General features: G+C 39.7%; 13 protein-coding genes across 25 annotated transcripts; 7 read left to right on the top strand and 6 right to left on the bottom strand.

Annotated features, from left to right (window-relative positions):
* Nucleotides 1-38,904: 38,904 nt before the first annotated feature.
* nphp4 (nephronophthisis 4) lies at nt 38,905-207,508 on the bottom strand. 3 transcript variants are annotated; one of them, XM_042408717.1, is made up of 29 exons: nt 207,181-207,508; nt 206,257-206,394; nt 181,716-181,885; nt 181,236-181,300; nt 166,966-167,115; nt 163,397-163,533; nt 144,540-144,724; nt 140,895-141,030; nt 120,767-120,985; nt 120,050-120,191; nt 115,915-115,967; nt 103,762-103,899; nt 96,148-96,305; nt 93,640-93,831; nt 91,111-91,298; nt 78,484-78,644; nt 76,876-77,059; nt 67,509-67,643; nt 65,078-65,277; nt 63,360-63,583; nt 56,891-57,080; nt 56,269-56,352; nt 52,262-52,418; nt 51,543-51,619; nt 51,180-51,265; nt 47,630-47,801; nt 45,393-45,572; nt 43,549-43,692; nt 38,905-39,158 (listed from the first exon to the last, which is right to left on the bottom strand). In XM_042408717.1, exons 1-29 carry the CDS (start codon nt 207,355-207,357, stop codon nt 39,018-39,020), a joined length of 4,383 nt encoding a protein of 1,460 aa, XP_042264651.1. In that variant the 5' UTR covers nt 207,358-207,508; the 3' UTR covers nt 38,905-39,017. The 3 variants fall into 3 exon arrangements, with proteins under 3 accessions (XP_042264651.1, XP_042264650.1, XP_042264649.1); XM_042408716.1 differs by having other exon boundaries at nt 120,050-120,188; nt 206,257-206,400; XM_042408715.1 differs by having other exon boundaries at nt 206,257-206,400.
* A 2,508-nt stretch (nt 207,509-210,016) lies between these two features.
* Nucleotides 210,017-214,058, top strand: dffb (DNA fragmentation factor, beta polypeptide (caspase-activated DNase)). The gene is made up of 7 exons (XM_042410004.1): nt 210,017-210,199; nt 211,946-212,072; nt 212,176-212,361; nt 212,582-212,661; nt 212,765-212,938; nt 213,293-213,393; nt 213,654-214,058. The coding sequence occupies exons 1-7, from the start codon at nt 210,077-210,079 to the stop codon at nt 213,901-213,903; spliced, it is 1,041 nt and encodes a 346-aa protein (XP_042265938.1). The 5' UTR covers nt 210,017-210,076; the 3' UTR covers nt 213,904-214,058.
* A 39-nt stretch (nt 214,059-214,097) lies between these two features.
* c4h1orf174 (chromosome 4 C1orf174 homolog) lies at nt 214,098-219,205 on the bottom strand. Its single transcript, XM_042410005.1, has 4 exons — nt 219,032-219,205; nt 217,435-217,506; nt 216,562-216,927; nt 214,098-215,675 (listed from the first exon to the last, which is right to left on the bottom strand). Exons 1-4 carry the CDS (start codon nt 219,041-219,043, stop codon nt 215,535-215,537), a joined length of 591 nt encoding a protein of 196 aa, XP_042265939.1. The 5' UTR covers nt 219,044-219,205; the 3' UTR covers nt 214,098-215,534.
* Nucleotides 219,206-220,736: 1,531 nt separating this feature from the next.
* b3gnt7l (UDP-GlcNAc:betaGal beta-1,3-N-acetylglucosaminyltransferase 7, like) lies at nt 220,737-223,249 on the top strand. Its single transcript, XM_042409596.1, has one exon. It carries the CDS (start codon nt 221,181-221,183, stop codon nt 222,414-222,416), a length of 1,236 nt encoding a protein of 411 aa, XP_042265530.1. The 5' UTR covers nt 220,737-221,180; the 3' UTR covers nt 222,417-223,249.
* Nucleotides 223,250-223,434: 185 nt separating this feature from the next.
* Nucleotides 223,435-258,443, bottom strand: cep104 (centrosomal protein 104). 3 transcript variants are annotated; one of them, XM_042409593.1, is made up of 22 exons: nt 258,338-258,443; nt 257,005-257,131; nt 256,467-256,640; nt 256,219-256,357; nt 255,244-255,306; nt 253,224-253,300; nt 252,524-252,692; nt 249,091-249,246; nt 248,699-248,926; nt 246,269-246,484; nt 245,167-245,334; nt 244,152-244,325; nt 239,034-239,210; nt 234,845-235,045; nt 233,669-233,764; nt 233,288-233,375; nt 232,340-232,412; nt 232,117-232,225; nt 231,841-231,979; nt 230,533-230,600; nt 227,239-227,326; nt 223,435-226,010 (listed from the first exon to the last, which is right to left on the bottom strand). In XM_042409593.1, the coding sequence occupies exons 2-22, from the start codon at nt 257,115-257,117 to the stop codon at nt 225,880-225,882; spliced, it is 2,847 nt and encodes a 948-aa protein (XP_042265527.1). In that variant the 5' UTR covers nt 257,118-257,131; nt 258,338-258,443; the 3' UTR covers nt 223,435-225,879. The 3 variants fall into 3 exon arrangements, with proteins under 3 accessions (XP_042265527.1, XP_042265528.1, XP_042265529.1); XM_042409594.1 differs by having other exon boundaries at nt 257,005-257,121; nt 258,338-258,434; XM_042409595.1 differs by having other exon boundaries at nt 258,350-258,384.
* A 972-nt stretch (nt 258,444-259,415) lies between these two features.
* On the top strand, nt 259,416-265,398 carry lrrc47 (leucine rich repeat containing 47). The gene is made up of 7 exons (XM_042410457.1): nt 259,416-260,036; nt 262,043-262,489; nt 262,595-262,711; nt 262,888-263,003; nt 263,642-263,744; nt 263,928-264,017; nt 264,953-265,398. The coding sequence occupies exons 1-7, from the start codon at nt 259,467-259,469 to the stop codon at nt 265,172-265,174; spliced, it is 1,665 nt and encodes a 554-aa protein (XP_042266391.1). The 5' UTR covers nt 259,416-259,466; the 3' UTR covers nt 265,175-265,398.
* A 4,451-nt stretch (nt 265,399-269,849) lies between these two features.
* LOC121895232 (plasma membrane calcium-transporting ATPase 1-like) lies at nt 269,850-295,727 on the top strand. 3 transcript variants are annotated; one of them, XM_042408212.1, is made up of 20 exons: nt 269,850-269,935; nt 272,637-272,920; nt 275,108-275,305; nt 275,608-275,865; nt 276,319-276,444; nt 277,199-277,369; nt 278,907-279,053; nt 281,533-281,747; nt 282,647-282,889; nt 283,941-284,182; nt 284,260-284,497; nt 286,021-286,200; nt 286,766-286,853; nt 287,120-287,226; nt 287,824-288,015; nt 289,504-289,717; nt 291,063-291,274; nt 292,304-292,411; nt 293,787-293,966; nt 294,824-295,727. In XM_042408212.1, exons 1-20 carry the CDS (start codon nt 269,862-269,864, stop codon nt 295,070-295,072), a joined length of 3,726 nt encoding a protein of 1,241 aa, XP_042264146.1. In that variant the 5' UTR covers nt 269,850-269,861; the 3' UTR covers nt 295,073-295,727. The 3 variants fall into 3 exon arrangements, with proteins under 3 accessions (XP_042264146.1, XP_042264148.1, XP_042264147.1); XM_042408214.1 differs by lacking the exon at nt 269,850-269,935 and adding an exon at nt 270,204-270,310; XM_042408213.1 differs by lacking the exon at nt 269,850-269,935 and adding an exon at nt 270,224-270,310 and having other exon boundaries at nt 272,698-272,920.
* Nucleotides 295,728-298,197: 2,470 nt separating this feature from the next.
* LOC121895316 (rhamnose-binding lectin-like) lies at nt 298,198-308,504 on the bottom strand. Its single transcript, XM_042408344.1, has 18 exons — nt 308,457-308,504; nt 308,217-308,249; nt 307,302-307,361; nt 306,698-306,836; nt 305,831-305,940; nt 305,300-305,344; nt 305,064-305,196; nt 304,831-304,934; nt 302,859-302,936; nt 302,619-302,651; nt 302,459-302,518; nt 302,119-302,254; nt 301,253-301,362; nt 299,929-299,973; nt 299,691-299,823; nt 299,458-299,561; nt 298,639-298,725; nt 298,198-298,293 (listed from the first exon to the last, which is right to left on the bottom strand). Exons 1-17 carry the CDS (start codon nt 308,479-308,481, stop codon nt 298,691-298,693), a joined length of 1,383 nt encoding a protein of 460 aa, XP_042264278.1. The 5' UTR covers nt 308,482-308,504; the 3' UTR covers nt 298,198-298,293; nt 298,639-298,690.
* A 2,537-nt stretch (nt 308,505-311,041) lies between these two features.
* casp9 (caspase 9, apoptosis-related cysteine peptidase) lies at nt 311,042-314,650 on the bottom strand. Its single transcript, XM_042409553.1, has 10 exons — nt 314,298-314,650; nt 313,987-314,200; nt 313,719-313,802; nt 313,573-313,634; nt 313,249-313,425; nt 313,067-313,156; nt 312,265-312,412; nt 311,946-312,134; nt 311,728-311,837; nt 311,042-311,608 (listed from the first exon to the last, which is right to left on the bottom strand). The coding sequence occupies exons 1-10, from the start codon at nt 314,427-314,429 to the stop codon at nt 311,504-311,506; spliced, it is 1,311 nt and encodes a 436-aa protein (XP_042265487.1). The 5' UTR covers nt 314,430-314,650; the 3' UTR covers nt 311,042-311,503.
* Nucleotides 314,651-314,697: 47 nt separating this feature from the next.
* On the top strand, nt 314,698-320,292 carry dnajc16 (DnaJ (Hsp40) homolog, subfamily C, member 16). 3 transcript variants are annotated; one of them, XM_042409551.1, is made up of 15 exons: nt 314,698-315,138; nt 315,357-315,538; nt 315,656-315,722; nt 315,869-316,193; nt 316,307-316,491; nt 316,643-316,747; nt 316,859-317,017; nt 317,186-317,316; nt 317,469-317,652; nt 317,996-318,175; nt 318,330-318,406; nt 318,628-318,708; nt 318,922-319,011; nt 319,130-319,300; nt 319,401-320,292. In XM_042409551.1, exons 2-15 carry the CDS (start codon nt 315,363-315,365, stop codon nt 319,846-319,848), a joined length of 2,379 nt encoding a protein of 792 aa, XP_042265485.1. In that variant the 5' UTR covers nt 314,698-315,138; nt 315,357-315,362; the 3' UTR covers nt 319,849-320,292. The 3 variants fall into 3 exon arrangements, with proteins under 3 accessions (XP_042265485.1, XP_042265484.1, XP_042265486.1); XM_042409550.1 differs by having other exon boundaries at nt 314,698-315,115; XM_042409552.1 differs by having other exon boundaries at nt 314,698-315,066.
* An 8,375-nt stretch (nt 320,293-328,667) lies between these two features.
* Nucleotides 328,668-334,675, top strand: LOC121896043 (galactose-specific lectin nattectin-like). 2 transcript variants are annotated; one of them, XM_042409675.1, is made up of 8 exons: nt 328,668-328,747; nt 330,591-330,643; nt 331,063-331,128; nt 331,755-331,773; nt 332,613-332,707; nt 332,857-332,991; nt 334,084-334,195; nt 334,446-334,675. In XM_042409675.1, exons 3-8 carry the CDS (start codon nt 331,063-331,065, stop codon nt 334,517-334,519), a joined length of 501 nt encoding a protein of 166 aa, XP_042265609.1. In that variant the 5' UTR covers nt 328,668-328,747; nt 330,591-330,643; the 3' UTR covers nt 334,520-334,675. The 2 variants fall into 2 exon arrangements, with proteins under 2 accessions (XP_042265609.1, XP_042265608.1); XM_042409674.1 differs by having other exon boundaries at nt 328,699-328,747; nt 330,588-330,643.
* A 15,613-nt stretch (nt 334,676-350,288) lies between these two features.
* Nucleotides 350,289-451,840, bottom strand: soga1 (suppressor of glucose, autophagy associated 1). Of its 4 annotated transcripts, none has more exons than XM_042408095.1 (25): nt 451,757-451,840; nt 447,811-449,230; nt 442,824-442,925; nt 441,920-442,042; nt 424,945-425,094; nt 381,861-381,923; nt 377,141-377,308; nt 376,182-376,335; nt 374,705-375,269; nt 374,199-374,499; nt 373,259-373,492; nt 370,607-370,741; nt 367,233-367,355; nt 366,755-366,985; nt 366,440-366,556; nt 366,185-366,352; nt 359,770-359,928; nt 359,356-359,472; nt 356,902-356,966; nt 356,642-356,783; nt 355,776-356,378; nt 355,192-355,459; nt 354,842-355,060; nt 353,824-354,218; nt 350,289-352,813 (listed from the first exon to the last, which is right to left on the bottom strand). In XM_042408095.1, exons 2-25 carry the CDS (start codon nt 448,801-448,803, stop codon nt 352,667-352,669), a joined length of 5,742 nt encoding a protein of 1,913 aa, XP_042264029.1. In that variant the 5' UTR covers nt 448,804-449,230; nt 451,757-451,840; the 3' UTR covers nt 350,289-352,666. The 4 variants fall into 4 exon arrangements, with proteins under 4 accessions (XP_042264029.1, XP_042264025.1, XP_042264030.1 ...); XM_042408091.1 differs by having other exon boundaries at nt 370,607-370,744; XM_042408096.1 differs by lacking the exon at nt 447,811-449,230 and having other exon boundaries at nt 370,607-370,744; nt 451,757-451,838.
* Nucleotides 451,841-463,321: 11,481 nt separating this feature from the next.
* On the top strand, nt 463,322-489,847 carry LOC121896054 (oxysterol-binding protein-related protein 2-like). Its single transcript, XM_042409688.1, has 15 exons — nt 463,322-463,435; nt 478,191-478,300; nt 478,379-478,515; nt 481,795-481,921; nt 483,500-483,575; nt 483,969-484,103; nt 484,826-484,923; nt 485,023-485,205; nt 485,440-485,547; nt 486,333-486,422; nt 486,635-486,755; nt 486,997-487,122; nt 487,277-487,400; nt 487,791-487,881; nt 488,582-489,847. The coding sequence occupies exons 3-15, from the start codon at nt 478,479-478,481 to the stop codon at nt 488,682-488,684; spliced, it is 1,419 nt and encodes a 472-aa protein (XP_042265622.1). The 5' UTR covers nt 463,322-463,435; nt 478,191-478,300; nt 478,379-478,478; the 3' UTR covers nt 488,685-489,847.
* The last annotated feature ends 6,365 nt before the right edge of the window (nt 489,848-496,212 follow it).

The following is a 496,212-nucleotide window of genomic DNA, read 5'->3' on the forward strand; positions in this document are numbered from 1 at the left end:
TCGGAAACTGAGACGGACATGGATGTTGTCTAGTTTATTATCCAACACCTGTATATTGGCTAGCAGGAAGCTTGGCACCGAAGATCCATGTGACCGAGATCTCAGCCGTTGTTTGATCCCTCCACGTTTACCTCGGTGTTTCCTCTGATGTTGAGATGGATGCAGAGATTGACGCAGAGATGGTCTTGCTTGACTATGTAGTAGGGATCTATAGCTGGAGTTTATCCCCTCCACCTTTTTCTTGATGTTTACTCTGATGTTTACATTTGAAAGCCTCGACCGGCCAGGTAGCAGGGTCAGCAAAAGAAGAATTAAAAAAGTGATGAGTTGACCATTTTCCTATCCCAATGAGTGACTCACAGTCATATGTTATTATCCATCCAATATTATTCACAAAAAGTACAACTAATATTGTAAAAATAAATGTAAAGACCATAAATGTGGGTTTCTAAGTTATAAAGAAACTAAATTCATAAGCCCATTTTAAAGATTCACTATTTTTTTTTTTTTTTTTTTAAAAAGGGTTTGCAAGCTTATAAAAACCCTATAAAGCTATTAATTTTCACAGGCCTGTGTGCGAAATATGAAGTTCCATAAAATTATGGAAAATCTGTAAGATTTATGGAGGCAAAGGAATTTTACCTCATGGACATATTTCTTTTTTCCCCACTTGATGTAGCCTAGTAACTTTCAGAAAATACAAAAGAAAAAGTAAAAAAAAAGTAATTACATATACGAGCATTATGACTTTCTAATGTGGGTAGTATATATCAGGTCAATGGTCACTGGGATACATATCATGAAAATATTAGAAAGCCAAATGTATAACTCATAAACACAACACACTCACTTTAGTTTCTCACACTTTGCTGAGGTTTGGGTCTGAGCCAGTGTGTGCTGGTCATAATAGGAGCACTTTGAATTATACAAATGTCATTAGCATATATTCTCCAAATTTCTGCAAATAGTCTCCCACACACTTTGCATTGCTTTGTAAAATTAGCTTCTATCTAGAGACTGTTCCAGTCTCTGATATTTCACAATGAATGTGACCTTTGGTGATGTTTGCTGCTGTAATCCAGCAGCAGACAAATAGTCCTCGTGCCTTTGAAACCGACCATGATCTGCACTCACACACATATGCATTCTCAATAATTCAATGTGCTCCCAGGAGACGTTGGCAGTGGAATGATCTACAGCGTGGCCTGTATTGGGAATAGCACTTAGACCTCATCCTAGATATTGTTTGTTTGGTGCATAGTCAATATGGTGGCAGCTCTATCTCTATGATTGATAAGGTCCTCGGTATGGGCCCCAGCTTTCCATTAGAGGAGAATGCCTCCCACTGATTTATGCTGTCATGCGAGCAGCTCATTTTCTCATAATCCTTTGTTTTTTAACCATGTTTACAGTGGGGCTCCATTCTCCTCGACTAGAAGCTCCTTTCAATAACACTCCTCCTTTCTTTTCTCTTCTAACATTCCTTCATTAAATGTTTTAAGAGTCAGTAGCTTCCATGCTCTTGGGAGGCAGATTAAGTGTTGAATACACTTCTTCATTTCATTTATTTACTCATTTGTGCTCACCATGCTAGGTGAGTTTGTGTGGTCGTGGGCTGACACACACATTTCACTTGGCAGAGGGCCACAAGGGACACCAGCGAACAGCTGCTCCTGGAGCGGTGGGTTCTCCCAGCAAGGCAGACAGAGCTACCGGTGCTGCAGTGTATGTGTATGTGTGTGTGTGTGTGTGTGTGTGTGTGTGTGTGTGTGTGTGTGTGTGTGTGTGTGTGTGTGTATGTATGTGTGTGTCTTAACAGCCAAGAGGCCACTTAAAAGCCAAGAGGCCATGTGGACACCCTTACATTTATTTATTTTTCTCAGGAATAGAGGGAATTTAGCTGTCATTACCAAATTCTGCAGCAAATTCAGTGAACTGCACTGTCCATCTGTGCCTTTTTATGATGGCAGTGGTATAACCTCTCCTTTAAAAACCCACACTATACCCAGATACTCTTAATCATTTCCAGCCAATCTCAAAACTGCCATTTCTTGCAAAGTTCTCGTAGCAGAGGAGATCATTTCCTTCATGCATGGTGATGGTCTCTTTGAGAAATTTCAGTCAGGTTTTAATGCAGGTCATAGTACAGAAACTGTACTCCTTAAAGTTTTAAATGATCTTCTCTTAGCACCTGACTGTGGTCAACACACTGTATTACTCCTGTTGGATCTGTCCGCAGATTTTCACACTGTTGACTATAGTATTTAAATTGAATTTCTCAAATTTGGCGGGGGGCATTTCAGATTTGGTTTTAGATCGGTTCTGTTCTTATCTCTCAGGAAGGTCATTCTGTGTGGGAATTGGGAATTATAAATCAGCTTCGGTACCGCTAAAATATGGAGATCCAAAGTGTTTCATTCTTGGGCCCTTACAATTTCTATTTACATGCTACCACTTGGTCATATGATTAAGAAACAGTCATTTACCATTTCTATGCTGATGATTCACAGTTATATCTCTCCTTTGACACTAACAACACCAATCAATTAAACAACGTCCGTGCCTGCACTGCAGGTATCATTTACTGGATGGTGTCAAACTTTTTACACTTTTTAATTTTATGTCAAGCAATTTGTAACTTGTTTTGAAAAGTGTTATATAAATAAAGGTATTATTATTATCCAGTTCCTGTAACAATCAGAACTTTTTAAGTGTGCTTTTTCTTTGAGAACTTGCGACATGAGTGAATGGAATTGCTCAATGACAAACATTTCAAACTCTGCCCCTTGAGCTTTTGCTGTTGCAGTGCCACTTTCTGCTTTCGGTCAAACCCCCATAGACACAAGGAGAAATTATAGCACCAAGGGTAAATTGCTTGAATATTTAATTGTGTATGGATGGGAAAGTGCAGTGAACTGCAGGGAGCCAGGAATTGTAAATGCATTTTAGTATACTGATGCATGTCCCTCCTTGACTTTCTGAATTCATTGTGCACATTTGTGATTGTAAATAATGTGCAGTGTTGCAAATAGTAAACTCAGAGGGATAAGGAACTCTTCTCTAATGCAGCCAGTGTTAGTGGGCAAGAGGGAGCTCGGCTAATTGAATTCTCCAGTCCAGTGGTGAAGATGGCTGCACACAGCAGCCAAAGTGCTGCAGATACTTGACTCATGACAGAGGTCAATTAAAGACTGGAGGCCCACCAGTGGCCAAGCAGCTGACTGGAATTCATTAACATCACACATTCACACTGTCCTACCGAATCTCAGAGAAGAAGACCAGAATAAATTCACATTCAAAGTTAGAGCTACAATAAGCAACTTATTTATTCATGTGGTTTACTGTTCACCATCGCTCACCCTTGTTGAAGAATGAGATTGTGGATACAAGTAGCCAAAATGAGTTTCTTCCGGAGTATGTCTGGACTCAGCCTTAGAGATAGGGTGTGGAGTTCGGACATCCAGGGGGAGCTCGGAGTAGAGCCGCTGCCTAAGGGGCCAGCTTAGGTGGTTTTGGCACCTGGTTAGGATGCCTAATAGACATTTCCCTCTGGAGGTGTTCCAGGCAGACCCAGAACACACTGGAGGGACTACATATCTCTACTGGCCTGGGAACACCTTTGGATCCCCCAGGAGGAGCTGGGGGGTGTTGCCGTGGAGAAGGTTGTCTGGGTTTCCTTATTCAGTCTGATGCCACCACGACCCAGTCCCGGATAAACGGCCAAAAATGGATGGATGAATATACTGGAAAATAAATTATTGCATTAATTGAAAATAATTATGCAATTCAATTTTAAAGCTTTTTTTTTCCAACAGTCATCTTTTCAGTAGAATATAGTAAAACACAAACCAGCATATTGAGCAATGCTGGAACCTCTCCTAGTTGATAATATAAATTAAGTTTGTTCAAAACAGAACTGAAGTCTGCATGCTAACATGCTCTCAATGATGATGTTAACATGCAGATTTTTCATAAGTAATGTTTGCAATGGTCAGTATTTTAGTGTAGTATGTGAGCATGCTAACAATTGTTAATTAGCACAAAGCCCAAAGTATGGCTGACACTGATGGGAACGTCATTAGTTTTGCAGGTATTTGTTCATAAAGTACTGAACCAGTTTCAGTTTTGACCTCATGGTGACACAAGATGAACAGTCAGGAGATTATAGATAATGCTGGTGAGAGCAGGTAAGTTTAGCATTTTCACCATCTTAGTTTATCATATTGGCACACTCAGATTAAACATAGTACAGCTAAGGCGGATGGCAAAATCATTTCTTCTGGAAGTACAGTAATTTTGAAGGTATTTGGTTGTAAAATGTATCCGACAAATTGACATTATGACCTGATGATGACACTATACCAAATTTCACATCAATCTATCCAATAGCTGTCAATACCTTGAACCAAAATGTCAATCTGCCGGCAGCACCAGATGAAAAGTCATGATCAAAAAAGTTATTAGGGGGACCATGAATATCTGCACCAAATTTCATGGTAATCCACCAATAGTTGTCAAGATATTTCACTCTGGATCAAAGTGGTCAACCACTGGTTATCTGCCTTTTCTTTTTGTTTTATTGGTCACTTTTTCGCATAAGCTTGCATCAGTGGCAATCTTTTCTTTCAGACTCTTCATAAATGTTTTGCCACTAGCTTAGTTTGTACAAAAGCTGCTGCTGGTTATTGTCTTTTACACTGTAGATCAGATACACTGTAAACTTTGTAATGATTTTGAGACAGAACGGGTGACTTTCAATTCTCTTCAATGTCTCAGTGTGTTGTAATTGTGGAAAGCACCATTTTAATTGCCTACATAGTGTGTATGATGTGCACTGTGAATTATATTTTCTCTTATTGGAGTTTCATATATCGTACTTAAGCTCCTGTAATATTCTTTCTCCCTTTATAAAGTTTCGACTCTTATGTCTCAAGTTTGAAACTGTGTGTTAAGAATAATATCAATCTTAATGCAAAATAAAAATGCAAGTGGTTGTTTATGAGATTTCCCCTGTCGCTGGAAGAACTGTTGCCCTCAGGTAGTGTGTAATCATTACATAACACACAATATAGGGCAGTGTGGGATGGAGCTGGAAAAGACTCGAGACAAGAAAGCAAGCGGTGGCTTTCTCCGGAGACCCGCATGAGAAAACAGAGAAATGCTCTTCACGATGCATTGAGAGAGGTTGTTTGAATATCACATAATTGAAAGCAAAATACAGAGCGAGGAATGAAATAAAATATTATTTTTTAATACAGAACAGTATTGCAAGGTTGTGGGTCTTAAGTCAAACTCCTTCAAGTAGCTGCTGTGACAAGCATGTAAAAAAACTTCACAGTTGTTATGAGTTCCTAACTGTGCTCTCAAAACTTTTTAGTGCTTGAGAAACGCACAAGATATTGTCATATTTCATTTTGCAAGGCCTTTTGAACCCAAGTGAGTCATTCCTTTCCCTGTCTCAGCAAGACAATCAATGGAGAACAGACCAAGAGGAGGAAAGTGTCCATGTTTTATTCACTCCCACAGAGTGATATCAAGCCTCGTTGGAAACCCCCGTCCTGGTCCCAGGGGCAGAGTGTTGTGGTGTGCTAATGGATTTTGCAACAAGGGCGCATCTCTGGGTGGTTTGAAGATGCAATTGTGCCAGTAATGGTAGTGCCACTGCAAAATGAAAGCATCAGCAGGAGCAAAAATGATCATATACAAGACTCCAGCAGTATGCAGCATGACAAGTTTAATCGCGTGTCTCTAATCCTAACCTCAAATAACATCCTCTGTACAGTGCTGAAAATGCACTGTATTGTTTTTGATGTCAAAGATAGATGATTATTTTAAGATTATCATAATTTCAAACATGACGTTTTGTAGTTGATTATGATAGGGTGGGTGCTGAAGGAAGTCATGTTTTAGTGCACTGAAAGGCTATAATTCATGTCCCATAACAATCCGTTTTCTTTGTGATTTGGGATAAATGTTTTGAGTAGGAGGCTTTTACTGTGAACAGCACTTGCAGATGATGATTCTTACTATGCTCGCTACTTGTACAGAGCGTACCCTGAGCTGGAAAAACACTTAAGACGCAAGAGGGAGAAAAAAAGGGTGGTGAATATTTCACTCTGAATTTCACCTTCCTTAACAGCATATGAGGAACAGAACATATTGTGTAAAGGACTGAATAATGCACACAACCTTCAAAGAGGCGATGGGTAATAATAATTCAAAGGACAATAACAGTGACATGGTTGACATGAAGTTATCATATCTGACCGGCTTTGATGCTGAGGTGATGATCTGCTCTCCAAACATGTGTTCACATGATAAGCTCTGTGCCAGGCAGGGAGCTCTACATACAGACATAATCTGCCTATGATGTTTGTCTCCATTGGAGGCATTACTGTATAATGAGGGAAGAATCAATGCAAAATGAGGTCAGTTTAAGAAGAGTCATTTTTGGGAAACTTTTCAAAATTGTTAAGTGATGATCTGTGTTTTGGGAAAAATGTCTGTAAAAAAAAGCCCAGATTTTATAAGTAATTAGGGATGTTTACCTCTACTGTACAGTATCATGGTCCACAGTCCAATACAAGAATGCAACTGAGGGTCGATTTGTGATTATTATTATATTAAGATGCATTTTAATGTGGATTCACCTTAAATCCAATAGGACTTTGTTTCTACTTGGAATGAAAATTAAGAAAATAATGTCTACTCATACACCACCAATAGTAATCATGGGCAACTTTGGAGAAGGAGGAGTTCAGGCCCGTTGGAAATAGCTGCTAATGCTAGCATCACTCGCTTCAGGTTACTTCAGTCAGTCACATTACAGTGCACACATTGCCTTCTTAGTGTGTTTTGTGCTGCCACCAACATATTTAAGTGACAGAGAGACAGAGTTACACAGAAAGATCAGTTTTTGACCAATTTCTTATCTGTGGTTGTGCGTCACTGTGCTTGCATTTCTGACTGACTTTGTTTTCAAATATGTATCAGTTAATCTTTACAGCACTAAAAGTTTCAGAATTAATAAAAAAAATCATGAATTATTGATGTACAGTTTATAACAATGCCAGTTATCAGCTAACAACAGTGTATTGTGTGTTAAAGCAACACAGACTCCTAAAACTGCACAAAATGCATTATTCTGTATTCTTGAAAACAGATTCAGAATACAGAATAATTAAAATTATGTTCTTTGGCCCGGGGTTTTGGTCACGGCTCAACTGCATAGAAATTAGCTACAAATTAAACAGTATAAAAGATAGACAGCAGAACATTTCTTTGCATTCATTGGGAATTGCAACCTGAGTTGACAGAATAAGGGCTGAAAAGTGACACAAAGTCCTGAGTGTAAGGTAAGGTCAAAGTTATAAGAAGAAGCACAAATATCATTTAAAACAAGGAGTTTTTTATGCATTTTATGCAGCTGTGGTGAGATAGACTTTAACCAAAACAGAACACCTCATCTTTGACTGATGGCAGCCTAAATCAGCTTAAAACAAAGGTGACTTACCTCTCTCTTCTCTTAAAAAAAATATTTCATACACACTCGCATTACTGTATGAACCTTCAAATCTATGTCAGGTGAACTTTGAAACTGAGTGTTACAGCACTTACTCTCGATGGCCGCAGGCTCCTCAATCCACTTACCTACTCTACCTCATTTGAATGTTGCATTGGACAAAAGCGTCTTCCAAATGAATAAATGGAAAATGGAAAAAGTGAATATTTCTTTCAACCCTCCCTACCACTCATTAACATCCCCTATTCTGTCATGCTTACTAAACTAAGCTAACAGTTCACACCAGTCAGGCTTTGCACTACCATCTGAACTGTCAGTGAAGGTGGAGATGCTCAGGGACTGAAGTCACCGTCACTGCCTTAAGCATTAGCTGGTGAAAAAAAATGACGTATTGGGTCGTGCAAGAGAAATGGGAGCTGTTACTGGCCAGTATAGATGTTAAAAAAGTCATGTAATGCACCTATGGTTCTATGGGGTAGGAATAAAATGAATACGCTGACTCAGGAATCAGTATTGAATCAGTATTGATAAAGTCTAACAATGTCCAAACCTACTGTACCTACATCTCATTGTTACCTAAAATTGTGCCATTCAAAAACAGTGTCCCAGCTGTCTAACTGCATAAGAAAAAAGGTCAAGCCACAGAAAAAAGGACTCAAAAGGAGTAGCATGGTTGGTGTTACTGTAAGAGTTGTAGTATAAACTCTCTAATTCATGCTTGTGATTTCTACCTTAGGTCAGCTGGAAAGCACAATAAGGTAGTGTATCACTTTGTGCAATAGCTCACAAGTGAATTCACTGAAGGAAGTTTGATTACTGTGAGGGGAAAGAAGCCAGGGGAGTCTTTGATTGCCATCGCTGAAAAGGCAACTTAACTGCTGGAACACACAAGATGACTGCTCCGTTCTGAAAAATGCCGTGTACCTTTGCTGTAATTTTTTTCAACAACACTTGTAGGTGGTTGAGTTTATTCTAATGATACTGCAATAATACTTCCAATGTCCTCTCACACTCCTGTCAAAAGAAAATCATAAAATTCAATGTGGGGATGAAAAGTTGCTCTTTTGTTGTATGTGTGTAGTTGAGGATTATTCACAGGCATTGAAGCATAGAGTCACCTGTCAGAATCAAATGGCGAATACAGAATGGGGTTTGAAGGGCGACACTGATGCCAACGTTTTTGACAATAGTAAGCTGCACATATGCTATTATTCAATCTCTTTGAAATTGACCAGTTTCATGACAAAGAAAATGGCATTGATACTGAATTCTTGTCATTTTTCCTTTGCAGGGATGACTATCTCAAGGTAGGAGCCCAGTCTTATACCTTACCACAGACTATACAATTACTGTCAAGTCTGCAGTCAGAGGAGTGAAAAGTGCTGGAATACAAGCTGTTCTCAGCTTCACCTACTGGATGTAAAGTAACAACCAGGAAGGAACTGTCAGCGAAACACTTGCCCCCACAAAGCAAACACGTGCTGTGGATGTAGTTTTCAAGTTTTTGTTGACTCAGATGTAGCCGTGCATACAAGAAGTGGATGTAAGTGCAGGTAATATGCTATGTGTAACCTGGAGTATATGTGGAGAAGACAGCTGTACACTGCAGTAACATGTTCTGCCACTAATATGAGAGATTTTAAAACTGAAACTTATATTTTCTGATATATTTTACCATTAGTCTGTCAGTTTCTTTACATTTGAATATTGCTGTAGCAAGAAGGATTGTTTTCAGAAACAGCAGGGAGTCTTCCATCGTTATTTTAAGGCAGGACATAGTGTATTAGATATGTGTAATTTCTACATTCAGGCAGGCATTGTTTTCTATTCATTTCAGTATATAATAACAATAAGTTAACAGAGACTTCAAAGTTACATAACTGTATGTCGATGCAGTGCAGTGTAACTGACAAACATAAAACCAGACGTGATGTTCACTGTGATGGATTGCCTTGAAAACAGTTTTAAAGTCTTTGCAAATTGATTTTCATATTGTAGTGAAATGAATGGAAAACAGCCACACTCGCAGCTCTGTGAGCCTGTAATGTTTATTGTAAAGAAAACCTAATCATAAGATGGACAAAAGTTTAGGTCCTTAGCAGTGGTGCTGAAGTATAAAAGAATAGTGGTTGTCATGTTCACATGCTCACAAAGCAAACTTTAATGCTGATGATAGCTGTTTACCATCTTCACCAACTTAGTTTAGTGCGTTAGCATGCTAAGATTTGCTGACATGCACTGAACACAAAGTGCAGCTAAGGTTCATGGCAATGTCATTTGTTTTGCAGGTAGTTTTGAAGGTATTTGGTCATAAAACAAAGTATTGAACTAATGGGATCAAAGTTATTACAATTCATCCCGCAGAGAAAAGCGTCTGCACTAGATTTCATATCCATCCAATCATTGACATTTTTGACTCTGAACCAAAATGCATGCAAGTTTCCCTTTATAAATCACAATCAACTTGAAAATGTGGGCACATGGACCTCATATCCCACCCCCTACTCTCACACAATTAACCATAAATGGTCAATGTAAAATCCTTTACAAATATTGATATATTAATACATGTTATTCCTGTGGAGAACAGCAGCAGCAACAGAAGAAAGTTTAAGAGGCCGACGGCTGCAGCAGCTGTTAAAGCAGTTGGTGCAACAAACAAAACCCTTACCAAAATTAAACAAAGTGGTCAGAGATGGAGGTAGATGCCAAGAAACACACTGCTGCACACTTTCAGAGTGTGGACAAGTGGAGGCACAGGGACACCAAATCTCTCTGCTTGATATTTGTTAAGCATCCACAAACACATCCATATATATAGACACATTCATAACTGATGAGACCACACACGCAATATCTAAAATACAATAAACACTGTATTCATTTATATTTACTCCAGCATACAGGTGTTTCTCTCTAATTTATACAATCCATATATGAATGCAGGTGGTGAAGATGTGCTGGTGAGGTGACTGGAGAAGGCAGAGCGTGTGTGGCAGCCACCACAGTGTCTCCAGTGCGCTCTGTGCATCTGACAGCACAGTCGCGTTCACTGCAGCTATTTTACACACAAAATCTATATGGAAACTAAAATCGTACTTGGTGATATATGCACAGTATTAGAGGATGTTATTAAAAATCTATTAGCGCTCTGTTCTGCAATTCTTTAAAGTTATTGGATGTCATCTTGGATTTCTACAACTGATGATGATAATTTAATCAGTTAGTTAACATGTTGAGGTGAAAAGGAATCAGTATATGCACGCTTAATATCAGGAAAGACAAGCCAGACTTCCCTGAATCCTGCCACCTGCCTCATCCTGGCATTTCAGCAGCTGTGCTGTTCCACAACTGACCACGAGTGTGAGCACCATACAGCCCGGCGCTCTTCTCTGCACTCTGGGGGTTGGGAATGTGATGGTGAGACAGCACATTATGCTCAATATTTAATTTATAATTCAATTATAAATCCCAGATGTAACTGGGTAAGATCTGAGGTGGCTTACTGTATATCTTTTAAAATTGAAAGGTGCTTAGGGAATAGTTATGGCTCACTAGGAGCACAAGAAACATTGCTGGCTTGAATGTTTATAATAAAGTGGCTCTATAATTAGCGTTTGATATTAAATGAAATTAAATGTGTGAGAGGGATCATTATACAATCTGGCTTCAATTCACCACCTCACCATATATGTTGCCAATTTCCTTTGTACAAAATGTTCATACACATGGGTCAGAGTTTCCATACAGGTGCGCACATTCTCCCATCAAGTTTGTACACCTCTTTCAAGCCCCATTTTGTGTGTATGCAACAAACCCCAGGGCTTCTTCTCACCACCTGCTCTCCCAGCTGGATGTGATGGAGCAGTTCCAAAAGCCCTCTTTAGTATTCTGCCATCCACAAGGAAGGGAAAGGAACTTTAGTCGAGCTCAATATCTTTCTGCAACTCAACAAATGACATGATTGAAAGGTACAACAAATAAAAGAGGATTGTCTAGGGAGCCTGAGAATGTGGCTTATCGGCAGATTATAGACGGTTCTGTATTTTGACAGGCAGACAGCGGAGAGCAGATACCATATCTCCACAACATCTGGAAATGGAGAGAATTTTATGATGCTGTTGATACGAACCTTTATTGAGGTCTCATCCGATTCCCTGCTGCCTCTGGTTATTGTGTCTCTCCATCCACAGACTCTTCTCCCAAGGGTGCCGGTATAAGCCGTCCGTGGAACTCATACATAACAAACATGCCTTTTCATGTTTGTTTGTGTTCTCCCATTTGGATGCTTTTCGCAGGTGGGATCTCTGCTGTGAAACACTGACATTTGACTCGACTTGCTCATTACAAGAAGGTACATGAATATTAAAACACCGTCACAGCTCAGTGCCGCTGACTGGCAGTTACATTTGGAATTTCCAGTTCTGTCATAAATAGAACGGAGAAAGAGAGCATGACAAAGATCAATAATTTCTGTCTGTGCTTGTTTAGTCTCACCAAGAGCTTACTTTTATGGCACTGTCAAAAATAAGCCCCTTTGATACATGTTATTCACAGTAAGAACCCAATCACTTCTATGTGGAAACACTGGATGGCCTATGAACTGTCAGTTTGTTCGAAAGCATCTTAAGGCTAAGATGATTGTAAAATCCATTTCACGATCCTTCTTGAGTTTACAAGGTGTTTCCCAAAAGCATCGCAACTGAGGTTAGAAATGATCGGAGATTAACGAGTGACTCCTACTGACTCATAGGAGGAACAAAAACTTGTTTTTTGTTCATTTTTAAGTCTATACTTTTGTCATGACCATGGATGTTCTTTGTTAATTGACAATTGATTTGCACAATTGATCTCCCAATTTCTGTCGACATTGTCCTCCTGACCTTCCAGATCTCTTCTGGCTAAAATAACATTTTCATAATGGGATTTTCTGGTAGGTTCTGTATCCCCTCTTTTCTTTTTATCCATGGTGCGTATGTTGTTTGCTACATGCTTGTAAACAGTAGGTCTACTACTAAAATGATGACAGAATGACATTCGCAATAGATGACATACATATTCATGAAACCCACAGGAATAGCAACTGCTTCATTTTAGGTTTGATATGAGTTTAGGAGTAACGTCAGCCTCAAGCAGCAGGTCAATCAATCAGAGTTTACATTAAATTTGGTTTTCATATTGAACAATTCCAAGTATAAATCATTTCTTTTTGTTGTTTACAACACTTGCGCTATGTACAGCATATGTATGTATTTTCAATACATAGAACAACTTACAGACAGTTAAATATACAAAGTTACTTTAAGGTGCATTCAGCATCATCTTCAGCACATTAAGGAGCTTTAACAGCATTCACATGCAGTTGTGCTTGAGTATTGCTTGGGGAAATACATGAAGTAAATTTAACAGCATTCATAGAAAGGCTGCCTTGATCTATCAACCTGCAATAATGGACCCAGTGTACACACTGACTTGAACATGCTAACCAAATTAAATACATACTCTTCTTTACACCAGAGTAAACAATCAAGGGGTTGGTCTTGGCTAGATGAAAGGGTAGAAGACTGATTTCCCAGTCGAGATTATAGGAACACAGAAAATGGCAGAGGAAGTGAAACATTTTCTAATGATGCCATCATAAGCAGTTCTTGTCATTTTAAGCATTGTGAGCACATGGTTGATCTTTTTTTTCCCTTGTTGACATCTGAGCAGTACGTACAGAGCCTGGCAGATGTCTTATTCCTGTTTTTGAATGTAAAAACAAAACTAATAATATTGTTGACATCTTCACATATGTTTAAGGGATGTCAATATAATACAATGTTGTTTAGGAACTATTTTGTCATCTACAGTAATTATCAAACCCTTAGTTTGGAGTTACAGACTAGAACAAAAGTTTGATAAGAGTATTTGTGATTTTGCTTGTGGCATCACAATATAAAGCTGACATTTGCAACAGCAAAAAAGTTATAACCAACTTCCCAGCTGCCTGTAATCACTGCAATATGATCAATTTTGCAGACCTCATAATGCAAAAGGCACAGACACAGTTTCCAATTGGTCATTTTCCATCAAGAGTGCTTATTAAAATGCTGGATTTACGGGAAACATTCATAGGCAGCCAACTCCCAGAGTGTGGGGAATTGTCCGCCCATGCAAAAGGCAGCAATGAAGTCAATGAAGTCTGCATGTCCAGCTTGTCTCTCTCCTCCCTTCACACTTGCTGGTACGAGGTTGGATGAGGCCCTAATGGCAGCTGAGGGACTGAGCTCAAATAAGCAGGGGCGCCAACCTTGTGCTGTTGCAGAGAGCTGGCTTGTTATTGAGGGCATTAGTCTTTCACAGCAGAATGTCTGGGTTGAATGGGGGTGAGATGTTGTATGTCTGCCTCAGATGCGGACTTACCTGGGGAGCAATTCTGCTTTTTTAGCCCCTGGGTGAGTCAGCAGGTGTGTGACACATCTACGGACACACCTGCTTGGAAAGAGTAGGAGGCTTAATCACAGGCTGAAAAAAATGATACGTTGAATCAGTGCAGTTGTTACAACTGAATCAGAAGAGACTCTGGTGCACAATGTTCCTCCCGCCTCAAGACGCTGAAGAGTCACTGTGATCTTATTCAGTAGTCACAGTTCAGCTACAAGTTAGACCCCATTAGCATGCAGACTTGTACTCACATACCCCAAAGCCTGGGGTGAGCCTGTTGTGACTTTCACTCATGAAATTGGATAGCTATTCATTACTACTGTACATACTGACATCATAATTCTATACAGTCTGCAGGACAACTCACCCAACCCCAAAGACTTTCCAAGAGGAAATGTGAGCACAGCAGGCGTCAACATCACGTCCCCATCGACCTGCATGCTACAGAAGATAAATGAAAAATTGAGAATCATACTGAAAGTCATTTTCATTTGCAGTGGTGGATTTAAAGTCGCAACCCCTACCTAGCTTCTGAATTTAATTCAGGAAATATAAACTACTTCTCTATACTGCTACTGCAAAACATGTTTTAAGACAGTTATATGTGGTGCAGCAAGTCAGCCTTGCAGAATATTTGTCCCAGTGGCCAACTGCAGCACTAATGGTTAGAACTATGCTATAAAAAATATGACTCAAACTATTGACAGGACACCTCAGACTGCAAACGAGGTAAATTTTCACTTTTTGTCTGTGAAATTTGAAACCATTAAGGTATAATATTTGTAAAAACTCTTTCCCTCAGCATCAGCATTGAATCTGTAACTTACTTTGTCCTCTGTTTTTTCTTGAAATTGTCAAAAATAATGGACATGAGCATTTTTCATTTTTTTAAACCCTGGGTTTGGCAAATCATTGTTCAGCTGCTGCAGTGAAATTGGCCTTATTGACACCTGCAGAGCCTGGCATCCTACTGATAGGAAATATATATTTTTTCTCAAAGATCCACAAGACTTCCTCTAGAATACAGTATTATTTCACACCAACTTGATCATTGCAGAAAGTAATTTCCTGCTCTATAGGTAACATAATACTCTCTAATCATGCTCCTGTACTACATAGAACTGATTTGTGAGATTGACTGACACTGATGATCAAGTATGATCTTGATCCTATATTTAGGAATTATGTCATTTTACAGTTTAAGCACTTATCTGCACTTATCCTCTTTAAGATAGAGCTAAGGCCTTTACTCCTGCTGTTGTCATTTCATATGTCGCTAATGAAACTAGAAAGGAGACAGCGGCCCAGAGAGAAAGGGTACTTAATGAACAGAGAGAACACAGTGTTCACCTCCCAGATGTTCCGCAAAAGTACCACTGCTTTCGAAGCAGTTTCCATAGCTCCATGTTTTTGCCCTAGCAGGTTAATCAGGACCTGGCCTTAAGTGACCCTGACATGGAAATAATTTCATATAATCCTAATTTTCCCAAAATTTCTCACTTGTTTTGAAATAGCAATACTGAAAAAGAATAGGCTGACTGATTGCTCACCTTAGAGACCAGTTGCATTACTGAGTGTGGTGTCGGTTCAAGAAATCCCAAAATGTTGTTATATGCAGATGACACATCGCTATGTGTTTAACTGGTAACACAGTTATCAACACCATTGAAATCAAACTTTAGTCACATTAATTTAGTAAATAAACAAATTTAGGGAATTTTGTGTATAGAAAATAAATTACAGTAAAAGAAATTTTATTCCATAAAGTTTAACAAGTGGGTCAGTTTTCTCCTGACTTTACCTCATCAAATTTATTAAGATTCTTAAACTAAGAAAAAAAACCTATCTGTGTCTCAAATAAATTATACTTGAATCTCTTTGATTTAGTCACAATTAAGTCACAATGAATTCACCTTGATACAGAGCAAGGTGGATTACACATTTCAAAATACAGTCAAAGGTCTTGATAATGGCTTTTTTTTAACAGAATACTGTAAAGTCATGGAGGCTGACAAAGAAGTTTGAGGGTTATTGTAGCAGGGCCTCTTAAACCTTTGTCCCTGAATTATGATTTTCCCTCCTGGCCTTGAACTTAAATCCTTTTTCCCTATGGGCAGATAAACAGATTATAGTAAATGGGGACTCAATAAAAGATAACACTCTGTTGACTTTTGAGGAACTTAAGGAAAAGATTAACCTACCTGACCCCCCCAACACACTTTTTTTGTAGATATCTCCAGGCTAAGAGTATCATTTCATCTATGCTTCAAACCTGCAGAGATTGTTTATGTCCCCCTTGGTGAATCACATACAAAATAAACAAAGTGCCACAAAACGATGAGTACAAAGCAGCATTGACACAAATGGTTCCAAAGAACTGTGAGAAGAGGTTTTGGGTTCTCTTGAAGATGAATGTGACAGAGACATTACGTATTACTGATGCGGTCAGAGGTATGTTTATATCTGTTGACTATTAAAAGCAACCAAAGTACAAATTAAATGAATACATAGACTTCATATTACCCCACCCCCATTTGTCTAAAGCTTGTTCCAAGTGGATGATTAAAGGTTTGGCATATTTCCATTGTAAATTTGGCAGTCACTCTATGTAGCATCCTTTACCCTGGAGAATCTCACACCACTTTTTCACAATGTCTATAAGGTTTACTGCCTGATTTAAATAATTTTATTCTGTGCAAGATGTCATGTATATATTTAGTGAAAAATGAATGTCCTCCTAAAGAAGTGCAATGGATCAAATCTTCTTTGAAATTCATACCTTTGGAGGCCGTCTAAATGAGATATTTATATATATTGTTTATAGTTGTCAGTCTGTATCTATTTGTGTGTGACCAACAGCTTGTTTTATATGTCACCCCCCTCTCTTAGTATGTTACCTTTTTAATAAAAAATATATATAACCACATTTTTTATAATGGTACATGGAATGCAGTCAAAGTAGCACTTTCCTTCCTTAGCAAGACAGATTTCTTCACAATGCTTCTCATTTACATACAAACTCACACAACGATGGCTGCAGAGATATCATGCAAGGCACTGGCCTGGCCATCTGGAGCAATTTGGGGTTCCTCGTCTTTCTCAGTGACATTTCCAACACATGGCCAGGATGAGCTGGGGACCAGAAAAGTTTTCGGTGTGTGGATTTTGTAAGAACAACTTCCTTTTCTTTCTTCCTGTTTCAACTGTCCAGTAATTTATTTCAGGTAAAACTCAGTCTGAGAGGCAGTGTAGAGGGTGGTAGACAGTGCTCTCCTTAGTGACAGTCTCATTTGTTTTAAGCTATTACACTAATGTCTCCAAATGAATGTGGTTATGATTTATTAATGTTAAAATGCTATATGTAAAGCTTTAAAAACCTCTTAGCACAAGTACATTTTGCACTATGGATCACAAGAGCTACATCTTCCATCTAATATATGGACTAAGTCTGTAGTAAAGTGGCTCAACTGAGCTGCCAAGTAGACCATCCAACTATAATTTGTATAATATACAACCCAGCATGACAGAAACTCTTTACTATCCAAAGAGTAAGTAACTGTAAATGCTGTCAGGGATATTTAGTCAGCCACAGTCACTTTGAGTTGTGATGCTTTTTGATATTATTTTTAAAATCAACTTGAAAAGGATTTTTCAACCACAAACTTAAAGCTGGTGTTCTCATCCATTATTCAGGAGTGAATTTGATTAATGCCACACAGAAACAGGAAACAGTTCTATTTCACTACCACTATCACTTTGTCAGATGTGGGAAACTAGCTGGCTGGCATTACAGCCTTCTATTATAGATAAATGAAATCATTATTCATGTTATTCATGATCACAAAGTGACTTTGAGCTGCCTAAAAATGCATTCAATAGATTGAATTTGTTGCTTTTCTTGGAATGTGTCAGTAATTAATATAGCACCATTTATAGCGAATAACATTTGATTCAAAGATCCATTCTTTAATTCATTCTTACAGTGTCGGACAGAACAATCAATATCTCTGAAGATGAGCTCTATCTCCCAGAGACAAAAAACACAAAACTAAAAACAACAATGAAATGTCATCCAGTTATAAAATGTTTATTTGCAGTTTTTATGCCCAGACTTTACTTTGTAGTTTTTTTATTAGTTTAGACCAGAAGAATGCATTATGTACAATTCCCCTGTCACATCCTCCACTCCAGTGTCCAGCTTGTTCTCTGTGTTGCAATTTGCTGTTTTATGGTATGAAATAGTAGTTTTATGGTAAAAAGTAGATTTGATCCATTTTCAACTCTCTAACTTTTGTATCTACGTCAACTTGTTGGATCTGATGAAGGCTTCCAGACTGAAGCACTTTCAGCACATTTTGAATACATTTTACACTTTGGCCTTGACTGTCACACCTTTTCTATCATGTTGCTTTATTTCAGACATATAGTCCATAGCACCAAAGTACAGTACAGTGCATTTATCAAAGAAATACATTTCCATATAGTTATGACCTCCTTATGTCATAATTAGGACTTAGTATCTCATTATTATGAGATAATAATAAATAATATATAATAATATAATAAATAAAATTATTCATCTCAAAACTCAAAACTATTACGATGTACAGATCAGGTAATTATGAAATAAAGGATTTGTTATACAATACAGATTTCCTAAAACTCCCTGTTTTCCCCCTTTTGTGAATGCAGTGCACTTCTGTGCGATAGAAAAAAAGTTAAGAAAATAATTTAAGAAAGAGTATGAAATAGGTACCAGCGCAGATATATTTCAAACCAAACTGGTCACAACTTTACAGCTTTTGATACATTTTTACTCTTCCACAAATTATGTTATTCTCTACCTTTTTCTCTTCACTACTTTCATAAGGTTCCTTATCAGAGTCTGTCACATAGTTATACATTTAAACCAATTAATAATTTGTCATCAATAGCACTGTAAAATCTTAGCCCTATAACATCTTCATGGTATCAATGCACTGTAAGTGACTTTGTATACAGCTCTTCTCATACCAACATCATAGGTGAGCAGTATACAGTAACATACATTTTAAGCCCAGCAGACAGACATGTTGCAATTTACATACAAGCGTGATGAACTGAGTATATTATTTAAATTTTTTTGTCAATATAAAGTAGATCCCCACAGTCATTGATTTGTGATGATTTTAACAGCATAGACAAAGGATATCATCTTGCTGATAGTGCTGTTATCAGAAAATGCTTACATGTGTTGTTCTAAAGGGACAAACTAGGTATATTTGCTTAATTTGAGGGACTTTTTGATCTGTCAGACGCAGCACCATATTGGGATAATATACTCAACAGCTGTTGAGGAGCAATGAAAGCATATACAGCCAAATAAAATCTGCATAAATGACGTAATTCATTATGAGATTATCAAAAACATTTTATAAGCATTGAATTTCCCAGAAAAGTTATTAATATACAAGATAAAATACAAACCAAACTCTATTACTAAAATGAAGTGTCAGATGTATCTCTACTCCATTGATCCTGTATGATAGGTAAAGCAATACACAATAATTCTGAGGAGATGTTTAGATAGTTTTCTAATATATTTTTTAATGGAAAAGTCATCCATGATTGATTCAATCAAAGGCCTTATAGGAAAGAAACACATGACCATAGTGGAAATGTGGCCATACATGCTCCTATGGATCAGCTGTGTATTTTAGACTTCACCTCTGCTAAAGGTTTTGAGCAGTTTGGTTTGGTTGTAGGTCTTTCCGTTGCTTGAAAAATGCCCCATCTACAAGCCAGCACAAGGAATATGTTGAACCTTTGGAGTATTGTTAAAGTGACAGCTTTTCAAAGCTCTGTCCTGCCTTGAGTCTTTATTTGATAATGAAGCAGAACTCATTTTATATTTCACAAAGACATGAAGCAAGCTAAATGATGGAATTATTAGAACACATTTTCAGGCCATCACCCTGTCTGAATATATCAGGAGGAAAATGATCCTCAGAAGCAAGAGAATCCAACTATCAGTGCTGACAATGAGGAGCCAGCACAGGTCTGGGTGGATAGCTCGAACAAAAGGCTTCTTTGCCCTTACGACAGAGAAAGATCTTCATAATGATAGTATAGTCAGACAGACATTGAAACACGGAGCTTTACAGCAAGACGAGTGTGTTTATGGTGAAGTTAAAATTTTATTCCGGTTGCTAGCCAATAAGTGTGTGTGTGTGCAGTCCACACACCAATAATAGCATGCCAAACACAAAAAATTAAAAGATTAAATTAAAAAATTAAAATTAAATTGTTTCTTTAAGGATTCTGTAAACTTTATTTCCACAGCAGTGCCAGCAACCAATTTTGTGATTAACTTTTATAATAATACACACACACACACACACACACACACACACACACACACACACACACACACACACACACACACACACACACATATATATACCACACACATTATATATATTATTGGGTGTGTTTGTTTTTTCTTCATGACAGCATATCTCAAGCTTAATTACAATAATTGACAATTCCCCTGCCAGTGATGCTTTATAGGTACATGTGTGATGAATAAATGACAGCAGTGCTGCTATAAGTTGCCTCAGCTTTGTTTAACAGTCATGTGTGAGGATGATTGTTCTTACAATGTTGGAAATTGTGCTTGTTTTTATTGATATGTCTACAGACTGGTGGGACAGTCAAAGGACATGTCTTATCTTTGACATTCCCTCCTTCACTCTGCTTCAGTACTTCCTAGTGCAGCACTAAAGGTTTAAAATTGTCAAACACTTAGTCTGTCTTAATGGTAAATAAGTACTTTCTACTGTAAATGAAGTCAGGTACAACAAAATCATCCGCAATAGTTAAGTATGTTCCATAGTGGAAAAGATGAGATGTTAGATGAAAATAATCTAACAAGGGCTTTGTAGATAAATGCATTCCAGTGCTTATTAAATTCCCAGCAGGAGAGGTCTTATATAAATTGCAGTGATGACTAATTGAAGTGTCTCCATTAATGAACAAAAAGAGAAGAATCTAAACAGGATCCAAAAACTTCAGAGTGGAGGCAGCAATTTGGTCAAGAATGACATCCACATAATCTAGATCTGAAGGATAACTGCTTCAACAGTCCTCTTTCTCCAAATCACAGGGCAGCTGATTTAGTTTCTGTTCAAAAAGGTGAAAATTTCTATATGATTTTTAAATTGTCCACTTATGGTAGAGACATTTGGTTGATATATAGTAGAGGGGATTGGAGCAGACATGACATTCTGCTGGTCTGTGTCAATGAGGGTTTGGTGATGGGCACCTGTGAGCCCTGAACATGTGGGGTTACCAATAACGACCCAATGATGTCCATGACAAGCTTTCTTATGAAAATAACCTTACAAGCCAGAGAACTGATGACAATTGTCAAGGCAGACCCCACTGGTTATGAGACAATAAAAAACCAACAGTGAGACAAATCTCAGCAACAGAACAAACAGCAAAGAAAAAATAAATCAGTTGTTACTGACAAAGTCACAACCTTGAATCTAGGTTGGAATAAGCTTCAGGACTTCCTTAAATTTTTATCCTGAGAACATTTTAAGATTCTGCTGGACGATGTTTTATATAATCAATTCTCCTGTTTTTCTCAATGTGTCTGTTTTATCCCTGTGTAATGTACTCATATTACTGTCATTGTGTTTGTGTTGTATTTATGTTTGGTATAAGATTGTTTGTTTGAATTTGTATTCGTAGGGCACCATTGTAAATGAGAGTGTTGCTCTCAATTGGTTCCTCCTGAGTAAGTAAAGTATCTATCTAGTACATGATGTGTCTCATCTCAGCAAAGGAACACACAGCAACAAGTCAACACAGCAATGTAGCAATAAGACAAACAGACAGTTCAATTGGCCAAATCAAGAATATAGTGTGTGTGTGTGTGTGTGTGTGTGTGTGTGTGTGTGTGTGTGTGTGTGTGTGTGTGTGTGTCGTGAGTGTGTGAATGACAGTTGAACACACTTCAGTCAAAAAGTCTTTCCACAATTCCCTGTGTGTTCATATACACAGTTCACAACAATCCAGCTGTGCACAAACAATGCAATAATAAACTCAAAAGTCCACTCCAGGATTTACTGCAGATCCCACCAAAAACCAACCAACCAGGAATTCAAAGAGGGAACTTTTATGATGACAGTTCAAAAATACAGCAGCGACTATTTACAATCTTCACAGGGTTTCTCGCTCACTTTACTGTAGACCGTCAGTCAAACAGTCTCCTGGAAAAAGAAGCAAACCTTCCAGAGACTTCTCCTCTGAGGCAGACTCCTAATGGATGACGGCTTGTTGCAGTTTTCCCACCAGTTTCTTGTTCTCAGGACTGAGAACTGAGATTTTGAGATATCTACATCAAAAACAGCTGCCTCCACCCCAGTATGATAAAGGTTTGTTTGTGCTCCACAAAGCATTAAAGTTACATTTGAAAAAAACCAAACATGGCGAGTGACACAGTTTTAAAAGTATTTGTCAGACATCCCCATACTGGATGTTCTTTCTTGGACAGGCCACTTATGGAAGCAGTAAATTAAACATTTTGATCTAAATTTCAACTTCACTGTTTTTCTTTTTCATTAGGTAAACTTTACTCTACAGCTGCAATGATTAGTAGACTAATCGATCACCAAAAACATAATCTGCAACTTCTCTGACAATCAATCAATCATTTAAGTAATTTTTTAGCAAAAATGCCAGAAAATTCTCTGGTTCACGCTTGTCCAATGTGCGAATTCGCTGCTTTTCTTCATTTTATATCATTGTTAATTTAATATCTTTGGGTTTGGGGTAAAACAAGACATTTGATGTCATTGCCTGGGATACAGTGGAAATGTGATGGACAGTTTTCAATATTTTCTAACATTTTATAGACAAAACAATCGATTAATTGAGAAAATAATTGGCAGATGATAATATTATAATAGATGATAATGAAAATAATAATATAATAATTGTACCATATTTTACAACAATTTGCAGGCTACTAAACTTGTTAAAGAGATTTTTGAACCATATTTGGGTGCATTTCTCTCTGCATGTATTGCTACACTGCAGCCTAGGCCTAAAAGGCTTTTTAGCTATTCTGTGAACTTTAACTTCAGTTGATGCTAATTCTGTACATCCCACATCATTTTATTATTAGTTTTGAATAATGATTTCCATTTTGGCCTTGATAAAGACTAAAGCCTTTTTTTTTTTTTAGCAAGATCAGCTGTGTATTTTGGACTGCAAAATGTCTTAAAATCATAGTACCACTCCTGAGATTGGACTTGTTGGAAGTTTTTCTTTATTTCATCGACATAACAGTATCTGTGATGTCTGAGTCTCATCAAACAAGTTTTATAATATGTGATAAAACTACAACAAAAACTAATACAAATGAAAAAGAAGAGGTATTTGTAATTGAATTATCAGAAATCAATGGACACACTGAACCTGGGGCAGTTTCCCACTTCATCCAAAGAAAACTAAATCAAGATATTGATAATCTTACAGCATAAATATGAATAAAGTAATTTGTACAGTTAGCAGAACCTCAACCTTCTTGCTGTTACTAAGACATAGACCACTGTGGTTATTATGCAGGACACAAGTCATGCAAGTCATATATCGATATTATACTTGTCATCATCCATCTGTCACATACAATTAGATCATTAACTACTCCTGCTGTGCTGTTACCCTCCCCTACCCCAGCCTCCTCCTTTATTAGTACTTTTACATTAGTATCAATTAATGCTGCGTTGGATAAGTGGACTTATGTAGCGCAAGTTGTCTTTGTAATTGCCACTTTGAGCATTCTGGGATCAGAGCCACATACTTTATCATGATGAAAGTGCCCTGACTGGAAGCACCAGAATTGGCATTGCACCCATTGAGTACTTTGTTTTTATCATGACCTCCAGTAAATCTGCTCTGCATTCCTGATCAATAACGACTTATTCCAGACATATCATTCATAGCCTTGCCTGTATGATGTTTGGATATTTAGCATTTAGATAAGTTACTTCTCTCCTAGTATAATAGAACAGTCCTTTACCACCAGAATACAAATGTACATTTTTTAATGTTATTCAGAAAAGCAGTTGGTATCCAAGAATGTGTGAGTTTGGTATTGCGAACATTAATTAAAGCTTTGTGTAATTACACACACAATGACACACACTTGCACTTATTAATGATAGAGCATCCATTTCACACTGATAAACAATGCAAATGCAATCATGCATGTTAATGCACAAAAGTAAATGTTGTCATTTACTGTGTTGCTTTGAGAACTTTGAAGGCGAGTGTAAATTAGATTACTAATTAAACTGCGGTTGCAATAGCTAACATAAGATAAACTATAAAATTCTAATTTAGCTGAAATTCACGAAGCAAGTTAACACAGATTCCCCCTATGTCTTAATCAAAGGGTTAGTGTATAAAACCTTATAGGAGGCGTGTAACACAATCATGGCTCTAAAGCAGGTGTCTTACCATATGCTGCATTAATTACACAAAAATCTTTAATGACTTATAACACTGCTCGTTACTGAGCTGTATGGCAGTATGCCCTTCATCCCTTTTCTCTGGCCCTGATGTTATTTTTAGCACACATTACAGCCTAAATAGCCAGGGAGAGACATGAGTGCCTGGTATAGAGCAGAGAAGTGAAATTTCATGTTCGGGGAGGCCCAGGGAGGGTATGAGATAGAGCAAATCCAATTGTTTTCAAATTATTCCTATGTAGAACAGCATCCCAGGCAGGCCAAGAAAATCCAAATAGTCAGATGTAATTATTTTCTCCATCACTGTAGCAGGGAGGACATTAAAATTACCTCTATCCAAGGGTAGGAGAGTAGTCATGAGGCCTGATTACTGACCATGCAGTTATTGTCAAAGCCCCCCTCAGAGAGCAAACATGTAGTTGTGTATGTATTTTTTAGGTCTGTTCGCTCTGCAGGCAGTCACAGAGCATGTAAGAGCGGGTACATGCTGTGTACATAAAGAGGGTTCACTGCTGTCTGTGAAGAGGACTTTCAGCACCACGGACAGCACCGCTGCAGGAGGCAGCTGGACCAGAGAGGAAACATGAGCACACCTGCTCCCAACCAGCCATCTTGACTTATTTATTTTAAAAGCCTGGACAGTCACTTCTAGTGTAGGACAAGAGGATGACAGGCAGGAAGTGCGCTCAAGTGCCCACTAAGATAATTGGACGACACACCAGAAAAATATGAATGTAATGTCTGTTTACTGGAGCCAGAAAATACAAATTTGATCAAAGTGGAGGGAGCTTAGATGGAGCTGTGGTGTGATTGGAAGATGAGGGTCATGTTACAGATGCAGGCAGCTGGAGACATGGGTAGACTGCATAGACTGCCTTTGGGAGGCTACTTTTCAGTACCCTTGCTAGCTACCTCTACTGTAAAAAACTGTAAACTTTATGAAGGTATTCATAGAAGAAGAGTAAAATACAGCTTTTATTCAAAGCTGGGAATGAGTAAAACTATCCTGCAAAGGTAAAATGTGTTTCTTTATTCTTCGTTTTGACAAATGATTCCCTTTTTCTGATGTAATCATCAGTTTAAACTTTCAAATGTAGGAACTGTGATTATGAAAGAAAGAGGCTACACAAATATTGGTAGCTAAGCAACCCCCTTAATGAATACTCATGAAAACATAACTTCTATTTAATCAGATCTTGAAAACCACAGGTAAGGATCCTTTCAATACAAAAGTTACTTCATGTATTATTGCAGCATTACAGTCCTATCATCACACAATTTTCACTCAAATTCTTTCATTTGTAAGATGTCAAAGGGAAAAAAATCAGCCCTGCTCAGAATGCCTGGCCAGAGAAATATCTGATAATGAAGGCACAGCTCAAACACAATGCTTCTATATCAAACATCATTTTCAATAATCATGTGAGAGTGAAATGTATCTGCGATCTGTGGGATAACATTGTGCTCAGCCAAAGGTGTTTGAAAGACATGAGAGATGTTCTATGGGAAATGGAGGATCTAGCATTTATGGAGCTTGACCCATACTGGGGACTAAAAGTCAGGATGTCTACTGCTGCAATAATTTTGACCATCTGTCTCTTGTGAGTCCCCTGACATGACAGATGCTAAATCACTGGAGTACTCCTTTAAAACTGGGATTTTATGTGTTTGTCTGAGATTTTTTCAACTAATTTGAAAAAGCCCCGAATTAGCATTAGCAGCAGTAAAACTCTCCATTAAAACCCAGTAACCCAATAATGAACATGTTAATGGATTCTAGTGGAGCTGTATCAAAACATTTCAGTTAAGAGCTCAGCATGCAATCTACTATTGACCAATTTGAAAATGAATATGTAATCAACCAAGACTCATCATATCACTATAATGTGTAGAAGAAGCACTGCATGTGAGTGTATCTTGTTTCTTGTAGCCACAGAGCAGCAAAGTGCAGATTAGCCCATAAAACTACATCAGTCCATTTTAATAGTCAGCAAGACTTGAATTTCATTGTGGACACGCCTGTTGTTTTATGAACTGTGAGCTTGTCCACAAACATCAGATCATTTTCTGTCTGAAGGGTAGATGAACCTTCACTGACCCCGACCTCTGGAGGCCAACTGGGGGGGCTGTGGATGGTGATGCCCTCTGCCCAGACCCAGGACAAAGAGTCTCTGTGGGCTCAGGGCACAGAGACTGAGCTGACCTCAAGGAACACAGAGCACTATCAATGTCTACAGTGCCAAACGATCTAACACTGATTTTCATCTTAATTTAAGATAACACAGTGCAAGATCAATGTGCAGTGAGTGTAAGAGGTGCTGGATAGTGAGACATGTAGGAGTAAGACTGTGAGGGGTCAGGAGCTTGAAGGAAATAGCAGCTTGTCCTCAGGCGGCAAGAAAAGCTGAACACATGTGAAGGGCAGCTGATGACAACACAGTCAGCAATGCTATAATAATTCACATTAGACTATTGCCTTCAAAATCCACAAAGCATGCTTTACTTTGTCCTGTAGCATGCAGATTTCACCACTGGTTCAGTGATATGAACGTCCACAGTTCTGACTAGTCTTGAAAACTGTCACACAACCACAACAAATGCAACAGTAACAACTACATCCATATTGAACAGGACAACCAATACTTTTCTAATGGCGTATATCTGAAAGGGCCCAGTTTGTAAATTAACATAGACAGGAAAGGAGAAACTTGTAGCCTCACAAGGTTCTTAAGAGCTTGAGTTATGTACAAAATGCCATTTAACTAAACCATTAAATCTTTAGTGTGATATTTTGTCACTTCATTTAAAGATGTTTCCAGTTTGAACAAGAACATGTAGATTAAAGCAGAACTAAATCGTTTTTGGGGAAAACTTGGGGGCAAAACATCACAATAAGGCGAACATCACGCACAAGTTTGACATCAATATGGCTAACATATAGCAGACACAGAGCAACATTAACATTTATTTGAAGTTGGCGACCTGACAAATGTGCACAGGTCCAATATTCACTTTCTTTCTAGCTGTTTCGGTCTTCACCAACTCCTGAGAAATATAATTGGGCCTTTAGAGGCTTAACAATGCTCCACTCTGTTCACCAGCTAGTTGCTAACTGTGACTGTCTGCTCTTTGATGTTGGGCAGGTAGCACACAGTCGATTTATGAGAGCGCTTTTGCTGTACATAACTGCCTGCTGCCACTGGAAATTATGTTGGCGAGAAAGACCGAACCAAAACAGTAAAGTTGTGGGCCATGAAATCAAACGAGGAGGAGTGATACCTCTCACATTACACAGTCATTTGAGCCATTGGTGATATAAACTTATTGATTAGTGCAACTTTAAATTACTTGCTAAAATGTTTTGTTTTTATTTTGCGGTAAAAACAATGTTGCACTCTCAGCCATCTACTGTACTAGCTCTATAATGATTATTATTACAACACAGTATGTAGATTAAAACATGCACTCTGACAAAAGGAGAAATAATTGTCCAGTTCAGCCAACAGGCATATTGACCGCTGAGTGTTATTGACAGGTGAACCTCCTGCAGGACTGGGGCAGCACTAAAGCTGGAGAGTCACCAGGGGCCTAATGTTTTTGCTTTAACGAGTCCTTGCTGACAGCAGGAAATGGGGAATGATGTAAGGTGAGAGCTTTCTATTCTGGGTTGGATTTTATGGAAAGGTTCTGAACTGCCTCCACTCTGCTGTAAGAAATTACCTGCGCTCTGACCCCTCGCTTGATAAGGTGAACACACAGGCGAGGACCCAATTTATCTCCCAGGGACCTGCTGCTCACTCATGAATATTTACAATATTTCCAAAGCAGTGCATGCAGGTCAATAGGACTGCACTTTGTAATCAACATTCAAGCTATAGGTTAATAACTGCAATTTAGTTTTTGTCTCACAGCCTAATTTGATTAGGTTAAGCAGAATTTTCCAGTTGTAGTCGATCACAGGGAATCTGAATAGAAGTGTGCAGATAGATAGTCCCACGATAATCTGTGTGTGTCTCTGACACATACTGCTTTGACTTTAAATGCAACGTGTAAATCTAAAAGGACAAGGCAGAGGCGGGAGGCAGCTTTGTAGTGTCTCTGATGTGACTGATAACGTTTCTGTACATCGTAGCCTTGCTAAGTGGTTGTTCACTCTGATGTGCAGTGGTTAGAAAGCGAAGCAGATAGGTCTCCAATAGGTCTGAATGTGTGAAGTGAAAGAAAAAAAGAAAAGAGTAGCGCTCTTGGCTTTGAACACAGTGCTCCCTGCTTCCATTGTGCTGCTTTTCCTAATTACGCCAGGCCATTCTGCTGACAGACGGAAAGTGCACTGTGACGCCCAATCAGGACTCCATATTTCATTTCCCCTCTCTCTCCTTTCCAACCGTTAGTATATTAAACCAGAAATCCGGTGGCTGATTTTCAAAGAGACTTGATTAAACCCAGGAAATGGGACATGATTTCCCATTTAAAATTCATAACAGGCTAACACTTAAGTAATTTAAATCCCTTCTACTGTTTGAGCAGTTGGTATCTGTATCAGATTGAATAATTTCACCTTAACTGCATCAATCCATTTCATTTCAATTTGATAGCAAGCAAACTCTGTTGGAGCACTGCTGTGGGTGTGTTGTCTCTAACAGGTTTACCAATCAAGATACAGGCCTCCACAATGTACCGCTGCTTGTAATTGAATTGGCTTGACCTTCCAGTTTGCTCTAATTGAAAAAGGGCTGCATATGAGAAATTAAGATGTTTTCGTGCATATTAATTTTCCATTAGTGTTTAACACTTGGTTTCAACTAACCTTTCAAATATTTTCCATATTCTATTATTTATCCTGTGCTGAACACAATAGATAGAGGCCTGTATCTTGACTAATGGTTTTAGTTGACTACTCAAATAGTTGTGAAACTATTGACCCTGACCCCGGCAACCTCACCAGGGTTGATCAGGCCCCAGAATCCATCACAGCACTTCTTGCTGTATTTGATTCAAATACAGACTCTGAGAAGGCAGCTTTCGGTGAAGTTTGTAAAAATAAAAATTAAAAAAAACTTGTGCTCTCACTCTTCTGAGGATGACAAAAACATTAATTTCTTCAGTGCTGCAAAATGTTAGTGCCTCGCAGTGAGGAATCCACTCATCTTTTCCAGCCCTCTCACTTAATATTGGTGGCTGTACAGTTATCAAAAGGGAATATGTCAAAATCTCTGTGTTACCTTTGATCCAAACCTCCCATTTAACAAGCACCAGAAAGCAATATCCCTAAGAGCGTATTTTCATCTCAGAAATATCTCCTGAATCTATGATTCCCTTTCTGCCTTCTCTGATGTAGTAAGACTGACCCATGCTACTGCAGTGAACTACACTGTGGTGGTCCCACCTCTAGACACATAAAAATATACATATTGAAATCTCTGCAGCCAGAATATGCATGCAAATTAGAATGTAGTCCTCGATTTCACATCGCCATTCACTTCATGTAAAGGCTACTGTAATAAAATCTTTAAGAGGGCACTGACCCGCAATATATCTTTGGTTTATTATCTGATAAACCCACATGAACTCTCCATTTAATGGCTACAGAAATTATTGGTACAGCTGGGAACTGAAGTTTTCTCTTTCTTTCTTACAAAAAGCCCCCCAAAAAAACAAAACAAACCATTTAATTATCGTAGCTTTCGATCGTTACCTCTCACCCTACCAGCAGTTACTCCCCCTTTCCTTCCTTGACTTGAGCTAATTTACAGTTTCAATTTAGGTATTCAGCTGTCAATCCAAGTCAAAATAATTAATGAAGAAGCAAACAGAGGTTCAAAATGGCTCAAGGACACTTACAACAGGTCACCAGCAACGTCATCATTTGTTGCTCTAACGGTTATTGAACCACTGACCCAGTTATAGGATGATCTCTCTCCTGAACACCTCCAAAGCATTATTTTAGGCAATTAGCCTAAGCTACACAGTAAATTAACAGTAATTAGCACTGATGGGTTTAGTGGCTTACATAAGGGACACTTACTGTTTGTTTATGGTCCATAAATACTCTATGTGCATGTTATGTATTCTCCTCTGCAGTGGTTATTATGTTTTTCTTCTAGTGTAAACTCCTGGTGTTTGCAGAGACAGACCAATGAACCCACGCAGCAGTTAGGACCACCAACAAAAGTACACTTTAAAAAAAAAAAAAAAAAAAAAAAATCAAACTTCTCATTACTTTCCAGTGGCACAATGGGAGGTGCTGTAGCAGTGGCCTCTGGTGAAAAAGAGAAAGCAGCCAAAAATGTCGGTCTGTGGCAAAATGTTACATCATCTAGCAACTCAAGGTTCTGGCTAATCAACTGTGCATACATAGTAGACCATCTTGTAGTATTTTGCTAATTTGTGGCTTACCTTGCAGGCAGCTAGATGAATGAGATCAAACATCGCATGAACCACCATGCTGTTACTTGGCTTTTGATAAATTTAGATTTCTGGGGTGTTTTCTTGTTTTCCACTGTACCCTGTAGCAACATGCCCACACCAACCCATCCCCTCACATTTTGAAGGGGCTGAAAGTACCCTTACCCACACTGGCCAGACACTATGCAGATGTTCCCTCGACCTCATATTCTCCCATCTCCAGTCTTCTCAGTGAGCAGTCAGCTTCAGTTGACACATCAACTCAGGCAGCTGTGAAAAAGGAAATGTCTTTTTAAATCATCAGATGAAATTGATTAAAGACTGAAACTGAAAGGGGCTGCTAGCGTAGCCGTTCATCATGCCCCACAATACTAAAGTGGATGGAAAAAACAACGTACTGACAAATTTGTCCTGAAGGTGGCACTAGAGGAAACATCACGCAGTCATTCAATCAAATGGGCTTGTCCCCTTGAGAGCATGAATGTGCTCAGTGAATTTCTTTACAATCTGCCCACCAGACTAGATGCTACTGTAAGCTATACTCACACCCTGAAATGGTTATTTTGTAATGTTTCTTGTTTTGTCTTACAAGAAAAATATGTTGCTAATGTTTGCCTGATACTGCATGATAAACTCTTGAAAATAATCAGTTCATTTGGATTTATTCAGTCTTACATACAATGATTTAAATTTTGACTGTAACAGTGTTTAAAGGATGATTCTGGTGTTTTACAAACTTGCCAGTAATTGCTGAGGCCTAAGTCAGTCTGTAAACTGTCTTAGACCCTTCACAATGGATAGTTTGGATATTCATCTCACAGCTTGCTATTGTTTCTGTTACAGATAGGTTTGGGTTTAAAACCTCTGATTGTCTGGCTGCTGTTGTTGTTGCCGTCTTCTCAGTGCTAAGCAGTTACCATCAGGAACGATGGCCAAAACTACAAAGACAAGACTCAAGTTGCCATACACCTGAAATAGCCTTTAAGATGTCGTGATCTGTCCGACTGTGACACAGTTGGGTAATATCAATAGTTTTTGGTCTCATCCACAACAGCCATTTACAGGAACAACACCAGATCTATATGAGCTGCTCAACGTGGAACCACGGTAAAACAAAATTTAAGATGTACCTCATCCACTTAAAGACAACATCGAACACACACAGAGAGCCAAGAGGGAGCAGAATGCAGAAGGAGAGAAATGTATCCATCTAAACCCTGTTGATCCACCATTTAATTTAGCGTTTATCCTGCTTTTTTAGGCTGGCCTGTTTTGAAATACAGTGCGGCAGTGAAACGCTGTTGGGGCAACACAACACAGACACAATAGTAAGGTGCAAACATGTCCCCCAGAGGGTTGTTTTACTGGAGATAAAGGTTAGGAGAAAGAGTGGTGAACTAGGGGGGAAGGGGGTACTGTAGTTGCCTTGGCCGTGGTGAATCCCAAGGGAGCCCATGTGGGGGAGAGGGGCAGCCGGTCCAGGCAGCAGGGAAGAGATGGTGTCGTCCAGCGGTCTTCAGACTAAGTGAGGCAGCCGGGCAGTCTTCTCCATCTAGTAGCAAAGAGTACAGCTGGGAGTTGTGGTCTAAGGTGAGTTCTAAACTGGGTGGTATTCCAGAAAGCGGGTTTAGTGAAAACTTTGAGTTTGTTAACCCTGAGATGAGGGAAACTCTGAGATTCAGTTCCAGAAAGAGGTAACTTGATGAAACTAACCTGCGCATTGGCAGATTTTCTTCAACAACCCCTGAATTTCCCTCTGTCTCGTCCCTTTTAAGCCACAGATATACTCTCAAGCTGAAGTGTACACGAACGGCTGCAGACACCACAGATGGGTAGCAGTTCTGTTTATACTACTTTTGGAGTCTGCTTGGAGTCCGCGTTCCATACATGTGCAGTAGATTGGTGTCCATAGGAGGACAGTGTTGTGGCTGTGAGGACCAAGCCCCCAGGAACAGCGCCGGGCTTTGAAGCCAATTTGACATAGTGGCCAAATTGTGTAATTACAACTTCTGAGTCCATCACATGATGCACACTGGCCCAAAAAGATTGTTTCCTAGAGACTTACATTGTGAAAGAGACGTCTATAAATCAGCAGATACATTTTTTTGAGCATCTCAACCCCCGCAAAATGACTCATTTCATCAGAATTGATCTATTGAGTCTGATAACATTTGGAAAGTCTAGAAGAGCCGCACAATTGAATTATTTTAACCCCATTCAAATTATCGGAGGGCTAAACTGTAAGTTAGCCAGCTTGGCAGCAGAAGTCTCTGGTGCGCCTGCTCTATGGGCCACACAATCCGGGTAATTTTACACCTGGAAGTTGAACTTTTTTTGCTTCATGCACCACTGACCAACTGTCATCTGAATGAATGGGGCCCCGCCTCCAACAATGTAACCGTTTCTTTTTATACATCCATGTGCACTCGGTCACAACAAATTGGAGGTACGTGGATGTCCACACAGAGCCTATGTGTACACCTTCTGATGACAAAACTTACATTATGCAGACCCAAGTGGACCTTTGTGTACTCGTGGACACAGAAAGCATAATCTCGGCTTTAGCTTCATTTCCTCATTCATTCAGACTGTATCAAAGTGCATATTGAGGCGCATTAATTAGCAGAGGTTTACTGTATGTCAGAATGAAAATCCTGGTTGGGTATTAGTTTGTTACTCAAGGACTTTCTAAAGTTATTGCTTTTGCCCTCACATTCAAATATTACACAGCGTTAATTCAATCTCAGCTCAGAATAAAACCTCTGCATGTCCTTCTGTTATAACACTGAGACTCTGTGCACACAAGACAGCTGTTAGTTTGTTAGAGCAGCTCCTGCACTGATTTGTTTATTGCATATAATGTTTAAATTTAGGAAATGAGTATGAAGCTTTAGACACGTAAGATCTATGAATAATTATCTTTATCTCTATGATGTGATTGGTCTCACTGATGGGACACCAACATCCTATAATATTGGAGATTATATGTTAATTTATCTGAGTGAGCAGGATTGTGGTTTAACAGTCCGTAGTCTGTTTTAACAGCATTTCAGTGGCAATGTTTAAATTGACTACAGTCATTGAAGTAGCTGAAATAAAGTCACTGAAGGCTGTTGAACTAAGATACAAATAGAAGTCTGAACATTTAAAATCTACTGTATTTTATCACCAAATCACCAAACACATTATTAGAATTTTTTTTCTATATTGTTAGCTTAACAGTCATGTCTCTGTCTTTGATCTGTATATTTTTAAATCTTTAACTACATTTTTCATCTTCAGTTGCTGCCTCCTGTGTTTTGTCCCCCGTCAAATTAAAGCTGAACAAATATATTTAAAATGTAATGTAGCTGCAGCCTGATACACAGTCAGAATCCACTTTATCATCCATTAAGGAAATGTATGTCTGGTAAATGATGAATTAATGGACTAAGCTGAATCAAACTTTATTATGTTAACTTGACACTTCTGACTCTGGCTCTTCTTGTTAAAGATAAATGTTCACTGTCCACATACACACGTATTAATATCTCTACATTCACTGGACTAAAATGGAGACTCTGCCTTTTATTTACTTGTTGCCATGGTGAATTGGCAACAGGTACCATGGTGAATAGGACCTCATTGATGATGGCTTTTTTCATTCACCACACACATGCTTAACTCAGGGTGAACTTACTCTGTTGATTGAACTGACAATCCAGAGTTTCCCATCTCAGGGTTCATCAACTCAGAGTTCAGGGTCAGAGTTTGTTAAACCTACTTTCTGGAAAACCACCCTGACCTCTCTCAGGCTGTGAGAAGCGTCTCTTAATGTGGGTGCTGATGAGTCTTGATGAGCTCCTGGTGTGGGGAATTGGCTACCAGCTGTAGGTGATAATTGCCATGCTGCCTGTTCCTCCCCGCCCTCTGCTGTGTGGCTCACCTGCAGCCATGATGCTGACCAGTGAATCTCTGTCCTTGGTGCTGGAGGGCTGACAGTGCTTGTATCCCCTCATCACAACACTCTAAATACATACAGGCAAGTCAATAGAATAAAACAGATCTTTTTTTAATGGAAAAACATTAAATAAAGGCCCAAAAGCTTTCCTCAGTATTAATAAGATTATTAGTTATACAGGCTGGGTTATGGCCAGACTCTAGTAACAGTTTTATTTACTGCTGCCTTACAGGAAAGGCTGATTGGTGACAACAACAGTGGGTATTTGCTGTACGTGTAAGGCTGCCATCTACTGAAAACTGTGAACTGTCTTCAAACTGCATGTGTGTGTATGTATGAGAGGAACAGTGACGCTCCCTCAGCCGAACACATTTTCTTTTTTGCTTGGCAGTCATGGCTGCAGAAAGGTCCTGCTGAGACAGGTAACAAGGTAATTGAATTTCAGTTTATTAAAAAGCTCCTTCTCGCACTTTATGTCTAATCTGACCCAGGTCTGCTTCCTGGAGATAAAACAAGACAGCTGCTTTAACTGTGCCTCTCCTTTAATTTCTTTTGCTTTCTTCCTCCAGTTTCACTTTTGAACATTTCACATTTTTATGCTTGTTAAGCATGTTTACTGTTTACATCAATTGCTACATGACTATTTTAAAGAGTAATTCAAACCTGTGGGTTGGTGATGTCACAGGTCTTTTGCCCTTGACAGATGAGGAAAACATCAGTTGTGACATCACTGAGGGTAGCAAGTGCTTTCTTATTTATTTTTGATTTTTGTAAAAAAAAAAAAAAAAAAAAAGGCAACTTTTGAAATGTGTGTGTCTTCTCTGCTCGATGATCTACTGCTTGAATTGAATTGTGATGATACACACCAACTCTTTTCCCTCAACTGTATGAGTGCAGCTCCAGGCCAGCAGTGTACATGAGGAGGAGGGCTGGTTGCTAGGTTGCATATTCCTCCAGTTACTAAGCTCTTTGATACCTGCGTCGCTGTATGCTCTCATAGACATGCACCCACTCACATGGCTCAGGCCAGTCACCTACACATACACACACACACACACACAAAAACACCATACTAACACACAGACATGCACCAGCAGGTAGGCCTGGTTTTCTCCAAATCAGGGCAATAACAGGCACCCCTCCACCCAGCAGAATATCAAGGCGGCCTCTCCTCTGGGCAGCTAGACAGGAGCCGTCTAACCACACTAACAAGGTGAGCAGACAGTGTGAGCTGTTGTGGAGGGGTGCCTGTGCTCCTTCAGGAGGAACCGACAACAACTGGACTGGCACCACTAATAAGGTGTCAGCGCTGCTCTGCCCCTGGCTGAGAGAACAACCATGATGCTCACACTGTGGGCTGCTGTTCCAACCAGGGTCCAGGTATTAAAACTGCAACAGGCATGACACAAAGCACACCTGTCTCACCAGCCTGCAGTGAATCACAAAGCAGGACTGCAACAGAGTCGCATTTCTACCAGGGATGCTGTGAAAACGCCCAAATGAGACGGACAGCAGCAGGAAATCTTTTCCACGTGCAGGTAGTCATGCATGGATGCAGGACGGCTGTTCATCATCTCCACCCCAACAGACGCAGGAAATAAACCGAGGGCTGTGAAAGAAAACTTCAGTCACTTTTGCTGCCATAGAAAGGATAACTTTAGTCTATGATGCAGTTCTTGTTTGTACCTGAATTTGCTAAAACTCAGATGCCAATGAAACTTCTCTTTTTATTAGCAAAGTGCAGTGTACAAAACATTCAGTCAGCTGTTGAAGTCAGAAACACCGTCGGTGGAAGGTTATATCAGCTGACTCACTCCAGTGATGGAAAGTAACTAAGTACATTTACTCAAGTAATGTAATTAAGTACAATTTTGAGGTGCTTGTACTTTACTTGAGTATTTCTATTTGATGTGACTTTATGCTTCTACTCCATAACATTTATTTGACATAATCATAACAAGCTTTTAAAATATTACACGTTGTTAAAGATTAAACCAGTTTTTGGCTTTTGACGTCTTACAAAAAGCAGTGTGTAGTCGGGGTCACATTTCAGATGTCTATGAGTTGTTAACAGCTCCACTAAATAGTGATTTTTCCCTCTAAACTTCTCACATGGTTTCATTTCAATAAATGTTCAAATGATCCAATATTTTACCAAAAATCAAAGATTGGAGAAAAAAAGTCTAAAACCCGAAAACAGATTTGTGTATCAGAACTTTGTTTTTTCTTCTTTCTTCTCCCATTAATCATCTCACGACCCCTCAGATTTATCTGGTGACCCTTTAGAGGAGCCAAACCCCTAGGTTGGGAACCACTGGACAAAACTAGCTAATTGTATATAAAGTAGTTGAAACTAGCTCCACCTCCAGCAGCTACAACAGTAACATGCTGCTCTAACACTGATGCTTCAGTATTAATAATCTAATGATGCCATATATAATAATATATCAGTCAGAGGAACCAAACCACTACTTTTACTGCAATACTTTAACTACATCAAGCTCATAATACTTATCTACTTTTACTAAAGTAGATTTTTTCATACAGGACTTTTACTTGCTGTATTGGTACTTTTACTTAAGTAAAGGATCTGGATACTTCTTCCACCACTATTCTCTGTAATTACTTAAACACATATTAAATCACAAGACTGTTTTTAAATAACAAATGTTTAATGTTGTGATCACAACAGCAGAAGAGAAGCAAAAAGTGCAGCACTAAGAAGAGTGTTCATGTGCCCTGAACATAATCTAACGTTAGATGGATCCTTTTTTTGTATTATACTTATTCACTAGTATTGATACTTGAAAAAAGACTCAATATCAGTGGTATTGATACTTCACATATCTATTCTCACCAACCCAACAAGGAAGGTTCAATACAGGATGAATGCTCACAGCAACCAATAACTCTTTCTACGTACATACGGTGTTTGAGTATCGCATTAAGAGCATCTTTTAGCATTAGAACAAGAATGTCGAAGACTACAGGGAACAAATTTGTTAAATGAATACAGTGTTAATGTGTATTTCTGTAAGCTGTTAACATATCAACATAATGGAGAGAAAACAATGAGGCTTCTGCTTCAGACAAAATGTTAGAGAAGGTAAAGATTAAGCGCACCCGGCTGCGTTGCTATCTTCTTTTTATTAGCTGTTGCTGCTGCGCTGAAGCTTATTTTACTGCCTGCATTCTAATGAGAGAGAAATCGAGGTGGGAGGAGGTGGTGGAGGGGTGGGGGGGGGGGGAGGAGGGTGGGATTGTGTAACTCTATGTTACATAACACAATGTGCATGGCCTTCTCTTTCTCTCAGACATAGCAGAGCGAGGAAGAGCGAGCAGGAAGGAGAGGATGGAGGGGTTTAAAAGGGTGCTGGTGTTAATGAGGGCGATCTGAAGAGATGTGCGCCTCGCTGCAAAATCATACCTCATTACGGCACGGTTTCTAATAATGCCGGTGATGAGGATAAGTTGTTTGGGAGGTGAGGGGATGCGGAGAGCGGACCCCTGGCTTGTCCTAGATTAAAACCCAACCATCAAGTGGCATTCAAGTGGGTTTACTGGGTAATTAAAGTCGATAAAATGTTATTGCTTTCACCCTCGGCCCACTTTCGGAGGGTGGGGGATGAACTGTCAGACATTTCTGCCGGACATTTCGGAAGATGACAGATCACTGTTGGGATTTGGCCTCGACATTGATAATGTTGCTTTTGTGCTGCTTAGCTGATTGCAAGTCAGAAAATCATGTTTATTCTCAGTTACTTCCGCGGATTTGTTCGTTTTGTTTCTTTCTCGCATCCACATCTTAGCTTTTATGCTTGAAAGTACTTTTAAGGTTAGTTTCTGCTTTGCTTTGTTGCATAATTTAGTAAATTAAAAGTTGTGTTCAGGTGTGCGTTCAAAGCTTTTTAGAGAAAGTTGCTTTGCCTCTTTGTTTTGCTTTCAATAGGTTTGATCCTTGAGATGTGACCCTCTGTCAGTGAGGCTCATTGAAAAAGAACAAACACTCTCATTCATTTCTTACTCTTATTCATACATGACAGAATATCCCACCTTATACAAAAGACTGAAAAACACAAAACACAGTATGTGATAAAAAAAGTTTATTTCTGTCTTAAATTACGTACACTGAGTAGAAACATTATAGGTATTTTTTTCCTCATTTGAGTTCATTTCACACTCACTGTGCCAGAAACATCATTCATGAGTAGCTAACTTTCACACAGAACGTCTCCTCTGTCTTCTCCTCCAGGTTGTTCACGTAAACCAGGATCTCCACTGAGCCGGGACTCTGGCTGGGGGCGAATCGTAATCCGATGGTGTAACTTTCTCCCCCTCCAATCTGAACACAGTGAACACAACAAACATACCTCATATGAATCTTTAAAATAAAACATTACTATTTGCTCAGAGATGCATTGCTCACAGTATTACAGAAAACTGCCAGTCGTATTGTATCTGTAGCCAATGACGCTTCAAGTCTTGATTTGATGTCACAAACTTGCATGTTTGTATACAGTATGGTCTAACTTTATAAAGAAAATAAGTCAGCAGTGGAGCCCTGGCAAGTTGACCTTTTGACAACAAGAGAAAATGGCTCATAACACCATCTTAGTTTTCTGAAATTTAATTAGTTATGCTAGAACCTGGAATAGTGTCCAACAAGTTTTAAACCTCTCCTGCTGTGATACTGAATGTGTTTATGTAAACTGAAAATGAATCAACTGTGGTGTAAACTTAATATTATCGATTAAAGTTTTTCAGTTTTGTTCTCAAACTTGCTCTGTGTACTTTATTTTCCTTGATTAAATAGCTGAGCCCATCCGTAACGTGTTTTAATGAATTCTTTTTGGCATTAACAGAGGTAGGAAAGAAAAATAAATGAATAAAAGGAAAATAATGATATATTAACAGTCACTGTCAAAAATGACAATTTCAGTGGGTTCTAGAGATCTGAATCCTTTTTCCAGGCAAGATCCCTCAAGAAATCAGTTCTGGGGCTTTGAGGTGCCCATGTAGTCTATGTAATGATCCAAGATTTTAAAAAATGAAAAAGGTTTGTGCTTTGGACCTGAAGAGAAAGCCTTGGATGGAATAATACTTGCCATAACATACATTTCAAGAACTGAAAGCATTAGCCAAAGAAACTTTTTTAATCCTGGAAGAAATGCTACAACTACAAACTAAAGGTCACACATAAAATAAAGATTCTGATGTTAGAAGGCTTGTTGTTTTTCTTCAAAAGAAAACTATTATGTGATATGTTATATCATTTGCTCACTCTTTCTCTTCCTTCCTCCTGCCGACATCCACCCTGCATCATCTTTTGTTTGTGCACCTCATTCCACACACCATACTGGTAATTTGTGTTAACCTCAGTTTTAATACATAACAATCATTTTAAGTAGAACTCCCACACAGACTCCCTTCCTGGTCACATTCCTGAGCCAGTTTTTGTCAAATGGGGGCTCGTCCATTCAATTTTCTTATTTCAGTGTCTGGTCATTTATGTCCTCCTTTAACTGATAACTTACACAGTCTTGTTTTCCTCTCAAACAGCATTTCTTTCAGTGACTTTGGTGCAACATGGTTACACTCTCTAAAACAACAGACCAACAGATTTACTGTTACATTAATAAGAAAGACATTTTAAAACTTTTTCAAAAACGTTTCAGCTTTAGGTGGGGCAGCCAGCCACCACTGCTGCTGCTGGTTATAACACTGTATGGCTTTACAAAACACTGAAATCCTAAACTGATTTTTCTGTTGTTGTTTTTTTTTTACTGCACTGTAATAAATATCCTGTATAAAAAAAGTTAATGTGTTTCCTCACTGTGGGTTTCCACTAATCCTGAGGGTTGTCTGAGTGAAAAATTATACTCAAAGAAACACTAGATTCTTAATTGGTCCAACCTCCTGACATCACTCTCTTTATTTTTGTGCCTAAATTAACATCTCTCCATCCACAGTGCAATTTGATTATTGTTTTCTCTAATTAAAGGAAAACAATGCTTAATGTTTAATGATTTTCTTTCCAGGGCTCTCAGTGTGCAAAAGGTCTTTATTTGGTCTTTTTCTTTTTGGTTTTGTTTTGTTGTCCCAGTATTTCAATCAGACCAAAACTGTTGTGTTGTATTTTCTGTAATAGCCAGCAACAGATATATGGGTCAATTTTGGGGATTTATGCTGTAATCTTCCCCAAAAGCATAGCAGTATTGATCTCTGCTTTGCCTTCCCTACTGACAGCTGGTTTTGTCATGGCCAGGTAGTTATGTCAGAAAGGAGGAAAGTGTCTCCATATTTGCTTAATGCTGTGGCCACGGTAAATTCTTTATAAGACACCTGGAGCCTCACTGACAGGATGGGGAAAAAAACAACGGGCTGTTTTTCAATCTGCCCACCTCCTTCTGTCTAATTGATGCAGTGTCATCTGGACAGGAGCAGCAAGACTCTTAAATAGTTTATGTGGAAACAGACTCCCATTGCATCTCATTCATTTATTTGTTCATTTGGAATGCAGGTTTTTCCATTAGTTTTGACATTTTATCACACCCCAGCAAATGAAAGGCAATGATGGCAGTGACTCCGGTACTGTTACAGACACTGCAGCTGATGACAACAATAAAACAACAGCAGTGATTACTTTGTAATTTTTATCCTGTTTTTTTCCAGGAAGTCAAAAAGGTGATCATTTACTAGTCTAACAGCTGAGGAATAAAAAGTCAACACGAGAGGCCAGATATCATTGATGTCGTACCTGTGAAGATGACAGGTAAGTTATTCCTTCATAACTGTTTACACTTAACACTAAAGGTTTCTTGGTGAAGTCTGTGATGGCTTCTGACAAATTCTTATTTTCCACCATCAGTTAAATCTTTTTCCTCAAAGTTTAAAGTGTCAGTCTGGTCGTAATGCTTAATCAGTGATGTTGCAGCACAGTCTGTTCATGATTTTAGCTGCAGCTGCACCAAAACTGACGAGGCTGATACCAGGCAAAAACATAAATATAAATATCCAACTGAAATAATACTAAAATATCTAACCCATCATGTCCACTGAATGCAGTTGTGATGATCTGTCATATCTCTCCAATGCGGTCATGATGTCCACTTGAATTGAAGCAGTTGGTTCTTCAGCAGCCACATTTCCAACATTGTTTAGAGTATTTTGTCAACGTTGTTATCCATGCTGGCGGCATGGCTCTATGATGACAGTGTCTGTCCACCACTTATGTCTAGACTGAAATATGTCAACAACTACTGAATGGATAGCCGCTACATTTTGTTCATGGTCCCCCAGAGGATGTTTCTTACTGCTGTTTTTAGTGCTAGTTTTAGTAATATTTCAATAACTATTAAATGGATTGCCATCGAATTTGGTACAGATATCCATGGCGCCATGACAATAAATTCTATTGACTTTGGTGATCCGTTGACTTCCCATCTAGTACCACCAGCAGCTCAATGTTTTCACTAATTCAGTGTATTACTCAACAACTATTAAGCTCTCAGCATGGTCTGCGTAGTGACTTGCATGCCATCTCTTCTGCGGATGTGTGCTCACTGTCCACAACAATTAATGTTGAGATTAATCTGGTCCATGCGGGAGTTGCCATTGCTCTCTGACAATGTAGTGGACACTCTAGACTGATCTACAGCAAGCAAACAGGAAAGTTGCTGTAGAAGAAGAAAGCAGGACAAGCTGTCTGTGATCTTTTTTTGTTAAAACTTTTACAGCATGTTAGTAGATTTTCTCATCTTCATAAGTACATTGGTTACCTGATGTTTAAAATGTTTTTTTTTAAGTGTTTGACTACTAAGAGGTTTTGAAAGCTGACACCAGAAGTAATACTTTTGATCTGGAGCTATCAATATGTGGAATTTTGTGAAAATTATGTGTATTTAAAGTTGGAGTGCAGGACTTTTGTTTGTGTCTTCTGGCAGTGAGAGTAATTACAGAAACACTGTCAACATATGCTTACATCATAGGCTCCGCAGTAGACTACTCCACTGCTATTGTTGAGGCTGTACAATGGTGGATAAATTATTTTGAGCATCACACAACCCCCACGAAATGACTCTTTCATTATCAGAATTTGATCCATTCGATCTGATAACATTTTGAAAGTCTAGAAGAGTTGCACAATTAAATTATTTCATCCCCATTCAAGTTAGCGGAGAGCTAACTAGAAGTTAGCCGGCTCGGCCAGCGGCAGCCTGCATTCATGCATTCATCCGGCCAGCACAGGAGTGTCAAAGCAAACATCAGATTAAAAACTCTGTATACTGTGAAATACAGAGAGATTAACCTGGCGGTGATGGGCTTAATCAGCATTGTGTGAACTCGTTTGGTAAGGACTTGAATGTCATGGATGTTCATTTATATGTAAAAGTTCCGCACTGCAGGTTTAAATTTGACCAAAAATATTGCAAGAATGACTTGTTATTTCTACTATTTTGTTATTAACGGGATTAAAAAAAAAAGATTTTAACCAGTCAGTGACACTTTCCATTACAGCAAATAATAAATGCATTAATTACAGGATGCTAACAACACAGGGATCCTTTATCCAATTAAAATACCTGCACTGATCCGGGTCTTGATTTCCTTCAAAAACTAATGCAAGCTTTTGTCAAGGAGAAGGAGCCTTTTTTTGTCTAGGTGTTAATCAAAGTATTGATTTTACTCTTGATGAGAGTAAGACAACTACATGACTTCCTGTCTTATCTCACCTGGAATTTGTCCTCTTTGAACTGGAGCAGGTCTGGATGGTCGGAGCGAAGCAGGAATTTGCGGCTGCTGGTGTAAGGGTTGGTGTAAGTGATTTTCCTGGAGCTGCCACGACCACCACCGACTGGGACACACACTTCAAATGCCTGTGCGCACACACACACACACACACACACACACGTGCGTAGACAGTTAGTACCATAACTGGTTGGTCACTAATTATTTAGGCCCTGCTCCAAAGTGCTGATATTTTATTGAGTGCACAATTTGCACATAGGGGGCAGGCCTCAAGATCCACCTTTGTAACACAAGTTTAAAAAACCCAGATAACAAAAGAAATGGGACTGGGCGCATATATCTGTGGATTAGAGTGATTTCAACATCAATATGCATTATATGTGAGGGAGGGAAATTGAATTTAGACATTTAGATGTAATGAGAACATTGCTTTCGATAGTCGGCCAGTCAAGCACACATTCAGTTAATTAGACAGTTGGTAAGAAAAGGCAGACAGCAGTTATATAGTGGATCGGTTTTGAGCGCTGGCTTGGGATCAGCTGTACTTAGCTCTTTCTTGACAGTGGCCATAAAGGGGTTGGGAATGTCCAGCTGCCCCAGAAAACCACCAGGACGGTCCAATAAGCACTGAATGTGACTGTGAGTGGCTTAGAGGTTTTTCAGACCTCTAAGGGAGCTGTTCATCACATCGCTGTTCTTGAGAAAAGCAAAATGGGAGCAAGAGCTGTTGTAAGAACTGAATCTGAAATCTTACTGGCAATCACCACATACTGTGAAACTTTAAGTGCACTGGGGGTCCGAAACTGATGATCAAGTGAGATAAAATCAAACTCTGCACACCAGTATTTACAAGAACAAAAATGTAGTTTTGACAACTTTATCTATATCAATCTATATAATCATGTTCACTTTATATATTGCTGTGTTTATGTGAAAATAAAAGTAAATACATTTTAACAAAATTGGTAAACTCAATCCCAATTTGAGTTGCTGACCAATTGCATACGGTTTTGACAGTGTTGACCTTTGAGGGAGAAAAGAGCCAGAGAATCCAAAATGGAGGAAGCGTATTTTAAATAACCTTCCTCTGTCAGAGTTGTGACACTGAGACTGTGTGAAACCTGCATAGTGGTGACATGTTACCATCTAACAAGCATGCTACTGGTTAGCTTGCCAACCACATTATCTTACCAGCTAGCTGCACAAGTATTTACAACTTCACCAAGCTTCTAGCACATTCTGCAGTATTTTGCAAGGACATTTACTTCGATATGAAATGACAAAATGAGGGATTCTTTGTGACTTGCAGCTGCGCAAAATCTATAAAGAGATCGTCTACTAACGATAGGGAGGCGGGCTTAAATGTAAAGGAAACCATTTGTGGAGCAGATGAGTGAGGCTGTGATGAGCAGGTCTGTGACTTTGACACTGCAGTGCTCCACCATTTGCTCTTCAAGCAGACGCCTGGCACCGCCTTTACACAGTCATCCTGCTGCTGGAACTGTGATGTTGCTCAAGAATTCAAAAGGATGATGAGAAAAAAAATGAGTGCCACCTATAGTTACCCAAGGCCTTGAATAATACTGGTTACACTGTTTGTTTGTTCTGTGAGAGAAATACAAGTGTTTACACTGAAGATGCAGACATAATAAAAACACACAGATAGCAATTTTTAGTTGTCCTCCACCCAAAAATGTATTTTTCTTCTTGTTATTATACTTTGTGGAAAAAACATATCTGACACATGACAAGCAAGCATTTTTATATTTCTTAATACATATCTGGAGGAGATCTTTAAGTAGTAAAGCCAGAAGAAAACAACTCCAACCTTGGAAAGCACAGGCCGGTGGACACTGAGACAAAGCAGCCAAGCAGTGACCAGCCGTCGGTGCTCCACGTCCACCGCGTTCACGTACAGGAAGCGGCTGCCCGCCCGCCATGGCTGCACCTTCAGCTGGAGCTCCTGCACTGCTGCAGGAGGCAAAACAAACACACCCTTGGGGTCCACCTACAGAGAAGATATGGGAGAATGGTTTGATTGGGTTTGGCAGCAGGGTGTGAGGTTGTGGTTGATTGGGTGGCTTGTGAGAATGTAGAGAATTAATAAAAGGGAAAGAGACACATTCACCGAGTAACAAAAGAGAGTGATATGGCAAAGAAGAGAAGAGAGACATTTCGAAGAAGAGGGGAGGAAGGTATAGAAAAGGACAGAATTAATGGGAAAAGGTGGTTAACAGAGGAAAACAGAGGAAGTATACAGATTACAGGAGAGAGTGGGTGAGAGAAGGGCGAATGAGGTTCAGTGATAAAGGCAAAGAGAGGGGGCCGACAATGAAATGAGAGAAAGTAGAGGGAGAAAAGTGACAGAGAGACAGAAGGATGTGAGAATGAGATTTACTGTGCAGCTCCTTTTCAATCTGTTGAGAAAAGCAAAGCTATTCTCTGGCGGTGAGCTTTATCCTGTTTTATAAGACTCCTCCGATGCATTCCACAGTGAGCTAACCTGCCGAGAGTCAGATCAAAGCGGCCGCTGATGCATACGGTGAAATCTTTTAAAAATACATCTGTCGCTTTTTCAGCCAGTACCCTATTTCTTCAGGGAAAACACATTCGGGTCGTACTGTATGCAACCATGGTGGCTGTGACAGTCCATCACTTTATTATTATTTTTTTTATATGAGTAATATACAATGCCCTTTTACTGCAGCTCTGAGTGAGAAGCATTGTCAAAATCTCCTCTCTCTTGTACCCAGTTATGAATAAGAAACAATCTATTAAAAATTGAGGGCAATCTGACACTCCTGGAATATTTTTTTATATGTTCAAGGAGCATACAGCCATTACTAATTTTTTTCGGGTTGTGTCAAATTGTGTCCCGACATGATCTGACATGATTGCGGGAAGTAATGGGGGAACCTAATAAAATGAAATGAAATGACATGAAAAGACTTATTATGCTGTCAATCCACATTTGCACATTCATGATAATGACTTGAATCTCAACCTGAGGTTATTACAAAAGAGACGGTTGCTGTTCTATTGTTTCCTGCTGTTAAGAGAATAATTTGCATGGAATCAATTGCGTGTATGCAGTTTGATGACGGCTAATACTGGAAAAAAAATCTCAATTTCCCATTATGTAAGCTGTTTTGATTTCATTCTTCCCTGTTCTGTATGTTGCTTCTGATTTGTGTCATCTGTGTTTTGTCCAATTAAAAAAAAAACAATCATTTAAAAAAAGGGATGGTGAAAAAAGTGAATTGCTCCAAAAGAAGAAAAATCATTAGGATTAAAAAGCAACCCAGTGCTGAGCCCCTACTGTAAGTGAACCTGACATGCATACATTAATTTTCAAAAAGAAAAAAGAAAAAGATCCGAAAGGAAGGTCCGAGGTCCGTGAGACATGCTCTGAATTAGACCCAAGGATAATTAGACCTGATCCAGAAGGCAGCTGATCTGAACAGACCCAAATAGAGAGAGAACACCAACACTGGCAGCATCATGATGCTCCATCAATTAACGAGCAGCTGCCGTCCAAAAGAGCAGCAATACATGACGGTTATTCCTTCACTTCACAGTTCACACTCTCCATCTGCCTCAAAAAACAAAATTCTCTGCTGCGATTATTACGAGGCACCACTTGATCAGAGCTGACAGCGGGTCTACTCAGATCCCTGCGGGTATTAGAAATAGTGGCACACAGACCTAAGACCCTCAGCAATGCAATGAGACCCTCCACAACTCAATTACACGTAAGTATAGTTTGGATGTGGCCTAACTCGTGTTCCGGGTCTGGTCTCGGTTACGAGAAACCAAATGGAATTGTGAAGACCTCTGCTCTCCACAGAGAGGTGACTCCTGCTTTTACATATGCCTCAATAGAAGGTTGTTTGCCAGACCGGAATGAATGTGAGGTTGCTTTGAACTTGGACTACAAGGAAAAGAGTGCAGCATGACTCGATTTTCTGCAGAAAAACCATTATAAACCAGGACCAGACTCAATTGACGGTATAATAAAGTTACAACACATTTAATTTACTACTTTTTCTAACTAAAGGTGCATACCTCAATCTCCTGGGGGTGTGATGAGAAACACTGGACCTTGCGAACAGCCTGCTTCCCCCTCAGCACCAGTGACTGACAGTTCCGCTGGCCAGTTACACAACTGACGTCCACCCGCTCCATGAAATGCACGTAAATCTGCCAGATCTGGGAGGGTGCTGCCATCCACTTATCACTACAGAGAAAAACATTATCAGGAACAATTAAGCTGAGGCCCCCTGGAGACTCAGCAGGAGCAGCATGAGGTCGGAGATGAGGAGGGCTGATCTACGGGTGTGCTGGCACTTTAATAAGCAGCAACATGATCATCATCATCCCCTCACTGCTGAGACGAAGGGAATTCTGTCTCAGTGGCCCGAGCTGGCTCTGAGAGCTGTGAGTGGGAGGCGATGTAGCCACCTTCTAAGCTCTGCTCTGTGACAACAGCACTCAAGGAGCATTTAGGGACATTTGGATTCAAGTGTTTTTGAAGGCAGACACAATATCACTAATGTTGGACTGGAGCTGCTGATAAGTTATGTTTTCAGATGATATTCAGCATTTTACATGTTGCTACTTCAGTGTTAAAAATGTTCACACTGGATTGCAATAGGTGTTCTAGTTTATTTGACAGGTGCTGTAATTTCTTAATAATTTCCTAGGAGGTTTCTTTTAAACAAGACAGGACTACCAGCTATGTAAAACAGACAATTTCACCACGTGTCAATTGATTTTGGTAATTTCATTAACTGCCAATTTGTTAGGAAAATTGCACCATGAAAGTAAAATATCTATTAAGAAGGGTCCTGCATTATTAGCTAATCTTGTTTACAATAGCCAAGTTTAAAAAATCTAGATTTAACAACTCCATTATTTTCATTTATACTGTGCTCACATGGTACATATTCCTAAATAACTTTGTCTGTAAACAAATGAACACAATTAACACAAGGTAATTAACACAAAAAGCTTAAGCTACATGGTATTATTCCAACATAGAAGTACTGGTTGATTTTGGAATGTGTGCAAACATACGAACAGACGTGGCCGAAAATATTGGTACCCTTCCACTTTTTAAAAAAAAAACAACTTAATTTTCAATTTATTGAATATAACTGAAACTTTGCTTTTGATTCATAACTTAACATATTATTTAATACAATAAAACAAATGAAAATATTGGTACCCTCAACTTAATATTTGTAGCCTTTGGAGGCAATAACTGCAGTCAAGTGCTTTCTGTAACTCTGAATAAGGTTTCTACACGTCTCCACTGGTAGTTCGGCCTCTTCTTGAGCAAACTGCTCCAGTTCTCTCAGGTTTGATGGATGCCGTCTCCCAACTGCAAGTTTCAGCTCTTTCCAGAGATGTTCAATGGGATTCAGATCAGGACTCATAGCAGGCCACTTCAGAATGGTCCAACGTTTTCTTCTCATCCACTCTTGGGTGCTTTTTGATGTATTTCTGGGGTCATTATCCTGCTGGAAGACCCATGACCTGCAACTAAGACACAGCTTTCTGACACTGGCCTGTATGTTCAGCTCCAAAATGCCTTGATAGACTTCTGATTTCATTGTGCCCTGCACAGATTCAAGGCACCCAGTGCCTGAGGCAGCAAAGCAACCCCAAAACATCAATGAGCCTCCTGCATGTTTCACAGTGTTCTTTTCTTTGAAGGCTTCATTTTTTCTTCTGTAAACAAAGGGTTGCTGAGATTTACCAAAAAGCTCTAATTTTGTTTCATTTGTCCAAAGCACATTCTCCCAGAAGGACTGCAGCTTGTCAACATACGTTTTGGAAAAGTCCAGTCAGGCTTTTTTGTGTCTCCCTCTTAAAAGTGGTGTCTTCCATCCTTGCGACCACGTCCAGAGATGTTGGCTACAGTTCCATGGGCCTTAATAATATTGGCAACAGTGGTCACAGGAACATCAAGCTCTTTGGAGATGGTCTTGTAACCTTTACGTTGACCATGCTTGGCTATTACCTTTTTTCTAATGTTTTCAGACCACTCTCTAGTTTTCCCTTTGTTTTCCATGTTCAGTGTGATGCACACAGTGGCACAAAACAGCAGAGTGAGTAATTTTCTCCTTTTAAAGTGTCTGCATGAGTGATTATAACATCAAAAACACCTGTGATACTAATTAAAACACAATACTCTGCTTAAAGTATCACTACAAATCAATTATTTCTTACAATTTCCAAAGGGTACCAATAACTGAGGCTATTTTAGAATGTCTTTGTAGAACAAACATGAATTCAGTTATTTTCACAACTTTTTACTTTTGTTCCACTGCAAACCAAACGTAGACATGCATTGATAGTAAAATATCTTTAAATTTCAACACTGTTCAGGGCAAATGGTGCATTATCTTATTAAAATGCAAGGGTAACGATAATTTCAGCCACGTCTGTAAGGATATTGAGAGGGTGGCAGGTGTAGCAAAAATGAAAGAATTGTTATAAATCATATATATTGGGAAGAAAGAGAAGAAGAAAGAGATTAATTTCAGCAAATGATCTTTTCTTTGAAACCTTAATCTCCTAAACTGTTGAATTGTATGTTTGCCTGTAATTTACACCTGTGGAGAACTTTCACATCTTTGCATGTTCAGCTAACCTGCTGCGAAGAGTCTCCATTTTCCCAACAATAAGCACTAAATTACATTGTCTTTTCCCAGAGCCTTCCTAATAAATTACATATAGGTTCCTTTCTTGAAACATATGAGGAACTATGGGTCCCGTAAACTAAATGTTACCTGTGTGCTTGTTATTGTGTCGATTTCCTGTACAAATTTATTAGTTTTTTTCTATTGGGCAGAATCCTATCAAAATCTTTCATCAGAAAATAATCAGAGGTACCACTTCTGATCACTAGTTGTGCTATGAAGAAATGTTTATGAGCGGGTCCCTGTCTTGTTTGTTTGTTGTGCACCTGCATAAGGACACACTGCATGTACACGAATGCAGTAACACACTAAGCAAGTACCAATACAAGACAAAGAAGAGACTGATATCCAGCAAATATGGATGTGAACAGTTTTCAAAATACTCAAAAAATTGGCTTTGTTTCTGGAGGATGGAAATTCCTCCAACTCACTGACTCAGCTCCAAACATACAGTGTTTCTGTTAAAAGACACTGAATCTAAACATAACTGTTGATTTACAAAAATCTCCACCTGGTAACTTTCCAATAGACAAGCAAAGCAGATCAGTTCTGCAGTAAATATGTAACCAGTCAAAACTTCAACATGCCAATAATATGAGAGTTGACTAACAAACTCCTGACTTTAATGAGAGGGAAACAGTGGCCCTACATATTATCAGACCCGCACATAATATTGGTCTAATCCTGATGGAGATTTGGAAGAGTAGAGGACGAGTGCTGTAACTTCAGGCAGTCAGACCACCAAACCTCCATCTGATTAGTTCATTAATTCAAGCCTGCGTGAACAATTTAATTAGTCCAAAATAGAATGCTTCTTCAGGCTAAGCTGTATGTGTGTGTGTATGTGTGTGTGTATGTGTGTGGGCCTTCACTGTGTACAGTATTCCTGTTCAGTAAATAATACATACGTGAAAACCATCACAAAGAACATTTTTATGTGTGGACTGGGACTCCCTGGCACTTTCAAGTACACATCCTGAGGCTCCCCCGGCACCTACACAGAAACAGAGTAAAACGCACACAGATGTTCAAATGGAAGGGTAAAAGAAAAGAAAGAGGCAGAAATAAAAGAAACCCCATATTAGCACTTTAAAAGTGTATGGCATGGTGTAAGGGCAAGCCTTTTGTGTATCAAAAAAGCATGCAATTTATAACGAGCGCCAGAATAAAGCGCTTTCCCCCCCTGAATAAGAAATGGTCTTAAAGCTATCAACTGCTAATAATAATGTGGGCTGAAACATACACTCTAAAAAATAATGTCATTATCTTACCAACATCCTTGTCTGGCAGATGATGTTAGGGTCACTGCAGCGTACGGAAATGTGAGACCTGGCATCTGGGTCTCCAACTGGATAACCCATTAACAAGAAAGATAAAGAATGGTAGATTTATGCACAAGATGATCAAAGAACTTGAGCTACATGGTGTATTTAAGCAGTTTTTTATGACTGGAATCATTTTAAACACCACCAAGTCTACATATATGCATATATACACATAAATATACATGATGTGCTGTACATGCTGTTCTATTTTCTTCATTTTATCCATTCCATTTTTTTTTTTACTTGCTTTTCATTTCCTGCCTCTCTGTTGTTATTGTCCTTTTTTGGTGATTGAAAATGTATTATATAAGCTTGTTTTTGTTGATATTTTAGTAAAAACACAATAAAAAGGAGACCGAATACATAATTTATTCTCATCCGTCGACCTGCATTATATAAATGTTATTGTATTTGTGTAACTGAATGTGCACATTGAGTAACTGAATGTGCACATTGATGTACATGTTTATGGTGAGTAAGTCAGTGTACTTGCTGAAGATTTATTCACTAGGCATGAAACCAATACTACAAATGCAATAATATGCAATTTTATAAAAGTGCAGTGTATCCCATATGAAATATCTAATCTCGACACAATCACAGGAGCAGGGATGGGAGCTGTGGGATGAAGAGTAATGGCTGATAACAGGAGTAACCTGTGTTACCTGAGGGGTCGTGCCATGGCGGCAGGCGGATGGCTTTCTTGAGGAAACAGAGCTCAGGGTGGTAAAGTCTGAAAGTCTGGTCGACAACGTGGGGTGTCGGCTCTACATTGACCTGGCAGATAGCCACCGGCTTGCCGTCATCTGTTTTGAACATAACCTGTGGAGAGAAGGTGAAAGGTCTGCAGTATCAGCAGCATGACACTCCCCTGCATGATGTTAGACATCCAGCGCCATGAAACAGCATTTATATCATCATAGGGTAGTAAAACTCCTCAGTGAGAGCCAAACTAATAAAACAGAATGACAGTTTATTACAATTTGGGTCTTATCTTTGTAATCTGTCCACCATTTCTATCCGTTATGATAACATTGTACTCGACAGAGTATTTGCTGAAAAGTGGGAGCAGTGAGATCACTACAACAAGGTTGGACGGGCAAAAATAAGAGCTGTCAGATGATGAGACATGTTACAAACAAGCAAACACTTAGGTCAGATCATCTAAACCAGTGGTTCTTAACCTTCAGCTTGCGACCCCTTATCAAAATCAATATTTACTTCTGACCCCTTCAGACTTCTCATTATTGATGTTGCCATGTTCCCAGATGCTCAAGTCATGGTCTGAGCTTGGTAATATATATACTATGGCTATAGCCTTTGAATGTCATCTACTTAATGTTCTTATTTCGCTGTATTTACTATTTTAAACATCTCTATATCTGTTCCCTACCTCTTCAGACTTCTTTCTTGTACCGTTCTAACATGCAATAACATGCAAATTCTCCTCTGGGGAGTCTTATCTTATTTTATCTTATCTTACCCCGCTGAGTTACTCTCTGGAAACAGCACCAACTAACTAAATTAGTTCATCTGCACTTTCTTCCCTGCTTTCTTGTGTGTGCGTGTGTGTGTGTGTGTGTGTGTGTGTGTGTGTGTGTGTGTGAGACCCTCAAAGATTACTGGTCCTGTGTCATTAGACATTTAGAGAATACCTTCATTCTAGTTCCTTGACTCTCTTTAGTGAAATACAGAACTGGAATTGACATGTTTTCTTCCTCCGGCAGTTCACTTTTAAACAACATGCACAGCTTTTAAAAAGAAGCCTTTGAGAAGTTTTATTCAAAAATTCACCAGAGAGCATGATGATGATGGAGCACACCGTACACCAGAATATAAAAGTTGGCTTTAATCCGACTACTAAAACCCCCACAGACCTGCTGAATGTGCTTTGAAGTTTGCTGCATTAAAACAGCCCTCAGGATCTGTGCAAATCAACACAAATGTGTTCATACATACTCTATGCACTAATTACATATAGTTACGATAGCTTGTATACACACATACATCAACTTATGCAAACACACTGGCATTGCTAACCCTCTCACGTACCATCGTACTCTACAACATCTTAAACTAGTATTTGCTGGCTTGATAATACTGCTGTATACATAACTAAAGTGGAGTTGAGGAATTATAGATTACACAGAATAAAGAATATCACTTCAGAGTTCACAAAAATGCTGCTGGATTGCACACTGTAATACTGTGAGTAAGTGTATTTTTTGACTATTACAAAACCATATTAGTACAAAACTATTCAGTGGCAGAGACAAGTAAGTTATGTGGCCTAAAGATTTCAGTGTAAGTCGTTCAACATTTTGGCTCATTTTTGGTACAGCTATCCCAACAACTACTGGACAGACAAATTTGCCATCTGGGATGAACATGGTCTTTATTCCTAGAGCACCTCAAACTTGATAGTTTTAATATCACTACATTCAAGTGTTTGGAGGAGATGAAAATCACACTTAACCACCACCACCGCTTGTTGTCTTGTTTATTTAATTACATATTATAGCAGCAAAGTAATCAGACAGTTACTGAAAGTAATCAGAGTACATTGTACTGTAGATCATCGCTGTTCTGATCATTGCTGTTGAGATGACAGATTAATGTTAAGATGCAGTGCAACCAACTGTTGATTTCATCAACATAAATGACATATAAGGACAGTAATCATTCTGGTCCTAAAATACTGTGAACCACAGTTCCAGTGTTACAGACTCACAGACAGTCTGTCCTCCAAGTCCGCCAGAACTTAAGGCTGTCCAACAGTGAAATTAGAGCATTGAAGGCTCTCTCATGAACTTTTTGAGTCCTTTATGCACACACCTGCAACTCTGCAGGATTTCTTGGGGTAACAGCTTACAATCAATTATAGCGGTCTGATGTTAAAAATAAAGGTAGGGGAACTCGATATCCATAATATGCTTTATATATAAAAATGTTTTTTCTGAGTTCAGTGTGGAAAAACTTGACCTGGCCTGCCCAGAGCCTGACTCACACTACACTTTTATTGTGGAATACCTATGGATTTTCAATGAAGTGATTGCAAATCAAATCAGGGTGTAATGTTCTGATGTCCACATACTACAAACTGCAGTGCATTATTAATGATAAAAATGGAAAATCTCAATAAAATAGATTCCAACCCATCAGTTATTTCTTACAGAAATAGACAAAGTGCAAGTCAATCTATGCAGTGCTTCAATACAAAAATAGTTCCTAGTAATGAAGAGGACCTTTATTACTACTGCACAGATGAACATACTATGAGCAAGAACTCAGCCATGGGTAATGAACTGTACTCTGAAGTTAACTTTCCACATTTTGGTCATTGATTCACAAACTCACAGAAGTTGATCCCTGCCAAACAGCAGCTGTCCAAATCGTTGATGCGTCAGATTTGCGGGCTCATGCTGACCTGCAGGAGTGGCCCATATCTGGCTCTGGTGATGTGTACTGACTGACAGTGGTGCCAAAGCTGGCATCCTGACAGCTCTGCTGTTGGGGCTTGTCAGTTTTAGCGGGACACAGATTTGATCCAGACCTGACCTCTTTGACCTTTTGACAGGATTTTTGCTCAGAGCAGCAGTGCTGACACTGACACACAAATACACACATACCGTAAGGCAGAGACACACACACACACACACATGCTTGGCAGACTGGCAAATATTTCATCACCCTGTGCAATGGGAGAGCTTCAGGGTACTGTACTCATTAAAGCCATGTGCCAATAATGTAAGCTTAGATTCAAGCTCATGTTTGTAGAGAGGCACAAAATTTCATTTTGAATGGATTCATGAGTAACAGAAGTTAATTTTGGTGACAGCTGTAGCGTACAGGTGCTGCAGAGCACATTACATCATAAGAAGATATAGAGCACATCATCTTATCTGAAGTACATCCAAATAAGCACATCCACATTGTTCCTCCGTCCTCTAAACTTCTTACATATTCTAAACGACTGAATAAGTGCTTAAAATGGGAAAACAACTTCAGAGTAATACTGTATATGCATGGTTCATTTAAAATAAATTAGCCAGACGTGTCAAGCTGTCCTCCAATTGGAGATAGTTAACTCTCAAGCCTGACATTTGCCAGTTGGAGAAGATAAACAATGTTCAGTAAGATAAAAGTGATTTCCAGCATATAATTTTGCTTGACAATCTTGTCTGGCTAGTGTAACTTTTTAAAGAGTTGACACTTCAAAGTGTTCTTTGTGTCTGAGCTGTGACTGTGTGGAAGAGGAGGGGAGGGAGGAGGAGGCGCACTGCCATTCCGCAGAGGGCTGTTTGGGAGCGTGTGTGTACACTAGATGTTGTTAGACTTAGGCATGCAGGAGAAGGTTAACTCGACTTAACTCCAAATCAAAGGCTTCCTGCTATACACTGACTTTAGGTGGTTTTATCTTACTCTACTCTCCTGAATCCAATTTATACACCCTAAGATGCAAAAACATTTTTAAAATGGACTACATTTAAGCTCTTATCATAGCAGAAAAACATACTGTACATCCACATTGCACCTCAAATCCATAGCTTACTATAATTCCAGCCTGGAGACAAACAAATCAGGGATTGAGAAGCACAAGACTTCAGCTGGAGATAAAGACGGTCGACTACACAGAAAATATTGCATGAAGCACAAGTAGCACACTCTGTACCTTGATCGTTTTGGCAGCAACAATATTGGATAGATTCTTCTTGGCCATCTCAGAACTTTTGCCTGTAGGTAGGAAGCTCGGACCCTGTGAGGATTTGATAAGAAGCCGAATTATTATCAAAATTGATCATCTATCAAAAAACACAAAATGATTGCAAAGAAAATATTACATCTGCACATTAGTGAAAGACTGTGAATGATCAAAACGAGCAGAAGAGAAGCAAAGGGTGTAAAATCATGCAGGAGATTAGAGCACAGCCTATGTAAATGACACTTATTTTAAACTGTCCTTTTGGAATCAAACCAGCAGTCGAGCATGAATGGCCTTTACATGTGTGTAACCTGCCCTCGGAATAGATCAGCTATGGTTAATAATCCTTCAGGTGTACTGACATTTATATCTATGAAATTTCAGCTTCTCTCGGCATCATGGTGTTCTCACATCAAAAATAAGTCTTCTTTTCAAGGGTTCAAGCATAACATTTGAATGCTAAAGTACAATCCAGCTTGTCAAACATACTGCTTCCTGCAATAATTATTATTCCTAAAACATCGTGTTCATAGAAAATAAGTTGACCATTGCGAACAGTTGCATCAGTATCAACGTCTGGTCTTAACTGTACCTGAAGGGCCATGGTGTGGTCGCAGAGGAAGCTCTGGTATTTCAGGGGAATGTGGATGCTCTCCTTGGGCCGGAGATAAACCCTGGGACCTGGGGCACCCTCGTCCAAGTGGAACATGTTCTCCTCCAGCGAGGTAGGAGTTTTGGTCAGTGCTTTGAAGTAACGCCACTCCTCTATGTTAGTGATGACACTGGATGGAAAGATTAAAGGACATGAGTGAGATGAGGGCCAGCTCTTACACATCTTTAAGGGATCCATCGAGGATCAGAGTTGGACTTGTTACTCGATCAGGAATAAAAGTCTAAACCCACACTGCAACGATCATTACACCCAATGATAAGATGGTATTGAACAGATCAAACAACATACTGATGTTTTGGGGGTTTTTTTCCCACTCTTCAAGCCTTAACAGTAGTTTGGCTAAAATTAAACAGATGAATGCAGATATTATAAGAATTGTGGTACATCAAAGGCCAAGACGTCATTCAAATCAAAAGGATTACCATCTCGAGAGCATGAATGTACTCAGCAAATTTCTTGACAATCTGGATATTAGATTTAGATATATCTTGTGTGCAAAGTAGTCATTTTGTCTTGAGGGTAGCTAAAAAGCTCATAGAGTGTCCAATCTGAGAATGGTTCATCCTCTGGGGAGAAAGACTGTGCTCAGTATATTTCATAGCAATCTACTCATTAGATTTTTTTTTTGGTACAAGAAAACATTTTGGCCTGATCGTGGTGTTAGATTAAAGTTATTGGTTAACCAAAAACATGAGGATTCATCCCTCTGTGACCATGAACATCCACACCAAACTTTGTGGAAATCTGCCCTGTAGCTGTTGAGATTTTGCTGTTGGGCAGAACATACTAACATCATGATCCTTAAAGGAAGTAACAGTGTAATAAGGAATTTAAGGGATATTTCAAAGATTTTGTATGGTGCTTTCTTAAAATTGGGGGACTCTCAAGACAGATAAAAAAAAGAATAGTCAAAATTGATTCAACAGACTTTTAGTCAAACTCCAAGATCACAGGATATTAAACTTCCCATGCTCCCCCAGAGCCACAGAAGACAAGACATCATACAATAGTCTGAGTAGTAAGACTACTAAACTGACCTTCATGTCAGTGAGTCTTCCAATAACATTCTGTTGACAATGTATTTCTCAGTACTTGTATTTATTCCTCCAGGTCCATCTCCACTTCTATATTGTGTGCAGTAATGAAAGCTTTTAAAATAACATAACATGTACTCTACATTAACGTCATTTCTCTAGGAGCAAAGGGAGGCATTGTTAAATGTCAGAGATATAGACAAGTGCAACAGTAATGTACAGTAGTGCCATTTATCTTGTGCATTTACAAGGATGTACTAAACCGGTGTCAGTATTGGCTATCATTTGGAAACAGGATGTAGTAAATTTATAAATTTAGTATAGAAGTAACACCAAATGATTTCTTGTTTGCCAATAATTTACTTTGCTAACATTCTACTTCTGTTCACATGAAGCCACTGAAAGAATTAAAACATGGGCGACTTACAAAATAATTGTAAGTGTTTGTTTGTAAGTAACCATATCCTGACTTCAGGTCCGTACTTAACAACATGAGATAAAGACATGAGATTGGTGGTTATCTTCTCATCTCATTACTGGAAAGGAAGCAAAGGCGCTTATTTCCCAAAATGTTGAACTATTCCTTTTAGCATAAATTGTAATATGTTGTCGTGCTCTAGCAACGTAAAGTTCACTGTATAGCCAACAATCCAAGTGAGGTAAATTCCATGGTCAAGCAGTCACTACACAAAACACTGTCCTTTCCTTTTAATTACAGACAGTAGCTTTCATGAAGGTGTATAGAGGTCAAAGAAAGCCCCCCGCCCACCAACAAATGGATTTCAAGGGAGAAAGGAACAGGAGGAGATAACATATTTCAACAGAAAGAGGTCTCGTCTCCGCTCTCTCCTCTTCCTTTGAATGCAAAAAATTTCACGCATAAATGCATAAAGGGAAGTGCTGCTTTAAACTTCAAAGGTTCCAACCCATAGGCATGAAGAGAGAAATATCTCTCAAAAGGAGAGTAGGGCCCCACCTCGCTTGCTCTACGAGATGCAACAGTCAATTCCATGGAACTTATTTGGAGATCCCCACCTGTGCATTTGGTATAAAACACTTTGCCTGTGGCTTTGTGTTCCAACTGAGCCTCCATGAAAAACCCCAGGTTGGTTCATTTTTAAAGAAAGAAAATAGGACAAGGCATGAGGTGAAGAGGACAGACTGAGACAAACAGAGGAAACAGAGAGAAGGAACAAAATAAAGATGATGATTAAAGGATATCAAGAACTGAATGAATGCAGGGTTGAAAAAGTGTAGTAAGACAGATAATGAGAGGGAGAAATAATGACAGAGAAAGTTGCAGGACAGCAGCAGAGGAGCAGTACAGTTTCTTGTCTTTCTTCTTGCCAGCAGACATGGCTCACACCGGGCTCTGTGAGGCCAAATGTAAAAGGTAACCATGCAAAATGGATGGCAACAGGTAGCAAACATGTGCTCCACATCAAGAGGAGCCTCTGGTTAAACCACTGCTAACATCAAAGCTACAGCTACCCTAGCCTCTCTCGAAGTACTCTCCCTTCAAAGCCTGATGCTGGATTTTAGGTTGAGGGTCACACTTTTTCTGTTTGTTTCTGTTGAAAAAAGAGCTGAATCCACAGCCTTGTTTGTGTTCTCAAGAAAGCTCCTTGTCAAATATTGAATTTGAAATATTGACAAGGAAGTAAAAGCAGAGTAGCCTCAGTGCACTGACCAAGCTGTGGTTCATGCAGTCCTGAATAACAGGAGTACAAAGGCAAGTTTAGTTGTTTGTGTACAAGTTGTCTGGCCCCACAAAGACTTGGCAGATGGTTGGTGTAAAAAAAAAAGTTGTGAATTCTATATGTCCCAACAACAGACACACATGTGGCAATGATATACTGTATACAGACAATGGTTGAATACTGGGATTTCTCCACAATTCTCAAATTCAATTCCAAAATCTACAGTACCGCTTTTCCCTGGAAGGATTTCTGCAGTAACCCAGGAGTTTAGCAAATGCACACTGTCATTGTGCGCCAGTGCGTTGATGCACTGCAGAATACCATTGGTACTGAAACAAAGATCTCAATGTTGCTACCACGGAACTGTCGTAGTTAAGTACTATTGTCCATGAAGTGCATTATTATGGTAATATACTGTAAATGGATCAACTTTTCAGCCTCAGACGTTTCTACAGACTACTTGTCATCTTAAAATACCAGCTTACAGTTCAGTTTTATGGTAAAATATTCTTTAATGTGAACACAGCAGAGTACAAAATGTATAAAAGAAAACTATGCCGGCCTTTCAACAAGTGGATGACTCAGATACACAGGCCTTAATCCCCAAATCGAAGTGGAGAGCAGCATTCAACAAATTACGCAGATCAGAAGATCGTCCTAATATTACAACTAAACACAGAGATCCCAGTTTTCCCAGGAAAAGTTATAAAAACCCAGAAATAAATCATTTTAAAGTTGCAGGAAAATATCCAACCCTGATATAGACATAGTCAATAATAACTTGATTACATTTTCGTTCTCCTCGTCCCTCTGTGGAGACCACAGTCACATGCATGACAACAACATACATAACAGAGCCACTGATCTGAAATAAAATACCACAGTCAACATGCAACAGTATTAGTATCATTAAACATTTTACTGTTTGCTGCATGGATAATCCAGAGCAGTTTGATATTGTTCTGGGCAGACTGACTGACCTGATTTTGACTCTCACACAACAAATACAGTATACAGTAGACTTATACAGTATCAGTCAGAAGTTTGGAAACATCTTCTCATTCAAATGAATGGGAAAGTGTGTCCAAACTTTTGACTGATACTGTATCTTTCTGGCTCTTAGAAGAGACGGCAGACGGTTTGGCATAGAGTGTCACGCAGCCTGATCCGAAAATAAATAAATAAATGAGCAAGGCGCTAAGCCGGGCAGAGGACAGATGCAGGGATTGATGACTCTCAATTAGACCTGGTACGCCCGGTGGCCGGGCTAATGCCATAATGATTCATCCATGGTGCACTGCAGCCTTTGTTGATCAATGTGATATATGTTAATCCGAAGCTCAGGCATGAGCAGAATTCATAACCAAAGACTCAGTGTGAGGGGATTAACAACGACACTAACTGAAGGAAACAAACACCAGCCATGGATACCAAGAACGGGTGATCCAGAAAACATCAGCCATAATGGCTGCTACGTGTGGATTAACAGGGGGTATTTAGCATCTCACCAGCATAATGTCAGCATCTGTGTCAAGGACAACTAATTGTGCAGCTGAAGGAGCTAGAACGTTCTTTGTTTGTAAGTCTGCATTATGTGTGTGAAAAATAGAGTGAAATGTAGCAACATAGTGCTAGGTGGAGGCTAACAGTCAACAAAAGTCAGAATTTATCTTATTCATTCATGCAGACCCACATGCAAAATGAGTTTGGATGTGGTTGCTATTTGTACAGGAAAAATAATAATTAATTGTGTTTATTCATAAATAAAAATACACACGTCTCACAACTGTGAAGAAAATTTAAATGTGCAAGCCATGCACACACACATACAAAAAAGCTGTCTCAGTATTAATTAGAAAATTCAAAGAATAAATAATGCACCCACAACATACAAATAGGACGTGTCAAAACAGAAATAAATAAATCCTAAAACAGCCACAAACACAAACACACACACCTTGAGTACACACACATGCATCATATCAAAACGGTGAGCAAGCAGTGAATCAGACTCCCACAACCTGTATAAAACGCACAGTCACACAAGCAAACATCTTCATGACCTCACTGCATCTCGACTTTCTAGTGTTGGTGTTTCACACTTTTCAAGAACCACTATTTCAAGAACCATAAGGATCATAAACCGATTCATAAGCAACACAAGCTTTCCTAAAACAAAATATAAATGTGTTACCTACGTGATTACATATTTGGAACATAACAATGCAAAATAAAATTTACAAGACCTGAAATTTGATTGGTAAAATTTACAAATGTCAGTTTTTCAAAGAAGATGAACAGGATGTTCTTGTTATAGACACAATCCATAATCCAAATCTAGACAAAAAAGTCCAAAATCCAACCTGTTATCAAGCTCAGTCTAATCAACAAATCAACAGGTCTTAATGTACGAACTAACACAAGAGAGCAACTAAACTAAAGTCTGCAATGTTTTATAAGGCCATCAGAGGTTAATTTAAAACAGCAGTGTTTGTAACTGCAGAAGACTGGCTTAGATTTTGTTTTATGATATTATAGAGTAACTGAGCTTCATTTTGCATAGCATTACTGGTATATGTGTCGCTGGCTAATATCAGCCAAAGATGGACAGTAATGCTGAAAAGACATCCAATGTTTAACTGTTTAAAAATTGTTTAGGGGATCAGAACAGATATAATAAATGTGATAACCTAACGACCATAACAATATTAATATGAAGGATTAAATTCAGTATTTGTACACGCTTCAATACCTAAAAAAAATCAAAACACTTGCCAGTCTCATTAGACTGTTGATTTACTCTAAATGTTCTAAAATGATGAATGTAGCGCAACAGCCTCCTAAAGAGGACAGACTGATTGTGATAAGATACATTAGTTTGGGCATCATGATTGGCTGCGCTGTGAGCTCGACTTGAAGTTTCATGGATCTCAATTTACCGTTTGTTTCAGATGTGGCCTTGGTTCGGAGTGGCCTTGCAAAAGGAGAGCTGAGTTAAAGTGAATTGAAACTCCAATACAGAATGAGACACCACTCATGACTTGTTATATACAGTAACATGAGAAGCCAACAATGGACTACAAACCATGCATAAATATTGATGTCAAGGGTGTTTTGATGTTGCGTTTGATGTCAAGGTATCTTTTTTTCGGCTTCCTCTTGTGTTAATAATGGACCATATTCAGTATAATGTTACTTCACTGCCCTCTATTGTTTGGTCTTTTTCTGGAGCTCCTGTATTACAAGCTTGCATTAAGTCCTTGATACAGATGCTGGTGGTGAACATTTGTGAGGAATAAGGGGAGGGCTTAATCGTCACTACAAAGAGCAAAGTTGTGGATTGGATACATCTCACATTCAGAACGTGTCAACACCGTTTCATGGAGGGGCACGGCTTGTTACATTCTCATTATGGAAAATGCCAAAACACATACGGCACTGAAACATCTGCTCACAGTTGGTGTGTTAGACTGGGGACACACCTACAAACTTGTAGAATACACTCAATTTTAAAGATGACCAACAAACACAATAAGTGTCTTAGATTTCCTCTCTGTCAGTGGAAAAACAAACTGTTAAGGATGGGGTACCACCCTGACACCAAGTCACTGTCGACTCTGTTTGGCAAACTGTTTGCAGAGTACACAGTCTTACCTGAGCTCAGAATCATCGCTGTGGATAGTGATGGTCTGGGGTACATTAAAGGGGTTTTTAAGGACAAACTCCATGTACTCAGCAGAGCCCAGGCTGGCGTAGAGCAGGTGCTGGGTGGTGATGGCCTGGCTCAGCATGTTGGCAATGGCCTCTGTCTTGTTGCGCTCTTCAAACGGTTTGATGTGCTGAAGTTCTCTGGCCAACCGGGCTTCCTTAGTCTGATCCTAACACCCAAGAAAAAGACATTCACAGCCGGCAATGCAATATCATAATGTTCTGTACATCCCAGATCCTTCACTCTCTGTTTAACCTCTGAATAAAGTGGTTTAGATAATCTGGCTAAACTGTTGGCTAGTTAAAAACCTTAATACTTAGAATGATAAAAACAATGGCCAAAAATGTTTTTTCAAAAAAAAAATAATTAAAGTTAGTTTAAAAAAAATAATGGCGTTTTCTCCATGACATTTCAGTGACTTTCAAGGCATCTAATAACACATTCTTCATGGCTACTTTCTAATGACATATATTGGTGTGGTAGAGTGGGAATGAACGCTCGGCAAGCTTAATGTTACACACTTTCCTTCATGGTCAAGTGTTGTGAACATGACAACATGACCTTTTCAAAACCTTTGAGACTTTCATTTTTCAGTGGCTTGTGAACAACGTTCCATACACCCGCATACGATCACCCATGGTACACTGAAAACAGGTATTTGGAAAAGAATCAATATTATATATATATATATATATATACACACACATATATATAATAGGTTTTTCTCAAATTCTGGTTTCGTTTTCACAACCTTGTTCCAACACATGGTAGAATAGAAAAGGCGGGTATGTTTTTATTCTAAGACAATCTTACAATCATCCATCAATCACTACATCTGTATTGCATCATAAACGTAACTATAGTTCAACTAAATTAGAATCCATGAGCATACTGTGATATGGTGTGCTGGACTCAAACCCTTTTAACACTATAACTAGTACTATAAACTGCATGATGCCAGGGATTCTGGCCAGTAGGCACACTTGTCTTAAAAATAAATTAAACTCCTCAAATTGAGCTTCAAAATCAGGGCGGTGAAGCTAAGTGTCTCAGAAAAAAATAATATGAAGATTTTCCACAGGTCTAGTGCGCTGAAATTATGCTGGGGAGAAACCTGGTCCAAATTAAGTCGTGGCTATCAGCCCAGAAAAGTCAAATCCAAATTGAATTGCAAAGCAACTCTAAAAATCTTCTTCCTATGTGAGCAAGACTCAGATATATTCTGCATAGTCTCGACTGTTAGGGGGGTTGTGAAACCACAAAAACACAGGTCGTACCAGAAGAAATGTAATGTGTAAAATGTCTGAGACAGATATGCACCACAGCCAAAATTACATTTAGCATGTGCACCCATGGGTGAAAGAACAAGATGAGCCTTAAGGTAGAAGAACAATTAACACCTTCTTGTACAGTCACTAAAACACAGAGGGTTGAAGGGCACATCGCCACGAGAATTGTAACACTCGCAGGCTGTCTCCACGCCTTTATGAAGGCTCCCTGGTGACATGTTTCACTGGCAGAAAGAAAGCTGTTTCTCTGCCTCTGTTGTCCATTTGAGATGTAAGTGAAGAAGACACACAGGGAAAGACTATTGTTTCTCTGCTTTAGAGACAGGCAGCTATTCTTGGCTCCCCATTGGCTGAAGTGCAAAGTTTGACCTCACCGTGACTTTAGTCGCTTTAGCATCTTCCTTGCCCTCTCTCTGATGCACAGCGGCCATGCAGTTGAGCTTGTGGCGCCCACCGTCAGGCTCGTTTAGGTTGTGCTCTGCGGGCATAATGGTGTCAGCTCTGATCCCGCGTCTGAACGGTGGCATGTGCGCCTGGTCTATCTGCAGTCTCTGTGCTTGTGCAGCATTCCTCGCTGTGAAAGAAAAACAGACCGCAATCATGAATATATTTACTGAACAGAGTGGAATCTAATCTCATTGCCATTTTGACCATATGTTCTAAAAACCCTCCAAATGTCCAAGGGAGAGAGGCGCCGACAGATTAAAGTATTGTTGGAGCACAAGAAACAACAGCTTGTACACAGACAATGGTCCAGTCAACAACTGGCACAACTACAACTGGGCCAAAGCCCTTCTGCTGGGAAAACAGACTAGCTCTGTCTTCCTATATTATCTTTCACCTCCATGACTATGTATCCTCTGCAAGAGGTAAAATATCTGATTCATCTACTAGTCTCCAAATAATCCATCCTCATTTGGACTGGATCATACAACTTACCCGTGTTCTTTAAAAGCTTTGACAAGAGAATTTGCCTAATCCTGCACTTTGAAAAACACTCAGACACCAACATAGTTTAAACTCGGGGATGGTCAAATCATATTTTTGTTATTTAAACCTCTGTTTGTGGCCATGTGATGCAGAGCAAGCGGGAAGATAAAGTGGCCATAAAACGGACAAAAATAAGCAGTGCAGCATAGAGAGATAAAATGAGTAGTATGTCAGTGAATTGAGGAAGAGAGAGATGGTGAGAAAAAATAGATGATGACAGAACAAAAGAGGTATGAGGCTTATGTAAAATAGCTTTATATTTAAGCTCTTCAGGAATATTAGCTAGCTTGGGGCTGGACAACAGGGTGCAAACAAATAGGAATACATAAATCAGATATGAATAGCTCTGAACAGATATGAAAAACATTAGATTTTTTGCAGTAATAGATTTGTTTAAATGGTAAAGATGTTTTGTCCATTTGCATAAGTTTGTTTTTTGCTGCAATGCGTTGAGCTCTCTCAGCCACCGTAGTAAACTGACAAAAGCTACAACAATCAATGACGTCTAAATAGATGTTTAACCAACTGATCAGCCCAGTATCCTCAACTGGCTGTACCGTAATTAAACAGGACAAACATCATAAACATTACTGAGGTCATTTATCGGGATAGACTCTTCTATATTCCTCTCTCTCTCTGTTTTCCTCTCCTAGTTTCACTTTTCATCCCTGGACCTTTTTCCTTAGTCTCCTTATCAAAGGGGCATTGGGTCGACTGCCAGTCACCTTACCAGATAGTGTCTACACTGTTTCTTTCAGAGCTTCAGGCTGACAGAAGTGTGACTGAGCACACACACAAAACACAGCTGCTCTGTTCAGTGTGGCTTACTGTCACGGCTGGACTCAAGTGAGAGCAATTAGGCGCATTGTATGTTTAAAAGGCACCGGGAAAGTGGAGTGGAGAGAAGAAAGAGTACAGGGTGTAAGAGAGACATGAGTAGTAGAGATGTGGTGGTGAGGGGAGGAGAGGTGAGATAGGTAACAAACAAAACAGTCAACAGAATGTGTTTGCACAGTAACGAGCTGTGAATATTTGATTGCAACAGTTTAGGGGATATATTTGCAGTGAACCTTTGCATGCATTGATTAGTAAACATGTTTTATACAGATGTGTTTGCTTCCATATGCATATTTTCTATCATCGTATTAGTATGACGTGTGCTATGAACAAATGTTTTTGAGGTATAATTACACGGCGAGGTTTGTTCTCAGAGTGTGGTGCAATTCTAGACCTGCCAGACCTGCTTTATATCATCATAAGTAGTTATCTGCTTGTTTTTCACCACTCTGTCTTACATGATACCTCTTGTTTGTGTGTGTGTGTGTGTGTGTGTGTGTGTGTTTGTGTTTTAGTCATCGTTTGTATTTGAGGACAAATTTAGGAATATAGTACACCAGTTGACTGGCGATGGCTTGTCTAATTGAGGGAAAAATTGGTTTCCCCAGTGTGTGTGCCTTTGCTTGGACTGTGAATGCGCACACACCCACACACACACACAAAATACAAACAGGACTGTGGCTAGCCACCAGAGATGCTTCTGCAAGCTCAATTAGGCTGAAAATTGAGTGGTTCAGTGGTGCAGCCAACAGACAGAACGTGAAATGGATCTGGTTGAGTTGATCAAGGCAGGGACATGGTCACCGCCCAAATGAAAGGCACTAATTGCTCTGAACAGTACGTATATGTACACATGTGCTTAGACATACATCGGAAGGTAGGTAAAGAAAAACATGAGCAGTTAATAAAAGTGAAGTTGATTGATATGTTAGGACATAAACAGACATGTTTCAGTGGGCTGCAGATTAAAGTGCTTGCCATTGAGTTGCAGGATGTTCCTGGAGGACAGGCTTCCTCCTCTGAAGCCACCAGTGACTTTGCGAGGTGTGATGATGTGAGAAGGGGACGACATCACATCTGCTGCCCTCCTCCTGCCAGGATCTACTGGGCACCCTGTAGGAGAAACATGCAGTTTTTAGTTTAATATTTAAGATATTATCATTTTTAAACTTCACACTAGTCACACTCAAACTCAAACATGAACTTTTAGCAGGTGCAGATTCTCCACAAGAAGGAGCTGTTTGGTCATTGTCAGACCAGCTTTGTACATGCTGGTATTTTTTTTTCCTGCATCTCACTGACCTAGTTTTTTTTATTCTTGTTTTGAACAAATAAATTGCCTAGAACCCCCTACCTCCCTATCCAAATTATCCAGTAGAACAGAGGACACACAATGACACCTTTGTAGGTTTACACTGCTCCTGCTTTTACTTGTCCCTTTCTTCCCAACGAAGAACTTGTTAAAATTGCACCTGACTGAAACTTGTTTGTTTCAAACTCATGGATAGCACTTGTTTCTAACGAGCAAACAAGCTCAGCCAGTGAGCAAGCTCCCATCTTTTGTGATCATACATTACATCTGAGGCGTGCTCATCCCACTATCAGGATCATAACTCATAGAAGCAGTTATCTCTGTATCTCTTGACTTTTTTCATTCTATTTAAAGACCAGATCTGTGCAACTGTGGTAGTGGCTTGAGATTTGGGTGTTTGCCAATTCTTCCAAGTAGCAAGCCAAACCCAGATCTGAGGCCAGATACGGCCAGTTTGAGGAAAAAAAAAACAGTTTTAGGCCAAAGTTCTCTTTGAAGTCACATGTGCAACAATACATTTTCATTGTAGACAGTGCCAAAGTGAACACAGTCCAGGATAAACCCTGGCTTAGAACACCCCAGGCAGGATCAATACATGGAGACAAGCCTACAGCAGTTAATTAGTGGCCTGAAATTGCCAGAGAGGTCTGGATGCAGAACGCTGGCAACATGTTGAGTGTCATGCTAAGTGATGGTTACTGTTGGTCACTGTTCGCTTTGGCTGAATACTGAGTTGCAGTCAGACAAATCAGCATAAAGATGTTAAATATCACCTGCAATCCCCTACAACTATTTTTGGAGATGGCTGGAAGGGCTGATCAGAACATTCAAGATCCTTCTTTTGAAGAATTATTTGATTTTTGAATTGTCCTAGACACTATAAGTCCTGTCATTACAGAGGCTTTATGTCATCATTTGTATGGTGAAGCTGACAGTTTAGGGTTACGCAACAAAACTTGCCTCTTGACAACCAGACTGCCTTCAGCTTTCAACCATTTGTTTTGGTGTCTGTCCCTTGATAGCAAAAACATAATTTCTTCCCTTTTTTTTAATAAAAGGCAAGTTAATAAATAAGCACTCCAGGGTGCGCTTGTTCTAAGACAGTGAATAATAATCGATATTAGTTTTTCTCCTAATGTTAATTCATCCTATGCAGAGCCTCTACAGTAGCTGTGGAAAAGGCATGCTTATGCCTCTGAACAGTGCTTTATACACAAAACGCCCGGTAATGGAAGAGTGATACATAATTGCTCACAGAGTCACAACCACAACACCAACCTGTAGCCATGTACCTTCTTCATAAGAGCATTTCCAAATACCACAGGTCAAAAGACTTGTTTTATGCAATTTACAGGTACACTGAGGCCAACACTTAAAACCTGTTAGATACAATTTACAGCTGACTGGAGAAGTAATTAGGGCCCGAGCACAAACGTGCCAGAAGCCCAACGGTCCCTGGCACTGAAAGTGCAAGGAACCTATTGTTTTTGAGGGGCTTGGGATGCTCGAAAAAATTGGCACAAATGTTAGAGCTAACGAAAATTGCAAAGTCCTGTAGTGACTGGGCTCGGGCCTGGCCGGCGGGCTCCATAGCGCCCCAAGAGCGGGGTCATATTGGGATAAAGTTGCTTTCACGTTCATGAAATTCGGTGAGTTCATTGCTTCCATCATTCTGGACATAATAAATATTTTTTCATTCTTTTTCTTCCAACAGGAAGTCAGCCATTTTGGATTTCGTGTGTCAATTTTCATTTTACAAACACATGTTTAAGGCCTTTAGGATGTGCTAAACTCACAAAACTTTGCACCCACGTTCAAACTAGTAAGCCTTTCAATTAGTATCACAATTGGGTTTGGATGTGGCTTTTCAGCTCTGTAGCGCCCCCTTATCACTTTTAGCATATTTGCTCGAAAACTCACAAATTTTACACATGCATCAGAAGTGGTGTAACTTGATGTCTGAAATGATCTTGGGTTTGGGTGTGGCAAGATGGCTCGAGGGCGCCCCCTGGAAAATTTCTAAGTCAAAGCCCCAACTTTTACATTTGATGTGTATATTCGAAATTTGGTAGGCAACTGTAACATCTTCTGACTTTAAAGAAGCCTCTTGGAGCCATACCCTGAGTCCAACAGGAAGTCAGCCATTTTGAATCTACTTTGCATTTTTTTCGTAAAGAGAAGCCATTGGCAGGCGGCGTATTTTAACGAACTCCTCCTAGAGATTTAACCCGGGCGACTTCAAATTTGGTAGGTGACATCTACCTTTGCAATGCTAAATTGTGAAGCTTTTTAATTTTCAAGGAACACCCTTGGCATGGTGTGCTGGTCTATTTTGCCCAAAACATGTCTGGGGCATTAAACAGGAAGTTATTGTAACTCGACTTTACATCATCCAATCTGCCCCAAATTTCTCATGTTGATAAGAGTCCAGGCCTGAACACATCTACATGTAAATATTGAGTCATAGTCATAGCGCCACCTACTGACAACAGGAAGTCTGCCTCACATGACAAACATCCAATTTACATGAAATTTACATGGTGCGGTCTACATTGATATACAGCAACAAGATGTATAATTAGTGGGTGTTCTCTAGTGCCACATAGTGGACACAGGAAGTAATAGTTATCTCCTATGTGCAATGTCCAATATTCATGAAAATGTATATCCATGTCAGTTGCCTTTTGGTAAATGTATTGCTGCATTACTACAGGCAACAGGAAGTGAAATCTAAATGACACATAGTTCATCAAATGTATGTTTCCAATATGTCATCTCCAGCACCACGTACTGCAAACAGGAAATAATATTTTACCCATTCACAGTGTCCGATAATCCTGAAAATTCAGAGCCATGTCAACTGTCATGCAGTAGTGGTACCACAGCTGCTGCTCCCTCCAACAAGCGCAAGGTGCAAGGGCCCGTTCAACGCTGCTTGCAGCTTTAATCAAAACTTAAGTTTACGGCTCTTTCAAATACAGAACACTTTGACACAATGCTCCCATTAGTTCCTAAGCTTTGGAACATCACAACATACCTAATTGAGGTGCCTAATTGAAGTGTAAGAAGTTTTAGCATTTTCAGAGAGGCTCTGAGATACCTCATCCAGGAAGCTTTCGAATGAAATATGGTGAGTTCAGCAATTAAGTGGCTTTACCGCCCAGAACTGATGGCTCAGTGAGCTTGTAGGAGTTTTAGAAGGGGAGCCAAAAGTACCCTCCAAATCTTTTAGAGGCAAACTCCTTCATCAACAAACTGATAATGGGCGGCAGCTAAATGAGTAATGGGGAGCTGGTGTTGCCATGCAAACAGACACAGACAGCGCAGTTCTGCAGATTAATGGGTGAGGTGTCTGCCGTCCCAATGCATTCCCCTCATCATCCATCACCCTTCCCTGGCCACACGACTCAGCCGAATGTATTTGTTTGAGTTATATTTCCCAAATATTACTGTGAAGACATTATTTCTGCCATCACATAAACATCTCCAATCAATAACAAAGCAATAGAGATCTCATTCTCGACGACTCATTATGGGCCTTTCAGCTGCTTTCTTTTGTGTGGAGAAAGGCTTTGATGATGGATAGAATAACACAATAAGCCTGCAAGAATGTGATAAGATGAACACCCGGTGCTACTTGCCCACAATAAAACAAATGGACAGTTGATGAACCCAATTATGACCCTCTGATTTAATCATTCAATCATTTTAATTAATCGTCTATCACTACAACCATCATTAAACTCATCAGATAATACCTACTTTAGTACTAATCCAGGTTGACATGGATGTCTTGCTCTCAGTCACATTATTCGTCCCTAACTACTGAATCAACCTGGCAGATTGTTGAAACAGAGCTGATGAGCTTCATGACTGAAATGTGGGCTTATACTCACATATTGGTTTGTGTTGCTGAGAAAAAGCACAACTTTTGCTGCTATGTGTTGCCAGTGTGGAGGAGAGTAATTGTGAACAAAGTGCCAGGGGGCTGAACTCTATCAAATTTATTGACTACCTCTCGCTGGTTGCATGACAACAACCCTACTCGACACCACACCACCTGCCCGCCCTCTTTGCTCTGCTGGCAGTTCTTGAGGTTAAGGCCACAACAAACCCCTGATTTACTGGCCTCTAGAACAAATAGGAGCAAGCACCAAAGGGGTTTCAAAGTAGTCTGCAATATTCGATTTCTTCTGCCTCACCGTTCCAGGCCACTGACCTTTCAGAATTAGCTGATTCTCCCTCTCACCTCAGGGCTAAAAGCAAGGTTGATGAAGTCGGGCCTTAATGTGCCAACAGCAAGAGCTTTTAATGAGTGAGACATACTGTATGTGCACTGCTTGGGGGAAGTCACCTAGCTAAACTAATTGTTAGGTAAATTTCACTGATATTTTGTTCCACTTGAGGCAGCTTTAGGCAGGATTCTCTCCACTCTCTCCTGCTGCAACAGTCAGTCTCTCCAGGGCTTATCAGGCTGCTGCAGATGAGGAGCACTGTGAGGTCTGGAGAAGGTTCTAATCTGTCTTCTCGACTGTGCAGAGGCAGATACATGCTTTCTGTTGTGTGTGTGTGTGTGTGCGTGTGTGCGTGTGTGTGTATGTGTGTACAGAGCAAAAGAGAGAGCAAGAGAAAGTGCCAGCAAAAGAGAAAGGATATAGACACAACTCAGTCAGCAAAACAATTCTATATCAATGGACTTTCCCTTCTATCACATATGGGCCTTTTTACTGTCGGCAAGTTGCACTATTCAATATTTTTTATGTTAACAATGAATCAAATGACTTTGTGTAACGTGAAAGAGGTCACTTGTGCAGACGAACCCATAGATATCTATCACCCAACCCTGCAGATTTCCATGGATCATTTCAGCATTTTAGTATTTCCCCTCTTATGAACCATGTTTCCAGCAACAGCAGGCAGCTGTTTTCAGTGACAAAGGCCTAATAAAATGACTGCATGCTAACTGCCCAGCACAAAACAGCAGACAGACAAAAATATTGACTAGCTGGTGAACATAGTGGACCATCTAGCAGCTAAAGAGGTAGATATTTTTCTGAGAATTTGGTTGAGAACAAAACAGAGCTTAAAGGAGAGTGAATACTATCAGGCAGGAAGAAACAAAAATCTAAATAAACGCTAATGTTGCTCAGTGTCTGCTGGATGTGTAACTGGGTTTGCTAACCTGTTCACTAAAATAACTTTTTAAGATGATGTAAGATGTTGCATTTAATCCATTTATGAATCTGTGTCACATGAAAATTGGTACATTTCTAACAAAAAATCTTAAATTAACAATGTTTGTTTGAGAGTTGTTTTCATGGGAGCATTAGATTATGTGATATCTTGTATGCAAAGCTGACATATTGTCCCGAGAGCGGTGTTAGTGGAAGGCTCATAGAGTGTTTAAAATGGTAAAAGGGCACATTTTTAGTTAACAAACGTTCTCAACTAATAGACACGTCTTTACCTCTGTTTGCGGCACCCAGAGTGAATATGGGTTTGTTCACATTTACTTGTGTCTTAGCTTCATGTGCAATCACGCCACATTGAACATTTGTTTCATGGCCAGTCAGAAAGGTCAGGGGGTCAATAAAATAAAAAAGGGTTTAGCCCCCTGGAAAGATGAATATGCTCTTCACTTTTCAAAACTGATCTGACCTACTGGTGGTACTAGGTGAATAGTTAAGTTCATTACAGTAAGAATGATCTTCCTGGGACCATGAATATCCCTTTCAGATGACTGACTGACTGACGCTATCATCACTATCCTCAGGTTTCCACGGCTGGTGGTACAAAACACTGGGAGACACATATTTTAATATATATTCAATATATATTAATCACTGTTAATAAGCCACCTGTCAGTCCATAGTATCAGTCTTTGGAAAAGCTCTGGGCTTTACATTATAATGACATCTTGGATTACAAAGATTATTCACTGTTTTTTATTCTCTAACTTTGGGACAAATTTATTCATGTTCACACACACACTAATTGTTCTGCTATGGCTCGGTGGATCTCTCAACAAAGTAATAATATCGGCAAGGGTTACTAAATATTATAAGTTCTAGCAAAGTTTTCATTTGTGTTAAAGTTAAACATCTCTCTTTAATGTTTCTCTTCAACTGCCTCCATCTTTATTTCCTCCTCAGAGTTCATGTGGATTTAGCAGATGAAATCAATAAAGCGATGTTGCTTTCCTCTGGATTCACCAGTCGATCAGTTTCATGGAATGAGCAGGCGGTCGTCATGGTTTATACACTCCTCATCTGCTCCTACAGTTCACTGTGTGGAAGCGCTGTTTTCCTTCCTCAAGACTTCAAACCGCAGCAAAACCAACCCCCCCCCCCCATGTTTCAGCCATGATTTCACAACTCTCTATTATTATGATTAAGCTACTTCCTTTTGTCCTTTAAGACGCTATTAATAAAAGCTGCTTTATAGAATGATTGAATAGGCCTGACAGCGTATATCATTACCATTTAATTAATTACTTGTCAATCCCACCTTGTGATAATTAAAAAGGATACCATTTGGTGTTTCACTCTTTTTCATTTGGAAATGACAGTCTGCCACTCATTTTTTCCAATAAAGCCTAATTCAGATGAATTCCCAGCGGGGAGAAGTAAAGACATGATTAATAGCATGCATGACTGAAACACATAAAATTAGAAAAAGGAGAGAGCGTCTGGACTGCATTGCTTGTGAATTATAATGGTATGGAGCAGCGACAGAGATCCACATGATTATAAAAACTAATACATATGATTATATAACAAATGCATTTTTAGGGTGAATATGTAACATCATGGCTCACATGGCTGATACAGAATAAGGTACATTTTCACAGCACTAATTCCTACAGCAAGATTCATATCTCACCACTGCTCTGAGCTTCTCCTTTTAGCAAAAACACTGTTTTCATTACCTAATTAATTTTAATCACTTCTTCAGTTTTTCTGAGTGCTGTTAAGTTGCTGCCAATGAAACTCAACACTTCCTGCAGATGTTTCAAATTAAGAACCTATCAGGAATGGGAGGGATGCCCTGTGAGTCAAAGGTCCGGTCTTCTCTGCAGGTAAATAAAGGCCCTGGACACTACTAGATAATTCATTAGACTTACACTACAACGTTATCATATAATAATGCATGGCTGATAATAAATCATTGCATCAATCTAAATCAATAGGATCCTCTCAGCAGTGAAAAAAGCTTTAGCTCCTCTTCCTGTCACACACTTCTTTTCTATTGCACTGTGCGTCATCAACTATTTTAGAACAACCGTCCTTCACCTCTCGATCTGAAATGCAGGAGCATTGTCTGCACGGTGTCAACACAGAAATACAGCCGTGCTTTCGGCTTGGCCAGTGTGAATTTTTGAGTCCATCCAGTGGGGATTTAGAGGTAGTAGAATCTTCTCAATCCATAGAGAAGCCATGTAATCCTTCCATTGAACGTGAAAATCACAAAAAAATTGGAGGAACAGGCTTTTCACATGATATCAGTGATATCTTCTACCAGTCTGCCTGCCATTTCTGCCATCCTGACTCATCACACAACCTGTCCACGCTCTGCTACACCTGCCTGTCTATACGTCTGTGTGTATGCATGAGTGCGTACCTTCTTGGCATGTGTGAGTGATTTGATATGCACACATGCTTGTGTGTGTGTGTGTGTGTGTGTGTATGTGTGTGTCCTTCCCATCAAATCTCTGTCAAAGTCTTCATACAGCACATCCATCTGTCGCACCGGGGGTAACTTCTGATACTCAAACAACCCCTCCGCCCCCCTCAGCGAGCAATAATGATTGTGCTTCATATCCTTTACCACCCACCAAATAAGAGTGCTGATTCATTACAGCTTGATGACAGACAGTGAAAAAGAAAGAGAAACACAGACGATATAAGGGAATAAGAAGAAAGAAGAATACAGCAACAAGAAGAAAACAAACAGCCACATAGAAGGTGGAAGAGAGAGCGTGTGATTGAAGGGTAAGAGGTAAATAGATGAATAGCAGAAAACAGGAAGACAGTGATAAAAAGCAAAGAGAGGAATGTGAATGTGAGAAAGGCAGCGACAGATGGAAGCAGAAACAAAGAAAAGTGCTTGTGAGTCCTCCCTCCCCAAATTGATTCTGACTGTCGGCCAGGGCGCTTGATGGATATCTGAGCCTTGATTGGAATTTACATGCCAGACACAACCTCCCCCTTCCATCCCCAGCACACCCAATAACCCACTGTGCTCTCAACCTGCTTTGAGTGATAAGTGCAATGAGAAAGTGCTGGCATATTTAGCCCCAACAATAGCACTCTGCAGAGTTTCTGAGGCTGGGAAAATGATGCATTGTTTATGAGAGGGAGTATCGTTTCAACAGTTGATTAATGGCGAGGAAGCTATCGTCAGCTGCCATCACGCCGCAGGGGCACGCCAGGCCCAAATTGGTTGAGTGTGAGGGAAGGGGGGAAAGGTGCTCAGTTGCTAGATGGAGTGGAACTATCACATCAAGATATTTCGCTTTGGCACAGTGTTTGCTTTGCAAGCCTGCACACCTCCAGAAAATGGGAACTTTCAACAGCAGTGGCAGACCTGGGGATTCACTGTCATTTCCCAACTCTACACATCAATAAAAGTAAACAGACAACATTACTTCATAATCTGAGGCTCCAAATGGAATATGACCTGAATAAAAAACTCTCTATAGAAGGAGATTTAGGTGATATTGAAACTGGGTTTTCTTTTGAATATTCTTTTGAATGTTAAAACAAATACAATATTTCTTGTTTTCCTTGGTTTCCTTACATATTGTGGGAACACAACTACCCAGCTATTCACAGCACCTCTCATCCCCTGCATCCACTCCCAACCCTCTTCTGTGTCCCAATGGGGGCAGCAAGACAACAGCAACCCAAAGTGAGGAAACTATCTGGATTGATTCTTAACAAATACTTTCCATGCAGGTGTATTGATCATATAGCAACTTATGCTCATCTTATGTTCAACTATTCAGGGGCAAAAAAGTCTTGCAGTACTTGCCTATGTTTCCTGTGCGTATGTGCAGCCGGGCTCTGAGAATAGTATGGACCGTCATGGGGCTGGAGGCTGTGCGTCGACCCAAATCTGCACTCGCCAGCAGGGTGTCCTCTCCCACGTAATCGGTGGTCAGCACCTCAACCTCATGAAGGGCCTGTACTGCTGTTTTACCCTGACGCAACATGTACTGGGGATGCAAAAATAGGATGGGAGAAAAGCAAATGAAATGTACTTGCAAGTATGTACATGAGCACAAATTTACTTATCAAGACATGGGGGAAAATTATGAAACAAAGAATAGAATAGAGAATAGAGAGAAAATTAAAACGGCTCAGGAATCGGATGGGCGATTTAGTTATTGCTGAATGGATAAAGGTCAAGTTCAAAACAGCTCTGTCATGATCCTGCCTCTTCCTAACCTGCTGCCACCCTCCCAGTGGCTCTGTGTGTGTATGTGTGTGTCATGATCGTAGCTTCAGCACCAGTCAGTCAACGCTTTGAGCCATTTTTCATGCATTACCAGTTTTCCTGTTCTGGCTGTTTCGTCCCTGGACTAACCTTGTCTCCTGTTTCCCCACTGGTTCCAACCCCTGTCGCCAGCCGCTCGTCTTGTCTGCCCCGGTTCCTTGCCCTGGATTCCCGCTCTTCCCAGCTTCTAGCCGAAGCTCCAGCCCCATTTTCCCAGCTACCAGTTCAAGCTTCCCCAGGCCTGCATTCCCTTTCCCCAGCCTTCTAAATAAATACACTGTTGCTATTATATCTCTGTTTCCTCGCCTTGGTTCACCTGCTCCTACCCACACAACAAGAATTGCCCTGTTGAAAACTTCTCCCTTATTTTTTTTTCTCATTAAATGGTTTACAAACTTCACAAAGTTGCGAAACAAATCAATTGTACATCAAGGTTGGCAAGAGTTTCTGTCCAATAATAGTAGGATTGAAAAGAGTTGTATTAAAAACCCTTTAACCAGTGATTTATTTTTCTTCAGAGGTTAAAATGAGGAAAACTTGCTTCAGTCACATCCTTGAACAGAATACACAGGGCACAACGCTGAATAATACTGGGTTTGTTCAAGACAGATTGAGCTTAACAAACAAAGTTAACTTATGTTCTTTCACTATTCAACTTTTCCAATCACTTTTCTTTACTATGGTACTGGAAACAGCATTTACACATTGTTCAAAAAATAAGAGTGTGGCTTTTAATTTGTGTAAATCTGTGCTTGTTCTCCCATTGTAGATGAAGTGAAACCATAACTACTCTCATGAAATGTGTGTTTTGTGTTTTTAATTAAAGCTGGTTCATGTATTGAACTGCTTTTTGTATTTCATATTCTATTATCAGTGGCAGGTTTCTCTGCAATGCCTGGTTCATTCTATTAAATGTGTTAAAACACTCTGCAAACGCTGCATGAATCCATGACAGATGCACTGCGTTGCCATGAATGTATGTCATGAGTTGACAATGTATGTGCAAACAGATTGTGTTTTTTCCATGTTTGATGCTTTATCCCTGGAAAGTTCTTGTGATGAAGACGTCAGGTGAGAATAATAACATCTTCCATCTCAATACACTGGAATAATAAGCCAACTGCTCTGACTTCAGTCTTTTACCTTGAGCTCGATGGCAGTAGAACCTATGAGGAGCAATGAGTCGCTGTCCCAGATGTCAATGTGCATGGTGTGGAGGGCCAGGTAGCGCAGGAACCAGCGCTTCTCTCTTGGCCTCAGGAAACTCTCATCTACTCTGAACTGCACCTGCAGCCCTGGAGAGCCTGGACAAGGAGAGAGGAGAAGACAAATACACTGTTCAGAAACTGGGACTATGGGCGTGCACCGGGAGCCTACTGGTTAAGATGCATGCCACATAACCACATTGTCCGCGATTCGATTCCAGCAGCAGACCCTTGTTGCACGTCACATTCCAATAACTCTGTCCCCTTTGTTTTCTGTCTACTCTCTACTGTCGCTATAATAAACGCTTAAAAATGTCCCCAAAAATATATATTTAAAAAAAGAAAGAGCCTTACACTGTTAACCTAATCTAAATATGAACACACAGATGTCCCTGTCCAAATGTTAATGGAGAGAAATGCATATAACACCATAAAAAAACCTGACTATGAAGTTACAAAATTAATTAAAGGTACCCTGTGAATTTTTTCGTGCAAACAAATAAAATGATTTTCACATTCAGTGTTTCTCACTAAAACATATTGTGTATCCTTGAGGGTGAATAAATGTGCTGAGTGCATTTCTTTCCCCATTAACATTTGCAAAAATAAAATATTTGAATATCTTAACCCTCATCCTACCAACATATTTAACACACAAGGACTACTGACTGGGGTCCCTGGGGACCCCAAGAATAAACTGCTGTAAGAAACAACCATCATAGAAAAACGTTAACTAATTTCTTCTCAAAACATTATTAGTTATGTAATTAACGTCATCTGAAACAAAACATATTATTATTATTTTAGGAGAGTTACAGTTAATTTGCATATTGTGTAAAATGAAAATATGTACTTTAATATAAATTGCAGCTTTTATCCCAAGGACAATCTTTTCACAAAGCCTTCAAAATGACTGATAGACTATTTTTAATTGATAGATGTTTTCAGCAGCTGGAAAAACAATTGATCAGGGAGAGCTTTGTAGGTGGTGTAGGTGCTAAATGGATAAAGGTCAAGTTCAAAATAGCTCAAGTTCAAAACAATTGATCAGGGAGAGCTTTGTAGGTGGGATTAAGAATATGGATATCATCTTTGTACACTTCAAGGCTAGCTAGCTACCTAGCTACATCCACTACATCCATTTGAAAAATGGCCACAAAGATAGTGACAAGGATGGAAGAGATAAATGCAACTGTACAGGTTGTTGAAAGTCAATTTGTAGTAATAACTCTTTCACATTCACATAGTCACTACTGATTGGTTAGATACAAAAAGTCTTTGTAAGGTGATGTTCCACTATGGTCCTCCAAAACAGCTTCAATGCTTCTTGGCATAGATTATCTTGTTTGTAGTCTCTACTGGAGGGATGACCATCAGTCTTCTAAAAGATATTACAACATTTGGTGCTTTGATGATGTTGGCGGGAAGCTCTGTGTAACACACTGATTCAAAATCTCTTATAGGAATTCAACTGGGTAGAGATCAGGTATCTGTGACGGGCATAGCGTAAGATTTACATCATTTCTTACACTCATCAAATCATTCAGTAACACCTCGTTCCCTGTGGATGTGGGTACTGTCATCCTGACTAAAGCTCTCCCATCAGAACAGAAATGATTCATCATAGGATAAAGGACATCATTCAGAATAACTGTATTGATCTGGACTGACCCTTCCCTCTAAGGGGACAAGTGGACCCAAATAATACCAGAAAAACACCACTCATTGGGTAACAGCCCTGGGACCATCTCATTGTAGTGGGTCAAGCATTCAGGCCTGAACACTTTGAGCAGTCTTTGTCACTGAAGCTTCTGCCAATTCATGGGATAATAATAATGAAGCCTCTTTCAAAGTCACTTAAAGGTGCCCTGTGGAGTTTCCTTGTAATAAAGTTTCTGTTTTACATTCAGTGTTATAGAGCATTACCACCACAGGAACTTTGCCTTTCCATAGTTCCTGCAAGGAAAGGGGGCTTAACTCCAAACACATTGTGTGCATGCTTGAGGTCTAACAAACTTGTTGACTGCTCATAAAACATTTGTACAACCATTTTTTTGATGATATTGAAACCTGCATTGTTTACATCCATGTTTACTTGCTGGAAGTCTTTTTCTTCTACCCAGCTGCATTATGGAAAGTTAAGGATCCAGGGTTTTTTGGAGCTTGATCCATACTATGGAATAAAAGGCAGGATATCTCTTCTTTTACAGAAGCACAATTGTAAATCAGCCTGTAATTTGTCACCCTTCTGTATGTCACACTCTCCGCCCCTGCTGGTGTATCAGTTGTATCTGGTCCGGCCTGATTGAGGGAAAACCAATAAAGAGGGGGCAGGAACCTTGGCTAGCTGTCTTTTTCCACCTTCCAGTCAGTTAGTTTTTGTTAGTTTGTTTTTTGATGGGTCCGGTAGTCCTGTTTTTGTGGTTTTATTTCTGTTAGGTTTAGTTCTAATGTTGGTTTAGGTTAGAGGGGAGAGCCCAGATCCTATGACCAATTGTGGGTTGGTCGGGTGTCTTCCCCAAGTTATTTTTGTTAATTTTGGCCGGTCCATCATTCTTCAGAACATATTAAAATGCACAACCTGGAGAAAAAAGTCATCGGGTCTGATCATTATTTTAGCCTTTCCTTCCATCCAGATTGGTTTAAATTTGGGAAGAAGAGCCATAATATCTCTAACCAGCTGTCAACCTTGTGGACAGATCTAAACTGGTACAACAGCCATCTACTGGGAGTCATTAGGCCTGATGATTGCGCTGCATGGGAGTACAATAAGCAGGGAATATGAAGCCATTTTACAGAATCAGGAGCACCCTAGGGTTCCTATAATTCAAGATGATAAGGGCGCCTATCACACTGCCAAAAATCCTCAGGAGTGATTTCACGAACAGCAGGATAAAGTCATGACTTTAATCAGCACTTCTTGCAATTGACACATTTGGACCTTTAAGAGTTGTAGATTTCCCTCTCATTCACTCGAAAGAAAGACATTTTCCTCTCTGAAGAAAATACCTAACACACAGTTTAAAGTCTGTGTAAAGGAAATGAGTGATTTCTTTTTCAACACATTATACATGTTAGAAAATAGTTGCTGAAAACGTGAAAAGACTGAACTAGTAGTACTGAATTGTGGAGTTAGAGCTTTAAACTGTTTTTCACCATTTCTGTGTTAAGGATTTTTTGGGCAGGCCTGAAATGGTGGCTCTATGACATAGAGGGGTTACTAGCATCTCCCCCGCTATATAAACATTAGATTGCACATACTCATAGTTATTACTTTTTCACCGGGTAGTTTTATAAACTTTCATTGGAGACAACTGGGATTCACTTAGATAATCCACTGTTACTGGTGAATGGAGCCATTTTCAGTCAACGTTAGCGCTCAAGGAGTTATTTTAAACCCAGCTGAAGCGTCTGTTGATGGGTGGAGCCGCCAGCGTCTTCGGCTTCAGCACCGGCTATGCAGCTGGGAGATCTCCGGCCAGGGAGGGAGAGCATTAGCCGTCAGCACTTCACCAAAAATCATGGCATGAGAGGCTTTTGCTCCAAGGGTGACGGCCACAATGAAGCTGCCACAGACTTTTCAGCAGAGAAGTCAGTAACATTAAGTGCACTGAACTCATTTAAGCTACATTTTTAATGAAGTAAGTCCACCTTTACCTACAAAACAGGTGCAAAATTTAACAGTGGCTCCTAATGTTACTTTATTTTAAAACATCATCCATTTTGCTTGCCTTACACCTACAAACAAGGCATATTTTAAATTGTGTATTTTTATACCGGGGTTAGGTATGAGCGTTGTTAACTTAGAGGCTGTTCAGTTGGGCTGTGCTTTCAGCGCCTTCGGCGGACACGCCCCCAGCATTTAATCGCAGAGAATACTGCTTATTTTTCCGCAATTTTGAAACCTAATGTTATATATTTGGTAATTTTTTTAATCATTCAAATTTGGCTGGGTGGTTAATTACACATTTTTCTGTGGTGAGACAGAACACATATGACTGAGGACTTTAAGGACTGAAGATGTTCTGATGACAATGGGTAAATCTCATTAGAAATTTGTACTCATATAGTTAGCAATTTGTTATTTTGTCCCCAACAAGGTCACATGCCCTGCATGTGACACACACACCATCCATTTCATTTTGGTTAAATCAGTTCAGAGTACAAGCCCAGATTCAAATTGAGAGTGTAAAATGAGTGCCTTGTGATTCTCTGATGACTGCTATGTTATTTACCAACTTGAAATCTGACTCATCCCCCTAGCTCTGAACAGTTCAAATGAAACTGACCCAATCAGTGATCCAACTCAGCTGGTGAGTGGGTACAGTGTACACTCAGCTGCAGCCCAAACCCCAACCTGCAGCAGCGTGTTAATGTTATGCTGTATGTGTATTAAAGGTGTGAGTGTGGGTCTGTGTGCCAACTCAAGTGCCAGAATTTCCCCCCAGCATCCCTCCAACTCTGTATCAAAGCCCTCACACTGTCTTTATTCCCATAAGTTGAACGTGCAGAGAAGCAGCCAGCTGGATAGAAGTGGAGTAATGAGGACCTTTGGTGACAGTCCTGCTGTGTTAAAGAGACCAGCAAGTCCCTCTGACTCTCTCCACGCATGAACTGAAGAAAAACTCTTTTCTTTCTTCAAATACACACAAAATTGCACACTCCTTACAGTATTCTCATGAAAAGCTGCCTATTCTAAGGGCAACATTTCTACCAGTGGGGTGGGTGTTTTTTTTGGGTTTCTTTTAACGTAAATGCCAATATCTATAGTTAGGGTCGGGGCTCCATAGGACTTTATTGAACCTCAAATAGATTTTTAGAAAATGAAACTTTTCTGAATCCCTCATCAGGTCTATTTACATTTAGGTTTCGAGAGTTTCGGTTTCGTTTAAATTTACAGTATCATATTCTCTAGTAACATGCTCCGAAGCCTCTGAAACAGCATTTGGATCACCATGAGACACTAAAACTCTGCAGCAGAAGGTTTTGGAAAGCGAGTTGAGGTAGATTACTGTGCAGGTTTCACAAACTGCTGAGTAAAAATCCACTCACTCTGATCAGATATCTGAAGAAAAAAGAACAAAAACATTCTAACTGGGGGAACTTCTGTTCTATCTAGTAGAGAACAGTGATAATGACTGAAGATTTTTACCAAAAGGCCATTAAAGACATGTTTGACAGTACTCAAGAGGAAGATGAAGAGACAGAGAGGGACAGATGAAGACCAAAGCAGTCTTAATATGTCTGTGCTGCATCAGAACTTCTTTTCCCTTAACCTAACCTATGCAGACTCATTCACCTCCCCCTCTCACAACCACCCGCCAAGTCTCTCCACTTGGACCATTAATTCTCCCAGCATGCTCTGGGCTTGTGTGCAGTGGACGGATGGCGATGAGAGCACGGAGGGGGAGTGGAAAGGAGAGGGGGGGGGCAATGTGCTGTGTGTGTTTGTGCTCACAAGCGGGGAAGAGCTGACAGATCTGGCCCAAGGGTTGCACAGGGTTGTGTGTGTGTGTGTGTGAGTGTGCAGCTAGGTCTGCGGACGAGGAGCGGCACCCAGCAGATTCCCCCTCCCTAACCTGGATGGCCTGCCTGGTGTGTACACAGCAGGCCAGGCAGGCTGAAAATCCTGCAGGGGATCAACAACTTTCAACAACGCTGTGAAGGCTGCAGGCAGAGAAAACAGTGAGGATGCACAGAGTGTACAGATAGATGTAGAGACTGACACAAGCCGGAGCATCATAGTAGACTAAGGCTATATTTGTCAGTATATCTGCAGGAAACTGCCTTTTTCTTTAAAAAAACAACAAAACAAACAACCTATTAGCTACTTGGCTACCTTGCGAGGCAGCTGGATTAGTGAGATCACGACATCACAAGATCACATGAGATTCCATCTTGTCAGGATTCAAGTTCTGCACTTGTGTCCTATGAGGATTCTCGTGTGATCTCGCGAATCCAGCTGCCTGGCAAGGTCAGATATGATAGACGTTGATAGACAGATGGTTCATCCAATCACCTGCCAAGTATTTTTTGAAAGTGCCTGCTCTTTTCCAAACAGTTTCCAAGGACGACTTCTCAGATGGTTCTGTGTAACAAACCATCTGGTGCGTTGGGTTAGCCACTTGGGGTTTCTTGTTGCAATATCATGGATATCATGCACTGTCGGATTTGATATTTATTTTGAAATTAATCTGAAATGAGATTTCTACAGGAAGACCTAAAAGTAATAATCCTTGACAAAATTAGATGAATACATTTCCATTTTGCATTGCGTAAAGCAATCTGCCCACACATTTAGATTGACATCTATCTGATTCATTTGATAAGATATCAGATGAATACAATATATACCGTAATGTGTATTTGTAAGGAGGTCCATTACATTTACGAATGAATGACTGAAGCAAATACTCTGTGAAATATTAAGGCATGCAACAAGTAGGCTGCATCTGTTACTTTAGAGTGTCAGAAACTGTAGTGAGACAGCTTGAGGAAGATTAAAAAAATAAAAAGTAGTATACATCTTTACATCGAAAATTACATTTTTCTTCAAAGGCCCTGACTAACCACATGAGTGTTTTCAGTGATTCTGGTTGATAAGACATCAGGTCAGATGCAAATATGTCGAATAATTAAATTTGACTCAATTTGAGAGAAAACTTACAATCATCCGAGGGTTTCACTCCAATTATTAAAAATACCGAGCCAAGAGAAGGAAGAAAATAAGAAAAAGAATTGGAAGTTCCTGGTAAACGTTGAGACTGAGCAGCCACACAAACTATCTTAAACTACACATATGTGCATGTTTGGTGGTAGCATTTGTGGAGAATAAACAGGAGGTGAAAATTTGCCTTGCGCTCATTTTGAATGCACCTTACAGTTTTTCTCGATCGCTTACACAGTATAACTGGGCCTATTAACTAAACACTCCAAACCATGATGCCGTCTACCAAAAAACAGACCCATTTCCCTAAACTATAAACATTATTCCCCTGTTTTCACTCAGGTGCTCATTTAGAAAGCACTGGCATTCAATATCATTAACTGAAGTCATCACAGCTGGAACCCCATTAACACGCAATTCCCCAGGTAAAAACACTAAGAGTCAAATTGTTCACACACCAATCAGAACCTCAGAATAGATAAAAGGGCCGCGGGTCAGTTCACTCGTCTTGGATCAATGGATCCACAAAGAGCTGAGGCAGAATAAACGTCATTTCTTTCTTTATGTACAAACTGTTTTTGTTTTTCATTGGTTTATATTGTATGTATCAAATACATGGAAATTATTTTACTGTATTACAGTATGTTTTTTATCAGTTGCATATTTTACAGTACATTTACTTTTTCACTCAATTTCAGTGTATTTTAATACAGTACATGTAAAATTTTTGAAAATGCATGCATGTTGTGTCTTTATATTGTGCTCATCATGTAAAGAGATTGTTCTGGGGGAAACTCATAAGTACCATCATTCATTGCAATATCAGGTTTTTACAGTAGTGTTTTGAAGTTTGGTTTAGATGTAAGATTACATGGTTTTGAGTGGAGAGTTTGGTTTTGACACGGAGGTTTGAAGTTTGTGAAGATGAGTGAGCAGTTATGTATTTGTGTTTAGAGTTTTGGGGAAATGGAGCATAATTTATAATGTTACTTAGCAATCAAGAAAAACTGTAACAGATGCAACAGCTGGAAAGTCACAGAAATGTCAGTCAAGCACAGTTTGTACCCGCCCACGCAGAAGAGTTCTAATCAGGATGCAAGAGAAAGCTGCTGTGTGGGTGGACCATAGCTGTAGAGGGCATATTCAGGATTATTCCCATCCCTGGCAAACCACTGCTGAAAATGACACAGTTCATATATTGATCTGTTGTAAGTGTTTACTACACAGAAACCTCCAGTTTGTCCCACTGCTGCCTTCAAAATAAGCCTTAAAAAACTTTTATTTGCTATTACCTAATGACCATATTAATAGCTTTCACATAACTGTGAAAATTTAACACCTGTTGACTAAGTGAAATCAGTTACATGAGCTATTTTACATGAGGTTAACAGCAGGACACCAAACTGTGTCTCACATATCTCTCAGTCTTTGAGTACTTAGTGCCACAGTGAGAAATAGAGGGTTAGAGAGTGAAGGAGCTTATTTGTCTTATGGACCACCTATCATAAAATGGGGGAAAGATTTTGTCTTTGATGGGAGAAAAATTATGGAAATTGTAAAAGCACATCATTCTCTGTGATTCTTTTTTTTTTTTTTCAAAAAGCTGCAGTTGGCAAATTTGCATGTTTGGGAACTCAACTTCAAAATGTCTGAATTGCTGCTTAATCCATTTACCAGGTCAGTGCGCAAAGAAATCTGGACACGCTGCTGTTTAGAAGACACATTAAACTTCTGTTGCTCTCAGGTTTTCATATGTATTTTCCAGTTTAAACGTTATTTCCTGCTAGTGAAATATACACAGTGCCAGAAAATAATCTGAAAGAAGATCTCTCTGAGTTGAGTTGATAGATGACTGTTCTTCTGTTGTTGTTGTTTTTTAAACATCAAATCTGATCAAGTGTAGCTGTAAAACTGGCTAGATAGATGGATAGAAACACATTTTCTGAGACCTAATAAGTGCATGAGGAGACATGAAAGGAATGTCCACTCACCGCTTAAAACAGGGTTAAGGACTTCAATGGGTTTCTGGGGAACTTCTACACAGCAGAACACAGAATCACAACGCTGAATAACTGCAGCGGCTTTGAAGCTCAAAGTCAAATCCCATATTCTCTCTCAACCCCTTTGTCTGTCTCTCACCCTCACACACACACTCACAGACTATTTCCAAAGACTCATACTGAACAACCACAGAGCAGTCAGTGGATCATTGATCTTGTACAATACTTGGATCATTCATATCTTTATAGATCACATAAACTGAAGCCAATAAAGAGCCTGTTCAACATTTTACAATAACATTAATTTTATAAAATTACAATTAGAGAGTGAAGGAAGGCACTTCCTCAGTCAGGATCAGTAAGATATAGAAGATTAGTCACTGTATGATAACTGCAATGATAGTTTCTTGACAACAGTGCTGTAAATTATATGCAAGAAGGTATGATTTGTATTCAAAACTGTGGATAACTCACAATGTAGTCCTGAAAAACACAACAAGTCAATTTATCTTTCAAAAGCTAGTTGCTTCACATATTTGATTCAGAGCTTAAATCATAGATACGATATGAATGAAAGTTTAACTGGGAGATTCTGACTACTAAAACTGATGTGACGTGATCAGCTACATTGTTTCACTAGAAAAGACTTTGTTTTACTGAACTGCAAAAACACACAGTTCACTCATGATGGTATAGAGTGGTGTCTCAGAGTGGTCCTTCTTTCCTTAACAAAAAAATCTCTGTCACCTTATGTGTAGAACATAGTAACTAGACAATAGCTAAGAGTTTGGCCTGTTACTTGTAGCACTAACATTAAGTACAGTACCACTCAAAAGTTTGGACACACTTTCTCATTCAAGTGAATGGGAAGGTGTACAAACTTTTGACTGGTACTGTAGCTCCAGCTGATATTAAATAGGAGTGAGGAAAGATAAAAGATTCAATAAGACATTTGTTAGCTTTGTACAGTAGTCTTGTGTATTTCGTCAACTTGGAACAGGATATAAAACTGAGCCTGCTATCAGAACCCAACCCTAAATGAAAACACTGTTTACGCATTCTGGAGAAAAAACTCCGTAATTACTTCTGTGAAAGGAATTGATGACATCCAGATATGGTTTTGATGTCTCATGTCCTTTAAAGAAATCCACCAAGAGAGAATGTCAGAGATCCTACAATACAGTATGTGGTTGAAGCTCATCAGGTCGGACAGGGCTCTGCAATCATTTTCAAAGACTGACACATGAAAACAACGCTGGACAGGAGAGGAATTTGTGGAAGGACACACCGAAAGAAAACACTATTAGGAAAAAAACCCATAACTGCGTTTTTTATATTTTCTTAAGGCCACACTGAATACAAACAGTTCTTCTCAACAATGAAGCATGGAGGCAGTAGCAGATAGTTTATTGCCTCGGGGCAGGAAGATTCACAACCACTGAAAAAAGAAAAAAAAAAAAAATCAATCATGATACTACACATTTTCCAGAAAAATATGCCTGTATGTGATGTGAAATGATGTAGGTTGGTCAGACACCTTCACAGTGACCCCGAGCAAAGCAACACAAGGCCTTCAAATTGGTAACAGAAAAGCTTATTATATATAATAATAATAATTATAACAATAACATAATAATATATAATAATATGTATAATTTCAAGTCAAAATCATGACATTAGATCTACTGAAGTACTGTGGCATAACTTCAATTGAGCCATTCACACACACAATTGCAAAATGTGAATGAACTACCACTGCCTCTTTAAGAGAGAACGGTCATTTTCCTCTTGTGAAGGTCTGGATTATAGCTACAACTATTGATTATTGCTATCAAAAGAGAGTCCATCAGTTACACAGTCTTAGAGTGTGGAAGCTAAAAGCAGCAGTCATTTATTTGTTGGCCATCTGGGGGAAGCAAAACAAACTGAGACATTGCTGATAACATTCACATATTGTCCCTCTTACAAAATGATGTTGATTTGATTAGCAACCAATTGCTTATTTACACATCCAGCAGACATGGAGCAACGCCGTCATTCATTTAGAGTTGTGTCTGTCGTGCTAGATGTACAACTTTCTTCAGCTAATGTCGAACTTTATCTTGCACATATTGTATAATCTTTTATTCCATTGTTAATATAAAATATATCAATAGTGCAGCTTTAAAGAAATATAACTTTATTGAACAACAATCACTGTGGCCACACATGGTAATTATGGGATAATGGCAGATTGAATTACTCTTATTTTCCCATGTTTTTCTTGAGCCATCATTGGGTGACATTAATGAGATTGAGTGGTACGACACCACAAACAGAACACAACAAACATTTCCTTTCTGTTTACTTATTGTTTTACTTTTGTGATAAAACCATTTAAATGTCAATTACACAATAAAGTACTGGTTATACCAGAGGCTGAAGCTGCAAAACCCTTGGGTGTACTTAAGTGTGTTTTATTGCTTAAGAAATCAGTTGAATGAAAAAAGACCAATATATCTGCACACTTATCTCCATTTCACCAATGTGCATATGTTTTGATCTTTTTCCAGTGCTGTTTTTTGCTTCCAGCGCCCTATTGTTTTGTGCTAGTATGGTTAAATTTGTTGCTTAAACATCAATAGCATTACACAAAATGAACAACTCTCCAATAAAAAACAAAGTATCTCAGACTGTTTATGTGTAATTGTTTTCTCAGCCTGTGTTTATAACTTGACATATGAAACTTGTAATTCGGAAGCAATTAGAGCAGAAATGCAGAACATCTCCAAGTGCTCACAAACCTTTCTCATATCTGCCTGTAATAATTACACTACAATAAAGCTAATTCAGTGTCATGGCAGAATTTCCAATGGATCCATTCAGTTTATCTAATCTTCTCGAGTTGCAATTTTATGAGAAACTATAATATCATCTTCACAGATTGTAGCATGTAATGTTTTTGAGGTTCAGCAAGTAAAGACAGATGTGTCAGATGTTGATGCTTGAGGAAACAATTACCTAGTTAAACCTTGAGAGAAACAGTGAACTTTAAACTCTTAATCCTTTGAAATTAAAAAGGGCAGCTTTAGAAGTTCAGCAGTTGTCAGTAAAAAGGTGAAGAGGCTCCCAGCCATAGAATATATGGAAGGAAGGATCTGTCTGAACGTAGGAAGGATTTGTGGAAGAGCACACTGGATAATACAGACTGAGATAGACGCAGAGACAGACAGAGAAATATTGACAGAGTTAGACTGGAGTGTGTGTCTGGGGAATGGAGAATAAGGGTAGGCGTAGGAACGAAGGGAGGGGGGCATTGTTTGTGTGTTCAATATCACGCTCTGTCAGAAGCTGTAATATCTCTTCCATTTCATTAGTTGCTACATGAATAGACTTGACATCAATCAGCGCCCGCTCGGCTGATTGAAAGAGAAGTGCCTAAGCATCAGAGAACATCATGGAGAATCATGGAACAAGCTTGCAGTTTGTAGGCACCGATGGTACGATGTTAACCTGGAGAGCAACATTATAAATGCATTTTCCCACCTTCTGACAAGGACATGAACACACCAAGAAATATGAAGTTGTCAGTCATTGTTTACTGTGATACATTAGCTATCTCAAGTGAGTTTCAAGCCTCTGCAGCTTCATTCAATGCTAATACGAAATGGATATAAATGGTTGTTGGTATTGTAGGAACAAATCACAGTCCATTTAAAATATTGATCCCACAAGTTGTCTGTAAGATGCTCACAGTGCATCCAAACTGTTGGGACTCGAGTACGGAAAAAGCCAACAGGAAGGACAGCTTCATTCACCAACAATATTTAAGAGTCCACAGTGGCGAAACACAGGCATGACTGTGTTACAGAGAGAAAGTGAACAAAATCTTTTTTTTATTGCAGTGGCGGATCCTTACCAGAGTTGACAGTGCCGTCTTTGTTGATGGAGGCCAGTACACAGGGAAGTGGATCGCCAGCTTTCTGCTGAACCGTGTCACCGGTCAGTAGTTTGAGCTGCTGCGATGTGACTGGTGGGAAGCGGTAGAACTGGAAGGTGAAGTAGATGTTGTCAGGCCAATTAGGACCGACCCCCGCTGTTGGTATTCTGTCAAAAGACAAAGGTTGATGATTATTCAGAAAATAAAGATCATCCATGGTGCTTTATATGAAAATAATATGGCAATGTTGCATGTAAAAAAAATTTAAAAAATACAAGTGCTTGATTTACTACCCTGAGTAATATCAAATGAATGCTAACTGTGATATTTTTATTACAAAATTTATGTGGGGAGTGGCAATCATATTTGAAAATTTATGGATGAAAATATCATTAAAAAACTGGAAGAGTAAATCACATTTCAACTATGATTTACCACGGACAATTCCATGAATGAAAAAAATCAAATATGCATTTCTTGCACGTCCTACCAGCCGGTAATTCAGCTTCACTGCTACTTACAGCTTGAGGGGGTAAATCACACCTCAAAAGTGGCTATAAATTAGATAGCTGATTGAGTAAGTACAAACTCACCATTATACCTTTGATTTATAAGAAGTGGGTAGCTTAGCTTCTTAATGAAAACTAAAGGCAGCATGAGAGCTAGTCATTAGATCTGTGGCAGACAGGAAATATTCTCTTTATATGTACAAAAAAGTGCATATTGTATTCTAGTTCATCTGTTAACACAAAGGGAATTGTATGTATGCTTTGTTTACTCCTTTTCACACAAACACCACCCTCAGAGTGTGATTTCACACACACACTCACACACACACACACATATACACAGACACAGACATAAACACACACTTCAAACTGCGGATGGCCCACAAAAAGTCCCGGTGAGCCTGCAAGCACTTGATTTAGCACCACACACATTAAATAATGAGCGAGTTTCAGGATGAGCCTCTTTCTGTTTCCGCCTGATGAATAGATTAGCAATCAGTCATCGGGCATTCAATAATGAGGAAAAAAGAAAAGAGGCGTTTGAAAACAAGCAGGGAGTGCTGGGAGGCCCCCCCCCCCCCACGACCACGGACAGGCTGTCAGAGCCGGAGGTTTCAAAGTAGAATCTAATAAGAGCAGAGTGTGACCTCCCAGTCAATCACACACACACTGATATTCCACTGTTAAAGATGCTGCCGTGTTCCATCTTAACAGAGAAGCCGGCATTAATATTCATTCTGTAAACAGACAAGATTGATAATTATGGCGCCAAGGTGAGAGGTAGAAATTACACTGCCTATCCACGGGCTCCCCGCTTGCCTGAGTGCTACTGCTGCTGCTACCTAAACCTCCTGCCTACTATACCTGTTTGTCATAATTATGAGGTAACCCCCCCCACCCGAGCCACAGAGCCATGCAATTTATGTTGAAGTGTGTGGGTTCAGGTTGCACTTCAGATCTCCTTAAGGAGGCCTTGAAAAGAAACCAGAAGAATCAAATAAGCTCTCACACTGTCACAGCACACAAATTAAAGTAAAAATCCATATTTTCTGATGTTAAAAATATCTTTGTTTCACTGTCTCCAGCTGATAATATGATAGTGTCACCCAGAGGCTTTAAATATTTATTGTTGTAATCTCAAGCTATAACTAGGTCTTCCTACCAAACTTCCTTCCAACTCGCCTGCAGAAAGGAAGTTCATTGTCAGCCTGTTCGGAATAAACAGAATAGTAATGCTGTAGTGCTGGGGAAAAAAAATGGGAAGATGAGAAGAGCTTAACATTTTGATATTCATTCATACTGAAAACAAAGCAGATCTTTCCATTCACACATAAGGACGTGGAGCGTTGAGGTTAGCGCGCAGGAAGTCACAGCGGCATGGTGCTGAGTGTATGATGAACGAGACAGATGTGAGTTGGGTTTATCAAAATGCTGACAATGTAGTTGACAAGACAGACGGACGCAAACAGTGGTGTGTTTTATACCATCCTTCAGCAGCCCCCCTCCACTGTCAGCCCCTGACAGAAGGGACGCTGGCTTCAGGGTTTTTCGTGATGGGTCGTTGACAGAGGCGCTATCCAGCCTGTGCTGATGGGAAATGTGTTTATGTGTTATTCTGCAACTGTGAGCATATGTGTTTGGGTATGTACTTGACATGTGAGTAGAAGATGACTGGCAGGACTTTATGCCCGTTTTGAGTGTATTTGTATCTTGGCTTCAGTTCAATACAAAAAAAAAAAAAAAAAAAAAAAAAAAGAAATCTCATGGCAAGCAGGGCGGTGTCCTTGGCTGTCAACCAAAATGCATGAAGGATGTATCTATTCCTGTATACACTTAAACGGCCACTGGCTCAGTGTTCAGTAATGTGGGTAAACTGCTGTCAAATCAATGACTGCTCTCTTTTACTTACAATACAACAATGTTGACATTCCTGGAACCACAAATAATTAAATTTACTTCAGCACTGCAGCTTCATGTGACCCAGCACTGCAAGCCTCACCTGGTAAACGCTAGAAACTGGAACACCAGCAGGTTGCCCTGTAGAGGGTCAGTCTCTTCACGCTGGGGGTCAAAGGGCACAGGCTCTGTGGGGTCCAGGACTTCTGCCACCTGCCCTCTACAGTCCACAATGTCAGGGAAGCCAGCAGAGTGGAGGTGGGCCAGTGAGCTCCTGGAGCTGACTGAGCAGGAACTAAAGGAGAAGGTTTAAATTAGAAGCAAGGTCCCAGAATAATGAGCACACATCAATCACTCACCAAGCTGAAAAGGCCTCAGCAAACGCTGCTTCTGATGCTTCATGAGCAGCAAGCGGTAATGTGTTTAGTCCCCGCTGCACCGGCCTCACTTAGATGATTTGTGGTTGTAAACGAGGCAGAGAAAATGTTGAGATCTGAGTGGAATTCTATGCTGTTTTATCACTTCAGACCCGGCTCTGTTTATCTTGGATCGGTTCCATTCTGGCTCAAGATGTTTGCCTTTTAGGAGATGCAGTGTAACGTCAATTTCCGCACCTCATCCAAGTTAAACACGCCTGGACTTTCCAAAAAACGCGATGAAACAATGATGAGCCAACATGAGGACGTCAGTAATATCCGTCAAGTGGCGGCACCGTGAGAACACTTACAGGGGAGAGACAACGGGTGCCAAATCGCTCCCCTAGGATTTTCAAGCATAATTGGCAGTTATCTCTAATCATAGTGGCCACCTGTTTTTCCGCAACTGTGGTAACATTCATAACTTATACTTTCAACGCTGACACCAAACACTCTGGGTATGATAAACACAGTGTACAGATGGCTGGCTAGAGTGCAAGCACGGGAAAATTAACGATAATGTTTGAGCTCATCATAACAGTAACGCTGCCTGTGTCCAGTTGGTAAACAGTCGGGTCCACAGCGACCCATTTGTGAAAGAATGAAGCCCTGATCAAACTAATTAAGGCAACAACAGTGAAGAAGACAGTCGATTGGGTTTTCCGCAGCGGATGTGTCAATTTCATGCCTTTCCTCATTTCCCCATCGCTCAAAGTTATATCTTAATTTAGCCCCAGTGGATTAATATTCAAGCCATCATTTTTTATTTCAAAGGAGGTTCAATCAGATATGCACAGCAACTTCAATTAAACTTCTTTAGACTTCATTGTTCTTCTTAAAAAAGTGGGTCATTCCACACCGAAAACAGTCAAAAAGATGTTTTGGCTCCGAGTGAAGAGGCAGAGATGTTTCAGCCCACTGAACTGAACAGCATCGTGTCTGGATCCAAACTCTGGGATTGGGAAACTGTTTCGATGCCAGCTGCTTATTTACAGACTCTCTGTGCTAATGCGATGCCTTGTTTCCCAGTTACTGTGCCCATTATTTGCAGGAGTGTTCGCTCTCATTTGGTATCCCACCTCAACAGACCAGGCTGCATTGCTGCTATTATTATGACATCCTCTCCAAACTCTATTATTAGCTGCAGTGTAAACTGTGAGCCCATTTCATTTCACTCTGCACCACTAAATCAAAGTCAAAACCTCTTTCTTACAGCTGGATTTATTAATGAATTTTCACAGTAACAAACAATGCTGAGACCATTACCCAAAGTGGGACGTAAAGGCTGACAAAACCACTTCTTTAAATTGGCTGAGCTGAATTCTCCTCCTTACTGACAACACTGCCATATTACCAAGTGCACAGGCTGCCAATTAGTGAGCCGATCAATATCCCTCTGTAGATAGCAAGACAGTGAACTATTGTGGTAATGAAGTACCGTACAAGGTTCACACTGAGATACGGGGCCAGATAAAACAGTAACATGTTGAAAGGGTGTTTAAAGTGGCTTGATTCAATAACGTCTCCTATCAAACAAGAGTTACACTCATGCCACCCTAATGGGCTATGCTGGAAAGGTTAACCACTCCAGAAACTATAGTGAAAATACAAAAAGGAAAAATATGTTGCAAACTATGTGTTCATCTAATATATGACTATCTTCAGGAAGGCCAGATGGCCAAATCATAACAATTGTACGTTTCATATATCTGGTGCACGTCCTTTTTATAATGAGACGGCTGTCCAATAATTCAGTTCCACTCAAGTATTCAGTTAATGGATTTTCAAGCCTCCACATCATGAACATCTATAATTATGTTGGCCACTGTTTACCAATTCATATATAGCTGACCTTTTAATTGTAATTCCTGTTGTCCGGCTGATGCCAACACAAACATGCGGTGTTATTTCCTTTACTTCTCACAAAAGACAAAAAGCAGCTTTGGGTGTCGGAGAGCAAAATATAAGACCTCAATGGTCTCAGATACTGAATTTAAGATGTATTTTTGCAAAAAACTAACCTAAATAAAGGAGTCAAAAACAGACCATTTCCATCTGATGAGTAATGATTAAAAAACAAAGAGGAAAGCATGAAAAAAGGATGCAGTGAAATTAAATGTTTAAGGAAATGATGTCCAGCATGCATGCCTCTCGTGTGTTACTCTTGTCTCAAGTAGACAATAGGAGGGACTCACCTCGGTGCATTCATCCCAAGAGTGATGACAGGAGCGTGGACGGGGGTGAAGGGCAGCTCCTGAAGTTGGTCTCCTTCATCCTGAGCTGAGGGTGACACATCCCTGTCCAGCTGAAGATCCATCTCTAGGTGGGCAATGTTGCTGACAGCTGAGCAGGCCTAGAACACAATGGGATGATGTGTATGCAGGAAAGTCAGTAGTGCATAAATGAAGAGGCTCTTTGAAAAATAAAAAGAAGGTAATAATATATATAAATATAATAATATGAAAAAAAAAAATTCAAATATTTCCAAACTTTAATTATGGCCAAGATGAATTAGAATCACAAAATGCCAAATATTTTCTGCTTCCAGCTTCACAAAAATGAGAATTTGCTGCTTTTATCTGAAATACTTTTAAGGTGCTGGGAGCATTTTTCACATTTTTCTGAGAGCTTACAGCTTTAACATGTCACTCAAAAAATTATTGACCGATTACTCAACAATATAAATAATTATTAGTTGCTGCCCTGGTACATAAGAGCATCACAGAGCCTGATTCAGGACCATGATACCGAATCAGTCTGATGGAACCAGGACATTTTAGTCACTCATGGGTTTACAACATTTAAGAGAGTTGAAAATCCAATTTCATCTAATGGTAAGCAATCATCTCAGCTGATTTCAGGATGGCAAAACAATCTTTGTGTGTAGGGGATGTAAAGTAATGAAAAAACATAATTTACTCTGACAGAGAGAGGTCTCTTCCATTTGAGTCAATGCAGACCATTTAAAATCACAGCTAGTGCAGGATTTCTTCCTTGCCTGCCAACTGGAGTGCTGTTCAAATCTACGATTTTTTTTGCCTGCCAAATGCAGAAAGATTAAAGACGACTGAAACGTCATATTTTCTTAGGGACTTTTTGCATAAGACAGTTGAGCAAGAATAAGAAAAGACCTGCACCACTTGCAAGACTGTCACATATGGCTATGGACTGTCAGTACCAGATGCTTCAATTAGGTAAAGCACTGACATGCAGTTTATAACCAGTTTCAGAACAGAGACCATATAAAACTCAAACAAGGGGACAAACTGAATAAAGTAGTCTGCAGACTGTTCAGTCAACCCCCACCGCTTCACCTCTCGTAACCAGATAATACTTTGTCAATAAACACAATTCGAGAGCTCAGATCAGTAGCAGAGTCTTTTTTTCAGTCCCTCTCATACATGTGACTGTTAAATTCACTATGAGATAGCCAGAGCAGCTAGCCACTTAGAGTCATGACAGTCTCATAAACTGCTGGTGAACATGTAGTGTAACTATTCACATCACAGCTATGCAGCCGGCTATCAACAACGTTACTTTTTGACTTTGAAGTGATATTTTTAAACAGGTCGCAATGACTCCATTTTCATAATGTAGACATTTTACACATCATGCAAAACAAAAATTCTAATTAATTGAACTAATTTGATATATCACTCTACTTTGTACCCTCCTGTTTTTTGATTGCCTACCATCCAGTGTGTGTATTCATAAGCATATAGCTTGTGCTTCTATGAAATTACAAGTTGATTACCCATAAATGTGCAACACTGATCGTACTGTAGTACAGTCACTCAGCAGAATGTGAGATGATTGGCAGCTGGATGCAAAGAGATTACATGGAAAGTAAATTTGTGTTTTTGAGGCCTGGAACAAAGCAGCACAGCAGTATGAGAGGAAGCTAGTAATGAATTTGTCAGAACTGATTGTAGCAGCTCTAACTCCACACTTACAGTAAACAAAACACAGAAGCCATATGTCAAAGAGATGAAAAAGAGATTTCCCTGTTCTGGGTTTACTTGGTCCTTGTGAATGCCTGCACTGATTGTAATGACTTATCTGGAAGTTACAAGCTATTAAATAGCATTGCCCTTCAAAATGCAAACTGAAGTTTAGGAAACAATACTGTGCTCTCAGTACTGGAGCATCTTCATAGCATTTATCAGTATAGGAGTCCATGTTTAAGGCTGCAGCTTTTCTGCATTACAGTTTATTCATAAGCAACAAACTGATATGTTTTGTAGATGAATGAACAGGTGACTTGTGAATCTCAGAGACTGTCTTTTGTCCTTTTTTTTTTAAAGTGACGTGTGCAAAACTAGGGGACATTTGGAGCAGAAGGTGTGACTCCATCCTAACAATCACAACCAGCCTAATTATAGTCATTATTTACAGTGTGTTGGTTTGAATTTGGAGATTTGACTTGGGTACTCCTGGATGTAATATTAACTCTGTGCACATGTTTCTTTTGTGTTCTACTTTTTATCGCTAGTGTTTCACCACACTGGATTTTATCTGCATTTGTGCCTCTTGTTTCCTGCAAAGACCTCCATGACAGACCTGTTTGTTAAAAACACTCTATAAATAAACTTGACATGAAGACAATAAATCACCAAGAGAAAGTGGTAAGGTGTGCCAATGCAATTTCTCAAGCTATCTGAAGGCAAGGACATGAAAAGACTCAGATAGTATAACCTTTAGGGAAAAAACAAAGTGAAGCATGAAAGTCTCTAATACTGGATTCACTGCAAGCAGACATCTTTCAAGACTCCAGTGACCTGCTGTCACCCAGTTTCTACCCACATCTAAATCAGTTTAGATAAGCTTTTACTTAGCTTAGCTTTTACATACAGCAAGTGCTCATCACAAAACCAAATCACAGTTAAATGGGATCGAGTATTTTGACGGACTGCACAGTGTTAAACTGCCTGTTTCATTTCATGTTATTTGTTAACGAATCCCATGAAAACACTAAAACCAACAACGTGTTAGTCCATCTCTCAGTACTTTTTCCAACTCTGCCTGCAGCTCCAAGTCTTTTGGGACTTTTTGGAGTTTTTAGCAAATATTACTCAAAGAAGAGTAAATAGTGCATTTGATGGGGACTATTTTTAGCAGCAGATTGTAACCTTAAGTCTTGCAGTTCAACATCTAAAATAAATCAATACTGAATGAATATTTACTTGGGTTTGAATGGAGCTTTTCTTTCAAGGAAATTTCTATTTCTCTTTAATTAGAAATGTATTTTTATTTATTTATTAGGGAATTACAGACCTGTAAAGTAAAAGCTAAAGTTATCTTCCTTTTTTGTTTTTTTTCAACACTATCCCTTAGTGACAAGTTAAAAGCCTTTAAAAACATTTTTTGTTAATGCTTTGACTTTGAGGCACACTTACATTTAATCTGCTTTTCAGTTTCTCTATTTAACAGCATCATTACTTGTTTTTTATTTTTGCTTCTTTCTACTTAACAATATCCGCTATTTAGGAAAAGAAAAAAAAAACTGTTAATGCCTGTGGACCAGTTCAACATTTCAAAGTTTTTTGTGCTAAACATTAATCCCCTTTTCATTGTCGTTGACTGACACCCAGCTGGAGGGGCACAGATAATTAGCGAAGGAGCGATAATGGTGTCATTTTCCAGTCAAGTGTTTTTTTTTTCTTGGTCTTTGACACATGTGTACGGTTCAGTTGGCCTATCAGCGGACATGCATGGCTGTGCATTATGGGGTTTTCCATCAAACATGCCGGTAATAACCTCAACCAAAGTCACGCCGCAACATGGGTACAACATGCGCATCCATGTTCCTCTTCTGATCAAACAGCCTGCGATTTAATAACCTAAGAGGATGCCGAGGGTTGGTGTAGAAGCCTTAGCAGGTTTAAAAGGCTCCAAGTAATGGCTTTATACTGAACCTGCTGCCACCAAGCCTACGCAGTGTGATGACATATGAGTGACTGCTTTTTATAGGCAGGTGTTTTCAGGTTACGGACAAAGGACAAATGGAGGTTTAAACAATAAATTCTGCAAGTTGATTTAATGAGTCAATATATGCAAAGAGAATGTCACATAACAGTACTATAACTCAAATCTAATAGCAACCAGTTTACTAAGGATATCATTTTATTTACATACTTATGCACAACTTTAATACACAACTTCGATGGCACTATATAAAATCCAAATGAGCTTTCTACAGTATCAGCTGCAGAGAATGAAACAAGCAACAAAGTTCAAGCAAATGTCACCTGACTTTATAAGATAATATTAAAAACAGCTTCAGGATATGTCCCTTAAAGCAAGTCCATGTAACTTCTGAAAGACAAAACAACACTTTCATTTTCCTACAGATGATAAGTTGAATTCAGGAGCGATAAAACACGACCTTGCTCATTTCAATACATTCAAGTGTTTTGTGACTATGGTCTTACTTGGTCTGGTATGACCACTAGCTTCTGGTGGCTGACGTTTTAGCATAATCATTATGTTATAAGTCAGCCCGTGGCCACAATGGCCGCTGTTTCACTTTAACTCTCTGCTAGTCTGTAGATTAACAACCCCGAGCTGTTGTTTTATGATATCTACATATCCCTCAAGGCTAAAGAGCACAAATATATTTCAGTATTTCACTTCAAAGTGGGTGAATTATCCAAAAGTACTTCATCTTCAAATGAATAAGCTGTTCCTGACTAACAGATTAACAGAGGCAAATTGTTGCTGTAATAAAACAGTCCAGTATTCCCCCTTCTTGCCCAACATAAGTTATAAAAAGATTTAAAAAAGGGGGCACGCAGATGACTACAAAAACATATGCTATCTTTTATAGAATAACACGTTAACACGTTGGCAGCAGCACTATAAACAATTGGTGAATCAGAATAAAATCCCCAGTGTAGGAGTTCAAAGGTTAATTCTAAAAATACAAGAAAATGCAAGAATTTTACTTTTAATTTCAGGCTAAATTATGAAAAAATTAACAAATTTAAAGGTTGCAGTATTATTTTGGTAGAGATGTAAAGAAGTAAGGACACAAGTTAATGTTGATTCAGAGTTTCAGTTTTAAAACTATTGAAACATTTTTAGTAAGTATGTGTAAACAAATCAAGACATAAACAATTTGTAGGCATAAGCAGATACAAATATGTATGTTTTAAGCTTTGGGTCACGAGTCACAACGAAGTGACAAACGTTTCTTATTTCATCTTTACCTGCATCATATTTCAGGATACAGATAAGCAGATTGAAATTTAACCAGAGGAGCTGGGTGTTCTTAACTTTGGACCACCAGTGTAACTATACTGTAGATGTAAATAAAACATATAAGTTCTTCTCACAGTTTTTCCATAGCACAACCTAGTCATGGGGTTTCAAAACCAAATTGAATTGTGCCTTTTTTAGCCATATTGTGCTTCTGATTATTTTGTTATCTCCAGTAAGCCTGATCCACAGTTCCTGGATTATTCCTGCAATATGATTCATAGCTTAAGCTATATGGATTTTGAGCATGAAATATGGAGAAACCCATTAAAGCTACTGCTGTCTAGTTAGAATTTCAGCAAAGTCCTTCTTAGCTGTGCCGAGGCTTACAAGCAGGTGGACTGGCCAGGACAGCTCCCACAACCTACTGTGTTAACAAAGAGAATGAAGAATATACAACAGCCCATAATAAATAGATACTTTCCAAAGCCATGACAGCATTAACAAATAAGACAGTGATTCACTGTGTGCACATGCAATGTTAAACTGCTGTTAAACTGCTGGACTAAGATTTAATTACAGTTACTGCTACTTCTGTCCAAATCCAGAATTCATCATGTCTGCAAAGGGCCTCAAACAATCTTTCTGCTGACATCAAGAGAGCGGACTCCAGGTGCTGGCCAAGCTGTCCTGGTGAAGATGGAGATAAGAACAAAGGGAAAACTCTCCATTTATTAGTTGATCTACATTCCAACCCTCGTTCCTGGTCACGAGCTTTGGGTCAAAAGCAAAAGAAATATGTTGTGGTTACAAACCAAAATGAGTTTCCTTTGCTGTCTTGGCTCACCCTTAAGGAGTCTGGAGTAGAGCCACTGCTTTTTCACCTTGAGAGGAGCCAGTTAAGGTGGTTTGAGTATCTGATAAAAATGCCTCCTAATGTCTCCCTATTAAAGTTTTTCAAGCACACTGGGAGCAGAACCTGGAGCAGACCCAGAAAACAGTGGAGGGATTATATTGTATATCCCATTTGGCATGAGAACACCTTGGGGTAGTACAGGAGCAGTTAGAGGAAGTACTGTAGCTAGGCAGAAAAGTACTCAGAGATGCATTACAGGATCAAGATCTCTGCAGTAGTCATATCCATGGCAACAATTAACTTCTTAAGTCCAGTCTCTTACTGCATTTTATCCCCTTGCAGACTAGTGTCCTTGCAGGCTTTATGTGAAGACAGCTGGCACTTTAGACATTTATACTACTGTAGGTATGACAGAGGTCTACGAGGGTCCAGTCAGAAAGTAAAGAAGGTGGATTTATATTCAGCCACACTTTACAGCACCATCAAACCAGCATGAACTGAACTGAACTCTGAATCTCTACACTATTAAAACATCAGCAATTTATGCTGTCGAAGTGATGTTTTTTCCACATCAATGAGAAAAAAGTACACATCATAAGGGAACATGCAAACTGATTTTAATAAGCAGAACAAGAGTCAGGGTTAATCCCAGGATTATAGCATTTTGATTTATTCTCCATTCTGTGAGATTTTACCAGTTTCTTTTGTGCAGCATGCTGATTCCCAAATATATGCATCTTTGTGGGTGAACATAGTTTAAATTAGCAAAGACAAGGTGGCTTTCAAATGCAAAATGAACTAGGGGGGGAAAGGTTAACCTTGCATCATTTTAGGAAATTATTCAACAGAATTATTAAAATTAGCATGGTATAGCTGACATCCTCATTTCTTATATTCCCAATGATGGGACTTTTTTCAGACGCTTAAAACTAGTTAGCAGTAGACACAGTCAGATATATTCTCAGATGTTATTTCCATTATCATTTCTGTGCTTGATCACTGGGATATACGTGTTTTCAATTTTACAGAGCTGGGTAAAACAGCAATTGCTAAAAAACTTAAGTTGGGTTTAATCTCCTTGGAATGTTTTTGTATGGTTTTGTTGGTTCACAAAAACGTCCACTAAAATGATTTTAAGGTGACCCACTAAAGCCATGGATTATATTTAAAAATGGTGGTTAATACAGAAATGATGCAGCTAAATTATGAAAAAAAGAGTAAACCATTAACAGGACAAGGTGAATTAAACATATTTTCCCAGAGGGCAAAATATGAGGTCATGCAGGACCCTGGACACCTTTAGAAAATTGAAATAGTCTTTGTAGAAAGATTTGAAAAGCCAAGTCAAAGAATAATGTTTCTTTTGATTATAAAGATGAAAAGGAGCTGCTCCAACACCTCCAGCAGCTCCAGTAGCTCAAAAAACAAAGAGTGTGCAGGGTTGGAGTTCATTTTAGAGGTTTTGTGTGTGTATGTGTCTCCATGGGTATGAGACTGGGAGCAGAGTGCTGTAAAGGTGAGTGTGTCTTTGAACTCAGGGAATGACTGTCTGTATATCCTTGGGGATGCATAAAGGCTTACGAACCATGTTGTGTGTTTATGTGTTGTTGTGTTGTTGCGTTTGAATGCGTACCTTGTGTGTAAACGCATCTATGAGTCCCCTTTTCCTTAATGCTTGTGTATTTTCCTCAGCATGTGCGTGTGTGTGTGTGTGTGTGTGTGTGTGTGTGTGTGAGTATGGGGGTGGAAATCTTACGACATGTGACAGCTGGTGGGCCGATGCCAACGGGGAAGGATGGAGCAGAGAAGGAAATGACTGTTGCCACGGCAACGCTGAGCTGGAGTGGCTGATAGTCGGGTAGCGTGAAGTAGCTGCCAGCTGAGACAGTGAGAGCTGCAGAGAAACAATGCAAATGATTTGCTGTTATTATGATTATGAACAACAGGGCTCAGGAATATACTTTACGCCAGAGAGACACATGTGCCATCTCATATGACAACAACAGACCATTACATTGCTTTGGCACTTAGAACCCTCTCTCACTCTTCAGCGCTGTCAACTCTCAGCCTGTCAAATTAAAAACTGTTTGTCTGCTCTTCTGATGACTTTTGACTGGAAACAAAAGAGAATGTAGCCCATGATTTGAGAGTTGTTGTTCCAGTTGTGTTGAAGATTCCCTCTAGGCAAGTTGTAAGACATTAATAAATACTTTGCTTCGAATAACCTTCGTGATCTGATATAAATTTTCGGCAAAAAAGTTCCATTACTTAGTTTAAAAAATACTTTTAACTAATTTAAAGTAAAAAAGTTTTCAGGTCTCCACATTATCCTTGTATATGTTGCATATTAGACCATGATTGGCATCCAAATTACCCGTGATGTCACAAAATCCTGTTCATACATGCCTCCCTTAAACTCAGATTTAAGCACAGAGAAACTTTCCCCCTTCAGTAGATGAATGTGAAAACAGCCTTGCAGTTTGCACATAAATCATTCTGCACAGTGAATCTCAAACATCCAAGTAAAGTAATAATGAGCAAAACACGTTTTTGAGTGAAGGGTTATACATGGGTGGCAAACAGATGTATCAGTCACTCCCTATTATGGATTTTTATTAATAATAAACTATGACAGAAAAACCACTGAGCAGTATGTCCCCTCTGCTTAAAGTGCCATACTGTTCAGGTATGGCTGAGCAGTACAGCTAAAGTCAAGATTGTTCAAGCTTGAAGTGCAGTACTACTACCACTGCATGTACAGTTCAGGACTTATATAAAACTGATCAGGGACGGATGTACGTCAATACTCACATAGTAGCTGGGGAATTAATTTAGCTCAACAGCATCAAGAAACAGGCCTTTGTTTACCAGGGATTATAATCAGAGACAGTCCTTTATTCGTAATCTTCCATGTTTTATATACAGTAAATATTTTTATCATATTTTAGTCAGAAGTCTCCCTGTTTTTGGACTTTGGACCAACACGTAACTGTTGGTAAAACCACAACTTGTTGTTATTACACTTTTTTGTGCAAGTTTAACCAGCAAGAATTAAATAGAGAGCTTTGGTGGTCCTGGTAGGCGGATTTTGTTACTATCGGACAAAGCCAGACAAGCTGTTTCCCCCTGTTTTTAGTCTTTATGCTAAGCTAACCCAACTGGCTGCTGACTGGCTTTATATTTATTGTGCAGACATGAGAGTGGGTATTGATCCTGTCATCTAACTCTTGGCAAGACAGTGAGCAAGCGAACACTTCAGTTCCATCAGTGCAACAAGTCATGTCATTCTCACCACTCTGCTGCTCTGACTTTCTTTTTTTAACAGAAATACTGTTGTCACTCAGTAATTCGACTTTTCTGTTCTGATTTCTGTTAAGCTACCGTCAATGAAACACAGCATTTAAGGTTAGGAGTTGATGCGGATGTTTCACATCGAAAGCCGCATTATAGCCTCTGAGCTGCTGGACAGCTTTTTAGGTGAAACAGGAGGTGCTGAGTATCACTGATAGTAGCTTAACATCTATCGAAAGTGTAGTGAAGTAGAAGCAATTTGAATAAATTAGTTAAAGAAATCTCTATCTCCGTTAAAAAGAGAAATTCTGTTATTGTGCTAATTAGTGTTGTGGACAAGTATTTAATATTTGAGCCATACTAATACATGTAATTCAACTTTGCCTCAATGTTTTTTACCGAGTCTTTATTAGCAAAAGGTCTTTTTTTCAATTTGTGCCCACTATATTCACCAAGCAATGTCCTTTATGTGAGGTAATTTATACTGTTCAAAAGAAAAGTTCATTTTTTGAAGTCTATTCTCAAACAACATGCACATGCCCATATGTACATGGACTCAGTTTTCCAGCACAGTAATTGTTTCTCCTGGTCATACTGCCCATGAAGAGACCCCTTCTCAGTGCAATCTGTTGTTTGCGATGCAAATACAGCAGATGGGGGACAAAATCCACAGTCTTTGTTCTGTGCAAAAATGAATTCTACAGTTTAGCTGAAGCTAATATGAGGCTTCAGTAGTCTGCGTTAGACAAATCAGGTGATTATCTTCCAAAGTTAGTCTTTTTGGTACAAAATTCCTTCCTCATTGTGTTTTATCACCTACATGAAGAAAGTAAGATATGTGCGTGTGACTCGACAATTCTCTCATTATTTATTAAAGACATAATATAAGAAAGCCTCAATGTTCTCTGCAAATTTGTAATGTGCCTGCCTAGTGATAGTAGGTAATATTCTTGTGGAAAAGTACATTTTCACAAGAAATTTCACATGTGAATTCCTCTAATCTTCAACACTTTCTGTTATCTGGATTAGATTAGCAGTGGCAGCAAACTAAGAGGATCTTAGACGTCCTTTTCCCAAACCACCTCCAGCTCCTCCTGGGGGATCCCGAGGCATTCCCATGCTAGACAGGATATATTATACCTCTGGCGTGGGTCTGCCTCAAGATGTCCTCCCAGTTGGATATCCACGGGGAGACCAGATGCTGGAAGCACATCGGCTCTCTACGCAAAAGAGCAGCAGTTCTGCTTTGAAGTCCTTCAGGATATCTGAGCTCTTCACCTTGTCCCTAAGGTTTAGCCAAGACATCCTTTGAAAGAAACCTATTTTGGCCTTTTGATCATGGGAATATCTGATGAACATGACTATCCAAATGTTCCAAATGGGAGTGATTGGAGTGTTAATGATTTGAATTATAAGGGCTGCAATACTTTGGTCTAGTACTATTTAAGTGACACTTTTAGATAAAACTCGTAAGATTTGTCACTTCCCACTGGGGAAGAAAGGGCACCTCACTTGGGGGAATAGGGCAGTATTCTCAGTTCTAGCCCACTTCATAATTTAGGATATGCTAACCATCAGGTTCTTCTTTGAATTGTCATAAGGAAACTGGAGATATAAAACACAACGCCCCCTATGCAGTAGATATTTTTCTGTCAGCATCAAACATTAGTTTGATTATTTGTAATTTCAGACAAAGCTGAGTTTATCTTGTTAGGTAACAGAGAAACAAAGCTTCAATGTTGAAAACTATTATTAGACTGCAAGAGGCCAATATTCCCCAATAACCCCAATGTGCCTTTCAGTTGGCCTCATCTAACAGGCTGTTTGTGAGTGTTATTGAATCTGCTGGGGTCAAAACAAATGGCTCCCTGAGAGACAATAAAGATACCGCATTGAACTGTATTGAGTAGTAAAAGAGGAGATGTTCAACTTCACTCCCCCATTGATCTTGAAGACACACACGCTCACTGATTCTGCAGTGCTTATGAGGACATCGAATTGATCTACATTCATTCTCTTGGGCCTTAAAATAGATTAAACATTTCCATAAAGTCTTATTCCATTAATTACACATTTTAAAAAGGAAATAATAACTCCATGCAGACTCCATGTGCGTCTGTGACACACATAATGTGTAATATTTCATGACGAAGCACTAAATGTATGGCGCATAAGGAAACACTGAGTGTGTGACTACACTGTGGCTGTGAGCTGAAGAAACACCTCAGAGAAATAAGAGCTGCTTTGAGCTGAGATTACTTAAATATGTCATTTAATGGCAAAAGATGCATCAGTGACTGTGGTATCCACAGCAACAAGTGTCTGCCTGTTTCAATTAGCAGCCAGGAACCATGTATCTATACTTTGTTTTAGTTCTAACAGCATCACACATGTATCAGCTTGTTGCAAATCTGAATGAAAGATGTATGCTGTTGAAACTGAATGAAATATTCAAAACCAAGACTGCACGTTTTTGATGACTACACCATTCCATCTAATGGAAATATTCTACATGGCGCTGCATGTCTAGTCTCCTCGGAAACGTTGGGATCTCCGCTCAATTGAAAATAATGCTCTGTGGGTTTGAATAATGTTTTTCTGTGCAGCTTGAGTTTGTAACGACTGACCTGAATGCAGGTCAATGAGACTGAAGAGGCGAAGCTAACCCCAGCCTTTTAACTACTTAACTAATAACTAGCTACATACACCTCCTCCTCAAAAGACAGAACAGGTCATCATGCAGGGAAAAGCTGAGGCAAGAACACACATCTTTCAGTGTTGACACACACCATAAAATGGCCTCACAGCAGTAAGGTCCTACTAAGGTCCTACTTTCAGACCTCACTAAGATTGACTGGGGCCTTCCTGTATGGAGTTTGCAATATCTCTGTATTTTTGCTTGGTTTCCTCTGGGTGCTCCAGTTTCCTCCAACCCCAGAGGAAATTCTTGTTAGAGTTGCAATCGTTCACAATTCTTTAATAACCAAATTTAAGGAATCTTAATCAATAATCTTAATCATATCTACCGTAGCACTCAAAAAATTAGAAAGTGTGTCTAAGCTTTTGAGCAGTATTATCCATCAAATATCTACATCTGCCTTGAAAACCTAGTATTGTTGGGGTGGACTAGAATCCACTGTAACCGACATCAAGCTGAACACGGCTTCTGTTCATCCTGAACACCGTTTTACAATACTACCTTTCAAGTCTATCTTTTGTTCATATACTGACATGATATATTTTAGCTGGAGTATCATTTTAAAAGGAATAGTACACTTGCTAAATGTCACTGAAATAGAGGTGAAGTGGTTTGACTCATAAACAGTCTCAGAGTGGATATCATTCTTCATTTGCTCACTAGCAAATACTATGTTAGTAGTCGGTGTAACCCTAAAATGAGCTGTTAGTGTTGGTCAAAATGTCCTCACAATTCAATATCTCCTAAAATGTCAATACCAGTAGGCTGTCACAAGTCAGTACTCACAAATATCGCTAAGGCATATCATGTTTTACACACACACACGCACACGCACACACACGCATGTGATCTCACATTGAGTCACCACGTCCTGCACACAGAGGGTGTGAAAGACACCAGACACACTCTGCATGTGGGGATCTCACACACGCACACACACTGAGAGAATACGCACAGCAAGGCAATTAGTAGTGGCATTGCTGTGGCTGCCAATGTTCTGAACTCAGCCTGTTTGCCCTGACAGCCAAGCAGATCATCTGTTCACATTCTGGCTCCATGGGACCTGTGTGTGTGTTTGCACGTGTGTGGGTGAATGTGTCCGAGGCATCATATACTGTATGTGTACATGTAAGTTCGCTTCTGTCTTTTCTGAGTGTGAGACGAAGATCTCCATGAATATGCATTTGGCTGCTTCCTAATTGTCACTGTGTGTGTGTGTGTGTGTGTGTGTGTTTGTGTGCGTAAAACATGATATGCCTTAGCGATATTTGATATTTGTGTGTGTGTGAGGGAGCGAGACCGTGACATGGAGTCGAGCTCATCATGTGGCTCAAAGGAAGACAGTGAGAGACAGGTGTGGTTTGAAAGGGAGGAGGATTAAGGAGGAAATCCAGTGGAAAAAAGATGAAGAGATTACTGGAATGAAATATTGAGAACAAAGGTGGAGGAGTCAAGCACACAAAAGAGGAAAATATTAGAGATGCATGAAAAAGGGGGGGAATACTAAGTCAATGTGTGAACAAAGGGGTCTGACTGCGAGTAAAGACGAGTGATAATTGTTTTTGAGAGTGCCGAGAGAAAATAAAAAGTGAGGACGTGCAGGACTGAATGAAATGCTACAAAGAAGAAATGAAGAACAGTGAGACAAATTTCTCATGAATAATAACAGCTAATAACAGAATAACAGCTGGATTTTGTTAAGAGCTGGACGGTGTGGGAACTCATGAGAACTTCATGGGACCTTCATGAGTGCTGCTGTATGTAGTCACTGATGGCCAGTATAATACATCCAAAATGTCTGGCTGCTTAACATAATTCTATATTTTATATTTCTTCATGTGTTACTGCAAATACAGAATATTTGATGTGTAGGTGTGGAGGGATTGTAGATTTTTAGAGGCATCCTTGACAGATGGTAAAGTGACAAGTAATTAAAATAATTAGTAAAGTAATGCAATCACTTTTTCAATGAGTAATCTGTAATGACTAGTCAATTCCATTTTTCAAGTAACTTGCCCAACGCTGGTTAATTATAAGTTATAATTACAATTTCAACTCTTGCATTTTGAGAATAGCACTCTTTCAAATTGCAATATCGATATAAAAATGATAAATAATTCATGACAAGTCTGGGCTTAAAAAGGAAAATGCATACATTTTCTACAGTTTCAATATTCTAATTGAATTATAGCATCAAAGCCGCTGTGTGTAGTGTTTTTATGAGATCTTATAAGTATGCTGATGGCGTATGTTTTTATTCATACAAATATTCAGGTGAAAATTGGTGCAATATACGTGTTTCTTACAGTCCATTAATCTCAGTGCCTCTGGCTCAGATCTGTAAATTGCTGTGTGCCAAGCTGTCGTTTCTGATACTACCACTGGGTGGCGCCAAAATAAGAAATTTTCAAAACCAACACATAATGGCTTCAACATTATATTGTCTCAAGTCATCCTGGTACTCTAGCGGTTTGGTTGGATAGAACAAATGGTTCAAATGTTCCCTGCAGCATTACACCACCAACAGCTGTATTACTAACATTAATGGATTCCTGCTGTTTATTCTGATTCTGTGAATAGTTCATCACAACATAAAGCAGGAAATGTTGGATTATTATGTGTTTCCAGTACTCAGGTATCTAATATTTGCTCTTGCTAGTTATCAGTATATAAACTGGATATTTTTCATATTTCACAAACAGAGGTGCAGTGACACCTATATCTTGTGAAACCATTAGCTATCTATGCAATACTATAGCTTCCATTCAGATTTTCCAAAAAAACTGGACTACACCCCCCACACTGGGATAACTATGCATGAAATGTAGTTTAATATAATTTAAAGCTAACATGCCTGAACATCACAGATATCTGAAAAATAAAAGTTCAAGATGATCAAGCAAAAAAAAAAAAAAAAAAAAAAAAATCAACATTTACTTGAATATTGAGTGGCAAATTGATGTAAAATACTTTTTCCCCGATAATGATTAAGGAAGTATTAAGTAGTTGAGCTGCAATCTCCGAAGTATAATTATCATAAGAAAAATACCAGCATTAACAGAAATCCATTGCAATTTCAGAGAAAACAATTTATGCTCTGTTAAACCCAAAAATCAATCTTAACATAGCTCACATCGATACTAACACCATTTACTTCGTCAAAACAGAGTCAGACAGAGCAACGAAGGCTGGAGCGCTAAAATAGAGTCATACAATAAACATCACACAAACCAGAATCCTATTATTTTGTAAAAACATTTGATACAAGGACGAGGGTCTAACTAGGGCTGCAAAAATGAGGCTGAGTGAGCCAGTACCAGCTGCCAAACCGCCCTCTGCCAGCAACAAACATGGCCTCACCTCCGGCCCAATGACTACATGGCCACCTGGGTCAACAGAACATGAGCATAACCCTGAAACATGACTGCAACCCAACGCGAGAAATCATCATCAACACAGACAAACAAACTCAGCTGCTCTCCCAAATGTTGGCTATAAATACCACAGGATCCTTAGCATTCTGCACCCCGGCAAACAGAGAGTGTCAAGGATCAATAATTTATGCAAGCAAGAGAAAGTTGTCAGATCCAACAATGCCTACAGACAGAGCCGGAGCGTACGGCTTGTTTTCAGAGAGGGATGCCATTGATTAATCAGCACTTGACAGCCATGTTGAAGAGGAAAGAAAAAAAAAATGTTGAACAGGGAAAATCAGTTTGGCATTGAAACAAGTGTATTTTTAAAACAATAACTTTGAAGGGTGGGAGACAGTGAGACAGGGAGAAACAGAGACTGTATTTGTGAATTTTTGCAGCAACACCAGAGTCGTGATGAATTGTAGGGTGACTGCCAACAGCAGTGGCATCACTTCACATAGACATTTCTCTTTCTCTTTCATTTCTGTATGAAAAGTCCTGGATGGCCATCAATCAGGAAGGAAGGAAGGATGGATGGATAGATAGATAGATAGATAGATAGAACCTTACTTACTAAGTCTCTCATGAGTGTATAGAAGAATGTATACAACATTCATGCATACAACAAACTTATAGCTGTATTAATTGAATGAAAACACATCTGATGTATCGATGCGGTTAACTGGTTAGCAAACATTTGCCTATTTACACAAACAGTTGGGCATTATATTGAGTTGACTTGATTAATTGGGGAATCCCAACATTCACAGAGAGATTACTTTAGTAAAACCATAAGGCAGGTAATAGCTGGCTACATCAGCATGAGCAGATGAATGTGTGAGCAGATGTTTCTGCTCTTTCTGTGCTGAAACTGATTATTAAACTGGATACAGACAGTACTGACAGTAACTAGCTTAATAAGTCTTATAATAGTATAGTCTAATAAATTGAAGGATAACCTGTATTATATGCATAATAATGACAGACTTGCAGGTCTTTTATTATTCTTGATCAATTGTTTTGCACATGATGCCCCATAATAGATGATGTTTCAATGCTGTATTTTGCATGAAAACAAAAAAAATCCATTAAAATCATGATACAACCCCAAGCTTGAAAGAAATTTTCATTATATTTTAGGCCATACTGGCCAGCCCGACATCCAGCATTCACAAAGCAGCATCATTTGGAGTCGTATCTCTAGCCACCGCGTGAATGTAAGTCCAATATTCACTCTCTGTTTTTCTCTCCACCAACTCCTGAGGGAAATATCTGGCTCTTAGGCTGCTAAATGCTCCACTGTACACACCAGCTAGTCAGTAACTTTGTGTCTCTGCTCTTTGGTGGTGCGGTGTACTCTGGGTTTATCACAGATTTTTTGTTTAAAACAGCTGCCTCCTGATGCTGAAAATAAGATTGATGAGAGCAGTGTTTGCGAGATGGGAAAACCACATAAACCGAATAATAATAGAAAAGTATTGATTAGTGTAATTTAAAAGCCAGACTAAGTAACTTTTGAAAGAAGAAATAACACAACCTTTCTTTAACCAATCAAAAATTGAATTTGTAAGCAATAAGACACCATTGTTCAATTCAATACATTCAGAGGTTTTAAGGCTTTAGCCTTACTAGGTCGGTGGTTAATGCTAACAAACTTTAGAAACAACTGTTAAACTAACATTACTGAGTCAGTTTCAATAATTAATTTCCTCCTTGTGGTCTTTGAATTCAACTTGAGCCTACATTGGCCACTGTTTGTGCAAAAGTTACATACATAATACAAACAGATAACAGCTTATTAAATTGTGTATGTTTTTCCAATCTTGTAGGTCACGTTTCACCTTTGGTGCAAAGTTAATTGCTCCTTTTGGGAAAATATGGTTGAACTTTAACTCATAAACTTTGAAAATATGACAGAAGAATCTAATAATTTGCCATGAAAATACTTGATGGAACATCCGGGAAATTCAACCACAAAAAAAAAATCATATATTTTCTTTTGAGATTAATTCAGCCTGTTTGGTATAAAAGATGTTTTGGGAATTAAGAGTTGATAAAAGACTGTATGTGCAGGGTGGTACATCCAGTTAAGCACCACTGTCTTCTAATGTCCTCCCCTAAGAGCTGCCCAGTATGACCACAGTCTTCTCTTGTTAGCCTCTGGGAGCTGCCCACTTGCAGGCTTCCACCGCCCTTGCTTTTTAATCAAAATGAGGGTCGATTTGTAGAGTTCAGAGGTGTAGCACTCCCACAGCTCCAAGCCCCTGTAGGTTCAATTTAAAATGAGTCGACAATATAGACTGTGGCTCATTTTGGCCCACGGAGCTAACACTGAAACTGAGCTGATCTCTCTCCTCCTCCGCTCAATGCTTCCATACTACTGTGTGTGTCTGTGTATGTGTGTGTGTGTGCGTGTCCCTGGCCTCATCCTGAGAGAGAGAGAGAGAGAGAGAGAGCAGCATCCATCACAACTCTCAGTCTCGGCTGGCACTTCCTCTCAGGCTGAGGGATGATGGTAACGCCCCGCAGCTTAGCTCAGCCAGGATGAACAGACACACAAAACACACACGCAGCAACACACACTGTTAGTATATGTTAAGTATGGTCGATGTTGATGTTTTACTAAGAACAGGACGTGAGTCAGTCATTGTCGCCCACATCTGATGTGATGGGCGGATGATTATGGTGCAGTTAAATTTATTACAGTTATTGTAGAATTGATCAGTACTATATTAGTTGCCTGTGGGCAGCCGCTAACATAAACTGATGCAAATGTGACATTTAATCTGATTTGATACAGCTAGGCATGATTATCGTTATCAGTATTTCTTCTATTTCCCCAGTTTCATGGTGATTTTTAGTGTTCCATGATGGACACACACACATATTCGAGTGTCACTCAACAGGAGTAACATTTTCAACAGACACACACCCACACATGTCCATTTTTCACTTGCCAAGCCAGCTGCAAACATATTCAGTAAAACAATGGCTGGAGGGTATTTTGATAGACCCCATCATTCAGTAATCTTTTAGAGGTGAGTTAAAGGATTAAAAAAAACACCTCTCATTCTGGGTAGATAATACATTCTTTCCTGAAATTAAAAAAAAAGACTTGACCTGCAATTTCTGTTAGACCACACACAGCACGACTGTGGTATAGTCAAGATTTATGATCTTTGTCTAAGAGCACTGAAGGGGAGCTGTATCCATGTAGGAGGAAGTGCTAGAGGGGTGTCCTGATCCTGTCATCCAGCCAGGAATCACTTCAGGTGAGCTGTTAACTAGGATCCAATTTATAGTGTTTTCTTTTGAAAGGCACAGACAAGAACCAGACAGCATTTGCACACTCGAAAAGTTTTTTTTTTTTACTGAAGACAGCAGAGAAAAAAGACTAATGTTCAACAGTTCAGTTCAGAACAGTTCAGTAACACACACAAGCTCTGTAGAATGAAGCCTGTATTACTTTTTTCTGAAACTTAATTTACACTGTATAATAATTACATTTTTAATTTACACCTGAACAAGAGGTGAGGCTTTGCATTATCGTGTATACAGAGCCTAAGGCCCCATCTGAATCGACACTGAATACATTATTTCTACAGAACTGTACTGACAAGGATCAATTTATACATTTATTGCTCAATTAAATTTGAACCTTGCTTTTACATGCATATGTAAGTGAAAGTTGTAAATTTGGCTGCATGTAAGGAAGCAACTAATGATTTTTATAACCAATTAATCAAGCTTTTTTTTTGGTGAATCTATTGTTTAGTCAGTGTAATGGAAAAGATGTCAAATGCCAAGAAAAAGTTATCAGTGCCAAGATGTCATACAATGGCTCATTTTGTCTGATAACAGTCAAGAATCCCCAAGTCTAAGATAAATGACTTAAAGCTTTACTAATCAATGTTTTGACACTAGAGCAAATGACAATGTCTGATGCAAAACAGTTCGCTCCAACACACAGAGCATTATCACCAGCTCTGTAGTTCCCCTCAGCTCTACGGAGCCTTTATGCCTCTTTTAGCTCATTGTTTTGGTTTTCTGGACCACAAATTCGACTCTCATTAACCTTGTTCTGAGCTGCAGCTGACAGATGCTTTCACAGAAAAACCTCATAACTGATAAACCCTCTGTACACACACACACACACACACACACACACACACACACACACACACACACACACACACACACACACACAAAATCAAAAAAACTATTAATGCAGCTTTAAATGATGGATGATTATAGCAAAAGACTGTAGTCACACACAGGTAAAACAGAGCTGAGTGTCCAGCCTGTGCGGACCCAATGACACAAGGGCTGTGTTTGTTTTCCAAGAGAGTACAAAAGGCAGCTACAGTACAATGCTTGCGGTGTTGACTCACTTCTAGTGAAAAAGTTGAAACTTCAGACAAAACCATTTGTCATAGCACACTAGCTTTATCGGGTCTTAGGGTTTAGCCACCTGTACAGTTGAGTAGATGACAAGGTGTCTTACCCCGGGGCCTTGAGGTGACTCTGGAGGAGAAGCTGGTGGAATGTATTTCTGACCTGGAAAAACAAAAGCAAGACAAAAATAAGGTGAAGAATCTGACTTTCCTTCCCCATAGTTAACTATAAACTTTAAGTGTAAGTGTTAAATCCCATTTTATGTATTGTTCTGGTTGACCATGAACAAACAAACTCCAGTTCAGTGTTTAACAAGCTCAATTAACAACACTGAAATATCTTCCCTATGCTCTGTATACCTGGCAGCACTGTACATTTCATAGCGTGGTTAGACATTTAATGTGATATTAGCTTATGGGAAGGAAATGGAAGTTGACATTAAAATGTCATCTCTGCGGTTGCTTTCTTGTCGCCTGGATTTGCAGTCAGGTGACATCCTAAGGTATTAAGAATATACAGTAACAATGTGTACTGAATAACTTAAGAAAAGTAAATAAGTGAGCTGAGCACTGGGACACCAAAACTATTTACAATCAGTAGCAAATCTATCCAATTTCACACAGATCAGGAGGCAGAGTTGGATTTAGATGTCACACTGAGTTTAAAGTCTAACAATGCTTCCTGAGGTTTCTGGTTGGTAGCCATGGTAATACTAAAATGAAAGGCATCTCTTTGTCCTCCTCTCCCACTCTTTCTCACTCTCTGTGCTGGGCTTGACTGGCCTTTTGGAAATTGCTTCATTTGCCTGGGGTGTCTTACTGTAGCTCCCATCTGCTCAGACTACATGCACACAGAGTGGACACGGTGCAAGGACTGGCTGGCTCTCTGTCACAAATGTGCTCTGGCATTCCCCCCCTGGCAGCGATTTTGTTTTTAGGACTTTCCGTTTTCTCAACGTTTTACGTCTCTAGCCGGTGGAAAATGTGTTTCACCTCATTAGCTGAACTGATGTGCAATTGGCTGTTTATTCACGATCAATGAGGCCTTCTTGACAGCTGAGCAAACTAGCAGATGTACGAGAAGCAGATACGAGTAGCTATACGTGCACAAGACGCCTGGGATTGAGGAAGAATACATATGAATATGTAAAGATGATGTATCATTAAAACTCATCAATGAGCATCTGCATCAAAAAAGCAAGATCTTCTCCATATTTCCCTCCTCTCAGCTTATCACTAGATGCAGATAGTGATGGATTCTGTAGCTAAATTATAGATTTATGAAAATGAATGGACTTCCACCCCTTTAACTGGAAGTCATGTCGATGTCCATCATGAATAACTTAAGAGCTTCATTCCGAGAACACGGGATTGGCGAAATGTCTCGTCTCTTTCTAACAAATGACTGACTCAAAGGTTTTGAATCACAGCAGGCTCTTTCCGTAATAATAAATATGAATGCATCAAAGACACAAATTACATATTTCATAGTAGTCATGAATTTTAAATGTGTCTAAATAAGCTATCTGCAATGGAAAGCAGCACCCCTCCCCCCCAACACACACTCACTCTTGGAAAAACAAAGTCAAGGATGATTAAGGTGCTGAAATCAAAGAATGACAGAGATCCATGATATCATTCTCTGAACACTAGCCCAAATCATTCAGGCTTCTTGGGCGATCCTCTGAGAACACTTGAGCACTGATTAAAATGTCATTAATAGACTTTGCCAAAAGCCCTCACTACATACCCATGAAGTAGGCCCTGATCAACGCTATTCTTCTCTCCCAAGATAAGTTAACAGCATCATTAGGGGGGAAATCATCGAGTATACAGCCGGGGTCCACTCAAGTTCTTTTTGCTGTCACTGGGATTGAATAGCTTCGTGTAGTGTTTACTACACTTTTAATCAATTCACTGACAGACACTGAGCAAATAAGCTGTTTGGGTTTCAATAAGAGATACAGACAGTGGCACATCATTTATCTTTGGCAGAGTGTGGGATGTTGAATATTTAATCAGAATTTTGTTTCAGTAGGAGGCCTCTTCGGGACTCGGGGTTCAGGAGTTATTTTCGGAAGTATATGGACGGCTGATTTTATCTTATTAGGAGGAGGTAGATGGCAAGAGGTGGACTTTGCTGCTGGAGACCACTATTCGCTTCCCATTTCCAACCGCGAGTGTCATGTTTCCAACAGCGAGTCAGGACATGTTTTAAAAAACACTAACATCATGGTGTTTACTGTTGCCATGACGACGAAGGCTGCCTAACTTTAAGGAAGTACTAACCATGTTTCAAGTGATCATTTTAACCCAAATCATCTTTCCCTAAACCTAACCAGACCTTAACCACAGCGTTGTAACAATTATTTTTTAACAGTGATTTGTTATAGTTTTGGAGAGTGGCATCTTACAGTCCTATGGATCTCTCTGGAGTGCATTACTACGGCCACTAGATGGTGTAAACATAACTATAGCTTGTTTTTTGCTGGCTGAATTTTAGATTTTTACTGTTGTTTAATTATTGGGATGTGCTGATTATTGAACAGTCATGCTTGATTGGGAACGCCGGAGTAATGAAGCTTCTGTTAAGAGAAATTCTGCAGCGTACACTAATAACCCTCCTGAAAATTTGAAAAAGAAAACTGCACTCACACCAAGCAAGGAGCAGCCAGTTGCATGCATGGTTAGGTTGACACAAGTTGCTGACGTGTGAGGCTAATAAAATGTTTTTTAAATGCACGCTGAAGCTGTTCTGATACAATAATCTCACTGATATGGGATAACATTATGTCATTGTCACTGGGAGTCATGTAATTCATTCAGAGAAGTTATTTTAAGACGTGCTGATTTTCCAGCACACAACAACACTAATCCTGTGTAGCCAGACCTCCATCGCATCACATTTATGGAGCACTGGAGACATTTTTGAGCAAAAGTTGGTTAAAAAGTTGAGGCCTGCCATATTTCAACACACAGCTTAAGGAGAATGGGACCTGTCTCACAAAGCAGGAATGTGAAGTTACAGTAGCTGCATGAGTAAAATAGAGAACCTGAATCTTGATTCCTGAGGTTTATTTATCCCAAACAACTGAACAAGATTTTGTGAAGTTGACGGGACATTAGCCTGTTTATGTGAGATTACAACAACAGTAACCAAGAGTTTCTATGTAGACAGATGTTAAATAAACACAGTGTCCAAAACCCCACTGTAGTTCAATTTTGGATTGAAAAAGACTGATTTGAATGTGAACTTGCGTGATGACTGACTGGTAAGCAACAGCGTGATCACTATAAGCCAGCCCACTTCTATTGATGTTGCTCAGTTCCCAGATCTCTAAGGCTGCAATCAGCCCTACGTTAAATCAATGCAAGATAATGAAATATGATCCAAGGAGTCCAGTTGCAACTATGGATTGATGCATTTAAAAGCTTATCAGACGCCAAAACACAGTATTGCAGTTTGTAAAACTTACAATGTGGAATGTGCACTTGTGGATGAACCAGGTTCAATTTTTTTGCAGGAGCCCCTGCATCAGCACCCCCACTTCATCAATGCACTGCCCCCATTCAAATAAATGAGAGGGCTGTGTTTTTTCATGCAAAGCTAATGTCAGTCTGAACACTGCCTACTGTTTTTTTTTCACCTAAAATACTAAAAATATGAAAAACATTTGTAATAGTACTTACCTTTAAATGCACATTTTAGTAAGAACCAGAGCAGACGTTTGCATGAGGACACAATGTAAGGCTTGTTCAAGATCAAGAGGCTCTAATGGACAGCCAAAATCTTCTCCTAGCACTTTGAGTTTATCCTTTTATTCCCCTCAGACCCCATTCATGGAGCGTGTTAATCATGCAGAGAGCAGGTGGTGCCACTGAGATAACACTGCAGAGTTGGGGGCTGCATTATAGGCAGAGGACAGGCTAATTTGATGCTTGTTGCTTAGAACTTTGGCTGATTACACCTGGGTGTTACTGCACACTTGAGGTGCACCCGCCACAAAACAATTTGTAGAAACGTACCACACACTTTCTGGTCCAATAAATACACTTTTGTCGTATTGGAAACAAACATTTGGGTCCTTTTAAAGCCGCTTCAATGTGACATTGACGTGAGCTGTTAAGAGCCTCTCATTTCCTTCTTGAGAGAAAAACTCTTCATATTAGTTTGCAAGGCTATTCCTTTCTAAGTAATTAATTCACATGTGCTTAAAAAGCCATTACGGATTACATGATATTTACCCTTTGAGGGTGATGAAGGTGATCTTCTCTGACATGAGACATCCTCCTGCTTTGTCCTCAGAGAAGCCTTCGGGCTTGATGCCTTCCTTTCCAGACTGGATGACAGCCGAAACATTATCATATCTTTCGCCTCCGAGACCTCCTTGAGAGGAGGAGAAAGTTTCAGATATTTCAGTGACACAAGAAACTGTTGGAGAATGAATAGTTTAGATTCTGTAGGGGAAGGGCACAACTGGAATGAATGGGACAGTAGACAGGAGAAGGAGATATGTGTGGTGACTTCCAAATACCGGAGCAGTGTGAAGAACTTTTGCACCCTTTAAGACATTTTGATACTCTCACTAAAAAAAAGATGTAACTTGCAGACAATTATTTATCTATAAGTGTGCTCTAAACTGTGATGTTCCACTGCGCAGAGCTTTAAAGGATGATGTCATCTGACCTTGTACAGATGATTTTCTCTGATTAACCTGAATTTCACTCGAGGGCCTGGTAACAAAGACAACTTATCAATCAAATATCTTAATGCACCACATAATGCCAAAAAACAATTTAGATAATGTGAAAGTTTTTGCCTTCAGGGAAACAATCTGAGTTGAGCCAGCTAAACACATTGAGGCACAAGATGCTGAAAACAGCACTTTGTTTTAACACCTTTCAACAGACTCTTTACATTTTGTTCTTTTGCAAAGACTTTCCTCTGTGCTATTGTGTTACCTGAGCTGCTCCTGGAGCTGAGAGTGGCACAGGGCTCAGAGTTTTGGCAGACGTTTCTGTGCTGTAGACCATGACTCCGTGAGGGTTTGGCTTTGCACCTCCTTGCAGAACAAGCTGTATCTCTTCCCCCTTCCAGTCAGCCGAATCCTGGAAGGGGCACCAAATCCCCCAACGAAGGCACTGCAAGAAGGCCGCTCGGGGTGTGGAGGTAGCAGACAGCTGTGTGATGAAAAAGGACACAAGAATAGAGGATGTTCAGACACTGACGTGGTTATTATTGTTTATATATAAATGGAAACAACCTTGATTAACCTTTTCATAACGGCACAGAGAATAGTTTTACTTTAAAGTGTACTTATTTTCAGCTTTCAGATCCTGGCCTGCAATTCCTGCGATACAATCCCTTATATGTTAGTCAAATATTTACAGATTTACAAATATTTACATTAATAATGAAAACAAACAGTTTTGTCTGAATTTGATGTTACCATGCGACCATGGCGACTGTAGCATGCTGCTGCTGGAATAATTAGGTATACTTTTACAGTTTATTTGTAATAATGTAACAAGATAATAAAACTGAAAACTTATTAAATTTTCTAAATCACAAAATGAATTCTAATGAGGCTATAAAAGTAAACTTTTTGTTATTCCATCTACATCTGCCTGTCATACACCATCCTACAATGAAAGGGCCGCTAAACCCCACCCCCTAACAGCAACTGTCCAATCATACTCTAGCAACTGTAACTAGGCACAGCAGGCCTGTCAAGCTTTGGATTTATACACATGCAGCATTGGAGGGTTGTTTTTTTTTTTAAATCACTTTTCCAAAACCAGAAATATAAGAGCAAAACTGTATGGAATTAGTGTCTTTGTCTGCTCTAACATAAGCTGCTTACTTTATTATGTGGGGTTACAGGTTAATTTAGAAAAACACTCCATTCAGGATGGACTGGACACGTGCAGGTATAACTGGCCCTGGATGCTACAGTATCAGAGTTTAGGGTAATGTTAGCAGCTCTGTCCTGCTCAGTATTGGGTTTGGGGAGTTTAGCCAAGATGCCTTTGTCAGTGTCATTAGTTTGTTCTCATCTTCAAATCCTTTTCTCATATAAAAGTTAAGAAAAGGAAAACATATTGTTTGAAAAAGCTAACAATAACACATAAATGGTGAATATGTTGACTTTTTAGCTCCAGCCTTATTTGCATCATTACAAAGCACTAAGTTAGTATTACAGTCAGCTGGAGGTTTGAACCAACTCCTGGACTTCCTCTATCTACAGCTGAAAAAATCTGTCAACGACAGTTGTCATTTTTAACTGTAAAGTGTATTGGGACCATGCTGCATAGTGATTCTGCACTTTAAATAAATAAATTGAATGATTCCAGCCAATAAAACTAAAAATGAGAGGCTTGTTTTTGTCTACTTCTGTCTGAAGCCAAGAATCCATTATTTCAAATATTACCACAAAATTCAAGTATACTCAAAATATAAAATTCACAGTATTTATGACTATACATGCACACATACAGTAGTATATACACACACTGATGCACATACCTGTACTTACTGGTATGTTTATATTATATGAGTGCTTTGATTTAAAGAACCCCGTATTAATCCAGTGACATGAATGCAGTGTGCAAGAATTAAATGATGTCCAGCCGAGAAAATTGCAGCAGGAGCTCTAATTGGACGGCTGGCATGTGTGCGGTCAGTGGCACACTCCAGGCTCCATACCATAAGAGAGTCTAAAGATGCTAATGTATAGAACATAATGAACATATGGCTCACCAGTAGAAAGGTGAATTTTGCTGCAGGGTGGGTTTGATATGGATATTTGACTTTTTCTTCTTCTTTTTTGTGCCATGACTTTGGGCCTCCATTGGAATTCACTGTAACAGTTTCACGAAGGAGCAAACTACTTGTCAGAGCCACCTTTCAAGTCTACAGGGAGTGAGTGTTTAATATTCAAAGGATACAGTACATTTTTTCCTCATACCATCCCTGTCATATTGAAGCACAGTTGGTGCCATGCAGCTACAATTTGACAGTAAAATAGTAGTTATTGTGTTTCTAGGTTCATACATTGTTACAGGTAATGTTAAAGTACAAATAAATGATATATTACTACTGCGCAAACTTATAAATAATTATTTACAGCAATTCCCACATTAACTAATATAGAAAAAAAGCAGTGAATTTTATAATGAAGCTTTTAAATGCTGTACTGCAGTGGGTGACTACAGCTGACATTTCTATACAGTCAATACAGTAGGAGCCAAACAACTAGGTCACACATGCAGTTTAGGAGCTTTGTTGTGTTTGAACATGATTTACAGTATGTCCCATTGCACCTCTACATCAGGCAAACCAGGAAAAGTAAAAAAAAAAAAAAAGCCTTTTGCTTTAAATCATCTACAGGGAACTCCGGGGTTTTGCTGAATCGATTAATAAACTGGTCAGCCACAGACGAGCGTAATCAATCATAGGTAGGACAGTACAGAATACACAAGGAGCCTGCTACTCCACATCATTTCAAGACAAAGTGGAGCATATAATGGTTCACTCAATGCATACAATTCCCCCGAGTGCATTTCTTACATGTAAAATCATAATCCAATACTATAGGTCATCATTCATATAAGTATCATCTTTATTCTAAATGTCATACGGCGCCCGTCGGGTGGTATTATGGAAAACAGGAACTGCCTACAGTGCTCTTTAAGTGCTGTTAAAGCATGACTTCCTTACTTAATGGCAGTGTTTGATCAAAGCAATCTAATTTGCTCATTGATTTGACATCACAAGTGGAAACAAATAATGATATTCAGCATATAATTCTTTAAATTCTGGTCCTGATTCAGGTTTGTATACTACTAGATATGGTCTTGAGATGTAGTCCTCTATGGTCTGTCCAGGTATGACACAGCAGCAGCAATACTGCCATCCAAGAGGTGAAAGCAGAGTGCCTGTTTCTCCCAAATTCACACCAGAAACTCCAAATTCTGTTACAGCTGTCATTGTCCTCAGATCCAGCTGTTCTTTTGGCAGCACAGCTGAGCAGCTGAAGAGACAGTGGCCAGACAAACTGTCTTCACCAGGCCGACTAATATCAGTAATTCAATGGACGAAAACAGATTTCCAGTTAGCTCCACAAGGAGTATACAAGATTGAAACAACACACTTCTTTTGTTATTGACACATTTATTTTATCTCCCGTGGCCACCAAAGCTCCATATGCTCATATAAACTGGACAGCTCTTAGTGATATATAGTTTACCAGCAGTGCTGTAGTAGTAGTTCCCCAGAGAGGAAAACTGTAGTGGTATATGACATTATATGCAACAACTGTGGGGAAGACTATATTGGTGAAACAACAAGGACTCTGAACAAGAGACCTGTGGCCAAAGATCCACACTTGGGTCATGTGATGACAACTCGATCATCTCCAAAAGAGCTAAGCTAGTAAGTGAACCTTAAGTTAATATTTTGTTTGTCAGAGTAGTTCACAACATAAAGTTGTAGATTTGTGTGATATGAATGGCAGTATAGCTTGGCCTCTAGTGATGGCTGTCGGGATCCAGACACCAAATGACTGGTAAGACCCCAAAAAATCCAAACAAGTCCTCCAAACTAAACAACAAAACAGCTTCCTTCTCACTGAATTCCAAAATAGCCACATCCAGAAGCGTTCATATTGTTAATGACTCAAATGATTATTTTCTGATCTGCTGCTGCTAAAGGTGCATCGTCGCCATTTCCACAGACATTATTTTTACATAACTAGCAATTTCTCAATTCTCCAAGTTGGTGTTGATTAGTCATATACAGAGTATCATTGTTGTCAGTGTCTGATACATTAGCAGAGGGAACCAAGCAGGACAGTATCTGGTCATTAAATGTCTATTATGTATATCTAAGAAGACCTCTCCAAGACTTTCACATTTCAAATGAACCCACATGCAGATCAATATTCCATTCCTCTTGAGAGGGACTTTGTTTCAGACAATAATTTTACCCCCAAGTAGCACAGACATTAACAGCCATTTCTTTGAATTATAACTCCAGAAATATATGGCAGCCATAAAACAGATAGCAGTATATTCTCCCTTGAGGCATTGCCTGTTTTTCCATCTCATGGGGTTGAATTAATAAGATGCTTTATATAAAACATTCAATCAAACAAGTCTATTTTCAAAGTGATGATTTTGTAAAAATGATCCAACTAGAGAAGGATAATTTTATGGCAAAGGGAGTAGCCAGTAAAAATGGAAAATGGTAGAGCAATTTATCTAATGTGTCTCTTTCTTTTTCCCCAAGCACTCTGTGTCTCTAACATGTCGTTGCTCCCACAGAACACGAGGGAAAGAGCAAAATGAGTGTCTAGCACATGACCGAACACTCTTCTTGTATTATTCAATGAATATATTTGGGCGCGGGAATGATTCAGGAGCAGAAATGCCGGCTGAGCTCTGACAGAATGAGAGAGACAAAGGACCAATCAGGGGCCTTCTCTATAGGGACGCCTACAGTCTTGCAAAAAGCTTTTATCTGTCCCACACTTATCACACACTTTCAGTCTTCCAATCATAGGAAACTGAGAATGACTTCATGTTCAAAATTGCAATGAATAACTGCGAGCAAGGATGAAAAGGAAAAGAAAAAGCTGCGAGCCAAACACCATCGAAAATTAACATGTTTCACTAAAACCACATATCTTCCAAGCACATGTTACATGAACATCCATGACTGGGATCAAACAAGTGACAAGTTCTTAATGGTCAAAATGGAGGATCTCTCAAAACCCATACAACTGGAATTCTACAGTACGATCCGACAATGGCACCAAAACAGGAACACCAACAAATAAGAATTCCCTTTGAGACGCAAAGCTAGTAGCTTAACCGTGAATCACTATCAAGATTTCATTGCAGTGGCTTTTAAAGTGCTTCGGAACGGTGTGATCTACATATGAACTGCATAAAGCGATGAAAGCTTGGGGTGGTAAACAATAGGATTGAAGGAATCTCAAAGAGACTCCTTAGTTGCGGTTTGAGTAAACAAACGGGGATAATAGTTTCATTCAAAGCCAGGAAGAAAATTCACATTATGCATGTAATCCTTGTACACAAACAGTCCTCAATGTTCTGAGGCATACAAGGGCTTAAGAACTACAATAAGCAGTTCCTTCATTATATGACAAGCGGAGATCAATGTTACATCAACACACGGGTGTAGGCGGTGTAATGGCATTGTGGGAAGGAAACAGTACTGTAGGAGGTAGTTAGCTGATGTACGTATGTGTTGAAGGCCTCCAGTGAGTAGGAAGTTGCCTGGAGGGTCAGACACATCGACTCACTGAGCACCACAGTAACTCAGTGAGTCTTAATCAATGGCAAAGCCTGGTGGTGACAGCAGAGAGACATCAAATCAATGACATTATATTTCAGTGGAAATAAAGTATGACTTTTTGCTCTCGCGCTGTTTTGGGCAAGAAACATTTGAATTAATCAGGTAATTTGCCATCTGAATTAGAAGTTGCTTTTAGAACCAACTATGGTGCTGATCATTATGTTGGACAAGGCAGAATGATCAATAGCCAATTTCCCCAAAGTGTGATTACACTGTTGATTTGATTGTTAAAGGCTGTATTTAAAATAAGAGTCATTAACTTTCACTCGGAGAGCAACCACGCACTCGTTTCAATAGTGCACTTGGGAGGAAAAATAGAAACATCAGCCTAAGGCAAAAACAAGGAAGCAGCAAACTTTTTCATAAAGTTGCACTGAAAACAATAACAGGCGATGTCACTGCAAACATAATTGCTCCAACAGGCAAAGCATTTTCTAAGGGAAGAATCCATCAACCTTGTTTAGAAGTGTAAAATATAATGTTCCAGCATCTCTAGACAAATAAAAAAAAAAAGAGTCTGTTGCAAACATACTACGGGCTGGAAATAAAGATCTCATGTCTGTAACCTGGAGCAAGAAAAGTAATCATCAAATTTTTGGGGGACACAGAGGAAAGGAGAAAAAAAAATCCAGAGGTGACAGACGGCGAGTTTTGAACATCAAAGACAGCTGAAACCCCATTTTCCAGCGGGCTGGAGGAACTGGACACAGAGACAGAACCAGTCCAATTCACCACTACTTGCAGTAATTGCTGAAAAAATAAGTATGAAAGGCTTCTTTTTATGTTAAAGTAAAAAAAAAAAACCCACTAACTTTAGAAACATTGACCAATTCAGAGCTGCTATTGCTTTACTTGTTTAGTCCTCATATAAAAACAGACAAGTTTGTGATAAGCAAAGATAACGCAGTTTGTAGGAACATAGTTTTGGAGAAGCTGAGAGAAAATAGCAAAGCATTCAGCGACTCAGGGCTTTCTAGACTACAGCAGGAATTAATCCTAAATTAGGGGGATGTGAGCATTGATGGGAGACGGAGTCTGACAGTTATTACTATTACCGCAGTCTGTTGGGCTGTTCAAGTCATTATTTCAGCCAAGACCCTGTGACAGGCACCGGCCCACAGCTCCTGCTACTTATTCTCCACAATGAGAAGCCCTGGAGGAAGTGAGGGAACATGCACCGAGATCATTAACTTAAGAGCACTAAACCACTCACATTTTCATCCATCTGCACAAGTAGTCCAAATGAACCCAGCAGGCTACTGTGCTCTATTCAGCTCACCAAGGCCAAATACGTCTCAGATCTTGCCTTCGATGACTGCAAAAGTTCAAGGAGATGTTCATGAAAGGCATGTTCACTGCTTGGGCCAATTTACTGTGAATGTGCGCATTTTTGATCAGCAGTTGGATGCTGTGATTCGGAAAAAAACTGAGAATACAGACAGGAGACGTACACAGCTGTGATGGTTAAACTGCAAAATAAATAATTTAGTCTCTGTCCCTGTCGTTAATTTATTTAATTGTAGAAAATTATTGAAACAATGTTTTACTTCTTTTTAAGAAAGACCAAATAACTGCTCAGGATGAAAGTTTTTATCCAGGTTAGCAGTGTGGTTTTAAGGATCTCAGTTGAATGTGGTAAAGCAATATCTGCTAAACATGAGCAGCCACTAGGTTCAAAAGCAAACTTAAGACTTCAACATTTATTAACCTTATGATTTGGTTTCTTTTTAAGGAGCATTACAGCTTCACAGAGTGACTAGCATGGTTACACTGTCGAAGCCTTGTTAGCCTTGTTCTGTGTATAGAAAGCTGATTGGAAGAATGTGGAGCTGTGCTACCACAAACTAGATGACAGATTCACCTTTAGACATGCACCTTATTAAAGTCTGGTGCAGGGAAACAGCATCAGCAGCGTCCTCATTTAAAATAATTTTCATTTCAATGGATATATTTAACTGAGAACAGTAATATGAACTAGCTGAGACGATTATCAGTCCTCTGAGAGGCAGATCATATATATACCTCCTCAGATGAAAATTTAAATAAGCTGAAGATAATGATAATGCAAAAGATGACAAGTGACTGCCCAATAACTTCACTGAAAGTAACTGACATTATGTCCACATGAGAGTTGCGCAGCAACAACATGACAACATGACAGCAACTGTCAACATGACATCTTATCCATGTAGTCTAAAATTAATCTTGTGATGATATTTTCATCTTTGATGCACGAGTACATTTTACAGAACATCAAAGCTCTGTCAAACGTGGAGCCTGCAGGTACTTATCTGGTCTACACAAGAAATCTGACTTGACACTTTGCAAATACAGTAAGCAGCAGCTATACACCATAGCACGTTTGGTCCAACCAGTTTAACATACTATAAATACCTTGTCGGGGAACACTATAACCTAAACTTGATGTTCAGGTATATTGCCTTGAGGGTCTAAATGAAACTGTTAAAATCACATCATTTTCCTGGGATAAAGTGGATGCTGGAGGGCAGAAATGACTTCTGTGTTACAAACAAGTAAATGACAAAACTCTAATGAGTTTGGGCACAGGCAGGAAAACAAATGCACAAATGTTTTTTTGTCAAATGCCTTTGTTTAGTTTCTAACAGTAAAGCATGAGAAAAAGCATGAAGAAAGCATTACCAAAAGGCGTACCACCTGCACTTCTTCTGTATGTGGGACAGTGGACTGACAAACAGAACAGAATTTTCTACAGCAGCTTGAGCCTCAAATGGCATCAAAATGCCACTCACCACTTTATACACTTTATGCTGCTTTTAATGAAAATCATTCAAGTCTGGGCTGAAGCTCCTCTATGGCAGGAACAGGGCCTTGGTCTGAGTTGGCCATCCACATGGCAACCATTAGATGTGCAAACATCATCGCCACTGCCTGTCTGGCTGCCAGGCCGATGCATTCGTCTGGAGAAGGATGGCACTGCTGGCAGGCACTGACAGGGTAAGACTCACTCTGGGCCTATCGCAGGGGGAGATTGATGCACTTCTCAGTGGGGGGAGAGCTGACATTCATTTTAATTAGGCGGACGAAATATTGTCTCTGCGGCATGTAGCCTCCCTTGACTTATCCTCAACTTCTCTCATGGTAAGAAAGGAAAAAAGGGCCTCAGGGGGGGAATGACTTCCAGAATATAAGACGCAAATCATCTAAATATATGACTTCCAAATCCTGATGACATTACTGAGCATAAGATGTTTGATTAACATTTAATTAACATTTGTTTGGCATTTCAGATCGGAACCAAACAAAAATATAACTGGTTTCTTTGAGGATGAGGTCCACAGCAGTGGGAGGACTCTGTTTGCACATCAGGTGATGTAAAGTCGTCAAGGAAACTAAGACGAAGGGAAGTGTTCATGAGTTCAGGGGAGGGTGTCATTGTAAAGAAGGCATTTTAATGAGCATGTGATTGGGGAGAGCAAGACTCACAAGATGCTTTTCTTTCAGCAAACATCATTAAAGCCTACAGGGGCCCCACAATAATCATGCAAATGCGCACGCACACACACAAACTACACGCATCAACAAACGCAAACAGCCACTTAAGGGAAGCCACAAGAAAAACACACAACAATCTATACAACATGTACCTGTCGTCGGTGAGCCAATTAAAATCTAAACAAGAGTCTCTGTGGCACAGAGGAGAAGCTGTACACCAACACCTTTAATCAACCCAGCCGCTAGCCATGTCACTGCTTCCTGCTCCACACACTGTTTATCTTCCGTCCCCTGGCAGTGACATCTGAGACAGAGCAAGGAATAAATAGATAATCAAGAGAGTGACAACTGTTGTATATCTCAGCTAATGGAAAGCTCGTCTGACACCAAACAATGAATCTGAACCCCAATTACAAAGCCTCCGGTCAACAATATGTACTGTATGTAGTAAATGTAATATTTACAGTAGCATCTTTAATATACAACTAAAGGAGTCACTTATTACTATTTACTGAGAGAGGAACTTAGTATTTATTATTTTCTCCTAATGTAGTTGTATCTTTTATATTTTGGGGTACTGCAGAAAATCAAACCAAGTGTTCTAATTAACGTATTAAACAGAGTGACTTCACCTGTTCTGAGGTCACAAAGTCAAGATGGAACTTCATTTGTCTCAAGTTGTGGGCCGAACATGAGTGAATAATGAACTGCAGTAACAGAGTCATGTATAACTCACCAGTCCTTATTTGAGTTTCATCTTTTAACAACAATAAGATTTTCACTAATTCTAACCACAGGTACTTTATTATTTTTATCTTTATCACAGTTAAGCCGTCAGTGAAACTTGCCACTTCCTGTGGATCTTTCATATTAAAAACCTTCAAGGGAAGAAAGGGATTATTATTCCCCTTTGAGCTGCTGGAAGAGTTTTACTGTGAAACATCTGTGTAGAAAGTGCTGAGCTTCACTTACAGTAGATTAACGTCTAATTAAAAAAAACAAAGTAGAAGTGATTGGAATTAACTTGTAAATGAGAAAAGTATGGCGATTATGACATGATGCTGTTGCACTGACGGGATTGGTGCTATGGAAGTGTTCGTTATCTTCCGGCAAATTAAAATGGGAGCAGATATATAGGAACACCTTTGACTTAAATGTGATGAAATATACTTTTAAAACAAGTAAGATTAGGAATAAAGACTGTAGTTGTAGGAAACATTGGAAAGGCCCCAGCTACTGTTTGGAAATTTACAGAACAGGAAACGAAGAAGCTCATCCACTACTCATTAACTTATGTGCATGCACAAATTAGAAACACTGGTAGGATCCAGCAATATTTCATTTCCAAAATACAGTTTATGTGGGTAATGATGGTTTTTGGAGCGTTCTAGGCTATGAAATAACAAATAAAACACAACTGCCAGTAGGAAAATATTCCATTAGAGTTAATTTTCATCATTTTCATTATGTTATCAAAATGGCATGGTCTATTTTGATGCCTGATATCTGTAGCAGAACATTCTCAACTCTCCGTCCAGTCACACTTCAGCATATGTGAAAGGGCAATGTTTCTGGATCCACAGCTTTCATCAGTCTCAGTTATTTGGAAATCATTTCCTGTCGCTGCACTGACAGCTGACAGATGCTTTGAGTTTGTAGTTTTAAATCAAACCACAGACTGAAAATATTGCAAGACAATATTTCTGAATGCTGCCCAGTGTGTTCTGTAGATGACAACCACCATCTCCGACATTGCTGCTCACAGATGACCATGTTTCCTTTGAGCTGGAATGTTGCCTTGAGAAGTGGGAGTGCTGCCAAATCCAGTCCTGCTTCTGCATATATCCAGATAAGAGCTCAGTAAAGGGCGAAACAGTGAGTATGTTTAAAGGTCAGGCATTAATGGTTACGCTTCCTCAGACGGTCACTAATCGACTGTGCCAGCCACCGAGCCCAGTCAGGGTCAGAGGTGACACAACATGAAAATATGATGCGGGTGACACATTCATTACTGGTTGTGCGCTGGCCCAGTTACTCAAACGGAGAACCCATTTCAGTACATGACATGTATCAACATCCTTTTTCAGCGACACAAGTTTGCTGTCGTGTAACGGCTCGGGAGAGTTGCCAATTAATTACTGAGTATGTGATTCACGTCTGACAGACTCTCAGAAGTGTAATGGTGGTTAGTGAGAGGATGAAACACAGTATCTCTTCTCTACATGTCCCTCCTCCACCTCAGTCTATCCATCTACTGTATCTGCTTTGCTTCCGCCCTCCTGAGGCTGTGACCTACGAGCAGTCACTCATTCCCTGTGTCAGTGTTTTGGATGACTGCAGCTGTCACGCCTCCCGACAAATTGTTTCCTGGCAAAAGGACAAAGGCGCGCAGGGCAGCAGCGTCTCCTGCCTCGTTTTCCCCTGGACTGGCCCCTCCATTAGCAATGAACTAGTGCTTGTCAGCGGAAGAAGGCAGACAACAATAAGCCCCATTGTCTTGCATTAGGCCGCATGCGACTGTATTACATGGCTCAATTGACAAGCAGTGCCAAAGTGGTTGAGGAGAGGAGGCGATCGGTGAGCAGGAAGCTGGGCAGAGATGTCTCAGATGAAGTTACGGCAGGACTAAATTGGTGATGACAGACCACAATTAGGAGAGCCGTCGCCTCTTCGCGTCAGTTGTCAGTGACCCCAGTATTCTAACAGCAAGTAAATTATGTGCTGTGGAAGACGTCAACTTACGCTTTTAAGTGGATACGTAACTGAATGCATGATGAGCTTTGATGGATACCATTTTTTCCACGCTTTTCAAGCTGAAAGAGGAGCGAAGGAAGTATAAGCTCTTATGAAATGCTCTTGTGAATTGTATGAAAGAGAGTATTGTTGGTCTGTGGTCAGGGACACATTAGAATTCAGAACTGAAAGTCAAGTATTTATAGAGTTTGGTCACTTAGTTTTCTCATTTACCTTCTACAGGGTTCCTACACCTTTTCTTAAATCATTTTAAGGCACTTTTCAAGCATTTTCAAGCTTTTCTAGCACCTAACCATTAAATCAGATGTTATTGTGCTATAAACAACTAAAATTATGTTTAGTAAGAGCATTCTACAGAAGAGAAACAAATTACAAGGAAAACAAAACAAAGTTTCAAGTTTCAAAATGTGTCTCCGACCCAGCGATTTACTATGACAGTAATGCAATTACAATTTCAAGCTGTCTCATATATACCACATTAAAATTCAATTCATTTTCAAGGATTTCCAGCACCTGTAGGAACCCTGCTGCTATGGTATCAAGCCATGCAGATTACCCTGCATCTGCAATAAAAGGTGGTCTGAGCAGGTTTTAACACACACGCAATTTCATGCCAAAATGAGCACCAAAACTGCGGTGCGTCGCTTCATCTGCATAACCACAACCTCAGCTGCTCCTCTCCTCCCACCTTGGTGCAAACATGTTTGTTTGGTTACTGGAAAACAGGCGCAGATGCAAAAAAATAGACTTGCGCCTGAGGAAAATTACATCTTAAGACAGCATTTGACCTTTAGTGCCGGCTTTGCGCCAGCAGGAGAACAGGGCTCTATGTGGGTTTACGTTTAAACACACAAAGACAGAAATATTCAGACACATTCTTTCATCAGATTTATTCCTAGAACTTCTGATTTCAAGTCTCATATGTACCTGAAGCAAAACGCCACACCAACCCAGCCCCTTACACTGTTTTAACACAGGGCTGATTTCAGTCTGAACTCTGTCTACATTATCTATTTGTTTATAGATCAAACCGTAATATTATATTATCATATCCATTTAATACCATGTTTCATACCACATTAATACAGAACATAAATGGGCAATTATAGTAATAATATAGTATGAGATGCAGGGAATTAATGCTACCATCATCTTAATATTTTGGGGTGTCATAATTACTGAGCGTAGCAGCGCGCGGAGCAATTAATTGTAACTCTCGAACATACTTTCACCCTGCCTTTCTTGTTCTTCCACAGATTCTCCGGGTTTCTTCTTCCATAGGCAGCAGAGTGAAGAGGAAACATGTGGCTGGAGCGAGCACAGAAGAACTAATCGAGGCATAAGCACCGAGAGGGATGGTGGGTTATACTACGGAGCCCTTGATGAGGAAGGGGACAGAAAATGAAAAAGTGAAATAGCAAAAGAAAGCAAGAAGGAGAAAGGAACAGACAGGAAGTGGACATGATGTACTTGACTGCCAGAAAAGTTGATTATTTGAAGTTCGTCAACCCCAGACACCCTTTGAGAACGGTCTATCAGGCAAGTTCCTCTCCTCTCCCCAGCCTCCTTCATTTAAATTGTTATCTCCATCCCTCTGACTGCAGCTAAGGAGCATGAAAGAAGTCTGCTCAAAGGCTGTAAGAGACAGACAGTATGTGACACAGAGAGACAAGTCAGAGAGAGCAAGCCATCATAGCTGAAATCAAAAAATACCAAACAGGACAAATGACGACACTGCACGATTTTCTTTCTTCATAACCAAAGGCAATGAGGGCAATGCAATTTTGTAAAAGGAGGCCATCCTCGTTCTTTGTCTCACAGAGAGAAGCAGACTGGCTTTTCAACACAGGAAGGATGAGAGATGTAGGCAGACTCAGAGCACCGAGTGATTGCCTCTGGATTGCAGCGGTAATGTTTTGAGAGTGAAGGGATTTCAACAAAATAGTTTTACTCTTTTAACCCACCTTAGCCCCCTCAGAATACATCAAAAGACATAATTCTATTTAATCAGAGGAAAAAACAACAGTAGGGCAGACTGCATGCTTCTGCTTCTCCACCCATCGAGCACAGCCCCTGTAGCAGAGGACGTTCTCACAAGTTGCACTACACAGCACCATCTAGTGGCGAAGTGTACAGTCAGAGGCAGAGCAAGTTGAGGAAAGATAGAAAACATTATCCAGGACTTAAAATGAGAGCAGAAAGGTGTGTTTGTGCCCAGTGCCATGAGACTGCACATAAAAGTCATATTTTATTATTATTATTATCATTGTTATTATTATAATTAACATTTTTATTATTGAATCCAAGAATTCTTCTGCAAAATAACACAATACATTCTGCTCCATTACATATTTAAATGTCATTTTATACATTATTATTAATTCCTATATGACTGTATACTATTATCCAATAATTCTGTACTATATCATACATTTAAATTAACTGTACATTTTATTTAATCTATTACACATTTATTACATATCATATGTGTAAAAACTATATTTATATTCCTTTTTACTACCTTTCATTGCTTGCATTTCAGTTTCTTTCAGTGCTTGAACTTCACTCAGTGCAAAAACTTTGTAATTCTGTTTCAACTCCCACTTCAACTTCTTTCAGTGGTTCAAGTTCAGGTAAAACTTAATATTCTTTAATATCTTCAACTTCTGCTTTTACAGGTATGCACAGTCATTTTAAACACTAAACAATGAAGAAATTGAAAATAAAAAAGTAAATTTCTTCAGAAAATGTTGCCTTTTCTGGTTTCATATTTAATAATAATCATAATGAATAATTTTATTTCATTGTGAAGAGAAATATACTTCATTATGTTATTATATTTTATAAAAATGACACATTACTTGTCTGTATACATCATGTCACTTTATTTTTTTTCCTCTGTTTGTTGTATCTGTATATATCTTTGTTATTTTGATTCATGATGTAGTTCTACTTATTTTTTCGTTTATTCTGCTGTATCCTATCTGGAGCTTTATCTGCTCTTTTTGTGCTGCTGTAAAACAATTTCCCCACCTGGAATCAATAAAGTCTTATCTAATCTTAAATGCAATAATTCCTCATAATAATCCAGCCGTATAAAACAAGGCAAGAATATACAGACACTGCTGTCAATAGCTATATTCCAAGTATAGACATGTTTGGCTGAATGGCCTCAGAATATACACCAAGGTCAAAGGCCAAAGCCTCTGGTGTCTTTCCAAGAATATAACTGCAATTAAACTGCACTAAGTCAAGCGTGGTGGTAAAAATTCAGTTTAAAGCAACGTGTCTGAGTTTTGCAGGTTTAAGTATCAGTTCTACAAGAGCCTGAAAAGTCTTAGAAAACGCTGCGGCGGCAATCAGACATGAACCTTTGTGAATCACAAGTGGTGTCGAGCAGTGTGAAGTGCTGTTGACAATGTACAGCTGCCTGCCCTGAAGGCACACCTCAGCTCAACACAGCTATAACACCTCAAAAGCATCACATGTCTGACAGCTATGACACAGTACAGGGACATGCGTGCTGTCCCATCACACACTCCCTGGTAGCCAAAGACGCAGAGACTAAAGGTTTAGCTGTCGGATGACAATACGGGGGCCTTTTGCAAGATGCAGTGGGTGGCTGGGTGAGATTTAGGGTGTCGTGGCTGCTGCTGTCTTCCAGGAGGTAGCTCTTATCAAACCCTTATTAGTCAACACCCAAGACACACATCAGGCTCTGGATTAACACTCACAAACAACATATGCACACATCAGCACACACGCACACTCCACTCCCACACAAAGACAGAAATGACGCTCCACCTGCTAAATATCTCTCACCTCATCAAACATTCATGCCAGAGAAAGCGAAGGTGGTTAAGTAGAGTGTGGTAGGAGATCTCTTTTTTTTTTCACCCACACAACAGTTTTTACTAAGCTATTCTGGGGTGATGTAGACAGACATTCATTTGATGGTTCTATCAGGCTTATTAGAATTTCTCAACTTGCAAACTTTTTTCAATAAAGGCAAGAAACTTTATCACATCGGGAGCATGTTCACAATACATTTTATGGCAATTTGCCTGTTAGATTAAGAGATATGATGGATTGGGCTGGTTGGTACAACAGGACACTTCATGAAGTGTCCAAAATGAAAGACTTCTTCCCTGGTTTAGCATGAATGCACTCACCATTTCATGACAATCTGACAGTTAGTGGTAGATATTTTCTGTGTGTGTTGCCCAGTCTAAAAAATATTTCATTTTAGACAAATAAATATGTAAACAAATAGAGATGAAGTATTACATTAAAACCAGTTGATTAGAGTATTTAATAAAATTCATAGTGAATGAAATATTTGCTGTAGGCAGATAAACAAATCTTTGTCATTGTGTTAATAAAGTTCAATGAAATTCAAATAGTTTGTTTCTGTACAGGAAGGGTCCAATTGCAGTCTTGCAGACTTACATGACCCCCCCAACCCCACACCCGACATTCTTGCCCTAACCCTAACCAAGTGAATGTGTCGTGTTGAGTACTGTGAGTCCGCAGTTAGACCTACTTGTGCATAAGAGTAGCGTGATTAGCTCACAACCTAATCCCAGAGAACATAAGGTTGTCCATCTAGACATTTTGTTGAGTGTATTGGTTGTTACCAACTTATCAGCCCAGTCAGGTAGAGGGGCAGGATGTAAAGGCGACCCGTAGGGTGAAGCCACAGGCTAGTGAGATGATTTACCAACAGGTAATGGATATATTGCAACCTGCAGAGGGTAAATACCTCTGTGAGTGTGTTTTTTGTACTGCTTCATTAAGATGTAGTGTGTTAAAGTGAGATGCTAATCATGATTAGCATGTTAGCGCGCTAGCAATATTAGCACATATTTAAATCTAGTAGCAGTTAATGTTACTGTGTGTTTGCTAGTTTGCGTTCATGTTGTCAGCTAATTTAAAGCTCAAACAAACTCGGCATGAGAAGTACAGGAGCTTTGGGATGAGTATAGTGACTGAGAAAACTGCCAGATATACAGAGAAGACAGGAAACACTCCTTTGTCTCTATACAAGAACAGAGGTCTCCCGCTCAGTTATCACTTCGTCTGCACTGTCGCCGCCAGCCAGCCTGTAATTCCGCTCATCGTTCCCCTCGTCATGCATCTCCCAGTTCCTCATTCTTCACCCATGTTTCAGATGGCAACTCAGGTATTTGTGAGTAATAACTAACCGATGCCTGTGTTATTTCATTTGGTAGCTTGCACTAGCAAGTGAAGCAGCCATTTGTTTTAGGTCACTACACTGCCAAGCATCGACTCAGGCCTGCGTTGTTTAGTTTTTGGTTTGAGGGACACTAATTTGTTTTGGTTGCAGAGTGAGTGTGTGTGTGTGTGTGTGTGTGTGTAAGAGAGTGAGAGTCAGAGCTGAATTTAAAAGAACAGATCAACAAAAATTGACTGTAAATTAAAACTTTTGAGAAAGGTTTGAATTCAAAAGGGAAACATATTTAAGTGTTCTGGTGCACTATTTTTGCACCTGTTTTTTATTTTTATAAGTAGTTTAAATATTTGTTTTTCATTTAACTTAATGCATTGTTTGCATTTAAAGTACTGTGTGTGTGTGTGTGTGTGTCATATTTACATTTCATTAAGGTGTAATTAAGAGCTTTAAAAGGGAATAATAATTAAAACATAATTCTTACTGGCATTTAAAATGAGTGACTCATATATTCCTGCTAAGTGGATGCACTGTCATATATTTGTAATTCATAAATCAATAAAAAAGTTTAAAAGCTACTCATTTAATTTCTGTTACACAGGTTAGCACAGCCAGCTACAGTAAAAGTACCCAGGGCCCCACCCATAGTACTACAATACCTTTTAAACAGTAAATAATTATACAGCTACATGGATCGGGTGTTACATTTACAAGAGGAAACTTTGGCCCAGTGGCGGCACAATAGGAAAGATCAGTGGGACATCAAAAACATTAGGCTTCATCCTCTGTGGAACATGAACATCCACAGTGAATTTCATTGACACCTGGCCATAAGTACTTGAGATATGGTCTGATGCAAGGTCACAGACCAACTGTCGATCAAGTTCCTTTCATTGGGTTGAATAAGGGTGGTCTGTGTTGTCCAAAAAGCCCACAGCCACAGCTGCTTTCCACAAAGACTGAGGGGAAGAGCTCCATGCATGCTGACATTTCTCTCCACATTCATCATACATTTATTTCTTCTGTCTTTTATTAGGTCAAAATTTCAATTTGTCCAATACTTTGGTTTATGAACAAGTACCTGAAAAAAATATTGTCAGCAGCTGAGGTTCATGGGAATCATCAAGTGTTTTCTTTTTTCTGTCTTTTTTCTATTTTCTAGTCTCAAAGTCGCAAACTGTCATAAAAACATAGAAATTTCAAGCATTTGAGCAAAATGAACACATCCCCAGTGAGGACTCAAGAAACGACAGTGGGTGTGTAGGGGACAGCTGGCAAAAACATTGGAGGCAATTTGAATAATTGAATATAGTTACAAGTAACTGTCTAGTTATAGGTTGTAAAAATTACAGTATTTGAGGATTATTCAGGTTATGAAATCCCAGGAAAGAGCTTGCAGTATGGTAACATCAGAATTTGTTTCCCTTCATAAAAGACTGAACAGTAAAGCAGGAGTTTCATAGAAAAACTGCCAAAAAGATGGTGCACTACCCCTCACTTAAGATGTGATATGTTTCATGCTCGGGAACAAGCTCTTCTGTGGAAACAATATCCACTATGTGTCAACAAGTCCACAGAATAATCACTCATCCATGGTTGAAAATACTGTCCATTTACAACAGACTGTTTGGCTGTCAAGTGGTTACAGAGGCAAGACTGGTGAAATTAATAAATAAATGCAAATGTACCGTGGCGCTTCGAAGACCGAGTGGCTAGTTGTTTTTCTGTTGCTTTTAATTGGTGATCTTGTGACCCTTGCTTGTATAAGGGACAACACGCGGTAACACAATGCGAGCTCAGCCTTGGCATGCATTAAATGTTGAAGGCTCACCCACACATATAATTACCACAGTCTTTCTGTGGTTTTCCATGCCATGAGCGGTTGTTAAGTGATGCGGCTTGAATTTGGAAATTACTTCCATTCCCTGGGGATGTGTTGCCTGTGTCGGTCTGAAACAGGTGCCAGCTACTGCTCTATGTGTTTCATGTAAGATATGACGGGACTTCAAATTAGGATTTCACTAATTTCCAATATTATATGGACTAAAGCTGTGGACTGTTTAATGTTGAAATTTAATACACTTAGCATTTCAATTTTCAATCACAGCAGCATGATTGCAAAAGCTTTTGAGAAGCCACTGAAAGACCATTAAATCATAAATACAGAATGCCTCAGTGTAAAGAAATTAGGTTACTGGCTACCTCTGGAATGTAAATTTGATAAATTCAACAGAGAAAATGTAACTTAAAGTCAATCCTCAAGCTACATTTCAGCAATGGCTGTACAGCAGAGTAATGCCAATAGGCTGCTGTCACCCATCAGCCGGGCAACTTTCAGAAGCCTGGAGTTTGAGTTTAATAGTCATGGCAACTTTGTTACTCACTGTAACAAAGACAGGAGGCAGTGTGGAGGTGGAACGGCACAAACAGCGTCCACTGCCACAGCTGAGAGCAATGGGCTGAGACTCCAGTCAGTTAAGAAAACAAGACAAACCTCTCTGTGACTTCACATCTTTTCACTGGAAGTTTATTTTTTCAAAAGAAGTAAAATCAGTCACTGAAACCACAGATTTCTGTGCAAACAGTGAGGTTGGGAATTGTCTCAGTCAATCTGAAATTTAGGAATACATTAACCTCCACATGACCAAATATTTGGACACACTTCACAGAGGGCTCAAGGCCAAGGATGTCTTCAGTAATTTCCTCTGGGAGACAATGCCAAGAATTGGATGGAGCGATACTTCAAGGACAAGAGAGAGGTGGTGAGAGAACAAACTTAGGATGAAGAGAGGACAGTGGGGTGTTTTTCTTCATCCATCATTGTGAGGATCTGTTTGATTTTTAGAGCTTCAGAGTGATAGATTTTCCAAAAAAAGGGTAATTCTGGTTAGTCTTCACTTAATCAAAAGGTTGATTTTGTGCTAGGACTTGGTTTTAGGATTAATGGTGCAGTCAGACCATATTTCATTTCCCATTCATTATTATGTGGAACAGTGGCAGACACATTTGCTTCCAGTTGCGAACTGACCCCCCTCTTTCGCTTTGCACAATCTGATTGAACTTTGAGTCGCAAAATCATGTTTTATTACTGCACATCAAAAATAATATAAGCAGCAGAGAAGCTAGCTCCTGCAGTTTATATTTACAAACCTACCCACGCTATTTCCTCTCCCCCCTGCTTTTGGCCGCACCACAAGAGTAAATTTCGCCAGGATGATTTCAGTCTGACTGCAGCTTTAATGTTAGGTTGCAGTTCAGGATTTAGTGTATTCCATATGCGTTTTTCTTACCATAGTTTCTCGGCCAATTGGAGCAGAGAAGACATACTCCAGCTGGAAGATAACTGCTAAAGCCTGATGATTGGTCAACCGGATCTCCAGGTTGCTGCGAAGAGCCAGCATCTGAGGGAGGGATGATGTTGCCGAGCTGAGGAGAGAGAAAAGAGACACACACACACACATAGTGAAGGAATGCAGGATGTGTTAAGAGAAACAGATGCAAGAAAAAAGCTATGAGGGGGGACATAAACATTATTTGTGTGACTTAAAGCGATCGTTTAAGGACAATACGTCACTAAAATGTAAAGAGTCCATTTATTTCTTTTAATACAGTTTGATTTTTTATTGAAGGAAAATAAACCAATGTGTTGGAGGATTAACACTTGTTTGCTAAATGTTCCCTGGCAAGCACCAGCCTCCTGTGTGAGCAGTGGAACAGCACTCTTGGTATTCGTCATTCACAGTTTGCATACACCATAGACTGTGGAGCGCTGGCATGTCACGAGGTGGGGCGAGCGCCTCTTCTTTTTCCGCTTCATGGACTCTCTGGAGAATGGAGCAGGCGAGCACTTCAGTTTTTTTTGTTTTTTTTTTTCATTTCTTCTCTCTTTCTGTGCTGTCTGGAAGCACCAGGCAAAGAAGCACAAGCAAGACAGACTGTCAGCTTTCACTGGCAGCGCCCAAAAAAAGACAAACGTCATAATTACTGCCTGCACTGGTGTTATTGTACTAAACAGCTTTTACATTTTCTTCTTCAAAGAATACATAAAAGTGCAGAACATGTAATGTTAGGAATTATTTGGATGATGATGACGATTTTTTTTTATTCATATAATACAGTAACTGAGTACAGATTGTTGGTTAGTGTGTGATTGTGTTGATTATACATTTGCATGTTTGTGCACACATGCTCATGCTTGTGAGACACCCAATATAATCATCCACATAAGTACCACATCAGCTAGTGTCTGACGTACAGTGTCAACAGTTGACACTAAGTGTATGTACAGAGATTGTCTTTAAAGGCTGATTGTTTCTTTTACTCATAACCAGAAGCATCATTTATAAAACTGTACAAAATAGCCCACCTAATCATACTGACCTTTCTTACCGTGCACACCTTTCTTACACTGACAGAAAGGCGTGGAAGAATATCATAAAACACATCCAGTGTACGCAGTGGCTTCTGCCATAAATGGCCACTGACAGCGTGTGTGCACACCATTATGCTTTCAACCAATTAAGTATTTTGCAGACAGTTCTGTCAGCAAAAACACATTTCTTCAAACCCCTCACAGTGGACATCATTAAGGCAAGACACATTTGAGCACTGGACTGGTTTTACAATAAGAAAATGGGAACTACCAGCATGTTTACATGCTCATTACATTACAGCTGCAAAGAGCACACCAACATCTCAAACTTTTCTCCACTATATCACTCTGAAACTCTACTAAGTGAGAAAGTATAGCCTGCCTCACAGCTGTTCTTGAAATCTTTCTTGTAATATTTAGTTCAGTAGTTTTGTGGTACTTTGCATAATGTCTGTGGAGGGAAACATGTTAGTGTGGATCTGTTGTGGCAGGATTCACACATTCTCTCTTCATCACTTGCAAGAACAAAATGTTCAACTTAGAGGCATGATACACCTTCACAATGTCACTAAAATAGGCACAAAACATTTTTTCAACTCGAAGCAGTGTTGCTCACACGGCTTGCTGATAAACTCTGGCAGTTCATTAATTGAAAATGCTGGCTGTTGTTTACTTGTGTTGGTAGGAAATGTTTCCAGTGATTTAAAGGGGCATAATAGGGCATTTCTGACAGCTGGCGCGCCCAGAGCACAATGCGTTACAAAACTCAAAGGAGCTGAGGATGTTTTCACAGCTGCTACTGGTCCATGAACAAAATGCAGTGACCAGCCCTGATCTCGAGGACCTGAATCTGTGGATACCTGTAGTCTAAATCTACCTGTATTTCAGAACTTTAATTCCACATGGACCCCTCTGAGGATAAACTCGTTTTATTTATTGTTTCTCATACATGAAATTTGACAATTATCCTGATGGTTGACCTAAAATCTGATTTGGGATCACTTTGTGACGGGTGATGAACCAGCAAAATTCTCTCCCACCATCACCTAGGGATCATTTTCTGGTTGCTGTGCCTCGCTGGCTTTGATGTGCGTCTGACTTGCTAAAACCGTCCAATTCAAGTGTTTTACTGCTGATGCAAGGCAGACACTGCTGACCTTACACCAGCAGATCCACTTTGACAAGGTTAGCATTGAGTGTCATGATGTCTCAATAAAACCCAGGGGCAAGTGCAGCAGGAGCCGTATCTCCTTGATTGGTTATGAAGTACTTGCATGCTTTGGGATGTATTACAAGGCTGTTTTATAAGGGTGGCGCCTGTATGGCATGGGATAGTGTGTAAATTATGAGGCTGGGGTTGGGTTAGGACATGTGATGCCTTATCTAACATACAGTAATTGTTCCTTGAGCGAGGTCAGTGGACGACTTACAAAGTTAAATACAACATATAAACATAGTGTTATCGTTCCTTAAGAGATTACATTTAAAATGTGAATGTGTGTTTGTCTGCATGAATACAGGTGAAGGTGTTCTGTCTATTGCAACTCAGCAAGTTTCATTTGAATTGGATGCAATTTGGTGGACTGATAACCTTTGATTCACAGTTAACTGTTCACCGAATGTTGGTGATAAACCTGATGTAGGATTTGTGCCATTTGTACAATATTATGTTTTAGCAGCGACTATAGTGCTGTGCTGGTGGAAATCTCTTTCCACTGATTTCTCACAAAATCAAACCTGGTAGATGATAAATCTAACACGGTACAGAGATGCAGGTCAGGGCAGTAAAGGTTTGTGCTGTACTTAAAGTAATCCCCTCAATTTTCACATGGTGTACATATTAGAATAGAAGAATAACTTATTGAACTGAAAGCGTCATATTTTGGACTTTAATTGCTCTTTACTTTAATCCAAACCTGTATCCTTAAAAAGTTCCTGCACCCTTTAAAACTGCCATCTGTTCAGATTATCATTATAAATTGCTGTTAGGTGATATGCCTTGTTTGGTGGTGGTTTTTTTCAGATTTTTTCCGGAGTTTCTAGAATTAAAGAATTTTCCTTTAATTTGTCACCCATTTCTAGGTTTGCGTGTATAATTATGAGTCAGGCTATGCCAGAAAAGAACTACTTTGTACAACGTGTAGTCCAACCACGTCAGAAGGCAAAAGTGTTTAGCTGTTCCCAACGGCCACACTTGAAGGCAGTGTGAAAAGCCAGTCATCACAGTGATTAATAATAGAAGAAGAATATACAAGTTGGTTTGTTTCACTTTTTCCAGACATTACCCAACCAACATTATACGCCAGTGAAATCCATACCAACCTCGCTTCTTTCAAAAACACACTTTTTGTTGGCTTAACAGGATAAACTTTCAATCACTCACCTATCAGCAAAAGGACCAGCACCTGGAGAGGCTGATGAAATACCATAAAAATAAGCACTCCTGAAAATATTTCTGCACATCAGTGGATTTTGTCTGACAGCAGAATTATGCTCCACCAGGTGTGTAGCCTACAGTAACAGCTCCACTGCAGACACATACATGTGTTTTTACTCTGCTCACCTGTCCTTGGCCAGGGTGCTCTGTTTGGAGGTGCTGTCTGCTCGCCCTCTGACTCCTGAGGCTAAGGGCTCCAGAACCACCACTTGGGGCTTCTCAAGGAAACACCAGCCATTGTGGACCCCAACGTGGAGCCTCCTTTCCTGAATGACAACTGTCCTCGATGTACCCTCTGGTCCTGGCTGCTTCTGAGAATCAGTGAGAAGGAGAAGACTGTGTTACTACACAAATAGAAAATTCACCACCTGTCCACATACTTTTAGGCACTTTTTAATCACAGGATTTTTCATGGTTTAGGCTATTCCACTCATTCCAAATAAGAAAAACACACAAATTTCACTCATCAGGTCTTGAGAAGTACTACTGCATTTGTTTAAAAAAGCTGTGTAAAGCCTTTTATGGGCGTGAAGTCTGATAAATTTGCAGTCCAACATTGCTTCAAGTGACATTACTTTAGGCAATGTTGGTTGGAGCTGAAGACTAAAGAAGTCAGAAAATGAAAAAACTCTGGTGTGAAGTTAGAAAGAAATAAACTCACCAGACCTCTGTAGCCCGCTCCTCATCTCTACTTGAGGCTACTTTAACCGCCACTAGTAAAACACAGTTAGAATCTCTGAACCGAACTGTTGCCGGTCAAGTTGCATTGCGGGTAATGTAGGTGTCAAGATTTGATACAGAAAAAGAAAGTGTGTAATAAAAAAGACAATATCTCTGCCTCTGCTGCATCATCTTTTTTCTTAAGAGCTATCCACCGTGAGTCCGACGGTGTTATACGAGTGCAATGCTAAATCGGTACTTGAGTAGTCTTTTAATGCTACAGCACGCATTCATATTTTAAACAATGGTGTGCTTCCAATGGTTTCGAGGAGGCCCCTTCCTGTTTCAACCTGACAGTTCCCCCTTGCATGAACAAGGCGAGGTACATAAAGAAATTGTCTTCCAAGTTCGACCTCACTGATGCTCTCATGGTTGAATGGGAGAAAATCCCTGCAGCCAGGTTTTAAAATGTTGTGGAAGTCTTACCAGAAGAAAGGAGGCTGTTGTAGCCACAGATTAATACACAGTTTAACAGTTTTGAGATGAGAAGCTCAGTCAAATGATGGAGTAATTCGGATGTCCATATACTATTGTCATGAAATTATGTGAGAATGATGAGGGATTGTAGATCTGACTTGAGATCATGTAGACTAAATATAAAAAACAACTGTTATAATTAATGACACCGCAGAGGTTAGGTTTTCGATCTCATATATGCGTTTGTTTGCTAGTGAGGAGGATGTTTCAAAAATACTCCATTAAGAAAACATATTCTAATACTAAAAATAACATAAAAACTATGTTACTAATAATAAGGCTGACGACATCTCCTCTACAGATCTCTACTGTGGCAATTACAGGAACTCAGTGACAGCTAGTCCCAATTATCTCTTAACACCAACCTCAGGTCATTGTGCACCCTGATAGACTGTCTGTCAGTGATCAAACACTCCCTCTTGCACCACTCTTGCACCTCTTGCCACACTATTAATGAGTTATATTTTAGAGAGATTGAGCATCTTATCAAACTGAATCCTCTTTCAGGCACATTTCTATCTGAAGAAAAATAAAAGAAAAATTTTAATATTTAGGCATCAAGATTGTTATAAATATGAATATGGTCTCAGCTATCAAAACCTGTATTGTTTGAGCCCCACTAACAGTCTCTCTAAACACTTCCCGTTTACTGTACGTGTGAACTTGTTGTGTGTATCATCATGATGGTGTTAATTTTGCTAAGTTTAAGGACGATACAAAAGAGATGGACACACAAAGGCAAAAGCTGAATCATCATGTTATGTCTGCTGGGTGTGCAGATAGGCAACAGCTTGCTAACGCATTCGGCATGGAAACTTACTACGGTGATAATATGTCAGTGTCGTGTTTAGAGCTTGTTCCACTACACCCCAAGTATGTTTAAAAAAAACTAAATTCCACTAATTCTGCAAGACAAAAAAACATTTTGCAGAAAAAAATGTTTGTATTTCTCAAAATAAGGTATCATGAAAAAGTGCAGTAGTAGTGAAAATTTTCAAACACCCAGCCCTACCTTTTACTCACCAAGTTAAATGCTGAGATCTGGAAACACAGAGACATCACTAAAAAGAAGTCAGATGGGGCCAGAAACATGATCATTTAGACAAATACACCCCAGTTAAGTCAAACTTAAAACACTAACCAACTGTAAAACAGTTCATTGTAAACATTCATCAGTTTATAGATCAACCAGCTTAACTTTGACCTACTGTACTTACTAGGGGTGTGCCCGAATGCAAATATGTTATTCGGGAAAGCAAAATAGTGGGTTTATTATGAATATTTGTTTCATACAAATATTTTAAAATTACTTGTTTTCAAGAAGTAAAAAAAAAACATGTCAAACATCAGTACGTAGGTCAGTTACATCGCTATCTCAGTCTCTCTCCTCTGCTCCGCTGTTTCGTCTATCAGCAGGTCTCGACGAGGGGAGTCACATCCACCTGCTACATGACGCACATTGCCTAATTTGGACATCACTCCCAGAGTTGGGGGTGTTCCCCAGAGATAAAGCTACAATTACAAATACAAATAATTTTGCTGCCTCAACAAATACAGATACAAATACAAATACTGGGCCCTCTGCAGATCCCTGGCACTTACTGTAGTTGTGCCTTGCTGTTTGGATGCTGGACTATTACTGACATTGTGGGTGTTCTCACTTTCAATTCCAAAGAAAGTGCTTATTTACAATCTGATCAATCAGGGCAATGTTATTATAACTGATAGAAATGATGGACAGCAATATGAAAATAAAACCCAAGTTGCAATGAACTGGAGTTATCCTTTAATAACATAATTGTATGTTATACTGTAAGATCATGGTTATTTTCTCTTTCAAAATATACTGCATGTGCTAATTAACAAAAGTTTAAAAAACAAGTCAATGTGTCAACAGGCTCTGGTGAAGACAGAACTGCCACCCTGTAGCTGCTGTTGCTAACGCAAAGATGACAGACAAGTGCTCAGTGATTGACTGTAACTTTCTAACCTCAAATTGCAGAGCTATGCCAAGCTCACCTCACATCCCACTCCTTCCCATTTGTTTCATTTCAATCTTTTCCTTCTTCGTTCATTCTCTCGTCACATCTCTCACTCCCACTCTCCCTTTATTCCTTCTCCTCTCTCACCATTCTCTCTTTCTGTCCCTCTCGCTGCTTTAAAACCTTCTCCATATCCACCCACACCTTCTCAATCAAATTAGCATATCAATTCAGCTTTAGGTTTTTTTCTTTTAAAGCAGCAACAGCAGGAGCAGCAGCCTTGCCTGCGTGGCTACTGTACAGCCCACATACACCAGTGCTCGCTGCTGCTTTCCTCATTTTACATTTCTGCACTGACAGACTCTATCCCTCTCCATCCGTTCCTCTGTCTGGCTGTTTACTATCTACCCTCCTCTTGTTATTGTCGCTCACACTCTCACTTACAAGCAACGGCCGATATGTGCTCAGTGGTGTACTTTATTTTGCTTTTTTTGATGAGGATGGATGATGGATGATAAGGTTTTCCAGTCATAACTTCAAGTGATTCCTTCCTTTGCTTTCTAAAAATATCTCCAGTAAAACCTCTCCTCTCATCTCAAGTGCTAGATTTTGTGGCAAGAAAGAGCTAGCTGCTGGTTACATATTTGTACAATTGTGGCAACTCAAGAACAGAAGCAACATAGGTAGGAAATCACAATTGATATGCCAAGTTTTAATAATGAATACCCAGCAGGCCTTGTCTACAGGGCCACTGTGGTGTGTTATGTGAAAGTTTATTTTTTATTTACCGATAAGAGGACGTGTTGACTCACTGATTCAATGCTCTATGTATAGTCTGTTTAAATCGTGTCAGCTCTCATTTGGCTTTGGGAGTGTTACATAACCATCTTCCAGCTGGATCACATAGGTTAAGGCTCCATTCAATTAACGTTTGCTGTCTGAGTGCCAAGACTAAGATGTACCGTCACAGAGGAGCGTACATCACACGTTTCAATCCGAGACTCAACCGCATGCACGGTGCATGCACCGTGACAAGCAGGATAATTACTAATTACGTGAGAAAATGATGAAAAACAAACAACATACATCAAATCCCTGCGTGTGTGCTACATGGTTAAGGTGAGGTGTTGCAAATGAAAAAGGGGAACAAGAGAACTCTCTTGTTGACAGCTGATTGTGTTGAAGAGACACAAACAAGGTTTTAATATCAGGACTTGTCACTTATTTACATATTCACAATTACATATTTACATACCAGATTAACTCACCACTTTATGTGACTGAATTCCCAGGTCTCTCCTGTAAAAGATATCTTGATCCCAGTGAGACTTCCTGCATAAATAAGGTTTAACTAACTAATACTTCATCAAGATATTTAAATCATGTAGTGTTTTTTTATTTTTGTTTGTTTGTTTTTTTCATTTCATGTAATACAGTTGATGTGACAATTTGCATCTGCCTGGCCTAGGGCTGCAACAAACAATATTTTTATGATTATTGTTTAATCTACAGATTATTTTCTCGATCTGGTGTACATGTCAAACTATGTACTTTTGGACTGACAACAATTCACCAGGTTCCTCTTATGACTGTTTCAGACATCCCAAAATCGCAGACTATCAGGACCTTCAGCTGTTTCCTGTTTGGTAGGAGGGTTTTTTTCACCCTAACAATCAGTCGTGACTGTTGCATTCGTCTGTCAATGTCTTGTGCGGTCAACACAGAGGCTACGGGAGCAGTTCATTTTTTGCTGATCAAGAAATAGATATATAGCTGCGTCACTCTTGCCCATACTTGTTTTTGTTTGGAACGGATTCTGGCTCTCATTGGCTCAGTTGTTTCTTCAATTTTCTTTGAAAATCAGAGTTGTGGGTCTGGAAACAGTACAAATCTACAACTGAATAATTATCACTCACTATTACCATCAAAAACAATCCACTGGTTCAATTCTTATTCCTACTGTTTTCATGTTATTTCCTCTTCCAGTGTTAATACAGCTCTGTGTTATCTCACTTTATCGTGTCTTACAGTTTGTCATATAATGGTGGGCTTGCTGCATTTCATACAGCTTGTGTAAATTAGCTGTGTATAGTTTTCTACGTAAACATTATATTGTCTTTAAATTGACATCCGACAAAAATCACAGTAGCGGCAAGTGGCTGAAGTATGACAACATATCTGTAAATAACTGCTTTCAGTGTCATCCAGATTATAATTATGATTGTGTCTTTTCCTTCAGAGTCTGTCTCCTCTCACCTTCTTCCTCCACTGTAGCCAGTGCTGAGGAAGATGACAGGGAAAAATGGCTTTGTCTCTTGTTGGACAGGTATATGCCATGAATTGTTTCAGAGAGAAAATAAAAGAAAGACAGTTAGAAAGTTGTTTATAAGAGAACATCAGTTAAAAGTGCAGCTTTCTGTTCTCTGCATCCCTCTCCCCGCCCCCCCCTCCAAGTTTCTCTTTCATTTATTTCATTTCTCTTTTTTCTCACTCCGTCAGTTTCACTCACTCCCTACCTCTCTTGCTCACTATCCTCTTTCTTCTCCCTCTTGCCTCTGTCTGCTGCCGTCACAGATTTCTTCCTCCCTCGCCTGAAAATATGAATATTTTAGAGCTAAGAAGCTTAAAGGGAACAATGAAATGGCCCCCAAGTTAAATTATACTCCATTTCCAGAGTCACAGAAGAGGGACTTTTCTGAGTGATGAGCGCACCGGTGCCACGTGGGTGTGTCTTTCTCACTTTCACACACACATAAGCTTGTTGTCTCCTGCTTTTATGTCATATTTGTGATATTCCTCACGGATCTTGCTTCTAGAATTGCTAAACCAGGCAGTGGCAGCGTAACCAATCAACACGGTCCCTTCAGCGATCATAATGGACACTTGACACCTGGGTTAGAAAAAGCGCAAGTTCTTTGGGGCTAACATGCCTAAATTGCTGTTTGTATCATTAAAAGAAAAGGAAGGGGGAGGCAGAATGATACTCATTTGCATGCTTTTGGAGGCAGTTTGTTTTAGAGCTTTGTTAACAGAGTAAACAAAAGCAGAGCATTGTAGGAAATGAGTTGGTGGTGGGTTTTTTTGTCTCCCAATTAGAGGAGTCACCCTAGTGTGGGCGTTGTAAAAGGGAAACATTTTGCTTAACCATCCATTTCCTGTTAGAAGAAAAGAAAAAAACACTATAAACTGAAAGAAAATGTACTGAAGCCAGTGCATCACTATTATCTGTGATGGTTACCATCATGGCTGTTAGTCTTCAGTGCATCAAGAGCAAGTCAAAGCCGCCTTTATAACAACGCAGCCTTGAGGGCTTAACAGAAATGTTTCTTAAACTGTGAAATCCACATTTCTAACGTGTCTGCAATCTCAAAGAAAAATGGCCATATTCCTTTTAAATCTGTGCTGGTGATAAAGTACTCTAGTGGGAAAATAAACCTTATCTTGGAAAGAAAAACCCTACAGAAAAGAATGGCAATATATTACTGTGGAGGATCGTAGTGCAGAATGTTTGCTGAAGAGTTTTGTATTTGATTCCAGTCTTCATGAATGGTATTAACGTAGACTCATTTGAGTTTTTATCTACGTTGGAGGGTTTTTTTTTTCCTCCCATCATCTGAATTTCAAACCAAACTAAAATGACAAAAAAAATCTCTTAAATACAGAAGTGAAGGATTATTTCTTCTGTTGAGTATTCACACCTGAAAATGGCATTATTATCGTAACAACAAAGATTCTCTTTGATTCAATTTAGTGGTCCGACTGCTGGGGGAAGCAGCGGGAGAGAGAAGGGTGAGGATGAAATATTAGTAAGCAAAATTGATTTAGTTGAGACACTGTCATTTGAATAAAACGGAACTGCTGAAAAAGAAAGAAAGTCGTTTAGAGCGAATTTTGAAATAATAGCAGTTGGAAGAGAAATGGAGAGCAGTCGGCAGCTGCCTCATTGTGCGAGTTTGGGGAAAATGAGGGTAGATTTTCAGAGGAGGATAAATTAGTTTCTGAAGGTTATTTCTTTGTGCTCAAAGGGCAGGAGATGAAGTGAGAGAGCAAACTCTCTTTAATGGCTCCAACTGGGACATGTGAAGCTCAAGACAGCAAATGGATCTTGACCCTGTAATCACAGAGTAGGGACTTAATAAATGGTCATGACAGAGGTTCGTGGCACTGATCAATAACAGGGTCACAAGTCCCAATAAAGGCTTCTAAAACCTGTTATTGCTATTCACATCCCAAGACAGAAAAAGCAAAATTAGCATCTTTGGAAAGAGAAATGTTTGAGAGATGCAATGACCAGTCGATTGGTTGATTGAAAGAAAATTAATCGGCAACTATTTTGCCAAAGATTTGATTATTCCAGCTTCTTATATGTTTTTCTTGGTCTTACATTACAGTGAATTGAATCATTTGGGGTTTTGGACTGTATAATGATGTCACCTTGTGCTCTAGGATATTGTGATGAGCAGTTTTTTTCCTTTTTTATAGGCCAAATAATCAATCACTTAATTGGAAAAAATCAGATTAATCAATAATGAAAATAATCATTGGTTGCAGCTCTACGTGGGAACAAGTCACCCCTGTAGGCTGGATTGTGAGAAACTGATGAGAATTTTTGAGTATGTTCCTTCATTTTATTAATCAAATCTTAAATTGATTGATCAAATCAATATTAAAGAGATCCGTCTATAATGTAAATCTTTTTCAATTGCAGCCCAACTCTTGACCATTGGCCATTTTTATGCGATAAAATCCCCCCCGAAAGTTTTGTTTTGCTGAGAATTGTAGCATTTAGACCATCAGAGGACACTAAAGATGCAGGTATACTCGAATGGAGTGAGCTCGTCTGTGTCTGTGACGTCCACACATGACGACATGAGACAGTTTCTCCTGGAAGCCATTCATAGTGTTTCACACAATTGTACACACAAAAAGTGGCACAAGTAGTTGTGTAAAGAATGAAAAAAGAAAGCTCCAGACTCAAAACCATTTGCAGTGTTTGTTTTGAAAAGTTACTGATATTGTCGGACGCAGCATCCTCACAGCAAGACAGACCTATTGCTTTACCAATTCTTTAAAGGAAAGAAAATCATCTCACAAAAATATGGAGCCCAGATAAATCCAACTACACATGTCTGGCCCAAACATGAATAACACAGCTATCATGTGTCATCATCATCTCACTGAGAGGAAAATGTCTCCTTGTTCATGTCTGCCAAAGCAGAGTTCAGCTGAAATATATAATCAGCAAAACCATTTAAATGATTCTGACTCGTAGGCTAATTACATCTTTTCTTACTTATCTTGACAACATAATTAATAATGTTCCCTTTTATTTCCTTTTATTATCCGTATTATCTCATTATATTTTGTTTGCCCAGTCTCATGCTTATTTGTGTGTGAGTGCACACATATAGGGTGGATGCACTGTGCGTGTGTGCGTGTGTGTGTTATGTGTGCACGTGTGTGTTTGTGCATGTCCACAAAGCTGCACGCTTATGCATGCTCAGGAAACTGAGATCTGCAGCAACCACATTATTAATCTTGCAACAAAATACAAAAGCACTGTCTAAATATCAAGGCTTTATTACACTGGGTTCTGCAGGGGACAGACACGCGAGCTGGACTTTTAATGATATCAGAAGAAGAAAACCTAATTAGCAACTATAAGTACTTTAACACCTACAGCATCAACGTCTGTGAGAACATAAATAACGAGACAGTAAAGTCAGAAAACGTGAGGGTTAAATTGAAAGAGACAAACATTGAAGGATTTGTCACAGGTCGGCATACAAACAGAGATGATCTTTATAATGTTTCACAAGAACTGCTGGTGTTTATGAGTAATTAAAGATCCTTTCCAGACATGTATTAAGATATATAAAGATACTCTGTTTGCAATGTGTGTCTGATATGCTTTTCCAGCAAACAAGTATAATTACCACTTTAAAATCCTTAAAATGGGGAAGATCCTTCTCCCTCATTAAAAAGTCCAGAATCTATGAATATGTAAATATATTCATGGTGGCGCGCAGCAGTGCGGCAGCTTCTCTGGCTCCTGGTTATGGTGTAAAGAGTGTTAGAGACTCTTCTCTTAACGGGAGTAAGTGTGTAGATAACTCGACCAGTGCAACTAGACTAAGAAGGTACAGCCCAACCGAACTTCTGAATATTATCAACAACTCGCCCGCCTCACATCCACTAAAGCTTAGAATGGCGCTCAGCAGCTCTTGAGGACAGACCCTGAGGCAGCGGACTGGCGTAGCAGACTACAAGTTCATCGGGGGCCGGCTGCAACAGTAAGATGTACAGCAGTTCGTAAAATGTGCCTCAAGCCCTACATAGACTTAAAACCACATTTTAATACCACATTTTACGACCTGTGACAAGGCGTAGAACTACGTCTGACACTTAGTCAAAGGTGTAAAGTGAAAAGTCTTAAATAATTTAGCTTAAATAAACCATTGTTTATAAAAGAATCAAATAATAAACTCACATTTGACAACTGGTGCATGTTTGCTTCCACAATCATCTCTTCCTAAAACCGCCCATTAGCACTAACTAATGCAAAGTAGGAAGCATATCTGTGTGGACCAGTACAAGAAACTAACCTATTTTCCGTGATGAATATCCATAGTGCCGAATCCACCACAAGACCACAATAAATTAATTAGGCCTAAAACATTTATTTCATTTTCCAACCAACATATATTTTCTCTGGTTAACACAGCGACATTTAACCGACAGATTGTTAAACGGAGTTTGGCATTACATTCCCCCCACTGACAGGACTGCCGCCGTTATCATCTGCCAGACATCTTGTTTTTTCTTATTAGTTATGGCATTGTTTTTTTTGCATACTAAAATATGCATTTACTTACTGTACAGTTCAATATTTTTTCTTGTTTCACAATCTGAGTAATTTAATTTTCATTTCTTCAGCTCAGCAGTCATTTTTAATTTATTGGTTGGCGCCAGTAAATGTAATGGCTACCAAGGAAAGAGGCGATCCCTCCAACTCTATTCAGAAAACCATACAACAGGGCAACACCACCTCTCACTCTGATCTCCTGTCTAATACGCAAAAAACAAAAAATCCAAGCCAGGCTTGTTTCTCTACTGAATATAATCATTGTGCTTTACAAATAAAAGAGGCACTGGCATGTGCTTCAAGCAGAACAATCTTTGAAGTACATTCTGCAAATCCCCAACCCTTTTCTTGTTCAGGAGAGCACCCACAATTAAAAACATTGTCATATACAAAAATATGACTCAAAACAAGACCACATGGCTGACAACAACTGGCATGAATAGATGTGGTAACCGTGCCTGCTGCAACAATATAACAAATACGAAATTGTTCAATCATTCCCATACTGGGAGGAAAATTCCTTTTCGGGAATATATAAGTCGACTCATGATTTACATGTTATCGTGTCCCTGTGGTCTAGCACGAATATCAGAGCACAAAACTGCAATCTGTACAGGCAGTATGGATTATGCAATTGCAAAACATAATGCTGAAGCAAATCATGGTTCACCCCCGTCATTAAAACTCTGTGGGTTTGAGAAAGTCATGATGTCTACTAGAGAAGGTGATGTTCTGAAGAAACTGGCCCAAAGAGAAATATTTTGGGTATACACACTCAATACTGTGACACCAAATGGACTTAATGATGACTTCAGCTTACAATGCTTAGTTGGGACTGTTTGTAATCTATATGTCCCTTTATTTCCATCTAGTATATGTTCTTAATAGTGAATCAATGCTGGTCAGAAATAGTGTCCTGTGAAGCTTCATATTGTATGTAATGGGATTTAAATCAGATTTAACTATATACTTGTGATTGGTCCTTGTATCTAGAACCATGGAATAAGAAAAGTGATTGGTTCCCAAATAATTGGGTCCAACTCCCAGCTGTGTATTAACTCTGCCCTTGTATATATGACTAAATTGAACCTGTATACTTCAAACGCTCTGAAGAAGTCTTTGTGCCAAACCACGTAGGCGTTTTTCTATTGTGATGTGAGCCAAATAAACAAGTGAAATCTTAGTATTTTGTTCTCCTTGACTTGGAAATTTAAGATGTGCTACCTTTTTTTATATTTTTGGAACATGCCAGTAAATGTAAGTTTGTAACCATAGCAACGTGAATGGCGTGGCAGATGTCACTGTGATAGAATGTGTCAGCGTGGACACGCATCGTCTACGCTGGGCATAGTTTTTACAAAGTAGATTTTTTTCTGTGTGGCACCATTAAAAGCCGTCAGCTATTTGTCAGTAAGTTTTTGTGTCAGTACTTTGTGAAATCAATGTGTAGGCTGCTGTAAAAGTAATAACTACAGATGGCAACTGTCATCTCAAGGGGTGTGTGTGTGTGTGTGTGTGTGAGAGAGAGAGAGAGAGAGAGAGAGAGTGAGAGAGAGTGTGAGAGAGAGAAAGCAGGTGAAATTATGTCCCAAATGAGTTTTGTATAAGCCAATTACCAAGTGAGTTACACAACTCTGGCATGTTTCTCTTATCTTTGAAAAAACAGCAAACAAAAGCTGCTTCTCTGAGATGCTTCTCTGAGGGTTTGTGACTTTCACTCATCTCTCACATTGTCATGGAGAAGATGCTGGTTGGGAGTTAACTTGTCAGTTTTAACCAATTGATGATACAGCAGTCAGGACAGTGATCTACACAACAAATCTGCGTTGGACCAGAGCGTGCATTACATGAATGTTTTGGGCTTTGGGCCTAATCATACAGGGGAGGTTTAAGTCATCTACATTCCTGATTGTGTGTTTGTGTGTGTGTGTGTGTGTGTGTGTGTGTGTGTGTGTATTGCTACCCACACAGTGGATGTTAGCTCCCCCATATTGAGGGTGAGTCATCCATGGCAAGAAACAGTGGCAGCATCATTAGCATGCCGCTCTCATCCTCCCACTCCCCTACTCCTTAACAGATTTTAACTGGCACAGCGCTTCCACCGATAAATCACTGTTGCCCTACTGCTGAAACACTCCCATAATTCACAACCCGAAATATTAAGTCAAACACACACTCATACTGCTGCCTTCCCATTTCCCTTCTTATTTCATCGCGCTTGTCCCTGAGCATACATGAACATGAACATGTTGCTTTGATCCGCTGCATATACTACACCACCATCAGCCCATTATAGTGTAGTACAGTTGGTTCCACTAATGCTGGTACAGTCCAGTTATGAATACCAACAGGACACAAACATGCATTATCATAACCTCAAAGGATGAGGCTGGAGTCTATAATGCTGTTTTTGTTATCAACAAATTCCATGAAAAGAGCAACATCATCTTTCCAGCTTCCCTATCCTGTTTGTGGCACTCAGGGCGGTTTATATGGAACTGACTCAAAATAAACTACAGTGGCCGGGTTCATAGTAATGAAGGAACATGTCATCCAGTGCAATGGTGTGGCTCACCAATATATTTGTAATAGTTTTGGACAAGAATTTAACTCTATGGTACAGTGGAATAGGAGACACCAGGCTTTGGATACACAGTAAAATATTTAGTAGGACCAGTTCATTGGTTGTTTTAATCTTTTTATGGGATTTGTTAACAATAAATGGACATTACAAGCAGTATCCTTTAACCAAAAACTAGTTGCAAGAAACAAAAAATGGTGTGAGGACAATTGACAAAAGGAGGTAATACATATTGAGTTAACATTTTGGAATCAATGTCAAATTTCTCAGATGGCCACAGACATGATACAGCTTAAAAGTTCCTTAAGATAACCAGGCTGAGAAGTAGCGTTTTACTGCTTCGCTGGTTGACACTTTCAAGTCTGTTTCAACTGTTTCACCTCACATCTAAAGCATACTCTGTTGTACCTGTAACTACACTCAACAGTGATGTCACTGTGTACTGAAACATGCTTGAGTGCACTTCTACATCACTGCAGCAAGGTGAGAAGATGAATGTAAGCAAAAACGAGATTTTCGGGCAGAGCTAAGTTTCTCTTTAAAGATCCAGCGGAAGCATTTTTGTTTGGTCAGAAAATTCCTCCAATTTGTTAGAAATGTTTTTGTGGCCATCTGCTCAGCTGTCAGTAGTTTAAGGCAGGGCTCCTAACATCACTGAAAGAAGCAAGTTAACCATGGTGGCTAGCATTTCATTTACTGCAGAGTTTATGACTTATTTAAGTCTGGTTCACCCTGGATCATAAGGGTCAGGTAACTCATATACTCACTAATATAGAAGAAGATAATATCTGGAATTCACAATGTGCAATTTACAGGCAATACAGATTTACATTAGATCGCAATGATGATGGTACCCAGAAAATATTAGTAATGCTTTAATACAGAAAAGGCATGGAAATGATGAAGAATTACCAGATGTGACTGTGTTTATCACCTCTTATCAACACTTTTAACATTTCTTAAACTGGACCTTTAAATAATGCAAAACCAACAATAGTCAAGATTAGTGATTGATGAATCCTATTGATGCAGTAAATACTGTATATCAGGTCTGTGTGTACTAGGGATGTGCAGAAAGCCCAGTATTTGTATTTGTATATGTATTTGTTGAGGCAGCAAAATTATTTGTATTTGTATTCGAATAAAAGTGGAAAGAGGCTTAAAATCCTATTGTTTCTTTTATTATGCATTTAATTCTAGAAAACTCAAGTGTTACAATAAATGTTCATGAATAAACTACCTTACGAAGAAGGTCCCCACACCAGGTCTCAAACTGGAGTCTCCCAGATCATAGACAACTGTGCTTACTACTGAGCTACAACTTTACTCATCACCTCATTGCAGACAGACCTGTAACTAACAAATAATAAATATTCATAAAAACCCACTATTTGTGCTTTGCCGAATAATGTATTTGTATTCGGGCACACCCCTAGTGTGTACAATGAAATCTCACATTTCTCTCATCTGTCTCTTGGAGGTCACGCTGTTCAATTAGGTCTTCACACAAAGAAAAAAAGCAATGACTCCCAGACTTTTAAAGTTTATGAAGCTATCTTTCCCTTTCAACCGCTGTGAAATCTCTGTCTTATCTGACTTATAGGGTCTATAACCAGTCGCAGTCTATTTCGTCGAATCATTGGATCGTCAATCATTACGAAGACCTGCATTTCATGAATATTTGATGTGAGCCAAGTGCATTAAACCCCACTCCTTTGTACTGCATCGGTTATAGTGGTTACAGGCCTAATTATGATAAGGAGGAGGCACTCAGCTGGCACATTTGGACGTGCAGCCAAACTCGGTGTCCTTAGAGAACAATGTGCGAGACACCTCTTATTTCTGAAATGTTCAACCTCCTTTGTCTTTTTTTTATAGTACCACATCCACAGGGGCAGTCCTACTTTGAGCGAGTTTTCCTCTTTTAGGACAAATGAAAACTTCCTGGAGCTTTGTTGGCAGAGTCTTTCTCCATTCATTAAATCAGCCTAAGGCGTTTTGTTCTGCCTGCGGCGTGGCATTGGTCCTCAGCTGCTCCTTTCCTCCTCTTCATCGTCTTCTGTTCTCCCCATTCTTTTGATCACAAGCCAAGATGTTACATAATTTCTGACAAGATCTCAGACCCTTTTATCAAGAGTAATAGATTTTATTGAAGATGTAGGTGTGCGATTGCTACAGGTCATTTGAGGTGACGTAGCCTCTGGCTTCACTCAAACTTGGGGAAGGCAGACATGTTCAAGCGACCCTAAAGATGAATGTTAGCTTTTTTAAATGGGGGTCAGGATGTGTTTTGAAAAGTTCAAGACCAGAGTTCAAATAAGCCTCATGCTCATTAAAGTATGCTATGGAAAGTAGATACAGTAGTTCACATGAAAAGCACATCAACTGGGGCACTTCTTCTGTAATATATGAGAGAGTGGACTGTAAAAAGAAGCCACACTGTGATAGTTTGTCGGGCTAAAAATAGAAATACTTAAGGGGAGATTATGTGAAGACTGTATGTCAGAGTAGCAGGCAGCATAAAGGATTCGTCTCATGCTGCACTGTACATTCATCTGCCATCCCATTCCTCTTCATTTTTGTCACTCCATTTCTGCCTCGATACCAATTTAAGCACAGACACACTGGCATGGAGTCACAAAAACACACACACACACACACACACACACATTCACTCACACAACAGTAAAACTGAGTTGGCGGGTGAGGTGTCAGCATCACTTCAGAGACAGCTTGATGACAATCCAGCTGGAGTCACACTTTTAAAGGTCACACACAGATCACACACACACATACACACACACTCTTTTTCTTTCTCTGTCTGCGTGTATGTGTCTCTCTCACACGCACACTTTAATTAAAAGCTGCAATCAAGCTGACTTCTGCATGTATTAACACCTCTCACAGACGTGAGAATGTCGTCATACCGCTGAAGTTATAAAAGTCTGGAACACTTAACTAATCTACGCAACTTAGGCTGGTTGTGAAGACCTTGAAAGAAAATCTCACAAAAGATTGAAAAAAAAAAACTGCGAACACCAAAATGAGAAAATTATTCACGCTAACATGTCACTTACCTCACAGTGTTAAAGGAAGTTGTGGCCTACTTTCTACCATTTGTATTTAAATTTATCCTGCTGACTGGGGTACCTGCAGACCCCAGAGGTTTACTTTTCATCATATCTCACAGGTGCTTTATTCTATCATTCCAATTTTTCATGACTTTGTCAATCAATTTGTTCCTAATGATTTCATATCACTGTTTTCTGTTTCTGTTTTAAGTGGTGTTTTTTAAAAAGACTAATGTATTTGGGTCCTGGGGGACCCCATTCAATAGCATCCAATTCCACCTAAGCAGTTTTAATAGATGGAACTATTTATTGAGTTCATGTTTGCCAAGGGTCTTAATTTAAAGTATCACACACTATCGGGGGGGGGGGGGTAGGGGCTCACTGTCAGTCATCTTGAAGGCTTTGTGGAAAGATTGTACTTGAGATAAAAGCTGCAATTTGTATTAAGGAAAAGTAGATGTTTGTGTTATACAATATGCAGATTAACTGTAACTTTCCTCAAATAATAATAATATTTTTTCAGATGATATTAATTACATAACTAATAATGCTTTGAGAAGAAATAAGTTAACATTTTGCTATAATGGTTGATTCTTACAGTAGTTTATTCTTGGGGTCCCCAGTCAGTAGTCCTTGTATGTTAAATATGTTGGGAGGATGAAGGTTGATCAGATATGGGGGCAGTAGTTATGTGTACAGGGATTAAAGCAAGAAAAGATTTGTGAGCCTGAAAAGTTGTCCAGGAGGAAATGTGTACAATGAATTAAGTATAATATGAATTTAAAACTGCTCTATGCCTGAAATCAGGCATGATGCCCGTGTAAACCATAACCCACTGCCACAACTTATTAACCTGAGTGAATATCCAGACAATCTAAATGTAGTCACATTAATAGAATAACGGCACTAGTTGAAAAAACAGTATCTTCTTCGTATTTCTCCTGTTTCCAAGGTCAAGACTGAACCTTCGATCTCATATATAAAAGTGTTTTATAACAAAAACTCTCACCAACTGCCCCTAAAGGCTTTACTGGTCATTATCCTGAGGGTGGCACTGGTGGTGGGTTTGTATTGATGGGAGTTTAGTTGGTGAATGTGCTTCACCAAATGGCAAGCTGCGATTCTTCTTGTGTGTCCATTTATTAAGCCATTCAATAATCTCTCTCCCCTCCTTCTCTTTTTATGGTCACAGAATCTGCACCAGACCCTTCTGGAGACGACGATAATGCTGCTTCTCTGCTATGGCGGCAATCTGGGCCTCACTGCACTGGAGCAGGGCAGCATGGAAAGTTACGGAGGGTTGATTCTCCATAAAGCCTCCCTTTAAAAATAATGAAATTTAAATAGGTCTGCTAGTCCCTAAAGAACTGGCTGAGGGTCTGAGGGTCCTGAGGGTCTAGGAGTGGTTCAGAGAGGAAGGAACGTTGGACCCCTGAAAGGATGGCAACCTCCCATAAGGGTCTGAGGGTGGCCCAGGGCGGGGTCAACATTACACGCTCCATAATATACAGTACTAAAAGGAATAAAAGTTGAACCAGCCAGCCTAACCCAGCTGCTAACCAGAGCACATTTTGCCCTTTTTTTTAAAATGATATTCTTTTATGTCAGCACTTTCATTATTTTTATTCAACTGATGAATTGTTTTTTAAACAGGTGCACACAAATGCACCTAAAATCCTGTCCGCCAGCTGATTAGAACACTGTTGATCATACAGACCAGGGACCATCAATATTCTATGGAGGTTCGTGGCTGCATGCATAAGAACACGTACATCCAAATAAAAAGCACGCTATCAATTATTTTACATTTTAAGAGCCTTGTCAGATGTTGTAATGTGCTCATAAATATGTCAAATTATGGCTTTCTCTCTGAGCTATTTGTGTGACTCATCAGAGGTCATTTGTTATTGGACAGATTTTGCTTTGCGCTCGCTCTCACTGATCTGTAGTAAATAAAATAAAATATTTAATAACATAATACGCTGGAGTAAAAGAGAGGACTACTTGATCTGTGTTTAATGGTTTGAGATGATCATTTTTGTATTATCTCTGTTTTTAAAAAGCAGGTACTATGAACTTGTAAATGGCATAAATATACATTTTGTCAGTAAATGTTTTCAATGTAGAGCTCATATTTTGCAAGAATGAAATAACTGTTGGGTAAAAGGTATTCTTTTGATCTTCTCAGTCCACAAAGTTCTCAAAATAAGTTACTGCAATATAATTGCAAAACAATGAAACCATATTTTTCACACTGCTAACTCTAAACTTTAAACCATCTTCTTATAGCTTTTCCTTGCATATTCTAAGCTCAATGCCACCGGCAGTTTCACAGAACAAATGTTTTAATGGTAGTTATTCCATCTTAGGTACATTTAGTATAAATTTACAAGGTAGACACACTAGTGCCTATCATTTGCTCTACTTAATAAACTCTAAAACACTCCCCTGATTCCCTGTGCTTGAAATGAAAGATCCAGCCCAGCACTATCAAAGAGCAGCGGGACGGAGATACAGAGCGACAGTATTGTCATATCAATTCTCATCCATACCAAAGACACATCTCACTTAGGCTGAAATGAACAGATAGGATCCATGCAGTGCCACTGTACAAATAATTGCTGGTCCATAGTTGCACCTGTCAAATATGGTTAACCATCTAGGTTTCTGTAGACAAGAAAAAAGGAAGAGAAGAGATAAGCCCCATTTAGTTTGGGAGGTGATGTGCCTTAAATTGCAGTGGCAGCTGTAAAAGAGCTTGTGCTTGCAGGCTAAAGAAACGGAAAGTGAGATAAAGGAAAGCATCAGGCTGGAGAAAATAATCTTGGCAGAGGTGTGTCAAGGCCATCGTGGCCATCTTTAATTTGAGGAGTGTCCCTCACAAGGATGAAATGTTATCAGAATGCGTATGTGGCTTTATATCACAAAACTATAAGGTTTTTTCCCCCATGTAAGCACAGAATATATGTTTAAAGGATGCAGAATGTAACATGATGAATAGACATGTTTTCCTGACGAGTATGCATACTTCAATATTTCCCTTCACCCCATAACTTTAGTTTTTCTCAACACGTCTACACATCTATTTTTAGGTGTGCAAGCAATTCAAATGGTCACACTGTAGACCAGAAATATGCTGTAGATCATAAGATGATTGTATATGATTGTAGAAAAGAGGTCATTCCTTCACTTGCAATGCACACCTCTCATGATGAACTCTGTTACTGTCCCTTATGTGGCATATGCAAGAGCTATCAAGGCCATGTGTTTTGAAAGCCTGGGCTTACCGTGTTATGGCAGTCTACATTGATCAGTTGCAGCAGCTGGCTCTCAAACTTCTCCAGGGACGGCTGGAGGGAGATGGTCAGTCTGTTCAGGGTGAAGGGCAGCATCTTGAGCAGCTGAGGCCTCAACAGAGCATCTCCTGGTGACAGTGCAAACATAACGTCAAAGTTTGTCCATGCCATGACATTTATATGGTTTTCTTCAATCATTTTTAGAGCTCTTCAGACATGCCTGTCTGGTTTGTTTTGCTTTCAACTCAGTACTGTTCTGTTAGGATTTGTGTGGAGGAAAACCAGCTGAAAACCACCATCTAGTGTGATAAATGGGTGAAACAGGTGGAAATTTCAGTATATTCCTGTTTGTGACCCATTTATAAAATTCCCTGACAATCCCCATCGCCCCCAGATAATTTATCATGGCATCCCAGAAGTTGCAGAAACCTAAAGTAGAGAGGTAAAGTGGAAAATACATGGTTTGATACAGTGTCATAACCATGCTGACTGTACTTATGTGTGTGTGTTATCTTATCGAGCTGAATGTCACCATATTATCTAATCAGTAAAACAGTGGTGTCAACTCAGTGCCAAATGGTTGGTTTCCAGAAACCCTTAGTGTTTCATGGCAACTTTACTTATTAATACATCCACCTCACTCCAGAGACACTCCACTTTAAATGTTATGTGCTCAGAGAATTAATGCTCAACACTGACCTTCACATCCTCTGTTGTTTGTATTTTTAGCCTCACTAGCGGTTGGCTATATGGATGGCAATGTCAGTGCAACAGTCAGTCCACCACTTTGGTCCAGACTAAAATATCTCAACAACTATTGGATGGGTTGGCATGAAATGTGGTAATGAGATATCCATGGTGCCAAGAGGATGAATCCTAATGACTTTGGTGATCGTCTGGCCTGTCACCTAGCACCATCAGCAGGTTCATTTTTTCACTTTATCCAGTGAAACATCTCATCATACATCTACAGTACTAGATGGATTGGCACAAATTTTGGTACAATCCTAATGACTTTGGTATGTCGAGTGAAATGTCCCCTGACCTTTCAGCTAACACCATCATCAGGTTAATTCATTATTATCATCATTAGTTTCCCCTTGACTGTCAACACTGGACACATTACAGCCATGTTGATGTCTAGAAAACACAACTGGCGGTCATCCAGAATTCATAGAACTGTAGTAACATAAATAACTCTGAATTTAATGTCCACACCAGCTGCTCATTTCACTCACACAACTGGAAGTGTCTCCTTTACCAGCCTACATGGAAAACTGTAATAGTAACTTAAGTCTCCCACCTTCACTAACAACCAAGATGGTGGTTCATAGATGTACTTGTTAGAACTGCTAGCTTGATGAGACTACGGCAGATAAAACACAAGTAGTGGACAGTAAAATAAGAGGGGTTGTGACTTAGTGGTAGGGAGGATGTAAATTTGCCTAAAATATTATAACATTGCTCAACACTGTAGACTAGTAGCATATTGCCAGTAATACAACTTACCAAAACCAAGCTGATTTTTTTAATACTGAACACAAAATCCACCCCATTAAGCATTCAGTCATTTATTGCCAAATTTCACACACCCTCATAGAGATATCCAACAGCTCGGTGCAGAAATACACACCGTCTTTGGCAACAAATGTTTACAAGGTCAACCTTCGCTCTTTGATTATGAATGTATTTGATTGGAACTTGTAACTGAGAGACAACAACTCCTTCTCAATGACTGCTCCACTGATTTGCGGTAAGCTACCTAATGCCAATCACTGGAATATTTATACCACACAGAGAGACACCAGTTATAGTGACAAACAATCCAACAAAAACTGTTTCCATTTGGATACTTGGCGTAAATTGAATCAGAATCGATTGAAGAAAGCAACTCAGCCAATGGATGAAGCAGGAAAGCCTGTGAAGTCCACAATCACCCCTTTCAGACTCAACAAAGAGAAAATAGCCAGTGTGATTGTAATCTCTTCAAGAGTAATGTAGCCATCAAGCGTTTCATTGCAGCCCTTGTCTCTGGAGCGCAGAGTTGGACTGTTCTGAATGTGGTGTGAATATCAAGCCGGTGGCTGTGGTCTTAAAAGGCAGCTTAGGTCTCTGCTGCTCACAGCCCCAGAACATGAAGAGGATTAGCCTGCTACCATACCTCCCACTGACTCCCAATGATTATAGCTCTGCACTGTCAGACTTCATTACATTCCCCCTTAGAAACTTACTTTGTAAGTACTGCAGACATTTCAACTTCTGATAGAACCAAGTTCCCAAAAAAATGCCACAAATAAATACCATGATGAATGTCCTATTTGCTATTTTGACAGCTGGAGAAAGACAAGCTAGCCACTCCTGAAGTCTGCTATGTAAAATTGCACCTGATGTGTGCTGAAAATGTTGGGTTGAGCCATGTTTTTGGCTTGTTTTCTCTATGTAAAGTGTCTTCAGGTTACGTGAAGAGTGCTTAAAATCAAATTTATTATTATTATTATTGTGTATTATGTCATATTTTGATTAATCTAGCTAGGTAACCTCTTTGTTTGCTTCAACTGTTTGATAAACAGTTTTTTCACAGTTGTACAGGGACTAACTGTGCACCAGGAGTTGGCTAAAGTATGCTTAAGTATAAAAATCAATGCAGCTCCACTATTGATCACTGAATCTCATTCATACACTACTTTAATAAGCTGGGCAAAGATACACAGTAAACAAAGACTTAATATTGGAGCAGACACCCTACATATGACTGTTTCCACCAACATAGACTGATTTTTTGGTTTTGTCAGGGAGCATATATTGAACAAATAAGTAAATACAAAGGACAACACATTTAACAACAGGTAGTCTCATTAGAATTATGTAAAAAAAAAAAAAAAATCACAAATCACAACATCTGGGTGACTATACCAAAACTGAATTTGACAATTGTTAAAAACTGTTGACCTTGTCAATTCACATTGCAATTTATGATGAAAAGGCCAAGAAAAGGAGGAAAAAGAGACTTGGGCAACAAGCACTGTAAAGTCTGCAGAAAATGCTGGAGGGGAGTGAATTTTATAAGTGTGAGGTGAACTTCAGGTGAGTGGTGACTCAACACTGAATTACATGGATTATGAAATAATTCTCCATCATGGCACAACAAGCAGTTTTACCATTTGCTCGCCATTTTTCTGCTATTTTCAGAATTACATCTCCCACACTTTGCTCACACAATTTAATCAGCATTTTTAGAATAATCTTAAGAGTGACAGGCAGCCACTTGATCAGAAGGCGAGGCATTTGACTTAAACACTAAATGATTTTATCTTCCAACTTTCAACACAAGCTGGCTCAGACTTGTCACACATTTGTCTGTCTTGTCTGAGTTTTTACATCTTATCACAGCACCATTACAGCACAGTCTTCCACTTCTTCCACTGAAATAACATTGAATCAAAGATCTTAACATCTTAACATCTTAAAAGAGCACTGATTATTGAAAGGGAGCATGTCATTCATTCTTTGACCCTACATTTTCCCAATCCTGTGAACTGGAGCCCACATGATTGCTTTACCTGCTGCAGAGGCTGTTAGTCCAGGAATGTTCTCATCTCCGGACACAAGGACATTCTCTGGAAGGAGGTGCATCATGGAAACCAGTGCAGGATGGCTTTTTACCACACAGATCAAATGTGCTCCATCAATAGTCTTCAGGATACTGCTGTCTGCAAACACATAACAAAATTGTGTAGAATGTTTTATTATTTCTCATGTATTTTATGATAAACAGGTAAAGTGCTACACTGAATACAAATGAGTTATATATGATATTCCACTCAACCATCATCCCTATCCCACCCAATATCATTTATCTCCTTGGTGCATCACAGTGTAATATTTCCCCAGAAGCAGTGAGTCACCTGACAACATGACATCCAACTGGCAGACACGTCCATTTTTCAATATTCCATTTAGCTGTTGGTGACCTAGGTGCAATGTTCCATTACACTGCGAGCATCGTTTTCTGGGCCTTAACCGAAATGACAACCATTCAACTTGGAAAACATGCTCCTCCAGAAAAGCGCTGCAGCGTAGCTGAGGCGCAATGTATGAGCAATGATGTAGACATTGTCATCTTTCAGGCAGGTCATCCAATGACAAGTGACGACCCACAATTCCTGCCATCAACACAAATCACAGGCCATTTGGAAGGTGAGCAAAGTGGTGTTTGATGCGCTGCGCATGTTGACTTCCCTCAAGCCTGAACAGCATCACAATCTTTCACTCTGACAGGGTTAATGATTGCACCTTCAACAGCATCAGTGACAATCAATACAGGAAGCTCCATTCACTCCTATAGGCTGGTTCAGCAATCTGAGGGTGAGTCCTTAGTGGTCGTTTGTCTGAGAGCGTTTAAGTGACGCAATATGTTTTGGTTAATAATTACCATGGTTAATCAAGTGGTATGAATGCTTATTGCAGCTTTCTACTTACAAACACTGAAGAATCACAGTATAACAACAGTACATTTGCTTTGAAGAAACAGACCGTTGTATTCAAACTGGAGCAACAGATTCGTAAACTCTTCTACTCCTATAATATCATCAACACCTGTATAATTTAATGCAATCCAGTCTAACAGTTCCACACTAAAAATGACCTTTTTAAAGCTTGTAATGTTCTAAGGTGTTTGTTGTGTGATATCTAAACATAGGTAGATAAACCTGAATGTTGAACCTTTTTCGTCTTATCATCACTGAAAGCACTTTTCAGACTGACACATCACTTGTAGGAGCTACAGGAAGCATGGGAACTGTATGTTTGAACTGTATGTCCTGATGTTTGTTCCTCATCGGGAAAACTGCAGCAGCATTGGTCGTTTGTCCAAACACTTTAAAAAACCTATGTTTATGTTTTCCTGACATGCAGCCTGTCTTGTCTCTGAAAAGCAAAGGTGGAAGTACCATGACATTGTAAGAATCTCACAGGATCTCTTATGGAGGATGTCGGGATGAAAGGTTGGTCATACAAAGCGTCCAACTTTGATAGCGCTGCTCACATCCAGTCCCCAACCAAAAGTCAACTTTGGCTTCTTTCAAGAAAGACCACAATCTTTCCCTAACCTTAACCAATTAGTTTTAGTTTCCTAAACCTAAACAGCTTTAATCATTGTGGTGGCAGGTCAGAAAACCCACATAAATAATTTCCGAAACAGTAACTTGTAACTCAAGTTGTGTCAATCATATATGCAATGTTTGTCTCAAAAGATGAATATTATTGTCAATTTCTGCATTAGTAGATGTATGTTGAGGAAATAAATATAAATGTACAGTGTATACAGTTTATATGAAATATGGTATTGACATTTGGGATGAGTTATTCAGTATTCTGCCCACCACTGGTCATATGTTGATGGAAAAGTTCTGCTGTGAGTATGTATTGCCTATCTCAGAGTTAATGACTTGAACGTTAACCAAAGAGAGCCTCTACAGAGAGTTGCCATCCTCCTGGCTTCAAGTTGACTTGAAAACAATCAATTTTCCAACTGGACAATCACCCTAAACAAGCATCAAAGTGATGCCAGGACTGTTTGAAGTCCGAGGAAGAGCAAGGATTGCTGACTTGCAAGGCTTTCCTCTCCACCGTCACCACACCTGAACCCCCCGACATTTTAGTGAAAATATGAAACGAGAAAAGATGAGACACACTTTAACATCACAAGACACTGCTGGATCCTCTGAAGGAGCTCTGAATAATGGGCTTGAATAAGTTTTCAAACACTGATACCAGGAAAAAGAGAAAATTTTAAAAAAGATTTGATTTTGTTCCCATGTGGCTGCAGAGGTCCAAGACGGTCCACGTGATGTAAACTCCATCATCTGCCCATGTCTGCTTGAAGCCCAAAATGTATAATCACACAGACATACAGTATATATACAGTATATACATAGTATAAACAGAACTGTGTGCGTATCCCTGTCAATGGAGTATATAACAGTGTTTCCCCTAGGTTGACTGCTTTGGAGCGGGGGGGGGGGGGGGGGGGCATATGAAAAACTCAAGACAGAGACATGGGTGTTATTGTGCTCGCACAGTGTGTGAGTGAAAATCATTAGTAGCTCATTGATATTAATGATCATCTAAAATTTTAGCAGCGGCGCTCATAATTTTGCAGCGGTGGTGCGCCGCTGCTGAATGAATATAGGGGAAACATTGTATAATGTAAACCAAAGTACTTCTTATGAGCAGTCTGGAAAATTTGCTGAATGTAATCCAAGCAGTAGTAGTTTTCCCTTCAATAAACTGTATCTGTTTTAAAAACATCAGTGCATTTCTTCTAGTCCTGACTGCCTTACAAACTTTGAAAAGGAGAAAAAGAAGTTTGGTACATGGGGTACAGGACTTAAACCTGCAGTGCAGAACTTCTGTCTCCTTCTGGCAGTGACAGTAAATAGTGGTTACCTGGATGTAACTACAGTTCTATGAATACAGGCGTGAGCCGGTCTCCGTCGCTACTGTTGCGGCTGTAAAACGGTGGATGAATCTTTTTGAGTGTCACAACCCCCGTGAAATGAATTGTTTCACCATCAGAATCTGATCCATTCAGTCCGTTCATAACATTTGAAAAGTCTAGAAGAGCTTCACAATTAAATTATTTTAGCCCTCAAGTTAGCGGAGGGTAAGACTAGAAGTTAGCTGGCTCAGCTGGCAGAAGTCTCTGGTGCACATGCTCTATGGGCGCCCTTCAGCTGTGGCAAACCAATCATTATTAGTTGATGTAACACGCATCACTACCAGTGCGCCAGTGCAGGAATGTCACCACAGACACCAGATTAAAAACTCTGTTTACTGTGAAATATAGAGATATTTACCTTGTGGTGATAGACTTAATCAGTGTTGTGTGAGCTTGTTTGGAAAGGACTTGAATGTAACAGACGTTCATTTATGTGTAAAAGTCCCACACTTCAGCTTTAAGTTCAGACTTTTGTAAGGAATTAACCAATCTGTTCAGATATTGTCCAGTGGTAGCTTCACAATGAATTCAGTTTGAAAATAATTTAAGACATGAAAACACTTCAGAACACATTGTCAATATATTTATGCTGCTACATTATTTTAAGAACCACAGAAGTAAAACATTTGTAATCTTTTTACTAAGAAAATAAAATCCGCAAAATAACAAATGGATCACTATGGGATCAGCTAAATAGCACAACTGAAAAGAAAATAGATTTTTATGTTAAGTCTATTTGAAATAAATTGTATCTTTGGGGCTTGAGGGAGCAGAACATTTAAGTTAATAAAGGATTATTTTTCAATCATATAAAATAACAATAATCTGGAAAGCAAATGAGTTCAAAGGAAGAAGGGGTAGAATGCTTTAGACAGCTTTTCAGGCATTTTCAGGGCAGAGGCAGCACCTTTATCTTTAAAGTTAATGAAAGGGGATTAAGAAGGAAAGAAGATGATGGAGTATATCCCTATGTTTTCCTTCCCTCCATGTCTCATCCCAGCCAAACCCTTTTACTCTCTCGAACAGTTAACTTACTACAAAAAAACTGCTTACATCTAAAGCCAAAAAAGGAAAATGGTTTGGGGAAATCTCTGAGGTTGCTGCATAGCTTCGGCTCTGTTCTACAAATGTCTCCAGTTGCAACAGCAGCTTTCATTGAAAAGATGTTTTTTACCATGAAACACAGAAAGAAAGTAGGATAGGTATGAAAGGAGAGAAAGGGTGGGGGGAAATCAAACAGAACTTTCTTGACACAGATGGTGCCCAGGTGTCTGCAACTTTTTCATCATTTATTTCTTGTTATTCATTATGCATCACGCTTGGATTCCAGTCAGATGCTGTGCATAGATTAGAAAACTACCCCAAAATTTCCTTACAGCAGTGGTGTACCTCAGAGTCAGTTGAGAAGCAACTTGGCAAGAGATGTGAAACCAAGGACGTGGGGGAAAAAACTGCAGAAAAATGGCTCAGCATCAGACAAACTGAGGCAGTGGTTTTGGGAGAAGGTTGAGTGGGAAAGAAGAAAGTAATAAAGATGATTACGGCTAGGGTGATTTTTAAGAAAGGGTTTTACTGCCAACTTAGATAAGAGTGGAGGAATTTGAAGTTGTGACTTGCGAGATTCATTTGTTTCCACATTTAGTACTAAGCAATCATGTGCTTCCTCATGCCACTTCCCAGAGATCATTTGTCTAGCAATGCAGCCAGTACTGGAAAAGTAAACGTTAGGCTTTGACGCGACTCCATTTAAAAGACAATCCAATATTTGGTGACTTGTATAAATATCTGGAGTATATAGAGCGTGAGGCAGGAGGGCAGGAGTTGCTCAGTGACATATAATAATAATAATGAGAGGAAGACAAATAGTGCAACGGCGCTTAAACGCGCCAGAAGTCATTTCGCATTTCGTCCTGTAGCTTTTTATCTCTCCGGCTGTCTGTTCCTGCAGTTATCAGCTGGTAAAATCTTGTTTTAAAACTTTAAATCGCGGTGTAACCGCAGCCATTACTGAACCTTTTCAACCGCAGCTCTGCAGCGGACAGGTTCAGTTCCGGCAGAGATGCTCTGCAGTGGATAGGTTCAGCTGACGGACAGGGCAGACAGTTTCAGCAGAGCTTTGGTTACACCCCGATTTAACATTTTAAAACAATATTTTACCAGCTGATAACTGCAGAAACAGACAGCCAGAGAGTTGAAGAGCAGCAGGGCGAGATGCAAGGAGGATTTCTGATGTTTTTGTGGCTGCCAACAGCTCTTCCTCCTGCAGACAGTCGCAGACGGAGTGACCCCCTCCAGCAGGCCAGCGCCACTGTTAGCTGCCATTAGCTCCTAAAGCTAATGGCAACATGTCTCGATCAGCATGTATTTGAAAATGAGTGCAGGGCTGGGAGAGGTGGGTGTTTTCATTCTACCATTTATATAAATTTCATGATGTAGAGACCTCCCAAAACGGTCGACTCAGCAGAGTCGACCGTTTTGGGACGGCAGATGACAAGTTGAGCTGTTTTCAACCCATGAAATGCCAATTTTTGTAAATTTGCTGTCAATGTCAACATTAACACCAGCATTGATGTGTTTCATCACAGAACAGTCATATAATTTAGTTTACAGCTCAAAAAACACGTTTAAGTGTGCAGCACTTCTTTAAAACAAGGGTCTTAGTTTCATAGCTTTGACCATGAACCCCCCCAAGTAACGAGACTAAACCAAGGTCTGACAGAAACAAACATGAGCAATCAGATGATGAAAGTACGGTAAGTCAAAGTTGAACCAGGAAGTTGGCGTGTAACTGTCCAAAACTAGGAAAATCATGTCCAAGTTGTAACAAAGCAGAACTTTCCTTTAACAAAGTCACGTGTTAACGTGTTAATGTCCTTTCTATATTCACTGAGTAGTTTTTGTTCTCAGACAGTATTAAACAGAATTTGTTCCAGTGCAAGGAAACTGTTTTTATAGCTGGGAAATTTTGCCAGAAAATTTTATTGAGGAAAGAATTTACCAAAAAGGTTTTCAAAAACTGCGTATAGCTTGAATCAATTCTGTGTTAATCAATCAGTAATAGAGATACATCCTCTAAATGATACATTATAGATTGTTTGAACATCGTTGATGAAGTAAAGCAGAGTTTACCCTGGCTCAATATGATGCTTAAGTGGTACAGTTTTCAGGTGGAGGAGTCACAACAGGGGAAAAGTGTTGTGTAACTTTATTATGTTTGTTGGAATTTGGAAGTTCACCCAAACAGCGATAACGCGTGGTGTAGGCGGTGAAAACAAACACTTGTGTCTGGGGTGCCTGGAGTTAGATATGCAGGGAAAACCCTGTTGAGTGCTCTAGTAAACCTCTCTATCTTTGACACAGAGTGGCTTTTTGGTGTATCAATGACAAAATTTGTCATGGCACCACCTTTTTGTCCCAGACTAACAATAAATTGATGTGTCGTGGACTCATGGTGTTGCTTCAAATTAAGATATGCTAATGTGAACACAATGTACCATCTGTTTGCCCTCTCATCACACTAAGAAGGCCCCAGAGCAGCCCTCCACTTTTTCTTTTCTCTACTCCTTCCTCTTTTCTCCCAGTTGAGAAGAGAAGCTTAGATCAAGTCAATGAGCTTACTGCCTCCCTTCGTGCTTGTTTCCTCCTCCTATTTTGGCCTCCCATCCTTTAGGACTTTCAAAAGCCCCAAGGCAGCTTCCTTCCCTCTATCTACTCTCCTTTTCCCATTTCCTGCCTCATGACCCTGACTCCAGCTCTGGAAAATAGAGAAGTTTTGACTTCTCTGCCACCACCACTCGACCACTGCTCCTTTTTCTCTTTCAATCCAAATTGACTTGTCTCCAATTCATCATCCTGCATTCAGTTTTTCTCCACAGATCTTATATCTTTTGGTCTAATATGTATTTTGTAGGGTAAAACTGTGTTTAACCAAAGCAGCAAACTTACCCATATTTTCTGCTGGAAAGTGAAAAGCGTGTTTACACAAAACAGCTCCCTTATAAAAGCTTTGAAAAAAAGCCTTGTTTTCTTGTTCTTAGCTGTACTGATGTTTTTTAGTTTTAAATCTAATTCATCTGTCTAATTATGTAATCTGGTGATGTTCATTTAAAATTGTAACAATCGGCACAATTGAAATTATGCAAATCATGCAAGCATTGCAGATAGCTTGCACCCCTTTCTGTTGTCCTTACCAAACGAACCCTTTCGATATTATTCTTTCTCTTCTTCATAAATTCATTTTTCTCTATTTATTTCTATACATCCATTGGCCTACCCTTAGAGGCAGAAGCGTGTCTGAGTGTGTTACTCAGCCAGTGGCAGAGAGCCTAGCAAGGCAGTAGAAAACAGAAATACATAGTGTTTGGCAGCCACCTACAGTATATACCATGCTGTCCCTGCTTCTACTTTGGCACTGAATTACATGCACCCTACACAAACCACACTACATATGTAGTCACAAAAGCATGCACATACCCTGCCAGAGGCACTTCTCCGCAGTGAGTTACATGTTTACAGAAGGCCTGTTTTCAAAGCTGGTGATATCAATGCAAAACTATCATTTCTGTTTTGATAGAATTGTGGAAGATCTCAATTCCTGCCCACTTCCCTACCATGTAGGAGTGGGAATCGTTGAATCACATGATTCCTTTTGATTTAGTTCTTATTCTCAATGCAATATGTAGAAAAGCAGATATTATTTTCAGTATTTTACTCAAGTCCATTGTCTGAAAATCTTTTCACTCATGTTTTTAGTCCACTGAAATGCAAAATGAAACATAACTGGCAGTTAATCTAACATCTCGATGAAGGTCTGTCTGACCAAACGGACAAAAGCTGAGAAAAATGTGTGGGAGTATGCAGCCTTTTTATTTGAAAGGGTTATCGTTAAGGTTGGGGGTCAACTGCAACAATTTAGAAACCTTTTACAGTCTTCTGCTTATATAAGAGCAGTGAATTGCAAGTGTAATGTACGGACCACCACTGGCTAAATGTCTTTAGTAGAAACAGAAGTTGCTCTAGAGTTCCAAGAAACAGACTGTGTACCGAGGGATTTTCTTCGCCTGATCAGATCTGTCTAGAAGTTTTGTAAAGTGGTGCAGTGAGTTGGTTGGTCAGCTCATTTGGTGGAGTTCAGTGCCCCGCTTTTGCCGTTTTTTTGAAGAAAACTCTCAGTGTGTGTGCACAGTAGAATGACCAGGTGATGCACTGTAACCCCGTGGTTTGGTTTTTGGCTTTTTCATTTTGTCAACATAACTTTATTGAGGATGTAAAAAAAACTGTTGGAAACTGAGAATTGATTCAGAATCCAGATCCAAGCTTTATCTGTTCTCTCTTCTAAAGACTAGTAGGATCAATTAATAGTTTGTTTTTATGTGAGTTTTGGACAGTAAGAAAAATAATCAACTGAGAGTGATGTGTACGGTCCTTCCTGAGCTAATTTCCTAAGCTAAAGGCCAGACTGGCCATTGGGAGCACCAGGAGAATTCCTTGTTGCCTGGCTAGCTGACTGCCTTAAAATTTTTAAAACCACAAAATGAAACCAACAGGGAGGAGTGACATTCACTCAAAACTGTCGGCAGCCCTTTTGCCTGCTTTCAACCTAATGGTAGGATCTCTGTGTCTGTCATCACACTGAACCAGTCTCACACACATACTGCACAAGCACAACAAATGGACAATGGTGATGAAAGTAGACAGAGAGAAAGTGGAGCTGAAAGGGCGGCATACAAGGGAGAAAAGCCCAAGAGGAAAATGCAGCTAAGTGCTGCAAAATTACAGATTTCCATACGCAAAGGTTAATGTTTAAAAAGGAACACATGCTGCCTGGGCCACCCAAAACACATTACAACATCGCAACATATAATATAAAAACATTTGGTGGGAATGTTCTGTATATTTAGCATGACCTTTGCCATCGTTTTTCATAGAATATAAAACTAAGAGCACTGTCAACAAAAGAGTTACAATATAAGTGGTCAGGTATGAATGTGTGAGCGGCCTGGGTTGACATTGGATTCCCTAAGGTTTGCAAACACACCATTGACTGAAACAGATTTTTTTTTTTTTTTTTTTTTTTTTTGTGGAACATTTTGTTTCTCTTCCTGCTGGCATCTGTTACTCTTGACTCAAGAATATGTGTTGTAAATGAGATGTGTGCTTCAGATGGAGGCACAAAGCCAAATAAGAATCATTTTCATGTTCACAATACTGCAGAGGATAAGTACTAAAGATTTAGTTTAAGCTCGCTTTGCACTTTAGCAAGTCCTGAAAAATGAAAGTGAACTGGTTCCCATGCTGCTATACCCACATGACACCATTCCCTCGTTAATTCACCTAACATTACCCATCATATAGACAGACAACATTCAAAGTACACAATTTCAATTTCAGTCTGTCCACCACATTGGTCCAGAGTGAAATATCTTGACAAATATTGAAAAGATTGCCATAAGTTTTTGCACTGACATGCATGGTCATCAAAAGATTTATCCTAACATCCATGGTGATCTCCTAACTTTTCATCTAGCGCCACCTGCAGGCCAAAGTTTTCAAGAAACTGTGTGACCCTGATATGCTGTACAACATTAGTTATTTCTTATGTAAAAAATGTATAAATGAATCAACCCGCAGGATTCTGAGGCGTATAATATGTGACCACAATGTCCTGAGCTTGTACCTGTATTGATATAGTCTTTATTGTCCTGCAGGAAATTTGTTTTCACAGCCTGTACATATTCCACACAGAAACATACCAATATACATAAAAACATAACATCAGTTCCCCTGCCTGTATCCCAACACATATACAGACGGGTGACAAATTAAAGGGAAAACCAGTACAGGTCTAAATGCTTGACTCCTACAGTGGGGGGATCTGGTGGCTCTGTTATGCTGTGGGGGCATTTTGCTGGCATGGTTTGGGTCCACTTGTCCTCTTAGACGGAAGGGTCACTGCAAATCAATACAAAGTTGTTCTGAGTCATCACCTTTATCCTATGATGAAACATTTCCATCCTGATGAGAGTGGTCTCTTCCAGGATGATAATGCCCTAATTCACAGGGCACGAGGGGTCACTGAATGGTTTGATGAGTATGAAAATGATGTGAATCATATGTTATGACCTTCACAGTCACCAGATCTCAACCCAACCAAACACCTATGGGAGATTTTGGACTGACATGTTAGACGGCGCTCTTCACCACCATCATCAAAACACCAAATGAGGGAATATCTTTTTGAAGAATGGTGTTCATCAGCCTTGACATTGATTTTACAAGTCTCTGGAATTCTTTACTATTACACTATTTACAACCCCTAAAGCATAACAAAGCCACTGGATCCCCTCACTATAGGGGTCAAGCATTCAGGCCTGTGCCAGTTTTTCCTTTAATTTGTCACCTTCTGTACATGTATCTACACAATCACACACACAGATTAGTCTCAGCGAGGCAGCTTGTTCAGTGCTGCTATGGCAGAGGGGATAAAACAAAAGTGAGCTCTTCTCTATTTTAGGGTCCTGTATTACGGCCTGATGGCAGGAGTGTGAAGTGTGGGTTGGGGGCCTGATCAGTGTCATTTGCTGTTGTGAGTGCGAGTAGTGTGATGGCTCTGTTGTTCATGTCTGAGAGACTGGGTGTATAGGGGAGTGGATGAATTTGGAGGTTGCATGTGTGATCCTGGTAAGTTTGTTTTTGTTGGAGATGGTTAACATGGTGAAGAAACAGGGGGAACAGTATGGTTGTAGGGTTGCATCATGCTTTTTTTAAAACAACAACAGGAGGTGGGGGCAACAGAAAGTGAAAGAGTTTGCAGATGATGTGGAGTCTCTGATGGGATTGTTTATGGATATCAGCGATGTGTTGATCAAAGCTGAGTTTATTGTCCAAAGTGAGTCCAAGATATTTGAAGTTGTTGACTTGTCCTACTGTCTTGCTACAGACGGAGGTGGTTTTCAGTCCAGTGTGGGGTGTTTAATTTGTTGTTGTCCATGTTCACTTGGAGGTAGTTGTCTGTGCACCATTGTGTGAAATGAGAAATGGAGTGTTGATAGGCTGTGATAGAGTTATTGTCATTGAATAGTCCCAGTATGGCATTGTCATCAGATGTCAATCATGTCACATCTCAGGTCTCATCCATTATTTCCTATCACTTTTTGTCTGTCAACTTGCCAGTGAAAGCACATGACAAAACACACATCAGTGTATATCAAGTATGACACAATCAGTGGCCTTGCAAACTTGAATTCACTGACATTTGAGCTCCAACTCACACAAACAAGGGGAAGGATAAAGTGTTTATTTGCAGAGTTAGAAATCCAGACTGTGAACTCTTTTTGGGTCTTTCCACTTATCTGTTTTTACTTCTGTGAGATGAACCGATAATTCCATGCAAAAATGTATCATAAAACTACCTTCCACATGGTGGCAAAGCATGAAGTCTCCTCTGACCTTATTTTCTCTCTTGTTGTGATGCAGAATAACATTCTCAGTGGAGACTGAAGACAAAGACCACATTTACCATCAAGACCACTGCAAACAGTGGACAGAATGCTTACTTACCTGTGTACTCCAGAGGACAGAGTACAATTGCTGGCAATGGGCCAGAAAACAAGCTCTATTGTGTAAATGACAAGACGTAGGTTTGTTTGCTCCTCTTATACTACCATACCAGGAAAGTTCATACAGTATGTACACTGTATACACAGTGCTGAAGACATAATCAGAAGCACTTCAAAGTTTAATGCACCAAAGCCACAGGGGAACAAATACAGGCTTATGCTACAGACTGCCAGTCAATATTAGCTTCTTTTTACATTGATTTAAAAAATCAAATGCTTAAAACTTGGCCTGGAAAGTACATTCAACAAGAGGAAAAATCCAGACTTCTCACAACCAAATCATAAAACACAGCCACAGAAGAGTGCTGCGCCTGGCCTCAAGCAATGTGTGTGAGGCTGCCTCAGACAAAACATCTTCATACCAACATTTGCACCGTGTTAAAAAACACAGTTTCCTCATTTAATGAGACCACTGTGGGGGACCTAATGCAGAGAGCTACATCAAAAAAAAGAAAACAAAAAAATACAGATTTGTATTTGGAGTAAGAACTTGTTGGAATTTTCACACAGAAACAATTAAACATGCTCTTGTGATTACTTTCCATATTCTAAGGCAAATTGGCATCCGCTACAGCACTTGAGATTAGAAATTGAATTAGAATTGAAGCTTTGATGTGAGCATACAAAAAAAACGACAGCTCCCTTGGAAACTTAACTGCAGTGTGGATACTTGCGTCATCCCAACTTGGTCGTCAAGCTGTGACGTTTAACCTGCAGTCGTCTGGGGTTTATGGGAAATGGTGTTAGTTTGTTAAAGACCTCTAAAAACAGTAATATGTAATATAGAGATATTGAATAAACAATGCTATTGGATGTTTTTCTTGTATATATGGAGTCCACCACACAATTTGGTGTTTTTAGTTATTTGCTGGAACAGAACCCAGGAGATGTTGGTGGTTTTACCTTCTACAATAGATCCAAACCCCTACAGAGGAAAGTTCGGGGCTAACAGAAACATGTTTCAGTCATGTTTCAGATGACCTTTAATTCATCATGTACCCACATTCATGCAGACCATCTGTGCGCAGCCCAAAATGTATAACCACATGGACCACAGGTGCCAATAAAACATGTTAACACGTATTGTAGGAGCCATGTTTTCTGATTTGTGTTTAAAGCAAGCACTAGGGAGTGTATGTTCAAGACCAGCCTGGCCACAGGTTATTAAAGTTCATGTCAGTAATCGCAGGTGTGGCTGATGGGAAAGAAGCAAACAGTGTTTGACTGTGCTCAGACAACATCATATGACTGTATTTGTTTTAACTTTGTGTTGAAAACTTATTGGAAGTGATGGACAATAAGGAATTGGATGGATATAAAGTATTGGAAAAGACTGAATATTGTTTTTCTGAGTACATGTCTAAACAATTAGGCCCATTAGCAGCCAGTAGCGGCTAAAGCGTAGGACTTAGTCACTACACGTATGTTTATGTAGACACCCACTGTCCCATTAAGACACCCGCATGTATGTCCATTTTTGGATCATGTCTGTGCCTTCAGCCAGCAGCTTGTTTTAGGACTCTAAAGAAGAGGACAATTCATTGTGATAATGGTGGTGTGTGATGCTTACTATCACTAATATGGTGGCCATATGAAAAATGCAGCCATTTATAGTTTGAATTCACACTTGCATTGAGTTCAACTTTTAACCTCAACTTCATTTGCAGTTCGTGAAATTGAATAATGTAAAATTTATAATGAATGCAGAAGGAAAAAAAGGTCAGCCTCCTGGGCAGGTTATCTCATTATAATTATTGAGCACAATCCACTATATACAGGAATGACCACTATAAGGAAATTTACTCATTTCATTCCAGCACAAAACAGTTTTGAATACTTGCTGCACTCCAGAAATTCACGCTCAAAATGCTTCATATCATGCAGTAGATACAGGGACTGTGTGTCCCTGTCACAGTGAAAGAGGATAAAAGTGAGATAAAGAAATGAAAAAGGGTTTTGACCATAAAAGAGCAACCGCAGGAAGAGTGGCAGCAGTATGGCCCTTAAAACAGAAAAGCATGGTTCCACTAAACAACAGGCATGTGGTTAATAATTCAGCAAGCATAAGAGTCCGTTTGAGAGAAGCTTTTCTAATATTCATGTGACATGATAGCCAAGGCAGGAACTCTGGCTCTCACTGGGCGCAGTGTTATTCATACTGTGAGGCACTACAGTGTTTTGTAATTCATAACCTTGGTTTTGGGCCAAGTGAGGACATATCTAAACCAACCCACACTTCAGTAGCAAACTCAATAATTCAACAAGATTTGTTCTCAAATGCTTAACTGATGTAAGCCTAATATTCAAAGACAATCCAATCAGTAGTTGAGAATTCCCCAAAATAATCAAGCTGTGGACCTCAAGCATGGAGATCCTGGCAGGAAATGAATCAATCAATCAACTTGCTTGACGCGCAGGTCCGCACAACTCGTTGAAATTTGGTAGTGGTGTGTGTCTGCTCCTCTGCAAACTTCTGTGACCCATGATAATCTATAACATCTTTCTCTATATAGGTTCCCAGAGACGTTTATGTGTATCTTTGGAGAAGCTCAATTACAGCTGCACTGGTCTGGAAATAAATGCTGTTAAATTCCACATGTACTGAGAATCCTTCAGCTTTCCTCCAGCCACTTTGGGGGTGAATACTTAAGGGACATATTAAGTAATGTAATTAGCATTAGATAGCTAAACATATTATTAAAGGGCTCCTTACAGTCAACAGTGTCCTTCAGCATTGGATGGAGGAGGCTCCTTGGTGATCCATGGTGTAGATTCAGTCTAGGAGACAAATTGAAACCAATTTAAATGACTGAATGAATAAATGGAAGTGCCATAGGTCTCTTTATATAAATATGTTTCTAAAACCAGAGTCTCTTAAACAACTATCAGACCATGTCCTCTTAACTTTGACTGCTGATAGCACAACAAACGCTGGTCTCACCAAACAGCTTAAGCACAGTAGCTCTGTAAGCATGCAGTAAAAAGTCTGACAATTACAATGGTTATATCTGTGTAACACATTATTGAAAAAGCTTAAGGTACAACAAATACATATATAAGTATACAAGACCAAACAAGCTGGTAGTGAATATTATTATCGCAGCAACCCCTTCGCTACAACTATACCTGTCCTATCTCCTCATGAGAAACCTCATTAATCCCTAGCGGGTGTAATTAAGAAAAGGCTAATCACCTTCTGTCCCCATCAGCAGCCTGAGCCTCTGGCTTGTTGGTAAAAAGCTCCAAGACAGTGAAGCCTCGCCCCAGGGCCTGCAGAGAGCCATCTGGCCTGGGTGACAATGACACCAACTCCAGAACCACCACCGTGCTGGGCAACTGCAGAGACGTGTGGAAGTACAAGACCTAGAGAGCCATATGGAGTAAAGACAGACATTATCAATATTACATCTTTACTTTGTTAGGAATACAGCTTTTATATATTTCATTAAATTATATCTAATGTCAAGCAAAGAGACCTCACAAGCTTCCCTGCAGTGAAAGAAAGATTGTTTTTAAGGTCGGTGATCTAAACCATTCTGTTAATTTTAAATGAGATTAAAAGAACACTGAATTAAACATTAAACTGTGGCATCTGCAGGTCAACGCAACATTTAAAGCAGGTTAACAAGTATTCATACAAGAGACAATACAGTACATATTAATTTACCTTGTTAAATCAGGAACACAGGGCTGGAGTTTCTTTTCCCAAGCAAATAAATTAGAAATACCAAAATATTAATTCAAGAAGTGTGATTTTTTAAAATATTATTCCCCCACTTTCATTTGGATCTACGCATTCCTTGCTGCAAATCTTGCCATGTAACTCAATTTTCATAATCTTCCCACTGGTTCAATTAGATTAGATCAGAAGTAATTTATTGATCACCCTACCAGCTTGACTACATTGGTGTAGCCCCAAGCTATAATAATGACCAGTTCCAAAAGACTCTATGTCAGTCCACACTCAAGACGAGACTTTTTCTTTAAAATGCATTTTGCAACTCAGTTATGTTATACCATCTACTAAAGCTTTTGGTAAATATACTAATACAGAAATTGATATAATGAGTGCGAGTGTGTGCATCTGTCTGTTTGGTGTTTTGTTTACCACATGACAGAACTGGTGGAAACTCCAGCACCCCAACAAGTAAAGCCCCCGAACACATTTCACATGTACACTCATGACAAGACAATAATGAGTACATACTCTAGCATGTACCTTACACAATGACCAGCGAGGCATTTTAATGCCTTTAATTAACGAATGTATTTTCTGCTGCAGGCAACTACAAGAATCTAATTACATACTGCAAGTGAGAAGAGGATCATATCTTCTAACGACATCAGCACACAGGACAGGATATATAGCAGCTTAGCATTACTGCAAGAAAGAAACTGATATATGTGGAATATACGCCTGAGAGGAACATGAATAAACAATATGTTAACCACTTTGGATAATATATGCAGAATATTGCCCACGTTGCCTGACCTATTCTGTACATTTTGTTTGTGCTCTCTCAGTGCAAGAGAGAGTAAACATGACAGACAGAACTGAGATCGAGATGAGTTACATGACATACACTAATAGTGTCCAATAAACAGCATGTTGAGAATCACTTCAGTGAAATGACATACAAACAAGTACAGATGGTGCACAGTCCCGTGGTACCTAGCTTGGCATCCAGCATCAACTGTTGCTGTCATTTGAGTTACAGCAGCCCAGGGATAATAAATATATAAAAATTCTTAAAAATAAGAACATCACACACATATAGTATTTGGACGTTGACCTTGGGAGACCCTGGCATACTGAGAAGAAACGGTTGAAAGTTACACATAGACTGCATCAATTTTCACTGGATTTTTTGCACACAAAAAAAATTACACCATTATAGCACAGGGCCAACAGAGGGAGTAAGAAACAACAAGAAAAAAAGAAAAGAAAATGTGAAAAATGCTACCACAGTAATCCTGGTACCACAAACCTATTTCATGGTGCTCTGATACACATACAGTATGTTCCATATGACTGGAACATTGAATTAACTGGATTCAGCTCCTGATGGCCACATTGATGTCATGAGTTACAGTGCACTTGTATAACCTGAGGTGTCAAACTTTCTATTTGTGAAGAATGGAGAACCCATCAATCAATCAGAGCTTTTTAGGCGGTATTAAAAATGGGTACCTGAAGTTTTTCCTGAAAAATGGTGACAAGTGTGGATGAGATCGATGCAGCTGTAGTTTGTTGTAAGTCAACTTACAGAAAAACAACTTTAAAAAAGGGACGTATATCTTCGACTGTCTTGAAAAACCATTAACCGCTCCTTGCAGTGTTGAATGAAAATTACATCAGCAGGGTGGATACATCACTCACTTCTGATTGGTTGGGGTAAAACAAAATACGCTCCTCCCAACAAAAAAGGGGATAAAATCAACGTGTTGTCAGGCTGAATGAATGAAGTGAAATGAAACGGCAGTTCAGCCTCATTATCAGGCTAAAAGATTGTTTGCCTCCATCACAATCATGAAACATACACCTTGTCCCTCACTTAAAAAGATTAACAAAACCCACTCTTTCATCCGGTTATTGTGCTGCTTTTGATTCACTGTGGTCGTGCCAAGCACACTGCTGTCAATCTCCATATTGCAGGTCTCTAAAAAAGGAATGAGCCAAACATCCAGGGTTGACAAGAATACCTGATTGTTGAAGGGTGTGACATCAAAAATCTCACATTCAAGAGGTGGGTATGTCCTTCTGCTGAGGACACTCTTTAGGATTATGTAAAGGGGTTTGACCTCGCTATTTTTACACAAGTTCAGAGGAAGACAGTCAAGCCTTTTGGGAGCCTGTTTGTAGTCTGTGCCAGGTAGGTGCAATTGTTTACAGACTCTGATCTGCCATTCAAATTGGAAATAATAGCCTACCTACAGCCAAGCCACACTGATTTATATGCACAAAGGCCTGAATGTGATAAAGGCAGCCACAAATTCTCTGTGATCCATTGGTCCCCGACCACAATAAAGCCTGTTATTTTCCAAAACCATAAAGAAGAACATGACAGTGTCAACAAAAAAAATGGCATAAGTAGACATGAGCTTCCTTGAAATACAGAGTCAATTCTTCCCAGCCCTCTGTGGCAGAGCCTGTTCATCTTTAGACCCAGCTATCAGCCACCGCAGAGCCTTATGTTCAAATTCAAAACCTCGGAGGCATTCCTATTTCAGCCTTATCAGTCTTTTATCTCTGTGCACGGTGGGTTTAAATTACTAGTTGTCCAGATACAAATGCTGCTGAATACAAATGGAAAAACGTCGGAAGCAAAGTTACTCGTCTAGCAAAGGTTTGATTTAGTTATTGTCTGTTTGCTTGTTTTTTATGTGTTCACTGGACTTTGCCTTGCCGACAAGGATACTGAGATTCATAAAATAGCTCACAAGCTGGTCTGTCTGCTAAGATGAAAGTTTCCTGCTGGAAATGATTCAACATTAACCATTTTTTTCCTGCATGGTCTTGTCAACATGGGCTAGTGATACAGAATGGGTCCAGTGACTAAACACAGAGTCTTTGACAAAACTTTCACTGCCGAGTTTTCAATGGAAACTCTGAAAGAAAAGTAGTTTATGACATTTTAATACAATTTTTTTCTATAATCTGACAAATGTATTAGTCTCAGGTACTGAGCAATTATTCTGTTTGTCATGTGTTAGCAGCAGCAAACACTGGCTGAGCTGAGAAAGTAAAAAAAATCACCCATCCCAAGATGCAGGTCATTGACTGTTACTGGACTGAAAACTTTACTTTCACTCAGTTTATTTATTTGTTTCCCTCCAACCTTAAATCAAAGCCTCATCTTTGAATGAACTTCTCTTGAACCTATCCCAAGCTGTATAAACAAAAGATGAGGGGGGGGGGGTTCCATATTTTCTATCATGTTCACCCAAGTCCACCCCCCTTGTGATAATGTGGAATTTGCATTGTGGTCAAAGACACAGTCCCCAGTCTCAGAGCTATCCAAACGTGGACACTGTTCATGACGGATTTCCAATTCAAAGGTAGAATTCCTTTTTCATCTGCCTCACTGCTTTGATACACCTCCAAATTGATGCTGTTCCAATATATGGCAAAAAAAACACACTGTCCAATAATAATTCCATTTTACAGAAGGATGTAGTCAAAAACAGCTATGACTGGTTATGAATATTTTGAGACAGACAAGCTGAACTAAGTATAAAATAGTGTTAAGTGTTTGGAATGAAACTTTTTACCCAAATGGATTTTAAGATGGCAAATTTTAGAACTGCTGTTGAGCTAATTTCTACAGTTTTTCTGCAATCATGGTAATGTGCAGCATGCTTTAGCTGCACCTTGTCCTGCACCAAAGAGCTTTTATCTTTTTCCAGTACATATTCAGAGCTGGACATTTCCTAGCTGACCCGTGTTGTTAAGATCCCGGCTGAGTGCAGGGCCGCAACGTGACGGCCTTTGTCTTTGACCAACTGTATCCACAGAGCAGGTTGTCATAGACAACTAACTGCTTGGAGGTATCGCATCCTCCGGTGCGACACTGTTGTGTTTCTATTCTTATTATTAATCTTATTGTTTTCATATCCACACAGCTTTGCCATGATTTGTCAATGAAGGCAATTCCTCCTTTGCTATGTTGTTCAGCACTACCTGCAGCTGTAAAAATGAGGTATGTTTGTTTTAGATAATTTATTGATCATATGTTCTCTCATTCCAGTGTTCAAACCTGACACCTCAGTTTGCCTGAGCAAACCTCTAAATTTAAACAATTTCAAGACCGCCATAGTGCGCTACACTTTTTCCCCGCAACTTTATGTTAAGGCAATGTTATGACATTTTGTTCCTTCCCAACGCCACAGGAGCACTGAGAGATGTCATTGAGAAAACAGCTTGCATCGGCAGCAACGCCAGGCGCAGCATATGTCGGACCTAATGAGAGGTTATACTCTGCAGCGACTGTCAACAAAGCAGTAATCGATTCTCGCAGGGGTAAATATCCAACCTTCCTCCCCCCACAACTCGAGTAAAAAGGGGCAAACAGCAATAGGGTGACATTAAAACATCATCAGCACAGAGGCATGTAGCTTGAAGTCACTGTCACTACCGACAACCAGCCTGTCTGCAGCTACTGGGGGTTTTGCTGGGTGACAGAGAACTTAACCACAGCAGGATAGAGGCAAATGAAAGTGTGAGGAAGCAATGTTGTCGGATGCAAAGTTACACTACAAAAAAAGATAGAGAGATAAAGAGAGTTGAGTGGGTGTGTCTACGCCACATTTTGGGACCAATATGGTATTTAAACAAGATGAGTGGGTTCAGTTGACTGTCACAGTGTTTAAACTATCTGAATGGACAATTATTGGACATTAATACATTTACAGCTCAGCTAGTTACAAGAAAGAGACATTACAATAGATCCATTTGGCTCTTTTGGGCGCCGCTGATATACTGTCCCATAGTTTAAATCTGTCCCATAGTTAGCTGGTGTTATTTGCTCTGACAGCAAGTAAGAAATACAGTATATCCTGGTAATAGTCTGATTCACCTCCAACAGCAATGGTAAAATTAACTTAAAAAATTATGTTAAGTGTGACAGGTGACATTTTTGGAAAAATTCTATAAGCTTTTCCAGTTTGTGTGGGGGCTGAGTGATAGAGTTGGGTTGGTGGGGGGATGCTGGTCATCAGTTGGGACTAACAAACCACATGTGACATAAATGACTTTCAAGGTGTAAAAAGCTCACAGAGGTTAAATGCTCGGGACAACCTGTCAATCTGTCAGAACTGAAGAAGACTTTTGGATGAGAAGCAAAATTTCTTCAAGAATCTAAAGTAGGCACAGTTGTCCTTGACTCAGCCCTTCTGGATATACCACGACCTGGATTACTGTCAACCTTAGAGGCAATAAATTGATTTGACAGATGATTTTGTACCATAAAGTTGGCTTATTGTCTGCTGGGAAATAGAAAACTATTACAGTGTTAATCAGTAATTAGTGTTTTGTAATGTATGGAACTTGCTCTTGGAAAATATTAACAACTTGTGAAATAGATTTGTAGAGTCCTATTACAGGCTGATGGCGCCAAACAATTATGAACCTCTCATAGTGCTATCAGACTGTAAAAGATGAAGCTAATTCTTCCTTCCCTCTCGAGGTGGTCATTCAAATGCTCGACTTGTGGGCATCTGAGCAAGCACTGAAGGGGGAATGATGGGCATCGCACAAAACAATGAGGCTGCAAACGAGCAGTAGTTCTGCATAGAGAGGTCCAGAGCAACTGGAGTGTAATTTAAAGGGCCCTGTTTTCCGACCCCTGGAGCATTCCCAAAAGAAAAGCAAACAGAGCATTTCCATTTAGTCAACATGCTGACTGGGAGCACTAGTGTAAGCTACCTGGGACTCTGATAATAGGCTGGCTCTGCATGTCTGCATGGGTGTATTAGCTATTCAAATGTTATGCATATAACTGTGCGAATGCATGTGGCTGTGTGTGTGTGTGTTTGTGTGAGAATAAAGGCTGCCATCTTACAGCATAGAAAAAAAGCACATGAATACACAATCGTAATGCATTATACGTGTACATATAACTGCGAGCTCCAACTGTATTGCTACTACATTTGTTATATGCCGTGTGCCTTCTCCCTTAGATGTTGCTGTTAAAGGCAAAAACTTGAAGTCACAGCTCAGCTCATGAAGTTCTGTGAAGCTAAGCGAGCACACGCACTCTCCGAGATGCTTGGCTGTAACGCTTTGATACTAGTTTTGGCAGCATAGCCAACGCCTTGAGGTGGAGAGGAGGGAGAAAGAGAGAGAGGGAGAGATAGAGAAAGTCATTTGACAGGCACAGAACCAGCGGGTATCAGCATCACAAATCCTCTCGGTGTGAAATTCTATGACTGTCACCGGCGTAGGAGAAATGAGAGATGCTGGTGTGGATGATAGAGAGGCAGAGAATATGACAGGGACGGAGGCTCCAGGCTTCCTTATGATCAATAATATCACAGCCGGGGCAGGTAGGGCCGTGTATGCATATGTGTGTCAGTTAAATAGATTTAGAGGTCCTCTGTGGTTTAAAATGTTCGAAACTGACCCGTGGAAAACCTACACAAAAGAGACCAGATCCCAAAAGATCTCAGGACAGTCAGATCCGGTCCGAAATAGACTGGAGGATAATTAGACCTAAATAGAGAGAAAACGTCAACGCTGGTGGCAGCATGATGCACCAGCGATTAAGGAGCAGGACAAGAATACATGTCCCAAGAATCAAGATAAGTCATGGAAACTAATTCCAAAATAAAGTCCAGATTAGACTGATAAGACCAGCTCAACTCCAGTTCCAGCCTGAATCGCTGCCAAGATCTCACAATTTTTTTAGTGATTCAGGAATGGAGACATCATGTTCCTGTGCCAGATCCAGAAAAACTGCCACAAAAATGGTGACAAGTGTAGATGCGGTGGAAGCGGTGAAACTGGTTGATATAAGACTTACAGACATAACAACTCTTAGATCTCCTATTTTTTTAAGCAGCTTGAAAAATGTTTATTAACTGCTCCTAGCAACTGATAACCTTCTTACCATTTGACTGTATCTAAGGCGATTAGGGTCCCATTCACTAACTTTGTGCTAAGAGCAGAATAGTTGGTAAATTTAGACCCTTACACAAATGATCAGCACATGTCTACATCTTATCATTGCCATAATACACTCCTGGATCTCTATAAATTCTGTAGGGAAGCCTATTTTGTGAGATGACAGATGTAGGAAGGTGAGGAGACAGCTACTGAAAACCTGAAGCACGACAGGTGAAAAAAGAACAAGAAGCGTAATGTTGCTGATTGAGAAGTTGAAAGTAGAAAAGGTGTTCTTTCCTATCACCTGAGGGACTGGTGCAAGAAAAAAAAAGGAAATGGTAAATGCTGTTTCCCCTGAGGTTTGCAATGTGGCTGAAGTTTTTTTTTTAAGTGGTTTGATATAAAAGTTTATGTCATAAGGACAAAATAGAAAGAGAGAGAGAGAGAGAGAGAGAGAGAGAGAGAGAGAGAGAGAGAGAGAGAGAGAGAGAGAGAGAGAGGGAAAGAGCAGGTGGAGGATAGGGAAAAGCTGATCTATCAGCTAAAGATGAGAGGACTGCAGCAATTACTGGAGAAACAGCCCAATTATGTGGATTCCCTCCAAGGAAAGAGGTTGACAGTGATGCGATTTCTATCCAGCAAAGACTTTCATAGAGTAGTAATTCTCATTTTTCAGAAATCACCATCTTACACTGTTTTTGACGACACAGAATTTTAAACAGTGCGTGAGCTATATAGAAATGACCGATCTTTCAATTTCCATTCGAAATGAGGATGCCTGGCCTGCATGTATACAACTGAGCTGAATCTCAATACTTTTCTGGCACTGATCAAAAGGACCGAAAGCTGGCATTAAATGTCAGATTCATAATCTTAATCTAATTATTTTATCTTATGGCTCCTGATTTAAATTAAAATATCAGATGACAACCAGCCCTAGTGGGTATCTGCCACAATTAAAAGGCATAGGCCAGTAGAGAATACAAACATTATGGTTACTAATAGAGACATAAAACATAAAAATCATGTACAGTAGTGCCCTAATGTTTGCCTGTTCATCAACAACTATCAGTCCACACTGATCACATTCAGTGAAAGTTTGTCTATTTTCATTTCTAACGCTTTGGGCCCCTTATAGTAATAACGGGTACTGACAATATTTACAGTAGCTATATCATCTGAGTTAGTTCTGAATTTGTTCACACAGTGAGAATAAATTCAAGTAAAATTTTAGCTTAAACATGTTGTACTCAGGGACTCATCAGATTTTTGTGTATGCAACACTAGCAACACTATTAAAGTTTTAGTTTTAGAAAAGTGTGACAGAAATAACTAAGAAATTTAAATATCTAATTGTTTATCAATTTCAAAATCCTTCCAAAACTGTATCCACCAACACAGGAAAGTAAAACTAATTAGTTGAAAAAGTGCATGAAAGCTCCAGGCCTGCTTATTAGCTTAGATTGATCTTTCAACCACATTTCACAGTCTTTTCTTTTATTTCTATATTTGTCATTTGTAATGAAAAAAACACTCCCAACATAATATCATAATGTCACTTTGGTTACCGGGTACAAGGCCAAATGTTTAGTGTACAGTAAAAAACTGCTTATCTTTAATCACCACTCAATCTGAAGTCTATCTTGTTGCACTTGTCCACTATCTGGCAGCGCTAAATCTATGACTAGTATCATGGCCGACCATCTTGCTACACTGCAGCAGCATCAATTAGGGTAAACGTCTCTATTAAGCCCACTTGACTGTGTTTCAACGGCGATTTTCTTCCTTTTGACCTTTGAACCACTTTCCTCCCTAATTTTGACCTCATTTTCTCCCATCCAAGGACAAGATACAGGATGTAGAGCGCAAGTTCATCCTTTGCAGAGCAGAGCTGGAGGGACCAGGACTATACTATTAGCACAATTATGAGGTCAGAAATGTTGACCAATTTCAAATGGCAACAGCACACCATAGGATAGAGATTCAGATAAAATGATAACACACATTGAAAGATGAAGTATTGAAGAGTATTGTCCACTATAGTTTTAGTTTTGTCATAAATCGTTTTTTGGCTACATTACAAAGAAGACATGTTGTAAGTTAAGCTTTTTCTGCGTTGACAACACAGCAAAAAGGCTGATCACACTCATTTCAAATGCCATTTTCAGACCATAGGATTGAAGTGGAGACAACATGATAGATATTGAGAGCTGAGAGATTACAGATTTGAATAGAACAAGTTTGTATTGTTAATATTTTTTAATATATATTTCTTTGTCAATAAATCATGAAACAGGCTGCTCTGGAACACCCATAGGCTTAAAGGGTACATTAGGTAACCATTAAGCTCATGCCAGACTATTGACATATTTTGACAAATTAAACAATAAAAACATTAGAAATTGGTATAAATGAATTATTGACACTTCAAATGAGAGATTAGACTTTCATTTTAACTCAAATGTTCTCACTTAAATTGAGGCAGTCAGTATATATTAAAAATGTCTGAAAAGCAGATTTGGTGAGCTTAATAGGGGCGTTTACCCTGCACATCAATGTCACACACTCCTGTGCATTTCATTTGAGTCATTTGATTCTCTCACAACATTCACTTTATATTATGAGTTATTCTGTGGTTTTGCATCTATGTAACTCCAACTGTATTTGAATCTAGAGCTGGAATGATTAATCGATTGGTCTATCGATTAATCCTTTAAGTTACTGTTAAAGTAAATATGGTTCCAGGTTTCTAAATGTAAGAATTCATTGCTTTTCTTGATCTTCCATTGTAGTAAACTGAATATTTTGGGGGTTTGGACTGTTGGTCAGACAAAACAAAACATTTAAAAGACGTTGGTGGATGGTACAATAAATCGATGAATCAAGAAAATAACCTGCATATTAATCAATAATGAAAAATAGCCATTAGTTGCAGCCCTATCTGAATCCACACACTACTTATCTGAAAACTCGCTCTTATTACCTGACAGAAACAAGCAAAATCTCTTGATACAAAATGGGGAAGACAGACTCTAACAAAGATGGATGATGGCTCCAAACTGACTCGGGGATAACAAATGAAGTTGAAAACCGACTAAGGTCCTGAGAGCAGAAGCAATGTCGACTGTGACTTACACGAGTCATGACAGGACATATGCCCCGGATCACAGTCGAGGCCGGTCTCACGCAGATGAGAAATTAACAAAATGAAAGAACAGTAACAGTGACATGTTCCTTAAAGGTAGCGTGCTTCAGTGATGTTCCAAACATATTGTCAGCATCAGCACTGTCCCCACTTCCCATAATACATGCTTGCACAAAATGAAAACCCCCTTATCAGCACAACTCCCATAACCTTTTCCCAGAGTCCCCATTCCTCCTGTTTAGCTTCAGTGCCGCTGGTGTTTGCTGCCTTGTCCCTGACTCCAAGAAAATCCAAAGATCCTGCATTCTACAACACCCCCGGCTTTGCCAACGACAGATCTCAGCGCTCACCGGGTAAAGTCTTAGTTTGTCACTCAGGTTTTGGTCTCCTGACATTTTGTAAATCCTGCCTGAAATGCCTCACAGACAATCTTCGGGCACTGCGTGTGAATGCTGGAGATGCATCACAATAAGGGAGGAATGCAGGAAAAACACAACGATAAAAAGGACTGGAGGAACACTGCCAGACATCAGATTCAAAAAGGTAAAGTTGGAATTGACATGTCAAAGGCTGGAACAACAAAGGAAAAGACAGACAGACTCTCTTTCTTTTTCTCTCTCTGTCTCAATGTCTCTCTTTTTCTGTCTACCCCACACACAGGCAGTGCAGACCCCAGGGAGAGCTGATAGGTGTGTGTGTTTGTTTTTTTGCATGTGCAGAGTGAAAAGAGGGAGCAACAGAAAGAGAAATAAGATAAGAATGGAGAAAGAACAGTCAAGTAAGAATCAAGTCGATACACACGACACACACACTCCTCACAGCTCTCATCTCTCCCTACTGTCACCTCGCCAGTAGCTCTTGCGGCCCTTGAATTCCCTCGATCACACACACACACACACACACATACACACCTACAGTATATAGCTGTGTATTACAGGGTGTGCCACTCCAGAGTGTAAAGCTGTTAAGCGGCAGCTGCTCCACTAGATGTTTGGTCCCCTTGGAGCTGAAATATTGATCAGTTCTCCGGCAAGGCAGCACAGTCCTCGCCCCCACCGTCCCCATGTATAATTGAAGTGTATATCTCTTAGTGTGGCATGCCAGTTGGGAGAAGGAATTAAGCACCGAGGTAAGCTGAAGGCCTGTCTATGCTGCCATAGCGGCTCCTTTGTCCATCAATCATATGGCTTTCACATAGAAGGGTTTCATAGGCTCGTTACATTTACTGTAGGAAGTGCCATGCCTTGTAAAAGAAAATAGAGAATGGAAGACTGAACATAACAAGACTCAATGTAGGTTCATGTTTTACTGCTGGCCATTTATCTGAGCACTTAGCGCTTCAAAACAAGGCATGCACGACTCCTTTGGGCCATTTTGGGCTAATGAGCATTCATACCGGAACACAATTGAGTGTGTGGATAAGGCTGGCGTTATTCTTTGTTCTTCTTGTTGTAAACAAATCTCATGAAGAGAGAAAAATCAACAATGCTTTGTCTGTCTTTTAATATTTGCTATGGTACTCAGCCCCAAGACCATTAGTTCCTACTGAAGAAATCTTTCAGAACAGGTGACAATTTTTTTTTATGCTCTATAATTTCCTCAAACACCTGGGCACTGCAGTTGTTAGCAAACATAACTCAAACAGGGGTAAATTGTGGATTTGTTGGGGACTATTTTCAGCTGCGGATATATACACATTTGGTGCACAAGTGAGCATTTATGACAGCAGGACGGTATATTTGGAACTGATTCAAAATAATATACACTGTATGTGTAGTAGTAGTGATGACGGTCACCCCTTGCAACAGTGTGGCTAATTGTTGTGTTAGTGATAATTATTTTTGGACATCAGTGGAGCTTTATGGCACAGAGGAACAATACTAGTGGGATATTTTCATTGTTGGTTTTAGTCTTTGAATTTCCATGGAATTTGTAGGCAGTAAGAAAATTAAAGATCCCCTCCAGACATGTTTTAAGATGTATATAAAATACTCTACTTTGAATAATAATTTGTGTCTAATATGGATTTTCCACAAAAAGCTCAATTATCTTGTTAAAATCATTAAATTGATATCCTTCTCCCTCATTAAAACAAAATAATCTATAAATATGCAAATATTGTTCATTTCAGAAGTTTAACTGCTGGACACAAGATGCCTCCTACTTCACTGTAAAGTCCATTCTCAGTGTTTGTGCACTAGAGGCTTCAAGTTTCCTCATCACGCTTGTGTAAGTTGCATATTGGACCACGATTGGGTCCACACTAGTTGTGATGTCACAAATGATGCTCATGGGTACACAGCATAAACTCAGATTTAAGGTGAGCACAGAGAGACTTTACCCTTTCAGCAGATGGAAGTGAAAACAGCCTTCTAGTGTCAAACTCTGCACAAACATCATTCTGCACAAAGGTCAAAACATCAAACTGAAGTAACAAGAAGAAAAACATATTTTTTTAGTCGAAGGGGGAGGCTAACGTGGACAAAAAAAAATCCTTTTGTTTACTGTTCGTCTAAACGTACCAGTAGATTTCCCATATTGGTGGTAGCGTTTGCAATTTTCTATCTGTTGGCATGTTATTGTGTTCATGAAAAATACAAAATTAATGAGAAACAGTATACAGTGCACAGGCAGTCTCACAACCAAGCCTCAGTGCCTGTGCTGAAGAAAAGCAGAAAGAAGCTGCATACTGAATGGAGAGAAGGCCTTCAAAGACTGACTATACTATATACACAGCCATCCATTCAAATATGAAAAAATAATAATACAACAGCACAGTAATACGCAGCAAATACAGCTGTGTGTGATACACAATGTGAGCCCAATAACAGCCTTGACACCGGCAGAGCAGAAATGTGTTCATATTAACATCACCTGCTGTTTCACTCACCGCTCCCGAAAAAGTTTTTAAAGCATTCAGCTTCAAATGTGATGGTTTCCAGACAGATGCAGTAATTACAGCCTTACACTTTCCAACAGGCAACATTTTCAAACCAGGTGTGATGCATCAGGTGTGATGCAAAAATCGCAAAATTAAACTGAGCATGTACACAGTGAAGCAGCACATTTGCTGTCAATAATTTATCTCTGTGGTGTCGTGTTTGTGTTGATGGCAGGAAAATATGAAAATATACATTATTCTCTTAAGCCTTCCACATAAAAAAACAGGCTATGGAAACAGCAGATCTGATCAGTCTTTTTTATCAAAACTCCCCAATTAAGGCAGTTATGTAAAGCTATAGCAACAAGTTGAAGAGCCCATAGGCTACAAAGTGTACACCACACATACAAAATAACAGGTGATAATTGCACCACCAGAGCAAACACCACCCACACAGTTTCACATTCACTTAGTTATCCTAATAAAAGGTTCATTTATTAAAATAATGACGCCGTGCCAAATCGATTAAAACAGCCTGCTTAAAAGAAAAACAAGTAGTGTGTTTGTTTTCTAAATGATGTGATAATGGGCTTCAGTATATTTTTACTCATACAAACACACCATATGCTGGTGTGACATCTCTAGTCAGAGGCTTTACTGTCTCTTTTACTGCTGGTTGCCCGACACCCTAGAAGTCAAAGCCCCAGTAGACCTCGAGCTGGGATTGTTTTGTCAAACTATTTCCAAGGTCAAGAATGAACATTGATGCTTCACACAGATATTGTACTTTTGACTGTAGTTAATCATTGTTTTAAGGCAATACTATTAGTTTTCCATTGCTCAGCATTTAATTACTCCTGATGGCAACAGAGATGGATAGAACTGGTCTTAAATTGGTACCAGTTCCTGATCTGTCAGAACTGTACTGCTCCAGGGAAGTTGGTGCTGCTATCAGTATTTGAACACCATTCATTCATTCATTTAACACTTTACATTTTCATTTTTTTCCTGTAATGTAGCCAACTGGTAATGATACTTTGGGTGACTACATTGTGGTTGGTTTACATTCTGTGGACTGTAGTTAGATTGAACTGGTTAAAATATAGGAATGTGAATCTTTGGGAATCTCTAAATTCTATTCGATATTGATTCTTGGTGTCATGATTCAATTGTGACTCAATTCTAGGGCACTATTTTTAAGTAGGGCTGCAATTATTGGTCAATTACCAGCAGTGGAGATCACTGTCTCTGCTGCAACGTTATAGTACCAGTGAAACCCATCGTTAACCACAACTCTGTACAGGACAGAGTTACATTTTTCGCCTGACCACAGTTGGCTAGAAGTTTTGTAAAGGGATGCACGAGTGTGTTGGTTAGCCGGCTTGTTTGCTAGTGCTGGAGTTAAGTGCTCAACTTCACTAACTTTAGGCACGAGGTGATGGCGTATGAAGTACCTTCATCTTGCAAGGCTAATTACTAGATTAATAAATCCAAAATGTGCACAAATGCTTGCCTACTCTGAAGATGAACTACAAAATAACTTATGAGTATAGTGTCTGGGTGTTGCAGGATGCTTTCACAGCTGACTTCCACCTTTTTCATTCCATAAATATAACATTATTAACAACAGATACAAATCCATTTCTGTAATCTGTGAATCAATCAGATGAATGAATAAAACCATAATATACAGACTGAAAAGCAACTTATATTGAAGGGATCCTTAAGTGGTTTTCAAAAGCTAACTGACTAGACGTTATGTTTGCATAGTGGAGTATTCATTGTGGATAAAATACATTTTGGAGGGAAGTTTGCTTTCTACAAGTCTTCAGTTTGTTTCTAATGGTCATTGTTTTTACATTACAAAGTTTTTGCAGTTTGGATCACAATTTGTCAAAACTAAATAGAGGTGACAGAATAAAGAAATGCGCAGTACAAGTGGTAGCAGAGTTTACTACTGTACAAGTAGATAAGCTAGCAAGGCTACCAAAAACTAGCTTCAAACTGATGCCTTCAGCTGTCATCATGTGACCCTCAGGTCGTAGCAGTCCGTCAAGAGTCTCCCCTTAGTTAGGTTGAGGTTCACGTAGGTCCATTTTTTTCTATACTATATTTCTTTGTATTTTGACAAATCTGCATGAAAAATCATTCTGCATTAGCTACACAGATAACAATTACCGGATTAGGGAAACATGATGTTTATTAGGCTAGATCTGAAGTGATAAAGAGCATCTTGTCACATACATTTTTGGTTGATTGATGGATGTTTATCTATGATGGACTTTGGAGATGCTGCCAGCAGTGAAAAGAGTTGCGCTCATTCCTGTGCTATGTGTATAATGTCTGCATGCTGTGATTTGACTGAGTTATGACTGAGAGGAAAGTGATGCGATTTTTGACGTAAAATGCATCAATGGGATTAAAAGGGTTAAGACAGAACAATTTGTGAAGCAGCCTGTACAGCATTGCATTGCAAAAGATGGAATCTTTTTTTTTTAAGTATAAACGCTGACATGGTTACCTGAGAAAACATATGTTGTTCATAATCTACAAGACAATTAGAGAAGCAGCATTGTTCACAAATCACCTAAGCTAGATATTACAGACTGAGTCAGTGGGCCCCTTCCATCACAGATGTTTGCTTATATTCAGGCTAAGACACATACAATATCAACAGGGAGAAACATAATATATTCTCTAATTGTCTTCAGTGAAATAAAGAGTTGACGTGAGAGTTCGATTATCTCACCTTTTGTCTTAACTCTGGAGAAAAGGGCAAAGCTTCTTCTTATGTGACAGCTGAATGGACACGCTTGAATAGATGTGAACCATGTGCGCAATCATACGTGGGAGACTGCAAAACACTGTGTATGGCACACAACAACAAATATACCAGAGTCAAAAGAGGAGTTTTTCTTCAGCTGAGCCAGCCTTTCTGTAGTTTGTGTCTGCTTTTAGAGAGCAAGGCAAAAATGGGAGGGGCGGAGGCTTTAACTCAAGCTTCATTACAGCACTGACAGCTTAAATTTGGCAACCTATTGTACATTTTAAGGAAAAAATTATGCTTTACAGGATGAATACGTCTACTGCCACAAATTCATTACTGCAAACCCAAGTTTGAACCATGTGGGATTCTTCACTTTGAAACCAGTTTGCTCTTTAGAGAACATCTATTGAAGAAACAAAAGCGGAGGAATTGCATGACTGATGTTCAAATGTTTTCCCATCTGTGGTGAAGCACTGTCTTCTTCTGGCTTTCAGTACTTTGAAGTCATGTAATAAGGCTGTGCATTTGTTGGTGTGAATGGTGGCGAGGGGTAATGTTTTTCATCACATTGTGGGGACCCAACACATGGTAGTCCACTTTGCTTTGGGGCTCTTTGGTTTAAGGTTGGGGTTAGGGTGAGAAGTGTAAGGGTTAAGTTTTGACATGCAGTTAAGGTAAGGAGAAGGAAACAGAGGAATAAAGGATAGAAAAATCAAATATGCATGTGTATGTGTGTGTGTGTGTGTGTATGTTATTCTGAGTTTATTCTGTGCAGTGCTACCTACATCATGCCAAACAGCATTTGGAGACCTAGAAAAACAGGTTGCACGGACAGGAACAAAACTTGGCCTTTTCTCCAAAGCCCAGCTGTCGGCCTGATAATGTTGCACATATGAGAAGAAACCACTGGCTCCCAGTGAAGGCAGGGAGTTCAGATGGAGTGATCACAGTGAGAGACAATGCAGAAAGATGCACATTTCTCTCTGTCTCCTCCAGTCTCTCAACTCCTCCATCTGTGCTGTCTGAGGCACAACATTGCCCTCTACTGCCCACAGCTTCCACTGCCTTTAACTGAGAATCCAGGAGAGGTAACCAGTAGAAAATATTCCAACAGCAGCCAAACTATCTGTGTCATGATGAGGGAAAACCAGCAACTAGTGAGCAAGTGTTAGTGTAGTCTGGGTTATTTAGGACATACCAGACTTTGTACCAGGATAAAAAGAGATGATAAAAAGACCAAAAATGGGACATTAGTTGGTCGGCAGGTTGTAGAAGCTTTTTGGAGGTATTTTCAAAAAGAGAAGGGAAAGAAAGAAAGAAACAAAATATCTGAAACTCATCAAAGGAAATGCACAATAACCTAAATTTCCCCTCCTTTTCTTCCACGCAAAGACAACTAAAAGGCCTAAAAATTCAATGTGGATTTGTCACTATTGGGCTATACTTGCTAAATGCCACACATAAAAGCAGCTTTCAAATTTGAAAACCATTAAATCATTACAAATCCATCAAATTGTCCTCAAAAGTGCACTCTACTTTCTAAATAAAAGCTTTCAGCTTAAGTCAGACTTGACAACTCGAAAACAACTCGTAAAGCGGCAGACACAAAAGGCAGCAGACGTCGTCATTGTCAAGACGTCTTGCCTCCGCTGAGGAAGAAAGAAATGCGAGGACAAAGCAAGAATATAGATTTAGTAGGAGCTCTCTCTCTTTAATCACTGCGCATCTTTGCTTTTCACTCGATATTAAAACCAATCCATCATGGCTGACTGTGGGGAGGTGGGGGCCTTGCAATTTTCACCGAGCTCCCGTAACTCAGGAGAGGATCCCCCCTCTGACATTATTTGGATATCAAACAGCAATTTGCCACTCATAAACACCAGCATGAATGCGAGTGCATCGGGCCAAATGAAATAAAAAAGCTGGTGCAGCTCTTGCGGCACGACACAGAGAGGGCCAGGCCCACTTTATCATCCTGATAGGATATGATGTGGTTTATATTATTACCCCGGATGGATAATGGGATTTGGATGTTTATTGGGACACCAAGTGGGTTTTTATACAGGCTGTGACTATTATGGTGGATCAAAGTAAGGCCATACACTGTGAGAAATTGTTCGATCAAAAGAACATCAAGCAGAGGAAAGGAGAGAAAACAGATGGTGACAAAACTGGAAATCAGAATGTGCCATAGCTGTGACTCATTGGTATCTCTGTAAAAAAGACTTATGTAACACTCTGCATTTAACAGCCAGCAACAGCTCACGGTATTCTTTCCATTAAAATGAGTTTCTCAAAACGTCTTGAACAACAGCTCACACTGTAAGCAGATCAGGCATCTTCGACATTGGAAGCCACAGAGGAGCTCAGCGGTGCTCTGACGCCATCATAAAACTGTGGGTGACTGGCCTCCGACCAGGATGTACAGAGACCTTCAAATGTTTGACTGAGAGAGAACACACATCCAGCTGTTTCGCAGATATCTGCTCGAAAATAACAGAATGACTTGGGAGAGATGGTGAACATGATGCTGGGAGACAAATTTTCAAGAGATACAACTGCATAGGGGTACATTTTGTAGTTGGTCCTATCACATCTTTCAGCTGGAGGATTGAGGTTCAAGCCATGATACCTCCTGAAGTGTATTTGACCCTGGCCTCTGGCTTTTGATCACAATAGAAAGAGGTAAGATAACAGACGAGGTAAATGTACTTGGATGAAAGATGACTGCTGATTCAAAAAGAGAATTTAGTAAAAGTCTTGATGTCGCCTCATTTTTCCTCTCTTTCAACACAGGTATAAAATGTTTGCTTCCAGCGTGAAGTGTATCATTCACCACGAGAGGCTGCAGTTAATTATTGCTAATTAATTATCACAAATGAGGAGTGTTTCTCTTGAAACTGAAACAGTGAAAAGAATGTTTAAGTTTGCTACTGACAGTGACATTTAAGGACTCTCTTTTGTCAGACATTTTAAAGCTCTTTGTGTTGACTTGTTACATGGTAACGCTTTGTCTTATTGTTTGATCTGATTGCAACTTCAGTTGACTTCTTGTCCTTGTTTCCTGGCTGAGGGCCAGAAACACTCACTTCTTGTTCTGTATATAAAGAATACAATCACTGGGAGGCTTTATAGGGCAGGATATATCACCTAAATATTTTTTCAACCACAATGTGTCCGTTGCACTCTCAAAAACTGCATGGGGTGTCTGATCAGATTTGTAATGTTTTTCACTGATCAGACAGCTCCTGCGTACAGTAAAAGCTTGGCCAATTTTAGACTGTATTTTTTTAGGCAAAATTCTTCTATGGCTGCTTGTGTTTAGACAACATTTAACATTTGAGAATGTTTGCATCTTTTGTTAAACGTAAGACAGAGTTTTATGGAAAAATACATTCATATTTCACAAAGTAAGGTATCACAAAATATCGTTTGATATCAGTACAGAAACTCAGGTATTATATTAGCATGTGTATCGCAAAATGTCCATCAATATCGAGCCCATAATGGACTTAATGGAGGAAGACATCACAGAAAAGACAATGTGCAAATGTGGAACTTATGACAACCAACCTCAATCAAAAACATGTTGCTGCAATTGCATACTGAACTTCATATGTTCCCTACATCAGTGTAAAACCTCCATAACAGCCACTTCAGCTGTATATTATTTAAAATTCCATGTTACAGTAGCTACTAAGACGAAATGTTGACTTATTTAGCAACAAATCTTACAACAACAAAGTGCACACCATAATTTTACAACATGTCATGTAATTTTTTTTTTTGTTTTTTTACACAAAATTTCCATTGGAGCTGATGTATAAAGTATAAAAGTATAAGTATAAAATTCAACTATGTATTTAACATTTCGAATACAGTACCTCTTGATAACAAGTCACAAGATGTTTCCAAAGGACTGATCTTGCACGTTAGGGTCTCTGGTCTTACTTGTGGTTTCTGAATACTTCCTCTTTACCACTGGTATTAGCATGACAGCCCAGACCAGTCTGATGGAATAAATAGGATAACATCTAATAGAATCGAAGTAGAGATAGCTTAAATTAGGAAGTTACCTGGAGTAAAGTGCAAAAATTCTCAAAACTCAAGGTTGCATTGACCAACATAGTCGTCCTATCTGTCTTTGGCTCAAACCAGGGCAAGAACACCAATTGTTAAAATACTGGTTTGGCCACTTAGCTCTCATCTTCACACAACTGACTAGAAAAGCTCTGGACTGCAGAGTTGCTGGAAGCCATCAACTTTAACTTTACATACTGTGCAGGAAATAAGCCACCAAACCAACATGGACATAACCAGACCGGAGGGCACTCAGCTAAACAAAGAAATAATTTCTAGTTGAAATGGATATCATGGAGATAATCTGATTTGTGTAATATTTTGTCTGTTGAATCTCAAGTCCTCCGTAGCTACGATATTCTTTTTAGCACTTTCAAGAAGTAATTGGAAATTTCATCATCAAAGCACATCTTTCATAAAGTACATCACACAGTTTGACATCAAAAATTGTTTCTTTGTTCCCTTTATGATTACAGAGGAGAAACTATTTAAAGAACAATGGTTGGGAAAAGTAAAGAAATGGAAAAAGGGTAACAAAGTAGATTCTGCACAAGTCAAACCCACAACACATTTGCCTGAAACTGCAGACTAACCTCATCTACATAGACCCACAGGATAAAGTACATCACAGTTACAATCTCAAGTTAATAAACCAGCAAGTCTCTATGTTGTTAGTTCAGAGGAGATCAACCACAGCTGAAACATTAAAACTCCCAAAAGAGGCTGTAAAATTACAATAAATACTACAGTAAGTGTGTGTAATTGTGTCAAATTTACCTCTAAACCATAAAAGGATGGGGTCCTAATGGTTGTAGTTGGCTTTTTATCATGATTATGTAGCCAACAAACATTGCTTTAAGCAAAACAATCTGCATGCTGCTGAAAGTGATGAGATGAGGAAACAAAACTAAAATGATCATCATATCGCAGGAGGAGCTGAGCTTCAGGCTCACAACAAGCACTTCACTCTACACTGATTTTGTCACGCAGAAAATCAACTTTCTGCAAAAATGTATTGAAAGCTGCAACTAACAATTATTTTTTATTATTATTTACATTTTTCAACCACTTTTTCAATCAATCAATTCATAGTTAAGGCTATTAAATGTCAAACTCATTATGAACAATGCTCATCACAAGATAGTCCAAAGTGGTGCCTTCAAATCGTTTACTTTGTCCAAAATCCAAAAGTATTCAATTTAAAGTGATATGAAATTGAAAAAAGCTGAAAATTAATCAATAATCAAAAAAGTCTATGTAACACAATTTTTGCTTCTGGGTAGTGAGTGTTATTTCCTATTTGCTTATGTTTAAAAACTATAGAAAATGGCTATTATTCCCTTCAAACTTTGCTTTTGTGACCAGGACAGTGATATTTTGAAATGTACCTATTTCTAATGGGAAAATGTGCAAATTTGTACATTTTCATTCACATAAAGTCAGAAAAACAAAAAGTACAGGGAACAAAAAACATGTAATGTGTTATTAAATACATAGTAACTGGAGATGTAAAGCTCAGCACTGTTCAAGGTTTCCTGACTGGTTGATCATGCTACAGCAACAGTATTGAGTCATATAGTGAATACTGAAAATTAATGCGGAAAGGCATCAAATTGACTCAATAAAGTCTTGTTAAAGTAGAAAGCCGAGAACAAGCTTGAAGCAGCATCCATGTCAAAGGTGAACAGATGCTCCATTTCTTTTTTTCTGGCTTCTTAAGGCAAACTAATCAATGCTATAAAAGACATCTAATGCCTGTTGACTGTTTGACCCTGAACAAAGTTCATCTGAGCTGAAACACATTATTAAGTCATGTTAGCATGGTTTTAAGGCTTGTCCTGGGTTTTTAATGCAATGCAGAGCATCTCTGAATATTTTTTACAGAATTCCCTCTTATTGCAGTGTTAGGTAAAGGAGGGTTTTGTACTCAAGACTGATGTTTAACATTGAGGCTACAAAGAATCATATCAGACATACTGTATGTGCTCACAGATGACAAGCAATTGCATCAGGCAGCGCTAAACAGGGTTGACATTTATTTTCATGCTTTTATTTGACTGCAAGGTAAAAACAAATTAGTTTATATTGGAGAATTTTCTCCAATTCTCTCAAATTAGAAAAGCAAAGCCGTGAAAAATATCTCAGATACAAAATTTGGAAGTATTTAGCTACATGATTTGAATTAAAATGGCTCTCAAGCCTGTGTCTGAGTTTGATTTCTGTCCCTCTTGTCCATGTAACTGAAAGTCCCAACTTTCAGTTGACCCTGCATGCACACACACGCACACACATACACGCACACACAGGGGTTTTGAGTTATTCTGGCTGATTAGACCTCTGCTCAGGTTGAGGTTGTGCGAGGCTACGGTGGGTATTTGGTGAAGTCCAAACTCTATGAGAGTAAAGGGGGGCGTCAATCAGGCAGTGTGTTCACACAGTCCTGAGAGGAGGTCTAATCAATCAAAGTAAGGGCACTTATGTGGGTTGACCAGGGCCGTGCACAGGCAGGCTTTCAAAAACTGATGTTTTGTTTTCACCTTCAGCTTTTTATGGTTATACTTTAAAATGGTATTTTTTACCAAAACTAGATTTTAAACTAGTTTTATCATATAAAACCATGAACTAGACCAAACTGCTGCTACTGAGACAAACTACAATTTCAATACCTTCCCAACCCAGTTCTATAAATCTTCAACACACAAGCATGAATTCCCTGATTACTACTGACACTTACCAGTATTTTAGCAGCAGTATGCCTACAATAAAACTGAAGATTATGTGATACTGAGGACACACTGTGAAACTGAAGTCTTATTAAATGAACGTGTTGTGATGCCTGGCTGCCTGCCTCTGTGTGCTGCAGTGTAATTCAAACGCAGCGAGTTGTCATGTTTAAGGCGACTGATTGATGTCGTTAAGCTAAATGGTCCATTTTTAATTCACTGGGCTTCTCACAGGGTTTGTGTATCTGCTGTCGACAAACTGACGCTGGTTCCTAGCGGGGTTGCTGAATCTGTTGATCATGAAAGTTAAACCTATAATGACAGTGACTGCGAGCTGGAAAAAGCGTTTGTTATTGTTCACTGTGGACTGAGTGGTTGAGGAGAGAACTAATGAGATACAAGTGTGAATACTTTAAAGGAGACAGAAATACTACGATGGACACCATTAGGTGTTAAGTCCTCGTACCGAGTACATGCTGACTGAAAAATCAATCAAATCTTTTCAATCACATCTGTCCAGCGGGAGTGTGAAAACTCAGAGGGCAGAGCTTATGTAGCAAAATACAAGTGAAAGATGTGAATAAGATGTTTTCATGGCTTGGCTTTACAATAATTACAAAACAGAAATTAAAGGCAAAGCAAAACTGCTCTTCAGTACCACTATATTTTACAGTTTATCTCTCTTTAAGGCCCTCCACACCCATGGTCCACTCACATTGGTGTTTTCACTTATTCTCCCTCATTAGACCTCGCCTAAAGCTCACATAAGTCTTCTATTTAATGAAGCTGCTCCGCAGGCAGTCCCAAAAAAAAAGAGATGTCACAGTTCTGATGTGGGTGATAAATGAATATTAATCAGAGCTATCACAAACTGTAAATGTTGTATGACTTTACAGTTTGTAGTCTGGTGGTGTGATAAATGTACTAAAAATTGTGATGAAACTCACTTGAATAATAACTTCTACATTTCTAAACACATTGCATCAGTGTTTCTATGGTGACCACACATAATTCGAGCATATAGCTCTGCCCAACTTTAACTGAGCAGAAGCCTAATTAAGCAGAGTAATTTCATCAGCTCTCATAAGCTGTTGCTTCACGCTAAAAACTTGCTCTTATTTAACTCGCAGGGTGAGAAAATGGACAGAAACATTTATAATAAAGGACTTGTTGGATGCATCTGGAATCACTTATTGGCAATCAGGACTGTTTGTAAGTTGCTGTGTTGAGGCTGACAGCTTTCTCCAGAGCGTAGCAGACGATGGTCCAATCATCTCGGCTAATTTAAAACCTCGCGTGGTGGAGCTTTGGAGTTGATTCTAATTAAACAATAGCTGTGCTAAATTCGTGCAACTGATGATTGAATTTGTATTAATTTTCCTATATAATGATCAATCCGGTTCTTATCAAAACAACATGAGAAGCATTTCAAATACAGCCTACAAACTCTGTCCGAACACACAGTAAATCACGACTGTGTGTCATCTTGCGTTTTTTTTTTTTTTTTAGAGGAATGCCTCTCATAATACAGCTACCTCATTGAAGGAGATCTTGTTGTTTTTCATCTTCTGGGGTGGGCTCTTCCATGTTTTCCCAAAGAAGTGCTGGTGATTTCTGTCAAACAGGGTCACTCGCAGCTGGTATGTCAGATCTTGCTCCAAATCTGACACCTCCTGTGAGTGAAAAGGGAAGACACTCAAATTAGAAAAGTCACAATTAACCCCCCCCCCCCCCCCCCCCCCCAGCCCTGAAACATTTGGGTGTATGAAAAAGTACAAACTTAATCTGACAATGTAACATTATCCAACCTCTCAGCAAACCCTCATGACTGAGCTTCACTCAAGATATTTATACAAGATGCAATACACAAATATTCCACTAATTAACACTTAATCCACTTAAAATCTGAATTTAAAGTGTGGTTTATTTACACAACACTTATTAAATGGAGGCAGCAGGCAGCAGCTGTGAGACAAGTAAGCATGCAAATTTGCAGTCCACAGAAACGTTTTCTCTAGTATTATAATATGTATATTTATATATAATATAGTCATTCCTGTGTATATTTCTGAAGATTGTTGTGTTTTTATCCTGTGTAAGTACACTGAGAGCCATTAAACCGGAGCCAAATGCCTTGTATGCATAGACATACTTGGCCAATCAAGATTATTCTGATTAAGATTAACTGCAGTGGTGGATTATCTCTAAGGACCCATAACATGCTAACATGGGTCTTTTGTATTGGTGCTTCTACGTTTGATAATACTCCCGTTGAGTTATTGTATGCACTATGACGTACAGGGGCGAGATAATATTTATGTTCATGTAAAGACAGTCTAAAGTCAGTAGAGTCTACTAATTACACAAATTACATACTAAACAGACTTTATGTGCGTTAACCACCGCCGCATCTCTGCTGCTACATCTCTACCAAGCTAGCGTGAGCTGCGGGCAGTCACCTCCGGCCGGTGAGCTGCGGTGAGCCGGCTGAGGCTGAGCTGGAAGCCGTGGGACCGGCTGGAGTGGCTGTCCGCGGCCAGGCGGACTGTCTGGCTGTGCGGGGGAACCAACCGGCTGCTCTCGAACACTTCTCTCCAGCCCTCCGCCATGGTGGATATGTCCTCTGTTTTTACCATATTCTTAAGTTAACATAAAAATGAGCGTGACATTGTAGAAAAATCAGAAATATAACGCACAAAGTGAGGCGTTACTGTGAATATTATCTGTTCCACCCGTTTAGATTTTCAAACCCGCGGCCGCCATATTGTGATAGGATTCTACCATCTAGTGCGCAGGGGCTAACCGAACAAATCAAATCATTTCATCAGGAGTATTCACGTGTAAACAAATAATACAAATAGCAAGAATTAAAGATAAAAGAACAATATTAAGGCAGCAAGTCGTGTTACCCCGAAGCAGAACATCTGAACAAAATTTCTTAATCGTGATATTTGATCCTTACACCCTTTATTTGGTATCTTCCATTGCGCTGCATCAGTTGCTATGGTAATGTTCACGTTGCCATGCAGGTCCTCCCTTAACTTGACAGCCGGTGTAGCCACAAGAACGATTCCTTTCAATATATTGTCATTTTTCATATTTTGATGGCTACATTTTATATCCACAAGCGTAAATGTTCTAAATCCTCTCCTCATTTACTGCCTTTCCTTGCAGAAATCCTGCAATGATATATGTAAGGAACCACAAAAGTGCCTTAATACTGTCTCCACACTCAGAACTTATTTATGTAAACATGTAATTTTTATTCATATACTTCTTACTGTCTTCAGTTCTTTTTGTTTATTTATTTTGTGTATTATATATATAATTTTATTTCTGTGCTTTTTATGTTAATCTGTGACCTTTATGGATTTGTTCAACTGTTTGTTTTGTGTGATGATTTTTCTTGTTTTTGTGTATTATTTGTGTGTTGTGTATTTAAAATTTTGACAAAAACACAAAATATATATTTTTATTGTATTATATTTTCTATTTCAGCACCATGTATATTTACCATAATGCAAATTATTGCAAACATAAATAGAATTATTAAAGAATAAATAGAATTATTATTATTATTATTATTATTATTGTTGTTGTTGTTGTTGTTGTTGTTGTTGTTGTTGTTGTTGTTATTATTATTATTATTATTATTATTATAAGAATAAGAATAAGAATAATAATGATGGTGATGATGATGATAATTAGTAGTACTAGTAATGCAGTAGATTACATTAGTACAGTAGTTACATTGATATTAACAGGAAACATCCAAACTGCTCATTTAACTTAAATATTTAAACTTATAAAAGATGGTCCATTACAATAAAAAAGGGTCTGTGGACCATTTTTATAGCAAAGTGTGAGATAATTTCCTGTGACTGGCTGTTAAAGTTGCATGTTCAGACCTTATCTATCCCATTTTCCTTGATGACCTACTTTATCTGACTTTACTGTGTCTGGGAGGGTGAATGAATCGCTTACTGTGTGAAATGGTTGGCCTGCAAATGAGACAATTTCCCAAAAAATGTCTGATATAGTAGACCCAAAATGGGATGATGCCTCCATGAATGTAATGCTGTACATGCTTCAAAAAGACATTACAGAAGATTCAGGAGAAGCCCTTCAGACAGTCGAGAGGTTAAGTATAAAAGGTGGAGGGTGATAGTAAGAAGGGCACGATCTTTGTATTGCTCTAGGTTAGGAGTGTTGCACACAATGAGTTCCTTTATGTGGCTGCACTGCCGGGTGATGATTGCTAACAGCACCGCAAAGTTACAGAGCTCCCAAAATCACACTGTGGGCCATTTATCCCATAAGAACCAGATTTTATTCTGCGGGTAGAGAATATACTGTAATATTGCATCACATTTATGTTGTGGAACAAGATATTCAGCTCTACATGCTACAACAAGAAATTTCTCAATAACAGATCTTACTTGAACACTCAGAGGTGTCATCCACTCTTCCCATTTCGGAGGGAAATATTACATTTTTACCCCACTACATTTATACGACAACTATGCACTCATCGAGCACTTCATTAGGAATGCCTGTGCAATCTAATGCTATCCAACACAACAGCTCTGCCATAAATTCTACTGTGTTTTTGTTGACATTGTCAGAAAGGATGCATTATATTGAGAAGTTTTATTAATATTTTGCTCCTCTCATGTATGTTAATACAGTGGACAAAATATTAGGAACATTCTTCACCACCGTCCACTACGACCTCAATAATAAACATAAAGTAGAATTATCACCTTACTGACAATGTCAACAAAAAGCAAGAATGTATAAGCTTTGTAAAAGTAGAATTTATGGCAGAGTTGTTGTATTAGATTGCATTAAATTCTACCTAGTCTACCTAATAAAGTGCTCAGTGAGTGTATGTAGTAGTTACTTTGTTAATTATTATTGAACATACCAAACATTTTATCACTTATGAAAAGTATTCTAAAAATTATTAGCTTTACATTGCCCAGCGACAACATTACAATGCTGCTTACACATGAATGCACTATAATAATATAAAATTAATAATGACCTAATAATACTTTATTACTTTTACTTTTTTTACTCTTGTACTTTTACTTTTTGAATGCAGGACTTAGGACTGCTTTATAGTATAACTACTGATACTTATATCTCAATTCTTCCTCCAAGACTCCTCATATAGAAACCATACCAACAACATCTATCTATCTATCTATCCATCCATCCATCCATCTTGCAGCAGAGACATTAACAGATAATCACCACTAGGGGGCAGCAGCGCGTCACCGCTGTGTGTAAACAGCGCCAGCAGGAAGAAGAAGGAAGCGGTAGTTACAAACCGTATAAACTGAAACAACAATGTTCAAACTCTTCGGGAAAAGTAAACCTGTTAAAATAAGGAGTTGTAATGAAAACAGAAAATATGGAGTTGCGGCTAAAGATGTGAAGGAGTTGCTCAAAAAAGGCTGTAAATTATTACAGGTGAGTCTCCGTGTGTTTTCTTGTAGTCTGTCTTAAGTAACAAGTTACAGCTGCTTCGCTTTCTCTTTCGCTCTTGGGTTAAAAACAGAAAGGTGAACACTGAAGGTGAACAAAAGGAACAAACATTTATTACATTGGCCACTTTAGCAGCTGCATAAGTGACTTGTTTGAACGTATTATCAGTTTTGGAGCGCGTTAAGTTTATCTAAGTGATGGTCCTGGGTCATCTTCACTCAAAAAGCGATACAGTGAGACTCATTTCTTTTCACATCATGTCCAGACAAACTGACGTGTTTCTGACACAGTTATCTGAATATTAGATACAACTAAACACACAGGATGGGAATTTATCACACAGACAAGCCAGAGAGACAAAACACACCAGTGTGGCTAAATGTAATGTTTACATACATAATAATGATTATATAATAGAGCCCGACCGATTCTGGATTTTCGGCCCGATACCGATACCGACGATAGGGAGTAAAAAAATTCCGATATCGATTTATCGGTAAATAAACTTACATAAACAGGATATATACAGAAATGCCCATGTTTTGCAGTGATCCTTCAAATGTGGTTATCAAACACTTGTGACAAAGATATGTAATGGAGGCAGGATATTCTACAGTTTAACAATACATTTCATTGTATAAAATGACATCAGCACACTGAAACAGTAAACTTCACTGAGAATTTAATAATTATAAATAACTATAAATAAAAAAACAAAGAACAAAAAAACATATGTACGTATAGCCTATATTAAACTTGAATTAAGAAAAAGGATCAAATATACATCAAATTTTGCCTATGTAACTTTAAAAAAATAAATAAATATATATATATATATATATATATATATATATATATATGTGTGTGTGTGTGTGTGTGTGTGTGTGTGTGTGTGTGTGTGTGTGTGTATATATATGTATATGTGTATCGGTGCACCACATATACACTGATATTGATATATATGTGATAGGCCGATAATATTGGCTGACCTACATATCGGTTGGACTCTAATATATATATATGTTATAATGAAAATCATTTTAACAGTATTCCATTATGACCAACCGTGTGTCAGCCACAACATTTCATCTTCATTCAGAGGACATCGCCTGCCCTGCAGCACACAGTGAAAAAACTCTCTATACCAGAAAGAAAAGGAAGTGTTGGAGAAAAAACCTCCTCTGAGGCCACAGTTGTTGTACAGTGACTTTGTTCAGTATGTGACACAAGATAAATACAGTATATCCACTTAATCTGAACAGACTGTGTCACAGATAACTCTGTGATGTAAGGCAACATTTCATCAGATATCTCTGTATTCTGTCATCATAACTCCTGTATCTCCAGAGTGTCTGCACATCCTGTAAAAATGATAAAACATTTGTCATTAGAACATAAGAGTCCTTCTGCACCTCTGGGAAGGCTTGTATTACACTAACTTTGTTTGTCTATAGGTAGCCATCACAGTATTCACAGTGTTCATAGTGTAGAACAATGAACGAGAGATATTGAGCCTTCCCTTAGAGCAATATGAAACTAGAAAAAAGAACAATTAGATGAATACATTTTCCTGAAATAGCTCCAGACTTGTGCTGCTGTCTCCTACACATTAACTGAAATCAAGTTAGCCCACTTAATAGACACATTGTAACACATTGTAATTTGGGTGTACATTTCACTTGACTTTAAATAACACATTTTATTATTATGATAATATGTCCTCATTTTCAGTTGCCACTTTCTGGTGCACAAGTTTGTTTGTATTCGGACGGGACGAAGGTGACGGAGGAATTCTTCAAGACTCTGCCCGACAACACTGAACTTGTTCTTCTCTCCAAACAGCAGACATGGAGTGGAGGTAGGTAGAGTGACCCCCAGTACCAAATTAAGTCAAAGGCTTCAGCTCTAAATTCACTGCAAGTCAAACCTTTATAACCTCCTGTGCTTCTGATAAACATCAGTTGTGTGCGACATCGGTCAGTTACTGGACACGGACCAGCACGCCAGTGGCCTCATCGAAGCAGCGAAGGGGCTCCTGTCTGATGAGACGTCTCCTAAGAAGCGTAAAATCCTGACTGACCTGCTGCTGAACCTGGAGGACAGATCGGAGCTGGAGACCAGAGACGAGGATGAAGACTGGTTCACAGGTACTGAGTGCTTTCAACTAAGCGTTTTTGTACGCATCGTGGCTGCTCTCTGTGTGCGTAACATTTTCTAACTGGTTGGAGAGATGTGAATGACACATAGGTCACAAAATGTTCAATGCATTCTAACATTGATGTGATTTATTGCTTCAAATTAATTTTGCAATTGAAACATGTTGAAAGTCTGTAGCTGAGTTTGTTGTTAAGTGTTGTTGCATTTCAGGTATTGACACTCGATTCAAGACAAAGTCTGCCTACATGAAGTTCAACTGTGAAAGCAGGATACGAGGCTACCTGAAGGAGGTAAGTCAACTGATACTCAGCAGCTTTAATTTCTATGAATGAATCGTCTTCAGTCAGGCATCAGTCGTGACGTGGAAGTTTGGTTTTCTGTCTTGGTTCCCAGGTGAATGGTGCCACTAAGGACCTACGGACAGTTAAAGCCAGGGCAGAGTTTTTGAAAACATCAAACCACCTGGCAGAGATGCTGAAGTCAGCCAGGTACAACGGCTGCTACTTTGACAGGACTGAAAAGGAGCCAAATCGCCTTTGTACTCGGGAAGGATGGTTTACCTGCCAGGTACTGCAGAGATAAAAGCACATACTGAGGTGTTGATAGATCAGAGCTGAATGAACAACAAAAACTAATGCAGACTTAAATGACTGTTGAGATCTGATACAAAAACCCTTAAACCACCACAGGCTGGTACTCATCTGCTCCACTCATGGATCTCTCCAACAGTCTGGGAAGAGAAATGTCTTGTAGTACGAGCAGCAATTCAGACAATTTGAAAGTTGTGTAGAGGGCACTAAACTAGGATCATCCCAAGCCAGACAACACATAACTATTATTCCACGAGACTGACCAAATGAAAATTTGCCAAATTTAGACAACATTAAGAAAGAACTGGACCTGTTTACTCCTCTTCCTCAGGGATCATTTGACCTGGATTTGTGCCAGTCTCTCCACTCCATCAACCCCTACGGCAGCCGAGAGAGTCGGATCCTCTTCAGCACGTGGAATCTGGACCACAGGTTGGACGCCCCTTAGCTGAGTCAAAAAGTCAAAAAGAGGGGCAAGTCAAGTCTGGCTACATCCTGGCTGTGGCTGCCATGTTTAAAAACATGTGTCCACATCTGCACAATTTACTATAACTTCTGCACATGGACATTATGTTTAAACTAATCAGTATCCTAATGACTGTTAAAGCAGCCCTGATAATGAATGTTTTCTCAAAAGGCACAGAATCCATGCTTCCTCACATGAAGCTAACATTTCTTCATCTCGTCTACAGGATTGAAAAGAAGAGGACGATCATTCCCACTCTGGTGGACACTCTGCAGAATCACAAGAGCACCGACATCGATCTGAGCTACTTCTACCGCCTGCTGTTCACCAGGGAAAACCTGAAGCTGGTGCACATCGTGTGCCACAAGAAAGGAGCCCACGACCTGCTGTGTGACACCAAGAAGATCTTCAAACAAACCAGAAACACTGACAAAGGAAAACAGACGGCCAGAGGGAGGAAGAGACGCTTGAGATGAATATTTTTTAAGTCTTGATATGTATGTAACAACATCATGTATTTACACTGATAAGTTATGTGAATTATCTGTCGATTGTAGCAAGGTTGGATGACCTTTTTACCTAGTTTAATTTTTTTTTTACCTATTATGATCGGCCATTTGTTTTAATTACACTCAAACAGCTAAAACAAAAAAAAGACAAGACTTTGAAATCATGAAAAACATTTATTTGTTCTTTGCGTTGGCACAGTGATGTAAAATGCATGAATTGATTACAATGACTGCTTAAATTTATGAGGCATTCATTCAGTCAGAAAGTTGCATAGGAGAGTATGAAAAGTGTTAAATAAGGCATGAATTTAAAAGACAGTAAAAATATATAACACACATTTGATTGGATGGTCAGAACAAAAAGCTATATACAAAATACTACAACACATGTTGTTAATGCTAGTGCAATTGCTGTTAACCTCAAAAATCAGAGGACTGGATTAAAAGTCGAGCCTAAATTATCTCCGGTTTACACAGAAACCTCAATATTTTTGTTTTTTCATGTGTAATGTAATGTTATTTTGAGCTGCATTTATATATATATATATGTATGTATACTGTATATATATAGACAGAGGTGTTATATGTTAACAAGCTGCCAGAGTGATGACAAAACTTGAAACTGAGCACATAAAGATGAGTCAAAGAGGAATATTAGACACTTGGTGAACAATGGAAGAACCCTGCTGACATTCATCAACTATGACATTCTGATATTAAAAGCTTTTATTTTGAAACTGCTCTTTGGCGTGAGTATCTACATTTATACCTTCTGAAACATATCACTATGCTGCTTTTACCGACATGACACTTTTGCATTTTTCCATTTAAAATAGATTTAAGGGGGAAAATCAGCCGTTTTGAAATTTGCTATTTGTTTGTTATTGCACTATGTTTGGCATCTCTCGAGGCTAATCTCCAACTGCAAACGTGGTACTCCAATTCAGAGGCAATAAATGATGTGGACTGATTTGTCTACATAAAGTGCTGTGTCAACACACCCTCACACTTCACCCACACACACTGGACCAGGGGTGGTGTGAGCGTAAATGCTGTAATAAATAAAACAAGCACTATTGTACATGTTCCTCACAGGTGGCTACTTTTAAAAAAAAATCGAATTAAATAATTCGGGTATCAGGCCAAATGTTACATGTATAAAACTAAAAAGTCGTACATTTAACCATTAAGAAATCGCTTTTGAACTCTTGACAAAGTGCTGGTACACACTGGTGGTAAACTTCAACAAGTTCTGGGATGCTTGAGTTTTAGGGGTCAGGACACGGTGGGGGTCCTGGTACCAGGTTTATAAATGCACCCATGTAATGCTTTGCTTTACTGCTACAGCAAGTTCACGTTAGCTTCCATTACTCTCATGTCACAGCGAGCGACGTCATCACCCATGACCATAAGCACCCAAACACCTGGCAGATTGGTAACAGTCTTGTGATTTTAACCGTTGACAAGGGGCTGATTGAACGCAGCTTCTCGATAGGAAGTTTTCATTTGGCCACTTTTTCTTAAGTGCTGAAAGGTTTTATGTCCTCCCACAGACGTGACTTTGAGTCCGCCACAGTCACCAGTGCAGTTAGTCTTCGTTAAGTGCCCTCTCCGTCGTCTTGCTGCGTGCTGCTGAGGCCCACCTCCTCTTCGTCGCTGTCCTCTGGTGCGTAGTAATGTCGCCTCCTGTTCTCCCTGTGGACGCGGGCGGAAGTCGCTGAGGATCTTTGAGGGAAATCCTGCAGGATGAAAGACAATGTCAATGTCATTTTCAGTGATTAATGGAAGGCAGTAAACGAAGGCAACATTATTCTGGGACTCAAGCTCAAAACGTTATGGGCAAATATTCTCTAATATTACATAACATGTGCAGGGCAGAGGATGTGTGTTAACTACAGTACAAACAATGGGGTTGATGAATGTAACTGGCAAACCAGGCAAACACTTCACTGCAGCAGGGAGGAGGATCCACTAGAGTCCTGCAGCAGCAGCTTTTAGTTCATCTCGACTATTTTGGTGCATCTTAAAATCTGTAAAAATGTAAGCTTGACAGTTCGTTCTTGACCTTGGAAACAGCAGTCGACAATAATCTCAAGGTCCGCTTACGTGCTTATTCAGGAGCTTGTGACTGCATCACACAGCTCTCACCAGCAGATTGAATTCGCTCAGTTGCCGTGGAGCTGCAGATTATCCTGGTTGACTTAAAAGTTGAGCTTGACAGCTCATTCTGTGTTCACGGAAATCATAGAAAGTTTAAACATCTACACTTCTACGGCAAGTAAGCAGGCTCAATCTGCTGATGAGGACGATGTGATTCAGCTAAAAGCTCCAGAAAAAGCCAGCAGGCAGATCTTGAGATGAGATAGTTTTGTAAACTTAAATGTAGATTAAAAATACTGCTGGTAGAACATAACCTCCATACTGTGATATCAGGGTCTGAGCTAAGATCTGAATTTGACAACTTGTATTATGTGTCAGGATTAAAATTTTCTGCGCTTTTATACACGGCATTCAGTAGTCAACTGTTTAGTCTGTGTCTTTCAGACCGTTCCTAAATTAGCCGTTAGTTTCAAGCAACATAATCAAACTGTTATGAGATTTGTGAGTTACACTGAAACACCTCACCTGCACAACCTCCAAGTTTCCAAAGAACTGCTCCACAGGGAGAATCTGGTTACTGTCATCATCTGGGAAAATGTTTTTGCCTGTTTCTTCATAATCCATGTCCTCAGACTCCTGTTTGTCCCAGGTGCCGTTCAACCTGCAGCTGTCCCAGTCCGGCCCCGTCCTCAGCTCGTTCTCTTTACCCTCCTGTCCTCCCAGCTGTGGCGACGCTGAGCATCTCCTCCTGCCGGCGGACTGGTGGCATTCACAGCTGATGCGGGAGAGACTCTCCAGAGGACCGGCTGCTTTACCGTAACCTACTGAACTGCTCTCTGCTGCCGAGGACGTCTTTGGACTTTTCATACATTTCCTCCTCGTAGAAGAAGCCTGTGACGGAAAGTCAAAGACAGGGGTCAGGATGATGTTGAGCTAATAATGAATATCCTTTGGTCTTGAACTTGTGCACTTCATCATTACTAGTAAGGGCACAAGACATTTTTGAGATTCCCTTTTGTCAAATATTTGCATTGTTAAAGGTCTAGTGACTGAAATCTTGGCCTCATTATTACATACTTGCAGTAGACCTAAATGTGCAGAGCCTTCCTTTCTCCAGATTTGAAGATTTTTCGCATTCTTGCACCTTCACATTGTGTTGAGGGTGATTTTACAAATTTAACAACTGTAAAATCTTACTTATAGCTTCTGTTCAGGCTGATTAGTGATACAGGTCCTAGCAGGAGCCGTGACATTTCATCTTCAATCTAAACATTTATAATAGTCTAATTAAAGAAAAATATGTAAAACCTGAACCTTTTAACAAGTTAATTAGAGAGGAATTAATTCTGCAGATACTTTCAATAAGAGACAGTCCAACAGTACAAAGTTAAAACAAACCTTTCTGGAGTGTTTGGCCTCAGAGCCCCTCTTCCTCTTTCTGGGCTTCATGTTGCCAAGTTGACCAGGCATCTGCAAAGCAACATAATGTGGTTTGTTCAATCTACTGTGATAATACTTATAACTATAGCAACCAGTTAATGTAAAGGTTTGTTTCAACCGACAGGGAGTCACAGCAGTTCTAAATGCTCCTGTTAAGCAACTACTGCGCTATAATAAAGCTAAAAGATCAAAACTGAGCTAAAATATTAACTTAATGTATCATTTGTGAACCCATCACATCCAACATGGTGTGTTTAACTAATGCAATTCTTTTTATTTTATTATTACATTTGCACATTACACTTACTGTTTATACTGTCAACATTTTGCACGTTCCCAGTCAATATCCTGTAAAGTATCTGTTTAATCTAACAGCTCTTTTCTATTATAATATATTTTACTTATTCTGTACTGTAACATTTTCTTACCATCATATTATTTAAGATCACATGACTTTTGTGGTAGTTGTATTTTCTCTAATTGTGCATTTTTGATTGTTATGCACAACAACGCCAAGGAAAATTCCCTCCATGTGCAAACCACCTACTTGACAACAAACGAAGTAAGTGTTTCTGCATTTATTGGGTGTTTTTCTGTGACTCAACTCTCAGCGATCCAGCTTTGAGAGCATCAATATGTTGGAAGTGTTTTCTTGAATAAAGTGCATAGCAGACAGTGAACAGAGAAGCTGGTTCATGGTATATCTATGTGTACATCTGCAGAGGCTGCATCGCATAATCACTGTCACGCTGTTTGACTTTAGCGTGGTAATGACGTTGTGAATAGTTTTAGCCCTATGCTGTAAGGTAGGAAACACAAAGTCAGGAAAAGTCAAGACGGGAGATTCTTTTTCTTCACTTTATCAAAAGTAGTATGAAAAATGTGCAAGGGAAGATTTAAAATGATTACTTTTTAAAAGTCTGATTTTAAGAGGCGGATGTCCGAGTAGGATTTGAGGGATCACAACTAGTTTGGAGCCGATGCTGGTCCAGTATTCAACCAACACAAGTGTGATGTGGAAACTTGAAGCCTCCAGAGCACAAACACCGAGAATGGACTTCACAGTGAAGTTCATAGCTTCAGATTCTTTCATGTGGGAGTAATAATCATTTTAAGGATTTTAACAAGATCGTTTTACGTCTTGTGGAAAAACCTTATCAGACACACATTATTACTGTGAGTAGAGTGTTTTATATACGTGTTAAAACATGTCTGAAGGGGATTATACAGTCGTCTGAACAGCGCCCCTGTAAGCGATCCTCCGGCCGGCCAAACTCCGCCCAAAAATGTAACAATTTAACGTCACATCAGCCGTCAGTCACGACCTCAAGTCAACCCTGAACTTTATTCCACTAATGCTACTTTCCCACTCTGGTGGCGGCTCCACGTCTTGTTGAAGTTAAATTAATGAGGTTAATTTCTGAGAAACACTAATATCTCGCTATAGCTACCAAACGCAGCTAGCAGCTAGTAAGGCTAGCAGGATAGCCAGGAGCTACCAGTTACTCTCTTAGCTGCCTGTAAATCAACCAGTTTAGCTTATTTTAGCGCTTACCTTGTGCATCATCTATCGGTGTAACGACTCTTATTCAGCTGCGGTGTTTGTCTGTCTTGTTTGTCATTAGCTTTGGCTGTAAACAACTGTGGTAAGTGTGGTGTGTCGTCTCCTCCTCCGCCGCTGCCGCTGTGTTTGTTTCCTGCTGCTGAGGTTCACTCTGAGGTCACACCGTCTCCTACGTCACTGCCCGTCATCAGCCGGACATCCCATAATAATAATAAAAAAAACATTTTATTATAGCGCTCACTCAAAGACACTTTAGGTAAAGTGTGGGTACAGTGAAGTCATGTCCTTTGTGTTATCTTTATTTCATTATTATACCTAATTGTTTTCTCTTATGGGAATTTATGGGAATATGGGAATTTAGTAGTATTCACCCCATTAAGACAAGGTATCATAATGGGTTTGGATCTGGTCTTTAAATTGACATAATGGCGCCAGCCTGCTGTGTTTTGTGGTGGCAGTTTTATCTTTTTTAGCTCATTAAAACACAGATTATAGCTTTTAAATGTCCACAGTGACGATTTCACTAATTGCACGAAAGCCTATTGACAAGCATAATAAGCATAATTTATATTGAAGTCGAACAGCTTTTCCATTGTAGTTGCCTACATGACATGTAGAGACAATAAAGCCAGTGTGAGTTTGAGAGAAGTGCAGTTTTAATTTATTTCTAGTTTGTAAAGTTTAGGTTTTGGTTTAACTCGGAGGGAGAAGAAGGCAGAAACTACAAACTGTAATTTCAAAAAATGTCCACGAGAGGGCGCGAAAGGCTTTCTAATTTCACCCTCTGTCGACACTATTATTTTCATACATTTTTAATACATATATTATAGATTATTAATATATTTTATTTGATAAATATGGATACCTTATTGTTGCAACACTGAAGGCAGACAATCATATCAGAGTGTCTTGCAGCTTATTCATTAATAACTCCAAAAGAGTTTAACTTTGTTTTTTTCTTTAGATGTAGGCCTAGTTATAATTTTGAGACTATTTTTCTTGTCCTGTTTTTTCCACACGATGATCCATGTAAAAGCTATGTGGGTAAGACATATTTCAACAAGAAAAACAGAGCACTTCTTCAACAAGATATTGTCATATCGTGATGGTGAAGCCTAATTGAAACTGTACCTTGCAAAAAAAAACGTCGAGTTTACTTTTAGAACATCAGTTAAATAAGGTGAGACAAGTCACATGCAGATCACTATTACCATCTGGTCCCTGTATGAATCCATTTCTGCAATAAATGTGCACCTGTGTCTGTCCTGTAGTCACACTCACACAGCTGTAGATGTATTTTTATATGATCTGAAGTTTTCCTGAATGTTCAGGATGAAAACTGTGATTTTATTTACAGCGTAACGTATTAATAAAAAGTCTATTTACGCGCCTTCTGCTCTGTAATGTTTCTTTTACTGTATGTTGTGATCATGTATCTGTCTGTCGCCTCTAGCCAAGTTGCATATAGTCAAATAAAATGTGACACAATAAATTTTGTAAGTTCATTATTTTGTTGTCTAAATAATTTATATGGTATTTTATTTCTGAATATTATTATTTCTATTCTTATGTAGGTACAGACTGTTTAAAAGCAACAAACATGTAACTGGATGGATAAACAGACTTTTTATTGCTTATAAGGAGGTTTAATTTTAGTTTGATGGTCGACATCAAATACTTGTGGACACCAGTGTGTGTGTGTGTGTGTGTGTGTGTGTGTGTGTGTGTGTCTGTGTCTGTGTCAGAGAGAGAAATGGGAAACCGGCCGGTCCTGGATCAGTGTGGATGGTGAGAGGGAGGGGACATTGGGGACAGGAGGGGGTTTCAGGGTGTGAGCCAAACGTAGCCTGCAGCAGGTCAGTCTGTGTAGAGGGAGGGCAGAGAAGAAGCTCGGGGCCATGCTGCGCATCACTCATTATTGTCCTGCACCAAGAGACGACCTGTGACTCCACTAAGCGCCGTCATGGCCAAAAAGGGCCCCGGGGCCACTTCAGTGTCAGCGCTGTCACGTAGCCGAGGACGCAGCCTCGGATGTCTAAACGAGGAGGGACGGCGGTGGTGGACTCGACTCAGGCGCACAGTTGTGAAACACTATGAAGGCGAAAGCATCTGAGGGTCTCTGTGCGCCACAGTGAGAACCATGGATCACTTTTCCCGGAGAAAGCGGGTCGGTCTGCTGAAACCGCTGCTGAGTCTGTCTCTTGTCTTTGCGTCTTTTCTGATGATCCACAAGCTGAAAGTGGCGGAGAAGGATGGAGTGGGAGTTAAACATATGAGGGATGCTGACTGGTGCGGATCCGACTGTTTTTCATTAAAGAAGGGGGCTGTGAAAACTAGTTTGGGGAGCTCAAACTCTCCGGCACTCAGCAGCGATTTGGATGCGCAACGGGTCTCTAACGGGACTCCGGCATCCTGGGACGCGCAGGTTCTCAACTGCAGCGAGGACGCGACGGTGAGGACCAAGGACTGGTTCCGGCGATTGGACCCGAGATTTCACCAGTTTGTCCTGCATAGACACTGCAGGTATTTCCCGATGCTCATTAACCACCCAGAAAAGTGCACGGACGGAGAGGTGCACCTCCTGATGGTGGTCAAGTCCGTCATCGAGCAGCACGACCGGCGGGAGGCTGTGCGTAAAACCTGGGGCAAGGAGCACACCGTGGATGGGAAGAAAATCAGAACTTTATTTCTCTTGGGAAGTCCGACGACTGGTAAAGACACCAAGAACCTCCAGAAGCTGATCGAGTACGAGGACCAGATATACGGGGACATCCTGCAGTGGGACTTCATGGACACCTTCTTCAACCTGACCCTCAAAGAGGTCAACTTTCTCAAATGGTTCGACGTCTACTGTTCCGGGGTGCAGTTCATATTCAAAGGAGATGATGATGTGTTTGTGAACACGCACAACCTGCTGGACCTCATCGGCTTCAAAGTGGAGGATCGCAAAGAGGCCGACTTGTTTGTTGGGGACACCATCTCCAAGGCGATCCCGATCCGAAACAGGCAGAGTAAATACTACATTCCCAAAGAGCTTTATGATAAGCCATACCCCCCTTATGCCGGGGGTGGGGGGTTTCTCATGTCCTCCCAGCTGGCCAGGAGGCTCTTCGTGGTCTCAGAAGGCCTGGAGTTGTACCCCATTGACGATGTGTTTTTGGGGATGTGTCTGCAGAAGCTCCACCTGACCCCTGAGATGCACCCGGGCTTCAGGACCTTCGGCATCACCAGGCGCAGGGTGAGCCCTATGAACAGTGAGCCCTGCTTTTATAAAAACCTCATCGTGGTGCACAAACTGAGCGCGCAGGAGCTTCTCCGGATGTGGAGCGTGGTGCACAATGAGGACCTGGTTTGTGCGCAAAGGACCTCGATATGACTGTCAATTTAAACATGTTCAAACATGTAAATCAATTCACCAAAGCTGAACTGATAGATGGAAAACACAGAAGATTACTCGTGTTTTTAAATGGTCATACTTGATGATTTTTACACTTTTTCACTGAATCTGCTCAGTCGTGTAGTTTGGGGGGTGGGGGGTTATTGCACCAGGCAAAAAACATCATAAAAATATACTTTTCCATCAAAACAGTGTTCTGGTTGGACTTCCTCTTACTACTGTACTGTATGTTCTTCTACTTTGATGTTCCAACCACTAAGACACAACTCCGCAGTGTGTCAACACCAAAGAAATGTCTCTAGGTTTCTGATTCTTGGGGCTATTTCAGTCTCATCTCTCCGGTGTCTTAAGATACAAATTTGATTTAAAAGAAGGTATTCAGTTGTGCTGGTTTAAGTGCGTGTTTGTGCAGGCATGAATAAGATTTGACGTGTTACTGTACATCCAAGTGTTCTACTGAAACTGCTGATTTTATCGTAATTTCTCTGATTTCAGGATTTCTGTCACAGTCCACTACACTCGCAGTACGTAGTGGACTCACTGCACTCGACACACAACAAACTGGTGCATTTATAGCCGGGTGATTATTGTGTAGGGTGCTGAAATTATAACAATCAAATGATTTGAGGTTGTTGGGTTTTTTTTAAAAGTTAATATATTGTTTTATCTCAGTTTTTATTTTCAAAGTGTTTATTCATTTGTGTATGATTTTCAGAAACAGTCCAAAAACCAAAGAAGCTGAAGGGCTGTACAGTCATACTGTAGATTGATGTATGATAGTGTAAATAAAACCGGAGCTCTCTGTCAACATACTGAATGAATGTTGCAGCATTTGTTTGGTGGTGGTGAACAGCACGTTGCTTTGATATGTGTTTCTGTGTACGTGTCCTTGTATACTGTAATGTTAGTTTCACCTGATTGTGAAACAGACGTACTGTTAGAGGTGCTAGTCGCAGCTAACTTTAACTTTAAATAGTATCTGGGATGTGAAACCACATTTGCAATGTTCAGCTTAATCTAGCTTTATTTAAACAAATACAGATACCTTTGCAGAAAAAAATAGTTATTATTCAGAAAATACTGACTGCTACGCACATAAAAGCTCAACAAAATATCCACTGTTGCAATTATTCTCAATACAGAAACATATTAAAGCCAACGTGATGAACTGGGAGGATAGAAACCAAATATACTCTTTTATACATCATCTATGTTGAGGTTGTTTACTCTAATAATACAACAGATAGTGCTATCACACAATAATTATAAAGAATTCACACTACTAACATAACAATTTGCAAAAGTATATGTAAAAAATCTAAATTTTTAGGATGTTTCTGTCAGTCGAGAGTTTCACAGATGTGCATTCTGACTTGGCTGTAGATGAATAACAGTTATATTACAATCAACAATCATCATCATAACACTGCGTAGTACAACATAAGTAGTAACATAGTGATAAAAATGCATCATGTGAATTATTGTCACGCTACGTTTCTCAGTTTAAAGCCACTGAAGTGCTTGAAACTGTTTGCTGGAATCAGTGATATTCAACAGAAGTAGTTCTACTGTTTACATTCATCTCCACTCCGCTCCTCTCTACATTTTAATAATTCTGTCGTCTCTCTTGCTAGACTAGTCGAGCATATAAAACTGTGCTAAAGATTGTCAGTAGGCATTCGGCAGGGAAATAAATTAAATCCATAATGTATATACTGGAAATTCAGCAGTGAAGCATCTTCCCTTTGGCAAAGTGCTACTTTATTCTTTCTATAATATATAACTTAAGACAAGAAATGAAAAGAAACATGTAAACAGAGGTGAAGCTGACAGTAAAGCTACATTCAGGTCGTCGATGGCTTTGGGACTGAAGCATTTGCAGCTGGAGTGTTGCCACGGGAGCAGAAAGTCTGCTTTAACTGAACCTCAACCTCATTCCCTCTCTCCTATCATTACTGCTTTACAAGAAGTGCTTGTATGAATCACTCACTTCTGATAAGATGCATTGATTGATTACATATTTATTGAAGAACTGATTGATGCTACGCTGGTTGTCTATGGGAGGCTCTCAACCTAAATCCCTAATCTATATCCTGGGTTTTACTGGAGAGTTTGTGGTCTAAATGCTGTTTTTACTAACATACAGAAAGTTTTTGAAGGTAAAATTGCTGATTTTTTACCATTTTGCCATTAAATGTTCATATTTTTAGCAGCATTAGACACCTTGTGCAGCTGTAAAGGGGCCACTCAGCCTGTGAAAACAGCTGTAAAATGTCTTCTATGGCTCTGGAGGAGCTTTGTCAAGTCTTAGATAATACCCCTCTGATGATGATGTCATCGCGGTTATCTCGGCGTGGGCTTGAACACACATAGAAAGCCTGTGTTACAAACTGGAAGTGTGGAGTTTATAAGTCGTGGGTATTTACCGGACAGACAGGGGTTGTGTCCAAAATCTCCCCCTCGTTCACTTTTTCACTTCTCTCTTCATAACAGATACTCAGCAGTTTACTCTTAAGTAAGCAGTTAACTGAGAATTTGGACACTTGTGAATTATCGTTATTTTGAGTCATCACTGACAGATGTAGAGTTGCGCAACGATATTTTGCACATCTATAAAATGTGAATTATCACATTGTGGGATTGTGGGGTAGCATATACGTCACAAACATTATTTTGTTGTTCCATTGTGGGACTCTGAGGGCACTAAGAATTCAGACACTCAAATAAAATGGCAGAGGGTAAATACAGTACACTACAGAGTAAAAAACACACTATGTGACTACATTATGATAAATGTAGAATCCATATGGATTAAAAAAGTCTATCTCATGTGAGTCTCCCAGCTTTATGGAAGTGAAATACTATATCAATGGACTACCTCCATTTACGCTGTAAAATTTCTCACAATGAGAGTGAAAGGCTGAAAAATCAGTAAATCTGTAAGGAGATATCAGTAAACAGCAGTGTGCTCGTGTTTATTTTCCCAGTAGTTGTGTGACGCCAGAGGCTAGATGTATAGACAAAAGAGACAAAAGATCTAATCTCAGTGAGTCTAGATGTCTCTTCTCTGTGTGGAGTTTCGTATGACTAGAATTTCATTTGAGTTCATACAATAAATCAAGTGTCTTGTTGAGTGAATATGTGACACAATTCTCACATATTTTTGTACTTTTTACATACATACAATCCTTCTTTTTCTCTTACAGTCTTAAAAAAAGATGTTAACACATTGGTGGCTTCAATCAAAAGTCTGTATTGGCCTTTAAAATCCTATTTCATACCTCTGAAACCTATCGGATGTCTTCTCTAAAAGTGCCTCTATGCAGGAACATGGGAGCAGGAAATATGTGGATTAGGGTCGGGGCTATTACAAGGGTGTTTGTTGCTGTTGGGTTCCTCCTCTGGGTGCTGGTGGGGGTTCCCAGGGTGCTTCAAACCAGTTTCAGTGCTTCCCTGGTGTATGTCCTCTGGCCAGGGGTGCCAGGGCCGGGATCCGGCTTCCTCTTCCCATAGGCCTGGCTCTGGCCCCGACCGACCAGGCCTGCTTCAGCTTGGCTCCACCAACAGCCCTGCCTGGACACACACACACACAAAATGAAAACCATTGTAAGAACTTTAACACAGAGGGAACTCCAGTGTTCTTGTGTATTATTTACCACCAAACAAAACAGCCTGCATCACCTCTGATTTGAATATAAACAGGAAAGCTTCATGCCGTCAGCAGCTGGTGGGGATGCAGCTACATACTGTGAGAGATGCTCTCTTTTAATTAATACTGTGAGGTTACTGAGTACTGTGGTCACATCACAAGGCTTACTTTCAATTTACAGTAAGCCACTAATTGTCTCCTGTAAACCTACTAGTGGAATTAGGAAAAACGTTTCAGTGATGGAAAACATCAGTGATGGAAAAAAGTACACAGAAAGTAAACAGAAAAAGTAGCAAGGCCACACTGTAAAATACTCCTGCAAGTCCTGCAGTGAAAATTGTAGTCAACTCTAAGTACAGAGGATTTAGCAACTACAAAAAAAAGCAAAAGCAAGTTTTCCCACAGTATTTCATAGCAGAGGTGGAACATCTCACTTGAAATGAAGACAAACCTCACTAACATCATACAAAATGAATACACTTTTATAGATTTAAACATGAAAGTTAGTGGGGGAAAGGGCGGAGGTGATATTTCACACATCAAATGCCACATATTTACTGTGTGACAACTGTTCATGCTGTCATCTATTAAGTAGATTGATCAGGACACAAGATCTGGGTGGCTGGGGGACGCCCTGGGGGGGCGGGGGGGGTTGTTCTTATACCTACAACACTGTTAACAGAGGGATTGATTTCTGATAAGCTGAGTAACAAAGAATAATTGTTGACATGATGTTTACTGTTACAATAAACATTGTGTCATGATGTGGCAACCTGTAAACAGACCTTGAGCAACTAGCTCTTTGCAGGGCTGCCAAATCATGACTGTTAGAAATGCCACAGAAGGCAACTTCTCTATCTTCACTCCTGTACAGCACAGTCAAAAAAACCTGGCCTGAGACAATTCATTTAATTTTTTAATTAACTATCTAAGCAGTAACAGTTACAACCACTACTATGATTGTGAAATATCACCAAAAATGGATATGCAAACTCCAAACGATATGTCACTATTTTTATATTCCTCATTCTGTACTCTGAGGCAGGAAAAGCTGCAACATGAAATTTTACCAACAAGGATGGGCACTTTCTTTGGCTCTCACACTGAGCATTGGGGAGGTAGGTGTAAGCAGAGGGACTATGAATGCTTTACCTTGTACTGGCTGGGTTCTCTGGGACACCGCAGTCCTGCGTGAGTTTTGTTTACAGCCGTCTCTGCCCATGAGGTGAGCCTTCCAGGCCTGGAACAGGGACAAAGTAGCTCAGTGAGTCGGTTCCTCTCCTGGGTACTTTCTCGATCGGGACAACCACGAGTGACTGTAGGCCCAGTCAAGGCCCGGATGGCTGCCCTCCCTCCCACTAACACTGCAGTCTTTCATTGGCTCTACACTCAGGACTCTGGCAGTGAGAGTGTGACTTTCTGGAGGTTTTTTTTAAGGGTGTGTGAGGTGAGAGACGGCGTGTTGTAAATCAGTTTTTGAATGAAATCACATAGTGTCATTGTACATTTGGATATAATATCTTAATGTGTCATATCTTGACCTTCTTGGACAGTATGTGGCTTGCAGTGATAATGACTGATAAGCTAACACTCAAGACAACACAATGTTGAAGAATTTCAATGCGTAATCATTAGCAATTCATTTTATTTTTACCTAAAACTATTTTTAGACCAACACCATTGCAGACAAAGAGACATATTGATTTTTAATAAGCACAGTAACAAATGATAACAGACTTCTTTCACAACAGACATTATGTCATAACAGGAACAACACAAGTGTAATTAATATCATTAATTAAGACTGTATTCCAGCTAGATGTGCCAGAACAGAGTCATCATTAATATTAGTTACAGCTGAGCGTTTACTGCCAGAAGTCAAAATGTATTCTGTAAAAGAGGAAGATTTAACACTAAATCTAATAATGTGGGGAAATGCTGCTGCACTGCTCTCAATGGATTTAGACTTCTAAGCAAAATGTACATCAGACACACCAGTCAGTGAAATCACAGCAGGTGTTTCTCAAAAAAAAAGGCAGGCAACACGATTCTGGTCTCACCAAAAAGACAGTGATGTTCAAAGCTTTACTAAATGTAGACTACTTCTTCTTATGGTTCTTCTTCTTCAGACTTTTTATATTTATTCTTTTTTACTTTTTTATTTTATTCATTTTTTATTATTTTTTATACATTAAACTAACTGCTGCTACTGCTTCTATTAACATAAAATACGTTACTTCTTGTCAGCAACAAGTCAAATCATTAATTGTTTGGTATAAGTGGGCAAAAGAATATGGCAAAACAGACCTTTGTTTATATGAAAAAAAGGGTTATTACTTTATGTTCACAACTTTCTGTTTATCAGGTATTTCATAGCTTTCCATCTGAATCAAATCAGAAATCAGTTCTATGTTCAAGATGCATTAAGTAATAAATGATCTCTGTCAAACTATCAGGCTTTCATCTGGTTACAGCTTCTTGAGAGTCTTGTATTGTGATTTTTCATCAGTAGCTCTCACAGTTGAACGTGGGTAACTCTCTTTACTTTTCTGTTCCTCATAGCAAGCACAGAAGTACCATAATTTGGTTGATATATCTATGTTTCATCACTGACTCATGATATTATCTCCTCCTACAAGACTCACAACATATCAAACTGAAGTCAGAGGTTTTAATCCCCCATTTGGATTCTTGTATTTGAGTTTTGTCCAAAAAGTTTTATTGCCTAACTGCTGCTGCTAACTGGGACAGACAGAGGCGGGGCGGGTGCTGGCTGAGTGGCTCTTTGATAGACAAACTGCATTATTTAGACTCCACAATGACAGAAACCACAACGAGAGACGAGAAAAGACAGACAGCTCGATTGTTACATCTTTTAGTGGGGCAGAGAATCTCTCACACTACATATCCACTTTATTCTTCTTCTCTTCACGCAGAAAGTAGACAGATACTAAGGATTAGTGTTGGATTAGCAGCTCCAAAGGTGCTGAGATATGAGCAGTTTACTTAAGTGAGATAAGGATAAACTATTCTCCCTGTGGTTATATTATATTACATTCAATATTTAGGTTGTATTGAGTCTATGCCCATCATATGCGGATACCCATTTTGATGACATTTCCTAATTGATTAATATTGAAGTGGAGATATCCAGTAAATGTTTAACTGCAACCATTTCCTGTTACAGATCGAATATTGCCCGTATAATACACAATGGTGAGCTACCACAGCAGGAAACCACTGCTGCCACTAAAGCTGGAATTAAAGGACAGTACGTCTAACAGTAGGTCTAATTTCAGAATGATTAACTTTTGCTCAGTGTTAAGAAAGAACTACATTATCCTCAATCACCCTTTCTACAAAAAAGTTTTAGGGAAAGCACTGCTATCAAATATCTGTCTTATCCATACACAGTTAATCTTGACATGTCTGTCTTCAATTCTCCTTAAAACTAACAAGAATTTGAAGAATGTGGTGGTATTTTCTTCATCTTGAGACAAATGAAACAGACGATTAGGAACAAAGGCTTCTCCTCCTTTGAAGTCTTTGGAGCTAACAATAGCGGTATTTTACCTCAACACCTGTTTGCTCCTCAAGCCTTATATTAGATGCTTTCTAGTTTGTGTGTCGATATAAAAGGAAAAGAGAAAAGCACACAGCGTGAAGTTCACGCCCATGTTTTGTGAAAACCTTAACGAAATAGTTTGGCATTTTGGGAATGCGCTTATTAGCCTTAATGCCAAGAATTAGATAAGAAGATTTATACCACTTTCATATCTGTGTGTTAAATGTGAAGCTACAGCCAGCAGACGGTTAGCTTAGCTCACCATAAAGACAGAACAGTTAGCTTGGTTCTGTAATGGTAAAAAAAAAAAAAAAAAAAGATCTACGTACTTTTAAAACTCTTTTTTACAGATTATATCTCATTTGTTCAATCTTTATAAAAACAAGTTGGTTTTAAGGGCGGTTATTTGTTGGACTACAGACACAATGAAGTCACTGCGCCTCGCCCAGAAATGGTCTGGCACATAAACCACCTTAAAACCACAACTTGTAGTTTCACCCTTTTTTTTGTACTGATTAAACAAACAAGATATAACATGTTAAGTAGTGAGCTTTACAGGTGCTGGCAGGTGTATTTTGTCTTTATGCTAAGCTAAGCTAACGGTCTACTGGCTGTAGCATCATATTTAACACACACACATATGAAAGTGGCATCCATCTTCTCATCTAACTCTCGGCAAAAGGTTTAAGTGCTAAAATGTTTAACTATTCCTTTCATGGAAGCCACAGTTAACACCAGCTTTTTTTTCCTTTTTTGACTATTAAAATAATAGATGGATATTTTTATTATCTAGGAGGCAGCTTTGTACTAGTGGTCCAGTGTAAATTCTGCTGCAAAATTTTCTTTATAGATTTATCGATGAAAAGGACACAGAATCTCACCTCCTCTCCAGGCATGAAGTTGTTGTGACACAAAGGACAGTGGTTGGAGCCTTTACCCGAGGTGGGGGCTGAAACAGAAACACAACACCTTTAAGCCATCTGTTATACAATTACGGAAAAGGTCCCTAAAAAAACCAAAGAGTAAAATGATAAAATTACACCAATTAGGAAGAACTGTCAAAGACAACAAAGCACCTTTGAGGAATGGGAACATAAAGGTTTAGCACAATCTATCCAAACTCACAATTCAAATTTCATTGTCTGTTGAAGAGACCTGCTCTCTTTCTTCAGGCTAGTAGGTACAGTTACAGTAAACAAAGAAAAAAGAAAAGGTGACGTCAGCTTTAAGATAGTAAATCCTGGCGACAGGGCTCGGTAGTTTACAGAAAACTTACAGAACCAACATTATGAAACACACTGACTTTTGAGAAGCATTGTGAAAACACTTGAGGCATATTTTCAGGATCAGCATGTTTTCAGGAGGTGTCCAGCACTGTGGGATAAACTAAGGTCAGCTTCAAAAATTCAGGCTGGGAAGAATCAAGGTAAAATCCAGGATGAAAGATAGATAAGTAGAAGTATGTTTATCCAACCAAGGTTGGTGAATCAATGTTTCAGGAAATGTGTCTTTTTAGGACGAATGTAATGGTTAATCTAAATGAGGAAATTACATTTTTTTGTTTTGTTTTTTTTGTGTGCTCTGTGAGAGAGGGAAAGTGAGCTTTGAGTAGAAGTTATTAGAAAAAAAATGCTCTGACAAAATGTGAGACATAAATTAGATAAACTGTTTATTATACTCATAAACTGGGTAATATCAAGTACAGTTGCCAGCAATCATGATAACTGGAGTTGGAGGACAAAATGCAGGAAGCCATCATTTAAGCTGTTTATCATATTGGGGACTATTTTCGTGGAAGCACAACAACAGCGCTCCAACGGTTTGGTATTTTCTTGACCTTAAAACTTGTTGCTTGTCTGTGTGGTACTTTGGTGACCAGCGCAGAGCGCACGGTGCACAGATGGGAGAAGAGGTGCAGACAGGTGGGAGGTTCATTCAAATGAAGCAACTCAAAGCGAGTTGTATTTTGGTTGAAATTTGGTCTGAGATATGCTGAAAACAAGACCTCTCAGAACTACGTCTCTCACCTATCATCTTCCTGGGGTGAATCTACACTGTCACTTTCCAATAAGGACAAAATGCAAAAAAAAAAAATTCTAAAAAAGAAAATAACAAACAAAACAAAAACAACAAACAAACCAACTATAAAACACTTTCAGAAATGTTCAAATGAGAGCCTGAGAACTCACGGTTGCAGGCGGGACCCTGGACATGTCGAGACAGGTCTTCAGTGGCCACAGCCTCCGAGCAGCGTGGGCACTGGCTGAACTTGGAACTGCTTTCACATTCACCCAGTAGGTGCTCTGTGAGGCTGGCTATCTCGACTACCTGCGAACACAATGCAGAGCTGCACACAAAGTCTTCAAGCTTTATTACTGATGTGATGATTAAACATCTGATTCCTTCCTTCTTTCTTTCAAGAGGATTAAAAATGTGCCAACCCTTTTGAAAATATAACAACCTACCTGTCTACATTCATCACAGCGTCGCAGCATAGGACAGTTTTTCCAGTAGTGAAGGTCCAATCCATCCTCTGTGAATGACTCATCCTTTTTACCGCAGAATATACACAAGCTGAAACAGAGTGTGTAGATCATATCAGATAACAAACTATAAAAGAATCAGCCTTGGTACTGGAACACTAACTGCGCGCTACTGTAGGTCTCCATTGGGTGATGAGTTACTTACTTGTCCAGATAAGTGATAGATTGTTGGACGTCTACAGAGTGTGCTATCTCGTTCTGGGGCAATTTTGTGACAGCTGGAAATTAAGAAGATTAAGAAGACAGTATCTGTTACTTGTCATGACTGGAGGCCACAATTCTAACCAACTAAAGACTTTACAGAACTTAAAAATGATGTAAAGGCAGAGTAGACTCATGCCAGACTTGTAAGGAGCATAATTTTGTTTACAGAGCTCTGTACATGTAAGCTTTGATGACTGAGTGATTCCTTCATGCCAAGTTGTGAGGATACACAGGCAAATGTAATAATACACCACAAAACTAAACTAGCAACAAATGAAAACTTTTTAGTCAAAATAAAATCTAAATTCAAGTTGTAATCAACAAGATGTTCTTATATTTTCTTGCTATGTTTGCTGTTAAGTGGGTTATTGGTGTGGCTTGCCTGGACTCTTCTGTTTATAGCTTCACAGAAGAAATAATTGGTAGGCTCAGTGTCATGCCTTAGATATTAATATACTGCCTTCCAATGGATCTTTTGTTTGTACCATACTTGGGGTTCAAGTGGTTAAACTCTTGAGGACACTGTTGCTGGGACAACAAAAGTAAACGCTGTGAGGATCCTTCTGTTTGTTGAAAATGGTCAGTGTGTGATTAGCGTTTTTTTGCATTTCAATGCCTTTCTGAAGAAACAAAAACAAAGAATAGGGACAAAAGAAACAGACTTCCATTTATGTCACAAGTTGTGACCTTGAAGATACCTTAAAATTTTCACTTGGAAAGTTGTTAAATGGACCTACAATAGTAGGTTGTTCATATGAGCAGGTCACATCTGAATGCATTAGTGTTTGCATGACTCAAAAGACTGCATCTTCACCATACTGTTGTTTTGTGACATAAATCAATCAATGCGAGTAGGTACTGAGACGTGTCTGTCTGATTGTGCACATACTTGCTTTACCAGCCTTCTGGGACTCTTTTTCAACTTTGGGAACTTCTTTCTTGGCCATTTGTCCTTTGGTGCTTTCATTGCCTCTTTCCTTTATAAGCAGACAGACAAATATGAATTAATGTAAGAGAGCACATTTCTAAAAAGACAAGCTATCACACAAGAAAACCTCTACAGTTGTGGATTAATGGTGGAACTGCTCTTCATAAGACTCTCATGTATAATAATATAATGTACGAATGATGTTATCTGTACATGTGAATAACTGAGTTTCTGACCACCTACAGTGTAAAGCTTCTACCAAGTCTGTGTGGAGTCATAAATACAAAGTAGTAGCCATTATGAGAGGTGATGTAATTGCAGTCTGATGACAGCTCCACCTACTGTGATCTCTTTCAAGGCAGCCAGCTGCTCCTGAAGTGCGTGGATCTCCTCCTTCTCCCTTTGCCCATCCTGTTGACCACCGCCCTTCTTCAAAGTCTGGGTGAAAAGTGACAAGCCATTAGCCTCAAAGTCAAAGTCAATTTGTCTATCATTTCCTCTCTGGTTGCTTCCTTTCTTCTCTCTTTCCCCAATTCTTCTTCATTCTGCAATAGATAGTTGCTATAATTTCAGTGTCACAGGTCTTTCTTGTTCACCACGCCAGCTAACAGCTCTGCAGACTTGGAGCTGCAGTGATGTGGTGTGATTGTGTTGGCAACAGCTCACACAGATGAGACCAGACATTTTAGAAGTTGAGCGCTACTCAACAGCATGACCATTACGTAATGGGAACGCTAGGTCTCTAATAATGCCAGTAAGAAATTAAGTTTGGTCATTGGGTGACTCACAAACTTTATGGTAAAAAAATATTACACCATGCCAGCTTTGGAACATAAGCTGCCTTGTTTACTGGCTACATTTGTGATAAAAAGTACACAACAACAGATGCTGTGTGATTTTGATAAAATGAAAAAAGTATGTCTGGTTTGTTGGTAGTGCTATTTCACATAGTTGGTGATGAAATTGAGGTTTTGAAATAAGTGAAACACTGTATCTACTTGATACCATCAGCAGACACATGCATGGATCATACAGCTTATTTGTTTAACCAGATGAGTAAGAGAAAGACTGAGAGAGAGTGCCAGTGCTGGCTTTAGTGGAAGAAATTAGCTGTCTGCGCAACATGAAACCCCTCATCCTCTTCCCTGTTACTGCCAGCTTAAAAAATAAAAAGACATGACATAATGTATTCTCCTCTAAAAGCTCATCTCTTTTCAGCTTTAGAGATTGCTCGCATCTGCCACGTCTAACAGTCTGCCATCTACCAGCTGCTCCTCGCTGACAACAATCTGTTTGAACAGAACAGTGTGAACACACCCTTTGGCTGGCAGTTTGATGCACATAATTTTACCACAGTGAATACAGATGCCATATAAATGTTAGAATGTTACATATATGTTTTGTTATATATGTATAAATAGGATATTTCGAATATCTCCTTTTAAAGTGATGAAGATGTCAAGTATGTCAAGTAATGAGAGATTAATTCGCAGTGAAGAAAGAAAAGACACTTCTTGCCTGAGTGTCCACCAGCTTTCCATCGATCTTGGCAAAGCCATCGAAGAGGGTTTTGTAGAGGAAGTTCTTCCGTGTGGCAGCATTGTTGGGTGGAAGGTAGCTGAGAACAGCACTTCTGTGCTGCTGGTACATGGATAAGATGATGCGGACTGCCAGCTCTCGAACCGCAGACGCACTGTGCTCCAGCGCCGCTGTACAGAACTGACAGAAGACAAAAAGCTTTCTATTAACATGTGAACGCTGAAAAGTAACAGAATGTTGAGTGACTGACTGAGGATGTTACTGTTAAAACATCCAGTATGTCATTAGGTAATTTCAACATTGATCTATATCTGGAAGGCAGGGGCAATGTTGCTGCCATTGGTAGTCATAAAACTGAGTGGATCAGCATAAAATGTGGAGTCCCCCAGGGTTCAATTTTTGGACCTCTATTATTCGACTTCCTGGTTTTCAAACAAACTCCAGGAGGACTGAGCACATTATTCCTATTGTTTAATCTTTTCTTGTTGGTCCTTTAGATCTTTAGGAAAAAAGAAAAGAAAGGATATCTCTGGGGGGGAGCAGCAATCAGCTAAAGACAGACAGAACCGACTTCCCGATGATCTTAAATGCACGTCAACTTTAGCCACTTTCAAATGTAAATGAAAAACTCTACTGAATTCCTTTGCCTTTGATTTTTTTCTGTTATGTGTTTCACCAGTGAAACTGTATTTTTGTCTCTTGCTTTATTTGATTTTTTTTAAACCTTTATTGTGTTTTTAAATGTTGTTCTAGTGCATTTTTGGCCTTGTGTAGAGTAGTTTACATTGCCTGTGTTTGACAGGTGGCATAAAGTTAACCTTGCCTTGTCTTACCTACAATACTGTATGGTGAGGAAAAAGTGCAGGCTACAGTCAATATTCAGAGCATCTTGCTTTTAAATAGAATTTAGTTCTACAAAAGTGTTTCATGAAGCAATATTTGTTCTATCAGTCCAGTTTCATGTGCATAAGAACATCATTGTTGAGGCAGTCCTCTGAGAGAAGTACACATCATGACGTAAAAAGGGCCAATTATCCGACATAATCCCTGTGAAGAGAGTCGCAATACAATGGAAATCCCGCCAACAGAGAACATTAACATCCAAAGGTAAACTATGCACAAAGGCCACCCATCCCTTGCGCAACAGGCTCAGGGACAGGCTACCATTATTCTCTGTTGTCTCTGCTGACCACTTCTCATTTTAATTACAGGAAATTCAATCACCCCCTTTTTTCACTCTGGCTCCTGCCTCAGAGCAGATCACCCTGGTAACAGTGGAGGAAAAAGGAAAAATGTTCAAACCATAGCTGGGCTAACACTGTAGAGCTGTCAAAAGGGCTTGTGTCGTTGCAGCTGAAAAGTCAGTCTGTCTAGTTAGGTGACAAAGGCAAATAAATACCAGAGACACAGTATTTTTCCTGCAGTTCAATTGCATTTAATAAATAATTAAAGCAACTTGAACAGCTCACACAAACACTTTATACTTCCAGCCTCCGCCCAACACAACTGTCAACACAAGGACATTGTGTGTAGTCATACTTCTCTGTCTGCGGACACTTGGTTCCTATAAGATAATCTATAACAATACCACATATGGTGTCATACCTGTCTCGTAAAACTACCGGTTTTTGCATTTTGTTCCACTTTTCAAATAACTACACTTCCTAGAATCAGGGTCACCGTGTCTCATGCACTTCAGATAATTCAATTTCTTTTTCTTCTTTCTTAACAAACTAGACATTAATTTTCCTACACAAACAAGGTGCGAGACATGTTGGTGAGACATCTTACTTAAAAACAGAATAATGTGTTTTCAACCTATAAAGGTCAATAGACAGGGTCAATGTTGTTGTATTTGTTCTTTAAAGACAAAACTGATCAGTTGATCACACTTCTACACTGGATTAATGATCATCAAAGTATTAATACACTTGTAATTATCATTTTTTCCTCCACACTTAAAAGCTTCACAGCTAAAAGAGGTGACGAAAACAGCCACCAGTGAAGGTTTTAGCTGTCAGTTTAAGGATTCAGCTTGAGTGTATTCAATTAATTAAAAGATATGACCTGTTGTTCTTCCTGTTTAGATGCAATGACGAGTATATGAAGGTATATGTGTATATATGTAGAGGTAAATCTGTGTAGACAAGTATACTTTTTTCTTAACTTTTGGAGGGGAGATTTGATTGTAAAATTTATGGTTAAAAATGTAACTTAAAATGTTTTTATTGTAACCCACCACCTTCACTGGCACATGCTATGGCTACATATCTAGTGCATCTATCTCTATGCAATAGCTGAGAAGAATCTTTTTCTCTCTACTCACACACATACAGTTGAAACTGTATGATTTTGCTCTGAGGCTGCGAGTTTGGGTTATTTTATGTACCTTGAGGAAAAGGACAACTATCTGAAATGGGTCAGCCAAGAGAGTTTACTAAAGGAATCAAGTTGCCATTTTTAACCCTCTGTACTTTTTAATTAAGAGATATAATGTTTGTTGCAATGTAATAGTATCAGACCAGGTCTAACCATCTCTGTTAGCCTGGATTCAGACATCCACAGCAACAAAATCCAAGGATGCAAAACATTTTTAGAATCTTAGTGATAACAAAGTTAACAATAAATGAAAGCTAAACTATACTCTGATTGGCACAGTGTCTAGACACTGAAGCTATGGCTAATCAGGTATCTCATCAGATCATAAAAAACAAGGCAATTAGCAGACAGCTTTTAACCTGGTATCTGTTGCATGTTTTTCATCAAACTGTTTAATGCGACAGGAGAGAAGGCAAGCCCCCCTGTCACATCTCAATCGAGGCTGAAAATGTTTTCCAAGCAAATTTGGGAGGCAGCCAACACAAAGGGGACAGGCGCTGAGCAAGCATGCACAAACATGCAAACACAGGCCACCCAGTGCCACCTGTGTGGCTTTGGCTTCAGAAGGTGGAGAAACTGAGAGGAAACCTAATGTAAGATGAGATTTATCTTTGTGAAGAACTGTTTTGAAGAATATCTAATTTTGGTATTGGTTGGATGTTTTACATGATTTGATTAATGGTTCATGATTTGATAAATATATTCTTTGTATATGTATGTAAATTAAGGAACTATATCACACTATGAAGCTTGTCTGTAGTGTCTAGGATATTTTAGATTGGGTGTATTTAATTAAGTAATAGTTAACATTAACATACATCAACGTTACACTAACAATTTGCCCTCACTGTTAAAAGCCATGCATGGGAGGGGGATGGGAGGAGGGCCGGTCGTAAAGTAGAGAGGACAGGATGGCTCATTGGCCTGCCCAGCCCGGTCAACAGTTGGATAGTTTGCACGTAGATATTAGGTCACTGTTGGAAGCCAGAAGAGTGCAGGGGATGAAAAGTGGATGCCAGTGGTGACAACATTGACTCAGCTGACTGGAGCTTAGTGACTGCCTGTTTGAATGAACTGAATGGCCATAGCAAACGAGGGAGGGACTGTTCCCCTTTCAGTTAGTCACACCATAATTGCTAAGCCAAATGTAACGGAAAATCCATTTGATGGATGCTTACTTTTAAAGAGGAATAATACAGGCATTATACTGCATGTATTTCAATACAGTACATGTGCTATCATGCTGTAGAGGGTATGTTGTAATAGTTATGTCCAGATTGGAAAGAGCATGAATGGGGAAATGGAGTTGACACTTTGCCAAAAAACAACAGTAGTTATTAACAGCTTTAGTATGGAAATCTATGATGGCCTGTTATGTCCAGTGGCACTTTTTGGGCTGCTGTTGCTAATATTAAGATTTAAAGTTAGAAAATCCCCTAAAATTTTAGTTTTAGTTTGTCCTCTAGAATATTTTTGAAATGGTGGAAAAGCCTCAGCAACCAAATTTAGACAGTGTGACCTAAAAAGTCTCACAGTATGGAAGATGAGAGCTGCCATGGTTGCAGGGTTTTGGCTAGGTAATCAATAAAAAAAATAAAAAAAAAACACAACAGCCATTCCAGCTGCTCTCAGCTTCCACACTCTGAAACTTTCAGGGTACGACTGTCTAAATTTGTTTTTTGAGGCAAATAAAGGTTAGCTTCTGAATCAGAGACTTATAATAATTTGAATTAATTAAGGAACTCAACAAGAATAGATAGATGTATGTAGCATGTTTTAGGTTCCTTACCGTCATGACATTGTTCAGAGTGAATCCAGAGTTCTCTGTACCAAGTTCAGCGAGTAGCTTCTCTAGCAGCTCGGCCCGACTCTGAGCCAGACGGGAAGGGAAGTTGGATTTGATGGGCTTCACTAGTTCCCCAGGGATTACCTGTAGGGTGCGCACATCCTTCAAAACAGCAATTTCCTAAATGGGAAACATGGGATAAACAATGACTTGCTGTAAATGTCTTTATAGACTTACAGTATGCACCTTTAAATTAAGTAATACTTGTGCTGTAAGTCACTGACAAATCATATCTGTGTGATGCTACACGTGGTGATTTGTCATTCAACACATCTGGCAGAGAGACAAGTCATGACAGAAAATACAAGTGTACAATAAAAGTAAGGCAGAAGAAGGTTCTTGGAAAATCTTCTCTCAGCTGTTTGGCATTTTAACCTCATCAGGTGAGTGGAATGTATGTCGGAAATATGTGACACGCATGATACAACACAGCTTTTGAGAAACAAAAACAAACATAAAATTTGTCAGTGACATACAACAAGGCATTCAGTCATTGCTCTAATGGAGCTCTGAACAGATCCAGAAAGGCCAGGCGATGAAATCAGAGGGCTGAGAGTCATTGGACGGGCCTGCATGACTGTGACCTAAATTGATCTGTTTGAAACAGCAGCTACTGTTGCTCATAAAGACTTCCTCCCTTTTTCACTCAACACACAAACATACACACACCCATGGATGAGCACACTGCAAAGAATTCTACCCAGCACACATGTTCATGTAGAGTTACACATCTGCTTCACTTACTGTACATCACCACTCAATCCACCATCCCAGTAACATTTTATGGTCTCAGCCATCAGAACATATAAAAGGGCTGCCCTCCACCACAGTACACAAATGACAAACACCCCATCTCCTTTACTGAACTCGCACTAATGTCTTGGCTGTAATTAAAGGCTACAAGCAGGCAGTCGAAACAGCTCGGTGTGACTACAACATGGGGCTTGTTTGAATGCTGCATATTAAGAAACATGACTTATAACATTTCAAGTTCCTTCTTAAAATGCAAAAATCATCTCTGACATACACACTAGTATCTACACACTGTATGTAATTACAATATATTAAATAGAGTTTACAGATGCTATAATGTGTGATATGTATGGACACAACCTATAAAATTGGCTAACCCAAAGGAGAAGACAAATCATGCTTGAAAATGTTGTATTTACAGCTTCATGAATTGCTTTTTTGGCCACAACGGGCAGTGAAACAATTAAATGCAACATGTGATGAATTCATTGTTGTGTTCAGATTATGAGCGTCCCAGTGATAAAGGGTTAGGGTACCTGGTTCTATCTGGCCAGTGATTTTTGTTGCATGTCGTCCCCCCCTCTCTCCCAACATTTCATGACTGCCTTTTAATGATAGTCTACCAAGCTGATTGCATAAAGTAACATAAGATGCAAATGGATACAAACAGATGCATATCTTTATGAATGGAGATAAGGAGAAAGGGAGAGGGGTCTGGTGGAAAATAACAGAGAGTATGGGAGATCCTGGAAAGTTTGGACATCAGTCATCTGCTTTTTTTTAGGTGAATAAACACCAACTGTAAAAACTTGAAATTTTGCTTCAGGCTCAGTCTGAACACACCAGAAAAATATTAGTTGCATCTAACAGCTAAAAAGACAGATGTTCACCAGCTAGTTCCTAACTTTGTCTCTCTGCTGTTCAGTGCTGGGCAGGAAGCATTTTCTATAAAAAGCTTAATGAGAGCTGAATTTGCAATGCAAAACCAAACCAATGAGCTAAAAGAGGCTAAAACACTGGCTAACTTCAGAAGAGGGTAATCATTATCTAAGAATTTTCAGTACAAGTACAAGTTTCACATTACATATAGTTTTCACATTGACATTTTATCCAACATTAAAAAACATAAATATATTGAATAGTGCACTTTTCAAGAAAGATTGGAAACTAAGAAAGAAAATAAATGATAATGAACATAACATCAAATTGGGTTTTATAACACAAATATGATGTATAATGCACCATTATTCAATGTATTCAATCTTTAACCAGACCTGTGATAGTTTCAAACACATACACTGTATTTATATGGACCGTTTTATTAAACTAATAGAATAGAAATGATTTGAATGATTAGCAGAGTAAAGATTTCTCATGTAAACAGCTTGATCTGAATAAACTAGTTCATTCTGTTTCAAAGTACTAGTCCTAGAAAGACATTTGGTCAAGTGAACATTTTTACAATCCTGAATTCAGTCCTCTTTCTGCACATGTTCACCCAAATGAGCTCAGCATCTGCAAAGAGATGCACAAGTTTCTGTTTCACTGTTAGGAAATAACTTTCATTTTTTTGAGTGTTGTGTCTTCCTCGTGAGTGCCATGTAATTTCCAAGAGGTTGCGTCGTATATTCCGATGAAACTGTTGACCAGCAATACAGAGATAGACCAATAAAAGTACCACATGCACACACAGGTAATCTTTTCCAAAGTTTACCTTTGGTGGAAAGTTAGATTGAGTGTTGCACAAGTTTGAGCTGTTTCTTCTGTTTGCTTACCGTGGGGCATGAAAGTAAGACACCTTTCCGATCACTGTTTTAAATGTGTGGTTACTGACCATCAGAATGATTTAATGTGGAAGAAACAAAACATGCTCCATTTTACTGAAGCAACTGTCTGCTTACACATACAAAAACACAGTTAAGCATACAAAACAGTTTTTTCTACTGTTACTATTATTCATACCAATGACACTCTACTGACATCAAGATTATTTGTATATTTACTTATATCCTCAGGATACCATAAATCAATTAACTGATTAATTGATTGGCATAAAATAAATAAATGTTATGATTAATTAAAAAAGTGCATTTGCTGGTCCCTGCATACTGAATGTGAGGCTTTGCTGATTTTCTGTTTCCTATCAACATAAATTGAATTACTTTGTGTTTTGGACAGGTTTTTTTTGGATATTGTGATTGGAATTCTTCATCATTCCCTGACAGTTTACAGACTTAACAAATAAACAATTTTATATATTTGAAAACATAGCTAACAGGATGATCAATAATTCAAATAGTCTTTAGTTGTGTCCCTAACCTTGACTTCATAAATTGGGGTAGGGTTAGAGTAAACGCTAAAGAACAACTAAGCTTTTCTACCATTTTTATTTTCTTGCAGCTTATCATTATGTTTAAATAATGGCACGGTTTATTGTTTCCATACATCAAGGACACACTATATGATCTAATGATGTAATTTAAAAGTGTGTTAATTTTCTAATTTCTCATTTTCTAATGCAGGGACACCTGCAGATGGAAGTTACAAACACTCTGTTCTACATTTCTGAGTGGTGTGTCTTTTTTGAGAGAACCATCTAGTTTCAGGAAATTGAACAGAGGGCTCGCCTTCTGTTAAACAACCCCAGTCACAGTATACTCTGATAAAGCTATTTCTTCAATCCATAAACACAGCGATAAAACAAAAATAGCACCAAGCACGTGCGGCTAACTTTTTCCCCATGTTTGCCTTTGGTGGAAAGTTGGATTACGTGTTGCATACACTGGAGCTGTTCTATCTTATCTCATTGTGTGGCGTAAAAATGCGGCAACTTTCCAATCATTGTATCAAACCTCAGCCATTTTCTATTTTCTTTCCTCTATGCCTATGAATTGAGAGGGTATATGTTCATATACGGCATACTGTTTGCTACAGTGATCACATTTAAGTACATTTACTATGCATTTATTATATAATATTTTAACTATACCACAGACATTACTACTCACCGGTACAAGAAAGCAAACAGAAAACATTTTTATAAAGAAATCTATATATAGATACAGCATATGCTGGATAACACTGGCTTGAGAGGAGAATTGTTTACTGGGTAATGGAGGACAGAAATTTCTTTTCAGAAATCCATCCTCTTGAAAATCCATTGTAGTTGTATTGGTTTGGTTGCCAATGTGCTTGGGTTTGCGGTCCTGGTATGTGTTCCACCCTTGACAGTCTTGCATTGGCCCGCCTCATGGGATAGGGAGGTCCCTTTTGTGTTTGTTACAAGATGATGTTGGTATGTGTAGAAATTAGACTGTCCTCCCAAAAAAAGGACACAATAGGTTGTATTGTAAGTCGCCCAAAAACGACATATAATTGCATTTGAATGACCAATACCATCTAGTGGCTCTAGTAACTATGACCCGAAGCAGTGGTGCAGTTCAGATAACGTGTATATAAGTTGACTAATTTCCTCATTTGGAGGTGTTGGGTTGGGTGGATGGCATAGCCCAACAGTGGATTTTGCCAAAGGAAACTGCCATTTCCAGCTGCGAGTGTCACATTTCCAACCGCAAGTCAGGACAGTTTTTTAAAAAACGTGACTGTGATAGTCCCCTCACCTTAACTTTGTGGTTATTATAGTAGCCACGATGATGAAGGTCGCCTAACTTTAAGGAAGCACTAACTTTAACCCACACCACGTGTTTCTCTAACCTTAACAAAGTGATCATTTTAATCCAAACCACGACCCTTCCCTAAACCTAACCAGACCTTAACCACAGTGCTGTCACATCATAAAACATCATTATTTTTAGCAGTGATTTGTAACAGTTTTAGAAAGCACAAACAAATGGTGTCGTCCTGCCAATTACTGCCGACTGGGGCGATAAGAAAATGCTCCTATGTGAGTCACATGGTCAAACAACTTATTTGGTTTTCTAATTTGGAGGACTTGTTTGTCAAACTTGAGATATAATAACCATAAACAATGATGATCATCATCAAGGACTTCAGGAGCCTCTGCAGTACATTTTACACTGTATGCCAACAAGACTGCTTTGATGAGAAATCTGCTAGCTTGCTTTGCGGGATGCTGATTTTCCAACAAAATCAGACTAAAGCTTTCACAGAGTTTTACACAAGCAAAGATGGTAAAGGGAGTGAAGGTGGATGGACACATTTATTGCAAAATCATTGTCTCTTCAGTCAAAGCTAAGCTGCTATGGAGGCAGAGGGAAAATCTGTGGTTTAACTCCAGCTGTAATTCTAATGCTGGTGTCAAATTTTCAGTCTAGTGTGTTACAATACCTGTATGAAGGCAGTGGCCGTAACCCGGAGGCGGCTGGCTGGGTCTCCGGTTCTGGCCAGCAGGTTGGGCCAAGTTTGCTCCAAGCAGTAGGTCACCTCAGCCCTGCCCAGACCCAGACCTGGGATCAGCTGGCTCAGCAGGAGCCGCAGCAGCTTCAAGGAGGCCTGGAAGACCTACATACAGAGCCAGTGGACGTTAAGCTAAACACTCGGTGGACTTTCCAAGAAAAGCTAGCACAAGGGTGACATCAATTAGCAGAGAGGCTAGACTTGGCAATTTGTAGTTTGAGTTTTTTTATATATACTCGCTAACAAGCTAACCAGACATATCCACCAGACAGTGAAGTGCCAACTAACATATTTCTTACAGGTAAATTGAATAACTAGTGCATTAGCAATATTTATGGAGTTTTGTGTACACCAAGTAGATTTAGACTGGAAAGGACATAATACAAACACCCTCAGCTACATTTACACCCAGGATGAAATTAAATGACAGGCTGCTCAGACCACTGAGTTGCCAGAGAAGGGTTTTTTAAACATGACCAAAACTGAGGCACACTTGTGGATCAGAAAATTAACCAGTCAACATCTTAATGGAGTATTCTGTGTATAAATGTGGCTAGGAAAATAAATCACTAGAATTATTGCGGCACTACTCTTTTCATTACTATACAAGCTGTAGATGGTTTCCAGAGAGGGGTTACAAGGCCATCCTTGTCAAAACTGTTTGTTCAAGGAAGCCAGCTCTGGGAGAGAGTACTGGGGTTGCATATGGTACAGGGGAAACATTGTTAAGTGTGTGCATGTGTGTGTGCTTATGCTTTAATAACATGAACATTAGTTCTGTTTGTAACAGGAATCCAGAGAACGAATGATGAAGAGTTTGACAGTGACAAAGTAAATATATATCCATAACGGTTTCATTGGGCTGCTTTACAGGCAGCAGCCTCTGTTCAATTAACCTGAACATTCACAGCATTAAAGACAAATGCCTTCTGAGGAAATGACTCACGGATGACACTTTATCCAGGAGGGCCCTCTTGACCAGGAAAACTGCAGCTCTTATCATGTTTCTCAGCTCCTCTTTGGGAGTGGTGGATGATACCTGCAAAAGCCTCTTGTGCACAGCCAGAAGTGCATCCTCTCTGTAGGACCAGGTTTTGGAATATGCCCTAGCTATCTGGAAAACAAAAGAGGGCAAAAGAATAGCCAAGGAGGGGGAAATATATCACAAATATATTATTAGTTATGTAGATATTACCTCAGATGTGGAGAGAGGTTTGTATATACACTGTGTAACATATATAGGTCATAAATTACACACCCATACAGAATATCCACTGATATGTGTTTATTAACATTAAAGATGTTTGATAAGAAACCATTTAAGCAGTTCAATTCAATATTTTATATTATCAATGATATACGTGACTATGTGTAGTATGAAAGGTGTCACTCGTACTGTCAGACCCACAGAGATTACCCATCTCTGCAGTTCTCCTCAGTGCAATGGAGCCTTTTATCCACTGTTAGCTGACTGCTTTGGTTTCCCAGCCCACAAATTCCACTCTCAGCAACCCGGTTTGCAGCAGCTGCAGGCTACTGTCAGCAAAAAAAGCTCTGATAAATCCTACTATAAGCCACCTGCCCAGCATTCATGGAAAAAACATGATGAAGTTATCTGAAGAAACTAGCTGAACATCTCGCAACTAAAGAGCCAGATATGTTTCTCAGGAGTTGGTGGACACGAAAAAAAAAACAAAAATGCGTACATCCGCTCTAATAATGTCAAATGTTATGTTTCCAGCTTGTTCTTCTGAATATCAATCAATAATCAAATTAAATCAATAAATGCAAACAACCTACTGTTTCTAAATTACCTCAAACACACCATTGGTATTCAATACTGTGACTTCTTATTAGTTATCTGCTGACATACACATCTATACAAATATATCTGTGATAGCTAAAACAGGGCAATAACATCCAGTTACAGTACATAATACAAATGATCCTGAAAAAACACTAAAAAGTATTTGTTGGAAAAATCCAAGAGAAAATAAAACCCTTAGTTAGCTTAGGTAGTCATGTTTTTCACCTTTACTTTTTCTTACCAGGTTTTCTCCATAAATCTCTATGGGAAGGCCAGCCTCTCTCTGGGCCTTCTCCGTCAGGGGCTCTGGCTCTCCGCTCATCTCAGGGCTAGGTGGACTCTTTTGGATGTCAGGTTGGGGGGAGTGCCCTATTTCAGGGCTCTGAATGGCCTCCACTGGCCAGTCTTTCCTCTGAAGGGCTGGCAGTGGCCTCTCATCATAAGGCACACTGATAACCTGACAACGCAAGACAACAATGTGGAATTTAAAAACTTAAAATATAATTATTTTTTGAAATATAATATTTACAAAAAGTATATACAAAAGAATTTTTTTTTTGTTTTGTTTTTGTTGCCACAGTGTTTTGATTTATATGTATATTTCAGTATAAAAAAACTAGAAGAGGGCACTCGAGTGCAGATTTCCGCCAGATGTGTACAGTCAAGATGGCAGCAAACATAACAAAACAGGCATTTATTAATATTGTATCGTGCCGAACTTAAGTGGATGATGACATATCAGGTATGGAATTAATCTGCAGATGCTCCAGTTAAAGATGAGACCAAACTTTTTTATGGATGTCAGTTTTTGAGCCATGACAAAGGCCAAAATGTGGCCTGCGGCAGACTAAGTATGCCTTGTTTTTAGCCTTGCCGACTGCTGGAAGTGCCATGCTATGTTGTAACGCATACTGTAAACTGGCGAGGACTGCTGAAAAGACCTAAGTCTAAGCTTTACAATGGGCTCATAAGGAATCTTATCAATATTTATTTAAATTCACAACACAATCCGCTCTCAAGGTACCGAAATTTGGCACTGATTGATCTAAAATGGAAACAAGGCATGATTGGTTGTTTCTAGCGGAAACAAGATTCCAAACTGAAGCAGTTGTTGATCACTTCCGGCCCCTACTGACCGGTTAAGAGGAGTGAGGAGACAGCAGTCAATGGCAGTATGAAACAGAGCAGTCAATGGCATTATGAAATAGTTTTTTTCAAAAAATTGTCACCGCAACCATGAGAGGTCCTTGAGCATACAGTCATAAATGTGCACAACAATTATTTGGCTGATGGGTCCAGTAGCATGTGGGATTAGCTGCAAACAGATACACACATGGACACACACACACGACCAAATGCATGATCCCCTCCAGGCGTACGCCTGGCAGAGATAATAATACATTTTCAGGAGATTTCTCGGTTCAAAGGCTCTGAGAAAACTGATCTACAATTTCAAGCCTGAAAAGGATGTCCATCCTTTTAAAAAATTTATCACCTCTACCGTTATTCTTTTGACTCACTCTCACTAGTATTTGATCACTGAATAGATCGCTCATTTAACATCATGATGACAATGAATGTTTGACCCCTTTCTATACAAACCCAAGCTCCATCCAGTCAGCACTGTCTCCAGTGCCCCTAAGCCAACTGGCACCTTCCTGCCTCGTACAAGGCTCAAAGCCCTGCCTTGAGGCCAGGTTGGCAGCCGCTGAAGTCAGCCAACTGTTGCACGCTTTTAATTAAATAGTGAAATTTAAACCTGTAGTGGGGCTGGTCTCAGTAGGTGGTGAGTAAAGCATAAAGGCCCCTGCTGGTCATAATCTCCCTGTGTGCTCCGTGTTCCAACACTACAGAGGCTTAAGCCAGGAGACAAGTTTCCCAAGGTGCCACAGTGTGGTAGATTATTTTTAGTCATGCTAGGTATGACAATGTCGGCCCATCAGTCTGTCCATTGGTCAGTTCATTGGACAGACGGTTGGTCAGTCCACAACTTTGGTCCTGACTGAAATATATTAACAACTATTCAATGGATTCGGATCAAATTTGGTACATACATGCATGGTCCCCAGAGGATGAATCCTACTGGCTAGACCTGATGACAGCCAGACATTTCCTCTAGTGCCACCATTATGTTAACATTTTTCTTCTTTAATGAAACATTTCAACAACTAATGGATGTATTGCCATGAAATTTGGTACAGATATTTATGGTGTCCTGCAATGAATCCTAACGACTGACTGACTGTTTCCTGTAGTGACACATTTGTGGTTTTTAGTGAAAGGTCTCAGTGATGGGTTGTTGTGAAATTTGGCAATTCAACATCCCCGCAGGATGAACTGAAATCACTTTGAATTTCTGACTTTTTCTCTAGCACCACCATCAGGTCAAAGTTTATGACCAAATACCTGCAAAACTAATGACAATAGTCTCAGCCTTAATTTGTGTTTTGTGCTAATTAGCAAATGTTAAAGTGCTAACATGCTAAACTAAATACCTTACCATTTAGGTCAAAGCACTGCTGGGCCTGATTACAGCCTCACAGAGCCGCTAGCACTGGTTTGTCTTACTTTATCTGCTGGTATTGAACATGTTTCATGTTTCCATGTGAAGATGAGGTGTATCCACAATGCGTTGATGATTAAGCACAAGGTTTGATAAAGTGGCACTTACGTCTATCTTGGGTACAGTAGACTGGGTGCAGGGTGTGTTGGGTTGGCTCAGTTTGGCCTCAACAGTTTCTGTGTCTGACAGTTGGTTCTGAGGAGTGTTAGATTTCTTCCCCTTCCTCAGTGTGTCTGTAGTCACAGACAGGGGCTTGGCGGGGACTGAATGGTGACCTGGAGACGGCAGAAGGGAGGGTGGATCCTGGGCTGAGGTTGAATCTGCTGCCCTCGTGATCTGGTGACAAGGTATAGGGACAAAATAAAAGCCAGTTTAGGCAGGATAAGTTATGGGTATGTCATGATTTTTCCCCATATTTCCCCTTTTAACACCAAGAAGTTTTTTGTCCACCTGCTGTTACTACACAGGTGAAGCATCGCCATCAATGGTTGGTGACTGACCATTGCCATGTCCAGCAGGTTGTGAACCTCCAGCTGTTGGTAGACGCTCCTCCGGTACTCCTCCATCTGCTCTTTCTTCTTCTTGGCAAGGTCATAGTCTTCCTTTTCGATGGCACATCGCTTCTCCACATCATATCGAGCCAAACGCTCCCCCACCTGGAAGAGCCCGGAAAAGGGAGAAGTGAAGACAGCCCTGCGGTGACACATTGAACATACATTGCACAGGTAAACAGGGCTATCATACGAGTCTACTCCTGGTCTTGAGTTCCTTGATGGTATTCTTCTTGGCCTTGTGTTTTCTTAAGGGTTGTTCAAGTTTATTACAACTTGGATCCAATTTGCATACTTTTGGCTATCAGTGTTATTATTACTATCAGTAATAATAGCACCTTACTCCCAAGTTCATTTCTGAGATTTGAGGGCGTGGTGATGTCATGAGGAAAGACATACGCACAGTCAGACGATCAAACGGGTTCTAAATAAACCCCCAGGTCAGCCAAACTTATTTTTAAAGAGAAAACAAGGCTGAATGCTACAAATATTACCCAAACTGTCCATCACCTCATTTCAGTGATGTCGCCGTGTTTCCAGATCTGAGTTATTACTTTGAGTAATTAAGTGAGTACAGTGTTGGTATAACCAACAGAAACAATGGCTAAAACTACAAAAATAATATCCGGGTTGAAATAAACCTGAATTATTATTTAAACCTAAGCAGAGCTGGTTTTGGGATTGACTTGGATATCACACAGGCAGCTCTGCCCTGCTCAATAATACAGGCCATACCCTGGTACAACACAACTGTTCGTGTGCCACATGGTGAATCATTAAGATTTACAAGCTGGAAATTTGACAAGAACTTCCAGTAACTCAGACACGTAATTTCTTTGTGAGGAAATTCCATTAAGCTGAATTAAGTTGCTAACCAGGCACCAAGCGACACAGTCTGAACAGCTACGCTTGGTGATTCTTTACTCTCTTTTGGACAAAACTAAGTGGTGCGATCCATACGGCAGCTGTTTCCCCAATTAATATTTTGGATTTCCAGCATGTAGTGCTTTTTTGAACTCTGGTCCCCAACTCTGTAAGCCCTTGCTCTTCCTTCAAGTGAAGTAAAGTGAGCTGTGTAAAGTGAAAGAAATACACCCAGCCAATGCTCTGCCTTCTGGCCTGTCTTTTCTCTATCATTTGTTTTCAGATATCGTGTAACACCATAAACTACTCTCTGACATCCTGAGGGTGCGATGACAAGGGATTTTCAGCATGACTACCTTGGCAACTGCTTTGTCTGTGATGCTAATATGCAATGCTAACAAGGTGCTAGTGTGTGTGTGTGTGTGTTATTTGGTTACAGGAAGGCTTGTGGTTGCAGGCAGAAGGAGAGACACCACTTGAGGACCATCACTGCAGCTGTCGAGCGTATTAAGTATTCATGGTCAGCATGGTAACAATGTATACAAAGGAGGTCAGTAACAGGAATCTGAACAATGTTTAACAACTACTGTTACAAACAGTGGTGAAATTACACTGGATGTCTGTAAAAACAAAAAAAAGAAAAAGAAAAAGAGGCCTCACAAAGTTGAGATTTGAAAAGTAAATACTGTCATCAGTAGCAGTTGCAAGGAGTGTATGATGATATCTGGACCTGAATTATTTCCTTACCACAATACAACATTTCTCACAAATTTTACAGCAAGTGGTAATATTTTCATTGTAGTTCACTGCACATGGTCTGCATGTGGACTTCATTAATTATAAATTGGTTTGAAATGCTGTTTCTCAAAATTCAAACTCCATTTTCCTTACACACATTACTTTTAGTAAAAAACTATGTAAAGCATGCATGTAAATGTGATGGTTGTTGCCACTCTATGCAGGATATAAACCATTAACAGACACTGATGACAGCCAGTTCGTATTTTAACTACAGGTAATTTAAAAATGTGCAATTGAAAGAGAGGAACAGGGAAGAAGTTCTAGTACCACCAGCTGTTATAAGCGAACAGAGAAAAAATGGTCTAGTTAGGAATAGAGTTTAATACTAGAAATTGGGATCTCAGTATTTTGCCGACAATTCTTGCCAAAATCTGTTGCCTTTTGGCAGTTACCTCGTGCTTTTGTGTGTCTGTGTGTTCACATACTACTTGTTTGTACTGAAACAAAGACGCATTCTCTGAACTTCATTAAAGCTACCATGCAACTGCTGTAGCAAAGTCCAACCTCAAAATGCTGCTACAGTAATATAACTGGATCAACTTTTCAGCTGCAGCTCTTCAGACTACTTTTCTTGTAAAAATGGCAGTTTACAGTCCAGCTGTGTGGGAAAATATTCTTTAGAGTAAGTGTGAATGAAGTGCAAAATCTGTAAAACAAAACTATTCTGGAAGGTCAAGTGGCTTAACCTCTTAACATCCACCAGGTTGCCGGCGACCCGCTTAAGCCAGTTGTAAGTGGTAGCATCACACAGTAATGAGTAAAAGCAATTGGCACAATTTGGCCAGTTGGAGATAACTGGAGAGGTTCGGGGACACCAGTGACACCACAAACTAAAAACTCCCTAGCTCCCATAAGGTTAGGCCTAGAGGTCTGGAATTTTATACAGGTTGACAAGATGTAGAAGATATGTGGTGATTTGCATGGTTCTGGCATAAAACATGTCCTAATTATTGTTATTCAAATATGACTCATTATAAACGAGGACCAAAAACATTTTTTTGAGCCTTTTTTGAACTGATGTAGTTTTGTTTGTGTTTTAGCCACATGCTAAACAAACACATTTCCAGAAACTAGAAGATGTCACTTGTCAAATGAAGCCTAATACATTCGCATCGTGGTCTTACAGTTCTTCTGTTATAAACTTTTCCATTTGGGTGTGCCAAATAGGTGAAAATTCTATAAAAAGGGTGGATGTTAAAAGGGTTAAAGGAATAATTTGACAATAATGGGCAATATGCTTATTCATTTTCTTTCTGAGAGTTAGCTAATAAAATAAATACAGCTCTCACGTCTCTGTGTTCAGTATGGAGAGCCAAGAGGCGATAAGGAGGAGGTGATAATCTTAGCTTAGGTTAGTGTAATGACCGGGAGCACAGGGAAACAGTTTACCTGTCTCTGTCTAATGTTGTAGTCCAATCTGTCTACCAGCACCTCTAGAGCTCACTAATTACCACGTTTAACTTGTTTGTTTAATCCATACAAATAATTATGATCTCTGATTATTGTATTTAAGCACTTTTTTGTCTTTTGAAGGCCTTAAATATGAATTATTCCAAGACTTTTTCAGACCGTGAATAACTCACAAAGACTCTAAAATGCTCTCACTGCTGTGAGAGCGCATCCTGGTATTTGTGGTGTATACTGGTCAACCAAGTGAGCAAATATTTGGTGTCAGTGTATTGTAGCCACTCAGTCTGCCTCACAGCAGCTACTGTACCTTTTGCAGGTCAGCTATGGCCTGCTTCAGGTTCTTAGCCTGCTCGTATTTCTCCTGGCGAACCATGTCCTGCTTTTTTTGGTCCAGGAGTCGGATGATATGGGCCACTTCAGGGTCCTGGTACATGTCGAAGGCCAGGTCATCCAAAGGAGATATCGACTCACATTTGCTGGGTGTGAGACAGGACACAAAGACACAAAATGTTAGTTCCATTTCAAGAAGAAACATTTGAGACATGACATAAACTAAACATTGAAATGTTTCTTTCTATACAAAGACACCGTACTGTCAGGTCTGAGTGTGTTAGACTTATGAAACATGTTAAACACTGTGAAAAGAGAATAGCTGATTTACTGATTCATTTGCCAGAATGGCAAAACAGAATACATGTGTCATTATCAGTTAAATGGGTTGGGTATTATGCAATTTCTGATCAAAGGGGAAAAACACTGACCAAACCCCCAAGGAGTGAGACCCTGAGGTGAACCGTCCCTTGGGGGTTGATATTTAAAAAAAAAAAAAAAAAAAAAAAAATCTATTTCGAAATGTGTTTTCCTCTTTGCACAGACCACCACCTGCATTGTCTTCCAATGCAAGTGACCCTGAATGCCTTATTGGTTGGCTTCCAGACTAAATGGCTTTGTTGAACAATGTTATTGTCACAACACAAAGAAACCAGGGTTCAATGGCCTAGCCTCACCCCATGAGGGTCGTGTCCAAGGCGGCTTCCAGCTGGGTACTGTTGAGGTAGTGTTCGATCAGCTGTTCTCTGCTTGGCTGGGGGTAAACAGATGTACAAATTACACACACATGCATATATACTCTTGTATTGCTGTGCTCAGGAGGACCTTCCACTGACCATTTTTTTCTACTTCCATCAGCTTTAAAGTGACCCTCAACTTCACCCCTTGCCTTAGCTAACCTTAACACTGCCCTTTTCAAAAGTGAGGATCAGCCTGAATGACTTGGACGTTACAACGGCAGTAATACAAGTATGCTCTCTCACATTCACACACACACACACACACACACAAGTTCAATCATTAATCAGCACCTCAAGGCTAATGCCATATATGTACATTTGTCATCCACTGCATACACTGTTATCACCTGAAGTGTTAACCAATCATTATATAAACTGAAAACAGTATCCACTGGTGATATAGTTTACATAAGAGATAACATAGTCTTGCAGTATTTTGTGAGCACCAAATGCTGAAGCACAAACTTCCTGGTACAGCAGAGCATCACTTCACTTCACTGATGGCCAGTAATAAACAGGAACCAGAAAAAGGGCAGAAAGAAGCCAAATATGTTTTCATAAGTCAAAATTTCAGATAGTGGAACATTACTAGGATAAAATAAAAAATTTGGGAATGGTAGTAATGAATCATCATAAGGAATGATAAATTTTGCCTGAACCATTGGTTAACTGACGTAATATGTTACTAAGCCAGTGTTAATAAAGTGATGTGACAATATCATATTGTCTTCATTTGTCACTGACACAGATTAGATCTGATGTTTTTTGCTTTACAATGCCAACAAACTACGCTTGAATTGACTAAAGGTCACCATATACGTGTTTAAGAGTTAGTTCACACAAGTTAGGTTAGTTAAGTTAGTTAAGTTAGTTTGGCAGAAATCTCAGAGGCAGATATCTCAGAACCTGGACAAATGAAACCTAAACTATCTGCATGGCTGCATACCTCAGAGATAAGTGAGAAAATATGTTTCTTTTTTCCCCAGAATTTGCGTGAACCAACCCTTTAAAGCAGCACAAGCTTTCAGCCTGTATCCACACTACAGTGTCCCTCCACAGGACAAACATAACTCTCACCCATAGAACAGATAGAACAGAACAAGATCTAGCCAACCCTGCAGGCAGGATCACCGCTGCGCTCAGAGCCGGATTAGTGGAGCAACAATGCACGGCCTGTTCACTGGAATCTGTGCGAGTCTGTGTCCGTGTCTTTCTGTGTCTCTCTGTCTGTGTGTGTGTGTTTTAAGGTGCTCTCTCTACTCCAGGAGCTGTCCATCTGCAGGACTATCTGATTACACTGGCTAACTAAAGGCCTCCTGTGTGATTACATACTACCCTCCCCTTGTGTCTCATTACTACATTCCTGACACATATACACACACATACACACCATTCAGGTAAACATGTGTGTATATACAGTACATAGAGTGTCTTAGGATCAATATAACACTTATGTAATATAGTGCAATGTGATATATCTGTTCTATGTAAACTATATAATACAACAAACACTGCCTCAAAACTTACAGGTAAGTTGAGTAAGGTAAGTCTCAACAGATCTTTCTGTTGTTGAAGGCTATTGTACTGAATTTTGATCATACTGTGTAGGTTTTCTATATCTGTCCATCTCCAGCCATCTCCAAGTATTATAGTGATAAAACCTTGAAATAGTAATAAAATAACTGATGCTTCGAATCCTGTTTGTGTTTTAAGAAGTTTTATGAGGAATAAACGAAAGATGTACAATATGTGATGAATACTTATTTTAGCTGTTTTTGTTCATTTAAATATTCCCAAAGTTCAAACCATCATAGTGAGTTCAATGTCAGTGGATGGATGATGAAACATCTGAGCGGCTGATGACAGAGAGATGTCTCTACAGAATCTCAGTGCAACAGCACCACCCACTGCTGTGCAAATGTAAGTTCAGTGATGGGTGACGAGAGCGCTCACTTACAATTGTGTTAAATGCATTGCCATCCAAAGAATCTCCCAGAACATTAATGGCAACCAAAGCCACCTGAAATCATAAAGAGATGCTGGTGAGGTGAACAAAACACAACGGTGAGAGAAAAACAAAGATCAGTGCATATGATAAATGGGTGACTAGTGGGGTTTAAAGGATAAAGGTGGTGATACTCTGTTTTTGTTATTGCCAATAAATGCCATGAGAAGATTTTAAAAAAACCTACAATGAACTGATTCTACTAATGTAAACAGGCAAAAAAAATGTGAAATGTTTCTTCATTATGATAAAAAAAATTATGATTTTGAGTCGATCCTACATACACTTTCCTCCTGCAGTAAATACTCGCTAGACACCAACTGTGCTATAATCCACCCCAGAAAATACTGAGAGCAGACTAACACACGGTAAGTTTTGGTCTTTTCAATAACAAAACTAAGAATAACTCCAGCCTTATCCTCTGAGTTTAAAAAAATCATCTATTAAGAGGGTTTCAAAAAATGTGACATTGATACCTGGAACTGAATTTTAAGAATTAAAAAATCTAATTCAAGCTACAAATCTGGAAAAGGCTGCCTTTAAACGTTTAAAAAAAGAGCTGCAATTATTCACTCCATTGCTGTTTACACTATTGATTATTCTTTTGATTAATAGTTTAGTCTCTAAAATGTTAAAAGCCGATCACATGTTATCAGAGCCCACAGTGATGTCTTGCTATGTCTGATCAATAGTGAGAAACTTTAAAGTATTCAATTCACGAGGATATGAAATGGAGAAAAAAACGCTAATCATGAATTAAAAGAGCCGTGAGCAGCAAAACGTGGCATTTTTACTATAAAAAATAAACTATATAAACTATAAATGACATTTGATTGATTGATTACTTATCAGAATAGTTATCAATTCATTTTCTGTCTATCAACTAATTGATTAATTGACAAATAATTTCAGCACTACTAAAACTACCTGATTGTAGTGATTGTGCCGGTTGACGTGGTTCCCATGGAAGGTTATTCTCAGGTACATTCCGATGGCGTCTACATGGACTGACTTCAGCTCCCGAGCTTTGAAGCCTGTCTTCTCATTTTCCGACAAAGACACATACCTGTGGTGAAAGTACAGCAATGCTTTTCAGTTCAACTCTTCTGCTGTGACATCCAAGTAACTGAGATACACAAGACTATTACATTGCCAAGCCTAGTCTGCAGTCTCACCCGAGTCTGCGAAGCTGCCCCGGGAGCCCTGGGGTGCTGGATTCAGGGAGGGTGTCTCCAATGTGGAACTCCACCTTGGCTGGGATAAGGTACTGGTGGGCCAGCAGCTGCAGCTTCCTTACTCTACTTCTCTCCACCAGCTGGAGGGTGATGTGTTGAGGGTAGGAGCAAAGCCTGTGGAATATTTCAGACACAGAAGTTTCTCAAAGAGGGAAGAACAAATTTGTGAACTATCTAAAAAAAAAACTGCCATTCATAAAGTATGTTTTTAAGTTGCTTTTGCAGCTTTAGAGGACATCAAGTGTATGTGCTGGACTTGATACTATAGTATTATTGTTTTTCAAAAATTGGCAAACAAGCGAATAAAAATCTTGAATTCCACAATTATTTCTGAAGCACATTCTGATGGTAAATAATAAATAAGAAAGCTTGTGGCTCTAGAGGGAGCAGGAATGTGTCTGTGTCTTCAGTAAAATTATTAAGTTGCCATGAATGAACCCTGGCATGTCCTTGAAAGTGAAGCGCTTTGTTGACGTACCTGCTGGACCTCCACCCATTGACAGTGGGTGCATGGACCATGAGCTCCTTGGCACTGAAGTTGTCCTCATGACTTGAAGAGCTGACCACAATGAATCCTATCTTTCTGGGCATCCCTCTAACAGACACTGAAAGTTCAGAAACAAGCAACTGTATCTATTCTGCAAAGAAATTCAATTAGTGACTATGATCAATGTAAAGATGATACAGAGTCTAATGTGTGTTTACAAACATCTGCAACTTCCAGAGTCAGACTCTCATTATACTGCAGAGTGATAAATTAACTGTAGGTTTATTTATTATATATCTGTGCTTTATCATCCAAACTGCACCCTCTTTAGGTCTGGTTATCAAACCTCAATACTCTTTTGGAACCAACTGAAATGTATCCTTGTCACCAAGTACTGAAAACTGTAAAACTGGATGTCTGGTCAGATTCACAGTATTGTTTACTTATCGATCACTTTTTATTTGATCAGATAGCTCTTGAAAAATAAAAGCTTTGCTAAATTTAGACTGTGTTTTATTTAGGGAAAGTTTTACAGGGTGCTTGTGTTTAGACAACATTTCATTTTTCAGAACTACTTTTGTTGAATGAAAAAATGTATAATACATGTATGTATATTATGTCTATAATGTTTTGTAATATCAAATGGGTATATTTATCAAAATATTGAAAAAAGTATAGTATACAGTATTAGTAGTTGTATCAGTACAGTCATTCAGGTATATCATATAGGCACTAGTATTGAAAAAAATTACCCAACTATGTTCAAAGAACAGAGGACTGTCACAGCACTTTGTCCATCTACACTACTTACAATGAGGCAATATTGAATATTTACCAATACATTTCAAACTATTTAGTGTCACTTCACTTGCTCTGACCAAATAACGCTCAGCTAACTAGCAAGTATAGCGTTACTAATGTAATTAGCGACGAGTATGACGAATGCAAGAGTGGAGCTTAAAGATTTGTTGGAAGGACTTTGCCATGAATAAGAAAGAATATATAAACAGTCAGTTTGTTTAACTACATGAAGTTTTTAATAATGGTTCTCTTCGGGAAAAAAGGACCGTGGACATGACATTAGCAGCCTCCTTCACAGGACAGAGAAGCCCTTGTCTCTGATTTGAACATGTTAGACGGAGGTATTAGCTAACTGTTAACTACTCCATCAACGTCGCTGCTCTTAGAGTATTTTGGGGTATTTTGACTGGCTAAAATCCGATAAATGACCTGACAACTGTCATTCAGTTTGTCATACCTTTTTCTTGGTACACAGTTTAAAGTAAATAGAAGTTTTCTTGCGTGTATTTCAAAGATATCTTACCACGAACATTACCGTAATGTTGACAGTTCGTATTCCCATCTCATCTCCATAACCACCGATGACAACAACCCAGCGCGCACATGCGTAATGGCAAGATTGTCGTTGGTCGCAATGGATTGTTGTTAATGTAGTTTTGTGTGCGTGTACGTACACGTTTTTTGACTTCAGCAGTTATTTGTTAAAGCCAACTTGCACCGAGCCACATCCCTGGTTGTATCATTTTTCTGCCTTCATCTTGCGACAACAACTGTGTCGATAAATATTCAATATACATTTTAATGCGTTTCCACAACTTCTTCCTGGTCGTAAGGGTGGGCCGGACGTTAATTTTTTTTTCCCCCTAGGATGGCGAAGTCATGACTCACCCTACTCTGCCTCTGATTGACTAGTACTCGTTGCCTCAGTTGGTTGAGTTGGTTAGATTAGGTTAGATTTAGGCATGACGAGTAAGATTGGTTAGGATTAGGGTAAGAATATGAGGGTCCACCAATCAGAGGCTGAGTAGGGCTGGTCATGACTTCGCCATCCTAGGAAGAGAAATATCGCGGAGAGGAGCGAGCAGTCAAATTAGCAATAGCACAGGAAGTAAAACAATAAAGGTAGAACACGTTGCGATACCTTTCAAAATCTTACTTTGGCTGATACATTATTGCAGTAATGACATCATGACTTTAAACACAAAACTATACCACAACAAACAAGAGCTCACAATGCAGTGCTGAAGTCTGTCAGGGTAGTTGTGATCCTTCATGTTGTTGAAGTAATGTTTTTATTATAATTCTTTGACAATTTTGTTTACTTACATACTGATAGTTTATTGTCCCTATAATGGCCTTTCCTTCTTTCTTTTTTTGCAAATCCATGACGCCATATGATGATCTGTGCTATATGTAAGTGTGCTTAATGTTGATGTGTCCTACAAGTATGCAGCCTGTGCTGTGTGTCAACTTATTTCTTTATTTTCACATGTCTCGTCATTATATGGATGTATGGGGGCAGACAACTCAGTTATCTTCTGTAAAACCCACATGGTCAACGGAATAACAATTTATTTTAAAAACTGAAAGCGGAAGTCGTGTATTTTACTGTCTTGGTGAGCTTGACAACTCTCAGCTAGTCTGATAGCAGCATGGACGACTTGAAGAAATGGCCAGAAGTAGAGAAAGCAGCGACAGAGAAGAGACGTGAGCTGGTTCTTCAGGGTCCTGCTGTCGATAAGAGAGTCTCTTGTGATGGAGGGCTCACCTCTGCTGTCTACTCCCTCACACTGCTGAATTATCTGGAAGTCAGCCAGTGCCCGAGTTTGACAGAGATCCACGAAGACATCCAGCATCTGACAAATCTCCAAAGCCTCATCCTGTGCAGGAACAAACTCGCCTCCATCCCGAATGTCATCGGCAACCTCAAGTCATTGAAGGTCCTGGACCTTTCAGTCAACAACCTCAGGGTTTTGCCAGAGGGTATCACCCAGTTAAAGGAGCTAAACACGTTCAATGTGAGCTGTAACAACCTGGAGGTCCTGCCGGAGGGACTGAGTCAGTGCACCAAGCTCTCCACCATCAACATCTCCAAGAATCGCATCACCAGCTTCCCCGCTGATCTCTACTCGGAGAAACTGGATCTCCTCAGCAGCCTGGTTGCCTCTGATAACAGCCTTGAAGAGCTGAGTGGAGATATTCACATGCTAGCTGCTCTGAAGGTGGGCCCAAATTCATCCCTTCACCTGTTTTAGCTCTCTGACCCTCTTATATAAACCATACAACATGACTTTAGAACACAGTTTTCAGCTCTTCTTTCCGTATAATTTCATCATTCTGGTAATTGTCCACCACAAAGGGAGTATGTTTTGATTAAGTGGTTTTCTTAAAGAAAACAGTTTTTAGGTGGATCAAAGTTATGCCGAATTTTAGAGGATCTGTCAATATTTTTTGATGAATATCTTAAAGGGGTTGTCGTGGGAAATCTTCAGATGGGCCAATAAATCTTCAGGTCACCCACAACTTAGCATTAAACTCAAAACTTATAACAGAAAGACTCAAAAAATACACTTGAAGCTGGTAGAGTTCAATGTAAATAGGTTTACCGTGCATAAAGAGCAATACAACGTAAACCAAGGCCTTGATCCCGGGATGAAGAACCAAATGCAAAATCATAAAATATCATATTATATACCTCTTCATAATCCCACTTAATGTGGAGTTTATTTTCTAGACTCCACCTTGGTTTTTTAACCATATTCAAAACTATTCTGCCATTATTGCTGAGTTCATTAGTGACCTTGGCGCTTTGAAAATGATCCAAGTATGATTCATCTAGAAACAATGGTGTCTCAGACAAAAATTTATCAGTTGCCCTTGGCCTGGAGATAATGTTTCACCATCTTCCACATTTCTCAAAATAAAAACGGGCCTAGCGGCTTTTCATCACCTCACGGAGAACCAAAATATTATATTACTGACTAGCCTTCTAATTAACTTCCCTGGGTACTGTCTCTTGACATAAATGCTGTGTTTGCACATTCACTGGTACATCTGTTTGATGAAGGGAAGGCAGCCTCCACCATAGGGTACTCACATTTCCTAAAATACGATTCAACTGTCAAATGTGTAAATGGAGTCTGGTATAAGTAATGTATCTGTGCCAGCTTAAAGGTGTAATATACAACATTCAGCCCCACTAGGTGTCACACTAGAGCACAAGCATCTCAGACCAAAACAAATGTGTGTGTAGTTTACTCAATAACGCTGGGGAAAAAAAGAACATCTGAACAGACAGCTCACGAAACTCAGATCAAACTGTCAAACTAGGCAGTGCTGATCAAATATGGATCAAGATTCTGATACTGCATTGCCTATTTCACGCCTCGAAACATACCTTAGTGTACTGTTTAGCTGTAATATGAGAAAGTTTGTGACCTGGCCGCCATATTGAAAATGGACACAGGGAGGGACTCACATCATTGATGTAAAAAGAGAACTGCATACAGCTTTGGAAGAGACCTTGTTCATTCTTATGAAAGTCGCTCAGTGGTGCATGAAGCCATAAAAGCTACTTCCTACTGTAAAGAAGTTACCCAGATGAATGCACACTGCACATATGCCCGGCTAACTTCCAGTTTAATGGAGTTAAAATAATTCAATCACGTGGCTCTTCTAGACTTTCCAAATGTTATCGAACTGAATGGATCAAATTCTGATGGTGAAAAGAGTCATTTTGCGGGGGCTGTGACGCTCAAAAAAATGTATCCACTATTATACAGGCGCTCCTTTTCCCATGATTGTGTGCGCGGAACTTTTTGGACCTCTGTTTGAAGTTGTAATTACATGGTTTGGCTACTATGTCAAATTGGCTTAAAGTCTGGAGCTCTTCCTGGGGGCTTGACCCACATGCACTAACATGCACACACGGCTGGACCGGCTATCAAAACAAAGAACAGAGAGAAGCTCAGATTACAACACACACAGAGGGAGTGTGACTTCATTCTCTGCTCAGGACACCATTACTCTACTGTATCTTTACAGAACGAATAGTTGTTTGATGACATCAAGTAGGACTGAATGTCGTATATTGCACCTTTTAAATGTAATATATTCTTGCTGTAGTAAGCCTTAAAACCTTCAGGTGTAGCTGATGCTCTTTTCCCGAGTGCCTAACCTAACTCATGCACTTGGTTTTGTCCCCCCCCATGCCTGCCCACCTTCCCAGGTGCTGGATCTCTCAAACAACAAGCTGAGGGAAATCCCTTCTGATTTGAGCGACTGCCCTAAGCTAAAGGAGATCAACTTTAAAGGCAACAAGTTGAACGACAAGCGCCTGGAGAAGATGGTCAACGGCTGCCAGACCAAGTCCATCCTCGACTACCTCAGAGGAAAAAGAAAAGGCAGACAGGGAGAGGATGGAGCTGACGCAGGCAACACAGACAAAAGGAAAAGGCAACAGCAGAGGAAGAAGAAGGTGGCAGACGAACAGGATGAAGTGGAGGAACTGAATAAGATGGTAGTGAGGGTTCTCCATGTTTCGGACCCTTCTACAGCGCTCACAGTCCAAGTGAGTGCAGAAGTGAAGGATGTTCGACCATACCTGGTATGCTGTGTGGTCAGAGGGATGAACCTAAAATCTGGGAATGCTCTCAAGCGGTTCCTGATGGCCCAGGTAGGTGAAAACCGAATGCATCAGACCAAGTTCATGATGTGTAACCAATAACATAACTAAGTGTGCAGTGTGGCCACCAAAAAGATTCCCCTGTTGTTTTTCTAGACGAAGCTTCATGATGACATTTGTGGTAAAAGGACCACCGCGACCATTGCGACTCATGATGTGCAGCTTCTCAAAGGTCCCTTGATGTACGATGTCAAGCCGCCAACTCAGCTGAAGGTTTGCCAACGCAGAATGATTGGTTCATTATTTTCAGCCAGTCAAACAGTTACATTTTCATTGGCATTCAGAAAAGTGTCAAGTTTTATGTTTGTTTGCTGTGTGATCTACTGTAGTTTCCGCTGAAAAGCTCTCAAAAAAAATGTAATTTCACGCAAGAACATGATGTCTGTTAGATTGTGCCGCTGGGTCGAAAGGAGATGACGGCCATTGAGCTGATGAGACATCTTCAGCTGGAGGCTGATGAGCTGAGGAAGCAGAAGAAGAGGCAGAACGTAACTGGCCTCCACAAGTCAGTACAACATACGACTCTTTCATACAGCACAAGTTTTATCTCTGATGGGGAAAATGGTTTGAAAGATGCTCATCAGTTAACTGCAGACTGGAGTAAAGGGAGGATTTTCTTTTGTTAGAACTAACAGACACTTTATAAACTGATATTCAAAATAAAAAAGCAAGTTCAACAACTCGGTAAAAAGAAACATAAGTGACACCTCACATTAAAGTGGTGTGTAAGATGTAAGTTGCTTTCTGTTTTTGTTTGAACACATGAGCCCACATTGTGTTTACAGGTAGTTGTAATCGGTGCATAATAAACAGGCAATGCAAAGAAATTGGATTTAAAAACATTTTTGGTCCACTGCATCAATGCCATGATGTTTTAGGCCTAATAGTTGATTATGATAACTGACGTGACTCATCGATACAATCAATACATCTTTTATCTGTGGTTAATGCATCATAGTGTGCTTGAAGTAAAGTACAGGAAGACCAAACAGCTACTTGACATGATGACACACAGCAAGTGAAACCTGCAAATCAGAGAATCTTTACTGACAGCCGCTTCAGATTTCAACCTTATCATTTTTCATCTAAAGAAGGTCGCCTGCTGTACGTCAACTAGTCTCCCAACCATTTTATTTTTCACAGATACCTGCAGCTTCTGCAAGGGAAACCACTCTATCCCTGCCTAGTGGACGCAGAGGGACACGTGATCTCATTCCCACCTATAACCAACAGTGAGAAAACCAAGGTGTGTGTGTGTGCATTTTCTTTCTGGTTATCATAAATGTGTCCTACCGTAAAAGAGAATTTCATGTTATGATTATTATTATCATTTATTATCACATTGTCTTATTGTAGACCACAATCTGCATCTGTATCTCTCCAGGATGTAATAGGAATATTTGCCTGATCAACTGATTGTTCTTCACAGATTAAGAAGACAACCAAAGAGTTGTTCTTGGAGGTGACGAGTGCAACCAGCCTGCAGACCTGTAAAGATGTTATGGACGCTCTGATTGCAGTAAGCTTCCCCTTTTCTCTCTCTCTTTCCCTGTTTTCACCATCATCATCAATGTTACATCATTATGTTTCTTAAAATGTGGCTGGCTATTTATGTAACACTGAAAACAACATGAAGACATTATTTCACTGATAGATGCTCTGTCACTCATCTGGATTATTCTGCTGTTTTAAAGTAGGATTTGTAAAAAGCAGCAGATCGCCAGGTTTAAACTACCATTCACATATTATCGCTCATCAGGATAAAACAGTTCAGTACGTTATTTTTTATGTGCAAACTGTAAAAACAGTATACTATAAAGATGAGTGTATAGTGGATATTAGTATGTGGTGTGGAACTGTAACTCAGCTCATCAGATTCTTGTAAGTACAGTTAACATTTTGTCCAGAGGGTGCCGCTACAGGAAAGTTCATGGAAATGTGTCCTGTTGTTGGCAGGACACCTCGTGCTGGACAAATGTTTTGAACAGATTTTATTTCTTACATATTTATTACTGAATCAACACTGAAACCTGCTTGTCCAAAGGAAACCTTTTCATTGAATTCATTCTGGGACAATATTTTGAATTCTTGTCAATATTGGATGACCACATTTTACAGTTCTTTATATCCTTCTGGATTTCTGTGATGGAACAAATGCTGTGTTCCACTTAACAAAACAACTTTTGGGGAAGTATTCAACAGAACAGACAGATCTCAAAAATTTGCCTTGTTGTTGGTGCAAGATTTAAGTGAACAAAACACACAGGTCACAATACTGCAACTGTGGAGCTGATAAATGTCTCAAATACATTGTTCAGTACGTTTTGGTTTAGTTTTTAGCCTGATGTTACACCCAATATTCAGGAGATTTTGTCAAAATTTGGCTCATTCTGGGATTTCTTGTTTCAAATGCAACACGTGGGCATTTAATGGTTATTTCCTGTTTCGTGACAGAAAATGGCGGAGTTGAATAAGTTCACAGCCGAACATCGGGAGGAGGAGGGGTCAGACGGGGAAGGGGGCAGTCCCCCGGAGCCGGCTTCCAGCAGCGAGACCTCCAGCGAACTGATCATCCAGCAGGTCCGAACTGTTGACCAAGACGGGAACCTGAAGGTCGTCTACCCGTCCAAGATTGACCTCTCCAAAGACATCAGCAACTTGACAGTCATTTGGTAGTCATGTTGTGGGGAACCTTTGATGTTTACACTCATTCATACGCTACATTAATTGACCAGAAAGAGCATAGAAAACCTAATAATTAAATCAACACCCTGCAGCAGTTTGATTTTGGGAGAATCTTCAATTGTTGCCTTTCAACAAATGATAACATTTTTGATGCATATGCAGCTTTTTGAACCACATGTACTTACTTTAATAAATACTTTTGCCACCCTCTGAAAGCATGCTTAATATGAAACACTGTATGTCTGTATATGTTTTATTTGACACTTTAACACAATTAAAATCAAGCATTAATACTCAGGTTTACATTGACACAAGAAGGGCTCTCCTTTGAGGTTTTAGGCATGTTTAGAGGACAGGCAGTGTAAAAGAAAGGTGATGAGGATGCAACAAGCTATTGAAGCTATGACAAGTTCACACCCAGTTGTCAGAATCAAACAAGAGCAGAAGGTCTGAACTAAGAGGGTTGAATTATACTGAAAGGAAAAGTCAACTGGAGATCAGTGTCTTAACAGACTGACAGGCCTCCTGCAGTAGACTTTATTTGCAAGCAGCAGCAAAATCAACACACTGCACATGTCCTGACCAGGTCAATACGTCTCATGGGTCTGTCTAATACATAGAGAGCTGGACCTAAAGATGTTTATATAACTCTGACATTTGAGTTCAATCACTGGAATAACATTATTTATGTCCTGATGAGATATTCAACCAGCAGCCTCCTGCTTTATGAGTTAAAATGATCTTGTGGATGGCTTAATATATTATTTTACATAGTTTTGAAATTAATAACTTGACAATGTGATACTGTAGCTTTGAGCTATGAAACGATGAACAGAATTTGTTGTGTTGAAAACATCTGGGGGAAAAAAGGTCATACTCCATCTAAAAATTAAACTTCTTATCCTGTGTGGGTTTAACTATTCAGTATTCAGTAGTAAGCTAGAGTGGAATTGAATTATGGTACATGATAAAAATGTTAAGCAACTTAGGGGGTATCAAACACATAACCTTGTCATCTAAGGTGAAGCTGATCATGAAAACAGTGTTCTAAACCACTGAGCCAACAGATATTCCCAATAATGGAAGGAAAAAATCTCCATTTTGATGAGGAAAATGTATTTGTCTCAAACTAGAGCTTGAAGCCCAGAGATTTGTACATCATTAGTGTAAAGCAAGACTAATTTACCATGAGAATGAATGATATGTGTAAAAAGTGTTTGAAGGAAGAGAGAATCTGTAAGTTTAAGAAACTGGAGTGAGAGGAGACACACATCCTGCAGAGTGTATTGCAGTCAATGAGAACATGACAGGGACTCTCTATCAATTAAGGTTCAGATCTCAAAAACTATAATTCCTATGTGAAATGTATTTACCTTTTGAGAGAGAGTAGGCTTGTGGCAACATACTGAGGCCAGCTATGTGCTTGAGGAGTTAAAATTGTGGGAGTGAGAGCTGTTTAAAAAATCTTTTCTGGTCTAATAATATCTGTGCTCTCCACTGTGCCTGATTACATGACACACTGATGAGACCTGACAACGTCTGTAAAACCCCTGACTTTTTGCTTAAATTGCTGAAAAACTATAAAAGATATCACTAAACAATCTGATAACTTTGAAAATTCAAAGTTGTCATGTGAACATTTTATAGTTTGAATGGTGTCTGTAGGATAAGGGATGTCCGAGCAGTTGAGTGTCAAAGTGACAAAGGTTCCAACTCAGTTGGACGGTTCGTCCCATAGACTGCTATTATGAATTTTAATGTTTTAAAAAATTATATAAAATCACTGAAACATGTTACATTTCAGAAAAATACAACTACACATCTGCTGAATGAGTTGCACAGATTGACAGTTGAATGGTTTTTATAGCACAAAGTATGAAGCAGTTGAAAAGGGCTAAAAAACGTACGGGAGACGGAATAAGAATAAAGAGTGAGAAGGACAATAAAGAGTGAGAAGAACAAAGTGTGATTGCTGAAAGCAATCACACAATTGAGAGTGACTACTGTTAACTAATTAACAGTAGCATAAAAAGGAACATTTAAATAAAACAGACTACAGATTAAATTAAAATTTGTGTGTGTGTGTGTGTGTGTGTGTGTGTGTGTGTGTGTGTCTAGGAACCTATTCTTTGTTTCATTTTATCCTGGTTGTTTCTTCCCTCTCTCATGTTTGCCATATTATATTTTCAGTAAAAGCACAGGCTCTGCCGCCTTTATCGGCTTGTCTTGGACTTCCCTATTAGTGCCCATTGTGTTTTCTACGCCAGAGAAAAGAGAAGGAGCCATCTGGAAGAAAATGGTCAGTAAACTGCCTTTTTAAAATTGAAATGACATCATTAATATTATTATTGTCTGTGAAAAATCCTGTCAATGCTTTGTCTGCCTTCATCTTTAGGTGGAGGTTCAGAGCCTCCTTGTGGCTGAGGTGGTGGGTGGAACCAAATCTACGGCTCGGAAATCAAGCCTCAAGAATCTCAGTCTCCAAACTTTTGACTAGTACTCTATTTAATCCAACTCGGATCCTAATGCATGTACTAAGAACATATACGCATAATTGCTGGAAAGTTCTGACATGGTGTTGTTTTCACCAGTCCCCTGGACTGGTTGATCAATACATCGGCACTCTGTTGAGTCTGGACCAGAGCCCTATTACTCTGGCCATGCTGGGGGTGTGTTTAGACTTCTGCACAGCTCAGAAAGACAAAGCTACAATCGAGAAGCATAAGGTGAGTTTTTTTAAGTTCGCATTTTTAGTCTGATGTTGTTAATCAGTGCATTCATATGTTTTTTTTCTCAGATAGATATATTTTGTGGCTGCAATGTTCATATAACTTTGTTTGCTGTTTTTTCAGAGTGCCCTGTTGGATCTGTACATCAAGTCAGTCCTTATGTGAAAAAAAATGCTGAATTCCTGCATATTGTCAGCGCAGAGTTTATTAGAGATGCATTTTGGTCATGGACCTTTGTCAATAATTCATAAAAGCATCTAGAGCATTCTAGAAAAGATTAGATGGGCTTTTTTCTCAACAAGAAAAGTTCAAGTAGGGGAAGCAGATCAGTCAATAACCAGTCCAAGTGCCATATCAGATCTAAAAATATCTTCATAACCTTGAAGAAAAACAAAACTTATCTATTAATGAAGACGAGAACAATATAATCTATCATGGAAATATTGAGTAAATTGTCCAATATTCCAAAAAATATCAAGGCAGTATTTCAAATGAAAACTTTAAAGTAAATAGTCCGATACACAACATCTAGCCAATATTTATAAGAGACAATATGAGATCTTGCAGTGTAGGAGATGCAGAAGAGCAAATATCCCACTGACTGCTTTCTTCCTTTTTCCAGACGTGGCTCCACTGTCTGCGCTGGCTTTCTCCACCTGCTTCCCTCTTCTCAACGCCATGCTCAGGGAGTCTTCAGGCAGCACTGAGGAGACAGAGAATTTGATGACCAGATCCTTGCAAATCATCAACGAACATTCCCAGCTTCAGGCTAAGACAGAGGAAAGGAACAAAAAGCTTTCTGCAGAGACATGCTGCAGCATTTATTTACGCAGTCTGCTACATAGCTGTCTTTTGTGTTTGCACACCTTGTTGACAGCTATTAAGCAGAGCCGTTACTCTATAAAAATAAATGGCATAGAAAATGAGAGAGGTTTATGTGACAGTTACTCCCATTTATTTTGTAATGTAATGGATTTATGTGTTTTTCTACTTTCAGAACGGCCCAGAACTGCTTCCATGTGTCTCCATGCTGCTACTCCAAGACTCCAAGACTCCAGGTAAACAAGAGACTTATCAGACATAGTTTCACTTCATTCCAAATTCAGACATTTACTTTATCTTGTTGATGGACTGATTTATTCAGATTTCATCCTTACTGTTTGACATCTAAAGCAATGCTTTCTAAACAATATGTATCCATACATGCATTTTATTTAATATTTATTTAATATTTTCTGGCTACAACATTACTGTTTTGGATTCTCTATTATCAGCATTGTTTTTGGCCGTAGCAGGCAGCTGTTTTTAGAGACAAACCTAGACAAAGTTAGGACTAGTCAGTGAACATGGTGGAGCATTTAGCAGTTAAAGAGCCAGATATTTCCCTCCAGAGTTGGTTAAGATCAAGAGCTAAAAGGAGAGGGAATATGTGACATGATGACATGAGCCTTGTTGCCAGAAACACAAGTTCAAATGAATAATAGTGTTGCTCCATGTCTGTTTGATGTTTAAATAGGCGACAAAGTTTGCCACATCAGCTTGAAAGGTAATATAATGTCAGTGTTGTGTTCAAAGCTTGTTGCTGCTGCCCGTAAATGGCAATGAAATCAGTTATTGCTGGTCTAAACAAGAGTTTGGAGTAAAAACATTTTTAAAAATCCATGTTGTTGCTTTTCTCTGTGATATGAAACTTTTCACACTCTGTGTTTCAGGTGTTGGCGCCTCGATGCCTGACTGCGCTGTGTGCCAGTGCTGGAGGAGGAGAGGGCTGCACTGTAGCAGAGCAGTCAGAGATAGACGTTCTGCTGAATGCACTTCTTTCACCTTGCTTCTTTGAGGTAAACAGAGGTTTATTACAGACAGGGAAAGTCACCACATTTGATGGTTTTCAGCTGTTTTTCTCCACAGCTATTAACACTGAATGTCTCTGTGCATAGGGATTGTTGGAGATGGAGTTTGCTCTGCCTACGGACAGCACAGAGGCCAGCGGACTGAGTTTGCTGTGCAGGCTCTGGGTTGCCAGGTTTATTTATTGTATTATTTATGTTGTATTATTTACAATTTATAGATTTTAAATTATTTTCTTATTTTTAATAGTATAATTGTTGTGTTTTGTCTTTTTGTATGTGTATGTATTTCTCTTACTCAGACACATGACTAGGTTTGACTTGCCTTGCTGTCTGTAAATATATTGTAGATAAAGCATAAATGTTTTTAAAAGAAAACATTTTTTAAAAAGAAAGAAAGTGGCGCCCTTTTGCTTGATTACATCATCAAAGCGTCACCAACCGTTACTAGTCCGTGTGGGCGTGGCTTGGCGGGCTAACGGCTCTGACGGTTTTGTTTTTTTTCACATTGTTAATTTAGTTAACCATCACTCTCTAATCTGCTGGGAAAGGTAGGAGTATGCTTATTTTGATTAAATAAAAAGCATAGCGTCAAATAAATATAGGTTAATCAGATTAATTTAATAAATAATTAGTGTAGTTTTGGGTGACAGTCAAACAGCCTGTTCATTCAACGGCGCCACCCGCTGTCAGTGATAGCTAGCAGGCTAACGTTCATGTAAGGTTAGCCACCATTTATAACTGTTTCCGAGCAGAGAAGTTAAATATAATAAATCATAATTGTCATATGGCAATGTCAAAAGTCATAAATGTGTGTGACACGCCACTAAACTTAATTTACTAGTAATTTACGTCGATATTAGGCCGAGGAAAAGTAACTTATTTCCCCTAGTGCTGAGTATATTTTAACAGAAGACAGATTTCTCCTCCGCTAATGCTAACCGCACAGAGAATGCACAGAATTAATATAACTGGCGTTAGGTTAAAAAACGCGGCAGCATAACGTTATTTCATTAAATGGTCTGTTGGCTGTCTGTTCGATTAAATCTTGGCTTATATTGAGTAACAATCCCTGGTGCAATAGTCTGAAATGTAAAAATGATTAATTTGATGTTTCGGATAACAGAGAGAGTAACGTTAACCTAGGTAAGTTAGCTAACGGTCTGACCGTTGGTGTCAACGGCCATCAATTCTAATATTCAGAGTTTTATTTTATTCCACTCTTGGCTCATAAACCAATTAGCAGGGACACTCTGATGTAACCTCATTAACATTTCGATACGGGGAAACATGGCTTCCTTACAACACCTATAACGTTATCAGTGAAACAGCCGTGTTGTCCCATTCATGAGAGAGACAGACTCTTATCCCAGCGGGGGAATATGCCAGAAAAAGGATCGGTTTAACCGGTATTTCGGTTTAAGGAGTGACATTATTAACTAGAGACTGTGGTTGCTCGTAATGACAGCAGCTGTTGAAAACATGAACAGAACACATAACGTTAGCTGTCTTGTAAAAGCCTTGAATTCTCTTAAATTGAATGCTAAGTATATATTCATCTTGTGCTCTTTATTTTACATTATGTAAATTAAATGGTGTCGCCAACAAGAAGCGTTCACATTTCTTAAAGTTACTCCTTGTGTGGGAAAACCATTGAATGTATAAAAGATTTATTTATAAATATATAAATATGTATGTACAGTCAGTGGGGAAACACAGATTAGCAGAGCAGCTAACGTTAGTGTCTTATGAGGAATTCGACACTATTTCTGTAGAAGTTAACTCGCAGTAACACTTTGAACTTTAATGTTAAATGTTGCAGGAGCTGTTCACATACTGCACAGCCAGTGAAATAACGTTACTGTCCATACACTTTGGAGTATCAGTCAAATATATTTAGCACCTACGCAGTTTGTAAAACTTCAAACTGCATTAATGTGTCAACATTTTAATACATGTTGCACTAAGACGTCACTTATTTTTATGAAATAAATCTCTTCAAACAAATGAGTGTTGAAGTCTGTTCCCGCATAGACATGTGTTTCCCCTTACCTTAAACTGCACCCAACCTTGATCCCAACAAGTCGTCACAAATTAAACAGACGGTGGGTACCAGGCAGCTACTGGCGTGTGAACACAGTTATTAATATTTTTGTTTTCTTTGTTGTCCTTTTTTAAGTATTCAGAGTAACTGGTGTAATTATAGAGTATAAACCCCCATATTCCCAGAAACTGTATCAAGGACATGACCTTGGTGCCCTGCACCCAGTGATGCCCTTTATGTGGTAATATTTCTGCACTTGTGTCCCCCATTGACTGTATATAAATATGGTCTCCACTTCCTACCGCTATGCAAAAGTGAAGCCAAAATATCTCCTTTCCGGGAGTTGCCATCGTGCTTGTGTGACATCATTTGGAACCAGAGTCTGTGCAGTAGAGTCAGGCGGCAGGATGACAGCCCACAGACACGCCCCCTCAGTCGTCCCACCACCTGAAGGAGGTTTGAGAGCGGCTGTCACAGCTCCTAATCTTGATGTCACACCCTTTTTATAATAACTAATTAAAAACAAACGTGTCAGTAAAATGAGCACAAATGAGAACAAACATCAGCATGATAAGAACTACCTAAAATGACCAAGAAAAATGTATTTGATGTGAACTTTGATTTTTTAGTTTGGCTCATGTCCCATCCCTTAACATAGAGGGGGACTTATGACCTGTACTGCAGCCAACCACCAGGGGGCGATCAAGATGTATTGGCTTCATTTTGGGGAGCTGTCATGATGTCCATATTTATACACAGTCAATGGTTTCCCCAGAGTTGCATGTTTGTTTTCCCATGAATGCCTTTTAAATGATCTAGTCTGTCTATCTCAGTCACAGTGTCTCTATCAGACCAGATCTGCACCTCAGGCCGACCACTGAGTGTGTTTTTAAGGAAGGCCTCCGTCAAGTCTCAGAGGAAGGAGACATGGCCAACAAGTCTTTTCCTGGGTCCAAACATGGCCGTGCCGAGGCCAACCAGACGGAGTCCAGCTGCTCACTGCAGGAGCTGCGCTCACTCATGGAGCTGAGAGGAGCAGAGGCACTGACCAGGATCCAGGAGTCTTATGGAGATGTTAACGGACTGTGTGCCAGACTGAAGACGTCACCTGTTGCAGGTAAATATGTTCAGAAACTCAGCGTCTGTGTTCAATATGTGTCCTCTCCGACAGTCAGCTGGAGCATTACTGCAACAGAAATGTAAATCTAAAACTGCAGGCAACCACAGGCAGCATGTCACTCCACTTAAAATACAGTTGTGTGTGTAATAATGTTTTAGGCCCCTCCACCAGTGACTGATACAAGCTGGTATGAGGTTTCATGTCATAGTAAACTTACTCTGTGTGCCGCTGTCAGTTGCTGACCGGTTTGCAACAAAAATGTCCCGTTTTAATCTGGCTGAAAACTTTGTCCTGTCACCCCCTCTCTGTTTTTTCTGTCCACTGTCACCTCTAAAAGTAAAAATTACAAGAACAATATATAACAAAAAAGCAACACAGATAATAATAGTTAGTTTTGTGAAGGCAGTGATGCTCATCATGTCCACTTAGCATGTAAAACTTTTCTATACAATGACCTCGGTGACCTCTGCTGAAGGCTGGGGGACCAGAGGAGTTTTGAATTTTACTTTTAATGCTTAACTTAGACTCCATGACCCAACTGTGACTCTGAAGGTTTTGAAAGGATGCTTAATGCCTCCCAGACATCTGTTGGTGTCATTTCTATGAAAATCAACCTGCAGAGAGATAATTCATCACAGTCAACATGAGGTGAACTTTATTGTTTTGGTTAAATTCTGTTATGATGTGGTGAGTCAGTGCAGACTTTTCAAACCAACAGCTTTTGGGCAGAGGGGGTGATAGGCAGCACTTACTCCTTACCCCTTTCAATAATCAATGTCCTGGTGTGCTGTTTGTTAAATGTTGAAGGAGGCTGATATTTGATATTTGGGTTGTGCCATGAATACATTAATGGGAATCAAGGCCTTGGCCAACATGATATTGAAGTGGATTATTGTTGTTTTTTAAATGGTCTCATATTGACCTACAGACAGAGGACTGGACAGATTTACTAAGAAAAATCCCTCTGCGCTCGTGCAACTACACACACACATACCCACACACACACACGCGCTGCCTTATTCCTTAACGGAGCTACGCTACTCTTGTACCTTTCACTTAGATGTCCTTTGAGGAACGAAGAGAGGGCGGGTGACTAAAGAAAATCCACAAAAACGTAGGGTGTTATTGTGCTCGCACAGTGTGCGAGTGAAAATCATGAGTAGCTCGTTTATATATATGTGTGTGTGTGTGTGTGTGTGTGTGTATATATATATATATATATATATATACACACATACATATATGTATATATATATATATGATTGTCTGAAATTTTAGTAGCGGCACTCATAATTTAGCAGCAGCACTAACACTGAAGAGCAAGTACACATACACAAATATTTTGGCTGTCTGACAAAAAATGTCCCCACCAATGTCCCTACCTTTGCCCTTGAAGTGCACTGGAGTCTTCAAGTTTCCACATCAAGCTTTTGTAAGTTGCATACTGGACCTTGATTGGCTCCAAACTAGTTGTGATGTCACAAATCATGCTTATAGGTACACCTCGAAAAATCTGATTTAAGGTGAGCACAGAGAAACTTTCCTCCTTCAACAGATGGATATTGAAACAAAATGCACATACTGTACTTCATTCTGCACAGAGAAGCTCAAACATCCAACGGAAGGAACAAGAAGAAAAACATATTTTTGAGTGGAGGGGGACTTTAAAGTTTGGATAAACAATGAGTCTGTAAAGATAGTGTGTGTGGGGGGGGGTCTGTGGGGTTAAATTCATCCTGTCAGTGTTAGCCTAATAATTAAATCATTCTAAATGCATAATATGGGATTTGTTCTTTTTAGTTCAAAACATACGATGAAGCAAAAATTAAGCATAATCTTTGCACCTTATAACTGGAACAAACTACAGAGGATTTTAAAAATGTCTCATCCCTCTGGCCGATTTTAAACTTTTAACCTCAAGTCTACTTAGTGATGTCTGTGATTGTTTCTGATGCTGTTTGTCCTTTTGTTATGCCCGGATATGCATGTTTTCTTTCTCTGTGCTGTACTCAGGTCACTTCCACAAAATAGATCTTGATTTCTATGAGATTATCTGATTAAATACTGTATAATGTTGGATCAACAGATAGATAGATAGATAAAGTGTAAACTCTGTTTAATAGTGTTAGCCAGGCTCAGGATAGGACATGAAGAGTGATATTGTCTTTGTGTCTGTCGCTCCAGGTTTAGATGGAAACTCAGAGGACATCGACAGAAGGAAACAGGAGTTTGGACCGAATGTCATCCCTCCTAAAAAGCCAAAAACATTTATGCGGTTAGTGTGGGAATCGCTGCAGGACATAACGCTCATCATCCTAATGGTGGCTGCCATCATTTCACTAGGCCTTGCTTTCTACAAACCACCAGAAGCTGACAGACATAGTGAGTTTATCTTTCTATTTTAAACTGTTCAACAATAACTCTGTTCAAATGTTTTCTGTTGTCTCGTTATCAGGCTTCAGGGAGGTCTGGGACTTAATGTACTTCCTGTAGCACTTCTGTCATATCAGCAGTACATGTGATAACACTTGTTCATAAAAATCATGTTCACACACTAAGCAGCTGAGCTACTGCTTCTCATCTATACACATTATTCATCTTTACATTTACTGAGTATTATTATTGATATTTATTGTCAATATATATGTCTTGCAGTATGAGAAAACTGTGTTGTCTCTGTTCAGACTGTGGCTCAGCAGCTGGCGATGTACATGAGGAGGGCGAGGGAGAGGCCAGCTGGATCGAAGGCGTTGCCATCCTGCTATCAGTCGTTTGTGTGGTCCTGGTAACAGCCTTCAATGACTGGAGCAAAGAGAAGCAGTTCCGCGGCCTTCAGAGCCGCATTGAGCAGGAGCAGAAGTTCACCGTGGTCCGAGGGGGGCAGGTTATTCAAATCAAAGTGTCCGAGATTGTCGTCGGTGACGTTGCACAAGTAAAATATGGTGAGAGCATGCATGCACTGAGTGCTTGCAATGCATGAAAGTTTATTAGTTTTACCCCAAGTGATGTTTAGAACAGGGCGTCAAACCTCAATTAGGGATGCATCGATCCGATAGCGATATTGAATATTGGGCCCGATATTGACCCAAATAGCTGGATCGGGTATCGGTGACAATGGGGCAGATCTATTACCTAGAAAGGAAGGGGCCAGTGGTGCCGTTAGATGCTTTTCTCCCGCCAGAGAAAGGTTGAAAGCCCATAAGGCCATAAGATTGAAAGCCACAACAGAATAGTTATGTTTGTTAATGATAAAGAGCCAATTTGGACTTGTTGGTGTCAAAACATTTTTTCTGCTGTCGTCGCATGACACACAGATGCTGTAATGACAATGTAACATGATGAGATGATAAGGGTGAACTGTTATTACAGTGTACCCGTGTGTTTCGGTGTTCCAGGTGACCTCCTCCCTGCTGATGGTGTCCTGATTCAGGGCAACGATCTCAAGATTGATGAGAGCTCTCTGACTGGAGAGTCAGATCATGTTAAGAAGAGTTTGGACAAAGACCCTATGATGCTTTCAGGTGCTTCACTCTGCCCCATTCACATCAAATATTACAGCCAAGTTCAGTGTGACCTGAGCTGTCATTATCAGCTCTCATCAGCCAGTTTCTGCTGCTGCTTTTCCACTGCTAAATCTCTCTTTGATCCTCTCTTTGGGCTTCACACTTACAGACCGAACACTGAAAAAATGCAGCTTTAAACCAGCTGAAATGTTGGCAATATTTTTGTTGTAGCTGAGTATGAAAAAAGAACCATGACCAAAAACCAATTTCATGCTGGTTATTTGAGAGATGAGTGTCACTATAGCAACAGTAATATTGACGATTTAAAAAATCATCCTATTGGAGCACAGCTCTAAAACCTGCTATATGGTTCTCATGAGACACCTGCCTCTTAAAATATGAAACATTGTGGTCTTCATGCAGCTCCTTGATGATTGGCTTGTTGGTCTGTGGCACCCTTGACCCACAATCACCCCCTCTTACGCCTCCTTCCAAAAACACACCGCCGATTACATTACCAACGTATTTTTAAAGATGAACAAATGCGGAGGCAAGTTGAAAACAAAATGCCTGCTGTACAACGGTGAAATACAGCTGTAAGCGTTTTAACATACAAGAACAAACTTTAAGAAACTTTAACAGGAAAAAAAGATGAAACTTCAGGAAGAGCAACAGATAAGGGATCTCTCTTCCAGGAAAGACAGATGTGCACTACATGTCTGTATGGAGTATGCAGAAGTACCAACCTCTCTCATGTCTCTGTCTCTCTCAGGTACCCATGTGATGGAGGGCTCTGGTAAGATGGTGGTTACTGGTGTAGGTGTGAACTCTCAGACTGGAATCATCCTCATGCTACTCGGTGCCAGTGAAGAAAGAAGCGGTGATGACAAGAAGAAAGCTGAGAAAGAGGAGCGCAAGAAGAAAGAGAAGAAGCACAAGAAAAGTACGTTCAGTTCAGTTCAGTTCAGTTCAGTTTACTCTAAAGATGAACAAGATGCTTTAATTATCATCATAATTCAGTTCATGAGTTCATTAAGAATAGAAAAAGTTGATATTCATACTGTGTGTCATACTGTTAGAGAGAAACTTTTAAAGATCAGCATTTTTTAATGTGGCAGTTTTTGACATCTGTCACTCAGTGTTTAAAAAAAATATTCCACATTCTGATCTCAGTGGTTGAGGTTAATGTGGTTAAAATGATTTTCTCCATCTCTGAATCTGCTGCACCAGTTGCTCCTGTTACCTGTTTTTTTTCCTCATAAAATATAATGAGTGAAAAGCATTTGTTGAGCCCTTACTGTACCACTCACTTCTCTTAGCAGCAACAGTATATAGGAGTATATTACACAGATGAGATCATACACAGATGTAGCAGATGCTACAAAGAAATGAAAGTTATCTTAATTAATAAGAGCTTCAACATAGTCAAACTGCTGACCATGCATGCAGGTCAAAATACATTTGACCATATTTTTAATTAGTTGACCCAAACTTCCAAAACAATTGAAACATATTGAAAACCACGTAATGAACACCATGAAATAATGTACAAATGGACTGAAATGGACTTTTACAATTTGTTTTATTTATATGTATTTACATCATTGCACTATGTACCGCTAATCTTGACAACCCAGCTGTATTTTGACAGTGTTGCGTTAAGAACATAACTTATCAGAGATAACTTGCAGAGTTCTGCCAGTAAGGTGACTGCCCACCGGACCTGAGCATCAGGGAATTAAAAAAAAAAAATTGTAATATGTTTTCTAAACTAACGTGTTGTACAAGTAGCATAGCTACTTTAAGGAATAGCTCTAATAGAGCGTGTGTTGCTGCACCGACACCGGTCTGCAGCGCACACAAACCCTGGGACAAGCCAGAGGAATACTGCCACTTAGAACTAGAACCAGAGCAACCCACCTGCCATCCGCAGAGAGACTCACTGAGAGCAGGCGGGAGAGTTTCTGCTAAAAACAAGCACCAGGGGAGACATTAGAACAGCTGCTCGCCAACAGTCACAGCAGAGAGCAGGACGGAGGACAGACGTCTCATTCCGCTACTCTGTGCTGCGACGCTCCCACTGCTGTGGACTCACAGAGCAGACACTTAAGTTTACAACTATAGCATCAGTCTTCCAACTAAGTATTGATAACACAACAATCCTTCCTCCCATGCATGATCGCGTTTTGATTCAGAGTGTGCAAGGGGAGGAGGGGCTATTCACATTCCGTTGTTAATGTGCTTGTGAGAGAGAGAGAGACAGAGCGAGAGTGGGGCAAAGGGGCTGAGCAAATCAATGCACTCTACTATAAAATACGATTTTGTCCATTTTAAAAAGTTAAAAAAAAAAAAGGTTTTATTGTAGGGCTGATGGTAGGCCTATATAAACAAAATTGGCTCGGCCAAGTGTCAGCAGCAGCAATTTTAAGGATTTGTGTCCAAACACCTGAATTTTAACTGACTTCTTGTTTCCTCAATAGGGAAAAACAAGGTTGGAGTCACTGCGGAGACGCAGCCAGTCAAAGAGGATGGACAACCGCAGAAGATGAAGACAAATCCTTCAAAGAAGGAGAAGTCAGTCCTCCAGGGGAAACTGACCAAGCTGGCGATGCAGATTGGCAAAGCAGGTCAGTGTTTCCTCTAGGTTGACTGCTTTTGGGCGCTGGGTGGTGGCCCTACTCCCACGAGGTGGGAGGGCGGGGGTCATATGAAAAACTCAAGACACTCATCAGACATTCCTCTGTTCTTTTACTCTGCTCGGCTCGCATTCACATCATTTTTCTGCCGCTCGCTCTCTGCACTCGCTCAACTACACACGCTCATTTACACAGTCACTACACACACACACACTAAGCACTACCCTATTCCTTAACGGAGCTACGCTACTCTTATACCTTTCACATAGATGTCCTTTGAAGAATAAAGAGAGGGAGGATGACTTAAAACAATTCCACAATAACTTATGATGTTATTGTGCTTTCACAGTGTGTGAGTGAAAATCATTAGTGGCCCATTGATATTAATGATTGTGTGGAATTTTTTGCAGCGGTGGTGCGGCACTGCTTAATGAATATAGAGGAAACACTGCAGGTACATGACTGTTGTGTGAATAGCACAGTGATGTGTGCTCTTCCACAGTGAAATGTAGGAAAAATGCAGTCCTGTTATTTAGCTCAACCTCATTCAGTACTTTTACATTAGGTCTCTTCATGGCATATTACTGCTCCATGATGTGTGTTGATCCTCTCTGAGATGGTCCTCAGACTGTATACAGGTGTTCAACTGTGAAACAAATCCTACCATATAAAACCATCTGTGCTGATATTTAGAAGAACTTCATGAGATGGAGGTCAGGCAGTGACATTCTGTGGGCGGAGAGATGTGAAAATTAGCTTATTAAAAGATATTGCTCTTCAGACTTTCTGCTGCTGGACACAAACAAGAGCACATGTTCTCTCCACTTCAGTGATGATCCTGTCTTAGCCCAAAAATTCCAGCAGTAATAATCTTTGATCAGTCTTACTCTCTTTGATCACTTATTTAGTCACCCATATTATTTGCCTATACACATACAAACTGCACATCAACAAGTCAAACCTATGTTCTGCATTTTTAACTTTACAGTTGTCTAATCCAAATCAAAACCGTCAGACACATCGCAACACATCGTCATAATCTCTACCTTGTGTCTAGGGCTGGGCGATATGACCAAAATCTCATATCCCGATAAAGCTCATTTCATATCCTGATAACGATACCTATCCCAAAATAGCGCGTTTTAATTCAATGAATAAATAGTTGATCTCTACCCCGCTCCCTCCTCCCGCTGTCTGTCCATCCTTTGCGCAAATTAAATTAATGTGTTGTGTGTAGTTGTCGTCAACTCGAGTACTTCACCTGCTTCACTGTCTCTCCTGTGTGTGCAGCACACACAACGAGGTCTCAGCCCCATCCATGGTGAACCATAGAGAGCAGAGGAGAGCAGTGTGACCAGAAATGACAGCAAAAAGCAGCAACGACTCCCACACCAAGCTGAATTTAAACGAGTGCACATACATTTGGTAAATAACATAAATAAAGACAGTCTCTACTGCACTTTGCTGTCATTTTATAGTCACCGTCTTGCTGCTTCTCTGCTTTTTCTCAGCGCGGGCAGGGCTGAGCCCTCAGTGTGTGTGTGCAGTGCAGCAGAGGAGACAGACAGCAGTGGAGAGTTGACAACAACTAAACTCGTTATGTTACTGTAGATGCAATATATGCTTCGTGAGTGAAAAGCCAAGAAGAATAATTTATCAATGTAATCCGCCTGAATCCGACTCCAAATGATGAAAAATATTTCTGTAAAGAGTGTGATTTGCATCACAACGAAATAAACCATAGAGCATAATATGAAACGATAGACATTTTTCTCTTGTCACACGATATATATCGCCACATCGCACAGCCTTACTTGTGTCTGAGAGAGTGGTAAAAAATTGATGTTTCACTCTCTCCCAGGAGTTGTCCTTCTTCAAACTCTCAGTCCTACTCTGACTGGTTTTAGTCATTTTCAAACTGATAACTGGTTTGCTCTGGTCTGAATCAGTGGATGAGTGAGCTTAGTTTTTCCCCTTGGTTCAGTTTCTCATAAAACAATTCAAGTGAACCACAATGCATCACTAAAAGCAATGTAAGAACGTTCACTTCACTCATTGGTCAGATGTGTCTGGAGCAGGAGCGAGAAAGTAAACCCAGGAAGAAGCTCCTGTCTTCCAGTTATCACAAAGACAACATATTTTTTTGCTAGTACAGGTCAGATCTCGATTGATTCTCTGGCTAACTACTAGAAACTGTTGATTTTGCTCATCGACATCCCAGCGTGCAAAGCACACTTGGCAGGAGCCGTTTAGTTTGTTTTGTTTGTGACCAAGCGAGACCACTTCCTCTAGAGTCTTGGTGAGGTTGTTTTGGTCCCCACCCGAGTATGATTGCTGTGCTCGGATCTGCCTAAACGAATCATATCGGGGGGAAACAGAGATGTCAGATTCAACCAAACTAAGACATGCACTTTTGAAAATGGCCTTAGGTTAACTCTGGTTAACTCTCTGTCTTTCTGTCTGCCTTCAGGTCTGTTCATGTCAACTCTCACCATCCTCATCCTAATTATTCGTTTCCTGATCGACACCTTCTGGACTCAGGGAGTTCCCTGGTCCAAGGAGTGTCTGCCCGTCTATGTGCAATTCCTGGTCAAGTTCTTCATCATTGGTGTGACTGTGCTGGTGGTAGCCGTGCCTGAAGGTCTTCCTCTGGCTGTCACCATCTCCCTGGCATATTCAGTCAAGGTCTGTTTGTATATAGTATTATACAGCATGTCAGCCTGAACACATACAGCCTAAAAAACACAAGCCTAGGATAATCGTGTATGTGTGAAATTAAGACCAGTTTATTACAGGGATTTTTAGATGGTAGTGTCTGCAAGGTGAATTCCTGGATATTAAATGTTCAACTGCAATTTTCTGTAGTGGTCCCAGTAATATTTGTTGTTAAAATGTACTGAGGTAGCATATCACATGACATGTTTAAGTAATATTTTGATTAAAAAAAAGTTATAAATGCAGTTGCAAGAACAATACTGTCTACTCATATTTTAAGATGTTTGATTTGAAAGTGAACTTATTTTAATTGTAACTATAACTAATTAAAACTAACTTAAATTCACCAACGGTGATCAGCTTTTGTACATTCCCAGGAGGAAGGTGCAGTTATGTTACCAGCAGCAGGTAAAACAGTAGATGTTTTAAGAGAGCTGGATACTGAATCAGACTCTACACCATTGTTGCCGAACTGATCCTCAAGTACATTGATTCAAATTTCTTAACTTATCAGAAATTCAGTTTTACAAAAATCAACCTGTACTTTTTTTTTATCCATATGATTTCATAATTGAATTTTCCTAAAAATTCTCATTAGTTTAGCGTTATTGAAACTGACATTGTTATCTGTCTAATACCATATGTCTATTCTTATGTCATATTAATACTTTTTGTACCACACACCAGTTGTACAGTTTTCACAATATTTATTGACCCCTTGGTTGAAGCAGTAAGAACCTCAAGATGAACTTGTGTCCCATTTGACCCTCTCCCAGACAATCCTGGAGCATTACTGTTCATTCTATGGACTGTCGTTAGTAAGTTTAGGGGAAATCACCTCCGGTACTGTTGCTCTACTCATTTGTCAGAAAATGATGAAGGACAACAATCTAGTCCGCCACCTTGACGCCTGTGAGACGATGGGCAACGCCACGACGATCTGCTCCGACAAGACGGGCACGCTAACCATGAACCGCATGACGGTGGTGCAAACCTACATTGGAGGATGCTACAACAAGAAGGTGCCAAAGCCGGACCAGATCTCCGCCAAGATCCTGGACCTGCTCGTCCAGGGCATCGGGGTCAACTGCGCCTACACCTCAAAGATTATGGTGAGCTGTAAAAATAGCTGTCCATTCAGGAAGCTGTGTGAGTTAAGCATTTGTCCTTTGAGAGCTGGTTGGTTTGGAGAGGTCTCATCTGATCTCTGCCTCCTTGATCCACGTCAGAGATCACAGCACAGTGGGGACAGTTTCCACTACAAGAGTTAACAAGTACCAACAAGTGTTGTAACAAGTTTCTTGTCAGTTCACTGTAACTGTAACTAATATCTATTTTCAGTATTGATTAGTCTACATTTATTTTCTTGATTAATTGATTAGTCTAGTATAGAGGGTCGTCTAATGAATCTGGCTATAAATGATCACTAGCTGAAAAGGTTGGGAACTAGAGGTCTATAAAATGAACAAAGACAATGATAAATGTTGAAAGTCTTGTGATTAAATGTTTTATCTGAGCAACAATTCAAAACCCAAAGATATTCAGTTTATTGTCACATAAGACAAAAAGTGGCAAATCCTCACAACTGAGAACCTGGAACCAGACAATATTTGGTATTTTTATTTGAAAAAAGCTTAAACTACTATCAAAACAGTTGCAGATCATCTTTTCTGTCAGTTGACTAGGTTTTGGACCAGTTGTTTTAGCTCTACTCCAAAGTATTCTCAGCAGGTGTTCAGACTGAAAACAGACCTGCATTAAAAACACATTGTCTTTTTATGGTTGTGAAATTCTGTAAAGACTGCAACATACCATCTTTATTTGTTTAACTCATCCTACTAAAGCCTCATATTAACTTTAGAATACATTTTTTACAGAATGATGGAAGTGAACTTTGCTCTCCGTCTCATGCATTGAATCTCTTCACAGCCAGTACGGACAGGAAGAATTATTACAGTGACTAAAAACTGTGTTGGCGTGTATATATGAACATGTGATTATTTTATTAAGATAGATTAGAAATAATGTGAATCTATACCATAAACACTAAACTGTCACTTGTTTTGTTTTGTTGTTTTGTTTGTTGAAAGTTGTGTCTCATCAACACATTTGCTGTGTTGCTGCAGTTGTGAGTTTAATTCCCACACCTTCTGCTTCCTTCAGCCTCCAGAGAAGGAGGGCGGGTTGCCTCGCCAGGTGGGAAACAAGACTGAATGTGCCTTACTAGGACTCACCCTTGACCTGCATAAAGACTACCAGACTGTCCGCAACAAGATCCCAGAGGAGAAACTGTTCAAGGTGTATACCTTTAACTCAGCGAGGAAGTCCATGAGCACCGTGCTGAAGAACCACGACGGCAGCTACCGAATGTTCAGCAAAGGGGCCTCTGAGATCCTGCTTGGGAAGTAGGTTTAGTGCTGCTGATTACACGGCTCTGTGCTCAGTCAGATGATGATTACATGACCCTGTCCTGTGGTTCCAGGTGCAATAAGATCCTGACAGCCAGCGGTGAGGCCAGAGCCTTCAAACCTCGGGACAGAGACAATTTGGTGAAGAACGTGATCGAGCCGATGGGGTCAGAGGGCCTGAGAACCATCTGCCTTGCCTACAGAGACTTCCCCACCGCTGACGGAGAGCCAGACTGGGACAACGAGGGCCACATCCTCACTGGCCTCACCTGCATCGCTGTGGTTGGCATCGAGGACCCTGTGCGACCTGAGGTCTGTAAGCCCTGACACATGGAGGCAACCAGCCAAGCCAATCACAGTACAACACAGCTGCAGGTTGTCCCCCTCTATCTGCCCTAGTTAATCATAGAATCTGAGAAGGAGCTCCTTCAAACACTGTGGTCCATTTTTATTTTAAGACTCTTTTACATAAATGTTTCTACATGTAACATGAATTCCTAAATGTGTGAAATGAATTAAGGGCTGACAGCAGTCCACCTGGTAATCATGGCCTGTATTTATCAAGCTTCTCAAAGGATATCTATCTGACTCTGATCGGTGCTGATATTCAGGGGCTGCAGGGACATTTTGTGAGAGAAGAGATGTTTTGGGAATGCTTGATTTATTTGATGTTTATTTGTTTAGGGACAAGTATATACCATGAACTTAACACAGCATTTATAGCCTAAGCTAGTTTGCAATGCTGTCCCTAGATGGGCTTTTAAAATACATAAAACTCAACAGTAAAATACATACAGTATGAAACTGTACAAGACTCAACAATATATATACATACATTAAAGCACAAAACACAAAACTCCACAATACATATGCATACATTACAGCAAAGAAACTCAACAACAAAGTACATACAAAGCAGCACAAAACACAAACAACTGACAAACAAACATACCATAATGACTTGAGGCTTATTGAAAGAAACTATTTTGGCAAAAAATGAAAAGTTTTTGACCGACCTAGTGATTGGTTACAAAAGAGACCATATGCTAATAAACTTGCCTTGTGACAGTGTCATCACTATTGCTGATACAGCTCCTGTGCAGAGTGAAGTTAATCTGGAAAAACAAACTGCAGCCCACAGAGGGTCTGTGACATCATCACTGCCTGAGCAGTAATGTGTATTACATGCAAGATGCTGCACTATTACAGGCTTTAAAATGATGTGACTGAACAGAACTGACATGAGATCATATTTTTACATATATAAAATTGATCATAGCCATAAGTTGATCACCTTTATTATCTTTTTATACACATAAAATTTTAGCTTATTATTTCAACTTTACAGCTGGGACTGTGGTAACTTAGACATGTCACTCCCTCAGTTGTCCTTCTCCTGCTGACAGTCAGTGTAACTTTCAGCACGATTCTTAGACACTTGATAAAAACAGTCCTTTCAATTAGGGCATGCTTTTAAAAATATGTTTAAGAATTTCTTGACAGCCATCGGGCTGAATGCAGCATCTCACAGCTACCACAACAGTCCACTAATCCTACAGATGTCTCACAGGCAACATTAAACCCCACAGAGCCAACATTTCAGCAGCAATGTTACTTTCTAGAATATAAACAGCTACAACATACCTCCATAGATTTCACCACAAGATGAAGCTGTTTATTAACTTCCATCAACACAAAGGTGGACTTTCTGTCCATTAAAATGTCCAAACTGAACTCCTGCTGCATGTGAAGCTGCTGCCATCACTTTTTGTCAGTTTTTACATGTGTTATTCACTATCTACCTATCTACCTGTTTTTTCTTCTGTTCTTATCAGGTACCAGAAGCCATCAGAAAGTGCCAGCGGGCCGGGGTCACTGTCCGCATGGTGACCGGAGACAACATCATCACTGCCCGTGCCATCGCCGCCAAATGTGGCATCCTGCAACCCGGAGATGACTTCCTGTGTCTGGAGGGCAAAGAGTTTAACCAGCGGATTCGCAACGAGCTGGGAGAGGTCAGGCAATCACAGACTGGGCTTAAAGACAGCAGTTTTTGCCCTAAACTTGACTTTAAGTCTGTCTTCTATCAATCTAACACTAGATTTAATGACCCCATGACCCTTCTTCTAGCACCACCTTCTGGTCAACTTTATATTTTTAGCTCCACTACTTGTAATGAAAAATCATCAGAATATTGTTTGTTCATATTGTGGCTGTAATGAACACTGAAGCCTCTAGAGGCAGTGTGTTTTGTTTGGTAGCTCTTCAATCAAAGAGACTGAATTTCTTTCTCAGACTGTTTTGAAGAGGCAAGTTGCCTTAAGAAGTACAACAATATGAATGAGAGAAAAAGTCTGAAAAATAGCTAATTTTGTGTGGCAGACTATGTTTTTTATTAATGTCCTGCCCGGACATTTTCTGCCACCAATTTGATTCATCTTGTGACCCCTTGTGAGGATCCAGAGGTTGGGACCCACCTCTGCTTCAGGGATACTTGCAGCACTTTAGTCTGATAAACTGGTTTAAAGTAATATTTTGCAACTAAAACTTGATATTTATATCTTTTCTCTTTTTCTGCAGATTGAGCAGGAACGTATTGATAAGATTTGGCCAAAGCTGAGAGTACTTGCCAGATCTTCTCCAACAGACAAACACACTCTGGTTAAAGGTGAGACACACTTTAACCAGGTCAAAGAGGGAGGGAGGGGGAATCAGACAGTGAAACAACCAAGGCAAAGAAAAATGTATGCGGTTTCAAAGTGCTCTACGTACATTTAAACATTGTAATGAAAATAATCTCAACAATAGTGAATACAAGAAAATGTGAACATAAGTGCAAATTGAAAGGAATTCAGAGGCGACGTGTACATCCTCATTTCTTCCATAAATGTGTCTCAAGTGTCTCAGCTGTGTGTCTGTCTGTCTCTCTCCCAGGAATCATCGACAGCACGGCGCTGGGGCAGAGACAGGTCGTTGCGGTGACTGGAGACGGAACAAATGATGGTCCCGCCCTCAAGAAAGCAGATATTGGCTTTGCCATGGTAACGACTGTTGCTGATGTCAGCAAACTGCTGCTTCTTGTTAACTTTGTAACTTTTAAGACCGTTATTATAAACAGTTACAGTGTTTCACCTGTTTAACCTGTACGAATATAGGGTAAGCAGTACTAAAATCCCCCCCCCCCCAGAGCCACAAGGTCGAAGGTCAAACAACTGATTACTCTATCAATCCAGATTTGATTGATCCTGCTTATTGGTCTTTATTCATTATCCATTCTATTGATTCATTTCATATACATCTAATTGATAAATTAAAGATCCATTCTACCAAATCCTCTTTGTGTCAAGTGTCAGAACATGTGTTGATCAACTGATCCTGACATAAGTGTGTTGGTCCAATCAGAGATGTATATTTAGATGATCATGTGACTCACTGCCTCTCTGACAGTTATATAAAGTAGCTGTTAATTATTTACACTGGATCAGGACTCAGCAGGTCTGCTTCTGAAACAGTTATCAGCATCTTCAGATGTAGACTGACAGGATCAGGTTCAGGACCAGACCTCTGAATTAGCCCTGGTCTAAACTGAGGCTCAGGGTCAGGTTTACATAAGTTAACTTATATGTTGTGTTCTGCAGGGCATTGCAGGTACGGACGTGGCAAAAGAGGCGTCTGACATCATCCTGACAGACGACAACTTCAGCAGTATCGTGAAGGCTGTGATGTGGGGCAGGAATGTCTATGACAGCATCGCCAAGTTTCTGCAGTTCCAGCTCACCGTCAATGTGGTTGCTGTCATCGTGGCCTTTACTGGAGCCTGCATCATCCAGGTCAGAGCCACCTGACACTAAGGGCTGGACAAAATAACAAGAACATCTAACAGTCCAACAGTCTGATCCTATAGTCTGACTGTCCGAGAGGATTTGTGTTTGTTGGCAGGTTTTTCTATTGTTTTGTCGACTCTTGATAACCAGAACACCAGATGGTCCCTGGCTTAGAGACATTGTCGTCACATGAACATAATTCAGTTTTTTCTGCTTTTTAGACAAATTCAATTCAGTTGGAAAAAGGTGATGTCACTTACAGTATTTCTGTGCACCATCCAGAGTTTAGCAACAATTGAATCAAAAAGTAATGACAGTCATGTGGTAGTTTACTTATATCAGGCCTTTCTGATCACACCAGTCCCACACAGTCATAATTAAGTAGATTAACTTTTCTGAGTTTTTGAGTGTTAAACTCAAATAAAACTTATTTTTATCTTTGATTGTTGCTTATGTTGTCATAAATGTTAAATTTAATGTTAAAGAGAAATATTTGAGATTTGAAACCAGGTTTTCAGGGACTTTCAAGATTCTGTTACAGTACAAAAAATACTGGTTGTTTGTGAAGGCTGGCCCAATGTGCTGGCTTGGCCTCTGGGAACAATTTGGTGTTTTGTGTCTTGTACAAGGAAATGCTCCCTAGCACAGCTGCCCATGTTGTAGATATATAATCAGGTAAGATCTCTTTTGTGAGATAGACTTGAGTACAGCAATAGGTCAGTTTACAAACTTTAGGAAGATCATTTATGTAAATTAGAAACAACAAGCACCCTAAAATACCAGACTTATGCTTTAAACAGGAAAATGTCTTTTATGTGTCCAGGCCACAATAAGCAACAACAACAATATAACTGACAATCAAACCAATCAAAACCAAAAATCTTCCTACAGGGTTCCTGCAGATCCTTAAAAAAATCTAAAATTAGGTTTTCAGAATTAAAGTTGTCTTAAAAAGTCTTATTTTTTAATTATGGTAGGTCTTAAATCTGCAGTGAGGAACTCGTACATATAAATGAATGTCCATTATGTTCAAGCCCTTGCCAAACAATTCACACAATGCTGATTAAGCCTATCACCGCCAGATAAATCTCTCTGTATTTCACAGTATACCAGAGATTTTAATCTGATGTTGGGTTTGACATTCCCGTGCTGGCTGGATCAATGATGATGATGACAAGTTGATTTCAAAAATAAATCTCAGCCCTAATGTGCATTCGTTTTGCTGTGGAAAGGGTATTAATTTAATTAATTTAATTTTCTCTGTCAGGGTCTTAAAAAGGCCTTAAAAAGCATTAAATTTGATTTCAAAAAGTGTGCTGAAACCCTGAAATATTCTGCTTTTAAATGTTCAGGTTCCTCTGATGGCTATTTTCCTGGTTTTAATGGATAACTCTGGCCTTGTTTCCTCTTCTGAATGACAGAAAAATTCTTAATCTCCGAGTTGATGGGGTTGTGTTTTCTCTGCTGACAGTATGTCTGTGTTTGTGTCTTCAGGACTCTCCTCTGAAAGCTGTGCAGATGCTGTGGGTCAACCTCATCATGGACAGTTTTGCCTCGCTGGCTCTCGCCACCGAGCCACCAACTGAGGCGCTGCTGCTCAGGAACCCGTACGGCCGCGACAAGCCACTCATCTCCCGCACCATGATGAAAAACATCCTAGGACACGCCGTCTACCAGCTGACTCTCATTTTCACCCTGCTCTTCATGGGTCAGTGAACGCACCACATACAGAGTCACAGATCCACATAATTCTGTATCTAACACATTCAGATGAACTGAAATTACTCTCCACTGAGAGGCAGATAAGGATGTGCTGATATCATGTTCCCATCCAGACTGCACAGTACACTGATAAGGATATAAATCCTATACTGTATATTGGACAGCACTCCTCTGGTTACTGCAGTCCTCATCTCATTCAACACATGAGGCAGGGGCACCACCTGCTTTGCATATCTGATTTACAAGAGATGCATTTTGTGCATTTACTAAATCAAAAATATAATAATACATAAAACAAAATGAGAAATACCGAGGTACAAACAAAAGGAGAAATAAAATATAAAAATCACACTAGAAGTTATGATGGATGATAGCAAGCTGGAAGTTGTAGAAATATTTCATGAGTAGGGACCTGAAAACTGACAGTAGTGCAGGCTACAGCCGCAGGCTGTCATACAGCTTGTGAGGGGCTAATTTAGCCTCGGACATCATTAATGAAACTATGAAATCAACTATGAAATGAACGGGTAGCCAGTAGGGTTGCTGCGGTGGTCGATGTTACCGGTGTTACACGGTGTTGGGACCTACACCAATTACATTACTTGCCCACCGCCAATACCGTAGTTTTACTTTTTTCTATAGAAATAAACCTGTTTATTTCATTTTCGTGTATCAGTGCCCACGTTCATCAAATAAAAAAACTCCAATTTGTAAAGTATCAATCGTGTTATCAATACTTAGTTGGACGACAGACACTACAATTATAACCTGACAGTGTCTGCTCCGGGAGCGTCTGCAGCAGCAAAAAGTAGCAGAGTGAGACGTCTGTTCTCCGTCCTGCTGCTGTAAACAAACATAACGCTATCTTTTAGCGAGCAGCTGCCTTCATGTCTCCCCGGGTCTCAGTGCTTGTTTTCAGCAGCAACTCTCCCGCTCTCTGCCTGCTTACCCTGCTCTCGGTGTGTCTCTCCGGATGGCAGGCGAGTTGCTCCGGTTCTGGTTTTAAGCGGCGGGCGTCCTCTGGCTCGCCCCCGCATCTGTGTGCGCCGCAGCCCGGCTGTACACAGAGGACAACCCGCTGGCAGCAGCCTGAAGTAGCCAGTGAAGGGAGGCTGAGATGGGTGATGTGACTGAGGTTGCATTTCACATAAATAACTCCAATAGCTCATGCAAAAACATCAAAAAAATATTTTAATATATTACAATGAACTAATGAATCTCATTAAAATACATTAATTCATCATTACACATGTAAGTGATTGGAGTTTGATGTAGAAGTGAAGGAATTGGGTTGATTTGTGCAATTGCTCAGTAATCTTTGATCCTTACAGGTGAGAAGATCTTTGATATTAGGAGTGGCAGGAATGCACCCCTCCATGCCCCGCCCTCTCAGCACTACACCATTGTGTTCAACACTTTCGTCCTGATGCAGCTGTTCAATGAACTCAATGCTCGCATGATTCATGGCGAGCGGAACATCTTTAAAGGCATCTTCAACAACCCCATCTTCTGTTCCATCCTCGTGGGAACCTTCCTCGTACAGGTAACCTGTCAGGGACGGGGCCGTCATCACACCTGGGGTGCTTTCCATTCTGCTAATATCTGCTTCCTCCCATCCTCGCTCCTCCGTCCTCTGGCCGTGACCCAGAAACTGATCTCCCTCAGCCATCATCGAGAATGTTCCAACCTCTTAAATGCACCAAGAAACAGGTTTTTTACCAGACAGCAACACCGCTTTGATGAATGTCTTTACTAATTGGTCAGCTGATCTGACAAAACAGTAAACAGTTGGGCTGTTGTGGAAACAGCTTTAATGTAATACAGCAGTGTAGCAGATCAGGAAAACTACCAGGAAACAGGAATGACGGCACCAACAGCAGCTGTTCACATTCATAAAATAGAAATTACATGTGTGTAGAATCTCAATCATGAATTAATCATAAAAACACTCTTGAAACTTTGTTTATTTCCTCTTTATAAGCCAAACAGATTCTCTACTTATGTTTTTTCTTATTTTCAGGTACATCTTGGCTCATTCATGAAAAATATACAGCTGTACAGTCTCTCATTTACCTCAGCCTGAAAAGGATGTCAGACTTTCACAAACTAAATAGGCAATTATACTGTTTAAAGATTTTAACTGTTTTTATTGCTCCTTCACATCTGTTCTGTTCTTTCAGCAATGAACAGATTTTAGGTCTAATTATCGATTTGTGTTATTTCTATCAGTCACGTTCTGTGACGGCCAGATGCAGCTATAGATCAATAATCAGTATTGGAACAGCAGTTATCAGCTGTTTTGCTTTTAAACTAAACAAAGCACTTTATATATTGATGACCTCTTCATATTTGACATTGAGATGATGTGTGTCATGAGTAGTTGTCGTGTCCTCAAAATGACTGTGGAGTGAGCAAGGAAGTCCCGTCTCTCTTGCATCCTCACTGGGACAAGCAGAGACGTGAGGAAGAGACGCGAGTGAGGGAAACGAAGAGCCACATCAGTCAAATGTAAAGCATACCTAAAGCAAAGTAGTGAGTGATAAAAAGATGTTGTCCCTCTGTCTTCCTGTAGTTTGTCATTGTGCAGTTTGGTGGTAAACCGTTCAGCTGTGTGAGTCTGAACGTCGAGCAGTGGCTGTGGTGTGTCTTTCTGGGACTCGGCAGTCTTGTGTGGGGACAGGTGAGTCACTTGTTTTTAACATGCTTTTGAGTGTGTATTCGCACCCAGGTCCACAAAATAGTCACTACCAGGCCATGAAGAAAACAATATGATTTGGCAAAAATGCTTAAAGCCCCCCCTCCACTCAAAAATGTGTTTCTTCTTGTTCCTTCAGCTGGGTGTTGTTGCGGAGTGATGTATGTGCAGAGTTTGTTTTCGCATTCGGCTGCTGAAAGTGGAAAGTTTCTCTGAGCTCATTAAAAGTCTGATTTTAAGGGGCGGGCCTACAGGCATGATTTGTGACATCACAAATAGTTTGAAGCCGGTCTTGGTCCAATATTCAACTTACACAAGTGTGATGTGGAAACTTGAAGCCTTCCAGTGCACAAACACTGAGAATGAACTTGAAGTGAAGTAGGAGACATCTTGTGTCCAGCAGGAAAAGCTTTGAAATTAAAATATTTGTGTATTCACAGATCCTGATTTTTTTATTGAGGGAGAAGGAGGCGTTGACATTTTAAGGACTTTAACAAGATAATTGAACTTTTTGTGGAAAAATCATATCAGACACACATTATTATTCCAAGTATTTTATATACATTGAAAACATGTCTGGAGGGGATATTTAATCATTATAGAACTTGATAGGTTATTTACACAGTAATAACTTTTTAAACTTGCAAATCTGTCTGTGCATCTTCATTCTCATCTTCACTTCCTGTTACGCCTACAACAACAGGATGCTGGTTTTGAACTAAAAAACAAAATCTCTGAGAGTTTGAGAAATATAAAACTACTAAGAGCTATAACTTTGTTTCACTTTACTGATCAACCACTGATAAGAACATATAAATCATAAGCCAGAAATTTAAAGCCAAAATTCAAATAATGACCAACTCACATGACTAATATAGTTCCAACTTGTTTTGTGTTTTATGGCCGATTAAAAACACGTCTGCAGCTCATTCAGATGTGGTAACAACATTCTCTGTGATCATTTTAACTGTCAATAGAGCCTGTCACCCAGTGGAGCTGCTGTCACAAACCTGGATTTTTATTTCTGTCACTGTAACTCCACACTTCCTGCAGATGTTTCACATTAAAAGCCTTTCAACTGCTTGAAACTTGAACAGAAAAGTAGAAATGACTGACTGAATTTACATCAACAGCCAATTAAAACAGGAACACATGAGAAAACAGGAAGGCTTCTTACTAAAATATCATCACATATAATTACAGATACAGACCTGGTTCTCTCTGAAGCTGATCAGCATCATTAGACAATAAAAACTGCTGTGACATGTTCAGGTCACAGACATGTTGACAGACAGGAAGTGCTGCTGTTGTCTCTGACGGGGGCGGGGGCGGTGAACTGTTTGTGTTTGTCCTCTCTCAGCTGGTGACCAGCATCCCCAACAGCTGGCTGAAGTTCCTGACAACAGCAGGTCACGGCACTCTGCAGGAGGAGATCCCTGAGGAGGAGATTAAGGACCTGGATGAGATTGATCACGCTGAGATGGAGCTGAAGAAGGGAAAGCTGCTCTGGTGTCGCGGCTTCAACCGCATCCAAACTCAGGTACACTTTCACCTTCTGACTGTGGGTTTTTATAAATCCACCTCTGCTGTGGACATTCAGGAACTCTGACAAAACAAAGTTTGTAGAGATGAGCAATGTGAGCCTCCTAAAGCTTTTCACATAAACTTCAGATACAACCTCTAAGTGCAAACCAAAGTAAACACAGGAAGTAACGCCTTGGATTAGCTGGTAACTTACAGCCTGTCATGTCTACCTCTGACATGAACAGCTGTTTGTTTCCATATGTGAGGCTGAGAGTCCCAGAAGATTCAGCATGTGGTCATGCTTCAGAGGTAGAGACAAACAGAAGATTTGTTTACGTTATTGTCCTATTGGGAAACTGAAGAAAACTACCTGCAGTGGGCTGGTTATCCAGAGTCCAGACCATTGGGACTGTTTGTCACTGAATCAGAACCAGAGTTCACAGAGGAAGAGCTGAATTGGTGGAAGAAGGAAGACAAAGAATAGTGCAGAAAGTCAGCAGAGGATCGGCCTGCAACACAACTGATTCCAGTTGTTTGACTCCAATAAATCCACAGCTCTGGTTTTACCTCTCCAAAATCCAAACAGCTCACTCTCCACATGTTAAGCAACAGTGATAAAAACCCTACAGAGCAACAGAAGCCTATCAGAACATTATTGTGGTGTGTTTGTTGGAAGAGGATCATATGTTCTCTGAAGTAGATCCACTGCTGTGCAGTTAGCTGCAGTAGCTAATCCAGGAGACACTTCTGTTTCCTTTAGTTTGGACTTAGAGAGTGTTTTTGTGGAAGCTTTCAGAAGGCTGCGCTGCTCGCTCTGACAAATTCAGCTACTCTATTGAACCCTGAGCTGACTGTTTCCTTCTTGTCTGTCAGATCCATGTAGTGAAGGAGTTCAAAGACGGCGTGTCTCCTTACGCAAGTCGGGAGAGACTAGAGTCTCGCAGATCCATCCACAACTTCATGACTCACCCCGAAATATGCATCAAGGACTCGGAGCCTCAGATCCCTGTCATCAATGAGGCCGAGGGAGAAGACAACGCCCCCACTAAACGAAACCTGCTGCTGCTGAACCCCCTGCCATCTCTCCCATCCTTGCCCATTCAGACCGACACCACCATGTAACGCATCGTCCCGCTGCACAGGGACAGCTCCAGGTCCGGTCTGATTCTGTCCAACTCAGCAAGGCTGCCGCTATGTCTGGGGAGCCCCCCTGCACAACCACTTCCTGTGGTCTGTTTGTACTGAGTTCATTCAAGGGTTTTGCTTCTTTTGAGAGAAGAATGAAAAACATTTTCAACACAGACTTGTCTGATTGGTTCTCATCAGGAGTTCACCTGCTGATTTTTAATGTTTCCAGGTTCTTTTAATGTTTTTTAATGTTTCTGTGTTTCCGTTCTGACACAGATGGATGTTTTCTTCTTTACTTTAATAGACATGAACTCTGCAGTTGTTGTTAAGGAGAAAAGTGTTTGTGAGGTGATTAATAATCTTTTTCTGATCTGTAAATATTGATGTTGATGTTCAGATGTAGTCAGAGCTCGTTTCTGATGTGAGCTGACGTGATGAGTTCAGGTAGTTTTGTGTGGAAGATTAACTTTAAGGATCTGACTGAGATGTTTTGTCAGTCAGCTGTAATGAGGAGGGGGTTCTTACAGATGTGTTTGTTGACAGAAATGTGTAAAGTAAATGTAGTAAAAAAATTTCAAGTGTTTTTGTAAAACGTATTTTAGCTTGTTTCAAAGATGTAAAACTAAACATTATTAAAAGTTAAAAACAACTTCCAGAGCAGGATGATTGTGATACAGCTTCACATTAGACAGAAGAAGAAATGTGATGATTCTTCGTTTCACCTCAAGAAGGATAACAAGTGCTTTCAGCAATCACACAAATATCAGGGTCAGCCACTCTGTCGCCATCCTAGGAAACGTAAATTTGCCTAACCCCAACCCCTAACCTGTATACTTGTGTTAACGTGCTAAACCTTTAAAGTTAGCTGTGAGCATTTTAAAAAGCTAACGTCTGCATCCTACTGAATATTAGCTTCATGCTAATCGTTGGAAGCATGCTAAGCTTATGCTGGTCTGTATATCATGAGCATTACAGCCTAAATGGGGCTATTAGCATTGTCACTTTAAGCCATGTACCATGGGACGCTAGCAAATGTAGAACTTTGATTGATAGTAATTTATTTAACCATTGACTAGTGTCATGAATGGTTACATAAATGAATATGTAAAATAAAGAATGTATCAAAAGTAGATTCTGGTCATTTTGGTCACTGTCAGTTTTACAAAGAGGCCCCGCTGTAAAAAAATAAAAGTACAATGCTGGCACACAATGAAATTTTAAATATTTGGGGGATGCAGATGTTAAAAGAGTAAACAAAATTAACTGACCGTTTTGAATAGATCATCAAAGTACTACATTTGAGGTGATATTTAATCATTGATGTTATCAGAGACTCATTGCTAACAGCAGCCACATTCAGAACAAATTTAGAAAGATAGTACATATTTGAATTCTGTTATTGCACGTTTAATGTGTACCTTCTCTTGACGTCCACGGTGCCCTGCTGAGGGCACTTTGTATTGGCAAGCTGATTTGAGGGTCTTCCCTCACTGCAGGTCTCACTGTCTGCACGTCCATACAATGCTGCCTGTACACTGATCACTCCGATAACTGTTATACGCCAAAGGAGAAGTTGAGAAACAAGTTATTATATGTATTGATTATGTTTATTTGTACAGTAATGATATAATGTATGCCATCTCAAGCAGGAATGGATTCTTTCCCCTCACTCTTATAACAATTTTTCTAGTCTATAAACCCCACAGGGAGCCAACAGACAACATGTTTTAATTCCAATCAAAGAGTCCACTTGCTATTAGCACTCCCTTGTTTGGCTTTCTGGTGGTTACCCCTTAAAAGCCCCCAAAAATGTTCATGTGTAACCAAGCAGGTAACTCCGAGTCTGAGAAGTTAAACCATTGCTGAAGTGCCTTAAACCTGCATTCTTTCTAATGGCCATCAGGGGGCGACTCCACTGGCTGCAAAAAGAAGTCCAATTGTATAGGAGTCCATGAGAAAATGAACTTACTTCTCTCTTGATTTGTTACCTCCGTAAACACTTTCTTAGTGAGTTTATGGTCTCAATAGCTAGTATCAAGTTTTCTTCAATACAGCATGATGTTCTTTTGTACATTATGGTCCCATTTAGAGTAAAATAGACAATAAAGCAGCATATGCTTTAGGGCGTGGCTATATAGTTATTCACAAGCCACTACCACAGCGACAATGTTGATTACATAACGTGCTGCTCAAAATGGCAGTTCACAAACCAATGGGTGACGTCACGGTGACTATGTCTATTTTTTTACAGTCCACGTGTGTAACACAAAGTGTTTTAATGTCTCAACTTTAACTGAGTCAGTTTATCAAGGCCTTCAAACTTTAATGTACCATTCTTTGTGAACTCAAAGACTCAAAGTTCAGTCACACCACAGCTTGGGCATTGGACATTGTAGCTGGTGTTGTGTGTTCAAGGCACATCTAAATATATATATATATATATATATTTATATATGCAAATTGTAACATTGTCTTAGATATTCACCTGCTGTCATGAGTAAACATGTTGCTGCCAGCGCTAGAAAAGAAACATTGCATCATTGCTTTTAAAGCTTAAAGCTATGCAGAAAATATGCTTTCTTTGCTGTCTTTCTGAGAGTTAGATGAAAAGATTGATACCACTTCTATATTTGTACTGCACATAAAACCCCGTAAAACTACAAAAACAAGATATATATATATATAGTAAGTGGATTTTTTAAACTTTTGTATAGAGCCAGGGTAGCTGTTTCCCCCTGTTTCCAGTCTTTGTGCTAAGCTAAACTACCAAGTTGTTGGCAGTAGCTTGATACACAAACATGAGAGTGGTATACATATCCTCATATACTCATCCAAATCTTGGCAAGAAAGAGAATAAACGTGTCTCGGACAATGTTGCACTATTCCTTAAAAAAGAAAAAAACACACATGTATATACAATATATATATTGTATAATAAAGCAGTTTAGCTGATTCATCAAGAAAGCAGAAATCATATATTTTTTAAACTCAAAAACTTCTGATTTTATATTAATCCACAACATTAAGGTTGCAGTTATGTACTCACACAGTGTAGTGCTGAGTCCGAAGCAGAGCATGTTTCAGATGATCCTTAGGTCTTGGGTGAACAGTGGGGCTGATGAAGGTTGCATCAGACAGATCTGTATTTATTCTGTTGGGTCAAGAACTGCCCTTGCCTTAAGTGCAAAACCCTTACCCTATTGGCTGCTATCCATCTGTGTAAAATGTCAACACACAATTAAAGTCAGAAAGTATTCTTTACAAGGTGTGCACATGAAAGACGACAATGACTTGGTGTATACGGACTATGATGACCAAAAGGAAGAAGATTTCTCAATAAGTTGATTACAGAAGCACCACGAGGTAGAAAAAAGTCCTGAGACTCTTAAATGACAGCATTGCAAAACTCTGACCCTGTCTGTGCCAGCCTGAAAACACAGAGACTCATTCATGTCTCTAATATACTGTATGTCTATACCCTGCTCACACCACTGTATGACATAAACAGTTTTGCTCTGTTTGGAATTTAAAATAGTCTTTGCTATTAAGAAGTGATTCACCTCTCAGAGGAGCTGATGGATCTTTGAGACCAAACAGGTGTTCCAGTTGCTCTTATTTCACAATAACATGCTCTGTCTGCCTGGAAACTGACATAAAAGGTTGTTACATTGCTATTTTTTCTATGGACTTCCTGGAACAAATACAGCACCTTTTGTTATTCTTCGTCCATGGACTTCCTGGAAAACACACGGAGAGTCACCACAGTGGAGCGTAACCAGATCTGGTATTTTTGATCTGATAGGATTCATGAAGCTCTACTTGTGCATATTGCTTTATATTTTTATTAAAGAATTCTTAAAATAATAGCTTAATAACTTTAATCACAAACTGACGACACATGTTGCTGATTTAATGCGTTTTATTTAATGCATGTATATTGTGATCTTATGGTTTTGTCAGTAATGGCTCCTATGGGTTGATCACAAGAGGATCTGAAAGAAACAGATAAAAGATACTTTCTAGATCATTCAAGTAACTGTTTGCACAAAATGTTGTGTTACTAAAGTGCGGCTAAAAGAAATAGCATTTTACAGTTCATCATCGCAACTGCATATGTGAAAAAACAACTAAAGATCAAGAACAAATGTAACTGCACTAAAACAAATGAATATTTTTGAATGAATATAGCTAAAATTCTAGGATTGCAACAATCATCGCTGCACAGATGGTTGTTTAAGCACTTATGCGGATGCTGTACCTCTGCATCCCTGCTTTTTCCCCACCGCATACTGTTTTCCACATGTTTTCTTTTGCATATTCGGACCATAGACTAGCTTCAGTAGGGTGAAACAGTGCCAACTGGTTCTTGAGCTACTTACACTGACAGACGTAAGCCACCTCCAGGTACTTGTAAGTGCTAACACAAGGGTCTCCAAACACTGAGTTGCTTGCCTCGATAGTACAATTGTTTTTCCCGCCACAGCTGTGGAGGCAGAGTGAAATGAGGGAATAGAGGCTTGAAAGCAGTTGAAAGTTAATGGCATCAAAATTCAATCTGATTTCCAAAGCTTTCAACCTGAAGTTCAAGTTGACAAAGTGTGGGCAACTGTACCTCTCAGCAACTTTGCTGGTGGGGTTTATGCAGTCGATATTTCCTGTCTGAGAGGCAGACCGTTTGTAAGAGCAAGTGGTCTGGTCAGTGCGCCCATAATCAGCGTTGTAGACAGATATAATCTGCCCTTCATCTGTCAAAAAGAGTTGGAGGAGTGTTGATGAAAATATAACAATACTCATGTTTATCATGTAATAATGCACCACACACACAAAGAAGAGACAATGTGTTATCTTACCACAGTGCAGATGTGCCACAGAGTGCTCACATGTTATAAGGTGAACTGACAGAAATGAATGAAAATGAATCATGTTAGACACATTTTGTTTTTTAACTCCATAGCAACAATATACTTCCTGTTTGAATCAATCAAAACTCAAACTGCAGGGCCAAAACCTTAAAGAGTATTAATGCAAAGTGAAAATAAGTTAAAACAAATAACAACATAATAATACTCCTAACGCTGATATTTTCATCAAAGGTGAAAAGATTGACATAGTTACTGATTTTAAATATCTTGGTGTGACACTGGATCCAAATTTGAACTTTGAGAAACATGTTAAAAAAACGGTTAAAACCATAAAGTACAACTTAGCAAATTTTAGACATATTAGAAACTGTCTCTCTTTGGACGCAGCCAAGATATTTATGCATGCTATGATTCTTTCCTATATGTCTTATTGCATCACATGTTGCAGGCAGGCTGGAGAAACCGCCAAAAACAGTGATGCATTTCCATCACTGTAGGGTACTGGAGAAATACAATTTACTGAGCTTTGAGAATTTTAGATTATTCTCAAATTTGTGCCTAATTTATAAAATTTTAAATGGTTCGGACCCTCCTCCACTATGTGACTTTGTGTACACTCGCTCAGTAAGTTCTGTTAGATCCTCCAGAGTATCCTCTATACAGGATTGTATCATACTAGTAGTTGCACTGCATTTGGACAGTCAGCTTTCTTTGTGAAAGCCACCACTCAGTGAAATGTCCTACCTGATGATATGAAGAATCAATACATTCAAGGCCAAATTTTAAAAAATCTACTAAAGACTAATCAGCTGTGTGACCACTGAGTCTAAACTCCATCTATGGTCTTCTCATTAGTGCAGGTAGTCTTGCTTTTAATTTGATAAGTTTACATTATCAATTTCTAATTGACATTGTGGGTGTATGTGATGTGCTGTTATGTGTAGCTTTGCATTTTGTATGGTGTGTTCAGTGTTTGTTTTTGCTTTGTACTGTTGTTGTGCTGTTGTATGTTTTGATTGCAGATGTAAATTAGCTTTGAGCTAACTCCGGTGCAGTGCATCTTTTATGTTAAAAACTGTACACTGTCCTAATAAATAAATACAGTTAATAGGGATCACATAATAGGGAGGCACAGAATGCTACATCAATGTGACAATTCATGCAAATATAGATATTTCCTGTGTGTTTGAAAATCTTTTGACAGGTAACACAAAAAAACAAATAATAATGTAAATAAAGCCAGTAAGAAGCAAGAAAAAACAGTTTAGGATTTTGCAGATTTGCTTTAGTTTTATGCAGACATGTGACTGACTTGCTGGGAGGCAGTCGTACTTGGTCTGCAAGTATTTATAGGTGTCACTGCAGGTATCAGATGATCCGAAGACATTTACGCTCAGTTCACACACCTTTTTTCCATCACACCTGCAGGGGAACAGAAAGAGCGTGATTCAGTAAAAATCACAAAAACCTGAAATACGCTACATTGTTATGACAATGTAAGAGATTTTAATTCTTTCCTTATCCTGTGATGAATTAGTCATAACGTTGAAGAACACCCTCGACACAGGGATTCTGATGTAATGCACTCGTGTGATTAAGACCTGTGTTCCTGTGTAGGTCAAGCACTGAATATGAAAGCAGCTGATGAAGTGGATTGCACTGCAGCTGCTTGTTCGTAATATCTGACTGTAATACAAATGTTTGTGATATTGTCTTCTGTGTAGTTAAACATTTTTGTCTTGTTACGTTGGCGAACAAAGTAAAGTCTAATCTGATATTATTTAATAAACCACTTTAACTTGAGGAGGCTACATTCAAACAAAAGTGAAAGATGCCTTTCATATTTGGATATAGTCCAAAAAACCCAACGTAAGACACACTGCTGAGCACAGATTGAGAAAAGCTATGATGCGTGATGACGCTCTCATAGAGCATGTTGTTATTTTTTTATCAATGTCACAAGAAATGCAAGCAGGCAGTGATGATATCTTCATATCAAATGGCCCGTTTCCACTGGCCTAGTACAGCAGCGGGCGGTGATCCAAGATGTTTTCACTGCATCCTGGGAACCAATCTGTGATCCTAAACCATGTCGCTGCACTAAACAGATTAGATGAACATACTGTATGTATGTGGCCACGCAGGTGACTGGAGAGGAAACCCAATTTTTGTGTGTACCTGGACTTCAGGACATCCACTGCGCCCTGCAGTGAACACTCTGTATTAGAAATCTCCTGTAAAGTTTTTCCCTCAATGCAAGTCTTACTGTCTTCACGTCCGTACAGTGCTGTCTGAACACTGATCACTCCAATATCTGTTACACAGCAAAGAGGGAGAAGACCGAGTTTAAGAAATAAATTAGAGACAGATTCTAAAAATGTAATTGATGAATACTGTTGAGTGTGCAGATGAAATTAAAACAAAACCAAACCTGCATCCCTATAGGCAACATTCATGACAAATCAAACCAACTCATAAGGCCAAAAGGACAAAAACATTTTAGTAAATAGAGTCATACTACAGCTCAGGCGATGAACAAAGTCGCCGTCACAGGTGGTAGTTGTCTCTAAGGGGAAACCTAAAAAAGAACAAACACATATGGAATAGTTTAAGTGAATGGTACATATATACTTATGTATTCAAGTGTCCTCATACCATATATACATACAGATATTTACCTGCATTTACAAGCAGACAGGTTGTTGCCAGCACTGAAAAAGAAACACAACTATCAAATTTTTCTTCACAACCCATGAAAACAGAACAGTGACTGTTTTTAATGAACCATATAACAAAGTGATTCTGCTTCTTTAATCAAGAAAACACAAATTCTACAAAATCACAATCTGAAATTTCCCTACTTTTACATAAAGCCTTAATAGCCTTAATAAATGTTATGTAATCATCAGTATACTCACAGAACGTGGTGCTGAAGCAGAGCATGGTTTTACAGGATTCAATGGGACGTGACCGTTGACGCTGATGGTGGGGACAGACTCGCTCAGTATTTATACATTTTGATCTGGGACAGTCCTGCCCCTATTGTGCAAAGTAAACTTGAACTTACTCAACTGGCTTCCAAATTGAGAAATACATGTCATCCAGTCTCAGAGTCACAAACAAGGAGACTGGAAGCTGAGAGGAGTTGCAGTTTGATCATCATTTGTGGTTATTCTTAGGTAGGGGTAAATAAAAATTAAATCTGGAATAATGTCTATACCTAAGCACTAAGCAAACATATATACTTTACAGCACCCATTGCCATATTCTGGTCAATACATGTGTATCTTTTACATAAAAATTGACAAGATCAATTCTATCTGACCACTTTTAAGACCGGTTTGCATGTGTGTTAGAGCAAAAGTCTGTCTTCTAAAAATTGCATTTACATACTACTAAATATTTTTACATCATATGTATCGATGGCACATGCATTATAATCACAGCGAACCTTTTTCTTTGAGACCAGTGGTTAGGATTAGGCTACAAAGATGGCAGGTTAGGGAAAGATTGTGGTTTTGGTCAAATGTAGACTGCACTTTGTCCTGCAGAGGGGACGGGTGGGGGCGCAAAATAAATAAATGAATAAATCGATTTCTTGAGTTGGGGAGGAAACAAGCCAAAGGCCCTGTCGGTCCATGTCAACATTTTTGTGATAATGTAGGAAAAGGAACAAAAAAGAAAGTAACTCCCTGCTCTAAACTGAGAATAATAAAACAGGGTGTTATTGTATTGTAAGTTATCTATTGCACCTTGTACCTGTAGCTTAACTGAATTATACTCTTCTTTGCCTTTTTCTCACTTTCCATCTGTTGCCTGAGGCCGTTTCCCTGTGACATATGTATAAAATTCAAAACTTTTTCTGACCCAGTTATTCAGATTATATTATATTTATGCCATTTTTACACTCAAATTCAGGCTAAATATTATTTTGTTAAAATATATCTTAATGATGTGATGAAAAGTTATCCAATATATGAAGTTAAATTAAACCAGCTTCGTGAGGAACAAAATAATTTGCACATTTTAAAGCTGTTTACCCGTTTTCCCCCCTTTTTCTTTATAGGCCTAATAACATGGTAATGAGGCGAGACTATGTCTGAATCAATCAAAGATTTCCTGACAAACTAACTGAGGAATTAGAACAACAAAATGGCTCCTAATGTTGTCATGTCAAAGTCCAATGTCCAATGGCTTGTTTCAGAGTGACTTAATTGTTACATTGTTATTTTTTCTATGGACTTCCTGGAACAAATACAGCACCTTTTGTTATTCTTCGTCCATGGACTTCCTGGAAAACACACGGAGAGTCACCACAGTGGAGCGTAACCAGATCTGGTATTTTTGATCTGATAGGATTCATGAAGCTCTACTTGTGCATATTGCTTTATATTTTTATTAAAGAATTCTTAAAATAATAGCTTAATAACTTTAATCACAAACTGACGACACATGTTGCTGATTTAATGCGTTTTATTTAATGCATGTATATTGTGATCTTATGGTTTTGTCAGTAATGGCTCCTATGGGTTGATCACAAGAGGATCTGAAAGAAACAGATAAAAGATACTTTCTAGATCATTCAAGTAACTGCTTGCACAAAATGTTGTGTTACTAAAGTGCAGCTAAAAGAAATAGCATTTTACAGTTCATCATCGCAACTGCATATGTGAAAAAACAACTAAAGATCAAGAACAAATGTAACCGCACTAAAACAAATGAATATTTTTGAATGAATAGAGCTAAAATTCTAGGATTGCAACATTCATCGCTGCACAGATGGTTGTTTAAGCACTTATGTGGATGCTGTACCTCTGCATCCCTGCTTTTTCCCCACCGCATACTGTTTTCCACATGTTTTCTTTTGCAACTGGTCCTTGAGCTACTTACACTGACAGACGTAAGCCACCTCCAGGTACTTGTAAATGCCGGCACAAGGGTCTCCAAACACTGAGTTGCTTGCCACGATAGTACAGCTGTTTTCCCCATCACAGCTGTGGAGGCAGAGTGAAATGAGGGAATAGAGGCTTGAAAGCAGTTGAAAGTTAATTGCATCAAAATTCAATCTGATTTCCAAAGCTTTCAACCTGAAGTTCAAGTTGACAAAGTGTGGGCAACTGTACCTCTCAGCAACTTTGCTGGTGGGGTTTATGCAGTCGATATTTCCTGTCTGAGAGGCAGACCGTTTGTAAGAGCAAGTGGTCTGGTCAGTGCGCCCATAATTAGCATGGTAGACAGATATAACCTGCCCTTCATCTGTCAAAAAGAGTTGGAAGAGTTTTGATGAAAATATAACAATACTCATGTTTATCATGTTAATGCACCACACACACAAAGAAGAGACAATGTGTTATCTTACCACAGTGCAGATGTGCCACAGAGTGCTCACATGTTATAAGGTGAACTGACAAAAATGAATGAAAATGAATCATGTTAGACACATTTTGCTGTTTTTTTTAAAATCACACCTCTTCCTATCAGTGTCATAATTCAGTCAAATCAGATCCAACTACGGTCATAAAAACAAGTGTAGTTCACCACTAACTCCATAGCAACAATATACCTCCTGTTTGAATCAACCAAAGCTTCAACTGCAGGGCCAAAATCTTAAAGAATATTAATGCAAAGTGAAAATAAGTTAAAACAAACAACAACATAATAATAGGGATCACATAATAGGGAGGCACAGAATGCTACATCAATGTGACAACTCATGCAAATATAGATATTTCCTGTGTGTTTGAAAATCTTTGGGCGTGTAACAAAAAAACAAACAAACAAACAAAAAACCCATGAGCCATAAGCCTGTAAATAAAGCAAGTAAAAAACAAGAAAAAACAGTTTAGGATTTTGCAGATTTGCTTTAGTTTTATGCAGACATGTGACTGACTTGCTGGGAGGCAGTGGTACTTGGTCTGCAAGTATTTATAGGTGCCAAAGCAGGGATCAGATGATCCGAAGACATTTACGCTCAGTTCACACACCTTTTTTCCATCACACCTGCAGGGAGAACAGAAAGAGCGTGATTCAGTAAAAATCACAAAAACCTGAAATACGCTACAGTGTTATGACAATGTAAGAGATTTTAATTCTTTCCTTATCCTGTGATGAATTAGTCATAACGTTGAAGAACACCCTCGACACAGGGATTCTGATGTAATGCACTCGTGTGATTAAGACCTGTGTTCCTGTGTAGGTCAAGCACTGAATATGAAAGCAGCTGATGAAGTGGATTGCACTGCAGCTGCTTGTTTGTAATATTTGACTGTAATACAAATGTTTGTAATATTGTCTTCTGTGTAGTTAAACATTTTTGTCTTGTTACGTTGGCGAACAAAGTAAAGTCTAATCTGATATTATTTAATAAACCACTTTAACTTGAGGAGGCTACATTCAAACAAAAGTGAAAGATGCCTTTCATATTTGGATATAGTCCAAAAAACCCAACGTAAGACACACTGCTGAGCACAGATTGAGAAAAGCTATGATGTGTGATGACGCTCTCATAGAGCATGTTGTTATTTTTTTATCAATGTCACAAGAAATGCAAGCAGGCAGTGATGATATCTTCATATCAAATGGACCGTTTCCACTGGCCTAGTAAAGCAGCGGGCGGTGATCCAAGATGTTTTCACTGCATCCTGGGAACCAATCTGTGATCCTAAACCATGTCGCTGCACTAAACAGATTAGATGAACATACTGTATGTATGTGGCCACGCAGGTGACTGGAGAGGAAACCCAATTTTTGTGTGTACCTGGACTTCAGGACATCCACTGCGCCCTGCAGTGAGCATGCTGTACTAGAAAACTGGTGTGAAGGTCTTCCCTCAATGCAAGTCTTACTGTCTTCACGTCCGTACAGTGCTGTCTGAACACTGATCACTCCATCATCTGCTACACAGCAAAGAGGGAGAAGACTGAGTTTAAGAAATAAATTAGAGACAGATTCTAAAAATGTAATTGATGAATACTGCTGAGTGTGCAGAAACTTTTTAGGTGATGCTGCACTATCAATAAACTGAGGTTGAAGTTGATAAATACTTCATATGATTCAGTCACTTTGTCATAATTATTTGTTCTAAATAGACAGTAACAAAACTTGAATAGAATAAACTTAAATTGTACTGAAGAAAATACTGAAACAGATTCTGTTCATGTAACAGACACATGAAAGTCTTTTCTTCATAATACAGAAAAAACCTGTAACATTTAGACATGTTTTATGCCTTAACACTGGTTTAGTCAGATGATGAAATTAAAACAAAACCAAACCTGCATCCCTATAGGCAACATTCATGACAAATCAAACCAACTCATAAGGCCAAAAGGACAAAAACATTTTAGTAAATAGAGTCATACTACAGCTCAGGCGATGAACAAAGTCGCCGTCACAGGTGGTAGTTGTCTCTAAGGGGAAACCTAAAAAAAAACACACACATATTGAATAGTTTAAGTCAGTGGCACATATATACCTATTAGGGATGTGCAGAAAGCCCAGTATTTGTATTTGTATCTGTATTTGTTGAAGCAGCAAAATTATTTGTATTTGTATTCGAATAAAAGTGGAAAGAGGCTTAAAAATCCTGTTTTTGTTTTTATTGTGCTTTTAATTTTAGAAAATTAAAGTGTTACAATAAGTGTTCATGAATAAACTACCTTATGAAGGAGGTCCCCACACCTAGTCTTGAACTGGAGTATCCCAGATCATAGACGACTGCCCTGACTACTGAGCAAAAACTTAATTCATTGCCTCATTGCAGACAGACCTCTACCTCTTTATACACCCATAACACAGAGACAGCACAGCGTGTAACATGTAGGAAAGAACTTCAAAGGCGATTATTGCTTTGTACTTTTCATTTATTGCCTATTTTTTACAACCCAACTTTCTTATGGGTATTCCCTTGAGAGTCAGTAGCTCAGCTTTATCTCTGGCAAACACCCCCAACTCTGGGAGTGATGTCCAAATTAAGAATCTTGTAGCAGGTGGATGTGACTCCCCTCGTTGAGACCTGCTGATAGATGTAACAGCTGAGCAGAGCAGAGAGACTGAGATAGTGATGTAACAAACCTGCACGCTGGTTTTTGACTTTTTTTTTTTCTTCCCAAAAACAAATAATTCTTTAAATATTTGTATGAAACAAATATTCATAAAAAAACAAACAAAAAACCCCACTATTTGTGCTTTGCCAAATAACATATTTGTATTCTGGCACACCCCTAGTACCTATGTATTCAAGTGTCCTCATACCATATATACATACAGATATTTACCTGCATTTACAAGCAGACAGGTTGTTGCCAGCACTGAAAAAGAAACACAACTATCAAATTTTTCTTCACAACCCATGAAAACAGAACAGTGACTGTTTTTAATGAACCATATGACAAAGTGATTCTGCTTCTTTAATCAAGAAAACACAAATTCTACAAAATCACAATCTGAAATTTCCCTACTTTTACATAAAGCCTTAATAGCCTTAATAAATATTGTGTAATCATCAGTATACTCACAGAACGTGGTGCTGAAGCAGAGCATGGTTTTACAGGATTCAATGGGACGTGACCATTGACGCTGATGGTGGGGACAGACTCGCTCAGTATTTATACATTTTGATCTGGGACAGTCCTGCCCCTTTTGTGCAAAACAAAACCCAAACTTACTCAACTGGCTTCAATTTCCAAAATGAGAAAAACATGACAATCCCATGAGGGAGGGTAGACATCCAGTCTCAGAGTCACAAACAAGGAGACTGGAAGCTGAGAGGAGTTGCAGTTTGATCATCATTTGTGGTTATTCTTAGGTAGGGGTAAATAAAAATTAAATCTGGAATAATGTCTATACCTAAGCACTAAGCAAACATATATACTTTACAGCACTCATTGCCATATTCTGGTCAATACATGTGTATCTTTTACATAAAAATTGACAAGATCAGTTCTATCTGACCACTTTTAAGACCGGTTTGCATGTGTGTTAGAGCAAAAGTCTGTCTTCTAAAAACTGCATTTACATACTACTAAATATTTTTACATCATATGTATCGATGGCACATGCATTATAATCACAGCGAACCTTTTTCTTTGAGACCAGTGGTTAGGATTAGGCTACAAAGATGGCAGGTTAGGGAAAGATTGTGGTTTTGTTCAAATGTAGACTGCACTTTGTCCTGCAGAGGGGACGGGTGGGGGCGCAAAATAAATAAATGAATAAATCGATTTCTTGAATTGGGGAGGCCCTATCGGTCCATGCCAAAATGTAAATGTAAAAAATAGTTACGTCTGTGTATGTTTGCTTATATCAAGACTATGTTTATATCTGTGTAGTTTCCCTATAGGAATTTTACCTGATGAGTGTCTGACTACTGAAATATGTACATTGAGAACAATGTGCAGGGTTATTTTGAGGTCTTTCACAGTCAGAGTTTATGATCTGTCCTTGTGCAGGACTCATTTTAGAAAAAGGAGGCTGAGCCAGTGTAGGAAAAACAACTTCAGGAATACTAATGTCTCAATGTTTTTGTGTTTGTTTTTTTGAGTTTGGAAGGAAACAAGCCAAAGGCCCTGTCGGTCCATGCCAACATTTTTGTGATAATGTAGGAAAAAAGAAAGTAACTCCCTGCTCCAAACTGAGAATAATAAAACAGGGTGTTATTGTATTGTAAGTTATCTATTGCACCTTGTACCTGTAGCTTAACTGAATTATACTCTTCTTTGCTTTTTTCTCACTTTCCATCTGTTGCCTGAGGCCGTTTCCCTGTGACATATGTATAAAATTCAAAACTTTTTCTGACCCAGTTATTCAGATTATATTATATTTATGCCATTTTTACACTCAAATTCAGGCTAAATATTATTTTGTTAAAATATATCTTAATGATGTGATGAAAAGTTATCCAATATATGAAGTTAAATTAAACCAGCTTCGTGAGGAACAAAATAATTTGCACATTTTAAAGCTGTTTACCCGTTTTCCCCTCTTTTTCTTTATAGGCCTAATAACATGGTAATGAGGCGAGACTATGTCTGAATCAATCAAAGATTTCCTGAAAAACTAACCGAGGAATTAGAACAACAAAATGGCTCCTAATGTTGTCATGTCAAAGTTTCCCAAATACATACAGACTACTATTTGGTATCGGAAACAGCATGGTGATGTTAATTTTTTTAAATTTTGCAGTTTCAAACTGTGGATTGATGTGAAGTGATTGATAAACAAACACAATGGAACCATCTGTAACTTTATAGGGGTCCCTGGTGGTAGTGGAGAGAAATTAAAGACTAGAGAGTATCTGCAAGATCTCATGTCTTCTGTGACTCACCAACACCATCTACTGGTGTTTGGAGTTTAGTAAAATACACCACTTTTTAACTTGTGATGACTCTCAGTCTCATATACTATAACTTTGTGGTAGCATATGCAACAACACTGGCATGCTTATATATGAGAATATATAGTAATATATATATATATATAAGAATCTATAATAACACTAAGAACAACATAATGAAATACATAATTAATGGGTGTCATTTTTCCTCTGGCTTTCAGAGAGGTGTAAGTGCTGTTGGCACTACTGGTGGGTTTTTGTTGGGTGGAGAATTGAATAAACTGAAAATTTAAAAAAAATTAAAAAATATGGGCAACCTTATTTTATTGCTATATGTCACAACTGAGAGATAAGTTTATAAGAGTTGGACAGCTCCTCACAATGTAATGGTTAACCAGTAGGTTTAACTGACTCCCAGTTGTGTTGCTGTGCTCACAGTCTGATTAGATTTTACATGATTAGATTTAGATGACTCACCCTCAACCTTGGGCAGCTCTGTGTATTAATTACATTAGAGTGACTACAGCACAGTGTGCATAGCCACCTGGAGCTGGACTATACAACTATAGAACACCGCTGTGATAATAAGCAACAGATCAGCCAAAGAATATGAAATGCTTCCGCTCTCAGTGGGGAGTCGACACCCTTGGAGTACAATCCACAGAAGATGAAGGAGCTTTTCCCCCCTTTCTTCCATATGTGGGTCATATGTAGTCACCGGAAAGTCTTTCCTTGTCCCCTTTCTTCAGCAAATAATGCAACAAAATCCCATTTTGTTACCAAGATCAGTGTTTTAAAGAGACTTGAAATAGGAGTCAGAAAAGGACATGTCTTTTAAATCACTTTGAGTACAAATTGAACAGTATGTTGATTATCTACTCTTGAAAACTGACAACTGCAATGTGTCGATAAGAAATCAAGAATATAGAAAAACTAACCTGAACAACATTTTCACAGTATGCAAATATTCTTTTTCATGACATATATCCCTATAAAGTTCATTTAGAAAAAGATGCCAGCTTTAAAAAACACAGTAATACATGACAAACAATACAAATGTACAGTAAGACATGATTGAGTCAGTAAAAGCACAGCCACAATTTAGCAAATTCATACATATTGCAATCTGTTGAGACATAATCCAAAGAAATTACAGTCATGATGTATGACCTTTAAATAGACTAACATTCCCTGATGGTTGAAGAGATTTTGTTAAGCTTAACATTGCCTCTATAGTTGGGTTTGAAAGTAGAGGTGTTTGCGGAGGAAGTTAAAGGAACCAGGCATTTGCTTGTAGAGCCCCTTTGCAGAGTTTTGGGAGACTTCGTGGTTCACCTGGAAATGAGCAGTCAATAATCACATGTGTGTATGATGAAATCATAAATGTTCAAGGGGATTCAATATGACTCCAGATAATTTTACTGGTACAGTATGTAGTAATAAAAGAAGCTCACCATCATCAACATTGTGCCCAAGTCATCGGTAGCAGCATTTTCCTCAAGGATGCGGTCCAGAGTCTCTACGTACCAGGAACCTGACTGAGTGTCTCTCCAAGAAACGTAACCTGTATTTGTCATATTGAAGCATTAGGAAGACCGACACACATAGCAAGTCAAGTCTATCAATATCTGTGACTTGCATCTGAAAGATTGTTATCATTAACCAAACACACCGGGAAAAGTAGAGTAGGACACCAGAATGTCACTTGGGGTGGGCAGCGTGGCTCTGGCGTCCGGTTCATCGGACATGCTGAGAGAGTCGCTGCTGGAGGACATCGGAATGGCGTCCGTCTGGTCATCTTCTCCACCCATGGATGGTTCGAACTCGTCGGGGGACACTTCAAAGCCTGTGTCTTTTTCACCTCGAGGATGAAAACAAACATTTCCCTTTGAGACCACTTTAAATGCATGTGTAACCTTTGAATGCTGCATGTAGGATTATCCATTTTACACATGATTACTTTGAGTTATTCAACATTCAAGGTTAGCTACCTCCTCCACAGGCCTGGATGAAGAAGAGTTTGGGTTTTCCTTGTAAAGACGGGCAATGCTGGCCATTGAGGTAGTTTGTGATGTACTGAACTGGGACGTACTGTCCGTCCACACCATACACGGCACCAGGGAAGCGGCTGTGACTCACCTATATAGTAGATATGAGCATACATCAGGTCTTAACAGTCATCTGGATCTGAACTCTGGTTGGATTTTATTACAAAACCAGCGGACAGAATACATTTTACAACTCTAGCCTCTGCGGACACAAAAGCAGACATTTCATCGAAGGGGCACTCCAACTATTTGGTACTACACTTCCATGAAGTTGGGGGACCCTCCAGAGATAGACTAAAAAAAGAACCATGGCCATGTTGAAAGCAGCAGAGGCGGAGATATCCTAACCTTTAATGCCTAATCTAGTGCAAGGCCCCAAACCACTAGATCACTTCCCATAATGCAAGTTGATAGTGTTATTTTGTTTATTCAACCATCTCTATGTGGTGTCTGCCCATGTCTGACAAAAACAGCCTGTTCTCACTTTGTAGTATAGGCTTTCTATTATAAATCTAAGGGCACTTCAACTTTGACCAAACTCCTCCAGAGTCACAAAAGATGATGAGTAAAGTGAACTTTATGTATAAAATTGGTGGATAAAGGGGCACCTTTACTAGCTGGTATAATATTAATTCCAAAGACTGGGTGTGTAGTAATCTGCACATGATGCAGCAACTTTAATCATGATCATGATTGTGATTGTGATATCATAATCAATGTGGACTGAAAAAAAAGGAAAACTTACCTCAGTCCCATGGGACAGCATGATAACCACACAGCAGTCATACTGGGAATGGTCTTTCTTAGACAGCGCTGACAGCTCATGTTTGATTTGCTGAAATGTGGAGATAAATATTACCTTCACAGACATGAGCTCCAAGTTCTACATTTGGTGTCAGACATGCAAAAAGAGGAACTGATTCTTACTCTTTGTTTCAGGTTTGTCCTCACTTCCACAATAAAGTTGAGTGCCTTGAATCGTCTCTCCAGCTTGTCGCTGTCTATGTTGGAACCTGTGCGATTGTTCAGGTCGCTCTGCGCTTCAAACTCCACGTTGTTTATGATGAGACAGTGTCCGCATGGCGTGGCATCCATTTTATAGCTCTAACATACAAAAGCAAAAGAAAAAGGCATAATGTAAATATGTAAACGAAGCATACTTATGTTGTATGTTTATACTGCAACACAGAACTGCTTTTCTGTCTGTCTTTCTATTGGTTGTGAAGTGCATAATAAATACATGGTGCTTACCTGAAAACTGTCCCGCCGTGTCCTGCCTTGTGGCCTTGGTCTTATGTTCTCCCTCTCAGGTGCTGAAACAAAAGCATCAATATGTGTTAAATATCAAGGAACTAAACAGACTATCACCACAAATGTAAATTAAACACATAGCTTACATGGACTGGGAGTAGTACTGGGTCTCTGTATTGGATAGACAGGGGCAACATCTTTTCTTTGCTTATCAACATCCATTGGAGAAGCTATTAAAGGAACAAGGAGAAATAAATCACAGCGAAATATTAGTATCATATTACAAGAACAGAAATATAAATGATTGTGGGTATGTGCCTGCTGCAAAATTAGCTTTAAAGACAGTTCTGACATTAATATTACTTTAAGTAATACTAATAATACTTTAAATACATCATAGCACCACACACTTACTAACTGGAAGAGGCTGGACAACAGGGCGGACAACCCTGGTGGGTGATGAAGGCTGGAGCTGAACTGCTGATGGAGCTGCATTTAGCAGGAGCTCTGCCAAACTGTGCTGATCTGTCTCCTCAAGGCACTCCAGAAATAAAGGAAAAGCCCGGCTCCCGCGGGTCTCTAGGTCCCGGACTAACTGTCTGGCCTGATCACGCCTGACCCCTGCGCTCTGACAGGAGACATAGCGTCACGTTAAGTGTTGCTCTGAGCGTTCAAACATCGCACAAACATGAACCTCGACACCGTGAAATACACAGCCACCCTACCTTTATCTCATCGATCATGTCTTGGGTGAAAACTCCTTTTTCAAGAAGGCCATCGTAGAGTTTGGATGGGTCCAAGTCTCTCACGAGATTGATCCTGTTGCGCTGAAGAATCTTCTTGTGTGTTTCCTCCATTTTTCATTCAATGCTAACAACCCTGACCCGAGGAATAACTGTTACCGACGAAAGCTGTAACTAACAAACTATGTAAGGTTTTCTTTTTAAAAAAAAAAAAACTTCAGTATAAAGTCAGTATCGTAAAATGTGCGAAATGACTCGCTGAAGTCTCCTTTTCATTTCTCTTTTCTGTTTTGCTTGCATTAGCCACTTCCTTGTTTACATCATCGTTGCATATGATTGGTCCACTGAGAGAGCCTCGGTGGGGGAGGCGGGGGGGGGGGTATGTCTGATTTTATTTACCATGCGCCGCCCACACTAATAAACAGCGTCATTAAACCGAACACACACAAACGAAGCACAAACTGTCACTGAATACTCAAACTCCCAAAACGACTTTCGACACCGGGCGCCTCCCCCCTCTGCTCCTGTTCCTGCTCCTTCTCGCAGCAGCAGCAGGTTCTCGGCTTGCCCTGGAGGAGCAGTGGGATGCTGCTGTGCACACCCTTCTCATTTTGCTGTCTCTTCACATCAGCTCCAACCAAGAAGCCGATGAACATCTAAACCGTCTCCGGTGATGTGGCGTAGCGCCGGCTGACCGCGTCTTCTTCAGTTGCCTGGGAGTGTAGCCGCCGTTAGCCGCAACCGAGCTACCGTTAGTAATGAAAAAACTGCGTGGACGTTTTTATCCTTGATGAATAGCGGTAACGCCACACCCCAGTGACATGTCAGCATGATTACGATGTTATAATATAATTTGCTGTATTAATAAGATCAGCATTTTCACCATATTTAGCTGCCCGCTTGTCTTAATAATGTTGCATCATTAGCGTTACAAAGCTAACGTCACAATGGTGGACAGGCTGTGTTTTGATTCCAGGTCTAAACATCCTCAGATTAAATCCACTTTAGTTTGGTGGTCATAGTCCTCCTGATGTCTTAAAGGTAGCGATGATGGCGGGGTCAAAGATGTCTCTGCCGCTGGCTGTGGTGGTGGTCCTCTCAGTGCTGCTGACAGGAGCAGCCCATGCTGGGCCTGAGTTGGACCCATACAAAATCTTAGGAGTAACCAGGAGTGCAAGCCAGGCCGAGATCAAGAAAGTCTACAAGCGTCTGGCAAAAGAATGGTAAATATTTTCACCACACTGACTTGTTATCAAGTACTGTCGTGACAAATGATTGCCAGAGGGCACATCAGTGAAGATAATTACAGCAGCTGAATTAATGAACATCTTCTTCTCAAGGCATCCTGACAAAAACAAAAATCCAGGTGCTGAGGACATGTTTATCAAGATCACCAAATCCTATGAGGTTAGTCATTTATTAATTCATCAACATATTGTGCAACTGATGTGCAACCTTTCGTATCATGTGGGATGTTAGCTGTGTAACAGCCAGTAACAAGTATGAGAGGAAGATGTCGGCTCATATTGATACTTGTTTTACTCACCATCTAGATCTTATCCAACGAAGACAAGCGTGCCAATTACGACCATTATGGGCAGACTGATGACACCCAGCCATACAGCAGTGGTCGCTACGGTCACCGCCATGACAGTTTTTACTTTGATGAGTCCTTCTTCAACTTTCCTTTCAACAGCAAGAACCACAGGGACTTTGCTGACAGCAAGTACACATTGCACTTTAACCAGTATGTCAACGACGTGGTTCCTGAAAGCTACAAGAGACCGTACCTGATAAAGATCACCTCTGACTGGTGCTTCAGCTGCATCCACATTGAGCCTGTATGGAAAGAGGTGGTGCAGGAGATGGAGAATCTAGGTGTGGAACGAATCTAGCAAGCATTCAGAATTATTTAGTAGCCCAGGCCTCTACAGTATGAAATTGGGTGATTTGAAGAGGTTGACGTGTATGTGGATATCATGTCTTTGCAGGTGTCGGAATAGGTGTAGTGGATGTTGGCTATGAGAGACGGTTAGCCAATCACCTAGGTGCTCATCGCACCCCATCAATACTTGGAGTCATCAATGGCAAAGTGACGTTTTTCCATTATGCTGTAGCGAAGGAACACCTGAGGCAGTTTGTAGAAGACCTACTTCCTCAGAGACTTGTGGAGCGGGTAAATATCTGTCTGTTTCATGATAAAGGAAAGCTAAAACATAGCTTTACATGTAAAATGTAACAGATAAACTGATTAATATTGCATACACGGATGGATTGGAAGCATACATTCAAAATCGATGAAACAGTTTGTCTTTTTTATATTTCAGGTCACTGACAAGAATGACCTGCAGTTCTTGAACAGCTGGCATGAGCTCAACAAGCCACATGTGCTTCTGTTTGACCAAGTGCCTGTAGTTCCTCTACTATACAAAGTGAGCACTTGTCTTGCCATTTTTTATGTGAAATGTATCTTTGGTGCCTCTGACATAGCAACTGCATTACTAACACAAACATGTTAATAATTTATCTCTCCATTTCTATAGCTAACAGCTTTTGCTTATAAGGACTACTTGCAGTTTGGCTATGTGGACCAGGGCCTCTCAGAAACGGCCAATCTGCAGAAACAGTTCAATATCAACACATATGCACCAACCATGTTGGTTTTCAAAGAGAACATAGACAAGCCAGCTGATATTATACAGGTAAATCACTGCAGTAGGGAACTTGAGGAGAAAAAGTAATTCTGCTTTATTTTCTACCGGTTAGATTTAATTATTCACTGTTACCTTTACAATGAACTTCTTGTACTTTCTTTCATTGAAACAAATCTCACTCTTTTTTTTCTATATTGTTATGTTTGTTCTCTGCAGGCCAAAGGAATGAAAAAGCAAATTATCGATGAGTTCATGTCAAACAACAAATTTCTCCTTGCGCCAAGGCTGGTCAACCAGAAGCTCTTTGATGAGCTCTGTCCTGTCAAACAGTTTCACAGACGCAGGAAGTAAGAGAACTTGGGCTTATTTGTTAAGTTGGATGAAACTAAAATATGAAACACATACAGAATAATTTTATTTAGTTGTAATTTTAAATCACATTACAGATCACATGTAGTTTGTATGTACTAACTTACTGTATCATCTATCCTCCCCTCAGATACTGTGTCCTGCTGATCACAGGTGATGAAGAGACCTTTTCTTTTGGGAACCAGGCGTTTCTCTCATTTGCTTCTACCAACATGAAGGAAGTTGTGAGATTTGCTTATGTATACCAACGGCTACAGCAACCTCTATGTGACATCCTCATGCAGAACAAGGACAGTGCACAGTCACCACCACAGGTACACTAATACATGTCCAATACAACAGCTACAGTTGCCAGCTCAAAGAAACGATATGTAACAAAATGTAACAAAAATAAACACAAATCTTAGGTTTCATCAAAAAAAAAAATAAAACAGGGCACTCAAATGCTGTTTCCTCTCTTGAACTGTATAGTTTTAGTTGTCACTGCCTATCTGCACACAATAAAGGGTCACTTTTTAAAAAAAATCTCATGCTTCCATAAAAAAGTGAATTATTCAATATTCACATAAGACTGAGTGCCCCTTTGACATTTTTCCCTTGTTAGGTATTATCTCTCACCATCTATCTTTCTGTTTGTATGTTTGGCTGTGTGTGCAGGTGGTGATTCTGGAGAGGCGTAATGCTGCGGGGAAAGCCATGTTCAAGCCAGTGACCGCCTGGAACGGCAGCGAGGAGGACAAGCAGTGTCTCCTGGAAGAGTTGGAGCGTCTTCAGAAGGACCCATCCATCCTCATCCACGACGCCATGCTGCCTGAGCTCAACAACGAGTTTGCCTCTGTATGTTTGACTAAAATAATGGCTTTGAACAATGCTTGGCTGTGCAGCAAGCTGTGCAAGTGGTGGCAAATTAATTTTATTCTTATAACTAAGTACCATTTGTTAAATATCAACCACCAGTTCTATTACTAAATGTAATACTCTCACTCTGTAGATGTTTGTAATCCGATGGATCTATGCATCTTACGATTACCTCTCTGAAGTCATTGACGATATTCTGCATAACAACTGGTACGTGAAAACTGATTGTATTATTTTTTTACTCTAACTGAAGTGAAATTTAAGAGTCAGTTAAGCAGTTCTTCATATATGTAAGATTGGTGCAAAAGTCAGATTAAAAATGCCCCACAACAGTATTTAATTTGCAAATAAGCTTCCTTCCACCTGTAACGGAAGGAGACACGTTTGAGATGAAATGAAACAGGTGTTAAGATATCTGTGACGACTTGCAGGCGTGAGATGATGCCTCTTCTGTCCCTCATCTTCTCTGCCTTGTTCATCTTGTTTGGAACTGTGGTCATCCAGGCCTTCAGGTGGGTTATTTACCATAAATGTGTTTCACTTCTCTATTTTGACCACCGAAAACTGTAGCTATAGCAATGTCACCTTTTCCTGGGATTCATGTAAGACAAAATTTAAAGAAAGCTAAAGATAAGAAAAGCCAAAGAAAGACTAAAGCTATTCATTTTACTCTTGTATGTCTGTGCACTGCCTTTAGAAAAAACTTTTTTTGTGTGTGTTTTCAGTGACTCAAGTGAAGATAAACAGACAAAACCAAAGGCAAAGGATGGAACAAAAGCAGAAAATGGGTCACCAGGGACCGGAAGTACATCAAGGCAAGATTAAGATTTACATAATGTGCTTTATTGAGTGCAGGATTTAATGTTTGGTCTGCCCTAGCTTGACATCTTTGAGGCGTGTTTTTAGCTCTTTCCTTTTTGCTATTTATTGTAGTCGGCCTCCCAAGAAGAGTTTTGTTGAGGTGACGGAGCTGACAGATATCACTTACATGAGCAATCTGGTGAAGCTGAGGCCAGGACACATGAACATAGTGCTGGTGCTCACTGACGCTTCCAAGAACATCCTCCTCAGCAAGTTTGCCAAAGAGGTCTACTCTTTCACAGGGTAAACTAAACATTACCTTTCCCTTGTGTGGAACAAGTTAAGTCTATTATATGAGTGTTTTAAAAATATTTTCACATTCAATCCTTCCACATTTTCCTAGGAGCCTGACACTGCATTTCTCCTTCCTGAATATCGACAAGCACGGCGAGTGGATGAACACACTGCTGGAATACGCCCAGGACTCCATGCAGATTGATGCGGACGAGGATGACGGGGGCAACCACAAGATAGACTACACCGGCTATGTGCTGGCACTTAATGGCCACAAAAAGTACCTCTGTCTGTTTAAGCCTGTCTACACTGGTGAAGACTTTGACAGCAAATCATCTGAGGACGAAGGAGGCACTTCAGGCGGAAGGTCGAGGTCCAGTTCCCGTGACGAACACCCACCGCGGAAATCCACCCGATCCCGCAGCATGTCCACCCTGCAGATCCACCACAAACTGGACCGCCTGGGGTTGTGGATGGAAAGGCTCATGGAAGGCACCTTGCCTCGTTACTACATCCCGTCATGGCCAGGACTAGACAAGATCACCGCCAGTAAATAGAACGGGGCAGGTTAGGAAGGACGTAGTATTTATAGACTTGTCACACTGAAATGGCTCCCCTCGTGTCCTGCTGGAGTAAGGCTAGAGCTGCCTTTTTTGCACTTGAGATATTTAATAGTTACAGATAAAAGTTGGATCAATATTACAAATATGGCTTTAGTGAAACTACTGTGGGACAGGTCCTTTAGCGTACTCTTACATTCATCGCATGCTGTTCTAAACTGTTGTTAGTTTTATTTTCTTTAGGCAAACGCTGCTGCTACAGCCTTGAGAACAGAAAACAGAATCACTGTGGCCACCTTTTCTCCTGCCTTCATTGTCCATCCAGGATATTCACACACACACACACACATTAAAGGAGACAGGACAACTACCTAAGTCTTTATTGATGAATACTGTGAATAGAGATGCATGTCTCTAACATTAAATGTCTCTGCCTTTTTATGCATCTCAGTCTAATTTTTCTTCAGTAATAGATCAACTCCTGAATGCTGACTGGCTTGTGCAGTATGGCGTACTGCTGTAATGACAATGCCTTGTATCCTGGACTTCATGGGTTACTCCATGTTCTTCCTTGATCATGTGATTGCGTAAAAAGAAAATACTTGTTTTGTTCCATGGGAAATGTTGGGGTTGTGATTTAAAATATATTCACTACAAACAAGAGTTATTTAGCAGCTTTGGTCTATGTAACAACTTCCGTTAGCCAGTAGCTTTATGTAGCAAACATAACGAACAGGCTGTCCGTTTTATTTTCTGAATGTTTTCCAAATGGCTACGATTGAGAAATTATCATGATATCATCTTGAATTATGTAGACAAACACATGAACGTCAAGTTAAACTTAGTGTGTGCTTGCTTCGTTTCTTCATTTGTGTTGTCAACATGAAGTGTAAAAATGTCATTAATATAAGTTTGTTGGTACTATGTGATGTAAATATTGTAAATAATCATGGTATCTATGGGACCTGTATTTTAAAAAGTATGTAACTTGAAAGATAAGGTGAATGTTTTACATGGGTTTATCAAAATGCTGTAGTTCTGGTTTTTAGTTTTCATTAAGATTTTCTTTTACAACTTAGTGTAAATGATGTCTGCCTCTGTCAGATGTTTCAGTTGGTCTTCAATAGTGCATTTATCCTCTTGTTGGTTGTAATAAAATGCTTTATGTTTATTAATTAAAACATAAAATTAATAACTTGCAGAAATTGCCTTCCTTACCAGCTTATTCAGCAGGACAGCAGGTCAGTTGGCATTCACCATTTAATGAGAAATAAAATGTGTCATACATCTGTGGTGCCACAGGCTGGAGACACAACAACATCATATGCAGCAAAGTTTAGCCCGTGATGGTGGAACTGGTGGAGTATTTTCCTTACGCAACTTTTGATGACAAAATTGTGTCATTATATCACTATAAAATCTTAAAGGATAGTTTAGAAGGATAAATTATGGACATGTTTGTGTTAGTAACACAGTTGCTATGTCAGTGGGACCTCAGTTTAAAAGGATGAAATTTGTAGCTAAATAGGCGTTAATCATGTTTGTGGTCTTGCCGTTAGCTATTATGCAGTTGATTGCTGATACTTGCTGCTAAGTTGTTTCTTTCCTTTAATTTCATCATCTCAATTTTTTTTTTCAGTTCTAAACCGTCAGTATTTTGTTACATGAAAAAAAAAGGTCCAAATATGTAACACTACTGTCACCTGGGCATCACCTTTGATGTGTGATGGACTCATAGACTTTTTCACTGCAGATATTTTGACAAGTACTAGTATTAAAAACACAGGTGTTATAAATAATATTAACGAGGGCTCTGTTCCATTCTAGTAACTCAGCGAGCCAACATGCATAATAGGCCTTTTTCACAGAAGACATTTTGACACGCACAGGTGTAAGTAATGAAATTAACAATAGCTGAATTCCACTGTCACACTGTCATGGCTTAAGAGGTTAAAGGGACCCGTGAACAGAACCAACTTAAATGTCATTAGTTGACTCCGGACAAAATGTACCAGGACATTAAAGCAGCTAAGTGGAATTCAGCCATAACTGTGACATGTACAAATGTCTTCTGCAAAGGCCACTTAGATTAATTATAGTTGAAGGCAACTTCCAAAATGTTGAACGGTACATTCAGACTATTACAGATGAAAGTACATTTGGCTATAGACTATTTGTGTTAAGCACAAATAGTAGGGGTATTTAGTTCGTTGCAATCTGAAACCTCACCACTAGATGCCACTAATTATACAACACGTAGTCCCGACCAAGCAATCTGATTGGTCAACTAGACAATTAGAACGCGCTCAAATCAGCATGACAGCACACCTAGCCGTGCTCAAATGAAAAAAGCCTCATCACTAAAAATACCACTCCGCCATTCATTAGAACTACAGACCGTGACGTCGCGCTAATAACAACAGTCATTTCTGGGTAGACGACTGGTGGTTGATTTGAATTGCGGAGATATATGAACCTGGCAAACTTGTTTTTTTTTCTGTTGTCATTTTCAGCGGTAACTGTAACGTTTGAGTTTTGAGTTGTCTTTCTTTAATGTTTGTGAAACTGGATTGAACTGAACCGATTAGGGGTTGTGGGGAAAACAAAACGGACCCTTTACCGAGTGGACTGAACTCTGAGACTGTGGGACGAGTTACACACGCACACAATCACACACACACTCAAAACCCGGACCCTTCTTCACTCTTCATCGTTACCTGGCACCCCCACACACAGCAAAACTTAGCCATTCCCTTCAGTTGAGAGTATATCTCAGCTTTCACTCCGGCATCCTCCATCAGCTGTGCTAGCTTAAAATGTCTGTGAATTTGCGGACAAAGTAGCTAAATCTGTCCATGGAAAAATATTTTTTCAGCGGATATCTTAGTTACAACGTAATTGAGCTAGCAAAGCAGTTTTGTGTTTCTATGTGAGGTATTTATTCAGTTTGGGAAATGCCGCGTTCTCCAGAAAGCATTAGCTGAAGTTGGCTGGCTGAGTCAGCAGGGACTACAAATCATCTCTGTTGCTAGGTCGTTACTAAGGGTCGGTCTACTTGCTGGAGTAGTGAACTAGGTTTCATTACATTGGATTCTACTGACGTCAGTGATTGTTTTCAAGGTATTAGTCATACCCCATGTATTTCCATGGAAACAGAGATAACACAAGCAAAACGTTTTTTATTTTTAGAGCGAACTGCCTCACAATATGAATAACTTTTGTTTATATCTTTTATTTTGTTGGTAAATGTTGTATAATCGCTCACAATTCTTACGGAACGAGGCGCTTGACCGCATCACTGTCGTGCCAACAATGACGGTAAAGCGCACCTTCGAGTGTAATATTGCTTAAATATCTCCCGAACATCTGTTGTCAAAATACAACACTACACAAATGCCAGAGTGAACCCCTACTGGATCTATTACTCTGACCTCGACTACACCAAACCCCTGCATAACCTGAACCATCTGAGTTTCTGATGTTAAGTTGAAGTGGAAGTAGTTTTTGATGCCTGTAACTTCTTAATATCAACTGAACAAGAGTCTGTAAATATTGTATACCAACACAGTCAAAGTCATCTTTATAGACAGACCAACAGACAAAAGCTGGAGAACAGCAACCTTTGAATAAAGTCATATGTCAGAGGAGTAAATGCATCATGAGGAAGCATTTATATTGGTTATATCATAGGATAAAGTTTGTGAGTTTTATAAATATGGCATTATAAGGATGAAAGTTGAGAATTAAAACCTTACCTCGTTGTGATGATAAGATGAGGCTGCACTTGTAGTAGTGGCAGCAGGTACAGTAGCAGGATGTCTCAGAAAGGGAAACAAAGTCTTTAAATACTTTCTCTGGGTGCTTTGACTCGCAAAAAACACAGACGACCTCTTAAGGTATCAGCTACAGCACATGCTAGGGAAATTCCAAGAGTGCTACAAAAATGTCCCCTGCTATTTTGTAGCATTCAATCATTAATGAGCTTCGCTTTATGGGCATTGAGGTTGCTCATATTCCCTACTGGGAAGGCAATCGAGAAAAGAAGTTACTACAAAGAGAGTGTTTTTGATACACTGTCTGAGCACTTTAATGCTGTCTGGCCTGAATGAAGATTTCTCACTGTCTTGGTTTTTGTAATATGATTTATATTTAGTGAGGTTGGTTTTGTTGTTGCAAGCTGTTTCTTGGAATAAGTGCTGTTTGGCCAAAAAATATAGACAACACTGTCCACATAGTTTTTTATACTTTTGGTCTGGGGCAGCTTTTCTCAGCAACTCCATATTAATGACCATATTAATCCCATTTGCGTGTCATCTTCAGGTGTCTGAATACTTTTGGCCATGTAGTATACTGTATGTGCTGTTGCTGATACGTTTTTATTAATAATATTTAAGGATGATTAATCTGACTCAAGTCTGACTGAAAAAGTAAGGTGCTTATTATGAGTTGTTACTGGTAACTGTTGTCTGAACTGATAAGTTGCCTGTTTGACCAGTGCTCTGTTGAAAACTGCAGAGGGTACATTATACTAAAACATCCATGCTGCACAGGTGGACAGTTTACACCACAGTCCTATTTTTCAGTAATGATTCCCCAGAAAAGCAGCATGTCTGTGACTTACATCTTCATTTGGCAGTTCCTGAACATCCTCTCTCACCAGGTAAAATCTTTTATTCTTGTTGCTGTCACAGTGGATGAGGAGAGACTCATTACTGAGGTCGGAAAATGTACATAACCCATCATTCTGGCATTATAAGAATAACATTTTGGAGTGAAAACAGGGCATTCTGCACACTTGTGATAATATGTTTGTATACACATCTAAGAGGCCAGGATTAGATAAATATATTTCTTTGCTTACAAAAGATGCTTACATGGTGCAAAAAGGTGACAAATATCTCAAACATGATGCAACAGAGTTTCATAAGACTGGATTCTAAATAAAATAAACATTGCCTGGCAAGTCATAGTGGGGTAAATTAAATCTTCAGGTGACGAATAATGTGAAATAACACAGTAAAGGCTCCAAATTAATTTCATGTTACATTCTATTCAGTCATTCTGCTGTGCAGTCCTCTTAATGTACCTCGCTAACAATGTGTCTCTTTTGTGCTGCATGCATCCTATTAAGCGGTGTTGCACTGGGATTAACTTTTGAGTCTTACAAGGAGTTCTGTGTGTATGTGTGTGTTGCTATCACTGCAGCAAAAAGCCTGAAAAATGATGTGTTTGTAGCAGAAAAAAAGCATAAAAGTGACTTAAGGTAGATTTTTATTTTGTCACTACATAACTATTAGAACTGGGAGACAATTGATTTGAAAATCTTCTCTTGATTTTTTATGATTATATTGTTTATCTTGGAACATCCTGGTTGCACAATCAGTGTCACACTGATATAATGTATAAATATCAGCCTACTGTGGAATCCAAACTGCAGAGTAACATCACTTAATAGCACTGGTTAAATGCTCTGGTCTTGATGATTATGAGAGAATATTAAGTGTTGTGTCTCTTTCATGCCTAACAGGGAAAATCTTCATATATTATCTTTTCAGGTCCAGAGTTTGGATCTTACACAAATGTTAATCTCCCTCCACACCACTGAATCTCTGACCACATTACTTTTGTTCCATCATAGAACTGAACTTGACCCTTAAAAAGATAAAAGTACACTCACACTCACTGTAGTGAGCAGGTAAAACAAGCTCAGAGTAAACATGTTGAGCCAGCTGCTCACTCATACAAAGAGCAGAAAGAAAAGTTACTGTACTGATATAACCTGGCCTACTGTACACAACTACAGTGCGTGCCGTGTTAGCAACCCAGTGATCAGTGTTCAATCAGCAAGGCCTTAATGCCAAACACAGCTGTTCCTGTTTCTCCACTTCTTGTGATGTTTATTCAGCACTGAAGCTGCTCTGTAGCAGATAAAGAATGAAACTGAATGACACAAAGTAAGTCATCAATTCAATTCACATCATTTCAGACATCGAAGTGCACATCAGACAACAATAAAATATCAAAGAAGAGAGCAATTAAATAAAGAGAATGATACAAGAGAAGAAACGATAACATATAAAAAGGAAATGGCTTCATTGAATCTATTGAATTACTCATTTCCTATCCTCTTGATTATTATATTAACTCTTTTTGGTATTAAATGTGATGTCAAAGTCAGCACCATACTGAGAGCAGATACTAAAAACCAGTCCAGCACTGCCTATTCTGTCAGTCAAGCTAAAAAATATGAAAACATTGACATTCTTTGATCAAATGCCTCTGAGTGCTAAATTATCATGATACTGTTTAACTTGGAACACCCTGCTCATTATGCCAGTAAATCCTTAAAATCTTGTGTAGATCTTGCAACAACAACAACAAAAAAAAAAATAGGGCATCTGTTCACTCTTCATGATAGTAAATCAATAATGTCCTTTGATCAGAGGGTTTTACATCACGCATCTGATTACAAAATGAGATGTTAAACTTTATTCTTCTTCATTTATGATAGCATAATAACTGTTCTTACTAATATCTACAGAACTTCTCAGTCTGCTCTTGATTATGAGAGCATATTCAGTGTTCACTTGAAGGATGTTGCAAATGTCCAAAAAGTTGATGCTGCTGCTCCACTTCCAGCCCTCAAAATGAGAACAAACAGGAGGAAAAGTCCCAGTCCTTTGGCCAAAGATAAGCTGAGGGTGGCAGCTTATCGAAAGAAGAGTTACAACACAAAGAGTTTTCTCAGGTTTACAAGCCGGCAACTACTGAAAGAATCACTGTGTGCCTTGAAATATTTTGGTTATGGAGTAAGATTTTTAAACCAAGGTCAATATTGTTCAAATGAAAACTCTTGTTTTAAGTTGGTGAGTTATAGATATCAGTGATGGCAGAGTAACACTTTGAGGGTGAATGTGCAGCTATAATCAGGTCGCACATTTAAAAGGAGTCAGTGAAGAACGTGCTGTAACCACTCAGTTACCAGGGCAATCACAGTTTGCATGTATCTTGTATAGAATTATTGGTTATTGGTTGTAGTTTTTTTATTTAATTATGTCAGTTTTCTTCTGTATGTTGTAGTAATGTATTTTTTCCCCTTTTCCTCCTTTGCCTTTACTGCTGTCTCATTCCTCTCAGTCACTTATGTAGAGATTTCCAAAAGAACCAGACTCTGCACCTCTACCCTTTTAAACCTATAAAGCACTCTCATTATTTCCCCCATTACATTATGTCTGACCCTGCTACTCCCTCAGCCCGAGCCAGCAGAGAAGCTGCTCAACTGGAGCATTTAATTATATCATTAAGAACCATTTTATCTTCCCAAACACAATGTCAACAGTAAAGCTGCGTAATGTGCAGTCATCTCCTATGTATGTTCATTACAGATATGCAACAGTGCCTCCCAGAGGTGTCAGGCAGTTCATGCACTATAAACAAAGTGTATAAATGAGTCAGATTGATCAAGGCCAGGTTTGTATAGGAAAAGTTATAGACTTGTTGTTTTAAAATAATCGTGTCAGCTATAACCTCCTTTTGATTCACACAGTTTAACACATTTACACCAGACCTACCTTGTTGTCATTACTGTAGTGATCAGAATTCGGCCAAAGTTATTGTCACTACATATTCTTTTTCATCTTCATCTTTTGTGTGTTTTAAAGTTTTGTATTCTAGTTTTGATGTTGATGTATAATATTTTCATATCATCTATAATATCAAACATTGTTGTAGTTCCTTTCCATTTTATTGCATTGTTTGTGTCTTCATTTGTAGATTTTGTTCCTGTTAATGTTGGAAGCATTAGTAGTTTAAGTAAGTTTACTGTTTCAAGATCAGCTGATGTATACAATGTGTGCGTGTGTGCAATAGTGTTTTTATTGCACTGTACTGATCACATGCAGTGTTACTTACACTCTATTCGTGTTTCTGTATCATATATATCAAACACATAGAGTCCAAGTTACTGAACTACTAAGATATAACTATAGGTCCATCATCAGTAAAGATACTGAAGAATATGTCTGACTCCCATATCCTGAACGACCTCCCACAAGTTGTCACAAAGTGCTTTCCCAACCAGCTGCCCAAGGTTAACATTTGACAGTGTGTGTGTGTGTGTGTGTGTGTACCTCTCTGTATATTTGTATATCTATGTGTGACAGAGAAAGACAGATTTATGTTTAAGCTTTTTTTTTTTATTCAGCAAATCTCATTGAGATCAAGATCTCTTTTGCAAGAGAGACCTGAGAACAGGTTAAATATACACAGGATCACAATCACAAAACAATAACCATACACACTCACAGACACACAACTTAAAACAATCACAAACATTATGAAGAATATCAACTATAAAACGTTAAAGTCCCTCACAGGAACAGGTGTCTCTAACTTCAAGCTGTGTTGCAATAGTACCTGAAACCAGTCTTCCCCAGTTCAGAGTTTATATGAGAAACTTTCAAAGCCAACCTGCTGTGTGATCTGGTGTCATGGTTATTAGCTCTAAGCTCAACAAAGGATGTTAAATAGATAGCAAATGAAATTTATAAATCAAGACACAGACATGCTGGTGCCTTCTAGATGTCAAAGATGACTATCCGGCCTTTTCATATAACAATGATAGTGAGTTTTTAAGTGAGATGTTCAACATGAGTTTTGTAGGACAATCTGCTGTCTAACAAAACTCCTAAGTATTGTGCTGTACTGTCTTAATTAGTTCTCCATTTAGAGCATGGATAGGTGTGGGAACATCAATGGTTTGTGCTCTTGTGAAATGCACACATTTAATCTGTTTTGAGTTTAGGACAAACTTTAAATAACACAGAGAAGTCTGGAGGTCATCAAAAGCAAACTGGAGAAGGCCTGGTCTGCAGTAGGGCTGATGGCATACAAAAAGGTATCTTATATATAGAAATGTACATTACAGTGTTGTTGGAAAATAAATGTTATTAATATAGAGAGTAAATAGCAGTGGGCCTAATATTGATCCTTGAGGGACACCTTTATGAATAGTTTGGGGGCTTGATTTGAAACCATCATCAACAGCAGTTTGAACTCTACCAGAGCAATATGATTTGAAGCAGCTAGAAGCCGAAGCATCAAAACCCACAGAAAGCAGCTTATTAAACAAAATGTTGTGATCAACACTATCAAAAGCTTGGATAGATCTACAAAGAATGTAGTGTCGCTTTTTACAAAGTGACTCAGTAATGTCATCCATAACAGAAGTTGCAGCAGTTACTGTATTATGACCAGGTTTAAAGCCTGACTGCTGTGGCTGAAGGACATTATTGTTCTCCAGGAAATCATGTTGTTATGAGTTGACCAGTGATTCTACAAGTTTGGACAGGACAGTTTGGATATAGGCAAGCTGTTTGGGTCAAAAGTGTCATCATTACTGCATTATGATTGTAAGTTAGCACTTGGCTCAATATCGTGTCTATACAAAATGTGTGCACAGTCATTATTGCATTAATTAATGTAAACGATAAATGCATTATGAGTATATTGCTTAAAGTATTTGTGTCAGTTAAGCAACACCTCAACAGAGCTCTTGAATCTTAGAGACCTAGAGTCTTAATCCATTTGGCGAGGTGAGAACAAGGCCTATTAATAATAATATGGATACTGTCTTCAGGAAAAAAATGACCAAAGTATGATTTAAGGGTGGAACTTTGGTCACATGATCACAGGTGATAATAATCTCAAACTGTGATTAGATCAGGACTGACATTCACAGACAGCTGATATTTGTTTCTGATGTTATCTAGTTTTGTATTTTGACTTTTGGGGTTAGGATTAAGGGAGTTACCATTGTAACCACTGTAAATATCTAACATGGGTGTGGAAGCAGGTTCTCACCTTGTGTGTTGAATGTACCCATCACCAGTCTGTCATTCTGGCATGTTCTTATTTTGCATATTCATATTTTGCTTTGTCCCATATCCACTATGAAGGAAAAAAAAGACCTGGATGTAAAAGTAGAAACATGAATTTTGATGTTAATAGACCACACAAATAAGAGACATTTGAAAAACAAACAAACAAACAAATAACATAACATAAAACATTAAATAGTCTAAAGAGGGTGAAATGTACTGTCTCTATTTTATCTGTCTTTCCTCATTTCTGTTCAGATGGCACGCTTGCCATTGGTCACCAACATCTCCCACACTTTCACCCGTGAGCTCCTGTTCAAATCTATATGAATTGAAATTTGCAAATTTGGAAGAGTGGTAAGGGAGTGTCCTCCCTTTAACTGCAGATCGTACAAACACTCAAGCAACAGGATGAGCTCTTTCTTTGAGTTCACAAATTCCTACACAGTCCATTCACACATTATGAAAAACAGCATAAAGGCGGGTTACAGCTTTAAATCAATGACATGACTGTCTAGTACTGAGGCTGTTTTGCAGCAGAAAAGACAATGAAACTGCAACTATAGTAAGACAATTTAACTTGGCTTACAAATTCCCTTCAACATCCTTTGCTGTAAAAGTCAACCCACGGGCAGCATCACTCAATAGCAGCATCTGTCTAGTTAACAGATTTGTTTTTTTGTGTTTTGTTAGCATTGTTTAATGAAGGGTCTAACCTTTACTCAAGGCTGTGGCAATATGTAATTAAGAACTAACTGAAATAACTCAACTGAGCCATAAGATCCACAAATGACACGCAACTTGTCTGAACCAAAGCAACTAGAGAAAGTATATAAAGACTGTTTCTCTTTCCAACAGCAGACAACCTGCTACCTGCTGCTGCAAGTGCAACCTCATCTAATCTTCGCAACAAGGTAAGAGGTTTCATTTATAACCTTCACAGCATCAGCTTTACAGAAGAAATTCTCAATCTGCTCTTGATTTTAATATGTGTTTGACAGATTTATTTTTGGGTCCACTTCTAGGGAAACTCCCAAACCCGCAAAAGAAACAGATAAATAAAAACAGAGGAAAAGTAACAATCTCACATCTCTTATTTCATTTTATTATTTACGTCTTTCTTCCATCATTAATCTACAGATGTGAACAGGATAAAATATAAATAATGTGACGATTTTATCTGAATGAAATAAAATAATTTTGATCTTCCTCACATACGAGTGTAAAACATGATCAAAAGTACGAGCAAAACTACTCATACAGTAGAAGTACAATTTATTCAAGTTACTTAAGTACATATAAAAAATAAACTTAACTTCTGATCTTTACACAGATGGCATCCAGTCTGTACTTCATTGTGCTCCTCTGTCTGACCAGTGGACTGTGGAGTGGAGCAAATGTAAGTAATATTTCTTATAGTATCATATTTTTTATTTTTAATATGTTTCTTTATTTCTTACAACCTCTAACTTTAACCTTTTTTACTAGGAGAGTTCTCCAAAACGATATGACGTATTTTAAAAAAACTCAATTTGCTACTCTTTGGGTGGATGTAGCACTTATCTATTTATATATTTAGCACATTTTTAAATGCTAGTGAAGCATAATGCCGAAGACCCACTAAACACGGTACAGAAAAACTTATTTGGGTAAAGTCATTATTATTAATTAATTTGATGCTCAACTATAAATAAAAAACCATGCTGTGGGTATCTAATACGGATTCTGTCTGTCAAAGCACAAAGGGGGAATTTTATACTAAAAACATTTTAACTTTGGAAGATACCGACTTGTTTTGTTGAAGTCAGACTGCTGAAGCCTCATTTTATCTTCAGCTGAACTTTAGAATGAATTATTGCATGAAACAAGGACTGGATTTCGTCCCCATCACTTACATTAAAATTGCTTTAAGAAGGAAAACCTTTGCAGCCAGAACAAGTTACAGTGACAAATAATCCTTTCAATATGCATGTCAGTTCTTCCAAGTTCAGTTCATTTCTAATAATGTGTTATTTATATTCACAGGCAAAATGTCCAGGAAGAGGTTGGTACTTCTTTCTCTTTCTAATTGCAGCCAAAGTTAAGATTTGAAAGATGCCTGTTGGACAGCTTCTGGATCTTGGGGTGTCCATAAAGCAGACTTTACTGGGGGACAATATTTAAAGGCTTGTTTGCTTTGCTCTCAGTTAATTTTCACAAGCTGCAGGTACAGAGAACTACTTCCTCTGCAGTCAGTGGTGGAAAGTAACTAAGTACATTTACTCAAGTACTGTAATTAAGTACAGTTTTGAGGTGCTTGTACTTTACTTGAGTATTTCCATTTGATGCTACTTTATACTTCCACTCCACTACATTTCAGAGGGAAATGTTGTACTTTCTACTCCACTACATTTGATACAATGGATAATATAACAAGCTTTTAAAATACAATACATTGTTATGGATGAAACCAGTGGTTTCCAACCTTTTTGGCTTTTGACGTCTTACAAAAAGCAGTGTGTAGTCGGGGTCACATTTCAGATGTCTATGAGTTGTTAACAGCTCCACCAAATGGTGATTTTTCCCTTTAAACTTCTCACATGGTTTCATTTCAATAAATGTTCAAGTGATCCAATATTTCACCAAAAATCAAAGATTAGAGAAAAAGTCCAAAAACTGAAAACTAATTTGTGCATCAGAACTTCATTTTTTCTGAATACTTTTTCCACCATTATCCTTAGTTTAAGACCCAACAGTTTGAACAAAAGAAAGGAGGGGACGAAGAGCTCTTCATGTTCATTCTGTATAAACAAATGGATACTAGTAATTATGTATTTCTAATCTATGACTAATTAGTATTAAGTTCATATTTAGTAATCTTCTAACATTATAATTGTGTTTTAGGGCCTTGTTGTGAGAAGTGCCCTGATGGTTGGACTCAGTATGACTCTCGTTGCTTCATCTTCCACTTCCAAGAGAAGGACTGGGCTGATGCTGAGGTACTTTATGAAATGACAACGATAATAGTCACACTATATTTATGTATATATATTCTCTAAAAAAAGTTTTTCAAGAATTATTCAGAGAAAGAAGCCCTGGTTTAAGTTGCTGACATGAATAATTCATATTGTCATTGCCTCTCATTTAGGTCACTTGTACTGACCTTGGTGGGAATCTGGCTTCACTCAGAACAGCAGATGATTACTCGGCCCTCCGAAATATGGTTAAGAGAGTGACAGGCATAGACAAAACAGCTTGGATTGGAGGCTATGATGCAGTTAAGGTGAGTGCTTTACCAATAAATATGATCTATATATTTGATACATAATTTGGTAGTTGCATGAAAGAAAGATGGACCGCTAGACAGACATGGAGGTGAATGGAGCTCAAAGCTTTGAGAAATTACATTTGAAAAACTTAAAGGCAATATGCTGCAGTTCCTCTAATCAACATTTTTTTAATAAAATTGGATTAAATGTGAGTAATATGAAAGGAGTCTCTTTTTTCAAAGTGACAAAAACACTGAGAATGGTCACACCTTTCTGTAGCTCCACACATCTTTTTAGCTTCTTTAGCTAATTATTTAGGTTGTACACTCTGCAAATGTTGCTCTCACCAGCCCCACTTCCAGCTGTTTGAGACTGTTACTGACATGGTGGTGTCCAAATCGTACAGTATGTGTAGTGGAGTTCTTATGCCACCAAGTGGCCAAAAATATATAGTCCCAGTCACTCAGGATAAACCTACAGACCTGCCTGTGAAGAAAAAAACTGTAATGAAACTTAACTCCTGAGTAACCTGGACATTGTCTGTGGAACAAGACATTGTTAAAATCATTATCTGTGCATCGCATACAGTATGCTGCACCACAAAACAATGGCATCCAAATAATGGCTTGATAGTATTTCAGGTAGAATGTTTAATTGCTACCACAAAGGAAATTCAATTCATCTCCAAGCACATCAAAGTCTGTTTATAGCTGCTGGGAAGTACTGGTGCATATGTGGAAAAGAGTTGTATAAAACCTTCTGTGGCTCCAGAGCTGTGTGAAGTCTGATAAATTGTCTCAAGTGATGTCACTTGAGTCAGCATCAGTTGGGGCTGAAAACTACAAGTTTGAAAATGACAAAAATGTGAGGGTGTGGAGTTAGAAAGACATGAAGTTACCAGACTTCTGTAGCCCGCTCTGCTTTAGGCTGGCAGTCCAAGGCTATGAGTAGAGCTGCCTTATGGGTAATTTAGGCTCCAGGCTTTGACAAGGAAGAATTGACAAAAAAAGACAATATCTCTGTTCTGCTCCATCGATTTTGATACTTTCATGAGTCAAAGAATGTTACAGAAGTGCAACGCTAAATTGTCACTGCTTTTCTTTCAGGAGGGTGTGTGGAAGTGGAGTGATGGCGAAAAGTTTGACTTTAATGGCTGGCACAAAGGGGAGCCAAACAACTCTGGAGGGGCAGAAAACTGTATGGAGATCAACTATAAAGGTAAAAATCCCTTATCTGTAGTCCTCTTAATGGAATCTGTTCATAATATTCAAGATGGAAAAACCATCCCTTTGAATTTGCAACTAGCAACATAATGTAACCTTACATTTTTATTTGCATTACAATTATTAAAATAATTATTGTTATTTATTGATTACATAAAGTGGAGAAAGTCGAGAATGTCAAACCGGACTGTAGCTTCTGAAGACTTTGTGTGATGTTTCTGTTCATTTTGAATCTCTGCCTACAGAACAAGACTTTGTCAATGACGCGAAGTGTGATGAGAAGAGATCTTTCATTTGTGCCAAAGACACATCATTTTAGCCATGATGATGTCAAATCTTCGGTGATTGTCACTTCGGTCACTTTGTTGGGATGTCAGGCCTCGATGACATCAGTACTTGAAAACCAATAAAAGTCCTAATTCACTTAATTGATCAATAAATAGATGTATCTTGCTCAGCAATAAAATAAAATATACAATCATACTGCACCTAACCACAACGCTTCTTCTTTATTTCAATGTTGCACATGGATCATCAACTGTGGTACAAAACACACATCACTTTATATTTACATTCATCATTCTATGAACGTAATATTAATAAATATCTCTAATTATGTTAGTGTTACTAACGTTGTCATGGAAATTGTAGTTTTCACTGAACTTCCTTATTGATAATTTGATCTGCAACTTTAGATAACTTGTAACGTCCTTGTTATTAGTTTAGCTACCTCGTAGCAAATATGCCCAAGCATAAATTGAAAACATCAACATCAGGTTGCCAGTTTGCGGTGACAGGCGGATTAAAATTATATGTAGTGTGTGGATTGTGTTTCATAGACGATCTGGCAATTTGGGTAATGCCAGACAAGCATACAAAACTTATGGATCCATGTATGACGATTATTCATAATAAAGTTTGAGGGCTGGAAGATGGCCTTGAAATACGGGAGAAACCCGGGAGTGTTGGCAGGTCTGCCCAGGATAGTGGTGCGCATATAATGCACTCAGTTAGAAAATGAGCCATCTCAAACAACAACTTATCAAGGAGAGATTGTTTCCACAAATTTATAACATACTCTTAGTTGAAAATCTGCCGTTGTTCCTGTAAACTGCATATTTTCTGTGCTAGAATGAAAATCTTGACAAGCGTAGCTACTAGCACCAGTAACGCTCTCCTCTTGCACTCACTGACCTCCCTGTATTGAACCTACGCTATCAATACTGCCTTTAATGGCTCACATGTGTAGTTTCTTATCTGATAGTGATAATCTGGGAGAAAAAAAGGAGACATGCAGTAGCAGGAGGAAAGGTCAGACAGGAGTCTTTTGCTTACTGCTGTAGCAATAGTTGACATTGGATGTGTTCTGCTTTACTGCTGCATATCCATGGTAACTTGACCTATCTTTGTTACAAGACTAGATGTTTGTGTTTTTATTTGAGTTAATAGTGACCTGTCACGGTAAAGTGAGTGTTTTGGGAGAGGAAAGTAACTCCCTTCCTTTTGGTCTAGATTTCTTTGGAAACATTTGACTTTGTGTGTGTGTGTGTGTGTGTGTGTTAGTCTCGAGTGAAGAGCTCAAGTTCCTCAGTTTTAATTACTGGAGCCTCATTGACTGTATCCTGTGTTTGTACCTGTGTTCCTGTGTGTGTGTGTGTGTGTGTGTGTATGTGAGAGAGAGAGAGATTGGCCTTTTGAGGTAAACAGATAAGAGCAGGAAGTGAAAAATCCTCCTTAAACCAAATGTCACACACACACACACGATTAGTTTTATAGACGTTAAAATTTATAACTAGCAGAGCTTAGATTAAGATTTCAAGACATTAAAGACCAAAGTGTCAACAACTGTACACAAAGAGCAATAACTTGCAAGTACTGAAGACTTTTGCTTTTTATCCTTGTTATCAGTAGAAGTACAAAAAAAAAGGAATAAATACAGATCCAAGCAGTGGCGGACTCAGGCTGTCTGAGGAGCAGGGGCGCAAAAATCTAAAGGGCACCTGATACATTCAGTGGGCCCCCATCAGCAGAGAACAGCGATGCGTGTTTGATAAAAAGGCAACAATTAAGATTAACATTTTATATGGTGACTCAGAATATCAGGAAAACAACACCTCTGTCTTAAAAAAGGATTCAATTTTTAAACATTTATTTTGCAAACATCGCTGTAATAAAATACAGGGAATGGGTAATGTATTAAATATTTATTTCTCAAACACATATGTAGTAAAAACATGGAACTATTAACATTTTGAGAATCAGCGGTTTGAGCCGTCTTGTCAGGGAAGCAAGAATCAAGATTGGTGAAATAAAAGGAGAATTCATTTGGCCATAAATTTTTAAATGTTAATGACCTCATTATGGTCAGTTGGGACGTCCCTCTCAGTGGATGACAGCAAAAGATCTGAGAGCGTCTGTTTCTAAGCTGAGTCTTGATCAGCTTCAATTTGGAAAATGAGCACTTGTCTAACGCAGTTGTCACTGGCCATGTAACATATTTTGAGGATTTTTTTCAGCTTTGGGAAGATGGTGTCCACGTCATTAAGATAGGGATAGCACAGGAAGAGTGGAATATCTTCAATGCAGTGACAATACTGTCTTCCTCTGTGTCATAGAATTGGCAAACATCCTTGAAAGACTGGGAAGCTCTGGCATTTGTTACGCGTTTCCAGTTCCTTGGGGTGGTAAGACAATGACATACAGCACTAGAACTGCACTATTAGGGTATGTTTTCACCCTGACCAAGGAAGTTGTTTTCACTCCTCTCTGTTTGTTTGTATGTTCGCAGGGTTACTTAAAAGGTGCTCTTCCAAATTTCATGACAGGATACATTTTTAAAACTTTTTAACATGCCTAGGCAAAGGTTTAAGTTCCACTGGGCATCCCTCTAATTGCTGATGGCTAATGCAAATGTACTTTTATCTCACTCATCTCCTCCCTCGCTGCCTCTAGCTGCATTTTGCAGATCCCTTTGTATTGTCGTCAATTGTCTGTCTCTTTTTGGCATTCTGTAATCACAGGGTAATCCAATGCTAATCTCCCTCTCTACAAGTGCAAATTAATCTAAGATAAAGGGTTGTAAATGCATTTAGGAATAAAGAATACTCAATTGATTTCTTTTTTAAGGTTTTACCACACCAAAAGGTTAATTTCCAGTTTGTACCAAATATTTAGTATAGAGATAGCTAAGTACATATCTAGCTAGCTAGCTACTATCCATCTAGCATATTGTTTAGCATGTTATACAGCTTTGGATAGGCCTAAACATAAAACCAACTTATCATACTGTGGGGCCACCCAGTGATGTGACATCATCACAGCCACTCAAACCTTTCTGAAATATTGACCAAAAAGGATCATGCTTACTCTTATGAGGGATACTTTACTTTAATCAGCTTGTGCTCTCATCTCAACCACCAACCCATTCCCATAGATGGACAGACATGCAGAAGAATACAGTTGGGTCTTAAGTGGCTGCTCTGAGATAAGTTTCCTGTAATACTGACCTAATTTATTTAGTCTTAAGTTTAGACTGCAAACACACACACACACACACACACACACGTAGCCACAGCAGTAATAAATCTAAGCTAAAACTGTAGCTAAATAAAGTTAAAACTAAACAGCTTTTTTGTATGTTTCCTTGAGTTTCATGTTGTTTGCGAGCATAGGGTGTAACAAAAACTCACTGACACTAACACTGCTCACCAAGATTAACTCAATGTATCACTGCTGTTACAAACCTGTCCACACACTAATGAAAAGTGAAAAGGATATTTATTAAACTAAGCATAACAGCTCATTATGAAATATGGGAATGTTAGGCATCAGTGGTGTAAAGTGTGTGGATGAGTGAAGTTATGGTTGTAGAAGTAAAGGAAAGTTTCCCTCAAATGCAAGAGAAAAATGATGTCATTCAAAAAATATAAAGACATTTTAATAACCTCAGTCCGTTACCATAACAATCCATTTGCCCTCAAGCCACCCATCCTATCCACTCCCACTCAGCAACTTTTGTACCAAGAGGAAGCAAATTAAGAGGAGGAGGAGGAGAGGAGCAGTTTAACAGAACAAATGAACAGTCACCATATAAGACAGACCTTTGAGGAAGTAGTGCACGAGACAGAGCATCAGCCATGACATTTCCAGTCCCTTTTTTATGAGGAATGTCTAGGTTAAATGGCTGAAGAAATAGACACCACTGCATAACACGCTGATTTGGATCCTGTAGAGAATGTAAGAATGTCAAGAGGTTGTGGTCAGTATAGACTACAAGGGGTTTTATCTCCACCACGGACATAGACCTCAAAGTGTATCAAGGCCGAAATAAGAGGCAAGGCATCTTTCTCCACAATGGAATAATTTAACTGGTAAGAGCTGAATTTCCTGGAAATGAAACTGATTGGGTGATCAGTACCATCAGTACCAGTCTGAAGAGTACAGCTCCAGCTCCCAAACTGCTGGCATATGCCTGTAACTCGAATAGTTCACCAAGACAGGGAGCTGCCAAGACAGGAGCAGATAATAGACTTTTTACATTTTCAAAAGCACATTGACACTGAGGGGACCAGTCAAACTTGACCTGAACAGGTTAGTAAGAGGTGCAACTACCATGGGGAAATTTTTTTCTAGGAATGGTAATACCCTATCATACTTAGAAAATGCACAGATTCTTTCTTGGTAGTGGGAAGTGGGAACCTGACACTGACCAACTACCCTCTCCAAATAAGGGACAGTACCCTGGGCAAACTCACATTTATGCAGTGAGGTTGGCCCATGCAAGACGGTCAAACAGAGCTCTGATGTAGTGTGCATGCTCTTCCCCAGTCTCACTATAGATGACAACATCATCTAATTACACCGTGCATTCCTCTAACCCCGCCACTAACTTATTCATCAACCACTGAAGGGTAGCTGAAGCATTTTGCAAACCTTGTAGGAATTAAAGCCTGAGGGTGTTATGAATGCAGCAATGTCTTGAGCATGTTTGGGTGGCAGCACCTGCTGGTAACCCTTCAAAAAGGTCAGACTTGCTTACAAATTTCACTGTGCCCACCTGATCCACACAATCCTCCATATGGGAAAGTGAATAAGAGTCTGACTTTGTGATATTATTTACTTTGCCAAAATCTGTGTATTGTCTAAAGGTTTGATCTTGCTTTCTCACTAACACACATGGGGATGCCCAGCTTGAATATGAGGGTTCTGCAGTATTGTGTTCCAACTGACTCCAGCTGAGTGCATTTTTCTTGAGAAACATGGTAAAAAATCTCTGGCAAATTGGTTCAGCGTCTCCCACATCAATGTCATGTTCTGAGATGGGTTGGCGAAGGAGTGTCTGAAAACAAAGAAGGAAATGACAAAATGAGGTTCAACAATTCCTTCTTCTTATCAGGCAAATGACCCAACAACTTATCCAGGTTACTCAATGACAGGAAAATATGGTTTGAGCGTATTCATACGGCATGTGTACCTACGCCTGTATTGTGATGTGAGCCAAATAAACAAGTGAAATGTTAGTATTTTGTCCTCCTTGACAAAATACTATCTGTTTAGTTACTGTCTGGTTACCTGCAGAATGAGAAGTAAAGTGAATCTGAAGTTGGATATTATTTGGAAATATTTGACCAAAAATGTCTTCTTCATCCTCAACTTGGAAGTCAGAGACCACACATGAAAAACATGATGAGAAAGCGCCTGCATCATTCAAGGTACAAAAGTGGGATATTCTCTTCAGCAAGTCCTCCTGCTACTTGGTGATGGACTTTAACGGATAAGGACATTTTGGCAAGGTTGCCAAGGCAGCTGATTTAAAGACCCACAAAGAGAGTGATGATCATGCAATGAGACAAGAAGTGTAGATGCTAAATGCCATCAGGACTCTTGATCCAGAAAAGAAAAACCTGAGGCTCATGGACAATTTCAAGATTTTTCTAACCCCGCCTTGGAGAATCTGGACGAGAGCCTTTGGGACCTGATGAAAGAGAGAGAGAGTGGATGCCATTGACTCTCAATGAAATTTGCCCTATCACACATCAGCTACTTGTGGCATTTCATGCCCTGAAAGATACTGACACCCTTCATACAGACCTAAAACCTGACAACATTATGCTTGCCAACCACAAAAATCAGCCCTTCAGGGTGAAGCTGATCAACTTTGGTTTGGCTCTTCTCGTGTCCAAAGTAAAGGTTGGAATGGCCATGCAAGCTACTGGATACAGCGCTCCAGAGGTGACCTTTGGCCTCCCCATATCTGAAGCCATCGATATGTGGGAACTGGGATGTGTCATTGCATCCCTGTATTTTGGACCAAGCTATTCCCTGGAAAGTGTCAATACCACAGGATGAAAGTTATTTGCCAGCTACTCGGTCAACCAGCAGACCACCTGCTAAGTGCCGGAAAGAACAACAGACAATATTTCAGCAGGCAGCAGGGCTCCATCAATTCAGGATGGAGACTTGACTCACCAAACAAATACAATGAGGCAACAGGTGTGAAGCACCAAATTTCAAGGAGCCATTTGGATACAGCTAGAAATTTGGAAGATGCAGTAAAGAGATTCAAAGAAGGTAGGGATGCTATTGAGGAAATGGTTGCTGCATCTGGACGCTGGAAGGAGAGTCCCTCTCAAGCCCTAAGACACACTTTTTTTTTTACAGTGGCTCACCTGGCAGACTACATGGACACCATGGAGTCCAATGATTCTGGTGATTCTCTCATTTACATTGTAGAGGACATGGAGCCCATTACTGACCCAAGTGATGAGTTGTCAGACACCAACAGTTCCATCTATGAAGGTGATGACCCTGCAAGAGGCTGTTAAGACTAGTCAAATCCAGCTCAGGAGATTGGCTTAAGGAGAGAGAGAGCTCCCATTATGCTCTCCAGAGGTGAACGTTTCGACACTGAGAGGGACAGTGGTGAGGATGCAAGCTATGAAGACCCCCATGATATAGGTTAATCAATTCCAAATAAATCAGACACTACTAGTTCTGATGTTGTCGAGTGGGTCATTTATCCATATTATCCCCTATTTATGACTACTCCTAATTTTGTCTGAGTTCCAGCCTGGACTGGCTTAGAGAGAATCCCCCACTGCCTGTTTGAGTGAGAGAGATTCAAATCATGAGAGTCCCAGTGATGGACTTTCAGAAACTGGGGTTTCTGAAGTTGACGATGATGACTGACCATAAGCAGCCTCTGACTTAAATGATGGAGTAGAGACACTGTTAGTCCCACTCATTAAAATCAGGGGCTACTTCCAATGATAATCCAGGCAGTGCTTGTTTGCAAGTTGCAAGGGCCACCAATGAGTTACAGCCAACACTAACTCAAATATCAATGCTGCAGCCATTAGACCTATAAATCTGGAGAGTTATCATTGACCTCGATTTTGACTCTTTTACAATAATTTCACCAGAGGGCTTTAGACATGATTTTAGCACCCCTGTTGGCTCGGCTATATAAAGATCCTTAGATCTATATCTTTAATCTCTGTACCTCCTGGGGCTGATTCTGCGGTTAGTATGATGTCCTGCACTCACAGACTTCAGGTAAATACAGTCATTAGTTTGCCTGAAACTTGACTGTGAGATTTAAATCCATTAATTCTGCCCTCAGCACTTCTGTTGGGAATAAAACTTCTATTTTCAAGCAGTTAGGCTTTAAGGCAGAAGCCTAGAAAAGACATAACAAGTAAAAGTTTCATGTATGTTCACACTATGTTCTTTTGTATTTCCACCTCTGATAATCCCACATCCTGAGCTGGCTGAATGAACAGTGAATCAAATAGCCCTAGAGTCAAATTTACACCTTTGACACTTGCAGTGGGAATCGAGCTCAATTAGATTGCCTGCTAAATAAAATCCATGGAATTAACTGAAGCAGTAAATCGAGGAACAAGTAAATCTGCACTGAAATATTTATGTGCCCTGATTGAGTAGTTTTGTCAGTTTGATGAGTAGACACTAGAAATGCGGTTTGAGAATTGGAAATTGATTTGTTGAAAGAAGATCTTTGATTGGCTGTGGCTCAAGAGGTAGAGTGGGTCGTCCAATAATTGGAAGATCGGTGGTTCAATTCCTGACTCCTCCAGTCCACATGTTGAAGTGTCCTTGGGCAAGATACTGAACCCCAAATTGCTCCTGATGGCTGTGCCATCGTAGTGTGAATGTGTGTGTGAATGATTAGTTCCCACTGATGTGCAAGTTGGCACCTTGCACGGCAGCCTCTGCCATCAGTGCATGAATGTGTGAATGTGACTTGTAGTGTAAAAGCGCTTTGAGTAGTTGGAAGACTAGAAAGGCGCTATATAAGTGCAGTCAATTTACCATTTACCATCTTTAGGTCAACCTTCACATGTAAGTACTCAATATACTGAAAGAAAAATCATTTCTCTACATTAATTGATCAAATTGATTTTAAAGCTATACATTGGACAGTTTGCAGTAATTTATTTTCTTTAAAATCTTTTCAAGGTCTTGAAAAACACAGAACAGCCACAAATAGCAGACAGCCAGATGAAGAAAAACAACAACCAAACAAATGCGCCTCTGATTTTAAATAGTGCATCCTACATTTTGCAGTTGCATCTTGGGCATTTAGACAAACTTCAATTTTGAACAATGAAGTAACAAAATAAAACATATTTTCACATTTTTCCAATATAATACTCATTTATGTAGGTTGAGGTCTAGAGACAGGTATAACATTACAGATCAAAAGAATTAAATCAATTTTCATTAAAAAAGAAAAATCATCTGTTATCTAATCTTAAAACAAATTAACTTTGGGAAACATACTTAAAACGAACCAGTCACCAAAATACTCAAGCTACCCAGCACCACCACTCTTTCTCTGATGTGTTAGTCCAGTCAAAACAGGAAGTGGTTCCTTTGTTTTCAAATGTTGCTATGGTGAGGGCACTTCCTATCTGTACTGTTCATCAGGACTGCTGGCATCCACCTTGTTACTCTCATAAGTAGGACATGTTGAGGTCGAAGGAAAGAAGTAGAATAAATCCAAGAGTGAGAAGAGAAACATGAGAGAGAAACAGAAAATGAAAATTTGGCAAATAGTGACACAAATGATGACAACAGATGGAGGTTGTAGGAAAGGAGCGATAGTAAAGAGGGACTGAGAAAGAGAGAGAACAAAACATCAAGTATTTCAAGTGAGGGAGCACAGGAACAGCTTTGATAAAGTGAGATGCTTAAAACTAACGAGAAACTCAGATATTGTTGTAGGAAGGAAGTGGAACCAAAGGGGATTTGAAGTGCGTCCCTCTAAAGTGTCCCATTCCATCTGAAGCACCGTGACTGATTCAGTTCCACATATATAACCCCATGTGAGACTGCAATATAAGACTTTGTTCAACTCTACTTAAGCACTGTGCCAAAGACGCATTTACTACAATGGGACCACTGAGCTGGTGCAGTAGTGTTGCCAACACAGAGGCTTCCAGCAAAGAAATGCAGGGTTGTCCCGGAGCAGGAGCAAGCACATAGTCCGACATGTGAGCATCATGCTAGTTAAAGTTATTCCAACCTTGCAATTAACTGGATGGAGAACCAATTTTGTTTTGCTGTGATGTTGTAAAATCTGCCCGAATGGTGTCACAAATCTTTGTACCATGGTTTCTTGTGTGATGAGTCTTAAAACTCATGGTCATATTACTCACACCTTGCTCAAATGATTAGAGGTCTGCTGGAGGATTTTACCCAAAACTGAATCTGAAAAAATGTTGGACTGCAGTGGTGAGAAGCACTATGTCGTTCATTAGCATTTAAATAGTGGTATCTGATATAATGTGTGTCAAACATTGACAAGTCAAGTACAGTAACACAGTGGACAGATTGCCATGAAATTTGGTACAGAAATTTTCGCACCCGTTAGGGTGAATTGTAACAACTTTGGTGGCTCTTTTACTTTCCTTAGCTATAGCGTCATCATCAGATTTTCATTTGTCCAACCTTCCTGCAGATCTAATGACATAATCAGTGTGTGTTTAGTGCTAGTTAGTAAATGTTATAATGCTATGACACTAAAATAAGATGGTGAATATGGTGAACAGTTTACCTGCACCATTTTACATTTTCCTACAACCTCTCAGAGCTGCTAGCGTCTTTGTCTTCTTCATTTCCTGCAGGGAAGTGCTACTCTTCATCCATTCGTCTCTTCTTCCATTCATTTTCTTTTCCCATCTCACCTGCTGCAAAGCCGCAGGCAGGTTGAGAGACCATCTTCCTTCACTTTCCTCTATATTTGTTGTCTAAAGAACAGATACCGCCTGAGGTTTCACACTCTCTGCAGGATTGTTTCACTCAGTTTGAGGATCTTTGTTTGTTCTGTTTTTCTCTTTTCCTTCCTTGGAGCTATTTTTTCTTCTTCTTCAGTATCTTTTTTTCCAGTTCATCTTCACTTTTTCATTTTCTCTGCCCTTTCTCTCAATCAAATTTCACTTGTACTTCTTCTCTACCTTCCTACTCAGATATGCAAAATACACCAGTGTTATTGCCACATGGAGCCATATGTGGATTCAAGAGAAACAAAAGGATAAAATGAATACAGCTTCACAGATAACGATAATCAAATACTGAGCAGCTTTGGCTGTTTTACATGGAACAGGGAGTTAACTGCAGCCTCGATACTTTTCCTGTATAATTCTAGCTTTCATATTGTGTGTTTTCCAAATGCTGAGTCTGAACAAAACACCATCTGTCCACTCCACCTAATGGGTTAGCACACTTCTTAAGCTCTCCTGTATTTTCAGAGATAATAAGCACTTTCACAACAGAGGAATGTTAATAGCATTATTGTATTCCCATCTGTTTGACCAGATTCATGTCAGCATTAACATTTCTGGGCAGTTATGGCTGAGAAAGTCAAGATGACTGTAGACAAGACCCAAATTAAATTTCTGAACATTATGGTATGGTTTGTAAAAAAAAAGCTATTGAAAATGCAGTCTAGTTTATGGACTAGAATAAGATTTAAAGTTACCATGTGAAAAAACAATGGAAACAAAACAATGTTTGTTTTCCTCGCCAAAAATTAACAAAATTTCCATCCAAAAGTTTCCCTTCCTAGGACATTAGAAACTTTTTCTGAATGTATTTCCTACTGTACCTCTAAAAACCTACATTGTTTACATCAGCTTGCAGTCTTCTTTGTCTCCTCTGCGTTTCCTCTACTGCTAAGGTCCTGTCCTCTAATGTAATTTAATGTAAATTTATGTCAGGTAGCAAAAGTTTTAGGTAGGAAAAAATTAAGTTAATATCCACAAAAAGCCAAAACAAAGACAAAGCTGAGACAGACAAAAGAATACAAAAATCCACAGCATTAGATTGACGGCCCCTGTGACCAGTAAAGTGGAGATTGTCCTCACAAAAAAAAAAAAAAAAAATTAGTTATTTGTTCAAATGTTTAAAATGACCTACAGTATGTTTGATCAATTTAAGTGTTGAGCTAACATACAGTAGCTCAGATCCAAAAACTGGAAGTAGCATGATTTTGTTATACTGCTCGGTGGCTGCGGTTCATAACTTTTGTAAAAAATGGCACTTGCAAGTGTTTTAATTTCATGTTATTCCAATTGGTGGGATTGCAGAGGTGATTCATGAAAAATCGGTCCCAAATTTCTGACACTGCTGCAATTTTTCATCTCACAGTGGACTAGGACTATGGATACTCAACATTTTCACCAAGTTTCTCTCATGATTGTCAACTTTTATGTGGGACAGCCCAAAATCGCACGCATGCGTTATTGGATGTATTAAGTATCCAACACCAGTAACTGTGGTTCACACCCCATCTCCTACCAACAGTCACCAACCACAACCTTTCCCAAACCTTACACAAGTAGGTTTAGTTGTCTATACCAAATCTTAGAGGTGGCAGATCAAAAAAAGCTTTATTTTCTATGTTAAAGAAAGACAGGGGGAGACAGGGGGGGAAAGGGAAGGAAAAGAAAGGAGTAGCATGAAGAAACTGTGAAATTCCAACAAACATTTATTTGTGAATTCTATGACAAACAGGAGGCAGTTATAATATCTTGTTTTACAAGCTACATTGGTTGGAAAAACAAAAATCCCCACCCTCTTTAAAAATCCACTTGGATCAAATTTTCCCATCTTACTCCTTAAACCTTTGCAGCTGTTTTCTTTTTCATTAGCTTTAAAATGCACGTATTTACAGAAGAAATGCTCAAGTGTGGTCTATAAAGGGAGAGAGCTACATACTTCCACAGCGACCTGCTTCAGATCAGCTGTTGACATTCAGCTTTTCTCAAATAAATAAAAGGACAGAAAGAGTACAAACCTCTCCCTTCTTTTCAAGCTGCAATACAAGAGGACACATTTCCTTACCATGTACTCATTTTATTTTGCTTTCATTGCATTCTCCTTTTATTCAAGAATCAAGCGTTTTAAAAAAAGACAAGAGTAGGTTATATAAAGCGAATATACAGGCAGTCTCTAGGTAATAGTTTAGCTAACATTATGAACAGCTAGGAATTCATGTACATATTGCCAGGGTGTAATAATCATATGAATGGCATGAAAACATGTTAATAGTTCAAAAGACTAGACAGATTTATGTTGCTTTCCTAACAGGCTTACAGACACACAGGGAAAAATGAGACTCATGGTTTGTGCCATGCGACCTGTAAGAACTCATCAGCCATTGGCTGGTGATGCTGTGTGACCTGTAAAACTGTTTTGTCATTGGCTGCAATGCCTAGTACTTATAACCTGAGGGGGTGGAGCATATGTGACACCTGGCTGGCAGGTGTAAAGGCTGGAGAGGCTGACCAATGACATCAGAGTCGGAGAACGATTCGAGTCTTATGCTAATGGCGTCATTGCAGGTTTTTACTGTAAATGCAAGAAAAAACCATCCAGGTTGCAGTAAGTATCAGCAGGAGATGTGAGATGTTTTTCCAGCTCTGATATGTCCCAACTTGTGTTTGTCATAAGAAAAATCCAATATGTGTGTTCAAATCAGTTACAGACATGAATACATCATCAGAACAACAGTGACAATATGAATATGGGACACATTGGATGAGCATAACTCAGTTACCGCTTTATCAACAACCCCAACACGTGCCAGAATCTTCATATTGTGTCTTGTAAAATACCTAAACTTTACTTAACAATATCAGCAGAAAGCCAAAGTGCAGGTTGGTTATAAAACAAAACAAAACAAAATTTAACCTTGGTCCAAATTCTTCACCCATTTGGAGATAAATAGAAAAGCAAAACTAATTTGTAATGCATACTGTAATCCTGTCACCTTCACACTGAGATCCCTTATTGACTTGCAACACATTTGTCCATCACAATGTATGTAATAGAGCAACCACAAGATGAATGTTAACACAGACAGACATCTAATCTTTACTCCAGCAGTAATTAATCTGGAATTTAGTGTCACCATACAGTATGTACTTAGCTGTAGCCAAATATTTGCAATAAATAAAAGTTTTACTTAAACCGAGACATCTTTGTAGAGGAAAGGCACTAAAGTGACCTTTACATTGATGAGACAACAGGACTGGTTTACTTGCATCAGATATGTTCAGATGCATAATTACGATACAGATGTATTTGTAGTATGTTCTGTTTTTTTGTGACGTATTTTAAACTGTATCAATCATGTAAAGAGGTAGAACAGAACCTGGTAAAAGCAATCAAGAGTTTTTGTTTCATGTCTGTGAACAACATCAGGAACTTTTGAAAATACCTACATTAAAATCACAAAATATGTCATGATTTTTGTACTGAAACTGTGAATGATTGACATGACACAATATTTTTAGTAAATGAAGAAATCAATGTCAAATTCTCTACAATAATGTAGAGTTTATCCTGAAAAATCGACAGATTCTGTAATTTTGCAGTGGATTCAAAAATCAGAAATGGTGCCAAATCAAATGTTAGTGTATGACAAAGGTTTCTTTGTGATTTCAGACCGTTCATCCTGGTGTGTGGTGGGAGAGACGGTGGAACGACTGAGTCATTATAAGACTGTGGATACAGCAGACAGGAGTGCTGCTGGTCTGCAGTCAGCTCTGGCTGTTTCACTCTGTACTCTTTTTGTATGCTGATATTTGTATTTCTGATTTTTTGGCAGCTGGCAGCCATAATGGATGAAATTAAATGTGTGTCTGTGTTCAGTGAAACCAAATACATCATTAATTGAGTTGTTTTTGATTACTGTGGCATGACTAATGTTTCTGAACTATTCTGAGTGATGATAATAACATGTTGGCTAGCTACAGTAGTCAGCTATCACCTCACATGCAGAATGAACTAGAATTTGTGCACAAACATAAAAAGCTAGCATTTGTGGCTATTATTGGTCTAAAGTGGGGAATGTGTCATTACCTTTCCTGATTCTTTTAACCTCTTGGCTATAAGAAACATGGATGCCTGTAGTGAAGTGTTTAGCTAATTTTACAAAGTTTAAAGTTGATTCTACCAAGTTTATTCTTGGTATACTGAAATTAAAAGATTGGATGTGGTCATTGATGTATATCTGAACTGAGTTTTGATGAAATTAAAGGAACAGTTCACTAAAAATCTTTGTTTTAAAATGTTAGCATATGTAGCTGTGTAATGGCTAACTGAGCTCATGTAACATTTTGACTGATACTGTAGCTGTTGGAAATATACCCAGTGTATGTATAAACAGAGAAGGGGTGGATGATGTTTGAAGAAATTTCACTTTGAAACTGTTGAAATCACTTATAACTGCTTTGAATGAAAACTGAATACAGCTGCTGTCCAAATGTTTGATACTTTTCACTGTGTCCTGGTGTCCTTCCTTATCTGTGCATTCATGTTCCTTCACTTTTGGGCGTTTCCCCTTTTCTACTATGTTAAATACATAATTAGTACTTTCATCAAGTTGATTCTCTTGATTCTCCACCAGATGTGGTTTCCTGATGTGTGACGTAACTACAAAGCTTTAAAACATCATGTTTATGTAGAGAGGAACGGATGTGTACTCAACCTTATTAGCTGTGCTTTTTTGGAAACTTGGAAGCATATTAATGACGTCATATGATTTCACTGGAATTTAACCAATCAGATCTCTTGGCTAAAACTACCTGTTGTATAATTATGGTCAAAAATGAGACAGCCGATTCCTGTGGCAATCAGGCCAGTTGTTTTTGAAGCGGTGACTGGTTTCAGACGGTTGGTTTTCTACCAGCAGCGAGGGCTGGAGTGGAGACAGACAGCAGCATTTTAGACTGTGGGTTTTACTTAAAGTATTATTTAAATACATGCGCTGTTACTGCAATGCCCTATTTTAAACTGCTGAGTCATTAAATGGTGCGCAGAGACAGAGACGCTCTCAGACTGCTGCTCAAACACAAAGAGTGGAGGAGACCGATGGATGGATAGATGGGTTGTTAGAAAGCAGCCAGGTTACAGCAGACTTTACCCTAAGTAGCACCATGACAACTAAATATAAGAGTAGAAAGAACCGGCTAATATATCAGAGAAAAACATCCATATAAAATAAACAAAACTAAACAAAAATAATTTACTTTCCAGAAATACAATAACCCTTGGTATAAAAAAAAGTGAATATATAGTACATATACTATTTCCTACTATACCTGTAAACCATTTTGTTCTTCTTCCACTGTGGTACAGTACTTTATTGTAGCTTCAGTACAGCCTGATCTCAATATGTGCATAAAAACAATCTTACCCATTTAAAAAAAAGGCCTGCTGGGTTTGTTTTGTGTGTTTTTATATGGAGTCCAGTTTTGGTGTGAGCTGACTAATAGGCGGTTTGACAGGCACTTTGAATATCAGTTGATTGATTAGGAAGAGAAATGACATGGTAAAGGAATAGGAGAAAGAAAAAATGGAATGAAAACCCTTACAAATATATTTCTTTTCAATTTACAGTGTTGTTTTTATGTTTTCAGTTCACTACTAAGACTCTTGACAGCATTGGCGTCAGTCCCCATGTAACATTATTTTTCAGTCTTCAACTTATTTCCCAGAAGTTTCTCTTAGACATCCTCCATTAAGACATTTTATATCATTGACCGCCACTTTAGATCAAAAATGATGGACATTTTTTATTTAGTGAAACAGCTTGACTAATTAAAGTTTTCAAAGTATCGCATTACGTGGATAAAATATTTCATAATTTATCTCTTAAAATATGTGAAATCTTTCAGTGCTTCTACTACTCTGGCTGTAGATGGACAGTCACAGCTCTTAGTTTGTCAATTTTTTGATCTAAGGTTTTGTTATAATGCTACATTTTCAAAATGTGTGTAGGGTTTGTACAGTAGCTACACCGTCAGTGTATAAATACTAAAACACAAAGACAGTTGTGAGTGAGACTACAAGCATTCCTCTTCACTAGACTGAGGAATGCTGCACTGCTACACCAGAATGCAGAGAATTATACAACTGAAAGCACATACAGTACAAACACACGTACACATCTGGGAAAGACTCTCAAACTTATGAAATAAAAGGAATGCATTGACTGAAATCTACTTGGACAAAGACCGGAGCTAATGACGGTTTCTGGTGTATGGTACGGTTTTCTCCAAAGAAAATAGTGTTAGCTTTTTGAGTTGGCTTTGGACACACTGTGTTTTAGCACACTGAGGGTAGAGATAAGTATCAGGTCAATATCATGTTTTGTAAGTTATCATTATCATAATATTTCTAATTTATGTAAACCAGATTCCAAAAGTCCCATGTGACTCGAAACGTAATTGATTTTCTGTACTTTTTCTACAGAGTGAACATAGATGTAATTAATTTTGCATGTTGGTTTGGGCTTCTGTCACATAACCTCAAACAAGCGATTGAGGCGCTTTGAAAAAATTGTTACAACAAGTGAAAAAAAGTGATTATCTGTGCAGCTTTATCTCATGGCATGTGAAATCTGCAGATCACAAATGGTCCCCAATCAGTGTAAGCAACTGAAATTTTTCAAGACAGTGTGTTGTAGGACTGAACACCACACGTCCTCATCAGATCATCAACCTGGTTTGAGGATGAATTTTGACATCAGTGAAGAAATATCTAAAAAAAAAAAAAAGAGTAACAATCAGGCACTTTTTGCCTGCTGTAATATTTTAAAACCAAAACATAATCCCAATCAGACTCTGGAGGGTAACAACTTTGAAATAGTTTTTCTTACGTCTACAAGGTTTAAGACATGGCTACAATGCCACAAAATGTCCCCGTATTTGTAGCTAAAGTCCTGCTGGGAACACAGTGGACTGCTTACAACTACATGAGCCTGGACAGCCTTTTCTTAAGGTTTGCTACTAGACAACAAAGCCAATAGCGAACAATGGTAGGAGGTCCACTCTGAGAAAGTTGACAAGTCCAAGCATCCATCAATGGAGTCCAAGTCTGGTCATGCTGGAATATGTAGTTCAGTAGTCCTTGAGTTCCTCCTTCTGTTATCTGATAGGAGGCGCATCGAACACTAGTTTGCAACTGAAGCAGATGTGTCATCAAGATGTGGAGACACTCGCTGGAATGTTATTGTGCTAATCAATCAAAAGAGCATGACTGCATTTCCCAGCACAGCATGTGTGTATATGACGAGGTTCGGAGATGTCATTTGGAGAAATCGTCTCTGGAGAAATCATTGAAGCTTTCCACCAGATTACGTTTCTGACTTGCTAGCGGGACATAAAAGATCTTTTCAGCTGTGATGGATGTCTCCTCTCTGGTTTCATAGCTCCCAAAGTCACACATGCACTTTCAATGGATATTCAAACTGGGACCGCATCCTTACTTTCTCCTTGCTTGTCTGTAAAGCCAACATAACTGCTGGTCCCACTGCATGGTGGCAAGATGGCGTCATTAAGGTGGATTTTCAAGTCAAAAATTGACCATTTGTAGTACCTGTTATACTGTTTAAATGAGGGGGAGGGGTTTAGTAGGTCCAGTCCTGACATCATGGTTTTACTTGTTAGACTGTCTTGAGTTCGTAGATGTGTTCTTGTGTAGTTAACTGTGTAAGACTATGTGTGTGTGTGTGTGTCTATGTTTTCTGTCCTGCTGGTAGTTTTGTGATGGTTGAGTCTGTTGCTTGGTTGGAGTTTCAGTCCTCCTTGTCCTTGGCACCTGAATGGTACAGTCCATGACAAGTGTGATATTGCCCAGGTTCTGTGTGTGTGTGTGTGTGTGTGTGTGTGTGTGTGTGTGTGTGTGTGTTTCTGTGAATGTGTGTATGTGGCAGTGGGTTTGTGGGGCAGTCTGTGCAGCGTGTTAGCAGTGTGTGTTATGTTTGGCAGTGGGCCTGTGTGGCAGCGTGTAGGTGTGTATGTACATCTGGTGATGTGAGAAAGTGTGTTGCCATGGCAGTGGTGTGCAGTGTTTGTGAAGAATCAGTATTGCTTAATGTGTGTGTGTGTGTGTGTGTGTATGTGTGTGCGTGCTGCATGTGGCAGTAGAAGTGTCGTCACTCGTTGCAGGTGTCTCCCTTCTCCTCGGTCGCTGCCGGAGACTCTTGTGGGCGGTGTTTGCACTGGCTGAGTGAATGGCGAGTGGCTGCTCTTGATGGTCGGGCGATGCAGGAAGACTGGGCGGCGCAGTCACAGGGTGCATCCTGGGAGAGAGAAAGACATCTTATTTACCCAAACATGCCGGTATGAACGTTTTTAATATCATTCATGAATATTTTTTTTTTTACATTTTGATGAAGTTCAAGGACTACACCAGGGCAAGTTTGGCTTATAACTTCAAATCATGTTTTTTTTCAGATGTATTTCCTACCATTCCAGGCAGCCATTGGTTTCCATTCATTTCAATATGATGACATTTTTTAGCAGGTGGTTGAAACTTGCTCGAGTCTGGGATACACACTATGATTGTTGGGCCGCTTATGAATAGGATTTGGGTGTGACGTCTGAGAGTCTGGGCCAGTTAATGCTGACAGTTAGCTGATAAAATTATCAAGTTGAAGGATTCAAATTTGTAGTTTTCTGATCCAGTTGTTGCCCATCATTCTTCTTATGATTATTTGAAACATATTTGATGTTTATGACTCAAATTGGGACATTGACATTAAGCGTGCCAGCAGGAGAAATAATAATAGAAGCAAATCTAGCTGAAAAAGGTGAGCAAACAGCAGACTAGTGTGATGTGCTGTGAGAGAGCAGCTATTGAAATTTATCAATTATGCGTTTATCTGTGTAAACATTCAATTATTGTTACACATAATGCAATGCAGACTTTAAATCAGTTAAACTGCATTACCAGTCAATGATAATGCACCATTGGCAGACACGATGTTCAAAGTGATGGATTACACAACAACAGCAAGACTCAAAAGTAAGAGTCTGCTAATTGATTCATATCGCACATAATAAACACATAATAAATGGAAACTAATGCTGCCTAGAGTGGTAGGATGTACATTAAATCTCAAATTGTATAGCATACGTCCAAAAAACCCAATGAGGACAGTAGAAAAAATACATTCCAATTTATAAAACAATGGTTTGCAATTGTTGAGCTGTGTAAAGTCTGTTATTTTAAGTAAATGGACTAAAACAAGCAAAATCACTGGTATGGTCCTTTAAGTTTAAAACAAAACTGTATTTCTCAAGTCTTCACCTCCGTCCCAGATCCTGCAGCCCCGGCGTTGCCCGTCGTTTCCTTCCCTCCTCCCATGATACTGACCATCTCCTCTCCGGCTGTCTGTCTCATAAACCTCTTATTAACAATCCTGGTCACGTTGTCGTTGCTTCCGCCCAATCCAGCCAAGGCTCCAAGCCCTCCGACCCCAGCCGGCACACATTCTGGCTTTGGCTCATCGACGCTGCTGAACGCCCCCCTCTCTCCAGGCAGGGTGACACCTCCCTGGCTACGGCTACTGCAGACATTCTTGAAGAACTCTTGGACCAGGCCTCCGTACCGCTGGGATCCGGACTCGGGTCCACAGACCGCCCCGACGGAGGGTTTTCCTGCGGCAGGAGGGTGCCGTGCTGGACTGGCACCCTGGCTGGCTCCTAATGGTAAACAGGGATTGAGACTTGTATCATAATGATTTCCACAAACTATTGATGACAGAATGACCAAAGAATAATTGATTGGAGTTTGGTGGTTCGGTGATACTTTTATTCAGAACTTTAATATTAAAAATCCTGGAGACCTTCAGTAACTGATGTAAGCTTGAAACAGCAAATATGCCTCTTTCTTTGTTTGGAGTCTCTCATATTAATCAAAAACATCACAGATTTGTAGTGTAACTGTCTAGTAAAAGTTTCATAATTTCAGTAATTATTGTCATTAATCAAGCAAAAATGCAAAACATTTGCTGTTTCCACTTCCTTATAAAGTAAGGATTTGATCTGTTTTATAATATATTGTAAATTGAATGTATTTGGATGAGGGTTTGGCCTGTTGTAATAGATTGACTATTCAACAATTTCCTGATAGTGACATTCTGTCGTATTTACATGTCTCAGTAAAGCAGCACGCACAACCAGGACCTTGAAACTGAAGCAGCTGAATGGAATTCAGCCATCATTAATTTTATTTTTTTAACACCTGTGCTTCTTCTTCTTTGACATATCTTCCATGAAAAGGTTTATTTTCAATAAACACTTACTGGTTAAATACAGTATCTTACCTCCGTCACCCCTCCAGAGTGACTCAGTGCTTCCAGAGTGTTCCACCACGCTGAAGAGGCTGGAGAGGCCGTCGGTGAGGCCGTTCAGGACGGGGCTGTCCCTGGTGGTGGTGGAGCGAGCCCAGGCTGAACCTCCACCTCCACTAATGGGTCTCTGCTGGAGGCTCCACAGGCTGCGGTCCCTGGAGGAGGAAGTCCCATCCAATCTGGAGGTGGAACCTACAGGAAGAACAGTTCAGTCCTCTCAAAACATATACATTGAAAACTGATGAAGCACATTAATGAAGCCGACTTTAAAGTCACAGAAAATTATTGGAAAACAAATAATAAGAATAAAAAAATCAAAATACCAGAAGACACTCTGCGTTGTAGTTTCGGTGATCCGTATTTTGGTGAACAGCATGGCCTCTCGATGCGGCTGTGAACTTTATCCAGTGATGTTGATATCTGCCGAGTTCGGGCCGACGCTAAAGAAGAGGTGGTTGTTGATGAGGGACGGGGAGACCAGGCTTTGGAGTGTAAACCTGCCCCCCTGCTGCTGGGAAGGTTGTCGGTTTGAAGCCCGATGCTAACGTACTGGGCAGCGGTCTGCGTGGACCTGGTGGACATGCCGACAACCTGGGTGGAAGAAATGGATGTGATGGATGAGAGAAGGATGGAGAATGTTTAGTGTGTCCAGAAAAGGAGAAAATGCAGTTAAGTTCGATTGTAACAGCTAAAGGAGATGATTCTGAATATTCTGCGTTCCCTCAAAACCTACACTGAACAACTTCATGTGTTAGTACACTGCAAAAATATTATTTTTTTTTAAAGAATGACTTTTGACTTTGGGTCACTTTTTAAATAAGTAGTGCTATATTTGTGTTTTTTGGTAATGAAAATCAAACTCGTTGGACGGTAAAATCATACATTTCATTTTTAAAAATCAACATACTTGGCTTCCTGGTTCCTTGCTGGACTTCCTCTCCAGAGAGGAGGAGCGGATGGCCTGGCGGACACAGTTGGTCATCTCCTTCATGTCGTCACTCAAGTTAGCTGAAATCTCTCCAATCTCCAGGCCGTGGAAAGCTGACGAAGATGTCATCCCGTCAACCACACTACTGGCTGAGCCACTGACGCCGTTGTTGACGACACTGGGGATCGTACTGGTGAAGCAGCCGCTTCTGCTCTCCAGCAGCTCCCTGTGCTGCTTGGACAGTGAGCTCAGCCACTGCTCATACGAAGATGAAAAGGAAGATGAGGGTTGTTGTTGCTGAACCTCCAGGGTTTCCACCGCAGCTACGTCTGCGCCTGAGCCACTCAATCCCAGGAAAGATCTCCCGTTCAGGGCCTGCTGAGGCTCTCTGACCTCCTGGTTCCTTCTTCGGTGCTCCATGCGCCGTACGGCGGGAGGGCTGTAGTAGATCCGAATGCCGGTGCGGTCAGGAGCAGTGTAGCTCCTCTGGACAGACTCCAGATCCAGCTCCGACCCCACTAAGCTACTGCAGGAGCCGCTCGGACCATCCCAGGTTTTACAGGTATCCCCGACTTCTGGGGTCTGAGATTACAACAAGAGAAACAGTACAGAATGATAATCAGTTCACATTTTATTAGCCTTAAGTCTGAGGAGGGGGAGACAGAAACTATGACAATTTAATATATAATTTACATACTAAACTTTTCATTAGTATAAAGAAATAAATCCAGCTTTTATCTCACTAGACTTTGTAAAAAAAAAAAAAAAAAAAAAAAAAAGAAGATGTCTGACATATCATAAAATACTGCACATTTAAAACCAGCATAAAACCATAACTTATTAACCTCATTAGTCAGGTAGGTCCAGTTCTTCCTGGTGAGGTCACCCAGCTCTGGGCGAATTAAAAGAGGTGGGACTAAAAACTTCTCTTCACGGTTGGCTGTTCCGTTGACCTCTGGGCCGTCCAGGTCTGATGTGGATTTGGTCCTTTTCATGAAAAAGGCAATGAGTTGATGAGGAAAGAGAAAGGAAGTCATGCTCTGCTGTCAAGATGAAATATTTACACTAATTTATTAAGACACTTGATAACGTATGTAACTGTTACCTTGGCGACCCTGTTCCATTAGCGACGACCGAGTCTGCAGAGGACTCAGCACCCGATGACTTCGACTGTGAGGACAAAAGAGACGCAAGCTCAGTGGAAAAGAAATGACTGAATCTACTTTATTAGCATTTAAATGACCTGCATCATGCTTGTAGCAGTCTTCATTTCTAACATTTCCCCCCCTGCAGTCTGGAAGACATGTACAGAACACACATTCCTTTCTTTGCCATCATCCTCTTCCTCTATAGCTGTTACGACAGGAGGAAGTGGAAACTTTGAGACACGCACGCACACATACACAGAAATGGTGATGCTGTGTCAGTGTGTTTCACACTCTGAAGCCATTTCCCCTCAGAGGAAAGGGACTTCTACAGATAATGTGCTGAGGTGTGCAGATACACTGATGGACTTTCAATCTCACCTGAAGCTCGGCGTGCTTTCAAGCAGGCTGCCTTGATGTGCACACTGACAGAATGCTAAATATAGTTTACATAAGCTAAATGTATAAACAGGTTTCTAGTTTCAACAGATAATCTGATCTGGAGAGAACTTTGACAAGATGATGAAACTTTAACTTTTTAATTCTGAACAAAAGAAAGAAATAAAGAAATACTGACTGACCAAATGGAAGCGCAAAGTAAACACATCATTCACATGTAATATCTCACACTCATCAACTTGATAATATACTGTGGGCTGCAATTACAGGATGTAACAACAAAACTGAATCTTCCACTTCTTCTTGTATTTTCGGTCGATCTCATTTTTTTCATCTCAAAAAAAGTAACTTGGAAAGTAAAAAATTCAAACTAAAACCAATTAAACAATCACATATTTAATATATTAAGGCTACGCACCTGTTTCATGCTATGTATGCTATTCTAACTGGAACTACTTAAAACATTAAAATAATTCACATAAATGTATTTATAAGTAATCAGTATTGCAACTCCAAATAGCTGTAAATTCAATTAAGACAAAACCTGCTACACAAAAATCAAGCTACCCTTACACTTACTGACCTGATGGGGGCGTTATAGTTAAATATCAGAACTCTGAAGAGTGCAAATGAGTAGATAGTAGATAGCAGATATGATTTGTGGGTGACACAGACAGACACGTAGAGAGTAGAGCATGTTAAAGTATGACAAGCTTTAGCCTCCTGCCAAGTTTCCAATGCAGGAGTAAGACGGGGTCACATTCAACAGACCGAGAGGAGGAAGGAAGAGGAGGGAATCGTTGGAAAGGAAAGAGGAAAAAAAAAAAAGGAGGACAAAGACGCTCTCAGACTGAAAACCTCAAAGGCAGAAGGTAGAGCAGGCAGAGGAGACGACGGAGGAGCACTGACCTACCGACTGTGTGTCTGGCTCTTTATTTCTGTGTATGTTTGTGGGAAAAAAAAACCCCAACTAATGAGCACTTTAAACACTGATGCAATCCTGCTTCATCCCTCCCTGACATGTTGCAGCAGCTTGGCAGCGACTGTGCTGGTGGATAATCAGCAGGTCTGGCTGACCGTGTTTTCCCGGTGAGCTCAGCTCTACATTAATAAACTTCAGCTCGACCGCAGTAAGGCAATAACACCAGAGAGGGTTCTCCTCACTCACATTATGGCATTAACTGCTGTGTGGTTACTGTCTGAATCAACAAAGTATCCTGAGAGGAAAACACCACTTTAAAGACAGGAGTTTGTAACATGCATTTTTGAGTCTATTTTGAGTTTCGACTACACAGAAATTTCCAGTGATTTAAAACCTCAACAGTAAATATCAGATTTGGTGTCAACTCCTCTAAATCAAAGAGTGAGAGCTTTTTTTTTTTTTTTTTTAGAGCTGCCATTTTACCCCAACACCCATCCATTGTATAAAAGCTTTTGAAAAAGGGATGTGATGCTTTCTCTCAACTGGAAAACGACAGCGTCTTGCTCTTAGGCCGTGTTCAGAACAAAAATACCCCTGCATAAAAAACACATCACACAGCTGTGTCGGGGTGTCGCCACAGGTACGGGTGAGGAGATGAAACATGATCCAGGAAGTCCAGTTTGAATAACAGATTCATGAGTTTGAGAGCCAAAACACTGCACAGCGATTTATAATTCATTTTATCGTCCGTCCCTGATCATGAGGTAAACTCACAAGGAAGTCCATTCATGCTGCAAAGTAATCTACCAGGAATAGAAAAGGTTGAGCTGACTTTCTTCAGTGGTTTCACTGAAATTAATTAAGAGGCTGAGCTTTTATGGGCAGCGCTACGGCTCTCCGTCTCTGAGTTTTACGAGAGCAGATGTACCAGGAAACACGTCTGATCCAATGACTCGATACTGTCCACGTCCCTCTTATCTCTGACATACACCCTCATCCTCTCAGATTCCATCATCCCAAGATATACCCTCGCTCCTTATCTCTTCTTCATCTTTGACATTTCTCTCTCTCACGCACATGCGGCTCGTCATACCTTCCCCTGCTGTGCGGTGGCCTCTCTCAGTCTCTGCTCCCACTGAGCTCTCTCCTGGCTGAACCTCTCCAGCAGCTCCAGCTTCTCTCTGCCCCAGTTTCTCTCTCCGATCTGAAGCTGATTGGTCCACAGGTGGGGTCACGGCGGAGGAGACAAGAAGAGGAGGAAAACATCAGAGGAGGGGAAGAGGAAACAAGACTGCTGTGTGCACATCACCAGAACATGACAGTTGAACCCCCACAACGATGATGAACGAGTAAACCACAACTCTTGATCTAACACAGTTTTTATGGCTTGAAATCTCAATCTAACAATTTAAACCAACAATTTTAAGACTTTTAAGACAAATAACAAGCCAACAAAGTCACTGATGAACTCTACTTCATCCGTATTTACACTGACACACATATTTACCTGTTTAGTTAGGTCCATCACGGCTGCGTAGGACTCAGCAAGGAGGTGCTGGTGTTCCTCACGCTCCCTCTTGAGCGCCACCTTCAGGTCTGGAGGATCCGATGCATCAGTGGAGGACAGGGCCGCCGCCGCCGCCGCTTTGCCTGCTTTGGTCTCAAGCTGGAACGAAAGATAAGCGTAAATGTTAAAATTACAACCATCTTTGCCTTCATCCTAAGTGAGGGCTTCTGTAAGTTTGGATCTTTTCCTGCACATTTAAAAATTGACAGAAGGACACAAGTTCAGGGTCCTTTCAAGAGCGTTAAAAAATGGATGTGTTAATGTATGAGCAGGTCAAAACTGATTAGTTCAAATGTTGCTTGAGCGTTGCCCTCTAGTACATGTGGTGTTTCACTTTCCGCAGCAAACAGATGTGTCTTTGAGTTGAAACGATTAAGCGTACACACGCAGAGAAAAAAAAAAAAACACATGTCCACAAATAATTACTAGTTGTCATGAATACAACTATGACTCATTTGACCACGTAGAAATCTGTGATGGGAAGTCCCAGGGTCTCCTCATGGATGATCACATGGAACGTCCGCTCTCCACACAGACGAGATCCTTTTGCTTCCTGCTGCTCATTGAGTATTATTCATGTTGTGGTGAGAGTATGATGAGTTATGGACAAAATGAGGGAGAAAGCTGTTGGCGTCTCTTTTTTTCTACTTCTCTGCTTGAATTTCCTTCTAAATCTGCTGCGCAAGTATTTTTTTTTCTTCATCCATCTCTTCTGATTTTTCTCCTGCTATGCTCTAGAAATCTCCCCGTAAACTCTTCCTCTCTTTCATCTTTCTCTCCGTTGTCTTCCTGACCCCTTCAAACTTTAAACATCTTTCCCATCCTCTCTCTCTCCTAATCCTCCTCCCACTTTCCTCTCTGAAAATCTCCCTTACATCTCCCTCTTCACTTATAACCGTTTCCCACCCTCTCACCCCTTCCTTCCTCTGTCTATCTCAACCTCCATTTCCAGCTCTCGCACCCCCCCTTTGTCGCTCTCCATTAATCTGGCCTGCTGTCACAGAGCCTGTAGGTGGGATCGCTTGAAAATTTTATGAGCGGCTCTGCTTTCCCTTTTCCTCTGTCTGAGCCTCGTAGTTCACACAGCCACGACTGGCAGGCCCATCATTTTGACAAACAGGCACACACACACACACACACACACACACACACCCTCCAGACCCATCAATCCTCCCTCTGCCTCTCTCAGTCTGGCTCTGTGGCGCTGGCATCCGTATATGGTGCTAATGGAACTGCCTGGCAGCCAATCACAGTATAACACACGCACACTTAGCCCGTCTCCTGCCTCCTATGGGAACAGAGTGTTTCTCGTTAATGATGAACCCAGTCTAACGAGCCCTGCGTCTTAACGAGGTTTACTGCCGAGGCGTTAAGAGGGAGGCAATTTTACAGGATGACTGGTGTTTATCGGCAGATCAGAGACGTCTGGTTCACGACTCACTACTCACCATTTAGCAAGTTCAATTATTTCTCTTTATTCAACTAAAACCTTGAATATCAAGCATGGCTTGATTAATTACGTTTGACTAGAATGATCCCATCAGTAAAAAAATCTTTCTATCTATAAAAAAAACCTTGATGATGAGATGTTTTCCTTGACATTTGTTACATTCATCATGTGGTTTTCCAGCTTCTTTCTTCAAGTATCTATACAGAGGCAACCTTTCATGGCAACAACTACAACTCATGAAACAGAAGAAAGTATTTGTAGAAACACAGAGCTGAGAGCTAATAACAGCAAACACCAATTAAACCCACAGGGATCTCTGAGGGGTGAGTGGGAGGTCAAGAGGAATAATGTCCCTATCATTAGATCAATTGTTATTATTATACCAATGAGAGAACTTATAAAAATCGGTATATCAGTTAACATGTTTCAGCCTCTGTGATCTTCCTGTAGTTTAGTATATTTTACACTTAAATACTACATTAGCAACAACAAAGCCTGAGGTCTGATTTACTGTTCATCTGTGGCATGAAGAGGCTTAACACATGCTGATTTACAGCCACCGTAACACCAAACAACTTCACATATATCACATGTTTATAGAGTCCGACAGTCATTTATAACTTTAAACACTGAGACAACAAAAACCATAAATCATCACCAATCATAAATGTTGGAAATATATAAAGAGCCTTTATAAAACAGTTTCACAACCCTCCTTTTTTCATGTTTTATCAGATTTGTTATCAACTTTGACAGTATTTTTCTATTAAAACAATAAAAATCACAAAAACAACCTGACTACTATCACTGTCAGTGGTTTGAAAAAAGAAAAAGAGGGGGTAGTTTATATAGACACTGTACAGTACAGTAGTATACTGTTGTACAGAAGTATCTTGTAACACTGACCCACAGTGTATTATGTGCTATTTTGGGCGCCATATTTGCCTGGAACAGATTTCCTCTACAAGAAATAACAAAGTTGATGTTATCCGTTAATGTTATCAGCACCGCACACCAGCCATCAGCTGTTAATGTAGGCCAAGCAGCAACCACAACACTGACTAAATGTGTGCCAGGTTTATAAAAACATAGCCTAGATATTATATAATATACACTAAGATGATACAGATGTTAGATACAGTAATGTAAATAGCCGTCTGCGTTGCAAGCTGCACGTGTACAAGTGACACTGAAGCTCTGAAGTCATATCTCAACCTCGATCTCGTCTTTATCTGTCAGCGGCTATTAATAAACGTCTTTTAGCTCCAAAGCAAAAAATAGTTCAGGCATGTAACTCCTTCGTTTTTTGCGCAGATTAAAAACAAACAAGGTACAACGTATTCATTATTGAGCTTTAGAGATGCTGATAGGCTTCTTTTTGGTAACCTCTTGACAAGCTAAACTAAGCTAACTGGCTTTAGCTTTATATTTACAGCCCAGACATGAGAGTGGTATCAATCCTCTCATCTAACTCTCGGCAAGAAAGTGTATAAGTCCAAGCATTCCTTTCTCCAAGTAGTTTTTTGTGGCCTGATTCATAGAGGTGGCGGATGAGAAAACACTTTAATGAGCCATGTTGTGGACAGTCCTGTGGGCTGTTTTTGTCAGGGAACAAGAAAAACAACCTCGTTTGTCATTTTGGTACAAGGAGTTGTTGAATATTGATGTCTCAGTTTGTCTGAAACGACAAAAAAGCGACAGCATTTTCCCTCCCCTTCATCTTTCTCCTGCCTTCATGTGTGAAGTGGATTCAACAGATGTGATGAATGGGCGATCAGGGACTGCCAGCTGCTCGCTCTGTGTCATCACGGAGACAGCAGGTGTTCCTAATGTGGCCTAAAGTCAGGATGGATGTCTGATACAGACAAAAAAAAAAAAAAAAAAAAAAAAAAAAAGTTGTTGTACAGTATTGCTTTCAGGGCTCTGGTCTTCGTTTCTACTTCGCTGACGCTGTTTGTTTATGAGGCTGAATGGTGAAGATAATTTCCTGCCACGCTGTTTGACAGGTAGAACAGTGTTTGAAATTGAGTTGACTTGTTCAACAAAGCAACAGCTGGTTGAGCCGCTGCACACTGCCAGGACAGCTTGGCACCGATTTGGTTGGCTAGCTGGTGAATGTCTACACACACACACACACAAGCAGGGCATATTGATGGCATGCTTCACAGTGTGCGTTGTTAGAAGAGGAGAGATTGGTTCCAGCTGTGGCATCCAGGCCGGGGTAACACACATGCAGACACACACACACACTTTGGTAGGATAGCTTACAAGGCAGAAGGAGAGAATAAGTGCAAAACAGTGTTGTACACATGTGTGTTTGCATTTCAGTTTGACAAGTTTGTCATTGAATTCATCTGAATCCAACATAATAAAATATGAGTCTCATATTTCTGTGTGTGTGTGTGTGTGTGCGTGCGCAGACTTCAAGCATGCCTGTGCAGCTCGACATGATGAATCTGTTTCACCCAAAATGAATCACAGCCGGGTGATTCAATCTTTGATTAAGCCAATAAGGTTTGTCGGTAAATTTAATCTCATAAAAACCTGCAGCTACGTCACATTTAGGAAAAAGGGCAGTGTCTTATCTCTTTGTAACACAGCTCTCCTCTCCTATTGGCTGCTGAATCGGAAGACAAACGATCTTGCACCACAACGCTAGGGCAGAATCTCTCTGATCATGACGGTGATTAATGACTCTGTCAGTGTCTGTGTGTGTCTTCTTGTATTGGTGTGGAAATCCTACATAGTGAGGAAATCCTACATAGCGAGGACATGTGCCGCTTCACAGAGACGCACTTTAGTCTTAGAATTTGGATTGAAGGTTTACTTTGTGTTGTTCAGTGTGTTACAGGAGAAGGTTATGATGAAGTGTCTTTTTCCCTTTAACATTTCATATTAATATTTGTGGTTATTTTGTGTTTCTTTTCCCCTTTTTTCTCCTTCTCAAGTTTTTACTGCATCCTATTTACTATGAGACGTGTATATTGGTCCTTTTCTAACTGTAATTTGACTTATGCATACATTTAGATGTACCTGTGACGTCACCACTTTTCTGATTGGTTGTTGCAGCCCGTGGAAATCATATAAAAATGCTGCTTCATGTATTATTCATTTAATATCTGACCATCAATCTCAGCTGCTTCTGAAATAACGTTTGTGCTGAAAGTGAGCAGGCGTCCATCACTTTCTGTTGCGTATCTGTCTACCATGCATGCAATTAGATGATATACTAATGATGATGTGTTATATTTTACTTTTCCCCCACATGCTTCTACTTCAGTTAGTGACTCCCTACATTTCCCAGAATGCCTTTCAACAAACTCAATGGAACAGGAGTGAACTTTTCTTGATGCTGCATTGCATTCTGGTCTTTTTCCCGACACTGTAGATGTGTATCTCACTCATATAGAGCCGGTGAACATCAGTGCTCCAGGAGCTCTCGTTTTGTGATTCTGAGGAACTGTCACCAAACCCAGACATTTACTTCATGTTGATGTTTAGATTGCTGTAACAATTTTCAACTTTCAACACTAATTTAAAACTATATTTTATCTTTTAGGGTGGAGTGTCTACATTTGAGATTAGAATTATGATTTGGAGTAAACTGGGGTCGAATAATGGTCCTAATGATGGCTGTGGTCATAATATGCTTATGTGGTTTTACAGATTTTCACAGGAATCCAAATGTTTCATATCAGGACAGTTTCATTGATAATTTATATGTAAATCTAAACAACTTGGGCAACAACCATAGCACTAGGATGAATATAAAACTTTTTCAGTCTGTCAAACTATCGACAGTCAAATACAACATTCCTGCCTATGTTAATGCCGTGAGTGCTGGTTAGTAAAAGGACAACGGTAGACCGACAGATACTCTGAAATCAACAGTCACTTTTTATCAATGTAATCTTTGTTTATGCCCCTGAGAGCTTGATCCGTCCGGTTATACTTTACAGGAGGGATAGAGGGTAGGATATTATATCTAAAATGTATGAAAAATGCATTTTTTGACATATACGTGGCATATAACAGCACACACACTCAGGGGACACCAGGTAAGAACAAGCTTTTTTTAATTGCCAACTTTGACAGGCCTCTAAGTCTCCTCTCTTTTCTCTCTCTCTTCCTTTTATCTCTCTGTCTCAATTACCGGGCAGGAACACATGGGCTGTGTTCTATCTCGGAGGCTGTTAATTATCACTATTACCGCCTCTGCTGCTGTTATGAGGCAGACAGAGAGACAATGAAGGAGGAGAGGAGGAGAAAGCATTAAAACCATTACTCACAGCCTGCAGACGAGACAGACGGAGAGGGGATGAAAGGCTCGGAGGGACACACAAACCACTCAGCATATCGAGAGGTAGACATTGACCCCCCCTAGGCTGTCATCAATATTAAAAACCACTTGTCAAAATTAATATGAGACACTTCAGAGCACAAACACTACAAATGATGTTTCCTTCTGTCTGTTGCCCACCGGGTGTACTATAACGGTCCAGTTACATGCGAGCAAAGAAGAAAGGCTCTAGATACATAAATGGTTTATTTTGACTTATTAGACTTGGTAGTTGTAACTTTAGCAGAGCATGATAAACTTTTCTGTAGGCGATGGAGGAAGTGTTCCTGAGCTGAATTATTGAGGAAGCCAATTTGCCTGTTCGTCCCACCGTGTTCATTTTTCTTCTTCTCCTGAGTTCATTCAGTTCTGCTCGGCTCTCTCAGCATGAGTATTAATGGACAACAGAGTGTTTGTCAAAGCAGTGTGGTGCATTTTACACATTGTTGCACGAGGCTCTCTATGACATCACACCAATCAAAGTTTGCATTTTAGGTTTGTTTCTCCTAATGGACTGCTCCACAGTTCACTTTGAAGAGAGCATGTTGATTGGTTTTAAGTTTTACCTGTGTGATGAGGCTCTTTAGTTCGGTCCTCTCCACTTCCCATGATGCCTTGGCCTTTGCGAACTGCTGGGTGAGTTCCTGGGAGCCTTGCCTCTCCTGTCGCAGCTCTCCGCTCAGATCTTGCAGCGCCACCTTCAGGTCCGCCAAGGTGCTGCTCACAGCGCTCGACTGCGGGGAAAGACAGATAGTCCATGTAAGAGTGTGTGTCTTTGTGTGTGTTAGTGTGTTAGTGCGTGTGTGTGTCACTCTACCTACCTTGATAGTTGGGCTGAGTGGTTGTTCGTCCGCAGCGGCCCTCTTGTCAGTCTGGTGGGCGGGGCTTGTCAGGTTCTCCTCCTCCAACAGCAGGTAGAGGTCCTTCAGGCTGTTCATCTAAAGGAACCAATCAAAGAGCAGGATCACCTGTCAATCACCTCAGCCTCCAATATTATCCAGTATGCAACACACACTCTGCAGCCATTTCATAGGTCAGTGGCCTGATTTTTTTTTTTCTTTTTTCAAAATATTTGCAGCAAATATTGTTGCAATAATTTGTTTTATATTTGCAACAATTCCATATATCCCTCATACCTCCAAGACATCTTTCCACTCCGTGTCCTTCTTGCAGCCCAGCCTCCACTGTTTGAGGAAGCAGCGTAGCTTGAGGCTGAGCAGTAGCAGGGCCTGCTTGAGGTGCTGAGACTCCTGAACCAGCAGAGTCCTCTCCTGGCTCCACAACTTCTGCTGAAGGCGAGCCTGGAGCCCCAAACTCTGCAGCTGGAAGTCCCGACGGAGCAGAGCCTTCTGGTTCTCCTCCTGGAGCTGAAAGGGACAGAGAGAGACAATTTGTTTAGCTTTAGATTTCCAAAACCAAATTTTGAACTTCAAATGTTTTAGTTAACAGTATTTGATCAGGTGTTTTTAGTTTGACCGCCAAATAGATGAGTTACTCTGTACATTTCTGTATAAAGTGGTGCTTCAGTGTGTCTGTGTGAGTTTGAGGTTGCTTTATTGTAGTTCAGTTTTTTAGTTTGTGTGTGTTGTGACAGTATCAGCGTTGTAGACTGACCTGTGTGAGTTTGAGAGTGATTCCTCTCTGAGCCTGCCTCTCCTTCTCCAGCTCCTCCTGAGCTCCTCGAGCAGACTCTTCTACTTCATACAGCCGGGCCTGGAGGTCACCGGACTGGACAGACTGGACGAAAGAAAGAGGGAGAGGAGGAGAGGGGAGTAAAGGAGGAGATATGAAAGATGAGGAGGTAAAGAAAGAGAAGAAAAAGAATGGAGGAAGAAAAAGAAAGAAGGAAAGAGAGCAGTGCATAGGGAAGCAAGTGGAGATAGAAAACAGGATGGGAAGTAGGCAGAGATTAAAGGAAAAAAACAAAAACAAAATAAGATTAAGAAAAAGAATGGAGGCAATAACAAGAAGAGAAGTGTTGAGGGAAGAGAGGAAAAGGGAGAAAGAGCTGAGTGTGAGAAGCACATAACATGGCAGTTTCATGCTACAACAACCTTTAAATCACACTATGGCTGTGGCACGCTACTGATTGTCCACACGCACACATATACACATGCCCCGTTTCATACACTCTCCTACGCCTCATTTGGCCGCTGAGTGAGTGAGATCCATCGACCCACCACTGTACCATTAACTCTCCACTGGGCTCAGCTCCTGCCCTCCATCACCTCCACCCAGAACACCACCCTGCAGCTCACTGCCAGAGAAAACTGCTCTGACCTCGGTTGCAAAATGACTCTCCAGTTGTGAAAAAGTGGCAGCTGCTCTTGTAAAAATGTAGCAACACAAGAGCAAATGTTACAAATCAGGGTTTAAACCAAGTTAAGATCACAACAAGTACAAGTTGATTTAAGCTTTTTGAGAGCTGAATTACTCATCGTCAGCCATTTATAGCTAGCCTGGTTCACTTTAAAGCTCAAAAACCTGACTACCAGCACCTATAAAGCTCACTAATTAACATGTTGTGTCTCATTTGTTTAAATGCATGTAAACCAAACTATACATATGCAAAGTGGTGGGTAAATGTGGCGACCAGAAGCTGAGAGCAGTGACTTCTGGAGTCTCTGCTAGTTGTCTGGCAAGACTCCTGTTACAGCATATAAGTACCCTTAAAACCACAAATTGCCATTTTCACATTTCTGTTTGTGTATGGATTAAGCAAGCAAGATACATGTTAATTAGTAAGCTTTGGGGGTGCTGGTAGGTGTTTTAAGCTTTGCACAGAACCAGGCTAGATGTTTCTCTTCACTTAGTCTTTAAGCTAAGCTAATCGACTCTCGGCTTTAGCTGCATACTGTAGGCTAGTTAGCGCACAGACATGAGGGTGAAATCAATCTTTTCCTCAAACTCTCAGACACAAAGTAAAAAGCATGTTTCTCAAAATGTTAAATTATTCCCTCAAGTATGGAACTGAAATCAGGACATGGTTAGCTTAGCTCAGCTTAGCATAAAGACTGGAGGCAGTGGAAAACAGCTAGCAAGGCTCTATTCAAAGTTTGAAAATATGCCAACCAACACCTCTAAATCCTAGTTGTTAACATGTTGTATCTCATTTGTTTGATCCATGCACAGACAGACATGTAAAAGCAATTTGTGGTTTGTGGAGGTTTGGTACCATCATGTCTGTAGAGAGATGAAAACTAAAACCTGTGCTTATTGAATGTATCTGGAAAGATGCTGCACAGAAGTGCTGATTGATAGACTGTTGTTTGTCAAGAAAAAGTATTGGTTAGGCTATGATGCAAATTAATGCTGCACAGTATGAGAGTATGAGTCCTGAATACAAAGTGTATGTAAACACACACTCTGTGCTATAGATGGTTGTGTGTTGCAGCGTCGCTGCTCTGCTCTGTTCATCACTCTAAACATAACTGTCTCTATAATATCTGACTCTCTCTCGTTATCATTCTCTTTCATTCTATTTTAGTCGCCCTCTCTCATTCACCCTCTCAGTCTTGGATAAAGATGCAGACACACAAGGCCCCGGTTACCATGGAGACACGCCAGCAAAAGGTCAACCAAACAAAGGTCTTTTCTTCCTGTCAGTCCCACAGCTGATGATGCAGTCACTGTTTATGTTTGTTTACAAAACTGTGTTGCTAGCATGAGTTTCCACCGCTGGACCACATCAGATACTTCAAACTATAATATGTGTGTGTGTGTGTGTATGTGAGTGTGTGTGTGTGTGTGTGTGTGTGTGTGTGTGTGTGTGTGTGTGTGTGTGTGTGTGTGTGCACAAATTAGCCTGTAATGGACCTTTGCAAAGCTGATTATCATTGTGTGTGTGCACAAGAGGAAGTGATTTGAGAATACACCGCAGGTATTAGAGGCATTTTATGATGGTTTGGATCAGATCCAACTCAAAAGAATGAACTCAAGATCCACTCACTAGCTTTTTACCGAGCTTTCAACTACCTGTCACAGTCTTCCTCAGTTTATGCAGTTTTCGTTTGTACAGTTGTGCAAGTTACAATCCCCCATATACAACTACTTGTTATCACACGACTGAAGTACTATATTTACGTCACATGAGGTAAACTCAGCCATCACCATGACAACTGTGCAAACTCCATCCCCTGAGGAAGACTGTGAGATGCAGCTGAAAGCTCCAGAAAACGCTAGAAAGTTGACTGTATGTTAAGATTTTTTTGTCAAACTAAATGTTACTAGTTTTAAACTAGTTTCAACAATAAATTACAATCAATACTAAAATGTTTTATTAAAATGCTGTCTGTATTTAGCTTCATCTTACACACAGACACACACACACACCACTTCCTCCTGAAGTGACGTGTTTTATATGCTCAAAGTTCATCTTTTTCCTCCTCTGTCGTTTTTAGTGAAGCATAATCTGCACAGACAGCTGTTTAAATCACACAAATCTCCCGCTGTTTTTAAACGTTTTGAACTTATTAACGTTATCTACATTGACGGATCAAGGCTCCCAGTCTGCCTGTGAGCTTGTCTGTTTCACTACAGGCAGATTCCCCTCATAAAACCCAGTTGTGGTTTTACAAGGAGGTATGTAAAATCTCGCCTGCAGACTGTTTTTGATATGAATCTAACTCAGGCAAAAAAGCTAATAAGCGTCTTTCCTTTATTCTTTCCTCTTCTTTATTATGTTCCTTTATAGATTTTGTTTGTGAGCCAGTGATTTTCTTTTTGTCATTTACAGTCGGTTTACTTTATCATATTGCGCAGGCTGTTAACGCAGACCTGACCTTGTGTTTGTTGCCCTGAAGCCAATTTTAGACTGTGACCAGCCGAACAGTGTTTGTGTGTCTGTGTGTACAAGAGAAAGAGAGAACGCAAGAAACTAGACATTAAAACATTAACTTCAGGCTCAAGTCGGGTTCTGCTTGAAATAAGAGAAGAGCCTTTTCAGCTTCTCTAGTTTGTTTGTTGTGAATGATTTTGATTAAACTCACCAGCGCATCGTCTGTCTCCCTGTCTTCCTGCTCCAGCTGCCCGGTTTTGTGGTTTTGCATCTCGTTGCTGTCTGATTGGCTGTTCTCCTCCGTTTCACTTTTCACCTCCGGCTCTGATTGGTGCCTATAATCAGGCTGCTGCATTCATGCATGGGCAAGTTAATGAAGAAAAAGAAAAAACAAACATACAAAAAAAAAAAAAAAAATAGAGGAGAGAGGGTGGGGAGGAGAAGTCGTGGAACAAAAGCAAAGAGAAAGGAGTGATGGAAATGAAAGGAAAACAAGACAAACACAATAATAAGAATAAAAAACAACATAACCAAAATGGTGTCCATCCATGTGACAACATTGAAAAAAAAAATGAAACATGAAAAACCAAACAGAAATCGTTTATGGATCTCACAAGACAAAGAAAAGGATGTAGAGGAAAAAGAGCTTGGTCAGAGAGGAGAAGGAGAGAGTGGAGAAAAGAAAGAAAAGGAGGATGGAGGGCAGAATGAACGGCTGAGGGGGGGGAGGAGAGGAAAAAGGAAACAGAGGAGGACATAGGCGAGTTGGAAGAAAGGAGAGACGGGGGGAGAAACAGCAATGGGAGACAGAGGAGGGACGGGAGAGAAAGGGAGGAGGACGAGAAATAAGACGAACAGGAGGGCAAGAGAAGGAGTAAGGCGGTTAGGATGGAAGGTAAAGATGACAGAGAAGAAGAAGGAAGAGTGGGAACGAGGGAAGTGAAGGGATGTGAGGTGAGCGAGGGCGAGTCAGAGGGAAGTGGGGAGGCAGTGAAAGAGGTGATGAAGGTGAGGAAGGCGTGAGGGAGGAAGAAAAGAGGGAGATGGAGGAGAAGTGCATAAACCGACGGTTATGGTGCCCGTGCAGAGAGAAAGAGAGGGAAGGAAGAAGGGACGAAGGGAAGAGGAGAAAGGGGAAGGACAGGGGGGGGGAGAGATTGGAGGGGTGTTGGGACTCAGAACTGGCCTCTAATGGAGTCTAAACATTATCATTTATTAACCTACAACTATGTATAATTTCATCACAACTTCCTCCAAACAGACAAATTTGATTCAATTAAAAAGTTTCTGTTGATATAAAGGCAGTGAGGTAATTTTAAACTGTTTCCAACCCAACTTCATTTACTCAAGAAAAAATGATGGATTCTCATCAGATTTGATGTTTTTTTATGTGTTCCTGACAGTCAAAGGATGCAAAGTGGAAAACATGCCAGCTGATGCACCATAGAAGAAGAATTCAAAGTCTATTCTGATTTCAATGTACATTTATGACGTTGTGGAGCTCATACTGAATGTTGACCATCAAATAGATGCAGATACAACAGATGCACAGACTAAGTCATAAATCACTGGTCATCGGTTTTGACACCTGACTTACAAAACCACAAGAGCAAATTTATGAAGTATGATTGGAAATCTGTTTTAACTGAGCTCATTGTGTCATCTGCTGCTTTAAGAGATCTGTGTGGACAACTTCTTTTTTTTATTATTATTTAATACCTTAATAACTCAGACAGCCATTTGATTTCTGTTTTCAGATTCCAGATTTTATGTTTTAGTAATGAATTACAGACCATGTTAGAGTTTATTTTAAATACTGCTCACTGTCATTTTAAAAGCTTTGGTTCACCCAATTCAATTGGTGTACGTTACTCAGTATTCTGGTTTCAGGAATGACTGAAGAGCAGAAAAAAACTGGGATTGACACCAGATGCTAAACTTTTTCCTCCTAATGTTTAAACAAAATATTCAAACCAAAACATCGTCAGATTCAGTCTATAATCATAGCGTATTATTTGTTAGTCAACTATGATGCTACTGAATCTGCCTCATGAAATCTTAATAGGGGTCATAAGATAAAATGGTCCTGCTAGCCTTATGTATGATGCCATAGTTATATTGTAAAAGTAAGTAAATATATGTATATAAATGTAACTTTAAAAGAAAATGAGGTATGAGCAATATTGCTCAACCACACTAGATGTAAACCCAGACTTTTGGTTTTATGATTTACTGATGAAATACATATAAATAAATGGTGCTTCTTAATAACCCCACTATGTCATGCAACAAACTGGCTCCATTTGAGGCCTAAAGCAGCATCTACATACCAGGTTAGGAGGCAATTCAACAGCATGCAGGTGGACGTGGGCGGCATCGTGTGGAGAGGTTTACACTGACGGCTCAAATCTGAATTCATCTGATCCATCGACATAGTAAATGTCCCCAGATCACAGGCAACAGTGGTGAAAAGACTGTTTTCTCTTATGGACAGATCTGAATTAATCTAATTATCACTTAATTAGATAAATAATTATTATTCTATCTCACGTTTGTCGTCTGTTGGCTTTAGGATTATCAGATTTGAGCGTCTTGTGTAAAATCCATTCTTCACTGTGAGGAGAAACCAAAGCGGTATGTTCAAATGGGATTGGGGGTGTTAGTCAGCCAAGCTAGTGGTTAGGCATTGAGCCAAACACAAAACAGAAGAATAGAAATACAAACTAGAGACAACTGAAAAGAAAACAGAGCAAACAAAAGAAAACACAGACAATAAAATGAAAGCTTAAAAAAGACAGATAATAAATGAAATAGAAAGAGTGGACAAGGAGTGAGGAAGAGGAGTGAGGTTTTGTCTTTTTACCTTCTCCTCGGCAGTGTTCAGTCCGTCCAGGTCGCTTCCAGAGCAGGAGAGAGAGGTGCAAGGTGGGGCCAGGGGAGACGCTCCTTCTACCTGAGGGTCCCTCCCACCTGCTGGGGATTTACCCAGAGTGTCTACATGTTCCACGAAGGCCTGTAGCTGGGTGTGTAGGGCCTGGAGCCTGCTGGTCAGAGCACCAACCAGAGGCCGGTCTGCCAGGTCAGACAGCTCCGATATCTAGGGAACAAAGAAATAACAGAATTTATCACACAGTCAGTCATTATTGGCTGAGTGCAGGAACCGCTAGGAATGATAAATGATAAGCTGCAGGGTTGATACAGCAGGTGGTTGAACAACCAGTGAAGGAAAAAGTGCCGGAGCAAAAGATAAAACATTTATCACTGAGGCTGTAGTTTGATCTCTTTCGTCTTGACCAAATGAAAAAAAAGATGAGTTATTGCCTTTTAGTTCCAGCTCATTTGGGACTTATTGTAAATAAACTTTTATATAACGATTAATAAAGAGCTAGAAACAGGAAATCACACTCATTCATGGGACTGACAGAAAGTCATACAACACTTGAGAGCTTTATTTATCTTCTCTGATGGTCACAAACACTTCATGAAGATCACAAAGAAATACCCAGAAACTGGCATAAATCTAATCTGTAATAGACTTATATTAGACATATGTTAGTAATAACAGGCAAACAGAATCAAAGGAGGGAGATGGTCCGTCCTGCAGAGCAACATTAAAGGAACACATTTGTAAAATGCTGAAATTAAGTCATATATCTATATGTCACATAATCCTGTGGTTGGTGCACTTTGCTTCATAACTGCACCAGTTTGTCAGGAAGGGGACCAAGAACTATGTTATTTGTGTATAAAATATAAAATTGTTATATTAGGTTTGAATACACAGTTGAACACAGGACGTGTACCTGGCTGTGAGGTTGAGGCTTCTCCAGGTCACACGGCTCTGCGGCCTCGCTGCTGCAGACCTTGTGGTAGATGGAAGGGGAAGAGGAGAGGCAGTTTGACTCTGGGGAGGTCAGGAGCTGTATCGCCGTGGAAACCAAGCGAGCCTGGTCCCTCATGGCCAGCAAGGCATCATGGTCCTTCTGCCCCAGGCACCCGGGGAGTGAGGTTGTTATGTCAGCGTTGTCCTCAATCTTCTTTTTCCGCTCCTTGATCTCCAGGGCGTCATTCTCGCCCCCTACTGGCTCCTTGCGGTGTGGCGGGCTGATGGAAGAAAAAATAAAGAGAGGGAAGGGTGAGGGACTTAGATATTTTGAAATATGATGAGTAACCCTGTAACTTTAGTATGTTTTCACTGTTCATTGTTATGTTATTACTAAAAATACTTTCACTGTTTAGACCCCCAGTAGAGATCCTCACTGTAGAACCAAAATATCCCCCAACAATGAAAGAGGCACTATGAGACTACCTGGTAGGGAGGCACTCAGCTGAATCTCCAGCTTCTGCATCCGTCTCCAGCGCCAGTCGTAGTGAGGAGGAGGAGGATGAAGAGGAAGGAGCGTGGTAGGAGGCCAGATCACAGCGCTGCAGGTTGGACAGAAGCACTCGGTTCTCATACTGCAGCTTCTTCACCTTCCCGCTCAGTTCTCCGATCTGAAGCCTCGCCACTCTGAGCTCTTCCTCCTGAGACGGGGCGTCCGTGCTGATAAGCACCGCCCCTTCCTGTATAGAGTGCACCGGGCTGTCGTTGAGCAGCCCGTCCGCCAGCGACGTCAGCGAATTGGACGACAGCGAGGAAGTCGGCGGTGGGAGTTCAGATTTGTAGCGGTTGATCTCGTTCATCAGGAGTTTGTTCTGTTCCTCCATCTCGATCAGAGACCTCCTAAGGAGCTCCGCCTCCTCCTCCACAAACTGGAGGTGTCTCTGGAGCTCCATGACGTTTTCAGATGAAGCCCCTCCCCCAAGCACCATGGCTCCTCCTCCTAGGCCAAGTCCCGCCCCCAGACCACCACCAGTAAGTTCAGGAGGACCATCTAAAGAAAAGAAACGAGGACTAGTTAAGCAGCGATATTACACAACAATAGAGGAAGAAGTAGGAAGAAGTTACAGTGAATCATGTCATCATAAATATCCAAAACATTGCAAGAATAAACTATTATGTATGTTTAAGTCCTCGTCTCCACAAACTTGCCCCTCCTAACTGCTAGCTAGCTAGTACAAAAGGTAAAAACAAGGCGAGACAACGTGTCACTATTGTGCAACTCTAATATTGACTGTATTTGTGGAGATGTATCAAGATAATTACTGTATTTATGCCCTGTGAGAAAAGCAAACACTTTGACACTTGTTTCAACTCAGTAAACTGAATATCTTTGGTTTGTGGACTGTTGGTCAGGACAAAAGAAGACATTTGAAGATGTTAGCTTGAGCTTTGGGAAACAGTGACGGACATTTCTCACCATTTTTTGACATTTTATAGACCAAACAACTAATCAATTAATCGTGATAATGAAAATAAATGTTAGTTTCAACCCTACTGTCTGCCCTGTTATTTCCAAGTGATCAGATCAGATTTGTGTGTCCAGACATCACCGACCTATCTACATCGGTTGCTGTGGTAATGACGTAGGCGTCAGTAACTACACACACTGGTGACACGGCTTTCCAATACGGAAGCATTAGAAATGGAGATCCATCATCCACCCAAAGTGCCAGCAGGCAATTCATTTGTTGTTCTCTGTGTTGTCCTCCATACTGCTCTGCTAATAGCAGCATGGATTCTGCTCAGCCACTCTGATGCACTTCTGTCACTCTGGATTTGACACTGTTGTGCGTCGTGATACAACGTGGTTTAAAAGGTTTTTTTCTGACCCAGGAATTAAATAATGACAAATAATGAAATAGTAAAGTTATTAAATGACCTATGAGAGGAGTTTGACAGCTACCTTGTGGTCCCTTCATGTCGTCCATCTCGGCTCGGAGCCCCCTGTTCTCTACCTCCAGCTCCACGATGCGTCGACTCAGCAGGTTGGCCTCCTCCTCTACCAGCTTCAAGTGGACTCTCACCTCCGCCTCACGGGTATGGGGGGAGTCAGCAACCTGAGGGGGGGACAAACAAAAAAGACATGAGGAAGGGGGAACCACATCCTTACTCACGTTCTACCTGTTGATTGACACACTTTCAATCGTCTGCTGACCTTTAAGACTGTTAGAATGAATAAATAAACAATATTTTCAGCATTATCAGTGCTGGATATTTAAATACTCATTAATAACACATATAACTGGTGTGTGGTTTTCAGTAATAGTCATGGAAAGTTTGTTTTAATGAGCTTTGTGGAGTTTGTGGAGTGTTTTGGCCGTTTCTAAAATAACACAAATGCATCACTGAGTTTTCCCAGGCCTTTCTGGCAGAGATGGAATATCTACCATTTGGGTTTTATATGGGTACAAAGGGTGGGAACACTTTACAAACCATAACCACCATAATAACCTAGTGGCACCGTTTCGCTGCCCTCAGGCAAACTTTAAACAATAAAGCTAAGTGTTAGGAAAAGATTGGAACTCAGGGTTTAGATTTTTATTCAAGGTGTTTACGGAAAACACTTCTCTGTGTTGTATCGGTTACAAATTATGTGAAATCAAAATCCTTTGTTTTCCATTCTCTATACAGTGAAACGTACTTAGCCAGCACTTGTTTCATTGCCTTGTTCACTTACAGCTACTTTTTACAGCTGTAATTTGCTCATTAATCTCTGACAATGACAAATGTCTTGCTCCTGTATGAATTAGCTCTCCAGTAAATAAGTTTCCATTCTTCTCCTTTTCTTCTCATTTTCACCCCTTTTGTTTCTACATTTTCCTATCATCCTGTGAATTCACACACAAACAGCGGAGCCCTCACCTCCTCCACAGTGAGCGAGGCGTTGACGTCCCCGTACAGCGACCTGAACTTGGCCAGCTCCTCCTTCATGGCCTCGCTGTCCTTCGCCAGTTTGGTCAGCTTCTTGCACATCAGGGCTGATTCTTCTTTGGCAAAGTGGAGCTGACATTTCAGGTCTGAACTGTCCTCCTGCAGTGACGGGGAGAGAGAGAGAGAGAGAGCACTGAAGTGATGTTGATTCAAAAACTGCTGTGTAACAGAGAGGATGACATACATACACAATCATCACGCACAAGTACAGATGTCGTTTTATGTCTGGAACAAGTGCCGAAACAATCAGTCAGTTAATTGACAGTAATTTAAATAATTGATTTAAGCAATTCATCAAATAAAAAAGTCAGACATTTGTTGGTTCCAGCTTCTGTCAGATTCATTATGTGAGAACTGAATCTCATTTGTTCAGACAAAATAAGTGTTTGGAAGACGACACGGGCGTTTGTGATGAGCAATTAATCAATTAACTGGATAATAGGGAAACTAATGAGGAAAAGAATCAGTTTGTGCTACTCTGGTCTGAACTGTTTGAGTAAAGAGGGGATGCTGAAAGGAAATATGAGGTAAGAATGCTTCTGATGATAAAACATGTTCGTTTCTGCACACTGTGTATGATGCAGACTTCCTCTGAGGCAATCAGCAAAGTATTTATCTCTTTTAACCAATAATTGCACCAAACTCAGTCAAAATTGAACCAATTCACTTCAACCAATGAATGAATAAATGACGACATGATGTTAAAAAAAGTGAAAAGTTCAGGGTAAAATGCAACATTTTCTTTAGTTTTGTGAATCCCTGCATCAGTGCTGTTTTAGATATAATATGTAACTCACAGGCAGACAAATGAAGATTCCTGTCAAGTTTACCTACAATTAATACAAATGAGCTGTGTCTGAGATGTATTGTAAGATGAAATAAATGAGTGATTAAACAATGTCCCTTTTGTGTAATTTCCCAGAATTGTGTATAAGGAAGAAAGAATGCTGATTTAACAGATAGACACACAACACTTCCTTCAACTCAGAGTGAGAGTAGATATGAATCTTCTCCCTGCGGTTAAGACAAACAAGGAGACAAACAAGGAGACAAACAAGGAGAGGAGGGCACTTCTATCCTGGCAGAGACAGTATATAGAGATGGACAGAGAAACTGACAGGTAGGGAGACGGCTGCTGAAACACACGCAGAAAGTAAAAACTACAGACAGACACACTCAAACACACACACACACACACACACACACACACACACACATGCAGGACGCACAACAAGCTGACCAGTCAGATGCTCAGCTTGGAATCCGCAACCGTCAGATCCATCTAGACTGACAACTGGACAACGTTAGAGGTCAAATGTGAAAAGATTTTTGCTGAATTCTGTCTTATATTCTGTAAAATTTGAGTATTTTTCAAACCACCAATATGAATGTTTATTTTCAGTGAGGTTTTGGCTTCATCCCTGACAACTTTTTGCTCGTACTGCCAGTTGAACAGAAGCCACAATCCTTTACAGTCCTGCAACTCAACTGGGATGAATTGGCTTTTCATTCTATTTAAAATCGCCTTGAACTTAAAAACTAATGACAAAGCACTATCTGACTAACTTGCGGCTTTCAGCGACCGAATGGTGAGGTCAGAATCGTGCTGTGTTGGTTCCTCAAGAGGCTTTTACTAAAAAACAACACAAAGGAAACAGAGAAACTCCAGGCAAACACACTCGTTAGTGGTTCGCCTCAGACGTCATCTAGAATCTGAACTAAATATCGACTTTCTTTGGGATTTAAAAAAAACTTAGAAGACTTAAACAAGTTGACAAATGAGACTGAGCAAATACACTACGCTACTTAGTGGAACCAGTATCATAGTTACTGTGTGACTTTAAACCCGCAATAATTCATATTTCTATTTAAAATGAGACTATGTATTTTTTGCACAGCAGCCACTGTAGTCACAAGTGGCAATTATGGTAAATACTAAAACATAGTGGAGCAGTAGCACACGTAGAGATTAACCATTATGTCAGTAAAGTGACTCAATACTGTCAGTTACACAGCAATATATCATATATCTCAAGTTTTTTTTAACATTAGTGTATTATTTCTAATGAATTCAACTTTTAAAAGTGATAGTTTGACATTTTGGAAAATACACTTATTTGCTTTCTTGCTAGGAGTTAGCTGAGAAGATTGATACCACACACATCTGTATGGTAAATATGTAGCTGGAGCCAACAGCTGGTTAGCTTAGCTTAGCTTAGCATAAAGACCAATACCAATATTACCTGATTATCATCAGCTCTGCAGCTCTATGATGCGTTTTAGCGTCTTTTAACTTGTTTTGATTTTACGGCACATTTACATGCTTATGTGTCAGTGGGGCTTCTTTCCTGCCTCTTATTTAGGGGTTGTACAAAGTTCACAACAAAAGTATAATAATGCAGATTTTTTAAAAGAAAAGAGACAACAAATTTTAATCATGCATGTATCTCTCTCTCATCCCAAACTCAGTTCTAAGTACTACTGACCTGAGGTGACCCTGTGCATCCATTCCTCATAAGCAGCTCTGTGGCTGTATTTGTTTTACAGCCTGTGGAGTGTTTCCAACCACATTAAGCGAGGCGAGGGGGAGCGAATTTACAGCCATTTATGGTATGTGGCTTGGAGAGGAAGCCGAGGCTCGCCTTCGCAGCCAGACAGAGAATTACCTTCCCCGCAAAGCCATTCTGTCTTGACATGTTAGCCCTGTAGGTTTTTAATCTGTATCTGTGTACTTTGCCCCGTAAAACCCGAGCTCATATACTTCTAACTGCTTTAGTGAGTGATTAAAATAAAAAGAAGGGAGGGGGAGTTTGGAAACAGTAAGGTAGAGGAAAAAGTTGCTCATGTTTTGAAGAAGAAAAGAGGCAGAATGAAGAAAAGGTAGATTTAAAGTGCAATGCGGAGGCCTGCTCTGTAATACAAATGTAAACAATGACTGGGCATGCAGGGATTACACTAAGCGCAAACACCTGCAGGACAAGATGGAGGGCAGAAAAGAGGGAGAGATGAAGCAAAGATGAGAGGGAATACAGAAAAATGCTGATCTGTCTGTTCATCCTGCACTCAGCGTGTTTGGGCAGATGAATGAGATGATGTGATCCCCAGAGGAAATAGGTCACAGACAACAGACAGACACACGCAGACAGCACGACACTGTCATGAGCTGTGAGCAGAGACGCACTTGAAGGACCGAACGTGCGAGATTTCAGACATGGAAGTTGTTATCGGTGACCCCAGACAACCTTGACATGTCTGTGCTGAGCAGATAGTAAAACATTTGTTTCAGGGAGGATTCTGCAAATGAAACTGACAAATAACCGTTTATCTCCTGAAGCTGCGGCGTTGTGGTTTATATGCAAAATCAGTTAACACTGCAGTGACGGAACAAACATGTTACTGTATGTCAAACATGTTTAGATGTTTCCTACCTGCCTCATATAAAGGATTAAGGTACCACAAAAGGAAAAAGTAGACTCTTTGTCATTGATTAATTTGATTTAATTGGTTCTGATTGTGCTGATTGATTCCTGTTCTTATCAAATCCTGATTCTGGTTCTTGTCACAACATTTAAGTGTGAAAAGAAATCAAAATATGTAAAAGATGAAAATTACATTTATGTTCAGATTTAGGCTTTCATAAACAGTTATCTGTCATAAATGACAAAATATTTTGTGATCAATTTTGATTAAAGGGTAAAATGAAGGAAAATCTTTTATTTCCATGAGTTTTTACTTTAATTTGATGCCCTGCTACTAGCTGGCTGCAGGGCATTATGATTAGACATCAAAAAGGCTTCATTCCTCTTTCAAAGTGATGAGATTTCACTTTGGGTAATACGCTTGTTTGCTTTCTTGCTGAGAGTAAGATCGACACCACTCTCATGTATGAACCTACCACCAGCAGCCAGTTAGCTAAGCTTAGCATACAGACTGGAAACAGCTAGTCTGGATCTGTCTTAAGGTGAGAAAATGTGCAGCATCTCTAAAGTTGATTAATTTACTGCACAAAACAGTGTTAAATCAAAGGTGATCATGACTATTTTTTGTCTCGGTGCACTAACTTGATACAACTTTATTCTATGTAATATTGAACCGTCTATAATAAACATCGTATTATATAAAGGAGAATCGTACAATAATATTTGATGATTAGGAGAAACTGGTTTACTGCCTAATAAAGCAAATAAATCTAAATAACTTCTGGACAGCAGTGACAATAATACTGGGTTTAAAACTAATGAACAATTTATTCTGTCTATCCAACAGAGAAAACCTTGTTATTGACTGTAATATTGATGTCAATCAATTTCTACCTCTCTTCATTCTTTCTCGTTTAACTTGCCACACTTCCAACACATCTTCTTTCTCTCTATCTATCCTTTACTATTCATCTCTGGTGTTTTTCTCTCTTGCTCTTCTTCTAACCTGCAGGTGTTTCGACTCAACACACAGCTTTGTCAGTAATACATATCCCTCTCTTATCCTATGTGCTGCGTGTGTTAGATCAATGTCAGTCTCTCTCCAGGTTTAAGTGTCTTTAAGGTTTAGTTGCTGAAACTGCACTTTGTTACTCCTATTGATTTGTTAGACCGTCTGGGGATAAACCTAGCTGTGTGTAAATGTGTGTGTGTGTGTATATGTGTGTGTGTACCTGTGGACCGGGCTTCTTGTCAGGTTTGTTGTTGGGTCGTGCTCCTCTTTTCTTCTGGGAGTTCTGCAACAGAGAGACACACAGAGTCTCATTATAGGAAGGCATGACACCACCTCGGCTGTTTCAGTAAGGTTCAGAATAAATTCAGTCAGATACAAAAACAGACAGAGCGACAGGATGAGCTGCAGGAGAAATGGAAGTAATCACAATCGCAAATATACACCTAGGATGTCTGCTCTTTTCAATAAATTACTTTCCAAGTCAATAGCTTTGCATATGACCCGACACTATATATATATTCAAACAAGTGTGTTCTTGATTTTCTTTTGAATTTTGTCTGTCAGTACAATACATCCATAGTGAACTGCATGTGTCTTTGTAACTAGAGATGCACCAATACTGATATCGGATATCAGTCCAATACTGACTCAAATAACTGGATCAGGTATCGGTGACAATGGGCCGATCTGATATCAAGTACCGTTATTTTAATAAATAGCAGTTCAGTACATTGATATCTATGTATTTATTTGTTACATTTTGTTTTACAAAGTTAGTAAAGCAATGTTTAAGTCAAGCCTTACACATAAAAGAATGACGCCAGTCTCTCCCCCACAGTGAGACATACAGCTTATTAATTAAACACTGGCATCTGATTGGTACTCTGTATCGGCAGTTGACCAAAGCCCAGGTATCGGTATTTCACTTCTCAGTATATCATCCAGTGTATGTTTAATATTAAACACAATAAATGTGTCAGGGTCAAACTTATTGTGACACCTTGGCAGCCTCTATCACACACCTGTGATATTTTCAGTGCTAGTTTTTGCTAAAAAAAAAAACTTGAACCTCCCTCCCCCTCCTCCCCTTCCCCCCCCCTCCTCCCTCCAGCTCCTCCAGCACCTCTCCCACTCATGCTGCGCTCCAGATGTCATTGCTATGGTGATGTTGATCATTCCCATGGTGATTTTAATCACCACGGCGGTGCTGATAAGAGCGTGGAATTACAGCTACGAGGTGGAGGTACAACACAGAGAGTGAGAGAGAGAGAGAGAGAGAGTGAGAGAGAGAGTGAGTGAGTGTGTGTGAGAGAGTCAGACAGAGAGAGAGAGAGAGAGAGAGAGAGAGAGAGAGAGAGAGAGAGAGAGAGAGAAAGTACACAAAGGGAAAATGGAACGAAAGAAAAAATAAGTGAGATATAACACTTCAATGAAAAGCACGCATACTCATACACACACATTCACACACACCATCTTCTGTTCATCCAAGTGTCTGCCCAGTGCATTAGACTCTCATAAATCATCATCCTTCCCTCTCTTTCAAGCCAAAACCAGTCACACACACACACACACACACACACACACTAGGACAGACGCTGCAGTGCAAGTAGTTAAGCTCATCTGGCTCAGTCCGTATCCATGGAAACAAGCTACCCTCTCCGCAATGAACCCCCGACAACAAAAGAAAGAAACGGAGCGACGGAAGGAATGAAAAGGTGAGAGAGGAGGACAGAAATATAAAAATAAATAATACCTGGGTCATTTTAAAAATATATATTTAGGTGTATTTTCCAAAAATGTAAACTTAGCATGTTTGAAGTGAATCGTTCACATTCTGTAACCTTCGAACACTGACAACATTTCTGAACAATTCTTCTCTTGTCGAGCTGGACTTGCAGTGCAGCATCAGCATGGAGGGCATTTGCTTATTTGTCAGATTTTTTCTTTCCACAAGTCTGTCTGTGTCAGTCTCCTCCCTCCCTCCCTCACCACTGCTCTCCTCTCTTTCTGTCCTCTCACCCTCCTGCTCCTCCCTTTATCCTCCCCTTCCTCTCATCCCTTCATCACTCTTTGGGCTATTTCCTGACCTTTTAATTTTTCATCTCCCGCTGTCCTTCCCTCCCTAAATCCCTCCCCTCCCTCTCTCTCAGTCTCCTAACCCACTTTAAGATCAGTTTATCAGCGTGCAAACAGTCTATTAATGGCTCTAAACTCACTGATCAATAAGCCTGCCTGGTAATGGAACCATTGATTCTGGCTGGAGGTTGAACAGATGTCGGAACTATTGGATCGGACGTTCAGCTGAGCGGCGTTCGGGTTCGATTGGAAAAAGATGGCGATGAATTTGTGCTAGACTCTTGAGAGGAAGCTCGTGACACTGAATATAACACTTTTGTTTCATTTGCATGAATAATTCTTGATTTCTCACCGAGAGAAGAAGTTGCCTGATCTGCCAAACAACTGTGTGAACAAAAGCCTTTTATGGGATAAAAATAGACACCTGTGAGCTGACTGAAACATAGTCTCTCATTATAGTGACTTTAGAAGAGTAAATGACATAAGAATACCACCAAAGAGGTACTCTTACATCACTAACTGGGGCGGGGCCAGCATGGACAGTAGTATGTAAAATATCAAACGCTAGATGCAGCGTTCCTGTATTTCCTTCTGTATAATATCGTTATGGAACTGTTGACATTTTGGATCATACAAACACATTTACGAGTACAATCTAGATTTTAGTAACTCCTGGTGGATCCTTCATAGTGAGAAAGACAGTAACGCATTACATGTTTATATCTATGTAACATTTGATCCATTATTCATCTAAATACACTATATTCATTGATGCAGCCTTAATTATTGTGTCTTTGATACAGCTGCAGTGTATTTTGGGGAGCCTTCTTTAATCTGCGTTCTAGTTTTTCCACTTCTTTAACTTCAATGAACTGCCAAAAAGTTACCAGGATTGTGAATCAGCTGTCTGAACTTCCTGGCTGTGACTCTACATACTGTAAAATACCAAATACTGTAGCAGCCTGAACCACAAAAGTCTGACTCAGTTTGTTAAACCGCTGCTTAAAATGACAATAATCTGTCTGAAATGTGAGTCACCTCCGACTACGTGTTGCGTCAGCAGGCAGTTTCAGCAGGCTAAAATTAAGGCAAAATTGTAACTAATGATTACATTTGTAAATATATATTCCTACTAATCAAGTATTGCACCTTCTTTTATCCTCCTCCTGTGTTGTACCTGACACTACAACACTGTTTTCTTTCTTTCTTTCTTTATTTCTAGGATGCTTCTTGATTTCCTGTCACATACCTGATATATACAACTAATTCTCACTTCATATTTTTGCAACATTACTGAAGTATACTGGGGAATGTTTATTATTTATTGTGTAAAATGTATTATGTTAACACACAAACACACACTTGGAGACCAGAGCCTGGTTCTCATGTTTCTCAGCCATCGGGTGTAAAGTGACACTGTAGATAAGACATGACATATTCAACAGCTTCTGACTCTCTGTCCTCTGCTTTCCAAGCAGTAGCAAAGGATTTCTGAGGCAACATTTCACAATAATACTGCTGGCACTGGTAGCAAAATAGAAAGATAGATAGATTTTCAATGACATTAATGCACGCTGAGACCTCCCCCGCCTCACTGAACTGAGGAGAAACTGATAAGGACAGAGACGAAAAGAGGAAGAGGTGGTCAATGAGAAGAATATAGTGAGACAGATAACAACAGTGATGGCATAGTGAGAAAAAGGGAGAGTGAAAGAGAGAGAGATGTTGTCATTCCTCTGTCATGGATGAGGAGGCACAACGCTGTGAACTCTCGTCCTTCCATTTCGATCTGATCTGCAGCTCGACCAGCCGTGACACACCGGCTAGAGAGCGGGGCGGCATCAAACACACACCGAGAGACTTGATGAAAGAGGAGGAGAGGAGAGGAGAGGACGGGGGCTGTGAGGAAAGTTAGGAAAGTCTGGAGAGAAAACAGGATGTTGAAACTCTGACATAGAAAACATGACAGCAGCAAGGTTATGAAAACTATGATGAAACTCAGAATAAGGGAAAGGTGGAAGCAAGTATGCTCAGAAATGTAAACATTCAAAGGGTGAAACATTATGGGGAATGAAAATAATGATGGTGAAGAGAAAAACTAAAGTGAGAAAGTCCCGGATGTCCCAGCCGTTCCCACAAGCATTTGAATGCATCCTAATTATTGTTCTGGAAAAAAAGAACAACAACATCTAAAATCTGGATCAACAAAAACAGAGAAACTATCAGTCCATCAACCTGCAACTTCATCTGGTCGTAACGTTTGTTCAAACAGCTAAAAACAGACAGAGACGAATGGAAACTGCACCTTTGCTGCCACCTCCACATGTACAACACACTGACAAAAATATTGAAAACTGTTGCATTGAGATGTTATTTCTGCTGTCTGGGCGCCGGACTGGAGCAAAGGACCGTAATCTTTTACAGCGTGCTGATGTGGTTATGGAATGGAAATGGTTTTAACAGCTAGTCAGGTTACGGCCTGTCACACAGGTTAACTGATAATAGATCAGATCACTCTCTGAGAACGGCAGAGTGAGAGAGGTAGCAGCACGGAAATCTGATTTGCTTTCAGTACAGACTCACTCGAACCAACCAGGCATGAAATCCCGAGAGCTACACAGCAGACAGGAGAAGACTTGCGGTTTGAAATAAATTTTAATGTGTCCAACTGCCTCTGGTATTTTCCTTTCCTGTTTCCAAGAGGGGACATGTGGAGGCAGCTGAGGACCTTTTACTGACCTTTAAGTGTGTTACTTGCATATAAACTTTACTCGCTTACTTATTAAAATCCTATTCATGATTTAAGGTTTCAAGCTGACTTTCCTACCTGGTGAGAATATGTTTATTCACTTTCCCTCCCACGATGAGTTGAGAAGATGAATAATACTCTAATGTCTTTGCATAAAGTATGGAGCTGGATCTGGGAGGTAGTTAGCTTAGCTTAGCTTAGCATAAAGACTGGAAGTAGAGGGAAACAGCTAGCTTGGCTCTCTCCAAACCTTTAACAATATGCCAGCCAGCACCTCTAAAGCTGACATGACAGTTCATATCCATCCACCCAGCACTCCTGTCTCATCTAACTCTTCCCAAAATGTTGAACTATTCCTCCAGTATTCACCATATAGACAGATGTATATATAAGAATAACCCACCATGTTGGCTGGTTACCTTCTGAGGTGATAATATCTCTTGTTTCCTAACACAAACAGCATGGGAAACATGCAAAGGTGAAATTTTAAAACCACTGTCTGGTTTCAAAGCTCCTTGTAGGTGAAGCGTACAGTATGTTTCAGACGCAGCTGTGGCTTTTTGCTTTGCAGTGATTTCATGGATTTCCAGTGGCTGTTCATGACAAAACAGTTGTCCTTGGCATGGAAACACCACATTTTAGGCTGCACATTCAATATAAGAACCCTCAATTATTCTGAAGAAAATAGCATCCAGAGTTAGTGGTGATATTATATTTCCAAAGCTCTGCACTAAAATACTTGCAGCTCTTTTAGTAGCACAATAACCACCAACAACACTGCAAACTCAAATTTTAAGTCATAAGATTTTCATTTTATAATAATAATATTGGATTCTGGAAAAAAAAAAAAATCAGGCACTGAAATACTACAGAGTAAATATTTTCCTGTGAGGGCAGAAATTAGATCAGATTGCTAGAATACTGAGTGAAAGCGTGTGTTTGTGTGTGCACATAAAGAGAGTGTGGGTTGCTGGATAGAAAATTGATTTATTTGAAGTGCAGCAACACAGACACACACACACACACACACACACACACACACACACACACACACACACACACACTCTCTCTCTCTCTCTCTCTCTCTCGAAGGCAATCTCAGCCTGAAAGAAAAGGACACTCACGTCTCATAATCGCCACCACACACTGGAACAAAGAGTCTACACAACCCAACTCACAATGGGTTGCATAACCAGGGTGTGTGTCCGAGTCTGTGTGTGTGTGTGTATGTGTGTCAGATAAGGATACATGGAAGAAAAGAGGAAGAGAGGAGTGACGAGGGACACAAAGAGGAAGATAATTAGACAGCACCACTGCTGTCCCACTGCTGCTAACAAAACACAACAAATCAGAGCTGCAGAGCTCACTTAGCTTCCACAAATTCTTGATTCAACTCATTCATGAGGACAGAAAAGCAATGAATCCTGTTTTATCTCTCTTTTCCTTTTTTTGAAAATTGCCTTATGGCATTAATAAGCAAATTGAATGAATATATAGACACTTTCCTGCTCAAATCCTGCTATTTACTCAGTAAAAATCGCTCATGTGACAATACAAATGCTTGTAATGTTGCGAGCTGATTGTAACATCTCTTAGTCACAGTTTTTACTGAATTCCAAGGATGCAAATGCAGCATTAAGCATGCTTTCTGCTAGTTGTCTAGCAGAGGGAAGCAGCTCAGAGGACAACGGAGCGGAGCAGATAAGACGAAAGCGACACCAGCGTTTCCCAAATCCCCCATTCTGCTCAACTCATTACTACACACACTCAGGCTGTTTCCACACGCCGCTGTGTCTCTTACACTTTAACACAGATTTTGCAAAAACATTATAACACTCTGCTAGCGCTGAATTAGGAAATAAACAGCCCATTTACTGTCAACGCTTCATGCATAAAGCCTCTTTGTCTGCTGTGATGTTGTCGATAAGCCTGGATTGAGGAACAGAAATTAAATATAACAAGCATCAGTCCATTTACTACAAACCAAGAATGCTTTACATCACCTTTACTATTCTGCAAACAATACAGCAGTGTTTTAGTAATCTGAGTGCTCCATCAAACCATTATTCCCTGTTTGTTTTGATTGAATGGTTTGAAAATCTATTTGCACTTTCTTTTTCCGTTGTGTAGATAATACCTCAAAGGAAACATTAAGTCTTAAATAATTTTGTTATCATTATTAGGTATGCAGCACAGACACTGATAAAAAATGAATGCAGACGTTATGTTCAGGGATTACCCGACTCAAACAGGAGTCTGGTGATTCATTTTCACGATTTATAGAAATGAATAAAAACCAACTTCTTGGAATAGAAGAGGAAATATAAAAGTAAACATGATTTGTTGTTAAGGAGACAAAACAAACATAATGGCAAATTAAATTTCCTTTCATTTCTCCTGAGTTAGATGCTTAAAAAGCATCATCATTAGTTGACCTGATTCAGAGTGAGTGGAATGAGTCCACAAGACGGAAACAACAAACATGGTCCACTCTGTTTACTTGTCTCTGTGATAGAAGAACTGAGATGTTTATCTGTGAGATGCTCAAACGCTGTGTAATAGTTGAACAAGTAGAATCATAAAGTCAACAAACGGACTCAGTCATGTTAGTCACACAGCTGTATTTATCTAAAGTTTGCTAAACATTAGCTAACATTACCCACCATAAGCTACTGGTCATAGCAGACCATTTAAGACTGTTGTGGGGAAAAAGTAGATTTAGCAATGACTTGTTTTATTGCTTATGAATTCAAGTCTTCATTTGAGGACGATTGTGCTATTTCTTCTTTCAAAGGTTACGCTGTGTCACTTTAATATACTTTGATAAAGATGACAAAGCCACAGGACAAGACTGAACCACAGCGAATCATGCATCATTCATGGGAACAGTGTATTTTGACGCTCAGTGTCTCACCATGTAAGATGTTTTTTTCACACTCTCACACAGCGAGTGGGAGTGGAAGGCAACGAGCTTTCCAAAACCATCAAACTGTTCGGCTCATAAACGCCAGAACGACAGATGAACTCCCAAGGTCCGAGCAAGCTGTCTATTAAAAGGTGTAAACATGATTTAAACGGTCGTTTCCTTGCATGATCTGACAACACTGACTTATTCAGAAAACGGCTCAAGGAAAAATCATGAAAGGAACATCTGGAATACTGAACCATCTTTATTCTTGAACTTAGCCATCAGTTGACGTCAGCTTGGACTTTCTAGTCAAACGCGAAAAACAAAAGCCGTCTTTCTCTCGCTTACACACGCGCACTCAAAGTTACTGTATATGTCATCTCTGCTTCAACACAGTATTTCCCTTTGTGCTGCTTTCACATCGCCGCGGGGAAGGTGAGAGGATGGAGGGAAAGCGATAGAAATGAGGGAGGAAGAAGGAAGGAAAAGAGCTGAGTAAGCATTTCATAGGTGATGTAGAGGGAGGTGGCCAGATTCAACATCGGCCCAAAAAGAAGAGCTAATTTTTAACAATTTAATCCGCTGGCAGGTAAACAATATTCTATTGAACCAGCGCCTTGGAAATGCAGTTTGCAGCGATGGATGGATGTGTTTTGGAGCTTTATTTAAGGAGGAGAGGAGGAAAGTGAAGGGAGGAGATGCTGATGAATGAGTATCTGAATCAACAGCCTTTACAAGCCTCACGGGCAGAAAAGAGAAAGCGAGCGACTGCAGACACATGGACTGAAAAATATTAATCTAACCGGTGCCTCCGGTTGTCAGGGAGATAAGGTCATGACCCCGGCAGGCTGAGACAGACAGAATGATTCAAATCAAGTTTTTTTCTCTCGCAGTGTCTACCGTCTGTACGGTGGAACAATGAAAAGCATCACATCATGTTTGAATTGATTATGTTCAGATTAGATCAATACTGTCTTGTCATTTTATATTAGTGCTTGGGAGCCGTTTGAGCCACATATATTTATATATTCTTATGTTTTTCCTGCCTTGATTGCTGGTTGCAGTTTCAACACTAATGATGCATAATGACAGTAAATGTGCATCGCTGAAAATGTTGCTCTATAAGGACGGAAACGATTAAGAGTTATCTATTCATTTCAATAGAAACACAATGATTAGTCTAATGTAAACATAAAAACAGAAAGCTTCAAAATAAAATAACACTGCTACAATTTTCATTCAAATTCCTAATTTTAAGTAGGATTTTGAAAGGATCTGTGTTTGAATTCATCAACCTTGAATCACTTGAGTCATTACATGAAGTTTATTAACCTTCAACTGACCTGAAAACTTCACTAAATCACTCCATTTGTGAGGATTCTGGTTATCAGTGAAGTTTCAAATTAATTTTCTTTGTGTACAGAAAACAATGGGAGCCATTGGCTGCCTGAAACATAGAAAGTCAACCTAAAAAAACACGATATGCTTTGGAACATGCCCTGAGGCGATGTTTAACACATGCAATTTGTAGTTAATGGTCTAAATCATGCGAAACCACCAGTGTGCTCCTTTAAATAAGAAAATGCCACGAGGAAGAATGAGGAAAATGGTTTCCTGTGAACACTTTAGCGTCTCAAAACTTCACAAAAACCTGTTTCCCGCCACAACTGAACGCACCTTTTCATCACCTCTCCTAAGATGGATTTTCCTGTCACAAATTGGTGTTAATCAATCCACCGCAGGCTTAATGAAAATTCTATGCCTGCGCGATATAAATGATCCGACCCGACTGTGAATTAGCCGCCGCTTTCTGGTAAATAACCTGGATCTGGACTGATGTGATCCCTGAAGACACACATCAAAGTCCTGCAGCTAAAGCTACACTACAGAGGCTTCCCAGCTGTAAGAGCTCGTTTTGTTTCCTATTCATCACATTAGCGTAATGTGAATATGATTATTTAAAAGCATGGCTCTACTTGATGTTTGAAGTATCACGAACATCAACTGAAGCTGGCTTTCAGTGTCTTTCAATGTGTCTGTTGTTGTATTTTTGGGTCGGGCAAATCAACGCCGACGTGATGTAACACAACAGTGATTCAGCTCCACTTGTGTGGATCCGTGCAGCTAAAGCCAAGAGAGTGAATGGTCAATTAGCATGGCATTAGCATACCATTAGCACAGCGACAAAGTGCCGCAAGACCGATAGAGGACGGATACGACACTCTTAAATCTGCAGAGAAGCTACACACACACACACAGATTCGAGTGTATCTCTCTTTCTGTCCTCTGTCTTGTCTTTTCTTCTCTTCAGCTCCATCTTCTCTTTCTCTCCTCCAATAATCTTGACAACAACAGGCTGTATCTGAGCCTCTTTTGTATCTCCTCTTCTGTTTACTTTGGCTTTTCACACACAAACACACACAAACACACACACACACACACACGGAAATGTACAAACAAAGGATAAAGAATCAAGAAAGATAGAAGAAGAAAATGGAAGGAGGAGAGGTGAGGAAGAAAGGATGAATGAAGAAAAGAAAAGAGGGAGGGAGGTGGGGGTGTATTGAGTGGAGGAAGGAGGATTTGCAGGTCTTTGTTACAAGAACCGCTGCTCACTTCCAGCCACTTTCATTAGAAAAAAAGCACGTGTGTATGGCTGCCAATGTGTGTGTGTGTGTGTGTGTGTCTCCAGACACGCTGCTTATTGAGGCAGTGTGTTAGTAGGTGACCTTGTGCAGACGAACACCCGTGCAAGCACGCCCCCGATGCTTCGTATTGATCTGAATTATTCATGTGTGTGTGTTGTCAACTTGTTCATACGTGTGTGTTGAGCTGTGTCTATATTTTTGTTTGTGCAAGCAAGAAAGGGGTGCATGTGTAGTATATGTGTGTGTGTGTGTGTGTGGCAGACATCAACCCTCAACACCAAATGCCTCTCTCACCTCCTTCCTCCCTTCCCCCCCCAAATCCCTCCTCAGGGTCCTACTGCCCCTAAATGTCCATTACAGGTCTAATAGTCTAATTTAAAATACAAACAAGCTAATTTCTGGTTTCTGTTTTCTTCAGCTGGCATTAAGGATTATTCTGATCATTTATTTTCATTAACCGATTTATTGTTTAGGCTATAAACTGTCAGAGCATAAGCAGAAAGCCCACAGCAGGCCTCCAGAGATCAATATGTCATCTTTCAAATCTTCTCTGAACGACAGTTATAAAACCCAGAGGGATTCAGTCTGTAGGAGTATGAGATGGACACCGCAAATGCTGAGATTGGATGGAAATGTTGTTAGATAACAATTCATTTTCCATCCAACTGATGCTCTATATAGTAAAGCACATGTCAGATTCTCTGTGTGGTAAGAAACTAAGAGGGCTCAGGGCAAGAAAGCACTTAAAAGAGCAGACTGTTTATCGTCTCTGTCTGTTCAGGGTTATTGGCTGTTGGCTAGTAGTTCATCCGCTCTTCCCTTTGGATTGCTGGGACATTTTTTCCAGTTTGTTCTGGAGGAATGAAATGGGTTTTTTTTGATCAGAATATATCTGAATATGCAGCCAACACAAACTGCTGCATCAGCAACAACATAAAGTGACCGACATTGTGTGAAAAGGTGAGGAAGATGAGCTGTCAGGTCGGAGAGTGAGGAAATAAGAGACGCTTTCTTCTGCCATGTCAACTGGCAGATTGTAGCAATAAGAAATATGTTTTGTTTTTCTTATTATGATTCCAATAAAAATACAATAAAATGACTTGTGGTTCTCTCTGACACTTGACAGAGACATCAGTGTATATAAATGAGCTGAGGAGATGAAGGTGGAAGAAGAGGAGGAGCTCAACGTCTGCCGGAGAGATTTTAATATTTGATTGTCTGACCTCCGCTTCTTCAGGAGCAAGTAAAGGATGCAGCATCCATTTACATCCCCACCCCGCCCCACAACATATCGCCTCAACAACCACAGACCATTACACGTTGCCGTGGCGATGGCTTCTGCAGCCTGTCGCCAAGGCAACCCGCTGGCAACACATTAATGAAAGGAGAGAAGGAGGAGGAAGAGGAGGAAAAGAAGGGGAGGAGAAATAAATGAGGGTAGAAGGAAGGGCCAAGATTGAATGATAAGAGCGTCAGAGGTGGAGAGGAGAGAGAGAGGAAGAGAAAGGATGTAAAGGAGAAGAAAGAGGAGGAGGAGGAGAGGAAGGAAGGTGGATGGATGGAGTGAGAAATAAATCAAAAACAAAGGAAGCAGACCTGCTCTCGACCCGAGGCAGCCTCACCACTTCAAAACCAAACACAAATCATGACTTATGACTACAGTTCATACGACTCTGCCTCTTTATTTGCTCTTGCTTAAAAAAAGCCCTTTGTTAATGAGACAAGAGAACGAAATCATTTGCACGCTGCCTCTGAGCAGAATCAGGTGAGCCTGATTTACATAAACACCATTAACAGCAAACTGAAATATGCCTCTGTGCATATTTGATATGTCTGGGTAAAGGAACAGAGACATGATGACTGAGACGAGCAGAGACTCTGGGAAAATGACGAAATTCTTGCAACAAAGCACTTTTGTGTGTCATGTAAAATTTGTAGGTTTAATAACAATGATGTGATGATGTTTGACATTTCTTGCTCAACTGTAGCTCTGCAAGAACAATAATGGGAAAATGATGAAAATCTTATTGCAAGTTATGAAATATTTCCCTGCCGGGCATCTTTTTCTTGTACTTATTTTCTCTCTGTGCAAAAAAAAACAATATTCCTCTGTGTATATTAATAATATTATGCTGTAATTCTACAGCAAAGCAATGTGAATATATGATAAACATGATCAGTTTAATATCTCCCCACATCTTTGTAAACAAATCACTTGTTCAGCTCGTCCTACCCACTGCTGTTCTCTATTATCATGTATGTGAATATGAGCACAGTAAAAAGACTGGAAGGATGGTTTGTAGGTGTCATAATGTTTTAATTTTCCCAGTAAAACTGGAAGTATGCTTCTCCAGGCCGCATGTAGGTGAACATAGACGGGGGTCACTCTGAGACTTTCATGACTGTTTCTTTTATGCTTGTATGTAGAACGTTTAACCTGTGAGCTCGTCTCCGTTTCCACCTCACAATACCAAGTGAATCAACCAATCAACTTTCTTGGTGCGCAGGTCGACGCGTTGTTCATACTTGGAAGTCGTCTCCTCTCTGACTGCGTAGCTTCATAAAGACGTTTACATGTATAATTCCATCTTAGCTGAGAAATATAGGGTGGATACAGAAGCTAAATTGACTTGACTTGAAAAACGAATTAACAAAAGTCAAAGCCATCTGATAAGGCCGTGATAAAGTGTTGCTATCTTTAGAAAAACAATATCTTAAGTGCTGTCACATGGTACCAAAGGCATTGCTAGGTGGTTGCAAAGGTTAGCAAGTGATTCTTGGTGGTTGCTAGGCCCTTGCTGGTGAGTCTGATTTGGTTGCTAAGGTGTTTGGGGTGGTTATTAGGGTGTTTCATGTCACATAATGTTGCTATGTGGTAGGGCAGTGATCATTAGGTTAATGCTACAGTATGTAGTAGGTGGTTGCCATGGAAATCCAACAGAAAATCCAACAGAACGGCTCCACAAGTCTCATAATGTTTTACTATTTTCTATATTGTGTAGTAGAAGCTTCAAACTGAACCCTTTACTGGCACATATGCTGCAGTTTTACAGAAACGAAAGTAAACAACAGACTTTGCACTCGACATCTTGCACTCACATGTCATCACTAAAGCCAGCGACAAGGCACAGCGTGACAGGTTACACGAACGGCCTCATTTAATCACTTTAAACCAAACAAGTCACAGCAACATAAGACATATAAGAGCGACAATATAAAGCAAAAAATAGTAAGAACGGTTTGTCATTTGAGTCACGATGTGATTAAATCCTACCAGCAATCAAGCCTTCAATTAGTGACACTCTGAGAGGCCTCAACAGGAAAGGCTGGTATCCCAGAATCCCCCTCACCTCACACCCCTTTTCACCACTACACCCACTGACTGAATGGATTCTCACCAAGTCGAAATTGCACCGCATTGACATCGAATCTAAACTAATAAGCTTTGAGTCCACAACATCACACCCAGTGTTTTCCAACCTCACCATCGATCTCAACAAAAGGCTAATGGCACAGCTGACCCTGCTGGTTTCAACCAGCACAGATCTTTTCTTATCTGCTGCTGATAAAGGAGTAAACCCTTAAACTACAGCTACACTTGAGTTTATACCTTCGATCCTGTTTATTCCTTCCTTCTTGCTTTAGAAAATCGAGAATGTTGAGAAATAGCCACTAGCTTTCAGTATCCATATTGAATATTATTACAAAATTTCACAGTGAATAACAGTGAACAGAGATTAGATTTCCTCAGCTGAATAAATATATACTGAATAATTTCAAATTCCTTGCCACTCTGCTCAGCTCTAACGTCAACATCTTCTTTTTTTTTTTTTTTTTTCTGCAATCATTTTTTAGATTAGAGACTTTGGAAAGATGTAGCTCTGTTTTTCTGGACAGAAGGAGGAAGAGGAATCAGTTCCTTTGAAGGAAGCATTGGCTGTGTCATTTAAGAAAAAGATAAAAATGTAACCAACAGCATACTCAGCTCCAGTAAATAAATAAACTCCCAAAAACTGAACAAATAATGTTTTTGGTCATATGCTGGTATTCTTTGGCGCTGAAAAGCTTCCTTTTCCTGCCACTAGTCATGTCTAAACACATGTGATACTTTTGCAAAAACATTGCTTAGAACATCATAATCTGTTGTGTTTAAATTAATGAATGAATTAAAACTGTACCTTCCTCACCTTTCTTTAAGGCAAACAGATAATTACAGAGTCTTAAATGGCTGTAAATAGTATTTTGTTTTGCACTTATCTTAATCACAATGTGTTTATTACTCATCCTCCTTCCTCTCTCTCTCTCTTCTCGCTCGCAGGCACCTGAGCTGCCAGCAACTCTTACCACAGAGTCACAGAGAGAAACCATATGTGAGTAAGAACACAGACGCGCACAACACAAGCTTCTCCACCAACACAGAGAGTCTCCATCTGGTGTATGTGACAGAGGGTGTCCCAGCAAAACCACAACACCCCATTGTATCCTATTAATAGAGAGCATCATCTGCTCTGCTGCAGTCAGCCGCTCCGTATCTCACTCAACGCTTTACATTTTAGATAGAAAGCGGCTTCTGTTGAGCTGATACCCTAAAAGCATCACCTCCACTTCCTAATCAGCGATTGTAGAGTCAGTCGTGACGTGTCGGGAAGTCAGATCCATAGTAACAAGGCAGGGAGGGAGATTTATTTGTCTTATTTGTTTTTTCTTTGTTTTTACAAGATCATAAAATTTCAATGTGTCAAATCTTTGTCGCAGGTCAAAATCAAACCATGCCTATTAGAAAAGTTTCATAACATCTCAGACAAATTAAACCAACTAATTAAAAAGCAACCACAACTGAGCTGAAGAGGACATTTTTGTTATGCAAAACCATTTGACCTCTCCGCTCAGGAGCTCACACACACACACACACATATATGAATGCACACACATGCACATACACACGTCTCCATATGGCCAGTGGCTTCTTAATAAACGTGCTTCACAACTTTAATTAGTCCTGATATCTTGTCATACGCGCTTTCACACCTGACACAAACACAATAAGGCGGCAGTGACAGTTAGCAGCATACAGTATGTGTGTGCATGTGTTTATGTGTGTGTGTGTGTGAAGTGAAGCGTGTATAACGGGTTGACTGGGTTGTCCAGTAATTGGCAATGTGAACTGCATCAATTATGAGTGTGTGTGTGTGTGTGTGTGTCACAGTCACTCATTAACAATAGTGATAAAGAGCACAGCAGTAAATATCAGCTGATAGTAACAACTCCATGATAGTAATGTTGTAAAAAAACATGACGTACTGTTAATAGAGACACAAAAGTGATATGAATAATAAAAAATATAAGCAAATATATAAAATACTAATCTTGTGAGTCTGTTCAACATCATATGTTTCCCTTTATTTCCAGTGCTGTAGTGGAAGTCTACTGGAAACCAGTGTGTGTCTCATAAAAGTAGACTAAGTGTTATTAAGCTCCTGTTTGATCTCACTGACAGCGGAACAAAGCTCAGTTATGATGGACATGTCAGGGCTCTGGTGACCTTTGGATGTGTCTGACAGTTCAAACACAGGGACAAAGATCAAACACAGACACCACACACAGGCATACAGGAGATACACATAACTGCTCAACATGCAATAATCATTTCAACTACTTCTTAGAGACAGGATCATCAAAAAAGGACCACTAGCGAGCAAACCTTTAGCAACATCACTGCATTTTTATGGCTTGTTGTTTTCAGTTTTTACCAATTTTCTCTGAAAAAGCAGCGAGTCGGATTAAACAGATTGGATGAAAGTTTTTTTTAATATACTGCATTTCTTGGTAGTACAGAATGGGAAGAGGTGGCTGTTCTTCTAGTGCAAACTGAGCAAAAGCAACAAGATTTGATGAGAATCATGCTGTAAATCTTCAGGATCTCTGGTATAAGTCTTAAAAATATTAATACAAATAATATGAGTGGTATGAAATAGAATCATAATCATTCTCTGTTATGTTAATTATAGCAAGGGGCCGTAATGAGTTTGTGGGTGGTTCATTAGTGTTGAAAGCTGCTGTCACATGTCAACATTTAATATGTCTTTACTGTGACAAGTACCTTGGTTTAGCTCCAGTGTGACAAGCACTTAACCATCATGGATTTACACACATAACCGTCGTACCATCTGAGACACATCCTCCCTACAGTGTCAGAGATTTCCCATGTTTGTCGACAGACATTAAACACACCGCTTGTCTCTCTGGTCGTTGTGTTTATTCCTAACGTTTCTGTTTCCATCCTTCCCTTCGCCTTCCCTCCATCAGAGTCCTTTAATCTCGGCGACCAGCCCCTCTGACAGGAAATCAAACAGGATATGACACTCTGATTGGAGCCTTAACCCTCGCTCTCCGAGGAGAAAGAGATACTGTGACCTCGTCTTGTCCCCAATAAGCCAGCTCATGGGAAATCTTCTGCTCTTTTTGGGATATATATATATATATACACACTTGGCGCATGAACAGGACTTTGTAATGTGAATACTGTGCATGTTTTGCATTGAGTGGATTCATTTTAAAGTCATTTTTCTTCTTCTTTCATCCTGCTAATTATACAAAGTGCTATTGTGTTACGACCTACTACTGCATACATTTCTTATTTTTGGTGCTGTTACCCAAAACTTTCTGGATTACGGACTTTCTGCTTTTCATTGTTGCTTTTTCTCTTTTCTGACCATCCAGAATTTCAATATGAAATTGTTAATGGTGTTAAAATTCGGATTTTCTCATGTATGTCGCTTTTTTCTTGCTTTATGATTCAGTTTCCCCATTTAGATCATTGAAAATCTCATTTAATCATATTCTTTCTTTCCCTCTTGTGCTTTTTCATTTATGTTCTTTTCCTTTTCTTCTTCATTTCATTTCTCTTTCATACTCTTTCTCTTTTTTTTCTTCCTTCACCCGTCGTCCCACATGCTGACATTCTGATTGGCTGTTGAAGAATTTAAATTTTCAAACAGGGATCATCCCCCTTTTCCTTACACAGCCAACAGATGTCTGACACCCACACACACACACACACACACACACACACACACACACACACACACACACACACACACACACACACACACACACACACACACACACACACACACAATGCACGCTCTTTCTTTTTGTCATACGTGACGTGGCGTTGAAAATTACATCAAGGACAGCAGTGGAAACTGAAGAAAACAAATGCTCTCCACATGGCACAGTTTGACCTGATTCGACCCAGTTACAAGCTGCTGTGGCCCACTTATTCTGACTCACAGATGCTATAATGCAGCTTCACAGCCTCACACAAAGGAAGGCAGGCATGAATGTGTTCATATATTAGCCCTGAGTTACGGGATGAGCTTAATGTGCTTTTAAAAGGCTGCCTTATTGACGTGCTGCCTGGTTGAAGTTATTGCGAGGGAGTGGGAGACAACATCCCCAATCACAGATAAACAACTTTAATGAATAAGAGGATCATCGTGTGCTGCAGTTGTGTTTTTAGTGTGTGTGGCAGTTACTGTCTGCAAAGCAGATTTTCCACATGGGAGCTGCATGAATTACAAGCAGAGGAGGAGAGAGGAGAGATAAAAGGAGAGAAAAGAGAAGGAAAGGCCAGACTGTGAGAAGAAAGATCAATTAATGGCCGATTTAAAACCAGAGCTAAAAGAGGCTGGTAGACGAACATATTCTAACCAAGCATAGCAAAAGTGAGGACTGAGACTACTAAGTTTTATGTTTTGATAATTACAACATCAGTTTAATAGGGAATCCACATCAATAGCATAGCCACTGTCCTCAAAAACACTTTAAAAAAACATGGATTGCCCATGAGAGTTATGTCTTCTGCTTGTTTATTACATTACATATTACTGATTGAAAAAGGTAAACACATTACCTCAGTCATTATTCAGCAGTAAAACTAATATTAGGTTCTGTTTCTTAGCCCAGTTCTGTCAAAAGATGCCTTTCAACAAACCCCAGAGCCTCCATACTCACATTATTAAATCCTATTTAGCACTTGTAGAAATAGAAAATAATAACGTTTGACAAGCAGTCAGCCAACGCCTCCCACAGAGAGCTCATTGACGGCTGCTGCTCCAGTTGGGAAAGAAAAAGAAACCGTCAGTGCTTTGTAGACAGGATTAAGAACGGACATCATCTTCCTGTGGAACCAGAAAAATTGCCATGAAAACGGCATCAAGTGTGGATGAGATTGCTGCGGCGTTACAGGTTAGTTGTAAATCATTTTTAAATTGTTGACACAGCAGATACATCACTTGCTACGGATGATTAGGGCACAATAACGTCCAACAGAGCAGAACAGAGATAACGTAATGTCAGACTGAATAATCAAATCATCAGGTGACTGTGTGGGTGTGGTTGGATTAGATAAACACAAGTTCAGGGTTTTCTCATGTGACATAACCAGATAGCGGTTTTTACAGCCTTAAAATAAACTGTAAAACACACATCCAATCTCACACCAGTGATCTCCCCAACACCAGCACGCTCCACTCACTTGTTACATTTAAAGGCCAGTGTGTCTCTCTAAGTCTCTTGTGCAATAAATTACTCTGGTGAAGCCTCTGGCAGAAATTCAAGCCCCGGAAAGGAAAACACACACACACACACATACACACACTGGACCACTTGGTTCCGCTCTGCTGCTCCGATCAAATCAGTGCTGGGACCAACTAGGAGGTAGCTATTAATTTTTGACCTCGGTTTGACAGAATAACATGAACTCGCTTTACTGAACCCTTAGAGAGCTGGGGAGGGAATCACAAGTCAGTTCCCAGTACCCAAAGATAACTCAGGGAGGGAAATTACCACCAAACACTCGTAAATCCTGACTGTCGACACTCAACAGCCAATTTACCAGGCAGCCAACTATCATTCTGACATCCTATTCTGTTCGCTAAACCTCAGACAGCTTGTAAAAAATGTGAAAGTAAGTTGGAAGGTGAGTTTGGAGATTCCCCGACAACTATTAACGACAGACTTTCTCTCTGGATGTGGTGATACTTCCTCAGTTTGGCAGCGGTCAGAATTACAGAACATTTATGGGACTTCATTACCCAGAAGTCCAACGATGTGGTGTCAGAACACCCACCATTGGTAGGACGTTTCTTTATCCTTTGTTGTTTTCAATTTTAATCAAAAATATATCATTACGGTTTTTTTATTTGAATCATTTCTCACTGTGACAGTCATTTGTCAGAAACAGCATTGAGGAAGCAACAACAGTGGGTGTTAAATAGTAGTTTTCCTCTAATTATGATCACATATGGTTTAAGTCCAGGCTTGCACTGCTGCTGTGGGCGATGTTTGTGCTAATTATGAGAAAGCCTATTTAAAGGAGCATCCGGCCTGTTTTGGAAGCAGGTCGTCAGGAGGTTCGTGATCAGTCTGAGATAATTAATAGGCAGGTGATTCATGAAATTTCCCAACATGTTTTAATCTGTTTTCCAGGGAAACGTAGTTCAATAGCAGCTGCCTCTCTGGACTTCACACTCTCAGACAGTGTAAGTGCTTTCCTGCTGCAGAACATGCAGGGGTTAATGATCTGTGACAGTGTGGTTTTCCATCATTTGATCAGTGATGGTCTGGCCTTGTGCACTGCGGTGATGTTATATTTCCCTCCATTATCTGTCCTAACAGCTGACCCTGACTCCGCTGCACTGAAGGTACAGAACATTCAGTGAAACAGACTGCGCAGGTGGATCCAGGTTCATGAAGGGGAGATGTACTGTTCTGTAGCCGCAGAGGACAAAACTTGAGCAAACTGACCTTGACAACGGGACACATTCAAAGGATTCTTTGTACATTTAAAGCTGCGGCAGGCAGACTGCTGGCAGGCTATACACGACTTAACGAGGTTTGAAAAGATTTTGAAGTCCGGCCCACAAAGATGGTGTCAGTAATGTGCATCCAATACGCTTGTGTTTGCCAACCAGAGCCGCTCTATGATGCTTTACTAAAGAGAGAAAAACTGTTAGTCTTAGTTTCAATGAATGTCTGTATTTTACTCCAACAACACCAGTGGTTTTGTATGTTTTAGACCATTGACTACCAGTAAGAGTCAATTTTCTAATTTAGTTTGATTTTCAACATATCAGGCAGCCAGTAGTTTCAGCTCATTTCAGTATGAAAATCATATTGCACATTTGAAAATGAATCAATTTAATACACAAAACATTTTTTGTTATTATTGTATATTATGGTCACTCTTCTCTTCATCTCTAAAGGCAACATCATGTCGTCCTGGTTGATGCATTAATGGACACTCTGACTTTAAAGTCAGCATCTTCTAAATGCAATAATTCATAGCTTTGAATGACTTAAAACAAACATTAACCTGCAATGTAACGCCCTTGTGGACAAGTAGAAGCTCGACATCTAACTCAAATGAACATTGATTGGACTCTTTGCTGCTGACAGACATATTCTGGACATGACAAGACAAGAACTGATCGATGATTGCTGCAAGTTTGAGTTGAGAGCTCGCTGTGTGTAACAAGATTAATGTGATGAAGCCGAACATAGAAACCAAACTTCATCTGTAGTCAAACGCTGCAGGTGTTATGACTGCCAATGTGCATGAACTTTGTCCTTGAGCAAGAAACCAAACACCACCTGTTCACACATTAACTACTTTGAATGGGAGAGAAACGGCCTAAATTACAAAATATCCCCGAGTCCCTTTACCTGTTAATAGATTCTTCTCTATAATGCTCCACTGGTGTCCTCTACCATCATACAAAAGGACAGAGATAAATCTCTCTTACTGCAGGATTACACAGTCATCCACTCCACTGAGCATGTCCATCCCACACACACACACCCCTCTCTTCTTTCTTATAGTCCATCTTATACACTTCCATCACTGTACCTTTGCCTTTCACGTTCTTCTCCACCCTCCAACTCCACATTTTTGTCTTTCTGTGCCCAAACTACCTTCATCTCACCTCTCTTATTCTACCAGTGCTCGTCCAGCTCGCTCTGTCTGAGTTTATCATTTATCCTTCGCTCTTTGTTGAAATCTCCTCGTTTTTACATCACTACCCTCTCTGTTCACCTGTCTCCTTCTATTATCTCTCTACATCTTTATTCTGCCTCACACAGTCTCTCGTTTTGTTTTAATTCAGTTCCATATTGGCACAGGAGGGAAGAAATCAATGCTGTGAAAGCATTTAAATACATCAACCGATCCGACGTTAATGGGAAAGAATTAAAGTTGCTGCTTGTAGCGATAATGTGGGAGCATTTTTATTAAACTGTGATGAGACGACTTGTAGCCTCTGTCTCACACTAGTTGCTACTGCTGGTGTTAAAAAAAAGCAAAATATCATACAAATCTATTTGGATTCAGCAGATGTTGTCATAATTAAATGGTTAAAGACACATAAGACTTAAAATATGGTTTAAATCTACTAGATATGAGTTCATGAATGATGTCTTTCTATTGATTACCTCTAACTTGTATACAGCGTTTTACTGTCTGATTGTATAGTATGTTTAACATACAATACAATCAATGTTTGATTGTAATTCAGCCATGTATTAAGTGTTTTATCTATTTGTCAATTTTTAAGCTGAGTCAGGGCCTTGGGTGCAAATTAGCTGCTGAGCTAAACCCCGGTACATTTACATTGATGTTGTTAAAATGCCAATGTTAATTAATGTACACCGTCCTCTATAAATATGCAAACAAATAAACTCAATCCAAATAAACCCACATTTCTACTAACGAGTGTCACATGTTAATGTAAATTAAGAACCGCTTGTCTTTTTATGATCACATCTTAGACATTTTACTGTTGAAAATAACCTCAGATTTCTCATCTTGTGCGGACAAAAGCTAATTTTTTTGATGCAAATTTCTTCTTCACTTCATTTTTATACATTTTCGGCATTAACAGGTGTAACTTAGATCAAGCTGACAAGATTGTAAATATAACATTAGAATTAGTAATTAGCATTAGTTTCACCCTCCTCTCCTCCACAGTTGTTAACAAAAGGACCCTTGAAGCCACTTTTCTCTTCAACCATTTGCACAATCAGTCCTTCCACCAGCAGGGCCGTCACATAATAATCCCTCTATTTCTATCTCTTCCAGCCAGTCACTTTATGATTAGAGCTTCTCTTCTCTGCTCATTCGAGCTCCAGATACCCACAGCACCATTCTGCCCCATTAACCAGCCAGTGATTGTTTCTGCACTGGATGACTGGAGAAGGCTCACTGCTGCGCTCCAAGTGAATTATCAAAATGCCTGACAGCGACAGCGACAGCGACAGCGACAGCAACAGCTAGTATAATGAAACAAATTCATAAAAGACAATGCTTATAAAACTGTTTTTCTGATTTCTAGCCACTGATTTTTTTTTCTTAAAGCACCAACTTGCCAGAAGAAAGTGATGTAAATTTCAAGATTATGTCTCAGTCTGAACTCAAGGTCCACATACTGTTGCTTTTTCCAGAGCTTTCAACTGGACTTTGCTCAGTTGTCATGGAGATGCTTAACTTTAGGGACCGACGTGGCTGAGAAGTGCTGAAGGTGCGGTGGATGAAATCATAACAGCTACTGAGCTCACATGTAAACAGATCCATCACCATGACAACCGAGCAAACTCCGTCTGCTACGACTGTGTGATTCATCAGAAAGCAGCGGAAAAAGATACGAAGACCTACAACTTTCATGTTGAGTTATTGGTTTTCACCAGACATCTATATGTATTTCCTCTAGTCATTTTTCAGTGCCTGCTGTGTATTTTTTATATTTACTAGCTACTTTATCACTTTTTGAAATACTACTTTAAGAAGACTTTTTTCTTTGAGGAAACTTTTCAGATGATTGACAGGGAGCAGAGTGTAATGTAATACAGCACTAATATAAAAACACTCTGGATAAGACGGAAAAATTGATATTTGCGGCTTCATATATGCCCGCATGGATTAACTGGGGTACTTTTCTAGTCTGTGGAGACCACTTATAATAACCAAAAAGCCACTGATATTATTGTTTAATCTGTTTATTATGTAATAACAGGTTCTTAACTGCTGCACTTTTCAGCAGCGTCAGTCGACTTAATCTGCAATCAAAGCGAAAATTACTTCAACTAAATGTCTGTTTGCTTGGTACTTTGAGACGGATAGTGGTTGTATAATCAAGTACAATATCAACACAATATATTTGAACATACACTTCAATTAAAGCATTTATTTTTTCCACCCCATTAATCAGACAGTAAGACGTCTTTGCATATATTACAGCAAAATCCTGGAAATTCAGTCTGAAATCCAGCAAAGTGAGATAAGATGTTGATATATTTCTTCACCTTTTAATATCTTTATCATTATCTTTCTTATAAGGCTCCGAATTTTGAATTTATATCGGATCATATAAATTCCTCCTCGCTGCCACGGTCAATCCAAAGCCTGAGAAGAGCTATTTGATGGTGATGAATGTCTCTTGATTTAATCGGTATTGATCCGAGTCTTGTGAACGTGTCTCCACAAACACTTTTCAAACCAACGTCACTAATGTTCAGGAGCCTTTTATTGACAGAACAACAGACAGAAACTTTCATGTTCACGTGGATGTCAGCTCTTCCTACTGATCCAAACAGAAAACACTGTCGCTACCACTCTGCATCTTTTATGTAACCTGGTCATCAGTGTGATCAGAGGAGCATGAGAGAGAGAGAGAGAGAGAGAGAGAGAGAGAGAGAGAGAAGGGCATAGAGATGAATGTGCTTTTGTTCCTGTCCATTCATTACAGTTACATAATTCATCGGTTAGGAAAAGGAGACACAGATTAGATAAACAGATACTGTAGATCGGACAGATTTATATAAAGAAATGCAGTAGATATACAGTAGATATAGATTAATTATAGAGTGTAATATAAACAGAGTAAGAAAAGTTGTTTCCACTCACACTACAAGTGGTTTAGGTTGTATTTCAGTTAAACTGTTTAGCAGGAACACTCGACACCCTGTGATCAAGTGTCTCTGTTGTTATGAGCATTAAAGTTACCAGCACCAGCATTCGATGCAGCAAGAGAGGAAAAAACTTATTTACTTTCCATTATATCTTTGCAGCTCAAAGCCTTTAGTTTATAGATTTCACAAATCAGTGCAGGCGGCTACTGTAGACCGTTCTGGACAGTATCTCAGCTTTCAAGTTGAATTTAGTTGCTGATGTAAGTTTAATATCCTGAAAATGGTCAAAATTACAAAACTTGAGCTTCATTTGTGATAATTTTTTCTACCTTGCCGACAAGCTGACGTCAGATCATCGTACATGCCTGTAAACGGACATTAATTTCATAGCCTTGGTTGCTATGGTTGTTGCTAAGGTTTTTTCACATTTTGCTTGCGTTGCATTTTGTTCGCGTTTTTCGGATCGGATTCCGGCTCAAACATGTATGGATGTATTTGACAAGTTGATGTTTGGAGTAAAGAACGAGAAAAATCTACTACAATAGTTTGTTTCATGGTTTGTTTACGTGGCCTCTTGAGCAACTGGGAGTCGGCTGTAACGCAGCTTCTGGAAGCTAACCAATCAGAACAGCGGGCTCATTGGGAGGGGGGCCTTAAAGAGACAGGAGCTAAAACAGACAGAGGCTGAACAGAGAGGCTGCATAAAGAGCCTGTATAAGATAAATAAAACGTTTTTTTAACTGCGAATCATGCAAAGATACTCTTGTAGAGTCCTAGAATTAAAATATAGATGGAAATGGAAATGAGAAAAATAGGTCCCCTTTAAGGGAAATTTGCGGCAGTACAGATGTTTCCATGACACAGTAACCTGTTTAAATATGGCAGTAGGCCAGGAGTTTTTCATATTTTTTCTAAAACAGATTTTGAGGTTAACTAGGTTATTCTACACCAGTTATGACATTTATGTGGGTTGACCAAGAAGCAGGTCACACGTGTGATTGAGTTAGAGGCAGGATTTTCCATGCATGAGAGCGTTGATAGTAAGAGAAAGAAGCAATGTTCCTCCCTCTCTTGTTGTTCGGTTGTCAAATGTTTAAAGAAACATTTGAAATTCCCACATTTTGTAAGTCAGATAAAAAAAATCTGGGAAACACAGACAAGAGAGAGACAATAAAACTGTGATCTGATAGATTTAGTCAGATAATAGTTTTAAAGATTTTAATCTACAGACCTATTTAGTCATGAATTATTGCGCCATAGCATGATTGTGGAAAATGAAGACTAAATTTGCGTTGATGTAATACCTGCCTTCCTCCGGCAGTCTGCCAAATGCTTGCAAGGTTCAATTGCAACAAGCACAGACACGTCTCTCCATCCATCCATATACAATATGTCCACATATTCAGAGCTGGAACAAATCAGATTAAAAAGAACTCCAGATAATATAAGAGTTGCCTAGAAAGTTTTTTTTAATTTTTAATTTGTGTTTAGATATTTTATGGTGTATTTCCTATTCAATATCTTTTAAGCAGCATGTGAACTATGCTGAATATGTGATGTGTTGGACAGTCATAAAAGAGAAACTGAGCAGAAAGAAAAGCAGAAGACGAGTGAGTTAAAGAGCTGAGAATAAACCAGTCTTGACCTCTGACAAAAAGAGACACAGAGAAATACGGGAAAAAGGCGAAAGGTGGCATAAAGGAATGGAAAGGATGGATGAACAGATAGCGAACAGGGAAACAGTGAAGAAGAGAAAGAAGAGAGGAGGCGACAGAAGAGAGGAATGTACCAACAACCATCCTGTCAAAACACGACACAGCGGTGATCCATTCTAATGAGTACAACACAATGGAAGTACGAGACTGTGAACTATGCAACACTGGCTTTCAACTATGAAACAGTGACACTGAAATACCATGAACAGACACGTTAAGAGATCATCTTCATCATCATCATCTAGCTCTTCCCTTTGGCCCGGGGCACCAGCTTCAAAATTTCCTTATCAAGAAATCACTGCTGGGAACGTGAAATAATGAGGAGAGAAGCCGGAAGATGTCCTCATGTACTGTAAGTCATGTGAGCGTTGCCCTTCAGAGAAATAAAGGCAGTTTGTCTTGTAACAGAAAATGCTTTGATGAAGCAACTAATTTATTACACTCGATGTTTGTTGATAAGTCCAGCAGTGAATCCCTTCAGACTTGTTCACCCCTCAGCACTTGTTCCTTATAAAATAAAGATTAAAATACTGACGTTCTTGCACAATGTTTGGAACATAATTAGCTCAAGCAGTGCACAATAAGTTCATCACAGACTGACTTGTGAACTTTTGACTTTTCCAAAAAAAATGTGCGTAGAACAAACAAACAAGTGATTTGTTTTTAATGTAGCTCCATAAACTCCACAACTAGATGCTAAAAACTAGGTAGACACATTTTAATTCAATTGATAAACAGTAAAGCTGCATAAAATACCAAAAAGCATCTAAAATGTTGACAAAACTTGAGGTTTTGACTGTATCCCGTAGCCTACTTCAACATATGATTTGATCGACATCGCCACAAAAAAACTAGCAAGTGAACCTTGAGTTAAATCAACTGGCCCTCCAAATTTTAACTGAGCTGCTGCCAAGCTCCTGCAAAATGTCATAATTGTTAAATTTCATGTGGTTAAACACAAGCACAGGTTGTATGAATCATTATATCATTTCAAAACTAATATCATTTTCTTCTATCATTGATTTTGCGCTCACATCTCTTACAAAGGATCTGATTTCAGAGCAAAATCCTTCCTCTGCAAAGCTCCATTCAACAATCAATCAGTTTACATTACAGAGCTTTCCCCGCCAGGCTTACAGCTGCTGTGGGACATCACACTGGTAGGGTAACCATAGCAACACACATGACACCGCCAATGTAGCCATAGTAACCGCGGCGCAGCCAGACTAGTATCAGCAGGAGGTGCCAGCTACTCATTTTCCACGTCTCCACTTCCACCTCACGACAACAGCCGGCAGCACGGTGATGATGTCACACGGCCTCACTTTGAAGAGGCAGGAGGAGAAGAGGATGAGGAGGGTGGAGAGAAAAAAAGAGAGATGAGGAGAAAGGAGGTGAAACAGGGAGGAGAGGAGGGAACAAGACGGTAAAAGGTTGAAGGGAGGGAGGAGGAGGAGGAGGGAACGACAATAAGGAAGAGATTAAGGGAAACATTTAAATGCAGCACATGGTAGTGCACGCACACACACACACATACCGTACCTACATATGTGCCACTACAACCAGTTAATCTCCCCGCCGTGGTTTTGTGCAGCTGAGTGTCACCGTTGCAGAGGAACGTCAACGCAAAGCAGAGCTCACATTCATCATCCTTCAACGCAAAACCTCCACATCCATCATTGGAACATAAACCTCTCATCCACCGGCAATAAGCGCAAACAGGGTCAGTCAAATCTTGGTACTCATGGGGAAACTGTTCCCGGCAGTTGAAAAATTTGAGACTGTTTTTATCAAATCCTAATATATAAGCTTGTTTTATCTTTAGTGTATTGTTCCGGCACTGCATTTCCCAGCTGTCAATCAAACAGTGTAGGCGGGACTGTGAAGTCTTGTTATCCTGGTTTTTTCTTTCTCTCCTCGTCCACAGTAGCTAAACAGACAGCTGCTAAATAATATATTATATAATAATATAATAATATAATACAACAGCACAATTTCATTCTTGATCTTAGGAAGGGTTATGATCTCCACATCATATACAGACGCCTTTTATCACATGATAAAGTTCTCTACTTTGGTTACATAGTGATAACTGAGCAATCTCCCTTCGCTGAAGAGGATGAAAACTCCAGAAAAGCCAGTAAGTTGACCTTGAGTTAAAATTATTTTGCTGTGTTTCATCCTGAAAGATCTACCAGACACTACATATCAGATATAGCACATATAAAAAATGGCAGCTGTGTTGCCATCTAATATCAGAGAGCAGCTACAACATGCTGGTCGTCATAGACACAATGTTAACTGTTAAAGTGGAACTTCACCTTAACTTTATCTTTTTGTCTTTTTTTTAGCTGTACACTTCATCATATTGATTCTTGTTAGCGTATTACGTTAATACGAGTGATTTTTCTAACAATATACGTAAAACATGTCTTTTCTGCTCAAAACTAGCTTGTAAGCGTCCTTGACGTTGAAAGCGTAACACTAGCCGACCTGCTCTTTTCCAGCCGGTAACGTGGCTGCTGGTAACGTTAGCAAACAAAATGCCCTTTTCTGTGGCAGTAAACACAACTTATGGGCCACTAATAACTGTGCTGTACCCAGAGTTTCACGAAATATTTAGGACTGACAAACATTAACCTTAACCACAATAAACAGCAGGGCAGCTAGTAGTAGAGCTGCTAGCTTAGCTTCAACACCGGTGCCCGCGCGCTAACTCTCTCAAAGGGGTGTAATTGTGCTTCTTGTGCCTGTAAAAGCCCGGACAGGCCCAACAGTAGCTGCTCATGGCTGTTTAGCTCTGATTACCAGCGCTTTGTTGCCATCCGAGCTTCACTGTGCGGTGGTCAGACAGCGTCCCACGTGTCCCGACAACCCCTCCACACTGAAGCCTCTATGTAGCTCTGGTGTCTGCATATTCCTGGCTGCGCAACGATCAGCGTAAAAAGAAGCTACTTTGAAGAGGTTATTCGTGGTTATGACAGAGAAGTTGATTGTTTTCCCAATCTCACATTAGAAGATAATGACCTCACTATCATTGTGGATATAAGGCGAATATTGTTTGTTTCTGCAGGGAGTAAAAAGAACGAACCCTTCAACTCAGCTGAACTCGGTAGCCTGTGATTTGAGCCTTTGTAGAATATTTGGCCTCTAGCTACAGTCATCTCCAGGAGATATCAAAGGACAGTGCTGGTTTATATTTAATAAATTTCCAAGTGAGAGAGTCTCTCTAACAGTTCCTGAAGGTGCTTCACAGAGCTGGGAGTTGCGGCATTTTCCTCATTCCAAGTTAAAACAGAAAATCCTCCCAGTTGGCCTTTCAAGACACCAGCTCGTGTGCACAACTTAATGCCTTACACCTGTAATGTAGTTAGAGCTGCCAGTACTGCGCGGGAATACCAATGAACGACCAGATCTAGACCACTTCATTTATCATCCCTGCAGCGTTTCACTCTCTGCATCATAAATCACTGCAATATCTGTCTTTAGTCTCATCTAATTGCAGAGACAAGGTCAACTGCAGAAAATAAAAACCACACTACCACAATCATGACCTGCTGAACTTTTCAGCCTGAATATGGAGAATTTCAGTTTATGTAACTCTGACACAAGAAGACCTGTTCAAGAAAGAGAAGCATTGAAAAAAAGTTTGACTCGAGCACTGGGGATTTAATTGATTTTATCCGCTATATGCAACAGGAGTTCAAGGAATTAGACATAATTAAATGGTACAGAAGCGTTACTTTAAAAAAAAAAAAAAAAGCACCAGAAAAGAACAGATTTAAAGCTGCTAACTGATGATGTTCAGTAGTTTTTTTTCCCTCCACACAGCTTCATACCAGAGGTGCTTGGCCTTTTCAGTTAGCAAAGTGTGAAGCCATTAAATTCAAAGGCACTCTATCCTTTTAAAACATTTAAATGCCTTTATTGATTTTGCTCCGGGGAGAGCTCGGCTGCCTCCAGCTCCTCCTCAGTTTATCTGCTTCACAGTGAGAAACCAGCAGTGAAACCACAGACAGGCTGAAGCTGCTGCACAGTCTGCTGAGCAGGTTAACAATTATCCAGGGAGATTCGATTCATGTGACACTGGGACATTTCAGAAATGTCACAGCAAAATACGGGTCCACAACTCCGGTACTGTACAGTGTGATAATTAAACAAACATATAATCAGAATAAGAAATAAAACAATTTGAAGCAGACTATATATTTAAATACTTAATCCTTTTCTTCTCATTGTGGCAACTGTGTTCTTATTCATTGTTCTTAATGTGTTGTTCAATCATAATACCGTCTTTAAGGGAAAAGTTACAGCTTTGAACTGAAGAAACAATTAAAACATGATTATATTATTATATATATATATATTTGAGCGCTTAAACCAAACAAAAAGCCACAACACACGTTCACAAGTTCTGCTTAAGTGGTTCTGTGGTTTACAGTACATGTACTGCTGTTGTAGTGTACTGGTACAGTAGCAGTATAATGGTGAGCTGAGCAGATCACCACTGACATCAGGACCTACAATTCATGTATAATTCAAGAACTGAGAACTGCTCAGCATCACTCACAGTTTGACCACACACTTAGTACACAAATACACACAAGTTATACTTTTATATAAGCTAAAAAAAGTGCATGAAAACACACACACACATATACACACAAAGGACAGTAAAGCATATAACAGAATCTCAAGGGAGACCAGCTGGATCTATATTGTCCATATAAGACCATCAATAGACCATCACACTAACACTTTCTAGACATTTACACAAATACAACAGAGCAGATTAAAACCCTTTGTGTATATGTGTGTGTGTGTGTTTTTATCTCACAATGGTTTCCTATTCACAGACTAGTGTGGAACCTTTTTAGCAAACCCCAGTTTGTCCCCCACAGGTGAGATAATCTGCACTCCAGTCAGCTGTTAATGGCTTTAAATCTTTTAATGGGTGAGAGGGGGTGAGAGAGAGACAGCATCCCTCCTCCCCTCCATCATCCATCTGCTCTTTTCTTTCTCTCTCTTTGTGCACAGTGTTTACCTCAACTAACCAGCATATATGCACCTGTTATAGGATGTTTTTCTTTTTGTTCTTTGTCATCCTTCTCCTCTCAGGCCAACCGCAGGGTCTCTGACTCATCCGTTCAGTGCGGACATACAAACGACCTGCCTAAAGCTTCCTATCTATCACTGAGTCTATCTACTCTCCTCTCTACTCTAATCTCTCCTTTCCAACCTGTCCTTTATTTATAGTATGTTGAATAATTGCAGAAACAGAACAAAAAGTAGAACAAACTGGACTAAATCAGGACCAGGTCCATCGCTGTTATATTAGTACAAAAACGTTGAATGGATAAATACAGACTTATTATCTGTACACTTTGGTGATGATAGAAGACGATGACATTTCAGAGAGATGAGGTTTACACCTGACCAGAGCGATGCAGCAGCTGTTAAGACTCATTTTCTGGTAATGCATTAGCAATAAAGTGTCCTGCAGTCAAAGGTGTGTATTTATCGGCTATTTTACAACAGCTTTAGATGGCACTTAGCCAGTCAGAACAATAGGTAAAAAAAAAAAAAAAAAAAGCTTTTTGTGACATTGAGTATGTCAGTCCTTCACTGTTTCTGTCTGTTTTTCTGTTTCTGTTCCTCCTCAGCAGAAATATCTCAACTATCACCACATATTTCCATTCATCCCTCCCCCGATCTCTCCATTCTGACAACAATTTAGAAAATCAATCAATTATTTAAGTGATTCATCAAACAAAAACATGAAACGTTGTCTGGTTCCAGTTTTTCAGAAGTGAAGATTTGCTTCTTTTCTTTGTTCTGTATCATTTTAAACTGAATATCTTTGGGTTTTGGACTGTTGGTCAGACAAAACAAGCGATGTGAAAATGTCACCTTGGGCATTTTTCTCTATTTTCTATTAAATTTTACAGACTACATCTCTAATAAAAAAAAAAAGGATCACCAGATTAAAATGATGTTTTCGTTGCAGCCCTGGTATATTCTATGTCTAAATAAATACAATTTAAATGTCCTAACAGACCCAGCAGACAAAACACACAATGCTGTTTGTGTTGTTCTCCTCCAGCTGGATCCCCCTGCAGGCTTTCTATCACTGAATGGTGTCTACACATTCATCCTTGACTCAATCCCTCCATTTATCCTCCCTCCTTCCCTCCCCCCTTTCAGTCTGCCCCTTAATTCTCTCTTCTTTCCCTTGCCTCTTGTGTTTTTACAGTGTTATCACCCCCCAGTTGTCCCCCAGTGTCTCCATTGGTAACTCGACCAGTTCTCTGCCCTTCAGTACGTCAGGTGTCTCAGACACACTCATGTTCCCACCACCGAGGCATGAAATTACCTCTGCACCCCCTCTGGGCCCCTAAAAGATGCGCGACTGTCGAAAAATTGAACACAAATATTGGCAGTGAGGAGAGGGAACACGAGGCGGAGGCAAACACAATGCTAATCATCTGAGTATAAAAGCATCATATTGAAGAGGCGTTGTGTTAGCTCTGTTCCTCCACTGGGAGCTCATATGAGATTGTTGAAAAATTAACTGCAAATAGATGTGATGTTGGGGAAATGCTTTGCACAGTTAAGTGTGTATAAATCAGACAGTGTGTGTTTTTTTTTGTGCTGGATTGAAAACTTCCCACAGAGACTGTGTTGTACAGAAAAACAGCAGCGTTGGTTGTTTGTTCAAACAGCTCAAAACGACCCATGTGTACATTTACTGTAGTCACAAAGCAGAAAAGGGTGTGACATTGTTATTAACGCAGCAAAAAGTCAGGGCATGGGGGTCGGAGTGGTGCATAAGAATACAAAGTGTGTGACTCTGACACCAAAGACCAGGATTCATGTCCCATCTCCTACCAACATTCAACCAAGAACACTTAGGAACCCTTACACCTTGACTACAAGGGCAGTAGAAACCCTGCCAATAACGTTTCTTTGGTTCTCAAGCCAGACACTTAAATGCCAAAGATGTTTTATGTCTACAATATTTTACACACTTATTGATTTCTAAATTGACTACACATTTTTATCAGATGTGTTCTCTAATTAGCTAGCAACGTTAAGGGCCATTATACAATTTGCCATAAAACATGTAATAACTGATTTTATGAGCCTTGTGGGCGGCGGAAACAAGCTGTGAACACAATACCGACATCATGGCAAACTCGTTAAGTGCTAATTTACACATCTATCAGAGACAGAGCAACATCAGCATTCATCCTGAGTCATGTGTCTGGTTGTTGTAGTTCTCTTGTTGTAGTTCTGTGTTTGGTCACCAACACCTCCTGAGAAAATATCTGGTTGTTGAGCTGCTAAATGCTCTGCTATGTTCGCTAGCTAGTTGCTAACTTTGTTTGCCAGCAGTTTAGTGCTAGGCAGGTAGTATCCAGTTGGTTTTTAAAGCTTTTTCGCTGACAGCGGCTCCCTGTTGCAGCAGAAAAGGACGCTGATGAGTGCAGTGAGAATGAACAAAAACAGCAGAGCTGTGAAAACCAAACCTAAACAACGCGCTGAAAGACGCTACAAAGCTCCACAGAGTTGAGGGGGACTGCAGAGTCAGGTGACGCTTCTCTGTGGGTTCAACTCCATGAGCAACACCTTCACATTCAAGTAGTCAAGTGATCCTTGTAAATAAAAAAATGTTGATTATGGATGCTTTAATTAAATGATCAGCTGCTGTTGAATTTAATTGTGTTATACAGGAAGATATTTCTAAAGTCTAGTCTACCCTCACTGATGGGGTCGACAAAATCATTTCTCATTTATCATTTCTGTCTAGAAGTTTATAAAAGGCTTCACACTTGAACAATAATCATAATTAGATCTTTTTATAAATGTCCTTATTGCAATTTTGCACTTCACTATTAAAAAATAACATGTTTCATCCCTCGGCCTGTATGCAGTGTCCAGAGCAGCAGCCAGGATGTCTGTGTGCTTTGTTTGAAATAAAGAGAGCAGCAGTGATGAATTATTCTCTGGTTTGTCCTTGCACCACTCTCTCTCTCTCTCTCTCTCTCTCTCTCTCTCTCTCTCTCTCTCTCTCTCTCTCTCTCTCTCTCTCTCTCTCTCTCTCTCTCTCTCTCTCTGTGAGTGTCTATAAGGCCTTGAGTTCCCCAAAGCACTCTGCAGTCCTATACGTTACAGTATGCATGTGAGTGTGTATCCCATAATATGTGTGTACCTATCAAATGAACAAGTACAAGTGCACCTCTCTCTCTCTCTCTGCGTGTGTGTGTGTGTGTGTGTGTGTGTGTGTGTGTGTGTGTGTGTGTGTAACCTCTGTCTGTCCCACTGGAGCCACTGAAGCTCCAGTCGACCCAGAAACGCTTCCAGCAAGATTCCCCTTTGTTTCCCCCCCCCCGTCACCCCCCTCCTCCTCTCACTTTCTCTTTCTATCTTTCTTTCTGTTTTTGTTGTGTTTCTTTCTTAGATGTTTTGTTTCGTTTCGAATGTCCTCTCCGATCCCCTCCGTGTGTCCTTGTCTTTTATTTTGTCCCGTCTTTTCTTCTTCTTTCCCCTCCTCATGCACTTTTCCTTTTGTTTTTTTTTTTGCTCTTTTGAAGTTTTACTTTCTGCTTTCTCTTTTGTCCTTATGTTGACGATTCTTCATCTCCCTCATTCGTACTCTTTTTCTTTTACTATATTTCACTATATTCCTTCTTGTTTTTAAACAGCAGCCTATCCGCCCTCCTCTCATATTCACTTTATGTGTCATACCCACAATTATACAATTCCTCTATGTAAATATCTCTTCTTTTATCATTCCTCCCCATTAACCTCATTTCCATCTCTAAACATGAGACTTGTTTTAAACTGACATCAAAATTAGCACACATTTTCTTGCTGGAATGTTTCTATGCATGTAAACACAGTCTGTCATTCTCTCTTTCCCTCCTACAGTCACTGTTCTTCATCTTTCCTCCCCTCAAACCCCCAAAACAGAAAACTTATTTTTATCTGACTGTTTTCTCTGCCGCAGCTCTGTCTCTGGTGTGAAGTGGGAGTGTTATGAGGCTGATTTCTTTCTCTGTTCTTCTAAGACCATCTTCACTCTAATCAATCACTCTGACCCAGATAAAGCTAAAGCTAAGTTTAAACCCGGGCTGCTTTGATGCTCTGACCCATTTAACAACGCTTGTGTCCCCGCAGACAACACACAGCTTTCATTGTATGTAGACCTAAGATGGACCACAGGGGAAATAACACGGGAGTCACGAACCTGCTTGCTGCAGAAGAGCCTGAACTGGCTAATGAATGATTGCTACTCAATTACATCACTGCTAACCCTGTGAGGTAGGATGACATAAAGGTGCTATTACTCCTCTCCTCACCCACCACTCAGGGTGTTTTACTGCATCAGAGGAGGAGGCAGCATTTGGGGAACAACTGTTCAGATTCCTGTCAGTGTTTCAGGTTACCTGCCGGTTTCAAAAAGTACAATTTAAGATCTTTAAAGGCGGGAATCGAGCACAGCACGTGTATTTTAAACCTTTATTTAACAAGTATCACTGAGAGCAACGTTTTCTTTTTCTGCAGCACCCTCGCTCATGAACTTTGTGAAGACATGAAAGGGAAATATAAGTAATAAAGAATACCAGGAACACATTTGTTAAGGTCATTAAGTTCAGTTGTGTTTAATTCAGGATACAGCAGGCAGAGTGTCCTACTGCACTACTAAAACAGCACAATCAACCTGCATCTAATATATTTTAACCAGAGTTAAGACATTTTTTAACCGTTTGAGTCAGATTGATGGACTTATGGTAGCTTAACTTCTCCTGAAATTAAAAATATATGGTGTGACTTGCTAAGACTTGTAGTGACTGTGCTACGCTTGCAAATAAATGGAGTGAAAACCAAGCAAAAAACAGCAGCGGGTTCAAAAGGTTAATTGAGACCTTAAATACAAACACCCTGGTTTAAGCCTTACAGCCTCACTGACCTTCCATTAACCCTGAATTTATGTTGCTCTCCTCTACGCTGAAGGACGTCACACTAACATGTACATAAAATACACGCATGCTGCAAACTGTGCACACATGCATGCAGGAATAAACACATAAAAACCTAACGTGCGCGAGGGTGAACGCCCTGTCTTCGTTTTTATAAAGTACACACACACACTCACACACACTCACAAATGCACACTGCGAAGTCTCCGGCTACCCTTGTTCCACATCCCTCAACTCATTCCAAACAATAGGCAGCACTTCCTGAAAGTCAGAAATAACAGGGAACAGTTTCCTTCAGCAGTAACTGGGGAATAACAGAGAGAGAGAGAGAGAGAGAGAGAGACAGAGAGAGAGAGAGAGAGAGAGAGAGACCATTTAAAAAAGAAAGAGAAAGAGAAAGGTAATATGGGAACAAGAGAGACTCCCTCCCTTCACTATTCCCGCCATACTCAAAGGTTTACACTATAGGGAGCAGTAAATTTAAATTTGGGACACCATTGTGTCGATTGGTGGAACGTTAATATACAGTATGTAGCAAATATAGAATGGTTTCAGACCATTGGGTTTATTAGTAGGACTGAATACTGAGAGATGACATTAATTCAAGTTGTTCACCAAGCGCATACACCAGAAAAAGTTTTCCCTTTCCCTGGTTTGCTGGCATGTTGTGTCGCCCATCGCACAATATACTTTAATTTCTCATTTCTTGAGCCCACCAGCTTGTTCAATAGACTTTATACAAATATAAAACCTTGATGGTTTAAAAAAAAATTATAATACAGAGTATAAAGAGGTGTGACTGTTGGGGTGATGATTGATGAATGGGCGTGTTGTGCATCCGACTTTTGTGTTGGAGACTGGAGTTCACGTCTAACGACAGACCTGCGATTCACTTTTTCATAACAGTAACCGAGACATTTCCTTAACTTTCACCATGTGTTTAAGCTGTCTAACCTTGACCATACCCTGACTAAAATGTATTTGTCGCAACGCTAATCATTCGCTATAACCTTAAAGATTCATCTCAAAAAACGCTGGCATTCAACATTAACAGGAATTATAGGTTCGTCTAACATCAACGTTCTTTTCTGGTGAGAAGGTTGGCTTCTCTTTTGGACAAAGCCAGACAGTCAAGTGCGTTCTTGGCAATTGCATTATGGGAAGATTGTGTGAAAGAGAGAGAGAGAGAGAGAGAGAGAGAGAGAGAGAGAGAGAGAGAGAGAGAGAGAGAGAGAGAGAGAGAGAGAGAGCATAAAAATGTCTATTTTATATATGTATATGTGCCCAAGCAGACAAAGTGACCTTATCATCCTCAACGGACTAATCTTAAATCACCATGTTGAGAGACACACACACAGAAGGAGAGAAAGAGAGAAAGACACCTCTTATATGACCTTCAAGGGAAACATGCCATTTAAACACATGCAGAGAGGAGAGAGAGAGAGAGTGAGCATTTATGTATATACCAATGAGAGAAAGACAGAATCTGTTCTGACAGAGGAGAGACAGACTGAGAACCAGTGAGTGACATGCTGCATTTTTCCCTTCACCCTCCAGTCACTGAGGATTTTTTTCCAATTAAAGCTGTTATCTCCTCAACTGCCAGCCCTCCTACCAAGACCCCACATGGTACAGTCTCCCTTTCCACTACTGCTCTCTTTTCTCTCTCTACAGTCCTATACTCTATCATTTCTTTCTCTCTCTTTTCATTCTCCTCTCCTTTGTTCTCCTTCGCTTCATTCTTTGTTTTCCCCCTGTTTCTGCCTCTCTTTTGTATTTCTCTCTCTCTCTTTCTCAGAGGAATTCTTCAAGTTCAACCAACCAACCAGCACGCTTTGTATCCCTCTGTTTCACATCCACCAATCTGTCTACTTCTCCTTCTTTTAACCTCTCCATCTCTCTGTTACTCCTTTGTGTTTAGTCACCTTGAGGCAGTGTGGTCACAGCTGGAATGAAACCTTTTTTGGTCAACTTCTACTGCAGTGCATGAACAAAAGACCACCGAGATTCGAGCTGGTAACGTAGCAGAAACATGCTGTGCTTGTTTTGCTTGCTGCGATGTGAGCATCTAAAAACTGACGGGAGTTCATGCAGGGCAGCAAAATCAACCAAAGACATAAACGGATTGTCCATTGTGTAGCTTACATGCCCAAACCTGAAGGGCTCTACTACAGTGACTTCCTCATGGACACCATGACAAGTGTAAAAGCTTAAAGATAAAGCAGGGACTTTTTACTGACATCTGTGCAACATCGTGCCATCTTCAGATCTTAAAAAAAGTTAGATATACAAAATAATAATAATATTCTAGTTGTGTTATTTTATCGGGTCGCACTAAGAGGGAAACATAAGCTAAACATTTTTAAGCTTCGAAGATGAAATGTTGTTACCAAAACATCAGCTAATGTAATACAGTCTGTCCTCCGTCTTTTTGAAGTGTTCTTCAGAATCACGAACAGGTTTATTGCTAAGTAGGTTTGCACAAATAAGGAGTTTGCCCTGGTGTTGTGGTGCATAACAACAAAAAAATAGAAGGAAAGAGAAAACACAAGTACCTAAACAAAGTAAGAGAAAATACAACTACCACAAAAGACAGGTGTAAATATAGCAAAATAATGTATGTCATCATGCAAACATATCCTGATGTTAGCGCAGTCTTTGTATGTATATCCTGTGCACGCTATAGATTGAAACAGGAATGCATGAGGAAATGATCATTTGCATGGTGTCAACTCTTTTACTGGAGCAAAAAAGAACAAAAAGAAAAATACAGTACATCATCAGTAGTTAATGGCAGCTGGAACACATAGGATCAACATCCTAACAAGGTCAAAGTCTTTCATTTATTCTGCTTACAGTATGATGACCTGACCCTCATTACTCTCCTCTTTGCCCCACCACTCCCCCGTCTATCCATTCACGAGACAGAGTTACACCTACAACAGTACAGTCAAACACATTGAAATTCACCGGCGCACACTGCAGCTGCTGTTTTTTGTCTATTGACTCTACACACTGTGAATTGCACAACCACAACAAGGGAGAGCAAAAAAATGGCAGAAACCACAATGAACAAAAACAATAGCTGCAGTGAAACAAACACAGACGAGGAAAATTGCAGATTCAGAAGCTGGTTTACTCTTTTGGTTGTTGAAAAAAGGATGTAAACAAAGGCAGGCTTGAACATGTCTGCGAGTGTTTCTGTCTTCTTTCATGACAGACCACTGAAATTCATGTGCCTTCAAACTCTAAGTCCATCCCTCACATCCCCCAAACATCAGACCCTGCTTCATTATCTCCCCCACCCATCCCTTCAATCAATCCTCTCCTCCAGTCGAGCCTCCTCACCTTCAGATGACAAAACACCTGAAAAAGACGCACCCTATCCATCCTCCCCTCTATTTCTCATAAACCTCCTGAGAATCTCTCTTTCTCTTCTTCCCTAACTCCCTACATCCTTCTATAACTCCCCTCCCCTCCCCTCCCTCCGTCAAATCCGACCTTGTCTCCTTCAGAGGTCAAACAGCTGGAATGGATCGATGGCTTTGGAGAGGGAAGGGAAGACGGCAGCAGAAGAGAAGAGAGAGAGAGGAGAGGAGGGTGGGGTGGGGAAAGACAAAAATGGAGAGGTATGAGAGAGAGAGAAGGAGTAAGGGCTTTGGTATGGAAGAGGGGGAGATGGACAGAGGAGAGGTTTTGAAAGAGAGAGACGGGATAAAGAAATCCCTGCATCAGCATTCCTCTGGGTCTCTATGGGAGCACCAAGAGAGGAGGGAGGGAAGGTGAGAGGAGGGAGAAAGAATGGGAGGTGATAACAAATAGAGAGAAAGAGATGGAGCGAGCAGGGGAGGGATGGAAGAGGGGGATGTGGTTAGTCTGTAAGGGAGGGATGGGATAATGGGACAGAGAAAATTAAGAAGAGAGGGAAGGAACGAACATGTCCCTTCTTCTAGTTAGACTTAATTGCGTTGTGTACCCGCAGGCTGGTAAACAATAGAAACACGTGTGTGTTTGTGTGCTTTTTTATGTGTGTTGGTCTAACAGTGAGCTTAATATACAGATACTCTAGCAGATAATATGTAAAGAAAACAGATAGTTTATGATACTAGCATATAGCTTCAGAAGATAGCTAACACTACATTTAGCCTACATACAACATAAATTACTAGCCATGTGGTCAAATCTGAGACAATAACATTTCTGTAAGCATTTAGCTTACAAACCCTTGCTAAACATGTTTTGTACAATGACACTCAAAAGTGCTGTAAAATGTATATTTCTGTTTAATTTGTGGTTCTAGGTGTCCAGTCACACCAACATTAATAACACTATTACAAACAAAAATTATAAAAATATATTAATAACATCTTGCTAAAAAAAAAAAAGTTAAAATAGTTTTACTATACTGACTGAACAGTGTTTGCAGCTCGGTCAACAAATAGCCTTTTTGTCAGCCTGTGAGCAGTGACATCATTTTTAGTTAAAATAATCAGCTGATAATTAATATAAATGTTTGTATTTTTAGGTTTGTAACCTTTAGTTCACACTACCTGGTAATATAAAGTACTGCTGTAATTACTAACTGTAACTAGTAAACAATGTGGTAAAATGCAGCTAATGTTAGCATACGCTCACCAAACACTAGGCTACAGAAGTAGCTAACATAGTGCTAATAATGAGCTAACATGGAGCCAGCAAACTGTAGCCCTTTATAGTTAAAGCAGTATATTAGCTACAACTGAAGTGACTGAGTGATAATGTTTAGGCTAGCAGCTTATAAACATAGGCAGATTCATTGCAGAGAGCTTGTTAGCAATATGCTAGCATGTGTAAATAGCAAAACATATTCTTATCTACAGAATTAGCTCTGCAGAAGTAGGTTGACATTTCTAGTCAAAATATAATTTTTTTGTTTATGGTGTTTCTATTTGAGATTGTTGGACAGGTTTCTCTTTCTGTTTTTGGGCATGAAGCTTGACTGTTAGGTTTGAAGAGAATAATCCCTCTCCAGTTCCCAGTAAAGTATCAACGGCCAGCAGCAGCACAATATACTGTAGGTCTAGCCATAGCTCTGCTTTTTAAAGAACATTGATCTCAGTACAGACTGGAGCCTGCAGCCGCCACCACAACACAATCAATAATTCACAAACCTCCTTTACACCTGTGAATCACCAAAGCCTTCATTGTCTGTGTGTTGTCCTGTCTTTGTGGTTAAATGCTTCTCTTTTTTACACTTATTTTTGGCTTTATCTTGTGTATATCTACTATATATATATTGATATATATCTTGAGTTTCCTGTACGTCTGATCTCTCCATTTTTTTTCAGTTTCTCACTCGTACTTGAATTCCCTGTTTATATAATCAAAGGTGACACAGACACAGATGAGTGAGACATTCCTGTGTGGATGAGCACACACACAAACACAGTTTCCCTGAATCATATCAACAATGTGAAGAATTCACATCTCTGCAGAGTTAGCATAACTCAACACAACAGACCAAAACACAGCTTATGAAACCATGTTAGTCAGACAGTCAGCAAACAGTCAGAAACCCCTCAGCATACAGTCATCTGGACAGTAAACAGGCTGATATATGAAGGGGAAAATAACTAAATATAAAAAAAGTACTCAGGGACTGTAAGGTGCATAATACTGTTAGCACTTTGTTTCATCTTTGTGAGACTTTATAGTGCAACAAACCATTTTACTTTAATATAGAGCTTCAATAATTTTGATAATTGAATAATTGTTGTAGTCGTTTTCAAAGCAATAATTGTCAGAATAGTAGTTGTAACCCTACTTTAATACATTTATCTGACTGCTGGACTTACTAGTTGTTCTGCAGAATAAAGTTGCAAAGTGGGAGAAGTTATGCATATGATCTGAAGTTGAAGACCAGTTCATTTTCTGCAGAGAACATGGTGACTGGAAGGTAGAACAGGCTGAAATATCAGCAGCTACATTAAAAACAATTAGTTCTTTGATAAAAAGGTGAGGACAACATGAACAGAAAACTTTTAAATGGTTATTTACAGTAAGGAACTAGCAGCTCCTTCAAAGCAAAACATATAGCCAATAATATTTGGGCTATTTGACCCCCTACAACATAAAAATCAATTTTGCAGACCAAAGCAAAGAAACTCATTCTTTCAGTCACTATCCAAAGCTCACAGGTGAGGGTTGGAACAAAAATTGAATCGTACATCACTCATCACAACAACAGTCAGGTCCAACACCTGCATCAAGCTGCCTATCGATCTCACAGTCCATCTCCAATAATCCAGTTATCTTAAGCAAATCATCTGCCTATGATCTACCGCTGTGAACTCAGCTTTGTGTAATAGAGTAATAAAAAGCACTGAGCATCCCTCCTAGACATCCACAAAGAGCAAACTGGCAATTTTATGGAGGGAACACACAGTCCAGCCAGATGGAGCAGACAGACCCAGATCCCCTGCCAGCGACCCAGTCATCCATCCAACCCTGACCCGCATCAGGAGCCTGGTCCTGGGCCAAAGCCATGACCATCGGCCCGTCAGACACTGAGTGAAAGAGACAATAAGCAGAAGCGAGAGGGAGAGAGAAAGACAAGGATGGAAAGACAGAGCCTCATTTTCTGTTTTTCACTCAGATTAGACTTCTCAGAGGGAGGCCGGCGGAGAGGTCAATCTTGTGCCGATCAGAGCGAATCTGGGTGCGACATCAATTTATTTTTATTTATTTCCCTTTCAAAAGGAGCGTCACGCCAGCTCTGTTTTGTTTATCTTCACTTCAGCTGTATTTTTTCTTTTTCATCACGGCACTTTATTGGTTACACTTGATAAAGCAAAAAGTCCCTGGAGTGGCAGCGGAGAGGCAGAGATGAAGTCAACACTAGATGAGAACAGAGACAAGCTCTCTCGAGGCTTCCAGGTAAACTGAGCACAGTAAACAATGTTTTCTTCAAAGGGCCAGAAGGACAACTGGCTAAATAAGGATCTGCCCAAACCTCAAAGTTTAGCCAAAATTTCCAGTTAGGTCCAAACTCAAACAGACACTTTAATCTGAAGTTAGACCCTAGTAATCTTCTACAGCAAAACAAGATTTACTAAATAGCACAGCAGTGAACTGGAAAAACTAGAAACTGGTTCAACTGTAGAGCAAATGTGTTGTAGGCCTACTGTTAAAGATAAACAGCATTTATACCATTCAGAAAGCAAACTACTAGCACTACTGAATCAATTTCCATACAGCACAGTTTGGATATTTTGATCCTACCTTGTCAATCTCCTGCTGCAGGACCTGTTTGGCGACCTCCAGGTCTTGCAGTCTGACCCTCAGCTCCTCGTTCTCCTGCTCCAGACGGTTTCTCTTCTTCTCCCCGCTGTCCAGCTGGCTGTGGAGACGGATGGACACGTCTTTCGCCACCTGAGAGGGTAGACAAAGCGAGTATTTTGACTTTATTCATCCACAGAAACGTGAGACACCTCCTATTAGTGAGCAATATCCTGATTCACATTCTGCTTCACATTCACATAGTTACTGAAATTCATAACTGAGAGCTGCCCAGTACAACCACAATCTGTGAGCAGGGACACTTGGTAACAAATAAACAACAAAACAAATGGATAAAATAATAATGCAGAAGCATAACTATCCCAAGTTTTGAGTAACTCTTGCAGGTAACATTTTAATTTGCCAGTGCTGATTACATTAACCGTTCAACTGTCATCATGGGATATTGCTCAGGAGATGACTTTTTATCTTTTAATATCTGTTAAGGTAAGAGAGACAGAATCTTGGCTCTATTTTGTTTAATTTCAAGGCGACAGAAATGTTCTAGGAATGCTGCCAGTGCAAACAGGACCAGTTAAACACTGGTTATTTTAGCTGAGTCTGTGAAGTGTGTCGGCTCTACCAGCAGGAACTTTTTGCATGTTCAAACCAGTGTGCATGGGGGGTCATTTTTAAAATCTAATAACGCCAAAAAGATAATTAATACCACTCTAACAGGAACTGATGTTTTATACATAATGTGATCTTATGAAAGTCTGATAGTTTCTCCCTGAGGGGATTTGTTCATTAAAAGTTTTTAACATCAAAGAGTCAAACAAAGACAAAGTCAACTCCCTGATGTCTGATATGAAAACAGCACAACAAGACACACAAACTCCCATCTGATAAAAGCATCATGGTTTAGTGAAACTCAAGTATTATGTTGTTATATTCAAGATCAGAATTATTTTATTATGAGGCAAATGTAAAACAATTCATGCAAAAATGTATTAGTGATACTGTTCAACTTAGTCAGATTTAATTAGTTTAGGTAATAGAGTTGGTTTAACTGTTTGGTCAATTTTGGTAATAGTGCAATGAAAGTGAATTAAAGGTTTAAAGGTGCAGTTTGTAGAGCCTTCTCTAGAGCCAGTGTTTGGTTTGTCCGTTCTGGGCTACTGTAGAAACATGGCGGTGCAACATGGTATGCTCCGTGGAAGAGGACCCGCTCCCTATGTAGATAAAAGGGCTCATTCTACGGTAACAAAAACACAACACTTCTTATTTTCAGGTGATTATGAACTAAATAAAACATACTTATGAATATTAGATTCCATTTCTGCCAAGTCCATTCTGCTAGATGCCTCTAAATTCTACACGCTGCACCTTTAAGCAGCATTTTGTTGTCCAAATAACAGACAGTATCATACTGGTATGAAGAAGGTGTGTTACAGGAACATGTTGTTCTTGATTCAGGTTCAATGTCAAATGTCAAACCTGTTCTGTTCTCAGCTGTATTTTGGGGAAACAAAACACACACTGAGAGCCAATATTAAACCACATTGTCCATCTCTGTAACTTCTGTTCCTCATTATAGTCTTTAGAGCAGCAGTGGATTCAAAATGTCTCACATTTTAAATTAGGTCTTTGTTCCAGAAATAATGCCTGAGGACCTCTAGGAACAGGGCAGCAATGAAAACTGCATAAAACCTCTTATACAGAGTCTTAATGATGGCCGTCTCCGACTCATTCAGCAACAGGCAGCCTTACAAAGGGATCGAGTAACATTGTTTTTATGCTGAATTACAAGCAATATCACTTTCTTTTCCGTGACAACAGTCCATTTGTTAATAGTTTGCAATACAAATACAGTTAGATTTAAATCAGGGCTGAGGGACTCTTAAATAATGTGTTTGCAGCAACAACAGCTGACAATATTTTGTCCTGTGGAGCATTTGGCTGATTATGGTGAACGATTTATAGCAGAATACACTGTGATGATTTGTGAAAATTCTGGTGCCAGTTGTATTTCTCAAAGGAAAACATTTGTTGTGGTTAAAATCAGTTTGGTTATGATTCTCAGTGTTTCATAAAATATGTCAAAGAAATAACGCTGCTAACATGAAATAACATGATTTCACTCATTAAGCACTACATAACAGCATTTAATGTCCAACACTGAAAATAAACCAAAAAAAAAAAACTTAAGTGGACAAAATGGTGTTCAACAACTGCTTTAATTTGTATCACGCTCAGTCAGAGTCTTTTGGTTATTAAAAAGGGTCACATAAAAGGCTAAGTGCAGATAAAAGGGAGTCATTTGCCTTAATAAAGTCTCATTTTTACTTCAAACTGATTGCGTTAGCTCTATTGAAATTAAATAGGGCTTTTATCCTAAAAGACTGTATTAGATTTGATGAGATGAAACTTTAATGATTCCTATCGGGAGTTGAGTAGATGGATCTATCCAATTTTAGAGAATAACGTCTGTGTTAAATCAATAACTCAATAGCTCATAAATGTACTTAGACACCATTTACTTCAATGAGGATTTAATTTAGTGAGCCTTTAGTATCTGATGATTTAAGAGTTTTATCTTACCTTTATGACTTTTAACAATTAGCGTGTATGGGAGTTATTCACTATTAACAATAATTTTACTAATAAGAACTCTGTATTTTACTTCCTATGGTCTCTTCAGAAATGATGTAATCCTCTTGTAGTACAGCTCGGCAGCTGCCTTCATTTGACTATATGGAAAGAAGGTGAAAGGTCGGTCAGTTCAGATGTCCTATGATATCACTTGGTAATTTCTGTGCTGAAATGACTTTAACTATGTGGTGCAGGTACCTAACATAAATGAAAATGTCCATTTTTATTTAATAGCTAAAAACAGCATAAATAACAGTAATGCAAAGTATGATATACAAATATCACACTTGCATATAAATTGGTTTAATATGGGTCAATGTCAATATAATACAGTATATTTTGTTTTCAGTGTGGAGGGAAGTCTGAGTAAATCTGAACAGTAACTGCAGCTCTGTGATCATTTGTATTTCTGCATCTGCATAATTAATACTTTTATAGTTTGTGATTATATATGAGTAGCTGTCTGCATGTGTTTCTTTTTGTTGTGTTTGTCTGGTGTCTGTTTGGTTCACGCTTGTACAATTTGTGTCTCACTGCTCATCTGCAGCATCTCTGCAAACACAATTTGTAAATGTGTGTATTTACTGTGTGCCAGAATGTCTGAGTATGAATGTGTGTTTGTCTGAACCAGCGCCAGTGTGCAGCTGAGTCCCACAATGCCCCACTGTACTGCCCACTCTAACCAGTGGCTCCCTGGGCTCCACCATGCACACTCCAATTCATTTTTTTCATGTGTGTGTTTGTGTGTGTAGACTGTGTATTTCTTCTCCTCTTTGTACACCTCCTGTGCTTCTCTCGTTTCAATAGTTCCTAATAGTTCCTCTTGTACTCTTGTCATTTCTCTTACAGTGCCTCGTCTCTTTGTCACACTGCATCTCTTTCCATTTATTTCTCAGTTTTACCCAAGCGGGTAGCTACTGGTCTGAAAAGTGAAGCCAATGCGGAAGTGCCTTAAACCTGCATGCTCTCTAATGGCCAGCAGGGGGCGACTTCACTGGTTGCGAAAAGAAGTCTGTTTGTATAGAAGGCTATGAGAAAATGACCCTTATTCTCACTTGATTTATTACCTCAGTAAACACTTTCCTAACGAGTTTATGGTCTCAATTGCTAGGTTCAAGTCTTCTTAAAAACAACATGATGTTCATTTTGTAAATTATGGTCCCATTTAGAGTACAATAGACAATAAAGCATTGTATCGTAACGTAACGTAACCATGGCGTAACCCCAGATACAGGCGTAGCTGCTACTATTTCAGTGTGTTTTCTGTTCATGAAAGTTAATTTTAACATTTTGATCATCTGAAAAAGTCTTGTTCAGCATTTGGTTGTATTAATAGACCCTTGAAGGAATCGGCTGTCCCGTTTTTCTGGTGAGTACATTTAGTTTTAATGGTTTTGGCCTGTTTTGCACAAGTGAAAATTAGCATCAGCATTAGCATTATCACAGTTAACCATAGACTGTAAATGCACTGTGCTAACCAAGCTAGCAGCTAGCGCTAGGTTCAGCTCCACCCTCTGTTTCTAAATATGGCTATTTCTGGCTCCAAGAATCAAAGATGGCTACGTTCAAATCACTAACCTCAAGGCAGTCCACAAACTAATGGGTGGTGTCACGGTGACTGCATCCATAATTTTTTACAGTCTATGGTTTTAGCCAAATCTCACATTGCTACTCTCTATCATTAGTGGTCCAACCAAATTCCATTTCATGAAAACTTTTCCATTTGTTGGTCTAAACACTCGTATTACTAATTCTGTAATGTAATGCTATTGTTTATTCTACATCCTAATGTTGACAGTGTACTATTTTTGTAGTTAGTATTGAATAAATAAATGCATGGTACTCTATCAATGCCTAATCAATCAAACTCTTACTTTCACATTCAATTCAACCTCAAACCACAGCCTAGATGCTTTTATAATGATTTTGTTATGAAATGTTTTACAGCTGTACAGCAGCAGCTCATTCACTTCACACATATTGTGTTTTCCATTGTACATTGTAACAGTGTCCATCAACACTACACTCAACGACCCTCAATTTGGCTATAAGTTGTGACAACACAGTTGCTTATTGGTGAAATTAGATAGCTGCTGACAACTAAATTAGTTTTTCCTCTTAAAAAATGGGTTTTTTGCATTGATCTACGCCTGAATTCTGAGTAAGTTTCCACTCAAAAGTCTTGACGTTTCTCATGAACATCGTAAATACAACCGCACCTGAAGGCACCAACACTAAAATTACAGAGTTAGCATGTAGCATGTAGCATGCAACTCATTGGCCTGGTTCCAGATCACTGAATAACCACCCGCATTTCCAATGTGTTATTTCAACTGATTGGTGAAACAATTGACCAATCAGAGCTTAGTGGGCAGGAGTAAAAATGTTAACGTCATCTTCCTTCAGCACATATGCCACCAAATACACACAAAAGTTCACTAAAATCCCTGCACAGCCTGATGCTGTAGTTCTTGGTTGGTAAATACATTTCATCAACAGAAAATGAAATGAAGATGTTGATTGACAGGCGACCTCTGGGATGTGCAGGAACACGACAGCAGTGAACACTGAGTAGTAAATATGGAGATGAAATAAGAGATAAAAGGATCTCACTGACTACCTCTTCAACCAAAAGGACATTTTTGCATATCAATTTACTCCCTCTGTCTCTCTCTCAAGCAGATCGACTGCTTCCTTAGAACAATAGCTTCACACTGTACATCAGCATCCGTGTATTAAAAACACACAGTTCTTAATGTGTGTTGGCTGAAAGCTCCCAGAGCTTTATGTGTATTGATTTGGACAGAAACGGTGATTGATTAACACTTAATTTTGATCAGTGCATCAATATCGTAAACAAAAAACAGCTTTTATTAATGGGATGTTTTCAACACATGGGCCTCTGTTTCTCCTCCTCCTCCTCTCTTCACTTCTATAATGTCCTCCCCTTCAACACTCCTTTGTCAGCCTTTGATTCCTGATAAATGCTTTATTGTTCTTCTATGTTAAAGGAAACGTGAAGGAATTTAACGCCATTGAAGCTGTGGTTTTACCCAGCAACAGAGCTATAGGATTTAATTAGCATTCAGTCGGGGTGCTGCAGAGCTTGGTGAGAAACTGTGTGAATGTGTGTGTATGTGTGGATGTGTTAAGGAGATTGTGTGTGTGTGTGTATGTGTGTGTGAGAGAGAGAAAGTACGAAATAAGGACAGAAGGAAAAAACATCAAACCTAGAGGCAGAGAGAGTGAGGGTTTCTTGACTGTTCCTTTACTCACACACAACAAAACACACAATACACACACACACACACACACACACACACACACACACACACACACACAAACACACACACATACACACACTGGCCACAGGGCAAACAGCAGTATCATTCAACAAGTGGCAGTTAGTCATCAAAAGGATCTCTTTCGTGTACACTGTGCGTGGTTGTGTGTTTGATTGCATTCAACAACCAGAGTCTTGTTCCTCCTGTTATCCAGCCTGTCTGCATTAGGCTGCACACACACACACACACACACACACACGTACACACACACACACACACACACACACACACGTAAAACTCTTTGATAAAATCTACAGGGAGGGAAGTCGTTAGAGAGATGACCGTTATGGAAACACAGCAGCTTAGTGTGTGTGTGTGTACATGCGTGTGTGAGAGAGTATGTGCGTGTGTGTGTGTGGTGTGTGGGGGGTTGTGTGTGTCTTATCTTTGTAGGATCAAACTGAGGGGCTTTCTGCCTGGTCCCTGCTTCTTCAAAAGGCTTCATTAGATCAAGGTTAGAATTAGATTTCAGTTAATGTTAGTGTAAAGGTTGTGGTTGGACAGTACGTAGCATGTGGTGGTTAAGATAAGAGGCTGCGTCACTGAGGGTCCTCACAACTATAGAAGCACACATTTAAGTGTGTATGTTGAGAAAGATGAGCCGACATAAACACAGAAACAATTTAAAAAACATTTAAAAAACAGAATATAGTTCTCTTCTTTACTTCTAACCCATAAAAATTCCAAAAGAATCATATATTTAATTCATTTCTTTCATTTATTTAATGCATGTAAAGCATTTAAATTAAACCTATGATGCTGATGTGTTTCATGCAATGTAAATTTCTTTTCAAATTCATTCTAAAATGTTGAGTATTTTCTTTAGTTGATAAATACAAAAAAATATCTGTCATGTTACACATTTACACTTTAATTAAGCAATACTCTAAGTTTTTGAGAAATACTCATTTGTTTTCTTAAACCTGTAACTGATTTCTTTGGCAACTTGGGGGCGGGAACAAGCTGACATGATGAACTCATTAGAAAACTATTTACGTATCCAGCAGTTATATGGAGCATTCATTTGGAGTCGTATTTCTGAAGTTCAATATTTTCTTTTATTTTAGCACAGTTTTGGTCTCCACCAGCTCCAGTGAGAATTATATGGCTCTTTAGCTGTTAAATGCTCCACTGTGTTCGTCAATTAGTCGTTAACTTTTGTCTGTCTGCCATTTGGTGCCGGGAGGTAATGTGATGTACAGTGGGTTGTTAGAACTTTTTAGCTCCAAACAGCTGCCTTCTGTGTCTGGAAACAAAATGATGCGGTGAGAGTGAACCAAAACAGTAAAGTCGGCTGCTGAAACACCAAAACAATGAGCTAAATAATGGAGTGCGGTGATAATTCTGTTATGGTTCATCATAACAAGTGACCCTATTCAGATACAAGTAGTCATGTGGTCCATTAATGTTGATTATAACTGCCTTAATAAACAGTTAAACAAGAAGATGGACGTCAATTTCATCTCTGTGCCTAAACGTGTTTTCAGGTGATGCTCTTTGACATCGGCCAGATTCGATCCTACCAACAACCTGCCTACAGTTGGCTCCTATCCACTTACTCTAACCTCATCACTTAGCTTAACAGAGTGGGTTTTAGCTTAAAATAGAAGGCTTAGCCGTGGTATCAAGTTGAAAAAGTTAACCTGTTGCCAAGTCAGCTGGCAGTGGTTTACAAGAGCGCCCTCTCTCTCCGTACTGCTGCCAACTAACTCTATGATATAGGAGCTTAGTACAAACTCTGGCAGCATGTGTAAACAGCTAATTCTTGGATGTATTGGTGGGTAGTTTGCTGATTAACAAGTAACAAAGCACAGAAAACCAATGTGGAGATAGTGGAAGGTGTATTTTTCTTCATTCATGGAGGCTAGAAGTTTCTCACTGCTTTCAGTCTTTGTGCAAAGTTAAGCTAAACATGTCCTGGATGAATGTCTCTACTGAATACACAGAGATGAAATGACTTTATCTGATTTCTTTATCCAACACCTGATATATTCCACAAAACATTAGAGAATTCTTTTGACATACATACATTGTTTTTTATATTCTCACGAGGAAATTCATCCTCTAGATACAACCTGTTCTTACTGTTTAGGAGCAGTGGGCGGTGACAGTACTGCACTCCACAATCTTGCTCAAGGGCAAAGGCAGAAGTACTTCTAACACCTACTGAAACATTCATGTCTGTTGGTGTGGGAGGAAACATGTAAACTCAAGAAAGGCTTCAGTCAGCCCCGATGGGGTTTGAAATCAGGACCTTCTTGCTGTGAGGAGACAGTAACGACCACAGAGCCACTCTGCTCAAAACCAAATTATTACACCACTTTGGCTCTGTCCACTTCAAAAAAACAAGCTCCAGACGACTCCTTTGTTGTTTTGAAAGGTAATTTGTGGCTGAAAGCATTTTGAGTGAGTTTGTCATGGTGTTGTTCTTTTCAAATTTACCAGGAACATTAACATTTTATTTCCTGAATACATGTCGGAACCACAGTTTTGTTTATGGATGCCCTTTCACTCGTCTGTCTATCTTAGAGTTTCCCGCAGTGGTTTAGCCTCTCTGTTGTCAAGTAAACTAAGAACGTAACCATTTATACTGACTGAGACACTCCTCTAATCTGCAGTTTTATTCACCACAGCACTCCTCAGTGGTTCAGTCCTGCATGTTGTTTGTCAAATCACAGACTGTAGCTTCATGTTGGGGAACGACGACAGAGACTGAAAAGCTTCTTACAGGCCTCAACCTTGGAGGTGACTATACTGTTTTTTAATGAGCTATGAAATGTGCTTACAAAGTGCTGCTCTCTGTGGAATTATCGACTGCCTACTGTTTAGCTGAACCTCTCAGTTTATCATAGAGGAGAGTATTGCAGAATCAGCTCATAGCTGTACTGTCAGATAAGGAGTGTTTTTGAAAAAAAAAAAAAAAACTCTTTCATAATCAAATCAGTGGTTCTAAAACGGCTGACAAACCAAAATAGGCTGCTGCTCTGCCTCTATATGGTTTCATTACGTATTGTACATGTTTGACTTCATTTTTTTTTGTTGCAACACATTTAGTCAATATCAAATGAACAACTAACACAGTCATATTTCACAAGATAATGAACCAGACATGTCTGTACATTGGTGAAAGGAGTGTTCGTTTATTTTACTCAAGTGACACCCGAAAATACAAGATAAAGTCCCACAAACAAAATTTCACTCAAGCAAAAGTATTTAACTACTATCAGTTTAACTACTACTATCACATTTGAATGTTAAATGTGGTCGAGGTGCTAAGTCTATATTTTTACTTTTATCTCTTGGGTTTGGCTTGTTAGCTTTTTTATGAGTAATCCATCAGATTTTATGAGCTTTTGTTTTTCATGCGCAGTTTGCATCTACAAAATAACAAATACAGTAACCACAGCTAAGATAAATGCAAAAGGTTGTAAAAAAAATGGGGTTTCCATAAAAAATATAGTACTGCTTCGGTAACATCCTCCATAGATTTAATATTTCCCTCAGATCAGCATGTGTGCAAGCCAGAGAGCGGCTGTTAGCTTTAGAAATACCTTGGTTAGGCAAATAGCTGACACAACTTCATACCGCATATAAAATAATGGATGACAGCTTGGACGACAAACACATTTCTGGTTCTGTGACAATCCAACAAGGCATCGGTGTTCATATTTGTGCTTGTCATCTCTCTCAGTGTGTATCTGCACTGTGAGTTTCCTGCGGGAGCCTCATATTGCATCATTTCATCACTGCTGTATTCGTGCTATAATGTGAAGCTGTCAGAACTCTTGACGAGAAGAAGCAGCTTTACAGCCCTGGAACCAAACCACAACACTTCTTACCATGTATCAATCAAACATGTCTGATGTAAGAGAACCATGGTTGGGGACAAGTACAAACTAAATTTCCATATCGCTACTGCAGCTGCTTTTATGCTCACAATTTATGATTTGTGCATTCGAGAGTCATAAAATACTTCCGAAAATAAGAGAACAGTTTATATACTTTAACGACTTACTCAAAAGAATCAGAGGGTTTGTGAGGAGACTGTGAATACCTCAGAGGTAACTTTGGTGTTGATGTTTAGTTTTGATGCTGATGACCTTTTTGACATTCATCCAACACTCCGGCCTCTCAACACCCATTTAGAGGATGTTACATCACAAGTAATCTGCTTCATGTCTATATATAAAACCATTATGTGTGAAAGAGAGGAAGAGAGAGAGAGCCACTGGCGTGACAGCTGTTCCAGTACAGGCTGTGATCCATCTATCTTTGGATAGAGAGAGAGAGAGAGAGAGAGAGAGAGAGAGAGAGAGAGAGAGAGAGAGAGAGGGGGTGAGAGGGGACAGGGGTGATAGAATGTGATGTATTCCCACAATCCTTGGCATGTTGTTTGGCATCCTCTCACCTCCAATATCCCCGAACCATCATTCAGTCAATCTGTCCGTTCATACACACACACACAGGCATCCATCCAGGTGTGAAGACACACTACTTGACTTGACTGTTATAACTCATTTTTCACCTGCTGCAGCAAAACATCCCTGGATTGTTTACAAGTGGTCCAAAATGCTGCTGCTAAACTCTTAACCAGGTCCTCCGAAAGGTCTCATGTGACACAGACTGTGATTGCTCTTCACTGGCTCCCCATTAAATTCAGAATCCAATTCAAAGTTCTTGTGATCATCTGTAGAGCTCTGCATGGTGAGGCACCTGCCTACATTAGAGATCCACTGAAGCCATGTGCTGCAGGTCTCTAAGGTCCTCTGATCAGGGTTTGCTGGTTGTTCCTCGATCTAAGCTTAAAACTAGAGGAGACACCTTTAAAAAATAGACTTGCCTTTGTGTATTTTTTCTATTTTCTATTTATTCTGTTTCATTGTGTTTTATGTCTGTATGTATGTTTACACTTTATTTCCTCTGTGAAGCACTTTGTGACGTCTCTGCTCTTGAAAGGTGCTACATAAATAAAGTTACTTACTTGATATCATAGCTGTAATATTAATAGTTGCAGTAGTATTGGATGCAAATAATGATTATTTCTAGTTCTATTTATCCATCGATTATCTTTTCAATTAATCATTCAGTCAATGAACTGTCAAAACATAATCTGTTGGCTTGACACGCGGTCAATGGAAAAACCTTCTGTTGTGAAGAAGTGATAGGAAATGTAATGTGTTTATCACCTTATTAGCGGAGCTGATAGCGGTGCTATTCTGCATTAACAACAGGTCTACACAACAAGATATGGAGGTATTTGGAGCTATCTGGTCCGCGTATGAGTTATAAATACTGAAGAGAGGAATAGTAGAAGCAGAAACAGCCAGAGAGAGATGTTCGATGAAGAGATGTAGACAGCAGGCTCTTACTGCATTTTCTGCAAACCAGCACACTTCCAACAGAAGGTAAACAACTTATTTTATCTTGGCAATGCCAGTCGACTGCTCGCCGCATTGCTCAACGCGACCGTTTAAAAACCCTAATAGTGGAAAATGGCCGTGACAGACTCTCAGGGGATGTGGCGACGACTTCAAATTGCTTGTTTTGGGCAACCAAACACCCAAAAATCAAACATATTCAATTTTCAATAGTATAAAGCAGAGACAGGCTGCAGTGTATCCCATCTGAGAAGCTAAAAGTAAACGCATCATCATCATGACACACACACACACACACACACACAGAGAAACCACATTTCCTACTGGCAGCAGGGATGTAAAGTGTGACACTGGCATGGAAACTGTACTTCCTACAGTGTGTATCACACGTGGCGCATAAGTGGAGGTTGGGATGTGTGTGTGTGCATGTGTGTGTGCATGTGTGTGTATGTGTGTGATAGAGAGAGAGAGATGCAAGAGCAACACTTTCCTGGAGCTCATACAGTACATCCACTAAACTGAATCCAATTTTAGCTTTCTCTCTCTCTCTCACACACACACACACACACACACATGCAGTACATACATATGGAGATGGGGCTGTGAGCTGGCCCTTGTCAGATAAAAGTACCGGATGCCGCTTCCTTCCCAGCTCTAATCTAACGACTGTGTGTGTGTGCTTTGGTGCTTGTGGAGACCAGTTTTAGTGTGTGAGAGTGAGGACGTTTTTGGAAAGTTAAGACATTTGACTGATCCTCACTTCTTCAAAGGCCTGCTTGAAGATTAAAAAGGTTAAATTTAGAATTAGATGTGGGTTAGGTTAAGTTCAGTTCAGGGTTTGGGTGTTGCAATGGTTAAGGGTTAGCGTTACAGGTTAGCTAATGTATTACGCCAATTAGGGTACGCACAAGTATAGCAAATGTGTGTCTGTGGGGGAGCGAGGGAGGGAGGATGAAATCATACCGTGACAGAACTGAGCTGAACAAAATAAAGAAGTGAGAAAACAGAGGAGGATAACAGAGAAGAGGAAGGACAGAAATATAAATGAAGATGCACAGAGAGAGATACATTTAACTGTGAGCCCACTAGATACTGGACTACTTCATATCAGTAGATAATGTTTCTATTACCTATATGGCACAAACTGAACACAGGTGCCGCATGTAGCATAAATATTATACATAACTCCATAAAGCCGTTCCTGGTTTACAGCCATCACTGTGGTGGTTTCTCCTTATATGGGCAACCACAATGAAGTTCAACGCTGCTTACAGTCTGCGCTAAGCTATGCTAAACAGTTCATGGACCACTCTCTATCCTGCACATCCAGCTTCTCGTCTAACATCTGGTAAGACAGCAAACAAGCAGATGACAATAACTTCAAATGATCAGCTCACTCCAGTTGTAATGCAGATGGTTTCAGTTTTATATGCCAAGATTTTGAGAGGGGTTTCTGAAAGTTCTGCCACTACAACAATATAATAAATGTAAAGATCATTTTGTTTGAAATTGAGATGAATGGAATTGCTTTCACCTCTACTGTACTGGAGTGAAGGCAGAAATGTCAGCAGTGCATATCTCAAAACAAAACTACCTACATTGCTGGATACAACAAGCTCAAAATAGAGAAATGTGTCTTTTTGTAATGCTGTTCCATTTACTGCGTACTTGTTTCAATACGTACTTCTAATATTGCAGGAACACCTGGACGACATCATAACTGTGTCAGAAAGTTTACAATCAGCCCTCTAAGTCTGACACAAAACTGATTCTCTTTGGAAATATGGTGAAGTACCACTGAGCTGACATCATGAGAATCCTAACAACTATTTCCTCTGTATCTGTGTGTGTGTGTGTGTGTGTGTGTGTGTGTGTGCGTCCAGATGTCTGTAGCCTGTGGGAATGAGAGCAGTGTGTGAGTGGGACAGGAAATGATGTCAGAAATTCTCATGGAGATTCTACGGTCCCCAAAACCCTGCACACACACACACACACCCCCAAACACACACACACCCACACATAGTCACATTAAAGCTGGCACACACACTTTATGAAACAGCACAAATAACAACATGTGATGTACATTAAAAAGAGATGTTTTTGTCACGATATAGTCATGTGACAAACACACAATCTTCCTATTTCTCCATTTCTCTTAGTTCTCGTTCTGTCTTCCCTCCATCTCTCTTTAACACTCTGACAGTCCCCCATCGTCTCCCTGGTGGAGCGCTAAAGGTCACATGAACAGTTGGAAAGAAAACCAGAGGAGGACAGAGGAGCAGAATGAGGGACGGAGGAGGAGGAGGAGATGGGGGTGTGAGAGAGTTCATACGTGTATGTTTTTGTGTCATCTGTATACATGTGCATGTGAGTCATCAAATCAGGGCCTTAAAGCATCAACTGCAGTTAAGCCAATTACTTTTGTAAAGCAGCTCAGTGCAGAGCAGCTCAGCGAGTCAAGGTCAAGTTGGACCATAAAGTGCAACGCTCACTGGGCGTGTCCACCAGCTGCACTTCCAACGCTAAGAAAACATCCCTAAAACATCTCGTCATATCCAAAAATCATCAACCACAGTTTGTCTGATGTAACAAGGGCGGAGTCTGGTAGCGTAAAAAAAGAGTTTTGGAGTAAACACTTTAAACTAGTCATTATTTTTCACACAGTAACCAACATAATCACCAGCTCATTCGCACTTTATCTCCACTTTCTATGTGCAGTAAATGAAGCATTTTCTGATCTGTGCTCATTGCAAAAGGAGTCCAGCATCTTCTGGCAGCACGAAACAACACATTATGGGTATTTGAGGACAAACAATTCAGGTGAAAATTAGTTTAAATAAATTGGATTCTTTTAAAGTGCTTACTTGTGACTTGTTTTGGCCCGTGACCTCTGAATACAAAGAAATGTCTACTTGTCTAAAACCCTTGTCACAGGTTGCATGTGTTCTCAAGCTTAAGTTAAACCAACGAGATGTTTTCCGTCATTTTGGAGGTTTAAGTTTCCTTCTCTGATAATTATCATCTTGTTAAGCCTTGGCAGGGTCCCCACCCCCATGTTGGACACTGCTGGCTTACATATTTTAGAGAGGACCGCCTGATAACTGTAAAAAACTGCCAAGTTTTAATCTGTTTTATTATAATCTGTGTTATTAGAAGAAGCAGAAGAGTCTCAGATTAATGTTTAGATTCAATTAGAACTGATAGTTTTATGTTGTAATACAGCACATAATGAGGCTTCATACAGTATAAACTCATGGCACAACTCTTAACAGTGGTAGTCTATGCGAATGTTACATACTAACACTTTAAGAAACACTACAGTGACTGAGTGCATTATCTGAGGTTTTTATCACTTGCTTTTGTGTTGGAGGTCAGAGAGCTTTTACAGTTTTTTATATTGAGTATTGATACTTGAGTTTAAGTGCATTCAGACTGCTCAACGTTTACAGTCCTTGTCTTTTTTTTTTTCTCTTCTACTGCTGTTAAAGTTATTTTCCACTAGAGTTGAATCACTGCTGAGTCACAGAGGCAGGAGTGCCTGTTTTCACAAGGCTAATGATAATGCTACCAGAATAAACACAGGAGTGACTGTGAGAGGCTTGTAAAAGAGAAGCTTAGCGTGGGCTTAATACATGCACACACACACACACACACGGGACAGCGTGGTGTATTTTGACCTGGCGTCTGAGTCTTTGGCCCTGGTGACAATCAGCCATGTGTTGAGGGAGACACAGAGAGGGGTCAGGTTTGTCTCCCAGCTGTGTATTTTTTCCAAGTTTCCTGTGTTAATGATCCGTCTTTGCTAAAGCAGCCAACAGATGCTGGCTTACTCGTTTGTTTTTTTTTTCTTTTTCTTTCTCAAGCTTTGTCTCTCTCTTTCTCATCTCTGACTTCACTCTCACACTCTTTATCCCGATGCTCCCATTGGCTATTACAGATTTAAATTCAAGTCAGACCTCCATTCAAATCAACTCTATTAAATGCAACTAATCCTTCTTGAATAATTCCTTGTCTTCCCCTCCTCTGTATTTGTTGCTGTCTTTGATTTTTGCTAAGTTTCTCTTTTTCCTTTTCAGTCTTTTTTTTCCCCCTGACTCCCCCCCCACCTCATCCTCTCACTCTCATTGGCTAATTTGAATTTTCAAACACTGACCAATCCCCCTTTTTTCCTTTCCAGTCTAAACACCCACCCTCAAGAGTCACAGGATGTACCCTCATCCTTTTCCCTCCTTCCTTCCTTCCTTCCTTCCATCCTTCCCTCGTTTTTTTTCCTTCCTTCTTCCAAAAACAACCAGATGGTGAGACAGCAGCGGAGAGACAGACAGCAACAGCAGGCGGAGGGCCCTTAGAGAGTGACATCACAGTCTCTCTCACACACACACACTCTCTCTCTCTCTCTCTCTGTTGAGTTATAAAGGCCTCATTGTATCTTCTATCACATGGAAAATGTTGGAGGAACGCTGTGAATTTGACGGAGTGTATCCACAGTTCAGGGTCAGTGTGACAAAAACATGCAGTAGCTTTACGCTGCGCTCGGTGTGTTTGTGTGTAACTGACCTTTATCAAGGATTCCTGAGGTGACTGGTGTGTGTGTGCGCGTACAGTTCTGTGAAGGACGCTTGTAAAAAGCGGATCTTTACTGTATCTGTGTGTGTTTGCGAAAGTGATCTTTAGCTGAGGATTAATGAGGCGTTCAGTGTCTCTAAGTCAGTGTGATAATCAGTCCATATGTGTTTAAAACAGGGAAATTCCATCAACTAATTAGATGAAGCCTGACCTCATCACAGTCTCGTGACTTCCATATTGTGAAGAAAACAGGTCATTAGAACTGTCTCGCAACACATAAGCATCATGCAAAACAAAACGTAGCATGTATAACACCTTCTGGGAGACACATTTGAGGTCCTATGAGGCAAAAGTTATTTTTAGTTATGTTTTGGTCACATCACCACCAACACATCAGACTGATTTTCCTGTTCAGAATATTTCTGCTCGCTAGCTTGCTAACTAGGAGTGCAATGATAAGGAGCTCACAGTTTGGAATGATACTAAATTCAGGGTTTATTGTTCAATTCACTCAATATTTTAACAAATTTGGAGTGAAAAGAAACTTTGCACAAAATTAGGTGTGTAATGTTTAATAGATTATCAACATAGGTAGGTTTTAGTGCAACGTGTAAATTATCGAATATGTTCAATGAAAAAAGGAGCTTTTGTACAAGCAGATCTTTATCTACATAAAACTAAACTGAAGAATTAAAATATCTGATTGAGAGTGTCTTTATATTTCAATTTCTGCAGGACAAAGGCTTTTAGCAGAAGAGCTAATTCAAGCTCACAGTAGAGACTAAAGACAGCTCACTGTGTCCCAGTCAACTACATTTGAAAATAAATCTACTTCAGGCACTTTGACGTCAATAAACTGACTTACAGATATCTCAGTTTCTCTATCCTGCTTCTTATATACTTTAATATACTGAATCTATTGCATGCACACAGCTAATCTGCAGCTGCTGAAAACACTGTGGCACAGCTTCAGAGTAGTCTATTCATTTCAATCAGTCTCTCTCAAACACACACACACACACATACACAAACACTTACTTTGACGTCTTGCTCCAGCGTTCGTATCAGTTCTCCGTCCACCTGCCCTGTTTGGGCCACGCGGAGGGAGCGCCGCTCTGCCTTCCTCAGCCGGTACTGCAGGATGCGGCAGGTCTTGTTTGCCTGAGAAACAGAAGCGAGGTCAGGAGATGATGTTACATGTCGTCTGTCTTTGTTTTCATCTTCGCTTATTGTGCCTTCAAAGAGAATTCGCCCTGCGGCGGCCATTACAATACAACAGAATAAATAAAATATGTATAGACAGACACAATCCAAAACAAAAAAACCCCACATAAAACAAAGCCCGAGAGGCAGGAGACAAAAACGTATGCAAACAACCTTAAATTGAAACTCTGCAGACTCAGAAACAGAGCTGTATTATGTTTCTGCCAATGCAGACCCAACATTTCCTACTGCAGCAGCTTCACATAAAAACAGTCCAGCTGCCTACAAAGCAAGGTTATTTTTGGCATTTTTTAACAGCAAATCAGTCTGAATTATTTCAGGGTATAATGGAATAAGAGGAAACAGCCACAGTGAGCTGTTAGCTGAAGAGTTGCAGGCGACAGGCTGCACATACTAACTTCTCAGCAAGGTAACCAACTTCTTCCACTGTGCCCTGTTGTGAGGGGAAATATTTGCACTATGCAGCATGACACCAGATGCCAGATCATGGTATGATGGAAAAAGGCCTTTGTTTCACTGACTTCTTTATTCAAACAATATGAGTTTGTTTGGCTGCACCGCGAACACATAAATCAAAGAAGACAAATGCCCGCTTGATCAATTGCCGACTATCTTATTTGCCAGATTTGCAGCCTGAGTTATACATTTAAAGTTCCTGAACAAGAGATCAAAGAAAGCTCAGATAGAACAAAAGACCGAGCTCTGTCTACACATGTACCTGCTCCAGCTGTTGCCGTAGTTCCTGCAGCTGGTAGACGTCTTCTTCCATGTACATGTCCCTCATCTCCAGCATCTCAGACCTCAACTCCTCCATCTCGTCCTGGGGACAGTGAAGAAGAGACAGTGTATCAGTCATATGAACATGAAACGTTGTGAGCCAGGTGCTCCTCAGTTATCAGCCTGCAGAGAAGGAGCTGTTAACTGTACGTACTGCAGAGACTCGGAGCGTGATGACAGTATTATGCACATATGTGGGTCATAAAGGAATCCTTTTACGCTTAATAGTCATCTTATAGCATCCTTACCATAAATACAAGATTATAATCATCATCAAAAATTCATCTACCGTTAATTGTGTCAGGTAATCCATCCCATCAATCACTCGCTCATTAGCCGCTACATCTTCCTCTTCATCATCCTCATTATCGAGACAACCATTACAACAATTAGCGTCTTCTTAAAATGAGCTGCGACGTAATATTCTCTCAAGTTTGATAAAAGGGGTCATCAGAAACAGAGAACTACACGGACTCATAAGCTACACAGTAATATGAGACTGTATTGATTCTCCTTTCTCTCTGCCACTCAGGAGGTAGCACAAAGGAGGTCAAATGTCAGGGTCGGGTTATTGGATTACCTTAGGGGAAACTCTTAACAGTCCCAGGGAAATTGAGTCTTTGCAGCAAAGCATGTTAAGAGCAAAGGAAAGGAAATTCCTACACTGAACACACAGAAATGTGTGTTTTTGTATGGAGCAGAATTGGAAAAATAACACTTAAAAATAATCTTGTACATGTATATGATTCATTCACAGCCCTGTTGTTATCTACTACTCTTTTAGACTTGTTAAAGAAGAGATTATTTATTAATTTCAGCCTGCCAGTATGAATTGCATCATCTCTCTCAACTGTATTTAAGGTGCAGCTCGTGTCTGCAATGAAATTTACCACAACCCACTACGAGAGGACTGGGTCACTGGGCTTTATGGGACAGTAAGAGGGTTGTTACACCACAGTGTGTTTCTCAGAGTGTATACTGTGTGTGTTGTGTGTGTGTGTGTGTGTGTATGACAAGCAAGCATAATAAGCAAAAGGAGTACAAGAGGCTGTAGTAGTAGTAGTAGTGCTCTCATAATTTACTACAGTGGAGAATGTGGGTCAGCTTCTGCAGAGCTCCATCTGTAGCAACAACGAGCTCTGGGGATGTGTCCATGTGTGTGTGTGTGTGTGTGTGTGTAATAAGAAATCAAGACAAAGAGTGACTGTGAGTAGGGTGTGTCTATGCTTCTACAACCTAGAGCAATGGTTCTCAAAGTGCGGTCCAGGGACTCCCAAGGGTCCTTGATATGAAAAAGTCTGAGAACCACTGGCCTCCAGTATAAACAGCTTGTGTGTGTGTGAGTATATGGATCATAAACATGCTAACAATTGAGGTAAGGTGTGTGTTACAACATGCAGCAAGATGAGATTGTGTGTGTGTGTGTGTGTGTGTGTGTGTGTGTGTATACTCTTGTGAAAGAGATTTGTTGATTGAGCTGAAATAGACTGCAGCAAGAAGCAATCTGCAAGACACTGACCACTGCACTACACATCTGCAATACAGAAGAGAGAGGCAGAGAGGAAATGAAAGGAACAAAAAGGAAAGAGAAGGAAAAAAGGAGGGAGTGTAAATGGTAAAAAAAAACAAAAAACAATGTAAAACACAAGGAATGAAAAGAGGGTAACTCAAAAGGAAGAAAAGAAAAGGCAATGAAAGATAAGAAAAGTAAAGAGGAAGAAGGACAAGAAAAGAAAGGAGAAGAGGAAAATGGAAAATAAAGATGAGAGGAGAAAGAAAGAAAGAAAGATATTCACAAAAAGAAGTAGAAGGAAAAAGAAAGAAGAAAGGAAAATTGGAAAAGAAGAAAAGGAAATAAAGGCAAAGGAATGGAAAAGGAAAGGGGGAAGAGATGGAAAAACAGAGCATGAGAGAAATGACAGCAGAGTGAGAATGTGAGGACATGAAACGAGGGAATCACAAGTTAATATGGCGAGAGAGAGAGAGAGAGAGAGAGAGAGAGAGAGAGAGAGGTGGTCCACTGACCTGCTTTTCATATCTAACTAAAGAAGAACAGGGAAGATGGTTTCTGTTATGTGAGCAACCAGCCAGGCAGGAGATTGAATCAACCAATCAGATGTCAGATTTCAGAGAAACGTCTGCTGTGATAACAGTCCTCACTAACAACTTCATAGATGTGATCAATATCGTGATTAGTCGATTGAAAACTTGCTTTGAGGATTTCATGGTTGGTCATTTAAGTAACAGCGCTGTGCAGTACAATTAGTTTTTGAACCAGGAACCTGATTATTTTTACTTCCATTTTCTCTCAAAAATGAGTCTAAATGATGTTGATGATGAACTGTTTACGACCAAAGCACGTCCTTCCCGTGAAATATTCTGAATCTTGAGGGACAGCAGTGAGAGCAATAAAACAGTCACAAGCTCATCCAGCACAGAAGCTCAACTATTAGCTTAGATTGCAGTCACAGGACAGACATTCCTCAAAATTAAGTCCAAAACGCCTCATTTCAATGTGAGATGTAACATCAGGCCTGCAGTAAAAGACCTACACGCTGTTTATCATGTTAAAGAGCAGCATGTGGTCCCAAACGATAATTCAATTCCTTGATTAGCTTTCTGTTGAGTGAGAGCCAATTCAACGAGGTGTGTGGATGCTAGAAGTGACCGACAGTGTTGTGATGTCGCCTAACGATAAGTATGTTTCAGCTGTAGGAAAGAAGGGAGACAGTGAGGAGGAAGTTAGGACTGCAGGTCTGGTTCTGTCATAGCTAAAACACATCTTAACAGAAACACAGTGTACACTTATGGTACATTTATAATTAGAGATGATTCTAACAACCGTCGGCATAACAACACGCTGTACATGAACCTATAGTGGAAGACAGCCAAGAGGCAGTAAGTATGTACTAAAAGACAGAAACGGATGAGCAGCGAGGGGAGAATTACAGAGAAGGAATTAATGGGTGAGAATTTGATGCTGCATCTACAAAAACACAGAGAGAGAGATTGAAGGAGAGTCTGACACCTCAGCGACGTGTTGTTTTGATCTTCTGATTACTAACCAGGTGTTCCTCACAGCTGCAACAACACACACAACCAGACTCACATCACTACAAGGCCTCCCAAGAGGCTTTGGGGTGGTCGAATAAGGTAGCTCTGTTACACGCTGTCCCATATTAAGTCACACACACACACATACACATGCTCAGTGACCATCGCTACACAAGAGATTGAGAAAAGAAGAAAAATCCATTATCAATAGCTAAAGATTTTAGAGGGAAGGCACATATAATCACGGCTCAGGCTGCAACTGATGATTATTTTCATTATCAATGGATGTGGCTATAAGATCTTGATCACTATTCCCCTCATTACCATTTTCATGTTTTTGCAAATGTGCAAAATAAAAAGATATTCAGTGATATAGGAGAAGCAGCAGAGCCTTACATTCGAAAAGTTGGAAGCAAATTGGGCCTAAATAACAACATGAAGCAATAATCCCAATTATTTTGCTGGCTGTTATAATTAAAAGTAATAATATAGTGAAGTATATCCTCATAATATTCATTTTATTTTCAGAACGGTGGAAAGCTCGTCTTCACAGGAGCTGCAGGTGCGTTAAAACAAAGTGAATCACCACAATGATCAATAAAAAACCCATCAGCTGTGTGACTCCATTTGCAGAGTAAAGGTCAGATCAACAAACTAAACCGAGATTCAAAATTCTCCAACAGTGTTGTACAACTACCAGGGAAAAGATGAGGTGCTGCTCCTGTTCAGCCAAGTGCTGTTGATCAATCACCCTCCTCGATCAGGCTCTTACAATTATTGGCTTGTCTGGTCACCGCCAGTTAGTGCTTAGGGACATGCTAATGTAATTGATCCTTTCCCTAATCAATCACTCTCAGTGCAGGACGGATCAGCTTGACTGGTGGATCCACATATATTACTTTTCACTGCCTGCAGACATGTGGAGGCAGCTGAGAGACGTCTTTAGTACCAAACTGATGATGTTGTTTTATTTCTTTTCACAGCTGGAGTGCTGATGTTTTGGTGTTGGTGGCTGGAAGCTTCATATGGCTGCTGTCAGTTCAGCCTGTATATAACATTACTACTCTTGAGTATCTTGTAGACTACAGACAGAACAACAGCATTTCAGTATGATGTTGCCAACACCTCAATTTGACATCTGACTCATGACAGAAATACCCTTAATGCACAAATGTACATGAATTTGGAGTTTTCTATACTCTTGTCAAGATGGAAAAGACACTTAAACAGTATCTAATCAATCACAGGATACTTAAACTCCCCATTAAACCAATGCTGATCAAACATCTTGGCAAAAACCATGGCAGCAAGGCAGAATCAAGGGCCACAATCTGTCAAAAATATTTTATCTACCTAAACAAAAACTTACATTTGACTCTGGCTTTACAATTTTTTAAAGACTACTCTGCTTTCACATATAAAGCATGCAATCTGTGGCTACAAGGCTGCATGTTTTGCTCATGTGTTATTGAGGGTGCTGACTATTCATAACATCATCATCATCCTTGTAGTGAGTAGCCTTGGATGGCATCCAAATGCATCCCTACACACCAGAAAACAAGTCTAGAGTGAACTGGTAAATAAACCCAACAGACTTCATAATAAAACATCCATGATTCTGAGAGATAGTGTTTTGATTGTATGTGGATCCTTAAGAGGATCTTGTTTTGAGAGCAAAATGGCTTGAGGAGATATGAGCAAAGATAATAGAACTAAGTGTATTATATTTTGTTCTCTGTCATTTAAATCCTCTCCCGTGGGGCCCTTGGTACAAAATGATATAAAAACCTTGGGAAATACTAAGGTAAGCAACTTATAAGAAATTCAAATCCACACATTATTTATGGACAATGAATAAAAGACATTTGACTTACTTTGAGGTAATCATTCTCTGATCTCAGCTCTTCTATTTCCCTGACAAACTCTTCATGCATCCCGTCCATAAACTCATCTGTGAGGTCTGAGAAAGCCAGGGACGTGCTGGCAGGCACCCTGCTGTCAAATGAGGTGACGGAGCGCTCCTCTCCGGGGGAGATGCTCCCTTCCCCGGTCTCCACACCCAAGGAGAGCCGGTCTTTCTCCACGAAGGAGCTGCTGGATTTAGCAGCGGCTTGTTGGTTAGCTCTATCCGCCGACGCGCCATTCCTGAGCGGGTTGTCTCCGTCCAGTCCGCCGCCTCGGCTGCTCCTCGACTCGGCGTCGCTGCTCACAGCGTCCGTGGAGAGCTTGTTTTCCTCAGAGGCGCAGTCCGACAGCTCGGAGCTGCTGTCGGTGGGGGAGAGCTTCCCGGGGGCGCAGCCAGAGTCCTTGGATAAATCATCCGATCCTATGCTGGCGTCCGACACCTTCCTCCGCCCTCCGGTGCCTTTGGCCCCCTTGGCCGCCGAGGTCTTGGCCAACGCTGCGGCGGAGAAGGAGGATTTCCCTGCCGGTTTGCCACCACCGCTCTTTTCCGCTTTACCGTCCTTTCCACTGAGGCTTCCTACGGGGCTTCGCCTGGAAATGCGGCTACCAAGGTGGATAGCTCCCGGCTTTACGCTCAGGGTCGGGGTCCCAATCCCTCCACGGATCTTCGTGAGCGACCACCCGGGTACATCCTTCGGTCTGGCCGGGGACGGAGCCCGGTTTATCTTCTTCTTCTCACCCGGAGACGGAGCTGATAGCACCGCAGACAGCTCCGCGGTTTCAGGCCGGGGGTTGTGTTGCTGCTGCCCGGCCGCCGCGTGCTGCGCCTGCCCGCTGTCCGAGCCCTCCGTCCCGCCTCCGCTTTCCATCTTCTGCCGGAGATGGAGTCTCCGTTCCTTGGGCGAGGCGAAGACGAGGTGAGTCGGAGAGTTATGGACATCAACCTCCTTTGTTTTTGTCATTCATTCCGTTTAGGCCGAAACAAGAAAAACTGAAATGAAACCTCCTCTGTGGGGGAACAGGAGGCAGAAGTTGGACTGTGAATAAACAACTGCAGAGCAACACAAAAGGAGGGGATCCTCACTTCAGCCACAATAAGCGCTCCTGTAGTGCAACAGTAGACGAAGAGGCAGGAAGCAGAGACTAAAAACCGCACACACAAAAAAAGCAAATATAATCCCGTTTTCCACCGTGTGTTTATATAAATCTATAACGATTCCGCTTTGTTCTGATGGATCCTCCCCTCTTCGCCTCAGAATATGTCTCGACAACACCACCAGATAGCCGGTTCCTGCTCAGAGGAGCTGTGGGTGACAACTATGAAGCAGTGTGGTGGATATTTTCGCCCTCTCTCTCTCTCTCTCTCCGCCCAGATAACGGGATGTAGCCCTGGAGGAGAGAGAGAGAGAGGGAGAGAGAGAGAGATCTCATTTCTGCAGCTCTCTGTCGCCACCACTGCAAGATATTAGGACACTTCTTGAGAAAAATACTGTGTATGGATGCTCTGAGGAGAGCAGGATCCAACGGGGCTCTTTATGCACTGCTTAGAAGCCAAGACTTGATAATGATGAGATGATGATAATGAGACAGGGGCAGCTGCATTTAAAATACACTTATATATTATGAGATATTTACATACAGTTTATGGAAAGCAATGATGTGTGGCAGTCAGAAAACACATCATGCAGCCACTCCTCCAAAAGGACACTAGACTCCATTTACTGATCGTTTTAATACACCCTTCCTCACCATCTTGCTGGTTTCTGTGCACAATGTCAGCATTTATTATTTATGATTATTTTTGGATAGATTTTTAGGCACTGTATATTATTGGGGGACTGATGGGATCACAGGACAGACTCAGATGCTTCATGAGCAGCTGGGAGAAGCTGGACAGCTCGTCCTGGCTGATCAGAACCTCCGGTCTGCTCAGTGTTGAGCTGTCGCTGTCATCACTACAGGCGTAAATTTGATCCAGCAGAAGTGTAGACACTGTCCTCTTTGCCCTTTAGCATTTCCTCCTTCTTTACTTCCTCCATAGCTTCTTTGTGGCAGTTGAAAAACTCTCGCAGTTTCTCCTGCAGGGTGGCTTTTATCTCAAAAGCTGCAGAATTGACTCGGTCCTCAGTTGCTCTCGTCTTCTTGTGTTGTTGCAACAACTTGGTTTTCTCATTACGGCATATTTTCTTCAAAGCATTGATGACAGTGTCCAAAATGTCAGAGGCAATCAAGTCCAAGGTGGACAGGGAAGCGCTGTGTGTGCTGGTCATTAGGCTGAAGCTCCTCGGGGAAACCAAGGCCAATAACTTGGCGAGAAGGCCCTTTAGTACCTGAAGACAGGTGATATGAAAGTCTGGCAGGTCACTGCTGACCTTGTCAGAGCACACAAGCAATGGGTAAGGCTTCATACAAATATCAGTCTCAGAATAAAGACATCCTGACTGATTATAACTGTCAGAACTCAGGCTGAACGTCTCCACCTCCACGGCAGCACCTCCAGCCTGTGGAGTCAGTTGTTGAGGGCAGGACCCCAGCTCTGCAGCCTCTGAGCTCTGGTTGGTTATTTTGGAGGCGAGATCTCACAGGATTCTCCTGGACACCCTTTTTCTCTCCTGACAGCTGGCCATGCTGTTGGCAATGGTTGACATCACTTTGCTTTTTCCAGGAAGGTGTCTACGTCCTGAGAAGCCGTTTCATCCACCACATCAGCCAAAGCCTCACTTGCCAGCCCCAAAAACCTGATGGCCACAGACGTGACCCTCTGGTAGCAGGTGGACTGTCCTGGCTCTGAGCAGGAGGAGGGCAGGCACTGGCAACGAGCACACACAGACCCTGGTTCAGCTGCCTCACTACATCTCCCAGCATGCTCTTGACTGAGGGCTAGGAGACAGAACTGCCCAACAGTTCAACCAGAGCTTCCTCAGTGATTTCAAAATATTTCTGGAGAGGATCTTCAAACACTGACCTCAGCAGCTCAGAGCTCAGTGGTATAAAATTACCATAGCATTAGGATTACCATAAGATAATCAGCTTTTTAACAAAGTCAGGGGTCCATATAACTTTCAATATTCAAGTAAAAATCTAAACAATTGTTACTGTTTGCACCAGTTTGCAGCAGCATATTTCATAATTCATTTTTCATGTTATAATGAAACTTTTTTTCTTAGTTCTGCATAGTAAATTATTCAGTTTTAACAAAAACCTTCATTCGCCTGTCATCACAACTCAGTTTCTCATCAATGGTTGTTATTTTTCCTAATTGTTAAACTTGACCTCGCAAAGTCATTTTTCAGTGAAAATTCCAAAAATTTACATTTTGTTTCGTTTACGTTTCTCAAACACGAATATTTGCTGGTTTGAAAATTATTGTGAAAAATGGTAAAATGCAAAGTAAAAAAAAGCAAAAAAAAGACCAACTGACTCTATGACAACTACCCAGACTCACAACTACCTACTACTGCCCAGTGTACTTTGGGGAAACTGACCTTATAAGATGTCATCATGCGTGATGTAAGAAAAAAAAAGAAAGAAAAACACCAACTATTTCTCTGAATTTCTACTACTTTGGCTCATAAAAAATAAACAATCATACATAAACTTTTCAGTATAAATATAATTTCTGTGAAACCTTAAGTATAAAGCCTTTAAGAAGAAGAACTGGATTTACAATCTGATGCAAACTTCACAAATAAAAGCAAATAAATGCACAGTTATTTTCATGTGGTGTGATTAAATATAACATGGCAGTACGATTTTCTGCTGGAGCCAGTAAATAGAAAGGTTGGAGGAACCAGTAACACCAGTGTAACCAGTCAGTGTGGAGAACAGAGCGAGTGCTGGATGTTAAATGTGTGTAGGTGGGAAACAACCTTTATCATAAACATGTGATGGCTTGTTGGATGTGTCTCCTCTCACCTGCTGCTGTCTCTCTGAAACTCCTCCTTGCTGTCAGAGTCCGACTCTTTGGATTCGTCTTCGGGCTGCAGGTGGACCTTCAGGGCCGGAGGCAGCAGCTGGAGGACCAGCTGAGACACCGCCCTGATGATCCTGCTGGACACCTAAACCAAGTGAGCCTGAGACATCTGCAGGAGACGACAGAAGAGATGTTTTATATAAACTGTACAGCATGTATTTATCTTTACTCCAGCAATTATTTTGAGGAGTCTGAGATCATTTCTGCATTTTAATTTATGTTCACCAGAAAGCAGAAAACCTCAAAGGAATAGTTCAACATTTTAGGAAATGCACACAAAATCATTCTCCAGATCCACCTTTTCCATTGTGAGGACTTTCTGCTTTTCTTTGTCTTTGGGTTTACATTTGAAGACTCACTTTAGGTTTCCAGGATATTGTGATGAGCACTGTTCACAATTTTTTGATATTTTATAGACAAAATGATTAACTGAGAAAATAATCAGCAGATTAATGAGAGAAATCGTTGCATACTAGGGCTGTAGTCTGCTTGTTGACTGGTCGATTAGTTGGTCGATATGCTCTCGTCTGACTAAATTCTCATTGGTCGAATAATCTCCGTGTTATTTTCATAAGGAGAAAAGTGCTACATCAACAGCTTTCTAGGATTAACCCATTATTTCCTGCAGCGGGAGGGAAAGACTAACAAATTACCTGTGAAAACAGGGGTGTATTCAAAACACCCCCGTTGTTTTCACAACTTTGAACTCGCCCAACCTAATGGAGACTGCTTGGTCTAACTGTACTCAACGTTTACTGAATCTGTGTTTCTCCATAATGACACAACGAGAACCCCCGCCAGGCCAAAAAAAAAAAAATTAATATTTGATATCCGAATGAATGGATATTCATTAATATCAATAGCGTTTAGGAGTCTCTGTGCAGCGCTGTTCCGGTACGTGAGTCAACCTCTGTCGTTGCCTGGGAAACTATTGGTAGCGTGGCTCCGTTAAGGAGTATGTTTGCGTAGCGTGTGGGGAAGAGCGAGGGGCAGAGAAGTGACCGTGGATGCGAGCGGGGCAGAGGAAAAGGTTAGTAGTAAGTTGTCGGTCTGGCAGTAAATGTACAGCACAGACTACAGTGTGTCAGTTAATAAATGCTTAAAAGTCACGTCTGTTGTTTCCCCAAATGCTGGAAAAGTAAAAGGGGTTAGCTCCAAAGTTAGCAACAATGGGCTAGCATAACCTGAAGACACAAAACAGAGGAATGTGTGGCTGCCGAGTTTACTGTGCACTCTGTCCCGTATGTCCCCATTGGTTTGCTAACTGCTGTTTTGAAGCCTCGAGTGTAGCAATTTGACCATCGCCATCTCGGATTTAACCGTTGCCATGTTTGATTTTTGGAGCCAGAAGTGACCATATTTGGATGAGAGGGTGGAGCTGACCGTAGCGCTAGCTGCTAGCTTGGTTAGCACGATGCATTTACAAGCTATGGTAACAGTGATAATGCTAATGCTCATTTTCGATGGGGAAAAACAGGCCTAAAACCATTAAAACAAAATGTACTCACCGGAAAAACTGATCATCCGATTGATCATTGATGGGTCTTTTATTACAACCAAACACTGAACAAGACTTTTTTTAGGCGACCACAACGTTACGATCAACTTAAGTGAACTGAGAACACACTGTGAAATAGCAGCAGCTACGCCTATACGCAATGGTTAAGTGGAGCCAGTGGAGTCGCCCCCCTGCTGGCCATTAGAGAGAATGCAGGTTTTTGGCACTTCCGCATTGGCTTCATTTTTCAGCCCCAGAGGTTTTTTTTTGTTTGTTTGTTTTTTTATTGACCATTTCGTACATTACAGATAGGTTGTACATATATATAGCTTTCATATTCTTACATTGTGAGACAATCATTTTTTTCACATCTTTCGAATATGTTCAGATATGAAAAACCATTAAAGCACCGGAGGTTGCCACTTGGCCACTCCGTGTCCTCCAGGCTGCTGATGAAGAAGGAGAGGGTGCTGGAGCTCCAGTCCTCCTCAGGGAGCAGCCAGCAGGGGCGCTGTGGCTGCCTGGACCCGATAAGGTTAGCGGGTCGGTGTCAGTGGTCTGATCCAGCCTGCAACTTTCCATCATCTCACTCCAAGGGAAAAAACTCATAATGAATAATTTCAGGCATTAAAACTCAAACTGAGCACTTAGTTTCACACCATTTCTATTGTATTCTGTGAAACACAGATAAACTGACTCTCTCAGTTATGATAGTTTCTGCTAAACACTTTGCACTCAACTTGGTGGCCTTTGCCTTTCAACTCATATGATGTAATGATGTCATTTAGCATTAAGCTGCAGCTGAACTGCAAAATTCTGTTGCTACCGCTCTTTGTTCTATTTGCCATAGTTACATTGTTTTGAGATGTTGCTGGGAGGGTATTACATTTTTTCAGTGTCAAGGGGGAGATATAAATAATGCTAGGAAGGGTGTCACATCTTAAGAAATGAAATTTAAGATTCGGCCGCCCCTCCCCACCCCAATAATTTTCGTACTGTCCCTGTAATCTTTTGCACATATTACAGCATTTGTAGCCTGAGCCAATGTGCAATCCTTGTCTCCATAATGCTTTTATAATTGTTCATAACTTGTTTTTCTCTTTAAAAGGTTAATTGACCACATAAAATAATACTAAATAAAATTGCACTAAATAAAATATTCAATACATTTCATTATTGTGAGTTAAATTGTATTTTAATGTGTTATTTAAAGAAGATTCAATATTATTTTCAATTAAACATCCAACTCAACGGGGTACAAGTGGTTATCCCATAAAACGTCTGTGTGCAGTATATCTGTGCATTAGAAGAATCTCCCTTGAACAGCCATTCCCATCATAATTAATTCAGCTGCTTTCTGTTGTGGGAGGTCAGAGCATCACCTGACTCCATGTGCACATGGTAACACAGTACAATGAGTGTCGTGTTACCAGTGTCTCTCTCTCTCTCAATTATTTTTTTCAAATTCAAAGGGCTTTACTGGCAGGGTCACAATATCAGATATCAGATAATCAGATCCACCACTGCCAAAGCACAGTATGAATATTGGCAAAAACTAACAATACATTCCAGGAAAATGAACTGCTTTTTAAAATATAACTGCAACAGCATATTTCCTTCAAAATGTTTTTTCAATATTTTCATGACATCAGCTAGATCAGCTAGAAATCAGCTAGAAAAAGAAGAAAAAAGGATTCCTCTAACAGCACATTTCTTGATGCAGTTATTAAAACCTATAAATAAAAATAGCCTACTGCTGATTAAAGACTGAAATCATGTATTTGTGAATACAGGTTCATGTCTTCAGCTGGAACCACCTGATAGTCTGTTACAACAAAAACATACATGCAGACAAGTACTGTTCAAACCCACAGAACTGTATGTCTTGCTGATCTAAATATCTATAAAAGTGATGTCTGTCACCCATTGTGTACCACCTTCTGTTCCTGTGGAATAGGGAAAGCAACCCTTGATGATTACGATCATTTTAATACAGTACATTTTAACTTTTATCATTTTCACTCAGTTGTCTGCAATCTTTTGTTGCCTTTTGTCTTCTTCAATAGCTACATTATACCTCTGCAACCCTTCTTTACAGTGCTGACTATTGTTCTGTCACCTTACATGCAGTCAGCAGGTAATTGTTAAACCTTAAGTAGCTGTTAATATCCTTTAATTGTCCTTTACGTTTAAACATATTCAGTAATGCGTGAGGTGAGAGTGGGCTGAATATTTCTTCCCCCACTGTCATATCTAGTGCCTAATATGATTGTCCAGATAGATTATATGAGTGTGATTCAGTATGTAGGCAGTAATGCAGTGCAACAACTGCATCATGAAGTTTGTATACAGTGTATTTAAGGGGTTAAAATGTTTTTCTGCAGCATTATAAATGACAGGCACATCATCTCATCCAGCCATTAACAGCTGTTCCATTATTAATTCTAAAAAGCAGAGTGGGACTTCCTCCTCCACTCCTACTTATCCCCTATCTCTAATAATAACCATATTTAAATTTACTCAATAGCACAACTGTATGTATACAGTCTAACAAACAATTAGATTCCATCACTTGCGATGTTCATGCAGCAGCGTTTCTATTCATGTTTACTCTCTGATCTTGATTCTTCTTCTCTGTTGTGGCTGTTTGTAAAATTGTGACCACCATCGCATTGAAGTCTCATCACATATCCAGTGCAAGATGTCGATACAGTCTGCGGCGGCAGAATCACACTCTGTGAATGATTTATGTGCAGAAGCTCTTGAACGGCGAACACAGAATTAGACCAGTTAGATATCTGGATTTTATTACTGATATGTGCACTATAGATGGTCTAAAACTGGTTGTGGTTACTTGCAAGCAAATAATGAGATTGTATTGTGAAATCATGCAAGAAATGCAGGACTCATAAAGGCAAAACAGATTATGATGTCTATGTTAAACGGTCATGTATCACTGTCAGGTTTCACTGTTTCACCTTTAGTTATGACATGGTTCTGTATGAAGAGAGGAAAGTATTCAGACTTGTCTGACACATTCAGACCCAAATGTATAGATGTAAAAATACATTGTGAGCAAGTTAAAGTCAAAATAACAGCATTTAGCGCACATGTTCAGTTGGTGACAGCTTAGTCAAAGAGACAAAACCACACGTCTCTAAAATGAATAATGTAACCAGCAGTTAACAGTGTATGAGGTCAGAAAAAAACCTCCGGCTCAGTTGATCACGTTGCAATTAAAAATGGTCTCTACCCTGAATCCAATCTGTGCTGGGACCTTAGTTGTCATTTAACAATAAACCGTCCAAAAGGAAAAAAATCAAAGAAAACAGTTGTCTTCCATTTCTCTCCATTTACTTTTCTCACTTGACATTTTTCAATTTCTCTGGTACTGATTTTACATTTCTAAAACAGACACTGCTGTGACCAGAAGGGGGTGCATTTGAAATCATGTGGTCTTTAAATCATTCATGACTGATGATCAGTGGCAGTCACAGAATTACATCTGATAGACTGTACATCTTCAGTCACATCAGAAATGCTGAACACCTGCAATTTAGTGTCTCACAAAGTGTTCTGTCTCAACGTGTCTCTTTTATATAATCTTTATTATGAGTCACACTACTAATTGAGCCCATGACCAGATGAAAAAGTTTCACATTTGTCGTTTTAAACACTTGCTGTCTTGAGGCTCTTTCACAAGGAATGTCCTCTTGAGGAGAGGAAGAGAAGCATTTTATATTTATGGTTTGTTTTGGAGATAATAAAGAATGAGAGGCTTTGTGTGGTTAGCAAACAAACAGAATGGTGACAGAATCAAACCGACAGAAAAGACAGGAAAGATGCCACAATAACAAGCGATAACTAGCAACAGATGTTGTAACAACGAGGATTTAAAAGATTAGAAAGATCAGTTGATACAATTCAGTCTTCATTCATTATATCATTTATATCTGTGCTTTTCCTACTGTGACCAAATGTCTTATATTAGGCCTATTTTGGCAAAATCCCCCTGCAGTGATCTTGCACATCCCAGATGACATTTACATCAGAAGTCCATGTCATACCAGGTTATTTTGCTGCTGTTCTGTGCATTGTAATTCTACACTCAGAGTAGACGCCTTTTAAGGATCCAATTCAACATGGAAATTGCAATTTGGGGTAGTAGAATAGATCTTTGAATCATTAATGAACAGGCCATCCATTGCCCCATACATATTACGAAGTGGTAAAAGACATTCTTTGAATAATTAAGTGCTACACAAACAGCACCCATGTTGACCCTCACAAAGCCCCGCCCCTCCCTTTACAGAACACAAGGTAGTGATTAGCCAGTTCACAATCATGTACTGTACCTTTGCATTTCAGGTATTTGCTGAATTTTATGATAAAGACTGCAAGAGCAGAGTAAAGAGAAACACCAGTATCAGCAGTTTTAAAACCATCCTGCAATGGTAATGTAATCTGCTCCTTGCTGGTAGCTCTTTGTCGATTGTCAGGTCCAGGTGACATTAGTCCCGCTATCGAAGACACCTCCTGCCCTCTAACACACACATCTGCAATTTTATTTCATCCATTCGACAGCAACTGTATAAGATCAGTGTGACATTCCCTCATTTGAATGAAGTAACCCTCAGCTGCTCAGTATGCTACCATTAGCTGTGGTTTCAAACATGCTAACTTGATGTTAGCTTACCAGCTAAATCATCTTAGGTTAGCTTTTTCAGTGAGCAGTCAGATGTTGTTTACACATTAATAGGTAAACATGCATATTGTTCCAGATTGAAATTCATGTATCAAAATAGAGCCTATAGCGTAAGTTACCAAGTCACTGTGTGAACTATATTGTACCTTGTAATAAAAACTGAAATGGTGTCAAACCTAGATGCAAAAAGTTTAAGCCTGTTCTCTTGGGATTCTTGTGTGTCTTTTTTGTAAACAAGGGCAATGATGAAGTAGCGTAGATGAGACGAGATGAAAAAAAGGAGGCAGAAGTAAATATGAAACTAACTGCTTAATTTAATTTTTCATTCTTCCTGCTTGTCTGGATGTCAGTGTGGTTGCGGGGCCTGAGCTAGACCTACTTTTCCTCATGTGTGTTGCCTTTGAAGGTGGGCAGCTGTGCAAAATGTGTCATCTACAGTAATACTGCTCTGGACATCCCTGTGCTGTGGACACAGTGTTCTGTATCAGAAACCAGACAGACAGGCAGCCAGCCAGCATGGCAGACTGTTGGCCAATTAACCAGTCATCTGCCACTAATTTTTCAATTTTGCTTTGACACAGAGGGAGAATCTGCTAAAAATGGGTTGTTTGCTCATTCAGTCAACACAATTCTTTCTCATATATTAGTCTAACCTCCGTGTCTTGCAGGAGAGTTTTCAGGATTTGTATCTTCATTACGTGCTTCCTCGAGTGAATAATTAAATGATTAAACCAGCTAACCAGTCACTGAAACAACCAGCCATCCAATCTTTAATCAGGAATGTGACTGTAAATGAGGTGATGAACTCTGTGCTGGCAGTAGCACCATGACGCCTCACACCACTTCAATTTCTGGAGGCTGGAGGGAGGAAACCCGGTTGACCGGCCAGCAAATACACTTTAACAATGAGCATATTTTACTAATTATCTGTGAAAAAACACCCTGATGTGCCTTTTATTGCCAACCAGTCTGAATAATAGAGCGCACAATTTCCAGTCTGCTTTTCTGAGAGGAAAAAAAGGATAATAGAAATTCGCTGTCCCTGCAAGTTATCTTCAGTGAAGTAATTGGAAAGCAGTCAGTATGTGTTGGTGGATATGAAGCTGCATCAGCAGCTACTGCTACGTGCTGCCTGCTGAAATGAGGAGACAGATACATTTCTCACACAATATCTGCTCTCCCTTTTTTCTTTGTTGCTGTACATTGTTTTGCACTTTTTGCAGGAGATTTAGGAGCATCCTCTGTGTGCAATTATTTTCTGAAATGATATTTTCTGAAACTTTATTTCATTGCAGCCAGAAATTAAATCTCAGGGTTTTAGAAGGTCAGTTTTTCTCAGTCCAGTTGTACAATTTGGCCATTTAATTTAAGAAAATCATATTAATTCTCAGATTATGTGAGGAGATTCTAAGTGAGTGAGAGGATATCACTGTTTGTTTGCTGCCTTTTTCTTTCCCAGCAAACAGAGGACATTCAGGGGATACTAGTGACATTTTACCTTTAGGGGACGTGCAGTTTTCCCTGTCTTTTTTTAAAATGTTTCTTTATTTTCCTACAATTTTCTAAGACACTCACACAGTCATTTTGTAGTACCTAAAACTAAAAGAAGTCTCACAAGGCGTTCGAGTAATTTACATCTCTCCTGCATTCATTATTACTGCATATTTTTAATCATTTCCACGTCTTATCGCAGTGTGATTAGGGTTGACTGAACATCTGTGCTTTTTCCCTCAGAGATTGAAAGTAACAGTTCTGTCGCAGTGTTGTCAACTTCAACAGATTATTTTGAGTCCCTGTGTGAGAGTCAGAGAGGAAATTTGTCCCCTGCAAGTAAAATAAGTCTCATGTGACCCGCTTTATCTGGAATAACAAGTTTCTACCCACTGCTGCCTCCCTGAGGGGTACAGAAGATGGCTTATATATAATGATATCAGATCATAGACCTCCTGCTGGTACTGCTGGATCTCGCCTGGAGCTTCTCAGTGTGTAACGTATGTATGTGTATTGGTGTGCATGTGTGCATGTGTGTGCATGAGTGATCCTATCATGTTTAAGACCTTGAAACAAGGAAAAGTGTGAATATTAAGATGACCTTGGGTTTAAAAGGCTTCATTATCTGATTAAAAAGTTCAGATTGGCATTCAGCAGTTCTGTATCCTGGGTCCAGACCTTTTTTAGTTTAAAACACCGTCTTTTATTCAGGGGAGAATCAAAGCCTACTCCCTGCTCAAGTTTCTTTGAGCAAGACACTCAATCCCTATAAGCACCAGGGGGCGCTGTCTCATAGGTGATGCTTTGCTGGGAGAGGAGCATCATTGAATGGCTTTGTATTAAAGACATACATTTACAGTATTTTCCAGATGGGACCAACACATTAAAAAACATCAAAAAAATGTATTTGTCTCACACAATGAGTCTCACTTATGTTCTTGTCCTCTTGTACCATTGTTTTAATTATCTTGACAAAATCGACATTATTATTATCAGCATTAATAAAACATTAGTAGGCCTAATAAGTAAATATTTCATTGAAGAGCTTTTATAGCTCAAAATCTGTAAATATGTAAATATGATGTACATTTACACATCATAGAGTGTTGGAAGTTCATGTAATTGATTCCTCCACCTCTGGAAACTTCCCTCATATTTGATATACTACAAGTATGAATTATATTTCCATTATGGTTTTAAGATTTCTTACTGCAAACATGCTTTTAGTTATATTCTATTATTTTATATTAGCGTGTGTGTGTTTAACTGTTCATTCCTTTCAACAAAAGGCTCTTTAAAGTGTTTTGTGTGTGTTTATATGAGAAAGCATTACATGTATATTTAGCCATAAGAGGACATTAATAAATATCTGTTATTCAGATTCACTTCCACATTGTTTAGGGACTGTGGTCAACAGACCACCATGCAGGTGCACAGTTAATCTATCTCTTACCTCCATCTAGTGGTGAACAGTGGAACCTGCATTACAGGCCCGACAGCAGAGGAGCAACAACACAAGTTCTGTTTTCTGGTGCATTTTTATGATAAAGATCAAAGCATTTCCTTGGGTAGAACTGATTTTATGTTGAAAGGCAATTTGGCACAGCAAACAGGAAGTAAACTATTAAAATCATTCCACTGATTCTGGTGCAAAGACTGATGCTGACAGGCTGAAAAACTGTTTAACCAGCTGTTTTCCCCATAAAAAATGTTGTTCATGCCATTTTTTCTGTCATCAGGTATGTAGTTTTTTATTGTTACATTCTTTTCATTGATCTTTCAAGCATTAAAACGAGAATGCGTGTCATTTACATCTCTTTTTCTGACTGACTAGGCAGTGTGTGTAGACAATGGCAGTAATTATGTTGACTCTGTTGAGCCTGGTTGGAATATTTTGCAAGTGTACAGCACCACTAACACATTCCTTGTGTGCATGTTTGTGTATTACGCATGCTTATGTGAGCATATGCATGAACAGTATATGACTATGCCTTTGTGTCTTGTTGTGAAAAAGCAGGACTCTGTGTCCCACTGTGAGTCTGAATGGAGACCATTTTCTCTTCTGCTCCGCTGTTCTCCGCCTGTTCCCCTCCTCCTCTAAAGTTTTTTTCTCATCCTATCCTCTGTTCTCTTTTCTTTTCTTCTCATCACACCATCATGGTTATTATGTAACGGTGGGAAAAGAAATACACTGCTGGTCTGTCTGATGCTGCCTACAAAAACAGCAAATCATTACTGAAGATTACAGTTTTCTGTGTGCAGTCATGTGTTAGAGTTGTGTTTTAACTGTACAGTAAATGGCAGGAAAAAGGTTAAAACTGGTGCTCTATGAGAATTCTTTCTTATATTGTCTCCACCTTTAATGCTAAATCCTCATTGCGCTTAGTTGAGATATTTATTAATAAATCAGTCTGGGACTATTGCTCATGATAAATTACCCAGTTACTCTTCTGTTTTTTGCACATAAATAAACCAGAAATGCATCCATTCTTTTAAAGAGCTACTGTACGAGCTGCCAGCAAGTGTTTGGAACAACAAATCAAAAAGCTTTATTAAATTTGATAAAAGCTGAATCACAATTTATATATGAAAAGATGATAGGAACAAAAGGGAGATTTATTCATACAGAAATGATTAATGAACACAACAAAAAGTAATTTAGTAACTTACAGACACAAGGACAAAGACAGACCGGGAGTGTATTTGAGATATTGCCAATGTGTAGACCACGTGCCTAATTTGTCGTCATGCCTGTGTTGCTCTGTAAAGCGGTAGCCAGCTGCATCAAACATATCAATGACTGACAAGCTACATTATTGATGAAACAGATAATAAACTCTGGCTAGGTGATGTCTCATAAACAGGGCTTGAAATGAACACCAGGTATCCAAAGGCCAAATGTTATGCTACAGGAGCTGCAGTGAGGATGAAGAATATAACATTTTCTGTGACAAAGTTAACAGCTGTGCAAATTACCGATGTCACTGTCAACTGCTGACATGAAACATTCACAAAGCTATGCAGTGCAAAGACATGAATTCCAGTCATTCTCATCATGTTCAGTTAATCTACTTAAAGAGATAATCAGGAGATGAATATGAAACCATCGGGGTGTGGTGTTTAGTGGCTACCTGAGTTACATAACCCACCTGACTTGACACTATGTTGGCCTAATCTGACTTGTAACACTCCCTGATCCATTCTTGTCTACCTTCTGACTTGTATTGTTATTGATCAGTCACTCTGGGCATTGCACCTGATTGGCTCTATTGATAAAGAAACTGATATTGAGGTATCGAGGCACTTTAATAGGACATTAGACTAATTGGTAAATGTTGCCAGACTGAAAATATGATGAATGTTTCAGCTCGGTACAGCGCTGCACTTTAAGTTGAACTGCAGACTTGATTCTGTGTTTTTTTTTCACATATATAAACTAAAGCAGTTTTCAAAATACTGTTGAGATAAATTAACCCTAACTGAGTTATGTGATCATACTCATGAATCCAGGCTTGTATGTATTTACATTTACTTTAGAAATTAAATATATAATAAATTAATATGAATCTATATTTTTGGTTCAGTAACTTGCTACTTTACTACTACTACTACAACTAATAATAATAATAATAATAGTAATAATAAGAAGAACGACAACAACAACAACAACTATAACAAACAAGAAAGCAAAACATGTCAAACACAAGTATTATTGCATATTTCCTCATAATTTGCCCCCAATCTGATTTGTTGTTAGTACTCTCTGTTCCATTCTTTCTACCTTCCATTGGCTTTGGACCATGTCTATCATCCTTTAGCCCCGCCCCCTCTGCCAGCGACATCCGTCTCTGTGTCAAACCGAGGCTACACACTAAATTCCTGTTCATCTCTCTGGACTAAAGCTTTCACCCTGCACACTACGCCGAGGTAAGACGGGACTTTTCCAGACATTGTACTGCTCTGCCTATGTTTTTGTCTTTGTTTTTACGGTTGCAGATATTGCTTTGTCTTTTGTGTACAAGAAAGGTGGCTAACTAGCATAGTTAGCCACCTTCTTTTTTTTTTTTTTTAGCCCGCCCGCTAATGTTAATGCTAGCTGTCAAAAAGCTTCCTGAGGTCCTGCCAGAGTTCAGGCTGTCAGCTTGGTGTGTGTTATTAGAGACAAGCAGTAATCCTCATATAACTACCTTGCTCTCATCTGAAATTGTTGGCCAAGGTTAATTAAGTTTAAAATTGGGAAGCAAGAGCAATTGCTAGACTGTATGTGCTAATGTTAGCAAGCAAACAGAGTTTACGGTAGCACAGCATTTGGGATGGGTCTTCTTTGGCACTTATGTAGCGAGTTGGACGTGTCCAAGTTCTCCATGAAGATGTTATTAATCATACACAGCTCGACAGATGAGTGACTATTGTTAGTCATCGGGCTTTTAAAAATGTATTACAGCAGGATTAGTACGTTAAGCTTTCTGGTATGAAAGTGGTCGACCGTCAGCTCATCTATAAGAGAGATGTGTATAGAAACATCTGGGCCACTGCCAGGAGCACTTATCTTGTGTAAAGTGTCGGTTAAAGTCATCTCCTATCGCGGTTAATTGCCCCCAGCTAATAGTGGGAATGTTCCCCTGCCTGTTTGTCTTCTCACTGCCTCATCAACGTCTACATCTACATCTGACTCTCAGGAAAGACTAAACAAAGCTGTTTTTTTAAGGTTGGTGTACTGTAGGTCACTGACACCAAGGTCTGCAGTGACACAGCAGCTCTCCCTGATAGACTGACCCCTCAGAGGCAGAGACTGTCCTGCTGCGTCAGTTCAATGATGACGGCGATGATGATGATGCCTGAACGAAATGCTTATGCTAAGAGAGAGAGTCTGTTTAGATACATACCAGCATCCTGTTGTTTTGACTAGCATTTGAGAACAGTGCATTACAATAACACATAACAATAATGCAGATAAATCTTTGGTGAATGATTAAAGAACTGATACTGAGACATTGAGACACTTTAACAGGACATTTAATGTTTATTTTATGTTGACAAATCAGTAACAAAAATCGCGGAACTGAAAATATGATGAATGTTTCGGCTCAGCGCAGTGCTGCACTTGAAGTTGACCTGTGAACTTGGTTCTTTGTATTTTTTCACATATATAAACCAAAACACAGTTTCACTTGTACCAAAACAATTAGTTATTGAGACAGTTGACTGGCTGAAACATAATTAGTGACAATTTTCATAAGCGATTGATGATTTGAATGAAAAACATTTACTTGTTATAGCATCTAAATAGGAGGAATATTTTCCCTGTGAAATTTGAATATTTTGTGACTTTTGATTGCAGGTAAGACAAACTAAATTTTGCTAACCTTTGGTTGTTTTTGTCAATTATCATTATTTTTTCAATTTAGAGGCTAAAGGATGTATTGATTAATTTAAAAATCTGGAAAAAAAGATTTTGTTGCAGCCCTGGATAGTATGAATGAAAATATACCGAAAATGTGTGCGGTGCGTTATTCTACTTCAAAAATATAGATTTTATCACCTAATAAAAAGTATTTAATGTATAATATAAAACATAATTTAAAGAACATTTAAAGATATTGGGATGGATTTTAAATTTGTTCTGGTCTTAGAGAAAGTTCACTTTTTGTTATTGATGAGGTGTGAAATCATGAGGTTTCCACTCTGCAGGCAGACACCTGCTGATTTTATTGCTACATTACATGAGATACCAGACAGTCTCTGTGGAATTACAGCTGTTGTCATTTTGTTGTGTGTCTTCCTCCCCAAGGTGCCTTAATTACCCCCTTAGTTAGTTGCTATAGTGATGGTCTCCATTTGAAAGGGGAGCATCACACTGATGTACCAGTGGAGGTACCAGTCTTCCTCCCTGCAAAACAGCAGAGCGAGGCTGTGAAATCTGGAGAGGTATTCATTCTTTCACCACCTTGAGTGAAAGTTTCAATTATTATTGTGTATTGTTGAATTCTCCGGTCAAATTTAAGGGAACAGGAAAGAACTTTTGCAAGGCGTGTCATAAAAGCCAAGTTTCAACACAGCTGAGAGGAATGTTGCAGTGATGCCCAGACGAACGCACATGAAAGGAAAAGTAACACCATTAGAAACACAAATTAGTAAGTCTTTAACCCGAGTTGTAGTTTTTTGAATATGGAAACCGCTGTATTCCCTTTTAAAGCGTGTCTTGCTGCCTGTTCAACCCCATGGTGTCTCTACAATCAGTTACTGTGTGAAGCATTTACCATAAAGGCGCTGCTCACACCGTAAAATTGATCTTTCCTTTTTGTGCGTCTTATATCTGCAGTGTGTTGCCACATGGGAACAAGGCAAAGTTTGAGCTAACGCTAGTCTAGGCAACCATCCAAGCAACAGAGAAACAATACTGTGTGTATAATTTATGATAGAGCGTGCTGCAGGGAAACAAGTATCCAATCAGGAGCCTGTCTGATAGAGAGCCATTGTCCTGGTCTGCTTTGCTTTGATTGGCTCGTGGTCATAGGGAGTGCATGTTGGTCAGTGGGGACAAACTGAGAACAAGCCTGCTTGCAGATGCACCAGAAAATCAACATACTCTCATTATTGGACAATATTGGTGAAAAATAATAAAGATATTGATCTATTATAATTTTTCCTGCTGGTATTTGTCAGATTGGATAACCAGCTCTTTATTGTCTTTGTTTCTTCAAGTACTTAATTACAGCTCTCTAATTATCCTAAGAAGTACTCTGCTAATTTAAAACTATAAACTGAAATGATCAATTTGTTAAAGATATGTTTGGTGTAAGGTATGAGGTAATTTTTAAACCCAATATAGATGCAGCCCTGCTTTTGTTTTGTACATGAAACTTTACTATTGACTCAATCTACAGATACATATCGCCTGTCTGAAGGCTTTAGGGGGACCATGTGCAGACTGGAAGAAGTACGAGTGGTCAGCTTGGTTTGCTTCTTGTTTTTAGTTTTGCTTTGTGTTTCTCCATGTTTCCTGTTCCTATAGTATCTGTCGATGGGGAACACAACAGCGTTAAACTGTTGCGCAAACTGACTGAAAGAATGTAAAGACAGTTTGTCATTGTAGATTGCGAAATAGCTTATAAAATGAAAATGTGTCACGTCTTGGTAATGACATCCTTCTGTTGTTGCGGAAGTGCTAAAACAATCCAAAGGTCAAATTCTAGACCTAAATATTTAGTAATCTTCTTTGGGAGGACCATCAGCACACCTCGACAAGAAGCAAATATCCAGCCGAACCAGTCACACGCCAACATAGTTGCGAACAGTATTGATCACAAAACCAGCCTTTCTGTGTGTGTTTTATATGCATTTAGTTAGCATTGTCACAGTGTTTGTTTGTATTAAGGGTGGATACGTTAAATAAGTTTCGATCCAAGATATTAAGAGGGCTTTCTATCTATAGACCTGTGTGACAGCAGGAATGATCCTAGCAGGTTTTACCTCTAGCAGGTATTGCTGGAACGTGCTGACTCACACCGCACTGAATGGCAGCTCGTGTGTGTGCGTGAGACTGTGTGCTCAGCGTCTTCCTCTGAATGAGACGGTGTGTTTTATTCTCGGAGGGTTTACACAAGTAAACGAGTTCTGGGAGGAGGAACACGAAGAGGACGGACTCATCACTTCTGTCAGAAGCAGAGACACAAAGGAACTCGGTGAACTCTTTAGGATTGACCTCTGCAAGGGGATGCTGAGTCTTGGACTTGCTTTTGTGTGATCTGGAAAACCAGAGGGGTGTTTCAAAGAAGAAGATTTCCAGTTGAACTAGACTTATTTCAGAAAGGCTTATTTTCAGGAAATTCTGTTTCATAAAGGAGGTTTGAATAAGTCTGACCTAAGTTACCTTGGATTCTCTCCAGACTAGCCTCAGCAGTGTTATAATCAATCTGCCAAACCAAAACACCTCAGAGTTCCTCCTTGAAGGTTCCCCTTTCTTAAATGTTGCACTCACTATGAACACGAGACAGTTTGCAATTCATGTCAAATATATCTTGACATCAGTGTTGCTCCTCGGTTGGGGGTTGATGCGCTGAGTGAAACGTGGGAGAGACTCAGCAGCCAAGCATTTCTGCTTTTTCTGTTTAGCTTCATCAGTTTAGGCTAACCTATTGTTGCTAACTTCAGGGCTAACCCCCTTCACTTTTCCAGCAGTTGGGGAAACAACAGACATTAATTTTTCTTTGTCTTGAGAAGCTGCAGCGTTTATTAACTGACACACTGTTGTCTGTACTGTACATTTACTGCCAGATCGACAACTTACCGCTAACCTTGTGTGCCACTTTCTGGTGGCAAACGTCACAGTTTCGTCTCCACATATCTGTTTTCTTCGCTGTGAATTAATGTGATCAGTACTTGATGTCTCTGGTGTTTGTTTCAAAGTCATGAAATAAACCAGACTAGACTTAGTCTGCTCACATTAGCTCAGAGTTTATGAAACAGATTCATCCTGCTTCTGTTTATTTGGGTATTTTAAGGTTTTTCACAATCAGCTCTGCTTTTCTGAGCCACCTTTATGAAAACACTCCTCAGGTCTTGAGAAATTGTTTTCATCTGTCAACAAAGGACTTGACTTGCATACAGTCTTCCAAAATCTTGTTCTTTGTTATTAAGTGATTATTGTGGAAGTTGAGGTGCTAAAATTGGAAATCTTATCTTGCGGTAGTGTTTGTGTTTGCATTTGTTTATTTTTTCCCTCCATGACTAATATTTTTTCAACCATGTTTATTACTCCAACAGTGGGGCCAGCCCTGCGCATGCGGTTGTTCATGACTGACTGTCTGACTGAGTGAGTTAGTGATGAAGTTACACCATCGGTCGGCTGGCTGAGTGCTAGATTTTCTCCAGTTGCTGTTTTTCTTTCAGAATGAACTGGCATGAACAGTTTTCTGTTACGTCGTCGGGGGCGTTTACGGCGCTTCCACACATGACCCTATTTGCACGGGACTAGTATTACCTGGAGACCTCATGTGGTTAAGAAACAGCCGCCACCGCTTCCCACTCGTCTGAGTTTCATGCGGCGCATTCACACGAGATAAAATCTGTATTTTACTCACATTTACTGACATTATCCCCCTGGATATGTGTGACAACATAACAGGCTGCAAACTTTTATAGTCTTGTCTCTAAGTGACCTAAATACATAACTAATGGAAACAGAGATCAGCGTGGCGCAGAGCGACTGTTTCCTGCTCCGAGCTCTGACACTCTCAGCTCTGGTGTTAAATGCAGAGAAATCAGCTAAACTCCTGTTTAAACAGACGTGCACGAGCATCTCTGCGTCTCCTCCTCTACCGTCCAGTGTGATCGACTCTCCGGCTGGCAGCGCTGTCAGCAGCCGGCAGGAGAGACGCTCCGCGGTACGTTTGGATTTTATAACGAAACTGATACCAGGATGCAAGATTTTTATTTCTCTCACATCACAAACGATAAACAACAGAATTAAATATGAGTCTTGCAGGTAAAACATGAGACTCATGTAGATGTTATATCAGTTGCGCTTGCTGTAGCTGCAGTAACCGGGCGGAGATGAACCTCTTGAATTTGCACCCAATGCTGTGAAAACTTTAGTTTATAATTTCCACTGCAGCCTCCAGATGAACATTTAATATCCAGTAATTCACATTATTGACACTACCACTGACTCTCCCTGTAACAAATCGGCCACACCCGTACACGGTGCAGTTATATACTACTGTAGGTTTGGACTTAGTCTTATTTATGCATTAATACTTCAGAAAGGTTTCCTCTGTCGTCGGGGTGCTGAAAACCTTGAAGTCGTTATCGTTGATAACCTTGTATGTCTGTCACTTGGAAGTTGCTTTGAGTAAGAAAAATCCATTTAAAATGATTTGTATGTGTGTTTGGGTGGGACGATGTTTATCCCCTTTGTGATTTACTTCCTGTGTTGATGTCCTCATCCAAGGCTGAGTGACGCAATCTAGAGGTTGCAGTCTGTCTCTCACTGTCTTTCACGTTTTACTAAAAGGTGGTAAAAATGTTTTTGTTTCTTTATTTTTTCCTTATCATTCTCATCAATTTGTCCCTCTGCATGGTTTTTGCTTCAGTGTGAAGAGATAAGACTGAAAGAAACAAGATGTGATCTTTGGAACCGTCACTCGCCTCTCATAGTTTCCTCTCACATCCTCATCTGTCATCTTTTCTGCTGCACCAGTGTGTGATTTGAGCTGATTAGGTACCGTAGTGTTGCTGTTGTGGCTCTTGAGTTTTATTTCCATTCTGCTGAGCAGTCGTGAATGTAGCCAGTGGTGCAAGTCTTCCCTCTGCAGACCAGGACAGATGTTGACGTTAGCACTTACCTTTTATGAAATCGCTCCAGTCAGTGGATGTACTCTAACAAGGTCTGTCTTGTGATTGAGGTCGAGTAAATTTGATGTCATACTGGCGGTCGCACTTTAATAAAAAGTCGTTTGTGGGCTATTGACATTTAAACCCTCCCCTGGTTATGATCTTGTGATATGTACTTCCATTTCCCTACCCTCAGGCAGCGCTGATTCCTACTACAGATGATATACAGGACTAGATTATGTTTTAAATGAGCAGCTCATAAAAGATAAATAGAGCTGAAGTGTACTTAATAAATTGCTGTGACACAATACAAACCGGTTTCCTGCTTTTTATGGTTTTTCTTGCCATGTCATGATGTTTTTCTGGGTTGTTGAGATGAAAACAGGGAGTCTGGGACGTAAAACGACTACAAAGCTTGTTTCATTTTTTGACGTTTCCTTTTACTACCTTTTTAAATGTTATTTTTTTCTGCATTAGATTTTCATCTCATTGTAAAATAGTGTAATTTAGGCCAGCTGCAACTGGTCCATATGAGAAAAGCCAGGACAAGTTTGTGCTAATATTTCCTTTCATTTAAATGTCAGTGGGTCATCGACACAATCTAACAGGGTGCCTTTGAAGTGGGGGAGTCTGAGAGATCTGAAAGGCTGACAGATGCTCACTGAACAGTATTTTCTTTTAATACAGCTTAGAGTTTGAAACAATAAAGAACCAAAAACATATTTAAACACTTTAAGGTTTAATAAGTCTGCTTCATTCTTCTCTAATTTGATTGTTAAAGCTGTCTTGGTTCAGCCAATCCAATGTAATTATGGCTGCAAATATCAAGAATAGTAATATCTAAATATCTATAAATCATGATTTGAGTAGTATTACTCAGCTTTTCTACATTTGTAGTGCACAGAAACAAGACACTGATTACTTGGACGCTGTTTTGGCTTCAGTTCACCCACAACTGTCTCTGCAGAGCACACTCCTGTACCCATAACACACGTCTTCCCAGAAGTGTTGTCCTCCAAAGTCAACTTCTGGTAATTTTCCTCCCTGCACAAATTAGCGCACAGACAGCAGCAAAGAGCTGCACTGTGTCGGACTATGACTCAGCGGCCGTGCTGTGCCTCTTACTTCCAACAGATCCTCGCAGACCAAATCCATTCCCTTCATCTTCTAGCTACAGCCTAAAGCATTTGCTCGGTAGGACATAATCGAATGTGCCTCTGTAACGACGTGGAAGGAAAAACATGCTAAGCTGCCTGAATTATTAATATCTTGTGTGGTTTGTGCACCAAGTGCTGATATCAGAATCAAAGTGCAAAGATCTTGGTTAATGAGAGCAGTGCAGCGTTTTTGGGTTGTGACAGTTATATAATGCTTCAGGCTTTATGTACATCATTTGATAGCAGCTTGTGTGTGTGATGACAGTCATTCGGCCTTTTTCAAACCGCACTGCTGTTCGCCGGTCGTGTTTTACACCATATCTACAGAACAGATTTGACAGACTGTTAAATGATTAAAAAGAGGCTGCTTTGTCCGCGACACGATTTCTGCTCACAACGTGACAGCTGCCACGAGTTGTGTTGTTCTTTGTAATTTACTGTTGCACGAGGATTGTGTGACGTTTTGAATGTTTGAAAGGAGACAAGCAGCGGCGGCATGGGAGACTGAAAGTACACCAGAAAGGGCAAGCCTCATGTCTGGGAAGTAGTCACAATCGATTGTCCGTTCTGGGAAGCCGCTGGTCTGGTCAGGCAGGCTTCTAATGAGACAGAAGTGAGTTACTGACCTCCACCAGTCCCACATTAGTTTCAGGCAATTTGAATTGTTGCCCTTTTTACTCATTACACGGTCCCACTTTACTCAAAAATTTTGTTGTCGGTAACAATAAAGGTTGATCCGGTCTATTTCACGGATCCCTCTCTCTCAGCGCTCATCTTATTGTGTCCTTTAGTGTGTGTGTGTGAATTTAACTCGTGGTTCGTGTTTCAAGGGCTGTAGAGGTGTGTCACCTATTGAGGTAGGTGTGCGCAAAGAAAGAAAGAGGTGTGTGTGTGTGTATGTGCTGTATCATTGCTCAGTACTGGGCTCCATCCTGCTTGGCAACAGCTCTCGTCTCTAAATTTCTTTCCCTTTGTCTCTCTCTCTGCCCGTCTCTGTCCCTCGCTCGCTCTTTGTCCCTGCGGCTTTGGATGTTTTTATCAGCCCTCGGAGGACCGCACAGAGAGACGTCGCTAGGCTAGTAGCTGTACACCGGACTTATGAATGGAAGATCGGTAGGTTTGTCTTTAAGGTTTTGACTGATTGGCAATGAGATTATCTGCCATTGAAAATGTTGACAGTGGGGTTGCCACGGTAACAAGCTTTGGTAACACCTGTTTGTTTAAGGAAAATGAATAGGTGAGGCCTACGAGGGGTCTGTAGTACTTGGTAGATAGGAGGCCGTAATAATGTGGAATACTAACATGCTGATGCAATCATCTGATAATCTGGACCAACAGGAACATTAAATTGCTTTTACAGATACTGTGATGTTGTACAAGTGGTTAATAGTTAATAACTACTGTGGTATTATCAATCTTATTATCCTAAATAAATGACCCTGTGTCAACAGAATCTGTAATGTTCACATGTGGAAGTTGAACTCTGTAATGAGTGATCTTCTCGTCCGCTGTGCTTTTTATTAGGGAGACTTAATAACACAACACAACTGGTTAAAACACGACTTGTGTTGTGATCTTAAAGGCTGTTAGATTATTTATTTTTAATGCTAATGACCTAATCAGTAGTTAGGACAGACATACTCTGGTGTGGACTAACAAGATACACTGTTTACAAAAAGTATGGCCCGGGGGTTAAGACGACAAACATGAACCACGATGTCCCTGGTTTCAATCCAATCCTTAATCGAATATCTCTCTCTCTCTCTCCCTCATTTCCTGTCATCTCGTTATTGTCACAGTCTAATAAAGTCATAAAAGAAAGTAGGTCAACACTTGTTTAAAAACAATTATACTAACTTTATGTTTATGTACTGCAGCCTTTACATCGGTCTGCGGCGTTTCTCATCATATCATTGTCAGCTATCAATTATATTGAATAATAAGCATAAAACAGCCTTTTTAAAAAAAATGTATGCATGATGAGTGTTTTTAGACTGTTATCTCTCCCCAATGTCTATGATCCTGTTTTACAGGATACTTTTTATAGATTTGTATTTTTGTCTAATGAGTATCAGTAGTGCTCTAATGGAAATAAATCTTAACCAAAGTTTTAATTTTTTTGTTTTTAATGTTTAAGTCATCCAAAAGTCAAGTTTAAATCCTAAAATTATTCCAAAAGTTAGGCTAGAACAGCCAGTAGATGAACTTTGTACTTTGTGATAAATTAATTATATGCAGGAAACCTCGAGGCAAAAACAATAGTTTACGTCCAAAACTTCATCTCTGCACCTCCGACATTCACATACTTGTGAAGAGCAGAGCCTTAGGTTAGTTATTTGAGATAAGCGAGAGTCCATGTATGCATTAGTACGTTCTGTGGTGTGTGTGTGTGTGTGTGTATGGTGCCATGTCTGTCATGGTTACGTAACGGCTCACGGGCGTCTGAGACAGAGCGAGCGATATGATCTGAGAACCTGTTGCAGCCAATCAGAGAGCTCTGTGCTAGTGTGTGTGTATGTGTGAGAGAGAGAGGGAGAGAGAGAGAGAGAGAGAGAGAGAGAGAGAGAGAGAGAGAGAGGGAGAGTCAGTGCAGGAATTTATTACATTTATTTGTAGAATTATGGAATAGAAAAGTGAGTTGATTAAAAACAGAAGATCACCATAAAATAAAATAAAAAGATTGAGTGAAACTGCATTTCAGTGCAAAACAGGTTTTAGTCTGTTCAAATATTGTACTTGTTGATGCTGTCATAAGAAAATTGGTTCCACAAATCATAAGAGGAATAATTCATGTTAATAATCAAGACCAAGCATTCATCAAATTGATTGAGCTTAACGTTTTAGCTGAGATGCATTCCCAGATATTGCACTCTCAGTTCCTGTTCTTTTCCAAACATGCAGACCTAATTACAGAGGTGGAGTGTGCCTCCTCAACTGTGCTTCAGAATCTGTTTCAGATCTTAGAAAGGCCAAATACACCCCGAGGATAGTAGTTCAACCAGTAGTTGTCATACTCTCTCCCAAGCGTCGCCACATAATCAAAAGGATTATTTTAATGATGTGAATCGCCTCTTTTCACTCTTGCACGGTGATATTAAAACCGTGTCTGCTTTTAATAGGCTGTAAATTAAGAGGAATATAATACATGAGCCAGAAGTTTTATTCAGTTTTGTCTTGACTTCAAGAATTTAAGAAATCGTTGGCAACATGATGAATCCTGTTGCTTAATACAAAATTAGAAATGTCTGGTGACTCCCCGGCTCGGTTTTGGCTCATCGATGGAAGAAGAATGTTATGAAATTAGGTTTAAGTTCGCTGTAACACAGTCAGATCAGCTCAGGCTTGATACTGAGGGGTTCCCACTTAGAGAAGTGGTGAATTGTAGCCAATAAAAAACACTTTACAACTAAGACAGGCTGCCATTCTAAGAAATATAAGAGAATCTCAAGATTGACCTTTCAAAGTATTAATGAATTTCATTAGCTTCAAGTTGGATACAGAAACGAACCGTGACATCTTCTGTTCAAAATACACGACTATAGAGAGGTGAGCTTTATTTAAGGAAACAGCAGGAAGTCCATGTATTTTGTTGTCGTTTTAATGGTATATCAGCGTCAGACCTGTCAGCTTATTGCATCAGTAATAATACTGATGCCAGTCTCAGTCACCGTAACCCTCGGACACGGTGTTGTTATACCGGCCTCATGTTTTTATCCTGTCAGGGAGGAGCGTAGCCACTAGACAGATGTTCATGTTGCCTATTTTAGACTTCAGATCTTAAAAAATGACAAGGAAGTCCAGTAAAGCATCATTATTCTTGGTATGAATGGATCCTACAGTTCAGCGGCAGCAGGGTTGTAAAGTGTGGTTTAAGTGATGGTGAGCCTGTAATAACTCATGCAAATCAGGTTTTCAGCTATGTTTGCTGTATCCATAGACATACAGGTAGGCATAGCTCGCTTTGTGTCATGCAGTGCTGTTTCAGAAGTTTTCACTGTGTGTTTCCAAGATTACATTTTAAATGCTCAGATATTAGTTTGTCTTACATTTAGTGACTAGATGTCAACGTTGCTTACCTGCTAGTTTGGTCACATGGAGTCTTATTAGCTGCTGTAGAAGGAAGTTTATTCAGATTTTCAGAATCAGTATCGACTTGGCAAAAATAGATATGCTGATATGACACAACAGTTTAAACATTAAACTAGAAGCAGAACAGTCTCTTCTATGTAGAGGAATGTTCATAGAACATGGGGAGACATGGAGCACCGAGGCACTGATGCACAGAAATATGCGTGATAAGGGTTATCACAGCTGTGGTCTTGGTCATGTTGTGGTACAAGTCAGTGACTTATCCTGTAGAAGCAGGTAGTAGTCTGGGAAGGTTGTCTTTGTATCTTCAGACTAAGCAGACACACTTTTGAAAGTTAAACTGTAATAATTCCTCCAAACTCGATTCAAAATTGCACTGTTGAACTTTTTGAACTGGTTTAGTGGATTATGAGGACATATCAGGCTTTGTTGTGTAGGTCTTTTGGCTTGTTATGCTTTTCTGATAAGCAGTCAACTCCCCTTTTTTTAAACGGGATCTTTTTGTTCTGTTTAGAGACATTGAATTAGCTGTTAGTACGACTGAATACCAGCTTGTCATCCATTCTGTTCTCCTTATCGATCATTGACGCTGAGGCCAAAGTTTGTTCATGTACTGAAGGCGTTACCTGTCTCTGGCAAAGATAAAACCCTTCCGCTGTGTAAAAAAACGGCAGTGAGCAGAGGGGGAAGTTAAAGAGAGAAAAACCCTCTTTTTCCTCATATTCAGCATTTCACCTTCAGGATCAGAAATGAAGAACTGAAAGAAATAAGTTGACTTTTTGGGGATTTAACCAGGGAGAAATTACAGTGTGCAGGTATGTATAGTTTTTGAATGCAAAACGTTGTCAGCCTTAAAAATAGTAGATTATCTTAAGTATTTTCTAAAGACTGCATTGTTGTATTAACCATAAAGCAGTTGGCTTTCATTTAGGAACACAACCAAAACTTAATCTCCTTTATTTCATTCAGAAACAAACGGAGGAAAGAGGTTAAACTTTAAGCTACGCATGAATAATGTCTGAATCATGACCTCTGTAAACACAGAGAAATATTGATTACTGGTTTTGATCCGGGTTGGAAATACTGAAGGTGCCAGAAGACCATAAAAGTGTAGATGAAGCTGATAACACAGACTCTAATGGACTCTAGTGGACTTCACAAACCACGTATTACAGTCTGTGTTATTTCAGGTAGTCTAATGTCACATTGAGGTGGTCAGGACAAACACTTTAGATGAATAATGTAAAAACTGTAATGAACATTTTCTGATGTCTTACTTGAGTGCTGCTCTAAAGCAAAAAATCAAATAATAAATAATTTCCCTCATAAATAGAATGAAATTTGTCTTGAACAACTGCATCAGTGTTAAGTAACTTCAGATCAGGAAATGTGTGTCATGACCAAATTAGTAATCTGACCAAGCATTCAGTGCTAACTTTTGATGCTCGGCGCTTTTTTCATACTCGATAGTACAGACACATTTTGGTCTGTACACAAAAAAAGTATTTAGGCTTGATACTGCATGTAATTCAAGATAAAGTAGCTAAAGAAGTTGATTTAGCTTTACTGTGTGTTAGAAAGTAGAGCTCAGCTGTGTGATGATGTTTCTGCTACACATGATGTATCAGGGTCAGCATTGTTGTATATGTCAACATTGTTACCATATGGGCTGCGTGAAAATGAAAATAACACTTTGGTTTCCTTAGTATTACAAAGATCACACAGATTACAGTCGTGAGAGAAGACTTTATGCATTGTTACTCTCACTGTGAAGAATGTGGTGAAGTGAGCTGTGAATATGATACTGAGCCAAATGACAGAAATGAGATAAAAACCTTTTTATGAAGCAGAATAATGTGATCTGTTTCCACCACAGTGAACTGTTTCATCCCAAAAGCTATTTCACTTCAATTGTGACTAATTGACACACTCATTAGCCTGCTAGTATAATTTCATCCTGTATAATGTGCCGAGGGATTAAACTGGAATTACAGACTGTCTGTCGGCTGGTTTCACCTTCGCTGATTATCATCCTGTCACCTTTTACTCACTGATGGAGAAAGTGCCGTCCTTGTGCAACACTGTGACATACATTGTCAAAGCCAGTTTGATCAAAGGTTGTGTATTTAAAGCTAATTTAGTCAAATTCTAAGGGACAGTATGTGATTGTTGACTTTGTCAGTGTCTGGTTAACTAAAAAGGAAGCCTGTCAAGAACTTTTGGCGTCCAACAAAATGAAAAGGTGGATGACATGTGACATTTATTTTATGACTTGCAGTTACAACACAAGTTGTTCAAGTGTTTTTTGCTAAATGATCATTATTTAAACACTGCTACTTTAATATAAAGTGGAATAGAGATTCAATGTGATCTGGCTTGTAAAGAACACATTTTAAGTGTGTTGAAATGTTAATTTATTATTTTGGAATTTGCGGACTAAAGGTAATTTGGGGTCTCGAGTTTAAAAGTTTGAGGAGACAATGTACCAAACAGAAGGTAACAAAGAGCCAGAATGCCTGCGACAGTGGTGTCCTGATTATGTAACTACTGGACTAGAAAACTCTCTGTTTGCACTCAGTGGGCCATGATAGACAAGACTGTTGCTCAGCCAGACTAAGCAGATTTTCAGCTGGTAGCCCAGAGAGCCGGGAATGACCCCCTAAGCATTGTGTGTCATCTGAGATCTTACAACTGCTGCCTGCAGAGGGCCAGTAGCCAGGAGTGCATAAATTAAAGACTTTTTTTTTTAGGTCAATAAGTTCAAAATTTAAGATCAGAATATAAAATAACACTTGATTGGTTGATGTATCTGTGAAGCCAAGGTGTCCAGATCCAACCAGCCATCATCAGTCAGTCACACTATGGAAATTTCAGTCTTTGTTTAGCTTTATGATACAATATTATCACTCAAATGCAGACCAGTCAAATATTTTTTCATCATATAACCCCTCACCCTGGGTGATGTAACGTCTTGATCTTGACTTAGTTTTATTGCCAGACCTGACCTTGTCTTTTGTAAATGCTGTGGTAAATAACACGACTCTTCGGTTACATGACACTATAGTAAACTCAAAATGTGTCTTTTTTTTTTGTCTCTACAGGTTTTCTACAAACAAAACCAAAAACACAGACGGATCCCTGAAGTTACATCAGCTGTAAACCAAACAGCAGATTTGCTCTGATTGACGTCCCCCGGTGTCATTCTTCTTCGGTAAAAAACATTCTCTGGACATCCAACAAATATAGTGCTGTTGCCGTGGTGACACTCCAGAGGGACCTTGATTGACAGGTCTTCCTCCAGAGGAACTCTGAGGGGCCGAAACCGGAAGGAACATGTGCTAGAAGTTGAACATCTGTCCTGAACGACTGGTCGGCTTTGACTCTAGAAGATGAGCAATGAGGATGAATTCTACGACGCCGTCACAGGTGCGTGTGTGTGTGTATGTGTGGCAGTCTGGATAAGATCTTCATATGTTGGCTTCCACCAGATGAAGATGTTTTGCAGATGGTCTCAAGATCTTTCTCAGCATTTTTGTATTTTGGGAATCGCAGTACTGTTTTGTTATTTTTATGACTGATTTTCTTTTTTGTGATAGTTCCAAAAATGGAAAGCTCTTCCTCAGAGAGACAAATCAGTAATGCTGTCAGTTGACCAAATTTCCCACATGGTGACAGGAATGCTCTTCCTATGGATTTAATAGGATTGTCTTGTTGTTGGTGTCCACCTAGTATTGTAGCAGGAGGATTTTGTAATTTCTCTAACGATTATTTTTCTTTGGATCTTATTTTCTCACCAGGGATTGTGACACTGTTTTAGCTGCAGGAGGCTGTCAGTCCTAATTAGATGGTCATAGAAACATATTAGTGTCCAATGCAACCTAACCTGCCTTCATCTGATGATAAGTTTAATAATTCAGAGGTCTGGTGCCTTGCGGTCATGATCAGTAATGTCAGCTACACCCTGAAGTCTATGAGAGAGTAAAGCATTTAAAAACATAGACTGTGGAACACAGCAGTGACAATTTAGATAAATCTGAGTGTGTTTTTTCAGAAAAAGTGCTCAATTACAGAGTGAGGTTTTTGTTTTATTTGGTATTTTTCAGCAGAGGCAGTGCGGTGATGGAGAGGAGGGGTCAGTCGGTTAGTGACAGCCTAAAATCAGCACTCAACGCTCTTTATCTGACATTCCGTCTCAATGAAAGCAGCTAAACGAATTCACAAACCTTCCTGACATCTATGATTTATTATAAGTGGTTTTAGATTTCTGCGGACATCTCTGTGAAGGGATTAAATGAGTTGTCCATCAAGTCGACACTCATGGGATGTCATGCATGCTAACGTTACAGTTGCCATGACGGATCTGATATCCAGGCATTAGCTAATTACAAAAATACACCTGATGAAAATGAAACCTTAGAGTTGCTTTGACTCACCAGGATGTTGTGCACGAATTCTGTGTCTCTTCTATACTATGAGAGCTGTAGCTATGACAGCGTCCCATTGGTCGGACTCTCTAAGCTCTTATAACAGGTGCATTGTTCTCCGTTATTTGGAGATTATTTTGTCCTTTAGTGGGTTTTAGAACTTGCTAAAACATCCTTGAAGGTGAACGGCTTTCCCCATCCGGAAAAATCGTACTTGTGGTGTTAGTGAAAGCTGGGCAGTGATGTGACCAGCAGTGAATGCTGGGAAATGATGTCTGGTGTTGATTTAATAGCTTGAGTGTTGATGTTTGGTGCAGAGTTGAAGGGCAGGACCAGCAGGTTGTTGTTCTTTGTGAACAATTAACAATTAATCGCTGTCAGTCGTGTTCTTGTCGTGTGATATTGTTAGACGCCCATGTTGACATACGGTCATTGTTCTGCCGCTATTATTATGTCTTTAACAGCTCGTCGTTTCCATGCAGATATTATAGATTAAAAAATCAAAATGAGTGTGTGTGTGTCCATCTGAGTCATTATTATGATCATTTTACTAATCTGAGACAGATGCAGACCGGTGCAGATGTATTATTTATAAGTACACATTAGCTGTAATCAGCATCAGGTGACGTCCAACTTGGCTTTAGCATCTTGTTTTTACCTCAGTGGATCTCCAACTTTAGACTTTTAAGATGTTAACTAGAAATTTGTAAAAATACCAATATTCTGCTTGCTATGTTTTTTCCCCCAAATGAATATTGATCCTTAAACTCATCAGTTGATAAAACGGTTGAGGGTCTTCATGGCAGCTACAGAAGCTTGGATGATATTGTCAAATTAATGCACAATTATAAATAGATGGAGACTCGGAGCAAATGACCAACTTAAGGCTCTGGCTTTATCACTTTCACCATTTCCAGTTTGAAAACGTACTGATAACAACTGCAGACTCTATCTAAAACTTTTGTACTATGATAAAATTAAATCTAATTTTATGTCTGCAAGTTACTAGATTTTGGGGCCACATTTGACTGAAACATGTGCCCATTGTGACAGACAGTGTGCTAGTCTGGACCAATAGTGATTATTGGTGGATCTTGAATCTTGGATGTGTTGGTCTTGCAGGTCTTGGAGAATGTGAATAAGTTGATTTATGATTTTTCTGATGTTTGCCCTCAAATACACTGTCATGCTACTGACTCCACGTTCCTCTATTTTGTAATCTGGTCACATTCAGTGATATTCTGTATCATTTCTGTTCTTCTTTTATTCTTTTATTCTTCTTTCCATGTCATATCAGAGACTCATGTGAGAGTTTGTGTTACATTTGTATCTGGCTAACCTGCTCTCGTAAGAGTCCACACCTGGTACCTTTGACATAATCCTGACAGCAGAGTAGGTGTGTTTGCTAAATGATAATAAACCATTTAATGTATTTTAAGCTGTTGTTTGCGCCCCACCTCAAGTTCAACACGACTCCACCCTGCAGCACTAAATACTTAAATGCCGTGTTCATGTTCTGGATACCGTCCAGAAGCAGGGCAACCCCGGAAGGTTTTCTTGTAAACAGCTACTGCAATGCTGCTCGGTTTTTGTCAGGGTTAGTGATGCAGCTTTATTGTAAAACAAATAAAAAGTAACGGAAATACATTTTTAGACACCACAACGTGTGAAAACCTGCCAGACCACAGGCGTGTCTTTTTTTTATGATTTGTATGGAGTTGCAGTGAGGAAATCTGGTCAGTCACGCAATGTGACAATATAATCTTGCTCTAAGTTTTGTTTTTTATCTCTTAAGACTTGTTCATACTGATGATTCTTTTCTTTTTTCCCTAAGATTCCTCTATGTTGCTCTGAATTAAACAGATTCTGCTTATTCTAGCGTTTCATTGCAGCTGTGTGATGCTAACACTGCAACTACTGTACATGTTTTTTTCATGGCTGCACCATGATATTTTATAAGCTTTTTACCATTATTAGGTCTACATTGTATCTCGAAACATTAGAGTCATGACTAGAAATTTGAAATACAGGAAATATATATCTTTTAAAGTGGCCGACTGCTGTTTCAGTGAAGAGGTTAATCAGTAAACAGTTTCAGACAATCAAAAGAATTTGCAAGGCAAACAAGACAAGAAGTTCCTGAATGCAAATTTATTGCATTATCTGAGACACTAATGTTGCAAATATAATAATAATAGCTGACCCAAAATCCACTGCCAGCAAAATCTGAAAGCCCCATGTGTCTGTTTTTAATTATGATGCCTCATGTTGTGTCTCACAGGCCTGGATTCGGACGAGTCGTATGAAGGGGTGTCAGAGGCCAGCTTCAAAGATGCGCTGGTGTTTGACAGCAGCAGTCAGAAGAAGAACGGATCAGTGCCACAGGAGAACGGCATCAAGAAACACAGGTACTGCTGCATTCCTGCATTCCATCTGCAGTGTATGTATTTATGTATTTGTAGCTGCATTATGTCTTATCCATAAACTATTTGAACCCACCTACTGAAACCAGTATGATGTGCTGGGCTGGGTCGAAATTCTCACTGACTAGTTTCAAATGTTTTTTTTTTATGGTGGTAGCTTTAAAATGATTACTGCACTGAAATGTAACTCTGCTTGTCCCAGGAAAACAGGTTCTCTTCAATACTTGTTAGTTGTTATGTAATATGTTGGTAAATTTAAATATTTTGCAGTTCTGCATGATGCAGCAACTAACGGTTATTTTCATCATCAATTAATCTGCAGGTTATTTTCCCAAACAATTAAAAATGTCAGAAAACAGTGAAAAATACCCGTTACAGTTCCCCACAGCCCAAGCTGACATCTTCAGATGTCTTGTTTTGTCAGACTAACAGTTCAAAACCCAAAGATATTCAGTTTACTGTTATGTACGACAAAGAAAATCATCACATTTGAGAACCTGAAACCAGCTATTTTTTGCCATTTTTGCTTCAAAAATGACGAAAACAATGATTTGATTATCAAAATAGATACATTTTCTGTCGATCAACTAGTCCATTAATCAAAGATTTGTTGCAGCTCTAGCTGTGCTGGTTAAATATTGCGTACATAGATTGGAAGGTGAAAAACGCTGAGAAATACTGGGATCCTTATTCCCAGACTTCATTATCATTTCTAGGTGTAGAATATTAATATGTCTCTTAGCATAGTTAGCATAAAACAAACAAGAAGAAGAGATAGGAGCCTCTTCATGGTTGTCGGTAATGAACTGACTGCGTTGACTCATGCATACAAGCACAAGGATCCACTTTAGGATCCCTGTCAGAAAGAGAGCCTTGAATCTTTCTTTTGGCTTTTGAAAGGCTCGTTCATGTAAACATACTTTATCTGTTCTGACTCAGTATGACACGTTAGATTTGGGGTGAAGTGTTTTTTTTTTTTCTTTCTTTCTCATTCCAGCATTTTTTTCCTAAAGTACATGTATCATTTCTCCGTGCCTGCAAGGAGACCTGAAAGACCACATGATCTGCTTATCTCCAACATTAGTAGCCGTGGTTTTCATTCTGACAGGAGCGTGTCAGATCAGATACTGTTGGTACTGATGCACATGACAGTGATATGAACAGCAGGCATGAGAGAACAAAATGGTTTTTCTTCTCTTTCTATGTGTGTGTGTTTATGTTTCTATATCACCATCATCTCTGGAAATATTTTTGTTGTTATGGCTTATTCTGAACGACAACGAGAACACTTAGCGAAGGGTGAATTGAGACACTCCAAAGCTTAACGTACTCAATGAAACATCATCGATGGGGGAAGACGGTGTGGCTGATGAGAAACGGTACTATCTGTTTTAAATTAAGGGAAGTTGTTTTGTTTTGTGAGGGAAAACTGCGTTTAGGTCATTAGTTGATCCTCAGATGCCAAATCTGATCCTTCAAGAAAATATGTAGCCGGTGTCAGATACCGGAGAAGCTCTGTGCTTTCATGCCCGATCATTTCTTTTTTTTCCTTTTTCATTTCAGGACGTCGTTACCTGCTCCCATGTTTTCCAGAAACACTATCAGTGTCTGGAGTATCCTGAAGAAATGCATCGGACTGGTAAGAACTGGCTGTTTCCAGACGCAAAGCAAATGCTACTTTTCTACATATACAGTACATGACAGTATCAGTATCCGGGTGATAATTACCCAGGACAGATTGAAACGTCTTTAATGGCTTATTTAGATTCTGTTATATAACAGACCATATACTAGATACAATATAATAGACAAAATGACTTTTAACTGGCACATGTCCAAACTGGTTGCGTAAAATGTCAGTGATTTGGTAACATTAACCAACAATTATTTCAACATCAGTCTGGAGATATTAGCACATTATCTTGTTTATTACAACAGTAATTTTCTCATGTATTGGTTGCACATATTCTGTTAGCCGAGGTCAAACTTAATATGATTTGGCTGAGGTTTACAGTTGCTCTTTGCTTTTCAGGAACTTTCCAAGATCACGATGCCCATCGTCTTCAACGAGCCTCTGAGCTTCCTGCAGAGAATCACAGAATACATGGAACACACTTACCTCATCAACAGAGCCTGCTCGCTGTCCGACTCCATAGAGCGCATGCAGGTCAGACAGTCACACACACACACGCATTTGTCATCTACATGCATTTTTACTTTATATCTCCACAGAACACATGATTGGATAGTGAGGAAAACACTAGAGCTGGAAAAAGTGTAACTCCTTAAGTCATCACATATAAGCAGCCAGTCATCAGTGTGTGGACTTGGAAAAAATAGACATCATTTTTTTAACGTTTTCGTTTCAAAATGTGTCATTAATGACACATAATGACACATAATCAGGCCAAATCAAAGGCATAAGCTGTATGTGGTGCTGCCGTGTCCCAAACCTTTACATGATATTTCAAGAATCCATCATAGCCAAGTTTAATTTTCAATAATAAACGAGTCCTGTTGGTAATTCTTATAAAGACTGAGTAAGTCTTTTGAAATATATATATATAAGATTTAATAGAGAAAAAACAAATTTCCTATTGTACTGTGAAAATCCTAAAAGAACCAAACCTTTTTCTCATAAAAAGGGATAGAAAGTCTTTTTTTTTTTTTCTTTTTTTAAAAAGATTTTTAGAAATGTATAGCAATCCTAAAGGATTTCATTGGAAAAGGTGAAAATCCTCTAGCATACAGTTATGCATTACGGTATTATAGTATTCAGAAACACATATACTCATTAACAAAGATCAGCTCAGGCTCAGGATTGTGAGAACATGCAACACACACAGAAATAGAAACACACACACTAACATGGTCTGTGATTGTCTTCAGGCAATAGCTGCGTTTGCTGTGTCAGCAGTTGCGTCTCAGTGGGACAGAACTGGAAAACCCTTCAACCCTCTGCTGGGAGAGACCTATGAACTCACCAGGTACACACACACACACACACACACACACACACCTCTCGTTGTAAGGTCACCAGCTTAAACAGTATATTTAACCTCTTTCCTCTCCGCTGCCTTCTACAGAGAGGACCAGGGTTTCCGGCTGGTATCCGAGCAGGTATCCCATCATCCCCCAGTCAGTGCCTTCCACGCAGAGAGCCTGGTCGGGGACTTCGTCTTCCACGGCTCCATCTACCCCAAACTCAAATTCTGGGGCAAGAGTGTTGAGGCTGAGCCTAAAGGGACCATCACACTAGAGCTACTCAAGTAAGTCGGAGGAAATGTGTTTGTGCTTATATGATTTTTTTTAAATACAGAATGTGTTCCTCATTTCTTCTCCTCTCCTGGCTCCCGTTCTTCCCGTCCTTTCTACACTTTTCCCTACTCCCCTCTGTCCTCCCTACATGTCTGCTGCATCTCCCGGTGCTCTTCTCTTCATCCCTCCTTCTCTCACCTCTCCTTATGTCTCTCTCTCTCCCTTCCTCTCCTCTTCTCCTCCAGGCACAATGAGGCGTACACATGGAGTAACCCATACTGCTGTGTACACAATATCATCCTGGGCAAACTATGGATAGAGCAGTATGGCACAGTGGAAATAGTCAACCACAGGTAAACTATACATGCACGGCAGCTCTCGTGCAGTTCGTAGTTCTTTTAATGAGCAGATAAAACTATTTAACACTTACATTCGTCACTATGGGAACTGAGTGCAGCTATTCAAGAGGAAAAATTCAACTTCAGAGAAAACTGACCCGCAGTCAAATTCTAGCAAAAAACAGCAAAAGTGACGCTGTTATGTCTGTTACTCACAGAGCTGTTCAGCATTCCTGTCCGGCGCTTTTATTTACTCCGTCCCAGTGTTTACTCTGACTCTGAAGACCGCAGCTTGTTTACTCTCCGCGTGGCGTCTCAGGCAAACAATCTCTGGATAACTCTTAAAATCTTTATTTATCCAGAGAGGCTCTACAAAGCTTGTGTTATACTTATTTGTGTCACCCTCAGTTTCATATTCACACAGTCGCAAAGATTCACACCAGGAGCTGTGAAGTAGTCAAATCACAGTCGAACACAGCGTGCCGCTACAGAGCTTTACTGTCACGCTGATCGGATAAGAGTCTCGCCTGGAAAACTTCTCTGTTCTCCTGCATTAGTTTTTAATCAGTCTGGGATTCAGTCAAGCCTGTGAATATTATTACTAACATGATTTATCAAATGTTTATGTAGCGGTTTTATTTCATTGTCTTTATTAGAACAAACAAAAACCTCCTGACAATATTCCAGTATTGAGCAGTTATTATTTACTTTGACCTTCTAGGTTCAGTTCACATTAATTCACAAAAACACAGACAGTGAAGAGAAGGTAACTGACTCTTCTTCTCTCTTTTCTCCTGCAGCACCGGAGACAAGTGTGTGTTGAATTTCAAGCCCTGTGGGATGTTTGGCAAAGAGCTGCACAAAGTGGAGGGATACATCCAGGATAAGAGGTTAGAGTTTACTCTCTGCTTGCTACGTCAACTACAGTATAGACACTCAGTTATTTGATATCATGTTAAGTTTGGAACATCGTTATATTAATCTGGTTCTTCCTTTTCCTTCACTTTCACTTTCCCTGTATTATTTCCTCTCTCTCTTCTGTCTTTTCCTACCTTTCTCCTCTCTCCCTGTTCCTCTCTGCTCTGTCTTTCTCTCCGTCCAGTAAAAAGAAGCTCTCTGTCATCTATGGGAAGTGGACAGAGTGCATGTGGAGTGTCGACCCTCAGGCCTACGAGGCGCACAAGAAGTCAGAGAAGAAAGGAGACAACAAGAAGCACAAAAATGTGAGAACGGATTACAAAATCCGTGTCTTGACACGTGTCTAGAGAAATAATGTTGCGCAAGAAAAATTGTTCTTAGATGGCGCTTTTAGCAGCAGTTTCAACATAACAGCTGTGAGAAGATCGATTACAGCCATAAAACTGTTGTTACTGGAGCTGTGACTTATAGATGGTTACTGTTTGTAGAGACAGTATGAGTCATGTGAGATGTCATTGTGGTTAAAATGAAGTGTTTTATTTCCAGGAGGAGCAGGTGGGAGCGGAGAACGATGATGCAGACGACATGCCTGAAGTCCAGGAGACAGTGTCTGTGGTACCAGGAAGCACTCTGCTGTGGAGGATAGACTCCAGACCAGCACACTCTGCTACGGTATAAAAATACACACACACAGGTGCAAATCACACACACCCCATGCTAGTCACTAGTGCCACGAAAGAAGAGAAGTGAGTCGCTGTAATCGATGGATTTACTGAACAATGTAATGTTGTTGTGAGTGTTCTTGATTCCTCTCTTCCCTCCTCAGATGTACAACTTCACCAACTTTGCGATGTGTCTCAATGAGCTGGAGCCCGGCATGGAGGCCATATTGGCCCCCACCGACTGTCGCTTCAGGCCTGACATCAGAGCCATGGAGAATGGCAACATGGGTAATTTGATTAAGTCTCTTATCAGCGTTTAGTGGAGCTTCGTTTGCCTGAACACAGTTTGTTTTGCTGCAGTGACCTATAGAAACCTCTGCAGTTTTAAAAAAACATCAACGTGTAATCTAAAGTTCCTGCTGACATTTACATTATTCTCACAGTAAAAAAAAACCCCAAAACATCTTAAAATGACTCCTCACAGACAGACTAGACAATAATAAGACAATAATAAGACAATGTTGCCACCTGCTGGCTTTCTGTGTCACTGTCTTGTGTGATATTGTTGATCCAAGTGTTTAAAGAACAATGCAAACAATGTTATTACCCTGAAATGAAGAATGTATTCTAGCACACATCTCTTTCCAGCAGACATGTGACTGTGTTGTTCTCGTGCAGATGACGCCAGTCGGGAGAAAGAGAGACTGGAGGAGAAACAGAGAGCTGCCAGAAAGGAGAGAGCCAAGAATGATGAAGAGTGGTCTACAAGGTAGGAAACACACACACACACACACACACACACACACACACACACACACACACACACACACACACACACACACACACTTTGAAAAAGCTAAAAGTCATTATGTATTCATTTATTTAAGCTTTATTTAAACAGACGAGGTTGGCTGCACTTTTACATCAACACCCTGTTAGACTGAGAACGAAAAACAAGAGCAGAGACGAACAGAACCAGATAAATCAAAGCAGGTAGAGAAGGATAATCTCTTAATCAGAGATGAGGTGGGATGTGGGGAATAAAAAGCAAACAGGAAAGAAATCTCATCTTTACATGCAAAAAACCCACAAAGACGTTTAGTTTATGGTATTGTGGCTTTCAGCTTTCCTTCATCTTCTAATTAATTACATTTCCAAATTAAATTGATATAAGAAATAATAATAGCAATATTCTGAATTTGGCATTTGTAGCTGACACTTTTAGGTCCCGCGTGCTTAAACATTTCCTGTCAGGGTTTTTCAGATTTGCTTGTCACATAATTTCATCCTCCACTTGCTTGATAATGTCACCTAACATAAAATGATAATAGATATAAGAAACATGCAGCATTTAATAACACACAAAATGAATTAAACAGGAGAAAGCAAACAAACCAGACAAATATCTAAAATGTTGCCTCTTGTGAGAAGTTTTTGTGTGAACCTGCAGCACTGTGTGTGTTTTTCAGTTGGTTCCAGATGAGCACCAACCCGTACACCGGCTCCCAGGACTGGAACTACAGCGGTGGCTACTTCAATAGGAACTACCATGACCTGCCCGATATCTACTGATAGCCCGCCAGCCTTCACCCTCCTCCTCCTCCTCTTCCTCTCCTATAACCCGCAGTGATCTGCCTGTCAAAAATCGGACATGTTCAGAATGCATTTAAAAACCCACCTTCATCTTACTGCCTTCAACGTCACCTCCTTTCTCTGTAAAACTTAACACACCCAGCGCATTGGAAGGATGTACAAAGAAGCCAAATGCCTGTCACTTCTCTCAAACAGCAGCTTGCCTTGATGTCTATTGAGTCTTCAGGTCTTTTTTTAACATGTCAAGGACTTTACACCATCTTCAGTCTCATTCTCATCACCTCTGTGTGATTTTTTGTCACCTAACGACCAGCAAATGTCTCCCATCTCTCTGTCCCAGCATCGTTCAGAGCACAATAACCATTTTATTCCTGACCAGTCCCAGTGGGTGAGAGTTGGTCCGATCTGAATGTGTAACGTCTTTACAATCAAACTCTCTCCTCTGAGGAAACCGCCAGCCAAGCCTCTGCATTTAAAAACAGTCACATGGGTCATCGATGAGTAAAAAACAACATGAACGCAGGACATTATAATCACAGTGATTAATGGACATGGAGGGAAACCCAGTCAACGGGGAAATCAGGGATGTGAATGCTCCTTTGACTGAAGATGGATCATGAGGATGATTTCTTTCTTTTTGGAAACTTTTTTTAAGACACAAACACTCAAAAAAAATTAACATGGATGTGTTTAAGGAACAAAATTATAAAGATTTATTGTGTAATAAATATGATTACCTTGGTTAGGACCAATGGAAAGCAGACATTACTGTCCATGTGTCATATCCCTGAAGCATTTAATATCCACTGTTACTGTCCCAACACACTCCGCGCAAGGTTTATGCATCAAGACAACTACTAGAAAACTGATGCTTCCTCGACAGCAGAGTGGAATGTTTAGCTTGAGTGGGACCAGACGAGAAACCACATGAGATCTGATGTTTTCACCTGCATTGAAACAGGAGAAGAAAAACCCAAATGAATGAATGTTTCTGTGCGGCGGTTTAACTGTGCTGGCTGCAAAGTCATAGCTGAGCTTTACTGATATGAAGACAGGCGCCACACAAGTGCAAAAAAAAAAAAAAAAATCAGATTTTGTTTTCACCATCTGGTTCGTTCACATCGACATGGCTGAGGAGGAAATAGACAGAAGTCCCCAGAAGTCAGGCTCAGCAGCTGGTGTAGGTCCGATGTGGAGCTGGAGGACACTTCAGCTGACTGTGTGAGCTTAAATCTGAGAGATCAGATTTAAGCAGAAGTGACATGTAATTGTGGTACTTTGCTAACCAGAACAGAAATTTGGAAAAAATCAGAAAACCAAAAATCTTTTGTCAGTTTAACAAGAGTAAGAACCAGATCAAATCTGTGCCTGCATGTAAATCTGAACCCCGAAGACTAAATTCACCCCCACAGAAGAAGAAGACGTTTAATCCCCAAATTAGACACGCTGAGATCGATTAACAGTGATGAAATAAATAAGAACAGAAACAATAGATACACATTCATTGTGTGAATGAGTGTATAAATATGTACAGACACTTAAAGCCATATTAACGACAGGAAAGAGTGGATTTGCTGTGTGAATGATGGGAATTTGACAATGTTAACCCTCAAGATTGACATTATTATTAATCTTACTGTCATTATAGCATGATTTAAAAAAAGAAAGCATTACTCATGTCTGTAATATAATGTAACACACCGCGTGAGATATTCTGCTCTTCGAATAGATGGATCGAATGTTAGAGCGAGTGTCGCCTTTTTCTTCTGAGGCTGATTGTAGTGAAAAGGAGGCTGGTGACAGATGATCAGCACATCGAGTTTTAATTTCCAAACTAAATTTAATGAGGAAAAAAAAGAGAAATGTACTTTAATGAACTTTAGCACAAATAAATAAGATTGTTGACGGCTCTCCAGCTGATGCAGTGATCTGTAGTATTTTGGAGCTGAACTCTTGATGTACAGAAACTTGTAAGACATCCTGCGCCGTGTGTGTGTGTTTTTCTCTGCACATGTTTCGAATCATGTTTAAACTGAACACCAGACATGAGCTACAACATCATTATACCCAGGAAATATTTGGACTAAAGCTGTTATCTCTTATATTTAGATAGTTGACTCTCAGTATTTTGCGTTACATTCCAGCTGAGCAGGACTCAAATTTCCACTCAAGAGTAAAATCCACATGCAGATAAAATGAATCTAAATTCTGCTGACGAGAAACCAAGCCGCATGCGAACACCTGAAGAAAAAAAAAAATTTTGATTTTGTATATAGTAACTCATGAACCCATATTACAGAGCTACAGATGAAATTATAGCTGCAAGCATGAAGACAGTTTAAAATTTGTTGGTTTACTCTTGTTGAAGCAGATAAGAACCGTTTAAAGTTGTTTTTTTTTAATGGGACTGGCTCATATAAACTCCTGGTTCACCTCACATCAGAATGTTAAGTGAAAACTGTGTCTACACAGTACCTGCAGACCTGTTTGCACTGGTGAAAATGTGGCTTTTTGATGGCAAACACCGCTGGAGCTACCCAGTTGCAAGAGCTGTTTTTTTTTTTTTTTTTAAATATAAACTGATCTTTTAGGTTGTACTCCTTTTCAAATAACATATAACAGAGTTTTAATTCTCTCCAGTACTCGTCCTGCATCGGTTGACTGGTTTTCAGAAGTCTTACGAACACAAAATATATACAAACTATACACACACACACACACGTTTTCACCAGTGCATTTAGGATCTATGATGTATTCCACAATGACTCTATGCAACTTTTGCACCTCAACATGAACAGTACATGTCTGACCTGTTATTGTACAGTAGCTTTACATTCCCCTTACTCCCAACAACACACACACACACACACACACACAAACAACCTCTCTGCTACTCAGATGTGTCTCCAAATAATGACTCTGCCTTCATAGTTTATCTTAATATATTCCAGGTAATTGGAAATTATTTGAACTTGTTGAACTACTTGGCACTACAGCCAGGCTTTCATCACATCTTGGATCAACTTAACTTTTCATATGTGTCTGTTTTTAAAAATGTATTTCCGTGTCCTGCTTAGTGCCTGCATTTTCCCGTTTACCTTTTTTCTCTTTTTTTTTTTTATTCATGTGTATTATTTATGATGTTTGAGGTTTTATGACAGAATTCTGTGGCGTCGTCTTTTTTTTTGTTGTTGTAGCTAATCCAAACAGCTCTTAATTTCTCTTTTGCTTACAAATCTGAACCGTTTTCTAGAGGAGCCGAGTGTCTAATCAGTTTGAAGAGAAAATCACTCACCAGCTTAAACACTTGTACATTTTGTCTGTGCCTGTTATATCTGTCAGATTTACTAGCAGTAACAGTGTGTAGGTACAGACTTTGTGTTCTCATTGAAAACTCTTTTGGCTGCTAAAATCCTGAATTTGGTTGTTTTCCTACCTGGAAAATCCCTAATTTTTTTTTCAACATGTCATTAAAAATCTTACAAACACTACTAAAGTCACACTGTCACAGTCGGGTGCAAACTGTCCATGTTGAAAAGTAGTTCAGAGTGTAAAAGTAATTCCAGCTGGTTAAAATGGTACATATGAAACTGTCACATTCATCTGTGCTGATTCAGACTCGACCTGTTACAAGACTAATGCTCTGACATTAAAGTAGATGTAGGTTTTATGTTGCTTCCAGTGTTGGTTATTTCTTTAAAAGTCTTCTGTTGAATTTTACCCTCCTTCTCTTGGACTGTATCATGTGGTTGTCGATGTTATATATGTGTACAAGTGCTGCACAGAGGTAATCACAAGCAAAATGGCATATTATTTTGTGCAACTGATTTATTTTTATAGTATTTAAACCGTTTTTTGGTGAGAATGATGTACCAGATGTTTTATTTGGAGGTGGGGGGACTGTCAGGGGGTCGTATCCATACTGTGGACAGCTTGGTAGATTCATGAACGTGGGAAATGTCTACTAATAAAATCCTAATTTCAGTTTTTGACCATGTCTCCTTCTTTTTAAATCAAATTACAATCACACAATCACACAAACTGAGAAAGTGTGAGGAAGTTCCTGAATTTCCTTCCCTGTCTGTTGCACTGAAGATGTAAATATTTAAAAACAATTTACAAGTACATACTTTTATTCATTGAAAAGGCTCAGTAGTGTCTAAAGCAGCTGGACTCTGTAGTTTTTAGCAAACGTTACTCAAACAGCAGTAAATAATATATTTGTTGGGGATTATTTTTAGCTACTCTAGTGAGTATTTTACAGTGTCCGTGTTCTTGTTAATGAAGGAAAATTTCATCTGATGTGTTTTTATGAGTTTTGAACAACAGTTCAGGTCTATGGCACAGAGGAGTAAGATATATCAGGCTTTGGCTATAGATACTTGTTAGGATCAATTGATTATTGGTTTTGGTGTTAATGTGGGATACCAGGTTTATCCTTTAAACAAACTTTGAACACAACACACATCTTATTACCTTTTAAAGGATATGTTCACAATTTTTCAAGCCTGTCTTTAAACAAATAGTCAGGTACAACATGGTTTTCTGGCTGTTATCATCCCTCCTGTTCATACTGACCATTAAGAGATCCCTTCATAATGCACCTCTAATGCAACAAAAGATGGGGAAGCTAATCCACTGTTCTCCTTCTGTGGAAAAATGTAATTTTTAAGTTTATCTTAAGTTAATGAGCCTTTAAGCAACTGGGTATCTTCCACAGTCCTTTTGGTGTGAAATGTGTTTCAACAGGAAGCGTTTTCTCACTGAGCTGCAGTGAAGGCTGGCTTAGAAACATAAAGAGGTGATTATATACTAAAATCACTGCCAAAAGTATTTGTAATTAATGAACTTAACCACAAAGCAATTGCCACACAGACAACGTGAGGTATCTGGGGTCCCAAAACAATTGCCCAGTTTTCCCAGTCGTTAATTCAGCCTCAATACTGACAGAAAATGCAGGGTTTAAGTAACTGGTCATTCCAATTTATGTGAAAACTAGGACAACCCCCCCCCCCCCCCCCCCCCCCCCTCCCCCTCCAAAAAAAAGCTTCAGTGCTAAATAATTATATTTCCTGCTCCCCCTTGTGGATAATTCTTTAAAAGCAATTTTTTATGCTTTGAGCACCACAAATGAAATTCCTCCTTCTTTCACCTCCAGTGTGTTGTGGTGGAGGCAGAAATCTCATTTCTCCAAACCATTTTTTGTAATGTGGGTAGATTTAAAAATTCAGATTTACATATGATGATACACACATACACACACACAGTATGGCAGCCTATTGTGGGATGAATTAAACTCATGATGCAGTAAGAAACAAAAGAATAACTTGCACAACTGTTTTTTTGTTTTTATGTATTTGTCTTTTATTTATTTTTCCTGATTGAAATGTATTGTAAGGTCATAATTTGTCATTCATCACATTACATGGCATGATGCACCAGGTCTACTACACCCATTTACAGGAGGAATACACGGAAACATACACAAGGTTTTACAATGGGGAAACAGGAAGTTTAGCTCATTGCACTTACAACAGTGAATGGAACATTTTGTTGTCATTTTTAGGCTCTCGACTTTTTTCTGTATTATATTTTCACCTTCTTTTTCTTCTTTCAATTGGGTTATTTTTTTTTTTTCTTTACACATCTCCATCATTCAATTCACCCCATCTCTACATCAGTCTGTCCACCCCAAAAATTACATGGAAGCCAGAAAATTTCCCTTTTTTTTGTTTTTGATGTCATCTCGTTTTACAAACACAACATGTATAGAAACTCTACACAGACCAATATGTTTTTTATTTTTTTTTTTATATCCGAATACAACTTTTTTTTATCATTTTTTAACAGTCTGCACGAGCCAGCCACATACGTACACAATGCAATTTTTGTAATTTATTATTCAAATCAACAACTGCTCTGGTTTGTTATGTAGTTTTTGTTAGTTTTTATACACAAAAAGCACAAGTTTGGGCAGCGAGGTTCAGGCTTGCATACGCTCCAGCTTGTGTCGCTGTGTGGTGTGCAAAGGCCTCTCTCGTACCCGTGTGCATGTGTGTGTCTGTGTGTTCGTGTTGTGGTATGTTAGCATCTTTGAGATTTACATGTTGTACAGAACATGTCCTTCATGGCAATTACATGTTGTTGTTGTTGTTGTTAGTTCAAAGCGGACTCTGGTTGGTTCTCATCTGGTATTTACACTGGAAAAAAGATGGCAGCCTGTGAGGTGGGAGGTCAAAGAGGTTCAAAAGGTCAAAGGACGGGTAGGGAGGGTGGGGGAGGTGTCCAGGTCATGCACTTGTAATTTTACTTTGATGATTCATTACAGGTGAAAGATGAATAAACGCTCCCTGATGATTTTACGGTGAATGATGGACTTCGTAGTTTTTCTCTCATGGTTTTGTTTGTTTCAGCATTCTCTCTCTCTCTCTCTCTCTTCTTACAACCTCTCACCTATGAAACATTTACTTTTTCTATATTTATATATTTCATGAATTTCAAAACCTATCTCCGGTCCTACTATATGTCGACTGTCTGTACGACCGACAGCAAGAGCAGTGGTGACAGTTTCTACACTACGTACTGTACAAGCACTGTATGCTACCTTTTTGGTTAGAAACACACACACACACAGCCCGGGTTTCCATTCTAAGCTGCATTTAAATACAGTCGGCTCAAAGAAGTTCCGTTTTTAACTCTTTGTGTCAGTTTTTTCTTTTGTGGCTGTACAATCAGAAAAGAAAAAGGTTAATTCAAAGACAAAACGTCTGCACAGATCTGAGAAACATTTGCACAAACAAGTCAAAAACCTAATTCTGAAACCAGATCATTACCACAAAGGATCAAAAATCTGATTCTCTGACTGTGCATAAATGCAGCCTTATTGCTGAGACTTTGATGTCGGATTCAAAGACTTGTTTAGCCGCTGAGAGTTTTCTCTTTCTGGCTTCATGTCTGTAAATCTGACCCTTTGTGTTCTATTGCAAACTAATAAACACAAGAGTTTTGTTCCAAAACACATTTTTGATGCAAAGTATATTCTAATTTCAAAACCTCATAGTTTTATAAATGCAGATTTTCACTCACTCACACTCTGTTTTTTGGGGGCGACATACTTGAAGAATTTCAAATTGTGATTTGCAATCTTGATTTGGAACATAACTCCAAGTTTTATTTGTTTTTTATTGTCTATATTTGTGCTTCAAACACCTCTGAAAATCCAGGCTGTGGACTGGTGATTTTGCCCACTGGTGATTGCTGTGGTCTCAACTGAAGTCCGTTCTGTTCCTGGATATACAGACACCTACAGAGTATAGACAGAGACCACTGCTGGCTGGAGGGCAGTAACAGGATGGCTTTCTTCAGTGACCAGTATTGTAGTATAAAAGCCCTTGCTGCTATGCATATTTAAGTCACCTTCAGTGGCTGTATTCACACAGGAGCAAAAACATGTGACATTTTGAACACGTTTCGACACAGATCTTATTATTTACTTTATGGCTGTGTA

This window comes from Thunnus maccoyii, chromosome 4, assembly GCF_910596095.1.
Source record: "Thunnus maccoyii chromosome 4, fThuMac1.1, whole genome shotgun sequence".
In the NCBI taxonomy this organism is placed as follows: domain Eukaryota; kingdom Metazoa; phylum Chordata; class Actinopteri; order Scombriformes; family Scombridae; genus Thunnus; species Thunnus maccoyii.

What these genes read in the sequence shown, in the direction of transcription:
- b3gnt7l (XM_042409596.1), top strand. Translation starts at nt 221,181, where the DNA reads ATGGATCACTTTTCCCGGAGAAAGCGGGTCGGTCTGCTGAAACCGCTG.
- c4h1orf174 (XM_042410005.1), bottom strand. An exon ending in AGGCCAAACACTCCAGAAAG is followed by an intron (nt 216,928 to 217,434) that starts GTTTGTTTTAAC and finishes TTTCCGTCACAG; the next exon opens with GCTTCTTCTACGAGGAGGAA. An exon ending in GAAACTTGGAGGTTGTGCAG is followed by an intron (nt 215,676 to 216,561) that starts GTGAGGTGTTTC and finishes TTCATCCTGCAG; the next exon opens with GATTTCCCTCAAAGATCCTC.
- LOC121896043 (XM_042409675.1), top strand. Translation starts at nt 331,063, where the DNA reads ATGGCATCCAGTCTGTACTTCATTGTGCTCCTCTGTCTGACCAGTGGA. An exon ending in GAGGCTATGATGCAGTTAAG is followed by an intron (nt 332,992 to 334,083) that starts GTGAGTGCTTTA and finishes CTTTTCTTTCAG; the next exon opens with GAGGGTGTGTGGAAGTGGAG. An exon ending in TATGGAGATCAACTATAAAG is followed by an intron (nt 334,196 to 334,445) that starts GTAAAAATCCCT and finishes CTCTGCCTACAG; the next exon opens with AACAAGACTTTGTCAATGAC.
- soga1 (XM_042408091.1), bottom strand. Translation starts at nt 448,803, where the DNA reads ATGACAAAAACAAAGGAGGTTGATGTCCATAACTCTCCGACTCACCTC. An exon ending in ACAAGAAGCCCGGTCCACAG is followed by an intron (nt 377,309 to 381,860) that starts GTACACACACAC and finishes CCGTCACTGCAG; the next exon opens with GAGGACAGTTCAGACCTGAA. An exon ending in CCTCGCTCACTGTGGAGGAG is followed by an intron (nt 376,336 to 377,140) that starts GTGAGGGCTCCG and finishes TCCCCCCCTCAG; the next exon opens with GTTGCTGACTCCCCCCATAC.
- LOC121896054 (XM_042409688.1), top strand. Translation starts at nt 478,479, where the DNA reads ATGAGCAATGAGGATGAATTCTACGACGCCGTCACAG. An exon ending in GAGACCTATGAACTCACCAG is followed by an intron (nt 484,924 to 485,022) that starts GTACACACACAC and finishes TGCCTTCTACAG; the next exon opens with AGAGGACCAGGGTTTCCGGC. An exon ending in GGATACATCCAGGATAAGAG is followed by an intron (nt 486,423 to 486,634) that starts GTTAGAGTTTAC and finishes CTCTCCGTCCAG; the next exon opens with TAAAAAGAAGCTCTCTGTCA.
- lrrc47 (XM_042410457.1), top strand. Translation starts at nt 259,467, where the DNA reads ATGGACGACTTGAAGAAATGGCCAGAAGTAGAGAAAGCAGCGACAGAG. An exon ending in CCAACAGTGAGAAAACCAAG is followed by an intron (nt 263,745 to 263,927) that starts GTGTGTGTGTGT and finishes TGTTCTTCACAG; the next exon opens with ATTAAGAAGACAACCAAAGA. An exon ending in TTATGGACGCTCTGATTGCA is followed by an intron (nt 264,018 to 264,952) that starts GTAAGCTTCCCC and finishes GTTTCGTGACAG; the next exon opens with AAAATGGCGGAGTTGAATAA.
- dffb (XM_042410004.1), top strand. Translation starts at nt 210,077, where the DNA reads ATGTTCAAACTCTTCGGGAAAAGTAAACCTGTTAAAATAAGGAGTTGT. An exon ending in TACGAGGCTACCTGAAGGAG is followed by an intron (nt 212,662 to 212,764) that starts GTAAGTCAACTG and finishes CTTGGTTCCCAG; the next exon opens with GTGAATGGTGCCACTAAGGA. An exon ending in ACGTGGAATCTGGACCACAG is followed by an intron (nt 213,394 to 213,653) that starts GTTGGACGCCCC and finishes TCTCGTCTACAG; the next exon opens with GATTGAAAAGAAGAGGACGA.
- casp9 (XM_042409553.1), bottom strand. Translation starts at nt 314,429, where the DNA reads ATGGAGGAAACACACAAGAAGATTCTTCAGCGCAACAGGATCAATCTC. An exon ending in TGTCCAGCCTCTTCCAGTTA is followed by an intron (nt 313,803 to 313,986) that starts GTAAGTGTGTGG and finishes TTCCTTTAATAG; the next exon opens with CTTCTCCAATGGATGTTGAT. An exon ending in TGGGCACAATGTTGATGATG is followed by an intron (nt 311,609 to 311,727) that starts GTGAGCTTCTTT and finishes GCTCATTTCCAG; the next exon opens with GTGAACCACGAAGTCTCCCA.
- LOC121895316 (XM_042408344.1), bottom strand. Translation starts at nt 308,481, where the DNA reads ATGCTCTGCTTCAGCACCACGTTCT. An exon ending in GTACCACTGCCTCCCAGCAA is followed by an intron (nt 305,345 to 305,830) that starts GTCAGTCACATG and finishes CATTTTTGTCAG; the next exon opens with TTCACCTTATAACATGTGAG. An exon ending in CTGCTTCAGCACCACGTTCT is followed by an intron (nt 302,652 to 302,858) that starts GTGAGTATACTG and finishes TTTCTTTTTCAG; the next exon opens with TGCTGGCAACAACCTGTCTG.
- nphp4 (XM_042408715.1), bottom strand. Translation starts at nt 207,357, where the DNA reads ATGGTAAAAACAGAGGACATATCCACCATGGCGGAGGGCTGGAGAGAA. An exon ending in CTACTGCCATCGAGCTCAAG is followed by an intron (nt 77,060 to 78,483) that starts GTAAAAGACTGA and finishes TTGCATCCCCAG; the next exon opens with TACATGTTGCGTCAGGGTAA. An exon ending in TCAAAGAGGACAAATTCCAG is followed by an intron (nt 39,159 to 43,548) that starts GTGAGATAAGAC and finishes CACTGTGTTCAG; the next exon opens with ATTGGAGGGGGAGAAAGTTA.
- LOC121895232 (XM_042408212.1), top strand. Translation starts at nt 269,862, where the DNA reads ATGGAGTTTGCTCTGCCTACGGACAGCACAGAGGCCAGCGGACTGAGT. An exon ending in TGCAGGCTCTGGGTTGCCAG is followed by an intron (nt 269,936 to 272,636) that starts GTTTATTTATTG and finishes TGTCTATCTCAG; the next exon opens with TCACAGTGTCTCTATCAGAC. An exon ending in GCAGTCTTGTGTGGGGACAG is followed by an intron (nt 292,412 to 293,786) that starts GTGAGTCACTTG and finishes GTCCTCTCTCAG; the next exon opens with CTGGTGACCAGCATCCCCAA.
- dnajc16 (XM_042409551.1), top strand. Translation starts at nt 315,363, where the DNA reads ATGATGGCGGGGTCAAAGATGTCTCTGCCGCTGGCTGTGGTGGTGGTC. An exon ending in CAGTTTCACAGACGCAGGAA is followed by an intron (nt 317,317 to 317,468) that starts GTAAGAGAACTT and finishes TCCTCCCCTCAG; the next exon opens with ATACTGTGTCCTGCTGATCA. An exon ending in GAGGTCTACTCTTTCACAGG is followed by an intron (nt 319,301 to 319,400) that starts GTAAACTAAACA and finishes ACATTTTCCTAG; the next exon opens with GAGCCTGACACTGCATTTCT.
- cep104 (XM_042409593.1), bottom strand. Translation starts at nt 257,117, where the DNA reads ATGCCCAGAAAGATAGGATTCATTGTGGTCAGCTCTTCAAGTCATGAG. An exon ending in GGGCAGCTTCGCAGACTCGG is followed by an intron (nt 256,358 to 256,466) that starts GTGAGACTGCAG and finishes CTTTCACCACAG; the next exon opens with GTATGTGTCTTTGTCGGAAA. An exon ending in CTCTGAACAATGTCATGACG is followed by an intron (nt 235,046 to 239,033) that starts GTAAGGAACCTA and finishes GTCTTCTGTCAG; the next exon opens with TTCTGTACAGCGGCGCTGGA.